This window comes from Cetorhinus maximus, chromosome 2 (assembly GCF_964194155.1).
Source record: "Cetorhinus maximus chromosome 2, sCetMax3.hap1.1, whole genome shotgun sequence".
Lineage (NCBI taxonomy): Eukaryota > Metazoa > Chordata > Chondrichthyes > Lamniformes > Cetorhinidae > Cetorhinus > Cetorhinus maximus.
The window spans coordinates 177,556,606-178,018,109 of NC_135880.1; the positions used below are offsets into that span (position 1 = coordinate 177,556,606).

General features: G+C 43.2%; 10 protein-coding genes and 1 long non-coding RNA gene across 26 annotated transcripts; 7 read left to right on the top strand and 4 right to left on the bottom strand.

The window, feature by feature from the left end:
- The first annotated feature begins 730 nt into the window (after nucleotides 1-730).
- Nucleotides 731-57,947, top strand: rigi (RNA sensor RIG-I). Of its 5 annotated transcripts, none has more exons than XM_078529324.1 (18): nucleotides 731-960; nucleotides 8,907-9,038; nucleotides 10,458-10,639; nucleotides 14,269-14,419; nucleotides 18,075-18,191; nucleotides 23,251-23,364; nucleotides 27,086-27,239; nucleotides 30,706-30,964; nucleotides 33,655-33,817; nucleotides 35,061-35,162; nucleotides 39,016-39,173; nucleotides 39,984-40,119; nucleotides 43,413-43,561; nucleotides 46,097-46,178; nucleotides 49,390-49,560; nucleotides 51,440-51,591; nucleotides 53,415-53,561; nucleotides 56,668-57,947. In XM_078529324.1, exons 1-18 carry the CDS (start codon nucleotides 855-857, stop codon nucleotides 56,962-56,964), a joined length of 2,772 nt encoding a protein of 923 aa, XP_078385450.1. In that variant the 5' UTR covers nucleotides 731-854; the 3' UTR covers nucleotides 56,965-57,947. The 5 variants fall into 5 exon arrangements, with proteins under 5 accessions (XP_078385450.1, XP_078385479.1, XP_078385468.1 ...); XM_078529342.1 differs by having other exon boundaries at nucleotides 763-960; nucleotides 30,706-30,769; XM_078529333.1 differs by lacking the exon at nucleotides 731-960 and adding an exon at nucleotides 8,687-8,812.
- Nucleotides 57,947-134,413, bottom strand: aco1 (aconitase 1, soluble). 4 transcript variants are annotated; one of them, XM_078529380.1, is made up of 21 exons: nucleotides 134,309-134,413; nucleotides 101,924-102,055; nucleotides 100,030-100,198; nucleotides 98,089-98,226; nucleotides 89,697-89,766; nucleotides 88,586-88,769; nucleotides 85,368-85,507; nucleotides 84,940-85,111; nucleotides 83,291-83,391; nucleotides 82,047-82,163; nucleotides 79,309-79,468; nucleotides 76,557-76,692; nucleotides 75,445-75,529; nucleotides 74,553-74,709; nucleotides 72,603-72,727; nucleotides 71,935-72,039; nucleotides 68,768-68,910; nucleotides 64,765-64,912; nucleotides 64,077-64,199; nucleotides 60,704-60,889; nucleotides 57,947-59,345 (listed from the first exon to the last, which is right to left on the bottom strand). In XM_078529380.1, the coding sequence occupies exons 2-21, from the start codon at nucleotides 102,030-102,032 to the stop codon at nucleotides 59,229-59,231; spliced, it is 2,685 nt and encodes an 894-aa protein (XP_078385506.1). In that variant the 5' UTR covers nucleotides 102,033-102,055; nucleotides 134,309-134,413; the 3' UTR covers nucleotides 57,947-59,228. The 4 variants fall into 4 exon arrangements, with proteins under 4 accessions (XP_078385506.1, XP_078385499.1, XP_078385514.1 ...); XM_078529373.1 differs by lacking the exon at nucleotides 134,309-134,413 and adding an exon at nucleotides 111,732-111,823; XM_078529388.1 differs by lacking the exon at nucleotides 134,309-134,413 and adding an exon at nucleotides 110,687-110,706.
- Nucleotides 134,414-156,054: 21,641 nt separating this feature from the next.
- Nucleotides 156,055-176,087, bottom strand: LOC144690812 (leucine-rich melanocyte differentiation-associated protein). The gene is made up of 5 exons (XM_078558645.1): nucleotides 176,058-176,087; nucleotides 175,463-175,607; nucleotides 171,189-171,371; nucleotides 160,090-160,167; nucleotides 156,055-156,454 (listed from the first exon to the last, which is right to left on the bottom strand). The coding sequence occupies exons 2-5, from the start codon at nucleotides 175,582-175,584 to the stop codon at nucleotides 156,289-156,291; spliced, it is 549 nt and encodes a 182-aa protein (XP_078414771.1). The 5' UTR covers nucleotides 175,585-175,607; nucleotides 176,058-176,087; the 3' UTR covers nucleotides 156,055-156,288.
- Nucleotides 176,088-184,320: 8,233 nt separating this feature from the next.
- Nucleotides 184,321-205,943, top strand: smu1a (SMU1 DNA replication regulator and spliceosomal factor a). The gene is made up of 12 exons (XM_078529296.1): nucleotides 184,321-184,479; nucleotides 188,990-189,200; nucleotides 190,167-190,319; nucleotides 191,643-191,753; nucleotides 192,970-193,098; nucleotides 193,480-193,599; nucleotides 195,545-195,661; nucleotides 197,725-197,852; nucleotides 199,896-200,022; nucleotides 200,501-200,668; nucleotides 205,091-205,243; nucleotides 205,482-205,943. Exons 1-12 carry the CDS (start codon nucleotides 184,454-184,456, stop codon nucleotides 205,578-205,580), a joined length of 1,542 nt encoding a protein of 513 aa, XP_078385422.1. The 5' UTR covers nucleotides 184,321-184,453; the 3' UTR covers nucleotides 205,581-205,943.
- A 4,186-nt stretch (nucleotides 205,944-210,129) lies between these two features.
- Nucleotides 210,130-224,200, bottom strand: LOC144667861 (dnaJ homolog subfamily A member 1). 2 transcript variants are annotated; one of them, XM_078529414.1, is made up of 9 exons: nucleotides 224,067-224,200; nucleotides 218,938-219,085; nucleotides 217,799-217,979; nucleotides 216,258-216,362; nucleotides 213,650-213,877; nucleotides 212,705-212,819; nucleotides 212,475-212,590; nucleotides 212,064-212,164; nucleotides 210,130-210,541 (listed from the first exon to the last, which is right to left on the bottom strand). In XM_078529414.1, exons 2-9 carry the CDS (start codon nucleotides 219,067-219,069, stop codon nucleotides 210,323-210,325), a joined length of 1,197 nt encoding a protein of 398 aa, XP_078385540.1. In that variant the 5' UTR covers nucleotides 219,070-219,085; nucleotides 224,067-224,200; the 3' UTR covers nucleotides 210,130-210,322. The 2 variants fall into 2 exon arrangements, with proteins under 2 accessions (XP_078385540.1, XP_078385550.1); XM_078529424.1 differs by lacking the exon at nucleotides 224,067-224,200 and adding an exon at nucleotides 223,863-224,001.
- A 1,557-nt stretch (nucleotides 224,201-225,757) lies between these two features.
- On the top strand, nucleotides 225,758-254,223 carry aptx (aprataxin). 5 transcript variants are annotated; one of them, XM_078529488.1, is made up of 8 exons: nucleotides 225,758-226,009; nucleotides 237,059-237,192; nucleotides 240,668-240,714; nucleotides 241,567-241,929; nucleotides 243,280-243,339; nucleotides 243,480-243,706; nucleotides 245,522-245,625; nucleotides 251,137-254,223. In XM_078529488.1, exons 2-8 carry the CDS (start codon nucleotides 237,063-237,065, stop codon nucleotides 251,286-251,288), a joined length of 1,083 nt encoding a protein of 360 aa, XP_078385614.1. In that variant the 5' UTR covers nucleotides 225,758-226,009; nucleotides 237,059-237,062; the 3' UTR covers nucleotides 251,289-254,223. The 5 variants fall into 5 exon arrangements, with proteins under 5 accessions (XP_078385614.1, XP_078385588.1, XP_078385622.1 ...); XM_078529462.1 differs by lacking the exon at nucleotides 225,758-226,009 and adding an exon at nucleotides 232,942-232,961; XM_078529496.1 differs by lacking the exon at nucleotides 225,758-226,009 and adding an exon at nucleotides 232,942-232,961 and having other exon boundaries at nucleotides 241,567-241,899.
- A 4,013-nt stretch (nucleotides 254,224-258,236) lies between these two features.
- Nucleotides 258,237-260,063, top strand: LOC144690818 (actin-like protein 7B). Its single transcript, XM_078558657.1, has one exon. The coding sequence runs from the start codon at nucleotides 258,246-258,248 to the stop codon at nucleotides 259,509-259,511; it is 1,266 nt and encodes a 421-aa protein (XP_078414783.1). The 5' UTR covers nucleotides 258,237-258,245; the 3' UTR covers nucleotides 259,512-260,063.
- A 1,789-nt stretch (nucleotides 260,064-261,852) lies between these two features.
- On the top strand, nucleotides 261,853-263,610 carry LOC144667878 (actin-like protein 7B). The gene has a single exon (XM_078529448.1). It carries the CDS (start codon nucleotides 262,223-262,225, stop codon nucleotides 263,462-263,464), a length of 1,242 nt encoding a protein of 413 aa, XP_078385574.1. The 5' UTR covers nucleotides 261,853-262,222; the 3' UTR covers nucleotides 263,465-263,610.
- A 2,988-nt stretch (nucleotides 263,611-266,598) lies between these two features.
- Nucleotides 266,599-344,847, bottom strand: elp1 (elongator acetyltransferase complex subunit 1). The gene is made up of 37 exons (XM_078529508.1): nucleotides 344,701-344,847; nucleotides 342,105-342,271; nucleotides 339,634-339,786; nucleotides 338,453-338,534; nucleotides 335,997-336,077; nucleotides 334,694-334,779; nucleotides 332,167-332,266; nucleotides 330,083-330,173; nucleotides 327,470-327,593; nucleotides 324,883-324,988; nucleotides 323,672-323,902; nucleotides 321,753-321,923; nucleotides 315,429-315,528; nucleotides 312,480-312,656; nucleotides 311,323-311,429; nucleotides 309,962-310,071; nucleotides 309,107-309,160; nucleotides 308,896-309,001; nucleotides 308,414-308,529; nucleotides 296,934-297,007; nucleotides 295,198-295,276; nucleotides 293,086-293,165; nucleotides 291,661-291,792; nucleotides 290,749-290,834; nucleotides 289,446-289,594; nucleotides 289,033-289,156; nucleotides 286,523-286,620; nucleotides 284,895-285,096; nucleotides 284,125-284,186; nucleotides 280,283-280,345; nucleotides 278,051-278,111; nucleotides 277,606-277,719; nucleotides 277,380-277,491; nucleotides 274,801-274,928; nucleotides 272,482-272,636; nucleotides 269,967-270,045; nucleotides 266,599-268,053 (listed from the first exon to the last, which is right to left on the bottom strand). The coding sequence occupies exons 2-37, from the start codon at nucleotides 342,252-342,254 to the stop codon at nucleotides 267,992-267,994; spliced, it is 4,005 nt and encodes a 1,334-aa protein (XP_078385634.1). The 5' UTR covers nucleotides 342,255-342,271; nucleotides 344,701-344,847; the 3' UTR covers nucleotides 266,599-267,991.
- On the top strand, nucleotides 290,506-322,408 carry LOC144667915 (uncharacterized). The gene is made up of 3 exons (XR_013573398.1): nucleotides 290,506-290,850; nucleotides 315,947-316,037; nucleotides 320,737-322,408. It is a non-coding gene; the product is annotated as an uncharacterized LOC144667915 (long non-coding RNA).
- Nucleotides 344,848-348,208: 3,361 nt separating the features above from the next.
- Nucleotides 348,209-417,537, top strand: tbc1d2 (TBC1 domain family, member 2). Of its 4 annotated transcripts, XM_078529530.1 has the most exons (13): nucleotides 348,209-348,813; nucleotides 369,986-370,133; nucleotides 386,629-386,764; nucleotides 388,819-388,955; nucleotides 393,038-393,237; nucleotides 395,477-395,857; nucleotides 397,162-397,272; nucleotides 401,598-401,782; nucleotides 405,081-405,584; nucleotides 410,201-410,321; nucleotides 412,824-413,009; nucleotides 414,933-415,054; nucleotides 416,232-417,537. In XM_078529530.1, the coding sequence occupies exons 1-13, from the start codon at nucleotides 348,415-348,417 to the stop codon at nucleotides 416,485-416,487; spliced, it is 2,886 nt and encodes a 961-aa protein (XP_078385656.1). In that variant the 5' UTR covers nucleotides 348,209-348,414; the 3' UTR covers nucleotides 416,488-417,537. The 4 variants fall into 4 exon arrangements, with proteins under 4 accessions (XP_078385656.1, XP_078385674.1, XP_078385665.1 ...); XM_078529548.1 differs by lacking the exon at nucleotides 405,081-405,584; XM_078529539.1 differs by lacking the exons at nucleotides 386,629-386,764; nucleotides 388,819-388,955.
- Nucleotides 417,538-461,504: the final 43,967 nt, after the last annotated feature.

Sequence of the window (461,504 nt, forward strand, 5' to 3'; positions counted from 1 at the left end):
GGGTCAGCAAATGGGGCTGCGAAACACTAATGCACATCAAACCAAGGAACGTCTTGCATTTATGTAGCGCCTTTAATGTTGTAAAATGTCCCAGAGCACTTCATAGGTTCATTATCAGACAAACTTTGACACTGAGTCACATAAGGAGATATCAGGGCAAATGGACAAACGCTTGGTCAAAGAGAGAGGTTTTTGAGCATCTTGAGGAAAGCCGGACGGGGAATCAGTGTCTGTTAGTGGACACGGTTGATGGACGGACTGCATTTGGCAAGAACTAGGGTTCGAGTACTGCACCAAAAGCAGGGCCAAGGAAGCAATTAGACAGGGCATACATTAGTTTGGTGAGTCAGCAAGCAGACTTTATTTTGCTGCTTCATTGGGTTAAGAGCAGATTTGGATGGGGAAAAAATAATGGCAGGTTTAAAAGACCGGGTCAACACACAGACAAACATCAGCATCTGAAAATGAAAGGGAGATGGAAACCGATACAAATCGAAACCGATACTGACTGTGTGTGTGTGAGAGGGAGAAAAAACTAAACAAAACTGTGCTGAGTACTCCCTGGTCAATTACACTGGCGCAGAAATCCGCGAAAGTTACTGACCAGTTTATTACAGTAGCTTCCTATCCTAAATGAGCAGCTGATATTCAATAAATGTTAAGTTTCTGTTTCCTCGCGGCTCCTGGTCTGACTGGCACCTGATTTCCTGGAAATTGCGCTGTTGTAGGCGGAGTACCAGAACATATTTAAGTAGGTGGATGGTGTGTTGCTCGGCCAGACGGGCAGAAGCGGATTGCATGATATTGCATGTACCACAGTTGGGGTTGCTTTTAAAGCAAAACAAAGACTTAAAATGACCGAAGCCGACAAACAAAACTTGAGGGCCTGGGGACATTACATAACCCACATCCTACGTCCAACTTACATTCATGGATTCCTCACAAGTTTCTTTACGCAAGGTATGGTTATTGCGTTTGATTTTTAAAAACTAGGTGATGCATCTTTTTTTATTTCCTGATACTATTTTAAGCAATACCGGCCCGTCGAGAAACTGACGTCTTCGTGTCGGCCGCAGCGCCCGATTTTTAAACCCGCCCATCCCGGTTCTACTCTGGAGTGTAATTATGGGGGGTGGGGATGCAAAATATAAGGCTCACCCAGCGAATTAGGCTAAAATTGCTCCTTAATTAAATTAAATTGTGTAGGAATAAGGTGCTGGGACTGAATATAAAGAGGTGCCAAAGGTCAGCCCACTGGACCATTTCAGTAAATAAATATATCTTATTTAATTTGTGTATCTGTCACAGAAGCTGTATTCAGGCTACAGTTACAGCCTCGGGCGTTTTCTTACATTGAAACTTCTGCAGAGAATTGTTTCTTGGTTGCAATAGGAACCTAAAGGCAATGATGTCCTTGCGACATAGCCTGACAACTGAGCCTTTATTTTTTCCTAAAAAAAATACTTGGCTGATTTTTATCATCAGAGGCAAGTGACAGTGCTTTCGGAATACCTTGAGGAGATTCAGGCAGATGGCTCTTTGGCAACTTCTAATTTCCAAAGAAGAGTCATATTGCACTCGAAACGTTAATTCCATTTCTCTCTCCACAGATGCTGCCAGACCTGCTGAGGCTTTCCAGCATCCGCAGTGTTTTGCTTTTGTCCCTTGGCAACTTAATTGTTTTTGTAGGGACTCCCAAGAGCCTCCATTTGAAGAAAAATGCCTTTATCCCCCATCTTTTATTCTATTTTCAATCTTTTTCCCATCCCCTCCCCCCACAAGGGCCAGCTGTCACTTCTTCATGTTGTTCTTTCCAGAGTGTTTACTCTTGTCCTGCTATTATCACATTCTGCTTTCTGACCTTAATGCCACCTCCTTTAGCCAGTACCACTATCATTAACACCCCTTTGTCCTTTTGTCCATTACATCTCTGGCAATCTCTCCTTTGCCTCCACCTATCACTGGCTTTCTATCCAGCTTCACCTGCTCCACCCCCTTTAAACAGTATAAATTTCATCACATTTTTACTTCTCTTTAGCTCTGAAGAATAGTCATACAGACTCGAAACATTAAACATCGAGGTTTTTCATCCTCAAAGGCGTCCAGAAAGATAGAAAGGAACAGAGGGAAATGTCCCCACTCCAGAAAAACATGCAGAACTTGCTTCGGCTGCAGTCGGTGAGGGTCGATGTCAAGGAGGAACTCCAAGAGGTGAAGAGCCAGCAAGCCTCGCTCTTTGCCTCGGAGGCCTCCAAGATCATCTTCCGATCCAGAGTCCGCTCTGTGGAGCAGAATGAGACGTGTTCACGTTTCTTCTTCCAAAAGGTACACAGAGAGAGCTCTGTGATCAGCAGCCTGAAGGAAGAAGACGGCTCAGTAAAGTCATCACAGTGTGACTTTTTGAGGATCAGCAAATCCTTTTATGCCAGATTGTCTGACGTGAAGCCCACAGATAGCACGGCCTCCCAGTCCTTCCTGTCCTCTATCACGTAGGTCTTAGACAACAGTACACGGGAGAGCCTGGACAAACTGCTAACTCCTGATGAACTGACTAAGGCCCTTGAGTCCTTCAAGAAGAGTAAAACTCCCAGAAACGATGGTTTACAGGCCGAGTTATATTCGGCTCTGTGGGACTGGATAGGCCCAGACCTGCTAGAAGTGTACGAGAGTATGCTCCTGGCCGGCAGCATGTCAGCATCCATGAGGAAAGGCATCATCACCCTCATCTACAAGTGGAAGGGGAAAGGGAGGAAATTAGAAATTGGTGACCCATTTCACTGTTGAATGTGGACTATATGATTCTGTCCAAGGTCATCGCCAATCGGGTCAAGTCCGCTCTGGAATTGGTGATCCACCCTGACCAGACCTGTGCTGTGCCCGGCAGGAAGATCTCTGACAGCCTCGCGCTACTCAGGGATACAATTGCCTATGTACAGGACAGGGCTGTGGACACCTGCCTCATCAGCCTGGATCAGGAGAAGGCCTTTGACAGAATATCGCACACCTGCATGGTGGATGTGCTCTCCAGAATGGGGTTTGGGGAAGGAATCCACAACTGGATCCAGTTGCTGTACACTAACATCAGAAGCGCAGTTTCAATCAATGGGTGGGAACAGAAAGCTTTCCAATTAAATCTGGAGTCAGGCAGGGCTGCCCTCTCTCCCCTGTCCTGTTTGTGTGTTGCATAGAACCCTTTGCTGAGTCCATCAGGAGGTATCGGGCATAAGAGGAGTGATGATCCCAGGCAGTGGAGGCACTCAGGTCAAAGCCTCCCTGTACATGGACGATGTCGCCGTCTTCTGCTCGGATCCGCTGTCGGTGCGCAGACTGATCCACATCTGCGACCAGTTCGAATTGGCCTCGGGAGCTAAGGTAGATCATGGCAAGGGCGAGGCCATGTTCTTTGGGAACTGGGCTGACCGATCCTTTGTCCCCTTCACCGTCAGGTCGGACGGCCTGAGAGTGCTGGGGATATGGTTCAGAGGGATCGGGGCATGCGTTAGAAACTTGAAGGAGTGAATGGCTATGGTGGAAAGGAAACTAGGCTTGTGGGAGCGACGCTCCCTCTCCATTGCGGGTAAGAACCTGGTCATCAGGTGTGAGGCACTCGGTGTTCCTGTATCTGGCCCATTCCTCACTCCTGCGCGATGGCAATCACCCAAGCCATCTTTCGCTTTATCTGGAGGTCAAAAATTGATCGTGTTTGCAGGGATGCAGTATACAAGCCTCTAGATAAAGGGGGAAAAAACGTGCCCAACATTGCCCTCATCCTGATGGCCACTTTTGTGTGCGGCTGCATCAAGCTGTGCGTAGACCCTCAATACGCAAATACCAAGTGTCACTACATGCTGAGGTTCTACCTGTCCCTGGTGTTGTGAAGGATGGGTCTGGCCACGCTGCTGCAGAACGCTCCAAGTACTTGGACCATGCAGTACCACCTGTTCCTCAAGGAAAAATTTACGCAGAGAAACACCTTTGACCACAAGTGCATCAGGCAGTGGTCGGCACGTAACATTCTAGAGGGCTTGCGGGAAAAGGAGAGGGCGGATCCTGTCCCTGAGCAGACCGTCAAAGTCATTTGACAGAACGCCTCATCGCCAGAACTTTCCACCAAGCACCAAGATGTAACTTGGCTGGTGGTGAGAAAGGCCCTCCCCGTCAGATCCTCCCTACATGCCAGTTATCTCACCCCCTCTGCACGTTGTCCTCGATGTGACTGTGGTGGGAAAGAGACCGTTGTTCACCTCCCTGTGGAATGTGCCTTTGCAAAGAAGGTCTGGAGAGAGATGCAGTGGTTTTTGTCGAGGTTCATCCCGAGCAGTGCTGTGACACAGGACTCTGTGCTCTATGGGCTGTTCCCAGGGACACACACCGAGACAAACATCAACTGCAGCTGGAGGATCATCAACTCGGTGAAAGACGCTCTTTGGTCTGCCCGAAACTTGGTCTTCCAGTGCAAAGAGTTGTCCCCGACCGAGTGTTGCAGACTGGCACATTCCAAGGTCCAGGAACACACTAAAGCTTGCGGCAGCCACTGCAAAGGTGCAATGGAGAAAGGTCGCTGTCTAAGACCTTTCTGCCATAGTGCACCGAGGGGCTGGGAATTGTGTAGATCCCTCGGGCCGTACGACTCACAATGAATGTATGCAGTGAACACTAAATGTATCATAATTGTATTGAAGCACCTCAGACTGCAACATGATGTATATAGATAACTCCAATACCATTGCACTGTCTGACTGCCTGTAATGACCACACTGAAATGTCTGTAATAATCATTGATTGTATTGAAGCACTTCTTGATCCAAGTGTAAAAGTTGAATATGATTGCACCGTTTGCGATGGCCATTTAGAAATGTTTTGTCATGTTCTTTCAGATATTTTATGAATAAAGTATATTTTTCCAAAAAAAACTTTTTTTCCTCTCTATAGATGCTGTTAGATCTGCTGAGTTTTTCCAGCATTTTCTGTTTTTATTTTAGATGTCAAGTGTTCTTTGATCATCAAGAAAATTGGCACTCATTAAAAGGGAAAGGTTTTTGATTTTTCACTTGGTGCACCAGATAAATGAATAACTATGGGTTTTGCCTGAAAAGATCATTTGAGGGCAACTGCCCTGCAAGGTTGAGTTTGGCCACATCGTTCCCAAAGCTTTCCTGCACTGGGGTTTTCCTTGCCCCATGTCTGGGCCTATTGTAGACACATTGATAGAGATTGATAGCTTTGATTAGTCAAGAACTTGATCATTGTTTTATCATATGACTACCAGGATGGTAGAAGGTGAACCAGATGGACAGAACACATCCATTCAATCCACATGCTTGACCCTGAACTTCCGGTTCCTTGCCATTTTAATTCTCCATCCCACTGTCACTCTGACCTTTCTGTCCTGAGCCTCCTACACTGCTCCAGTGAAGCTCAAAGCACAGCACTACATCTTTTCATTGGTCACTTTACAGCCTTCCAGCCTCAACATTGAACTCAACAATTTCAGATCGTAACCACTTCTTCCATTTTTGTCCGCTGTGTCTGCTGCCAATTCAATCTGGTCGCACAAGATGGCCACCAGCATCTGTCTGCGCATATGCACTGGTCTGTGGTCGTGCAGAAATCGAATGACCTCACTGCTGGAGCCTGCAGCCTGGAACTTATAGAATGGCAGAAGGGGAAAGAATGAGGACAAGTAATATAGTCTAACACCCACAGCAACCTACGATCCACTTACATTACTAGGATAGTGAGACAGAGCTTAGAAACACTGACCAACATGACTGCACTAAATATCCCACAAGGAAAAGATTTTAGTTTCCCGTCTGCAAATCCTTCCCTTCTAGCCCCCTGTAAAAGGAGTTTGCAAAATCTATCGCTGTCAGTCCGGGATGGAAATTCACAACACTCTCTCCTCCTGCGACTTGGGTCAGTGATGCCTGCGCATGAGCTTTGCTGCACATTGCCCCCAATAAAAATAGTGGCCTTTAACCTGGGCCTACCATCAGCATACAACTACAACTGCACATGCACAGAGTTGCCAACAAACACAGCCATTTTTTCAGCTTTTGAAGATGATTTTGCCGCTTTTCTAGAGGAGTTTTACACCTCTTCTTGACTTCTTTTTGTTTCTTTACTTGTCCCATTACCATCTCCTTTTGCCTTGTACCGTCATCCATTTTCTCATTTAATCTCTTCTGCCTTCCACCCTATCACAGAAATGTCCTTTGTTCTTTTCTCCCCTCTCCCTTTCCCTCCCTCTGCACTCGCTTAAAACGTGTTAAATTCCTAACACTTCACAGTTCTGATGAAGGATCATCGACCTGAAATGTTAACTCTGTTTCTTTCTCCAATGATGCTGCCAGACTGGTATTTTTGCCGTGTAGATGAATCTTTCCCATCTAACAATTTCAGAAAACTCCATTGGCTTTGAGTCAGTATTAATATCAGTATGTTTTTCCATGTTAGACCAGATAATCAATCAGCTAATGCGAAGGCGAAATATTGCAAACACTGCAAATTTGAAATATAAGCAGAAAATGCAGGAAACACTTTTTTTCATTCTTTTCATTTCATTTTTTTTCATTATTGCCCTTGAGAAGGTGGCAATGAGCCACCTTCTTGAACCGCTGCAGTCCATGTTGTGTAGGTACATCCACAGTGCTGTTGGGAAGGGAGCTCACGGATTTTGACCCAGTGACAGTGAAGGAACTGCGACATAGTTCCAAGTCAGGATGGTGTGTGGCTTGGGGCAATAGAGGTCGCAGGTTTGGAAGATGGTGTCAAAGACGCCTTGATGAATTGCTACAGTGCACCTTGTAGATGGTACACAATGCTGCCACAGTGTGTTGGTGGTGAAAGGAGTGAATGCTTAAGGTGGTGCCAGTCAAGCAGGCGGCTTTGTCCTGGATGGTGTCAAGTTTCTTGAGTGTTGTTGGAGCTGCACTCATCCAGGCAAGTGGAGAATATTCCATCACACTCCTAATTTGGGCCTTGCAAATGGTGGACAGGCCTTGGGGAGGCAGGAGGTGAGTTACTCGCTGCGGGATTCCTAGCCTCTGACTTACTCTTGTAGCATCAGTAATTATATGGCTGGTCCTGTTCAGTTTATAGTCAATGGTAACCCCAGGATTTTTTGATAGTGGGGGATTCAGCAATGGTAATGCAATTGAATGTCAAGGGGAGATGGTTAGATTCTCTCTCGTTGGAGATGGTCATTATCCAGCACTTGTGTGGTGCGAATGCTGCTTGCAACTTATCAGCCCAAGCCTGAATGTTGTCCAAGTCTTGCTGCATATGGACATGGACTGCTTCAGTATCTAACAAATTGTGAATGGTGCTGAACATTGTGCAATCATCAGTGAACATCCCCACTTCTGACCTTATGATGGAGGGAATGTCATTGATGAAGCAGCTGAAGATGGTTGGGCCTAGGACACCACCCTGAGGAACTCCTGCAGCGACGCCCCAGGACTAAGATGATTGACCGTCAACAACCACAACCATCTCTCTTTGTGCTAGGTAGGACTCCAACCAGTGGAGAGCTTTCCCCTGATTCCCATTGACTCCAGTTTCGCTGGGGCTCCTTGATGCCACACTCGGTCAAATGCTGCCTTGATATCAGTTCAGGAAGTATCAGTGGAGAAAGAAACAAAGTTAACGTATAGACCCTGATGAAGGGTCACCAACTTGAAATGCTTAACTCTGTTTCTCCATAGAGGCTGCCTGACCTGTGTATTTCCGGCATTTGGCTGATATGATGGATCAGATTATCTCCAGACTTGTGATGATATATTTCTGTAGATCATCCAATTGTAAACAAACTTGTTAACTGCTAACTTGCCATTTCTTTCTTCAACCTTCAGAAAACAGCAGTCATTTAAACCCATTTAGCTAGAAGGAGGCTTACCACCACACAATAGGCAATAAATGTAGACCAAATCCTGAGAATGATTTCTATTTTAAAAAACGTTCTGATGAAAGATTTCAACCCAAAATATTCTGCTTCTGTCTCTACAGATGCTGCCTGACCTGCTGAGTGTTTTCTAGCATCTTCTGTTTTATTTCAGATTTCTAGCATCTGCAGTACTTTGCTTTTGTCTGTGTATTTGAACTCCTGTGGATTTTTGTTCAATTGCCCTCTTTTCATTAAACAAATGCTCCTCATCCCTTGTTTTGCCTTTTAAAACACACCACTTAACACTCACCAACATTAAGTTGTATTTTCCATCTCTTCCCATTCCCTGTTCTGCTAAACTGCCCCTCCCATTAGAACTTTTACATACTCCCCACTTCAGCATATTAGTTTAAATCCCCTCCTCCCTGCCATTGGTCAATTTTACCTCCCCAAGTTGTATTACTTCAGTTAAGGTGAAGGTATTGCCTTCAATGTTACCTTCCTTTGCCCACAACTGGTTCCTCCTGCACTGGTATGGGTTGCCAACCCTCCAGGATTGTCCTGGATTCTCCAGGAATTAAAGACATCTCTTCAGGACACTGCTGCGAGCAACTGAGGAGAAAAATCAAAGGGGCATGAAAAGAATTATGTTTTTAATAAAATTCCCTTGAACACTTTTACAAGTTATAAAAATACTGGACTTTGAGGGGAGAAAATATTGTTTGACTGACAGCCAAGGATCAGCCAGTGGGGTAATGGAGTCTACTTTCACTTTCAGTTTGGTGTTGGAAGGCACCATGAAGACTGACATGTTGGGTGATCAATAGGAATGTTGGGAAGTGGGAGGCCATGGGAGAGGTGGGAGGTCATATGATGGAACTTCCAACAAGAGTTGGCAACCCATGTACATTGGTCTTTTTCTTCCAGGTCTGAACATTTCATCCTTTTTTATGTTTGGCACTCAAGCTGACAACTTATTTACTTCATTTTGTTGATGACTTGCAATGTTCTTTCTCCCCAGTTGATACTCAGCAGATTCTATCAATGGAAGACACGTCAGTCATTCGTTCTGCAGAGCTCTTTCTTGAGTGTTTGCTTAAATTGCATGAAAAAGGATGGTATCAAGCATTTTTAGATGAACTAGGAGCAATAGGTGAGTGAGTGAATGTTGCAAGGAAGCCACAATTATACACTCCATAGGGTTTGTTCTCATCAAAGGTAACTTCTATAGTGCATCATCACCATTTAGTTAAGTAAGATTCTTGGTAAATAAGCCATTAACTTTACTGGTTATTAGTTTATCAATGTCTCAAAATTCAAGGCAAGCAGTGTGCTTAATTGCTAATCAAAGAATGGAGAGTTTGCAGCATTTATTGGGCTAGGCTGTCCTGTCAGCTAGGGAGACAGCATTATTTGGATCTCTGCACTTTACGGTTTCAGTGGAGGGTGGTGAGATGGACAGAGAGAGAAATCCGGTTGGAAGGAAGTGCTAAGGAACTTAAATGAACAATGGAACATATTGGGAGATTCATCCTTGAAAAGCTTCGATTCTTAAATAATACCTCCTTTCGGTGGATAAATGCAGCATTGGGTGAGATACTGAGCCTTTGCAGACCTGGATAAAGAGTCAACCAATTAGGACCGGAATGAGGAGAAATTTCTTCACTCAGAGGATTGTGAATCTTTGGAATTCTCTACCCTAGAGGGCTGTTGTTGACAACAGGTACCGGACCCTGTATCCGGCAAGTTCGGTACCGGATGTATGCCGGATTTGGGGATTTTATGGATTTTTTTCATTCATTTATGGGATGTGCCCATCCCTAACTGCCCCTGAAAAGGTGGTGTTGAGCTGCCTTCTTGAACCACTGCAGTCCATGTAGTGTAGGTACACCCACTGTGCTGTTAGGGAGGGAGTTCCAAGATTTTGACCCAGCAACAAATGAAGGAACGGCGCTATATTTCCAAGTCAGGATGGTGAGTGGCTTGGAGGGGAAATCCAGGTGATGGTGTTCCCACGTGTCTGCTGCCCTTGTCCTTCTAGATGGTAACGGTCATGGGTTTGGAAGGTGCTGTCTAAGGAGCCTTGGTGAATTCCTGCAGTACATCTTGTAGATGGTACACACTGCTGCCATGGTGTATTGGTGGTGGAGGGAGTGAATGTTTGTGGATGGGGTGCCAATCAAGCGGGTTGCTTTGTCCTGGATGGTGTCAAGCTTCTTGAGTGTTGTTGGAGCTGCACTCATCCAGGCAAGTGGGGAGTATTCCATCACACTCCTGACTTGTGCCTTGTAAATAGTGGACAGGCTTTGTGGAGTCAAGAGGTGAGTTACTCACTGCAGGATTCTTAGCCTCTGACCTGCTCTTGTAGCCATTGTTTTTATATGGCTGGTCCAGTTCAGTTGCTGGTCAATGGTAACCCCCGGGAGTTGATAGTTTGACTAGGGAGGCAGTTGGAGGCAGGGGGTCATATAATGAAACCTCCAGCAATATACCCAACCAGATTTGGCAACCCATATTGGCTCTTTGATGCATAAAATGTTTCATGTTAATGCTCTGTGCATTCTGTTTGCAGGTTACACTGGTCTGAAGGAAGCCATTGAAACTGCTGACTTTACTGAAATTGATAAACTGCAAGAGCCTAAAGCACTACTGGAACGCATTTCACAAACAATTGTTTCCAATATAAAGCCATGTGATGTTATTTTTCAAATGTCATCGTGTCTCCTAATCAGGGAATGTGAAGAGATTAAACAGGTATTTCTTAAGGATTGAGTGACATGGGGAAGCTAGTTGGGTTGCCAACCCTCCAGGATTGTCCTGGAGTCTGCTGGGATTAATAGCAATCTCCTGGCAACTAGAATAAGCAATATCGAGTGAAAAATCAGAGGGGCATTAAAAAATTTTTTTCATTTTCTTTGAACGCTTCTGTTATCAGCCTGCCAAGAGCACTTCCAATTCTGAGGCATTCTTGACTTTAATCGTAGCACCGCTGGCAAACATGCTTTGAGCTGTCTAGGCCTAAAGCCCTGGAATGAACTCCCTGAACCCCTCTGACTCTGTTCTTTAAAATGTTCCTTAAAATCCAGCTTTTTGGCCATTTGTCCTAATATCTCCTTACGTGGCTCGGTGTCAAATTTTGTTTGATAATCAATCCCATGAAACACCTTAGGATGTTTTTTGCTACGTTAGCATAGAAACATAGGAACAGGAGCAGACCATTTAAGCCCTTGAACCTGTTCCACCACTCAATCAGTAAATCTATGCTGCACTCCCTCCAAGGCCAACATATCCTTCCTAAAGTGTGGAACCCAGTGTTAACAGAATCCAAGCGGGTTGGTGAAGTTGAAACCAAGAGACAGAACTTTTCTTCATCAAGAAAGTTTATTGACTTTGTTCAGCCTCACAGCTCTCCTCCCACACTCCCAGCTGTCCCCTATTTATACTCTTTTGAGTAAACAAATGAATAAAAAGGGGGGGTAAATTAACAAAATAAATTAAACAATTTAGGGGACCAGTCCCTTAAAAGGGCACAGTAACAAAAAAGAAAAACCTTAAAGGAAACTTGACAAACTAAATCACAATATTGTTTTGGGGGTCAATGATGCACCCCAGCCCTTACAGTACCCACCGATCGCGGAAGGTCCCCTATTTATATGTGCTTAAAGTACTTAATTAAACAATGCCCTTCACCTGTGTATCTTAACAATATAACATACTATTAATACCCAGAGCTGCTCACAGTGTTCCAGGTGTGGTTTAACCACAGCACTGTGCAGTTGAAGCATGACTTCTACTCCCTTATATTCCTCTAAATAAAAAAGTCAACATTCTATTCAGCTTTTTTGATTATTTACTGTACCTGTTGATGGCATTTTAATGACCTGTATACCCGGACCCACAAGTGTCTTTGGACCTCCACTGTTTTTAGCTTTTCCCTTTCTCATCCTTTTTAGACAGCAGAGCACCTTGTACAATTTTCCAATCGAAAGGAACAATTTCCCAAATTGGGATAACTTTGGAAGATGGTGCTTAGTGCATTGGCAATGTTCTCCCTAATTTCCTTTAACATCCTGGAATGGAAACCATCTGCTGCTGGGGATTAGGGGAGTCAAGAGTAATGGGGAGCAGGCAGGAAAATGGAGTCGAAGCTACGATCAGATCAGCCATGATTTTATTGAACAGTGGAGCAGGCTCAAGGGGCCAAATGGCCTACTCCTGGTGCTGTTTACGTTCTTAAAGACGCCACATAAATGCAAGCTGTTGTTGTTATGGGGGAATGGACTAGATGGGATAATAGGGCAAATTTACTGAAGTGGGAAGTATGGCAAATTTTGTTAACCCACCAGCAGTCTTTCCTAGTTGTTTATAGGTGTGAAAGAAGGGCAGACAGTTAATTGACAAAGTTCTGTACAGAAAAATGTGAACCCACACATTTTAAAAGTAATAGAAGGAATTCAGCTTTAAGTGGAGCAGAGGGACATGGGTGTGCAGATTTAAAAATCATTAAAAGTGGCAGCAGCATTAGAGAAGGTAATTTAAAAAAAAACAATGGCCTCAACCATCACTGTAACTCCCTTCAACCCTAGATAAAAACAAAAAGCTAAAAGCTACTGCGGATGCTGGAAATCCAAAACAAAAACAGAATTACCTGGAAAAACTCAGCAGGTCTGGCAGCATCGGTGGAGAAGAAATCAGTTAACGTTTCGAGTCTTCACGACCCTTTGGCAGAACTGAAGCATAGTTAGGAGAAAAGTGAAATATAAGCTGGTTTAAGGTGGGGAGGTGGGGGGAGAGAGAAGTTGAGGGTGTGGTGATTGTGGAGATAAGCAAACAGTGATAGGAGCAGATAATCAAAAGATGTCACAGACAAAAGGATCAAAGAGGTGTTGAAGGTGGTGATATTTGTCTAAGAAAAGTGCTAATTAAGAATGGAAGACAGGACACTCAAGGTACAGCTCTAGTGGGGGTGGGGTGGAAAGACTAACAAAGTTTTAGTTTTAGATTTAAAAATAATGGAAATAGGTGGGAAAAGAAAAATCTATATAAATTATTGAAAAAAAAGGGAGGGGGGAGAAACGGGGTGGGGATAGGGGGAGGGGGAGTTTAAGATCTAAAGTTGTTGAATTCAATATTCAGCCCGGAAGGCTGTAAAATGCCTAGTCGGAAGATGAGGTGCTGTTCCTCCAGTTTGCGTTGGGCTTCACTGGAACAATGCAGCAAGCCAAGGACAGACATGTGGGCAAGAGAACAGGGTGGAGTGTTAAAATGGCAAGCGACAGGGAGGTTTGGGTCTTTCTTGCGGACAGACCACAGGTGTTCTGCAAAGCGGTCGCCCAGTTTGCGTTCGGTCTCTCCAATGTAGAGGAGACCGCATTGGGAGCAATGAATGCAGTAGACTAAGTTAGGGGAAATGCAAGTGAAATGCTGCTTCACTTGAAAGGAGTGTTTGGGCCCTTGGACGGTGAGGAGAGAGGAAGTGAAGGGGCAGGTGTTGCATCTTCTGCGTGGGCATGGGGAGGTGCCGTAGGTGGGGGTTGAGGAGTAGGGGGTGATGGAGGAGTGGACCAGGGTGTCCCGGAGGGAATGATCCCTACGGAATGCCGTCGGGGGGGGTGAAGGGAAGATGTGTTTGGTGGTGGCATCATGCTGGAGTTGGCGGAAATGGCGGAGGATGATCCTTTGAATGCGGAGGCTGGTGGGGTGATAAGTGAGGACAAGGGGGACCCTATCACGTTTCTGGGAAGGAGGAGAAGGCGTGAGGGAGGATGCGCGGGATATGGGCCGGACACGGTTGAGGGCCCTGTCAATGACCGTGGGTGAAAAACCTCGGTTAAGGAAGAAGGAGGACATGTCAGAGGAGCTGTCTTTGAAGGTAGCGTCATCAGAACAGATGCGACGGAGGCGAAGGAACTGAGAGAATGGGATGGAGTCCTTACAGGAAGCGGGGTGTGAGGAGCTGTAGTCAAGGTAGCTGTGGGAGTCGGTAGGCTTGTAATGGATATTGGTGGACAGTCTATCATCAGAAATTGAGACAGAGAGGTCAAGGAAGGGAAGAGAAGTGTCAGAGATGGACCATGTGAAAATGATGGAGGGGTGGAGATTGGAAGCAAAATTAATAAATTTTTCCAGGTCCTGACGAGAGCATGAAGCAGCACCGAAGTAATTAGCAATGTACCTTATATTTCACTTTTCTCCTAACTATGCTTCAGTTCTGCCGAAGGGTCGTGAAGACTCGAAACATTAACTGATTTCTTCTCCACCGATGCTGCCAGACCTGCTGAGTTTTTCCAGGTAATTCCCTTCAACCTTACTTCTCTTCTAGCACCCCCTCTAAGTGACCAGACAGAAATGAAAAAGACTCACTTTCTCAAACATTTGCGCAGGTTACAGAACACAAAGGTCCTACAGCTGGAGCAATGAAACTACTCGATTGTTTACAAAGGTCAGATAAAAAACACTTTTTCAAGGAATTTCGACTAGCTTTGGAGTATTGCAACTGTACTGCAGTGACTAGCCTCTTATCTTCAGATTCAGGTAAAAGCAAAGATAGCTGACACATTATAAATTATTGTCATACATTATTTACTACTTTTGTCATAAGCCATGAATAATATTAGAATGGAAGCTTTATTTTTATAAATTCCCTTAAGTATATTAGATTATATAGTGACCTAACTGAGATGTTTAAGTATTGCTGAAAATAGAGACATGTTGAAGCTTTTTGTCTTGCCAACTAATGTCCACTTGCAACCAATCAGCACTGTCTTCACATTCAGTATAAATTGTTGTTTTCCCCGTATATTGGTATTCTTGTGAAGTGTCCTGATGAGTGTAAGACAAAAAGCTTCGGCACGTCTCTTTTTTTTCAGCAATACTCAAGTTCTGTACTACCAAATGACTATGAATTGCTTAAGATGGTTAAAATGAGTTGATAGGGTAGATGGAGAGAAACTATTTCCTCTGGTGGGGAGAGTCCAGAACAAGGGGACAAAATTTTAAAATTAGACCAGGCCGTTCAGGGATGTTCACAGGAAGCACTTCTTCAAATAAGGGGTAGTGAAAATCTGGAACTCCTCCTCTGTGGTGCAGAATAACACCACCAGCAGAGATCAATCCCCTTGCCAGCTGAGATAGCTCTTTGGGGGTCTGCCTCCTCAGCTTGCCCCATAGTGAAACTATGGCATAAGCCATGATTAAGCACCGCCCTGGACACCCAAGGTGGGTTGATGGAGCTAAGATACAAATCAGCCATGATCTAATTGAATGGTGGAACAGGCTTAAGGGCCTGAATGGCCTACTCCTGTTCCCATGTTGCAATTTCATTTTAAAACGTACTTCGAAAATTGAACAGATTGCACATCTATATAAAACTACATGCCCTAACTTCTTCACAAATTTTTTGGAATGGATTCCTGCACTGACAGTAACCAGGGGTGACATTACCAGTGTTAATGTGGTGATAGCAGTGAAAATAAAGCTACTGGCAATTTCATCATTCGCCACCCAGCTCAGCCAATAACACGGTATGAACAAACCTAGAGGAAAAAGAGATTAAGGGTGTGGGTTAGCTTAAATAATAAATTTTCCCAAGGGAATTTAAACTCAATTAAAATTATTTTTTCCAATTTGGAATTATAAAACTGGTTATCAGTAATGGTGACCATGTGACTGCCGAATTCTTGTAAAAATCCTCATGAATCACTAATGTCCTTCAGGACATTAAATAGTTTCTCTCCATCTACCCTATCAACTCATTTTAACCATCTTAAGCAATTCATAGTCATTTTGTAGTACAGGAAATCTGCACAACCTACTTGGTCTGGCCTATATGTGACTCCAGCCCCACAGCAATGTGGTTGAGTCTTAACTGCCCCCTGAAATGACATAGCAAACCAATTTGTTTTTTTCTCCATACCACCTCATCCTCCTCTTTAAAACTCATCTCTTCAACCAATTTGTTGTCAAATCATCTAAAGATGCCAGCTCAGCACTACTTTCTCAGGGACAATTAGGGATGGGCAATAAACGCTGGCCTAGCCAATGATGCCCACATCCCATGAATCAAAAATGAATTTGACCATATTAATGTCACTCCTCCCTTCTTGTAGAAAGGAATGCCCCAAGGTTCTTCAAAAAGGCACAAAGAAAACATTAGCACTGAGCCAAAGGGAGAGGTGTTAAGATGATTTGACAACAAATTGGTTGAAGAGATGAGTATTAAGGAGGAGGGTGAGGTTGGCATGGAGAAAAAAAGCCAGGGTTATCATGATTCTCAAGAATGATCTTGGAGTGATGGAAGCAAAAAGCAAAATACTGCGGATGCTGGAAATCTGAAATAAAGACAGAAAATGCTGGAAAATCTCAGCAGGTCTGGCAGCATTTGTAGAAACAAAAACAGAGTTAATGTTTCACATCTGTAAGACTTCAGAGCTAAAGAGAAGTAGAAATGTGATAGATTTTATGCTGTTTAGGAGAGGGGGTGGAGCAAAATAGAAGGTCAGGGATAGGTGGGAGGTCGGGAGAGATTTGATAAAGATGTCATGGACACAGGACAAAGGGAGTATTAATGGTAGTGTTATAGACTAAAGAAGGTGCTGATAGTGGCATAAAGGTAAGATAGCAGAATGTGTTAATAGCTGAACAAGGGTCAGCGCTCTGAAAGCACAATATAAAATCAAGTGATAGCTGGCCCTGTGGTGGTAGTGGGGAGGGGTGCAGGGGGTGGAGGCGTTGAGGAAAAAGGATTAAAAAAGAAAATAAATTTTAAAAAACATAAATATTTAAAAAAATTAAAAAGAGGATGGAGGAGAGAGTTCATGGTCTGAAGTTGTTGAACTCAATGTTAAGTCCAGAAGGCTGTAAAGTGTCTAATTGGAAGATGAGATGCTGTTCCTCCAGTTTGCGTTGAGCTTCACTGGAACATTGCAGCAAGCCAAGGACTTTACCCCAAACCCCTCCCCCCCCCACCAAACAGGGGCATCTGTCACTTGTTTTTATGTTGTGCTTTCAGTACTCTGACCCTTGTTCTGCTATTAACACATTCTGAAATTCATGACCTTCTTTAGCCTTGAACACTACCATTAACACTCCCTTTGTCCTATGCCCATGACATCTTTGTCAAATTTCTCCTGAGCTCTCACCTATCCTTGACCTTCTATTTTGCTCCACTTGCTCCATCCCCTCTTAAACAGTATAAAATTCATCAAATTTCAGCTTCTCTTTAGTTCTGAGGAAGAGTCATATGGACTCGAAATGTTAACTCTGTTTCTCTCTCCAGGAAAGCTGCCATACCTGTTGAGCTTTCCAGCATTTTCTATTTTTATTGGAGTGATTTGGCAGAGAATGTGAGGCCCATCAGTGCCTAATGTGGTTCAACCAGATCTGATGTCGAATGGCTAAATTGGTGATGCTACATATACATCCAGTTCTGTACCTCTTGAACTTGAGGGAGTGGGAATGTGATTTTACCAGGGAAAACAACTAGGATTGGAGAGGGTAGCGACATTACTAACAGTGGAGGTGAAAGAACAGTTGAGTAAATTGACTGGTGAAGGGAGAGCCAAAGGCTAGCAGTTGGGAGACTGAAAGTGCAGCTGTAAATGGCTTTAGGGGAGAGTTTCATCCAAAGTGGGGCAGGGAGGAAATGGGTGGCAAGGGAGACAAGAAAGTGGGTCCTTGCTGGTTACGTCAGTGACCTAGACTTGGAGAGGTCACAGGAGATGGCAAGAGATAGTGGGTGTGAATGTGTGTGGAGATAATTTATATAGCGGAAGAGGTATAAGGAAGACAGAAAGGCCTTGAATTCAGAGAAGAGAGGACAAGAGGAGGTTTAATGAGGAATTAAATGGATCAGGGGTCACCAGGATACAGATTGAGAGAGGGGAGGGTGGGGGGCAATATCTCTGAGAGAAACGGTGGGGGGGAGGGGGTGGGTGGGTTTGTGCCAGTGGGCAATGCGGACTTTAAAGGATAAGCAAGAGGCGTGAAAGATGAGATGTCTAAAGAGGAGAAAGAACCAGATATGTATTAGGAATGTCCAGGTGCAAATTGCTAATAAGGGCCACACCAGTACCACTGTGCCTAATGTGGTTGTGTGTATATCCAGGCGGGGTCCTTTGCTAAGGGCCTAGATGTTGGCATTGAACTGGAAGTATAATATGATTATGCAAGCCTTATCTCTTTTCCATAGGTGAGGTAAACACACATGGAGAGGACAACAGCGACTCTATGAGCATGAATGTGGAAATGTGTTATTCCGAGGAGCCAGAAAAATGGAACAATTGTAGTGCTGCTGTCAACAATATGGGTAATTATGAATGACACTCCAACTGTGCTTTGCTAAGGGCCTAGGTGTTGGCATTGACACACTCTGGTGCTTTAGTTGCTGTCAAGAACTTTCCAGTAAAGTCCACTCAACACCATCACTCGCACTGCCCCTCCACCCCACCCATTGCAGTCGGACCCTCATGTAGTTCCAGGTGACCATCATTTAGAAAAGAGAATGGGCTTTTCCACACAAAACCAATCCAACACCAGGAGAAAATCAATTGATGAAAAGATGTGTAGGTGTAATCTGGACCTACTGGTCTCTTTTCCCATTCATTATTGTAAATAGGACTTGAGCTTTTAAGATAATTGGCCAAAGAACCAGAGGTGAGGTGAGAATTTTTTTTTTACGTCGCAAAATGTAATGATCTGAAACATGCTGCCTGAAAGGGGCGGTGGAGGCAGGTTCAAGCATAGCTTTCAAAGGGGAATTGGATAAATACTTGATGGGTAAAAAAAATTGCAGGGCTGTGGGGAAAGAGCAGGGAGGAGTAGGACTAAATTGGACAGCTTTTTCAAAGAGCCAGTAGTGGCACAATGGGCTGAATGTCCTCTGCTTTATGACTGAGTTCCCTGGGCCTCAAGGTTACTAAAGCAATATCAAGGATCCCATGTGCATTCAGTAATATCATTGTTCTACCAATATCATTGTTAATTTATCAATCCAACATGCCTGGCAAGTGGTAAAAATCATTGATAAAGGCAGGAAGATGGGGTTGAATTCAGGCAAAAAGAGCAGATTTGTTCAATTAAATGGCTTTTTCCTGTTTCCCCCACCAAAAATCAACTCCAGAGGCTGTTTGATAAATTAAATAAACTGCATGCTATCGCATAGCAAACACATGGCAGTGACTGCCTTGCTTTCTCTAGTTTTACTTTCTTAATGATTGATTCAGTGACCATCCTGTAATCAAGTGGTAGCTAGCTATTAGGCGACATGTGTAGCATGCGATTAACCTCACTGTACCATCTGTGTAATGCTGCTTAAGAACGTACATAGGAGGAGCCTGTTTGACCATTCAGTGAGATCATGGCTGATCTGTGAGTTAATTCCATCTTTCCCCCATATCCATTAATAACTTTAGCCAACACAAATTTATCAATCTCAGATTTAAAATAAACAGTTGATCTAGCCTTCATTGCCATTTGTGGAAGAGAGTGCCAAACTTCACTGCTGAAAGGTCTGGCTCTAATTCTTAGGCTGGGCTGCCTTGTCCTAGACTTCCCCAACCAATGGAAATAATTTCTCTCTATCCCCCTTTCTAACTTGAAGATTATTGCCCCTTAAACCTTCTAAATTCAGGGAATACAAGTCTATTTAGTATAATCACTCCTCGTAATTTAACCCTTGGAGTCCATGTATCATTCTGTCTGCATACACTCCACTCCTTCCAAGGCAAGTATATCCTTCCTAAGATGTAGTGCCCAGAACTGGCTGCAGTACTGCGGATGTGGTCTAACCGGGGCTTTGCATAGCTAAAGAATGACTTTGACCCCTAATACTGAATTCATCTAGATGTAAAGGCCTTTTTCATTACTTTCTGTACACAAATGATAGGAAAAGATCCATCCATCCTGTCTTGTACTGTTGCAGTGTCTTGTGCATTCAAACTGTTATGGTTAAAAACAGCCATAAGACCATAAGATGTAGGAGCAGAAGTAGGCCATTCGGCCCATCAAGTCTGCTCCACCATTCAATGAGATCATGGCTAATCTGATAATCCTCAATTCCACTTCCCTGCCTTTTCCTCATAACCCTTGATTCCTTTACTGATTAAAAATCTGTCTATCTCAGCCTTGAATATACTTAACGGCCCAGCCTCTACAGCTCTCTATGGTAAAGAATTCCACAGATTCACTACCCCCTGAGAGAAAAATTCCTCCCCATCTCTGTTTTAAATGGGCGACCCCTTACTCAGATTATGCCCGCTGGTCCTAGACTCTCCCACAAGGGGAAACAACCTCTCAACATCTACCCTGTCAAGCCCTCTAAGAATCTTATATGTTTCAGTAAGGTGTCCTCTCATTCTTCTAAACTCCAATGAGTACAGGCCCAACCTACTCAACCTCTCCTCATAAGAAAATCCCTCCATACCCAGGATCAACCTAGTGAACCTTCTCTGGACTGCCTCTAATGCCAGTATATATTTCCTTAGATAAGGGGACCAAAACTGTTCACATATTCTGGGTGTGGTCTAACTAGCGCCTTGTATAGTTTTAGTAAGACTTCCCTATTTTTATACTCCATTCCCTTTGAGATAAAGGCCAACATTCCATTTGCCTTCCCTATTACCTGCTGAACTTGTATGGTGGCCTTTTGCGATTCATGCACGAGGACCCCCAAATCCCTCTGTGCCGCAGCTTTCTTCAGTCTTTCTCCATTTAAATAATATTCAGCTCCTCTATTCTTCCTGCCAAAGTGCACAACCTCACTTTTTTCCATATTATATTCCATCTGCCAAGTTTTTGCCCACTCATTTAACCTATCTATATCCCTCTTTAGACTCTTTGTGTCATCCTCACCGCTTGCCTTCCCACCTATTTTTGTGTCATCCACAAACTTGGTGATAGTACATCCATTTCCCTCATCCAAGTCATTAATATATATTGTAAATAATTGTGGCCACAGTACTGATCCCTGTGGCACTCCGTTAGTTACAGGTTGCCATCCTGAAAATGCCCCTCTTAACCCAACTCTCTGTCTTCTATTAGTTAGCCAATGCTCTATCCATGCTAATACACTACCCCCAACACCATTGGCTCTTATCTTATTAAGTAGCCTTATGTGTGGTACCTTATCGAACGCCTTTTGGAAATCCAAATATATTACATCTACTGGTTCCCCTTTATCTATCCTGCCTGTTACCTCCTCAGAGAATTCTAATAAATTTGTCAGGCATGATTTCCCCTTCATGAAGCCATGCCGACTCTGCTTGATTATATATTGTATTTCTAAATGTTCTGCTTTTACTCCTTTTATAATGGACACTAACATTTTCCCAATGACAGATGTTAAGCTAACTAGCCTATAGTTACCAGTTTTTTGTTTCCCTCCCTTTTTGAATAAGTTACATTGGCAGTTTTGCAACCTTCTGGGACTTTTCCAGAATCTAAGGATTCTTGGAAGATCACAACCAGTGCATCCACTATCTCTATAGCTACTTCCTTTGATATCCTAGGATGCAACTCATCAGGTCCAGGGGACCTATCGGCCTTTAGCCCCATTAGTTTCCCTAGTACTATTTTTCTAGTGATAGTTATTGTATTTATTTCCTTCCCCCCCACTTTTGCCCCTTGATTATTTAATATCTTTGGAATGCTATTGGTGTCTTCTACTGTGAATACTGATGCAAAGTATTTATTCAACTCTTCTGCCATTTCTTGGTTCCCTATTATTATTTCCCCAGCCTCATTCTCTTAGGGGCCTATGTTCATTTTGACCTCTCTCTTCCAATTTATATTTGAAAGAAGCTTTTACTGTCCAATTTTATATTACCTGCTAATTTACCCTCAAAGTGTATTTTCTCCCTCTTTTTTTGGTCATCTTTTATTGGTTTTTAAAACTTTCCCAATCCTCTGGTTTACCACTAATCTTTGCCACATTGAATGTTTTTTCTTTCAATTTCATACCACTCTGAATCTGTGAGCTTTCAAGTAAGTAAAGACTTTATTTCAAATATGTGCTACAAACCCTGTATCAGAGAGAGAGGCTCCTTGGTAGGCTGAGGTTCTCCCTATTCAGCATATGCTTGAAGTAAAGTCTTTACCTACTTGAAAGCTCACAGATTTGGAGTGGTTGCCTTTACCATAACAGAACATACAAATTAGGAGCAGGAATTGGCCACTTGGCCCCTCGAGCCTGCTCCTCCATTCAATTAGATCATGGCTGACCTGATTGCAACCCCAATTCCACATTCCCACCTAACCCCGATAACCTTTCAGCCCCTTGCTTCTCAAGAATCTATATAGCTCAGCCTTAAAAATATTGAAAGACTCTACATCCACCACCTTTTGAGGAAGAGAGTTTCAAAGACTCACTACCCTCTGAGAGAAAAAAATTCTCCTTATCTCTGTCCCAAATGAGCAGCCCCTTATTTTTAAATAGTGACCCCTAGTTCTAGATTCTCCCAGAAGAGGAAACAATTTGTGCACCACAATATAGACCCTCCCCACTGCACTTGGAGTCATTAATACAAAAGCAAAGGAGCTATGATGAGCCTTTATAAAACCCTAGTTCTGTCTTAACTGGAGCATTGTGTCCAGTTATGGACACCAGGCAGGATGTGAAGAAGAGGGTGCAGAAAAGGTTTATGAGAATGATTCCAGGGCTGAGGGACTTCAGTATGTGGACATGTTGGAAAAGTTGGGATTGTTTTCCTTGGGTTAAGAGAAGGTTGAGTGGAGATTTGATGGAGGTATTCAAATCTTGAGGGGTCTGGATAGAGCAGATAAGGAGAAACTGTTCCCATTGGGAATGGAGGATACTGATCTAAGGTGAATGGCAAAAGAACCAAAGGGCAACATGAGGAAAAACTATTTTCCGCAATGAGTGGTCAGGATCTCTCAGGAATGCAATGCCTGAGAGTATGGTGGTGGCAGATACAATCGCCTCTTTCAAAATGGAATTGGATTAATTATCTAAGAAAAAATTTGCAGGGCTATGGGGCAAGGGTAGGTAAATGGGACTGGCTGAGAGTTGGAACAAACACAATGGGTGAAATGGCCTCCTCCATGCTGTAAACATCCTATGCGATTCCCTGAGATAGCCATAAGAAAGCAGATTTTTTAAAAATCAGACCAATTTTGAAAATCCCTCTCCATCAGCTCTTTATGTGGTCAAAACTCATCCAGGAGGCCACTCTGATCTTGATTAATGTTACCAAGTACCTACCTGTAACTGGATTATGGACCTAGTGAAAACAACTTGATCGATACCCTCACTGGAGGTATCGGCAATGCTCTCACTGAAATAACACAATTTAGTAAATGACTATCTCCACAACCAGATCGTTAACCACTTTTATGTTTCATTTTCATAGAAAAGTTCCAACAAAACTCAGTTGCTGTGGAGAATCTAAAAATGAGAAGCTATCAGATTGAACTGGCAGAACCTGTACTTGCAGGTGACAACACAATCGTTTGCGCTCCTACAGGTACTACTAAGAAATGAGTGACCGTTATCTGTTTGTTTGACCTCTTGTACATCCCCCATTTTCTTGGCTCCACCACTGGCGACCATGCCTTCAGCTGTCTAGGCCCTTAGCTCTGGAATTGTCTCCCTAAACGTCTCTATCTATCACTCTTCCTTTTAAGACACTCCTTAGAATCTACCTCTTTGATCAAGCTTCCGGTCTCCTCTACTATTATCCCCTTATGCAGCTTGGTGTTAAGTTCTCTTTGGTGAAGCGCCTTAAGCTGTTTTACTGCATTATAGGTGTTATATAAAAGCAAGTTGTTGTTTTTGCAATCACAAGCTGTTTTTATATGTATTGCAACAATTCTGAACCTTATGAAAGCAAAATACAGCAGGTGCTGGAAATCTTAAATAAAAACAGAAAATTCTGCAGAAACACAGCAGATCAGACAATATCTGTGGAGAGAGAAATAGAGTTAATGGGCAGAATTTTACCGTCGGTGAGCAGGGGGCGGGGCCCTCTCACCAACGCGTAAAATGACGCGGGATGATGTCGGGTGGAACCCCCGATGTCACCCCGCCCCATTTAAATTTTCAGGAAGGCGGGGGCGCAGCAAAATCAGCTGTGGGCCTGCTGATCTGTCAATGGCCACTTGAGGCCATTGACAGGATCAGTTAAGCAATTAAAGGACCTGCCCGTCCAACCTTGTTGGGCAGGCCAGGAGCCCCGGCGGCCACTAGAAAAAACATGAAACCTCATCCAGCGGCGGGATGAGGTTTCATGGAGGATTTTAAAAATTGTAATAAAATTGTTATGTAAATTATGAACATGTCCCAACTCATGTGACATTATCACATGAGGGGACATGTAAGGGATTTTTCTTTTCTCTATTTTTAATATTTTTAAAAGTCAAGGCGATCTCCCTGAGGCTGCACTTAGCCTCAGGAAGGTGAGTGCGCTCTTTCGTGTGCATGCATGAAAGAGCGCGCTCTCGATTTTAGTGCTTCCCCCCTGCCTGCATAGGGAGCGCATAGCGCTTCCCGGTGGACGTCACACTGGGTGGGCCTTAATCACCCTGCCCACATAAAATGGTGGTGCGGCCCCAATTGCAGGCGGTGCCCGCCCGCAATTGGGTCAGGCCCGCCCGCCCAACAAATGGAAAATTCTGCCCAACATTTCAGGTCACTGACCCTTCAGGACTTTTAAATTCTAAACCCGAGTGTGTTTGCCAGAATTTCTATAACAACGTAGCCATCATTTTTGCTTAAGCTATTGCTGAAAAAAGAGATATGTCAAAGCTTTTCATCTTGCACTCATCAGGACACTTCACAAGAATACCATTGTAAGGGGAAAACAACAGTTTATACAATATGAGAAGAGAGTGCTGATGGTTGACAAGTGGACTCTGATTGGTAGAGGCATTGCCATGAAGAATGCACCAGTGATAGTGACTGACAGTTAATTGCCAAGCATTGTTTGAAACTTAAACCAGGCAGCTTAACGCTGATTGGTCAAGGCATTGCCATGAGGAATGAGTCAGCGAATGTCTGTCAATTATTTTGTTTGGCTGAAACAGGCACAATGTGTGTACATGTTCTTTCTGTCTGCATAGAACAGGGCCCTGTGTATTAATATATGTAGCTTCCAGTACACGCAAATGAGCCACATTGTGAGCCCGACTGACAATCTTAAATTGATTGTTAGCGTAATTCTTAGTACGCTGAGGATTATTTAGCAAATGTTGTCCAATCGTGGAATCACATCTAATTGTGTGCACTATGTTTTGAGTTATGCAAGCACGGGCTGGTTGGGGACAGTCTGTACCTTGTCCATTGCGAACAGCTGGGACGTGCTGTTTGATACGATCTGCCAGTCTTTGGGACGTATGGCCTACATACCGAGCACCACACTGGCACCGAAATTCATATACCACATTACTCATTTGTGTGATCGGTAGAATGTCTTTTTGGCTTGATGACAGCATCCTGTTAGGACGAATACCACTCGTTGCTACTGCATAGTAGCAGCCTGAAACAGCTAGCTTCACCTGTTGCTCAAATTTTTGAGATCCCTTGCCTTCCAGGGTAATCTGAGGTAGACTGGGCACTTTTCAGGGCCGAAAGTGATGGCCTTAGGCCCATTCATGGCTTGCACGCTATACAGCGCAAAATGATCTGATCAGGGTAGCCATTATCTCACAGTCTTATTTCAGCATCAGGCTTGCATGGTGAGCAAATGACTCCATTTACAAGATTGTCGATAAGACCAATCTTATAGCTTGTGGAACTGTAACAATCCCAATGCATATATTGATCAGTGAAGTTAGGCTTTCAGTAGACCATGGTAGAGAATCCACTGGCAGATTTCTCAACCAGTACATCAAGGAAAGGGAGTTAATTTGACTGCTCCATTTCAAAGGTGAATTTGAGCACAGGGTGGAACCCATTAAGACATGAGAAAATTGTTACATGTAGCTTCAGATCCACATATTGGAAATACGCGAGGGGTTAGGAGGTTAGGTGTCATTCCATGATAACGCCTCTACCAATCAGAGTCCACTTGCCAACCAATCAGCATTCTCTTTTCATACAGTATAAATTATTGTTTTTCCCTTATATTGGTATTCTTGCGAAGTATCCTGATGAGTGCAAGACGAAAAGTTTTGAGCTGTCTCTTTTCTTAGCAATATTTAAAGTTCTGTACTACCAAACGACTATTTACTTAAGCTGCTAACTCCCTTTCAAAATGTTGAGGTTATTTCATGCAATACTGTCAGCGGTTTTGTTTATTGAAAATATGCTTGCACTCAATTTTGTGTTTGTAAAGAAAAGTTACATATTTCTTAAAATTGATTATTTTCCCCTTGTAATATGACAAGGCATTCATGGCCAAGAGGATGGACAGATGAGCCATTCTGAAACCCTTGCCACTGGTTTCTCAAACCACAAACTACATCTTGTGTTTTAAAAATCCTCAGGATGTAGGCATCATTGGAATTTAATGCCCATTCCTGATTGCCTAGTGGTGCAACTGAGTGGCTTGTTTGGCCATTTCAGAGTCAGCCACACTGGTGTGGTACTTGATTCGCATATTAGCCAAAATGGGTAAGGACATCAAAGCGGGACTTACATTTATTTGGCACCTTTCACGACCTCAGGACATCCCACAGTGCTTCACAACTGATGAAGTGCTTTTTTTAAAGTGTAGTCACTGTTGTAATGTAGAAAATTGGGCAATCAATTTGCACAAAGCAAGCACCCACAAACAGCAATGAGATCACTTGTGAAACGGTTAGTTTTTTAAGACAATCCAATGATTCCATGGCCATTTTTACTCAGCTTCTCATTGTCAGATCTTTTTTTTTTTTTACAAATTCTCAAACCATCATGGTGGGATTTGAACTCAAATTCTCTGGAACGTTGCTTCGGGCCTCTAGTGAAGTAATTTAATCAGTGCACCACTAAATCCATGTGGAATTGCTAGCCGTCTTTGCCTCTTATCATTGTGAGGAAGAGCCTACCTCGTAGCCTAGTGGTCATGAGAGAATCGCTGGCATCATCCCAGTGCTCTAATCTGTCATTAGAATGGTAGCACACCATGCCGTTGAGAGCTGCCTATGACCTATAGGGGACCCTGTAAACAAACAAAAGATTAATACAATGTGCTCGAGCTTAGCCGCACTGACAAAAATGCTAAACAAATGTCTTTTCACATTTCTGTCCCAAAATGGCAAACTAAGGATGTGGAAAAACCATCGTCGCCCTCCACATCAGTGAGCATCACCTCACCGAAGCGCCCGATGGGGAGAAGAGGAAAGTTGTCTTCATGGCTACCACAGTTCCTGTTTATGAGCAGCAATATGACTTGTTCAAGAAACACTTCCAGAAAACCAGGTACGCACCAGAAATGGCGGACACCTCAGTCCTTTGTAGAAGCACTGTAAGCTACAGTATCTCACTATTGTTTCAGTCTTTTTTTGGCAGTGGGTCAACATTCGGCCCAGTTAGTCTGTGATACAAAATGTTGCAGATGCTGGAAATCTAAAATAAATTCAGAAAATGCTGAAAATACTCAGCAGGTCAGGGAATGTCTATGGAGAGAAATTTTTATACTGTGCCCCCCTAGTCCTTGACTCCCCAACCAGCAGAAATAGTTTCTACCTGCCCAATCCATTCCCCCTTAATAACTTGAAAACTTCTATCAAGTTTCTCCTTAACCTTTTAAATTCCAGGAAATACAACCCTAGTTTGTGTCTTCTCATAGCTTAATCATTGGAGTTCAGAGATCATTCTAGTAAATCTACACTGTGCTCCCTCCAAAGCCAATATATCTTTCTTAAGTTGTGGTGATCAGAACTGCTCAAGTAACTCCAGGTGTGGTCTAACCAGGGCTTTGTATAGCTCTAGCATAACTTCTACCCCCTTGTACTCTATTCCTTGGATATAAAGGCCAGCATTCCATCAGCCTTTTTGATTATTTTCTATATCTGTTCATGACTCTTTAATGATTTATGCACCTGGATCCTCAAGTCTCTTTGGACCTCCACTGTTTCTAGATTTTCACCATTTTGCTCAAGTCTCTAGAGTGGGTCTTGAATCCACAAGCTCTTGACTCAGGCTCAGCAGTCAATTACCTATCCACTGAACAAATCCTTATTCATTTCCCTGTGATGTAGATCTCAATTCCTGATTTCTTCTGAAAGTAAAAACAGAATCTATGGAGAGAAAAACAGAGTTAATGTTTCGAGACTGTGTGACTGTTCTGAAGAAGAATCATATTGGACTCAAATCATTAACTCTGTTTCTCTCTCCACAGACACGGCCAGACCTGCTGAGTTTTTCCAGCTTTTTCTATTTTCACTTTCAGATTTCCAGCATCTGCAGTATTTTGCTTTTATCATTCTGTACCTATCCTTCTGAGGACCTTGGATGACTTTTACTTACAGTGAAATCCATTTGCCACAGTCTTGTCCATTTACTCAATCTACTAATATCCCTGTAATTTTATGCTTTCACCTACAAATGCTGCCTATCTTCATCATTTGCAAACTTGAATATGTGGCTTTCTACCCCATTATCCAAGTTATTAATAAATACAGTGAATAGCTGAGGCCCCAACACTAATCTTTACAGGGCACCACTAGTCACATCTTGCCATTTAGAGTACTTCCCCATTATTCCTACCCTCTGTCTCCTGCTGCCGAGCCAATTTCCTAACCAGGTCAATAATTTGCCTTCAGTTCCATGGGTTTCAGTTTCAGCTAACAATCTCTTCTGAGGGATATTATCAAACGCCGCCTTGAGTATTGCTGAAAAAAGAGACACTTTTTGACAATGCTTTTCGTCATGCACTCATCAGCCTAATTCGCAAGAAAATACCAATGTCAGGGGAAACAGCATGTTTATACTGTAAGAGAAGAGAGTGCTGATTGGTTGGTAAGTGGATTGTTAAAGGCACTGCCATGGAGAATGCACCAGTTGATGGTGATTGACAGTTAACTGCCGAGCATTGTTTGAAATTTAAACCAGATAGCTTGACCCTGATTGGTCAAGACATTTTCCTGGGGAATGAACCAGTGAATGGATGACACTTATTTTGTTTAGCTGAAACAGGCACAATATGTGTACATGTTCTTTCTGTCTGCAAAGAACAGGGCCTTGTGTATTAATATATGTATTAATATGTATACTGTTTCCCCCGACATTGGTATTTTATTGCAAATTGTCCTGATGAGTGCAAGACGAAAAGCTTAGACAAAAAACGTTTCTTTTTTCAGCAATACTCAAGTTCTGTACCACCAAATACCTTCTGGAAGTCCATAAAAATAATATCCATTGACATTCCCTCTCCTTTACATTAGTCACCCCTTCAAAATATTCAATCAGGTTCATCAGACATGACCTACCTTTTCACAAATCCCCGCTGCCTCTCTCCGATCAGCTGAAAGCCTTCAAGACAACCCATTCATAATTTTAAAAACCTCTATCAGGATACCTTTAAGCCACTGAAAATACTGTAAAGCTGGAGATTTGAAATAAAAACAGAAATTCCAGCAGGTCTGGCAACATCTGTGGAGAGAGAGACAGAGTTTACATTTTGAGTTAAACCATCTCTTTGATCCATCTCTTTTCTACCAGAAGAAGTCCCAATCTTTCAACCCTTTTTGATAACTGCAACCTCTCAGTCTGGCACCATCTTTGCGCATTCTTCAGTGTTTCTATGTCATTTCTATAGCACAGAGACGAGAACTGCACATGGTACTGGAAGTGCAGCCTGACCAGGGTCTAATACAAGTTTAATATAACTTCGCTACACAAAATGCTTTTTCTTAATTTCATTTTATTGACGGAGTTTAGGCCATTAATATTTTCTTCTATTTTCTTACATTTTTATTTTCCTTGCTAACTTCCTCCTGACTCTGTTTTCTGAGAATCATAGGCTGTTGGTTGGTCAGTAGCCATGGAAAGAGACCAGGCTCCCACCAGTGTCACATTTGAATCATTCAACGTGCCTGTGGAGCGTGATCACAATGACTCAGAAGGAATCGGAAATTAAAATTTAGATTGCAGAGAAATGAATAATGATTTGTTCAGTAGATAGGTAATCGACTCCTGCTGAGTCTGAATCAGAAGGTTCTGGGTTCAAGTCTCACTCCAGAGACTTGAGCACAACAATCCAGGCTGACACTCCCAGTGCAGTACTGAGGGAGTGCTGCACTGTCAGTGGTGTTAACGTTCAAATTAGGCTTTAAACGGAGGCCCTGTCCGCCCTCTGAGGCAGATGTAAAAGATCCCACGGATGGCACTATTTCAAAGAAGAGCAGGGGAGTGCTCTCTTATGTTCTGGCTGACATTTACCCCTCAACTGACGTCAGTAAAAACAGATTATCACATTCGGGGAGAGGTCGAGAAGGTCTCTCCCCCCCCCGCCCACCCCCCCACCTTAAACCAGCTTATATTTCACCCCTCTCCTAACTATGCTTCAGTTCCGCCGAAGGGCCGTGAAGGCTCGAAACGTTAACTGATTTCTTCTCCACCGATGCTGCCAGACCTGCTGAGTTTTTCCAGGTAATTCTGTTTTTGTTTCAGATTATCACATTGCTGTTTTTGGGAGCTTGCTGTGTGAAAATTGGCAAATGCTGCATTTCTAACATTACAACAGCGACTACACTTCAAAAGCTGCTTAACTGGCTGTAAAGTCCTTTGGTACACCCTGAGGTTGTGAAAGGTGCTATATCAATGCAAGCCTTGTCTTACTTGGTGGGTGACATTATTATTAATGTCCACATTTATAGCTGTGAGGACTGTCACAGGTTAATTCCTATGCCAGACTAATTTCCATCTACTTTTTATTTTCCAGCTTCAAAGTGTGTGGATTCTGTGGTGATAAAGTGGACACTTCTCCAGTGGAGATGTTGGTCGAGGTAAACGATATCATTGTCCTTACACCACAGATTCTGCTGAACTGTCTCAAAGATGGACGAATCGCATCCTTGTCTCTCTTCACCCTGCTGATTTTTGATGAGTGCCACAACACGACAAAAAATCACCCATACAATGTTTTAATGAAGAGGTACTTGGATGTCAAACTCGGCACAAGGACAAGCATTTTACCTCAGGTTAAACGTCTGGCAATTTTGCTTTTATTTCTGATTTCCGGACGGGATCCTTGGCTTTTTTAAATAGAGGTGCAGAATACGGAGGCGAGGAGTTATGCTAAACCTTTAATAAAATGCTGGTTAGGCCTCGGCTGGAGTGTTGTGTCCAATTCTGAGCATCACTCTTTAGGGAGGATGTTAAGGCCTCATTGCAGGTGCAGAGATGATTTACTAGACTGGCACCAGCTTCATGAGGGAGACTGGAGAAGCTATGATGTTTTTCTTTGGAGCAGGGAAGGTTAAAGAAAAATTTGATAGAGCTGTTCAAAATCTTTAAGGATAAGCAGATCAGGAGTGAACAGCTCATTTAAAGTTGAGCATGATAGGCCAGGAGACCTTCTGTGAAATATCATTTTTATTATATGTTTTTGTCTTGTACTGTACCATTATCCTTTTCGCCTGTTAATGCACACTATCATAGACCTTTCTTCCTTTGTATGTTCTTTCCTCCACTCCCTCCTTTCCCTATGCTCTGTATTTGCTGACAAACTCTTGAATCTCTTAACTCCTTCCATTCAGTACCCTGAAATGTCAACTGTTTCTTTCCATGGAGTTTTTTTTCCAGCATTTTCTGTTTTCAGTTTAAATTTTTCATTCCTGTCTCTTTGAAGCATATGAAATACTGAGGGGACTTGACAGGGTGGATACCGGGAGGATGTTTCCTCTTGTAGGGAAGACAAGAACCAGGGGACACAATTTAAGATTAAGAGGTCTCCCTTTTAAGACGGAGATGATGGAGAATTTTTTTCTCTCCGTGGGTTGTTAGTCTGTGGAACTCTCTTCCCTAGAAAGCAGTGGAGGCTGGGTCATTGAATATATTCAAGGCTGAGTTAGATAGATTTTTGTTAGACAAGGGAGTCAAGGGTTATGGGGGCAGACAGGTGAGTGGAGCTGAGACCACAACCACATCAGCCATGATCTTATCAAATGGCAGAGCAGGCTTGAAGGGCCGAATGGCCTGCTCCTGTTCCGAAATCCTATGTTTTTGTTTCTTCTGCTGCTTCTTACTAAAATGGCTAAAGAAGTTCATTTAAAAACAGCAGTCTCAACATCAACACCTCTTTCTGAAAACAAGTGAATTCATTACAGTGAACGAGTGGGTCAATCTATGGAACAGGCTCACTAAGCAGCCGATATGAGCAGTCAGTATTGGTTCTATATGAACAGTCGGTATTGGTTCTATATGAGCAGTCAGTATTGGTTCTATATGAGCAGTCAGTATTTGCTCTATATGACCAGTCAGTATTGGTTCATTCAAATGAAGTTGGATAGATTTCTTTCAGAGGTAGCATTTTGAGATACAGTGTATGAGTAATTTGAGACATGATGTGTGGTGAGTGTAGCTTGGGAGGAACAGATACTTTGGACCTATGGTTCCCAAAGCTCTCCACTACTGGGGTTTTCCCGTCATCTCTTATCTGGGTCTGTTGTAGACTCGTTGATGGAGGTTGATTGCTATGATTAGTCAACAGTCTGTTATCTTTACATCGTGTGAGTACCAGGATAGTAGAAGGCAAACTAGAGGACCAGGGTCTATTTTTGCTCAGCAGTTCCTATATTCGTAATTAATCTTTAAAAACATTCGATCATTTATTCAAATTTCCCTTTAGCACTTCTGTTCTGAAGGTAGCATCTAGTACATTCCAGCTTCTGTTACTCTGTGGAGGAACCTCAGTTATTTTCCTCCTTTCCAGCCAGCAACACTCAGGTGGAATAGCAACTAACTTAGTACAGACTGAGAATTGAACGGGAGGTACGCCTGGGTACATTAGTTCTTTCATTCACCACCTTAAGAATGAGGGAAAGGATATTTTTTCCATTTATGTTGCCAACGGTAATACCAGAATAAGAAGTAATACTCAGCCTGACAGTGTAATGGCATAATGTATGCAAACACACACACAGACTCAGACACACGCATACTCACACACTCACATGGCTGCACATGCGCGCACACACACACACACATGCATGCACACAAGCTCACTCACAAGCATACTCACACATGCATTCACTCGCACGCGCTCAGACATATGCCTGCTCACATGTACATGCACACATTGACACAGGCACACATTCACACGCAAAGGCACATATTCACACAGACACTCACTCGCACAGATGCATACGCATGTGCGTACACACACACACATCTGAGCCCTTAAGTACCCTGGGTTAATGATTAATCTATTAATTAACTCTCTCAGCTGACATCCGTATTTCCTTTTCTCCACTTTCCAGAGTTTTGTTGCTGATGTTGAGTGTCAGATTAAGTTGAGCTTGAGTTGTTTCCATTGCGCCTGTTCTCTTCTTGGAAATAAGAAACTAGTGAGCAGTGAAAAGTTTTGATGCACAGCATTTGCACACTGTGCTATCTTGGAGGCAGCTTCTAGTAAACCACAGTTGACCCAAGATCATCCGCCAGTTTATCACAATGCTTCTCATCCAATATATAGAATCCCTTACGTATTGAACCACCTGCTCTCAGTATCTCTGGGCCTAATAACTGGGAATAGCTCATGTGGGCCAACAAAAGCTGTTAAATCAATTGCAAAATGTTTGAGGAGGAAGGGAAGGAGATATGAGGTTTGGCTGTGCTCTCACCTCTATATAATATGAAAGATTTCCTTTTTGTTTTTGTTTATCAATAGATCGTTGGATTGACAGCATCACTCGGAGTCGGTGATGCCAATTCGCTTACGAATGCAGTGGATTATATTGTCCAAATTTGTGCCAATCTTAACGCCGAAGCCTTATCAACTGTGCAAAAGAACATGGCGGAACTGGGCAAATATGTCTTTGTTTCGGAAAAACGTAAGACTTCTTTCTAACTGCATCAGTATCTCATTAGCTTACTAGGGTAGCATTGAAGTTTTTGTTCTGCCCAGTGCCTAAATGATGTTCCTAAAACTGCTGAAAATTGATTTATTCTTGTCATATGTCCATTAGGTTTTTAAGATTATGAAACGTTCTTCAAATATTATAAAAGGTCTTAATAATGTAAATGTAAAGATGATATTTCCTCTTGTGAGGGAGTTCACATGAGGAGCCATGAATTTAGGGTAACCATGAACAATGTTCCCTCTAATTTCCCTTCACTGTGCGCAGCTTGTTTGTCACGTTATGCTGCCATTCAAGATTTAAGAAGTGGCTGTGCATGCACATATCTTCAAGGGAACACAGCTTTTCACAGCCTGTTTGGCCCCTGGCAGCACATTCCTGATTGATGGTCAGTTAGTCACCAATAATTCCAGTAGGGAATTCGGGAGAAACTTCTTTACCCAAAGAGTGTGAGAATGTGGAACTCACTACCATAGGGCATGATTGAGGCAAATAGTGTAGAGATGTTTAAGGTGAAGCTGGATAAACAGATGAGGAAGAAAAGGAATAGCAAAACTTACGGATGGGAGGAGGTTCGTGTGGAGCATGTACACCAGCATGCCCCAGTTGGGCCGAATGCCCTGTTTCTGTGCTGTGAAGCTCTACATAGATCTGTCACTTCTGAATCTGACTGTCATTAATGTCACTCAAAACAAGATTTGTTTGGACAATACAAACTAGAAATTGATTCAAACAAATACATTATCAGATGTATGCAAACCAAAATGGAATGTGAATAAATACCTGGCCCCAAATATAGCAGATTTACCTCTGATTCAAATAGCATCATTATCACATTGAGCTTTCCATTGCACATAATGCCAAGTTACAGCATTGGTACAGGGTCAACTCCAAGGAAACCCTCGGCTGTTGATGCTGTTCTTTCACAAGCCGTAGAGCTGGAGCTGGCAGGTGAGGTGGACCATTGCTGTTCCCAGATACAGCTGCTAATGAAGCTGTGTGAATAAACGTATTAGGTGCAATGCGTAAGCGAAAGCCTTCTGATGTAGAGATTGGGGAAATGGAGATCATCACATGTTTTTGTGAAGGAAACGAAGCAAATCAGAACAAGGGAAAACAGAAGAGTGTTGCCTGAAGTTTGCTTTTAACTGTAAGAGAATAATACCCTGAGATGTATTACTAAACTTGCTTTTTATATGTTATTATTCCTTGACAGATATTCGACGAACTGCTAAACGTACAATGGATCCGTTTGCAGACATTATCTCTAGGATGATGGCTCAAGTGGAGGCTATGGCCAAGAGTATTTATAATATTGGTAAACTGCAATGTTTATTTAAAGGGATATTTTTATATTTTCAAAATAGTATTTGATCTGCCCAGTTAGTTTTTTTATTCATTCATGGGATGTGGGCGTTGCTGGCTAGGTCAACATTATTGCTCATCCCTAATTGCCCTTGAGAAGGTGGTGGTGAGCTGCCTTCATGAACTGCTGCAGTCCATGTAGTGTAGGTACACCCACAGTGTTCCAGGATTTTGCCCCGATGACAGTGAAGGAATGGCCGATATATTTCCAAGTCAGGGTGGTGAGTGGCTTAGAGGGCAACTCCCAGGTGGTGGTGTTCCCATGTGTCTGCTGCCCTTGTCCTTCTAGATGGCAGTGGTCGTGGGTTTGGAAGGTGCTGCCTAAGGAGCCGTAGTGATTTCCTGCAATGCATCTTGTAGATGGTACACACTGCTGCTACTGTGTGTCAGTGGTGGAGGGAGTGAATGCTTGTGAATGGGGTGTTAATCAAGCAGGCTGCTTTGTCTTGGATGGTGTCAGGCTTCTTGAGTATTCTTGGAGCTACACTTATCCAGGCAAGTGGAGAGTATTCCATCACACTCTTGATACCTTGTAGATGGCAGACAGACTTTGGGCAGTTAGGAGGTGAGTTACTCACTACAGGACTCCTAGCCTCTGACTTACTCTTATAGTCACAGTATTTATATGGCTAGTCCAGTTCAGTTTCTGGTCAATGGTAACCCCCCAGGATGTTGATAGTAGGGGATTCAGTGATGGTAATGCCATCGAATGTCAAGGGGAGATGGTTAGATTCTATCTTGTTGGAATGGTCATTGCTTGGTACTTGAGTGGTGCGAATATTTCTTGCCCCTTGTCAGCCCAAGCCTGGATATTGCCCAGGTCTTGCTGCATATGGACATGGACTGCTTCAGTATCCGAGGAGTTGCAAATGGTGCTGAGCATTGTGCAATCGTCAGCAAACATCCCCACTTCTAACATTATGATGGAAGGAAGGTCATTGTTGAGGCAGCTGAAGATGGTTGGACCTAGGACACTACCCTGAGGAACTCCTGCAGTGATGTCCTGGAACTGAGATTATTGACCTCCAACAACCACAACCATCTTCCTTTGTGCTGGTAATGACTCCAACCAGCGGAGAGTTTTCTCCCTGATTCCCATTGACTCCAGTTTTTCTAGGGCTCCTTGATGCCACACTCGGTCAAATGCTGCCTTGGTATCAAGGGCAGTCACTCACCTCATCTCTGGAGTTCAGCTCTAGTGCTGAGTGGCTAGTGTTCTGGGTTAAAGATCTCCATTTTTTTCACTAATTGTAGTACAATTGTAAATGTGCTTAAGTGTCATTGCTCATGGTGGATGGAGGAAATCTCTATGTTATTGTGTTGTGAATTGTGCCATTCTGCACCTGTCGTTTACTCAGTGGTTGATCGTTTTGTCAGTATTGGTGTGGCTTTCTATTACACATCATCTCCAGTCCAGCTGATCAGAAGAGAGTGTCACCTTTAGCAATGCAATGAGTCGTCTCTCTTGGTGTTTACTATAAAGTCCCACCATTCGCGGGGGTTACGTTCGCTCGAATTCCTGCAAAGGGAGAAATTGCGAATGGCAAACATACTTCATAATGGGAGTGAATTAGATAGGTTCCAACCATCCCAAGATTTGACATTTTTAAAGGAAAAGAGGCATTAAAAACTGTTTTTGAGTAAATTCAAGACAATTTTACTGCAGAAATTGTTCGGCAACACAAGAAAGCAAGAACAATGTAAAACTTGTCAATTACAGAATAGTACAAATTGCAGTACATCACTGCACAGTACAGGTACTGTACTTGAGAGTGGAGGTAGAGGGACTGGGTGGCGTGGCTGATACAGACGTTGATGTGAATGTAAAGAACAATATTATTGTTGACTGCTTCACCTTTTGTTCTTCAGTTTTGTAAAGTTCTTGGTAAGGAGCAATAGCTGTGCCAGTTGCTCTACAAAAAGCACTGCATCTCTCCATGATCGTGGCCTGTTGCCTGTTTTTTCAAATCTTCGGCTGATCTTGTGAGATCTGCCATCATCTTGGTTGTGAATTGAGCCTTCTTGCCTCTTCATCCTGCTCCTGTTTAGGGTCATTGAACCTCATCAGTTCAGCCAATTCTTCCGTAGAGAGTTCCTCTTGATAAGATTGAAGCAACTCATCCACTTCATATGTGACCAGGTCTTCATATCCCTCCCTTCCAACTTGTTTTGCCAAGTCAACAATCCTGGCCACTTCAGCTTCCACATTGGAGAACCCTGTGAAATCATTCACCATCTCAGGCCAAACTTTTTTCCAACAGGCATTTATGGTTGAAGCTCTAACTTCATCCCATGAGTCTTTAATTATGCCTACTGCTATGAGGATGTTGAATTCCTTCCAGCAATCATGAACTGTGGCCGACGGGTCTGCTTCCAGAAGATGAAGAATGTGGCTGAAAATTTATCGGCTGCAGTAAGCCTTGAATGAGGCAGTGACCCCTGGTGCATTGGCTGGATAAGGGAGGTCATATTTGGGGGTAAAAACAAAATGTCAACATCTGGAAAGCTCTCTGTTCGAGGGTGCGGATGCCCAGGTGCATTATCGAGGATTAGTAGGACCTTGAAAGACAGGTTCTTTTCCTTCAGACAAGTCCTGACCTCTGGCAGAAAGCAATTGGCAAACCAGTCTTCAATACTATTCCTGTAACCCAGGCATTGCTGTTAGCCTTCCAAAAGACTGGCAGATGAGGTTTATTTTTCCCTTTAAAAGCTCAAGTGTTTTCTGACCTATAAACCAGCATTGGTTTACATTAAAACCAGCCACGTTGGCACAGAGCAGAAGTGTCAGCCTGTCCTTTGCTGCTTTAAACCCAGGAGCTGTCTTTTCTTCTTTCGAAATGTAGGACCTATTTGGCATCTTCTTCCAGAACAGACCAGTTACATCTGTGTTGAAGACCTTTTCTGCCTGGTAGCCTCTCTCCTCCATGTATTCCTGCAGCACATTGGGAAACTCTGCTGCAGCTGCATGGTCAGCAGATGCAGCCTCCCCCACCAACTTCATATTATACAATCTAAAATGCTTTTTAAAGTGATCGAACCATCCAGTGCTGGCTGGGAATCCTTTGGAAGTCGAAGAAGAGGCACCTTCTGCACCACCTTCATCGTCACTGGTGACACCAGCACTATCCTCTTTACTACTCATTATGTGCAGGTACAATTCAAATGCTTTGTTTTGAATGATTGGACCATTAACTGGGGTCCTCCTTTGAAAAGTGTGGATTTCTCCTGCTCACAAAAGTTAACCTGGCAGTACGACTACCAGAAACACTAACACTGGCCCTTATTTTTTCTTCAGACTGCCTAATGTACCTGATTGTGAGTTCATTGACAGAGTATTCCCTGGCCAACATGGAAGCACTTGTACCATTTTTCACTCTTATCTAAGATTGTGACTTTGTGTTCAAGTGTCATCACTTTTCTGGGACATTTTCTGCTTGGCTCTGACTCGCTCATTTTTTAGTAAAGTGCTGCAGTGTACTTGTGTTGCAAAATACTGGTTGGGAGTTACTGTATCCTGTAAATCACAGAAAACCATGTGTAGTTAGAGATGGCACATGCGCAATGCGCTTTCTTCATGGGAAAGACAACGCGGAAGCATCATTTTTTATGGCCTCTAAATTCAGTCTTTTACTTATTTCGGGACCAAAATATGTTTAGGTGAGAAGTTTTAAATGTTAAATCGCAGATGGATGAAATTTTGGGGCTGCGAGCCGCCATTGGACGTACAAACATTTTTGCGCAGGTAAACGAATTCACAATAGAGGGGGTTGTGAGCAGTGGGAGTTGACTGTATTTTGTCCTTGCAGATGATCTTTCGAACATCCAGAACAGAAACCGCGGTACGCAGAAGTATGAGCAATGGATCATTGAAGTGCAGAAAAAGTGCAAAGTTCTCCGAATGGATGATGTGGAAAAGGAGAGGCAGATCTGCCGGGCACTATTCACTTACACTGAGCACTTGCGGGTGAGAGGAGCTTGTCTGTACAGCTGTCACAAGCCTGGCCATCAATAGGGTTTTAGGTGCGTGCATGTGATCTGCCCCCAGCTAGTTTCATTTCAAACTCAACCATTTGTGATCTTGAACTCCAAGGACAAGCTTTACTGTACAGTGCAGTACTTTATTCTAAATTAAGAATTTAAACTAAACACCTAATGCGCATTGAACTGTTTGGATATATGGTTCATCATCTATTCATTGCATCAACTCTGATGAGTTTATATTCCACTACTGGCTGGTTCTTCTTCTGCCATCAGCTGGTGGTGCCCTGAGCACCAGAATTCCCTCCCTAAATCTCAGCCCCTCTCTCTCCTGCTATGAGGCACTCCTTAAAAACCTTCTTCTTTTAAACAAGCTTTTGGTCATATTGAAAAAGCAAAATACTCTGAAATAAAAACAGAAAATGCTGGAAATACTCAGCAGGCCTGGCAGCACCTGTGAAGAGAGAAACAGAGTTAACGTTTCAAGTCCAATATGACTTCTTCGGAACTGAGGCTTTTGGTCATCCCTCTTAATAATCTCCTTAAGTGGCTTGGTGACAAATTGTGTCATAACGTGAAGCACCTTGGGGTTTTTTTACTGCATTATAAGCACTACATAAATGCAATTTGTTATTATTTATATATTAGAATCTATTCCTTGTTGTATAATTTCAAAACACTTTTTCTTATTCACCTCTTGATGGCCACACAATGAATTCCCCATTCACTTTGGTAGTTTTACCGCACATTATTGTTCTCCTTTATTGGTTTAATGATAACCTCTCTTTGCCCTTAGAAATACAACGACGCTCTGATTATCAATGATGATGCCCGCACCAAAGATGCAGTAGCATATCTGGAGGAATTTTTTAATAATATGAAGGGAGGTGGATATGATGAGACAGAACAAGGGCTTACTGCATTATTTGAAAGTAAGAAATTTATTATGCTTGAGTTATTGATCAAGCTTTGTATCGCTCGTGTTCATAAAACTTTAAGGGAAGTTTTATCTTTCGTCTCCTTTTATCTTCTGGCTTGGGAAGGTCAGCCTCAGTTTTAAGATTCTTATCTCTGTTTCCAAATCCCTCCAAGGCCTTACCCCTTGCCTATCCCTGAAACCTCCACCATCCATAGAACCCTCCAAGATAGCTGCACTTCTCCAATTCTGGCCTCTGTAGTCCCCAATTTTCATCATTCCACCATTGGCAGTCGTACCTTCACCTGCCTGAGCCTACGGTCTGGAACTGCCTCCCTAAACCTCTCTGCTCCTTTAAGATGCCCCTTCAAACCTAACTATTCGACAGAACAGTTGGTCATTTGTCCTAATTTTTTAAAAATTCTTTCATGGGATGTGGGTGTCACTGTCAAGGCCAGCATTTTTTTGCCAATCCCTAATTGCCCTTGAACTGAGTGGCTTGCTAGGCCATTTCAGAGGGCAGTTATGAGTTGACAGCATTGCTGTGGGCCTGGATTCACAGTGTAGGCCAGACCAGGTAGACTGGGACAGTGGTAGTGTAAAGGGCAGAGAGGGGCACAAGTTCCTAGTTTGTGTTCAGTAGAATTTTCTACAGCAGTATGTGTCCAATCTAACAAGAAAAGACACACTGTTGGACCTGGTTCTTGGAAATGAGTAGGGCCAGGTAGATCAAGTGTCAGTGGGGGAGCATTTAGGAGACAATGATCATTGTATTGCACGTATTAGGATGATGATAGAAAAGGACGATAGGCAATCCAGAGTATAAATAATTAAGTGGACAAGTGCCGACTTCGATGGGGCAAGAATGGAGCTGGGCCAAAGATTGGCAGGAAAAACCGTAGCTGAGCAATGGGCTACCTTCAAAAAATTGGTTCGGGCACAGTCAAGATATATTCCATCGAAAGGGAAAAGTAGGACAAACAAATCCAGAGCTCCCTGGATGAAAAAGGAGATTGAAATTAAGATAACGAAGAAAAAGTGTGCTTATGACAGGTGTCAGGTAGAAAATACAATTGAGAACCAAGAGGAATACAGAAGGTCCAGAGGGGAGGTGAAAAAGCATATTAGAGAAGTGAAGAGGGATTATGAGAAAAGACTGGCAGCCAACATAAAGGGGAATCCCAAAGTCTTCTATAGGTATGTAAATAGTAAAAGGGTGGTAATAAGAAGAGTAGGGCCAATTAAGGACCTAAAAGGGAAGTTACACATGGACAAAGGGGCCATGGCTGAGGTAATAGAGGAACACTTTGCATTCGTATTTACCAAGGAGGTAGATGCTACCCAGGCCACGGTGACAGACAAGGAAACTGTCACTAGAAGGGTTCAAAATTGATAAGGAGGAAGTGTTGAATAGACTGTCGGTACTTAAAGCTGACAAGGCACTGGGATCAGATGAGATGCATTCAAGGATATTGAAGGAAGTGAGAGTAGAAATTGCAGGTGCACTGGACATAATCTTTCAGTCTTCCCTAGACTCAGGGGTGCTGTCATTACACCCTTGTTCAAAAAAGGTTGTAAGGGTAAGCCCAGCAATTACAGACCAGTCAGTTTAACCTCAGTGGTGGGCAAGATTCTCGAAACAATTATTTGGGGTAGAATTAGTAGTCACATGAAAAAATATGGGTTGATAAGGAACAGCCAGCATGGATTTCTAAAGGGGAAATTGTGTTGAACTAACTTGCTGGAGTTTTTTGAAGAGGTAACAGAAAAGGTGGATGTGGATAACGATGTGGTGTACATGAACTTTGAAAAGGCATTTTACACAGCACCACACAACCGACTTGTGAGCAAAGCTATTGCTTATGGAATAAAAGGGACAGCAGCAACGTGGATACAAAATTGGCTGAAAAATAGGAAGCAGGGAGTAATGTTCAATAGATATTTTTCGGGCTGGATAAAGGTTTGTAGTGGAGTTCCCCGGGGTCGGTATTGGGTCCATTGCTGTTTCCGATATATATCAATAATCTAGATCTTGGTGTGCAGGGGGCAATTTCAAAGTTTGCGGATGATAGGAAGCTTGGGACTGTTATGAACTGCGAGGAGGATGGTGTGGAACTTCAAGAGGACAAGTTGATGGAGTGGGCAGATAGGTGGCAGATGAAGTTCAATGTGGAGAAGTGTAAGGTGATGCATTTTGGTAGGAAGAACGTGGACAGACAATATAAAATAAGGGATGCAGGAGCAGAAAGAGTTGGGTGTATATGTGCATAGATCATTGAAGGTGGCAGGACAGGTGGAGAGAGCAGTTAATAAAGCATACAGTATCCTGGGCTTTATTAATACGGGCATAGAGTACAAGAGCAGGGAGGTTATGCTGAATTTATATAAGACACTCATTAGACCTCAGCTGGAATATTGTGTACAGTTCTGGGCACCACATTATAGGAAGGATGTGAACACATTGGTGAGAGTGCAGAAGAGGTTTACAAGAATGGTTCCAGGGATGAGAAACTTCAGCTATGGGGATAGATTGGAGAGATTGGGACTGTTTGCCTTGGAGAGAAGAAGGCTAAGAAGAGATTTAATAGAGACGTTCAAAATCATGAGGGGGCTGGTCCCACTCATAAAAGGATCAAAAATGAGAGGGCACAGATTTAGTGATTTGCAAAAGAAGCAAACTTTTTCACACAAGTGGTTCAGGTCTGGAATACACTGTCTGCAAGTGTGGTGGAGGCAGGCTCAATCGAGGCATTCAATAGGACATTAGATGATTATTTGAATATAAAGTGCAGGGGTACGGGGGAAAGGCAGGGCAATGGCACTAGGTCATAATGCTCATTTGGAGAGCCGGTGCAGACATGATTGACTGAATGGCCTCCTTCTGTGCAGTTAAGATTCTGTGATGGCAGATTTCCTTCCCTAAAGGACATTAAGGAACCAGTGTGGTTTTTACAACAATCGATGATAGTTTCATGGTCACCATTACTAAATTCAAGATCTTATTAATTGAAGTTGGAATTCCACCAGCTCCCTTGGTGGGATTTGAACCCATGTTCCCCAAAACATTAGCCTGGGCCTCTGGATTACTGGGTCAATGACATTAGCAGTATGCCACCACTCCCCTTATTATCTCCAACATGGCTCAGTGTTTGATAACACTCCTGGGGATGTGTTGACATGTTAAAGATGCTATATAAATGCAGGTTGTTGAAGAAAGTTTATTTATGCTTGATCATGTGCACTGCCTGTTGTTCATTGTCGTTTTTTGCTATATCAGCTGAATCCTGCTTTTTGCTTTGTGTCCCTTAGATAAGAAACAGCAACTGCTGGAAATCGATGCTGATCCAAGAAATGAGAATCCCAAGCTTACTGAAGTGAGGAGCATTCTGAGCCAGGAATATGATAACAATCCAAAGACCAAAACTATCCTGTTTGTCCGAACTAGAGCACTTGCAGATGTAAGCTGCCTGTTTAGTCGCATTTATAAGAATGCATTTATTAACAGAGCAAGTGTTAACAGCAGAGTCCATTGAAATGAGTCTGTACATCCTGCAGCAAACAAAGCTCATGACCAAAACTACGGCAAAGTCTCCTGATATAAATAGGATTATTTCTCCACCAAAAATGCAATGAGCGGAGGATAGTTACACAATACATATTATGTGAGTAAAAGCAATCCCAATCACTTACAGCAGCGCAGTCTACAGGCATGATTTCCCCATCAATTATTGCCATTCTGGTTGAGACTTGTGCTGTCATTATATGCAGCCTTTATTAATCACCAGATTCAGTAGGAAGAACTAGTTTGACCAGAATAAGTTGTGATTCCCCTGAAAACCCTTGTAGAATGAGCTGTGGTTTCCTTTCCAAAATCTGCTGTTTGATTATCAAATGTCAAATACTCTCTTAACAATTTGTAGAGCTTGCCTCCTTATCTCTGTAATTGTTTACACAGTTTCTTACAATGATTCCATTGATCTTACTAAGGCTCCTGGCTAACACAAAAGTTCTCTCAGCATTCTGGATAATATAGAATAGGGCAATTAACAGACACTAAAGGGCAATTTACCATAGTCAGTCTGCCTAACCAGCATGTCTTCGGACAGTGGGAGGAAACTGGAGCACTCGGAAGAAACCCATATGGGCAAACTCCAAACAGACAGACACCCAATGTCAGGATCAAACCCAGGTCCCTGAAGCTGTGAGGCAGCAGCGCTAATCATTGCACCATTGTGGCTCTCCGTTGAGAACAGTTTCCCTTTATTGCCTTTTCTTTATTTCCTGCAGCAAGTCATTAAGAAAGCAAATGGAATTTTGGCCTGTATTGATAGGGGGTTGGAGTTTAAAAATTGGGAAGTCTTGTTACAACTGTACAGGGTGTTGGCAAGGCTGCACCTGGAGTACTGTGTACAGTTTTGGTCCTGTATTTAAGAAAGGATGTACTGGCATTGGAGGCAGTTCAAAAGAGGTTCACTAGACTGATTCCTGGGATGAAAAGGTTGACTTACCAAGAACGGCTAAACAGGTTAGGCCTTTATTCATTAGAGTTTAGAAGAATGAGGGGTGACCTTATTGAAACGTACAAGATTCTGAGGGGACTGGACAGGGTAGATGTTGAGAAGATGTTTCCACTAGTGGGGGAATCTCGAACTAGGGGACATAGTTACAGAATAAGGGGACACATTTAAAACTGAGATGTGAAGCAATTTCTTCTCTGAGGGCAGTGAATGTCTGGAATTCTCTACCCCAGAGAGTTGTGGAGGCTAGATCACTGAAAGTATTTAAAGAGGAGGTAGATGGATTTTTGAAATATCGGGGAGCTGAGGGCTAGGAGGAGCTGGCACGAAACAGGAGTTGAGGCTTGGGGCAGATCAGCCATGCTCTTATTGAATGGCGGAGCAGGCTTGAAGGGCCAACTGGCCTACTCCTGCTCCTATTTCTTATGTTCTTTATCTGAATATTTCATGATTTGAAAGCAATTCTCCTGTTGGTCTTCTCTGCTCTAAAACTAACAATTCCAACTTCTCCAGTCCATCCCATGAAATCCCTCATCCCTGGATCCGTTCTGGTAAATCTCTCCTGTACCGTCTCCAAAGCTTTCACATCCTTCCTAAACTGTGATGTCCAGAGTGTGTATCTAGGCCTTGGTCATATCAACTATGTTCTTTACCAAGAAAGTGAAAGTCCCATTCAAGACCATTTTAGTCATCCTTAGAACAAGTAGCAAAGGTCCAAAATTCTTCAACGGATTAGCCTAACGATGTCAAGATTCCCTTATATCCCTCCATTTTCACCATATTTCTTTCAAAACGTATTCCCACATTTCGGCCATCCCTTCAGCATTCTCCATTTGCTTAGCCTTCTCTTCAGCTCTTGTCAATGTTGTCCTTCACTTCGGGCTTAGTCAGTCACTGACATTTTGTGCTAACAAAATAAGGCTGATGAAGTAACACAGGTGAAACTTTCAACTCTAGCAAGATGGGTGGGGGGAGGGGGTGGTGGTTGTGGTCTCACCACACATTAAAACATTACCCGACCCCCCCTCCCCGCTGCCACGCCCAACCCAAATTGAAAGCTCTTCCCATGTTGTCGAAGGTGGCGGAGGGATTGAAAGGGGGTTGTAGCTGAAATTAAAACAATGAAAGCTAACTAAAGGAACAAATCCCCTCATTGTGTATTTTTTGTTAGGCAAGGTTATGCAGCCAAGGCAAGTAAGGGAGTTAACTTACAGATCAGCCATGATCTAATTAAATGGCAGAAAAGGCTTGAGGGTCTTAATGGCCTCCTCCTGTTCTTCCTATGCTTACTATAGAAAGTAAATATTTTCATAAATGTCCGAATTTTAGAAACAAAATCTTACTTGAAATCAGATAGAGCAAAATGTGAAACCTATCCAAATTAGGTCCTGATGTTAGGGTAGGATAGTCTTTATTTGAGGTACATTTATATCAATTTAAAAGTGTATATTATCTTCTATTTCTTTATATATACAGGCTTTGAAGAAGTGGTTACAAGAATGTCAGACACTGGCATTTTTACAACCTGAAATGTTATTGGGAAGATCCAAGGGCACAGGTAATATCATATGTGGAACTATTATAGCCTTTAACATGATAAAACTGTACTCAGTACTAAGATGTTGATATTGAAGTATGAGGTGTTAAAATTATGAAGGATTTTGATAAGAATAAATAAGCAGAAATTGTTTCCACTGGCAGGAGGGCCAGTAACCAGAGGACACAGATTTAGGATAATTTGAAAAAGAACCAGAGGGGAATTTTGTTTTTACACAGCGACTTGTTGTGAACAGGAATGTGCTGCCTGAAAAGCTTGTGGAAGTAGATTCAGCAGTACCATTCAAAAAGGATTTGGATAAATACTTGAAAAGGAGAAATGTACAGGGCTATGGGGAAAGAACAGGGAAGTGGGGACCAATTGGACTAGTGCCAGCTCAGACAAGATGGACTGAATGGCCCCCATGGCTGCTGCATGATTCTGTTTCTGGTGTGGCCACTAAGTACCCTCCACTGCATTTACTGAAATCAAACACATTTGGGTGCTGCACAAAAAGAAACATTTTGAATCTATACCCAGTCATTTAAAAATGATAAATAATAGGCAAATAAATAATGCAAAGATTGAGTGCCAAAATACCTCTTGGTATTTTACTTCCACTCTCCCTTTCTGAATAATGGGACAAGGATAGGTAATTCAGATCCCTGGAGCAGGTTCTGCCATTCAGCTAAAGAAAGACTTGCATTTTATATAGCACCTTTCACAACTTCCAGATATCTCAAAGTACTTTACAGCCGATGAAATATTTTTGAAGCGTACTCACTGTTATAATGCAAGAAACGTAGTTGCCAATTTGAGCACAGAAAACTCCCACAAACAGCAATGTGATAATGACCAGATAATTTAGTGATCTGGCTGATCTGTGTCTTAATTCCATTTACCTGCCTTGGTTCCACAATCCTTAATATATTCTACCGAGCAAAAAAATCCATCAATCTCCGTTTTGCAGTTTTCGATTGAGCCCCAGCCTCAACAGTTTTTTGGGAGGAAAGAGTTCCAGATTTTCACTACCCTTTGTTTGAAGAAATGCTTCTAGACATCACCCCTGAATGGCCTAGCGCTAATTTCAAGGTTAATGCCCCCTTATCTGAACTCATCCCCCACTCCCCACCAGAGGGAATCGTTTCTTTCTGTCTACTCTGTCAAATCCTTTAATTAACTTAACCACCTCAAGTACATCACCCGATGCTGTTCAAAGCAATCTGTGTTGTAATGAGGAAATGTGGAACCTCACTGATCAGGTGCTGTCAGCTTCCTTCTATCACATCGGAGCTACAACTGCAACAGGAAAAACAGCAAATACAATTTTACAGAAACAAACTTGGCTGCCACTCATCTACAGTTTCGCAGCTAGTGTTGTGGTATTTTTGGAACGTTGCTTTGCCTTATCCACGGCACAGTCCAGTTTGGGAAGGTGACGGTTTAGCAAGAACTGGACACAGAGGAGTACAATATAACATTCCTGCTACCTGCCGCTTAGAGAAACACTGATTCAAGGGGAACATTTATCACAGGATGATAGAACACTGAAGGAAACCATTTGGTCCATTGAGCCTGTGCCAGCTCTTTGGTAGGGCTATCCAGTTAGTTCCACTCCTCTGCTCTTTTACCTGTAAATTATTTCCCAATCAGGTATCCTGGGGGTTACCACTGACCAGAAACTGAACTGGACCAGCCATATAAATACTGTGGCTACAAGAGCAGGTCAGAGGCTGGAAATTCTGCAGAGAGTAACTCACCTCCTGACTCCCCAAATCCTGTCCACCATCTACAAGGCACAAGTCAGGAATGTTATGGAATACTCCCCACTTACCTGGATGAGTGCAGCTTCAACAACACTCAAGAAACTCAACATCATCCAGGACAAAGCAGCCCACTTGATTAGACCCCCCACCCACCAACTTCAACATTCTTTCCCTCTAACACCAACGCACAGTGACAGCAGTGTGTACCATCTACAAGATGCACTGCAGCAACTCACCAAGGCTCTTTCAACAGCACCTTCCAAACCCCTTACCTCTTATCACCTAGAAGGACAAGAGCAGCAGATGCATGGGAACACCACCACCTGCAAGTTTCCCTCTAAACCATTCATCATCCTGACTTGGAACTATATTGTTGTCCCTTTACTGTCACTGGGTCAAAATCCTGTAACTCCTTAACAGCACTGTGGGTGTACCTACATCAGATGGTCTGCAGCGATTCAAGAAGGCAGCTCACCACCACCTTCTTGAGGGCAATTAGGGATGGGCAGTAAGTGCTGCCTAGCCAGTGACACCCACATCCCATGAATGGATATATTAAAAAATCATCCATTCCCTTTTGAAAGTTATTACTGAATCTGATTCCACCACAGGCAGGGCATTCAGATCACAACTCACTGCATAGATATGAAAACTTCCTCATGTCACCTCTGGTTCTTTTGCCAACCACTTTAAATCTGTGCCCTCCGGTTACCCCTGCCACTGGAACAGTTCTTGGCAGTTTTGTTATATCTTTACAGTATTAAACTTTTCAAAGTGCTAGATTCTGTGGATTAATCTTCAATTGATTTCAACTGGTGCATATGAAGAAATTGAGCTATTTTGCACTAGAATCACTACCACACTCAACAGTTTGCCCTCTTGCATAGCTTTTAAAGCTGCAGGTACAACCTGTAAATGTGAAATTATGAGGAACCATAGCCACATAGTTTGAATCTAAGGATTGCAACTTGCTTACAATGGGTTGGACATGGGTTAGAATAGTTGACTTAATCTGAGCAAGTTACTACAGTGTAGAACAATAACATGTGTTTATGTAAAGCCCTTAACATAGTAAAATGTCCCTAGGCAATTCTTCACAGGAGCGTCATCAAACAAAGTTTGACACCAAGCCACACAAGATACTTAGGACAGTTGACCAAAAGCCTGTTCAAGGTGGTTAGTTTGATGGGGCACCTTAAAGGAGGAGAGTTAGAGAGGTTTAGGGAGGAAATTCCAGATCTTAAGGCCTAGGCAGCTGAAAGCATGGCCAACAATGGAGGAGTGATGAAAATCAGGGATGGGCAAGGAGCTGGAATTGGAGAAATGCAGAGACCTTGGAGGGTTGTAGGGTCTGGAGGAGGTGGCAGAGATATTAATGGAGAATTATTGTAAATGTTTCATTTTAACTGAACATAATTCAAGGTATTAAACATAATTGTTTTAAGTGCATATATTGTGTATTACAGGAATGACCTTGCCCTCACAAAAAGAAGTACTGACTTCATTTAAAGGCGATTCTGGAAGCAAAATCCTTGTAGCAACTTCTGTTGCTGACGAAGGAATCGACATTGCTCAGTGTAACCTTGTACTATTGTACGAATATGTGGGTAATGTTATAAAGATGATCCAAACAAGAGGTAAGGTTGTTGATGAAGTAAGATATGATTAATTGATCTATCCTCCTCCATACTTCTTTATTTTGTAACAAAACGTATCACTCGAGTAATGTTTGGGTCTGGTTAACACGTGGCTGAATGCAAAGTGGTTTTGGGTTTTCCAATAACAGTGAAATAAATGCAGTGAAAATGGGGTCGGTTATTAGGACAGGCAGTAACCTGTTCCATTCCGAGGTGGTGAGGATTAAAATATAATTCCCTCCCTACTGAAACTTCTTGGTAGCTGTTACTCTTCAATTGAACAAGATTCCCAACTGGGGGTCATGAAATTCAAGTAAGGTTAAGCCAGTCTCTCTGCCCTCTGCCGGATAGTCCATGTTTGTACTAGACAAAGTTCAAAGTTCAATCTGGACACTAAACCAAGACTGACTAAACCTGTCCAACAGGTTGAATTTGTTTTAAGTTGGCACCTACTGCTCAAGCAGCTCTGATCCTTGTTGGTATGGATGGAATCAATGTTGTTTTTTGTTGATGTCCCAGGCTCTCTTTTACCGGTAGATCAGAGGGAAGTGCTGTTTAATGTCTGGGCAAGAGTTCCTCACAGGAAGTACCACTTCAATTCATTTTCCTTACCTGTTTACAGTATTTCAGGACAATCAGTTACTAACATAAAAGCAAAATACTGCAGATGCTGGAAATCCTGACCTCCCATCGATCCCAGTCCTTCTATTTTGCTCCACCACCGCCCCCCCCAGCCGCCGGGCCTTAAACAGTATAAAATCCATCAGATTTCTACTTCTCTTTGGTTCTGAAGAAGTCATATCGACTCAAAACGTTAACTGTATCCCTCTCCGCAGATGCTGTCAGACCTGCTGAGTTTTCCCAGGTATTTTTGTTTTTGTTCTAGTTACTAACATAGTATTGCAAAGTATTTACATCATAGACAGATTAACTTGACACTTATCCCATTTACTGGTTTGTGGAATCTTGCTATGTGCAAATTGACCGCAATGTTAACTGACGAAAAAGTGACTGCACTTCAAAAGTAATTTGGTGGCTATGAAATGGCTAAATAAATGAAATTCTTCCATTCTATCATAACTTAAATTGCCTCATGCTGGGGCTCCTTTCTGTAGAAAAGAGAAGGCTTAGGGGGTGGTCCAGTAAAGGTCTTTAAAATTATGAAGGGTAGATGTAATGAAGCTAGAGACCGTATTTAGGGGCCATAAATATAACATAGTCACTAATAAGTCCAATAAGGAGTTCAGGAGAAACTTCTTTACCCAGAGAGTGGTAAGAATTTGGAACTTGGTATCACAGGGAGTGGTTGGTGCATTTAAGGGGAAGCTGGATAAACACATGAGGGAGAGAGGAACAGGATATGCTGGTAGGGTTAGATGAAGAAGTGTGTGGGAGGGTCACATGTGGAGCATAAAAACCAATATAGACCAGATGGACCCAATGGCTCTTTTCTGTGCTCCAAATTCTATATAAGGCTATGGAGAGCTTGATGATGCATTCGATCAGGGGTGCCCGTGGAATTTAACATGCTATGGAAAAAGTGTAGAGATGCTGCTCTGCAGTTGCTATTTCTTATTTCCATGAAGTTGAGCAGTGTCATTTCATTTGACAAGTTATCAATGGGTATGAAGGACATTGGTAAAACAGTCTGATACACCTGCCAGCCTCCGTTAATATCTATATTGTTACTATTCACAGTATGCACCTGGTGCGTTAAACGTTTTCCACTATTCCACAAAAGGCAGTTCACATACTTTGACTTGGCCTTTCCTGTATACTGTTGATGCATCAAGTTCACTTTGTGGCGATTCTGAAATGACAGTCCTGCTCATTCCTCTTGAGGGTGCAATGTAAGTGCAATTTATTGTTGTTGTTACAGGCCGTGGTAGAGCACAAAATAGCAAGTGCATCCTTATTGCCAGCAAGAAAGAGCAGGTTGAGAAAGAAATGCTCAATCTTTTACAGGAGGAGATGATGTACAAGGCTATTCATGAAGTGCAACAGTTGGACAAGAGAGTCCTGGCTGAGAAGGTAATAATGGGTGTATGGGTATAATGCTAATGGGCTTCGGAATCGAATTCTTGGTCGAAATGCAATGTTCTGTTCCACATAGCTCCCCTGTGTAGACACCATCACAGGTGAAAGCGTTATGTTCCACTGCCCCTGTTTTCACAATTTAGTTTGCACTGCCTGTTACTTCAGGCTTTAAGTATTTTAAATTGAATCATGCAATATGCAGCACAGAAACAGACCACTTGGCCCAACCAGTCCATGCTGACGTCTATGCTCCACTCAAGCCTCCTCTCTAATTTCTTCACCTAACCATCAGCATAACCCTCCACAAGCTGAAGGCTTGTTATAGTTTTGAAAGTAAAAGCTAAAAAGGTTTGGCCAATGAACTGTCCTCGAGGCCACTGGTTCCCAAGTGCTATTTAAATTGGATAAGGTGTCCGTGAGCCCTGGCTTAAACTTGCACCTACTGTTAACTGGCAAACAATATGTTGGCTCAATGAATAAATGCATTGGGCGATGTGCAGCTGAACCATGAAAAGTTGGGGGTATGAGGTTCAACCTTCAGTTTGTGCTGAGTAAATGAATGCATCTTACCTGAGATTATGCATTTAGCTGGGATGATCATGCAAACATTGTAATTGACCAAAATCAACCAAGCTCTTGGCACCATGTCTATTCAAGCACATGAGGATGAGAATCTTATGTTGATCATTGAGTGAATTATTTCCTCTATTTCATGATTTGGTACTTTTTGTAACCTTTTACTTTCTAGTCCGGGGATGTCAGGCAGCATTTCTTCACAGAGTAGTGGGGATTGGAACTCTCTCCATCTCCCACATCAAAAAAAGCTGTTATGGCTGAGATGAACAGAAAATTAAGATTGATAAATTTATTAGACAAGGGAACTAGTTACAGAACCAAGGGAGTGGATGGAGTTAAAGGCACAGATCAGCCATAATCGAATTGAACACACAGCAGGCTCGAGGGGCTCAATGGCCTTCTCCTGTTCCATGTTCAAGGCTTTAAGTCTTTTTTTTAAATTGCAAATTACTTTCTACAGCAGAGTCCCAGCTGGGTGTAATTTACCTAATGGAATATTAGAATGAGTCGAGAATGGTGCAGCTTGAGTTTTCTCCTCTTGGGATGAGAGGGCTGGACTATGAGTATTGTTTGAGTAGAATGGGTCTACATTCTCTGGAGTTTAGAAGAGTAAGAAGTGACCTCATTGAAACAAATATAATTCTTAAGAGGGCTTGAAGGGGTAGACGCTGAAAGGCTGTTTCTCCTGGCTGGAGACTCTAGAATTAGGAGTTATAGTCTCAGGATAAGGGGTTGGCCATTTACCACTTTGAAGGAATTTCTCCTTATCTCAGATCTCAAAGGCTGGGAATCTTTGTAGTTCTCTATCCCAGAAGGCTGTGAACGCTCAGTCATTGAGTAATTTAAGATGGAGATAGATTTTAGGACCCCATGGGAATCAAGGGAGGGTGGGAAAGTGGATTTGATGCCGTGATCTCATTGAGCGACAGGGCAGGCACAAGAGGCCCTATGGTCCACTCCTGCTCCTATTTCTTATGTTCACAGACTTCTACTTTGAGTTTCTAATTGTACAGTCATTTCTTGTGAGATGTGATTTGTCTGTGAACAAGTCCCAAATAGCACAAAACAAATCATTTTGATTTCCCTATTCAACTGCAAATAGTTAAGATAAATTATTTACTATATTGGTTTTAAAAAGTGTTGTAACTTGGGTGATTCAGCAGTAATGTATTTGCCAGTTGCCTAATCAGCAACCTTCAAAGGTACAACTTAATTTAATCTGTAGAATTCTCTTCTCCAAGATTAACACCATTCAAGTAAATGACAAGAAAATGAGGGAATGGATGGTCAGTACTCCAAGAACAGACAAATCTGATGACAGTTACCAGTTACTTTGTGGAAAATGCAAAATTTATGCATGCAACTCCGATGACATAAGAGTCATAGAGGTAAGTCCAGAATTCAGTAATCTATCACTGACTATAAACATATTGAAATTGTTCATAATCTCTAGCTAGACAACTATTTGATTCTAAATTATGGGGATTATAATATTAAAAAACTAAGTCATGTGCAACCATATTTATAGAATTTGTAATACAATACCCAGAATCCCCCCATCACCTAGCTCTTAGTCATAAAATTTGGTTCCATAATTTTTGAAATACACTAAAGTGAATCCACTTGCTCAGCTAGTAACAACAATTCAGTGTTGGAATTAATTTTTGATAGCTGAATCGTACTGCTGCCTAGAAATATAGGAGGACAGAATTTTACTTCATTTACCAAACTACCAATCTACACTTAACTAATCAGAGTATTTGCAATTCTACTGTGCATCCCAATTGGGAGCATGTGATTCAGCAAAAACAGTGATGATATTGAGATAAGGATCATCATCTCTCAGTCAGAACAGAGGTCTCAACTATTTCTAATGACTGGAAAAACTGAGCCCAGGTTGTAGAACAGTGTTTGACTAGCTGAGTAGTACGCACAACGAACACTATAGCTGCAACCAGTTTGAGATAACAAGATTGCTGGTTTGTTACGTGGTATTTCATAAAGAGACACTACTCTCTGTAGTACCATGGTCTGTACAAGAATGCTCTTTCCAGGAGACCACAAAGTATGACCCATGAACAGTTTGAAGGATGGGGAAGGAAGTTTTAATCTGATTTACTGTGTCGGAAACCCATGGGATCAGGTGGAGCATATCAACTAAATCAGTATATTTCATTTCCCACACCAGCTATTTTGTAATTTCTGAATGAGATTGCCAATTTTATCCCAATTAAATATGTTCAGAGCATCTGAAGACATTTCACATAGGAACCATACAGACATCAGATATCATACCAATCTGGGTTGGATTGTAAACCCAGGACCTTGGTTGAACATAAAAGCTTCTGAACCCAGTGAACCACCCAGTAGAGGTTTATTTAGTACAATTAAGTCATGCACTGCAGTTTCTCAGAATCCAGGATTGATGTGAGCTCAGTATGACAGTAAACATTACAACAGCAAGGCCTTGGAGAGGGCGCAGAGAAGATTTACCAGAATGGAATCAGGGATTTCAGTTATGTGGAGAAGCTGAAGTTTTTCTTAGAACAGAGAAGATTAAGAGGAGATTTGATGGAGACAATCAAAACCGATCATGATTTTGAATTAGTAAATAAGGAGAAACTGTTTCCATTTGCAGAAGAGTCAGTAATCAAAGGACACAGAATTAAGGTGATTGTCAAAAGAACCAGGAATGAGTATACATCTATCTTTTTTTTAATGTAGTAAGTTGCTATACAAGGGAATGGACTGCCTAAAAGGGTGGTGGAAGCAGATTCAATAGTAGCTTTCAAAAAGGAATAGGATAAACACATGGAAAGCAAAATTAGATGACTTTTTATTAGAGATAAAGAGGGCAATATACACTTATAGCACAGGGCAAGGCTAGAGTACTTGTTAAATACTGATACAAAATACTCATTAAGAAAGAGGAAGTGACTAAATATCAATTGAAGCCAAGATGGTAGAGGTATGGATGGGCTGTAAATTGAGAGGAAGGAATACTGGAAAGGCTGGCTTTGATTGGATAGGTCCTCCAGTCCAGATGGCTTGCATTCCAGATTGCTAAAGGAAGAGGAGGTGGAGATAGCAGAAGGGCTTACATTAATATTCCAATCTTCCCTAGCTACAGTGAAAGTGCCAGAGGATTAGTGAGTGGCAAATGTGACACCCTTATTCAAGAAAGTGTGTAAGGGCAATCCTAGTAATTAAAAGCTAGTCAGTTTAATATCTGTGATGAGTAAGGTTTTAGAAGCAATACTGGGAAAAAAGTCAACAGGCACATGAAGTTAATTAAGAGGCAGCATGGATTTGTAAAAGACGGATCATGCTCGTTAAAAAGCATACGGGATCTTGGGCTACACAATACTAAGTTCAAATGCAAGGAAGTTATGTCCAACCTTCAAAGCTCTGGTTAGGCCACAACTAGAATGTTGTGTCCAGTTCTGGTCACCACATTTTTAGGAAGGATATGAGGTTCCTTGACAGGTAACAGAGGAGATTGACCAGAATAGATCCAGGGATGAGGAACTTTAGTTACAAGGTGAGGTTGGAGAAGCTGGGTTGTTCTTCTTGGAGCAAAGGAGATTTGATAAGAAGTGTGGAGGATTATGACCAGGTTTGGATAAAGTAGACATGGAAAACTGTTCCCATTAGCTGATACTCCAAGAACTGTGGGACACAGATTTAAGTTTTTGGGCCAAGAGCTGCAGGAGGGATGTGCAAAAGAAATGTTTTATGCAGCGAGTGGTTTTAACCTGGAACTTGAGGGTGGTGGAAGCAGATAATGATTTCCTAAAGAAATTTGGAGGGTACTTAAGGGAAGTAAACTTGCACAGCTATGGGGAAAGAATGGGGCAATAGGACTGACTAGTTTGCTGTACAGAGAGCTGGCATGGAATGGGCTGAATGGCCTCCTCTTGTGTTGTAAAAAATTGACTCTATGGTTATGTGGAAAGAGCTATGAAGTGGAACCACAGAGCTGAATGATCATCGCCCATGCTGTATCATGCTCTGATTCAATCATTTGGGCAATAACCCTTAATGTTTAGAAATCTCTTCTGCTCAATCCCTAACAAAAAGCAATTCATTTTAGCCACTAAATGCAACATTTATTGAACCTGTACTGATTACAGATATTTTCTACAAGTATATTGTCTACCATACTCCATAAAAGACTGAAATTTATGTAAATCTTTCATGATCTCAGAACATCCCGAAGTACTTTGCAACCAGTGAAGTACTTTTTTTGAAGTGCAGTCACTGTTGTAATGCGGGTAACATGCAGGCAGCCAATTTGCACACAGTATGATCCCACAACCCAGCAATGTGATAATGTCAGTAAAACCGATTGTGTGATTGTTGATTGAGGGATAAATATTGCCTAAGATACTCACATTTACTACAATGAATAGATAATGTAATACTGTAGAATTATTTGACCCTGTGGTGTGATTTGGTAGGTCACTGCCTGAAAGCTTTCCATCTTCCTTTCAGGAATGTCATCACACGGTTATCGGCGACTCCTTCAAGGCTCTTTATTCAACTCGACCTCACAAGAAGCCAAAAAACTTCGGCAGTTTTCAGAAAAAGCAAAAATTATATTGCAAAGATTGTGGGCATGACTGGGGAATTACTGCAAACTATAAGGTGTTTAATGATCTCCCAGTGATTAAAATAGAGAGCTTTATTCTTAAGAATATATCAACATCTGATCTGATTCCAGGGAGTAAATGGAAGAATACCCCCTTTTTGATGCAACTCTTTGATGGTGCAGAACTTGCCAATAAATAAAGGGGGAAAAAATCCATTAAACATCAATTTCCTTAGTCAAAAGCCATTCTACGGCAGAAGCAGAGAATGCAGGAATACAAAGCAACTTCAACAGCATCAGAAAAGACCACATAATATTTAGGTTATAGAACCCATCCTCAGAACTGTTCTGCTATTTTAATTGAATGCAACAGTAATTTTTGTTTTAAAACTACTGTTTTTAAAACAGAATCTGGACATTCAAACCTCTCTCACCCAATGATATAGAATTATATTTCTTTTAGAATCACCCTCTAAGCATTAATTCCCTCTGCCAGAAAAATGCACCAATAAATACAACAGAATACGCTAAAGAACATGGATGTGCAGTTATTAAGATCCTATTCAGCAATTTTGGCAAAGTCTGGTTGAATACTATTTGCTGTTGATCAGTAGAGATGCTTCCGTATATAGAGATAATCAAAATTTGGGGCCATAAAAATAAACGGTAGTCATTAATAAATCCAATAGGGACTTCTTTACTCAGTGATTAGAATGTGAAAATTGCTGCCATATGGCAATTAACATAGAAGCAATTAAGGGGAAGCTGGATCAATACATAAAGGAGAAAGGAATAGAAGAATACTCTGATAGTTTGTGATGAAGAAGGGTGGGAAGAGGCTCATGCGACCAGTTGGGCCTGTTTCTGTGCAATATATTCTATGTAAAGTAGTTCAGTGCTTTGAGTTTTAGCAAACATTGTTTGCAATCATTAGTAATTACTTATTCATAAGCTTACTGTGTTATTTCATCTAATTATTACAACTTAAACTGGATTAATCATCAAATTACTATGTTGTACCTTATAACAATAGTAGATATGGACTAAACACAAGGGGTAGGTAAGCTAGAGCGAGTGGGATGTTGAGAATATTATAGCCTTATTTGGCAGGTTGCAAAGAATGATCATTTCTTACCCCTTGAACCAGTACAATCCAATGTCATTAAACTCAATGAGGCCAGCATATTTCTGTGAATGACTACTCAATGTTGCTGTCGCCTAAGACAGACTTCCTTGTTCATGCCAACAACATAGAGGCAAGTGCGAAACAGCAATCATCAATCCAAAAAATTAAGGGAATAGCAGCAGCGAAGGTTCATGCACTGCTTCTCCTAACAATGGAACTTGCCAACCTCCAGATAGTGGCATTGTTTGGAAATGTTCCCTTATCAGGAAAAGTTCAAATCCAGAGCTGGCTGTCACTTTTCAAACCACCGTTCCCAGAGGATCGCATCACCTATAGGAAATTTGTGACAATAAATGCAAGCTTTTTTTATAAACCGTTGTTGAGTGTCCCAGCACAACCTGCTGCATCGAATTGTTTGATGCTCCAGGTAGCTTGCTGATAAAATTCACAAAATATTAGATACCTGCCTCACATGTACCCGTAAAATGACTGGACAGAGGATCCTGCTGACTTCTATGCCCAAATTATTGACACGTACTCAGTGTGCACAAGCCTTCACACCCCAGCAGCAAAAATTTGCAAAACTTACTCTATGGGCCAAGTTATCAAAGAGGCTACTGAAGCAAATATTATAAATGGGTTTAAAAGATGCATCATTGAAAAGAAAACAGATCTCCCATCAAGTGCTATCAGAGGGCATTAAGCATCAATCACATAATGCAGACTAGAGTCTATATTCAGATCCTTAACCCAAAGTTTAAAAAAAAACAGAAGTGCTTAACAGTCAATCTCCAAACTTTTCCTCTTGCAAAAATAAAAAAGTTGACAATGTTAATAGAGTTTATTTTACAATACAATTCATATCTTTGTGGTTGCTGAATTAAGCTAAGACACCAAATTGGAAAAATAATTAAACCAGTTGTTTTGTGGAGGCAGTGCAAATCATGCAAAAAAAAATTATACGTCAAAGAGTGCCAACACGTTTTCACGTGTCATGTTTAATGATTGCAAAGGTGTGTAGCTTTCAAAAATAGATTTCAATATTATAGCTGAACCAGATAATACAGCTTGCAAATGTTCTGCAAAGTAATTTCAAGGAATTGTAGTTAAAAATTAGTTTGAAAATGGCCATTACAAAGATACTGATAAATCTTTTACCCATTGTAAAACCCAGTCAGAATCATTTCACTGTTCCAACTAAATGGGAATGAAACGGGATTATATCAAAATTTACTTTTGATAATTAGTGCTTTAAATCTGTGCGTTTTCTGACATGATCGCTCTTATCACCTTCGCCCCCACTCTTCCCCCCAACCCCAAAAAAAAGATAGTGTCCAGCTAATTTGATATCATCTTTCGGATCATATAGTTTAGGATACCACCATGGTGGAAATAGGCGAGTTCTACGTCCGTATCGAATCTCATGGTGGCTTGGAAGGACTTGCCCGTGTCAAGCTAGGAGATAAAAAAAAACAATTGTGTTAAACATTTGTACACATATTCACACACACAAAACACTTATTGGGAGGGAAAAAAGTTTGAGCACAACCCAAACATTGACATTTTCCTCCATTTACCTGTTGTCTTATGTTATATTTTTAAAACCACGTTGCAGGGTAAACACAAATACAAAGGAACGAGTCAGTTTACTTACTTTTTATATGGTGAACACTGTCAATCCCAAAACCACACAAATACAAACTATAAATTACGCTAAGAGGTGGATAATATGACAGACCACTCCGTATGGCTGCACTACTGCTATTAAAATGGAATCATAGCTTTTCAAAAACAGTCATGAGGAAACATTTTAACGCAGCAAGTTGTGGTGATCAGGATGCACTGCCTGAAAGGGTGGCAGTTGCAGATTCAGTAGTAAGTTTCAAAGGGGAACTGAATAAAAAATTGGGGAGAAAAATTACAGGCCACAGGAAAACAGTTGTGAACTAGGATTGATCCAATGATTGATTGGCTAGCTCTAGCTGCCAAAGAGCCAGAACAGATGCGACGGGCTGAATGGCCACCCGTTCTGTATCATTCTATGATAAACGCTTGTTCAGGACCAGTGAATTCCCAGCAGCTGGAAACAAAGGAACAGGAGGAGAGGAGACCAAGCTCGTAACATTGCAATTTTTTTCATTTTTAAGATTGAAATGTCATGTGGTGTTTTGGACAGCCTGCTGTAGGATGGGTAGTAGTTCGCTGGGGAGCGTAAAAAAAGCATCTTGGAACAGCACCAGGTGCCAACAGTGTGGGAGTCAGAAACAAAAGCAGTGGAGTCGGAAAGTTATTTAACAGATTTCACAGGAACAGGAGGAGGCCATTCAGCCCCTCCAGCCTGTTCCAACATTCTGCAAGATCATTGCTGATCTGTACCTTAACTCCATCCACCCACCTTGGCTCCCTATTACCCCATGAACTTATGCAAAACTTCTCAATCCCACAGACATATTCCAAAATACGGCTCAAAATCCAGGGGCCGCATACATGTTAGGAACAGGTCAATCTAAAAGAATCGTGTTGGTTTTTCTAAACATTTGGTAGTTGCTTTGGTGGTGGGTGTTATTTTGCTGAACATCCATGTGGCAAAGGAAGAAGCTGCAGCCAGTCTGTCTTCATAATAGATTGATTCACCCAGTATAAGTGTAGACCCCTTTTCCCTTCAGCACAGTTTTTATATATATATATATATGCCCTAACCTTTCCCCAATTAGTATCAGCTGCTCTTAATCACAACTAGAGCACGCACTCAATGGTCACAGCATTTGCAACATTAACAGTGGGTGTTCCAGTAATAAAAATTAAGAATTCACCTTTATCTCCACATTCATCCTGGGCTTCAGCACATTGGGAATGGAGATGGTATAGCGCTCGCAACCTGTAAGTCCCAAGCTGTCGGCAGTCTGTCCTGGTAGATACTCCAAAGGAATTATTCCCATCCCTACGAGATTGCTGCGATGAATGCGTTCATAGCTCTCAGCAAGGACAGCTTTGATGCCCTGGCAAGAAGACCATGACTGGGTTACTGAATTCTTCGATTTACAGCATGTAGTTCACAAACTTAACTCTTTAAAAGCAACTAAAACATGACTTCAGGACACTGTCAGCTGAGTTGGTATATACAATACAAACAAGGAGCAGGAGTCGGCCATTCAGCCTCTCGAGCCTGCTCCACCCTTTAATAAGATCATGGCTGATCTGATAGTAACCTCAAATCTACATCCCACCTACCCCCAAAACCTATCACCCCCTTGCTTACCAAGAATCTATCCACCTCTGCCTTAAAAATATCCAAAAACTCTGCTTCCACCGCCTTTTCAGGAAGAGAGCTCCAAAGACTCATGGCCCTCAGAGAAAAAAATTTCATCTCATCTAAGTTTTAAATAGGCGGCCCTTTATTTTTAAACAGTAACCCCTGGTTCTAGATTCTCCACATCCACCCTGTCAAGACCTCTCAGGATCTTATATGTTTCAATCAAGTCATCTCTTACTCATCTAAACTCCAGCGGATACAAGCCTAGCCTGTCCAGCCTTTTCTCATAAGACAACCTGCCCATTCTGGGTACTAGTCTGGTAAACCTTCTCTGGACTGCTTCCAATGCATTTACATCCTTAAATAAGGTGACCAATACTGTACACAGTATTCCAGATGTGGTCTCACTAGTGCCCTGTAGAACTGAAGCATAACCTCCGTACTTTAGTATTTAATTCCCCTTGCAATAAATAACATTCTATTAGCTTGCCTAATTACTTGCTGTACCTGCATACTAGCCTTTTGTCATTCATGCACGAAGACACCCAGATCCCTCTGCATTTCAGAGCGCTACAATCTCTCAACATTTAGATAATATGCTTCTCTTTTATTCTTCCAGCCAAAATGGACAATTTCACATTTTCCCACATTATACTCCATTTGCCAGATCTTTGCCCACTCACTTAACCCATCTATATCTTTTTGTAGCCTCCTTTTGTCCTCTTCACAACTTACTTTCCTACCTTATCTTTGTTTCATCAGCAAATTTGCCAACCATCCCATCCATCCCTTCATCCAAGCCAGTGACGCACAGAATGTAGTAAAAGCAAATCATTCAGGGACAAATGGGGGCAGTTTCCAATTTAGGCACCAGTGGCTATCAGGGCACTGGTTCTCCAAAGTGAAGTTATGGCTGAAGTGTTTGCTCAAATACATTTGCGTATTGGCAAATATAAAATCTTCTATGAACCAGTGCAAATGGGCAGCATGATAGAAAGTAACTGTTTCTCCTTGCATTTTAAAATATTCTGTGATATATTTAAGAGTAGTAACCTGGTGCACTTCTATTACTACAGATGAAAATGGGTTTATTAGAAAATAAATAAGCATTTTAAAAAGGGTTTAGTTCACCATCTGGGAGTAACCTAATTTTAAGTCAGATTTTAAGACACTACACTGAATCATTTACGAGCTACACCATTGTACTATAGTCAATTCCTTAGTAAATTAAATATTTAGTATTTCAGAACTTTTAAAAGGTGCCTAGTAATGCATTTGCCCCGCAAAAAAATTAATTTGAAGACAATCCTCAAACAGTCACTAACGCCAGAAACTCACCATCCTCAATAATTCGACCTGTGTGCATGGCCATTCATACAACCCAGGCCACAATCAAATCATCCACAACCTTATTGAATGGCGGAGCAGACTGAAGGGCCTACTCTTGCTCCTATTTATGTTCTTACATAAACGTTACTTTGGCAGATTTTGGCTGAATTACGTGTAACAGAAACTCTTAAGACAAAATATTTTATATTATTTTACTATACTAGTTCCTACTTGTTGATGTAGCTGCCTGCCCAGCTCTTCTGAGAAGCTCACTTGTCATTTGCTACAGAAAAAATTATTTCTAAACCTGCTCTAAACCCTAACCTTCCTTCTTCCAATCTGTTGCATTGACGTGTTCTGGGGAGGGTAAAAGACAAAATGGGATCAGTGACCACTTTAAAATGACAGTCTCGCAATGTTCAAACGTGATCTCACCAGATATTCGCTGCCATTTAAGTGGTGTCATTTTTGTATAACATTCTCTTTTTTTTGGTGTAACATAACGTACAATTGTTGTTTCCCCTGACATTGGTATTCTTATTTTTGTCCTGATGAGTGCAGGGTGAAAAACTTTGACAAAATGTATTTTTTCAGCAATACACAAGTTCTGTATTACCAAACGACTATTAATGTACAATACTTCGTCCCAATTCAGACCATTTACATTCTGGGATCTTTGCGGAATGGCTAACTCTACATAAGATATGTCAGAGTCAAAAATATAACCTACATCAGACTATGCAACTTCAATGGGTGATTTGATTCCTTCATGCAAAGTGTTGTCACTGTGACCTTTCTGGCCAAAGCATACAAAAAACAATGCAATCAACTGCTCACACATTTGTCCACTTACGTTTTTTGCCTAGAGCTGCCAGAAGGAACTCGGTTGGAGACAAGCCCACCTGTTACTCAGTCTTCAGCTCCCATTTCAGTCACTGAGGATTAGGACTTGCTGCTGCTGTTTGGCCTCTTGCTGCCGAGCCTCAAAACCCAAAATTCAAACAGCGCAAGTTGTTCCCCTGTTTTCAAACTCTCATCCTTGTTTTCAAATTCCTCCATGGCCTTGTCCTTCACCATCTCTATAAACTCCTCTCGCCCTACAGCCTTCGCAAGCTCTCTGGAGGAGCACAGAGGCTCTGATGGAAGGTCATCAATCTGAAACGTTAGCCCTGTTTCTCTCTCCACAGAAGTTGCCTGAACTGATGAGTGTTTTCCAACATTTTCCGTCTTCTGACCCCAGAATCTGCTGTGGATTGATCCTGCCATTATAATTACCCCAATAGATTCAGCAGTACGACAGAAGTCAATCTGGAACGTGCTGCCTAAAAGGGCAGACGAAGCAGGTTCAATAATAACTTTCAAAAGGGAATTGGATAAATACTTGAAAAGGAAAAATAAATTAAGGGCTATGGGGAAGCAGTAGGTGGGAGTGGGGCTAATTGGATAGCTCTTTCAAAGAGTCAGTATGGACATGATGGGCGGAATGGCCTCTTTCTGAGATAGAATCATAGAATGATACAGCTGTGTTACCGTGAGTTAATTATTCTTCAGTCATGGCTGGAAATCAGGGCTTGTACCTATTTTGCCCTATGCAAACAACTCACCTGCAAATAAGGACCCTTGGCTGCCCAGTCTCTGGAGCTGCCCGATCCATATTCCTTACCAGCCAAAATAATCAGAGGATGACTGTGTCGTTGATAGCGTTCTGCAGCATCATAAACATCAAGCTGCCAACAATGGAGAAACACATGCAGTTTAGAATTTCTTTTAAAGCTGAGACTTGGAACTGGAACAAATTATATTGGATTGACATATTATCAGTTACAGTTTAACTTAAAATATCTTGACAGTTGCTGAATACAAACAATTAGCTTTATTCACATCTGCCCGGATTAGAACTTGGGATGGAATAACAATACGTTGAAGAGGTCACTTTTTTCCCCCCCCACAAATACATGCCACATCACTCTTACTGTTACAAGGCAGTGTTTGATTAAGTACATCTTTCAAATTTCCTTTACTACCATTCAAATTCACTTATCCTCAGCACAGAAGGGCTCAGAAGGATTAGTGATGGACCACTTAATGAAAATGGCAGCCATTTCCAATTACTGCCAAGACAATAGTATTTCTTTACTTTCACGTTTATTAAAAGAGCAGAACACCTCTGCTCGACCCAGCACGTAGAGGGCCACAGGGTGACCCCTTACCTTAGCGTGTGCCAACTCACTGGGGCTCAATGCATGGCAATTCTGTGGCTTGGTGAAAAGAAACATTTGATTTCTCACTTACTGTTTCTGCACTGGGGAAGTGAATAGTCTGCGGTCCCTGCTTTTTGAGGAATTTATTGAACAACCGGATGTTTGCAAATGTCCCTCTTGCCATCACTGCATCATTTCCCCGACGGGATCCGTAGGAGTTGAACTGTCGAGGGGTTAAACTAGAAGAAATTTTTTTTTAAAATTAATACAAGTGGGGTCAATGCACAACTGGTTTAGTCACCGATTGTCATGTACCTTCACTAATTCTCCTCTGCCAAAACTGTCAACTCCTCCAGGATCATTTTGGAAAGCAAAGATAACCTGTTTTATTTCCTACTATACCTGCTTATTTAAACCCTTGCCCTTTGCCCTCTCCATCCTCATTTCAAAGTTCAAGTACAAGAAACTCAGACTTCCTCCTCAACAAGGTAATTGCCTCTGCTGTTCTCCCACTTTTCCACCCAACCATTCCTCCTCCAAAAGCCTTCTTACCCTAACCCTGAACCCCCGTCTTTCTGGTTTCTTTCCTATTGCCTCCAATGTTCCCTCCAAGCCAATCCTGTCATGGAGATCTAATTCTTACTCCCTTGACCCATTACTCACTAAACTGCTGACCAATCAGCTTCCCCTTCCTGGCCTCAATGCTACCTGGCATTACAAATGGTTCACTCCACTCAGAAACTGTTCCCTTCCCTTTTAAATTCATCGCCATCATTCCCACTAAGCCCATAAAAAAAAACACTGACCCACTGCACCCTTGTCCTTGCAAATGCCTGCCCCATTTCCAACTCCGTTATGTCTGTCAATTACTTGAATGTTTTACTGCCTCTCAGATATGTGCACATTTCTCTCTCAACTCTATAAAAACTCAATCAGGTTTCTACACATCTCACACTATCAAAACTGTCCTAATTATAAATAATATTCTTTGTGAGGATTACGATGCTTTACGCCTCTTTGCACCCTTTGACATAGTTGACCAAACAATCCTTTTTCAATGCCTCTCCTTGACTGTACAAATTAGTTCTACCTTTACTTAACAGAAGCCAGAGGCATACCAATAGCATCTCACTCCATTCTGCACACTCTCAGGAGTCCACCATGTGTTTACCCTTGGTCCCTTCCACTTCCTCATCTGCCGGCTGCACCTTGGCAACATCATTCATAGGCTTCTACATGTATGCTGATAACACCTTGTTCTCTCCCTCTTCATTATCTCTCACAAACCTTCCATTGCTTCTGTACTGGCAGACCACTTGTCTGACTTTCAACATTGGATGAGCTGCAATTTCCTCCAGTTAAAATACAGGGAAGACTGACGCCATCACCTCTGGGTCCTGCCACACACTCGTCATCTTGCCAGCTTGATTCTTCCAATGTTCTGGCCAGTGTCCCATCTTCCATTTGCTTCAGCTCATGCAAACCTTTCCTCCCTGTATCCAATCCCACACTAGGCACAGCTCACTCCATCACCTCTGTCCTCAATGAAACACATTGGTTCCCAGTCCCACCAATACCAAAAATAGAAAATTCTCATCCTTATCCTTATGTTTATACTCCTCCACAACCCAACCTCGAACGTCCTTCTGCATTACGCCACACAAATTTGCCTTCAGCCTTTTGTAAACCTCTCCTCCACCCTTCTCCCTATAGCTGACCAAAATGCTTTCAGGTGCCTTGGTATCACATTCTGAAATTCCCTCCTGAACCTGAATGCCTCTCCCTCCTCCTTTAAGACCCTCTTTAAAATCCAACTCTAATCAATCTTATACTCACCTCTCCTAATGTTCCTTCTTTCGCTCAGTATCCATGCTTTCCCCTTTTAAAAATTTATTCTTTGTGGTGGGTGTCGCAAGGCCAGCATTTGTTGCCCATCCCTAATTGCCCTTGAACTGAGTGGCTTGCTAGGCCATTTCAGAGGGCAGTTAAGAGTCAACCACATTGCTGTGGTTCTGGAGTCACATGTAGGCCAGATCAGATAAGGATGGCACATTTCCCTTCCATAAAAGACATTAGTGAGCCAGATGATTTTTTAATGACAAAAATGATAGTTTCATGGTCACCATCACTGAGGCTAGCTTTTCAATTCCAAATTTTATTAATCTGCCATAGTGGGATTTGAACCCAGGACCCACAGTATCAGCTTGTCCAGTGACATTACTACAATGCCACCATCTTCAAACCTGTCCACACAAAAGTACATTATAAAAACAGGCACAGAGGTTGGCCAAAAGGCCCTGTGAGCTTATTTCATCATCCACCTCAGTTCTGCTTTCCTGCCTATCCTATAAACCTTGATTTTCTTGGGGTCCAAAAATCTCAAAAATGAATATATTCGTCAACTGAGCATCCACAGCTCTCTAGGGTAGAGAATTCCACAGATTCACAGCTTTTTATATGAAAATATTTTCTTTCCCGATCAGTCCTAAACGGCTGATCATTTATCCTGAGACTATGACCCCCTAAAGCTGAGATCTCCAACCAGGCGAGACAGCCTCTTAACATCTACCCTGCCAAGCCTTCTGAGAGTTTTATACATTTCAATGGGATCATCTCTCATTTTCCTAACCTTCATTCTATTCAATCTCTCTTCAAAGGACACCCCTTTCACCCCCAAAGGTTCACCTTCATTGCACCCTCTTCTAAGACAAGTTTACCCTTCCTTAAACAAGGCAACCAAAACTGTACTTTAGACAGAGGAGCTTTATTTCTTGTTAAAAATGCAATTGTTACATGCAGATATCACAAGCTAGATATCAGTATTCCATTATTAACCATTTGCAGTGAGGAGAGTGATTGCCCTTGACATCAAGGCAGCTTTTGACAAAGTGTGGCATCAAGGAGCCCTAGCAAAACTGGAGTCAATGGGAATCAGGGGGAAAACTCTCCGCTGGTTGGAGTCGTACCTAGCACAAAGGAAGGTGGCTGTGGTTGTTGGAGGCCAAACATCTCAGTTCCAGAATACGCTACAGGAGTTCCTCAGGGTATTGTCCTAGGCCCATCCATCTTCAGCTGCTTCATCAATAACCTGCCTTCCATCACATGGTCAGAGGTGGAGATGTTCACTGATGATTACACAATGTTCAGCACTATTCGCAACTCCTGAGATACCAAAGCAATCCATGTCCTAATGCAGCAAAACCTGTACAATATCCAGGCTTGGGCTGGCATGTGGCAAGTAACATTCTCACCACACAAGTGTCAGGCAATGACCATCTCCAACAAGAGAGAATCTAACAATCAGCCCTTGACATTCAATGACATTACCATCGCTGAATCCCTCACTATCAACATCCTTGGAGGGGGGGGAGGTTATCATTGACCAGGAACTGAACTGGACTACCCATTTAAATACTCTGGCTACAAGTGCAGGTCAGAGGCTAGGAATCCTGCGACGGGTAACTCACATGCTGACTCCCCAAAGCCTGTCCACCAACTACAAGGCACAAGTCCGGAGTGTGATGAAACACTCTCCACTTGCCTGGATGAGTGCAATTCCAACCATACTCAGGAAGCTTGACACTATCCAGGACAAAGCAGCCTGCTTGATTAGCACACCATCCACAAACATTCATTCCCTCCACCACTGATGAATTGTAGCAGCAGTGTGTACCATCTACAAGATGCACTGCAGGAACTCACCAAGGCTCCATAGACAGCACCTTCCAAACCCATGACTGATACCATCTAGGAGGACAAGGGCAGCAGATAGATGGGAACACCACCACCTGAAAGTTCCCCTCCAAGCCACTCACCATCCTGACTTGAAAATATATCGCCGTTCCTTCACTGTCGCTGGGTCAAAATCCTGGAACTCCTTCCTAACAGCACTGCGGATGTACCTACACCACATGGACTGCAGCGGTTCAAGAAGGCAGCTCACCACCATCTTCTCAAGGGCAACTAGGGATGGGCAATAAATCCTGGCCTGGCCAGTGATGCCCACATCCCATGAATGAATGAAAAGAAGTAAATTTGCAGCAGGACACAATGTAATTTTGGATATGGATAAAATGATTAAGGCTTGTACTCACCCTCGATCGGTTAAATATCGTGCGGCTGGGCTGTTTCTTGCTATATTCCCTGCTGGAGAGATATGGTCAGTTGTCACCGAATCACCCAAGTTCAAAAGGACATAGGCATCGACGATAGATTTAGGAGTTTGAAGATCTACAGTCTGGATTAAAAAAAAGTCAGTTTTTTAAAAACAGTGTACATGTACACATATGATGTGGTAATCACCCTCCAGATTGACTATAAACAGGTAATTCATTCATTTCTTCCTATTTGGGTGTACCTACACCACATGGACTGCAGCAATTCACTATCTTCTCAAGGGCAACTGAGGGATGGGCAATAAATGCTGGCCTAGCCAGCGATGCCCACATCGCATGAATGAATAAGAACAGAAAATTTCATATGGTGCTAGAAAACAGGACAGCACTCCAATTTAAGGGTTCAGGAAGATTAAAATACAAGACCAAAGCTCACTTCGTACATCTGCTGAGCTTTGGATTAAGCCATCTAGTTTTGCTTGTTTATATAATAACGTCTGATGCTCTACCATTACAAAGCTGTCCTGAAGGTATCAACCCATACTTTGGTGGGCTCAATGATCAGCAGTCCTTTGCTGCCTCATTCCCAATGCCAGCTCTTCATATACTGTAACTACAACATATGTAATAATATTGCACCTTTAATGTATCAAAATTGTCCTAAGGTTCTTCAAGCGAAGTGACTATCAAGCAAAATTCAATACCAAGCTTCATAATGAGATATTAGGACAGGTAGCCAAAAGTTTGGTCAAAGTAGATTTTAAGGACTGTGGACAGAGGCAGAGGGATTTAGGAAAGGAATCCCTGAGCTTGGACCTTGACAACTGAAAGCATGGCTGCTAATGGTAGTGCAATGAAAATCAGGGATGTGCAAAAGGCTAGAATTGGACAAGTGCAAATATCAGGGAATCAAGCTGAATAGCACGCACTGAGATTGAACCTAGGGTTATGAGGGCTAAAGGTGTAGGCAATTTGAGCCAAGCCAGACCATCTCCTCATTTGGCATCCATAAATTCAGTCTCCCAAGAGTGGCGGCAGGATAACTATCAGAAACATGAACTCTAGCAAGTTCTTCCCTTGTCTGGGGTTTGAGGATTATAAGGAATACAGGGAGGAGGCCATTCAGCCCCTCCAGCCTGTTCTACTATTTAATTATATCTTGGCTGATCTCCACCTATCCAACGTGATTCTGTAACCCTCCTTGCCTTAACAAAAAATCTATCAAGCTCAGTTATGAACCTTTTAATTTATTCCTCAGCCTCAACATCTTTTTGGGGGCAGAGTTCAACGTTTCCATTATTTTCTGTGTGAAGTAATGCTTCCTGACATCACCCCATAAAAGCTTTTTCATTTATCTTTTGCCATTTCATGTCTTAAAACATAAAACATCTAAAAGTACTTCAAAAACAATAAATTACTTTGAAATGTAGTGGTTTATGCGGGCAAGCTGTTCAGCCATTGTCATGAAGTTATTAATGTATATAATATTTTGGAAAATATTTTTCTTTTAAAATAGAGGTTTAGCCTGTGGGTGTGTCTTAACTGGATTAAAGCCAGCTAGTCTGGGTGCTTTGATGTGTACTAGTTTTGATATGCAAGAGATAGCATGCATTTGCATTTTTTGAATAGAGCATTCAAGAAGTTTTAACCTGTGTAAATGAATAAAATGTTTCATTTAGTTTAATGTAAATCCTCGAGAACTGGTGGTCTGATTCCTAAATTTATAGTCACATGTCAAACATAACACTTAAAATTAAGGTTATGACAGTTGTTTAAAGTTTCCCTCTGGGATTTTTAAATAACTCCGCTTTACCAACTGCATCGGTCACGTCAGCCATTTTGCCCTTCAGCACAAAAATCAGGGGTGAATGGTCTGTCAGATAAATTGCACAGAACAAAGCCATTCAGGCTAGCCTATCCACGCCAGTGTTTATTCTTCACTTAATCATCTTTAGAGGTTTCCAAAAACTATGTTATTTGTTATGTTTTTCACCATGTTTACTGTACACAAAATACTGGTATACACATAAGCCATGAGTAGCTTTAACTGATCAGAATCTGATCTGGATAACTGTTCAGAGTGAAGTGCAAGCACAAGCCAGGGAAGTGTTCAAAGCTAGCAGACTAATGCTAAAGCTCAGCCATCCGTACTTAACCATTATAGTGCTAGCCATGACTCAATGGGGGCAGCACTCTCACCTGCGAAGCAGAAGGCACTGGGCAGAAGACTGACTCCAGGGATTTGAGGCCCGAAGTCTAGGCTGACACTCCAATGCAGTACTGTGGGAGTGCCGCACTCTCAGATGAGATGTTAAACAGAGGCCCCACCTGTCCCCTCAGGTGCATGTAAATGCTCCCACAGGACTATTTTCAAGAAGAGCAAGGGAAGTTTTCCCCGGTTTTCTGACCAACATTTATCCCTCAACCAACATCACTAAAAAACAGATATAAGGGGAAGATGGTTGCGAAGTGGTAATGTCACTGGACTAGTAATCCACAGGCCCAGTCAAATGCTCTAGGGACACAGGTTCAAATCCCACCACAGCTGCTAGTGAATTTAAATTCAATTAATAAATCTGGAATTGAAAAGCTAGTCTCAGTAATGATAACCACGAGACCATTGTAGAGTGTTATAAAAACCCATCTGGTCCACTAATGTGGGAAGGGAAGGAAATCTGCCGTCCTTACCCAGTCTGCCTACATGTGACTCCAGAGACGCATCAATGTCATTGACTCTTAGCTGCCCACTGAAATGGCCCAGCAAGCCACCAGGTTCAAGGGCAATTAGGGATGGGCAACAAATGCTGACCTTGTCAGTGACGTCCACATCCCATGAAAGAATAAAAATTATCACATTGCTATTTGAGGACCCTTACACTCTGAGTGCAAATTGGCTGCCCCACTTCCTGCATTACAACAGTGACCACTGTAAAATGCTTTGGCTTCTGAGATAGTGGAAGGCGCTATAGAAATGCAAGCACTTTCCTTTCATTAGAGTGCCCATCATTCTTCAAGCACATGGAATTCCTCTCACTTTCTAGCACACTAGGAGGATCACATCAAGAAATATTAGAATTCCACCCCCTCCCCGTGAAGGGAATAAAGGAATGATCCTAGACATTGAAAACACCACCACAGGTACATACCAGGTTTTCAAAAAATGGTGGAGACTTGATATACGTTGACTTGGGATTCCAAGTGTAGAGTTTGTCACTAGGAGCATTCAAAGAATTCCAGCATTCATTTCCTTTCTGAGAGAAAATATAAATTTAAAAAATTTATACTGCCGTTCTCACCTATAATTTCTGAACCTCTAATCTACTGAAGGGCAACAAGTGGTATTGTGCACACCAGTTATTGTACTAAGATAAAAGCAAAATACTGTGGATGCTGAAAATCTGAAATTAAAACAGAAAATGCTGGAAAAACTCAGCTCTGGCAGCATCTGTAGAGAAAGAAACAGAGTTAACGTCGAGTCCGTATGACTCTTCTTCAGAGTCATAGGGAGTCGAAGCGTTAATGCTGTTTCACGCTCCACAGATGCTGCCGGACCTGAGTTTTTCCAGCATTTTCTGTTTTAATTCAAGTTATTGCACTAATACTTGCACTGAATGCTATATGCTATATACAACAGACCACTCGTCTGCTAAACAGACCTTTTACCAAAATTTTGACAGTCGCGCAAAATGTATTTAAATATTGGTTACAAATATTTTACTACAATTGAGTATTAATCAAGCTTCCCACAGACACGGTTGCGATAGTTTAAACCATCAAATCTTTGAATTTCCTGAGTAAAGTCCACCTGGCCTACCTCAATCTTCTCATAAACCTCCTTGAACATGGCAGGAATAACAAATTCTCTCTCAATCACTTGCAGTTCTTCCCTGGTTGGCCAAATGTCTCTCAGAAAAATTTCCTTTCCTTCTGCAGTAACACCTAAAAGGGAAAAGCAGTACAGCCAGCTGTAAATATGAAACTGCACTGAATTGTACAACATTCCGGAGAAAAAAAGTTAATCACAACTTGGTTATACTCAGGTAGCATGCTCTTAAAATGAACACATATAAAAAGAAAATTCCAGGTTATTCGTGTGCAAACTTGATTTATACTTTCCATGAATGCTTAAAAATGTCCAAATTACTGGAGATTTATAAACCTTTCTCCATCAAAGTGCTGTAGGGTTTGTGTGTCAGCTGTGGTTCAGTGGTAGTGCTCTTGGTACAAATCCCATTCCAGACACTTGAGCACACAATCTAGGCTGATACAGTACTGAGGGAGCACTGCACTGTCAGAAGTGCCATCTTTTGGTTGAGATGTTAAAGACCACATCTAATCTCTCAGGTAAATATGGATCATGTGGCATTGTTCTGAAGGGCAGGGGAGTTTATTGTCCTGAGCCAATATTTCTCCTTCAACTACCACCAACAAAGCACAATATCTGGCTATTATTACACTGCTGTTGTGATATCTTCCTGGGCACAAATTGGCTACCTGGTGCCTACATTAAAACAGTGAGTACGAAAGTATGTCATTGGCTTCAAAGGCTGTGAAAGATGTTATACTAATGCAAGTCTAGTTTTGATCACTACATAACAGGCAGGATTACCATTCAGTAGTGCCCCCCCCTCCCTGCTGGGCATGTCTTCAGCAGGGACACTAAAAATATGACAGGTAGCAAGCCCACCATCTTCCTGCCCAATTCCAAGCTGTCCACAACAACATGGTAGATGTGAGGATGCAAAATCAGCAGCCTACCTACCATTTTAAAAATAAATAATTAAGAGTCATTTGAGCTTGTTAACTAGACAACTGACCCAAAAGTACATTGCCCAGCCATAATACAAGTGTTTCAAAGGCAGGAGGAAGGGGGAGGGGGTACATCCTTTGAGGCTTTGGGGTGCCGTGTGCACATTGGGGCATCCCCCACCCCACTTTTCGTTCATTCCTACCTGACTTCAAGAACCAGCCCCTCCCCCTCCTCGTCACCCTGCACCCTACGCTGCCCGATCCCTCCCCGCTCAAAAAGGCCCAACTTACCTGGTTCTGATGTCCATCTTCTCTTCTTCGTGGGACTGCTTGCAGTTCCAACAGTGCCCACTAAGCTCTGGTGCTGCTGGGCTGCTGGCCAATAGATTATCTGGCAGCTCTCAAGGGTGGGACTTCCACCCACTGAGGGGCAGAAGGTCCCACTATCACCTAGTTTAGCCCGCCTGCAGCGCGTTATGACTGAGGGGTGGGCTTCTTTCAGGTGCATTGGCTGCCAGCCAACTTTCTTTCTTGGGGGAGGCGAACAGTCTGCCCCTTTGTAAAATCCAGTGCCTTGTCTCTTATTTTTCTCCACCTGCCTCTCAGAAGAAGAGAAAGTCAACTACATGGGGGATTTCCAAAACAGAAATTGGCACAGTGCAACAAATGCCAACCTGCCGACAGCAGTTCTCCTGCAGTACATATCTAGTTCCTTCCTCAAAACGTCCAGGCTCAAAGTCAATAGCAAGAACATAATGATTCTAATACTTGAAGATTTTAAAAAACATAATATAAACAAAGTGAGGGAGAAAAGAACCATAGCAATGGAATTTCCAAAATCTTCAAGTCATGAACAGGTTTTCTGCTACTGCACAGAACTGAAACTTGCAGATCTACCAAAATATTCAACCAATCCTTAGAATAAATTAAAAGTAAATTGTAGCCTTGTTTTTATTTGCTCTGGAAATTCTTCTTTAGCAGTTCAAAACTAAAATGTCATGGAGAAGCAGCTTACCCAATGGTTCCACTTCAAAGTTGAATCTTATACTTCCAGCTATGGCATATGCAATAACCAGTGGCGGGGAAGCCAAGTAGTTAGCACGTGTGTTGGGATGTACACGACCTTCAAAGTTTCTATTCCCAGACAATACTCCGACTGCAACAAGGTCATTCTGAACAAACAAGGATTAAATAACTTAAGCTGCCTGTACAAGTGATGCTTACAAGCATTAACCTGTTTTAATTCAACTTGCCCATTGGAATAAGTATCCTGATCATAGCTGAGTCTTTTTGCTAGATTTTCAGCTCCCCGAAAAATTATTGCAAGTTAACTTTCCCTCTTCTGGAATAGAAGGCCTCAGGAAAAAATTCAAACTAGCTGCCTCATCACAATGTGCTTTAAGTTTTTTTCAAACAGATTTATGAGAAGTAGGCATTGCTGGCAAGGCCAGCATTTACTGCCCATCCCTAACGGCCCTTGAGAAGGTGGTGGTGAGCTACCTTTTTGCACCGTTGTAGTCCATATGTCTAAGTACACCCACAGTGCCGTTAGGGAGGAAATTCCAGGATTTTAATCCAGCAACAGTAAAGAAACAGGGATATATTTTCAAGTCAGGATGCTGAACTTGCACATGCCCTTGTTCTTCTAGGTTGTAGAGGTTGCGAGTCTGGAAGGTGTTGTTGAAGGAGCCTTAATGAGTTGCCACAATGCATCTTGTAGATAGTAACTCGTCACAGCCTCTTTCTTCAAAAGGACCGTAACTCACAAGTACTTTGGCGGCACAAGTTGAGTCAAAAGTTACAAAGGTCAACTCAGCTCTACATTTTAAATAACTCCACCATAAAATATAGATATGCAATCAAGAAAGGACAGTTCAAACTCTATTGGGATATTAATAGCACTTTACCTGAGTTATGGCTTCCACTACAGACTCTGGGAGAGGACCACTGTTACCAATGCACGTCATGCACCCATAGCCAACAACATCAAACCTACAGTATACAAAACAAAACTATTAAAAGCTCAAATAGCTAGAAATGTTCAAATCCTATTCTGCCTGCCTGCATCTTCCAACATGGAAATAAAACATGCACCTTGTGTTGAGCTTGCAGTTGTATAGCTCCTTTCACAATCTCAAGCTTTCTGACTTAGGGAAGCTACAAGATCTATTATATACATTCCTGTCTATCCTCCAGACAGTTCAGCCAGCTTCTTCAGCTCAACCCAACCAACAGATCCAGCCACCTAAATGCATCTTCATTGTTACCATGACCTTGTTTGGATTTTTCATAACTGGAAGCGGATTCAAAATAGCATTCCACCATACATTTAACTGAATAAATCTCTTTTGATTATCTGCTCCTATCACTGTTTGCTTATCTCCATAATCACCACACCCTCAACTTCTCTCTCTCCCCCCGCCCCCCCCCACCTTAAACCAGCTTATATTTCATCTTTCTCCTAACTATGCTTCAGTTCTGCCGAAGGGTCATGAAGACTCAAAACGTTGACTGATTTCTTCTCCACCGATGCTGCCAGACCTGCTGAGTTTTTCCAGGTAATTCTGTTTTTGTTTTGGATTTCCAGCATCCGCAGTAGCTTTTAGCTTTTTGTTTTTATCTCATTGTCTGTGTTTGTTTAAAGTTGGCTTAGCTCCTCTTCACAAGTCTACAGATTGAAAGTCAGTGTCAAACAATCTTCCAACATGTGTATCAAAATAAGCTTGCTGTAGGGATCTGAACTGCAGTTTCTTTTTTAATATAAACTACCAATGTACAGCAACTGTATTTTAAGACAGACAACCACAAACCGAGAGATAAAATGCATCATTTCTGTCACAAGTAGCTCTTTCACATTATAATGGTATTCCACAAGGACCTGCAAATTTTAAACAGGTAGTAAAGAAAGTTGAAAGATGACTACATTGTGTACAGCATTAATGAGAAAATCAGTCTCTATACAGAACCTCAGAATGAAGCAAGGCTGCCAACATACACTATGGAAAAATTCTGGACTTACCCTAGCTTGGCAAGATAGGGCATGACTCCACTCTCTTTTAAGTAGTAGGTAACTACACCACTTCCTGGAGATAAGCTGGTTTTGATGTAGGGTTTAACATTGAGACCAGCTTCTACTGCTTTCTTTGCCAACAACCCTGCAAAGTACAGAAGAAAAAGATATTAAATATGTTTCCTGAGTGAAGCTCCGTGATAGCAAAGTACAAAACAATGCGTGGTTCCTCAATATTCCTTATTCTAGCCATCTCCTCAAATGGAGGCCTTTCTTCTATTACCAGAGATATTCCAAGATTATGAGCGGTTTTGATGGACCAAATAGCAATGCTAAACAGTGGGTCAGGAATCAGAGGTCACAGATTTAAATTAATTGGCAATAGAAGATGAGGGGAAATGAGATCCTCCACCCCACAAATACACACAGCTTTAAGGCCAGAAACATGGTGGACTCAGATTTCATGGGAATTTTTACAAGACAATTGGACATGCATTTGAGGAGGGTTAATTTGCGGGGTTATGGAAAAAAAGATGGGCCGTCGGATTAAATTGGACAGCTCTGTCAAAAAGCAGGCGCTGGCACGACTGACTGAATGGCCTCCTCTGTGCTGTAAGAATCCATGATTTATACATGTGTATAATACATAAAGGAACGTTCACCTCACTTATTGAAAAATATTGCTCACCATCAAATGAAAAGCAATGAAAATGGTGTAGGGCGGCTTTGCCAACTGAAGAAACCTGGGAAGCTTATTAAGACAAATAACTGGCACTTAACCCACCAATTTTTAATAGGTCTATAAAGGACAGTGAGAAAAATCAATTTTATTTTATTGCTGAAATACCGCTGCACTTATCAAGGAGTTATAAGCAAAACAAATGCTTTAGCAAAGCACAACTTAAGATTCTGATCAAGTACATCCACAAGTGGGAAGTACTTTATGATGAAACAATTAAGATATATGTAGCAAGCACAATATCTAAAAGATGCATCAGTTCTATAAACAAAACATGAATTATTCCTTCTATATAACAAAAGTGACAAAACATACACCTCCAACACACGATACATGGGGAGCTTTGCAGCAGGTTTCTGGCACAGCAGTTTATAACAGACAATTGTAGCTCAGAAAAACATCAATGTATACCTAGTATTCCTGAATCAATATGTGACTTTGTTTTTAAAAACTGGAACAATAGTTGGTCCAGAATGGGTTTCAGTGCTTTTTGGTTTTCACAACTGCAAAGCCTTTCCACTGGCACGCCTGATAATACTAGCAAGTTATCAAAATAGAGCACAAACATGTCTGTCATCTTGCAATAGCGCAGGGAGGAAACTACGGAGATGTTACAGAGAAGCAATTATCGTTTGCACCTGTATCCAAGTCACCATGAACATGCTACAGCAGTTTACCTAAACTTATATAGCTCAGTGTGTGTCTGTAGATGATATCAATGCTTTTTCACTCACAATGAATTAAAATCAACCCATCAAATAAACATTTATATTACAGTTCAACAATTGAAGAACATAACCAATGCCCCAATTATTTTGCACAACAGAACTGGTAATGGTTCTGCTCTTGCCATTTACAGCTCCTCTAAACCCATCTTTTGTTTCTTTACTTGCTCCATCATTATCCCTTCTGCATTGCACCATCACCCTTTTGTAATTTAATCACTACAACCTTCCAAACTATCGTAGACCTTCCATCTTTCCTTCCCACACTCTCCTTTCTTCCCTGCCTCTGTATTTACTAAAAATGTTTTACTTCTGTAACATTTACCAGTTTTGATAAAAGGTCATTGACCTGAAACATTAACACTCTCTCCACAGATGCTGCCTGACCTGGTGAGTATTTTTAGCATTTTCAGTTTTTATTTCAGATTTCCAGCATCTGCAGTATTTTGCTTGGCTTAATATTACAGGCTAACTAAAATAAATTAACAGAGATAGAACAAAGGTCATTTGAACCCTTGGAGCTCAGTACATCCACACAAACGAGGGTGGGGCAAGCAGCATGGTCCAAGATCTCTACCAGCCCACCTATGGGTGCTCATCTGATTTCCTCTACATTACTGTGAGAAACTGCCTCCGGTCCGTTTAGGTCTTCCCAATATCCAAAATTGGTGATTTGGCTTGTGAAGAATGATAGGCGCAAACTTGCATTCTACCACTGTGCGACACACTTATCCCAACAAACAAGTTAGATTGAAAATGCACACAAAATAGAAGTGGTCAGGCCCTAGCAAAATAAGTTACCTCCATTTGCAAGCCTGATCAGAATTCATTCAAGGTTGTATCACTGAAATTCCCTGACGAGGTACACACACACTCACACACACGTCATTCCACACTAATCCCATTCTGGCTTGGAATCAAGAACTTACAAGCACCCATCAGCCTCCAAACTTCTCTCAACAACAGAAAGTGAGCTCTAATTGATCTCAGATTGTCCTATTTCGAGCATGTTAGATTTTCTGTCACTTTGAAGCAATTGTGCATATGTATAATACAATCCATGGCACAATCAACCCGCCGTTATAAAATGACATATCATCTAAGTTACTCTAAACAGCGGCACAGAAATCCTACCAAAATTTTCACCATCAAAATTCAACAAGAAAATCCAAATTTCAGGCATATGTAGGTAGGTAGGGCAGTTAGGGATGGGCAATAAATGCTGGCCCAGCCAGCGAAGCCCACAGCCTGTGAATGAATGAAAGAAAGGTAGTGAGGGCAACAGTAAGTAACATACCTGCTCCTAACATTACAGATGGATTACTGGTGTTTGTACAGCTGGTGATGGCAGCAATTACCACTGAACCATGGCACAGCTCATAATCCTGCTCACTGTATTTAAACTTCACTTTGTCATCTTGGCGAACTGGCGGAATCTGAAATCCTTTAAATCCTTGCTAAAAAGTGGCAAAGTGAGAGAGAGAGAGAAAAATGGAAATTTGCTTTCAATATATAATCCTTCATCTTTGATCATCTGACATTTACCACAACTTCACTGGTTAAACTTCAAAGAAAAAAGGTGAGCTCAGAGAGAGCATTTGCAATGTGAAGCGGTTTTAAGTCCCTCCTCTTTAGTCTGAAATTGGTATAAAAGGAACTGATGAAGACCTTTCTTAGATGTAGCCTTCATTCCTTTCACTGTTTTGAGCCTCCACTCTGGTTCCTTCCATTCTACAAAAGAGGCATTCCATTGACTCTCCTGAAAGTCTGATAGATTGCCATCCAAGTACTAACGTGCTCCTACCACAACCAATAAAATTTAGGATAAATATTAAAACAAGGAACAACATTTCTTTTAGGATGGGGGCGATGGGGTTTAACTAACAAATAGTGGTAGGAATTTTAACAATTATGTTCCAAGCGGCATGCAAAAATTTCACAGGAATTAGCAGCTCATTCCTTTCTTATGAACAGCCACATAAATTCAACAACTATTCAGAATTCGAAACAGAGAAGACTGAGATTTCTCTATCATGTAGCCATATAAATCTACTTGTGCTTCCATCTCAAAAAGGGCTTTCCTGCAAAAGTAAAACTGCAGCACATACAGGTCTGCAAGGCAATAACCGAGGAGGAAGTCTGTTCGGCCCATGTTAAATCATCCCATCCAGAGATTCTAAAATGTCATACCTTCCCCCTCGTCCCCCATTATAGCACCAATTGTTTTAAAAAATATTCCAGGGTATGGCCTCCACCAACTGGAAACTTATTCCACACGTTAATCACTCTGGTTTAAGATGAATATGTTTATATTAATCCCAAAATTTAACATTGCCCAGTTTGAACTTGGGTCTCCAGTTCTGCTTCCATGGTTTAATTTAAAGTAATATTCTGCATTTATTTATTTCATACCCGTACCAATCTTATATACTGAAGATCACCTTTCAGATGCTTCCTCTCTAGGGTTCAAAATCTCAAGCTCCTCCAACTTTTGACATAACTCCAATCTCTGATACGGGATCTGCCAGGTGGCCCTACCTGGCACTAGCTCAAGCGTTTAAATGCGTCGTGTTTCTCGACAGCTAATCTGGGTGCAGCATTCAAGATATGGTCTGAACAAAGCGTTATTAAAGTTTGACATTACTTCCTTTCACTTGTTTTGGGGGAGATGGTGGCATAGTGGTAAAGTCACTGGACTAGTTATCCAGAGGCCAAGATTAGTGTTTGGGACACATGTTCAAAGCCCACCATGGCAGCTGGTGGAATTTAAATTCAATTAATTAATACATCTGGAATTGAAAGTAGTCTCAGTAATAGTGACCATGAAACTACTATTGAATGTTGTAAAAACCCATCTGGTTCACTAATGTCCTCTAAGGAAGGTGATCTGACGTCCTTAGCTGATCTGGCCTACATATGACTCCAGATCCACAGCAATGTCGTTTACTCTTAACTAATGGCCTAGCAAGTCACTCAGTTGTACCAACGAAGCCCAAATCCCATGAATGAAATGAATATTAAAAGAATTCTGTTGTTCTAACTATGTGGTTGAATATGCTATTAGCTTTGTCAATTGTTGTTTTTCATTCGTTGGCTATATTTAAAGAAAGAAAGACATGCAATTCTGCAATTTCATTGCATCTTTCAAGACTTCAAGATGTCCCAAAGCACTTTACAGCCAATTAAATACTTGGTGTAATCTATGAAAATCCGTGGATAACTTGGACACCGTATAGTCTGACAAACAGCGATGAGATAATGACTTGATAATCTCTTGGGGATAAATATTGGAGTACACTAATGAGAGGGTCCTGTGGCTCAGTGGGTCACACTCTTGTCTGAGTCAGGTTCAAGTCCTACTCCAGGGTCTTGAGCACAAAATCCAGACTGTCATTCAATGTGATACTAAGGGAGGGCTACATTGTTGTCTTTTGGATGAAATATTAAACCGAGGCCCAGTTTTACCCCCTCCAGTTGACATAAAAGACCCCATGCCACTATTTCAAAGAAGTTTAGCACTGGATCTACTATATCTCCCAAGTCTCGTTCAGCTTCATCCTCAGTTATTTCAATAACAGTCCTAAAATACACATGCACTCCGATTAAGTTTCTGTGAAGTGTCTTGGGCTATTTTTCTGTGTTAAGGCACTATATAAATGCAAGTCATCTACTTTATCTTCCTTTAGCAGATGGAACTTTGCGAAAATGTTTAGCAAAGACAAACACATTGTTCCTCTCATTTTCATATCCTGTTGATTCAGAAATACTTCGCCTGATTCCACTGGCCCATTTAGTTTGGTAGCATCTGCATGTCTAACCACCTTGCCTAGGGTTTCTGAAGCCAGGGTGTTTGTGCATTAGAAGCAGCCACGGCCCCAGCACAGAGTCCCAAGGAACCCAACTCAATATTCTTCACCCTGATATAACTCCTCAAACAAGCACTCATCGCTTTCCCACCTTTCAGCCAGTTCATGCTCAACATAAAATGTTTGCCCTTTTGCATTTCCAGTGGCGGACGGCATATGTGAAGCTCACCTTTGCACTCAAACAGCTTTCAAAATCTTGCTTCATATTGGACACGGCCACTTTGTCCTGAGGTCGCTTGGGGCCGCTGCAGCATGATACCACAGTGCTAAGATCTAGTTCCACAATCTATGCACAACAAACGATTTCACAGTTTGGGAAAACACAAGAACATAATATAAGCTACATTCGAAGTATATGCACAGAATACATTACAACAGTCTACATAAAATGCAGATATTCTCTGCTCTTTTAAGCAACATGGAAGGTTAATTAAATGAATCTATTTACTTCTCAATATATTTGTGTTGGGTATATACAGACATTTAGCAAAGTCAACATATTTCATCTGAGCAAAGGAGTGTTTTCTATAGAACATTTATTTGCATAACAGTTAAAGCACATTTAGCTGGTCAATAAAGAGAATTATCTTATAACTTGCTGGTCAACCTTTAGAATGTTGCTTTACTGTGCATTCTTTGCATTGTTAGAGCCAATGTTGCTGGGGAAAAGAACATTTTCTATTTTATGTCCAAACACCCAAAGCTCTCACAGGGTCCAATTAAAAAAACACACCCTATTGTCCTAAAATAGAGCTTTCCCCAAAGAGGATAATTGTGTTGCAAGGTATTGAACTGATACCAGTAAAGTCTATAGTCTATGCCATTAGCTGATCACACTATCCTTTTCACCATCTTCCTTGCCCTTGCTATTGACGTTGGGCTAGAAGGGAGGGGGTGTCAAGGATTAGGCACATCTATAGCATCCTGCCCCTGACAAGTTTGTTAATTCTGTCTAGACTTGCATATAAAGGAATACTACTTATGCCAGCACTGCCCATGGAACTATTCGTCAGCACGAGTCACTGCTCTGAGGAGCAGCAGACTGTTTCCAGTAGATAAGACATTCATTCCTCCACCCTCATCCCTACAGTTTCTTCACTGACTGTGAAGCACTTTGAGATATCTTGAGGCTATGAAAGGCGCCATATAAAAGCAAGTTCTTCCTTTTCCTTCTCTCATCACTCTAAACCAGTAACTTATCTCCAAAGCCTGCATCACCTCAACTCCCATCTCTGTTCCCCCACAAAACCCCAAACCAATTCAGACGCCACTTCGAATTACTTGGAAATGCTGTAACCATTGACTCAAAGACTTAGGACTACTGTCCCATATTAAAAGAAAGGTGTACGGTTTAGCATTACAAGGTCTCTCAGCACCCTGAGATTTTACCTGAACACACAGGTATCATCTTACCTGAGTAAACTCTGGATCCTGAGATGGGTCACTGAAATCTCTGTACATTCCAACAGCTTTGAGATATCTCTCAATGTAGCTCAGCTTATTTTCCTCTCGGCCTTAAACAAGGAACAGCAAGAGCACAGTAAAAGACTGTTGTTTTCTTGAAACACAGAATATCTTCCAAAGATTAAAATAAATGTTGGTATCAAAACACAAGAGGTAGCCATGGCTTTGATAAGCAAACAAATTCTGCAACAGAAATCTACCTATAGTTACAGACTAACTATATGAAGAGAAGCAGTAAAATACTCCCATTATAGTTGGTATGTCTGTGGTTAAGTACCTTTACTAATACATAGTCACTTAAGGTTTTCCCACGGCCATCTAAATTTTTGAATGCTTTTTCTTTTAAAATGGGATTGCAGCTTACTCCACTGCCCCACATTCAGGCTACATTGAGCCACAAACTTTTCTTGCAGTTGGGAGGGTTTCCAGCCAACCTGTTCCCAAGCCTCAACTCTTCAACCAACTACCAAGGAATGTGAGCATGCAGCAACACACTGATCCCATCACTTTTTCGGGGCAGCCACATTCAGATCATAGTGTTCTCCATATTGCACTAATCTATTTTGGGAGGAGTTGTATTTTTCACATTAATTGCACTTTCGTGAAAACTTTGAGAGTCATGTCATGTTTGTGAGTGCAGCCATTAATTTGCACATTAATGAAGATTTATCCAGAAACAGAGGTGAGGCCAGACCATCACTAATTCCCAGGAAATGTAACCAGTGAGGAATTAGTGCAGTAAGAAATACAAATGCCAGTAGAGTTTCTGTGGCCTCATGCGTCAACTAGTCGGGCCTCATAGTCCCGATGGATTGTGGACCGTAGTTTGAACTCTCCTGATTTATAAAGTTCTGTTCTGGAGCACTTTTTAAAAACAAAAAGCATCGATTGCGAGAAGAATGAATGTTCATTTTTATAGCGCTTTTCAAAATCTCTGGATGCGCTGAAACACTTTACAGGCAATTAAGTGCTTTTGAAGTATGGTCACCATTTGTAATGTAAGGAAACACAGCAGCCTATTTGTGTACAGGAAGCTCCCACAAACCATAGTGAGAGAAATGGAAAAATAATCTGTTTTGGTAATGTTGTTAGAGGGATAAATATTGCCCCAGGGCACCAGACAGATACCTCCTGTGCATGTAATCTGAAATAAATTGTTTTAGATGCTGGTTACTGAAGATTAAAACACCTTGTCATGGTAGAGGTCTGGTGCAACAGTGGGTTGATTTAGAAGGTACGGATTTAATTTTCCACCGCACAAGAATTCCGGCCTTTTCTTCAATTCCCAACTCCCGGTAGGAAAAGCAGACACAATAGTAACTTTCAAAAAAGGAATGGAATAAATGCTTGAAGGGGAGAAAATTTACAGGTGCTGTGGGGAAAAGATTGGGCCTACGGGGCTGTCAAGACAGCTCTTTCAAAGAGCCAGTACAGGCACAATGGGCTCAATGGCCTCCCTCTGTAGATTCTGTGGATTGGTACACATCAGTACTTCAGCAGCAGAGATACTTTCTCTATTAAAGTAAGGCTGATAAATAGGTAGAGACATATCCAGATTACTGCAATGTGCATTTTAAAATTAGTTTCCACATTCATACCCGTTTGTTCCAGGTACTTCATGCTTATTTTATCGACAGGAAAGAAAGCTGCTGTTGCCCCATACTCTGGACACATGTTGGAAATGGTTGCTCGATCAGCAATGGATAATTGCACCACACCAGGCCCAAAGAATTCAACAAATTTTCCCACAACTCCAACCTGGCGAAGATGCTTTAAAGAAAAAAAAACTTGTTTCATTAAATAGGTTAAGAAGCTTTGTTAGCCATAGCTTAGTTGTTCTCAAGTTGGTGCAAAGAATTAGATTAAGAATTTATGGAGGTTAAAAATAAATTATAACATTTACAATTAATTTTATAAAAAGATGAGGCAAGTTAGTGGAATTTTAACATTAAGCTTGAACCACCTTATATACCAAAACAACAACTCAACGATACTCAACACATCTTCAAGGATACCCTGTACTTACTTTTGTGATTGTGAGGACTATATCTGTTGATGTGACCAAGGAGTCTGGGCTTCCTACCAACTTATAGCCAACTACTTCTGGGAGAACCATGCTGATGGGCTGACCCAACATCACGGCCTCGGCCTCAATGCCACCTACACCTATAAAGGAAACAGTATTTACACCATCAGTGATGTTTCAGAGGTCATGGGTTCAAGCCACACGCCAGAAAATTAAGCACTAAAATCTTGGTTGAAATTCCCAGTACAGAACCAAGGGAGTGCTGCACTGTCAGAGGTGCTGTCTTTTGGATAAGAGATTAAACTGAGGCACCATCTGCCATCTCAGGTGGACATCAAATAGCCCAAGGCCCTATTTTGAAGAAAAGCAGGGGAAATCACCCCCTTGGTCCTGCTCAATAGTTATCCCTCAAGCAAAACCAATAAAAGAGTACCTTTCTTTCTGAGAACTAGTGGGGTTGCCCCATACTTAACCGAAGTTCCAGCTGCTATTACTATCACTGGAGCCACTGAAGAACACACATGGCCTGTCCAAGTAATTTCCAGCTCAGGGATTTTTGGGGCTGATAATATGCTCTTGAAGCGAGGATCTTACCCAATAGTTAGGAGATTGTGGGTTCCAACCACATCCCCACCCCGAGAGACACAGAAACGGGGCTGGTGCTATGTGCTCCCCTACCCTATTTGGCTCTTTTATACAGTTTTATGTTACTGAACAATGTAGGCCTTCAAGATTAAGAGAAGCATAACTATCCAAACATCCAAGCATTGACCACAGCTGAGTTAAGTAAGACTACCTTCAGGATGTTTGGTGCAAAGCTCGTACAGCTATTTTACAGCTGGGTTTGACTGGTAAAACCACAGAAATCAAGACAGTGGCATAGATCAGAGGGTAACAGTTAACAATGCTGCAAAACAACAACGTCACTAATCACCAAGAGTAGGTTTCTGGATGTCATGTCACATCATGTGTGATCTGCCCAAAGACAGGTCTTTGGCTCACTGTCTGCTGATGCTTCATCCCGAGCTGTTTCCTTTCCTTTTTTTTCTGTCAGTGGTGGTTTGCCATTGCCTTCCACTCAGGTGCAGGGCGAGGAGACAGGTCCTAAGGTCTATCTCAGCCAGAACAGGAACCCACGTTAACCAGCCCCATATTTGTGGGTGCACCTGTTGAAAATATTTCCAGAGTGCACTATAAAATTAGGCAGGTTAGATCAGAGCAGCCAACAGAACAAAGTGACTTAGAATGACAAGAAGTGAAAGTGGGCAGTCGGAAGTAGAACAGACCTTCAGGTTCCCAGTAGCACCTGTTGGAAAAGTAATCACACGCAGCCATGGATTTCCATCTATTAAAATTAATGCACAGAAAATTTCCTGATGTGTCCCCAGCAGGCAAGGACCCTCCCAGCAAGTGGAAAATATATTTAATGGCCAAGTATGGACTGAATAGATTGGCCCAACACTTTATTCTGCAGGATGATTGATAGTTTTACACACTTACAAAAACCAAAGCACGTACAAAACGGCAACTCTTGAATGGCGGCTGCATTTGGATACTGAAGAACTGACTGAAGAACATGAGATTTTAATCGAGCAACACGTGCTCCTACAATGAAACTGAATACTTCACTGGCAATTAAGCACAAGGTACATTTTAAGCTAGTGTAAAACCCTTGCCATGACTTTTACATGCAGGTGTCATTGTCACAAGTTTTTGGTCTACTGCAGACATTTTCTTCAGCACAGTAGCCTCATAAGCAGTCTACGCCTCTTACATTCGGGTGTGTACTTGTATCTAGTATTTACGTTTTTTAAAGCTTGGAACTTTACAACCTCGGAACAGTCCATTTGGCCCAACCAGTCAGTGCTGGTGTTTATGCACCACACGAACCTCTTCTAACATTACTTTATCTATGCCTCTCTCCCTCATGTATGTATCTAGCTTCCCCATAAATGCTATTCGCTTCAACAACTTGCATTTACATAGCAGCTTTAACTTGCATTTACATAGCATAGTAAACCCCATGGCTTCACAGAAGTGTCATCAAACAAAATTTGACACCGAACCACATAAAGAGGTACTAGGACAGAGGAAAGAGGTAGGTTTTTAGGAACACCTTCAAGAAGGAGTAAGAAGTGGAGATGCAGAGAAATTTAGGGAAGAAATTCCAGAGCTTAGGGGCTGAAGGCATGGATGCCAATAATGGGGCAAAGGAAATCAGGAATAATCTGCGAATATAACAATAGTACCCCACCCCTGTGATCTGAACTGGATGTTATGTCTCTCATACTTGCCCTTGTGTGCAATTCTTTTTCTCTCTAATCTTGCCTTAGTGAACAAAGGCCTGATGCACATTATTAAGGTGATTTATTTTATAGACAACAGTCGGATGAACAGTGTAAACAAACTTGTCTTGCTTTACTCAAATTTTTTTTTTCCCTTGATAAATGTGAAAATGTTAATGAACCACACAGCCTGTTCCTTCAGTGGGCTGCTTATTTGACGTTCTTAGTCTTTCTATATAGCTTCTCCCTGCAATAACTGAATTGTAACTTTGCTTCCAGCTCCAGGTCTAAACCTCTCAGCCTCCTGTTTAAAAGCTGCCTGCCTGCCGATGCGTCCCCTTTCACCTACTCTTTTCGTTCCCACACGAAGTTGCTGGCCCGTCAATAAAAGTGGCCACTTCCCTAGTCCGAATATAACAACTCGGCAGACATCCCAATGAGGAGGTCACCCAAAGCTTGAAAGCTCACTGAAACATCTAAGCAAACTCTAGCTCAAATACATTTGTCTGAACCCTAATCTAAATTTTCCAGCTCTCCTGTTCTGTGAACTTATACCTTGAGAGCTATATTTAACTTAATAGTAGCACTTTTAAGCAACTCCAAACACCCAAATCCTCCCATGAAAGAACAGTCATAAATCCTGAAACACGACAGGAGTACTTAACGTTCACCGGGATTATTCTCTGTAAAACTACTAAAAGACATTTACTGTAAATGGTTTTGAGCTGTGACTGATGAATTTTGATTAAAATACCTTCAATATTCAGATATTTTTTTTAAATGTTGAAAATTTAAAACATAATTTTTAAGCAATACTAAATCTGAACAGTTGTTAAGACGAACGTGGGAAGTTAATCGCTTTCCTAGGAGAATAATAAAGTTAAATCCCAATAATAATCCTCAAATGAGGCAAATGTCCAGCCGGTTGCTTACCCCAGCCGAGCACGCCAAGGCCATCAATCATTGTTGTGTGAGAATCTGTACCCACAAGGCTGTCGGGGTAGTAGTATCCGTCCTGATCAAACACCACTCGTGCTAAATATTCCAAATTCACCTGGTGGATGATTCCTGAGCCAGGGGGAATAATCCTCATATTTCGAAAAGCTTTAGAGCCCCACTTTAGAGGAAAAACATGCAAAAAAATCATTTTATATTTAACTCAACAACATGTATAGGAGCTAAATAATTGCTTACAATCCCCATCCCTTTAAATTCATTGCTGATAATAAGTTCTACCATGGGGTACAGTATATGTTAGTTTCAAATCACTGTTTACTAAAATATTGTTTTTGGTGATTTCCCTTCTGTAGTTATGATCTCCTGCTGGGATGTCTGTCCAAGCAGCCTTCAATTATGAGCACCGACAGAGTTTAGGAAAGCTATTTGACTGTGATGGCATCACAGCTGCTCCCAACTCTTTCCTCGCTGACAACCACACACGCATTTCCAACGTAAGCTGCTGGATAGCAAGAGAAAGCAGGAATTGTGTCAGATTTTCTCCCCCGCGCCTCCAGCAGAGAGGCAGCCCAAGGCAATTTTAGCCACCTGAATATCAAACTGGCTGAGATTAGCCAAATCAAAAGACTGGGAACTGACTTTGGCACTTCCTGGCTTGTATAGTTCAGCTGCACGTTGCCAGTTAAGCCACTGAGTGAGCACGACAGTATATTGTAATACTATTTTATCAAATATTAGTATCGACTATCTGACCCAAATGCTGGGAAGCAGGAAGGAAATTCTAGTGTTACTGGAGATTATCAAAAATTTATAAGATGGTCTTTTCCCAAGCTTTAGCATTCTGATGTAAGCACACTTGAGCAGAGTTCATGACATTTTCTGTTATCTATGCTTATTCTCCATCGTGGGTGGAACTGGAAGTGTTTCAGAATTCCAGTTCTCTACCCTCCCTCCTTGGAAAATCTTTATATTTGAGTTCATAAGGTCAAGGCCATAATTCACTGGATCCTTCTTCCCCAACACATGAAACAGTAAACATACAATTTATTGCAGAGCAGTTGATGTAACCACAAACAAAATATGACACCTTCAAAAATTCAAATCTTTCTTTGTTTCTTTCAAATTCAATCTCTTGGTTTTTTTGCAAGCTGTCCGGCCTGGAGGGAAACAAAATCAGAACTAGATGAGGTCCAGTAACAAATCATTTGGCACACAAATTTAGGATGAGTGCAGCACTCAAATATATATCTAATAACATGACCAAAAGTGGGAGGGAGGAAACATTTACTGCAATATTTTAAAGGTGTGCAAGAAATGGTCACCAATTATCACTGGCAGATTGCCTTTCATGTGACTTTACAGCACAAAAATGAAGATCAAAGATCGATCCTATCTAGAGCACTAACCCCAACTGCAGCACAATTTACAACACTCAATCCTAAAAAACCTCGATATATGTTTTATTCCTGGTTCAACAGCAACATAAAGAGAGAACAGTATTGTGGCATTCCAATTACTGCAGATTATTAAAGCACAATTTGTTGCACAATTTGCACCAAGATCCTCTAGCAACCATCTGCTAGGGTTTAAAAAAAATCAGTTTAACCATACGATTACCTCATTATTAAAATTATCAAGGTTAAAAAGGTTAAATTAGCAGGACAAATTGCATAGATTAAGCCCGTATTCCTTGAATGGAGAAGATTGAGGTTTAGGATGATTAAAGGATTTGGTAGGATTGATAGAGCATATAGAGAGAAACTATTTCCTCTGGTGGGGATAGTCCAGAACAAGAGAGAGCATAACCTTAAAAACAGAGCCTGCCTGTTCACTGACAGGAGAAGCACTCCTTCGTACAAACGGTAGTGGAAATCTGGATCTCTCTCCTCAACAACCTTCTGAGGCTGGAGGCCAATTGAAAACTTCAAAACAGAGACTGGTAAGATTGTTAGGTACGGGCAATATGGGTATTGGAACCGAGGCAGGTAGATGGAGTTAAGCTACAAGATCGAAATTGTGATCCGATCAAATGGCAGAACAGGCTTGAGGAGCCGAATGGCCTCCTCTTCTTAAATGGTCAACTGAAGCTACAAAGTAGTAATGCGGTAGAAATGTGCATAGCTCACTAGAAAAACAAGTGTGCTCTCAGTGGCTTAAAGTCAGAAAACAAATTCCATCAGGTACTAGATGTCTTTCCTGCAACTTACCTCTCCCCTTGAGTGGGAGTTAACCAGTGGGAAACACTAAAAAGCGAGATCCTAATTGTACAAAGTAGACATGTCCCCTACAAAAATAAGAGTGGTACTGCCAAATCTAGACCCACCCTGGTTGTCTAGAGGAATACAGGGGAACATCAAACAGAAAAAGAAAGCGTATGATAGGCACAAAGAACTAAGCACTGCAGATAGCCTAGACGAATATAGGAAGTGCAGGGACGAAGTAAAAAAGGAAATAAGGAAATCAAAGCGAGGGCATGAAAAAAAGACTAACAAGTAAAGTTAAAGATAACCCAAAGATGTTTTACCAATACATTAATGCTAAAAGGTTAGTTAAGGAAAAAATGGGACCTATCAGAGATGAAGATGGAAACTTGTGTGTAGATGCAGAGGCTGTGGGAAGGGTTTTGAATGAATATTTTGTCTCTGTGTTTACAAAGGAAAGGGAGGATGTAGATATAGTAGTCCAGGAGGAACACTGAGATATTGGACGGGATAGTCATAAAGAGAGAGGAAGTACTCGAAGGGTTGAAATCCTTGAAAGATGATAAGTCACCAGGGCCAGATGGATTGTTTCTGAGGCTGCTGAAGGAAGTCAGGGAAGAGATAGCAGATGCACTGAAGATGATTTTCCAATCTTCACTAGATACAGGGGAGGTACCGGAGGACTAGAGAAATGCAAACATAGCACCATTGTTTAAAAAGGGATCAAAGGAAATGCCAAAAATTATAGGCCAGTTAGTCTTACATCGGTGATGAGCAAATTAGTAGAATCAATCCTGAGAGATAGGATTAACTGTCATGTGGAAAGGCAGATTGGTCAGGAAAGTAAAAGCCCATGGGATTCAGGGTAATGTGACAAACTGGATAAAAGGTTGACTTTGTAACAGAGAACAAAAGGTAATGGTCGATGGATGCCCTTGCGAATGGAAAATTGTCTCAAGTGGTGTTCCACAGGGCTCAGTGTTGGGACCCTTGATGTTTGTGTTATATATTAACGATTTGGACGTGAAGATGGGGGGCACGATTGGGAAATTTGCAGATGACACAAAGATTGGCCGAGTAGTGGATAGTGTAGAGGATAGCCATAATCTCCAAAACGATATAGATGGGTTGGTGGAGTGGGTGGTAAAGTGGCAAATGGATTTTAACATAGAGAAGTGTGAGGTCATACTTTTAGGGAGGTCAAACAGTTACAGGGATTACACAATAAATGGGAATATACTAAGAGGGGTAGATGAAGTGAAAGATCTTGGCGTACAAGTACACAGGTCCCTGAAGGCAGCAGTTCAAGTAGACAAGGTTGTAAAGAAGGCATATGGAATGCTCTCCTTCATTGGCAAAGGTATAGAATATAAAAGTAAGGATATAATGTTGGATTGTATAAAACACTGGTGAGGCCATAACTGGGGTATTGTGTGCAGTTCTGGTCACCACATTACAGGAAGGACGTAATAGCTCTGGAGAGAGTGCAGAGGAGGTTTACAAGAATGTTGCCAGGGTTAGAAAAGTGTAGCTACGAGGAGAGTTTGGATAGGTTGGGGTTATTTTCCTCAGAAGAAAGAAGGCTGAGAGGTGACTTGATTGAGGTGTACAAAATCATGAGGGGAATAGATAAGAGTGTACAGGATAAAATTGTTTCCCTTGGTGGAGAATTCTAGAACCAGGGGACATAGATTCAAGATAAGTGGCAGAAGGTGTTGGGGGGACATGAGGAAGAACTTTTTTACACAGAGGGTAGTGGGTGTCTGGAATTCACTGCTCAAGTTGGTGGTAGAGGCAGAAACTCTAAACTCTTTTAAAAAGTACCTGGATCTGCACCTTAAGTGCTGTAAGCTGCAGGGCTATGGGCCGGGTGCAGGAAGGTTAGATTAGAAAGGGCACCTGGGTGTCCTCGGGCTGGCATAGACACGATGGGCCGAATGGCCTTCTTATGTGCTGCAACTTTTCTATGGTTCTATGGAATAGTGCAGGTGACTGGGATGGAGCGCTCCCAACATTAAACATCATTCACAAAATGACTTGACTTCCAGAGTTCCAATGGTTTTGGAAAACCAGATTTTTGTGAGCCTTGAAATATGTTATCAGATTACATGCTCCCTCTTCTAGCCCTCCAAACACACCAAACCAGTTAGTAGGTCCATCAGCTTGTATACACAATGCTACCTCATGCAATGATGCAAACATACTAAGGTCAGAATTGTCCCAGATTTTCACAAAGTGTGGTAGCGGGCAGGAAAAAAGTCATTTCACCCACCGGCCGCAATGGTGGGTTACCATCCCATTCCCGCCTCATTAATTATGCAGCCACAGGAAACACGCCTTCTCGCTGGCGAGCGGTCTCTCATTTGCCCACCAGGCTGTTACCTCGCCGCTTCCTCACACATGGCGCCATATTTAAACTGCAGCGCCACGCAGATTTCTTAATACTTGCAGCCCAGGATGGCACCAATGAAGACATGGCCCCAAAAGCCAAGAAGAGTGCATCCTGCCGATTCAGTGACACATCCCTGGGATGCATTCTGGACGTCGTGGAGGCCTGCCGAAATGTCCTCTATCCTTGCTCTGGCCGCAGGAGACACATCAATCTCACCACTTGAGCTTGGGAGGCAGTGGCAGTGGTGGTCAGTGCCAACACTGCACACAAGAGGTTGGCGATCCAGTGCAGAAAACAAATGAATGATTACATCCGTGCTGCCAGGGTAAAGCAACCATCTCATCACTCGAAACTCACACGCTCAAGATCACCACACATTCACTGGTATTTCAGTCAATGCCAGCTCAAGAGGCACCACCACTCACTCTCCCACACACGCCCTCACATCTCCATCTGACCTCATCTTCTCCGGAGATAGCCTCCTCAGCCCTCACCATCTTGAGGCCGCTTGCACAGATCAACACATACCCTGGGATACCCCCCTTCCCCAGTACAGCCCTCGCCCTGCAGCCTCTTCCCTTGTCGCAGGCCACCTCCCCCTTCACCAAGCAAGCCCTAGCCCTGCAGCCGTTGAAAAGTTACCCCGCCTTACAGCTGGTCTAGTAGATAGGGGTCTGCCCATGAGCCCTCTAAAAGTGATGTGGTGCAGCCTGCAAAGCCTGGCTCTAATGACAGCGAGTGCTGCCCAAAGCAAGGTAGGCAAACAAACCTCGAAGACCCAAGCGAGGTGCAGCTCGCCAGGTGCACATCACTTACGTACTGTTGCGACACACGTTGGTGTGATTGCCCGGATGATTCAGTGTGTGTGTGGGGTGGTGGGGGGGAATGATTCCAGCAGCAGGGCTCATAATTAGATGCAGATGTATAAAAATGACATTCCCAATGTGCAGCAGCAGGAAAGGTGGCCCGCCATTGAGGGGCAGAGCGGACGATCGCAAACTGATTTCATGACATCATGAAATCAATTTTTGGCCTTCCAGCCATAGTGTCCGCCCACGCCCGCCATGACACCAGACACCAACAGGGGCGGAAAATTCCGCCCTAAGCAAACAGAACCAACTTTGCTTAAATCATAGGCCTGATCCATTTCTAAACAGAGTTGATGTGTGTTTTTTATGGGTACAATTTAGTATGAGCAATACCAAGCAGTAAAATAAAAATCAAGTTCTTTCCCCTCGCCTGATATTTCCTGGACTCTTGCTGATCTGCCTCGGTCTCACTGTAAAACCTCTACCACGCGTGGGAACTTTCATCTTGACTTGATCGATTGGGACTTATGGCATTGAACCCAAACTTCACGTGTACTGTCAGGATGGTTCAGCTAACCTAGTGCCAGCTTTGACAGTTTCTGTTCAAACATAATTCCTCTTCTGTCACACATAACAGTCTTTGATCCTTCCTAGAACATAGCATGTCAATATAAGCAGAAAAAGGCCTTTGTCCACAAGCCCATTTTGAGTTTTTTTATTAATATTTAACAGTTCATTTTAGCACATCAAAACCTAGGATTCAAAAGAGGCTGCATAATTTCCACATCACAAGAATTGGTCCTTCAATAGGTACCCGAACCAGCAAGGAGCTTATTGTGCACAGGCTGCCTGAAACTACGTGCAAGCACTAACGTATTTAAAATGTTGGAGTAAAAAAAAAACTTTAATTTCAGAAAGAAGGCTGCATAGGTTTATTTAAACAAGTTCTCTGATGTGATTGTAAATATAGATTAGCAGTATTCAATTTAGCCTATCAGCAGCATTCTGTAATTAAATATACACAATATCCTATTTTTCCACTTCCCCAAGGAGCCATTTGTACTTCAATACATCAAAGTGAGCCTATTATCTGAAAAAAAACAAGCAAGTGCATAGATCAAGTCTATATTTAAAAAAGTAAAGCAAGTCATGCAAATCCAAACTAAAACCACTATAAATAGATTAATGGTTTTAGGAAACTAGCCACATTTATGTGAACACAAAACAGATGGCCTTTTTTGAAAATATAGGAAACAAACAGCATGGGTTAGAGGAGGGCGAGCACTCAATTAAGCTACAATAAAGAGGTAATGCACTGGACTACTTTTAGAAAAGGGGTGCAAACTCTCTGGTGGACGCCAGCACAGAATCCTCTAAGATCCACGCACAATTTAAGTAAAAGTGCCGCAAGAATCAAAAGATATTTCTTCCATGGGTTATATGTATGGCAAGTAATTTGCTGCTCCTCAGAAACATGCATTTTCACTGCTTCTGGAACTTCTTATGCAAATCTGCGACACTCGGTCAGCATGTAATGTTACACACAGTAAATATAAGTGTAATAATTGTTGCAAGATGTAATGCTATACAAAACTACTTGCCCTAAAAGTATTCAACAGTTGTTTCCTCCACTGATTCTTAGGAAGGACGCCTAGTTTTCATTTCAACGTAAAGTCAAATTCATGCAGGTATGCAATCGAGTTTATATGCAATTGAGTTACAAAACAGTTATACAACAGTTTAAATTTATTGCCAAGTAACTTGAAATACAACACTAGATCTGAAATTTTAAAACCTAACCGCAAACCGGAATTAAGTAATCATTTTCTGCTGACCTTTTTATCATTTTACATCTACAGCGGAATCCCGCTCTGTGCACTCAGGACACGTACAGTACAACTTGTTAACAGGATTGCCGTGCCATTACTCGTTATGCAAGGAGAAAGAAAGGAGCAGAAACAGTGCTCAGCAACAGTGTCCGTGTATCACCTCAGTAACAAGGACTATTTAAAAGAAATTCGAACTATGCCTATTTGGATTTAACTGTTTGCTGACTAGCCACCATGGCTTCAATAAATATTGGTTCAAGTAATATTACTACGGTACATAAGAAATAGGAGCAGGGATAGGCCATTTCGCACAAGCCCGTTCCACCATTTACATCATGGCTAATCTTTTACATCAACTCCATTTTCGTGCTCTATCCATTATCCCTCAATTCTCTTGGTGCCCAAGAATCTATCGATCTCAACCTTGAATATACTCAATGACTGAACATCTCTCTGGGATAGAAAATTCCAAAGATTAACAACCCTAAGTGAAGGAATTTCTCATCTCAGTTCTAAATGGCCAACTCATTATCCTAAGACTATGACCTGCAATTCTAGACTCTGCAGCCATGGGGAAACAGCCACTCAGTATCTACTCTGTTGAGCCCTCAAGTAACTATTGAAGATAATTAAAAATCTTGAACCTGCTCACACTTTGCACAGCTGGTCTTCCTGTTGTCACAATGTGTTAACTTACTCCTTATCAATATCATTTCCAATGCCCACGTTTAAATTTAAACTCGTCATGGCATAACCACACAGCCTGGCTCATGTGTGGCTTAAGCTCGGTCCGTAACCACACTCCGGGAGCTCCTCTTTGCAAATTTTTAAAGCCTATAACCATCATTTTGGATTTTCAGTAGTCATAATTCCGCCATGCATTTTAACCATTTCTTCATGGCGATTTCTCATTTTATATTAAAATTTGATATATTTGCCCTCAATTTGGAATTCATCAGCCTTATCCTTGATTTCTATCCTATTAAATGCAGTGTAAAATAAGCATATTTTACAGTCCTTCTCATTCCACCCACTCCACCTCAACATTTCACTTTCTGGTCACTGTTTCCAAAGCTAAGAATGATCGACTTGGGCAGACTCCCTGAAAGCACATTCAGTAAGATGGCCCACCATTTTGTGAAGGCATTCTCCACTGCTTTAGATCCAGGCCAACCTATGAGCATGCAGTGGAAATGAAGATTACATTTTAAAAAAATTTTGTAGTGTCCACAATACTGTAAGGAATAATGTATAAATGAAAAAAGATGTAACTGCTTTGGAAGCAGTTCAGAGAAGGTTTACTCTACTCATTCCTGGAATGAAGGGCTTATCCTATGACGAAAGGCTGAACAGGTTGGGTCCATTGGAATTTAGAAGAATGAGAGGTGATCTTATTGAAACATATAAGATCCTGAGGGGATTTGATAGATAGATACCAGGAGGATGTTTCCAATTGTGGGGGAGACTAAAACTAGGGACGTAGTTTAAGAATAAGATGTCTCCCTTTTAAGATGGAGATAAGGAGATTTTTTTTTTCTCTCTGAGTCTTTGGTCTGTAGAATTCTCTTCACCAGAAAGTAGTGGAGGCTCGGTCTTTAAATTTATTCAAGACTGAGATGGACAGATTTTTGAGAGAAAGGGGAGTCGAAGGTTATTGGGGGGGGGGGGGACCAGCAAAGTGGAGCTGAGACCACAACCAGATCAGCCATGATCTTATTGAACGGTGGAGTAGGTTCAAAGGGACAAATGCCCTACTCCTGCTCCTAAGTCCTATGTTCCTACGTCCTAGGTCCCTAGTAAAACTTTTAAGATGGATTTCCCACTGTACTGTACGTTAAGACATATTTACCAGAGTTGGATTATAGTTAGTAACTGATTCAACCTGACCATTCATCTTTTGTAACATTGCCTGCATAGGTGCATTATTCAAAGGATTGATGCATTCTATCAGAAAGAGCTCTACAAAACTCACTTCATATTTATTGTACAAATGACAATAAATATTTTAAGATAATGTAACCAAATGTATTATTCTCATAATAACAGCCAAGGTTTGGTGCTTTTGATCAAAATGGTAACTAAACCAGATAAAATTAGACAACTAAAATCACTTTCACCCACTTGGTAGCATTAAGTTACAAAACCCGTCCTGCTTTTTTAAAAAAAGTTGATAAAGTAATTCAAAATCTTTTATAAACCGGGGACACTCTGCAACAAGCGATACTAGAATTTTATCATTGCAACTTACCACCTGTTGAAATCCACTTGGATGGAATGATCTATAACCAGGTCTGCAGGACAAATTGGATTGATCTTCTCCGGATCGCCCCCCAGTTTTTTCACAGCATCTCGCATAGCGGCAAAGTCAACCACAGCAGGCACACCACTGCAGACAAAGCGAATAGTCACAGGTGTCAGATTATTTTCACAGAACTTGCCTGTTACTCAGAGTTGTGAACCTTTAGAATCTTCTACAGCAGAGAGTCATTCCAGGTTGCATATTTCACCAGGTCTCCCACTTGGATTTAGCCCCAGCTGTCAACATGGCCCATCCTTATGCACCCAGCAAATACCTACCCAAAATATAATCTTAAATGAGTATATCTGAGAGGAGACTAGGCACTGAGGGGGCACTGAACAGTACGAAATACCCTGTTATAAGTGCTAGATGTAGAAAATAAAGCTCTAGGCGGAATCGTCCCAGATTTGTACTAAGTGCGGTAGTGGGCGGGTAAAACGACGTTTTAAAGCGATGGCGGCTTTTCCCGCCATATCATCTCAAACCCGCCACATTACTTATGCATTCCTGGGAAACACGCCGTTTCGATGGCAGGCAGGTTCTGATTCGCCTGCCACACAGTCACCTCGCCGCTTCATCGTGCCAGGCACCACATTTAAAGTACAGCCACGCTCAGTGCTTCCAGCCCAGGACTGCAGCAAAGAAAACATGGCCCTGAAAAGCCAGATGACTGCAGCCCTCGAGCGCCTTTTGGATGCCGTGGAGGCCCGCTGTGATGTTCTCTACCCCCGCTCTGGCCACAGGAGGGGCAGCTACATTACCACTCTGGCTTGGTAGGCAATAGCAGCGGTGATCGGTGCCAATGTTGCATAGAAGATGGCTGGCCATCCAATGCAGATAGAGAATGAGTGATCTCATCCATGCAGCCAGGGTAAGGCAACCATCTCCTCACTCTAAACTCACACACTCAAGCCCATCACACATTCACTGGCATCTCACTCACTGCCAGCTCAAAGGACATCACCACCCATTCTCACACGCACACGCTCACATCTCCACCTGGCCTCATCTCCTCTGGAGGCTGCCTCCTCAGCGCTCACCATCTTGAGGCCACTTGCACAGATCAACGTGTGCCCCCACACATACTCTCCTTCCCCAGTACAGCTCTCGTCCTGCAGCCTCTTCCCTTGCCTGAAGCCACTTCTCCCCCTTCCCCAAGCAAGCCCTAGCCCTGCTGTCACTGAAAAGCCACCCACATATGGTTGATCTGGTAGGTAGAGACATACCCACGAGTCCCCCTAAAAGTAATGTGGTGCTGTCTGTGAAGCCTGATGCTGATGACTGCGAGTGCTGCCTGAAGCAAGGTAGGCAAACAAACCTTGAAGTCTCGAGCGAAGCGCAGCCCGCCAGGTGCACACCTTATATATGCTGTTGTGAAACACATTAGTATGTTTTCCCATGGATGATCCAGCAGTTTTGGTGGGGGGGAAGGAGAGAGAATGAGTCCAGTGGGCTGGCCTTATAACTATATGCTGATGTATTATAATGAGATTCCTGACATCCGATGGCAGGAAGCACGGCCCACCGTTGGCGGGCTGAGTGGACAATCGCGCCATATTGTCCACTCGCACCACCGAACACACCCAACACCAGCAGGCACGGAAAATCCTGGCCTCTGTCTCTTATCTTTCATTTCAATTTTATTTAAGTTTATGCTTAAAACAAAAACCAGTCTTGTGCTATACACTATTCCGTGTGCAATATTGGACTGGAAACGTTAACTCTATTTCTCTCTCCACAGATGCTGCCTGACCTGCTGAGTTTTTCCAGCATTTTCATTTAAAATTACTGTAAACTCTGGCTGAATTTTATGCTCAGCCCTTTTTCCTTTTACAAACAATATTCTGTACTTTTCAGCGGTGGGTTGTTTCACATCGAAGCTACACTTACGTGAAATCCTGCAAGATGACACGAGCAGGTTTAAAAGGCACTTCGACACTTTGGTGTTGCGTCACCTTCCAGTTCAATATGTTTTCAACATCATCTTTCTTCACAAGGAAACAGTCACAGTTTCTGATTGCTGCTTCTAGAAGTACTCGGATGGAGAATGGCAAACGTGCTATTGAGGGAAAGAGGGATGAAATGTCATCTTAAAATAACTTAACACAACCATCACCGGCTATAAATTGCATGAGCAGAAGTAAAAGCTTAAAGAAACAGATAATGGTTTAGGCAATTAGTAGCAGAATTGTTCAAGAAATAGTGGAATGGGAAAAGGGTGGAGCAAAACTAACTTGCATTTATACAGCACCTTTAACCTAATAAAACATCCCAAGGTTCCAGAGGTAAAAGGAGGCTTGTTTAGTTCTTGTGTCCATCTTGTGCCCCAGTAAATAGAATTTAACACCGATCCACATAAACAGATAATAGGACATGACCAAAGGAATGTTCAAAGAGTAAGTTTTCGCAGCGTCTTAAAGGAGGAGAGACTGGGTGTGGATACAGAAAGATTTAGAGAGGGAATTCCAGTGCTTAGAGCCTTGACATCTGAAGGTATATTGGAATGGTGAAGGAAGTGAAGGGGATAAACAAGAGGCCAGAGTTGCATCAAAAAGATATCTTCATCCACTAGATTGTCATTTGCCCACCACTACCAACCAGCAGGAGCAGAAAAACTTTTCTGATTCACTATATTTCCTCAGGTCTGTGGGCTAATCACTTTGCAGCCAAAATCAACAGCTTTTCCTGTGATAAGGTATTTGCCATTGATGTAACTCATGAATAACAGATTCTGAAATTATATATTTTAAATTATGAATGCTGTTTCTTTAAAAAACATTTTTCTTACTCTGTATCACTATTTGTTTTCCAGTTTTAGATTTCGCTGCCATCTTTTTTTGTATGGCAGTAGCAAAAATAAAAATCAAATATCAAGATCTAAGCCAGCTTCTGGCAAGTTCAGTCTTGACATCTGCATGGAGCTAAGTATGATCGAAAATAAATCTGATTATAACAAAATATTGTTAATTGTCTCATAATTGAGGATTTAATTGTATTCAGGTGGTGGGCATTAACCAGGGAGTCATTTGTGCTCCTATATATAGGAAGAGAGGTGAGGTGTCAGCTGTGGCTCAGTTCATAGCACCCTCACCTTTGAATCAGAGGGTTGTGGGTTCATGTCCCACTCCCGGAAAACCAAGAACTGTGATTGTACTCAAAGAGTTGCAATCTGTGACTGTTGATAACTCGAAAGAGTATATAGGAAGAGACTGAAGCTGGTCGTTGGATTTGGAGATGCATGTTTGTAATGTGTGTCTCTGTAAATAAAAGCTTACAACATGTGTAGAGATTGGGCTCCAGTTCCATCCTTCACTGCCTGTTTTTCTGAGATAAAACCAATATTGCCCTCCCAGCAGTTAGTAATTTATTCTTCTTCATCTTCCAAGAAATGCAAAAGAATCCTACTATCAATATCAAAGAACGTTTCCATTTGAAAGGACAACACTGCTTGTTCATTTTCCTATCCTCATATAAACACTGCAACTGTGACAGTGAATAGACTGCAACCTGCACAGCAGAAGTCTCATAATCCCTCAGATGTCAAGACACTAATGTTTAAGGAAGTGTAGCACAGCTTCTTTTTTCCAGCCTTAAGAGGGGACTTGTACCATTAGTTCCTAAAGTGCAACTCTTGCACACCCAGTGACAATCCAATTTGAAATTGTTGGATTCAGCAAGATTGGCACAAGACCACAGAGCTAACAGTCAGTTTATATACAAATATATACACCCGACAGATAAATTGCAAAATGCTTTCGTGAAAAGGTCAACGAGCTTTCCTCACCATATCTGTCATCTCCCAATTTGCTCAGATTGTAGAACTTCTTTTCCTCCCGCTTAGGATCAAGGGGCTCCAAGAGGTCAGTGTAAGGGTTGTTCATCATCGTTAACATGCCCAACGGACGAAAAGAATCACCTAAAATATACAAACATTTAATTGTTTCTCGTTAAAATAAAGTTAACAAGTTACTTCAGTGCCCCAATATTAAGATGCGCTGCATTAGGGCATGGGACTGGATTCAATACACCCTGTTGTGGTGGGAAACATGGCGGCTAGGCCCACTTATTCACAGGAGAGGCCACATGTCAGCCTGCTGGTAACAGAAAAATCTCCCACAATTAAGATGGAGACAAGAGCTGACCAATGTGGGAAACTCAGCCCACTGGCAATGAGATTCTTCATTATTGAGCCAATTGACACCAATTATCCCTGAGCTCACCAAAATTTGGTGGTGGCTCAGAGGTTCAATGAGAGTGGGAAAGCTTTCCTGTGCCCCCCGAAGGCTGCCAGGCAAACTCTATAGAGTTTGCCTTTGCTTTGGGGGTGGTAGGGGGAGGGTAGAGCCCTTCTTTCAAAGACACGTGCCTGATCAAGGGACCCAGTATTAGTAAGATGGGCAGCCATTGTAAGCCCCACCCCTGCCCTGGCCTCCGACACCCTTTCCCCCCAACCACTATTCCACCCTCACTCACTCGAGTCCAGGAATCTACTGATGATTCCTAGCAAAGACGGGCCAGCGGCTCTTGGTGGACAGGATTTCCATCCTGGGGTCCTAAATCCCAGGGAAGGCCTGACGCTGCCTGGTTAAGTGCCTGGCAGACACTGAATTCCATCAGGCCTCCCCCACAGAAGTGATGTGGGTTTCCCCATCGATTCTCAAACTAGTGGATGGGACCCACATGACAACATTAAATTCCGCCCATGGATTAACAAGATCAGCACTACTGTAGTACCACAACAAACCCAGTATCGTATGTACTACTTGCATTGTGACACCTCACAGATGGAATTAAAAACTTTCCCTGGGGAGAAAAGGCATTTGCAGGCCTGTTGCAGGGCATCATATAGACACAATGTGTAAAATGCTCAGTATACAAAATCTATGTTTTAACAGTACTGTAGAAGAAATACTGTCAAGTATACAGTGTGGTAATAAGACATACCAAGCTCTCAATTTCTTCCAATAATAATTCTACTTCAAGATTGAGATATCCTATTTCCTAGGAGACAACTGCTCTGACAAGAACATAAGATGAAGCACAGTAGCTGGCGTCTGCCAGAAATCCCTTACAGTCATAACAGGTCCAACTAAAATAAAGCCTCTCCATAAACTCCACACATTACAAACTGACCACTGAGTTGATGGCCTTAGAGATTCAAATAATGGTTTGTGCTGACTGACTTTCGTGACAGAATTATTGCCCTGATTCTCCAAACAGCTGTTACACCATACATAGAAACATAGAAAATAGGAGTAGAGGTAGGTCATTCAACCCTTTGAGCTTGCTCTGCCATTCAATATGATCATGACTGATCCTCTATCTCAACGCCATACTCCCGCTCTCTCCCCATACCCCTTGACGCCTTTAAAGTCCAGAAAACTATTTCCTTCTTAAATATATTCAGTGACTTGGTCTCCACAGCCTTCTGTGATAGAGAATTCCACAGGTTCACTGCTGAGTGAAGAAGTTTCTCCTCATCTCGGTCCTAAATAGCCTACCCCCATATCCTGAGATTATGACCCCTTGTTCTAGACCAGCCCCCTCCCCAGCCAGAGGAAACATCATCCCTGCATCCAGTCTGTTCACCCCTGTCAGAATTTTATACATTTCAAGGAGACCAAATATTTTTAATAACAATGCTTTTGATGGTGAAGTGGATAGGATGAAAATTAGTAAACAGTATAGCTTGCTTTGTCAAGACCAAATCAAGGAGTTAAAATTTGAACAAAAATGGTTTTAATTCATAACCATGATCGATACAAAAGGCATATATTGCCAAGTGATCCTACATAAAGCCATCAAGTCTTGCTAGGGTGCCCAGTATTGAGTTCCATTCACAATTCCTCAGATAATGAAGCAGCCCACGCCCACATGCAGCAAGACCTGGACAACATCCAGTCTTGGGCTGATAAGTGGCAAGTCACACAAAGAAAAGAGTCATGAATAGTAAGCTGGTATCATCAGTAAACATATCATGGGTCCAAATTAAGGGCACGTAGGCAGAATAGGGGGAAAAAAGGCAAATGCTGTCTCATCAGCGAACAATTCTCATTGGGCAACTTGGCTATTGATATTCCTCTTTTCATTTATCAAGATATGGCATAAAGCACTAAACATACGTTATTATAAACTGTACTTTCACAGATACACAGAACTTGAGGTCATTCAACCCCTCAAACCTATTCCATCATTCATTTAGATCATGGTTGATCTGTATCTTTGACTCCATCTACCCACCTTGGTTTCATAACCCTTAATACCATTGCCTAACAAAATCTGTTAATAAAATAGCAGAAAATGCTAGAAAAATTCACTAGATCTGGCAGCATCTGTAGAGAGAGAAACACAGTTAACATTCCCAGTTCAACATGACTCTTCTTTGGAACTGTTAAGTGGTTAAGTCTGCTAATCCAGTTTTGACATTTTCAACTGCCTCTCAGTCCCACCAGCTGTATGGGGAGATAGATCCACATTTCCTCTGTCGTTTGTGTGATGAAGTGCTTCCTGAAAAACCCCCCTCAATCAGCCAGGACCTAATTTTTTAGGTTATATCACCTTGTTCTGCACTTTCACAAGAAGAAATAGTTTCTATCAACCTTGGTCACTGGGACCACAAAACACTTCCAGGTATTGAATGTGATTCTTGCACTAGGTTATGAGCCCAATATAGTCTTTAGAATCTAGATCAATAGATGTAGAGGAGATGTCTCAACTTGTAGGGGAGCCCTAGTCACTAATAAATCCAGTAAGGAATTCAGAAGTTTCATTATGCAGAAAGTGGTGAAAATGTGAAACTTGCTACTCATATAGATTTTTGATCTTGATCTGGGGGTGTGTGCAATCCTGTGTTAATATGTCAATGCAATTTTCACCAAGACATCCCAATTAACCAACTGCAATGGAACATCCACAATTATATTAAACTTCTCCAGAACCTTGCTTAGACTACACTAGTGTGACTTGTATAGAACATTAATTAGACCACACTTGGAGTGCTGTGAACATTTCTGTATATTATAGAATGAATGTGGAGGTATTGGAGATGGTGCAAAATAGATTTACTAGAATTATCCCTAAAATGAGATTAAACTCATCAGGAAAGATTGAACAGGCTGCACCTCTTCTCTCTGGAAAGGTGAAGACTGAGCAGTGGCCAGTTAGAGGTCTTTAAGATTATAAAGATGTTTGATACAATAGACATAGGGAGGATATTTCCACTCACGAGTGGAACCAGAACCACGGGCCATCAATGTAAGATAGCCCTCAATAAATCAAACAGGGAATTCAGGAGAAACCTCTTCATCCAGAGAGTGTTTAGAACGTGGAACTTGCTACAACTTTAAGTAGCTGTGGTAAAAGCACAGATACATGTACATTTAAAGGGAAACTAGATAGGTGCATGAGGGAGAAAGGAATAGAAGGATATGCTGATACAGTGAGATGAAAAGGATGGGAAGAGACTTGTGTGGAGCATAAAACACTGGAGTGGACCACCTGGGCCAAATGGCCTGTTTCTGTGCTGTAAATCCTATAGAATTAAATGTAATAACTCATCAATTTCTTCAATTAACTTAAACACCTCAATTATAACCGCCCCTTAATCTTCCATACTCAAGGGAAGCCTTAATGCAATATCTACCTCTCTCTTTCATATTGGAATCCAAATTTTGTCATTTAGGAACTGACAATGCACCAAACCTATTACACCTGCCCACAAACCTCAAATACAATCTAAAACACATTGTCTGGACGGACCATAAGATTTGAAATTTTAACTCATTTTACACAACATTGATAAAGCAACAATTCAAAGAAAATTAAAACTTCTCCAAATCAGAGAAAGACCAGAAAGTTAACAGTGAACAGTGTACTGTACTGAGAATTTTTTTTAAAAAGTTATTATTTAAACAATTGTTTGCTATCCTGAAGAGTTTTCAGTTAATTATTGGCTAAAATGATCTCTGTACAGGAATTCATTATTTTCTTCACCCCAAGCTAACACCTGAAATATAATGGCAGCACAAGCAATCATGAATGCAGCTGATTATTTATTCACTTTGCTCATCCATATATTAAAATGTTTACATTAAGAACAACCATAGTAAGATACCATATAAACAGAGTGTGCAGCTCCCAGAGTCAAATCCCGGCCGCTTTAATCTGGCTCACAGGACCCCTGCCTTCTCCTTTCATCTTTGTGTGTTTGATTTCAGCTAAGCCTCAATGTTTACTCTCAGCTTTTCAAACTTGCTGGGGCTGGAGGACCGATCAAGGCTGCACCCTGATCAGAGGATTTAGCCCTAAGCAGGAAATTAATCTCTAACAGTATACCCAAGGCCCAGCAAGTTTCAAAGGCTGAGAGTAAACTTCCCAAGTTTTTGGGGAGAGATGGAAAGAGAAGATTGGAGAAGGCCTGATTTCTTTTCCCCCTCACTTTTTGTGGTTATGGGAGCTGGTAGTTCTGTGTAATCACACGTGACCCACTCTGATCTTAGTGCATTCTTCTGGATCCAAAGTTGACCACTGTTGCTGATGAGACAAGAGTAGGCTTTGTACTCCACATATCTGAACAGGATAACCTGTTACTTCCAATAAACAACATCCCATATTCAAGTTATTTATCTCTTCAGGTTATTTATCTCTTCAGAATCACCCTTTCACCGAGAGCAGCTGTTTAAGCTTTTCTTCCAAGTATAAATTTGTGTAGTGCCAGTCACTGAACTAATAAGACAGACAATAAGAAGCAAAAGCAGACTTGGATTTCAACAGCACCTTTCACGCCCTCTCAAAACATTTTATAGCCAATGATGTGTAGTCACTGTTGTAGTGCAGGAAACGCAGCAGCCAATTTGTGCACAGCAAGCTCCCACAAACAATGTGATAATATTGGCCAGGACACTCCTGTCAGTGTGGTGGTATATTTCATAACTTTGTTCAATTGCTTAATTTGACTAACGTTCATAAGCCGCTAAGCTGCGCTACACCCGAATTTCCATACCTTCTGAAAGAAAAGAACAGGAAGATAAGAAAAATACAATATTAAAAATCACTGAAATTTTTCAATAATCTGCACTGTACCAAAACCAAAAGTCCCAAACTTTAGTACTGCAACACATTTCAGACTGATGCCCATGAGATCTGCAAGGTTACACTGATGTCTCTAGAGCCAGACATAACACACACTTCCAACCGTGTCTCACAAATTGTGTTCTACGTTTGTCGACTTACTCATACGAAACAACTTACAAAGATACTGTGCCTTTTCACCTGCAAAAAATGTGTTCCAAGCCAACTCTCAGCCAATGACGTACTTTTTCCCTGCAATCACTATTTACTAAGCAACCCATGTGTGCCTAATAAGATCCCACAAATAGCAATTGAAATTAATCATGTTTTGTTGCTTTTTTAAAAAAAAATATTTAGGGGACATAGGCATCACTGGCAAGGCCAGCTTTTACTGTCCATCCCAAAGTGCCCTTGAGAAGGCGGCAATGAGTCACTTTCTTCAACTGCTACAGTCTATGTGCAGGTGTTCCCACAGTGCTGTTAGGAAGGAAGTTTCAGGATTTTGACCCACAACGATACTGGTTGAGATGATTGGAAAAACTCTCTTCTTTGTGAAGAGTGTCATAGTAACTTTTATAAATCAGTTTAACAACTCAGCTGGAGGACACCTGCAGCAATGCAGCATTCCCTTGGTATTACACCGAAATGTGATCTTCCACAATGGGCTTAACAGTGAGGTTCGAGCAAACTGCAAACTCAGAGGTGAGAATGTACCAATCGATACTTTTTCAAGAGTTCCCACACACACTAGCAGCCCATGAGTAGAAAACGGAGCCTGGTCTCCAGTTGTTTTGGACCTCCTTGCCACTGGACCAAGACCTTACTCCATCAACCCATGTGGCAGCTGGTGTGCAATGGCCACCCCACATTAAAAGAACTCATGCACAGGCATCTTCCACCCCCTTAAAATGAGCACCAGCACTGCCTCTGCAAGATCTTGCAAATCCATTCACAGGATAGGCACACCAACATCAGTGTTCTCGCTCAGGCCAACATCAAAGCACTGACCATGCTCGATCAGCTCCACTGGGTGGGTCCGCATGTCTGACACGAGACTCCCGAAACTCGCGCTCTACTCGGAGCTTCGACATGGCAAGTGAGCCCCAGGAGGGTAAAGGAAATGCTTCAAGGACACCCTCAAAGACTCCTTGAAAATGTGCAACGCCCCCACCAACATCTGGGAATCCCTGGTCCAAGACCGCCTGAATTGGAGGGAAAGTATCTGGGAAGACGCTGAACACCTCGAGTCTCATCGCCAAGGGCTAGCTGAAGCCAAGCGTCGACAGTGAAAGGTGTGCGTGGTGACCCAGGAACCCCACCCACCCCTTCCCCTACCACTGTGACAAAGACTGAAGGTCAGGTATTGGACTCCTCAGTCATCAGAGAACTCAGTTTTAGTGTGGAAGCAAGTCATCCTCAGCCCCGAGGAACTGCCTAAGATGATGAGCAGAATCCTGTACCACTATTTCATGGGAAAACATTTGGTAGCGCCCAACAGACTTCAAACTCTTACCATCACTGCAAGTTTCAAAAGAGAGAAAATAAAAAATGACTACTGAATCATGAGTTCAAATCCCACATCAGCAGCTGGGGAATTTAAATTCAAATAGTTAAATAAATCTGGATTATATCAGAAACTACTTGATTGTCATATAAAAACCATCTAGTCCACTCATGCTGTTGAGGGAAGGAAATCTGCCGTCTTACCCAGTCTGACCTATGACTCCAGACCTGGTAATGTGGTTGACTATTAACTGCTCTCTGAAATGGCCTAGTAAGCCACTCAGTAGTGCCAAACTGCAATGGCAAAGTATAATAAGCATCACACATACTGAGGTGGTTGACAAACCATCAAGCTTCTCAAAGACAATAAATTCCGGCCTTGCCAGCAATATGAACATTCCATGAATGAATAAAAGAAATAAACACAACCACCCAATCCAAAACACTCTAAACATTTTTTGTGTGATATATACACAATGTTGAATGTTATATACACACAAACTTGCAGTTTGCGACTCTTAGCATTTTAAAAAGAAAACATTTAGCAATAACTCCTCCAAATCTGCTGGAATGATAAACCGGGAGTTGATGGAATCGGTATCACATACTGCTTCACAGTGAGAATTTAGTGATGATATTTTGTTAGTTTAAGACAGTGAGAACACAGACTTACATACGCTGCAAGGAGGTAACACATCAAAGAACACACAACGTTTATCTTCATCTCAACCCAGTGATGTGTTGCTGATTCCTAACACATTTCTGTATTATTTTTATATATACAGACATAGAAGATTTCTTTATCAACTGTTTACATTTTTCCCAGCAGAGGTGTCAATGCAGGCAAATGATCCAATTCAAGCTGAACAAACATGGTATTGTACTAAACTCCGAGCAACAGCTAGAATAGGTTTGCTTCATTGTGTTGAAGGGGATCAGAAATTAATGACAGAGGCAGATTTAGAGTCATAAAGGTGTACAGCACAGAAACAGGCCCTTCGGCCCATCGTGTCCATGCCAGCCATCAAGCACCTATTTATTCAAATCCCATTTTCCAGCACTTGGCCCACTGCCCTGTATGCTTTGGTGTTTCAAGTGCTTGTCTAAATATTTCTTTTTTTTAAAACATATATATTGCAGCATGTTAAAACCAAATTGTGAAAACTGTCATAACAACATGTCGCTAAGACAAGGTGCAAACTTATTTCCACTTAATTAGTAAAATTTATTCTGTCGGTTCTAGCAGGGCTAAGTACTATATGATGCAAAACATATCTTGCAGTTGAAACCTTGACCAAGCAGATTCACTTTATTGATGTACTTCTGAACTTTTAAGTAATTTCTAAACCTGCAGTAAATACCCTTTGCTAGAGGTCAGAGGTGGCCAGCAATCCTTCCGAGTGGTATTTTACTATCTAAATTTATAGGCAACAGCTACACTAACCAACAACCAACCAATTTAAGTTAATCAGTCAAGCTTGTAACATGGCTCACTCACACTTGCTAAAAGCAACATGAATTCAAATGCTGGGCCCATTCTATGCAAAAGGTACTCAAGCCTTATGCCTTTTGTGAGTTACCCAGGAACTTAGGGAACCTATGGTTCCCTGTTGCTTTCTCCATGGCGATGCTTCAGCCAATCAGTCGATTTCCAATTAATCAGCACCCTTTTCTCCTGTAGGACAAATTGTGATTGTTTGAAATTTGGCATTCTTGCATTTGTCCTGATGAGTGCAAGATGAAAAGCTTTAACAACATGTGTCTCTTCAGCAATATTTAAACATGAATAAAATAAATTTGGTATAAAACTGTCATTGCACACTCTCTCTTGTCCCCAGGGACCACATCTAAAAGAAAGTATTAATAAATGAGAGATGGTTCACCTGCATTCCGAGAGACTTATACAAACCAGCAGAGGGTTGATTATACACACCCATCTGACTGTGAGAGTATCAAAGTGGCAGGCATGATCCACCTGGCCAGCTCTCCCTTGCAGAAAGGTTTGATTTTCTGAGAACCTACTCTATTCGCAACTAGCACCATCGCAAATCTCTCCCACCAAATCCATGGCTACTGGCACTTTCTCCAAGTTCTGCCTGACTCCTGTCACAATATAGGCCCTGCACACCTGCAGTTATGCCCAGCCATCCAATCACTGGTCCTGCACCTTGTCCCAACTACTGCCTGTAATATTGCCCCTGCACAGGATTCTGCACTTTCCTCCCAGTCCCATATGCATTGCTGTCATTGCACAGGATCCTGCACTTTTCCCCCAGTCCCATGTGCAATGCCGCCATTGCACAGCATCCTGCACGTTCCTCCCAGTCCCGAGGTGTCAGCTGTGGCTCAGTTCATAGCACCCTCGCCTTTGAATCAGAGGGTTGTGGGTTCATGTCCCACTCCTGGAAAACCAAGAACTGTGATTGTACTCGAAAGATGTTGCAATCTGTGACTGTTGGTAACTCGAAAGAGTTTCCTCCCAGTCCCATATGCAATGCTGTCATTGCACAGAATCCTGCACTTTCCCCCAGTCACATATGCATTGCTGTCATTGCACAGGACCCTTCACTTTCCCCCAGCCCTGTCTCCAATGCTGCCATTGCACTGGATCCTGCACTTTCCCCCCCCCAAGTCCTGTATGCATTGCTGTCATTGCACAAGGTCCTGCACTCTCCCCCCACCGTGCATTGCCACCATGGCACAGATCCTGCGCCTCCACCCCCCCCCCCCCACCCCCACCCCCGTCCCATATGCATTGCTGCCATTTCACAGGATCCTGCACTTTCTCCGCCCCCCCCCGCCCAAGCCCTGCCTGCACTGCTACCATGACACAGATCCTACACTTTGCCCCCAGCTCTGTCTGTATTGCTGCCATTGCAGTTGCACTGGATCCTCCTGCCGGCCCCTCAGGGCCGTCGCACAAGCAGGGTTATAACGGCAGAAGAAAAGGCTAAATGAGAGGTGTCTCGACACTCCAAGCCCTCGAGGTCAACGGCAATAAGTACTGGCCGGTTCATTACCTTATGCGGTCCGGACCGCCGGCTCCAATTGATCGCCACTTCACACAGGAATCTCTCATTCAGCCGGCCTCCAGGCGCGCATGCGCTCCCTCCAAAAGAAAACCCCCCCACTGCGCATGCGCCCCTAGACATAATCAAGCAGCGCGCGTGCGCTTCCAGTCAGACTATAGGCCCTGCACATCGCGCATGTGCCTCACGCCGCAGCCCCGCCCACTGTCCGCCGTGATGTCGTCAGTCACCCGGCGGCAGACGCCTCTTCTGCGCATGAGCGGCGCTGGCTCGTGGAATTGGTTACAGTGCTGGGAACAGACTTGCCAACCATCCAGGATTGCCCGGGAGCCTCCAGTAATCTCTATCTGGCATAATCAGCTAGTGTGTTCAGCTATTAACCTGAATCCATTAGCTTGAAGCACTCTGATAGAATGCGGAGATCTGGAAGAGGAGATATGTTGAAAGGAACACTCGCTTTCAGCCCTTAAGAGCTGATTTCATTCCTTTAATCCTCATATTATTCAAAACACATGTTTAATGGGTGTCAAGCTTCCTGTTTTCTTGCTGGACGCCTGAATGTATGAACTGTGAAAATAGACAACTTATTGGAATTTGAATTGGCTTTGTGTTGTAAAAAGAAGCGTTTTTAGAACAAAAACAAAAAAATGTCTTGGAATATGTGCAATGCTGGGCTACAGGTATCAAGCCGGGAGGTGGGATGGACCAGAAATTGCACCAATAACTCAGTGATACTGATAACACTCATAAATCCCCCTGTTACCAATCATATGAAAACTCACTGATAGTCCATATGTAACTGTTTGTAATAAATGTAACACTGCAATATTCAATCTGTGACTAGTATAATCTTTATAAACTGCTGATTCAATAACTCCAGTGCTCATTGGCTCCCAGTCCAACAACACCTCGCATTTAAAATTCTTATCCTTGTATTCATAGCTAGCTATGATCTCACCCTTCCCTATCTCCCTGGTGGAAGCTGGTAGGCAGGACATTACTGTGTGGTTATGAAATTTAAAGGGCCAATTCCACAACAATCTGGAAAGATTGTTCTCGCCTGCCACTCTCTGGACAGATTAGGATGCAATGCCTGGGTTACTATTACTTGGAGTCTTTCCCAAGACTCACATTAAGGAAAGGCCTCCTCTGCCTCCTCCACCCCTGTGAGAAGCTCCCAAAATATATGTGAATTACAGCAATCCCTCAATTTCCCCATCCACCAAGACTTCAATGACATCCCTCAACACCCTCCAAGGTCACACAGAACCTTTTGGGGCTTGCAAGCTTAACCTTCGACAATGCAACTTTGAAAGCCAAATGGAGTCCACAAGAAGTCACAAACAAACACCTCTGGTCCCTGGCTTCAATCTTACACAAAGTTCACCGACAAGAATAAGCCGCAAACGTACAAGCTGATGCAAAAAATGGAAAACTAGACTCTCCAGTATGCAACTGTGGTCACCCAGAACAAACATAATGCATAGTCACGCAATGCCTGATTCACAAATACGAAGAAGACATCACAGAGATGCACTTCATTACTCCTGACTCCATTATCTGGCTTAACCACATGAATGTACAATTTGAGTTGTTACTCTTCAGCTAGGAGAGAGAGGAGAACAGCAAGCTAGTGTGTGACCAAAGCCTGCCCAATCTTTCCCGCCCTGACTGGCACTCTACGATCTCTTCCAACCCTGTTCCATGGAAAATGGATCTGTGGTACTTCACTGAGGCCCATGCTTTTTCCCCTCCCTAATCCTCTCCCCTCCTCCCCCAGCTCCACCTGCCTGAGGCTCACACAGGGTGAAAATCCACCCTGTTAACTTCTTGCTGGGTACGAGTTGTTTGGCAGTAATCACCCAAATTAACATTATTTGAGTGTCAGGCTTGGGCAATGAGTGCCAGTCTATGGAAAATCCCACAACAACTTCTATTTACACAGCACCTTTATCATAATAAAATGCACCAAGACCCTTCACAGAAGCATTATTGGACAAAATTTGACACTGAGCTACTAAGGCCTGTGACCCAAATCTTGGGGTGAAGGTGATACATTTTAAGGAGCATCTTAAAGGAGTAAAGAGAGGTAGAAAGGTTTAGGGAGGGAATTCAGGACCTTCGGGCCTTGGCTGCTGAAGGCAGGGCCATCAATGGAGCGATTAAAATCAGGACTGCACAAGAAGCCAGCATTAGATGAACGTAGACATCTCAGGGGGGTTGTGGGACTGAAGGAGATTACAGAGATAGGGAGTGTTGAGGCATGGAGGGATTTGAAAACAAGAATGAGAAGCTTTAGTCAGGGTGTTGCTTAATCGAGAGCTGAAGTAAGTCAGCGAGTGCAGGGGTGACAGGTGCTCTGGATGAACTCATGTTTATGGAGGGTGGAAGATGGGACACCAGCCAGGTGAATGTTGAAATAGTCAAACCTAGAGGCGCCAAAGGCATGGAGGAGGGTTTCAGCAGCTGATGAGCTGAGGCAGAGGTGGTGTCGGGTAATGTAACAGAGATGGATAGGCATCCTTAGCGGTGGTGTGGATATGTGATCAGAGGCCCATCTCAGGGTCAAGTATAAAACGAGGGCAGCACATAGTCTGGTTCACTCTCAGATGATTGCCAGGGAAAGGGACGGAATCTGTAGCTAGGGAATGGAGTTTGTGGTGGCTTCGGTTTTCCCAACGTTTAGTTGGAGGACATTTCTGTTGATCCAGTAGGGAGTGTTGGACAGCGGTCTGTCAAGGAATGCTAAAGGGTTGGAAAGGGATTTGGGAAGGGAAACCACTTGCAAGGGGAGAAATAATAGGAAGCATGATGGCGAGAGAGTGGGATCGATAAGGGATAAAGAGAAAAGAAAGTGAAAAAAACAGGGAGAAAAAGTAGGAACTCTTCAGCAAGTAACTCACCTCCTGGCTCCCAGAGCCAGTCCACCATCTAAAAGGCACAGTCAGGAGTGTGTTTGAATACTCTCTGCTTGTCTGGATGAGTGCAGCTCCCACAACATTCAGGAAGCTTGACATCAACCAGGACAAATGAGCTCAATTGATCAGCGCCCCATTCGCTACCTTCAACCTTCTCACTCTCCACCACTGATGCACAGTGACAGCAGTGTGTACTATCTAAAAGATGCACTGCACCAACTCACTAGGGCTCCTTCAACAGCATCTCCCAAACCTATGGCCTCTATCACCTAGAAGGACAAGGGTAACAGGTGCATGGGAATACCATCACCTGGAAGTTCCCCTCCAAGTCACACACCCTCCTGACTTGGAAATATATCACCGTTCCTTCACTGTCACTGGGTCAAAATCCTGAAACCCCCTTTCTAACAGCACTGTGGGTGTACCTACACTACATGAACTGCAGCAGTTCAAGAAGACAGCTCACCACCACCTTCTCAATGGCAATTAGGGATAGGCAATGAATGCTGGCCTAGCCAGTGATGCTCCCAAGAATGAAGAAAAAAAAGGACTGGGCACAGGTCCAGAGCAGCCATCAAAACGCATACATGTCACCAAACTCTATCCCACCCATCTTGTTGGCCACATACGCACATGCCTGTAAACACACAGCACACTTAGCAATTATTGCTGAATAACTCTGGTTTAATTCTCAATCCTCCCATCAGTAGTACTGAGGCTAATTGTGGTACTTTTTCAGCTGCATTGATTGTGATCAAATAACAGAATGCAGAATAGGGACCAAAACTGTCACCTTCTTCCTTAACTGAGGTTTTCCACCTACGGTGGTTGACAGGGCCCTCAACCGTGTCCGGCCCATCTCCCGCACATCCGCCCTCACACCTTCCTCTCCCTCCCAGAACCATGATAGGGCCCCCCTTGTCCTCACTTATCACCCCACCAGCCTCCGCATTCAAAGGATCATCCTCCGCCATTTCCGCCAACTCCAGCATGATGCCACCACCAAACACATCTTCCCTTCACCCCCTCCGGTGGCATTCCACAGGGATCGTTCCCTCCGGGACACCCTGGTCCACTCCTTCATCACCCCCTACACCTCAACCCCCTCCCACGACACCTTCCCATGCAATCGCAGAAGGTGCAACACCTGCCCCTTTACTTCCCCCCTCCTCACCATCCAAGGGCCCAAACACTCCTTTCAAGTGAAGCAGCATTTCACTTGCACTTCCCTCAATTTAATCTACTGCATTCGTTGCTCCCAATGCAGTCTCCACTACATTGGAGAGACCAAACGCAGACTGGGTGACTGCTTTGCGGGACACCTTCGGTCTGTTCGCAAGCATGACCCAGACCTCCCTGTCGCTTGCCATTTCAACACACCACCCTGCTCTCATGCCCACATGTCCATCCTTGGCCTGCTGCAATGTTCCAGTGAAGCTCAACGCAAACTGGAGGAACAGCACCTCATCTTCCGGCTAGGCACTTTACAGCCTTCCGGACTTAATATTGAGTTCAACAATTTCAGATCATGAACTCTCTCCTCCATCCTCACCCCCTTTCCGATCCCCCTTTTTCCAATAATTTATAATTTTTTTACAAATATATTTTTCTTTTCCCACCTATTTTTAAATTTATTTTGATCTATTGCTTTATCTCCACCTTTTAGCCCATTTTGATCCCTTCCCCCCTTCCCCCCTAGCTAGGGCCATCTGCCACTAGCTTGTCCTGCTTTCTACCCTTAATGTCCCCATTAACACATTCCTTAGATAATATCACCACGGTCAACATCCCTTTGTCCTTTTATCTATGACATCTTTGGCAATCTCTTCTTTGCCTTCACCTATCACTGGCCCCCTATCAAGGTCTACCTGTCCCACCCCCTTCTACCAGCTTATATTTCACCCGATTTCTCTATTTCCTTAGTTCTGATGAAGGGTCATACGGACTTGAAACGTCAACTATGTTCCTCTCCACAGATGCTGTCAGGCCTGCTGAGTTTTTCCAGGTATTTTTGTTTTTGTCACCTTCTTGGTGTGATTCGACTGTAGGTTGCAACTTTCTTATGGCTGAGGAAAAAGAACTTAACCAATACTTATTACAAGTGTGTTTTCTCTGCCCTTCTGCAATTTCAGCTCATTGTACAGGAGCAATGTGCACTTGAACCAAGAAAAAAATGCCTGTTTGAGCCATTCTTACATTGACTCATTGCCCCTGGCAGATAGCCAGCATAAAAAGCACAGTACGTGCAGACTGGAAGCCATGGGTTGTGAGATTTCATAATATAGCCAACCAAAAAAAAATCATTGGCAGCTTCTTATCAGTGCTTCTTATTTAAATTCTATTTGTTTGTGTCACACTTGGATTTCATTTCAAGATTTGGAGTTGCAGAGTGTTAAATCGTTTTGAAAGTTGTTTATACCTACATTTCACAGGAAAGATGATACACAAGAATCTTCGAAAAAAAGCATTTCTATTATTGGACAGCGTGATGATTTTTTTCTTTCAACGCGCAGATGTTTTTCACGGTTTAAATTACCCCCACACACCCCCCTCCCTATCCCCATCCAACGCAGTGAAGGGAGGCAATCTGTTCATATACATCTATCAATGTCTCAGGCTACAAGTGTGGTCCCAAACTTACGGTTACCTGTCATTTTAATTCTCCCACCTACTCCCACTCTGATCTCTGTCCCCGGTCTCCCACACTCTTCCAATGAAGCCCAAATGAAGCTCAAGGGACAATGCTGCCTCTTTTGATTAAGCGCTTTACAGTATTCTAGACTCAACATTGAGTTCAGCAATTTCAGATCATAACCTCTTTTTCAGAGAGCAGCTGTTAATGATGATCCCATTGTTGCCATTTACACCTCCCCTAGACCCATCTTTTGTTTCTTTACTTGCCCCATTACCATCCCCCTTGTCTTGCACCATCATCCCATTCGTCATTCAATCTCTGCAGCAAGTAATGAGAAAAGCTAATAGAATGCTGTCATTTATTGCGAGGGAAATTGAATACAAAAGTAGGGAGGTTATGCTTCAGTTATACGGGACATTGGCGAGACCACATCTGGAGCACTGTGTACAGTATTGGTCTCCTTATTTAAGGAAGGATGTAAATACGTTGGAAGCAGTTCAGAGAAGGTTCTAAACAATTACCTGGAGTGGTCTTATGAGGAAAGGTTGGACAGGCTAGGTTTGCATCCACTGGAGTTTTGATTGAAACATACAAGATCCTGAGGGTCTTGACAGTTGGATGTGGAGAGGATGTTTCCTCTTGTGGGAGAATCTAGAACTAAGGATCACTGTTCAAAAGTAAGGGTTGCCCATTTAGGACAGAGACAAAGTGAAACTTTTTTTCTCAGAGGGTCGTGAGTCTTTGGAACTCTCTTCCTCAAAAGGTAGTGGAGGCAGGGAGTTTCACTAAGTGAGGTAGCGGGCGGGAAAAAGAATGTTTTACCTTCCGGCCTCAATGGCGGCTTTTCGCGCTGTAGTGTCCCTTATTAATCATGCATTCCTGGGAAACACACCATTTTGCTGTCAGGCGACCTCTGATTCACCCGCCACACCATCATCTCGTTGCTTCCGCATGCTGGGCGCCATATTTAAAGTGCAACCCCAAGCAGGCCTCTCAGTGCTTCCAGCCCAGGACTGCTGCACAGAAGACATGGCCCCACAAGGCAAGAAGACTGCAACCCCCCATTTCAGTGACAGGTTCCTTGGAACGCCTTTTGGACACTATGGATGCCCGCCAAGATGTCCTCTACCCCCACTCTGGTCAAAGGCCAGCAAGCAAGAGAACAAATCCAGCATGGGAGGCGGTGGCAGCGGTGGTCAGTGCCAGCGCCCTGCAAAAGAGGACAGCCGCCCAGTGCCAGAAGAGAATGAATGATCTCCTCTGTTCCGCCAGGATAAGTCATTCTTCTCATCACTCTCAGCCCACACAGTCACAAACCCATCATAAATCCACAGGGATCTCACACCTCAAGGAACAACACCACTAACTCTCACACACATCCTCACATCTCCATCAGGCTCATACCCTCTGGAGCCCCCATTCTCATCCTGTCTATGGCTCCGCTCACCGCACAAACATTCCACGCATTGCCATGCGTCCCGCTAAACACTCTCTCCATCTGTTTTCACACAAGAGAAGCTGGCTCACAACAGGAGGGAGAGGTCCCAGGCCGGGGGTGGAATGGCCCACCATAGGCCCCTCGCTGACTTTGAGGAGCATGCCATCGCACTGAGTGGTGAGGACATGGACTCGGTCTGCAGAGACCATGAGATCGGCAGCGAACACCCACATGAGGATCCTGCACCACATCATCCCTCTTACAGCACAAACGCGAATGCTCTCTCTCCTGCTTTTGACTCTGCAGCCAAGCACTCATTATCTCTACATTGGTTCACAGGGAGCTCTGCCAAGCGACCAACACCCTCAACCAGCCAGTCCCTCAGCTCCGTCCAGGTCCTCACCTCCAGCCAAGAGGACTCCTCCTCCATTGAAGGGCTAGAAATAAGCATCCTGGAAGACCCGTCACAGCGCTTACCCACACCCTCCACCAGTGCAGAGACACTCATCTTGGTGGGACCTAGATCTAGAGCAGGTTCGGGTTCACAATCTGGTGGTCACCACCATTCCCTCCTACCATGCCCACTCTCATTTTACTCCCCAGGAGGCAGTCAACGACTCCACAGATTCCTCCCTGCACATTCACCTGGACATTCCCCATTACTCCTTCCTCCCCCCTTAATCCTTCCACATTCCTTACTCCTTCCCCCTTCCTTACTCCTTCCTCCACCCTACTCCTTCCCCCTTCCTTACTCCTTCCTCCACCCTACTCCTTCCTCCACCTTTACTCCTTCCTCCACCCTACTCCTTCCACCCTCCCTACTCCTTCCTCTACCCTTACAGCTTCCCCCTTCCTCACTCCTTCCCCCCACTCCAGGCTGCTTCCCCTCCCCCAAAGTCCTGATCCCTCTCTGAACTTCTTCCCTTACAGCTCCCTCCCCCCTTACACCTACCTCCCCAGTTGACGTATTATCCCCATTACATCTTCCTCCCCCCATACTCCCTCCCCTCCCAACCTCACCCACCCGACACATTTGTTCATCCCTCCCAACCTCACCCCCCCTTACACCTTTATTTCCCCCTCCCAACCTCACCCCCTGACACACCTTCCTCTCCCAGTCAAACCTAGACCTTCCTCTCCAACCCCTCGACAATCATCTGAGGCAGACCATGGCCAAGAGACTGATGCCCAGTTTGGGTTCCACCAGGGCCACTCATCTCATCAGCCTTGGTTCAAACATGGACAAAAGAGCTGAACTCCCGAGGTGAGGTGAGAGTGACTGCCCTTGACATCAAGGCAGCATTTGACTGAGAGTGGCATCAAGGAGACCTTGCAAAAATGGAGTCAATGGGAATCAGGGGGAAAGCTCTCCGCTGGTTGGAGTCATACCAAAGGAAGATGGTTGTGGTTGTTGGAGGTCAGTCATCTCAGCTCCAGGACATCACTGCAGGAGTTCCTCAGGGTAGTGTGCTAGGCCTAACCATCTCCAGATATCACTGTCGTTGTCTGGGAAATTGTGTAAGATATATGTTTGTTACATACATTTCGGTTTATTTTTAAAAGCATTTGTTATCTCATTATCATGCACCATTCTCCAGCCAAGAAAGTTCAGGGAAGTGACTCATCCTTTAGTCTCTGCCAACAATATTTCATAGGATTATTCAAGATTAAGAGGGATTTCAGGAGAGTTTTTAATTAGGGCAAAACTGTTTACAGTGGTGGGTGGGGGGAGGTGGGGAAGATGGGAGGGGGTTGTAACCAAAAGACGCAGATTGAAGATAATTGGCCAAAAAAACAGAGGGAAGATGAGATTTGTTTTTACATAGCGAGTTGCTGTGATCTGGAAAGTGCTGCCTGAAAAGGTGGTGGAAGCAGATTCAATAGGAGCTTTCAAAAGGGAGCTGGATCTGTACTTAAAAATGTGAGTTTTGCAAGGCTAGTGGGGAGCAGGCACAGGAAAAAGCAGATAGCTCATTCAAAGAGCTGGCACAGAAGCAATAGGCTGAATGGCCACCTTCTGCGCTGTATTATTCTCTGAATCTAATGCCAAGCCTGTAGGCAGGGACAGAAAATCAGAGTGAGTCACATCGCCTTGTCTTAAAGGCTCTCTATAAACCTTGGCCAAGACCCAGAGGTTAATTATCTGTCCTCCCCACCAGAGACAATGCTCATGACAAAGTCCAAACTTGTAGAAGAGGTTAATAGAGAGAAAAATAAATACGCACTATAAAAAGAACATTCTAATAATATGTGATAAATGTAGACATGTAAACCGCAGTTTCTCAGAGTGAAATTGGAACATTTGGTCCAAACATTTTAAAGGTTATTATGGAACAGATATGTGATTATGGAAAAAGAGACATTAACCCAAATGTTCCTGCTGTGTGAGAATATGCTGAGCAGAGCACACTAGATTACTTCATCAGGGCCACCCACCTGGTACCCAAATTCTGGCTGGATTTAACTTAGAATTATATAGACATTGCACCACAGAAACAGGCCATTCGGCCCAAAGGTCTCTACTGGTGTGTTGTTGGAGGTCTGTACAGACGTGTTGCAGGTCTGTACTGGTGTGATGTAGGTCTGTACTGGTGTGTTGTTGTAGGTCTGTACTGGTGTCTTGTTGTAGGTCTGTACTGGTGTCCTTTTGTAGGTCTGTACTGGTGTGTTGTTATAGGTCTGTACAGGTGTGTTGTTATAGGTCTGTACAGGAGTGTTGTAGGTCTGTACTGGTGTGTTGTTGTATGTCTGTACAGGTGTGTTGTTATACGTCTGTACAGGTGTGTTACAGGTCTGTACTGGTGTGTTGTTGTAGGTCTGTACAGATGTGTTGTTATAGGTCTGTACAGGCGTGTTGCAGGTCTGTACTGGTGTGTTGTTGTAGGTCTGTACTGGTGTCTTGTTGTAGGTCTGTACTGGTGTCTTTTTGTAGGTCTGTACTGATGTGTTGTTGTATGTCTGTACAGGTGTGTTGTTATACGTCTGTACAGGCATGTTGCAGGTCTGTACTGGTGTGTTGTTGTAGGTCTGTACTGATGTGTTGTTGTAGGTCTGTACTGGTATGTTGTAGGTCAGTACTGGTATGTTGTTGTGCATCTGCACTGGTGTGTTGTAGGTCTTTACTGGTGTGTTGTAGGTCTGTGCTGGTGTGTTGTTGTAGGTCTGTACTAATATGCTGTTGTAGGTCTGTGCTGGTGTGTTGTAGGTCTGTACTGGTATGTTGTTGTAGGTCTGCACTGGTGTGTTGTTGTAGGTCTGTGGTGGTATGTTGTTGTAGGTCTGTGCTGGTGTGTTGTTGTAGGTCTGTGCTGGTGTGTTGTTGTAGGTCTGTGTTGGTGTGTTGTTGTAGGTCTGTACTGGTGTGTTGTAGGTCTGTACTGGCATGTTGTTGTGCATCTGCACTGGTGTGTTGTTGTAGGTCTGTGCTGGTGTGTTGCTGTTGGTTTGTGCTGGTGTGTTGTCGTAGGTCTTTACTGGTGTGTTGTAGGTCTGTGCTGGTGTGTTGTTGTAGGTCTGTACTAATATGTTGTTGTAGGTCTGTGCTGGTGTGTTGTAGGTCTGTACTGGTATGTTGTTGTAGGTCAGTGCTGGTGTGTTGTTGTAGGTCTGCACTGGTGTGTTGTTGTAGGTCTGCACTGGTGTGTTGTTGTAGGTCTACGCTGGTGTGTTGTTGTAGGTCTGTGCTGGTATGTTGTTGTAGGTCTGTGCTGGTGTGTTGTTGTAGGTCTGTGCTGGTGTGTTGTTGTAGGTCTGTGCTGGTGTGTTGTTGTAGGTCTGTGCTGGTGTGTTGTTGTAGGTCTGTACTAATATGTTGTTGTAGGTCTGTGCTGGTGTGTTGTAGGTCTGTGCTGGTGTGTTGTTGTAGGTCTGTGCTGGTGTGTTGTTGTAGGTCTGTGCTGGTGTGTTGTTGTAGGTCTGCACTGGTGTGTTGTTGTAGGTCTGTGCTGGTATGTTGTTGTAGGTCTGTGCTGGTGTGTTGTTGTAGGTCTGTGCTGGTGTGTTGTTGTAGGTCTGTGCTGGTGTGTTGTTGTAGGTCTGTACTGGTATGTTGTAGGTCTGTACTGGTATGTTGTTGTAGGTCTGTACTGGTGTGTTGTAGGTCTGTACTGGTATGTTGTTGTGCATCTGCACTGGTGTGTTGTTGTAGGTCTGTGCTGGTGTGTTGCTGTTGGTTTGTGCTGGTGTGTTGTTGTAGGTCTTTACTGGTGTGTTGTAGGTCTGTGCTGGTGTGTTGTTGTAGGTCTGCACTGGTGTGTTGTTGTAGGTCTGTGCTGGTATGTTGTTGTAGGTCTGTGCTGGTGTGTTGTTATAGGTCTGTGCTGGTGTGTTGTTGTAGGTCTGTGCTGGTGTGTTGTTGTAGGTCTGTACTGGTGTGTTGTAGGTCTGTGCTGGTGTGTTGTTGTAGGTCTGTACTAATATGTTGTTGTAGGTCTGTGCTGGTGTGTTGTAGGTCTGTGCTGGTATGTTGTTGTAGGTCAGTGCTGGTGTGTTGTTGTAGGTCTGTGCTGGTGTGTTGTTGTAGGTCTGCACTGGTGTGTTGTTGTAGGTCTACGCTGGTGTGTTGTTGTAGGTCTGTGCTGGTATGTTGTTGTAGGTCTGTGCTGGTGTGTTGTTGTAGGTCTGTGCTGGTGTGTTGTTGTAGGTCTGTGCTGGTGTGTTGTTGTAGGTCTGTGCTGTTGTGTTGTTGTAGGTCTGTACTAATATGTTGTTGTAGGTCTGTGCTGGTGTGTTGTAGGTCTGTGCTGGTGTGTTGTTGTAGGTCTGTGCTGGTGTGTTGTTGTAGGTCTGCACTGGTGTGTTGTTGTAGGTCTGCACTGGTGTGTTGTTGTAGGTCTGTGCTGGTATGTTGTTGTAGGTCTGTGCTGGTGTGTTGTTGTAGGTCTGTGCTGGTGTGTTGTTGTAGGTCTGTGCTGGTGTGTTGTTGTAGGTCTGTGCTGGTGTGTTGTAGGTCTGTACTGATATGTTGTTGTAGGTCAGTGCTGGTGTGTTGTTGTAGGTCTGTACTGATATGTTGTTGTAGGTCTGTGCTGGTGTGTTGTTGTAGGTCTGTACTGGTGTGTTGTTGTAGGTCTGTACTGGTATGTTGGTGGAGGTCTGTGCTGGTGTGTTGTTGTAGGTCTGCGCTGGTGTGTTGTTGTAGGTCTGCGCTGGTGTGTTGTTGTAGGTCTGTGCTGGTATGTTGTTGTAGGTCTGTGCTGGCGTGTTGTAGGATTGTGCTGGTGTGTTGTTGTAGGTCTGTGCTGGTGTGTTGTTGTAGGTCTGTGCTGGTGTGTTGTTGTAGGTCTGTGTTGGTGTGTTGTTGTAGGTCTGTACTGGTGTGTTGTAGGTCTGTACTGGCATGTTGTTGTGCATCTGCACTGGTGTGTTGTTGTAGGTCTGTGCTGGTGTGTTGCTGTTGGTTTGTGCTGGTGTGTTGTCGTAGGTCTTTACTGGTGTGTTGTAGGTCTGTGCTGGTGTGTTGTTGTAGGTCTGTACTAATATGTTGTTGTAGGTCTGTGCTGGTGTGTTGTAGGTCTGTACTGGTATGTTGTTGTAGGTCAGTGCTGGTGTGTTGTTGTAGGTCTGCACTGGTGTGTTGTTGTAGGTCTGCACTGGTGTGTTGTTGTAGGTCTACGCTGGTGTGTTGTTGTAGGTCTGTGCTGGTATGTTGTTGTAGGTCTGTGCTGGTGTGTTGTTGTAGGTCTGTGCTGGTGTGTTGTTGTAGGTCTGTGCTGGTGTGTTGTTGTAGGTCTGTACTGGTGTGTTGTTGTAGGTCTGTACTGGTATGTTGGTGGAGGTCTGTGCTGGTGTGTTGTTGTAGGTCTGCGCTGGTGTGTTGTTGTAGGTCTGCGCTGGTGTGTTGTTGTAGGTCTGTGCTGGTATGTTGTTGTAGGTCTGTGCTGGCGTGTTGTAGGATTGTGCTGGCGTGTTGTAGGTCTGTGCTGGTGTGTTGTTGTAGGTCTGTGCTGGTGTGTTGTTGTAGGTCTGTGCTGGTGTGTTGTTGTAGGTCTGTGTTGGTGTGTTGTTGTAGGTCTGTACTGGTGTGTTGTAGGTCTGTACTGGCATGTTGTTGTGCATCTGCACTGGTGTGTTGTTGTAGGTCTGTGCTGGTGTGTTGCTGTTGGTTTGTGCTGGTGTGTTGTCGTAGGTCTTTACTGGTGTGTTGTAGGTCTGTGCTGGTGTGTTGTTGTAGGTCTGTACTAATATGTTGTTGTAGGTCTGTGCTGGTGTGTTGTAGGTCTGTACTGGTATGTTGTTGTAGGTCAGTGCTGGTGTGTTGTTGTAGGTCTGCACTGGTGTGTTGTTGTAGGTCTGCACTGGTGTGTTGTTGTAGGTCTACGCTGGTGTGTTGTTGTAGGTCTGTGCTGGTATGTTGTTGTAGGTCTGTGCTGGTGTGTTGTTGTAGGTCTGTGCTGGTGTGTTGTTGTAGGTCTGTGCTGGTGTGTTGTTGTAGGTCTGTGCTGGTGTGTTGTTGTAGGTCTGTACTAATATGTTGTTGTAGGTCTGTGCTGGTGTGTTGTAGGTCTGTGCTGGTGTGTTGTTGTAGGTCTGTGCTGGTGTGTTGTTGTAGGTCTGCACTGGTGTGTTGTTGTAGGTCTGCACTGGTGTGTTGTTGTAGGTCTGTGCTGGTATGTTGTTGTAGGTCTGTGCTGGTGTGTTGTTGTAGGTCTGTGCTGGTGTGTTGTTGTAGGTCTGTGCTGGTGTGTTGTTGTAGGTCTGTACTGGTATGTTGTAGGTCTGTACTGGTATGTTGTTGTAGGTCTGTACTGGTGTGTTGTAGGTCTGTACTGGTATGTTGTTGTGCATCTGCACTGGTGTGTTGTTGTAGGTCTGTGCTGGTGTGTTGCTGTTGGTTTGTGCTGGTGTGTTGTTGTAGGTCTTTACTGGTGTGTTGTAGGTCTGTGCTGGTGTGTTGTTGTAGGTCTGCACTGGTGTGTTGTTGTAGGTCTGTGCTGGTATGTTGTTGTAGGTCTGTGCTGGTGTGTTGTTATAGGTCTGTGCTGGTGTGTTGTTGTAGGTCTGTGCTGGTGTGTTGTTGTAGGTCTGTACTGGTGTGTTGTAGGTCTGTGCTGGTGTGTTGTTGTAGGTCTGTACTAATATGTTGTTGTAGGTCTGTGCTGGTGTGTTGTAGGTCTGTGCTGGTATGTTGTTGTAGGTCAGTGCTGGTGTGTTGTTGTAGGTCTGTGCTGGTGTGTTGTAGGTCTGTGCTGGTATGTTGTTGTAGGTCAGTGCTGGTGTGTTGTTGTAGGTCTGTGCTGGTGTGTTGTTGTAGGTCTGCACTGGTGTGTTGTTGTAGGTCTGCACTGGTGTGTTGTTGTAGGTCTACGCTGGTGTGTTGTTGTAGGTCTGTGCTGGTATGTTGTTGTAGGTCTGTGCTGGTGTGTTGTTGTAGGTCTGTGCTGGTGTGTTGTTGTAGGTCTGTGCTGGTGTGTTGTTGTAGGTCTGTGCTGTTGTGTTGTTGTAGGTCTGTACTAATATGTTGTTGTAGGTCTGTGCTGGTGTGTTGTAGGTCTGTGCTGGTGTGTTGTTGTAGGTCTGTGCTGGTGTGTTGTTGTAGGTCTGCACTGGTGTGTTGTTGTAGGTCTGCACTGGTGTGTTGTTGTAGGTCTGTGCTGGTATGTTGTTGTAGGTCTGTGCTGGTGTGTTGTTGTAGGTCTGTGCTGGTGTGTTGTTGTAGGTCTGTGCTGGTGTGTTGTTGTAGGTCTGTGCTGGTGTGTTGTAGGTCTGTACTGATATGTTGTTGTAGGTCAGTGCTGGTGTGTTGTTGTAGGTCTGTACTGATATGTTGTTGTAGGTCTGTGCTGGTGTGTTGTTGTAGGTCTGTACTGGTGTGTTGTTGTAGGTCTGTACTGGTATGTTGGTGGAGGTCTGTGCTGGTGTGTTGTTGTAGGTCTGCGCTGGTGTGTTGTTGTAGGTCTGTGCTGGTATGTTGTTGTAGGTCTGTGCTGGCGTGTTGTAGGATTGTGCTGGTGTGTTGTAGGTCTGTGCTGGTGTGTTGTTGTAGGTCTGTGCTGGTGTGTTGTTGTAGGTCTGTGCTGGTGTGTTGTTGTAGGTCTGTACTGGTATGTTGTAGGTCTGTGCTGGCGTGTTGTTGTAGGATTGTGCTGGTGTGTTGTTGTAGGTCTTTGCAGGTGTGTTGTTGTAGGTCTTTGCTGGTGTGTTGTTGTAGGTCTTTGCTGGTTTGTTGTTGTAGGTCTTTGCAGGTGTGTTGTTGTAGGTCTTTGCTGGTGTGTTGTTGAAGGTCTGTGCTGGTGTGTTGTTGTAGGTCTGTGCTGGTGTGTTGTTGTAGGTCTGTGCTGGTGTGTTGTTATAGGTCTGTACTGGTGTATTGTTATAGGTCTGTACTGGTGTATTGTAGGTCTGTACTGGTCTGTTGTAGGACTGTGCTGGTGTGTTGCAGTAGGCCTGTGCTGGGGTGCTGTTATAGGTCTGTACTGGTTTGTTGTTGTAGGTCTTTGCAGGTGTGTTGTTGTAGGTCTTTGCTGGTGTGTTGTTGTAGGACTGTGCTGGTGTGTTGCTATAGGTCTGTGCTGGGGTGCTGTTATAGGTCTGTACTGGTGTGTCTGCACTGCCTGTGGTAGTGAGTTCCACATTCTAACCATTTTTTAGGTAAAGAGGTTTCTCTGGAATACCCAATTGAATTCATTAGTGCCTATCTCACATTTATACCCACTAGTTTAAGGCTCTCCCACAAGTGGAAACATCATCTTTACATCCACTTTATTAAACACCTTCATAATTTTAAAGCCCCCTCTATCAAATCACCTCAAAAACTTTTCTTTTCTATAGAAAAAACCTCAACCTGTTGTCTTTCCTGATAGATATAACCTTACAGTTCTGGTATCATCCATATGAATCTTGCTTTCTACCTTCCCCAGTCCTTTTGGTAGTGTCACGAAGATGTGCTTTATGTAAAAAAAAAATTATTTTAATCCACCAGCTAGAAACATGAATTGAGCTTTTAAAAACAGGCTTTTTAAAGCACAGAGACTGAAAGTAACTTGAGATTACGGCCAAAGGCAGCAACCCCAATTTGTATTACTGTACATTCCACATTCCAATTAATAGGCCTATTAAGGACATCAAAGCAACAATTGAATTAAATTTTTTGCTGCCCATCCAACCTTACTGTCGGCGGGCAGACGGGAAGGCCAAGCAGCCTTTGGAATTTTTAGGAAACCTCATCCACGGGTGGGATGAGGTTTCCAGCAACAATTAAAAATTAAATTAAAATTTTAAAATTTCATTCACAATATGTCTCTGCTCATGTGACAGAGTCACTTGAGGGGACATGTTTTTAACAGTGGTAACTTTTTTATATTTGAGTTTTTAAATCTTCAGCTCCCACCCCGGCAGCGCTGAGTGCTGCAGCGCGCGTTTCACGCTGGCTGGCTGTTAATTGGCCAGCCAGTGTGAAATCGATGTTGAGGCCAATCACAGGCGGCTGTCAGCGGCTCATGGGCACACCCACCCACCTCACCCCCATCACCCGCCCGCCTCACCTGCCCGACAAGGTAAAAATCCTGGCTCATGTCTACAAAACCCACTAAGGGCAATGACCTCCGAGGGAATGTAAAGGGACCCATTAGCAAGGGATTAAGGCAATCACCTGAGGTATTCAACTGTTGGAGATGAACCATTAAGCCTAATCACTGGGACAAAAGCAAAAAACTGCAGATGCTGGAAATCCAAAACAAAAACAAAAATACCTGGAAAATCTCAGCAGGTCTGGCAGCATCTGTGGAGAGGAGCACAGTTAATGTTTCGAGTCCGCATGACTCTTCAACAGAACTAAAGAAAAATAGAAAAGGGGTGAAATATAAGCTGGTTTAAGGCTGGGAGAGGGGGTGGTGGGACAAGAAGAGCTGGATAAAGGGCCAGTGATAGGTGGAGATAACCAAAAGATGTCACAGACAAAAAGACAAAGAGGTGTTGAAGGTGGTGATATTATCCAAAGGAATGTGCTAATTAAGGGTAGAAAGCAGGACGAGCAAGGTATAGATAGCCCTAGTGGGGGTGGGGTGAGGTGAAGGAATCGAAAAAGGTTAAAAGGTAGAGATAAAACAATGGATGGAAATACATTTAAAAATAATGGAAATAGGTGGGAAAAGAAAAATCTATATAAATTATTGGAAAAAACAAAAAGGAAGGGGAAAATCGGAAAGGGGGTGGGGATGGAGGAGAGAATTCATGATCTAAAATTGTTGAACTCAATATTCAGTCCGGAAGGCTGTAAAGTGCCTAGTCGGAAGATGAGGTGCTGTTCCTCCAGTTTGTGTTGAGCTTCACTGGAACAATGCAGCAGGCCAAGGACGGACATGTGGGCATGAGAGCAGGGTGGTGTGTTGAAATGGCAAGCGACAGGGAGGTCTGGGTCATGCTTGCGGACAGACCGAAGTTGTTCTGCAAAGCGGTCACCCAATCTCCGTTTGGTCTCTCCAATGTAGAGGAAACCGCATTGGGAGCAACGAATGCGGTAGACTAAGTTGAGGGAAGTGCAAGTGAAATGCTGCTTCACTTGAAATGAGTGTTTGGGCCTTTGGACGGTGAGGAGAGGGGAAGTGAAGGGGCAGGTGTTGCATCTTCTGCGGTTGCATGGGAAGGTGCCGTGGGAGGGGGTTGAGGTGTAGGGGGTGATGGAGGAGTGGACCAGGGTGTCACAGAGGGAACAATCCCTACGGAATGCCACCAGGGGGGTGAAGGGAAGATGTGTTTGGTGGAGGCATCATGCTGGAGTTGGCAGAAATGGCGGAGGATGATCCTTTGAATGCGGAGGCTGGTGGAGTGATAAGTGAGGACAAGGGGGACCCTATCATGGTTCTAGGAGGAAGAGGAAGGTGTGAGGACAGATGTGGGGGAGATGGCATCATCAGAACAGATGCGACGGAGACGAAGGAACTGAGAGAAGTTTACCAGACATGATCTAAGCGAATTATCCTTACAATACACAGACAATTACCTTATTTGGATTCCCCTGGACAGTTGGAAAGGGAAGGTCACATGACAAGCCAACCCTTTGTATCTTTTAAGCACATGCTTTCTCTACAGAACTGAGGACAAGCAGATAAGATGCTGAGACAGAAGATCCAACCCGCCTGATAAGCTTTGTGCTCTGTTTGCAGACCGTGACCACCCAGGGGTGCCCCTACTGCAGACAGAGATTTCTTGAAAGAATTCAACCCAGCACTACTGGCTCCAGAAGAATAATCAACTCTGCTGTCTACATCTTTAAACCAGAAGCATCGGGATCATGGAACAAAAATCATAAGATCATCAAATTCAGCCTGGGGCTAGCCGAGTCACCAAACTACAGACCGTATACTCTTTTTACTTTTTAAGGACTCTAAGTTCAACAAAGCTAACCTTTCTTTGTTGAGCTCAAGAAAACTTGTGTGATTGGTTCTTCTTTTATGAACACAACACATAAACAGTAACGTATTCACTAAGTTGGTAAGTATATCCTTTTCAAAGCAAATAAAAGCCTGTTGCAGTCAAACAAGAAGAGCGAAAAGAGGGGAGGGAGGCTCATTCAACCCCTCCTCGCCTGATTGTAACAGTAGCACGGAGACCAGAATTTACATAATCCTGGCATGCACTGGGCTAAAGTGAGTGTGTAGGCAGGACGAGGACAGGGTATTTTGGCATTTTCTGGCTCTGAAGTCAATGAGCACTTCAAAGGGATACGGAAAATGGAAGACAGGGAAAATGGAAACCAGAGAAAATGGAAGCCTCAGCGAAGAAAAATCAATTTTGTGGATTGAAGAGTACTTTGGAAGATTTGGAACTGTCAACTGCAGATTAATATTGATAACTGTTGAGGTCCATTTTAGTTAGCCAGGAACTGAAATTTGCATATTAGTGACCTTGTCCTTTATTTGAATATGCTGTCCTGGTGAATGATACCATCCTACTGTGCCATGGCTGAGTTCAACTGTGCTGAGTGATGTGTTTAGGTTGCTGGACTGATAATGCAGAGTGCCGATTTTAAGGGGAACGAAAATGGGGAGAGATGTAGGCCAGGATTTTCCAGCAGCAGGCAAAGTCATGGGCTGGGCAGGAAAATTTGGAGAGCAGCCAAAAGTCAATGATTCTCCAAATTTTTCCTGTGCCCCCTGTGACAATGCCTGCCGGTGGTGGGACTAGAAAATGCCGCCAATAAAGTGGGTTGCCAACTTGCTCTCACATGTCTTAGACTTGTTGATTGTATAGTAATTGTGAGTTTAGTTGTATGGGGGTGCTGGGCATTAATTGGGATTCACTTGTGCTCCCATCAATAAGGACAGATTGAAACTGTGGAGGTTGGGTTAGGAGGTGCATGCTTATAATGTGTCTCTCTGTAAATAAAAGCTTATAAAAGTGTGTAAAGAATTGACTCCAATTCACCGCCTGGCTTCCTGGAGTAAAACAACACCATCCGGCAACTCCTCAAATTTAAGGTTCGCATCCCTGTGTTCAGATCTCTCCGCGGCCTCAGTGCTCCTCCAATCCTGGCCTCCTGTGCACCCCAATTTAAATCGGTCCCCCATTGGCAGCTGTCCTTTCAGCTACCAAAGACCTAAGCTCTGGAATTCCCTCCCTAAACCTCTCCCTCTCCAACATTTGAAACACACCTTAAAGCCTTAGATAATATCACCACCATCAACACCCCTTTGTCCTTTTGTCTATGACATCTTTGGCAATCTCTTCTTTGCCTCCACCTATCACTGGCCCTCTATCCAGCTCTACCTGTCCCACCCCCCTCAACCAGCTTATATTTCACCACATTTCTATATTTCCTTAGTTCTGATGAAGAGTCCTACAGACTCGAAATGTTAACTGTGTTCTTCTCCGCAGATGCTGTCAGACCTGCTGAGTTTTTCCTGCTTTTTTTGTTTTTGTTACCTCTTTATCCAAGTTTTTGGTCATCTGTCTTGATACCTCTCCATGTGGCCCAGTGTCATATTTTGTCTCTGAAGTGCCTTGGGATGTTTTGTTACATTAAATGTGCTAGTTCATTGAGGCGGTAAAGCTGAAGTGTCCAATCCTTTTGGCTTAATGAACCAAATTGGTGTCTACCATAGTGCCAAATAAAGCATATATAGGGTTAGAAATTCACCTTTGGCAGGAATATAGAATGGGCTGTATCTTATGCCATATGCCTCACCCAAGCTTAATTGAAGTCAAAGAAAGTGAATACTGAACAGTTTGTATAGAGGCAGTTGATGCCAAACCCAACCACTACCGCCCAAAAACAGATCTGTTAACAACCATTTCTATTAAGTGCCATAAATGTCAGACCATTAAAGAGAATTGATAGGGTATGTAGAGAAAAAAATAAAATCTCAAGATGTTAAGGGGAACAGAAAGGGTAGAAAGAGAGAAATTATTTCTATTGGTTGAGGAGTTTAGGACAAGGAAGCATAGTCTAAGTGAAGACATTGGAGAGTGCAGAAAAGATTCATGAGAATGGTTGGGAACTTTAGTTATGAAGATAGATTGGAGAAGTTGGGACTGTTTTCCTTGGAGAAATGAAGGCTGAAAGGAGATTTGATAGAGGTGTTCAAAATCATGAGGAGTCTGGACAGAGTAGATAGGGGGAAACTGTTCCCACTCGTAAAGGATCGAGAACAAGAGGGAACAGATTTAAAGTAATTGGCAGAAGAAGAAAAAGTGACCTGAGGAAAACTTTTCTCACATGGTGAGTGGTTGGGATCTGCCTGAGAGTGTGGTGGAGGTAGGTTCAGCCAAGGCATTCAAAAGGGAATTAGACTTCTATCTGAAAAGGAAGAAAGTACAGGCTGACGGGGAGAAGGCAGGGGAGTGGCATGAGGTGCATTGCTCATTTGGAAAGCAGGTGCAGACATGATGGGCTGAATGGCCTCCTTCTGTGCTGTAACGATTCTGTGATTTTATGATTCTGTCTAAAGATTAGAGCCATAAATTAGGATATATTTCCACACACAAAGGGTGGTAGAAGTTTGGAACTCTATGCCACAAATGACAATTGATTCTAGGTCAACTGTTAATTTTAAATCTGCATTTACTAGATATTTGTTAACTAAAGGTATTAAGTGAAATGGGGCAAAGGCAGGTATATGTAGTTAGGCCACAGATCATCCATGAACTCATTCAATCACAGAACAGGCTCAAGGAGCAAAATAGCCTTCTCCTGTTCCTATGTCCCTAGGCTGCTAAGTACAACTGTCCTTTCCAAACTAACTAGTCCATCGCATTGAAACAGTACCACTAGTAAATAAGAAATATGAGAGACTGCATAGAGTCATTATGACATAGAAGGAGATTATTCAGCCCATCAAATGCATGTCGACTGCTATTCTGATATATGTGAAAAGGAAAGAACTTGTATAGTGGCTTTTATAACCTCAGGACATCCCAAAGCGCTTTGCAGACAATGAAGTACTTTTTGAAGTCAAGTGCAGGAGTCTATTTGCTCACAGCAAGCTCCCACACACAGCAATAACCGAACAATCTTCTGTTTTTCAGTGATGTTGACTGAAGGATAAAAATCAACCAGGATATTAGGGAGAGCTCGTCTTTCAAAATAGTGCTATGGGATCTCTTACATCCACTTGAAAGGGCAGATGGTGGCCTCAGTTTAAAATCTCATCTGAAAGACAATGCCTCTGACAGTGCAGCACCCATCCAGTATTGCACTGGATCATCAGCTTTGACTTTTGCACCCAAACTCTGAAATGAGATTTGAAACCACAACCTGTTGGCTCAGAGGTAAAAGTGGCGCCCACTGAGCCTACAGCTGAAAGTATTGTTCTAGTTGATAAATGGGGGCGTTCAAAGAAAATGAAACCAATACAATTTTCTCTTTTCACATGACTCTGTAACTTTTCTGCTGGGTATTCATCCCAGCAGTGTTGTGGCGATTACTCTTGAATTTTTGGAGACTCCAGGACCTGCAGATATTACATCTGCTCGCTCCAGCTCCATTCAGAGGTAATTTTTTTTTAAATGTGCTCAGCTTCAGGCTGAATCTAGAAACAATTTCATTGTAAAGTCCTAAAACAGGCATTCTGCCCATCTCGCACATGTTTAAGGGGCATAACACCTGGTTTAGTCATCTGCTTGCGATACCTAAAAAAATGAACCTCGCAAATTTAGCAGTGGGACCATACAAACATACGAATTAGGAGCAGGAGTAGGCCACTCGGCCCCTCGAGCCTGCTCTCACATTCAATAAGATCATGGCTGACCTGAATGTAGTCTCATCTCCACATTCCTGCCTACCCCTGATAATCTTTCACCCCCTTGTTAATCAAGAATCCATCTAGCCCTGCCTTAAAAATATTCAAAGACTCTGCTTCTACCGCCCTTTGAGGAAAAGAGTTCCAAAGACTCACAATCCTTGATTAGATTGGACATCGGTCCCAATGTTAAAATGGTGCGATTTGTACCCATTTTACGAAAACACAACGGGTGCAAACCTGTATCAATTTCTACACCTGGTTGTTTCACCTGAAACGAGGGGTTATCAGATTCTAAAATGTTACAGATAAACCCAAAAATTCTCTAAACACACTTACTGATGTCGACTTTGCAATATACAATTTCATTCATTGAATTTTCAACACAATAAAGAACTCACCTTAAATTTGTGTCAGCTCAGAAAGTAGGTTGGGACTCTATTTTCAGAGTACACTGTCCTGTATCAGTGGCACATAGACTTTAAGAGGACAGATCAGAGGAACTTTCTTAGCCAATCAGTAAGTAATGGCATCAGCTCAGGTCACTAAGGCTTTGCTTACATTGGCTGAGAGCTAAAAGGGACATGGTCAGACGAGTTGACCAACCCATCAGCCTCTTACTGTATGAACAAACTGAAGTGCTTTTGGACCAGGTTGCCTGGACTGCAGCCAATGTAATGACTGCAGCTTTCATATACGATCTAGTATAAGGCAGACACCTTCCATGTTCCCAGTCTCAGGAGGTTGAAGGATTCTTGTGTTCTAGTTTTTCTCTCCACTTAAAGGGAGCAATGCATGTAGGGGCAGCCAAATAAATCCTTCTCAAAGGGACTTCGTTTTCGTTTATACCTTTGGGTTAAAAGCTTTTCTATTTACTTGAGAAAGCATGTGTCAAGCACAAGTTGTGTGAATTTGTAGCTCCTCACCGACAATAAGGAAAGGAAGGAAGGTTGGAAAGACAAAAGGACAGAGGGACTGACTTGCTGACTCACGCTTCCACAGCACCATTTACAACCTCAGGACCTTGACAGCCAATGCAGTACTTTTGAAATGTTTTGAAGTAGTCACTGTTGTAATGTAGGAAATGGGGCAGCTGATTTGCACACAGCAACTCCCACAAACAACAATGTGATATAAGAAGATAATAACATAAGTACCAGGAGCTGGAGTAGGCCATTTGGCCCTTTGAGCCTGCTTCCCCATTCAATAAGTTCCTGGCTGATCCTCTACCTCAGCGCCACCTTCCTGCTCTATCCTGTATCCCTCAATTTCCTTAGTACCCAAAATCTATTGATCTCTGTCTTGGATATACTCAATGACTGAGTATCCACAGTTCTCTGGTGTAGAAAATTCCAAAGATTCACAACCCTGTGAGTGAATAAATTTCTTGCTTTTTTATTTATTTGTTCATGGACTGTGGGCATGGCTAGGCCAGCATCTATTGCCCATCCCTAATTGCCCTTGAGAAGGTGGTGGTGAGCCGCCTTCTTGAACCGCTGCAGTCCAAGTGGTGTAGGTACACTCACAATGCTGTTTGCGAGGGAGTTCCAGAATCTTCACCCAGTGACACTGAAGGAACGGCAACATAGTTCCAAGTCAGGATGGTTTGTGGGAAACTTGTTCCCCATTTGTCTGCTGCCCTTGTCTTCCTTGGTGGTTAAGGTTGCAGGTTTGGAAGGTGTTGTCTAAGGAGCCTTGGTGAATTGCTGCAATGCAACTTGTAGATGGTACACACTGCTGCCACATCTCAGTCCTAAATGGCCAACCTTTTATCCTGAGACTATGACCCTACGTTCTGGATTTCCCCTGTCAGGGGGAACATTTTCTCAGCCTCTTTTTTTTAATTCATTCATGGAATGTGGATGTGGACATTGCTGGCTAGACCAGCATTTATTGCCCATCCCTAATTGCCCTTATTCAGAGGGCATTTAAGAGCCAACCACATTGCCATGGGTCTGGATTCACATGTAGGCCAAACAAGGGTGGCAGATTTCCTTCCCTAAAGGGCATTAGTGAACCAGATGGGTTTCAACAACAATCAACAATGGTTTTATGGTCATCAATAGACTTTTAATTCCAGATTTTTTTTTATTGCATTCGAGTCCCGCCATGGCAGATAGTGTCCCCAGAGCATTACCCCAGGTCTCCAGAGTATTACCCTGGGTCTCTGGATTATTATTCCAGTGACAATACCACTACGCCATCACCTCCCCCTATCAAACACCTTAAGATTTTATATGTTTCATAGGAACATAGGACTTGGGAGCAGGAGTAGGCCATTCAGCCCTTTGAGCTTGGTCCGCCATTTTACAATATCATGGCTGACCTGATTGAGGTCTCAACCGCACTTTCCTTTCTGCCTTCCCATAACCTTTGACTCCCTCGTCTATATCTGTCTAGCTCAACCTTGAGTGTAGTCAGTGAACCTGCCTCCACTGCTTTCTGGGGAAGAGAATTCCACATACTCACGATCCTCTGAGAGAAAAAAAATTCTCCTCATCTCCAACTTAAGGGGGACCCCTTATTTTTAAACTATGTCCCCTAGTTCTAGTCTCTCCCACAAGTGGAAACATCCTCCCGGTATCCACCCTATCAGGTCTCCTAGGATCTTATACATTTGAATAAGATCATCTCTCATTCTTCTAAACTCCGTTGGGTATAGGCCCAACCAGTTCAACATACTTTCATAAGCACATCATCTCAGGAATGAGTTGAGTGACTCTTCTATGAACTGCTTCTAACATAGTTATATCCTTTTTCAAATAAGGAGACCAAAACTATACACAGCACTCCAGTTTCAATTAGATCACCTCTCATTCTTTGAAACTCCAGGGAAAATAGATCTAATTTTCTCAATCTCTCCTCATAGGACAATCCCCTCATCACAGGTAGGTGTCTAGTGAGTCTTCATTGCACTCCTTCTGGGACAAGTACATCCTTCCTTAGGGAAGAAGTCCAAAACTGTGCTCTAGGTGTGGTCTCACCAACACCCTCCATCATTGTAGTAAAATTTCTTTACATTTAGATTTCAATCCCTTTGTAACAATAATTAACTTACCATTGGCTTTCCTAATTGCTTTCTATACCCACAGGTTAACTTTCTGAGATTCTGTGAGGCGAGAGCGACTGCTTTTGACATCAAGGCAGTGTTTGACCGAGTGTGACATCAAGGAGTCCTGGCAAAACTGGAGTCAATGGGAATCAAGGGAAAAACTCTCTGCTGGTTGGAGTCATACCTAGCACAAAGCAAGATCGTTGTTGTTGTTGGAGGCCAAACATCTCAGTTCCAGAATATTACTACCAGTGTTCCTCAGGTCCTAGGCCCAACCATCTTCAGCTGCTTCATCAATGACCTTCCTTCCATCATAAGATCAGAAGTAGGGATGTTCACAATGCTCAGCACCATTCGCGACTACTCAGGTATTGAACCAGCTCTTGGCCAAATCCAACAAGACCTGGACAATATCCAGGCTTGGGCTGACAAGTGGCAAGTAACATTCATGCCACACAAGTGCCAGGCAATGACCATCTCCAACAAGAGAGAGTCTAACCATCGCCCCTTGACATTCAATCACTGAATCCCCCACTATCAACAACCTGGGGGTTACCATTAATTAGAAACTGAACTGAACTAGCCATATAAATATCGTGGCTACAAGAACAGTTCAGAGACAATGAATCCTGCAATGAGTAACTCGCCTCTTGACTCCCCAAAGCTGTCTACCATAACAAAACACAAGTCAGGAGTATGATGGAATAGTTTCCACTTGCCTGGATGAGTGCAGCTCCAACAGCACTCAAAAAGCTCAACACCATCCAGGACAAAGCAGCCTGCTTGGTTGGCAACCCATCCACAACATTCACTCCCTCCACCACCAATGAACAGTGGCAGCAGTGTGTACCATCTACAATATGCACTGCAGCAACTCACCAAGCCCCCTTAGGCAGCACCTTCCAAATCCACGATCATTACCATCTAGAAGGACAAGGGCAGCAGATACTTGGGAACACCACCACCTGGAAGATCCCCTCCAAGCCACTCACCATCCTGACTTGGAAATATATCGCTGTTCCTTCACTGTCGCTGGGTCAAAATCCTGGAACTCCCTCCCTAACAGCACTGTGGGTGTACCTACACCACATGGACTGCAGTGGTTCAAGAAAGCAGCTCACCTTCACCTTCTCAAGGGCAATTAGGGATGGGCAATAAATGCTGGCCTAGCCAGCGACATCCACATTCCGTAGAATGAATAAAACAAAATTCAGTTTCCTCTGAATGTAACTATTATAATAATGATGTGATGATTAGGGATTGATGGTGTTGGTTGGGGGATAAATATTGGTCTGGACACCAAAGGGAAATATTGCTGTGGGATCTTTTACATCCACCTGTCAGGGCAGATGGGGCCTCAATTTAATGTCTCATCTGAAGGACGGCTCCTCTAACAGTGCAGAATTCCCTCCCTCCAATGCACTTTCAACCCTCAGGAATGTTATAGGGCTGTAAATTGTTGAGCTTTTACTGCTGGGTTTGTTGCTATTTTATTTGTCATTGGCAGAGTTATTTCTGATTGAACGTCAAAGACCTTTGTGCATTATTTAGAGAAGTAAAGTGCAGGATATTTAGAGAATCACTCTATGTTCCCAAACCTTTTTGACCTGGATTCCTCTGTTTACAACAACATTAAGACCTTTCTGGTTTGGATAGACTGCTTGTGTTACTATTTGCCATAATGCATTTCTTTTCATTAACAATGCTTCCAGTAGCATTTGTTAAAAGGAGCAGATAGTTTATAAATATAAATATTATAAATATATAGTTGTCAAATCTGAAAAATAAGCTAACATTTTAGTATATTCTCACAAAGAAATTATACACATTAAGAAAGATTGAACAGATTAGAACTCTTTTCTCTAAAGGAGAAAAAAAAAGCTACAATATGTAGTAACTTTCATGACCTCAGGACCTCCCAAAGCATTTCACAGTCAACAAAATACTTCTGAAGTGTAGCTGCCGTAATGTAGGAAACTGGCAGCCAATTTGCACACAGCAAGCTCCCACAGACAGCAATGTGATAATGAGCAGATCATCCGTTCTTAGTAATGTTAGTTGAGGGACAGATTTTGGGCAGGACACAGGGAGAACTCCAGAGTTATTCTTCAAAACAGCACTGTGGATCTTTTAGGTCCACCTGAGAGAACAGACATAGGGCAGAATTGTCCCAGATTTGCACAAAGTGCGGTAGTGGGCATGTAAAAAGACGTTTTACCCATCATCCACAATGACAAAGTTGTCGTATCAGTATTGGCGCCGTATTGTCCCCTTCCCACCTCATAAATTATGCAGTCACAGGAAATACACTGAATCTCTGGCAGCCGATTGGCCCGCCACGCCGCTGCCTCATCGCTTCCTCATGCCAGGCGCCACATATAAAATGCAGCCATGCGCACACTTCTGAATGCTTGCAGCCCAGGACTGCTGTAGTGAAGACATGGCCCCGAAAGCCAAGAAGAGTGCAGCCCCCCGATTTAGTTATGCATCCCCGGGATGCCTTCTGGATATCATGGAGGCCCACCGCAATGTCCTCTATACCTGCTCTGGCCACAGGAGGCCCATCAGTCTCACCACTCCACCTTGGGAGGCAGTGGCAGATTTGGTCAGTACCAATGCTGCACACAAGTGGTCGGCCATCCGGTGCAGAAAGTGGATGAATGATCTCATCCGTGCTGCCAGGGTAAGTCAACCATCTCATCAATCTCAACTTACTGGCATCTCGCTCACTGCCAGCTCAAGGGACATCACCACTTACTCTCTCAAACGCACCCTCACATCGTCATCTGGCTTCACATCCTCTGGAGATAGCCTCCTCATCCTGTTCATGGCTCCACTTAGCACACACACATGCCTAGAATCCTTCTCATTTGGTCTGGCATGTGCCTTGCTCACACTCTCTCCATCCGTATTTGTGCAGGACGAGATAGCGCTGGGAGAGGTCCCAGACTGGGAGTGGAGTGCCGGACATCAAGGTCCTCACTCCATTCGAGAGTTGCGCGTTGGAGCCGGCCGGAGAGGACGTGGACTGTTCCTGGTGGCGACAGTGAGGTCGGTGGCAAGCATCCACATGAGAATCCTGTATCAGATCATCCCTCTGTCAACGCGACTCTGGATACATTAGCGATGCCTACACCTCAAAGGTGCTTGTCTTTGCTGCCAGAATGTTGTGGGCAGGCGTCACAGAGTTCCATCATTCTCTCTGTGTGCTCTCAGCACCTTTGAGGTGGAGCTGGCCCCTCCCATCTCTTCAGGATCTGTGACCGGTAATGCTGTGCTCCTGAAGGGATCAGGTGCCGAAGGCTGACAAAGGATCAGATGCATTTAAAGCTTCACGGCTGCGTCTCCATGATATAGCCCTGATCACAGAGCACAAGTGAACTTCCCTCAGCCAGACAGGAGTCAAACAATCATAGAGACAATGTGAAGATCTATGAAGTGTACTCACTGCATGTCGTCATCATCCTCCTGGAATCTAGAAACTATTAGGGCCTCCGCTGCATCTCCATGACATGACCCTGATCAAGGATATATGCGTTGTGTTAGGAAATAGACATAGTTTAAATAAGTTATATGTGTTAGGATTAAGGCATATCTATAAGTTTAAGTTTAATTTTGTGTTTCTGTATTTTTGGTTTAAAAGGAAGAAACCTGAGTTTTAGTTTCACTTTAAAAGTTGCCTGCATTTTAATGAGATTTTATGGCTCTTGAAGGGGAGGTAAAACAAACAAGGTAGAAAAAAAACTATGTTGTTGCCTAGCAACAGGGGTCCAGAGAGGGAGGCCACACACACATACACACACACACACACAAAGAAACCAAAAGCAGTTTGAGTTCAATTGGTCAGTGTGCTCTAAAGTTGAAAGGAGTTGCCAGCAGAAACAGCATAGGAGAGGGACAGATAGCAGGTCCCAAGCTAAAGTTGAAATCAGCTTTAAGGAGACAGGAGGGAACTGCAGGAAGCAGGTTTCCCCAAAGAACAGAAGGGGGGTCCTGAGGAGAGCTTCTAGACAAAGGGTAACATCATGAATCTGGAAAAGGCCCTGTTAAGTGAAGTTAGGAGTGAGGAACCATAGAACCATAGAAAAGTTACAGCACAGAAGAGGCCATTCAGCCCATCTTGTCCATGCCAGCCCGAGGACACCCAGGTGCCCTTTCTAATCCAACCTTCCTGCACCCGGCCCATAGCCCTGCAGCTTACAGCACTTAAGGTGCAGATCCAGGTACTTTTTAAAGGGGTTTAGAGTTTCTGCCTCTACCACCAACTTGGGCAGTGAATTCCAGACACCCACTACCCTCTGTGTAAAAAAGTTCTTCCTCATGTCCCCCCTACACCTTCTGCCACTTATCTTGAATCTATGTCCCCTGGTTCTAGAATTCTTCACCAAGGGAAACAATTTTATCCTGTCCACTCTATATTCCCCTCATAATTTTGTACACCTCAATCAAGTCACCTCTCAGCCTTCTTTCTTCTAAGGAAAATAACCCCAAATTATCCAATCTCTCCTCGTAGCTACACTTTTCTAACCCTGGCAACATTCTTGTAAACATTCTCTGCACTCTCTCCAGAGCTATTACGTCCTTCCTGTAATGTGGTGACCAGAACTGCACACAATACTCCAGTTGTGGCCTCACCAGTGTTTTATACAATTCCAACATTATATCCTTACTTTTATATTCTATACCTCTGCCAATGAAGGAGAGCATTCCATATGCCTTCTTTACAACCTTGTCTACTTGAACTGCTGCCTTCAGGGACCTGTGTACTTGTACGCCAAGATCTTTCACTTCATCTACCCCTCTTAGTATATTCCCATTTATTGTGTAATACCTGTAACTGTTTGACCTCTCTAAATGTATGACCTCACACTTCTCTATGTTAAAATCCATCTGCCACTTTAACGCCCACTCCACCAACCCATCTATATCGTTTTGGAGATTATGGCTATCCTCTACACTATCCACTACTTGGCCAATCTTTGTATCATCTGCAAATTTCCCAATCATGCCCCCCACGTTCACGTCTAAATCGTTAATATATAACACAAACATCAAGGGTCCCAACACCGAGCCCTGTGGAACATGACTTGAGACAACTTTCCATTCGCAAGGGCATCCGTCGACCATTACCCTTTGTTTCCTGTTACAAAGCCAACCTTTTATCCAGTTTGCCACATTACCCTGAATCCCATGGGCTTTTACTTTCCTGACCAATCTGCCATGTGGGACCTTGTCAAATGCCTTGCTAAAATCCATGTACACAACATCCACTGCACTACCTTCATCAACCCTTCTTGTCACTTCCTCAAAGAATTCAATCAAATTTGTGAGGCAAGACCTTCCTTTAACAAATCCATGCTGACCATCCCTGACTAGTCCATGCCTTTCCACATGACAGTTAATCCTAACTCTCAGGATTGATTCTACTAATTTGCTCACCACCGATGTAAGACTAACTGGCCTATAATTGTTTGGCATTTCCTTCGATCCTTTTTAAACAATGGAACTACATTTGCATTTCTCCAGTCCTCTGGTACCTCCCCTGTATCTAGTGAAGATTGGAAAATCATCCTCAGTGCATCTGCTATCCCCTCCCTGACTTCCTTCAGCAGCCTCGGAAACAATCCATCTGGCCCTGGTGACTTATCAACTTTCAAGGATTTCAACCGTTCAAGTACTTCCTCTCTCTTTATGACTATCCCGTCCAATATCTCGCAGTGTTCCTCCTGGACTACTATATCTACATCCTCCCTTTCCTTTGTAAACACGGAGACAAAATATTCATTCAAAACCCTTCCCACAGCCCCTGCATCTACACACAATTTTCCAGCTTCATCTCTGATAGGTCACATTTTTTCCTTGACTAACCTTTTAGCATTAAGGTATTGGTAAAACATCTTTGTGTTATCTTTAACTTTACTTGCTAATCTTTTTTCATGGCCTCTCTTTGATTTCCTTATTTCCTTTTTTACTTCATCCCTGCACTTCCTATATTCGTCTAGGCTATCTGCAGTGCTTAGTTCTTTGTGCCTATCGTACGCTTTCTTTTTCTGTTTGATCTTCCCCTGTATTCCTCTAGATTTGGCAGTACCACTCTTATTTTTGTAGGGGACATGTCTACTTTGTAGAATTAGGATCTCGCTTTTTAGTGCTTCCCACTGGTTTTCCACTGTTTTATCCTCCAGCAGTGCTGTCCAGTCCACCTCAGCCAAGTCCCTTTTCATTTCTGCAAAATTTGCCTTCCCCCAGTTCAAGACTTTTACTCCTGCTTTATCTCTGTCCTTTTCCATGGTAATGCTAAATCTAAATGAATTGTGATCACTGTCCCTGATATGGTCGCCAACTGTCACTTCACCCACTTGCCCTTCTTCCTTCCCCAAGACTCGTTCGAGAATTGCATCTCCTGTCATTGGGTTCGTCACTAAATGGTTGAAAACATTTTCCTGGACACACTGCATGAATTTTTCTCCCTCAGTGCCCCTTATATTGTTTGAATCCCAGTTGATATTAGGACAGTTGAAGTCTCCTACTATTATTGCCCTCTTGTTCTTACAAGCAGAAATTTGCCTACATATTTGTTCTTCGATCTCCCGTTCACTATTTGGGGTCTGTAGTATACTCCCAGTAGTGTGACTGTCCCTTTTTTATTTCTAAGCTCAATCCATAAAGCCTCGTTTGTTGGCCCATTTAGTATATCATCCCTTCTCACAGCTGGAATTGATTCCTTAACCATTAGTGCTTACCACCCCCCCCCACCCATCCTTTATTATCTCCTACTCTATCGTGTCTGAAGACTCTATAACCAGGGATATTAAGCTGCCAGTTTTGTCCCTCCTTTAGCCAGGTCTCCGTTATAGCAATGACATCCTGCTGCATGTGTCTACCTGTGGCCTTAACTCATCTACCTTGTTTGTAATACTCCTTGCATTGAAGTATAAACAGTTTAACCCCATCAATTTCCCTTGCTGGACACTTTGTAAACTTTGCTTCTCCTGTAACTCCATGTCTATCACAACGTCCCTAGCTAATGTTCTACCACCATTTTTCTGATCTGAATCTGACCTATCTGATCCTACTCCTGGGATCCCATCCCCCTGCCACACTAATTTAAATACTCGCCAACAGAACTAGCAAAAGCCCCTGCAAGGACACTGATCCTAGCTCTGCCTGGGTGCAGCCCGTCTGGTTTGTATAGGTCCACCTTCCCCAGAACCGGTCCCAGTGCCTCAAGAATCTGAATCCCTCCCGGCTGCACCATCTCTCCACGTGTTCATTTGGTCTATCCTCGGAGAAGAAATCAGTTAACGTTTCAAGCCTTCATGGCCCTTCGGCAGAACTGAAGCATAGTTAGAAGAAGGGAGAAATATAAATTGGTTTAAGGTGGGTGGGGGTGGGGGGTGGGGGAGAGAGAGAGAAACATTGAGGGTGTGGTGATTGTGGAGATGAGCAGATAATCAAAAGATGTCACAGACAAAAGGGTCAAAGAGGTGTTGAAGGTGGTGGTATTTGTCTGAGAAAAGTGCTAATTAAGAATGGAAGACAGGATATTCAAAGTACAGCTCTAGTGGGGGTGGGGTGGAAAGACTAAAGGTTTTAGTTTTAGATTTAAAAATAATGGAAATAGGTGGGGAAAGAAGAATCTATATAAATTATTGAAAAAAAAAGCGGGGGGGAGGTTTGGGTCTTTCTTGCGGACAGACTGCAGGTGTTCCGCAAAACGGTCGCCCAGTTTGCGTTTGGTCTCTCCAATGTAGAGGAGACCGCATTGGGAGCAACGAATGCAGTAGACTAAGTTAGGGGAAATGCAAGTGAAATGCTGCTTCACTTGAAAGGAGTGTTTGGGCCCTTGGACGGTGAGGAGAGAGGAAGTGAAGGGGCAGGTGTTGCATCTTCTGCGTGGGCATGGGGAGGTGCCATAAGTGGGGGTTGAGGAGTAGGGGGTGATGGAGGAGTGGACCAGGGTGTACCGGAGGGAACGATCCCTACGGAATGCCATCAGGGGGGGTGAAGGGAAGATGTGTTTGGTGGTGGCATCATGCTGGAGTTGGCGGAAATGGCGGAGGATGATCCTTTGAATGCGGAGGCTGGTGGGGTGATAAGTGAGGACAAGGGGGACCCTATCATGTTTCTGGGAAGGAGGAGAAGGCGTGAGGGAGGATGCGCGGGATATGGGCTGGACACGGTTGAGGGCCCTGTCAACGACCGTGGATGGAAAACCTCGGTTAAGGAAGAAGGAGGACATGTCAGAGGAGCTGTTTTTGAAGGTAGCGTCATCAGAACAGATGCGACGGAGGCGAAGGAACTGAGAGAATGGGATGGAGTCTTTACAGGAAGCGGGGTGTGAGGAGCTGTAGTCGAGGTAGCTGTGGGAGTCGGTAGGCTTGTAATGGATATTGGTGGACAGTCTATCATCAGAAATTGAGACAGAGAGGTCAAGGAAGGGAAGAGAAGTGTCAGAGATGGACCATGTGAAGATGATGGAGGGGTGGAGATTGGAAGCAAAATTAATAAATTTTTCCAGGTCCCGACGAGAGCATGAAGCAGCACCGAAGTAATCATCGATGTACCGGAGAAAGAGTTGTGGGAGGGGGCCGGAGTAGGACTAGAACAAGGAATGTTCCACATACCCCATAAAGAGACAGGCATAGCTGGGGCCCATGCGGGTACCCATAGCCACACCTTTTATTTGGAGGAAGTGAGAGGAGTTAAAGGAGAAATTGTTCAGTGTGAGAACAAGTTCAGCCAGACGGAGGAGAGTAGTGGTGGATGGGGATTGTTCGGGCCTCTGTTCAAGGAAGAAGCTAAGGGCCCTCAGACCATCCTGGTGGGGGATGGAGGTGTAGAGGGATTGGACATCCATGGTGAAGAGGAAGCGGTTGGGGCCAGGGAACTGGAAATTGTTGATGTGACGTAAGGTGTCAGAGGAATCACGGATGTAGGTGGGAAGGGACTGGACAAGGGGAGAGAGAAGGGAGTCAAGATAACGAGAAATGAGTTCTGCCGAAGGGCCATGAAGGCTCGAAACGTTAATTGATTTCTTCTCCGCCGATGCTGCCAGACCTGCTGAGTTTTTCCAGGTAATTCTGTTTTTGTTTTGGATTTCCAGCATCCGCAGTAGCTTTTAGCTTTTTGTTTTTAGCTTGGTCTATCCTCTTATTCCTGCTCTCATTAACACGTGGAACTGGGAGTAATCCTGAGATTACTACATTTGAGGTCCTGCGTTTTAATTTATCTCCTAACTTCCTGTACTGAGCTTGCAGGTCCTCATCCCTTAGTTTTACCTATGTTGTTGGTACCAATGTGTACCACGACCACTGGCTGTTTACCTTCCCTCCCCAGAATGTCCTCCAGCCGCTCCATGACATCCTGGACCCTGGCACCTGGGAGGCAACATACCATCCTTGATCCACGTTTGCGGCCACAGAAGTGTTTGTCTGTGCTCCTAACTATTGAATCCCCTATCACTATTACCCTGCCACTTGTTTTCCTCCTGCCCCTCTGAGCAGCAGAGCCACCCACGGTGCTGTGAACTTGGCTGTTCCTGCTTTCTCCTGAGAGGCCATCCCTCCCCCACAGTATCCAAAGCGGCATATCTGTTAGAGAGGGAGATGACCACAGGGGACTCCTGCACTACCTTCCTGAGTCTTTTATTGTTCCTGATGGTCACCCATTCCCTTTCTGCCTGTGTAATCTTCACCTGTGGTGTGACCACCTCGCTAAACATGCTATCCACGACTTGCTCAACATCACGGATGCTCCACAATGAGTCCACCCGCGGCTCCAGCTCCGAAATCCGGTTAGCTAGAAGCTGCATTTGGTCACACCTTCCACACACACATGGTCACCAGGGACGCTGGAAGCGTCCCTCATTTCCTACATTCTGCAGGAGGAGCATATCATGGGTCTGAGTTCTCCTGCCATGACGTCCCTCTCGATAAAGCTAGTTTCTCCCTTAAAAAAAATACGCTAGCTCGGGGCCTTATTTACGTTAGTTAGGAACCTTGTTTCTTGATTAATTATACTTATACAGTACTACTCTATACTTTAAAAAAAATTTTTAGCTCCTACCTCAGTATTAAGTAATGAATTACTTTAATAGATTGAAAAAAAACTCACCAGGATTTACTCACCAATCAGCTGCTTTTTTTAAAATCCACTTTCAGAAGACTGTCCCTCGCAGGTCTGGTGCACTCCTGAAGTACTGCCTCTCCCTCTCTCTCTCTCTCTGTCTGTCTCTCTTTTTTTTTGGTTTGAGGAGGAGGGATGGATGGAAACACTAGAGCAATGTAATGTTTGGGGCTATTCCGTTCTTTGACAGCGGGTCCTCCTCGATCCCCTTCTGAGTTGTGGTGACTGCGCTGACTTCTCCCAGAATGCTTCTCAGTCGCTTCTCACTACTGCCCTCTGTTGGGTGCTGTTCCTCCTGTTGAGGGCAGGGGTCCTTCTCCTCGATCCCCTTCTGAGTTGCGGTGACTGTGCTGACTTCTCCCAGAATGCTTCTCAGTCACTTCTCACTGCCGCCCTCTGTTGGATCTGAGGAGTAGAGAAAGGCTCCGAGTTTAAGGAGGGAAAGCTGCAGGGTGCAGAGTTAAAGCAAAAAGGCTTGCAAAAAGCCAGAAGATCCAAGGAGACAGCTGAAGGTCTGCAACTCTTTACCATGGGCATGTGAAGCAGTGATATTCTGTTGGCATGGCTGAGTATCTAAGAGAGAGGGAGAGTGCATGGAGGGCAAAACTTGAATGCACGTGGTGATCCAAGGGAGAGGAACATCTGAAGGCGAGTTCGAAACCCCAGAGTTGGACCCTTGTGAAAAGCGTCCGAGAGAAAGTGTCATTTGGGTGAAGATTCCAAAGTGAGTTCTTCGAGAGTAGAGACTGGAAAGCCCATGTGAGAGACAGAGTTCAGTGAGACCACTTGGCTCACAGTGTGACAAGCATCTGGGGTGGGGTGGGGGGGGGTGGGGGGGTGGGGGGGGCGGGTGGGGGGGTGTTGTTAAGAGCCCAGAAGGTAAAAACAGTTCTGACCAGTACTCTTATTTCCCAGTTTTTACCAGTGTTCCATTTTAAGGAATGCAAGACCAGTTTGGACCAATTTTTACTGTTTTTTCCTTCTGGGAGATCCATAGCATCCTGTTTGGGGTGGAATCTGTCACTTGGTTTCAGAGTGTGGTGCAGCTGACCACAGGTCACCTATTGGTTTACATGGACTGTGTACTTACTGCGAACATTAGAGTACAAAATAGCTTTTGTAACTTGTGTTATCTTTACAAGTCTGTATATATCTGTAAAGGTACAGTTGTGGGTGGAGTATTGTAATATATTTCCTCTTTTGGTTGCTTAATAAAGGTTTTATTCTTTTGTTAAAAGCTGACTCATGTTCAGTAGCCACTTTCCATGTATCTAAACAAAAAATAAAAGTTAGGATCTATCAAGCCGGGATCCACCCTGGGACCTGTTGTCCAGTATTAGCATCAGCTGGAATCATAACAGCTGCCATCAGTCACACAGGAGCCAAACGTTCACAGATGCAAGGTGGAGGATGTCAGGCCTGTCCTCATTGCATCTCGTCATCATCCTCCACGAATCTTGCAGCTATGAGGCCCTCCTGAGCGCAACTGCCTTGTCTGGCCAGTGCGATGGCCTCATTGCCGTCATCCTCACCTTCGAGGATCTCATCACCGTCATCCCCTTTGACCTCATCCTCATCGGAGGAGATGTGCTGCTCCTCCAACTCCTCCTCAGCCAGGTCATCCACCTGTTGTAGTGCCAGGTTGTGTAATGCACAGCAAGCTACAATGATGTGTGACACCCTCTGGGGACTGTATTGCAGTGCACCACTGGACGTATCCAGGCACCAGAACCTCATTTTTAAAATGTCTATTATTTGCTCCACCAATGTCGAGGTCATGGCATGAGCCTCATTATTCCATCTCTCTGCTGCAGTCTGAGGCCACTGCAACAGGTGTCATCAGCCATGTCCTCTGTGGGTAGCCCTTGCACAGGTGGGTTGGGTTTCAGACAGCCAGGAAGTGCCCTACACACGAGCCATCCAAGTGGCAGCCAGAACTCTCCGGCATACGTGAAGGGGCCTTCAGACTTAACCAAGTGAGGTTCTTAGTAAACCCATGCTAACCCACATATCTCTCTCTTTGATCCTGCAGCAGGAGAACATCAGGATCATGGAGCCTGGTGATTTAATAGTTTGCCTCATGGTTTACAGGGGACAGTGAAGAAGAAGAGAGCGGCGGAGGCACCTGACTTGGCAAAAGGTCGCAACTTGTGGTTGACGTAGTTGACTGCTTGTTGCCACAGAGATTTAAGTGTCGCGTGAGTGCAGTCCATAAGACCAAAAGACCATAAGACATAGGAGCAGAAATTAGGCCATTCGGCCCATCGAGTCTGCTCCGCCATTCAATCATGGCTGATAAGTTTCTCAACCCCATTCTCCCGCCTTCTCCCTGTAACCTTTGATCCCTTTACCAATCAAGAACCTATCTATCTCAGTCTTAAATACACTCAATGACCTGGCCTCCACAGCCTTCTGTGGCAATGAATTCCATAGATTCACCACTCTCTGGAGAAAAAGAAGTTTCTCCTCATCTCTGTTCTAAAAGGTCTTCCCTTTACTCTGAGGCTGTGCCCTTGGGTCCTAGTCTCTCCTACTAATGGAAACATCTTCCCCACTTCCACTCTATCCAGGCCTTTCAGTATTCTGTAAGTTTCAATCAGATCCCCTCTCATCCTTCTAAACTCCATCGAGTATAGACCCAGAGTCCTCAAACGTTCCTCATATGTTAAGCCTTTCATTCCTGGGATCGTTCTCGTGAATCTCCTCTGAACCCTCTCCAGTGCCAGAACATCCTTCCTGAGATACGGGGCACAAAATTGCTCACAATATTCTAAATGTGGTCTGACCAGAGCCTTATAAAGCCTTAGCAGCACATTCCTGCTTTTATATTCTAATCCTCTCGAAATAAATGCCAACATTGCATTTGCCTTCCTAACTACTGACTCAACCTGCAAGTTAACCTTAAGAGAATCCTGGTCTAGGACTCCCAAGTCCCTTTGCACTCCAGATTTCTGAATTCTCTCCCCATTTAGAAAATAGTCTATGCCTCAATTCTTCCTACCAAAGTGCATGACCTCACACTTCCCCATGTTGTATTCCATCTGCCACTTCATTGCCCATTCTCCTAACCTGCCCAAATCCTTCTACAGCCTCCCCGCCTCCTAATACTACCTGTCCCTCCACCTATCTTTGTATCATCTGCAAACTTAGCCAGGATGCCCTCAGTTCCTTCATCTAGATCATTAATGTATTAAGCGAAAAGTTGTGGTCCCAACACTGACCCCTGCGGAACTCCACTAGTCACCGGCCGCCATCCTGAGAAGGACCCCCTTATCCCCACTCTCTGCCACCTGCCAATCTTCTATCCATGCTAGTACCTTGCCTCTAACACCATGGGCTCTTATCTTACTGAGCAGCCTCCTGTGCGGCACCTTGTCAAAGGCCTTCTGGAAGTCCAAGTAGATAACATCCATTGGCTCTCCTTTGTCTAACCTACTCATTACCTCCTCAAAGAATTCTAACAGATTTGTCAGGCATGACCTCCCCTTGATGAAACATTGCTGAATTTGCCCTATTTTGCCATGCATTTCCAATTATTCTGAAATCTCATCCTTAATAATGGACTCTAAAATCTTACCAACGACCAAGGTCAGGCTAATCGGCCTGTAATTTCCCTTCTTTTGCCTCACTCCCTTCTTAATCAGGGGGATTACATTAGCGATTTTCCAGTCTTCTGGGACCCTCCCTGACTCCAGTGATTCCTGAAAGATCACCACTAACGCCTCCACTATCTCTTTAGCTATCTCCTTCAGAATGCTGGGGTGTAATCCATCTGGTCCAGGTGATTTATCCACCTTCAGACCTTTCAGTTTTCCTAGCACCTTCTCCCTGGTAATGGCCGCCATACTCACCTCTGCCCCCCCAACTCTCTTGAACTTTGAGGATGTTACTCGTGTCTTCCACCGTGAAGACTGACGCAAAGTACCTATTCAGTTCCTCCGCCATTTCTTTGTTCCCCACTACTACTTCTCCAGCGTCATTTTCCAGCGGCCCAATGTCCACTTTTGCCTCTCTCTTACCCTTTATATATCTAAAAAAACTCTTGCAACCTTCTTTTATATTACTGGCTAGTTTACCCTCATATTTAATCTTCTCCCTCCTTATTTCTTTTTTAGTTGTCCTCTGTTGGTCATTGTAGGCTTCCCAATCCCCTGGTTTCCCACTGCTCTTCGCTGCATTGTATGCTTTCTCTTTAGCTTTTATGCTGTCCCTGACTTCCCTTGTCAGCTATGGTTGCCTCATCCTCCCTTTAGTATACTTCTTCTTCCTAGGGATGACAACCTGCACCTGAGGAAAACCAGAGATCTGCGCAAATCCCAGCGCTCTTGCTACCTAGCTTTCCTGATCCCAGTCGAAATAGGCAAGGTTCTGCTTCGGCCTTCGCGAAGATGCCGTCCGTGACATCCTGGACCTCCTTGTGCGTGGAGGCTTGTGAGACCCCGCACAGGTCACCTGTGGAGCCCTGGAAGGTGCCACTGTCATAAAAATTGAGCTCCATGATCACTCTCATGGCCATTGGCAGTGGATGCCCTCCATGAGCTCATGGCACCAAATCCTACACCAGGTGGTGTATGTGACCGACCAGTTCCCTAGTCATGTGCAGTCTTCAGCGACACTGGTTCTCAGTCATCTGCAGAGATGACAGGCGCCATCTATAGACCCTGGGTCTAGCAAGGCGCCTATGAGTGACAGCTCTCTGTGGATCTTCAACTGCAGGCGGAGCAGGCCCTGCCACCCCTTCCTCTTGAGGGAGGTGCTCCTCCCTTTGCCGAGTCAGGCACCTCCGGCGCACTCTTCTTCTTCACTGCGCACTGTAAGCCATGAGGCAAACCACCAGACTCCATGATCCTGATGTTCTTCTCTTGCAGGATCAAAGAGAGAGACATGTGGGTTAGCATGGGTTTACTAAGAACCTCACTTGGTTAAGTCTGAAGGCCCCTTCACGTATGCTGGAGAGTGCTGGCTGCCACTTGGATGGCTCGTGTGTAGTGCGCTTCATGGCTGTCTGAAACCCCACCCACCTCCGCCCCACTCCACTTGACCGATTGGCAGCAGCTTCAGCCACCGGACTGCATGCTGTGCTCTCAGCTCAGGCACAGGCATTCTCCTAACCTGCACTGCAAGGCTGCACTGTTAGCTTGAACCATGAGGGATACTGGTCCAAACCTGAATGAAGATATTGCAAGGGGCTGTGAGCGCCTCCACCAGGTACTGCGCCATGGCCATCTTTCGCAAGGGCCAGTCGGCCAATTGTTCTGCTGCCCCCTAAAACGCACATGAATTTGCAGTCTGCACCCGAGGGGTGAAAGGTTCTGGATCATTTGGTGGCACTTTCATGCTTTTGCGTTGCTTGAGTGGGCAGGAAAGCTTCAGAGGCCCGACTCCAAGCGAGTCAATGGAGCTGCAGCTGAACGGTCTCAGCTGTGGAAGAATGATCACTTTGACAAGATTTACCAAGTGCGCGGCTGCTTCCCTCACCCCACCCAACCCCCCACCCAACATGTGCTTGTGTACTTCCTTCAGTCTGTACTGCCTTGACCCCCACCCTGCACCGTTCCCCAGGCATCACCCGCACTTGCCCTTTCCCTGGCACCACACTGAAGGCCAGCCGGGAAAAAGCAACTTGTCTGTGCCCTCCGGAATGCATGGCGCCTCTTCCCTGATGTCCCATGGGCGATGCTCCCGAGCGCTGCGCAAGGTTGTGTGCACTGACCTCTGAGTTCCCCTCGAAGTTCAGCTCGCCAGGTGCACGCCTTTTAAAGGCAGTCAGTCGTTCTGAAGTCACACCGACGTGGGCAGTAAATTTGACGTGGGGTGATGATTCTGGCATGACGGCACAATAATGAGGTGCAAATGCATTAAAATTAAAGTCCTGACATTGGACGGCAGGAAACGCGGCCTGCCGTTGACAGGTGGAGTGGACGATCGCAAACTGGTTTCACGGTGGCATGAACCCGATTTTTGGCCTTCTCGCCATATTGTCCGCCCACACCCCGCCAAGACGCCCGCCGCCAACAGCATCAGATGATTCTGCCCATGGCCTCATTTTAACATCTCCTTCTGAAGGAAGGATGAGGGGTGACAGAGGCCTTTTGAGTGGATAGATATAAGGGAGATGTGGGTCCACTTGTCGATGTGGGTGTCCAAAACCAGGAGCCATCAAAATAGGACAGTCACTCATAAATCCAATAGGGGATTGAGGCAAAACCCTTTTACTCAGAGATTGTTGAGAATGTGGAACTTGCTACCACACAGAGCAGCTGAGGGGGATAGCATAGACACAAGTTAAACAAAGAAAACTGCTGGACACAATCAGTAGGTCAGGCAGCATCCATGGAGACCTGGAATACTAAAGCTGTTTCTCTCCGCAGACGCTGCCTGTCCTCTTGAGTATTTCTAGCATTTTTCTGTTTTTATTTCAGACTTCCTGGATCTGCAGTATTTTGCTTGTGTACATTCGAGGGGGGGCTAGATTGATCTGTCTGACCTATACATGACTCCAGCCCCACAAAAACAGGGTTGCCTTCAATTACCCTCCGGGAGAAAGAAAGCGTGACTTGCATTTCTATAGTGCCTTTCATGATCTCAGGATGTCCCAAGCCCTTTATAGCCAATTAAGTACTTTTGAAGTGTAGTCACTGTTGCATTGTGGGCAGCAGCCCCAACAAGCCATTCAGCTATATTGCTACCACCTTTTCGAGGGCAACTAGGGATGAGCAATAAATGCTGGTCTTGGAGCAGCATCCACATCCTGAGAATGCATGTATTTTTTTTTAAAAACTATAAAAATAGATTATCTGGTTATTATCACATTGCTGTTTGTGGAAGTTTGTTATGTTTAAATTGGCTTCTGTGTTCCCTACAATACAACAGTGACTACACTTCAAAAGTACTTCATTGACTAAGAAACATTTTGGGACATGACAAGATCATGAAAGGTGATATACAAATGAAGATTTTCCTTTTAAAGGAGTAGAAAGATTACCATTGATCAAGACTGTAGAAAATCTCTAATGAATAAATTAAAGAACATGGTATGTAGTGTAACCAACTTTATTGAAACCACAGCTTCTCAAAAAATTAAATACATATGTTAAAAAAACTGTTAAGCACTATAATAGCTATGGAAGTAATGAGTTGTCTAGGTGATAGGCTGCCACTAATAGGTGCATTTCTTCCTCATGCATTCTGAAACCAGTGGAGCGTTGGCTTCCTTAACTTCCACATCGTTGCAATTCCTTTTACTGTTTGGACTGAAATTCTGATGGCAGCATATAGCAATGCCACTATTCCCAGTCAGAATGGAAATTATTGGGTAACTGTTCCTGTCAATCACACCTGTAGACTGCACTGTTGCCGTGAGTGACTGGGATTGATTTTACGCTCATCATTTGTATAATGTAACTATCCTCCACTCACTGCATTTTGCTGGAGAAATCACCCTGTTTTAATTGGGAGATGTTGCTGCAGTTTCAGTCACAAACTCTGCTTGCTGTAGTTTGTAGAGATGCTTCTTAAATAGACTTTGGGTAAATAGACTTGGTTTGCTTTACTGTTTTCTTTAAAATACACCAATTATCATAAGTCCTGCCTCCACCTCCAACTCATCAACTGACAGAGTGGTGTCAATAGTCACCAGTTTGCTACAGCAGTTAATGCTGAGTTACTGCAAGCTCTAACCCCACACCACTTAGAGATGATTACCTACACAACAAAATTGGACCACAATGAGATACAACTACTATTTCTTCCCAAAATACATGTACAGTTCAACATGTTGCAAGTGGCAACTTAACATTTGACTAGAATGGAAATGTTAAATAGTTTGCACTGTGTGGCTGGTTTAAATGTGTGACTGGTTAAGTGTGGTCACCATAGTAATTTATTTGGTTAGTGTATCATAACAGAAACCAGTCAGGCACTAATTCCAGGCAGCTTTTTGTAAAGGCATCAGTGATAGAATTTTTCTTGGGGGTTATTAACATAGGCAGATCTTGTTTCTCTCTATTAGCTGCCTTCCTCTTCACATTAGAAAATCTAATATCCAATAAACTGTGCTTAACTCTCATTTGTAAATAATGTACCACTTTCAGAGTAATAGGCATCTTTGCTTTTGAATGCCATCTGCAAAATACCACATATTTATACTGATGACTATTTGAAGGATGTGATGTGGAACCACATTATAATTCTTAATTCATAGCATATTCCTGTCAAACTTGGTCCAACTTTTTGATCTTGATTTGGAGATGCACTATGTTAATGCGTTAAGGTGATTTTTTACAAGACATCCCAATTACCTAACTGTAACAATTTTGTGGAGCATCCATGGTTATGTTAGACCACGCTAGCTATGTTAAACTTGTGTAGAACCTTGGTTAGACCACACTAGTTATGTTAAACTTGTGTAGAGTCTTTGTTAGACCACACTAGCTAAGTCAAAGTTGTAGAAAATCTTGATTAGACCATACTTGGAGTACTGTGAACAGTTCTGGTCACCATATTATAATAAGAAATTAGAGGCACTGGAGAAGGTTCAAAAATGATTTACTAGAATGGTGGCAGAACTGAGAGATTATATCCATCAGTAAAGATCAAACAGCCTTCAGCTCTTTTCTCCAGAAAAGTGAAAATTGAGGAGTAACTTGACAGGGGTCTTTAAGGTTATGAAGTGGTTTGATAGGGTAGATGCAGAAAATATTGCAGGTGAGACTAGAACTAGAGGACATAAATATAACATAGCCCATAATAAATTCAATCAGGAGCTCAAGAGATATTTCTTTAACCAGGGAATGGTTAGAATGTGGAACTCACTACCACAAGGAATGGTTGAGGTGAATAATATAGATACATTTAATGGGAAGCAAGATAGGCACATGAGGGAGAAAGGGTTACAAGGATATGTTGATGAAATTAGATGAATTAGGGTAGAAGAAGGCTCTCGTGGAGCATAAGCACCAACACAGACCTATTTGGTCAAAAAGCCTGTTTCTGTGCTGTAAACACATTGCAATACATGCAAGTAACTAGTCTCTTGAAGAGAGTTTTGCATTAGTTGAAATAGCAACCTGTTTAAAAGAGTGGCACAGCATTAGCTTATAAGAACCAATCTTCTCACTGGTGCCTGGATATTCAAACATTCCTGCTTTTATAGTTGTAAGTTTTTGAAACATTTCATGCAGAGTTTAGAGAATGCATATACTATGCACTGTATACATTGGAAGTGTTTTCCTTAGCTCCTTTACTTCTTGATGTGCCCTTTGAACATTTGGGTCGATAGATTCGTTCTGCTTCCATTCGTTCCTCAAGCATTATTTCTTTGTCATCCAGCACTTTCAGTGTAGGTACTTGGCTAACAACATAATGCCTGAATTAAGCAGAGAGCGCAATGATAACTGATTGTGCATTTATGTGCTCTTTCCTTGCAATATGCAATACCTGAGAACTTTGTTATTATCATTTGAACTGATTGCTGTTTCAAAATTCTTACATATCTTTCAGAAGGTACAACCTCAATTTCAAAACAAGAGCAACATTTGAGTTGACTCAGTCACTGTAAATGCAATATGAACAGAAAATGCTGGAAATACTCAGCAGGTCAGGTAGCCTCTGTGGAGAGAGAAACAGAGTTAACTTTTCAGGTCTTTCATCAGAATCTCTAATATAAATGTGAAGTTAGCACAATGTCAAGTTGCACAATCAGTGCTGCAATTTCTCACATCTAGGGTTGTGAGGGAAGGCCCATGGTCTAAACATCAGCGTGGAATTTCCTTTGTGTGCTATTATATAAACCTACTCACCTGATCAAGCCCAGGATTCAAGCACACACGAGGCACATAATTTCTAGTGGGCATCCGCAGGCTTGTTTGAAGCGGGGGCTGCACCTTGTAAGGAAATGGTTCATTTTTAACTCGTAGCTTCTGACTGTTAAGTAGGTTTCTATTAGAAGGAACACAGGGACAGAAGGAGGCTACTCAAACCCTCAAGCCTGTTCCACCAGTTGATGAGAACACAGCCAATCTGTGGCCTCGCTCTATCCATCTGCCTTGGCTCTGTATCCCTTTACAACAAAAATCTATCAATCTTACCGATTTAAAATGATTAATTGTGCTAGCATCTACTGCTTTTTGTAGGAGAGAGTTCCACACTTCTACTACCCTTTGCATGAAGCAGTGTTTCTTACCTTCTCTCCAAAGGAGAGTGTAAGTTAAAAAGAATTGCAGCCAGAGAGCCTCAGCTTGATAACAAGTCACTGCACCCACACAGAACAAGTGGGGACTATCTTTGCTGATAAGAAATTCAGCAGCAAACAGTGTTAGATTTAGCCTTGAAAAGGCACCTGCTCATTGTTTTGAAAAATTAGGGAAGTCTGAGTCAAGTTATGGGGAGTGATTCTTGGTAAAACTGAAATCCGGATAATTGGATGAGGTAATACTTCTGAAACATGCGTTACGGTGAATTCTTGGTATAAAAACAGGAGTGTTAGAAACTTCAGATTTAGACAAGGCTTGGTTAACTAATCCCCTCGAGCTCAAAGCCTGTGAAGTGGGGATATATCTTCTCCACCTTCATTCGTCTTCTTTCTACTGTACCTCCAACACATGCACTACATGAACAAGCCTTATATATCTCTACTGAGTCTTCTGAACAGCTACTGTCACTCTCCCTTTCTGCAAGTGCATAGGAATGGAGAGAATCAAGACCAGGGAGTGGGGTAGCTAACATTATAGCCCTCATAGCAGAGGCAGGGACCCCTGATTGATGGTTCAAGGATAGCCAGGAGCATTGAGAGAAGTGAGGCTGGCAGTTTAACAAAGTAGTCCTTTACCTGTAGCCCTTTATTCACCTCAGCAAATATTCAGCAATCTCACAACCTCAAGCTTAATTCATGAGACTATCATGAACTAGCATCCAGCCTTCTCAGTGCTGTCCTGACTCTTGGTCCTTTTCTCTTTCTTCTATGTCCTTCTTGACACTAGAGGCTGCTGCACAAGAAGAGGACAATCCTCCAGAGGATGCACTGTCACGCTCTCCAATGCAACAGTGGAACCACTGGCACTCTGCATGGGAGAAAGGGTCTTCATGTGATGAAACACCCAGCCTGAGTGAGCAGCAGCAGGTGGTGGCAGGCACAGCCCAGGGGAGAGAGAACTCATCACAGGGAAGGCCCTCTCCAAGCTCTGCTGGCCAGGACAGAGATGAAAACCCAAAGGATGCAGCCACACAAAGGAAACTGTGGGGAATTTCAGCACTATGGAAAAAAATAAACACTTCAACTTATATTATATAGAACCTTGAACACAATGTCCCAAGGCGTTTCACAGAAGCATGAAAAAATAAGTATGACACTGAGCCACATAAGGAGATGTTAGGTCAGATGACTAAAAGCTTGGTCAAAGAGGTGGGATTTAAGGAGTGCCTTGAAGGGGGAAGGCAAGGTAGAGAGGCGGAGAGGTTTAGGGAGGGAAATCCAGAGCTTAGGGCCTAGGCAACTGAAGGCACAATCACCAATGGTGGCGCAATTATAATTGGGAGTGCTCAAGAGCCCAAACTTAGAGTAGCACAGATATCTTGGAGGGTTGTGGGGCTGGAGGAGATTACAGAAATAGTGACTGGCAAGGCCATAGAGGAATTTGAAAAAGGATCAGAATCCTAAAGTAAAGATGATGCTTTACTGGGAGCCAGTGTAAGCCAGCAAGCACAGGGTGATAAGGGAGTGGGACTTGCTGCAAATTAAGATAGGGGCAGCAGAGTTTTCGATGATCTCAAGTTTATGGAGGGTAGGATGTGGAAGATGAGACAGGAATCCACTGGAATAGTTGAGTCTAAAGGTAACAAATGCATGGATGAGGATTTCAGCAGCAGATGAGCTGAGACAGGAGCAAAGTTGGGCAATGTTACAGAGGTGGACAGTCTTCCTGATGGCAGGGATATAAGGACGGAAGCTCATCACAGGATTAAATGTGACACCAACGTTATGAACAGACTGGATTAATCTCAAATTGTTGCCAGGGAGAGGGATGGAATCAGTAGTGAGGGAGCTGAGCTTAGAGTGAGGACCTAAAACAAGAGCTTCAGTCTTTCCAATATTTAATTGGAGGACATTTCTGCTCATCCGGCACTGGATGTTGGATAAGCATCGAATAATTTAATAGCTTTCATTTATATAGTGGCCCAAAGGACATTCCAAAGCACTTTACAGCTGATGGAGTACTTTTGTTCACTGTTGTAATGCCGAAGCAGAAAGTATGGGGGAGTCAGGATGATACCGGAGCTAAAAGGGTTAAGTTACGAGGACAGGTTGTATAGACTATGTTTGTATTCCCTTGTATATAGAAGATTAAGGGGTGATCTAATTGGTGTGTTTAAGATGATTGAAGGAGTCGATAGGGTAGCTAGAGAGAAACTATTTCTTCTGGTGCAGGGAGCTCAGTACAATGGGGCATAAGCTTAGAGCCAGGCTGTTCAGGGGTGATGTCAGTAAGCAAGCACTTCTTCACACAAAAGGTAGTGGGAATCTGGAATTCTCTTGCCCCAAAAAACTGTTGAGGCTATGGGTGAAAATTTCAAAACTGAGAGTGATGGATTTTTGTTAGGCAAGGTATACTAAGAATTATTAAACTAAGACAAGATACGGATCAGCCATGATTTAACAGCGGTGGAACAGTGAGGGGCTGGATCGCTTCCATTTGTTCTTGTGGAGCTTCTGAGCAATTGCTCAGCCCGCTCCAGGGAAATCCTTCCAGTCTCCTCTTCTTCATCAGCACCTTGAGCTCCTGGAAGCAACAAGATTTTCCACATTGGGATGTGAAGCAGAATGTATGGAACTACGATGATTCTTGAGATATACTGCAAGGCTCCATCAGATTTATCCAAGAACCTAAAATTTGCGATGCAAAATATGAAAATTCTGCTTCACCACACTTCTTGTAGTTGCACTTGTCTTGTTCTTTCGGTTGTCCTGTCTGCCTGCGGAACCCTTACTGAAGTGTTACTACTTACCTATAATCTATGTAGTCCTCTAAGCTTCCTCCATTAAAATAGCTCGGTGCAGCCTCATTGTTCATCATGCTCAGAATCCTAAAGTTCCACATGCAAAATAATGAGAGTCATTAAACTGGTCGCACCCATCATCAAAAATACTGCAGTAAGCAGACAGTTAAACAAATATTCAGCAAAGCATTCATGAAAAGACAACTATAATATTTGTCCTGCAATTTGGCAGTTTTGAAACTGGTAGCAAATCGACATACTCCTATCTATTTGTTTGTTTTGTATTTCCCCTGCAGTGTATCTTAAATATTTAGGTATTTGCAGCAACTGCACCTTAATTCTCAGAATGTTGCTGTACCCCCTGAATGATATAATGAACAATTCAGATCATTTTAATAATGTCAATAGACTCACTGCAACAGATTGGCCATTGGAAAAGCAGCACTCTCTGCTTGTGGCTTCAGATACCTGGCCAGTCAACATCAGCTCTTTATACTCTGCTGCTAGTGGTCAATGCAGAGCTGCACACTGAAGATATTTAAAGGATTGCTGTTCTGGAGCAAGATGCTCTGGAGCTTCTTACCCCAGGAGATGCAGTGAAGCACTCTCCCCTACATGACAATGGTGACTAGTCTTCAACATCACATCATTGGCTGTCAAGTGCTTTGGGATATCCTGCGGTTATGAACAATGTTATAGAAATTTCTTTCTCCCTTCCTCCCTCAGTCCTTGCTTCCTTCCATTTCGCCTAAAAAAATTTTTTTCACATGTTGCCTTTGGTTCCTTATTCTGTCTTGCCCTCTAAGAATTTTATAAGTTTCAATGAGACCTTCTAAATTCTAGAGAATTTAGACCCATAGACACCTGGGGAGCAATTTTAACCCACCCCACCCATCTGGAAACTGACAGGACTGGGTGCAACACCTCATTCAATATTACTTCCCATTAAAGTCAACAGAGTGTATTATTGGGTTGGGTGTAAAATTGAGGTCCAATCAATCCCATGAGTTTCCATATGGTTTAAAACTATACCCCCTGCGCTGCAAAATATAACATCTCTTGTATGGTTTCAACATGATGAGAGATTGGATTGAAAGAGCCCTAATATAATGCCTCTATGACCTGATTTTTGGTTAATGGTTGTCTCCCACATAAATCACTGGACACACTGAGTGAGGGCAGTTGACAGCATCAGGAGACTAGCAGGAATTGACACAATGCTCAAGGGATGAGGCCAAACCCATCCAACTCAGTTATCCCCTTGCCCAAACAGCTTACCATTTTCCAGATAGTGTGAAAGACCAGTCAACCACCGCAGCAATAAATGTAGGGCCACCTGGTGGTCCAACAGAAAATGATACCGGAGCATTTCCATACCAAGAGTCATGAGCTGACATCCAGCAGTCAGCTCATCATAATTTAGCCTCCCAATGGGGAATTACATAGATAGAATACATTCACAGAACAGCAAGCACTGACACACCGCACAAAAGGAGGGAGAATAGCAATGACAAACGCCATGCAACTCAGTCTTTTTAAAGAAAAAACAAAAAAGATAAAGAAGTTAAATCGCTGATTGACTGTAGAACCCTCACTTGAAGCAAATGTCCTTGTGATCTTAAAGAGGTATCACAAGTTAAAAATTAAGAGTAATATATTATGTGTTGCATAAACCCTCTAAAACACAGTAGCAACACTGAAATTTTATCAAGGGTGTGATAATTAAATAAACTTCTACAGCGCAGAAGCAGGCCATATATCCCTACTGATCTATGCTGTCATTTAGCCACACAAGCCTTCTTCCAATCTACTTCATCTCACCATATCAAACAGATAGTCCTATTCCAGTGTAAAGTGTTGGTGATCAGTGGTCAGAGGGCCGTCCCCTTCAAAATCTAGAGTCTGGTGACACCTGGTGGTTTGTTTCAGTTTTTCACCTCAGTCAGAATTTATGAAACAATCGTCTGGTCCCGTTGGCGGTGGACATGACAGGCGTGAGCAGACGATATGGCGAGAAGGCCAAAAATCAGTTTTATGCCGCCGTGAAACCAGTTTGTGATCATCCACTCCACCCATCAATGGCGGGCCACGTTTCCCGCTGCTGCACATCAGGTACCTAATTTCAATACTTCAGCATCTTCACTATAAGACCTGCTCGCAATCACCCCTGCACAGAAAATTTACCACCCACGTCGGTGTGACTTCAGAACGGATTGCTTCACGGCTGCCTTTGAAAGGCGCGCACTGGCAAGCTGAACGCAGAGGGAAATTGGAGTTGAGTGCACACAACCTTGTGCAGCGCTCATAAGCATCGGCCTTAGGATATAAAGGAATAGGCGCTGTGCATTCAGGGTTGGGGGCAGGGGGCAAGTCGCATTTTCCTGGCTGGATTTCAGTATGGTGCCGGGGCAAGGGTTCCAGTGCGGGTGAGGCCGGGGAGTGGGGGAATGGCAAGGCAGCACAGACTGAAGGAGGTATACAAGCACATGCCAGGAAGGGTGGGGGTGAGAGAAGTGGCCACACACCTGGACAGGTTTGTTAAAAGCGAGCATTCTTCCGCAGGTAGGACCAATCAGCAGCAGCTCCATTGACACGCTTGGAGTCGGGCCTCTGAAGCTTTTCTGTCCACTCAAGCAACGCAAAAGCATGAAAGTGCTAACAAATGCTCCAGAACCTTTCACCCCTCGGGTGCAGACTGCAAGTTAATGTGCGTTTTAGGGGGCAGCAGAACAACTGGCCGACTGGACAAGTTGTAGAATCCCCTTGTGAAAGGTGACCATGGAGCAGTCACTGGTGGAGGCGCTCACAGCCCCTTGCAATGTCTTCATTCAGGTTTGGGCCAGTATCCCTCATGGTTCAAGCTAACAGTGCAGACTTGCAGTGCGGGTTAGGAGAATGCCTGTACCTGAGCTGAGAGCACAGCATGCAGTCCAGTGGTTGAAGCTGCTGCCAATCGGTCAAGTGGAGTGGGGCGGAGGAGGGTGGGGTTTCAGACAGTCGTGAAGCGCACTACACACTGGCCATCTAAGTAGTGGTCAGCACTCTCCTGCACGCATGAAGGGGCCTTCAGACTTAACCAAGTGAAGGTCTTAGGATCCATATGCTAACCCACATGTCTCTTATTGATCCTACAGCAGGAGAACATCAGGATCATGGATCCTGGTAATTTAGCGGTTTGCCTCATGGCTTACAGGGAGCAGCGAAGATGAAGAAGAGAGCGGTGGAGATGCCTGACTTGGCAAAAGGAGGAGCACCTCCCTCAAGATGAGGGTGCGGCAGGGCCTGCTCCGTACGCAGCTGAAGATCCACAGAGAGCCGTCACTCACAGGCATTTTGCTAGACCCAGAGTCTATAGATGGCGCCTGTCATTCCTGCAGATGACTGAGAACCAGTGTCGCCGAAGACTGTGCATGTCTAGGGAACTGGTCGGTCACACATGCCACCTGCTGCAGGATTTGGTGCCATAGGGACATGGAGGGCATCCACTGCCAGTGGCTGTGAAAGTGGTCGCGGCGCTCAATTTTTACACCAGTGGCTCCTCCCAGGGCTCCACAGGTAAGCTATGAGGGGTCTCACAAGCCTCCACACACAAATGTATCCAGGAGGTCATGGACGCCATCTTCGCGAAGGCAGAGAACTTTGTGCATTTCACCCAGGATCAGGAAAGCCAGGAAGCAGGAGCGCTGGGATTTGTGCAGATCTCAGGTTTCCCACACGTGCAGGGTGTCATCGACTGCACTGACGTGGAACTTAAATCTCCGTGGCAACAAGCAGTCAGCTACGTCAACCACAAGGGCTTCCACTCACTGAATGTTCAGCTGGTGTGTGACCACAGCAAACGCATCCTACAGGTCTGCACACAATTTCCAGGGAGTGCCACTACTCCTACATCCTTAGCAGGTCTCAGATTCCTGACATCTTCCAGGGTCCAGAGAGGCTGCAGGATTGGCTCCTTGGGGGCAAGGGATACCCACAATGGACGTGGCTGATGATGCCCGAGTGGTAGCCTCATACTGCAACAGAATGAAGATATAACGAGGCTCATGCCGCGACCCAGACTTTAGTGGGACAAATGATAGGCATCTTGAAAATGAGGTTCCGGTGCCTCAACAGGTCCAGTGGAGCACTGTAATACATTCCACTAAGGGTGTCACGCATCATCATAGCTTGCTGAGTGCTACACAACCTGGCGCTGCAATGAGGCAGGACCTGGCTGAGGAGGAGATGGAAGAGCTGCACGTCTCCTCTGATGAGGAGGATGTCGAAGCGGATGATAGTAATACGGTCCTCAAAGGTGAGGATGCTGGTGATGTGGCCATCGCACTGGTCAGACGAGGCAGGAATGCTCGGGAGGTCCTCATAGCCGCAGATTCGTAGAGGATGATGACAAGATGCAGTGAGGACAGTCCTGACATCCTCACCTTGCATCTGTGAACGTTTGACTCCTGTGTGGCTGATGGCAGCAGCGCACATGCCCTCAGTGCACAGGCTCATGTCATGGAGACACAGCAGAGGCCCTAATAGTTACTAGATTCCAAGAGGATGGTGATGACATGCAGTGAGGATATTCCATAGATCTTCACATTGCCTCAGTGAATGTCTGACTCCTGTCTGGCCGAGGGCAGCTCGCTTGTGCTCTGTGATCAGGGTCATTTCATGGAAAACAGCTTTGGAAACTTTAAATGCACCTGATCTTTGTCAGCCTTCACCACCTGTCCCCTTCAGGAACACAGCGTCACCAGTCACAGATGCTGATGAGATGGGGCCAGCCCCACCTCAAAGGTGCTGAGAGCACACAGAGAGAATGACAGAACTCTATGATGCCTGCCCACAACATTCTGGCAGCAAAGACAAGCACCATCGAGATGCAGGTATCAGTAATGTGTCCAGTGAGTGTGAAGCCGGACAATCACTTTGCTCTGAAGGTTACACACTGCACAGGGAAGAGGCGCTGGACTGAGTCACCTGCCTTCATCTTGTGCAGGAACCAAAGTTTCACATCTGAGTGACAGGAACGCTGCCGTAGGCAAGGAGACATTCTTGGAAGTTTATTTACAATAGTGAACATTATGTACAAGTGATTAACACCCATTCCCACGCTGTGTAACCAAATCTTCTTAACCTTCCTAACCCTGCTGCTACATCCTGTATGTGATGACTTCAGTGGAGGGATGAGACCTGGAGGGATGAGACCCGAATGGCCCTGGCTTGCTTTGGGTGCCCTGCTGTGGGTCAGCTGCACCCTCCTCAGCCTGTGGAGCTGGAGCTGTGGGGGTCACAGGAAGAGGGGATTTGGATTGGCCGGACATTCCTGGAGTCACCTGGGTCAATGGCCCCAGAGTGTCGAGCTGCTGGTCCTCCTCCCTATGGGTGCTCAACAGCCCCTGGCTGGCTTCTTGAGGAAAATTGGGGAAACTAGATTGAGATCGAGCTGCTCTACACCCCTCTCGTATTGATGCTGTTGGAGGCCAACTATGGCACCAGAGATGGAGTTCAGCCGTGCAGGAGTGCACGACCTATGTCGTGGACCAAGGTCTCCATGGTGGCCACCAACCTGCCAGTGTTGACCTTGGTACGTCAGCATGTCCGCGCTATCACCTCGGACTGAAGACAGACAGATTCGTCCCTTGTAGTCTGAGGCGTGCACCAGGCATCCCTTCCTGATGTTCCTGTGATTGTCTTTGCAACACCACCAACTAATTGAGGACCGAGTCCAGAGGCTCATCATCTGACTCGGACTTAGCAGATCCCTTGACTCCAGCAGGCTTCTGAGTGCCAGTGACAAAGGCTGTCCCTGCCTCCGCCTGCTGTGGAACAGATTATGTGCTGTGCTCAGCAGATTGTGATCCCAAGGCTACTCTGCATCTGGGTCCCACTGAGATGAGCTGCGCTAGTGGAGAGTGTGGGTGAGTGCAGCGATGGGTCTCCAACGGTGCTGCCCTCAGGATCCTCAGGATCCGGGTGTTCTCGGCATTGGGGTCACGGTCAAGGTTGCCTGAGGGCGACGTGTCAGATGTGCCTAGGACAGAAAGTGGAGATTATTAGCGCTTGATAGCCGTGTTGAACACAGAATGGTGGACGCAGAGTCTTGTTGAGAACGGGATCATGTGGCGCAGGATCCTCACATGGGTGTTCGCTGCTGGCGTCACCATCACTGCAGGAATGGTCAACGTCCTCTCCGGCCAGCTCCAATGCGCGACTCTCAAAAGGATTGAGGACCTTGATGTCTGGCACTCCACCCCTGGTCTTAGACCTCTCCCGGTGATTGTGCATGATCTTGTCCTGTATAAAGACAGATGGACAGAGTGTAAGCAAGGAGCATGCCAGGCCAGATGAGAAGTATGCCAGGTGTGTTTGTGTGCTGAGTGGAGCCATGGACAGGATTTGGAGGCAGTCTCCAGAGCAGATGAGGCCGATGGAGATGTGAGGGTTTGTGTGAGAGGGTTAATGGTGATGTTCCTTGAGCTGGCAGTGAGTGAGATGCCAGTGAATGTGTGATGGGTTTGCGTGTGAGTGAGTTGAGATTGATGAAATTGTTGACTTACCCTGGCAGCACAGATGAGATCATTCAGCTGTTTTCTGCACCGGATGGCCGATCTCCTGTGTGCAGCATTGGCACTGGCCCCTTCTGCCACTGCGTGCCAGTCCGGAGTGCTGAGACTGATGGGCATCCTGCAGCCAGAATGGGGGTAGGGGACATCGCGTGGGCCTCCATGACGTCCAGAAGCCATCCCAGGGATGCGCCACTGAATCAGGGGGCTGCACTCTTATTGGCTTTTGGGGCCATGTCTTCACTGGAGCAGTTCTGTAGTGCGAGCATTGAGAAGTGTGCGCGTGGCTGCATTTTAAATATGGCGCTCGGTGTGAGGAAGTGGCGAGGTAAAGGCATGGTGGGCCAATCGGAGGCCGGCTGCCAGTGATCTGGTGTGTTTTCCGTGACTGCATAACTTATGACGCGGGAAGGGGATGGTACGGTGTGAAAACCCATCATTGTGGGTAAAACATTTTTTTACACACCTGCTACCAGACTTCGTGTAAATCTGGGATGATTCCACCCAAAGGACACGATGAATCATTGCTGCAGAGTTCTTCAGCTTTAGCCACAAGGTAGAAACAGAGATGCAAATTATCCGATTCCACTGTATATATAGTTCTGTCGCAATCACAGAATGGGTGGCTTCAGTCACATGGAGAGTCTAGAGAAGCTATGGAAGTTCTCTTTAGAGCACAGAAAATCAAGGGAAATTTAATCGGGATGTTCAAAATCATGAAGTGTTTTGATAGAATAAATAAGGAGAAATGGTTTCCATTGACAGGAGGATCAGTAACCAGAGGAGACGGATTTTTAGCAAAAGACCACAGAGGATATAAGGGCTTTTTTTCACACAGTGGGTTGTCACGATCTGGAAGGTGCTTTCTGAAAGGATGGTGGAAGCAGATTTAATAATAACTTTCAAAAGAGAATTAGATAAATACCTGAAGGGGAAAAAAATTGAAAGGTTATTGGGAGTTGGATCAATTCCAGAGCTCTTTCAAAAAGTCGGCACAAATGGGCTGAATGGCCTCTTCCTGTGCTGTATCACTCTATAATTCTACAAACTATCAATGGGAATTAAAACTGATCATTTACATCACTGACCCTCATCTGCAGGAACTTATCCTACTTTAAATGCCGCAGTCCTCAGCTTTGATGTTGCTTATCCTGGACAGCAGCCTAGATCAGGTGAATGGTGTGCATTATTTGCGTTCACCAAAGGCGTCAATTAGAAAGATGCCATTTTAAACCTGTTAAGTGCATCAGCTATTTGGGGCGATTCAAACAGAATTTTTTTTGCCTCAACTGTTCACACCTTGTTAAAGTGTGATTATCATTAGGCACTTTCATGGTGCTAGGAGCATAGGAAAAGGAGTAGGTCATTCAGCCCTGGAGTTATTCTACTGGTAATTTAGATCATGGTTGATCTGTTTCTTAACTCCATCAACCTACCTTGGTTCTGCAGCCATTAATACCTTGGGCTGCCTTTCACATGCCCTCGCTGGGTGTGTTTTCAGCGGAGGCGCATGTAAAATAGGGCAGGTACCCAGCCCACCACCTCCTCGCCCACCCCTGAGCTCACCCCCAAGTTCACCCCCATAATACAGGGGATGGACGGGGGCCGAAATCAGCAACCTGCCCCCTGCCATATTTAAATAAATAATCAATGGCAATTGGGCTTGTTAACAAACCGATTGAGCTCAATAATACACTGCCCACACCAGAAAATGGTTGGCATGGGCACGCGGGGTGGGAGTGGGCAGGATGCTTTTTTTAAGAAACTTTTTCAAAGGGCAGGAAGGAAGAAAGGAAGGAAGGTACTATCTTTGCGGTTCAGGGAGCAGACTCCCTAAGATAGTACCCCCTCCTTTATTCCTACCTGCCTTCTCCATTAAATACACCAACCCCACTCTCCCCCTCCCTAAACTGTCCAAATTCTCCCTGCCCAAGACCCCGGACTTACCTGGCTCCGGGATCCATGGGCCTTCTTCTTGATCCTGGTTGCAGTCCTGGCAGCGTCCACAAATGCACTCTTGGCACTGCTGGGACTTATGGAGCTGCTGGCCAATTGGATCGGTCAGCAGCTCCTGAGGGTGGGATTACCTCCCTAGTGAGGGGCAAGAGTCCCACACTGCACAATTTAACCTTCTCGCAGTGCATTATGGCTGTGGGGCAGCTGGCACGGAGCGAGTTGGCTCCACGCTGACTTTGCTTCCATTTCCCTCCTAGTGATATTTTACCCCTTGTGTCTAACAAAAATGAAGCACGTATTGGCTGTGACTCAATGGATACCATTGTTGCCCCTGTGTCAAAAAGCTGTGGGTTCAAGTCCCCCTGTGGAGACTTGAATGCAAAAATCTCAGCTGACATGCCATTGCAACTACTAAAGGAGTGCTGCACTGGTGGAGCTACTATCTTACAGATGAGATGTTAAATCAAGGCTCCACCTACCCCCTCAAGTGTGTGTAAAAAGGTCCCATCGCTCTATTTTGACAAAAAGCAGGAGAGTTCTTTGTGGTGTCCTGACCAATATTTAACCCTCAACCAACGTCACTGAAAAACAGATTATCTCATCATTATTTTGTTACTGTTTGTGAGATCTTGCTGTGCAGAAATTGGCTGTTGTTTTTGCTATGTAACAACAATGACTGCACTTTAAGAAGCGCTTAATTGGCTGTAAAGTGCTTTGGGATGTCCTGAGGTCATGAAGGACGCTATGGGTCAGATTTTCAATTGCTGGCGGGGTCGGGATCAAGTGTGGCTGCAATTTAGAAATTCCCAGAGGTCAACTCTGGATCCTGACGCCCCTGAGGCACACTTCGGTTTTCAAATGGAGGGCCGGGGGATGGGGGGGGAGGGACGGAGGGAACAGAGAACCTGAGTGCCTCCAATTAATGGTGCGTTAAGCTCCTTGAGGAGCTTGTTTTTGGGCTGGGAGGGTGAATTTTCAAAGGTTAATTCGATGAATCGGAACCGTTTGCCCAGCTGTAGGATTCATTGCAAAGAGGATTGAGAGTTTGTTTTTAATGGATGCAAAATGTTCATGCGGCATCTTGCGCTGGGTCGAGAGCATTACCTTTATTTTGGCTGCATGGCCACTTTTCTTTGCTTTAATGCTGCTGGCCCTCTAAGGAGCTATCTGCTCTATTCTGCAAGACACTGGCAGCCTCTGACATGGCCCACGCTTTGCAGGCAGCTCCTGCCTCCTGTTAATTCTCGACAACACTAATTGCACACCGGGTTCACCTCCTGTCCAATTAGGGCATTAGCTGTTCAAAATGGCATGGAGTCAGGCCCCAGAATTCGTCTGGGCATCAGGTTCCCGACTCTGCTTTGAAAAAAATATATATACACATAAAATCTTTTATTTACAATTCTCAGTTTTGAAATCTCCGATTGATCCCTGTGATGACATTTAACCTGGAAGCAGTACGGTAAGAAAAATGTATAATTTCTTTGAAAGGTCTGTGGAATTTGTAACTGTTTTTAAGATGTTTGAAAAGAACTTATAAGAGTTTGCATCAATTGTAAAGGGCAATTGTGATTTTCTTGAATAATAAGAAATACTGGTCCATATGACTTGGTGACCTTTAATCTGGAAGCAGTGCCAAAAGGAAGGAAGTTAAGAAAGAAGTTGTGTGGTTGGCAGACATAAAGGAGAGCTGCAGGCACAAAGGAGAGTTACAAGCAGAGGAGCTGGAAGGTGAAGATGATCAGCGCACAGATGCAGCCACAAAGAGAAAGCAGACAGAGACAGAGAGAGAAACACAGAGAATTCTTGTGAACAAGAGAAGCAAATCACTTTCAGGAAGAGGTCAGTTTTTCTGTTTGGCAGAAAAGGAGGCAGGAGCTTTTGGAGGTTCTGTGCAAACTGGCTAAAAAGGTTTAAAACCTAGAAAGCTGTGTGAATAGTTAAATGACACTAAAGAGCTGGGTGTTTTCTCAGATGTGAAAAACCATGAACCAGGGTGTTATTGGTTGGTTGGTTGAAGAGGAATTCTGGAAAGGTACACCATCAGGGCTGTTGTGACCTGAGAGAGAAAGGTTTGTAGGAGTATGCCTTGCTGATGATAATTGTACCACGGAACTCGAAGGTGAAAGCTGTTGTTGGATAGGACACCTGACCCACCCTGTATGAATAAAGAACAGCATATTGTGGAACTATGTAGCTATGCAGTGCCACATTTGTGTGAGGAGTGATGTGGATGCTTGTGGTTGTACAGGATGTGTCATTGTTGTATTAACTATTTAAAATGAAATTTACCTTATTATTTGAAGTATCATTTCCCTGTTAATTCATGTGTTATTTGCGTTGGTTCTAATTTGTGCTAAAATAAAATTTACAAAAAATGGAATCTTGCTGTGAATTTCTTCATTTGGGGGTTGTTTGGTAACTTTGGTTTACGGTTCCCCTACATGGATCATAACACTCCAAGAGCTTTTGGTTCTTGTTCTTGAATTTAATGCTGATCAATCAGTAGATGCTTTACCCTCTGAAATGTGACTAAAATTCAGTAGTCACAGTCAAGACATCAGAAACAAAAAATATTCTTTAAACATAAGTACACCTCACCTGATTTGCGGAAAGTTTTTAGCTATCTCTGCAATGAAAATAGCCAAGTTAGTAATTTTGTTTTTATTTATCCACAAGGTGCTGAGCCTCGGCATGTAAGCAAACTTAACATGAGAAGTGAAATTGTTGCCATCCAAAATCAACGTAGTTAATTTTTTCAGCTCCCCAAGCTGTGAAAGATTTCTGCAATGCCATAACTGAGGAACACAATTGTCACCAGTGGATAAGCTGAATAACATGAGCTGATGGATTGATTCTACTAGATGCTGGTATACACAAAGAAATTCTGCTGTCCTGAACTAGTCATAGTATCATTGATATTCTGGCAGGTTCTAAGTAAACCCAAGGGAACTGAAAGCCAATTAAAGCATCAGAAGATGCTCTTCATTTACCAATTCAAAACAAGAGGAACATTCATCATTATAAAATGATCCTCCCCTTCTAATTATTGGAGTTTATATATAAATGTCAAACGCTAGGCTATTTGACAAAGAATATCTTAAGTCGTAAGCCTAAATTGTTGGAGAAATCTGCCTTGTCAAATGGATATAAAAGATCCCATATCACTATTTTGAAAAAAAAGTAATGGAGTTCTCCTCAGTGTTCTGGCTAACATTTCTCTACCAGTCAACAGCACAAATATAGATTTATCTGATCATTGTCACAATGCTGTTTCTGGGAGCTTGTTGTGTGCAAAATGGCTGCCTCATGTCCTACATTACAACAGTGGCTTCACTTCAAAAGTACTTAATTGGCTGTGGGACATCCTGTGATCATGAAAGGAGCTATAGAAATGTAAGTCTTTTTTTTTCTTTTGGAAGTTGCACGCGGTTTGAATGGATTTGGTATCCGTATTAATTAAGGAAGTTATGCTAAACCATTATACATAACTGGTTAGGCCTCAGCTGGAGTATTGTACCCAATTCTAGGCACCACACATTAGGCAAGGCCTTGAAGAGAGCTCAAAGGGCATTTACTATAATGATACCAGGCTTCAGGAACATCAGCTATTTGGACAGACTGGGGAAACTGGGATTGTTCTCCTTGGAACACAGAAGATTAAGGGGTGATTTAATACAAGTGTACAAACTTACGAGGTGTTCTGATAGAGTAAATAGGGAGAAACTGTTGCTACTGGCAGGACGATCAGTAACCAGAGGAGATAGAGGTAAGTTAACTAGCAAAAGAAATAAGGAACAGATAAGAAGAAATTTCAGGCAGCAAGTTGTTATGATTTGGAATGCACTGCCTGAATAACTTTCAAAAGAGAATTAGATAAACATTTGAAAAGAAAAAAAGTGCAGGACTATGCATGGGGCAGAGCGGGGGGTGTGGTTTGAGTTTAATTGGACAGCTCTTTCAAACAGCTGGTATAGGTGCAATGGGCCGAGTGGCCTTATTCTGTGCTGTATGTTTCTATGATTCTATAGTATTTTCACAAAAATGACCTAAGTGATATGTCTAAATATGAAAACCTATCAAGATATAGTAAGGTGTTACTCTTTTCTTTTGTCTTCATCCAGGTAAGGAAGGTTGATGTTTGGGAACAGAAAACTTTCTGATTCTTGGACAGTATCAACGTTATGCACTCTCAGGTCAAGGCCAACACAGCCAGCTACAACAAAACACTCTTACTACTCTACCCTAGTAATCTACTTGAATCCTACCCTCTGTCCTCTCCCCTTATTGAGAATTTCTCAAACAAACAGCCCTTAGTCTTTATAAGCGAGATTGATAAGTTGAGAGAAAATTTTGCACATTGGAGCTCTGTGTGCAGGTTGGGAACTTCTATTTGGATATTGAGCACCTCAGGCCACCAATTTCTATATGTGGGTAGAAAATAATGGACTGGAGTTGCACAATTTTCCCTCAATGTATATCTTGCGTGCTTCAGGAGCCATCAAAGCAGAAAATCTGCCTCGGTCCCAAAAAAAGGGATCTTTGCACTATGGGCCAAAGCCACTTAAAACTGGCAAATACTGTCAGATAGAGTTGCCAATATTGCAGGATTGTCCTAGAATTTCCAGGAATTAAAGATTAATTTCTAGAACACTGCTGTGAGCAAAAAAAAAAGTGGGGAAAAAAATCATAGGGGCATTGGAAAAAATGGTGTTTTTAAAACAACAGTTCTTTCAACACTTTTATTTGCTATTTTAAAAATATTGAATATTGGAGAAAAAGCTATTTGACTAATAGTCAAGAATCATCTAATTGCACAATGAAGAGTCTATTCACTATCCGGCTAGTGTGAGAAGACAAAGAATAATGAGAATGAAGGTGTTTGGTAACCTACGGCAAAATCGTGGTGGGGTTGGGTTAGTTGGAGGAAATAGGTAATGTGATGACACCTTCAGGAATATGTTCAACAAGAGTCATTTCGCATTGGAACCATATATCTAACAGAGACAAGACATTCCTTCCAGCACCTTGCACTGGATTTCAACCCAGGTTATAGAAGTGATATGTGAGTCTCACCCAGTATAATGCTCCTGCCCTCTCCCCACTCGAATCCTGATTCCTTGTCACTCTGTACTTTCTCCTCCCATTTCATTTTACATGAAACCCACTCTTGCTCCCTTAATACCCTCCACACTCAACTGCTGACCAGTCAATTTCCCATGCTAGCTGACATTAATAGCTCTCTTCCTTCGATTTACTACCAGCTACTAATTTCAAAACCATCATCATCATGGCTCTCCTCAAAAGACCCACCCTTAATCCATTCATTCTGCCCAATTACTACCCTGTCTTTAATGCATGTTTCCTCTCTTAGGTCATCAAGTGCATTGTTCCAACGGGTCAGAAATTTACCCTGTCTGTAAGGCAAACCACTGGTGGAATTTCTACCACTGTCATTGGGCTGCCAAATATTAATGAGGCCCCACTGCCTCAGCACAGGGGCAAAATAAAAGGGCAGAACATTAAAACATAAGAAATAAGAGCAGGTGTAGGCCAAACTATCTCTTAAGCCTTCTCCACCATTCAATAAGATCATGGCAAAACTTCTACCTCAACTCCACTTCCCTGCCCTAATCTTATATCCCTTGATTTCCTTAGTGCCCAATAAGTTCTCAACCTCAGTCTTGAACTTACTCAATACCTGAGTAGCTACAGCTCTCTGGAGAAGAGAATACCAAAGATTCATAATACTCTGAGTGAAGAAATTTCTCCTCATCTCAGTACTAAATGACCCCTTCTCCTGAGACTATGGCCAAGATTTTCCGGTCCCAACGGACCTTTGGCTGGTCCGTCAAATTTTTTGTCCCACCCACAACAATTCCTGCCATGGTCAAGACTGGAAAATCCCAGCCCTAGATCTAGACTCTCCAGCCAGAGGGAGCATCCTCCCAGTGTCAAGCCCTCAAAAAACTAAGAAGTGTATTAAAGATTCGAAGGTCAGCGTCTTTGGCACAGACTGAAGGTCTACACAAGAAGCTAAGTAAAGGGCTGGAACCGTGGTATGGTTGCCATGGCAATCCCAGGAAGTGGAGGTAACCAGGGCTGACAGGACAGAATTGTATTTACTCAAATCTAATTTATCATCAAACTTTATTGACAGGGGGAGTGAGCTGCAAGTATCAATGAATGGAGGTGTATTTGTTTTATTAGCTTCTTTTCCTCCCATTTTAATGCTGATTTTGTCTTTCCTTTACATTTTGTCTCCTTCCCCCTTTCCCACCCACCTTCTTAGGGACACACAGCAATCCCAAGTGAGTGATTGTGAGGTCACCACTCCAAGGTTAGGTCTGAATGATGCAATCCTATTCCTGTGTTCCAAATGCTGCTTCAAAATTAGCAGCAAAAAAAATGTGCAAATAATTTCTACCATAAAACTCTCACCTATCTCTCTTAGAAAAAACTTGGTACTATCGGCTGATATCCTGACTGGGATCAGTATCCCCTATTCAAACACTCTACAATGCAATGACCTGCTGCAGCTTCAAGCTTAGAATTTTATAACAAAGAAACATGCCATTCAGCCCAAATGGTCAGTGCTGGTGTTTGTGCTCCACATCAGTCTCCTCCCACCTACTTCATTTTACCCTATCAGAGTATCCTTCTATTCTTTTCTCCCTTATGTACTTACCTCGCTTCCCCTTAAATGTATCATCAAAACATACAAATACAAGGCATGCCCTAAGAAGTATTACACAAATTAATAAGTCAGGGAGAAAAATCTACTTTCACAAAGTTTTGCATTTACTGCCTTAGTAATCTTGACAGTTAGTATGGTTAGCAGTCAAAATGTTAGACAGAAAATATTTAAAGGATACTCATCAAGACAGTTATGGCTGAGGTCAAGTTCTTCAAGACTGTCTGCGTGCCGGAGTATTTTGATGAAAGGCACTTCTTGTAGGTTTTGATGAGCGAAAGACATTCTTCGTATTTGCATCATTAAAAATGTTGGGCTAGAGGCACCTGTCACACAATTAATTTCTATCAATCCCTTTAATCTGGTTCCACATTTGAAAATAATTTATCACCTAAATATTTAAAGGAGTTCTTGTACCATCGCAACAAATGAGGCAGATCATCAAACCATTCTAAAAAATTACTAACAAGCTATATAATCTGTAGGTTGACAGATAAATGATAATTCCAATGAAGGGCATTGGAAGGTGCAAGCAGAATCGAAGAGGGCCCAGAGAAAACAGACGGCAGTGAATTGTGCACCTTCTCAGCCCACTGTCTTCCTCTGCAGCAAATGTGACAGAGATTGCCATGCCAGAGTGGGGTTTCTGAGCCACACCAGGCGGTGCTTGACATAAAGTTGACCACCATGGTGTAAACCATTGTCTTACGAAATGGAAAACCAAATGATAATTAAGGCATTACCATTAACAAAAAAAAAGCAAAACTAAGTATTACCTTTCTCTGCAGCTGCTGAATTTTTCCTGGATGAAGCGACACTCTGCATATCAGTGAACAAAGAACTAGTATCATGTGCTCCTGCAATCTGTCACACTGCTCTTCAGCAGAAAACATCACGTGATCCTTATACTCCATACTCAATCAAGTATCATAAGACTGGCAGACGGGAAATTATCTAGCAAATTGTGTGACTGGGAATCAACTCACAGAACAGTGACAACTGTGGTGGACATCCAGCACTCCATGTTCCAACCTTTGTACTCCAATATATTGGGAAAAATTTAACAAGCTGGGGCTGTTTTCTCTAGAAAAGACAAATCTGATAAGTGACCTATTAGTGGTCTTTAAAATTATGAAGGTGTTTGATTGGGTAGACGCAGAGATGTTTCCACATGTTGAGGGAGTCCAAACTAGGGTCATCAATATAAGATAGTCACTAATACATCCAGTAAGGGATTCAGGAGAGAGAACTTATTACCATGCAGAGGAGCTGTGGACAATACATCAATGCATTTAAGAGGAAGCTGGGACAACTCATGGGGCAGAGGTTTTAGCTCGGTGGGTGGGCGCGTGCCTGATCCGAACGAGCGTGAATTGACGCGCATTGACGTCGACCGAGTGTGCCGACGTCAACATGCAGTCACACGGTAGTTCAGTTGGTGGGCATGCGCAGGAGCCAGCAGCACGCCCACCAACAATGAAAAGGCCTATTAAAGCCATTAAGTTATCATTTGTCCTTAATTTTGCACTGCCCATTCAACCTAACGGTTGACGGGCAGACGAAAAGGCCAAGCGGCCTTTGCATTTTTTTGGAAACCTCATCCACGGGAGGGATGAGGTTTCCAAAAGCAAATACAAACGAAATAAAAACTTTAATTTTTAATTAAAAACATGTCCCTGCTCGCGTGACAGAGTCATATAAGGGGACATGTTTTACTAAATTTATCTGTTGTTTAATTAAATTTTTTCAACTGCCTCAGGGAGATTATTTGATGCTCTTTCATGTGCATGGGCGAAGTTCACACTAGGCCTGCTCGCCCTCCTGCCCCCGCCCGCACAGGCAGCACTCAGCGCTGCCGCTTGCGTATCACGCTGGGTGGACCTTAATTGGCCCATCAGCGTGAAATTGCGGTGCACTGTCGATCGCTGGCAGCAGACAGCTTCCCGACCGCCCTCCAGCTGACCCCGCATGCCAAGGGCAAAATTCTGCCCATGAGGGAAAAAGGAATAGGATATGCTGATAGGGTGAAATGAAGAAGGCTGGAAGAAGGTTCATGTGGAGCACAATCACTGGTATAGATAACTTGAGCCAATGATCTATTTCTGTGCGGTAAAAGTCTTTGTAATTCTATGTGTTTATATTTACTAGTTACTGCATATTTCGAGCAAGTATATGAACTTTTATATATCTACGGGGAATGTGGTCCTTGACCTTTACCACAAAATAATATGTCAAATAGTGGAAGATGCTTCTGATACAGTTCTGCCACTTTCCCATTCATATTTACAATTGTCACTAGCCTACCTCCATCTCTACAACCAGAAACCTGTACCCTTATGCATGGTGTGCAAAAGAATTAACAATTACTTTTTTACTGAAGAGAAGCCACTTTAATCCTCCACCTGTCATCCACTCTGACCTTGCTGTTCTCCTACACTGTTCCAATAAAGCTCATCACAAGCTCAAGGAACAGCACTTCATCTTAACAGTCTTCCAGCCTCAACACTGAGTTCAACAACTTTAGATCATAACCAATTCTCCCATTTTTTTCAGGCAACAGATGGTGGTAATGGCTCTGCTTTGACCATTTACACCTCCTCTGGACCCATCTTTTGTTTCTTTGCTTGTTCCACTACAACACTCTTTGCCTTTCACCATCACTGTATCTCCTGTCAATGCAGTGGAGGCTTCTGATTTTTTTTTTAATTGGTGGTGTTTCTGTGCAGTAGAATTCCCAACTTGAGAACACTTATTTGAACTTGAGAAGGCAAGTACTCGCAAGTTAGAGGCTCCAAAAAGCAATAGTTTTGGGTCATCTTCCCTTGAACTATGAGATCTTGCATTTATACAGCATCTCATGACCTTGGGATGTCCCAGAGCAATTTGTAGTTACTGTTAGGAAACATAATGATGGCCGCAATTCTGTTTGCAGCTCCGGGGCTTGTTTCTCCCAGCACAGCACATTTAAGCACCAACAGGGCAAGCAGATGATGGAATACAGGCTTAATGACACAGCATCCCTTCCACAGCACTGAGGTATGCTGCTATGACAAGATGGTCCATTGGAGGAAAGGTGCCTTCCCAAAAGAATTGGGGAAAAAAGGCAAGGAAAATGTTAAGGAAATCAAATGGGATAAAGAAAACTGTGGGACCCCTGAAAGATTCTGCTGCTTGAGCTGTAATATTTGTAATTCCAGGGCCAGTGATCACCTTGCTGCACATTGCCCCCTATAAAGATGGTGGCTGCGTGTACATCTGTACATGCACAGCATTGGCAGCAAACGCAGCCCTCCCTCCCCATGGCACATTCTTCCTCACTGCCACTTTCACTCCACCACCATTCCCTGCCTCCATACTTGCTTAAAACCTGTTACATCTCCAATTTCTTCCAGTCCAGATGAAAGGTCACCCCCAACCTTAAATTTTTCTCTTTCCAAAGATGTTGCCTGACCTGTTGAATACTTCCAGCATTTTCTTGTCTTTATTTCAAGTTTCCAGCATCTGCAGTATTTCCCTTTTATATATAATTATCAGCAATTAAATGTCACTGAGAATGCCAGATACTGAGGAGTCATACAAAATTGTGCAAGTTTAATAACTGATCAACATTAAACTAACCTAGTACAGGTCTTTACAATTATGAAGTAGGTGATAGGGTAGACTTAGGGAGGACGTTTCCACTTGGAGGGAGAGACCAAAACTGGGTCTATCAATATAAGATAGTTACTAATAAATCCAATAAAGAGTTCAAAAGAAACTTCTTTACCCAGAGGGTGGTGAGAATGTGGAACTTAGGGCTCAACAGGGTGTGGTTGAGGTCAATAGCATAGATGCCTTAGGGGAAACTGGATAAATACATGAGGAAGGAATAGGACATATTGGTAGGTTGAGATAAGGGCAGGGGACGCTTGTGCGGAGCTGAAATACTGGACCTGCTGGGCCAAATGGCCTGTTTCTGTGCTGTAAGTTCTGCATTATTTTGAACTGTGCTCTGCTCATTTAAACATCATTACTATTGCTACATGAGAAAAAATGGCAAATCTTGATGAGTGACAGGATAAGTATTGAAATACTTAAATCTTGTATTCAATTGTAAAGCTTATTAGCCAAAAATAAGCTAATTAAGCAGCCATTGAAAAAAGTCAGATTTAACAATTAGGATGAGATGAAGTAGGATGGGAGGAGGCTCTTGTGGAGCATAAGCACCAGTATGGAGCAGTTGGGCTGAATGACCTGCTTCCGTGCTGTAGATTCTATGTAATTGTATGTAATTTGTTTTCACGTTGTGCTGTAATTTCAGAACCGATGCCCTTGTACTGTGTGAAAGTACAGCTCAATCCTTTCCATTTGCCTTAAGTTGGCTGATTCAAAGTTTCCTCTGGTGACCTCTAACTATGAATGTAATGCATGATTTAATGAAATTTTATGATAGTCCTCATTTCCTATCCTTTGAATGATCCTGATTTAACAGTGTTGGCCATTTTAGTGACAAAATTGAAATGTTTAATGATTCACCCAATCGTTTTTTTAATATATATATATATATATATATATATATATCAAGGGCAAAATTCATTTTGGCCAGGAATTTCCATTTCCTCGGAGCTGCTCTCTGTCACTGCTATAACTTCACTGGAATGTAAAGTGGGAATTTTATGTGTCACACTTCCAAGGAAGTTACAGAAGTGGAGTGGGAAGGACTCTGAAGGAATTTCCAGGTCTTTCTTATCTCCATTTGCATTGACTATTAGGACTTGAGATCAAGTGGCTCTTTTCAAGTGAGGCAGAGTTAGAGAATAGAGGATAATCAGACATCAGAGGGTATATGGAAGTCATGGCCCCAATTTAAAGCCATTGTGGTTGATTTTTCATGCGGAGACTTCTGCTCGTAGCAGTCTTGCCTCAAGTCCCACTCTAGAAGCTTGAGTGCATAATCTAGGCTGACACTCCCAGTGTTGTGCTGAGGGAATGCTGCACTGTCGGAGGTGCCATCTTTTGGATGAGACATTAAACTGAGGCCCTCTTGGGTGGATGCAGAGGATCCCATTGTCCTGTTGTGAAGAAGAACAGGGGAGTTCTCCTGCTGTCCAAAATCACTAATCACCAATCATCTAAAATCAGGGTGTCAGTTTCAACATGTACACTGATGATACATAGCTTATTTCTTCTCTGCCTCGGTTGACTCCTCCTCTGTGTCTAAATTATCAGACTGCTTGTCTGACATCCAATGTTGATGAGCAGAGATTTGTTCCAATTAAATATTGGGAAGAGCAAAGCTTCTGTCTGGAACACTGACTCCACCTCTTCCCCCATTCTGAGGTTGAGCCAGACTGTTCATAACCTTGGTATTATATTTGATTCCAAGATGAGAATTTTCATCATCCATATGTTTTGGTGACTGATTCTGATGTGTGTGCATTTTCTCCCTGTTTTTAAAATCTTTATTTTTTACATTTAAATTCTTCAGCTCCCTGAGGCAGCTCTCTGTCTTCAGGGAGCTTTCATTCCACGCTCCCCCATGCCCATGTTAACTTCAGCACTTGCCCTCCTCCTGCCTCCACCTCGGCAGCACTGAACCTTTCAGCGCACCTTTCACGCTGGCTGCCCTTTAATTAGCCTGCTAGTGTGAAATCATGGTCGGGAGCCGAATGCAGTCGGGGGGTCTGTTCTCCGGCCGCTCCTGGGCCTGCCAATCGCAGGCGCCTGCCGAATAAAAATCCTGCCCTAAGAGATAGAATACAAAGCTGTTAAACTTAACCAAAGTCGAACTGATGTTGAAAATTTGATTAAGCACAAAAGCTTTCATATTATTGCTTTGGATTGTTGACGACTAACTGAGACTTGATGTTCTTTCACAGAATATAGGACAAGGTTAAAGATAATCACTCTGCCTGACTAGACCAATGAAGACTGTGAGAAAATGTCATAAACATCAGAAGCTGTTATTGCATTGGTGAGAATAATATGCAAAAAAGTAATTTCAGTAAACTTAAGGAGCAGCGACCAGGGAGGAGGTCAACAGGGGATTAACCTTAAAGCAGAAGAATTTGACCATTCTGAGTATTGAGTTGCATGATTGACTAAGGTTGTAAGCATCTCCCTCAGAAAAACTGTTCTGTTGTAATGTCCGTAAAGGCAATTATTTAGAAAAGTCTTCAGCCTCACTGATCCTTAATCCTAAAGCAGTAAAGAGAGAGTCAAGAAGCTCTATATGCCCAACCTATCTTTCAGACAGACAAGTCCCTTTCACTGCACACATACCAGGGATGAGGGACTTCAAATAAAAATGGAAAATGCTGGAAATATTCAGCAGGTCAGGTAGCAATTGTGGGGAGAGAAACAGAGTTAATGTTTCAGGTCCTTGACCTTTCATCAGAATTGAGGGCCTTCATGTGGAGAGGCTGGAGAAGCTGGGACTGTTTTCCTTAGCACAGAGAAGATTAGAGGGGAATTAATAGTGGTGTTCAAAATTTTGAATGGCTTTGACAGAATAAATAAGGAGAAACTGTGGCAAGAGGGTCAGTAACCAGAGGACACAGATTTAATGTGATTAGCAGAAGAACTAGAGGTGACATGAAGAAACATTTTGGCACGAGGCAAGTTGTTGTATCTGGTATGCGTTGCCTGAAAAGGAGGTGAAAGCATATTCAATGATAACTTTTGAAAAGGAATTGGATAAATACTTGAAGGAAAAATATACAGGGCTATGGAGAAAGAGCAGGGAGTGGAACCAATTGAATAACTCGACTAAGCATGATGGGCTGAATGGTCTCCTTCTGTGGTTTATAATTCAATGGATCCATGTCCCTCCACAGCTGGAAATGCCTACACACTCCAACTCTGGATCCAACATGAATCAGTGAACTAGCCATGCCTCTGATTCTTAGCAGACAGGAGCAACCATACTATGGAGGACCAAAGTTGCTGGCAGTGGCCAATTCAGGATAGAGCAACAAGAGGTGAAGCACCATAGCAGCACCACAAGTCACCCATTGAGGAACAGCAGCTGGTCACCACACTGGCTCCTCCCACCAAAGGTAGTACCTTAGAATGAGCACAAAATAAGATGCTGGGTGACAAGAACTTCCACTCTCATCAAGACCAAACAGTGGGGAAATTAACCATTTGAGGGCAAGGCAAAAGAGTTGAGTAGAGAAATAAACTGGTTGTGCCTTCTTTGGAGCATGTGTTGCAGATTTATTAGATATATTATTACCAGAACTGAGAGGTTATACTTCTGAGGATAGAACAGGCTTGGGCTCTTTTCTCTTAAAATAAAAGGGTTGGCAGGGATTGATGGTGGGTGAACTGATGGAGGTCTTTCAAATTATCAAGGGCTTTGATTAGGTAGATGTAGATAATTCCATGTAATTGAGATGGTGAAATAGGCAACAATGGTTGAAGGTAGAGACATTAGTCATTGGGCACATGAGGTTGTGAATGAGACAAAAATATTGTACAAAGAGTCTATCACAGAGTCACATGTAGAGTTTTTAAATGAAAGTCCTGTCAATGATTGACACTCCAGTCTTCCTGGTTCACATTTGCTGCACCCATTTCACCTTCCTCCTTGCCTAACAAAGCTCCCGCTGATGCTCACAGTTCTCTGGCTGTAGAATTTCTGCTTTCTCTATTGCAAAATTCTGAAGGATATAGGAGATGCTGGCAAGCCAATACCTTCTCAGAGTCGTACAGCAATACTCCACAAAAGATGTCCATCTAGTTTGCCTGCTCTTTAAATTAAAACTTGACCCAGTGGTCTTTTGCAAATTGAAAGCATTCAGACTGCTGCTGGGGTATCATGCTTTTATTTGCATGATTCAACTCCTGTGGTGGCTTTCATCTTTCCGATGAGATGTTAAACTTAGGACCTGTGTGACAAAACAGTCTGGTTGAGCCTGAGACAGTGGCCAGGGAGGGGGATGGAATTGGTGGCAAGGTTGTGGTGTAGTTTGTGCAAGTTTCGATGACAATGGCTTCAATATTACTTTTATTTAGTTCATAGAATACATGAACAGAAATAGGCCATTCAGCCCTTCATTTCACCATTCAGTTAGATCACGGTTGATTTGTATCTCAACTCCATTTATCTGTCTTTGCTTGATAACCTTACTGATTTTAAAATAAGGAATAAAATAAATAAGAAAATTTCAGTTGACCATCAGCATCCACATCTTCCTGGGGAACAAGAATTATAAATTTCTACCACTCACTGTGTGAATAAGTGATTCCTGATTTCACTCCTAATTGGTCTAACTTTAAGATTGTGCCTCTCCTAAATAGCCTAGCATTAATTTTAAGATTGTGCTCCTGCTGGATTCCTCCATCAGAGGAAATAGTTGCACTGTATCTACCCCATTGTATCATGTCATCATTATAAAAACTTTAATTATATCAGCCATCAACCCTCTTTTCTCAAGGAAATACGAGCCGAGAGTATGCAACCGGTCCTCACAATTTAATCCTTTAAGCCAAGATATCTTTCTGGTGAACCAGCACTGCACTCTTCCAAGGTCAATATCTACCTTAAATGAAAATAGAAAGTGCTGGAAAAACTCAGCAGGTCTGGCAGCATCTGTGGAGAGAGAAAGACAGTTAATGTTACAAGTCCAATGTCTCTTCTTCAGAACTGATTACTCAAATCAGCTGAACAGCTACCTTTCCTGAGCTGTGGTGACCAAAACTAAACAATTTCCTTAGATTTATGGTCTATTATTTAATAGTTGTTCCCCTCTAAAAAGGAAGGTGGGGAGCACTTTTGTTTTTTTTTGTTTTGCAGACGCAGTGTCTTCCTTATGGCTTATTTAGAAAAGGCTACATTGGGCATAGGTGGTTGAAGTTGACATGGATTATTATTTAAGTTTCCTCTGTTTTATGCTTTATTTTGTGTGCTTTCATAAATAAGGGGATTTTGTTAAGTGGCAATAACATAAAAGCCCTATGTTCCACTCCCTTTGTGGGTTGACTTATTGTAGACATATAATTCTCTTCACTGATTGGTTGGAGTGTTCACTTCCGCCCCCTCACTTACCCCGGAAGTAGATGGTTTGGGGAAACCGGATGTAGGCGGTACGGGAGCCGTGGGGCCTGGAGAAGTCGCGGCTTGGGCCGATTTATTATTTTTTAATTATTTTTGTTTTTGGTCGGTGAAGGGACCGGGTGGCCGACCGAGATGTCGATCGAAATCGAATCGGCGGAGTAAGCGGAACCGTTAAGAGTTCAAATCCGGGCTTGACCGTTAATGGAACGTGGGACGGTAGACAGGCTCCCCTGGAGCGCGCGGCGGCGGCTCTGCAAAAAAAAAACGCAGCTCCTTAATTGAATATATATCCCAATGCAGAGAGTTCAATAAGTGAATTAGTAGTTTACATTACTTGCGGCATTGGTTGGACTTGGTAATGCACTAGCCACGCGGTTGCATTGACAGGAGCCCTGCGGCTTTGCAAAGGAGAGAAGGCTGATAGAAAGAGGTCTTTCCATATGATGGACAGCCTGGGGTTTGGGGTTCCCACTGGTGGTTGAGACCAAAACTAGCGGCTCCGTCAATATAACATGGTCACTAATAAATCCGAAAGTGTAGAACGCTGAATCGGCTTCAACTTCAATGTTAGATGCCGAATGAGTTTCCTCTCGTGGGAGAGACCACAACTAGGGGACACCATTTAAAAATAAAGGGTCTCCCATTTAAGAGGGAGATGAGAAGACATTTCTAGCCTTGAAGGTGGGTGAGGCTGTGGAATTCGCTTTCCCGGAAAGTGGTGGAGGCATGGTCACTTGATATTCTTTAAGGCAGAGGTAGATAACCCCTGACTCCCTTGTCAGTCAAGAATCTATCAGGAGGTGGAGTGGGGGGTTGAGAGGGAAGTGAAGTTGAGGCCACAATCAGATCATCCATGGTCTAATTGAAAGGTGGAGCAGGCTTGAGTGGCTGACTCCCTGCGCCTCATTCGTATGTTCATGTTGCCTCCAGTTCAGGGTGTGGGATCTTAGTAAAGACGTGGGTTTGCCTGTGCCTCCAGGAATTAGCCTGTGCCTCCAGGAATTGAAGATCAATCTTCAGACACTGCTGTGTGCAACCCTGGAGGAAAATCATCGGGATGTTAAAAAAGGATTTTTAGTCATTTTCTTTGAGCTTTTCTCATTACTAGATATAAAAGTATTGAAAATGGGGAAGAAAGGCTGTTCGATTAACAGTCAAGCACCATTCAATTGAGTAATGAGGTTTTTTGCTTTTCGATTGGCGTAGGAAAGCAGTACGTCACAAGGATGGATGCGTTGGCCGACTAATGGCTGGAGTGTGGGGGCAAGTCATGTGATGAAACCTCCAGGATATACATTTAATCACAGTTGGCAGCCCTAATTACAGAGAGTGCAGAAAAGATTCGTGAGAATGGTTCCAGGAGTGAGGAGTTGCAATTACAGATAAGATTGGAGAAGTTGGGATTGTTTTCCTTGGCGAAGAGAAGGTTGAGAGGAGATTTGATAGAGGTATCAAAATCACGGGGTCCAGACAGAGTAGATGGGGCGAAACAGTTCACACTGGTGAAAGGATCAAGAACGAGAGGGCGCAGATTGAAGATAATTGGTCAAAGAAACAATGGCAACTTGAGGAAAAGATTTTTCATGCAGCGAGTGTTTGGGGCCTGTAATGCACAGCCTGAGAGTGTGATGGGGGCAGTTTCAATTGAGACACTCAAAGGGGAATTAGTTATCTAAAAAGGAAGAATGTGCTGGGTTACTGGGAGAAGGTGGAGGAGTGGTACTAGGTGAATTGCTCATTTGGAGAGCTGGTACAGGCACAATGGGCTGAATGGCCTCCACCTGTGCTGTACTGATTCTTTGAATGGGCAATTCAGGAGAAACTTGTTTTGCTAGACAGTGGCGAGAATGTGGAACTCGCTGCCACAGGAAATGGTTGATGTGAATAATGTAGATGCATCTAAGATAATGCTGGATAAACATATGGGGGGAAAGGAATAGAAGGTAATGTTAGGGTGAGATGGGGCTGGGACTAGGCTTATGTGGAGCATACACAGAAGCAAGGACCAAATGGTCTGTTTTTGTGCTGTGGACCCAGTGTATGGATCTCACTTTTTCCTGGAAGTTGCATGTTTGTGAGAACCAGCGGTTGAATAACAGAACTGGGAGGTTGTAACTATCAGGAAAGGCTCAATATCAAGAGAAGACTAGTGGGTGACCTGATTCAGGTCTTTGAAATTATGAAGGGTTCAATAGGGTAGACATAGAGGTGTTTCTGCTTGTGGGGAATCCAAAATCATAAATATAAGATAGTCACCAATAAATCCAATGGGGAATTCAAGAGAAAGTTCTATGCATGAGAGAAAGGAATAGAAGGGTATGTTAATGGAGTTAGTTGAAGAGAATGCAAGGAGGCTTGTGGGGCACAATCGTGGGCAAAGTATGGTTGTCTGAAAGGCCTGTTTGAATGCTGTAAAACTCAATGTTATTCAATGTTTCCCATTTGTTTGGGCATGACTTTTGTCAAATGGGCTTGTGTAATGACTGACATTGTCAGCATTGATCTCTGCTGTTGACAGCACACCGCTCCTGATGACTGTTCCTAACCCCTGCACCAACCATAGCTCGAATATTAACCTGCAACCTCAAACCATAGCCTCTAATGTTAAGGGCTAAATCATATGTGCTATCACACAGCAGGGTCTGAGAACTAGGCTGTGGTAGCAACATTGTATTATATAATGATTCAGCACTGAAGGAGTCCATTTGAGACAACATGCCTGTGCTGGCTCTTTGGCAGAACTAAACAATTAATCCCACTCCTCTAGTCCTTGCACAGAGCCCTGCAATATATTCTCTTATAAATTATGTCTAATGCCCTTTTTAAAACCTTTCAGTGCAGTGCACTCCAGGTTAACATTGTTCACTGTGCTTAAAAGTTAAGGTTTCCTCATGTCACCTTGAGTTCCTTTACCAATCTATATATAGCTCCTTTACCATAGTAACAGATCCCAAGGCACTTCACTTTGCAGTATAATGCAAAATTTGACACTGAACCACTTAAGGAGGTGAAATAGTGCCATGGGATCTTTTACACCTAGCTGAGGACAGGCAGCTGTACCCCTCCGTTTCACAACCCTCCAATATGTCTGCAGTCCTCTAATTCTGGCCTCTTGTGCATCCCCAATTTTAATCGCTTTGCTATTGGTGCCCATGCCTTCAGCTGCATAGGCCCTAATCTCTGGAAACCTCTCCCTAAATGTCCCCACTTCTTCCTTACTTAAGACGCTCCCTAATTCTTCAATTTTGTTTTGGCCAAATAACCCCTCACGTGGCTTGGTATCAAATTTTGGTTTTAATGCTCTTTGAGCGTTTCACTACATTAAATATGCTATATAAATGCAAGTTGTTGGATAAGGTTAGTGGGTGGAGGCAATTTTATTTTTATATTTCCATTATAAATCCATTATGAACCACCTATGTAAATATGTCACAGTGTCATTGCATCCTCCTGTAAGGGGTGGTGCAACAGCCCCTGAACCAATAACTTTACATTGTCAGCCTGCACCCTGAGTCAGTGGGTTTAAGATTGCTGCACTATTTTTTTTATTTGTTCATGTGGGCTAGCATTTAATGCCCATCAAAGGGCATTGAAGAGTCAACCACATTGCTGTGGGTCACATAGGCCAGACCAGGTGAGGCCAGCAGATTTCCTTCCCTAAAGGGCATTAGTGAACCAGATGGGTTTTTACAACAATCAGCAATGGTTTCATGGTCGTCGCCAGACTTTTAATTCCAGATTTTTATTATCTGCCGTGGTGGGATTTGAACCCGGGTCCCCAGAGCATTACCCTGGGTCTCTGGAATACTAGTCAGTGACCATACCACTGCTACCACTTCCCCGATTTTCAGATTAGATGTTAAATGTAGGCCCCTTGCACAATTTTGAGGAGTGTGAGCTCTTGACCAACATTTATCTTCCAGTTAACGCACCTAAAATGGAAATGGAAACATAAGACCAGGAGGAGGCCATTGCATCTACCACCCTTTCTGTGTAGAAGTGTTTCCTGATTTCCCTCCTGAAAGGCTTGCCTCTAATTTTTACACTATGCCCCTAATCCTAGACTCCCCAATCAGTGGAAATAGTTAAACACTCGATCTACCTTATCTGTTCCCCTTCATGTCTTGAAGACTTAAATCACCCTTGGCATTTTTTATTTTTTCATGGAATGTGGACATTGCTGGTGTTGCCCATCCCTAATTGCCCTCAAAGATGGTGGTGAGCCGCTACCAGTCCACCTTGCAGGTACTCACTCTGTTGCTGTTTGGAAGGGACCTTCTAAATTCCAGGAAATGTAGCCCTAGTTTGTTCTCTCTCCTTTCTGGTCATTATCACATTGCTGCTTGTGGGAGTTTGCTGTGTGTATATTGGCCGCTGTGTTTCCTACATTACAACAGTGACTGTATTTCAAAAGTATTCAATTGGGCAGCAAAGAACGATGCGATGCCCTGAAGTCGCGAAAGATGCAATGCAAGTTTGTTCTTTCCAAAATATGGATGTAGGCATTTATGATAGGAAAATTAAATAGGAGGTGTGTGCAGATATAAGACTTGTAATATAAATAGATTTAGCATGCCATGTATTTTTGCTTTGTATTGGCTTGGTTTGTAATATAAACCTGGTGCTTTGTTTAATATATTAATGAAGTTGAATTTTCTTTATTCATAGTGTTGTCCGTCTGATCATGCAGTACCTGAAGGAGAATAATTTGCACCGGACCCTGGCAACTCTACAAGAAGAGACCACAGTGTCTCTAAACACTGTGGATAGTATTGAGAGTTTTGTAGCAGATATAAACAGTGGCCACTGGGACACTGTATTACAGGCCATACAGTCACTGAAGCTGCCTGATAAAACCCTTATCGATTTGTACGAACAGGTAAGATAATTAATCAAATGTGATTAATCTGAAGGCAGGGAGAGGGGATTGTTTTGTCATGGCTGTATATGTTTCTGTACAGTGATGGATAATTCTTAGCTGAAGGGGAAACTATGCATTGTGGATCTCATTCTTCCCCCATTTGCACCTCCTCCCACTTGAGTTACCAGTTCTGTAAAGGTTGTCAAATCAGGTACCTAAGATCCCCAGGCACCGATGCTTATAGCAGTGAACATTAACTTCTAAAGTAATCAAGGCTTCATTACCAGCTAAAAACATTTTATAGCCATCACCATGCAAGTCAGGTTTACTTCAGTGACCAATTTCTTATCGGTTTAAGACCGAATTATTCACAGAAAAAAGTACAAATTCTGTGTCGTCAGCTAGCACAAAGTTTCAACAGTAATGCACCAAACCCAAATATGGCCCAAGACAAAATCGAAGCAAAGACAAAGCATTTTATAAATGGTGCCAAAATTATTTGACAATGAGCTGGAAGCAATAAGTCCAAGTTGTTGGTGTTCAAAGCTGTGAAAACAAATATGTCTTCAGCAGTGGCATTTTCCCATTGTTGTCTTAGTTTGATAGCAGCAAAGTTTGTTTGTACTAAAGGCTTGAGCACAAACCCTCGGTTGACACTTTCATGCAGTACTGGCTGCACTGTCTAAGGTGCCATCTTTCAGATGATACCTTAAACCAAGGCTCTGTCTGCTCCCTGAGGTGGATGCAAAGGAATTCATGGCACTACTTCTCCAGACTTAAAATATTTTACCACACAAGTGAATACCTTTTAACAATTGGATTTATATAGGGCAAGTGATTTTACTGAGCCTGGTATACCTTGTTCTTGGTGAATCACTTTTGGGGGAAAAAAAAAACAGCAGTGTGCTCAGTGTATCCATAAACTAAGCTTGGCATGTTACTGAAAGTTTTGAATTTTTTTCCCATCTTTTGTTCATTCTTCAGGTGGTCTTAGAGCTGATTGAACTTCGTGAGTTGGGTGCGGCTAGATCTTTGCTACGACAGACTGATCCGATGATTATGCTAAAACAGACCCAACCAGAGAGATATATTCATCTAGAGAACCTGCTAGCGAGGTCCTACTTTGATCCACGTGAGGTACATTAACATCTCTCATTTGGTAAACTTTTAGAAGGGGGAAGGGAAAGCATGTGGAGAGAACAGAAAGCTGATATCTGGTGAATGTATGCTACCTATAGAATAGATCATTAAATAACCTTCTACTGCTTTTTTAACTCGCGAACTCTCAAGTTCCTTTCAGTAAAGCCTATTCCCTCCAGAATTTCCCTGGTTCCCCCACCCCCACCGATTTTCTTTAATGCTAAAAATACAACCCGAATAAAGACCTCTGAGAAACCGGGGTTTTTAAATTGGCAATGATTTTAATGAATTACAGAATCACAGAATTGTTACGGTGCAGAAGGAGGCCATTCGGCCCATCGTGTCTGCACCCGCTCTCTGAATGAGCAATTTGACTTATTGTCATAAATAACTGGTGTCTTTTGAATATTTTGTAAAGTGAAAGAGTATTATTTTGCCACTGGATGGCTATTCATACTATTGGAGGCTTTGACAATCACAGTGAGGGGTTAAATATTTCAGAAACCAAATGAGAATGTATGGGATCATGATACAGTCACATGAAACGTGTGTCTGTTCCTATTATAGGCCTGGGGCTATTTTGTTTGATCACTACTGTGCTTGCTGCTATGGATGGTTTTATATTAAAGTTGTGCAGTCGAGATGAGATGCTCAGTTCTCTCTCCTCCAATGGCACATACATGTTTCAATCCAGAGACCTAATGACATCAAAAAGCTACGTTTCTGTGGCTTCAGGCTGCCTGCCTGATTGATTTTTGCTTCCCTTTCAATGGTACAGTTTATTGTTGTGCAGGAGCTGGGGACGGGCTGGGATGCACGGACTTGTGGGTATTCATTTCAATACTGTGCATTTATTTGTAATGAAAGTATCATAGAATGATAGAGCACCAACAGAGGCTACTTGACCCATTGTGCCAGTATCAGCACTTTGAAAGACTTATCCAATTAGTCCAACTCTCCCCTGCTCTTTTCCCATAGCCCTGCTAATTTTTTATCCTTCAAATATTTATCCATTTCCCTTTTGAAAGTAACTATTGAGCCTGCTTTCCCCACCCTTTCAGGCAGGATGCATTTCTGATCGCAGCAACTCACTGTTAAAAATCTCCTTGCCTTTTTGCTTGAGTTAATATAAAGTCCAGTGCCTTGTAGCTGCAGCTTGCTTGAGTATATTTACTGCACTTAAAAACCCCTCAGAAGCACCTTGCCATCTGTAATTGTGAGGCAGGTGAATGGAACTTACTTTAAACAAGCCCAGTAAATTGGAGTCTGTGAAATTTTACTACTTGATAATCCAGTGCATTGTTGTATGTTTCTACTTAGGCTTACCCAGATGGCAGCAGTAAAGAGAAGCGAAGGGCAGCCATTGCTCAAGCACTAGCGGGAGAAGTCAGTGTGGTGCCCCCTTCACGTCTCATGGCTTTGTTGGGTCAGGTAAGTGTACTGTATTTTGCTATACCTATTGCATTCCGTTTAATGTCCTTGCGTGGGAGATACCTAATATGTCGTTTGGAGCATAAACATAGCACTGACTATTGTTTGGAAGACACTTCTTGATGTGTCTGCATCCACGGGTGTTAAATGATAAATATCAAAAGCTCTAAGAAGCATATCGTCTGATGAATTGCCCTTCCTTGAGATCAATAAAATTGTCACTCCAGTGTACAAATTTAAAATAAGCTACAAAGTATAATGGATGACTTGTGAAAATGCATTCTAGTTTTTCCATTAAGATTTAACAGAACTCCATTCCACTGTCTACTTAGATGAGAGAGAACTATAACAGGCTATCAATTGTTCAATATTCTTAATTATTCTAAGGGAGGGGAAGGAGAGCAACTTGATTTTAATTGTTGCAAAATTGATTTTCAATCAGTTAGATGCTGCAAACTGTGGTAAAATTATAGCCAACATGGCACAGTTTGGATGACAGATGAAACTGCATTCATCCTGAAGCCAACTGCAACAATTGTCCCAAATCTGCTCTGGGTTTGCAATCAGAAATGGAACAGTTGCAAGAAAAATAAAATTGAGACTTCCATGTTCTGAAACGTTTGCTTCTCTAATCTGATCAGAGAGGGACTCTCTGTTGTGGAATGAGCAGTTGAGATATTTTGACAAGGGAAGTTTTAAGTGAGTTTAACAGATTTTTCTTAGGCAAGGGTATTGATGGTTACGGAATCAAGATGGGTAGATGGGAGTTAAGAAATGGATTAACCATTCATCTAATTACATGTCTGAACAGGCTTGAGGATTTGAATGGCCTCCACCTGTTCCTGCATAAAGAATAAGCGGTTTGCATTGTGATATGGGTAATCGTTTAGCAGTTACTTCGGTAGTAATGAAAGTTCTAAACAAGAGCATTTGAGCAGAGAATTAGTAGGCTGCAGAAGGTCATTTACACATCGCACGTTGGTAAGTTAAAGGCATGTAAGGAGTTAACTTAGATGTTCTTTTTATAATGTCAGTGGTAACATTTAAAATGAATGGGTTTCAATTGGTGTTAGGATTGGAAAACCTAAGCAACAATAATCAAGAATGAAAACCATTCATGACCAGCTCTCTTGCTTTTATAGTGTATTTTTTAAGCCATCTTATACATGATAAAAATGTCAGTTCTTTTGCTAAACTATTTTGTTGGTTGCTCCAGGCATTAAAATGGCAGCAACACCAGGGGCTGCTTCCGCCAGGTATGACAATTGACTTGTTTAGAGGTAAAGCAGCCGTGAAAGATGTAGAAGAGGAGAAATTCCCCACTCAACTCAGCAGGCACATCAAGGTAAATGTTGTAATTAGATATAGTGAAACACATGGTACTCATACCCATTCCAAAACAGGATCATGCTGAACTCTAAGCCCTGTGGAATTAGTGAAACCATTCATGCAAATACCCATTTAATGACTAACAATCCCTTCATGTTTTGTTCTAGCATCTTATACTATTCATAGATTAGTTGTGTGGGTAATCATGATGTTGAAGTGAGAGTTTTTCAAGTAGTTTCAAGCCTTTATTTAAATGTAACTTTCAGATTTGGAAGGTGGGGGTTTAAGTACCTTTAACTCAGAGAAAAACTGTATGCCCTAAGGGTAACACAATTCATTGGAAAGATATAGTTTGTATTTTTTGTGATATGAGCGATATTGTATTTTTTTTGAACAGTTTGGCCAGAAGTCCCATGTAGAATGTGCTCGGTTCTCTCCAGATGGCCAGTATCTTGTTACCGGCTCTGTGGATGGCTTTATTGAAGTGTGGAACTTCACCACTGGCAAAATTAGAAAGGTAAGTACAGGGGGGTGGGGTTGGTGGGGGCTGTCTTATGTGGCAGTTTAAAGACCCAGTTTCTCCATTCATACTTCTCTTAATCTAACTAATCCAACCTATTACTGTATCGTGATCTTGTAGATTTTTTCAGATGCTTTAGCAATTGTAAAGTCCATTTTGCACATCCTTTGAGCTGTTGAGTTCAGTGGATTTTCCCAGCTAGAACATTTAGTGGTGAAATATTTAAAAACACTCACATACAGGAATGACTAATTTAAACAAATTTCTCTTTGAATATTTTTAAAAAGGGGCTGATGGCAAGATCTTTGCATTGTTGTGAAATTAACATTCAAATATGAAATATAAAATATGTATGAATATTTGAGCAAATTTTTAAATTCTATCTGCAGCAAATTTGGTTTAGAAAGCACATTTGATACAAACGTGCAGAAGGCAATCAGGAATAACTTTTTCTTTTAAAAAACAAATCTGCATGTTCCACTGATGGTAAATCAATCAATTTGGTATCTGCTGAGCAAAATTACACAAAATAGATAAATTCAGATTTTCGAGCCACCTTGCTCCTAATTGCATAGCATGCTGTGGTTGGGTATACAGAACCTATTAATGATAGCTTTTCATTTTGTTTAGGTGTATTTTCTTGTTGGTCTTGTGAAGCAGCTCGCAGCCTGTCCCAAATTTCACCTGTATTTATTAACTCAACACTTGTTTCATTGCTAAAAATATAGTTTGTGGATATCAATAAAGGATGCTGCATCACATTTTATAATAGGGTGATGTTACGGACCATGATAGGAGGAGTGTACATTTAATCCTAGCCCCACTCCTCCACAGGTCGTAACAATAGTTTAAATGTTTAATTCACCCACAAAACTGGTTTACCTTTGATACTGTTAATACCAGCATAAAAAGACTAACCAGGCTTCTTTCAGTAAACACAAAAACTGATTTATTGTGAAACAAACTGCTTTTTAAAAAGAAGTTAATGAACTGGTTAACATACAAGTTGTTGTTTAGAAGTGTAACAATTTCCACCTTTTTTAAAAACAGATATTCAAACCCCCATACACTCTCTCAACACAAAACAGGACAAAACAAAAACAGTCCCCTTCGGGGGCTGGAGTATGGGAAAGTTCCTTTTAAAAGGATAAAATTTGAAGAGATCTCGACGCTGTTGATCTAACAAAATTCTGGTCACAATAGATCTGGAAGTTCTCTCAGACAGATTTGTTGGTTAAACTGCTCTTAATTATCACAACTTTGCAGACTTTCAAAGAAAACAGGTGATTTATTCCAATGAGACCTTTCTGAGGAAAGTTTAACTCACTTTAGACTGCATATAACTCAAAGGTGGGAAAGAGAGAGTCTTTTCTTGCAGCCTGCTGCTAATGCACACCTACACTCACTCACTGAGAGTTTTAAAGACTAAGATGTCCAAAGAATACTTCTCTCAGGCCAGGTGTTTTTAATCAATCAGCAAGCGTCTCTAGTCTGGCAACAGCAGTTCTCTTCCCTCTCCAGGTGTTCCCGAAGGACATCTATCTCGACCCATATTTCCTTGAAAAATAGCTTAGTCACAGCTCCGAATTAATCTTGCAGACTTCTTAGAAAAATACTGTGGAGGGGGAATGTCCAAAATTCAATATCCTTCAATTTTTCCAAAAACAGGTTCCTCACAGTGACTACTGTATCATTGGAAGTTAAATGTACAATTTTAATGGCACTATTTTAATCTATTTTGAATTGCTTGCTTATTAACTGTTTCTCATCAGCTGTTGTTGATATACATGATGGCCATAACTTGTTGGAGACCTCTCTAACTTGTTTTATCTCATTAGTAAAATTAGGCAACAATTAGGTTGTTTAACGGATGGTTGTGCTGCTGTTGTATCAGTGATGGATAATTAACCCTTTGCTCAATTCCCCCACTGTCACTTGCTAGGATCTAAAGTACCAAGCACAAGATAACTTCATGATGATGGACGATGCGGTTCTTTGCATGTGTTTCAGCCGTGATACTGAAATGTTGGCTACAGGAGCACAGGATGGAAAGATTAAGGTGGGTAGCTAAATTGAGAAGTTTTACACAAATGTGAAGCTTGGAAAGGTGTTTTTAACTTCTGAATTGCCTGTATAAATTCACTTACAACGATTGATATTTCATCACAGTGGATGTCATTTCTGTGAAGTAATTTGGTATTTCATAGAGATATTAAAGTAGGAAAAATAGTTGGATCTAAGGCAAAATAAAACATAACAAGCAAGCCTCCCATTAGTATTATTTATGTTAATATTTAAGCAAATAAGAGAGTGACCAGAATGTGGAACTCAGGAGTCATGGCGTAGTTGAGACAAGTAACAATAGATGCATTTAAGGGGAAGCTTGATAAACACACGACGGTTAAAGGAATAGAAGGTGAGATGAAGAGGGGTGGGAGGAGAATCGTGGGGCATAAACACTGGTGTGGAGCAGTTGGGCTGAATGGCCTGTTCCTATGCTAAGTAATTTTATGTAATTAATACAATATCCAAAGTGCATCTTCATTAAGGCTATACAATGAAGAAATGTGATATATGACATGTCCTACTTATGGTGGTCATGTTAGATCAGGATACAGCCTGTACATCTTCATTCAAAGTCTCTATTCAAATTTTTGCGAGCACTAAATTGCCACTTTTTTTTAGTTAAAATGTTTCATTCAACTTGGTGAATACATTTTCAGGGTTACAAATCAGAATTATCAGTAGATTGTATGAATTGTGTCCCACGGCACCCTTACCCTTAAGGGGTCCTCGTGCATGAATCTCAAAAAGCTAGCATACAAGTTCAGCAGGTATTAGGGAAGGCAAATAGAATGTTGGCCTTTATTTCAAAGGGAGTGAAGTATAAAAATAGGGAAGTCTTGCGAAAACTATGCAAGGCACTAGTTAGACCACATCTAGAATACTGTGAACAGTTTTGGTCCTCTTATCTAAGGAAACAGATACTGGCATTGGAGGCAGTCCAGAGAAGGTTCACCAGGTTGACCGTGGGTATGGAGGGATGAGGAAAGGTTGAGTAGGTTGAGCCTGTACTCATTGGAGTTTAGAAGAATCAGAGGCGACTTTATTGAAACTTATAAGATCCTTAGGGGGCTTGACAGGGTGGATGCTGAGAGGCTGTTTCCCCTCCTGGGAGAGTCTAGGACCAGAGGACATAATCTCAGAGTAAGACAAAGGTGAGGAGGAAATTCTTCTCTGAGGGTATTGAATCTGTGGAATTCTTGACCTCAGAGGGCTGTAGAGGCTGGGTCGTTAAGTATATTCAAGGTTGAGATGGACAGATTTTTAATCAGTAAGGGAATCAAGGGCTATAGGGAAAGGGAAGGAAAGTGGAGTTGAGGATTATCATTTAAAGGCAGAGCAGGCTCGATGGGCTGAATGACCTACTGCTCCTACATCATATGGCCTTATTATCACTCCAGCTCTATTTCTGATGGATTTCAGGTTAATTGATCATGGTGGATAATGGCTTGCAATGAAGCCTGTGATTTGGAGGTACTAGGGTTAAATGCTGAGATCAGCGCAATTAACTCTGTGCAACTTACTGATTTCCACAGACTATTGCAAGAGTGAAAATTTCCATGTGCTGACTTTGCATTTAGAGAATATTGATTCATTTTGTATTCTTTGATAATTCCTCTCAAGACTTTCGATGTTTCTTTTAGGTCCCCATGTTGTTTTCTTTTTATAATTTTTCTTTGTGAAATATTTCTTTGTTATATAAATTGGTGACTTATTTTCCATTCCCTTCCTGTAAAGAAAGTAAAATAGTCAAAAGATTAAAAGTACGCTACAATTTACTTATTTTGAGTTTATTTTCAGTGGAGACCAAACTCTTGCCATGAGCTTTGCATGTAAATTGTGCTGATCTCAACACCATAACCCTAGTTTCCTCTGATCTCACAGGCAGCAGATTGTAGGTCAGCACTCATTTCTTTTTAAATAAAGACTAAAAGATTGTTTTGCAATATGATTTGTGAATTTTGAAATTTTCAACTAAAGGAACTTTGCACTGCAAATGCCAAATTGCTTATGAGAACTGTATACTAAATCCTGAACAATATGTTGGTTGCCCCACAGGTATGGAAGATTCAGAGTGGTCAGTGTCTACGCCGATTTGAACGTGCTCACAGTAAGGGAGTAACCTGCCTTAGTTTCTCCAAAGACAGTAGTCAGATTCTCAGTGCATCCTTTGATCAAACAATCCGGTGAGATGTCTTCTCATTTCATTCAGTATTTTTTGTTCCCTGCACATCTCATCACAAAAATGCTTTAGCAGGCCTAATGAAATATTCTAGCCATGTCCTGGGAAGAAATGCGCTGGCTTGGAATACACTTTTTTGAACTTTGTGTCAGGCTTGTGAATGCAATATAATCTCAGGAGCTAAAAATTCAACATAGAATGAAGCTGCAGTATAAAATCTTACACCTTTCAAATGATATTGTGACCCAGGCAATGTGTTTGGGTGTTTTAGAGTGTACATGGGTCTCACAAAATGGGATCAATCATTATTCATTCTGGACCATCTTGTTATTCTGAGCAAATCTAAATAAGATATGTGGTATATTTTGTCAGTCCTTAACGGCATTTAGAAAAATGTTTCAGAATGGTGGCACATTCTAATTCTGGGAATCTATAGATGGCATAATGGTGAAAGAGATATTCAAATATTGGTACTTTAGCTTATCTCAAATAGGAAAACTGAGTTTTTAAACATTCTCTTTCTTGATAAGGAGATGTTAAAAGATTGATAGCCTAGAGGGATGCAGTGTTGGTGTTGTCATGCAACATGGAATAGTAGCGTATGCTTTGATGGTCATAGTGCCATGATCAAGTTCTTGATCTGTTAGATGGAGAGCGCATGCAGAGGTGAGTCAACAGCGATGAGGTGCTTTATGTTTTTTTTCCCCTTTCCTCCCCAGCTCCACAAGGTTAAAGGAGGAATCAAGAGTAAGATTCACATTTGATCTTTGACACCTGCTATTTGCTTGGTTGAGGAATGGTATGAGGGAGGGTAACTATGTTGGTGTGATTTTCATTGGTGATCATCTTCCAAAATTCTATGGATTCTGGAACGGTTCCTGCAGATTGGAAGGTAGCAAATGTCACCCCACTACTTTAAGAAGGGAGGGAGAAAGGAAAAGGAACTACAAACCTTACATCAGCAGTAAGGAAAATCTAAGATAAAGGATGTGATAAAGGGGTACTTGGATAATAATGATCTGACTGGCCATAGTCAACATGGATTTATGAATGGGAAATCATGTTTGACAAAGCTTTTTTTAAGGATGTTGCTAACAGAACTGATAAAGGGGTGTTGGTGGACGTAGTGTACTTGGATTTTCAGAAGGCTTTTGATAAAGTCCCCCACAGGAGGTTGGTTAACAAAATGAAAGCACATGGGATACAAGGTAATATTCTGGCATGGATTAAGGATTGACTAACAGGCAGAAAACAGGAATAAACAGGTCATTCTCATACTGGCAGACTGTGACTAGTGGGGCACCACAAGGATCAGTACTTGGGCCTCTGCTGTTGATACTGATTTGAATCAATGATTTGAATGTGGGGACCAAATGTAATAATTCCAAGTTTGCACATGACACAAAGCTAGATGGGAATGTGTGTTGTGAGGAAGATCAAAGTGGCTTCAAGATGATTTGGACAGACTTGGTGCATGGGCAAGAACATGACAGGTGGAATATAATGTGGAAAAATGTGAAGTTATCCACTTTGGTAAGAGGAACAGATGTGCAGAGTATTTCTTAAATGGTGAGATTAGAATGTGTAAATATACTGGGCCTGTATTCTCTAGAGTTTCGAAGAATGAGAGGTGATCTCATTGAAACCTACAAAGCATTTAAAGAGATAGACAGGGTAGATGCAGGTAAGATGTTTGCCCTGGTTCGGGAGTCTAGAACCAGGGGACACAACTTCAAAATAAAAGGGAAGCCACTTAGGACCTAGATGAGGAGAATTGCTTTTACTGTGAATCTTTGGAATTCTCTACCCCAGTGAGCTGCGGAAGCTCAATCATTGAATATGTTTCAAATAGAGATTGACAGATTTTAAATACCAATGGCATAAAGGGATGTGGGAATAGTATGGGCAAAAGACAATATAATCAGCCATGATCGTAATGAATGGTGGAGCAGGCTAGATGGGCTGAATGGCCTACTTACTCCTGCTGCTATGTTCCTATGTTGAAAGGTGGTGTCATTAATTATATATTTTGACCATTTTTTGGTAGGATTCATGGTCTGAAGTCTGGAAAAACGCTGAAGGAATTCAGAGGCCATACCTCATTTGTTAATGAAGTGACATTTACACAAGATGGGCATTACATTTTGAGCGCATCTTCGGATGGCAGTGTAAAGGTACTTAATATTAGAGTGGAGGATGATGTATGCTGATGAGTAATCTGTGAATGTGAAAAGTTTTTCATTTTGGGTTAATAAATGTGGCAGTAGGACAGGGGCATTATATGATTTTGGTGTTAGTGAATCAAGGAAATGCAGTTTAAGTCTTCAAATTGATGGTAAATTATTCAAAAAAAGATTTTTGTATTCAAATCATTGGAATTGTTAGACGTAAAATTCAGTGCATAATTTCCCATTCCATTGTTCTTTTAAATTGCCTTTAGAATTAAGTAAAAATGGGCCTTAGCCAGGACTGACAAATGAAAACAATTTTTGTTTGGTTTCAAGGTGTGTGTATGTGTGCTTATATGTTCTATGTGACTTTCACAAAGATGAGCAGCATCAATTTTCAATATCACATTTTCACATAAAAGGCTTTTTGAGTTGATGAAAGCATTTTGAGTGGAGTGAAGTATTATTATCACCTCACTTTCAGATCTGGAACGTGAAGACAACAGAGTGTGCAAATACCTTCAAGTCATTGGGCAGCTCTGCCGGTACTGATATCACAGTGAACAGCGTACACCTGCTGCCAAAAAATCCTGAACATTTTGTTGTGTGTAACCGGTCGAATACAGTAGTCATCATGAACATGCAGGGACAGGTATGGCTGCACACCGCTTTACTATAGTGGTTTGTTTTCAGTTAAGGAAGTGGATGAGTTTTTTTTTTCTAAAATACTGAATAAACTAGATGTTGCGTATGAATAGTATTTCGCTTGCTTCATTCATGTGAAGCAAGCATGTCTAACTCTAATAGTTGTGTTGCTTTCATTCAAAGTATGAGACATAAGATTTTTAATGCAATGATGGGGTACTTTTTAATATAATGTTATTTCAATATTAATAGTCGTTTGGTAGTATAGAACTTGTATTGCTGAAAAAATAAATGTTTTGTCGAAGCTTTTTGTCTTGCAGTCATCAGGACAATTCACAAGAATACAATGTAAGGGAAAACAGCAAATTTATACTGTATGAGAAGAGAGTGCTGATTGATTGGCAGATGGACTCTGGTAGAAGCATTACCATTGAGAATGCACAAGTTGATGGTGGCTAATGACTAACCGCCAAGTAGTTTTTGAAATTTAAACCAGACAGCGTTGTCCTGAGGAATAAACCAGTGAATGGCTCTCTCTTATTTTGTTTAGCTGAAACAGGCGTAATGTGTGTACATGTTCTTTCTTCTGCAAAGAACAGGGCCTTATGTATTAATACTTGCAGCTTCCAGTACACGCACATGCGCCACACTGCAGGCCTGACTGACTATCTTAAATTGGTTATCAGCGTAATTCTTAGCACACTGGGGATTATTTAGCAAATGTTGTCCAATCGCAGAATCACATCTGATGTTGGACACTTTGTTTTGAGTTTTGCTGCACGGGCTGGTTGGGTACAGTCTGTACCTTGCCCGTTGTGAACAATGGAAGGGGCATGCTGTTTGATACGATCTGCCAATCTTTGGGTCATATTGCCTAGCATCACACTGGCACTGAAATTTATATACCACATTACTCATTTGTGTGATAGGCAGAACTTCTTTTTGGCTTGGCAGCAGCATCCTGTTAGTGGTGAATATAACTCATGTTGCTACTGCATAGTAGCAGCATGAAATAGCTAGCTTCATCTGTTGGTCAAATTTTTGAGACACCTTGTCTTCCAGGGTAATCTGAGATAGACTGGGCACTTTTCAGGGTTGAAAATGACGGCCTTAGGTCTGTTCATGAGTTTGCGTGATATACAGCGCAAAATGATCTGATCAGGGTAGCCATTATCCTGTAGGTTGCCTTTGATGCGCGGTTGCCTTTGATGCGTCGTATTTCAGCATCAGGCTTGCATGGTGAGCAAATGGCTCAGGCCTATTTACGAAGTTGCTGATAAGGCCAATCTTATAGCATGTGGAACTGTAAGAATCCCAAAGTGTATATTGACCAGTGACGATAGGCTTGCGGTAGACTGTGGTAGAGAACCACCTGGCAGATTTCTCAACTAGTACGTCAAGGAAGGGCAGTTCATTTGACCGCTCAAAGGTGATTTTGAGCGCAAAATGGAGCCCATAAGACATGTAAGGAAATTATTACGTGCAGCTGTGGATTTAAATATAGCAAACATCATCTACATGACTAGTGGGGTACCATAGGGATCAGTGCTGGGACCCCAGCTATTCACAATATATATTAATGATTTAGATGAGGGAACTAAATGTAATATCTCCAAATTTTCAGATGAGACAAAGCTGGGTGTGAGGGTGAGCTGTGAGGAGGATGCAGAGATGCTTCAGTGTGATATGGACAAGCTGAGTGAGTGGGCAAATGCATGGCAGATGCAGTATAATGTGGATAAATGTGAGGTTATCCACTTTGGTAGCAAAAACAGGAAGGCAGATTATCTATAAATTGAGAGGGGAATGTGCAATGAGACATGGGTGTCCTCGTACACCAGTCGCTGAAGCTAAGCATGCAGGTGCAGCAGGCGGTAAGGCAAATGGTATGTTGGCCTTCATAGTGAGAGGATTCGAGTGCAGGAGCAGGTATGTCTTGCTGCAATTATACAGGGCCTTGGTGAGACTACACCTGGAATATTGTGTGCAGTTTTGGTCTCCTTAACTGAGAAAGGATGTTCTTGCTATAGAGGGAGTGCAGCGAAGGTTTACCAGACTGATTCTTGGGATGGCGGGACTGACACATGAGGAGAGATTGAGTCGGTTAGGATTATATTCACTGGAGTTCAGAAGAATCGGGGGGAATCTCATAGAAACCTATAAAATTCTAACAGGACTAGACAGGGTAGGTGCAGGAAGGATGGATGTTCCCGATGATGGGGGAGTCCAGAACCAGGGGTCACAGTCCAAGGATACAAGGTAGACCATTGAGGACTGAGATGAGGAGAAATTTCTTCACCCAGAGAGTTGTGAGCCTGTGGAATTTGCTACCATGGAAAGTAGTTGAGACCAAAACATTGTATGTTTTCAAAAAGGAGTTAGATATAGCTCTTGGAGAAAAAGGGATCAAAGGATATGAGGAGAAAGCGGGAGTGGGCTATTGAGTTGGATGATCAGCCATGATCATGATGAATGGCGGAGCAGGCTTGAAGGGCCGAATGGCCTACTCCTATTTTCTATGTTTCTTTGTTACATATCAGAAATATGAAAGGGGTAGGAGGTTAGGTGTCATTCCATCGAAGACATTTTCCCATGGACCCCAACAAAGATGTTAGTGGGAGTTGGGCCCAGAGGGGAACGCATGGCAACACCATCTATTTGGGCATACATGGTGTTGTTAAAACTGAACTCAACTGCGTGAGTAGCCGAGTTCATAAATTTAATGAATACTGATTCAAGCAATGGTGGCGGGTCTAGGTCACCATGATATAGTGCTGCAGCACAAATATCTATGGCTTCCTTAACTGGAACATTGGTGAATAGACTAGCAATGTCAAATGAGCACATGGACATGAGCACATTGCTATTGATATGCAAGTCCTGTATGGACTTTGCAAATATGAAGGAATCCTTCACCATGTATGACTTGGTCAAAACTGGTTGTAACAATTTTCCCAACCGTTTGGTCAACTCATGTTGTGCAGAACCAGTCATAGGTAAGGTAGGTAAAGGGACATCACCTTTGTATGTCCTGGATAGCCCATACCTACGTGGACAGAGCGAACTGTGAGGATAAACCCTGTCATATGTATCACGTGGCAGCTCATTACTCTTACACAAATCCAGCAAGCATTCAATATTAGGCACAAAGTCATCACTTTTGGAGGCTGGAAAAAGTCAATTCTGGCTTATTCGGAAAATACTTGATGTAAAATTTGCTGGATAATTCACAAATGTGTAATAAGAAACTCTTAACAAATAAGTTCTCACTTAAATCTCTTTTTTTCTCTTTTCTGCTGACTCTTTCCTTGGATTTGTTTCTCTCCCATAGATTGATTCATTGATTGAGAAAGGCTATTTCCAAAACCTGGTTACGCAAGGGTTCTGGTTTTGTATGTGAACCAGGACCTATGAAGTTCTCTCAAGACTTTAGGAGAGATGTTGGGTTGGGAGAAAAGAATCAGATAGCAAAATTAGTGTGGTTAATATGGTGTTTTAGAAAAAAATACACCAGCTAATTAACAAATTGCTTGGAAGCAACTTGGGGCTACAAAGATAAATCACAAATCCATAGAAAATTCAGGTGAAACTACTTTACTCAGGGTGTTAGAATATTGGACTCGTCACCACTAATTGAGGCAAATAGCATAGCTGCATTTGAGGAGTCCTAGATAAACATGAGGGAGAAAGGAATAGGAAAAATATATTGATGGTTGGAAGGTGGGTGGAAGGCTTGTGTGCAGCATAAACCAGTTGGGCTGAATGCCTATTCCCTGTGCTGTAAATTATATGAAATGATCTAAATAGAAATGAGCTGAAATTGTTTTGAAATTTGTATAATAATTGAGGTATTAATGGTGAAGTCAATAATTGTTTTAAAGGCGATATCTTTTTATTTGCTTTAAGGAAATTGTTCTTCTGGTGAAAGGGCTTCCGAGAATGAGGCATTATGTTTACATGGAGAGACTGGAGAAATTCTCCGTAAAATAGAGAAAGCTAAGAGGAGATTTGTTGGAGATCTTTAAAATCATGAACAAGATAGAGTAAATAAAGAGAAACTTTCCAATAGCTGCAGTGTCAGTAACCAGAGGGCACAGGGTTAAGGTGACTGTGTAAAAATCACCTTTGATTTTTTTTTGTCAATACGTGGTTGGGATCTGGAACGTGCACTGCCTGATAAGGTGGTGGTAACGGGTTCAGTAGTAGCTTTCAAAAAGGGAATTGGATAAATGCTTGAAGGAGAAAAAATGTAGGAATATGGGTTAAGAGCAAGGAAGTAAAACTAGGTCTGACTGGATCGATCTTTGAAAGAGCCAGCACACTCAGTGGGCTCCTTGTTGTAATATTGTATGGTTCTATGAAATGGCATTGGGATTTCAAACAGAACTTCTTACTAGGTCCACAACTATAAACCCATTCTGTGTTACAGATTGTGAGGAGCTTTAGCTCTGGTAAAAGAGAGGGAGGTGACTTTGTGTGCTGCTGTCTGTCTCCACGTGGTGAATGGATCTACTGTGTTGGTGAAGATTTTGTGCTATACTGTTTCAGTACAGTGACTGGCAAGCTGGAAAGAACATTGACGGTAAGAGGGATACCAGTATACATTCTTATACATCCAAGTGTTATGAAATAACATCTTGCCTATTGTTGCTATCCTGTAAATCAATACACAAGTTGACTATTCAAAGTAAAATAAGCATTTCAGTGAGGGAAACTATATAAATTTTGCGGCCTGTTTCTAAGTCAGTTGAGGCCCTTTATTTTGGTATTGATTATTGAGATGGTACATTTAATCATCTGTTTATGGTATAATTCTGCAGGTTCATGAAAAAGATGTTATTGGAATTGCTCATCATCCACATCAGAACCTGATTGGAACCTACAGTGAAGATGGTCTCCTTAAACTCTGGAAACCTTGAAGGACTTAAGGACTAACCCTTGAAGGATACTTATGGTTGTTTTGTATTTTTAAACCTTTGCCTATTGTACACTTACAGCTATAATAATGGAGGCTTTCTCTAGAATAAATGTCCTATTTCATTACAATTTCAAGCCACCATTTTAGTTTCAAAAAGCTCTCACATTCCCCCATTGTAATTGTAATATCTGACTATAGAACAATGTGCTGAACCCCAGTTTAGATATAAGAAAATAATGCACATAGTAACTGGTTTTGCAGTGCTGTTGACTGTGTTTAGATTGTTTTTGTTGCAGAACCAAGATCATTGTAGAGTTCAAAGTGTAGTTTTAAAATAAAATGCAACATTTTCTGAATGACCAAACTCATTTAATGATTTTTTGTTCCATAATAACTTGAAAATGTTGATAATTGTAGAGATTTTTATACACTAAATCTGAATTTAAGTTTAAGTGGGCAGTAACTGCTGAAGTACAGCAAGCAAAACAAAAGTCTTCCACGGAATAGATCACTTGTTACTGCAGTCAAAAGGCCTTTGTTGTTAACATTGGTAGGGTCAGATCATACAGCTTGAGCCTGCTCCACCATTCAATACAAACGTGCCTGATCTTCTGCCTTAACTCCACTTTCCTACCTGCTCCCCATATCCTTCAATTTCCTGAAAGTTTAAAAATCTATCTCTGCCTCCACAACCCTCTGCAGTATCACAACTAAATTTCTCATCTGTTGTAAATGATTGACCTGCTATCCTGTGATTGTGCCCTGATGTTATAGATTTCACAGAAGCCAAAATATCTCTCTACCTTGTCAAGCCCCATCAGAATCTTGCATGTTTGACAGAAATCACATCAATTTAGACAGCCTCATCCCATGAACCAATCTAATGAACCTTCAAATGTACTACCTTCAATGCACATATATCCTGTGAAGACTGCACAGTACTCCAGGTGTGGTGTCAAAGCCCTATACAGTTGTGACAAGACTTTTTTATCCTTGTATTCCAACCACCATTTGCCTTCCTAACTGCATGTTAACTGTATTCCTTGCACAAGTATACCTGTCTCTTTAAACCTCAACATTCAGAGAAGTTTCACACTTCTGCTCACGAGCAAAGTGTATAACTTCACACTTCCCCACATTATACTTCTTTCAGCCATCATGTTGCCCACTCACTTAACCTGTCTATATCTCTTTGCGGCTCTCTGTATTCTCAGCTTACATTCCCACTTAGCTTTATACCATCAGGAAACTTGGATGAAGAGAATAGTAATGTATCCAAGTCATTATATACTGCAGAACTCCACTGGGTATAGCTTGCCAACTTAAATGCCCCAATTCACCCCTACTGTCTGCTTCATGTCCATTAACCAGTGAGTGCTGTCTTGGGCTGCATTTGAGTGCTTCAGTTGGAGTTTGGCGAGTGAGGGAGTTTGGTGAAGAGGGAAGATGATCCTTTCATTTTCTACCTTTCCTCAAAGAAAACCAGCAGCCTTGGTAAGTAGGATTTGGTGAGTATTTCTACTATCCTTAATATTCTTTAAACTAGAGGTAGTAAAAGGGAGTAATTTGAGGGTAAGTCATGGTAGGGCAGCTCGGTCACGTGGAATTCTTCTCCTGTGCAATGTGGGAAGTCAGGGACACTTCTAGTGTCCATGGTGACCATGTGTGCAAGACACGTCTCCAGTTGCAGCTACTTGAAACCCACGTTTTGGATCTGGAGCAGCTGCTGGAGTCACTGTGGAGCATCTACAGGGCTGAGATCTTCGCAGATAGCACGTACAGTGAGGTGGTCACACCGCAGGTAAAGAGTGCACAGGTAGAAAGGGAATTGGTGACCACAGTAAAGGCACTAGGCAGGTAGTGCAGGAGTCCCCTGTGTCCATCTCCCCCCTCTAACAGATTTTCCGTTTTGGATACTGCTGGGGGAGATGGTTTCTCAGGGGAATGCAGCGAGAGCCAAGTCCATTGGCACCACAATTGGCTCAACTGCATGGGGGAGGGAAAAAAAAGTGGGAGAGCAATTGTGATAGGGGATTCTATTGTAAGGGGAAGAGATAGACGTTTCTGCAGCTGCAGACGTGACATGGATTGTAAGTGGCCTCCCTGGTATCAGGGTCAAGGATGTCAGAGCGGCTGCGAGACATTCTGAAGGGGGAGGGTGAACAGCCAGAAGTCATGGTCCATATTGGTACCATCGACAGCTAAAAAGAGGAGGTCCTGCAAGCAGAATATAGAGAGCTAGGAAATAAAGTAAAAAGCAGGACCTCCAAGGTAATAATCTCAGGATTACTCCTAGTGCCACAAGCTTGCGAGATCAGGAGTAGGAGAATAGACTGGATGAAAGTGTGGCTGGAGAGATAGTGTAGGGGGGAGGGATTTAGATTCCTGAGGCATTGGGACCGATTCTGGGGAAGATGGGGCCTGTACAAGCTGGACAGGTTGTATCCTAGCAGGACTGGCACCAATATCTCACATGGAAATTTGCTAGTACTGAGGGGGAGGGTTTAAACTAGAGTGGCAGGGAATAGGAAGCTGAGTGGGGAGACAGAGAGGGACACAAAGATAGAAATGAAAGAGGCAAAAGTGGAAGGCAGAGGAAATCGGGGCTAGCAGCAAATAGGGCCATAGTACAAAACAAAATGTGTAAAAACGTTAAACAGACAACTCTAAAGGCACTGTATCTGAATGTACGGAATATTCCCAATTAGGTAGATGAATTAACAGTGCAAATTGATGTAAACAGGTGTGATATGATTGCGATTATAGAGACATGGTTGCTGGGTGACCAAGGCTGGGAACTGAATATCCAATGGTATTTGATATTTAAGGACAGGCAAAAAGGAAAAGGAGGTGGCATGGCATTGTTAGTTAAGGATGAAATCAGTGCAATAGTGAAAGAGGATATTGGCTCAGAAAATCTAAATGTAGAATCAGTCTGGGTGGAGCCAAGAAGCAACAAAGGGCAGAAAACATTAGTGGGAGTTGTCCATAGGCCTCCAAACAATAGTGGTAAGGTAGAGAACGGTATTAAACTGGAAATTAGAGATGTGTGTAACAAGGGTGCTACAGTAATGGGACTGAAAGCTGATAAATCTACATCCCAGGGTACTAAAAGAGGTGGCCATGGAAGTACTGGATGCGTTGTCATCTTCCAAAATTGTAATTCTGGAACAGCCCTGGCATATTGGAGGGTGGCAAATGTAATCCCACTATTTAAAAAGAGGGAAGAAGAGTGAATTACAGACCAGTCAGCCTAACATCACTGGTAGGGAAAATGCTAGAATCTATTATAAAGGACGTGATAACAGGACACGTAGAAAATATTAATGGGATTAGATAAAGTCAACATGGATTAATGGAAGGGAAATCATGTTTAACAAACCTACTGGAATTTTTTTGAGGACTTAACTAGGATATGGGAGAACCAGTGGATGTGTGTTTGGATTTTCAAAGCTTTTGATAAAGTCTCACAAGAGATGAGTGTGCAAAATTAAAGCACATGGGATTGGGGTAATATATTGGCATGGATTAAGAATTAATTGACAGGAAACAAGAGTAGGAATAAATGGGTATTTTTCTTTTATCACAGGAAGTCAGTGCTTGGGCTCCAGCTATTCGCAACATAGATCAATGATTTAGATGAGGGAATCAAATATATTTTGAAGTTTGATGACAACACCAAACTAGGTGGGAATGTGAGTGGTGAGGAGGATGTTAAGAGGCTTCAAGGCACTTGAGTGGGCAAATACATGGCAGATGTAGTATGTGGATAAGTGTGAAGTTATCTACTTTGGTCAAAAAAGAAAATGGCAGAGTATTATTTAAATGCTGATGGTGTCCTTTTATACCAGTCATAAAGAAGCATGCAGGTGCAGCAAATGGTATGTTGGCCTTCATTGCAAGGACTTGAGTGCAGGAACAAGGGTGTCTTACTGCAGCTGTATAGGGCCTTAGTAAAACCACATCTGGAGTAGTGTGTGCAGTTTTGGTCTCCTTACCTAAGAAAGGATATACTTGCTATGGAGGACACTGAAAATTCACCAGACTGATTCCTGAGATGGCAGAATTGTCATATGCGGAGAGATTGAGCCAACTAGGCCTGTATTTACTGGAGTTTAGAAGAATGAGAGGGGACCTCACTGAAATGTATGGGAATACCATATCTACAGGTTCCCCTTTAAAATGTAATGATATCTTAAAAACAAATTTGTCAAACCTCCCTGTTCATAAATAATTAATAGATTCCAACATTTTCCGTGACTGATGTCAGGCTAACTGGTCTATAATTCCCTTTCTGGCTCAAGATGAGTGATCTCTAATGACAAACAAGGTAAATTTTGAGGGTATTCTTAAAACTTGAGGGGTAGTGGTTAAATCTAGTACGTATTGCAATGCAGTTTGCAGTCAAATGTGCTCACTGTTTATTGAAAAAAAGCTCTCCTCTTCGGTATTAAAAATCCTTGAATACGGCCTAACAGCTGAAAATCAACTCTTAAAAAAGACGCGTTCCAGCTCACAGCAATATCAACAAAAAGTCTTAGTGAAATTAGCCCCCAAGACAGTATCTTTATTTAAATACAAGTTTGTAGAATACACCAATAAACATTCAAGAGTACACAAAAGCATTATCCTCCAATGACAACCATGGATGTTAAACATGTACAATGATTATTGAGGTTGCAGTCTTCATACTCAAGTCTTCCACAAACACACACAATTTGAAGTCATAGAGAAGGCCTGTTTTTATGATGTCTGACACTGAACCCCAGTTCTGGGGTGATCATCCTCGTCATCATGATATGCCTCACCATTGTAGCGTTGCCTTGACTGCTGTGGATCAAAATCTACCAAATCTACTTGTTCCATATCATCAGTGATGTCAACCTCATGTCGTGCAGGGAGCAATTTTTCTAAAAGAGCTAGTTTATCTGTCTGGATAGAGCCGTTTGGAGGAAAATTCACCTAAAGCCAAAACAAAAATATTTGAAAGCAGCTGTACAATGGATAGGAATGGGCTACCAATACGTGTCTTTCATTAAAATTATAAGTTAAAAGCAACTTGCAATAGCTGTTCAAGCATAGCTATTCAAGTTTTAAAAATTGGAATTTAAATTCATTAATATTAAAAATATTCGATGAATATTTTGAGCATAAGTGATCCATGCTTCAGTGGTAGCTTAGAATTTCTATACATACACCTAAAGAAATGACAAAATTTGTTCCAGCCACTCTTTTATATGGAAGCTGATCAGGGGATCAATGACTTTACCAGTGCATTTATGTATGGTCAAATGTCTAAGCTCCCCGACAGGCAGTGTTTGCAATAAAGAATTTAAATTTACACAGCATCTTTCACATCACAATACACTAAAACACCTCATGGCTACTTGAAGTACCTTCTGTAGTATGGTCACTGATATTTTAGGTAAATGTGGTAGTCAATTTAAACAAATTCGGGTTCTTTCAACCAACAAACATTAGAATCTATTATGGGTGTGTTAATGGAGGGATAGATTTTGGCCAGGATCCCAGTACCTGAGAATCTTGAACATTAACTGTACAGAGGCTTGGTGTAGTTTTAAAGCATTTAATAGGACAACATTTTGTATTGCAATGACTCAAAACAAAATCAGATTCTCATGGCTCAGGATTTGCCTTCAACACCGACTGCTACAGGCAATATAGCCCCACACTCTAGTCCAACGGTTAGTCAAAACAATATACTCTTAGGGCATTTTCAAGAAGATATCAGATGCCTAGTAGCACTTGCTTAATCTCAGTTTCAGAATAGGAGCTGCACCTTTGCTCTTATCAGCACCAAGAACAGGAATCACATGCTTAAAAGGAAACTGTTATTGCTCAAAGTAGATGGACATAACAAACTCCATTGTAGCCATCTTATATTTCACCTCTCTTCTATTTTTCCTTAGTTCTGTTGAAGAGTCATACGGACTCGAAACGTTAACTGTATTCCTGTCCACAGATGCTGTCAGACCTGCTGAGTTTTTCCAGGTATTTTAAATTTTGTTTTTGTTTTCCATTGTAGCCTTGTTTAAACTGCTTTCAATTCTTCAGGAATTTAGCCAGGTATGTGGACCTGTGGGGGTCAATTCTGGTTTGGGCTACAAATTCTGGATTACATTTTGGGATGATTCGTAATAATGTAGTTACAGCAAATCATCCATCCCCAAGGTCACAGGTTTTGCAACTCTCATCCCTAAGGGGTAAAAACTGGCCAAATTAGCCAGAAATATGGCTTTAATCCCAGACCTGAAAAACTGCATACCATCTAATCTCATTCCTAAAAGTTATGCTGACCAAAATTTTGTCCAGTTCATCTAATTCAGTACAATGCATTAAACAGGTCATGAAATTAAGTTCAATATTTATTAAATTTACACATTTTGCAATTTAACAAAGTTAGAATCCAAGACGAAGTATTAGAAAGTTACTGGCCAATGCATAATTTTTAAAAATTGCATACCTTGAACTGAATGATTAGACGACCTTTTTCGTATGGCCTGCGATAAATAGGCATACCCTCATTCAGCACACACTTGATATCTCCATGTTTAACAATGTGGCCTGCAAGAAATAACATTTAACAGAAACATTTAGGAATCCCAGATTCAAATTACCCTTTGGATGAATTTTCTTCTCAGGGCAACACACTAATGCTGAGTAATGGAACATTGTCCATTTCAGCTACTGAAAGCAGAAGTCCTTTTACTCTGCCTCAAACTTGCTGCAATTAAGTTTGCCATTTTCTACTTCAGAATGATTTTGCACTGTGATTTATGGGTAATTATGCACGAAAGCCACATAACCAGACACAGCTGGTAAGCAAACTAACCCAGTGAACCAGTCATTCCTCACCAACATACACTCTACTTACCAGGGTGTGATGTAATGATTATAGTTCTTTTATCCAAAGTTGTGATCGGGCGATGGAAGCCACAGAGAGCCTCCACCAGCTCCAGTTCCATATGCATAACAAGGTCCTCCCCTTGCCTAAAATAAAAAAAGTGAAGGACAATAAAAATGTGGAAAGACATCACTAATATGTTAGTTTAATGTACCATCCTCACACTGACATCAGCTATTTCACTTTTGAAAAGACATTACCTTGTGAAGACACTGTGGTCTTTTTGATCGAGCACAATGATGATATCTCCAGGTTCTAAGCCAGGTTCCTGGTCACCTTCACCATGGAATGTTAGTTTCTGGCCATCCTTCATCCCTTTGTCCCACAAGAAGCAAGAAAAGTAGTTAGACTGGAAGCTCTACAAAACATATACCCTCTCTTCCCGACCCAGCTTTCAAAACCTATTCCTTTGTGTGTGAAAGCTGCAAAGGACACAAAATAGAGTTTCGTAGGAACACACATCATAAATGTTGCAACCTCAGTTTAGTAAAAAGGGTATGCTTAACCTTCATTTGGAGGGGCAAGAGACAAATTAACAGTTAACAGGGTTTAAATCCCACACTGAGGCATTAGATCATGGCTGTGAACCACGTAAAATGAATAATACACTGTTGCTCAAATATTCATATGCTAAAGTCTGTAACTGCCAAAGAACTAGTACAACTGACCCATCCCCTACATGTCTGGATCAATCAGGAGCAGACACTCCTAGAAGACTCCTGATTCCCACCAGTAAAATTAGTAATTTAGCCTATTTAACTAATGTATGCCAAATCTAATAATTGCAACACTTTGAACAAATCATACCCTTGTAGCTTCAAGGGTGTTGAAAGGGAATGGGTCAAAATTCTGCTTACTGTTGGGAGCTTAAATCTTTGACATGTTGCAGAGTTTAAACTCGAGATCTTGAAAGAATTGCTCCAAGCATAAAGTGGGTGCAAAACAAACTCTTCCCAGAATTACGAGAAGCTACTTTCCTAACAGGCTCTGTATGGGTCCATTGCTACATCAAAGTTCAATTTCTGGGTAGGAATAGCTTGTGTCAGACAGGGCAACTGCACCGAGTCTTTCTCTGGGTAGGGGGATAGAAAGACAGAGTCCCTTCCATGGTTTCAAATCTACCATTTACCATAACTTCATCATACCTTTATCAATGTGAACTTCCAGGATCTTCTTTTCCATAACAATTTTTCTTCCACTACAGTTTTTACATCTATCCTTGGGACTGATGCGCTCTCCTTGGCCATGACACTCTTGGCACACAGACTGAATTTGCTGAACCATGCCTGGTCCAATTTGGTGGATGCGTACTTGCATACCCGATCCACGACAGACAGGGCAGCATTCTACTGACCCTTTCTTACCACCACGACCTATAAAAGGGGGGAGAAAAACAGAGGGGAAAATAGTTACAGCAGACAAATCAAAATACTACAGTACACTGTAGAGTTTTCACTGTTTGAAGATATATAGAGTTAAAAATAATCTAATGTAAACTCCTGTCATGTTACTCCTGCTAAATTAGATTCCATATTCTGTGTTATGCAGAGCCAGCTGTTATGATTTAGCAGTGTGAAATTACAAATATGTGGATTAAAGTTAATTGTTATGATTGACAATAGCAAGATGATCGATACTGTGCACAAGTAGCTGTTTTGAAATGCTGAGGAGTGATGATATGATTGGTCCAGGGGTATGTAAGCAATTGTTAGAAGGGAGGGGGAAAAGTGTAGCCTGTGGCACTATATAAACAAAATCAGCTGTGGTCATGGCTAGGAATAAAGAAATTCCAAAATCTTTGGTGGGATCAGTGGCAGGGAAAGGCAACAAACCACCTCAAAATTGCTAGCGATGGCAGGCAGTTCCGAGGAGGAGCATTAGACTCAACTTTGCAACAAGCTTCAGGTGGGTGTTGTTTTGGAAAATGCCTTGGATGGAGCTAGATGGACTCAACTGAGACAAATATGAAGTCAACAGGAAATGTGACAATTATAAAACACCAGAAAATACACAGAAGTATAACACTTGAGAGAAACCATGCATGGCTTTTCTTACAACATTGCCAAAAAGTCAAGGTGATATAGATATTTTACAAGGAAGATGTCCACCTGTGTTACTTAATGAACTGGAGGGTACAATGTGTTAATAATGCCACCTAATGAATGACTTAAGACAACTGACTAAAGTGAAACTGCATTTTAATTACACTGCTACTGTTAATATTTTTGGACATAAATTTTGTAAGGTTGCATGGAAAAGTTAGAATACCTTGATCATATGTTTCTTTAAATATTTTGCACTCAGAAGTTCTCTGAAGTGGGATACTGGTGTATGCAAATAAATAGCATGTGGAAGAGGAAGAGAAAAATCAGCAAATATAGGAAAGGGAGTCCTACAATAAAGTGGTGGGAGATGTGCTGTCACTCATCAAATACTGTATGGGGAACACTTCAACCCCCTCCTCCCACCTGCAGTTGACCAGGATAAATTTCCTGTGATATGGGAGTATGGGGAGGCAAAAGGTAGTGGGGAATGCAGTAGTATGGTAAGGGGCCAGGTGATGGTTAAGTATTTTTGGGATGTGATTGCACAAGCGAGCTTTGAAAACAGTGACAACCAAATTATCTCAAAAGCAAAATACTATGGATACTTGAAATCTGGAACAAAAACAGAACATGCTAGAGTTACTCAGCACGTCAGATGATATCTGTAAGATAAACAAAGTTTACTTTTCAGGACCCTTCCTCAGAACTGGATAAAGTTAGAGATGTAATAGATTTTAAGCAAGTAGAGAAACAGGGAAAGGGGAGAACAAAAAAAAAAAGAGCAGCAGGTCTGTGGTCGGGTGGAACGCAGGTGAAAGATTAAATGGCAAATGGGACAGTGGTGCGAGGCAAAAGCAGGTGATAATGAACAAGCAAAGAAACAAAAAAGGTAAATCCAGAAAGGGTGAAAATGGGAAATAGCAGAATCACTAACAGCACCTGCCTACTCCCTCCCCCCTACCCATATAGCAGAGGTAATGATAGAGCGTTTGGAGCCCTGGAAGAGAGGAGGTTAAAAAGGTAGATGCTACATCTTTTGCACTTGCACTGGGAGGGGTGACTGAGAAACAGACTAGGGTGTTGGGGAGGAAACATTACCTTTGGAACGCTGAAAGGGGAAGGTCAGATGTGTTTGGGGATGTGGCATCAAGCTGGAGATAATGGAAGATGATCCGTTGAATACGGAGGCTAGCGGAGTGGGAGGTGAGGACAAGGCAAACTGTGTGGTGGCTCTGGAAGGGAGGGAAAGGGTTTGAGAGCAGAAGTGTAGGAAATGGAATGGTTGCGTGATGTGGTGGAAGCTAAGAAATTGGGAGAATGGATAGATATGTTAAAGGTAGCAAGGTCAGAGCTCAGGGAGTCAGTGGGCTTCATAGTGGAAGCTACTCCTGGTATCCTCCCAGCTATGCAATGGCACCATGTAGATTTTTCTTTCAACCTTATAAGCTTGCCCCAAGTCCTTACTTTTGCCCAGGTCTACAATTTCAACTCCTCTATTCCCTGACACCACTTCAACAAAGTGCAGAGAATCAGCTGTATAGGTTTTCCAAACTATCTGGAGTGCACGTGCGCAGTGTATGGAGAAGAGAAAAAAGTGGTAATTTGAAAAGGATCTCTGCAGAAATTAAAATTTCTGAATGTATTTACTGCAATCCGTTTCTAAAATTACAAGTTCCTACTATAGTCACCATTTCAACAAATTACATACCTTCACATTTCTCACATATTACATTCTTCTGCAGTGCTAGTTTTCTAGTGGCACCATTGTACATGTCCTCCAATGAAACAGAAAGCTGATGGACCACATTTTTCCCTGGAGACAGTTAAAAAGAAAAATCACTTTCCATTAATTATTTTAATTGCCAAGGCCACATTCACATGATATAATTTCTACTGAAAATGCTAGGAAAAATATAGCTAGCTCCCTTAATTATACAAGTTACCAAGTCCCATAAAGTAATATCTAGTTCAAAATTGCCCACGAGTTTACCACATGATCTTTCTTCAGCTTAATAAGACATATTTACTGACAAACTACTGGTTCTCCATGTTAGCCAAATGAAGGCCAGGCTTTTCAAAGCACTTGCTGTCAAGCCAGACAAGAACAATGTGGGCAAAAGACCCAATGGGCCTTCCCTCAATTACAGGACACAGAGAGAAAAAAAGAATTTATTATTGTTGCATTAAAGTCAGTTCAAATTTTGCTGTTTCAGTCCAATATTGTATTTTCAATTGACTAGGTTGCAAATGTTGGTGAAAACCCAGTCCCTGACAGTGAAATGGCAAATTTATTAAGTGCTCGTTTAAGGCACTCAAAGTTGATTTTATACTCCACAACCATTAAAACAGTTCATATAAAAATTCTAGTACCGAATACTGACATTAGATTTTTTCCCCCCATCTGCACTGCCAATTGAAACTACTGTACACATTACAAGTGGAGAGTCAGGAACAAATATTAGACAATCGGTGGGTTTCCTTCCCTGTGCAAAGTTCCAGTATTTAAGTGGAGTGAAACATTCTGCTTTTAATATATAGCAAATAATGGTATTGATACTATTTTAAATATTTATGGGATAGGTATAACTTGGATTTACCTTGTCTTTACTGTTTTCAACTTTTATGTTCAGCACTATTGGCCTAGTTCTTCACACTACTGTCTTCCATCCCTATTACTATAAGAATCAGTTGCAAAGATGCCAATTATAGCCTATTAAGCAGAACCAACTATTTAAAGGCTCTAACGATCTCAGTAAAGTTAGGTCTTCAAGTAGTTTCAGCTGGCTATTCACAGCTCATGAGCGTGATTGCCTGAATGAAAAGTTGCACTCGAATCTGATAAATTAGGAGAAACCGTTGTCAAGTGAGACTTAGAGGTGTCAGCTGTGGCTCAGTTCATAGCATCCTCGCCTTTGAATCAGAGGGTTGTGGGTTCATGTCCCACTCCCGGAAAACCAAGAACTGTGATTGTACTCGAAAGAAGTTGCAATCTGTGACTGTTGGTAACTCGAAAAGAGTTTCCTATATTTAGAAATAATTATGTTGGTTACTTACCTGTTATGTCTTACCCTCCATCACATACAATGGAGGAATCATGTTAACACCTATGTGCCCACTATAAGTTGTGGGGGCTGTAAATGCAAGGATGTGGGGAATATTCATTTTGCTCCCACATGCTGAGAGAGATTTAAAAAATGTTATGTCAAGGTAAGTATTCAGAAAGAAAAATCATAAAAGGACAATCTTTACCTCGCCTCTCTCTGTGCATTCTGCCTCCTCCACCAAAGAACATATCGAAGATATCCATAGGCGACCCAAATCCTCCTCCACCACCACCACCTTCTTTAATAGCTTGCTCACCACCTCGGTCATAGAGTTCTCGTTTCTTGGGATCAGATAGTACTTCATAAGCTTGAGAAATCTGTTTGAACTGTGGGGTAGAGGAAACAAGGCCAAATTATTGTAACTAAAGATAGCTTAAACTAAGTAGCCTGATATATAAAAGAGGAGTTAATAAGATTTAAACATTAGGTAACAAATATCTCATTTTCAAATGTACATGTCAAATGCAATGGTTCCACTTGCTGTTCCTGGGCTGTTACCTCTGGTGTCCCCCAAAAATTGTGACATCTACAATGGTGACAGGTATTAGAGCCAAACATCTGGTTAGAAAGGTCTATTAAGATAATTTGTCTAAGTTATCTGGTATCTTGAAAGAACGTTTGGATGTATACAGAAGCAATTTCTCTCCCTGTAGGTCAGCTACCACAAATGAATTGTTCTCTCCATAAGTGCAGCAAGTTTCACTTGCCAATTCAACCCCCTCATTGTCAACATTTACCAAGCAGCAAGAAACATTTCAATTTAAACAAAACCCAAAAATAATTAGCAGTAACCCTAAACAAAAAGATATCTACATCCAGTGGGGGGCTAGAAGATTCAGTCCCCCAGAGAATAGTCATCTTCTCACTGTAGTTTCATATTGACAGATCTAATAGCTCAGCAATGTGGCTTAATCAAACACACCATCCGTATTACTCTTAAAAACAGTACAACCTTACAATTAGAAAAAAAATCCACCGTCAACAATTGGAAAATTTTAATACTCAAATTGTGCAAGTAGTCATAAGTAGATCATACTGCTGCCTGCATACACTGCATGTTAATATCTGTTTAATGCACCAGGAGGTACATTCCTCAGAGTGGGGCAAGAGAGGGCAGTGATCTCAATGTTTACTGGTCTCAAGTCATTGTTGCTATGGATTCACCTTACAAGGTCACAATTTAAATTAGGTTTCAGTCACAGGAACGTAGCAATAACCCCCAGCACTTAGTAGCTGTTATCGATTGTTTTAAGTTTAAACAATTTTGCATACACACACACCTACCTTTTCACCTTCATTTGGATTCTTGTCAGGATGATATTTCAGAGCTAGTTTCCTATAGGCCTTTTTGAGTTCCTCAGCACTTGCATTGGGCTTAACCCCCAAAACATCATAGAATACAGTTTCCTTCACCATCTTTCACTGTAGTAGTCTGAAAAAATGACATTGATTTAGAAGATAACTTCATAATATGAAATGTATTAAATAGTAATTATCACCACAATTAGTAGTCAATTCCAAATGCACTACAGGCAAAACAAGGATGAAATGAGTTATGTCACCTTTCTGCATATAGCTGAACAAGCCCTCCCTTAACACCATGGCAAGACTACCCACAGAGCAAACTTACAAAGAAGTATGAAATACAAAAGATCCTCCAGTAGAAACTGAAATCACCAAACCACAAATCCCACAACTTATATTTATAAAGCACCTTCTTCAGTTTAATAAAACATCCCCAAGATGCTTCATAGGAATTTTATAAAGCAAAATATGATACCAAACCACAAAAAGATTTTAAGGCAGGTGACCAAAAATCTGGTCAAACAGATTTTTTTTTAAAAAGATGATCCTTAAAACCTGAGGGAAATAGAAAAACAGAGGTTTAAGAAAGGAAATCCAGAGCCTAAGGCCTAGGCAGCTGAACACAGCCAACAATGGTAACGCAATTAAAACTGGGGCTGCTCAAGGAGGCCAGAATGGGAGGCAGCAAGAGTCCTGAGGGTTGTGAGGAAATTACAGAGATAGGGAGGCGCAAGGCCATGGAGGGCTTGTTAACAAGGATGAGAATTGTAAAATCAAGCTGTTGCTTAGCCAGGAGCCAGTGTAGGTTAGGGTGATGTGTGAACAGGACTTGATTCAAGTTAGGATATTGGCAGGAGAGTTTTAGATGACCTGAAGTTTATGGATGGTAGAATGTGGGAAGCCAGTCAGGAAAGCACTGAATAGTCAAATCTAGATATAAGAAAGGCATGCATGAGGAGTTCAACAGATCAAAGGCAGAGTCAGGCGATGCTCAAGTTTGAAACAGATGGTTTATTGATGGCACAGATACATGGTTAGAAACTCATATCGGGATCACATATGATACCAAGTTTGCAAATAGTGTAGTTCAGCTTCAGACAGTTACCAGCAGGAAGGATGGAGTCAGTAGCTAAGAGTGGATTTTGTGATGGAGGCTCAAGACAATGGCTTTGCAGCTTCCCAATACAAGTTGGGGGTAATTTTTGCTCAGCCAGTACTAGTGGCAAGCAGTCAAACACAAGGTAGAGCTGGCTGGGGTCAGTATACATGTGAAAACCAGCACGTTTTAGGATGATTTCGCTTAGGGCAGCATGTACATGAGCAACAGGAGGGGGTGAAGGATAGATTTTTGGGGGACACCAGAGGTAACAGTGCAGGAACAGCAAGTGAAGCCATTGCATGTGACAATGATGACAATTAGACAAGAATGGATTCAGTCCCACTTTGCTGAATGATGGACAGGCATGAGGAGAAAGCTGTAGTCAATCATGAAGGCTGCAGACTGGGCTCAAAAGACAAGGGGGGGATAAGTTTACCTTTGTCATTTGTGACTTTTATAGGAGCCATTTTGTTACTTTGGCAGAGACAGAAACCTGACTGGAGGGATTCAAATATCAAGTAGCAAGAAAGATGGCACAGGTTTGGAAGGGGACAGCACAACAGAAAGAGGAGATTGCAAATGGGGTGGTACTTTGCAAGATGTAGGATGTCAAGAGTTTGTTTTTGAGGACAGGGGTGGTGACAGCAGATTTGAAAGTTCAATAATGCATCATAAAAGTTATACAAAACAGAGCCCTTAAACTCGAGTTGTAGCATTTGACATAATATAACCCCCCTTCCCCCAACCCCACCTTCTGCACAGTGAATGGGTGCATAATTTCCTCTTTCAACCCATATTAAATACAAATCACAGAACAGCCTGCTCCTGTGCTGTAAATTCTTCGGTTTCTTGCATCTTTATGCTAGCATTAGAAAATTTGTTTTAACCGCCTGCCCTGCCCTCGTTCTCACCCACCAAAATCCTGATTTCTCCCCCTTCACATATTATTGATCAGAAATTGGGAAAACTATCCTGCTCTTCAAGTATTGCCCTGGGACCCTCTACATCCACTTGAGCGAGGCAGGTGGAGTCAGTTTAATGTCTTCTCTGAAAGACAGGAACTTTGGTACTGAACTTCTGCACTTAAATTTCTGGAGTTAGACACGGAACACACAGCATTCTCACTCAAGAGACAGGAGTGCTACTACCAAGCTTAGAGCCCATGTCTCTCCCACTGTATCTTCTTCAAAGTTCCAATTCTTCTAATGCACAAAGAGGGGGAAGAAATCTCACTGAACAAACCTAATTTCTTTGCATCTTTCTTGTGTATTAATTTTTTCTCAATCACACAGCAGAGAAGGGTTAAAAAATTAAGAAAGCAAGCCAGTAGAGGGAATTTTAAGACAGACCTAACTGAATGGTGTAACATGTTCAGAGGCCTGAATGGGTGTGTCCTGTTCCCATCTTCCTAGGACATTCACCAAGTTCTTTGAAAGAGCTATCCAATTAGTCCTCCCCTGCAAATTTCTCCTTTTCAATTATACATCCAATTCCCTTTTGAAAGTTGCAATTGAATTTGCTTACACTGCCCTTTCAAGTCTTATATTCCTCTAAGTTTCTTCTCTTTACCCACTTGATTGAATGCATCATTCTGAATTGTAATTGCTCATAAGTATTTGCGCCACCCACATCCTCCCTTAGAGTTTTCCTCTGGAAACTGGACCAGTTCTAAGATGTCTGGCCAAAGATGATGACAACATGGTGGCAAATTCTGAGTTTTGTATTTCAGTCCATAGGTTTGAAATAGCAGATTTAAAAAGAAGTTGATTTTCATAGAAAGACCAGACTGATTGTGCTGGAAACTAGTCAGGCTATAGAGAATTATTGTTCTAAAGCAAACAAAATGAACACAATCAAGGCATTGAGAGGTACTTGGTATTCAAAGTAGGTCCTTAATTTTGATGAATGATTCAACTTTGATGCAACAGGGGTGGTCATCTGGCCCATCATGCTTGGGCCAGCTCTTGAAAAGAACATTAAGAAATAGAAGTTGAAGTGGGACAAATGGTTCCTGGAGCCTGCTCCACCATTTGATAAGGTCATGGCTGAACTTTCTTCCTCAACTCCATGTGCTTGCGCTACCCCATATCCCTTAGTATCCAACCCTCTGTCTTGAATATACTCAACAACTGAGCAGCCACATCTCTCTGGGTAGAGAATTCCAAGATTCACAACCATCTGAGAGAAGACATTTCTCATCTCAGTTCTAGATGGACAACTTGCTTTGAGACTACGACCCCATAGTTCTAGATTCCCCAGCCAGGGGAAACATCATCTCAGAATCTTATTTTTCAACAAAATCGCCTTCAAGTCTTCTGAACTCCTGAGAATATAGGCCCATTCTACTCAAATTCCCATCATAGGCCAACCTTTTCGTCCCAAGGAATCAATGTAGCAAAGCTTCACTGCACACAAAGCAATTAAGTTGTGTTGGTCTTGTCTTGTTTCTTTCTTTATCCCCATATGTTGCATTCAGGATTGTTGCCATGTAGCTGCTCACACCTCATTTAGATGCCTTTTTTTTATTCTATCCTTTAGCCTCATTGGCTGTTGCATCATGAAATCTTTTGTTATTTTATCTCCCCTGCCCCCCCCCCCCACCCCACCCCACCCATCATAGACCTTTTTTGTTCTTCCTACCCCACTCCTTCCACTGGCTTAAAAGCTCTCAAGTTTCTATCTTTCTTCAGTTCTGATGAAAAGTCACCTCAACCTAAAAAGTTAACTCTGTCTCTCCACAGATGCTGCCTGATCCAGAGTATTCCCAGCTTTTTCTTTTGTTTTTATGGACTTCAGATAGATATGCAGGTGCGCTAAAAAACTGGCAAATTCTCTTGAAACCCATCAAGGTGGGGAATGCAAATAAAATGGGTGACTGCCAACAAACCACAAACACCCCACACCTAGACTGAGAAGAGACAGGCAAGAATAAAAACACAAAGCACTGGAAAAAAGCTCAGCCTGTCTGACAGCATCTGTGGTGATAGAAACAGAGTTTACATTGAGTCCAACAGGATGTTTCTTCGAAACCAGTTCCGAAGGAGTAATTTTTGACTCCAAACATTAACTTTATTTTTCTCTCTCCACGGATGCACCAGGCAAGCCACATATTTCCAGCACTTTTGTTTCTATTTCAGATCTCCAGCTGTATTCTGCTTTTTACATAGAGAGATAGGCAGAGGGTTTTGTATTGTAAATGGGTGCAGTGATGATCACACACATGGGGCACAAAGTTGGGCTTCCCAGCCAGGCATAGTCAATCTTCTGAAGAAGGGTCATACAGACTCGAAATGTTAACTGTCTTTCTCTCCACAGATGCTGTCCGACCTGCTGAGTTTTTCCAGCACTTCGTTTCAGATTTCCAGCAACCGCAGTACTTTGCCTTTACCTGGAGTCACGTGGGAACTGAACGCTCGGTCACGTGACAGGCAGCAAGAGTCACGTGGTCGGTTGCCGGAAGTGACGTCGGCCACACCGGCGCCGGGAGGATGGGGGAGGGGGGCGGCGACAGCGAGGACACGGACTTGCCGCCCTCGTGTTTCAATCAATTAAATCCGGGATATATATATAATTAAAATTTAAATTAATAACAACCCCTGAAAAGACGCCAAGGGCGTCTCGAATCTAACATCCGAAAGAGAAACGAACAGAGGTTAGAGCCCAGCGTATCTTATTTATTTAGATAAAAGAGCCGGCGACGCGTAACCGGCAAAAAAACCGCAACGCGGCTATTGTTCCCCCGGCGGATCAAAAAAAAGACTGAAGGAAATAGCGCATAACTCCGATCAATTCATATAAAAAATACGTTTATGTTAAAGAACACCTCCCCCACACACACGGAAAAGCTGGAATAGCCTCGACGGAAATTTTTTTTAAAACTAGAAGCTTCCCCTGATCATCCCGTCAAAAACCCCAGTTAATAAAATATAAATCATTCTCCAGATCCAAAGGGTAAAAACTCTTTCATGAGAATCTCTTGTCAGTGGGACCCCAGGAGCTCTGGGCTTACCTCGAAGCTGCTCCTAGCAAAGCGGTGGAAACGCCGGGACGCTTCTAGAAATTTCTGCGCTTGCCGGCTCATCCGGGTCCCCCGGACGCGGCCGCGTGCTGACGTCACCCGCCCGGAAGTGTTGAGCCGCCGCCTCCACCCCCTTACTGAGCATGCGCGGAGCGCTGGCACTCAAGCAATGGCAACTCCCCCATCCGCTATGCTTGATTGCAGCACAAGCGCAACTCCATAAACTGAGAAAGGCAGAACCTTCTGGAAAATGCACAGTGTACCACCCCACCCCCAACCAAGGCGGTGGTTTCCTTCACCGCCCCCCGGATTGCCCTGGAGTCTCCAGGAATTGAAGATCAATTTCCAGGACGCTGCTGTGTGCAACCCTGGAGATATAGGGACATTAAAAAATCGATAGTTTTTTGTCATTTTCTTTGAAGATTTCTCCTTACCATTTGTAAACATATTGAAAATGGAGGGGGAGAAAAGCTGTTTGGCTACCAGTCAAGCATCATCCAATTGGGTAATTCTTTTGCTTTCCAATTGGCGTAGGAAGGCACTGGGCAGTACGCCACAAGGATGGATGTGTTGGTCAATTAATGGCAAAAGAGTGGGGTCAAGTCATGTGATGAAACCTCCAGGCATATATTTAGTCACAGTTGGCATGACGCCCATTCAGCTGTTCAGTTCAGGGCAGCCACCGTGCCTCATAGTAGCACTCCATGTGTGTTTCTGAGTCAGAAAGATTAGCAGGTTCAAGCCCCACACTACCCACGCTGCCCCCCCAACTCCAGAGATTTCAATTGAGACGTTAAACTCATAGCCAACCCACCTTATCTGGTAGACACAAAGATCCTGTTTCACTATTTTGAAGAAATTAGGAGTTCTCGCTGTGTCCTGACCAATACTTATCCCTCAACCGAAAGCCACTCAAATTATCGGGCCATGATCATCTTTCTGTTCGAGGGAGTTCACTGCGTGCAAATCAGCTGCCATGTTTCTACAGGTCAATGCTTCAAAAATACTGCATTGGCTGTAAAATGTTTTGGATCGTCCTGGGATTGTGCAAGGGCTATATAGATGCAAGATATTTCTTTTCCAATGAGATTTTTGTCTCTTTCCCCTTTTCACGTTTGACCATGTGCCTCCTGAAACTCTTCTACAGCCACATCTCTTTCTTCAAGAAGCTAACTGCCTTAAAAGTTCTCATTAAAGGTCACCAGCTAGAAACTTTAGCTGTTTCTTTGGCCACAGATATTGCTTGACCTGCTAAGAGTTTCCAGCATTTCCTGTTTTTATTACTGATTGAAGCAGTCCCAGATTGTATTGATAAGCACTAGATTTAAAAAAAACACATGAAACAAAAACAGAAAATGCTAATATAAAAGCAAAATACTGCGGAGGCTGGAAATCGGAAATAAAAAAAGAAAATTCTTGAAAAATTCATCAGGTCTGTTTTTGGTTTTGATTTCTAGTATTTGCGCTTTTTTGATTTTGTGAAACAAAACAGTAGCCCAGAAAGCTCTGAGAGCACATTGTGTTTTGTAAACAAAACATGAGGAGAAGATAGACTATTTCTGCCTTTGTACAGTGTCTGTATCATTGTAATTAAATTATAACATTACCAGAACAAAAAGGACTTACATAGGAGAGATAAGTTACATTTTTTTATTCAATCACAGCATGTGGCCATCGCTGGCAAGGCCAGCATTTATATCTCATCCCTAATTGCCTATGAGAAGATGGTGATGAGCCATCTTCTTGAACCATTGCAGAGCATTTGGTGTAGGTACACCCACAGATCCATTAAGGAGTTCCAATCGAGTGACAATGAAGGAATGGCGATATGTTTCCAGGTCATTTTGGAGGGAAACTTTCAGGTGGTGGTGTTTCCATACACCAGCTGCCCTTGTGAGTGCTAGAGGTTGGGAGGTGCTGTCATAGAAGCCTTGGTGAGTTGTTGCAGTGCATCTTATTCTGCAGCCACTGTGCATCGGAGGGAGTAAATGTTCAAGGTCGTGGATAGGCTGCCGGTCACTGGACTGCTTTGTCCTGCATGGTATCAGTGTTATTCCAGTCATCTAAGCAAGTGAAGAATATCACATTCCTAACTTGTGCCTTGTAGATGACGGAAAAGCATTGGGGAGTCAGGAAGTGACTTATTTGCTGCAGGATACCCAGATGCTGACCTGCTCTTGCAGCCACAGTATTTATGTTTATGATATACCCAGGTTCCCAGACAATGACCCCCAGGATGTTGGTAGTGGAGATTCAACAATGATAATGGCATAGAATGTCAAGGGGAGGTGGGTAAACTCTTTCTTGTTGCAGGTAGTCATTGCCTAGCACTTGTGTGGCTGAAAATTACTTGCCACTTATTAACCCAAGTTTGAATATTGTCCATGCCTGTTTCATTAGCTGAGGAGTCACGAATGGTTATTGAACACTGTGCAATCATCAGCGAACATCCCTACCCCTGACCTTATGATGGAGGGAAGGTCATTGATGAAGCAGCTGAAAATGGTAGGGCCCAGGACACTACCCTGAGGTCTCCTGCAACAATATCCTGGGGCTGAGAATTGGTCTCCAACAACCACAACCGTCTTCATTTGTGTTAGTGTTATGAAACCATGTTTTATGGAAAAAAATTACTTTATGAATTTGCAGCCTGGAAACCAATATTTGAATTTTTAGGAAGATTTAAACCACATTTCAATGACTTGTAATCACTATCAAAGATGACTACACATTTGCATCACTGGACCATCTACATTTCAAGGCCATTAAGTGGAGCCAACATGTATGCATAGCCTCACCAGGAACAATTGCCTTGAAGGAGTATGAATAGGGGCCTCTCCTACTCATTAGGAAAGCAGTCAATCACTTGGGTACTCAAATGGTGGAGACAAACCAGCATTAGAGATAATCACTTCAGACAAAGGACTTTGGTTGAGAGAGGAATTCCCAACTCTAATGCAATCAAGTGGAATACAGTAGCCATGACCATATTTGGGTCACTGGACAGTAGGCGAGCAAAAGTCTGTACTATACCAGTATACTAAATTGAAAGAAATACAAGTAAATTACTGTTTCATGTGGAAGGAGTGTTTAAGGCCTTGGATGGGGAGCAGAGAGGAGGTAAAAGGGCAGGTGTAACATTGCCTGTGCTTGCATGGAAAGGTGCCATGCGAAGGGGGGGGTGGTATTGGGGTGACTGAGGTATAGAACAGAGTGTCACATAGGGAATGGTCCCTTCAGACTGCTGTAAAAGGAAGGGGAGATGTGTTTGGTGGGACCATCATGTTGGAGGTGATGTAAATGGCAGAGGATGATCCATTGAATGCAGAAGCTGGTGGGGTGGAAGCTGAGGACAAGGGGAACCCTATCATGTTCTGGGTGGGAAGGGGAGAAGAAAGAAATGCAAGAAATGGGACAGTACAAGACCCTGTCAACAATGCTAGATAGGGGGAATCCTTGTGTTACGGAAAGAATGGGGGTTAATTTCAACAGCACTAATTTCTCCTTTCACCACCCGTCCATAAACAGAAAGATGTTTTTGCTTCCCCCTTTATAATTGGTGGCATATTTCCCAATTGCTTGGTTTTGGTCTGATCCAATTTCTATTAATAACTCCAAAGCAAACTCGAAATAGGATGAACTCAAAGGGTTAGTTTATTTGCACACCCTAAAACACAGAAGGATCACAACGTTGCCTCCATTGCATTCATTCAGTAAAAGTGCGATAGAGAAAAGAAAGATTTACAGTGAAGAGACCACAGGGAAATTAAATAGTGTTTCACGTGGGTTCCAGGGTCTAGAAACAAGGTCCAATGAGGTATTCCTTCACAGGGGTTGGTAAGCTGGAAACCGATGTTGTTTAATTGACTTTTCCTCTGGTGTTGACTTCACACAATGAGATGGGCATGCAGAGATGATTCAGTCTTGTTGGTGATGGTACAGAATTTCCAGTAGAAGCAGTGTAGATGGGGCCTGGTGTCCAACCTGGGCCAGAGCTTCTTGACTGTGATGCTGCGAGTTAGATGGAGCCACAGGAGACTGAGACTTTGCAGTTCCACAAGGCGATGTTACTGGTTCCACAAGCTAGAGGACTATGTCACATGACTCCCATGTCTTCACTCTGGCTTTGACAAGGTGTATCCCTCCTTTTTCTCCACCATAACTTTTCTATGGTTCCATGGGTCCCCGTGATTGTCAAATATCTCAACCATTAAGAATTGAAAGCAAGGTTACAGGATCCTTTGTCTTAGCAGATGAGCATACTCCTGTTGACTGGCCTGGGTTATGAAATGCAGATGGCCTTTGTGTAGATTTCTTTGAATTTGGGCTGTGCAGCCCACAATATTTTGTCTGTGGCTTTTCAGAGATAATGTTGTGCCAGTTTCCCTGCTTCTTTTGTTCGAGGGTCACAGACCAACATAGATTCAGCCATTATAGGTCTTTGTCCAGTTTAAATTTTTTTTAGAGATAGTGATGAACATATCTTTTTAATTTTCTTTATATATATGGTCTTATGAAGGAAGAATAGGAAGTAAAGAAGTATGCACTCATTCTCTCATTCACATGGCACATCAGACACGCAGCTAACAGGGGCAATGGCAATTCCCTGCTGCGTTTTCCTTTCTGGAGTTTAAATCTGGGTTAGTGCATCAACAAGGACATTGTCCTGTCCTGGGATGTGGAATGTTTAAGTGACCCGGGAAGTTTCGAGATCTGTCTTTTGGGAAAGTCTATTCGGGTCTAGAGTTCCAAATTCATTCTGGGGCAGGATCAGGCATAAGCAAAGCCATTGATTTCAGAACTCTGGCTGTCCAACTCCTGATTAAGTGTCTTCTAAAGGGTCTGGGGGTTTTATAGGGTGTCTGGCTTTCAGGGGATGAGTGATGGTTAAGCTGCTCTGGGGTATCCACAGGGGAATGCTGGGCATCTCACTCTGTGAGTGCCAGGTCCTTTGATCCGAGGGCTGAGCTGCTCCTGTCCAGCTTAGCTCCTCCCTGTCCACTTTGGTAACCTGTGGGTTCAGCTGTTCAAACCCAGGGATGGTGATTAGGCTGATTGTCAGGAGATTGGGCTGTTTTAATGGAATTTTGGTCTCTTTAGGGGATTTGGGTTCAGTGTCCAGCTCGAGCGCTAGCACAGCCGAGGTGTTCCAGTTTCTGTTGCTAGGTGCTTCAGGATGGCATGGCAACAGGTCTGCTCCTGAACTTGGGCCAGCCTTTCTGGGCCCGGATGTTAGGTAGGGTGCCTTCGGGAGGGGCTTCACCCGCATCCATACCAGGTAGGGCTACAGTGCTGTAGCCTGGGGGGATTTTTAAGGATCATTTTAAGTGCAGTGGACAACCCTGTCAGGTTTCCTTGCAATTCTGCATTAAGCAGGGGTGAGTATGGGATCCAATCTGGTTGGGATCCCTCTGCTAGTCAGCTGGGTAGTAGGCTCCGTGTCTTTTGGAACACTGCTGCCCTCAGGTGGATGGTCAGCTCTCACTGTACCACCTAATGGCTTTTCAACTAAGTGAGACATCACCCTCACCCTTTCTGGGCGAATTTGCGAACTTTCCTGGTCCCCATTTAAATTCGCCATACAGCTACCAGCCAGACCAATCAATGGCTTCTTAGCTGGGGCCTTTGGATTGGGAGGAGGCGCTGTCCCCATGAAACTTGCTCATGACCCCTGGAACACAACTGCCCTCAAGTGGAGATGCAGCCCTCGCCCAATGTTTATAGGTACTATTTCACCCATTTGGACCTCTGGAACTTCCCCAGCTTTCTGCACTCCTGCAGATTTCTGCTGGTTGATGTTGGCCTCTTTTCTTTCACTGGCTAACACCTTGCTGCCAGCCAATCATTTCCAAGGAGGAAATCGATTCCTGCTACTAGTAGTTCAGGGACAACTCCTACTGTGACAGGGCCTGAAACAAGGTCACAGTCTAGGTAGACATTATGGAGGGCTGCAAACACAGATCCTCCTCCCACTCCGCTGATCAGTGCTTTGGCCTTCAGGGAGTACTCTGGGGTGATGGGAGGGTAGATTTAGGTTTCCTTCCACCATTAAGGCCCCTATGTCCCCGAGCAGTAAAATGGACTTACTCACATTCTGGGGCAGATAAGGGGACACTGTTCCTGAAAGGACAAAACTCCGGAAGCTCTCCGGGAGTTTGTCCGGCTTGGACACACATAGAGCCGTACCCTCTAAAGGGTAATTTTCTGTACCGAGAATCTCTGTCTGCTCTGCTGCACTACCCATTGGGGCGTTTTTCACGGTCTACTCAAATGAAACCCTATTAGACCTACAGGCTTCCCTTGCAATCACCAGCACTCGGGCCTGGAATGGCCTATTTTATTGCAATGGAGACACACCGGATTCTGAGGGTTCTCCTTTTGGGCTGCAGGAGCGTTTCTCGCACCCTCCTTTGTGTCTTCTTCTCTGGGCGAGGGGCTTTTTCTATCTAGATCACCCTGCTTATCTTTCCAATGTTCATGTGAAGGTTTGGAAAGGGTCCGACTTGAGTGACCAGGCCTATGGCTGAGATTGTAGCTGTCTGCTCTGACTGCTGTATCCCAGGCTGTGAGGATTCTCTGCTCCTCCAAATGCATCTGCAGGTTGGAGGGTAAGCAATTTTTGAATTCCTCCAACAATACCAACTCATGCAACTCCTCATAGGCACGTGGGATTCTTAGGGACCTTCCCCATCGGTTGAACGCGATTTGCCTCCAGGACTAACTTGTAGGCACTTAGGATGGCAGCCTTGGTTTGCTCATAATTCATGGACACATCTGGAGGCAGCTTGGAGCAGACCCCTTGGGCTCTCCCTGTCAGTTGCCCTTCAATTAAAAATGGCCAGCTATCAATTGGCCATTTTAACTGTCCTGCTACTTTCTCAAAAGTGGCAAAAAATGACTCCGCATCACTCTCTTCAAATTTAGGAATGACTCTAGCATACTTGAGGGCCTCAGAGAGTGATTCTGGGTTAGAAAGATAAGGGGCGCAATCGGGTGGAGGGAGATTTTTCCCTCGCAGCTTCCAATTGTCTGGTCTCTCTCCTTTGAGCTGCTAGCTCCATTTCCAATTTTCAGAGCTGGAATTCTCTTTCCCTCTCCTTGAATTCTAGCTATATTCTGAACTTTTCCAACTCGAATTTGGCTAGGGGAGGGGATTTAGAGTCATGGTTGAGCTCTACATCTAATTGCTCTATCGCTAACGTGTGATCCAAATGTTCTACCAACAACTGGATCAGTTCACTTCTCATCGCTTTACTGGCCTAGCCACAGCTTTCAGTTGTTCTGTGCTAAGGGACACTAAAGTTTCACCATTCAAATTTCCTTGCTTGACCCACATTTGGGCATCAAACATTGCCATCTTCTTAGTGATAGGAAAAAGGAATTTGCTGTGGTTAGTGATTGTTTTTAAATTTGTCCAGCACATGGGTTTTCCTCTTAGCTTCCAATTGACTCTTTTATATCAGATTTGGCTCCTGTCTTAACTCGGACTCTGGTCAAATTCAAATGGATGATCCCGGATTCGAGCTCCCAAGGTGGGGGTGTAATTTAAACAGCACTAATTTCTCCTCTTATCACCCGTCTGTAAACAGAAAGGTGTTTTGATTTGCTTCTCCCTTTATAAGTGGTGGCATATTTCCCAACACTTCGGTTTTGGTGTGGTCCAATTTCTATTAATAATCCCACAGCAAACTTGAGATTGAGTTTATCCTAAGGGTTAGTTTATTTGCACACACTCAAATCGCGGAAGAAGGGTCACAACGTTGCCTCCTTTGCATTCATATAGCAAGAGAGTTAGAGAAAAGAAAGATATACAATGCAGAGACCACAGAGAAAAGAAATAGTGTTTCACATGGGTTCCAAAGTCTAGAATCAAAGTCCAATGAGGTATTCCTTCAGAGGTTGGTAAGCTGAAAACCGATGCTGTTTAATTCATTTTTATGGTGGTGTTGACTTCACACGGTGAGATAGGCACGTAGAGATGAATCAGTCTTGTAGTTGATGGTACAGAATTTCCAGTAGAAGCAATGTAGATGGGGCCTGGTGTCCAACCTGGGCCAGAGGTCATTGTCTATGAAGCTGCTAGCTAGATGTTAAAATGACAGACTGAGACTTTGCAGTTCCGCAAGGTAATATTACTGGTTTCACAAGCTAGAGGTCTATGTCACATGACTCCCACCTCTCCACTCTAGGTCCCCAAGATTGTTGAATGTCTCAACCATTAAGAACTGAAAGGAATGTTGCAAGGTCCTTTGTCTTAGCAAACAAGCAGACTCCTGTTGGCCAGCTTGGGTTATGAAATGCAGATGGCCTTTGTCTAGTTCTCTTTGAATTTGGTCTGTGCAGCCCACAATGTGTCATTAGTGGCTCTTCAGAGGTAATGATGTGCGATTTTTCCCTGATACTGTGAGGTAGCTTCTTTTGTTCGAGGGTGACATAAATCCAGCCATTTTAGGTCTTTGTCCTGTTTTAAATTCCTTTAGCGATAGCAATGAGCATACCTCTATATATTTTATAATAAAAATATACAGTGTGAGGTCTTAGTCTCTTACACTTGGTTATGAAACATCAAGAGCGCTGGCAAGGAAGTTTGAAACATCAGAATAGATGCAATAGAGACAGAGAAACAACAGTCCAAAAGTAGAACTTGCATTTATAAAGTGCTTTTAACACAGTAACAATTTGTATTTATATATCACATATAAAGTAATGAAATACAACAACTTTAATTTGTATAGCACCTTTAATGTAATTCAAGATCCTAAGGTGCTTTGCAGGCACATTATAAAACAAGTATGACACCAAGCCACATGTGGAGATATTAGGTCAGATGACAAAAGCTTGGTCAAAAAATTAGGTTTTAAGGAGTGTCTTAAAGGAGAAAATGAGGTAAAGGTGGACTGGTCTAAGGAGGGAATTCCAGAGCTAGAGCCTTTGGCAACTGAAGGCACAGCCACCAATGGTGGAGCAATTAAAATTGGGGTTGCATAAGAAACCAGATTTAGAGGAATGCAGGTATCTTCCAGGGTCATGGGATTGGAGGAGATCATTGATAGGGAGGTGCAAGGCTATGAAAGGATTACAGGCAGCCTAGGAGTCCATGAATTGACTTTTAACAGGCGGGGGGACTGCTCCATGCAACACTCTCTGCTCCTGATCCCCAATGGAGCAATCGTTCAAAGATGGCAAGAACCCCCTTAAAAGATTTTTCTGGATAAAATTAGATAAGGCATTTTCATCTGCGCCTGTCTTGTGAATTGAAGCAGTAGCTGTGAACAGTGGGGGAAAAGGAGATGGGAAGATCTCGTACAGAACTTAGAAAAACTCACTTCAACTAAAGTCATCTGTCTTGATTTTTGCGCCGGTTGCCTTTTCGCGGGCAGGGGATGGCCGAGCTCTGGGCAACTGCCAACAAGGTCCAGCTTTACAAAGATAAAAACAAAAAGCTAAAAGCTACTGCGGATGTTGGAAATCCAAAACAAAAACAGAATTACCTGGAAAAACTCAGCAGGTCTGGCAGCATCGGTGGAGAAGAAATCAGTTAACGTTTCGAGCCTTCACGGCCCTTCGGCAGAACTGAAGCATAGTTAGGAGAGGGGTGAAATATAAGCTGGTTTAAGGTGGGGGGGGGGGGGGGGGGGGGGGGGGAGAGAGAAGTTGAGGGTGTGGTGATTGTGGAGATAAGCAAGCAGTGATAGGAGCAGATAATCAAAAGATGTCACAGACAAAAGGATCAAAGAGGTGTTGAAGGTGGTGATATTTGTCTAAGAAAAGTGCTAATTAAGAATGGAAGACAGGACACTCAAAGTACAGCTCTAGTGGGGGTGGGGTGGAAAAGACTAACAAGGTTTTAGTTTTAGATTTAAAAATAATGGAAATAGGTGGGGAAAGAAGAATCTATATAAATTATTGAAAAAAAAGGTGGGGGGGGAGAAACGGGGTGGGGATGGGGGGAGGGGGAGTTTAAGATCTAAAGTTGTTGAATTCAATATTCAGCCCGGAAGGCTGTAAAGTGCCTAGTCGGAAGATGAGGTGCTGTTCCTCCAGTTTGCGAACTGTTGCCAACGCAAACTGGAGGAACAGCACCTCATCTTCCGACTAGGCACTTTACAGCCTTCCGGGCTGAATATTGAATTCAACAACTTTAGATCTTAAACTCCCCCACCCCGTTTCTCCCCCCATCCCCACCCCGTTTCTCCCCCCATCCCCACCCCGTTTCTCCCCCCATCCCCACCCCGTTTCTCCCCCCCCCTTTTTCAATAATTTATATAGATTCTTCTTTCCCCACCTATTTCCATTATTTTTAAATCTAAAACTAAAACCTTGTTAGTCTTTTCCACCCCACCCCCACTAGAGCTGTACTTTGAGTGTCCTGTCTTCCATTCTTAATTAGCACATTTTCTTAGACAAATATCACCACCTTCAACACCTCTTTGATCCTTTTGTCTGTGACATCTTTTGATTATCTGCTCCTATCACTGCTTGCTTATCTCCACAATCACCACACCCTCAACTTCTCTCTCCCCCCCCCCCACCTTAAACCAGCTTATATTTCACCCCTCTCCTAACTATGCTTCAGTTCTGCCGAAGGGCCGTGAAGGCTCGAAACGTTAACTGATTTCTTCTCCACCGATGCTGCCAGACCTGCTGAGTTTTTCCAGGTAATTCTGTTTTTGTTCCAGCTTTACAAAGATGGCGGTCTGGCGGCCTGACCTCTCCAGTGTACGCATGTGCGACGCCGCAGCAGCATGAGCAGCGCGAAAATGCGCGCGCGCATTCCTCACCTGCCAGGTAAGGCACGCGTGACATGGCCCCTGTTTCTTTGCGCGTGCGCAGGCGGATAGCTCCGCCTTGCCCCGGGGTGGTGGGGGGCGGAGTGCATGCCGGGGAGTGGGGCAGTGGAAGCTCGTCGCAGTGGCTGTCGGGTAGGAGTGAGGCGGCTCTTGTTGTCGGTGAGAATAACTTTAAGTTGTTTTTTCCATTCCCCCCCCCCCTCCTTTAAAAGCGGAGCATCGAGACGCGAAATTTAAGCGACACATTTCCTCTTTTAAAAAGTGTTTCCTAGGTCCTGGTGTGGCAGCTTGCTTGGCTGCAGATTCCCTAAACCCAGGCCTGCTGACTCCAGGCTCCATCAGGCAGGTGGGACTGACTGGCTTCAGTAACAGGGGCCGGGGCAGATTCAGTAATAACCCTGAAAGGGCAAATGGATAATCACTTGAAAAGGACAAAAAATAACGTTGCCTGGGCTGGAGAGTTTTAGTTATGAGGAGAGATTGGATGGACTGGGGTTATTTTCCCTGTGCAGAGGAGATTGGGGGGGGGACATGATTGAGGTGTATAAAATTATGAGGGGTGTAGATAGGGTAGACAGGAAGGAACCTTTCCCCTTGGTGGAGGGATCAATAACCAGGGGGGCATAGATTTAAGGTAAGGGGCAGGAGGTTTAGAGGGGATGTGAGGAAGAATTTTTTCACCCAGAGGGTGGTGGGAATCTGGAACTCGCTGCCTGAAAGAGGCAGAAACCCTCAACATTTAAGAAGCATTTGGATGTGCACTTGCGATGATGCCACGGCATACAAGGGCCTAGTGCTAGAAAATGGGATTAGACTAGTTAGGTACTTGTTTGACCGGCGGAGACTCGATGGGCCTTTTTCTGTGCTGTAGACCTCTATGACTCTTATAAGACCATAAGACATAGGAGCAGAAATTAGGCCATTTGGCCCATCGAGTCTGCTCCGCCATTCAATCATGGCTGATAAGTTTCTCAACCCCATTCTCCCGCCTTCTCCCCATAACCTTTGATCCCTTTACCAATCAAGAACCTATCTATCTCGGTCTTAAATACACTCAATGAACTTGTATGCAGGAAGGAGTAGGGCAGTGGGCTCAAAGGGATAGCTCTTTCAGAGAGCTGGCACAGGAATGATGGGCTGAATGGTCTCCTTCTATCATCATTCTAATCTGCTCTGCTAAATATTGTGATGTATGCCCAATCACTTTAAACACTTTTTCCGTGGCGCTTTAAGCATCATAGTTGTCAGCCGTGGTTTGGTTGGTTTCACTCTTGAGTCAAGAGAGTTGTTTGTTCGAGTCCCTGCTCCAGAAGACATGTGCATGTAATCTAGGCTGACACTCCCCAGCTCCAGTACAGAGGGATTTTCGTGTTATTGGAGGTGTTGTCTTTCAGATAGGATGTTAATCTGAGGCCCCAGTTGCCCTATGAGGAGAGTAATCTGGTCACTAACATAGATTGTGGAACCTTGCTGTGCACAAATTGGCTGTCACTGTGACTGCACAGCAAACATAGTCTATTCAATGTAAAGTGCTATGGGATTATCAAAGGTGTAATATAAATGCAAGTCTTTTTATTTCTTTCAGTTTGACTGATTACAGTCACAAGTAACATTTGCTTCCTCCCCAGTGTTACTGTTTTACCTTATGTTTGCACTTTATTTAGATTAATGGCTTGGATTCAGAAACACAACTGGTTGGTTAATTGTAGCTATGTACATTTTCAAGGGAAGCTGTTAAATTGTGTTTAATGATTAGATTCTGGAGCTGTGTGTATCTACAGGGTATATGAAACATTAATTAGAGCAAATTATTTTTGACTTTTATAATTGAACGCATTACAGCAATTTACATTGTTTATTGCTTTTAACATAGTAAAGTCTAAGATGCTTCACAGGAATGATTATAAAGCAGAATTTAACACTGATCCACATAGGGAGGTAATGGGACAGTTAGCCAGCAGCATGGTCAAAGAGGTAGATTTTAAGGAGCATTTTAAAGGAGGAGAGAGAGGCAGAGAGGTTTAAGGAGGGAATTCCACAGCTTAGGGCCTAGGCAGCTGAAGATATAGATGCCAATGATGGAATGAGAGGCCAGAATTGGAGGAGCGCAGAGATCGTGGACGGTTGTAAGGCTAGAGGAGATTAGAGCTAAGGAGGAATACCTCAGAGCATTCTTAATCTTCTGTCTTCCAGCACGATGCGAGTTTGTTGGTTGGTGAGTAAAGATGGGAGGCATCAACCGATACAACTTGCACACTCAGTTTGTGTGTTGATTGGAAGAAGCCCCGAAACTCGAATTACAGATAAAAAATGCTCACGGCATCAAGGTGAGTGGTAACCTCGCTGGCGGTTTTCACAGGTTCTTGTGCAATAATGAGTAAATCGAAAATGTTGCTTTTATTAGGCTTTCTACACATGATAATGAGAAGGGGTTAAAATAGGGATACAGAATCCTGACCAGCAGTTGCAGTCTGATAAAATGGAAGCAGAGATTACACCGGAAACTGTTGAACTCAATGTCACTTAATGTAAAGTGCTTCATTGAAAGGTGAGGTGCTGTTTCTCGAGCTTGTGTTGAGCTTCATTGGAACAGAGTGAGAGTCCGAGGTCAGGGAATTAAAGTGACATGCAGCTGCAAGCTCGGGGCCACGCTTGCAAACTGAATGGAGGGTCCTGCAAAGTGGTCGCCCAGTCTGTGTTTTGTTTCATCAATGAAGAGGAGACCACATCATGAGCAGCGAATACCACTAGATGACACTGCACCATACACGACCCAAAATCAAACACTCTCCATATGATCATGTCCTCCAAATGCTTATCATGAGCTATTTTAATCCTTTATTAACTTAATTTGCTTAGAATGTGGATTGAATGGGGGGACCAGTTAGCTGGATGGATAGTGTATAGTTCAGAATAACACCAACAACTAGGGTTCGATTCCTGTTCTGGCTGAGAAAGACTTGAACCTACCTCCTTGCCCTGTCCCTGAGAGTGGAAGGCAATGGCAAACCTATAAAAACTGCCAAGAAACCAGCTCAGGATGAAGCATCAGCAGACAATAAGCCAAGGAGTTGCCTTTGGGGAGAACACACACAATGGATTGTGTATGAAAACCAAAAGGATTAAAGCAATGGTAGTCAGGAGAAATACGTTAGAAGAAGCTTGAGTGAAGATTGAGTTGAATGGTGTTACACTGGAACAAGTAGATAAGTTTGTCTACTTAGGACAACAGAAAATGGTTGATGTGATGCTGAAGTCAGAGGAAGGATAGAGACAGCCAGAAGTAATTTTGTGAAGGTGAAGGATGTGTTAACAACAGGAAATCTCAAACTTGTAACAAGAAAATAACTCCTAAAATGCTACATTTTATCCACTTTCCTGCATGCCTCAGAAACCTGGACAATAAATAAAGATCTGTGGAAGAAAATAGAGACCTTTGAAATGTGGAAGCTAAGACGTATGCTTAAAATTCTCGATGGGCTGAATGGCCTACTCCTATTTTGTATGTTCTTAACAGCAAGACTTTAATCTCTAATGGTGCTGAGACCAAATGTATTCCCCATACCACTGTTCCAGCTGATTGCAGACTGTGGATTGAATCTGGAAGCTTGCTCTACAGTTAGACTCAGTACCTCAATGAATAAACTTGCTGAGCCATGGCAGGTATTGGTTGGGAGGGGTTGTGGGGTCAGATGTGTATGTCACTAATACTTAGTGTTACCAACTTTGTGACTTACTGATGAGCCCTGGGACTTGCAGAAGTTTTATTAATGCTTGTACTTCTAAGTTTTAATGTAGCTTTCAATATGTGTAGACTTTCCAGCATAAAGTACGAGCATTAAAACAAAATCCACTGAGTCTCATAAATTAATGATAAAAAGCTGGCACAGGCACAATGGGCCAAATGGCTTCCCTCTGCTGATTCATTTTATGCCCCAGATATTCCAGTTTCTGGATAGTTGGAGACTAGATGAACCCCACAAGATACGCTATGGGACAGTTTGGAAGTCCTGATGCACTGACTCTGGGAATTGCTGGGAAAATTTGAGCTTCTGATTGGTGGTTTCCCTACTCCCTGGGATCCTCCCAACTCTTGAGTTAGAGTCGGAGACTTCAGACGGTTCCGACTTTACCTGGATAGTTACCGAGGAAATATTTGACAAAGTCCTACTCCCCCAACCTCACACCCTACTCCCCCCCCCCCCCCCCCCCCCCCCCCGGCCCCCGACCTGACCTCACCACCTTACTCCCCCTCGCCCCCGACCTCACCACCCTACTCCCCCCCACCCCCCGACCTGACCTCACCACCTTACACCCCCTCGCCCCCGACCTCACCACCCTACTCCTCCCCCGGATCTCACCACCCTAAACTCCCTCCCCACCATGACCTGACCTCATCACCCAACTCTTTCCTCCCCTCACCCCCGCCCACTGACCCCTCTGACCATGCCAAGTGGCTACAATAAAGTCGTGCTATTCGCAGGGGTTATGTTCCCGCTATACTTCACAAACGGCGAAATGGCGAACGAGGAACATGTTTTTGAATGGGACTCAGTTAGATGGGTTCCAGCCATGCGAGGGCAGCATTAGTTTGGCAGTTACTCTGCAGCAAATTGTTCTGACTGTATCTACTCACAAGCACTTCTACCAGGGTTATTGGATAATGGTGTGGAGCAGGAAAGCTGATTTCTCGGGCCAATTAAATAAATTCCACAAAGACATCAGTAAGTGTACTCCATGAATAACTGACCCCAACAATAACCTGCTGTATCCTCCATTTTAACACAGCATTCCAATCCACAGGGTTCCTTCCTGATGTTTCACTAACCCGGCGGGTCTTGTCCAACAGTGTTAAATTTGCCAGAGTATATCTGCCTCGGCTTTCAAAGACCTTTTGCAAAATTATTGATGAAACTGATACCTTAGAGTAAATTAACCGATCCCTCATTCAAGCTGTGCTCAAAGGGTGTGCTTGTCAAAGAATCAGTGCAGAGATTCAGACATTTCAAATGTGGATAAGCAAACATCATACACCGCTTTGCCCATCGCGTCGGCAAAGTACAAAGCGCTGGTAAGTGAAAATGCGAACAAGGAAGTCACGAAAGGCAGGAATTTACTCCACTGCTCCCTCAACCTGACCTCAAGACCCACCTGACTGCCACCCTACCCCCTTACCTGCTTACTTGACTGTACCCCCTTGTCCACCCTACCCTCTTACCTTGCCGATCCTACTGCCTTACCTTGCCCACCTTACCCCTTACTTGCCCACCCCACCCATTTATCTTACCTACTCTACCCTGTTATCTACTCTATCCTCCTATGCCCTTACCCACCCTGCCCCCTCACCTCATCCGCCCTGCCCCCTCACCTCATCCGCCCTTCCCCCTAACTCCTTTACCTTTTCCCTGTAGCCTTTCAAAGAAGCTTTGGGACATTTAAACTCTTTACTTACTAGAATATGGCAGCTAGTGCTGTAAATGGGGATGTGGCTTCTGCACAAATTCCCTTCGCTGCTTCCTGTGAGGTTTCCTGCACTGAGTCACTTTGGGATCCTCTATTGGAAGGGTGCCCAGCAAAATTGGCGGAAGGTAAGTGGTATTTTATTGTCTGATCTGGGTTGGAAATAGGGGTTCCGATCCTGATCGTAAGACTTGAGTCTGTGATTTTGTAAAGTGTCAGAAATGTTGCCAATGGTTTTCTTGCCTCGCTTTATACTGAGAGGAATGGTAAAATGAGAAATTTAGAAGTAATTTCAGCGGATGGGGAACATTAACTTATAACTGCTTACCTGTTGTTTTGCAGTACAGCTGAAAGCAGATTACAATAAGGGATATGTTCTTGTTAAACAGGTATGTTCTTGTTAAACAGGTATGTTCTTGTTAAACAGATATGTTCTTGTTAAACAAGTTAAACCTCTGCTTTGTTTCTTTTAGTGGTGCTTTTATGTATTTAATGGATGTGTTCAAATTTATGAGGGGCTTCGATATGGGGAAACTGTTTCCACAGGCAGGAAAGTTGGTAACCAGAGAATACAGATCTAAAATAATTACCACAGACTTGGTAAAAGAACCCAGAGGGGGAAATGAAGTGATTTTGTTTTAAGCAGCGGTTTATGTTTTGAAATGTACTGACACCAAAACAGTGGGCCGAATGGCTTCCTTCTGCGCCATGAGTTTCTATACGTATGGCCCTAGATTATATTACAATGAATAAATCAATCTTTAGCGTAAAATGCTAAATGAGGAAGTTGCTGAAATGCGTTGTGGAGTTGATAAGCTTCCTTGTTGCTTAAGATGCACATTCCATGAGGAACAATTACTCAATTCAGAACGTTAATTAATTTCCTACAAGTTGATTGATTAAAATAACTTACTGGCTTAACTGAATGGATTAAATGGTGTACTCAAGGCAAGTAGGATTAGTTGCTTGCATCTTTACTGAGACATTATGGCCCCGTTGTGCCTGATTTTGCATTTTCAGTAAAAAATCTCTCTTAGACCATTTATGAGGTTTAAACATCTACATACATCTACTCCCAAAAGAAAATTGGATAAATAATTCTAAGGCAAGGTACCGTGGAAGCTTTAACTATGAAATCTGAACAGAAAATGCTGGAAATTCTCAGTAGGTTTGGGAAAATAATTCTATTTTGTTTCTCGCCCCCCCCTCCTCCCACCACCACCTCTCCCCCGACTCCAAAGTTAGGCATAAACCCAAGCAATGTCAATTCTGAAGACTTGGGAAGAGATCAGGAGGTGAAGTTAATGCCAGGACAGATCCTTCATATTGTCAATCGGCTCTATCCATACACCATCCACTTTGAAGAAGAGAGCTCAGAAAAGGAGGCGCTGCCACCAAAGAGACCCTACAAAGAGATTTCTCCAAACAGCAGCTCCAACATGTCAAATAAATATCTTAAGACCAAGGACTCCAATCCAAGGGAGCACCACACATTCAACACGAAGCCCGAAAAGAAGCAAGAGAAGAACAAGGATGGGCACACGGCAGAAGATAGAAGCAACTCGGTGACTCGGGTGAGCTCTGCCGAGGCCTCTGGGAGAAAAGTAATTGATGGATTGGATTTAACTTGACCCATCTTACGTGGCAATTCGTTTGAAATAGCACCACCTTAATTTATACCTCATTGCCCGGCCCTCCTCTTTCAGCAGCTAAATGTCCCTTAGTTATAATTTCTTGTTAAAGTCCACAAGTTAGAGGCAGGGATGCAGTGAATGGTAGGCAGGATTCAATCCCGCTAATAAAAAATCAACTGATGATTTTCAAATGATGAAGAGAGAATCTTTGCTAGATGAACACTGCATTCAGAAAGGGAATGCAACAGTCTTCATTTCATTTGCTTATCTATGCATATATTTTAAAGTTTTTTTGAGACTGGTGAAATATGCCTTACCTTGAGCAGGAAGAGTAGGGTGTTCTATGTGCCTACTTGCTCCCAAGACAGCACCCTTGTAACTTTACATGTGTATCCCACCCCTTTTTACTGAATGCATATATTTGAAGGTTTTTATTCTTTCATGGGAAGTGGGTGTGGCTGGCAAGGCCAGCGTTTGTTGCCCATCCCTAATTGGCCGTGAATTGAGTGGCTTGCCAGGTCATTTCATAGGGCAGTTAAGAGTCAGCCACATTATTGTGGGTCCAGAGTCACAAGTAGGCCAGACCTGGTAAGGATGGCAGATTTCCTTCCCTAAAGGACATAAGTGAATCAGATGGGTTTTTAGGACAGTCAATGATAGTTTTCATGATCACCATTGCTGAGGCTAGCTTTCAATTCCAGATTTTATTAATTGAATTTAAATTCCACCAGCTGCCATGGTGGGATATGAACCCATGTCCCCAGAGCAGGTGCCTGGGCCTCTGGATTACTAGTCCAGTAACATTATCACTCTCCCCCTATAGTTATAACTACAGTCACAAAAAGTCTGCTCACAAATATATAAAATTAGGTGTATGGTAGCATAGTGGTTATGTTGCTAGTAATCCAGAGGCCTGGACTAAAGATTCAGAGAGTCGAGTTCAAATCCCACCTCAACAGCTGGGTAATTCAATTAAATTCAGTTAATGAAATAGATATAGAATACAAATAGTGACGACCTTGGAACTAATGGATTGTCGTAAAAGGTCCTTCAGGAAAGGAAATCTGCTAGTCTGGCTTAGAAGTGACTCCAGACACACAGCAATGTGACTGACTCTGAAGTGGCCTAGCAAGCCACTCAGTTGTATTCAAGAAGGCAGCTCAAAGGAACCTTCCCAAAGGAAATTAAGGATTTTGCTCACATCCGCAGAATGAATAAAATAAAAGGAAATGCTTTTCATTATGATTATCTAGACAGTGAGATATTTATGGTCCGAACATCTATAGGTTAAATAAGTGTATTTCTACTTTGTGCCTTCAGGATTTTCAGGGAATGTGGAGTCAGGGATTAAAAGTCTCCATGCAGGATCCAGAAATGCAGGTACTAAATATTTTTCTCTCCCAAAAATCCCACCTAATTATGATCACGGTTTCTTTGTACCACATTTGGCCCAAATAATATTTCAATTTTTGCATTGTTTATATTGATCAATGTAGCTTCTTATTTTTATTCCCCAACAGGTGTATAAAGATGATACAGTTGTCGTAATTAAGGACAAATATCCAAAGGCCCGTTTTCATTGGCTGGTTTTACCGTGGGACTCCATCTCCAATCTGAAGGCCGTGAGGAGGGATCACTTAACTCTTCTCCAACACATGCACCAAGTTGGCCAGAAGCTGGTGCGAGAATGTCTGGATTCTGACACATTGAAATTTCGATTGGGTTACCATGCTATTCCTAGCATGAGGTGAGCGGAGTTTATTTTCACATTGATATCTGTGGGCAGTCCTTTGCTGTAAGTATCTAACACTAGAGCACGCTTCAGTGTTTCAGAGCGACTAGTCAGTAGAGTGAATACTTGGAGCATTTGGAAGAACATTCTTGTCTTACCTGTAGTTGTATTAGAACACAGGTTTAAATTGGCCTGCAAACTGTATTCAGGTAGGCACCTATTTATAATGGTGCCTCTCAGGAACTTTGCTTTATGTATAGTGAATTACTTTGAGTAGAATGCCTGTTGTTATGTAAGCACCTGTGCCAATTTTCTCACACACAAGGACCTCCAAACAAGAAATATTTGTGTGACCAGTCCATTTGCTTTGACTGACGGGATAATGTTAGTCAAAAACACTGGAAGTCCCTGGTTCTTCAGAGTGCTGCCATTGGGATCTTTAAAGTCTACCTGAACCACATGAGCAGGTAGATGGGGGCTCGGTTTAATGGAAAAAAGAGTACTTCCTCTACTACACAGCTGCTCTATAGGCTCAAAACCTGCAGTAGATTTGAATCCATAACTTTATGACTCAAGTGAGATTGCTGCCAATTGTACAATAGGGCATCCAAATTGGTGTTTATGGGTGTTTAAGCATAATTCAAAGCAGATATTTCCGTGCATAAATAGTAAAAAAGTGGTCTGGTGTTTGCTTTTAAAACTGCATCCATCTAAAACAAGGCAAGTTTAAACATAATGAGGTATACTTGGGTTATTTTGTTGTAAATCTTTGAGGTTAATACTGATTGTGAACTTATTAGTATACAGTTTTTATTGCTGTTATTAAGAACATAAGGAATTGGAGGTGATGTTTATACGTCTCCTTGAGCTGGCTCCGTTATTTAAGTGAGATCAAGGCTGATCTTCTACCTCAACTCCACTTTCCAGCTCTATCCCCACCTCTTAGTGTACAAAACATCAATCTCTGACTTGAATATACTCAATGGCTGAGCATCAACAGCTCCCTGGGGTAGAGAATTCCAAGGATTCACAACCCTCTGAGTGAAGAAATTTCTCTTTTTTAAAAATTCCTTCATGGGATGTGGACGTCACAGGCAAAGCCAGCATTTGCTGCCCATCTCTAATTGCCCTTGAGAAGGTGGTGGTGAGCCACCTTCTTCACCTACTGCAGTCCATGTGGTGTAGGTACACTGACAGATGCTAGGTGTTCGGTTTTATAGTGGTTTCTGTAACAGTTTGGTACAGCTGAGTGACTTGCTAGGCCATTTCAGAGGGCAGTTAAGAGTCAACCACATTGCTGTGGGTCTGGAGGCATGTTGGCAGATTTCCTTCCCTTAAGGGCATTAGTGAACCAGATGGGTTTTTACGACAATTGACGGCACCAATACAGCATACAAAGACTAGCTTTCAATTCCAGATTTTTATTAATTTAAATTTCACCAGCTGCCGTGGGGGATTTGAACCTGTCTCCCTAGGGCATTAGCTTGGGCCTCTGGATTACTACTCCAGTGACATCACTACTATACCACCATCTCCCCCACACACATCTCGGTCCTAAGTTGCCAACCTCTTATTCTGAGACTGTGACCCCCAAGGCCTAGACTTTCCAGCCAAGGGAAACAACTTCTTAGTACCGAAGCTGTCAAGCTCCTTAAGCATTTTATACTTTCATTGAGATCACCAAAATTGCAACTAACCTTAATTTGGTCAGACTATCTGTTGTAAAATATTGCAGTATTGTAGTTCTTGGTTGACTTTGTAAAAAGCAGCAAGATGTCGAACATTTAATCACTTTTTTCTCCTCTCTTTCCTCCCGTGCCCTTTCACCAGCCACATTCACCTTCATGTGATCAGCCAAGACTTTGATTCCCCATGCTTGAAGAATAAAAAGCATTGGAATTCATTTAATACAGATTATTTCCTGGAATCAGAAGGTAAGCAGAACATCCACTTCAACCCATGGCTTTCAAAAGTTTCTGCATTGGGTGCACTCCCAGTGTGTCTGCTGTGGCTCAGTGGGTAGCATTTTCACCTCTGAATCAGAAGATTCTGTGCTCAAGTTTCACTCCAGAACATGAGCACTGATAACCCCTGATAAGGCTGAGAATCCCAGTGCGGTAGTGGGGGTGTGCTTCACTGTCAGAGGTGTTGCCTTTTGAATGAGATGTTAAACCGAGGCTACGTTTGCCCCCTCAGATCCCACAGCACTGTTCTAAGAAGATCAGGGGAGTTCTTCCCGGTGTCCTAACCGATATTTATCCCTCAAACACCTCACTAAAAACCGATTCTCTGGTCATTATCGCATTGCTGTTTGTGGGAGCTTGCCGTGCACAATTTGGTGCCATGTTTCCTACATTACAGCGGTGTCTACAGTTCAAAAATATTTCATTTGTTGTTAAGCGCTTTGAGATGTCCAGTTGCTGTGAAAGGCTCTATATAGTGCTAGGTTTCTTTACTACTTTTCCTTAGGACACTTGTTCAAGTTGCTGAAAGACTGTAAAATATAAGCAAAATACTTCAGATGCTGGAAATCCGAAATAAAAACAGAAAATGCTGGAGAAACTCAACAGGTCTAGCATCTGTGGAGAGAGAGAAATAGAGTTAACTTTTCAAATCGTATGACTCTTCTTTAGAGCTCTGAAGACGAGTCATATGGACTCGAAACATTAACTCTGTTTCTCTCTCCACAGATGCTGCCAGACCTCTTGAGTTTTTCCGGCATTTTCTGTTTTTATTTCTGAAAGACTGTGCCAGCTGACCACACTACCATTTATCTACAGCAATAGAAACATGCTAATTAATTCAGCAAATATAGATACCTGAGAACAGACAGACCTTGAAACTCTGTTTGGAAGTTTATAATTTGTGTGAAAGAAATTATTGATAGAACAATTAGGAAATTGTTAAACCTTATTTTTCCATAGGCTGCTTAATAGTTCTTTTGTTGGTTAATAACCTTTTTGCTGTTGAATGTAATGTTTATGGGTATTTCAGTGCTTACCATTCCACTCATCGAGCTTTGCCATTTATACTCAAATGACAATAATAATAATTTTAAATGAGCAGAGAATTACAGAGAATGTACAGCACAGAAACTACCTATTTGATTCAGTTGGTCTGTGCTGGTGTTTATGTTCCACATGAGCCTCCTCTCACCCTATCAGCATGTCCTTCTATTCCCCTCTCTCTTGTGTTTATCTCGTTTCCCCTTAAATTCATCTATACTATTCAACTACTCCCTGTGATAACAAGTTCCACATTCTCACCACTCTCTGGGTAAAGAAGTTTCTCCTGAATTCCTTATTGGATTTATTAGTGACTATCTTATATTTATGGCCTCCTTTTTGGTCTCCCCCACAAGTGGAAACATCTTCTCAATGTCTATCCTATCAACCCCTTCATAATTTCAAAGACCTCTCTCAAGGCATCCCTAAGTCTTCTCTTTTCTACCCCATCGGCTCAGTTTTCCCTGATAGTTATAACTTCTCAGTTCTGGTATTGTCAGCTGCACTCATCCAGTCAAGTGGGGAGTATTCCATATCATTCCTGACTTGAGTTGTAGAGGGTGCACAGTCTTTGGGGAGTCAGGAGGTGAGTTAATCACCACTGAATTCCCAGCCTCTGACCTGCCCTTGTAGCCACAGTATTTATATGGTTGGCCTACTTAAGTTTATGGTCAATGATGACCCCAAGGATGTTGATTGTGGGAGAAATCAGCGATGGTAATGCTGTTGAATGCCATGACAGAGTTAAAAGGAAGAAATAATTGGAGCTTGTCAGAAAGGTATGGCAGTACGGGGGGAATTTTAATTTACTTACAGACTGGAAAAATCAGATGGGCAGAGGTAGCATAGATGAGGAGTTAACAGAAATAAAAATAAAAATACCTGGAAAAACTCAGCAGGTCTGACAGCATCTGCGGAGAGGAACACAGTTAACGTTTCGAGTCCGTATGACTCTTCAACAGAACTAAGGAAAATAGAAAAGAAGTGAAATATAAGGACCAGTGATAGGTGGAGATAGCCAAAAGATGTCATAGAGAAAAGGACAAAGAGGTGTTGAAGGTGGTGATATTATCTAAGGAATGTGCTAATAAGTGACATTAAGGGTGAACACCTTTTTGTCCTTTTGTCTATGACATCTTTGGCTATCTCCACCTATTACTGGCCCTCTATCCAGCTCTACCTGTCCCACCCCCCCCTTAAACCAGCTTATATTTCACCTCTTTTCTATTTTTCCTTAGTTCTGTTGAAGAATCATACGGACTCGAAACGTTAACTGTGTTCCTCTCTGCAGATGCTGTCAGACCTGCTGAGTTTTTCCAGTATTTTTATTTTTGTTTTGGATTTCCAGCATCCGCAGTTTTTTGCTTTTATCGAGGAGTTAACAATGTTTTCAAGATAGTTCTTAGAACAGCATGTTCTGGAGCCAACTAGAGAGCAGGCTATACTAGACCTGGTATTGTGTGACGAGATAGGATCAATTGATAACCTCATAGTGAAGGCACGACTAGGTAGCAAGCGATCATAATATGATTGATTTTTACATTCAGTTTGAGGGAAAGAGGAGTAGGTCCAAGACTAGTATTTTAAACTTAAATAAGGGCAATTATGAGGGCATGAAAGCAGAGCTAGCTAAAGTGAACTGGCAAATGAGGTTAAGGGGTAGGTCAACATAAGTTCAGTGGCAGACATTTAAAGGGATATTTCAGAATGTACAGAACAGATACATTCCAATGAGAAAGAAAAATTCCAAGGGGAGGACCCACCATCCGTGGTTAACTAAGAAAATTAGAGACCCTATCAGCAGTATCACAGTATCTTTACAGTGTAGAAGGAGGCCATTTGGCTCATTGAGTCTGCACTGGCTCTCTGAAAGAGCATTCCACCTAGTCTCACTCCCCTGCTTTATCCCCATAACCTTGTATATTCTCACTTTTCAGGTTATGGGGATAAAGCATGGTTTCTCTCTCCACACAGATGCTGCCAGACTTGCTGAGTTTTTCCAGCATTTTCTGCTTTTATTTCAGATTTCCAGCTTCTGCAGTATTTTGCTTTTATCATGTTTAATTTATTAGAGTTATTTTAGGAGTCACATGGTGCTTGTACTGTACTTAGATTTCCAGGAGGTATTTGTTAAGGTGCCAAATCAAAGGTTATTGCAGAAAATAAAAGCTCATGATGTAGGTGGTAACATTGGCATGGATAGAAGATTGGCTAGCTACCAAGAAACAGAGTAGGCATAAATGGGTCACTTTTTGGCTGGCAGGATGTAATGAGTGGTGTGCCACAGGGATCAGTGCTGGGGCCTCAGCTTTTTACAATTTATACAAATGACTTAGATGAAGGGACCAAAGGTATGGCTGCTGATGACACAAAGATAGGTAGGAAAGTAAGTTGTAAAGAGGACATAAGGAGGCTACAAAAATATATAAATAGGTTAAGTTAAGTTTAGCCAGACAGTGGTGAATCTGTGGAATTCATTGCCACAGAAGGCTGTGGAGGCCAGGTCATTGAGTGTATTTAAGACCGAGATAGATAGGTTCTTGATTGGTAAGGGGATCAAAGGTTACGGGGAGAAGGTGGGAGAATGGGGTTGAGAAACTTATCAGCCATGATTGAATGGCAGAGCAGACTCGATGGACTGAATGGCCTAATTTCTGCTCCTATGTCTTATGGTCTTATGTCTTAAGTGAGTGGGCAAAGATCTGGCAAATGGAGTATAATGTGGGCAAATGTGAAATTGTCTATTTTGGCAGGAAGAATAAAAAGGAAGCATGTTATCTTAATAATGAGAGATTGCCAAGCGCAGATTCACAGGGATCTGGGTGACCGAGAGCATGAATCTCAAAAGGCTATTATGCAGATACAGCAAGAAATCAGGAAAGTTAAGAGAATGTTATTGTTTATTGTGAGGGCAATTGAATGCAAAAAGTAGGGAGGTTATACTTCAGTTGTACAGGGCACGGGTGAGTCCACATCTGGAATACTGTGTACAACATTGGTCTGCTTATTTAAGGAAGGATGTTAATACGTTAGAAGCAGTTCAGAGAAAGTTCACTAGACTAATACCTGGAATGGATGAGTTGTCTTATGAGAAAAGGTTGGGCAGGCTATGCTTGTACCACTGGAGTTTGGAAGAGTAAGAGGCAACTCGATCGAAACCTTTAAGATCCTGAGGGGGCTAGACAGGGTGGATGTGGAGAGGATGTTTCCTCTTCTGGGCAAATCTAGAACTACGGGTCACTGTTGGGATGGGGAGAATTTTTTTTTCTGAGGGTTGAGAGTCTTTGGAACTCTGCTTCCACTGCCTTTTGAGGAAGAGAGTCTTTGAATATTTGATAAGCAGAGGGGTGAAAGGTTATTGGGGGTAGGCGGGAGGTTACAGTCAGATCAGCCATGAAATTATTGAATGGTGGAGCAGGCTCAAGGGGCCGAATGGCCTACTCCTAATTCAGGAAAGTTAAGAGAATGTTATTGTTTATTGCAAGGGCAATTGAATGCAAAAAGTAGAGAGGTTATACTTCAGTTGTACAGGGCACGGGTGAGTCCACATCTGGAATATTGTGTACAACATTGGTCTGCTTATTTAAGGAAAGATGTTAATACATTAGAAGCAGTTCAGAGAAAGTTCACTAGACTAATACCTACTCCTAATTCATATGTTTGTATGTTCCTATGTGGAGATGGTTAGAGTCTTTCTTGTTCAAGGTAGTCATTGCCTGGCACTTGTGTGGTATGAATGTTACTTTCTCTAAATCTCAATGCTGTTCATGTTTTGCTGCATGCAAGCCCAGACTGGTTCATTATCAGAGGAATCACGAATGGTACTAACCACTACTCGTCAGTGAACACCCTCATGTCTGACCCGATGATAGGAGGAGAGGTCATTGATGAAGCAGCTGAAGAAAAATAAAGGCAGAGGAGGGGCACTAAGTGAATTGCTCCTTTAGAGGGCTGGCACAGATACAACAGGCTGAATGGCCTCCTTCTGTGCTGTAACCATTCCATGATTCTATCCTGTAAGATGGTTGTAGCTGGAACACTACCCTGAGGAACTCCTGTAGCAATGTCATGGGGCTGAGATGATCGGCCTCCAACAGGCACAGCCATCCTCCTTTGTGTTCAGTATAGCTCCAGCCGGTGGGGATTATTCCTTTTTACTCGTGATGTGCCAAGAAGGGTTGAGAATAGTCCAAGCTTATTTTATCAAAACACTCTGAGCAAGAAGAGGGGACTCCCCTCCTTTGGCTCTGACAAAATTCCAAATTGTTCCCCTGCTATTGAGTGGAGCTATTGGCTCCATCCAGCCAACTTCTTCAGACCTTAACTGTCGCCAACTTGTTTATTTTTTTTTAAATGTGGACAAACAGGAAGGTAAGAACATTTCCTGAAGTTTGATAATACTAATGCAATACTAATGCTTTTTTAAAAAAACTCAACTAGATGTGATGAAGATGGTAGAACGAGATGGAAAGGTGGCAGTCAAGGATGGAATGGCTGAGCTGTTAAAACTGCCACTCATGTGCCATGTCTGCCAGCAGCAACAATCCACCATGCCACAGTTGAAAGATCACTTGAAAAAGCACTTTGCTTGAAAGGTTCGGCTGTCCCCAATGCGTCTGCGAGTATCCCCAACGACCTTGACTCAATGGATTTCTGTTCAGTATTCAGCTGTAGGTTAACGAGAGCCATTCGTTAGTGGCGGAATTGACCAATGAAGAATGATGAAGCATTCTGATGAAATACCGCCCCCCTCCCCCTCCCCCTCTTCCCCCACTGTTGTGCACTTGCCTTGTAACCTTGCTAAATAACAAAACTCTGTTATCTGCTGACAATATTCTGCTGTTTCACTGGGGGACTGTTGGTATTCAACGGAAGACTGTTTTACATTGTTGTTTTTAACCTTCAGCTACCTTTAGAATGTGATGGATAAGTCAAACAGAAATTATTCCAGTGCTGTAGCCAAAGTTACATACCATATTTAGACCATTACAACACTGGTAAACACAAGTTATCTAAATCAGCCCCATCTCCCAGAATGGGAGAAGTAACAATTCCTGTATTGTCAGGGAGGATGAAGAGAGAGAGTTCTAAACTTATGGTTCCAGGAAATGCATCCACGTGTCAATTATGCTTGCTGACACAATGTGTTGAAAACAGTTGTTAGATTAATAAATTTAATTTGAATAAAGTTTAACAGGTTAATACATCGCAGTTGATTTAGAGAAAAAAATTGCACCTGAAACTGGAATAGTACAATCTATCCTAGTAGAAGGGAAAGGATGTGATTTAATTTAATTTAATCTAATTTGTGTTAATTTGGTTACAAAAGATAAATTCAAAAATTCTAATTTTCTGAACATTTGAGGATATGGTTATTTTATTAAAAGAGCATCATTCATTATCGATGTGTAATGTATGTACAGGTATTTTTGCCCACCCAAGTCCCTGCTATAACTCTTCAGCAGTCTTTGACCTAAACTACTCTTCTGCTGCTGTCTCGGGCTTGACTCCCTCCAAAATAAACCTACAGCTGCCCTCTGTGTTGCTCTTGGCATCCTCCGAATGGCTGATTGAGGTACTTGGCGCTGACTAATAATGAGCAGTGACACTCAACTACCTCTTCCTAAGCTCTCGTTGACCTTCCCACCCAGTTCTTACCCCCCCCCCCAAAAACCCTATCACCAATCCTGGGGGGAAAAAGAAGTCCCAATTCACTTACAACTGCATTTTCAAAATCCCAGCTGTTTAACCTTTGACTTTCCACAACATTTTTATCGTGACTGATTTGCTCAACAGCACCTTCACCTCCACCTTTGAAGCTCCTGCTGAAACCATTGCTCTCTCTCACCCTGGCCATTCTCCCTGATTTAGTTCTCATCTCCGCTCCCTTAAGTCCAAGGGATGCAGGCTTGAATGGATATGGCAGACAACTTGCTTAGCCATTTACCATCATATCTTGTGGGACCACCAGCAGCACTATCGAGGCCCTGCTCCTGTCTGCTAAAGCTGCTCACTGTCCCAGGATAATGCTGGAATGCAGAGGTAATCCTGGCTTCTTTACTGCAAACCATCGTAAATCCCTGTCCTCCACCCTAACCTCTTACAAGAAGTGTGAGGAGCCTGTGGATTTCTTTTGCCACTAAGATTGTGGCTATCTTCCCCTAGCCCACGAAGCCAAACTTTCTCTAAAGTTCCCACTGTCCTGACCCTGAGCTTGCGTCATTCTCTAGTTTCTGTCCTATCTCCCAACATACCTTCTCTGAGTTCATTGTGTCCACAACACCCACCTCACGCTTCCTCAACCCTATTCCAGCTTCATGATCACCCAACTTTCCCTCCCAGCTCCATTGTTAGATGATGGTGTTAATGGTTTTCTCTCTTCAGGTACTGATGTTCTCTTTCAAATTTGCTGTCATCACTCCTCTCCTCAAAAGAAAACTCTTGACCACCCCCCTCAACCTTGCAAGCTACCAACTTCCCTTTCCTCTCCAAAGTCCTTGAGCATGTTGTTGCATCCTAAATCTGTGCCCATCTTTCCTGGAACCCCTTGTGCGAATCCCTCCAATCAGGTTTGCCCCTGCCACTGTACTGAAATGGCTCTTTTCAAATTCACAAATGACACCCTGTGTGACAATTACAAAGGTAAACTGTTCTTCCTCACCCTTCTTGAATTGTCTGCAGCCTTTGACATACCATCCACCCACAACGCCTCTCCACTGTCGTCCAGCTGGGTTGGACTGTACTCCTGGTTTCATTCTTATCTAATCGTAGCCAGAGAATCACCACCCTCCCACACTGTTACTTCTAGTGCCTCCAAAGGATCGATTCTTGCCCACCTTCTATATTGCACCTACATCCTACCTCTTGGAAACATCATTTGAAAACATAGCATCAGTTTTCACATATATGCTGATGATACACAGCTGTACCTCACCACCACATTTCTTGTCCCTCCATTGTTTCCAAATTATCAAACTGCTTGTCAAACACCCAGTACTGGATGAGCAGAAATTTCCTCCAATTAAATATTGGGAAGACTGAAACCATTGTCTTTGGTTCCCCACTACAAGCTCTATTCCCCAGGCACCGAGTCTCTCTCTCTCTTCCTGGCATCTCTCTGAGGCTAAACCAGACTATTTGCAACCTTTATTACATTTGACTAAACAACCAAACAAAGTAGGCAGCAGCCATTCTCGGGTTTGTTGCTCATGGCAATGCCTTGACCAACCAGAGTCAACCTGCCTGGTTTCAATTTAAACACAGCTTGGCAGTTCACTGTCAGTTATCAGTTAACTCCATGGCAACACCCCTACTAATCAGAGTCCATTTGCCAACCAATTGACACTCTCTTGCAGTATAAATTGTTGTTCCCTGTACAATTTGGTATTCTTGCAAATTGTCCTGATGAGTTCAAGATGAAAAGCTTTGACAGCATGTCTTTTTTTCAGCAACACTCAAGTTCTGTACCTCCGAACAACTATATGTTTTATGTTAAATATGCTATATAAATACAAGTTGTTATTTGTATTTGCTGATTGAGATGTTGAATTTCTAAATTCCCCTGGTAATCTAATGGCTAAAGGAACTGGTGGTATGGCACTGCACCACACACAGCAGAAAGATCCAATTGAATTTCTGGTTTGTGTTTCCTAATGTAACTCATGGCAGCTGGAGCAGCAGTCGAAGCACTGCAAGTGATTCTGGGTCAGGCTTTTTGAGCATGTATGGACATCCAGTGAAGACAGGCTTGTACAATTCCCCTCACAGCAAAAGCACCTCCTGACATTTTGTCTTTAAACTTGCAGTTTTGCCAGTTCAGATCTGGCAGGCACTGCCTAGAAGGGTGATGGAAGCAGACTCACTATTGGTTTCAAAAAGGAATTGGAAAAATATTTGAAGGGGAAATGATTACAGGGCTATGGGGGGAATGGGACTAATCGGCAACTCTTTCATAGAGTTTGGATAAACGTGATGGGCTGAATGGCCTCCTATACTGTATCAATCTGTGATAACTCATAGACCTCTTTCATGATCATCAAGTTCTCTACTGGAGTTTCATTTAAGACTCGTCATTTTTTTTGCTGTCATAACCAATGCTTCGTTATCACTCTGACACCCAGTTACCTTTCTATTTTCCATTCGTACTTATAAAGTGTCTTTAGCCTAGAAAAATGTCCCACGGTGTTTCTCTGAAAGGGGCATATGATAAAGAATGGAAGCAAAGAGGGAGATAGTAGGAATGGGCTACCAAAAATTTGGTCACATTTTTAAGGAAGGTGGATGGGTTTAGGGAGGGAATTCCAGAGCTTTGTACCTACCTGGCTACCAGTAGCTGGGTGAAGGAAGAGGTTGCATAGGAGACTAGAGTCAGAGAAATTGAGAGTTTTGGCTGGGGTGGTGATTATAGGATCGCTTGGAAATGGGGAGGCGAAAGAGGTGTTTAAAAAGAGAATATTAAATTGTGGTGGAGTGGTTTGAGGATGGTGTGATGGCTGAGCAGGATTTGGTGCAAGATAAGATACTGGTAACAAGAGGTTTAGGTGAGCCAATGTTTTTGGAGGATGATAGGCCTGTCTGGAGAGCTTTGGAATAGTCAGGTTTAGAAACAAAGGCAGAAGTGAAGATTTTAGTGGCAGGCCAGTGCCTCAAAAGTGGGAAGAGAAGCCGTTGGTTGAGGTGGCTATGACTGGACAAGAGTACAACCAAATGAAAGTAGTTCCAATGAGTTAATTAAGAGAGAGAAGTAACTGAAGAGGTTACAGAGATGAGGAGAGATAGATAATTTATCACTATGTCACACAATGTAATTAATTGGGGGAGATGATGGCATAGTGGTAACATCACTAGAGTAGTAATCCATAGGCCCAGGTTAATGCTGTGGGGACGTTGGTTCAAATTGCACCACAGCAGTTGGTGAAAATTCAATTCAATTAATAAATCTAGTCTCAGTAATAGTGACCATGAAACTATCATCGATTGTTGTAAAACCCATCCGGTTCACTAATATGCCTTTAGGGAAGGAAATCTGCCATCCTTCCCTGGTCTGGCCTACATGTGACTCCAGACTCACAGCGATGTGGCTGATTCTTAACTGCCCTCTGAAATGGCTCAGCAAACCACTCAGTTCAAGGTCAATTAGGGACAGGCAACAAACGCTGGCCCCACCAGCTAAGTCCACATCCCATGAAAGAATAAAGAGACAAATAATTTTGGTTTGGAACACTTCACAGCTGTCGAAGGCCCAATTGCAGAATATCAAATGGGTTTGCAGAAGAGGGCCACAAATCTAAGAGGCCATGTTCAGTAATTATGGAGAGAAAAACAAGTTTGGAGGTGGGTCAATAGTTTGAAGAACAGGGTGGCCAAGGGTGTTTTTTTTAAATTCTTTCATAGGATGTTGGTGTTGCTGGCAAAGTAATTGCTCTTGAGACGATGGGGTGAGCCAACTGCTTGAACTGCTGCAGTCCATGTGGTGCAGATATTCTGAGAAATGGACGACAATGGCTGTTTTGAAGGGGTGGTGGGGCTTGGGGGCAGGGGGTTGTGTGGAACAGGTTCTGAGACTGGGAGTGAAGGGAGAAAGGAATGGGTCGTGGACAAAGTTAACTCAAAATGGGCGTGGGGGAAGATAAGAGGGGAAAACTAGAGGGAGTTAGGGGTTCAAAACTAAGGTGTCTGAAGGAAGTTTGAGTTGGAGATCAGGGGTGGTGGTGGTTGGTGTTAGAGGGGGCTGCCTGCCGATGCAGTCAAACAAGGTTTTGTCGACTCGTTCCTGGGATGAGGGGTTTATCTTTTGAAGAAAGATTGAACAGTTTGTGTCTATACCCATTGGAGTTTAGAAAATGAGAGGTGATCTTATTGAAACAAGGTCCTGAAGGGACTGGATAGGACAGATACCAGGAGGATGTTTCAACTTGTGGGAGACACTAGAACCAGGGGACACAGTTTAAGAATAAAAGGTCTACCGTTTAAGATGAAGATGAGGAGAAACTTTTTCTCTCAAAGGGACGTTAGTATGCAGGATTATCTTCCCCTGAAAGCAGCGGAGGGTGGGTCATTGAATTTATTCAAGACTGAGTTAGATTTTTGATAGACAAGGGTTATGGAGAGCAGACAGGAAAGTGGAGTTGTGACCACAACCAGATCAGCCATCATATTGAATGGTGGAGCAGGCTCAAAGGGCTGAATGACCTACTCCTCCTAGGTCCCATGTTCCAAACAGGTATCTCCTATCTTGGAAATGTATGAGCGTCAACAAAATGAATCTAACCTTTCTGAATCTGGTTGTGTGGCTCCATATTACTGTATTGGTTCTGCATCTCTTTTTTGGTATCATCTGCAAACTCCAAGACATTACATGCAGGTAAACCTCCAAAATAATTAATTTATTCAAAATATCAAGTGCCCCAAGACCCGTTAATCTCATTTGTAACTACTCTCCAGACTGAAAGTTGCACTCTTACATGTGCTGTGAACAAGGGCAATTAGGGATGGGCAATAAATGTTGGCCTATCCAGTGACGCCCACATCCCATGAATGAATGAATTAATTTGTACCATCCCTGTGGCCCTGTTTTTAAAAACACAATGCACCCAGACTTATTTGCTACTCCCTAACTGACTTGTATTTCATGTACTTCAAGGACGACCAAGGGAGTTCTCTAGTGTCCTGGCTAATCTATACCCCCAACCATCACTAAAGCAGATGATTTGGCCATTGCTGTTTGTGGGAGCTTGCTGTGCGCAAATGAGCTGGCGAACTTCCCACCTTACGACAGTGACTGGGCTGCTGAACAGTACTTCACTGGCCGTGAAGCGCCTTGAGACCTCCTGAAATTGTGAAAGGCGCTATAGAAATGCAAGCCTTTCTTACCTTAACCATTAATTATCGTCGCGATCAGTGCCAATACATATATATATATATATATAAATACTTTCTGAAAAGTCTCGGATGTGGTAACTGCGGTTCGTTTGTCTGCTGTCTCCATTAGGTCAGCAGGACTCCCTTTTCCCCCGGGTTCAGGTGCTGATATCCTCCAAATGCCATCCGAGTTCTCAAAATAGTTTCAAAGACCACACCCCCCCCACCCCCAACTCCTCAGTTGGAGAGAGGAAGGTTCATGATGCACCTGCACATCTGCACTAATCCGTTTGAACGAAATCATCTTCAGCAATTTAATGTACCCACCACCCCCCCCCGCCCTCCTCTCATTACATTTGGATATAAAAAAAATAAATCTCGTGTGGAGTGGGCTTCCGAACATTACGAGACAGTGTAACTGGTAAACTTCCAGTTCAGGATGGGACGTCAGCCACTTCATTCATCATCAAAACCCAACTTGGACAGAAGGAGTCTCAGATCAACGTGTAATATGACTTGATAATGGCCCCGCTGTCTGACGCCCATAGTAACAGCAAAAACAAAGGCTATAAAAAGGTAATAATCGGGAGAGAAACAGCATTGTTATCCCATCTTAATAACGAAAGGCAGCCACTGAAGGGGCTGGTTTGTTTTGCAAATGTAAGGAAATAATCGAAACAGAAACAGCCATGAAATCATCAAATTCACAGCTTCGGAAATGTTCCTTACCGGTGGGGGTTCTGTGCAGGAAATTCCCCTCGAATACCAGTCAGTCCGCGAGATCAGAGCCCAGGATGCCATCCTTGTCCTCAATAGACAGTCTGAGCATCCATCCTGCCAGGGTGGTCAAGGAGGTCAGGGCACTGGTGATTGACATGGGCACGGGCTATTTCAAAGCAGGGTATGGTGGCCATGCCAGGCCTTCAATCGTCATCTCTTCTACGGTGGGTAGGCCCATGCAACGAAGTGCCAAGACCGGTGACAACCGGCAGGAGAACTACGTGGGCAGTGAGTTGAGAACCCCCATGGAGCTGCGGCTCATTAACCCCCTCCGGCATGGCATCGTGGTGGACTGGAATGGCGCCGAGGCTATCCTGTCCTACATCTTCGAGAAAGAGCTGAAGGTGCGGCCGGAAGACCACGCTGTGATGGTGGCTGACCCGCCCCTCAGCCCCGTCACCAACCGCGAGAGGATGGCCGAGCTCCTCTTTGAGACCTTCAGCATCCCGGCCATTCACATCACCAGGCAGTCACTGCTGTCCATCTATGCCTATGGGTGCACCAGTGGGTTGGTGGTAGAGAGCGGCCATGGCTCATCTTGTGTGGTCCCCATCCATGAAGGCTACATTATGCCCCACATCACTGCCAGCGTCGACTATGCAGGAAGCGACCTCACCAAGTACTTGCTAAAACTCATCAACCAGAGTGGGCACATGATTTGTGCCAGTGAGTATCACCTGTTGGAGCAAATCAAACAGGAGTACTGTTACACAGCCATTGACTTTGACAGTGAGATGCGGAGTGAGACCAAAGAGTACACGGCACACTATGAGCTGCCAGATGGTAAGATTATCACAATCGGCAAGGAAAGGATCAAATGCCCCGAGGCCCTCTTCAATCCATCACTCATGGGTTCCAGGGAGGCCGGGCTGCACACAGTGGCTCTGAACATCATCAATAAATGTGACTGTAGCCTGCTAGAGGAAATGTACAAAAACATCCTACTCTGTGGAGGCTCGACCATGTTCTCCGGATTCCGTGTTCGTTTCCAGAAGGAATTAAGGAAACTGGCACAGGATATGAACCCACAAGTGCAAGCAATTCCTGAGAGGAGATACTCAGTCTGGTATGGAGGGTCAATCCTATCCTGCCTCAAATCCTTCCAACAACTTTGGGTTAGCAAAAAGGATTATGATGAGCGTGGACCATTGGCTATCTATAGGAAATGTTTCTGAAGCTGAAGTTTTAAACATTTGTGACTTTTAAAAAAAAATGCAATGCTGATTTCCATTGTTGAATGTAACTTAAATTAATTGGAGAAAAACTGGTTTAAAACTATGGAAACATAATAAAGCCTTATAATTCGTGTGATTATTGAAATGGATGATCATGGAGGTTATGTGATTAAAAATAAGGTAGATACCATTTTGTCACATGGATTCCCATTGGAATCTGTTGACTTCGGTTAACAGGACTGTGGGCTGGGCATAGGGTTGCCAACTGTGATTAAATGTATTCCTGGAGGTTTCATCACATGACTTGCCCCCATGCTCCAGCCATTAGTCGGCCAACACATCCATCCTCGTGACGTACTGCCTTCCGACGCCAATTGGAAAGCAAAAGGACTCATTACCCAGTTGGATGATGCTCTGGCAGTGTTTACAGCCTCTGACATCGTGAGTTTGTGCTTTCCAATTAAATATTTTTGTACTTCACTAGTGCCTTCTGGAAAGCTACTGAATTCCAGTCCCCACTATTGTTTAAACTTTTCAAATGCCTCTATGACATCACTAGCTTCCCAATTCATCACGGGCTGGAGCTGTATATGTTTATTGCTATAGGGCAGTCATTTAATTTTTTGCACACTTCACTCGGTTTTTCTCTCTCTGGCACTAATTCGGGTTGATTTTTCAATCTAATTCAGCATTAAATTTGTTTAAAATATTTGGGTTTTTACTCACAAACAACCCCGTCTTCTAGTTCCCAGAATTCAAACTAATCAAATTTTTAGACTCAAAATGTTGGAGCTTTATTGAGTGTATTTGTTGCATCTCTCCATGGGCTGAATTTTCCCCCCATTGGGAGGGGTTGTGCAGGGGCAGGCGGGAGCGAGCGCAAACCCAATCGGCGCCCCCGATCGGGTCCGCGCTGCCATTTCACGTGGGTGGGCCAATTAAGGCTCGCCCAACGTGACGCTCACCTGGAAGCGCTGAGCGCTCCCTGTGCAGGCAGGGGGAGGGGTGACTCCCTGAGCCAGGGCCTGCGCTCTTTCATGCAAGCGCTCAAAAGAGCACAGAAATCACCTTTGTGCCTCAGGGAGATTTGTTTAAGTTTTAAACATCTAAATAAAAGAATTAAAAACTTTTAAAACATGTCCCCTCATGTGAGCTGGGACATGTCAATGAATTTTTAAAATAATTTTTATTGAATTTTAAAACACTTCATGAAACCTCATCCCACCCGTGGTAAATTTTTCCCCGTGAAGTTGGTAGACTGATAGATTGTTACTCATCATATAACTGCAGTGCAGCTGTAAATTGTGGCCCCCCAGGATATATATTCACATAACAATTAGTTCCTAGCACTTTACGAATTATATAACTAAAGAAATGGTCACCCCAATAGATATTTAATGGGAGAAAGTTTCTACTCATCCAATACTGGATGTCAGACAATGGAATTATTAAACACAATAAAAATTACTAGCCTAGACAGTTCTGTACCACAAAACACAGCACATTTAACACCAATTAATCCATTGGGGAGTTGCAATATTGTGCAGTTGCATAGAATGACTACAGTTAGTTAGCATTTTACCCTTCATCCAGGTAATAATCTCAGACAGTGTCAACTTTGCACCATCAGCAGTATACTGCAAAGGTGTAGAACTAGCCTTTCCAATACAGTATTAGAGAATAGTTTATTATTCTGTGAGGTGTATTCTAAAGTAGAATTTAGAGCAGAGGGTTGGCTTCATCACAGATTTAAGGTTTTGGGTAAGAGACACAGTGGGAAAAATGAGAAAGAATTTTTTTTTACACTGCAAGTGGTAATGGCCTCACTGCTTATGAGGCTGCTGGAAGCTATGTGATCAATGATTTCAAAAGGAAATTGGATGGAGCACTTGAGGGAAATAAACTTGCAGGGCTATGGGGATAGAGCATGGGAGTGGAGCTGACTGGATTGCTCTACAGAGAGCCAGCATGGATTCAATGGGGCCGAATGGCCTTGTGCCTACTTGCACAGAGCTCTACTTTTCTGATGAGTGGTGGTAATTAGCAGGTCACTGATGCTATCCTGCATTTCTCTCAAAATAAACCCAACCTTGGTGTCAAACATATTGGATGCACTTGTCTTCCACTTTTAATTCATAATTACATAACTGAGTTTATCGCTAAATCCCTCCATTGCGACATTATGGTGCATCATTGGAATAACAATGCATGTTTTTTTTCAGTCAAGGAATCGTGAAAAATGATTGAATTATATAATTATATCTATTTAAATATAATAATTGAAAATTATCATTCCAAACGATTGTAATTATTTCAATTTGAAACAGGAAAATTCCAAGGGACAAATCTAAAGACTGGCGTTGCAAAGGAGGGAAATCCAACCCCAGTTGATTCACATGTCCTTATCCACGGTTCAAACTTGCACATATTTGGATATGAGCGGAGGGGCAAAGCGGGGAAATGTGTCTTTAAAGCTGGGCGTCACCGTCACTGAAACTCGTCACTGAAGGAGCTGGTGTGAGGGGGGGAATGACCTGGCAATGGCTTGTGTCTGGTCACCCTGGAGACAGACAGCAAAAAGCTTACAAAAAGGTTAGGCGCCTGACAAGCAAAGCGCATTTTCGTGTCTTTGCCAGCCGCCGCTTGTTTGGAGGCTGGAACCCAAGCGTGTTGTGTGTGAGGCGAGAGGGAAGGAGGGAAGAGGGAGGACGATGGTCACTAAGCCGGTGAGCCACATGCCCAGGAAGGCAGGGACGCCCCCTCCTTCCACAAAACCCCAGAAATCCACCTCCAGGTTGTCTCAGAGCGTCAGGTCCATGGACGCGAAGCCGGCGAAGGTGTTGAAGGAGATCAGATCGGTGATGATTGACCTGGGCACCGGCTACTGCAAGGCTGGCTACGCCGGCCAGCCCAGACCTTCCGTGGTCCTCTCCTCGGTGGTGGGCCGGCCGGTCCAGATGACTGCCAAGACTGGGGACAACCGCCAGGAGAACTACGTGGGCGACGAGCTGGGCAGGTCCGAGCACAAGCTCAAGCTGATCAACCCTCTGAGGCATGGCATCGTGGTGGACTGGGAAGCGGTGGAGGCCATCTGGGCGCACATCTTTCACAAGGGCATGAGGATCCTGCCGGAGGAGCATGCAGTGATGCTGGCTGACCCTCCCCTCAGCCCCAGCACCAACAGGGAGAAGATGGCCGAGCTCCTCTTTGAGACCTTCAGCATCCCGGCCATGCACATTGCCTACCAGTCCATCCTCTCCCTCTACTCTTATGGCCGCACCACTGGCCTGGTGGTGGAGTGTGGCCACGGGGTCACCCACGTCGTCCCAGTGCACGAGGGCTACAACATGCCCCATGTAACAGGCAGGGCTGACTATGGAGGCTCAGATCTCAACGACTATCTGCTCAAACTGCTCAACGAGGCTGGCAACAGGTTCACTGAGAAGGGCCTCCACATTGTGGAGGACATCAAGAAAAAGTGCTGCTACACTGCCGTCAACTTCGACCACGACATGAGCCTGGATGTCAATGAGTATCTGGTGGAGTATGAACTGCCCGATGGCCACGTCATTGCCATTGGGAAGGAGAGATTCAGGTGCCCCGAAGCCCTTTTCAATCCGTCTCTGATCGGGTCCAAGGAGCCTGGCATTCACTCCCTGGCCTTGCACAGTCTAGACATGTGCGACAGCAACCTCAAGTATGAGATGTACAACAACATCCTCCTGTGTGGGGGCTCCACTCTGTTCGACGGCTTCTCGGACCGTCTGCAGAAAGAAATGAACAAGATGGAACAAGGCATGAACCCTACCGTCCACGCTATACCCGAGAGAAAATATTCAGTGTGGCTGGGAGGCTCCATTATGGCTTCTCTCAAATCCTTCCAGCAGCTCTGGGTCCGCAAGAGAGATTATGATGAACGAGGACCATTTGTCATTTACCGCAAATGCTTCTGAAACTGCTTCTCAGAATCGTGGCCTCATTTTTTTCCGTTGCATATTTTAATTCTTGGCTCATTTCCGACTTTATAGGTACATCTAATTTATCATGATTGTGCTACCAAGCCGCAACACTTACTGTCATAACTGTAATAAAGCATTTGCAAACTAACTGGTGAGTCTGTTTCTTTCCCCCCACCACCCCCTCGCCCCACTTTCTATGAAATCTCAAATCTGCTGCCTGCCTAGGGCAGTTCTTGCAGGTAAGTTTACTCTTTATGGACTCTTGCTGTGCATTCAGATCCAACCAAACAGTAGAGAGCTGGCATAAAGTTACTCCATCTACGCAGCTGTGGAATCAGTGTCTCTATAAAATTGGTGGCTTTTAATCAAATTAACAGAAATCTGGAATTAATGGGGTCATTCTTTTAGACATTCATGGTCCCCTGATAATTCTAGCATTAATGAACAAAGTCCTGAAGATTCAAATTGACCCCAGATTGGTCGATTTTTCAAAGCCAGACCATTTCCTAGCTACCCTGAGATCTTTAGTTCTAACTAAAAGTTGCATTATCTAGCAGCCTTCTTGTCAATGATATCACACAACTTTGTAGTACAAAATAACCTTTTAACCAATTAAATATGGGTGATTGTGTCAGACAGAAAATTGAACCCTTTATCCAGACACATACTGTAAAATGAAATACATAAATATTTCCTCAGTGTAACGTAAATACTGCTTTAAAAATGTCAAAATGTAAAGCAGTGTACAATTGTTCTTAAAAAGTTGGTAGTTTATCAAATATTTGGCAGTTTTCCTGTTTTAATGTCCAATGATTTCCTTATCAAATTGTGAAAATACCACTAAAAGTTATGAATTTAGTTAATGTGATGTAATTAGCATTCTTTTCTCTCATTAACTTGGGCAACAAATATCGATTTAGGGGATTTCAGCAGCAGTAGTTTATTGCGAACATATAGAGCCTACCTTGATTCATGCCAGTCTGGCAGAGGGATTTGACTGTCCTTCTTTGCAAATCCCAGGAAGCTAACATGCAGGCACAGAAAGCATCGAAGAAGGTAGATGGTATGTAGCCTCTTCTGTTAGAGCGTTAGTGGAGGGTCTAAGGAGTAAGGTCATCTTTCTGCAATTATCTGGTTATTATCACATTGCAGTTTAAAGGAGCTTGCAAACTGGCTGCAGTATTTCCCACAACAACTTCTGGGCTGGTTGTAGTGCAGGAGGAGGTGAGGGCATAATGGGTTTAAACCACAAAGCTGAAAGTTTTATACCAGAGACAATGGTGGACCAGGAATTACTGCAATCGGCAAGGGCAGGAATGAAGGGTGACCAAGACCGAGCGTGGAAAAGGATATAGTTCATAGTTTTGGATGACTTGAAGTTTACAGAACATGGAGCGTGGGAGGCTACTCAGGGTGGTGTTGGAGTTGAGTTTGGAGATGCCAAAGCATTCGATGAGAGTTTCAGATGGCTGAGGTTATAAAAATTGAAGTAGCTGGCTGTTGCGAAGACCACATTGAGTTAGAAGCTCAGCTTGGGGTAGAATATGACACTGAAGTTGCATAGTCTGGTTCAACCTGAAACAGTAGCCAGGGGAAAGGGATGGAATTGGCGGCAGCGCTTTGGAGTTCACAGCAGGCGGGCCACAGAATGATGGCTTTGATCCTACCAATGTTTAACTGGAGGAAACTGTTGTTCACCCAAGAGTGTATGTCGATCAAGTAGTCTGACCACAGAGACAGTGGAGTGGTTTAGAAGGATTGCGGAGAGATAGAGCTACATCATCAGCATACATATGGAAACTCACTCCATGGCTTTGAATGAATTCAACAAGGGGGCAACATGCAAATGCAGAGGAGGGGGCTAAGGATTGATGTATGAGCAGGACCCTGCAGGACAATGGCTAGTGGAATTGCACAGGGACCAGTTCTTAAGCCACTTCTAAATGATGAGAGGATGTGACGTTTAGTACTGAAATTATTAAGCAGTTAAAGCGTCTGAATTCATTGTCAAAACACTGGGCAGAGGCTCTTGTGGAGCATATACATCGGCATGGACCAGTTTGGCTGAAGGGCCTGTGTCTGTGCTGAATGTTCTCTGCAAATCAGAGATTGAAAAGAATTTAGCATTTGGGTCTAAATATCACATGGTTGGGGCATACAATGAAAAATTGTGTCCAGATGAACAGATGCCTGTAAATAAAGACCACCCGATTTCCGGTTCCGTTGATTCATAATTATTACTAGAAAGTGCCCATGTAAAGCTTTGAAGGGACAGGTTGGAGTTTAGATGTGATGACTTCTCATCAAGGCCCATCCTCAAACAGTGACCAGGTAGGCAAAGTAGCGGAAAAGTTAATTTTGGAAAATTACAAAAGGAAGATGTGTTCAAATCAGAGAAATGCAAATTTATGTCTGATGTCAGGAAATCCTTCCCACAGAAGGCTGCCACGTACAGTAGTGCACGTGAACACCTTGGGATCATTTGAAAAAACAATTGGAGGGGTGAATTTAGGGCAAATCTGGAAGAAGACATGGAATGGCTTTCCCTGTCCTCATTATCATGTGATAGTGAAATGGAAAATGTTCAGTAACAGATGCTGGGTTGGACATTAGGGATTAGGCTGAGTTGCTAAATGGCTTTTTCTCTCTGACTTCCCTGTGGTTCCCCACTGTTGAAGGAACCTGGAAGGTGAATTAATTAGCTCTTTTTCTCTTGGGTTGTGCTATAATGTCATTATCAATGTCAGCCATGGTTCGATGGGTGGCATTCTCATCTCTGATTCGGAAGGCTGTGGGCTCAACACTGCAGGACTTGAGCAGAAAAATCCAGGTTGAGAGTCCAATGTTGAGAGTGTTGCATTCCTGGAGGTATCATCTTTCAGATGAGATGCTAAATTGAAACCCCATCTGCCCTCTCAGGTGGATGCAAAAGAGCATATAACACTATTTTGAAGAGCAAGGGAGCTAACCCTGGTGTAAAAACAGAAAATGCTGGAAAAACTCAGCAGGTCTAACAGCATCTGTGGAGAGAGAAACAGTTAACGTTGAGTCCAATATGGCTCTTCTTTGGAACTCACATGTTACACATGTTGGGTGTGCAAAGCATTTAACTCTCCTTTATAAATTAAAAATTGGCACTGGTTATTTATTATTTGTGTAAATACAAAATGCATTAATAGGATCAAACTTCAAAAACATCGATGAAGACTTGCAGGTGCAACCAAAGTGTAGAATAAAATCTCTCTGGAAATATTTCAAAGTCCCACATTAGCTTTTTTTCCCCCAAATACTTTTTTTTAAAAAACAAGACATTTAACAGTGTTTGCTAGTAGATAGACTTTCAATCCCAGTTACTAGCTTTGTTTAAAGTCTGAGGCCAGGCATTGCAATATACAACTCTTTGCTCCACTAAAATCAGTGTTGTTTCTGAGGTATTAGTGGAGCAGCAGCAGATGTAGGTTAAAATTTAACAGATATTTATTTTATAGACAATATGACAGACAATGTCTGAATTCCTGTTACATTCTCAAAACACAAAGTACTCTAAATGAACTTGCATTTTCCATTTGCGAGCAGTCTTGATCTAAATTCACAGCCGAAACCTCCATATTATCTGCTTCAGCCATGAATATTTTTTCTGTTGAAATCAATATTTAATGTCGGTACACTGCATTTAAATATGGGTGACTACATTCTGTTAATTGCTGTGCTTCTGAGTTGCCGCTGCTGACAACTAATTTCCATCACCTAATGCTCAGTTTTGCTTTCAAAAGCACAACAACTACATTGTGACAGAGCTACAGGGTGTTTGTAAAGCCCTTGTACAACATTAAATGTTAATAACATTGGCCGTAGACATGATGCAAGCAAATTCTAAATGTCATGTGAAAGCTTAACTCATGAAGTTTAACATTGTTAATGCATCTTCATGTTATTTCAGAGAAAATGTTTTCAACGAGTTGAAAAAGTGGATTGGACGATGTACCACAAAAGATGGTGGCTGTGTTGAATCCTTGAAATTTGACCGTATTGTGTTAAAACTCAATGAATCATGTTTTCATATGCCACTGTACAGTTTGCTTCTATCACATGTTGCATAAGGACTTTATAAACACCCTCCATTGTAACAGTAATGTGAAATATGACAAGAAAGTAATAGCTACTTAATAGCCAAGATTTTCAATATGTTCTATATATGACACAATTAAATTATTCAAATCATTTTGCACTGCCTTCATTTTGTAACCAAACTATAAAATAAAAGCAGGAGCGCCTCTTGCCCTCTGGTTACAGGTCTGTCAATTCTGATTACAGGTCTGTCAGTTCTGATTGTCGCAATGACACAGTCATGTGCTCAGTCCTAATTCTGCAGCTGGTGGAAGGTTAACCACATTCCCCGATGGGCATTCACCTGTGACTTTCCCTTTTCACAAGCCTGCCTTGTCTTTGGATCGCTCGACACTGAGTAACTGCGCGGTAATGGACAATCCAGAGATAGCAATGCTGCACAATGGAGTCTCTTCACAGAATATTTAGCTTCCACTGCACATTCTTATTGAGTTTAGGAGGGACAAAAATTTCATCTGGGGAAAAAAAAAGAAATCAGACATTAGTAATGGATCTGTGATAGATATGTCACCAACAGAATCTTTCTTGACAGGTTACTCTAGATTAAAATCCCCCAAGTCGATATTTAGTCAATATTTAGTTTTAAAAAAAATTTATTTCAGCCAGCTGGAGTAAACAAGTGTAACTTTATTTCTATTCATTTTTTTCCAATCAGTTCACTATTGTGAAGGTTGACACCTCAGAGAAACAGCTAAACTTCATAGGGGTAAAGACATTGCTGTTAACTGTGAGAAGCTCAGATTATATCATTTCAACACTGCACATTAATTTAATCTTATGAGGGCAGGTTTCACTCGCTTCTCTAACCAGCTCCTTCACTAGTGTCAGCATTTACAGCTTAAATAAAATTAACCCACCACTTCAAGAAATACAGAATAATATGGATTTTCAAATAAAGCCATAATTCTTCCAAAATGCTCTGATGTTCAGACTGATACTCATAACAAATCACTCTTATCTATTAATTTCTAATTGTAATGCTTTATCCAAGTAACTACATCTTTTATATTCTAAATGCTACTGAGTTTTCTGTTGAGTGCATAATCTAGGCTGATGCTCCCAATGCAGCACTGGGGAAGTGTTGCACTGTCACAGGTGCTATCTTTTGTATAAGACACTAAATCGAGGCCCCGCCTGTCCTCTAAGACAATCCTTATAGATTCCACAGCACTATCTTGAAGAAGAGCAGGGGAGTTCTCCCTGCTGTAATAAAAACAGAAAGTTCTGAAATACTCAACAGCCTAGCAGCATCTGTGGAGAGAGAAAAACAGTTAATATTTTGATTCAAATATGACTTCTTCAGAGTTGATGTTCTGTTCAGTTCAATTCTGAAGAAGCCATGTTTTACTCAAAATGTTAACTCTATTTCTCCCTCCACCGTTGCTGCCAGACAGTTGAGTTGCTCCAGAACTTTCTGTTTTTATTTCAGGTTTCTAGATTAGAGTGCTAATGTTTATTTCTCAACCAACACCGAAAACAGATGATACAGTCATTATCACATTGCTGTTTGTGGGAGCTTGCTGTGCGCAAACTAGCTGCAGCACTTCCTGCATTGCAACAGTGACTACACTTCAAAAGCATTTTACTGGATATAAAGTTTTTAAGATTGTGAAAAGTGTAGTATAAATCCAAGTCTTTCTTTGAATTGCTCTCCAGAGTAAAATAGTTGCACTGCAAGGCCTAGTTTTAAATAAAGTCACCACCTTCTAAAAGAGGTTACAGTACATGTATGTGAACAACTGTGTATAAAGCAAAAACAGAAAATGCAGGAAAAACTCAGCAGGTCTAACTGCATCTGTGGAGAGAAAGACAGAGTTAACGTTTCGAGTCCGTATGACTCTTCTTCAGAGCTAAAGAGAAGTAAAAATGTGATTAAATTTATACTGTTTAAGGGGGGTGGAGCAGGTGGAGCTGGATGGAAGGCCAGCAATAGGTGGGGGCAAAGGAGAGATTGTCAGAGATATAATGGACAAAAGGTGTTAATGACAGTGGTACTGGCTAAAGGAGGTGCTGATGGTGTCATTAAGATCAGAAAGCAGAATGTGATAATAGCAGGACAAGGGTAGGCACTCTGGAAAGAACAACATGAACAAGTGACAGATGGCCCTAGTGGGGGTTGTGGGGCGGGGGTGGGGGGGGTGGAAGCGGTGGGGAACGGGATGGTGGTAGACGTTTAGAGTTATACAGACTCGAAACATTAACTCTGTCTTTCCACAGACTCTGTCAGACCTGCTGAGTTTTTCCAGCATTTTCTGTTTTTGTTTCTGATTTCCAGCATCTGCAGTATTTTGCTTTTATCTAAACTGTGTACGGAGCTTTGATCCAAGGTTTTGTTCTAAGCCCACTGAATGGTATTCCACACACGGACCTTGCTGAGGTATTCCCCCATTTTTTGGTTGTTGGAAGGAAGTAGTGATGCTATTCGCAGTCGAGTCAGGACCAAGAACCTACAACAAGCAGAACAAAAAATGACATTTTCATATGACAATCCCTATTTTCCACCCCCCCCAATTTAAATCAGCCTTTAAATATACTGAAAATCCTAAACAGCATACCCGATACAATAAAAGGATTTTAAAAATTCTTGCATGCATTATTTCTTTTTCATTCATTTTAGACAAGAGTTGACACGTTTCATTCCAACAGATGGAAGCCATTCAGCCCCTCGACCCGAGCCTATTCTGCCATTTAATTAAACGATGGCTGATCTCTATCCTGGTCTCTGCCACTCACACACCAGCTGGTGGGATTTGTGCAAGGGGTAGGCGGTGGCATAGTGGTATTGTCACTCGACTAGTATTCCAGAGACCAAGGGTAATGCTCTGGGGTCCCGGGTTCGAATCCCACCGGCAGACGGTGAAATTTGAATTCAATAAAAAATTTAGAATTTAAAAAATCTGATAATGACCAATCACTAATGCCCTTTAGGGATGGAAATCTGCCATCCTTACCTGGCCTGTGACCCCTGCCACATAGCAATGTGGTTGACTCTTAAATGCTCCCTGAATGGGCAATAAATGCTGGCCTTAACATCTGCGTTTAACTTCTCTTCCTCCTCCTGGCGTGACAAGCCAGATGCAACCAAATAGTTTAGTTAGGATTTTTAATGACAAAATGTGAGATAAAAGGGTTGGGATCTTAATGATTACAAATGCAAAGAGAAAATCAAAATCTGCAAGTATATGGGATTATGAGTTGATTGATTGTGGTGTTTAAGATAATTGAAGGATTTGATAGGGTAGATAGAGAGAAACTATTTCTTCTGGTTGGGGGAGTACAGAAGGGGACATAAACTTAAAATTAGAGCCAGGATGTTCAGGGCTGATGTCAGGAAGCACTTCTTCACACAAAAGGAGTGGAAATCTGGAACTTTCTCTCCCCAAAAAGATGTGTGGGTGGGTGGGTCAATTAAAAATGTCAAAACTGAGATTGATGGATTTTTTTATAAGCAAGTTAAGGATTAGGAAGCCAAGGTGAATGGATGGAATTAAGATACAGATCAACCACCGTCTAACTGAATGGTGTAACAGGCTCATGGGGTTGAATCCTCCTCCTGTTCCTATGTCCCTACACATGAAATAGATAAATGTGGCTAAGATTCTGCACTTCAATTTTCCCTGTACAAAAAATATACCCCTCTGCTTGTGGGTTTTGATGCTGGGATTGGCACTGTTATCAATTCAGTGCAAACTGCTTAGATTAACCATCTCCCTCTGTATAATGAGGAAATCTAATGGTGCCACATCACTAGACTGCTACCTGCCCCTTGAATCTGACCACATCTCAAATCAGATGGTCTTCTTGCATTGTACAATGTCTTTCTGGAGACAAATCTGCCTTAAAATAACGGTGCTCGGAAAGGAATCAGTTAAATTCATTTGCAGTAAAACCCTTGCATGTCTTATTTAAAATTAAAATTCACCACAAGCTATTCATCCTCTCAATTAGGACAGCCACCATTGCCATGTATTGGAGGCTGGTACATGATATTTCATCCCTAAACCTTAAATGTTCAGCACCACTGATGAGCAATGGGTGAGGGAGGCGGTTAGAAGTCCAGTGATCTCCTGGCCCAGTTTCAGTTGCCTAAGGGGGTCAGAGATGAATTTCCCAGTCTATATGTATTGTGATACATGAGGAGTCACAACAGAACAAGCTGAATGGACCAGAGGTTCTTTTCCTGTCTGCTGCTGTTCATAACAGATTGAGTTTCTCAATGTGCAAACTCAAATACGCAAGTGAATAGGGGTAGGATAAATAGCGGTTATGCTACTAGCAATCCTAAAGCCCAGGCTAATACTCCAAAGACATGAGTTCAAATCCCACCACGGCAGCTGGGAAACAAATTAACTTAAATAAATAAATGTGTAATTGAAAAGCTAGCATCAATAATGGTGACACTGACACTAACAGGTTGTTGTAGAAACCCATGTCTTTTAGGGAAGGAAATCTGCCACCTTTATCCAGTCTGGCCTACATGTGACTGCAGACCCACAGCAATGTGGTTGACCCTTAACCGTCCTCTGAAATTGCTTAGCAAGCCAGTTGTCTCAAGGGCAATTAGGGATGGACAATAAATGCTGGCCTTGAATTTTAAAAAATGCAAAATAGTTGTAATTAAGTGTACTTATATAAAAATGCCTACTGAAAATATTTACTGGCCCAACAGAAACAGGCAGGAGATCCCAGGTGTAGCACAGACCTCAATTTTCCCATCACTACCATTGCAAAACACTGCTGTGAGATTTATGGTAAATGAGGAGACTGGATTGTAAATTGAATGTAATTAGCAGAGGTCATTTCAAGTTGGACAAGATTACCCAAATTGGGGGAAAAAAAACATTAGCTATGTTATTTACTAATAACATTACTACTTCACTTACTGGACAGGCAGCTGCCTTCTTAAGATCAGCCTGCCAGATATCAGGGATGGATTTCTCCACTACCCGCAGGGCGTCCTCCAGTGACTGCTGCAGCTCCGAAGCCAGAATATCATATCCAAAAAGGACCAAAACTTTCAGCAATCTGTGCACTTCATCTGGAGATGGAGAGAACCGTAAATACAGTGATTTCAAAAAATTAGTTATTTTCAGGAATTATATGCCCAATGAAGCTATCATTTGCAAGAAAGCGAGAAGACAGAAAGCATGAAAATGGGACACACAGCAAACCAGTTATGCATCAAAAATGCTAACATTGCTAAAACTAATATTAAATACAAATGTATGTTTAAAATAGGTACAGAACAAAATGCAGAGAGAAAAAAAAGCAGATAATGAACAACAGGTGTCGGCTGTAGTTCAGTGGGTAGCACACCCGCCTCTTGAATCAGGAGGTTCTGGGTTCAAGCCCCACTGCAGACACCTGAACACAGAATTCAAGCTGACATTCCCAGTGCAGTGCTGAGGGAGTACTGCACTGTCGGAGGTGTCATTTATTGGATGAAACATTGAACTGAGGTCCCGCCTGCTCTCTCAGCTGGATGTATAATTAGACCAGTAGAGTTCTCCTTAGCATTTTTACCAATATTTATCCCTCAGCCACCATCACTAAAAAAAAGCACAAATGATTTGGTAAATGATTGCATTGCTTGCTGTGTGTAAATTGGCTCCATGCTGCCTAAATTACAACATTAATTACAATATAAAAGTATATCATTGGATGTTGTGTGCTTTGGGACATCCTGATGTTGTGAATGGTGCTATATAAATGCAACCCCCCCCACCCCCGGACATTTTGTACATACAGTAAAGCTCGTGTATCCTGCACTCTACTAACCAGAATTCTCTAGTGACCGCACTTTGAGAGCTCGATTTTTTTCAAAGGTCGGTCACTTTCAGTGTTCAGATAATATATTCTTTAAAAAAAATACTAATAATAATAACAACAGTAGAATGCAAATCTGCAGAGGTTGTTCTGAGGTTTTACATTGAAATTATTAAATTATTGGGTCAGTTTTGATACTGTGCCTGAACAAAGATATATTGCACCTTGTCTTCTATCCAGAGTAATATAAATCCCTGTTAATTGGCATCTTTGATTAATCAGCACCAGCCATTCCCCGAGCATGCTGGATAATAAAGATTTTACTTTACCAACTAAAAAGGCCAAGGTCATAATTAAACTTCAACAACAAACTGAAAGAAGGAACCAATTATTTTACCTTTTTAAAGAAAAAAAGAGAATTCAAAGCAACGCCAATAACCAGAGCGACACACCTCCCCTTAAGAAGGATTCTAAGTAACTCAATCCAAATGCATTTCAAACATCCACCACGATCAAAGGCCAGATGAGAATGTGCTGATTAAATTCCAACAGTTCACTGCCAATCTCCCACTAAAAACATTATTCCAGAGGAAATAAGTGCCATCTCTTAACAGGAGTGGTCTGCAGTATATAAATATACAGGTCAAATATCCTTCATCTGAAACCCTTGGGGCTAATTGCATTTCAGTATTTGAATATTTTTGGTTTTCAGATCTACCATACACATGGGAGACGTAGGCCGACATACATTACAATAGGCTAAGCCCAGGCTAGCTGCAGTCTACAAATACTTGGCTGTTTCTCCATATGCCAACTCTCTCACACACTACTTCTTACCTGTTAACGCTTATTACACCTGCAATATAATAATGCATTGCTTTACTAACAAATTAACTGCATAGCCATTCAAAAAAAGTTTGGTTTTTGGATGTGTTCAGTTTTTGGATTTATGGATAAAGAATATTTGACCTGTAATATACTGATCAAATTTCTTCCTCAGGATTAGTTTAGGAGATGCAAAGGAATCCATCTTATGATGAATTCCTTTGCATCTCTGAAGAAGGGTCATACAGATGCGAAACGTAAACTTTGTTTTTCTCTCTCCACAGATGCTGTCAGACCTGCTGAGTTTTTCCAGCATTTTCTGTTTTTGTTTCAGATTTCCAGCATCCGCAGTATTTTGCTTTCATCTTATGATGATACTAATAACAGTGGACTCCTGCTGTGCTGAGATCATCTCACAAATTATAAGTGTTTTAAGCTCACAGAAAACTTACTTTTTTGATTGCTTATCATTTTGATGACAAGGATTAGCCCCTGGAGCATCAAGAAGCTGAGGAAATAAAATCCTATGACCACACACTTAATCTCAGCAAGAGAAATCCAGCGTTCTTATGTTTACATGAAAAAAATGATAAAAGTGGGACTAGGAATACCGGTCAATTTGTCCACGGTGCATATAATTTCTCTTAACGCTTCCAACAGGGCCACGTCCTCCAACGGACTTCCCTCCTTCAAGCTGTGTCTCTTCCGCTCCGCCTTTCGACGGTTCTTTGAACTTCGCCTGTGAAATTCACACGCACAAACTCGTCATACCCTGGCTCATAGACTCCCACTGTTGCTCCTGCATTAATACAGGCTTTCAGTGGCACGAACCAAAAAAAGCTTTTGTACCAATGGCAAACATCCTCTTCAGCCGCTGCTTAAAGAGTAGTGCCCTTGCCTCAGAGACACAAGGCTGTGCTGCAGGTTCACGTCCCAGTCCAGAGACCCAAGCACAAAAATCTAGGCTGGCAATCCTAAGGGAGTGCTGACCAGTCAGAGGTGCCATCTTGCAGATGAGATGCTAAACCAAGGTGCCCTCTTAGGTGGATATAGAAGATCTCCTGGCACTATTTAGAAAAAGAGCAAGGGAATTATTCCCACTGGGCTGGCCAATATTTATCCTTCAACCAATATCCTAAAAAAGTAAATTATCTGGCCATTGCTGCTTGAGACCCCTTGTTGTATGCAAATTGGTTGCACTACTTCCCTGCATTACATGAAGATATTATAACTATGACTGCCCTTCAAAAGTAATTAATTGGCTGTAAATCACTTTGGGACATACTGAGGTTGTGAAAGGTGCTATACAAGTCTGTCCTTTTTGCATCATGCCCACTGATTTAACTATCTGGTTAGACCGCATGCTGGTGACTACAATGCCCTGGCTTGAATTCTAGGAATCTGCATAAACTAAATAATAATCATAACCAAAAATCTGAAGGTTTGTATTTTTACTAGCCTTTAAAAACTTCATTGTGACAATCTATAAATAATATACTTAGCAGAATGCAAAGCCCATGTAAGCCTTCACCGATATGCTACTACAACTTATCTTAAGTAGGAATCTGGTTTTATTTGTATTGGAAATCAATGCAAAAGTATTGCTAATCCACTATCATCATTTCACAGGTCAACAGGGCCCAACCTGGGGTACCAACTTCCAATATACACCATTTCACACACCGTTTCCAATATATACCATTTCTAATACACACCATTTCACACCATCACAATGTTCCAAATGCAAACAGAGATTTGAAATAACAACCTTTGATGAGAGACAGAAATAACTGAGAGAAGGAAAGGTAATCTATTATAAATGTAGGAAGCTGAACTGGACCAACCATATAAACAATGTGGCTACAAGAGCAGGTCAGAAGCTGGGAATTCTGCAGACAGTAACTCACCTCCTGACTCCCCAAAGTCTGTCCACCATCTACATGGTGCAAGTGAGGAGTGAGATGGAATATTCCCCACTTGCCTGGAAGAGTGCAGTTTCAACAACTCTCAGGAAACTCAACACCTTCCAGGACAAAGCAGCCCACTTGATTGGCACCCCTTCCACCACATAAATATTCATTCCCTTCACCACTGACTCACAGTAGCAGCAGTGTGTACCATCTACAAGATGCACTACAGAGATTCCCCAAGGCTCTTTCGACAGCACCTTCCAACCCCATGACCATCTAGAAGGACAAAGGCAGCAGATGCATGGGAACACCAACACCTGCAAGTTTCCTCCAAGCGATTCACCAACCTGACTTGGAAATATATTACCATCCTGATTTGGTGGGGTTGGGGGGGAGGGGTGGAGTCGCTGGGTCGAAATCCTGGAACTCCTTTCCTAATAGCACTGCGGGTGTTCCTATAGCACATGGACTGCAGCAGTTCAAGGGGGCAACATACCACCACCTTCTCAAGGGAAATTAGGGATGTGCAATAAATGTTGGCCTAGCCTACATACCATGAATGAATAAGAAAAAATATATTCTCTAGTTTAATTTTTAAAAATAAAGCACTCTGTACTGAAGCCACTTGCCAGTTTTCCCTTTAATCTTTGGAGTAATTTTTTCTCCAAAGATGACAGCCTTGGCTCAGTTAATAGCACTCTCATCTCTTAGTCAGAAGATTGTAAGCTCAAGTCCCACTTCAGAGACTGGCGCACAACATCTAGGCTGACATCCCGGTGCAGTACCGAAGAAATGCTGCACTGTCTGAGATACCATCTTTTAAATGAGACGTTAAACTGCGGTCCCGGCTCTCTCAGAGGGGTGTAAAAGATCACATTAACATAAGTTCAAAGAAGAGCATGGGAGTTCTACCGGTGTTTTGGCAAATATTTATTCCTCAACCGACACTACTAAAAACAGATTATCTGGACATTATCCCATTGTCGTTTGAGGGAGCTTGCCGTGCACACAATGGCTGCTGCATTGCCTACATTACAACAATGACTACACTTTAAATACACTTCATTGGCTGTAAAACACTTTGAGATGCCCTGAAGTTGTAAAAGGCACTTGATAAATGCAGGCCTTTACTTTTTAACCAGTATCTTGCTAAAATCCTGTCTTTCTTCTCTTACTGTGTTACTCTAATTGCACCATGAAGTATGTCACATCACTAGTCCGATGCTTAACCGACAATGAAAAAATGGAAATTTTGTCAGGTCTATTAATTTCAAACTTACGCTGAGATCCTGGAGTTACTGTGTGAGTATTTCGAGCTCATTCCGCTGGCTGACCGCAAACTGCTAGCTTCTGAGTAGAGATCTGAGTCTCGTCCATCAGCCACCTCCTCATCTAAAAGAGAACAATTAAGATATAGGAGTCACAAATTTCTAGCTCTTTTTAAATCAAAGTCACTGGAGCGCATTTGAAAGTAGCGCGATTAAGTGAGGGACTTTTTCCAGTTACCTAAAAATCCTTCCAGTTCTTTCTCTTTAATTTCACGAACAACTGCCAGCCGAGATTTATGACGTATAAATAAGGTTTTCTGAGTATCTAGGAATGACATATGGTTGCTATGAGCTGAAGAGAAAAAAAAAGTTTGATACAAAAAAGCTTAATATTTGTAATTATAATTTTCCCTTTTTCAGTAGATGCAGTTTTACAATATCACCTTGATTTATCAATTACTTGTAAAATATTGGTATACAAGCACTTCAGGGTCAACTCCTGACAGAGGTGGTACCACATCCATTTTGGATTCTGCACACCAATCAACTGCCATTGAGAAATGTTATTCAGGAAAGTTTCCATGAATCTGATATGGAAAGCACCCATTACTGCACTTCATTCATGATTGTGCTGCAAGTTTGTCTGTACAGCGCTTCGCAAAAGTAGAGAACACATCACCTACCTTCCAATATGGAAGGTTTCAGGTTAGTTTCCAAGATATCGGCCCTGTTGTACTTGTAGATCTAGGAAAATAAGAGAAATTTGTTTCATCAATTTTTTATTTGAGACAATATTTATCTCTTAATCAACATTGCTAAGCTGATATTAAAACAGAGAATGCTGGAAAAGCTCAGCAGGTCTGGCAGCATCTGTGGAGGGAGAAAAGAGTTCATGTTTTGAGTCTGTATGACTCTTCTTCAGGGCGGATTATCTGGCCATTATCACATTGCCTTTTGTGGGAGCTTGCTGAGGCATGCTTCTCTTATCACAACTGACTAAACTTTAAAACTATTTCACTGGCTGCAAAGTGCTTTGGGATGTCCTGAGGTTGTGAAAGGTGCTTTATAAATGTAAGTTTGTTCTTACATTCAATTCAGCAAATGCAAGCATTTACTGATGTACAAATCTATGATATGTGATGATCTCCTGGCAGTGACCACCAAGAATTTAAAAAAAAAATTCCTGTAAGTGTCTGTTTCACTCTCCAATTATTTCTTTACCTTTTAGTTTGCTGCTCTTTCTTTCTGACTTTCATATTCTCTCATTGCTTTCTCTGTACCACTTATTTCCTTTTCTACACTTTTCCCCCATTTGTTTGTTTCCAACTCACTCATATTCTTCCAGAGATTTGCTGAATTTGCACTGGTTGCAGTTTTAAAAAAATTTTTTTAATGGCATGGAGCCTCAGCAAGATACACCTGATCGGAGGCCAGCAGGCTGAGATTGATTAGGAGGTTCGATTATATGCTTGAGTGCGGGAAGCTGGGGTTGGGCTGGGTTAAGGTGGGAGACAGTGAGCTGGAAGAGAATTAGAAATAAAAACAGGAAATTCTGGAAATACTCAGCAGATCAAGCGGCATCTGTGGCGAGCAAAACAGAGATATTGTTTCAGGTCAATGATCTTTCGTCAGACCTGGCAGAGGTTCGAGATGAAAATGTCTTAAGCTGGTTCAGAGGCAGGGAAAGGTGGAGAGGGGAGGAAAGAACAAAAAGCAGTGTCTGTGATGTGGTGGAAGGCAGGAGGGATTAAATAAGAAAAGGGATGATGGTGCAAGGCAAATGGAGGCAGTAATGGGACAAGTAAAGAAATAAAAGTTTTTTATTATTATTCTTTCACAGGATGTGGGCATCGCTGGCTAGGCCAGCATTTATTGCCCATCCCTAATTGCCCGTGAGAAAGTGGTGACGAGCCACCTTCTTGAAGCGCTGCAGTCCATGTGGTGTAGGTACACCCACAGTGCTGTTAGTGGGGGTTCCAGGGTTGACCTAGAGAAGCTGTAAATGGCAACTGCAGCAGCAACTGTCCGAGAAAATAGGAGCAGTGGTTATAATCGGAAATTATTGAAATCAATGTTGATCCCAGGGAGTCATAAAGGGAATTAGACATTGGGAGGAAATCAATGCACAGTTATCCCAAAGACAGAGCATCAGCGCTAGAGATGTCCTGTATGACAGCCTGGATGGACTTTTTTTTGGTGTTGCAGTGCATGTGAAATCACAGCCTTGATCTGTATCCTGTGGCCCTTACACTAATCGCTTCACAGATGTGTTTTTAAATTAATGGACAGTCAAAGGTCACAACCGCAGGATAGAGTCAAGATAAACCATCTTTTAATCAGGCTACTGTGAAATGCAATAGAGATTAGGGTATTATGCAAACTTTTTGATGACAGATTAATGTAACAAATGCAAACATCCTGTAATTAAGGATTTCAATTAAACAGTTTTTGAGTGAATCGATGTATGTGTTGACACACGGATGGTAATATGTGCAGTTGTGTGTTCTGAAGGCAGTGATTTTAATGCGCTCATAATGGTATATCTAGTTCACTTCACTTGAGAGTCATAACTGTCTTGGTTAAACTTGCTGTCCCTGACTGCAATTCCAACTATAAAATACATGTAATATTAATTAACTGAGCCATCAGGATGTCAAATCACAAGATTTTGGACAAGTTCCTGGAGGATGGGGCGTGTCTCAGTACGATGGCGAGGCAAAATTAGAGCAGAGGTTTATTTATTAAAAAATGTTCAGACTTATTGTATAAACTAGTTTAACAATTTGAAATTATGCAAATCATATTTTTCACCATGATAAAGTAAAACTGAAAAAACAACGAAAAATATGGTAATTAAAAATGCATGAACCCCATGTATAAACCACCGTAAACAAAATGTTATTTAAAATCATTACCAGTCTTAATGATTCTTCCCAGGCTGCACCTTCTAAAAGTGACGTAATGGCTTCCTCATAATCCTGTTGTGAGAGATGTCAAATTCTCATATTAATAAGAACTAAATTTTTAAAAGAATCCATTGCAATAAGCATGCACATCAGTGAATACCTTACTGTCCTTTAGGCAAGAATGGTATGCAGTTAGCTAAATTCTGGAAAAGGATTATTTCCCAAATGCATAACACATTCAAATGAAAATTACTTATTTATTCAGGATGAAAGCATACTTTTCTGAAACAATCACGAGTTTAAAAAGGCATGGTTACCTTCACTGTCCAGCTTTCCTCATTCTTAGAGAAAGCATTCTCCACACAGTACTGGAGTTGAGTCAGGTCTGGACTATGCCCTGGGGAAACTAACCAAGGGCATTCCCTCAGGATCCAGATCCGGCCCAACCAATGCATGAAAATAAGCTTAAAATTACTGAAGGCTTGAGGATAGAGCCAGGAGGAATAGAGCATAGAGATAGGAGATGGCCATTCAGCCCATCATGCCTTTGCTGGCTCTTTTGTAGCTATCCAACTAATCCCATTTCCCTCACACTTTCTCCATATGCCTGCGAGTTTTTTCCCTTCAAGTATTTATCTGATACCCTTCTGAATGTTACTATTGTATCAGCTTCCACCATCCATTCAAACAGTGCATTTCAGATCACAAAACTCGCTGCATAAACTTTTTTCCCCCTCATCTTCCGTCTCATCTTTTGCCAATTATCGTAAATCTGCATAATTTGGTTACCAAACCAAACAGTTTGTCCTTATTTATTCTCTTGAAACACTTCATAATTTTGAACACCTCTGTCAAATCTCCCTTTAACTTTCTCTGCTTTAAGAAGAAAAACCCCAGTTTTTCTACTCTCACTATGTGACTGAAGTTTTTCATCTCTTGTACCATTCTGGTAAATTTCCTCTGCACCCTCTTTAAGGCCTCAAAACCTAAAAGTGTGGAGCCCAGAACTGACCACAATATTCTAACTGGGACCTAACAGATGTTTTTCTTAATTGTTTGATGGTATGTGAGCGTTGCCTTAATTTGTTGCCCATCCCTAATTGCCCTTGAACTGAGTAACTTACTAGGCCATTTCAGAGAACAGTTAAGAGTCAACCACATTGCTGTGGGTCTGGCGTGATATGTAGGCCAGACCAGGTAAGGATGGCAGATTTCCTTCCCTGAAGGACATTAGTGAACCCAATGGGTTTTTACAACAATTGATGATAGTTTCATGGTCACCATTACTGAGACTAGCTTTTAATTCTAAATTTGCTGTTAACTTAATTCAAATTGGATATGAACCCATGTCTCTGGATTCTAATCCAGTGACATTATCACCATGCCACCCCTTGTATTGTTGTATAACATGTTTAGCACAACTTCCTTAATTGCGGAGGTTGCTCAATGATATAAGTAAGTGTCATAAAGCTCTGTTTATTTTGGATGATGTTTAGGTGCGCTGGTCTGACCAATAGAACAACTCTCCCAACCCCCTTTCTGTTGAATTGGTATCACACACCATAGGGGAGACCCCAGAGCACTGCAAATTGTGACAACAGCAGTTCAGGTAGTCAGCCTCTAGATTGTCCTTCCCCTCTAGATTGTCCTTCCCCTACAGGGACACTATGATCTGTTCACAGCAGCATGGTCGAGATGGATAATTCAGCATGTAAAGAGGTCCAGGTGCAAACCAAAGTCCCACCACCCTGCGCTATCATATGTTCTGCACCACCAAAAAAGCAGGGAGGAAAATCCTCTCAAAATCTAATCAATATTCTGAAAACAGATTCACTAGCAATCTACATCTAGACTGCTCTTTGTTTCCCTTCCTAACATTATATCAACATGCACAGCAATCTGCTAACCCAGTCAGTTGTGTGTCAGTATCGCACACTATTCTATAATCTGATGTAAAAATACGGAAGTGACTGAGCTTCATCCTTATGCACTTTCAGAAGAACATGTCCTAGTTTCATAAACATCAAGCTGTTGTTCAACTGGGTGACACATGCTACATTGAAAAACCTACTTTGGTCTGGAATTTCTGCTTGTTTGCCCTGTTTTTCCCCTTCCCATCAGCTTAATAAGCCATAAATTCACCAAACAAGTGCAAAAGTAAATCACAGAAAACCAGCGCAAGTTACAAACATAGTAAATTGATTTTTTGCAATCTTTTGCGCTAGCTTAAAAAACATTGTGCTGGAAGCAGGCACCAACCACAAAACTGGCCACACTCCCGCAACGAGTTTCCATTAATTGTGGCCTTTTGAGGCCCTCCGAGGTAGCTCTACTAATGAAGCTGTTTCTTTTGGGCAGAACCAAACTAATAGGCACATTTTCAAAGCTTTTATAATGTTAAAAAATTTATTGAGAAACTGTACTGACAGCTGACTTTTCCTAAAGTAATTTTCTCTTTCTTAAAATTGGATACTCTTCTTGACACTAATTTAAAAAGCTTTTTGTGATAAACCCATTAATCAAACTTCACCAAGTTACCACTCTTAAATGAAAACAGAAAATGCTGGAAAAACTCAGCAGGTCTGGCAGCATCTGTGAAGAGAGACACAGAGTTAATTTTTCAAGTCTGTATTACTCTTCTTCAGAGCAGACCATTCTTAAATTTATCAAGCAATATTATTCAAAGCAATTCTTTTTAAAAATTATATTCCAAAACACTGCCCAATTGCACTGGTTCAAGGCAGATTTTGTATTCAGCGAGTGGAAATTTGAGAGAAAGAACGTTTCACAAAACTAGTGCAAGTTTGCAGCACTGTTTAGATAGATAATAGAGAAAAATGTAATTAAGAGTTAGACTTTGACTCAAACAGTAACCGGTTCAGTAAGTGTCTGTAAAAAGAGTCTGCCATTTCTGTAAGGCACAAAGCATACTATTATGCCAGTTGAAAGGGACGGCTCTAATACATACAAATTGCACACGCACGCACACAGCGTTTGCTGCTAACAGGGTGCATGCACAGTTGTACTCCGTGATGTCTTTGCCAGTGAAGGAACAGGCAGCAACCAGGAACAGAGAAGATTATGAAACAGTTAGTAAAGCCATTTTCTTATGAATTCTGAAAGATATTTTAAGCAAATACATAAGCTGTAAAAAAAAACACCAGGCAAGACCCGGACTCAGTTAAAAAAAAAACTCACATTGTGCCCAACGTTTGCCCCACGCCCCAAGCATTGTCAGCCCTGGTATTTAAACTAATCTTCAGCACCTTCCCTGCTCCTTAGATCAATGTGTCCAGTTTCATGAATTTGAAAATGCATCAATTTGTTACAGTCATGACTGGAGGCGCAGCTATTTACCCTAATTACCTTGGCTACATTTTGCCAGGGCTGTTGAGTTGGAAGATAACTCCTGCTCCGGCCATCTCCACAGAAGTTTTTTTGAAAGACGGGTTTTGCTAGCATTGCGACGTCATTTCTGCGCATGTGCAGGCGGGTATCGGCAGCCATCTTGTGCATCAATCTTGCGTTGGCAGGAGACACAGTGACCCACACACACACCTCCACAGTTCTCTGCCTCCATTTTTCAAAAGTTTAAATAACCTGCATTATACCTAATAAATTATAAAGCTCCTGCACATTATGCCAAACCCTTGGCTTTCTATATTTCTTTGGGAAATATTATCTAGTCAAAATGGTAGCTGTAGAACAATACTACATTTCAGGACCACTTGATAGGAGATTTAATAGTTAAGGTTCAGCAACTCCACAGTAACTCTACAGCAACATTACTTTGCTAGCAACTTCTGAAATCAAGGCCACCTTTTTGCCAAAGAAGCCCAAAGCAAGTTTACCTTAGCATACTGTTCCAGTACTAAGGCTGCTTCAGAATATCTCCGCTGCTCCATCAATCTCCCTGGAAAACAGCATAAACAGACATCTTACCTCACATGGCTAGTGATATTTTAATTTAAAAAAAATTACATTTGAGCTCATCAAGGTGAAAGTCATCAGTGCTGTTTGATAGACCATTGTCCCATGTTTTTATCATCATTTCTGAAATCTTGGTTAAGCTAGTCTCAGAGTATAAGTCCCTTAATGCAGTCTCAGAGCTGCACCAGTGTGACATTCACATTTTGCATTGCGCCCACCTGTAACAGGCGGGCAGGATTTCCTGGGCCTTCACCTGCACTGACATTACAGGGAAGTGGCTGACACTTAAAAATTTCACATAAAGGGTAGTTGAAATCTGGAACACTCTCCACACAAAGCTGTTGAGGCTGGTGGTGGAGAGAGGGCTGGGGGGGTCAATTGAAAAATTCAAATTGAAATTGATAATACCTTTCCCTAACAGGAACCTAAGGGTTATGGAACGGAGGTGGGTAAATGGAATTAAGACACAGATCAGCCCTGATCTAATTCAACGGCTAAACAAGTTTGGAAGCTGGAATTGCCTCCTTCTGTTCCTATGAAGCACTCTATATTCACTTCACATAAGGTGCAGAGAGTTCCATCCCATCAGTCCAATCCAGGTTCCAGAGACAAAGTAGGGTATTCAGACTCACTGCAATCTTTAAGACAAGCTTCAGAGTTATAGCAGTCCTCAACCACGACGTGTTCTTACCTGCGACAGTCCGTGCCATGCTAACGACTTTGTCCTCGGTGTAATGGAGTTGAGCAACCATACAGAAAGCCTGCTGCCAGCTGTTGCATAGCAGGAAAGCTCCCAATGCCTTTTCGCATTCCCCACATCGTGCAAAGATTAGCCCCGCCTGCTCATAGTACTGCTTTTCGCTGAGATACTCGCCATATGCGACACTGATGTCCTGCAATGAGAAGGCAACCAAAATTTGAGGCACTCTCTCCATTTTCATTAATCAAGTGTTACACAGCATTACAAAGAATATACAGCACAGAAATTGCCTGTTCACCCCAACTAGTCTGCACTGTTGTTTATGCTCTGCATAAATCTCCCATTCCATCACCTTAATCTCAGCCTTTCAGAATACTATTCTATCCCCTTTCCTTTCATGGACTCTAGTTTTCTGCTGATAGCATCCAAGCTACTCACGTCACCCACTCGCTGTGGTCGCGAGTTCCACATTCTAATTGCTCCCTGAGTAACATAATATGGCCTTATTTCCCTATTTGGTTTATTAGCAGCCATCTTCTGCTCATGGTCCCTAGCTTTGGATTCTCCCAGAGATGTGAAAGCATTCTCTCCCACATCTTGCCTGTCCAACCAATTCAAATTTTAAAGACCATCAGGTCTCCTCCAAATGTTCTCTTTTCTAAAGAAAATGCCTCAGCCTGGTCAATCGTTCTTCATAGCTGTAATCGCTCATGTCTTGTATCACGTTAAAGATTCCGTAGTGAGCTTTCACAGAAAGATCCCGAATATCACATGGTCCTCATTATAAACACATCAATGCGAAAAATTAATCGCCTATTCCCCATCCATAATTATTTACTTTTGCATCTCAGAATCACACTCTCACTGCTGTATACTGCTATATATTACTCAGAAAACCTTAATATAAGGTTAATCTAAATTTTGAAAAAATCATATTCCTCTTACAATTGGCTCCAACTTCTGTAACATTCTTGTCCTTGCTTCATTGTCAGGTTCTGACCGTTGCCTTCTAATTAATCCATTGCAGGATATTAAGCAACAGATTGTACACTACACAAGTCTGGTCAAACAAGTAGGCTTTAAAAGAGATTCCTAGAGATGGACAGGGAGGCGGTGGCGGTGATAGGGACAATAACTGGGGCCGAGGTGGCTGAAAGCATGGCTGCAAATGGCATGGTGGAAAAAAAGTGCAACGCACAAGAAACCAGAATCTGACAAACATAAAGGGTTGTAGAACTAGAAGAGGTTACAGAGAAAGAGGGAGAACCTTGAAGGGACTGGGAGCCAATGTAGGTCAGCAATGACAGGAGATGATGGATAAGTCGGAGAAGATATAGGCAGCAGGCTGATAGGCTACGGTGACGTCATGGAAGTGGAAGTTGGTGGTTTTTGTGGTAGAGAGATGTGGAAGCTCAGCTTAGGGTCGATCAGGTAGCCCAAGTTATGAATAGTTGCATTCAGTCTGGCTGGGAAAAAGGATGCAATTGGTCCCAAGGGCTGAAGGTGATGACTGCTCAGTGAACTTGGATTAGTTTGGCTCAGGTTTTGCTTCTTTGACAATTCCCTGAACTTCAATAACCCTTGATGATTGCTGTTAAGACACAAAATTTTCATCATACCTTGTATTCCTGGCTGTTTACTGGGAATAACTTCAAAGCTTCACTGTACATCTGTTGGTCTTTTACGAAGTTAAGAAGCTCAGTGAAATGCTGAGGACCTGGAAGAAAGCAACATCAGCCTAGTGGAGGCAATACTGTGCTGCGTTTGCACATCAGACCATACAAAAGCACTCAGAGGAGGAATAAAATGTGGGTTACGTCCTCAATGCAATTCCTGACTCATAAGACATCAAATAAAGGTGCTAATTGTGTTTCCATGGGGATGGAAGGAAAAGAAAACCAGCACTACTTTTAATTTTTACATGGCACTCAAGGGTAGCACCCCCCCCCAACACCATCACATGCAGCATGCAAGACTCAGCCATCTCAATCCCATTCATTAATCACCAAAGCACATACTGGATACAGAACTTTGCAATAAATGCTCAATGCAGACATTAAAATGGCTATTCCTGTTTTGCAGATGCCACTGATAGAGTGCACTCATAGCATCTGACACACAGATGGTATAAAGGACCCCACATGAAATAAGAAGTGCTGTGCGTTAAAAACATTAACATACAGATGAGTGATTATTCAGGCTATGAACTGATTTCAGTAGTCCATAGACAGTTATGAACTGCTTTTGTTTTACTCACAACTAAAACACTCTGCCTCCTCAGATACTGCCTCAGCCCTTCAAAACTGTTGTCAAAAAATCCAGCCTTGAACACTCTATCCTTGCAAACTACAACCCTATCTCCAACCTCCCTTTCACTTCTAACTTAATTTTCCAGAATTCACTAGATTCGGGGAAGGTCCCACTGGATTGGAAAACAGTGAATATAACTCATTTATTCAAAAAGGGAGACAGACAGCAAGCAGGAAACTACAGGTCAGTTAGCTTAACATCCGTCATAGGGAAAATATTAGAAGCTATTACTAAAGGCATTATAATAGGGCACTTAGATAAATTCAAGGTAATCAGGCAGAGTTAACATGGTTTTGTGAAAGGGAAATCATGTTTAACCAATTTATTGGAGTTTTTTTGAAGAAGTAACAGGTGCTGTGGATAAAGGGGAATTGTACTGTATTCAGGTTTTCAGAAGGCATTTGATAAGGTGCCTCATCAAAGGTTATTGTGGAAAATAAGAGCTCATGATGTAGGGAGCAACATATTGGCATGGATCGAAGATTGGTTAGCAAACAGGAAACAGAGTTGGCATAAATGGGTCATTTTCTGATGAAAGCAAAATACTGCAGATGCTGGAAATCTGAAATAAAAACAAAATGCTGGACAAACTCAGCAGGTCTGGCAGCATCTGTGGGGAGAGAAACAGAGTTAACATTTTGAGTCCGTATGATTCAGAGCAGAGTCATTTCCTGGTTGGCCGGATGTGACGAGTGGTGTGCCATTGCTGGGGCCTCAATTTCTTACAATTTATATAAATGACTTGGATGAAGGGACCGATGGTGTGGTTGCTAAATTTGCTGATGACACAAAGATAGGTAGGAAAGTAAGTTGTAAAGAAGACATAAGAAGGCGACAAAAGGACATTGATAGGTTCGGTGAGTGGGCAAAGATCTGGCAATTGAAGTATAATGTGGAAAATGTGAAATTGTTCATTTTGGCAGGAAGAATAAAAGCATATTATCTGCAAAGGACAGGGCCCTGTGTGTGAAGCAGCCTGTTCTTTGCAGATAGATGGAGCATATCCACACATTGCACCTTTTTCAACTAAACAAAAGCTTGGGGGACAGCCATTCCCTTGTTCATTTCCTATGGCAATGCCTTGCCCAATCAGACTCAACCTGCCTATTTGAATTTGAACAAAAGCTCAGGAGTTAACTGTCCCTTGCTGCACTTGCCATGGCAATGCCCCTACCAATCAGAGTCAACTTGCCAACCAATCAGCACTCTCTTCTCATGCAGTATAATTGTTGTTCCCTTTACTGTTGGTAATCTTGCAATCTGTCCTGATGAGTGCAGGACAAAAAGCTTATACAACATGTATCTTTTTCTCACCAATACTCAAGTTCTGCGCTACCAAATAAACTATTTTAATACAACTTGTTGTTACGTTACAGGTTCCCATTATTCCAAACAATACAAACTATGTTAACTAGCCTGATAATGATTCATAGTATTGGTAACTTGCAGCAGAATTAGTTCATGTGGAATTCATTAAACTAATTATAAAAGTTTAATGAAAACAAGTTTCAATTATCAAGACTGATCTTGTGTAAGTCAAGCCCACATAGATTCTCATTTAAAAAAAATCTGATCTGTAGAACAAGGTTCAAAAGAATTTCCTTGCAATATCACATGGTCACATGTCAATAAAAAGTTTTCCAAGTCAATACTCCCCTTCACCTCTACACATGTACAAACACGTACACAGGATGTTATACAGAGTGATAAATTCCCTGTAAATAAATCAGCACACCCAGCCTTTGAACACTTTAATTTCTCAATCGAGTTGCCTAAATGCGAAAACCCAATGTATTTGCCGTTCTGAAGTTGCACCTACCACATTTACTGAGGTGGCTGAGAGCTTTTTTGTATCGCTTCAAATATTTATCTATGGTGTATCGCTGGTAATTGGTCTCCATTTTCTTCAAGCTGTTCAAAAATGGTAGATATTCCTTAGGATCCTGAAACAAAAGAATAACATTCAAGTGCCCATCAACCAAAGCATGCTCAAGATCAGCTTCAGAGCCTCATTTTATTTGATATCAATGGGAACATAGGAACAAGGGTAGACCATTTAGCCCTTCGAACCTTTAGTGTGGACCTTCTTCAAACAGTCTTCAGCCTTTCTAATTTAACATTTTGATTGGTTTTGCTGTCCTGCCCATTTTGTTCACTGTTGCCCTACAGAGCTTAGCAAAACCTGTCCTAAAACAAAATTAAGTTTTGAAAAAAGCAAGAAAGCATGCCAACCTTTTGCGATTTCTCTGCCACCATCATCACTAGATCAAAGTCATACGTGCCCACTGCATAGTCGTATAGTTCATTAACATCCACCAGGAAGAGGAGGTATTTCAATGCCTCCTCGGCACTGACTGCCTCAGGATCAGATGGAGGATCCGCTGCAATATGTAATAACAAGTGATAGTAAGAAATGAAGGAGAGAGCAGCACTCATTTTAAGTTACATGCGAATCCCCTGTGGCTTTTCTCATGGTTAGTTAAGAGATGGTATGGTTGCATAGAATCAGAGAATTTTATAGCACAGGGGACCATTCGACCCATCATGCTTGTGCTCGCTGTATTTGTTACAAGAGGCAGAGAGGGGCCATTTTCTCTGCCCAATTTAAAAAGAGTTCTAGCCACCCTACTTTAGAAATATCAGTGCCATCAATATACAATAATGACTGAAGAATCCAATAGGGAATTCAGGAGAAATTGCTTCACCCAAAAAATGGAATTCTTCTTTCACGTGTAGTTCTGGTGAATAGTATGGATGTCTTTAAGTGGAAGCTGGACAGGCACATGAGGGAGAAAGGTATAGAAGGATATACTTATAGACTTAGATGAAGTAGGGTGCTTGTGAGGAGCATAAACACCAGCATGACCAGTTGGGTTGAATAGCTGTTTCTGTGCTGTAAATTCTATATCATTCTGTGAAGGAAGTAAACATAGCTAGTGTTGATGTTAATCTGTTAAAAACTCAGCGATATATTGTATATGTTCTACTGAAATGGGAGGAAATGGTACAGTAACGGTTCACAGGTTACAGCATCACACTTCTGGAATAGGCAAGAAGAGCAAAATTCTAATTATTTCTGGAAGATAACAGAGCCATGCTACAGAGATAGATAAATAATTGGTTTATTGAAAGATTGTGGTGGCAGGTGCCAAATAGTAATGACGATACAAATAAAAGTAATTATAATTCATAACATAGCTATAGACTATTAATATAAAAATAAATTATAAAATAATAAAAGGATTGCACAAGCATGCAAATATGTAAAATGCAGGTCTCCCTTTATTTACAGGATATAAATGAAAGGTCTACTGAATTCTGCATTTGTAATAAAGTCCATAGATATGAAGATGACAGACATTTAGGAGCATAGCAACAGTAGGTGGCCAGTCAATGGGATCTGCATCTGAAACCCTTCTGTTATTGATTTCAATGGACTGGCCCCTTCTTGCGTAATGATATTACCAACTCTCAGAGTTGCATCAGGAAAGCAGTGGGATACAACCGAATTTTTGCCTGAACACTTAAATGTTACCTCTCAGCTCATGGACTTTTTGAAGAGCAGTTTCAAGTTCTGGAGTACGTTTCCGCACGTGGCAGGTCAGGATCGACAAACTGTATCTGTGGAAAATAACAAGTAAGTGAAGGACATTTTGCAAGGAATAATTTACAGTTTTGAGTTTAGATAAATATATATTTTTTTAAAAATCAGAAATGGTTACGATGGAACGGTCATTCTAAAGTATTATAATTTTTGAAGATTCAAAAGGAAGACAAGAATCTTGGTGTGTTCCACAAGGATTTGAATGTTGGTTTGCTATTGTTCACAAGTTACTGATTTAAAGTATTGAATGGCCTTGCAATCGCACTGAGGGCCTATGGGCAAAGGGCAATAGGGATAAAACAACATACAGCTGATTCTTTGGCCCCCTGTTCCTTTTAGATACTTTGTTGGGTCAGCAGAGTCACAGAATTCATCCCATTTTCAGCAAATACAACCATTACTGTTAGTGTCAGCAGTGGCTCAGTGCGAAGCACTCTTGCTGAGGAGTCAGTAGGTTGTGGATTCAAGTATCACTCCAGACTTGAGGACAAAATCCAGGCTGACAGCCCCAGTGCAGAACTGAGGGAGTGCCACACTGTTCGCATTGCCACCTCTTGGATAAAATGTTAAACCAAGCTCCTCTCTGCTCTCTCAGGTGAAAGTAAAAGGTCCCATCCAATGTTTCAAAGAAGAGCAGGAGACTCCTCCCTCATGTCCTAGGCTAAAATTTACCCCTCAACGAACAATAATAAATAACTGATTAAATGGTCATTGTTACATTGTGGGAGCTTGCTGTGTACAAATTGGCTGCTGCATTTCCTACGTTACAACAGTTCATTGGTTGCAAAGAGCTTTGGCCATCATGGATCATGTAAGGTGCTACATAATGCAAATCTTTCTTACTTGTGAGGGTTGATTCTCTCCATAGTAGTTCGCAGTGCATCACAGACTGTGTTCACTTTAGTCCCAATCTCAGGTGCTGAAGTTGATGAGCTGGGGAGATGTGGGTACATTGTTTTTGTGACATCTTCCTCTCTGGAAAAGAAGAGAGGAACAAAACGGTATCATTGGTTTTAAGGATGCTCTGTCTTTAATTCAGATTTTTAAAAAAATATGCAGTAAGAAATTGGTTTTCCCCAAATAACCTTCTGATGGAAACAAACGCCTAAATGATGCGCTTGAGGACTAAGCAAACCGGATCCTCACATGTCATCAGGGCAGGCCTGGAAGTTCTTCTGACACCCCAGGATGCAGTGTGTCTGCGACAAAGAGGAGGAAATGCAAAGCAGCCCACTTGATTAGCACCCCATCCGCCACCTTAAATATACACTCCCTTCCCCCACCGACACACAGTGGCAGCAGTGTGTACCATCTAGGAGATGCATTGTGGCAACTCACCAAAGATCCTTCGACAATGCCTTTCAAACCTGCAACTTCTACCACTTAGAAGGAGGAGGTCAGCAGATGTATGGGAAGACCATCACCTGCAAGTTCCCCTCCAAGCCATACCCATCCTGACTTGGAAATATATCGGCCGTTACTTTACTGTCACTGGGTCAAAATCTTGGAACTCCCTCCCAAACAGCACTGTGGGTGTTCCTACACCACAGACTACAGCTGTTCAAGAAGGCAGCTCGCCATCACCTTCTCAAAGTCAATTAGGGATAGGCAATAAAAATGCTGGCCTAGCCAGCAACACCCACGTCCCATGAAAGAATCAAACCCAGTGCAACGCTGACTCCTGGGGGAGGGAGGTCAGTGGCTAACATCGACCTGCATTTTCAACATGGCGCTTGGAGCACTCTTGATTCGGTTACACCACAAACCTGATGAAGACACAATAGAGTACTGTACCGTCGAAAGCATGACCTAAAAAAAATAACCTTTGAGACAATGACAAATGTTCCTCGTCAGCCATGGCTCACTGGGTAACATTCTTGCTTCTGAATCAGAAAATCAGAGACTTAAGCACAAAAAATTCCCAATGCAGTGCCGAAGGAATTTAGCACTGTCAGAGTGCCGCCTTTCGATGCACTCCCCATCTGCCCTCTCAGGTAGACACAAAAGGTCCCATGCCACTATTTTGAAGAAGAGCAAGAGAGTTCACCTCAGCATCCTGGCCAATATTTATCCCTGGAACATCATCGCTAAAAACAATTCTGGTCATTATCACATTGCTGTTCATGGGAGCTTGCTGTGTGCAAATTGACTGCTGCAATCCCTACATTATAACAGTGACTACACTTCAAAATTACTGTAAAGCTCTTTAGACTGTTCTTTTGTAATCAACGGTGCTACATAAATTAAAGTTTTTTTAAGAACACTTACTTCAATTCAGTAAGGAACAAATTGATGTAATTTATAGAATTGATCTGCTTCACGAAATTCTCCAAATTTTCCAAAAATACCTGAGGACAAACAGATGTATTGGCAAATATACATTCACACGACAAATAAGTGCAACTCTGGACAAACTTGCAATCAATGTATGTCACTTGGATAATTCAATTTTTATCCTTGGAGCAATGCGGTGCACTTAATCACGTTCTGGATCAATTCAACATTTTTCTCTGCTGTAACTTATTGCATAATGAATAAGGTTCTCTTGTTACATTCTGAAAATGGGTTATTCTGGTTAAAACTGCAAACTGAGTCTTCAGCCAGTCATTATTAAGTTTCCAGATATGAAAATATGAATTAAGAGTAGGTCACTCAGCCCCTCAGGCCTGCTCCTCCATTTAATAAGATCATAGCTTATCTGATTGCAACCTCAGCTCCACATTCCCGCCTACCCATGATAACCTTTCACTCCGTTGCTTTTCAAGAATCTATCTAGCTCTGCCTTAAAAATATTCAAAGACTCTGCTCCCATCGCCTTTTGAGGAAGAGAGTCCAAAGATCCTCAGAGAAAAAATTTTTCCTCATCTCTGATTTACTTTTAAATGTTGACTCCTAGTTCTAGATTCTCCTACAAGAGGAAACATCTTTTCCACATCCACCTTGTCAAGATCCCTCAGGATCTTATATGTTTCAATCAAGTCGCCTCTTATTCTTCTAAGCTCCAGTGGATACAAGCCTAGCCTGTCCAACCTTTCCTCATAAGGCAACCTGCCCATTCTAGATATTAATCTAGTAAACCTTCTCTGAACTGCTTCCAGTTCCTTAAATAAGGTGATACGATGATTTGATAGTGGGTGAAGGTGTCTGAACATTCAGTGGTTTAGCCTGATCTGACACTTGGAATCTGCAGAATCTATTCCTACTACCAGTGCAATACTGAGGGAGTACTCCACTGTTGTGGTGGCTGTCTTTCGGACGATACGTTAAACCAAGGTCTTGCCTGTTCTCTCTGCTGGGTGTAAAAGATCTCATGGCAATGTTGTGAAGAGCAGGGGAGTTCTCTCCAGTGTCCTGGCCAATATTCACCCTTCAACCAACATCACTAAAATAGATTATTTAGTCATTATGGAAGTCTGTAAACTTGTCTTGAAACTTGGTTAGACCACACTTAAGATTACTGTGCACAGTTCCAGGTACCATATTATAAGGGTAAAAGAGGCTGTGCTGAAGAAGAAAAAAAATGAACAAGGATGATACCAGAACTGAGAGGTTATACCTTACAGGAAAGGCTGAACAGGTTGGGGCTCTATTCTCTAGAGATGGTTGAGGGGTGAATTAATAGGTCTTAAAGATGATGAAAGGGTTTGATACAGTAGGCATAGAGATGTTTCCACTTGTTTGGGGAGTCCAAAACTAGGACTCATAAATATCAGTCACTAACAAAACCAATAGGGAATTCAGGACAAACTTCTTTACCCAGAATGTGAAAGATGCAACCATAAGGAGTGGTTGAGGTGAACAGCATGGATGCTTGAAGGGGAAACTGGATGAGGGAGAAAAGAATAGAAGGATATGCTGATAAGGTGAGATGAAGAAGGGTGGGAGGAAGCTTGTGTGGAGCATAAGAGACTAGCATCGACCAGTAAGCCTACATGGTCTGTTTCCATGCTGTAATTCTATCATGTTTTTTTTGAGTAACCTTGCTGTGCACATTGACTTCCACATTTCAACAGTGACTATATTCAAAAATAATTTATTTGCTGTAAAGCGCTTTGGTTTGTCCAGAGATCCTGAAAGGAGCTATATAGTGTGTTTATAACTCTGAGGATCACATCACTAAAGACCAACACTTCAACTACAAAGAGGCCCTGCTTCATTGTGCTAGAGGGGCTTTTATTTAGCTTACAAATGCACAGGTATTGGTGCTTTCTGTGACAAAGTGAAGGACCAAGGGAACCGAACTGCCAAAACACATCTTCTATTAATCAGTTACTATGCGGAAAGTACTGCGCAATAGCCTGGGGATCAATCTCCTCCCCCCAGCGGAAGACACGGCATCAGGGTAAAAGATGTTTTGAAAAATTTGATAAAAATACTCACCTTCGGGTTGTGATCATGGATGAGATTGAGATTTATTCTCAACTTTCTCATACATTCAAAGGCTTCCTTGTACTTAAGCCTAAAGAAAAGGTAATGAACAAGTTGAATCCATAGCCACTGTTTCATATAGCAATAATTGCTTTACGAGAACTTACAATGTTTTCCCTTTTATTTTAATAAAGACAGTGAAATCTACATAAAAGGACATTTGCAAAAAGTGGCCACTTATTGAAACCTATATAAAAGGATATTTGCAAGAAAATAGCCACTACTGAGACCCTGAAATAACTTATGTAGTGAGGTACAGAATAGGCACTCTAAATTCATGGATACTCGCAAATTAAAAACTACGGACAATCTTCAATGCACCAAGCCTTTTTACAACTTAAAATGGGTCTTAGCCTGTGGCAAAGCTGCAATATCTGGAACTTTCACTGTGTCGGGATCATTGGTTCTTCATCTTGCTCCCTTTCTGCTCCCTAATTCTCATGATGTCAGTGCTGACAGGTGAGCACAAGGTGGCAGTGGGTTTTCTGAAAGAAACAGTTCTTGAGGAATGGCAAGCTCATTACTCAGCATGCAGAGCAGCGGAGAAAGTCCTCTATCTCTGGGAATGAGTGCTTGAACAGCTCTGTCCCTGGGTCAGAGCAGTTTCTTGGCTTCTGTGGATATTGGATTAAAAAAAATCTCTCCATTCTACTGAAAATTTTTACGGTGCACATAATGACCGTTTTGAGCTAAGGACATCTGCAGAACAAAAAGAACAGTTGATGTCAGTCCCTGGAGTGTCCGTAATGAACTGGTTTCTCCTTCTCCAGGTCTCTGTGCCAGACACTATTCCTGGGAGATTATTCCCAGACCATTTCTCAACTGACATCAACTGGTGTGAGCAGAGCTCAGTGATCCTCTCTCCTTCTTAGTGCCTTCTGACAGTAGCGTGATAAGATCTTTACCATTTTACAGCTTCTCTAATTTTCTTATAAACGTTCTCAAGCAGATTAGGCCTTTAATATAATGCACTCAGCACTGACACTTTTCTTACTCATCTGTTGCTCCAAAAATAGAACTCAGAAGGCTATTTGGCCCATCAAGCCCCGGCTGGCTCTCGGGAAGAGCTATTGAACTCGTCGCCCACTCCCTACAGTTTCCCTACATCCCTGCAAATATTTCCTTTCCAAGTATTTATCCAATTCCCTTTTGTAAGTTACTGTTCAATCTTCTTCTTCTAACCTTTAGGGCAGCCCAGATCATAACAACAGGCTGAGTAAATGAAATTCTCATGTCCCCTCAGTTCCTCTGTCACTCATCTTAAATTTGTGTCCTCTGGTTGCTGATCCCTCTGCCAGTGAATACAGTTTCTCCATGTTTACTCTATCAAAACCCTTCATAGTTTAGAGCACCTCTGTTACATCTCCCCATAAACCTCTCTGCTCTAAAGAGAACCCAGTTATACCTTTCCAGAAGGATTAATAAACTGCAGGAGAGTCAACTATTGTAGTCAGCAGGTCTGGCAGCATCGGTGGAGAAGAAAAGAGTTGACGTTTCGAGTCCTCAGGAAACGTCAACTCTTTTCTTCTCCGTCGATGCTGCCAGACCTGCTGAGTTTTTCCAGGTAATTCTGTTTTTGTTTTGGATTTCCAGCATCCGCAGTTTTTTGTTTTTATCAACTATTGTAGTATTTGAAAATTGTTCACAACTTCAATTCTGATTTTAGTTGAGGTTAATGATCTACAGACCTGTCCAGATATTTTCGCACCTGGGCCAATACCAATGCACGGTGATGAACGACTTCCAGATTTCCACGTGGCATCTGCACAGAGAACAGAAATCTGACAATTCACCTAAAGATGGTCCTCCAGCCCTTACAAGTTCTCTGTGCTCCTCCAGTTTTGGGCTCATGCACACCCCAAATTTTCATCGCTCTACCAGTGGCGGGCATGCCTTCAGCTGCTGAGACCCTTAGCTCTGGAATTCCCTTCATAAACTTCTCCTGCCTCTCCACTTCTCTTTTCTCCTTTAAGACATGCCTTCAAGCTTATCTCTTTGACCAAGCTTTTGGTCACTGGTCCTAATACATGGCTCAGTGCCAAATTTTGTTTGATAACACTCCAGTGAAACACCTTTGGACATTTTCCTACATTAAAGCTGTTACATAAATGCATGTTGTTGTAGAAAAAATATATAAAACAGCCCATGAAGCAGTGACAGAGGGGAAATGACATTCTTCACTACAGGTTTCTTCAGCACAATACGCTTAATTTTTCTTCCACTCCACACTTAAAACTGTTGCAAATGAGGATAGCAAAATTTGAACATTTGAGCCAGCTCGCGTATTTTTCATGAACACCTGGAGCTTATATGTGATGAACATGAGAGAATGGATGTTATTTTTAAAAAAATACTTTTTGGGAATTATTGTGTTATTATGTAAAGAAGGTTGGGCATGTGTGTATGTGTGTGAATGATTTAATTAAGCTGGGCAGAGATTAATAGGTATCAGGTTGTCTGGGGGCGGGGCGGGGGGCGGGGCGGGGGCTTTAAAACATGAAAAGGATAGAGGGGTTGGGTTGAGGTACAAGTAAATAGGTTAGATGGAGAAACATGTTTGCATCTTGCAGGAGTTCCACAGGTAAATAGTAGTGGGGGTATTGTGTTCTATTAAACCAAAAGCAAAGACAAGGAAGAAACATAAAAGATTTTATAATTGGAAGGATTTGAGTTTCAAAGAGGTGTGAGAACAATGGAACCTGAGATGAAAGGGAAAAATGTATTTTAGAGTTACTGCTGAGATCATAAGGTGGAGATAGCTGGAGCTGTTTGAGCTGTTGAGCTATAGCTGGAGCTCTGGGCTGGGAGAGGATGCCATTTGAACCAGCCATCTAGTCAAGCCAGAAAAGTTTTGGGATGCAACATGCAGTTTTATTCTTAAATGGATTCCACCGCAGAATAAAAGAGGATAGAGGTCATGTGGTATGCCTTTATTAAAGACACAGCAGTTTGTGTTGTGCGATATTACTGGGTTTTTAATAGTTAACATCTATGAGGGAATGTTGCCTGGAGGTGTTTACTAGTGAGTCTGAACAAGTAGAGAGTCCTTTTGGTGAACATTTTGTAAGACTAATCTTAATTGTGCAACTGTAATCTTGTGTGCTTATATTTTCTTTTATTCTTGTTAATAGTACTTGTACTTTAATTTTTAATTCCCAAAACTGATGCTGCACCTCTCACTGCTGAGATCAGCATGTCATGTTCTCGTTTTCAGAATACCAAAAATAGGGTATGGACCTTAAGCCATGTTTCCCTCTGGGATTTGGTTTGCACAGCGATTAACACCTGCTGTAGTTATAATAAATTTGGGGACTCGTCTGGGATTATTAAAATTCCTTGATTGGGTCGGAGTTTGTAAATCCAAGGAATATGAGTACGAGAAGAATACTGAAACTCTGGAGTTTTGCGTTGAGAGGTTTTAAAGTGATTGGACTGCGAAATGGCTTTGGCAATTGCTATGACTTTTCTGGGAGTGGAAAATGTAACTGTGGAGTATTTGAAATCTCTGACTAAATCTCAGTTGGGAGAATTAGCAGATGAAGTGCAGGTAGAGATAAAAGCGGAATTATGGTTAAAGTACTTACCCAGCATTTAAAGTTGAAGGAAGGGATACCTGAAACTAGTGTGTCACAGCTGGAGGTAGTAAGACTTCAGTTGCAAATGAAGCAGTGTGATATAAAAAGAGATAGAGAAAGATAAAAGCTTGAATTGGAAGAAAGAGAAATGAAAAAAAAATGGAAAAAACGAAAGAGAGATTAATAGAAATAGAAATAAAAAAGCTTTAATGGGAAAAGGAGCAGGAAAAGGAAAAGAAAAGGTTACAAGAGATAGAAATGCGAAAACTTGAACTCCAGAGGGAGGTTAGCAGCTGAAGAAAGGGAAACGGGAAGAGATAGAGAGCTTCAGAGAGAGATGGAAGCCAGACAGTATGAATCGCCTAAAGTGAAACTTAGGATAAAGGAAAAAAAGAGAGATAGTGATTCAGATGGTGAGTTTGATTCCTTTTGAGGAATTTGATTGTCTAAAAATTTTCAGTTAGTGTCTAAATTTACAGAGGATGGTGTTGAAAGATATTTTACCTCATTTGAAAAGATAGCTATGAAATTGAATTGGCCAAGACATGCTTGGACTATCATGTTACAGAATGTTTTTTCAGGTACAGCAATGAATGTATATGCAAGTTTGTCTGAGGAGCAGTCCGCAGATTATGAGCTAGTAAAGATAGCAATATTAAATGCTTGAGCTTGTCCTGAAGCTTATCAGTTGAAGTTTAGAACTTTAAGGAAAGAGCCCCATCAGATATTTGTAGAGTTTACAAGAAAAAAAGAAATTATCTGGGACCAATGGTTCAGGGCATTAAAATTAGATAAGACTTTTGAAAATGTAAGCGAGGTTATGATTATGGAAGAATTAGAAAAAGTATTCCAGTAAACATTAAGATATATTTAGATGAAAGATAAAGCATAAAGATCAGGGAAGCTGCTGTTTTAGCCGATGTTTCATACACACAGTTGAGTGTAGGAGAAGGGTCATAGGGAGATCAACAGGAAGTTGGAGATTTAGAAAACCTAGTGATGGTAAACATGTTAGTAATTAGGTTCAAGCTGAAGGGCACCACTGTTAAAGATGGAAAGGTAGAGCTGAAAGGAAGAAATTGATATGTTACCATTGTATTAAGGCTGGACACGAGATCAAGTTGTTGGAGATTAAACGGGAAACTGATTGGGGTAATTGGAAGTCAGAAAAGTTCTGGAAGTAAGAGTACCATGGGCTCTGAGATCCAGAGGCAAGGTAAAGCAGTGGTTTCTGTACAGGTGGAGCAGTTAGAGAAGTGGTAATGTGTTCACAATTTATCCAAGGGGGTTCTGAAGGGCAGGTTGCAGAGATGTTTAAAGATTTTATATATTTTTTTTATTCATTCACGGGGTGTCGGCTTCACTGGCTGGGCCAGCATTTATTGCCCATCACTAGTTGCCCTTGAAGGTGGTGGTGAGCTGCCTTCTTGAACTGCTGCAGTCCATGTGGTGTAGGTACACCCACAGTGCTGTTAAGAAGGGAGTTCCAGGATTTTGATCCCGCGACAGTGAAGGAACAGCAATATATTTCCAAGTTAGGATGGCGAGTGACTTGGAAGGGAACTTCCAAGTGGTGGTGTTCCCATCTATCTGCTGCTCTCATCCTTCTAGATGGTAGTGGTCGTGGGTTTGGAAGGTGCTGTCGAAGGAGCCTTGGTGAATTCCTGCAATGCATCTTGTAGATGGTGAACACTGCTGCTACTGTGCATTAGTGGTGGAGGGAGTGATTGTTTGTGGATGTGGTGCCAATCAAGCAGGCTGCTTTGTCCTGGATGTGTTGTGGGAACTGCACTCATCCAGGCAAGTAGGAAGTATTCCATCACACTCCTGACTTGTGCCTTGTAGACGGTGGACAGGCTTTGGAGTGTCAGGAGGTGAGCTACTTGTCACACAATTCCTAGCCTCTGACCTGCTCCTGTAGCCACAATATTTATATGGCTAGTCCAGTTCAGTTTCTGGTCAATGGTAACCCCAGGATGTTGATAGTGGGGGATTCAATGATGATAATGCCATTAACCATCAAGGGGCTATGGTTGGATTCTCTCTTGCTGGAGATGGTCATTGCCCGACACTTGTGTGGCGTGAATGTTACTTGCCACTTGTCAGCCCAAGCCTGGATATTATCCAGGTCTTGCTGCATTTGAACATAGACTGCTTCAGTATCTGAGGAGTTGCAAATGGTGCTGAACATTGTGCAATCATCAGCAAGCATCCCTACTTCTGACCTTATGATGGAGGGCAGGTCATTGATGAAGCAGCTGAAGATGGTTGGGCTGAGGACACTACCCTGAGGAACTTCTGCAGTGATGTCCTGGAGCTGAGATGACTGACCTCCAACAACCACAACCATTCTCCTTTGTGCTAGATATGACTCCAACCAGCAGAGAGTTTTCCTCCTGATTCTCATTGACTCCAGTTTTGCTAGGGGTCCTTGAGAAGGGAAAATATATCAATGTGTACAGGGAAGAGCAGGAAAGGATGTCAACATTTTAAGGGACACTGGGGCTAGCCAGTCCTTAATGTTATAGTGCCATCTGTTGTCCAAAAGGGTTACTGCAAGATAAAATATTAATTATGGGAATCCATAGCAAAGTCAACCCTATTTCATTGTGTAAGGTAAACTTAAAAAAAAGAGTTGAAAACTGGAGAGGTGATTGTTGGGGTAATAGAGAAATTTCCCATTACAGGGGTTCAGTTTATTCTAGGGAATGATATAGCTGGATCAGAGATATTAACTATGCCTACTGTAGTAGAGCAGCCTGTTGAGACACAATCAACAGAGGTTTTACAGAAAGAGCATCCTGGAATATTTCCAAATTGTGTAGTGATGAGGACACAAACACACAAGTTTAAACAAGAAGAGGAAGAATCTAAAAGAGAGGGGGAGGATGCTAAAATTCATTTGGCTGGATCAATCTTTGAAAATATTACTCAGGAGGAGAAGATTAAAGAGGATGAGGTTGAGGTGTTTAGTTCAGTAAAGTTAGTGGAATTGCTGCTGAAGGATTCAGGTTTGAAGCAATTATATTAGACAGCTTATTCTGAAACAGAAGCAGAATACATTCCAGGATGTTATTACATTAAGAACAATATGTTAATGAGGGAATGGAGACCGCCTCATATTCCGGCAGATGAAAAGTGGGCGTCAGTACACCAAGTAGTGATGCCATCTGGGTACTGGAATGAAATTTTTGAGAGTGGCTCATGAAATTCCAATGGCTGGACATTTGGGGGTTAGGAAAATCCAAACTAAGATACAAAAACATTTCTACTGGCCTGGACTACATAAAAATGTGTCAAATTCTGTCAAACATGTCAGGTGATAGGAAAACTTCAAGCAGTGGGTAAGCCTGCACCTTTAATTCCAATATTTGAGGAACCTTTTAACAGGGTTCTAATTGATTGTGTAAGACCCCTCGCTGAGACTAAAAGTGGAAATCAGTACTTACTGACAATCATGGATGTATCCACAAGATTTCCAGATGCAATACCTTTAAGGAAAATTACAGCAAAGGTGATTGTAGAGGAGTTAACCAAACTCTTTACAAGATATGGATTACCAAAAGAAATACAATCGGATCAGGGATCGAGTTTCATGTCATAGCTGTTTAAAGAAATAATGAACAGCCTAGGGATGAAGCAATTTAGCTCATGAGCCTATCACCTTGAATCACAAGATGCCTTAGAAAGGTGGCATCAGACTTTAAAGATATTAAAGCATATAGTCAATATTATCCACTTGATTGGGATCGAGGGATTCCATTCTTGTTGCTTGCTATTGGGGACGCCCCTAATGAGTCAACAGGATTCAGTCCTTTCAAGTTAATTTATGGTCATTAAGTAAGGGGACCACTCAAACTGATTCAGGAGAAATTAGCGAATCAAAGTGCTGAAACAACTCTCCAGGATTATGTGATGAAATTCAGAGAGAGATTGAGTAAGACATGTGAGCTAGATAGAAAACATTTAAAGATATCTCAACAAGTGATGAAAGCAATGGCAGACAAAAGGGCAAAGGCTCGTGGTTTTGTGGCTGGGGATAAAGTGTTAGCATTGTTGCCAGTGTCAGGCGAACCATTGACGTCAGGGTTTAGTGGACCTTACCAGACTGAAAACAGACTGAATGACGTAAACTACGTAGTAAATACCTCAGATAGAAGGAAGAGTCAGCGAGTATGCCATGTAAATATGCTCAAAAAATGCTTCAACAGAGAGGATAAACAGGGGGTGGTACTGGTAGTTATAAGGAAGGAAATGGGGGTAGAAATTAAGGATTTTGAAATTGATCTTCCTCTGAATAAACTGGACATTGAGGAAGTGCTAAAGAATCTAGGTGCAATGTTAGATTACCTTTCAGAAAAGTGTCAGAGTGATTTAAAAGAGCTATTGCAGTCACACAAAACAATTTGTGGAAATAAACTGGGGAAAACAGATTTAGCTAGACATGATAAAAGCAAAACGCTGCGGATGCTAGAAATCTAGAACAAAAACAAAAATACCTGGAAAAACTCAGCAGGTCTGACAGCATCTGCAGAGAGGGATACAACTGACGTTTGGGGTCCGTATGACCCTTCATCAGAACTAAGAAATATAGAAATGAGATGAAATATAAGCTGGTAGAGGGGGGTGGGACAGGTAGAGCTCGATAGAGGGCTAGTGATAGGTGGAGGCCAAGAAGAGGCTGCCAAAGATGTCATAGACAAAAGGACAAAGGAGTGTTGACGGTGGTGATATTATCTAAAGGATGCGCTAATGGGGACATTAAGGGTAGCAAGCAGGACAAGCTAGTGGCAGATGGCCTTAGTGGGGGTGGGATGGGGTGGGGGGAAGGGATCGAAATGGGCTAAAAGGTGGAGATGAAACAATAGATCGAAATAAATTTTAAAATAGGTGGGAAAAGAAAAATATATTTGTAAAAAAATGATAAATTATTGGAAAATCGGGGATCGGAAAGGGGGTGGGGATGGAGGAGAGTTCATGATCTGAAATTGTTGAACTCAATATTAAGTCCGGAAGAATGTAAAGTGCCTAGTTGGAAGATGAGGTGCTGTTCCTCCAGTTGGCGTTGAGCTTCACTGGAATATTGCAGCAGGCCAAGGACGGACATGTGGGCATGAGAGCAGGGTGGTGTGTTGAAATGGCAAGCGACAGGGAGGTCTGGGTCATGCTTGTGGACAGAGCGAAGGTATTCCGCAAGGCGGTCACCCAGACTGCGTTTGGTCTCTCCAATGTAGAGGAGACCGTATTGGGAGCAGCAAATGCAGTAGACTAAATTGAGGGAAGCGCAAGTAAAGCACTGCTTCACTTGGAAGGGGTGTTTGGGCCCTTGGACGGTGAGGAGGGGTTTTAGCTATACATGATGTTGATATGAGGAATTCAGGTTCAATTAGGCAACCCATATAGATTAAATCCAGGGAAATTAGCTCAAGTGTGGAAAGAAATTGAATTTATGCTACAAAAATGACATCATAGAGCCCAATCACAGTAATTGGAGCTCATACATTGTAATGGTGCCAAAACCAAATGGATCACAGAGACTATGTACTGATTATCGGAAAGTGAATGCAGTAACAAAAGCAGATTCATACTCTATTCCACAATTGGAGGATTGTATTGTGAAAGTGGGACAGTCAGCATTTATCACAAAAACTGAGAGGACATAGGCAAGTGCACTTATCAGAAAGGGCAAAAGAGATATCAGTTTTTGTGACGCCAAATGGTCTATATCAATGCAAAGTAATGCCCTGTAGTATGAAAAATGCACCAGCAGCATTTCAGAGACTAATAAACAAAGTGACTGAGGGATGGAACAATTGTGCTATGTACATTGATGACTTACTAGTATTCAATCAAACGTGGGATAAACATTTACAACATTTAAAGGAACTATTTGATTGACTGCAGAAAGCCAATGTGGTTGTAAACTTGGCTAAAAGTGATATTCGAAAGCACAAGTTACATATTTAGGCCACACTGCCGAATATGGTCAGGTGGCCCCACGAGATGCAAAAGTAAAAGCTATTGTGGAATTCCCAGTGGCTACAGCAAAATGGGAAGTTTTGAGATTTCTAGGCAAGAATGGATTTTATTGGAAATTGGTGCCAAACTTCAGCAGCGTAGTTGCTCCGCTGACTGGATTATTAAAAAAGAACAGTAAATTCCAATGGACACAAGAGTGTCAGAATGAATTTGACAGCTTGAAAGCTGTACTAACAGCCACATCTGTTCTATCAGCACCTGATTATACAAAGCAGCTTAAGTTGCCTATTGATGCCAGTGATGTTGGTGTTGGTGCCGTATTGCTGCAAGAAGATGAACTAGGAATTGAGAAGCTGGTGGGATATTTCTCATGGAAGTTGAATGTACACCAGAAGAAATATTCAGCTATAAAGAAAGAGAAATTAAATTTGGTGTTAACTTTGCAACATTTTGAAGTGTTTGTTCCAAACAATTCTTCAGAGACAGTTATACATACTGACCACAATCCTTTGAAGTTTCTGGAAAAGTTTCAGAACAGAAACTCAAGACTGTTTCTGTGGAGTTTATTATTGCAACCATTCAATTTACAAATGATACATGTAGCTGGATGAGAAAATTTGATTGCAGGTGCATTGTCAAGAGTTTAAAATTCAAAAGAACTAGGATATTGGCAAGTGGAGAATGGACTGGAATGAACTCTATTTTTACAAACGACTTGTGAATATGTTTCCATGGTTAATACATGTACACTACAACGTAATCATTTTGTTTGTATAGTTAAATGTAGTAAGGAGTAGGAAATGGGTTGAAAAATGAAACCATCTTTCTGGGATTATAATGGTTCATTTTTGCTAAGCAGGGAGCTGAGAGAATGGATGTTATTTTTAAAATTTTGGGGGGAATATTGTGTTATTCTATAAAGAAGGCTGTTTGTGTGTGTGTGAGAGATTTAATTAAGATGGGCAGAGATTAATAGGAGTCAGGTTGTCTGGGGGGGTTTAAAACATGAAAAGGGTAGAGGTGTTAGGTTGAAGTACAAGTAAATAGGTTAGATCTAACATTTACATTTTTAGATAAGTTGAATATCAAAGGGGAGTCAGAGGATTAAAGAAACATGCTTGCATCTTGTGGGAGTTCCATAGGTAAATAGTAGTGGGGATATTATATTTTATTGACCCAAAAGCAAAGTCAAGATAGAGACATAAAAGATTTTATAATTGGAAGGATTTGAGTTTTTAAAGAGGTGTGAGAACAAAGGGGGAAAAAAGGTATTTTAGAGTTACTGTGGAGAGCTTAGGATAGAGATAGCTGGAGCTGTTTGAGCTGTTGAGCTATAGCTGGAGCTCTGGGCTGGGAGAGGATGCCATTTAAACCAGCCATCCATGCAGCCCAAACCTTCCCTGGCTTGAATCAAGCAGTTTTATTTTGTAGTGGATTCCACCGCAGAGTGGAAGAGGGAAGAGGTCATGTGGTACACCTTTATTGAAGTACAGCAGTTTGCCTTGTGCACTATTACTGGATTTTTTTTATAGTTAACATCTATAAGGGAGTGTTGCCTGGAGGTGTTTATTTGGTGGTCTGACCAACTAGAGAGTCCTTTTGGGGAATGTTTTGTTGGACTAACCTTAATTGTGCAGCTGTAATCTTGTGTGCTTAAGTTTTCTTTTATTCTTGTTAATAAAACCTTTTCTTATAGTTTTTTGAAACCCCAAAAGTGATACTGGACCTCTTACTTCTGCTTTACGTCGGCTTCTCGTTTACAGAGTACAAAAAAAAGGCTATGGCCCGTAAGCCAAGTTTCCCTCTGGGATTTGGTTTGCACAGCAATTAACATTGGCTGTGGTGATAACAAACATGCTTCACAAAATTAAATTCAGTACTCCTCAAATGAGAATCAGGACTAGAGGCAGTATGAGAGCTGAGCACTCTCCTCAGCCCACCTCCATGCCACTGCTCCGTTGAAAAATAAGGGCTCTCCCATTTAAGATGGAGACGAGAAGGTATTTTTTCTCTCAAAAGAATCATCATTCTATGATTCCAAATTGTGATGCCTATCTAGTGGTACTAGGGTCGTGAGTCTTTGAAACTCTCTTCCCTGAAGATCAGTGGAGGCAGGGTCACTGAATATTTTTTTAAGGCACAGGTAGATAGATTCTTGACTAACAAGGGAGGCAAAGGTTATTGGGGGTAGGTGGAATGTGGAGTTTAGGTTACAATCAATCAGCCATGATCTTACTGAATGGCGGAGAAGGCTCGAGAGGCCCAACAGCCTACTCCTGCTCCTAATTTGCATGTTCGTGGGCTCTCCTATGGTCTCGGTCATTGATTCTGGCCATCCAGGCACCCTGAAGACAATACTACAGTAAAACACATGGGTTTCCACTGCATCGCTATATATGTGGTCAGTGAAAAGTAGCACAGGATCATGAAGATTAAGGTCAGCTTCTTAGATGGCACTCTCAATTCTTTTACTTTAAGGCAATCCTGATTGCCTGGTTTATTTGAAGTTGGCAAAGTGAAGAATGGTTTCTAGCTATTCGCTGCAGCTCTGGCTAAAGACCCTGATCTAAGCATTTTTGTAGCTGCAGTACTGTCAGATTTCTCACCCCCAGCAACATACTTTTTATTTTAAAAAGCTTTTTACATCTTTCCTTGGATAAATACTTGAAGGGATACATTTGCACGGTTATGAGGGAAGAGCAGGGAAAGATGATAATTAGTTGTTTCAGAAAGCCGTGATGGGCCACACACCCTTACTGTGCTGTAAGATTCTATGATTCTGTGAAGCTTTCCATCCTTTCTCTCGAATGTTGTGACACGTTGAGGCAAAACTCTGCGGGCACCAACAGCCCTGCAGTACCCTGCTCAAGTGATCGTAGAAACAGGAGTAGGCCATTCAGTTCCTCGAACTTGTTACGCCATTCAATTATCTACCAGGTCTTGCTGATATACTGGTTAATAGTTGGCAGATGATTGGTATTTTGTTCACTCAGAATCAGGCTTTAGTCATAGTACCACTAGATAGGCATCACAATTTGGAATCATAGAATGATACAGCACAAGGGGGGGCCATTCAGCTCATCATTGCTGTGCCAGCAAGTTGACAAATATAGACAAAAGTAGACCATTCAGCCCCTTGAGTCTGTTCTGCCATTCAATTAAATCATGGCTGATTTGTATCTTAACTCCATCGGCCGGCCTTGGTTCTGTAACTCTTAATGCCCTTACCTAACAAAAATCTAACAATCACAGTTTTGAAATGTTTCAACTGACCCCCACCCCCCAGCCTCAAGAGCTTTGTGAGGAAGAGAGAGTTCCAGATTTCCACTGCCCTTTGTGTGTAAATCTAGAAACTAAAAGTTAAATTTGCTGTGATGTTCGCAGGTGTGGATTGTGCCCACTTGTGTAGCATTAAGTCGATTACTAACAAATTTTCTAAAAATCACCAGTTATTTGGCATTAAAGCTGAATCACAACTTCAAAGGGAAGTTGTTTCTTAAACAAAACCGATTGGTGTTTCGGTTCTGTTCCCAATTGTTATACCCCTTTTCCTAGCTACTGCACTGTAGATGAGAGAATGGACAGCAATTCATCTCAGTAATACCATTACTAACCTGGAGGAGGAGTTTGGTGTCCTGGGGTACAACAGTCACGATGCGAGATCCTCTCTCCAATCTACGAACTGTTTCATCATTTGGCTGGTAATCGCTACTTGTAAGGTGCGACAAAGCTGTGTATGGAGACAGCAAATTCAATCACTCTTAGACAGTCAAAGTTTTAACTAAAAAGTTACAGCAAGTTGCCAACAAACACATGCAAAAGCAGCAAAGACCTACAATGTCCTGGTTAAGAAGGAGGGTCCGTTTAGCGATTTTGTACCAGATATCAAGATTGCTCAAATCAAGCAGATACTTAAACTTGCATCAGGATAGGTGGCAAGAAAGTTATTCTACACAGGACGGTGAGTGGCAAGAGAAATTTCCTTCTTGTGGCAAGAGAAATTTCCTTCTTATAACAAACAAAATTCCAAGAAGTCTAACAATGCTGATCTTTGAACACCTTAATCCAGTTTACTGCATATACTTTACACACTCACCTTTTAATGAAGTAGTCCTAAGATTGAGACAGCGACAGGTGTGTGAATGGGTTGTGAATAGCAGGAACTCATCACATACTACAAATGAAGTGGTGTTGGAGGCTATCTGTTCAGGACATAAACACCCCCAAAATAATTTTTAAAATGGCACTCACTGCTTTAAGTTTGCAAAGAAAAAAAACCAAATGATTTGAAAGAAAACGCAACTTACCTCTAAGTCATTAATGAAAAATCGAGATCTTTCTGTCAGACCCAAGACCATTTCCTAGGGGCGAGAACAGGTAGAGAATTTTAACCTTAATTTTGGGTGCAGATGCTTGAAGCAATAAAATAACCCATTCATCACACACATTTATTAATGAACTGAGAGACAGTGGAAATGCCTCAAAGCACCACAAAGAGGTCAAACACACGAGAGTCATGGGAGTCCTTGGTTTATGACTGACCACAATGGAGAAGGCTCATTCAGGAAGGCGCTGAGTATATCATGAGACTTTGTCGGGAACATGCACAAATCTCCAAACAACCCACCTATCCAATCCTTCAAACGCCACCTGCCCCGCATGTGGCAGAGTCTGCAGATCGTGCATTGGCCTCATCAGCCATCTTAGAACCCGACGAACTGGAGTGAAAGCAAGTCACCCTCAATCCCGAGGGACTGTCTTGGTGAAGAGTAACGGAAATAAGTGGCTAGACCTTGAAAATCACGAAGGTCTGAGGTTTGCTAAGTTAGCTAATCTCTGACGTTTGGCAAAAGGGGTGCTGTTTTCAATTAACTTTCAATTGAGGGGGGACAGCTTGTCCAAGGTTTGCTCTTGCCAATGCTGTTCAGCACCTATAGTTGGAAGCATGGGGTGGATGTTGGATGGAGATAGGATCAGGTATCCCTCCCGACTATGCCAAAGAGCTTGCTGACACTCAGTGTTTAGGCATGCCTATTAAGAATGGCTTTCAGCAAAAGGATCTAGATTGCATCTGGTGCCTGTGGGACAGTGCTGTGGCAAGCAGCCGATGCTTTCAGACGGAAGATGAAAAAAAACTGTCAGGGAAAGATAAACCAGTTTACCTCTCCATCAACAGTACATAGAGCTGTCTCTATACAAGGCTGAGGAAATTGTACTAAACATCCGGTAGTCGACTTCCACTGTTTCACACATGGCTCAGAGGAACCTGTGGCTGAGAGAGACATTGAAATCTTATTATATACAACAACAACTTACATTTGCACAGCATCTTCAACCTTGTCCCAAGATGCTTCATAGGAGTGTTATCAAAATTTGACACCAGGCCACATTTTGCAGGTGAGCAAATGCTTGGTCAAAGAGATTCAGGGTCAGAATTCTAGACCTTAAGGCCCAGGTAACTGAAGGCACGCTGCCAATGGTGGAGTAAACCTATTGTTTACAAAACAAACTTAGGTGTTTAGCACCATTCCCTCTGTCCCCACATCTGCAAATTTGCAATTCTCTAAGCTAGAGAAAAAGGCAAGTAGCGAGAAGTTACTCATTACATCACTAACTTAACGACAAAACAAAAAGTTAGCATCCTATCAAGTGCCTTACTGACCATTATTATTTGAATGCGATTGGTGCCAAGAACAGTACTACAAAAGAAGCTCATCTATATATTGTTTTAGAAAGTAGATTTAGTCATCTCCTCAACACAGTAACCTTGGAATTGACAGTGATAACTGGCCAATGATAAGGTGATGAAACCGTTTTGTTTGGTCAGACAAAACTGCATCTCAAAGCATTACCCAATTAAACTTGATGTGTAGACACAGGGGCATAATGAAGTGTCCTGGCCACAAAATGAACTAAAGATGGAAGCTTGGCAGGGGAGGGAGTGGGAGAGGCAGTAAACAAAGACTTTTAAAATTATTTCCATATGTTTGTAAAGGTAACAATTACAAAGAATATACATCACAGAGCTTCCTCCCATTCTTTCACATCTAACTCCATTAGCATTAATGCTTTATTTCTTTCTCCCTAATATGCTTATCGAGCTTCCCCTTGAATGGGTCTATACTATTTGCCTCAACTACTCCCTGTGGTAGTGACGTCCACATTCTCACCACTCTATGGGTAAATGAGTTTATCCTGAAGTCACTATTAGATTTTGCAATCTTATATTGATGACCTTTAGTTTTGCTCTTCCCCACAAGTGGACACTCTCATTCCGTGTCTGCTCTATCAAAAGCTTTCACAGTTTTAAAGACCTCTATTAGGCCACTTTTCAAAAGGAAAGGGATCCAGCCTGTACATCCTTGGCTGATGCAATGAAATCGCTCTGTTTGTGATGGAGTGTCTTGCCCACAGGAAGCATTTTCCCCTTATGAATTTTCAGCTCACTAAAATCAATAGCTGGAGAACGATGATAAAACATTGGTCAAATTCTATTTATGTGTTTGATTAGAAATACACAAACCCCAGTGGTATCTTAGAATCTGCCCACTGGAAAGCTCTAAGGCAACAGTATGTGTCTTCTGGTTGTGACACAGGTTGATCACGTGACCATCCACAGTTACAGGAGACCTGGAAAAATTAACAACACCATTATTGCAAAAATATAGCAGAAAGCAACAAACAAGCAGGGAACAGGGTTAGAATCTAAGGACAGCATTTGATACAGCAATACAAAAGGCAAAATACTGCGCATGCTGGAAATCTGAAATATAGACAGAATATGCTGGAAATACTCAGCAGGTCAGGCAACGAGATGCTGTCTGACTTGCTGTGCATTTCCGGCATTTTCAGCTTATATTTGTACATTAATTTATGTTTATACAGGGTTTTAAGACATTTTGCTGTGCATGTAGGAAAGGAGCATTTGTTGAGTTAAAAGAGTCAAAGATATATTCTAATTAAGTGGATTTAACTTGACAGCAGAGATTTAATTCTGATGCATAGCATGGTGGGCATTCCAGGTCACAGTGCGGGTGGGAAATCAGGAGAGAAACAATGGAGACTAACTTAAAATGGCATGCATTTTGATATTCACCGAATTCCATTATTTCAGCCCCAACCAATAATCACTTCACTCACAATACTTAAAAAGTAAGTTGCCCTATCCCAGCACCCTGAGATTAAAGCCTTTTAAATATCATTACCGTAGCATTTCCACGAGTTGCAAATACTGTACTCCTGGAATGCTGCAAAACCACAAATTCTGCATTTTGAAAATGCAAGTATAATTAGGATTGTTTTTTTTTATTAGTTCATGGGATGTAGGCGTCACTGGCTAGGCCAGCATTTATTGCCCAACTGTAATTGCCCTTTAGGTGGTGGTTTATTGCCTGCTTGAACTGCTGCAGTCCATGTGTTGCAGGAACACCCACATTTCTGATAGGGAGGGAGTTCCAGGATTTTGACAGTGACGGAATGGCAATATAGTTGCAAGTCAGGGTAGGGTGTGACTTGGAGTGAAACTTACAGGTGGGGCGTACCCATGCACCTGCTGCCCTTGTCCTTCTAGTTGTAGAGGTCGTGGGCTTGGAAGGTGTTGTCGAAGGAGCCTTGATAAGTTGTTCGAGTTCTCTGACTCTATAAAAGGATGATCCTTCCGAAATGGGTCAGGTTCCATACCTGATCCGAATCTCTTCCTCCGGAGACTCTTCTGATGAAGTTACCAGCTGACAGACAATAGACTGTGAAGTCCTGGGACCTTGACACAGAGCTAGAAATGTATTTTCCTTTACCCAGGTAATCATTCGCAACTTCAACGGGTTCAGGGATTCACTAACTCCTTCTTCAAACTTAATTCTGTAATTTCCACAAAAACAAAAAGTTAGAACAAAAATTGATTAAAGTTCAATCATCCTTTTTTAAAAGAATGCATTCAAAATTAATCCCTTGGGTACAAATGATGTTTTCAAAATTTAATTTTTGTGAATAGTTAGTTGGGAAAACTTCAGCGATGTTAATATTTTAATCTGTACTTCCTATTTCTATTGCTTGTTTGGTTATAATACATTGTCACGTTCACATCGAGTGTTGCTGGAAAGAGAACATGTCGCCGAAGCTTTCTGTCCTGCACTCATCAGGACAAACACAAGATTGCCAAATTTCAAACGATCACAACAATGTATACTACAGGAGGAAAGGGTGCTGACTGGTTGGCAAGTTGACTCTGATTGGGCAAGACATTGCCATGGAGAAATACAGGGTCCCCAAGCTCTTGGGTAATTCAAAAGAGGTACAAGGTTTGAACATATTCCTTTTATTTGCAGAGAATGGGTCCCTGTTTATGAATGTATGTCACTTCTAGCAAGCGTAAATGAGCCACGTTACGAGCTTGACTGATTATCTTAAATTGGTTGTTAGTGTAGCTATTAGTGCACTCAGGTAAAAGCAAAATACTGCGGATGCTGGAAATCTGAAATAAAAACAGAAAATGCTGGAAAAACTCAGCAGGTCTGGCAGCATCTGTGGAGAGAGAAACAGAGTTAATGTTTCGAGTCCATATGACTATTTTTAGCAAGTGCTGCCCAATCACGGAATCACATCTAACAGTAGACGTTTTGTTTTGGGTTTTGCAAGTGTGGGCTGGTTCAGTAAGGTTTTAGTTTTAGCTTTAGTTTCCTGTTGCGTTCTTCGTTGCTCATCAGAGTCAACTTGCCAACCAACCAGCACCCTTTTCTCCCGTAGTATACACTGTTATCATCATTTGAAATTTGGCATTCTTGAGTTTGTCTTGATGAGTGCAAGACAAAAAGCTTTGGCAACATGTCTCTTTTCCGCAATATGCAAGTTCTGCACTACCAAGTGATTGTTTGGTGATATTCTTAATGCAAAGTATAGTGTGTAATTTGTAACGTACATACTCCAAAATAGTGAAATTGCAGTGTTTGGCTTGTGGAATAGTGCTGGGATGCATTGGAAACCTTAAGGTGCACTTCTGCACTTGCCTGCAAGAATCATTACTTGGTGGGCTGTGGTTTCTAAGTCCTATAATGTGCCCACAGCTGTTAGAAGTTTGTTATTCGTTGCAGCAGGTAGAGAATCAAGTTATTTAGTCCTATGGCCACTATTTGGGCAACAGAAGTTACAATCATAGAATGATACAGCACTGAAGGCCATTCAGCCCATCGTGTCTGTGCCAGCAAGTTCAGGAGCATAAGAACAGGAGTAAGCCATTCGGCCCCCCCAGCGTGTTCTGTCATTCAATTAGATCACGGCAGGTCTGTTTCCTAACTCCATTCACCCGTCTTGGTTCCATGACCCTTAATACCCTTAATAACCTCCTTGCAATGCAGGTTTATCAAATTAATCCCTGGGATGGTGGGATTGTCTTATAAGGAGTGATTTAGGAGACTGGGTCTATATTCCCTACAGTTTTGAAGAATGAGGGATGACCTTATTGAAACTTACAAAATTCTTACACGGCGTGACAGGCTGGACATAGACAAGATGTTTTCCCTGTCTGGTGAGTCTAAAACCAGGAGGCACAATCTCAGGATAAGGGGTAGGCCATTTAAGACTGAGATGAGGAGGAATTTCTTCACTCAGAGGATGGTGAATCTTTGGAATTCTCTACCCCAGAGGGCTGTGAAAGCACAATCACTGAGCATGTTCAAGATAGAAATCAAGGGTATTTCTTGAGAAAGTGCAGGAAAGTGGCATTGAGGTAGATGATCAGCCATGATCTAAACGAATGGTGGGGCAGGCTTGACGAGCCGAATTGCATACTCCTGTTCCTACGTTCCCTCGCTTAACAGAAATCTACCAATCCCAGTTCTGAGATTTTCAATTGACCCCCCAGCCTCAACAGCTTTTTGGTTGAGGGGGCTTCACTCCCCTTTGTGCAAAAAAGTGCTTCACCCCTGAATGACCTAGCTCGAGTTTTAAAGTGAAGCCCCCTTGTTTAGGACTTCCCACCAGAGGAAACCATTTCTCTCTAGCTACCCTGCTACCCTAACAAATCCTTTCTTATAGACCTCAGTTAAATCATCCCTTAATCTTCTATACTCAAGGGAATAGAAGCCTCTTCTATGCAACCCATCCTCATAATTTAACCATTTTAATACCAGTATCATTCTGGCAGGAAGGGTTTCTGCAGGAAGTGCAGTTTAGAAGGCACTTGCCAAGCTTATGGATAACAACAACAACTTGCATTTATATAGCACCTTTAATGTAGTAAAAAGTCCCAAGGCATTTCAAAAGAACATTATCAAAAAAATCTTGACACTGAGCCACACAAGGAGATATTAAACTAGGTTAAGGAGCATCTGAAAGGCAGAGAGGTTTAGGGAGGGAATTCCAGAGCTTAGGAAGCTGAAAGCACAGCTGCCAATGGTGGAGTGATTAAAATCAGGAATCTACATTGTCAATGGGCATCTGAAGAACAGGGGGAATTTAAAATCAATGTCCCTGATATTTTACATGCGCTGAAGGTAAGCCGCCTTTGTGATCTACTAATGGTGATTTTCACAGTCGTGTTTGCTAAGTCTGGTATCAAACCATCTAGCCATGGGTTGTGTACAGCATAAGTTCATGAAAGAGCAGGGAAGAGGAATGCCACCAAAATAAACCAACCTGTATGTTTTCACCAGTTTGGGAGTTGTGATGCGTATCTTCGATCCACTTCCACCAATGGCACCAATTTTAACTGCAGACTCTTGATTCCCACCATCACCTGCTCAAGAAAAGCGAAAATACAAATCTAATTGAAAGTTATTTTGATAATGCAAAATAATTTATTTTGTCAATCAAAAATAACGTACATTTCTATAACATGTTCCGTAACTTCACAAATCACTTCAGTCAATAAGATACTTCTAAATTGTTGTCACTGTTATAAAGAAGGGAAATACAGCAGCCAATTTATACACAGCAAGCTCCCATAAACAGCAATATGTTAATGATCAGGCAGTCTGCTTCAGTGTTGCTGGCTGAGGGATAAATATCACTAGAACAATTCTGGTGTCCTTGTTTGAATAGTGCCATGCGATCTTTTACAATATCTTCCTTGTAAATCTTTTTTGTGCTTTCTTCAGTACTTCTATATCTACCGATCCTTCAACTCTACGTTACTTATAGTTTCTTCTTGTTAGCTGCAGGGGCTCATTAACCACAAAGCGAAAGGGGACAGGAAATACAGGACTGAAGGTGTTGTATCTGAATGCACGCAGTATACGAAATAAGGTAAATGAGCTTGTGGCGCAGATTGAAATTGGTAGGTATGATGTGGTGGGCATCACGGAGACATGGCTGCAAGAGGATCAGGACTGGGAGCTAAATATCCAAGGATATACATCCTATCGAAAAGATAGGCAGGTTGGCAGAGGGGGTGGGGTTGCTTTGTTAGTGAGAAATGAAATTAAATCGATAGCAAGAAACGACGTAGGGTCAGATGATGTAGAATCTGTGGGTGGGTAGAGTTGAGAAACCGCAAAGGTGAAAAAACCATAATGGGAGTTATGTACAGGCCTCCAAACAGTAGTCAGGATGTGGGGCACAAGATACACCAGGAGATAGAAAAGGCGTGTAAGAAAGGCAAGGTTACAGTGATCATGGGGGATTTCAATATGCAGGTAGACTGGGAAAATCTGGTTGGTAGTGGATCCCAAGAAAAGGAATTTGTGGAATGTCTACGAGATGGCTTTTTGGAGCAGCTTGTGGTGGAGCCCACTAGGGAACAGGCAATTCTAGATTTAGTGATGTGTAATGAGGCAGATTTGATAAGGGAGGTTAAGGTGAAGGAACCCTTAGGAGGAAGTGACCATAATATGATAGAATTTACCCTGCAATTTGAGAGGAAAAAGCTGGAATCAGATGTAACGGTATTACAGTTGAATAAAGGCAACTACAGAGGCATGAGGGAAGAGCTGGCCAGAATTGACTGGGAGATAAGCCTAGCAGGAAAGACAGTGGAACAGCAATGGCAGGAGTTTCTGGGAGCAAATTGGGAGACACAGCAAAAATTCATCCCTAGGAAGAAGGAGCATACTAAAGGGAGGACAAGGCAACCATGGCTGACAAGGGAAGTCAGGGACAGCATAAAAGCTAAAGAGAAAACATACAATGCGGCAAAGAGCAGTGGGAAACCAGGGGATTGGGAAGCCTACGAAGACCAACAGAGGACAACTAAAAAAGAAATAAGGAGGGAGAAGATTAAATATGAGGATAAACTAGCCAGTAATATAAAAGAAGATTGCAAGAATTTTTTTAAATACATAAAGGGTAAGGGAGAGGCAAAAGTGGACATTGGGCCGCTGGAAAATGATGCTGGAGAAGTAGTAGAGGGGAACAAAGAAATGGCGGAGGAACTGAATAGGTACTTTGCATCAGTCTTCACGATGGAAGACACGAGTGACATCCTCAAAGTTCAAGAGAGTCGGGGGGCAGAGGTGAGTATGGTGGTCATTACCAAGGAGAAGGTGCTAGGAAAACTGAAAGGTCTGAAGGTGGATAAATCACCTGGACCAGATGGATTACGCCCCAGAGTTCTGAAGGAGATAGCTGAAGAGATATTGGAGGCGTTAGTGGTGATCTTTCAGGAATCACTGGAGTCAGGGAGGGTCCCAGAGGACTGGAAAATCGCTAATGTAACCCCCCTGTTTAAGAAGTGAATGAGGCAAAAGACGGGAAATTACAGGCCGATTAGCCTGACCTCGGTCGTTGGTAAGATTTTAGAGTCCATTATTAAGGATGAGATTTCAGAATACTTGGAAGTGCATGGTAAAATAGGGCGAAGTCAGCATGGTTTCATCAAGGGGAGGTCATGCCTGACAAATCTGTTAGAATTCTTTGAGGAGGTAATGAGTAGGTTAGACAAAGGAGAGCCAATGGATGTTATCTACTTGGACTTCCAGAAGGCCTTTGACAAGGTGCCGCACAGGAGGCTGCTAAGAAAAGAGCCCATGGTGTTAGAGGCAAGGTACTAGCATGGATAGAAGATTGGCTGTCTGGCAGGAGGCAGAGAGTGGGGATAAGAGGGTCCTTCTCAGGACGGCAGCCGGTGACTAGTGGAGTTCCGCAGGGGTCAGTGTTGGGACCACAACATTTCACCTTATACATTAATGATCTAGATGAAGGAACTGAGGGCATTCTGGCTAAGTTTGCAGATGATACAAAGATAGGTGGAGGGACAGGTAGTATTGAGGAGGTGGGGAGGCTGCAGAAGGATTTGGACAGGTTAGGAGAATGGGCAAAGAAGTGGCAGATGGAATACAACGTGGGAAAGTGTGAGGTCATGCACTTTGGTAGGAAGAATAGAGGCATAGACTATTTTCTAAATGGGGAGAGAATTCAGAAGTCTGGAGTGCAAAGGTACTTGGGAGTCCTAGTTCAGGATTCTCTTAAGGTTAACTTGCAGGTTGAGTCGGTAGTTAGGAGGGCAAATGCAATGTTGGCATTTATTTCGAAAGGACTAGAATATAAAAGCAGGGATGTGCTGCTGATGCTTTACAAGGCTCTGGTCAGACCACACTTAGAATATTGTGAGCAATTTTGGACCCCGTATCTCAGGTAGGATGTGCTGGCCCTGGAGAGGGTCCAGAGGAGGTTCACAAGAATGATCCCAGGAATGAAAGGCTTAACATATGAGGAACGTTTGAGGACTCTGGGTCTATACTCGATGGAGTTTAGAAAGATGAGGGGGGATCTGATTGAAACTTACAGAATACTGAAAGGCCTGGATAGAGTGGACGTGGGGAAGATGTTTCCATTAGTAGAAGAGACCAGGACCCGAGGGCACAGCCTCAGAGTAAAGGGAAGACCTTTTAGAACAGAGATAAGGAGAAACTTCTTTAGCCAGAGAGTGGTGAATCTATGGAATTCATTGCCACAGAAGGCTGTGGAGGCCAGGTCATTGAGTGTATTTAAGACCGAGATAGATAGGTTCTTGATTGATAAGGGGATCAAAGGTTACGGGGAGAAAGCGGGAGAATGGGGTTGAGAAACTTATCAGCCATGATTGAATGGCAGAGCAGACTCGATGGGCCGAATGGCCTAATTTCTGCTCCTATGTCTTATGGTCTTATGGTCTAAAACATTTTACAATTATTTCTATCCATAACTTAATGAAAACTGACTAGTTGATATGTATTAGCTGTGGCTAGGTGGGTAGCACTGTCACCTTTGAGTCAAAAGATTTTGAGTTCAAGCCCTACTCAAGACTTCTTGAGCACATAATCGAGGCTGACATTTCAGTGCCATGCTGAGAGGGTGCTGCACTGCTGGAGGTTCTGCCTTTTGAATGAGATGTTAAGCTGCATTCACCCTCTCAGGGTGGATGTAAAAGATCAGTACAGTACAGTACTCCTTCAAAGAACTCCAATAAATTGGTTAAAATGATTTCCATTTCACAAAGCCATGTTGACTCTGCCTGGTTGCCTTGTTCAAGTTCTGAATTATGAATGCTTTTCTCTGCTGCCTTTTCTCTACTTTTTTACCACATCTTCCCAAAATTGGTCCCTTGCGCCTACTGATTAGTTTAAACCTCGCTCTACTTCCCTAGTTCTGTAGCTTGCTAGAACACCAGTCCCAAAATGGTTCAGGTGTAGAGTGTCCCAATGGTACCGCCCCAACTTTCCCCAATACTGATGCCAGTGCCCAATGAACTGGAACCCACTTCTCCCACACCAGCCTTTGAGCCATGCATTCATGTCTCTAATCTTATTTGCCCTATGCTAATTTGCACGTGGCTCAGGTAATAACCTAGAGATTATTACCTTTGAGGTTCTGCTTTCAATTTAGTGCCTAGCTCCTCACACTCTGCAGAATCTCTTTCCTAGTTCTACCTATATTGATGGTACCTACGTGGACCACGACAACTGCATCCTCTCCCTCCAAGTTCCTCTCTAGCCTTGAGCAGATGTCCTGAACCCTGGCAGAAGGCAGATGACACAGCCTTCTGGACTCTTAGCCTTTGCTGCAGAGCACAGTGCCAATCCCCCTTACTATACTATCCCCTACTACCACTACATTCCTTTTTCCTCCACCGACCTGAACGGCTTCCTGTACCACGGTGCCATGGTCAGTTTTCTCATCTACCCTGCAGCCCATGCTCTCACCCAAATAAGATGAGAGGGCTTCAAACCAATTGGACAATTGTAAAGGCTGAGGCTCCTGCACTCCTGCCCTCTGGGTCCCCTTACCTGCCTCACTTGTAGCCACACCCTCCTGTCCCTGACCAAATCAGAAGACCCTATCCTAAGTAGTGTGGCTGCCTCCTGGTACAAAGCATCCCTGATGTGTCACAGTGTCTGCAGCTCAGCCTCCAGCTCAACGACTCTGAGCTGAAGCTCCTCCAGCAGCAAACATTTACTGCAGATGTGTTTGCCCTGGGTCACACTGGCATCTAGGAGTTCCCACATGCTGCAGCCTTGACACATCATCTGGCTTGTCAACCTTAATGCATTTTAATTAAATACTTAATTATATTATTCACTTATTTATTTTCCTTTTATCTATTTTATTCTTACCACCAATTGGTATTCTTTTTAAACCTTAGGAACAGAATGCACCTTAACCACTTACCGTAACTTTAAAAACTATATATTACAATTAGAATATGTAGAATGTAAAACTTCCATTAATAAATCAATTGAGGAATTCAGCATATACTTCTTTACCCAGAGTGCGGTGAGAATGTGGAACTCACAATCGCAGGGTGTGGTTGAGGCGAATTGCATAGATCAGGGGTGGCCAAACATAATGAACCTTCAAGCTGCATACAATAATCTTCAGATATTAGAGAGCCGCAAGACACAGACAACCTTTACAGACACATTCCTACTGCTATTGCACACACTTCTGTGAGGAAACCTTCGGTTTCAGCTTTTTCCTCTCTAACCTTCCAGGCTTCCTTGACACAGCTTTATCCTCTCTTATTTTCCAGACTTCCTTGAGACGCTATGAAGATTGTGGCAAAAATAAATCTGCTTCACTGACACACATCAGAGCGAGAACATGCTCACTGCTTAAGTGACTTTTACAGCCCTGCTCTTCCAATGTGGAAAATCAGTTAAGAGGTTTAAAAAAAAGTATTGATTTTACATGAAAAATCTGTAACTACCTGTTGAACAACAAATTTGAATCAGAGGACCTATGTCCCAATACAGTAGATTCTTACAATCCTGCTCTGTATTAAACCGTTTCCTCCCTTTCCAGACAGAAGCCACAAGGTGTTGGGTCAGCAGTGAGAGGGTGGGTTAGGGAGCCAGAGAAGAAGGCACTGAGAGTCAAGCAGTCTTACATAAGACCAGCGGAAAACTACAAAAGAAATCTCGCAACAGAGCTGGAACAAATCGTTGATCTTAACCCTCCGCCCTCCATCCTCCCAGTGTTGCTGCCTGCTCTTCAGTTCTCTTCTTCTTCGAAGCTGAGGCTGCACCCGACTATTTACCTCCTTCCAATGCGCGATTTAACCAGTTTCACAGCACAAGAAATGAGCTGCATTTTGCATTTCAAAGTGCCGTATGTGGCTCGTAAGCTGCGGTTTGGTCAACCCTGGCATAGGTGCCTTTAAGGGGAAGCTAGAAAAGCGCTTGAGGGAAAAGTAACAGAAGGATATGTTTATAGAGTGATATGAAATAAAGTGGGAAGAAGCTTGTGTGCAGCATAAACAGTGAATGTTGTGTTTCTGTGCTGTAGATTATATGTAGCATTCTGAATTTGTGCTCAATTTAGTTGGAGAGGACAGAATCTTGGACAGCCTTTCCTCAGAAGATTAAATGAATTGTGTTATTTTCCGAGGCAGAGTGGACTGCACATAATGTGTGGAAGCAATGGGGCGATAGATTGAGTGGCCTTTTATGCATTGTCAGTTTGCTTTTAACCACAAAATCGTGACCTTTTTTCCACTTGTTTAAAAACTGTTGTAATGAAGCAGTTGGTCATTAACCATGCACTCACCAGCCTGGTAGACTGAAATCCGGCTATCTGCTGTCAAGACTGCAATATCATTGCTCCTCTGTGGATCTGAAGAGAATATAACCTGATTCACAGCACAGGGCAGCTGCAGCTGATATGCACACATTGGCGGAGGTACCACTGTTTGGCGAAAAGGTGTCACTAGTACTTTATCTGCCAGTGCCAAGAAAAAGAAAACAAGTATTATTTAAATGAAACAGAAGTAAAATTTAAAAGCTCTAGATGTTATGTCACTGATGAGTCCTGATATTTTGCACATTTCAAACAGGAAAATTAATTCTAAGGAATCTCAGTTGATGTGCCAGAAAACAAAAATTGCTAAATATTCTTTGGTTAAATATACTTGCACCCATGACAACAGTTACTACAGTTCATCAGCAATCCACTGCTTAAAAAAATGTTTTGCCATGCAATTAGGCAAGTGCAAAGTCAAAGTGCTGCAGATGTTGGAAATCTGAAATAGAAACAGAAAATGCTGGAAATGCTCAGCAGGTCAGGCAGCATCAGACAAGGGGTTATTCACTTGAAACGCTAACATTGTTGCTCACTAACGTAAAAGTACAAGTGCTTTCAAATTTTAACCCGAATCCTGTCAAGGGGTTTAGTTCGTCAAGAAAATAAATATTTCTCGATTCATCAAATCTTGCTTTACTGGTTAAAGCTAGAAGTAATTCACAGGCTTAAATTGCTTCTAAAATATATGTTGTGAAACTGGAGGAACCTATAAATCACACCGGAGTACCTTCTGAAACACAACACGTAAAACAAAGTAAAATGGAAAAAGAATTGCATTTATACAGTGCTGTTCAAGACCTCAGGAGTCCAAGTACTTTTGAAGTCTAGTTGTGTAATGTAGGAAACATAGCAAACAATTTACACGCTGCAAGCTCCCACAAACAGCAATGAGATATTAAGACAGCAGATAGCATCTCAGCAGATGATCATGGATTCCCTTGTCATTAAACTTCCTCAATCCCGTTTTCTCCTCTCTTTTCCTGAAGGTGCCAATGTTTCAGACTGGGACATGGTTCCACAGGCCTTAGCATCTCCGAGACCTTACCCAAATGATTATTCCTCATGTGTAAGTAAATGCAGTGACCATTAATTGGTTATTTAGCTATATACGGCATCACAGTTATGCTTGAATGCTGTTTGTGCCTTATGTCGACACACAGCATTTTCTAGGACAGGATGGTGGGTTAGCAATCAGAAGCAGAGATTTTATCCTCCTTTGTTCTGGAGTTGCTGAAGCAACTGCTGCCATATAAGCACTAATTCAGCTAATTTTCAGAGTGAACCTCCAACATTTTGATCGAAAGAATCATTCTGGGAAAGGAGCTGGAGCTGGGGAGACGCAGAGAAGGAGAAGCATTTTTATACAACGAGTTGTGATTTGCAATGCGCTGCCTGAAAAGGCAGTGGAAGCAGATTCAATAGTAATTTTCAAAAAGGGAACTGGATAAATACTTAAAAAGGAACAAGTTGAAAGGCTATGGGGTGGTGATCCAATTGGAGAGCTTTTTTCAAAGAGCTGGCACAGGCACAATGGGCCAAGTGACCTCCCTCTGTGCTGTATTATCCACTTGGCTGCTCAGCCTTACTTTCCTCACTTCAAAACAAAAACAAAAAAATAGTTTTCGAGGGAATAGCTTGATTCATTCCAATTTGAAGCACTAGGTAACAACATGCAGTTAGCAGTGTTGCTTTCAAGTGGAACTGATTCTCTTATGACAGCATGGAGGGCGGAGTGTTGGGGTTGCGGGGGTAGGCGTTATCAGTTCAAATGGCTCCACAATTAAAAGCTGTAAGGGCAGTACAGATGTTTACAAACTTCAATGCTAAAATTTACTGGCCATGGATTTATACAAGCAACAACTTTCAGGCTCAAAGAAAATTTTTACCTCCATCGATCACAGCTACGTTAGCAAAATCACTGATGTCTTCTCCTGTACTTCGATCGGTGGTCCAATGCCAGTTGAAGGACAGGTAAAGCCACCCACTGCAGAGCACGTGCAGTCGAAAGGGACTCTCAGGATCCCACATTAGGGATACAATCTGTCCTGTCCGATCACAACCAAAATGCAGGCTCTGCTTCAGGTACCAGTGGTAGTTTCCCACTGTCCACAACTGAACTACAAGACAATAATAAATAAAACAGCCAAGTATTGATTAATTGCTGAGGCCAAGTTTAAAGCTGCAAATTATGTCCAATCAGAAAGCATGACATTCCTTACTCTTCAAACAATGACATCTGTTCCACGTGGGCGCTTGGAAGCGGGCATCTGGAGACAGGGTGATGCACTAAGTAGGCTCACTATCACTCCACTTGACTGAGGAGACAGTGCTGACCAGATTACAGACTTGTGACAGCCACAGATGCACCCCCGCCCCCAACGGTCACTCCACAACATGATCCCAGCAACATGATCAATAATTCTCAGAGGGGTTAACACCGCAAATGGGATCATATCTACGGATCCAAAACCATTACTTCTTTTTTTGTTTGATGAAAGCCAGCAGCATTCAACCAGGGGTTGATCCACTGATAACACAACCTCTCACAAACTTGAGGCGTTCAAAATTATGAGGGGTTTTGATACAATACATGTAAAGGCACTGTTTCCCTGCTTGGTAACTGGAGGACCCAAATTTAAGACAACGGGCAGAACTGGAGGGGAGGTGAAGAGATGTTTTCTTTCTTATACAGCAGTTATGATGATCTGGAATGCGCTGCCTCAAAGAATGGGATGGAGGTAGATTTAACAGTAACTTTCCAAACAGAATTGGATACATATTTGAAAAGGAAAGAATTTGCAGGGCTGTGTGGAAAGCTAATTGGATAGCTCTTTCAAAGAGCTAGCATAACACGATGGGTCCAATGGCCTCTTCCTGTGTTGTATGATTCTAAGCTATATTTATTTCGATGTCAGAATTTTGATCTGGCTTGGCAGTTTAAGTGATATTCAGGCAGTCAATCTTCAGATATATTGCAAAGCACACCAAGAACAAAAGTATTTGTTAAAATCAAGTTAACATTTTGTTTGGATGCAGGATGTTAGATAGATGGCAAAAGGAAAACAAACCCCAGACTATCTGGAGGATAATTTATTACCATATGTACTTTGTTGGACATCTTTGATCCTTTCATCTGCTGATCGCAAATCCTCGAGCCAAACTGCCAGCACAGTGGAGTCACTGTTCCAGAGTATTTCATTTACCTAATTAACAGTAAAAACCAAGCCAGTCAGTAACATACAGAGCACTGCAGGTAGATTATTTCCAACAAAGTGCAGAAAATCTATAGGTTGGGAATATAACTACACTTTCAATCCACTCACTTTCAATCTGACTACGTACATTGCCCAATCCAGTTAGAAACTTGAGGGCAGATTAGATAAAGTGTCAACCACTTATGAAAAGCCTGCTATACAAAGCAATTTTTCAAAAAGTCAACAAAGAAATCTCAAATATGTCAACTATAAAGTTTCAACGGTTTTTGTGAATATTATATGGAATGTACAGCACAGAAACAGAACCATTATGCTCCACACGAGGCTGCGGGCAGATCCTTCTATTCCTTTCTCCGTCCTGCACTTATTTAGCTTCTCCTGAAATGCATCTCTGCTATTTCCCATTACTACTCCCTATGGTACCGAGTTCCACATTCTCACCACTCTCTGGGTAAAGACATTTCTCCTGAACTGCCTATTGGATTTATTAGTAGCCATCTTGCATTAGCCCCAAGTTTTACATACCCCAACAAGTGGAAACATCATCTCCATGTCTACTCTACAGAACCCCTTCATAACTTTAGAGATCTCTATTTGGTCACCTTTCTGGAGAAAGGCCACTTACCCCAACCCCCCAAAACAGTCAATCTTTCCAGGTTGTTGTACCCGCGCAGTTCCAGTTCATCATTATAAATGGTTTTATATTTTCTCCAGTGTTTCTACAACTTTTCTGTAATGTACAGACCAGAATTCTACACAGTACTCATACAGTGGTCTAAAAAGTTTAAAATAACTTCTGGTTTTGAGTTCTAGTCCTCTATAAATGAACTCAAGTGCTTTGTTTGCACTTTTTATGGATTAGTTAGCCTGTGTTGCTACTTTTAATGATTTGCGAATCTGTACCCCTAGATCATCTGTGCTTCTACCCCTTTAGACTCTTTATTTTCGTTTAGACTCTTATTTTCCAAGAGGAGGTGACCTTTGCATTTACACATCCATTTCACAAGTTTGTTAATGCCATCTTGTATTTTACTGGTGTTCCTCAATATTAACTATATGCTTACAAAGAATAATGTATTCCTTGTTAGTGCTTTCTCATATGATGAAACATAATATAATCCAATAACATAATATAATCCAATCTACACCAAAATACTTACCTCATTGTGTTTTAAGAGTGGCATTCAGCATAAACTTGAATTTCAATATATCATCTGATCTGAGATGATGTACAAATTGTATCTTATTGTAACCCCTATCCAGTATAAACCAAAATGTTGTAACATATATTGTTTCATAAGCACATGCAAAAATATTAACAAGGGGTAATTAGGGGGTGAAGCTTTGGTATTCCAAAAAACAGAGAAAAGGCAAAAGGGTCAACAATCACGTGAAGAATTTCACAAAACAAATATAAGAAATCGGTAATACAAATGAAGAACACCAGTGAACTAATCTAATTAGATGTAGCCATTGAGTTAACAAACCCAATTGCAGTTTCTTAAATGAAAAGCAACCAAAAAATGTCCCATAATTAAAGATTGATCAGGGTAAATGGTATTTTCATTCCTAAGCTAATTTCTCAAACATCTTAAGGTTCTTAATTCTTCACATTAAAAATGCAATTCCAAGTCTACTCTTTACATTTTAGCACCCGCAAATTAACCAGACACCAAAGATATTGTATTTCAGATACCTGAAAAAGTTAAAAATCTAATTACACAAAATCTTATAGAATATTTGAAACACCGTATTACTTGGCTTTAGAACACAAACATGGCTCAGTGGGCTAGTTCACCACACGCTGTACTACCGAGACATGATAATTTGCTGTCTGTGCTCCATTGGCTGCATACATTGATATCATTGTTCTTGTCCAGAATGGAAATAATTGGGTAATTCCCCATTAATCATCCCTGGAGACCACATTGCTATAGGGGACTGGGATTGACTTTATGCACATAATTTGTGTTATTATCCTCCACTCACTGCACTTTTTTGGAGAAATCACCTTGCTCTTATCAGGAGATGTTGCTGTCGTTTGTAACAATCCTTTTTTAAATAAGCTTTGTAGATTGTTTGCTGTAGTGCACTGTTTAAATAGGCTGTATGCTGAATATTTGTCACACAATTGATCATTTTCTGTGAGTCTTGCTGTAAATCAAACCTACTTCCAATTCACAGGCTAACATAATGACACCAATAGACTAAGTTTACCAATTTCAGTAGTGTTGGGGAAAATGCAATTACTGTTCTTATCTCTTGGTTAGGGTAGGAAACACTGGTTAGGGTTCACAGTATTGATAGTTGGGTTACCCTCACTGTGCATGGGTGGAAGAGGGAAGACGGAAGTTTCAGATAAGGATAGAGCCAACCGTGGCCATGATGCCCAAGGTCAAATCTAAAGAATCTGGGCAAAGTATCCATGGAAAGGAGTTCAAAGGGGGGAAAGGAACCTTAAGTACTTGCCTTAACTTGGTCTTTGTCAAAAGGAAGTGAAAACTCTCCATGTAGCAAACCATTCTGTTCGAAGAACACAACATTGTGCTTGTTAAGCTTTCGCTGTGTGGATGCAATCAAGTTCCCTGACGGTCTAGCAATGTGGCAAAAAAGATAGGCAGATTACAATGGATTCTCATACGTTCCACATTTCCATTCAGAATAAGTATCATGACCAGGGAAAATTTAGGTTCCTGTTTATGGACAAATAGCTTCTTATTTCCATCAAAAGTAGAGTATACATCCAAAACAAAGCATCCTTTCAATCTAATCACAGTATGATAGCAGTGTGCAACTCTAAGTGTGGAAATTGTGTGACTCTGATCAACAGCTGGGATGTCTGTAAGGAATGGATATTGAGTGTACTAGGCTAGACATGTCAGACTCATACATGATTCAGAATGTGGAGGTTACTGCTCACCAAGAATACATTGAAACATAGAAAACAGGAGCTGGAGTAGGTCATCCAGCCCTTCGAGCCATTCAATATGATCATGGCTGATTCTCTACCTCAACACTATACTCCTATGCTCTCCCCATGCCCCTTGATGCCTTTAGAGTCCAGAAATCTATCTATTTCTTCTCAAATACATAAGATTGCTCTCAGCCTTCTACCAATGCCAGTCCAATAATGCAACAATATTTGAGGCTTGAATCCATAACCTTTTGACTCTGGGGTGAGAGTGCTACCCACTGAACAATATCTGACTCCCGCTGATGAGAATTCAAAAAAAAAAATTGTTTTTAAGTTATTCAATTGCAGCAAACATAGTTCACTTCAAAGTTCAGAAGGGTTAAAAGCAAAAGATTTGAGAAATACATGGTGGTATAGTGTTCAGGAGAGACAAGTCATTGTATCCTGAAGGTAGATTGTAGGGTTATTCACCTAACTATCTTCACACAAGTCTAGTTTCTGACCTCAGTAAAAAGACCTATATTTATTTGGCACCTTTCACAACCTCAGGATGGCCCAAAGCACTTTACAGCCAATGAAGCGCTTCTTTGGAAATATGGTCACTGTTGTAATGTAGGAAATGCAGCAGCCAAGTTATGTATGGCAAGCTCCCATGAACAGCAATGTGATAACAGCCAAATAAAAGAAATGTTGGTTGATAGATAAATATTTGCCAGGACAATGCTCTTCTTTGAAGTTGTGCTATGCAATCTTTTCCATCCATCTGAGAAGGCTGGCGGGCCTTAGTTTAACATCTCAGCCAAATGTGCGGCACTTCCTCAGCACTGCACCATGAATGTCAACCTGGATATGTGCTTGAGTCTCTGGACTGGGACTTGAGCCCACAGTTTCTGACTCAGCAGTGAGGATGCTACCAATTAAGCCACGGCTGACACTCTAGTATCAGGGGAAACCACGTACCCATACCGAGCTTGGGAGTGGGGTTGGGCAAAGAGAAGAAAAGAGTGGAGAAGCCATCTCAGCATCTCTGGTGCATCTACTGTCAGCCCGCTACAGAGAAATATTGACACAAACCTGGGAGAAAGTTGGTGAATAATCGTTTCGGCAGGTCAATGATTTAAAGACACACAGTAAATGCCAGGGGTAAAAATATGGGACAGACACCTTTTGGAGAATACAGGCGCAATATCCTGGCAGCTACAGGACATCACTGTGTGAATTTCCCATGTGCAACCCCTTCATCAAAACATGAGCAGTCAATGTTCTACTGAGGAACTCTACAGAAGAGGGCTATCTCCTACAAGATAGCAACTTGGTAAATTTAATGAGCCTGAATTTGCTGGTTCTCATGGCGAGCCCCCTTAGTTAGACTTTTCCTGCATCTTCAATTCAAAAAATGATTTTGTCCAGTAATTTGCTAGAAATGCAAGCTGATAAAGGCGTGGTAAGGGCAATGGGGAATCTAGGATTTGAAAGAATGATGGGACCAACAGTCCATCCCCTTAACTAAATGAGATTTATGAATTAAGAAATAAACAGAGCAATGATGGAGGAGGAAATGTCTTGAATTAGAGTCCATTCAGATATGGAAAGAGAAATAAAGTGAGGGAAAGAAAAATTGGATTAAGAGCATAAGATTTTTTTTTAAATTCAGCATCTTTAAAATCTCCAACAACAATTTGCTACCTTAAGGAATGAAACACCACGATTTAAAATGTTCACTTTCTGGGCAAGGCTGATTGGCAATCATTGCAAGTTATCACATTGTTAAAAAAAATTACTTGCACTGTTAATTACTAGAATTAACTTTATGGGGTGTGCTAAATGCGCAAAGTTCTTAACAATGGCAGGGAGGTTATGGGCAACTGAAATGTGCAAATCCAGCGAGCTGCTATAAACAACAGAAATGACATTTGTGTGAAGCAAGTGGAGGTGCAGCAATAATCAACCAACAAATTTTGGAAATTCACAACTCAGAGCATATCTCTTCCTTGCCTGAACTTGCTAGATGATTTGCGCAGTAATGATAAGTACGTTGTTAGCACCCGGTTAATTTTACAGCAAGTTTCAGCCCAAATTGCATTAGTCAAGTGGTGGCAAGTATACCCACAAAAATTAATACCTATAAACTTCCAGAGGAACATCAGGGTAAAATTTAAGTTACTCACTTCCAGCACAGGGCCTGTTCAAGTCCATTAACAGACTCGCTGGTTGATTGAAGCACGCATTCTCTATTCCATATTCTCAGCTTTCTGGATCCTACATGAGGAAATTTAATTTGGACTGACATCAGACATGTATAAGTTATGAAAATAAAAAACCCGTGCATATATAGTTTATGAAAAACGAGAAGTTGAGAAACATTAAAGGCAAAAAGGATTTGCTTTCAGTATCCAGAAGAATAAATATATAAACCTTGATCAAAGCTGATTAGCATCACCTTCTATTGAGTGAGGTGCACCAAAAACTTAGACAAGTTTACGTTAAAGTCATTTTCCCTTCCACCCAAACAAGAGAGGCAAAATATGCTTAAATACTGCACTTTTGCAAGGGCTTGCTAAAATTCACATTGAGCTAATTATTTAAAAGGACAAGTGTACTAACTCAAATATTGCACCACAATCCTAAATTCTGAAATTTGTCTCCAGGGGCACTGAAGCAGCAATCTGCCACACACAGCACACAGATTCCCAATGCCGCAAATCTTCAGCTCCCAGCCTGACTCTGGAAACAATTTTCAAGTATAAAATGTTTTTGTTTGACCAGCTGGTTGTTTCTCGCATATTATCTTGAAGAGTCGCCAATTCTATTTGCCCGGCAGGGTGGCACATTCTTTCCTTGTTGGCACAAATCCCACTTACCCAATACCAGAGAGTACTGATGCAAGCTGGCAGAGCGAATGCCTAGGGATTCTCAGGTGTGCATAGAAGTACAGGTGCAGCTTATTCAGCTTCCACCATGCCAGAAAAACCACTGATCGTTATCCCATTTTTTGTCCAGCTAGGATTACTATACCTATCGCAGCTTCGGAGTGAAGGGTTATCTGGGGTTGCATGGGAAAGAATTCCATCTTTCACGATCAATCTCACAGCTTGGTCCTTAAATCTGACAAATGGGCTGGAAGACGCCCATACCTTGCACAAGACTTGGTGGGCCAAATGGTTTCCTTCTGTGCCGTCATGACTTTATGACAAGTAATGGGAAGAAACCGATATTAGTTCACAGGCATTCTGCCCCCAGAGACAGCCTGCGGCTTCAATTAGTGAACCAGGCTTGCTAGTTAATTATCAACAGAGGCTCAGAGCACTGCCAATCTTTTTGTCTCAGAATTGGATCATCTAATCTGTTAAGCTGGGTTGACTTGGTTCTGAATTTCCATCATTGGGTGTGTAACGTTGGATCCAACACAACCCAGTGGCTCTGTCCACCACCCCAACCCAGTAGGTCAGGCACTAGTTTGCCTTCAGGCTGAGGGTTTCAGCCTGTGTTAGGTGAACAGCAGATATAAGAATACGTAACAGTAACAGTAAAAGGTGCATGCAGTGTCACAGCACGGACACATTTCACATCGCACTGAATGATGATTTCACTCAATAAGAGATACAGAAAAGCAACAACAGTGAGCTTCTCTGCAATCATGGCAGACACCAATCCCTAGGTTGCATCAGGCCCCTTTCCCATGCCTGACTTTCAGGTAACATTGTCCAGCAGCTGTCCTAGGCTTCAGAGTTTCATTATCAGCAATAGGATACCTTCAGAATGGTGGAAGGGCCTACATGGGAAGTTTATGTTGTATCGGCCAGCTTGATGTTCTAACCATCCAAGTCCAATGTCATGTTCCAAGCTCATCCAGCACCAATCAGATAATCCATCCCCTTGAGCGCTTTTGAGCTGACCTCAGGCATGTATAAATTATGAAAATGCTTGACGTTTCTGTATAATGAAAAATCAGGAGGTGCAAAATATCAGCAGCTGTTGCCAGGCCACTTTCCCTCCAAGAAACTGATAGGTTGGTGTAAATCAAAACCCACTCCATGTACAATCATTTCTCCTTTTTGTACACAAATCCATCTCGGAGTTTGGTCCTGAATCTCACAAATGGACTGGAAGAACCAAGTAACATCAGGGAATTCAATATTAGTGCAGCCTAATAATGTATATCGAATTGTTGGTTTAGCACAGAAAGAGTGTGTGTGATACACTTCCCCTTTGAGAAAATGTCCAAAATATCAAGTCAAAGTCAGATACATACCCGTCACAGGGCAAATGGCACTGATTGCAAACAGTTGCCCATCCTCTCGCCAGGTCACTCGTGACCTCCGATCATCCCAAGGAAATGCTGACTGAATTTCCTATCAAGGAAATAAGAAATTTCATGGTTGGAACTATAATATATTTGGGAAGACAATAAAGTACATACTATTTCAGAACTCCACAGGGAGTGAACTTGGCTAGAGTCCCACAAGTTAGTTGTTTAAGGCAGTGAGTAGTTGAGGCGTACAGAGCAGTAAAGATCCAAGGGTTTATTCCTAGTCTGTCTTGAGTTGAGCTCAGGGTGGGGAGGTGAGGGCAGCATTGCAGGGGGCATCACTGTGCCCCCCAGGATAAGGAGGGAGAAGAAAAAGAAAAACATGACAATCCTATTCAGAATGGCAGGTGTGGACAACAGGGGAGAACAGAATCAAACCTAACCATGAAATCTTTGCAGTCATGTAATCGGCCAATAACTTATATTTAGGTAGTGCCTGTAACAAAACATCCCAAGGCGCTTCACAGGAGCATTATAAAGCAAAATTGGACATCGAGCTACATAAGGCCAAAAGCTTGGTCAAAGAGTTAGGTCCTAAGGCTGTCATGACCATGGATCATAGCCCCGAATTACTTATGGATATATTGAACTTATAAGTAAGACATGCGTTTTTTAAGAAAGGACATACATGCAAAAGCTGGCTAAGACTGTAAAGCAACCACATGCTGGAAAATTCCTATGTGAATTACACTTGATCAACTAGTCCAGAGAGAACAGGACGTCACACCTAAAAGGTGTCAAGGCTTACTTCAGACAGAGACACCTCAAAGGAAAAGATACAATGCAAAAACTGAACTGTAATCTGTCGCTGCAGAGGTAATGAAGGCTGATTACCATCTCAGCAGAAACTGTCTCCTGTTGAGTTATATCCCAGACTGTGGACATGAACTGAGTTGAAAGAAAGCAGTTTCTGGGCGAAAGACAGGTTTGTTTTTCCTTCCCAGGAATATACAAGGGGTTAAAAGCCAACTGCAACCCTGGTCTGTGTGTGCTAGTCTGTTGTTCGAGTGTGTGCTGCGTTAGTGTGTGCTGTGAAGATCATAGCTGAAGAACATCAACTAGGCACCTCTGCGCTTGCGGGTAAAAAAGTCTCTCTCTCTGATTGTTGGAAGCAGGTCAAAAGTCCGCAAAGTTACAGTCAAAAAGGAAACAGGACAACTCCTTTCAGCTAACCTGCAGAACCAAGAATCTCCAAACCAGCTGCTCAGCTGCCAAAGTCAGCTCCAGTGGAGCCATCCAACTTAATGGCTACAGCGTTTCACTATCTACTCCTCATGGACAAGCCAAAGGCTGATTCGTATATCTTTTAAACTTTTGGTTCTGGACTCACTTCTCATTTCTAATCTATGTATATGTATGATACATTTTTATTAATTTTTTGCTCGTGTTCTAGTAACAAATAAACTCATCCTTTCTCTGACTCAAAAAGGCCTGATTAAGTTGGCCCCTTTTAAAATATAACTACATTTGGACTGGGAAAAGGCATCCACGAGGGAAGGGGTCCTTTTTAAATTAACCTTGTTGCGACCAACTAAGGGGGTTGAATAAAGAAGGGGAGCCAGTTCATTCCTCCTCACCCGGGAGCATAATAATATGGGGGAACCTTCCCCAAGGGCCAGTATTAACAAGGGGCGCCTTAAAGGAGGAAAGGGATGTAGAGAGGGAGATATTTATGAAGGGAATTCCTGAGTTTAGGGCCTAGGCAGCTGAAGGCACAGCAGCTAATAGTGGAGCAATTAAAATCAGGGATAATCAAGAGGCCAGAATTAGAGGAGTGCAGAGATCTTGGAGAAGCTGTAGGGCTGGAGGAGGTTGCACAGATAGGTGTTCAAAACCATGAGGGTACTGGACAGAATAAATAGCAACAGTTCCCATTAGCAGAAGGGTCAAGAACCAGAGGACACAGAGTTAAGGTGAATAGCAAAAGAACATAAGATCATAAGAAACAGGGGCAGGAGTGGCCATCATGGCTGATCTGACTGTGGCCTTAGTTCCACTTTCCTGCCTGCCGCCCCTCTCCCCCACCCCCCCACAACATAAAGGCAAAGTGAAGAAAAATATTTTTACACAGCAAGTGGTTAGGAACGCACTGCCTGGGAGGGTCATGGTGGCAGATTCAATCGTGACTTTCAAAAGGGAATTGGCTAAGTACCTCAAGGGAAAAAGTTTGCAAGGCAGCGGGGGAAGGGTGGGAGATTGGGACTAGCTAAAGAGAGCCAGCATGGGCTCGATGGGTCAAATGGCCTCCTTCTGTGCTCTAACCATTTTATATTCTGTGTTAATGTGCTGCACCACGTAGCCCTGACATTTGTTTCGCTTAGCTGTGAGGTTACATTTCATAAAGAATTTCATTCCATAAGACAGCAAAAATTGTTCAACTACCAGCGAATTAGTTCACAGTAACTAACTTCATTGAACATGAACCATACTAGGACAAAAACTGGATATAAGAGTTCAATCGAACACTCACTGCTGGCTTACGACGAGCTGCTTCTTTACCCTCTGTTCCATGGAACTGTGTCTCCTTCTTACCCCAACCGACAGTGATGAATTTTCCTGAAGGGAGAGACACAATTTACAGGCACATCACAGGTAAAACTGCTCGTTGCAAATAAGACATTACATTTTTATTTTTTCCATAAAGGTTTTTCAAAAAGAAAATCAAGGTGTGGTATTGATTGTTTCTTCCATTACTTTCTTCTGACATCCTTGTGCCAGGCATCATCTTTTTTTCAGAAGGCCAAGGCACAGAGTGGGCTGTCGAGCCTCTGCTACTCTCACAAGAGCCTCATGGAAGCACAGCACAGTAATCTAGGATGATTCCCCACTCCTACTGACTTTGGCTGTACAGAATATACAAAAATGGGCAACGAGGGTGACTCTCGGCATTAGTGCCACTGAACAGCACAGGAGGAGAACATTCGGGCCATAAAGTTTCTGCCAGAAAAAACGATGGAGATGCTCATTCTGATTTGGATTTGGTTTGCTGGAGAGGCATAGACTTATAGAGAATCTGTTTCAGGTCTTTAATATTATTAAGGACATTGAATACAGGCAAGTGGAGAAAATGTTCTTGCATAATGGGACTAAGGAGAATCAGGGGCCATCTATTTAAAACTGATATAGAAGCTAGACGTGCGGACATTTTCTCTGAACGGCCTGTGGGATGGCATCCCGGAGGTGGTGATGAAGACTGACTCCCGGTAAGCTCTTCAAGAAGGGGTTTGAAGCATTTGTAGAAAAATGGGATCATGACAGAAGGAAACCAGGATTCCGGGAAATAGCCAATGGATTGGGAGCTTGCCTGATGGCTTTTAAGGGATCAGAAAATAATTTTTGACACATTTCCTGAATTGGTTATGGGTCTCCTTCTTGTCTCTCCCAAAGGCGGGTGTATTGGGGATAAGTTCAGTAAGAAGCAGGACGGGTTCATATCGGCCTGGTGACCTTTCCCCATCCTACAGAGAACAACGCTGCACCAAAACCACTACTGTGTATAAATGTAACTGGAAAACACTGATGTAGGAATGTTATTTTACAGATTACAGTAGGTTTTTGACAGGATGTAGAGTATAATCTGGACAAGTTGTTGCAAACATTCTTTTAACAAAACAGATTAAAAGTAATTTGGTATTATTCTGACGGAAATGTGTTGAATTATTCGCTAAATCCTAGCCGAGGGACTTACAAATGACTGGGAACTTATGCTGGAGTTTTACAGAATAGAAAGACAGGTCTTAAAATCTATTTATGAAACAAGACAGCACACTCACCTTCACCAAAGTCATCCTGGTGGATTCCAACTTCAGTGACTGGATCAAAGTCCTTGGTCATCATTATGATAGTCTCCTGCCCTACAAAGCAATATAATTAACTCGTGACATGGGTCTTTTGCCAAAGTAAGACGCTGGACGGTTAAAGTAATGTTCTCGCTTCACAAGCTGCATCATAGCAGAAATATGCAACTCAGTGGTGCCTTCTGAAGACAGTTTTAGTTTCTACAGAACTGGCTGAGCTAGGTTTGAAAAAGCTGCTTTGATGTGTTTGTGCTCTTGCTACCACTGAAAGTATTTCACTCTAGGATTACTATTTCACACAGCACACGCCAGAGTTTTCAATTGCAAAACATTTTTAAGTGTATTAAAAATGATTGCTCGCTAAAGGGTGCTATCTTTATTTCAAACAGGATGCATCTGCCATTAACTTTATGTTTAAAATAAAGCGCCCAACTAAAACTTACCCTCAAAATTTTCCCCCTCAACAATTTTCTCCCCCTTCTTTCCTCACTCAGGAATAGGACTCCATAACTCTCCAGCATCCCTTTAGAGCCTAATCCTTCTAAAACACAAAGTGAGTGACGCTAACCCTGAGAGGCTGTTCAACTATGAAAGGCATTGTAACCAAGACCAATTCTATCCTTGCCCGACATTCCTCGCACACGCACGCAATTTCCAGAAGGGCCGCAGGGTCGGAAACCTGGCTGAACCTTTCCTTAGCCCGAGAGAGGCTGAAGTTAATTACAGTGCAAGAATTTTTTTTTGAAACAACTGGTACATCTTCTTGACATTGGGAGTGGGTGAGGAGGTTAAGGGTCAGTCTCCAATGCTCTTGATGTACTGTGGGAGCCAGTTAAAGGTGCTCATGGCCTCTGCTCCCAACCCCCAGCAGTGAGTTGCTGTGGAGTCAAGCGGCTGGGAATGCTCTGCTGGCCACAAAGCAGAAACGGGGGTTAAGCTTGCAAGAGTGAGGACGTGGTGAAACCAGACGGTTACAGCTGCAAGAGATGCTGCATCCAGAACTAGCAAATGTAGTAATTTTAGCACTTGCTTGTGGGATTGGCCTTCGAGATAAAGTTGGGTGATTTCTGTTTTTTCTGAAATCCATGCCAGTCACATAACTAAATAATAAGACAACAGTTAGTGTGGACTAGCAAGCAATGCTGGAAGAACTCTATATTCTTACAGTTACAAAACTTTTCATAGTGCAGATAGGTGTTAAAAATCAGTTTATGTAATGCAGCCGACACTCACTCTGAGTAAGAGTGATGGGTGTGGGCTCAAGCCTTTTTGTGTTGGTCCCTTCATGCCTCACCTCCTCTCCATCTCGGTCAACCCGTTTAGTCCTACAACCCTCTGCATATCTGCATTTCTCCAATTCTGGCCTTGAGCACATCCTACATTTTAATTAATCCACCTCAGCTGCTTGGGCCCCATGTTCTAGAATTCCCTCCTTAAACCTCTCCACCTCTCTCTCCTCCTTTTAGACACTGCATAAAACCTACATCTTTGACGAACATTTTGGTCACTTGTCCTAATATCTCCTTATGTGACGTGGTGTTAAATTTGTTTGATGATCGCTCCTGCAAAGCGCCTTGGGACGTTTTGCTAGGTTAGAGGCACTACAGAAATACAAGTTGTTATTGTGTTGCTTAGGAAACTGGGTCAAGCTGTAGATGGGCAGAGATAGATGTAAGTGGCCCTCATGAGGGAGCAAGTGCACACGTTTGCTCTTTGAAATTTTAAAGGAAAAATGGATGCAGCGCATTCATTGCAAAAACCATGGCTTGATCCATTAAAATTTAGATAAAGGAATTAAATTTAGGCAAATGGTGGCATAGTGGTAATGTCATTGGACATCCAGAGGCCCAGGTTAATGCTCGAGGGACATGGATTCAAATCTCACCATGGTAGCTGGTAGAATTTAAACTCAATTAACACTTCTGGAATTGAAAGCTAGTCACAGTGATGGTGACCAGGAAACTACCATTAGTTGTTGTAAGAACCCATCTGATTCACTAATATCCTTTAGAAGAGGAAATCTGCCTCCCTTACCTGGTCTGGCCTACATGTGACTCCAGGCCCACAGCAATGTGGTTGACTCTTAACTGCCCTCTGAAATGGCCTCACAAGCCACTTAGTTCATGGCTAATTAAGGATGGGCAACAAATGCTAGCCTTACCAACTATGCCCATATTCCATGAAAGGATAACAAAATTGATTATTCATAGACAGTTTGGTGCAAGACACTAGCCATGAAACTAGTTCTGGGGTGGAGGGGCGGCTCCACACACAGGCTGAAAATTTACTAAACTATCCCTACAGAGAGGGAAAAGAGAGGTAGCTTTCATAGGTTTTTACAGTATAAGCATGGGGTCATTCAGCCCATGCATCTGCACCATGTCTGAAGAAGCTATTTGCTTAGCCCCATTCCCTTTCAGATTTACACATACCCGTGGTGAGCACAAGTAGTTCCTGGTCTGGGCTCCAGCTCATTCCAGTCAGTCCACTGTCAACACTGCCAACACATTCCAGCTGAAAGAAATTACAGAAATTTACAATTAACAGAAGCACTTTTGTTAATACATTATTAACTATATCATTATGAGCATTTCCTGCCCTCTTTACGATCCCTGCTACCACTCATCAACTCAAAGCCCTGAGCAAGGTGAGCTACCTGCTCCTTGATGAGTTCGTACAAAACTCTGTTCCTTCATCCTAACTTTCATCAGGTCCTGTTCGCCCAACACCCGTGTGCACAATGGCACATGCTAATACTCAGTCTGGCAACGCCTAGTTTTTAAAATTGTTATCCTCCTTTCAAATCCCTCCATGGCCTCACCCCTCCCTATCTCTGGAACCCTCTCCAGCCCTACAACCCTCTGAGATCTCTGTGCTCCGCCAATTCTGACCCCTTGCGCATCCCTGATTTTAATCACTCCACCATTGGCAACCATGTCTTCAGCTATCCAGACCCCTAGCTCTGGAATTCATGGCCTAAGCCTCTTCGCTCCCCCCCTCCTCCTTTGAGATGATCCTTAAAACCAGCCTTTTTGTCCAATCTATTGGTCTCTTGTCCATCACTTCATTACGGGTTCAGTGTCAAATTTTGTTTGCTAACACTCCTATGGAACGTCTTGGGACAATTTACTATGTTAAAGGTGCTACATAAATGCAAGCTGTTGTTGTTAATCCTTCATGCTTGCTTCCTACCGGAAGCATCTAGGCTCCTTTCCTTTTTAAGAAAAGCAAGCCATCATCTGACCAGTATCATGGTACATCTGAAAAGCATGTTTAGTCAATAAAATGTATTTTTTTTATTCTTTCATGGGATGTGGACGTTGCTGACCAGGTCAGGCCAGCATTTATTGCACATCCCTAATTGCCCTTGAGAAGGTGGTGGTGAGCTGTCTTCTTGAACCGCTGCAGCCTGTGGAGTAGGTACATCCACAATGCTATTAGGGAGGGAGTTCCAGGATTTTGACCCAGCGACAGTGAAGAAACGGCGATATCGTTCCGAGTCAGGAAGGTGAGTGGCTTGGGGCGGGAACTTGAAGGTGATGGTGTTCTGTGTCTGCTGCCCTTGTCCTTCAAATTCTTCAGGTAATATTCATAAAATAAGACCACCACATACCTGATTTGAGTTTAGATTATAAAGTATAACATCCCCAGATGCAGTAGCGACACACACAGATTCCTGATCTGGCAGGTCCTCAATACCAACTATACAGCCGGTGCCATCTTCAGGGAGAAATGCTTCTTCAACCAGGGACACCTTTCGGAGCACCTGTGAGGAGAGAGAGGAAAGAGTCTGAATCAGGTCTTCTTGAATAAACTTGTCAATTGAATATTATATTGCATTAAGATGATTCACTTATTCAGAGCCAAAGGCCAGTACAGTGAAGCCTATAAATTACAGAGCCCTTATGTATGGGCATTAGTTGCCCTTTTTTATGCAGGTCATTGTGGATACTGTAAAAAAAAATTGGCAGGATGAGAATAACCATTACGGCACAGAAACCTGGTTATCCCTGGGACCAAACCATGCAAGCATTCGATCCTGGAGATAGGGCCCTTTTCCTGCTGCTCCGTGTACTAGGTAAAGAACTCCCAATGCCACAAAAGCTATTTCTTTCACAAACCAACTGTCGCCTCACATTATACAACATATGCTGACAATGTAAGAACAGGAGAAATAGGAGCAGGCCATTTGGCCCTTCAACCCTGCTCCGCTATTCAACGAGATCATGGCTGATCTTCCATCTCAATTTCCCCTTCCTGCGCTACCCCCATGTCCCTTAATTCCCTCAGTACCCAGAAATTCTATGGACCACGGCTTTGAATACACTCAACAACTGAGCATCCTCAGCTCTCTGGGGTGCAGAATTCCGAAGGGTCACAACCCTCTTGAGTGAAAATATTTCTCTTCAATAGCTATTTTCAAAATGGAAATAGATACAGACTAAAACTGCAGGGGCTGCAAGGAAAGAGCAGGGTGGAATGTAGGATCAGAATCCCCTCCAACTAGGAAATTTATGGAGTGTAAAACCCAAACCTATGGACATGTTTTGACCTCATGTTTTTTTTTTAATCACAATACAGAAACCAAGCTACAGCCAACAGCACAGGGCTGTGCAGCAAGGGGTTAATTCTGACATTTAGTAAAAGACAGTAGCTCATCAAAAAGGTTTGGACATTGATTGTTATCATGGAACAATGGTACCAGCGAAATGCCATTACCTTCCATTGACTAACGCAATTAAGAGACTGATTACCCGATACAATGGCTTAAGGAACAGCCCATTAATATTTAAACTTTCATCGGCCTTGGAGCCAGGTGCTGTATTGCCTCAAAACACCACGAGAATTGTTTAACCAATGTGAAAGCTGATCATATTCGTCTGGGATATATTTTCCATGGAAAGACTATTGTTTCAACTAGCATGAGCTGATCATATTTGTCTGGGCTATGCGCAGAATAAACTAAGAGCGCTAACTACTGGACATTGAAATGAATTGGGTCAGGTCAGCAGTAGAAATGGTATAATTGGGGAGAGAAACTGTAGGACACCACTGTTTTCTGCTGGCAGTTGGTAAAGTTTGGTCAACTCCATCAAGGGTACTACAACATCATTGGAAAACCAACTGAGGGGTGATTGTAAGTATTAAGTCAGGATATACAGATTTAAGTATTAAGTTAGGAACAAGGTGGGAGTTTAGCCTCTGATGGGACAGGGTTCTGGGTAACTGTATTTCGTGATTGCTGAATGCAGCCCTCCTCTGAGGGCTGTGGGTAATTCAATAAAGCTATTGTTAATTATCAGAAGAAATTTGTTTTTCTGATCATTCTGTTCAAGCCACACACTTGTGAACCTCGTATCATGACCCTGAGTGTGGGGAGGGTCTCTGAGGATGAAAGGGAGCACCCCTTTACAGGGAGTGGGACTAATTGGATAGCACTTTCAAAGAGCTGGCACAGGCACAATGGGCCGAATAAGCTCATTCTATGCTGTACACAAATTCGCTGTCATGTTTCCTACATTATAATAAGACAACACTTCAAAAGTTCTTCACTGGCTATAAAGCTCTTGGGGATGTCCTGAGGTTGTGAGAAACACGGTGTAAATAGGAGTCTTTCTTATCTTTAATATAAATGATGTGTATCACACTGGCCCTTATTCCACTGTCTAGGTGATGTGCCTTAAAACAGAATAAGCCACCTTAAATCTCCCAACATTCATACAACTGAACTGCTCAATTATTGGCATCAATGCCAATCTTTAACCTTCGGGCTCATTTTAAACTTGGAAAAGGGTTACCATCAATTCATTAACATGTATCCATGGGTGAGATGTCTACAGCTGACAGACGGTAATCACTCTTTGCAACATACACTGTCCCAAGGGCGGAACTTTACGCTGGGGGGGATTTTACAGTCCCGCTGAAGTCAATGGACATTTGAAAAGCTCACTGCATTTTACAGCCCCGCCCCAGCCTTGAGGGGGGCGTAAAATTCTGTCCCAAGTGTCTTGATCTTATAAGAATCAATATTAAAAGGTTGTGAATCTCACACAAAAATCCAAGAGTATTAAAACAAGTCCATACCTGCTCAGTGTGTGGGTCGAGTTCTGTGATTCCTAGGTCTGATCCCACAAGCACTGTCCCTGTATCTGTACGTACAGTCAGACACTGAGGTTTCCCCAGACCCTGCCACCCGCTGCAGTGCAGGCTGTGCAGCAATTTCAGATTCCGCATGGCTGGTGCTGTGAAGGCTTTTCAAAACAAGCAGAGAGAAATGTGAACTCACACAACAAATCAGTGATATGATTCAAACAAAGTAGAAACAAACAATTCATAGAATCACAGAACTAACATAATACTGACAAAAGGCAGGGGTGTGGAACTAGGCACAACTGCTGTATCAAAGAGCCAACTTTGGCATTATGGCCTGAATGGCCCTCTTCCATGCTAGAAGTTCCCATGATTGTTAAAATACTAAACGGAAAACAAAAATTCCGATGGCCTAATGCATAAAAGTACTCTCTGACATAGAACTTCAGTGCCCTGGACCAACATTCACCTCTTAAACAACCTCATATAACAGATTATCCAGTCATACCATTGCTGGGTTTGTGGGAGCTTGCTGCATGCAAATTGACTGCTACATCTCCTACAACAGCGATTGCACTTCAAAATAGTACTTCATTGTCTATGAAGTGAATTGGGATGTCCTGAAGTAGTCGAAATATAGAAAATAGGAGTAGACCATTTGTCCCCTCGAATCTGCTCTGCCATTCGATATGATCATGGCTGATCCTCTACCTCAACGCCATACTCCCGCTCTCTCCCCATACCCCTTGACACCTTTAGAATCTAGAAATCTATTTCCTTCTTAAATATATTCAGTGACTTGGCCTCCACAGCCTTCTGTGGTGGAGAAGTTTCTCCACATTTCAGTCCTAACTGGCCTACCCATATCCTGAGACTGTGACCCTTTGTTCTAGACCCAGCCCCTTGTTCCCAGTCATTCCTGCATCCAGTCTGTCCAGCCCTGTCAGAATTTTATACGTTTCAATGAGATCCCCTCTCATTCTTATAAGCTCCAGTGAATATAGGTCATGCAAGGTGCTTCATAAATGCAAAAGTGCTTCTTCTTCCTGGCAGGGTGCAGCCCCCAAGTTTGATGCGCAGTCCGTTATCTCTAACTAAGATCATTTAGATCGCTGCAATCGGCCTCAGTGCCACTGGAGTAGATAGGTGATATTAAAAAATCTGGGCTCGTACACTCTGGTATTCAGCAAAGTTGCCTCCCTCCCTGTTCCATGTGTGGGGACAAGTATTGCCAGGATTGGGTCCATCACAGTAATACAACTATCAGATCAAATCTCATAAGTAAACAGCCACATGAATCAGCTGGGGGGGGGATGCGTAGAAAAGAGAGAAAATTGTGGCGGGGGAAGAGAGCAATGAAAGCTAGAAGCAAGTAACTGTATTCAAGAGCTGAAGGCTGTACATGGTGGTATGACGCTATCCTTGCTGTACACGTTCCAACACCACCACCCCCAAAAAGCCAGCTCAGCCTTTGGCCGAATGCAGAAAAGAGTATTTGAGGGCCAGGATCTCAAAGCTGAGAATAGGGTCATGGTTTTCCAGGCAGCAGTGATCCCCGTGCACCTATGTGCTTCGGAGACTCAGACAACCAACAACAGGCACCTCAAAGCACTGGAGAAGTACCACCAACAGTGCCTTTGCAACATCCTACAAATCTGGTCGCAATATTGGCAGTCCAACAGTAGCATCCTCTCCCAGGACAAGCTGCCCGGCATCGCAGTGCTAATTACTCAAACACAGCTCCGCTGGGCAGGGCATGTTATTCGTACGCCTGACACTGGACTCCCGAAGCAACTGCTCTATACGGAACTTGGTCATAGCAGGAGACTCCCAAGAGGGCAGTGGAAACACTTTATCCTCAAAGCATTCCTGAAGAGATCAAATATCCCCACTGGCTCATGGGAGACTGTAGCTTGTGACCGACCGAAGTGGAGATAATGTTTCGGGAAGCCACCAAACACATCTGAGGAAGGATCAAACAGACCCGAAACCTTAACTTGGTTTCTCCCTCCGCAGATGCTGTCAGGCCTGCTGAGTTTTTCCAGCATTTTCTGTTTTCACATCAAGAGACTCCATCGGGAATGCACGGAGGCTTCTAAGGGCACAAACTCCCAAACACACCCCATCTACCCAACCCTTCTAGCACCACCTGCCCCGCATGTGGCAGAGTCCGCAGATCATGCATTGGCCTTATCGACCATCTCAAAGCCCATCGAACCGGAGTGGATCCTGAGGGACTACCTGAGAAGAAGGAGACACGTTCTATATTTTTAACCAGCTGTGGAGAAGGGTTCCCCCACTCAATGGCACAGACTCTGCCTGGATTTATCTGCTCACTTGCTGGCACAGAGTTTGGCCAGGAGTCAGTAACTCATTCAGAGACACAGGACTCTCACAGGTGATGGCGCCGATACCAGTTCTGGTGCACCAGTCTCATCGCACAACACACCCAGAAACTAAACACTAAGTAAATCGGAATACCACAGAATGAGAGGCAGCAGCACCTCCGCATGCTCTGGCTGGGGGAGGGGATCCCAGTCTCTCTCTCTCTCACACACACACCGGCCGCCACTATGAACCGCAAACACACCGAGCAGCTGATGGAGACTCTCCCCCCACCGCTTTCTCTCCGGCCTCAATACGCTGAAATCCCGGCAATTTTCCCTCTTTCAGTCCTGCAGCAAATATTCCTCCCCTTTCCCTACTTCAGCAGCCATGCCAGGCCCGGCTGACCTCTGACCCCACCAACAACAACAACAACAACCCCTCTCCTCCCCCAACAGCCGCCCCTGGAGCCGGGGAGGACTCATTGCAGCGCTCCCAACCAAAACATAGCAGCACTGGGAATGCTGTACTGGCTGCAATTATAACTGGGAATATTGTACAATACTAGCTGCAATAATAATTGGGAATACTGTACAATACTGGCTGCAATAATAACTGGGAATACTGTACAACACTGACTGCAATTATAACTGGGAATACTGTACAATACTGGCTGCAATTATAACTGGGAATACTGTACAATACTGGCTGCAATTATAACTGGGAATACTGTACAATACTAGCTGCAATAATAACTGGGAATACTGTACAAAACTGGCTGCAATTATAACTGGGAATACTGTACAACACTGACTGCAATTATAACTGGGAATACTGTACAACACTGACTGCAATTATAACTGGGAATACTGTACAATACTGGCTGCAATTATAACTGGGAATACTGTACAACACTGACTGCAATTATAACTGGGAATACTGTACAACACTGACTGCAATTATAACTGGGAATACTATACAATACTGGCTGCAATTATAACTGGGAATACTGTACAATACTAGCTGTAATAATAACTGGGAATACTGTACAACACTGACTGCAATTATAACTGGGAATACTGTACAATACTGGCTGCAATTATAACTGGGACTACTGTACTGCCTACAATTTTAACAGGGAACACTGTACAATATTGGCTGCAATCTTTTGAATTAATTCACGGGATGTGGGCTTCGCTGGCTGGGCCAGCATTTATTGCCCATCCCTATTATAACTGGGAATACTATACTGCACTTTCTGCAATTGGGAATACTGTACTGGCTGTAATTATAACTGGGAATAGTGTGCTGTCATGTACTGGCTGTAATTATAATTGGGAATACTGTACAGTATGCCATTTATACCTGGGAATACTCTATGGCATGCGCTGCAACTATAACTGGGAATATTGTATTGCACTGTCTACAATTATAATGGGGAATACTGCATTGTAATAGCTGTAATTATAACTGGGAATACTGTACTGTACTGGGTGAAATTATAACTGGGAATACTATATTGTACTGTACTGGCTGCAATTATAACTGGGAATATTGTGCTGGTCATAATTATAAGACCGTATTGTAATAGATGTAATTATAACTGGGAATACTAACTCTACTGTACTGACCATAATCATAACTGGGAATATTGTGCTGTACTGGTCGTAATTATAGCTGGGAATACTGTGTGGGCTGCAATTCTGTGGCTCCAGGGTCAGCCTGCTGCATCACCTGAGGACACATGAATCATGAAGCCAAACAGGCATCATCCTCATTTCGAGGGACTGACAGTGGCAACTACATTGGTCTGGCAGCTCCTCAATGTAAAAATTCTCATCCTTACTTTCAAACCCCTCTATGCCTGGTGCTCTCCCCTCCCTATCTATAGCTTCTGTCAACCCTACAATCCTCCACGATCTCTGCATTCCTCCAATTGTAACTGCTTGAGTATCCCTGGTTTCCTTTGCCTTACCATTGATGGCCCTGCTTTCCGTTGCTTGGGTCCTAAGCTCTGAAATTCTCTCCCTGAACCTCTCTACCTCTCTCCCCTCCTTTAAGGCATTCCATAAAACCTACCTGTTTGACCAAGCTTTTGGTGGGTGTTGGAAAACCTACGGTTGCAAATGCCAACAGCTTTAATGAAATAGAAAAGTGACTGTGCAGTTATCATAAAAGATATAAGCAGGAGTAGGCCATTTGGCCCTTTGAATGCGTTCTATTGTTCAACAAGATATCACAGAATCACAATTTCTTATGGCGCAGAAGAAGGCCATTTGGCCCATCATATCTGTGCGGGGTCTGCGAATGAGCAACTCACCTAGTCCCATTCTTCTCCCTGTAACCCTGCATATTCTTCCTTTTCAGATAACAGTCAAATTCCCTTTTGAATGCTTTTGAACCTGCCCCTGCCACACTCTCAGGCAGTGCATTCCAGACCGGAGCCACTCGCTGTGTGAAAAAGTTCCTCTTCGTATCACTATTGCTTCTTTTAAACTTTAAATCTGTGCCCTTCTGTTATCAATCCTTTCACCAGTGGGAATAGTTTCTCCCTATCCACTCTGTATGTCTCTCTGCCCCCAATCCATCTTTCCTCCCTGCGGGGTAGAGAATTCCGGAGATTCACAACCCTCTGAGTGAAGAAATTTCTCCTCTTCTCAGCCCTAAATGGTCGACTCCTTATCCTGACACCGTGAACCACATGTTTTAGACCTCCCAGCCAGAGAGAAACATCTTCCTACGCCTACCCTGTCGCACCCTTTCAGAGTTGCTGTTTGTACCTGCTCTTTCCAGAACAACTTTACTAAGCTGAAAGTGAAACTGCCCGACTTTGATGATTGTAGCATGATGTTTTGCTTGCCTAGTGTTGAAACATTTGCTCTTTGGCTATGTACACTCAAGATGCAGTCCTTTTTATTTGTTCAACTGAACTTTGAACACACTGCCTTCATTCTAAACCAAACATTACCATTGTATTACTGATGTATAAGAATTGCAGAAAGAAGCATTATTCTTTGCTCCAGGATGAATTCTTTAAAATAGCTTTCCACTTTATTAAATTACACACTTAGGAATTTGCAATGTTGTAAACACGATGTTCCTAAGGCATTAGCTTGTTTGAACTGATTTCTGGAATTAAAAGTTTTGCAACTCGGTATTATGCAACTTTTTGCGGTCTGCAATATGACCTGAGTGTTGTCTTCGGTCACCCCGGTAACGTTGGGACAGCCCTCGCTTCTAATCTCCGCATTTCCGACCAATGGGATTTCCCGACGCAGTTTCTGGGAATGGGGTTTCGTCCCAAGTTCGTGTCGGTGTTCGCGTGCGCGCCGAGTCGGAAAATCGGGCGGCTAAGTGTGACAGCGCAGGTTCCGCCGGAGGCGAGATTTGGCGGAAAATCGCCTCTAACCACCTCCTCCTCAGGAAAGTCGGGGACGCTCAGCCTGGAATTTGTCGATGTGCCCGCGGCGCAACGTGAATGTATCTAAAGATCAGGGTGTGGAGACAGGGAAATTGGAAAGTGTATTGCGAATGATGATGTGGGCGCAGCATGGAGACAGGAAAGGCTGAGCTGCCGGAAAAGGTCGAGGCTGAGTTATTATTCTACGTATCAGTAGATAAAATACCACAAATTAACGAGAATTAAATGGACCAAGTTTTTTGGGGTGTGTGAAATGGACCAAACTTATCGCCAAGATTTGCTTTTTTCACTCAAGTTGGTTTGAGGTGCAAAACTCTCTTTGGAGCCAACTTCGCCCTTGTTTTAATGGATCGAGGGGAACTGTCCTGAGATTATTGTGCTTGGACATTTCCCAAGCCTGTTTCGTGCTATTTCCCGCACGGATGGGATAAACCAGTTTAGCATTGAGAAAGCGGTGCGCTTGAAATGTTAATCCTGCATGTGGGACCTCAGTGACATATTTGCCTATTGTCCACATTTTCACTCTCCATAGTGCTGGTGTGTATTTGTTGGGCAATAATGATGGCAGATGAATTGGAACTGGGCAAGGCTGGTCAAACCGAAAAGTCGCTGGAAATCCCAGCTTGCGGCGACATGAACCAAGAGGCAGCTTCGGCCAAGAAGGACGAGCCCGATGACTTGGCGAACTATCTGGAACTGAAGCCGGAAGAGCGGCGCCTGGGCAAAAAACTCTGCGGGTACCTCAACAAGCTGGGGGGCAAAGGACCACTGAAAGGCTGCAAGACTCGCTGGTTTGTCTTCGACCAGAAAAGCTGCCACCTGTATTACTTCCGAACAGCCCAGGACAGCAGCCCGCTAGGGAGCATGGACTTGTCGAAAGCTGCCTTCAACTACTGTTTGGAGGCAGAGGAAGGAACATTTGAAATCACAACTCCCGTGAAGGATTATACCCTGAAGGTGAGTGTTGCATTGCAGGCTTGTTATGTTGTTGACCAGTGATGCCGGTTAACATTCGAAGTTTGTAATTTTTAACAAAAAAAACATGTTTAAAGAATATGAGACTATTTGTCTTATTCACAGACCCACTCACCGGCTTTCTGATCAACCAGGGGTGACCTCTTGTTGAGAATTAAATATTTGACTGTGAAACAAGCTAATTAGGTTTTGGTGCCTGAAAGAGTATATTTTTCTTTCTGTCTGTGTCTGCCTCTCTGCCAGTCTGTGTCTGCCAGCCTGTGTCTGCCTCTCTGCCAGCCTGTGTCTGCCTGTCTGCCAGTCTGTGTCTGCCCTTCTGCCAGCCTGTGTCTGCCAGTCTGTGTCTGCCTCTCTACCAGTTTGTGTCTGCCTGTCTGCCAGTCTGTCTGCCTGCCTCTCTGCCAATCTGAGTCTGCCTGTCTGTATCCTGCCTCTCTGCCAGTCAGTGCCTGCTTGTTTGTGCCTGCCTCTCTGCCAGTCTGTGTCTGCCTGTCTGTCTCTCTGCCTGCCTGTGTCTGCCTCTGTCTGTGCCTTTACTTTCTCTTTCTCTCTTTTTCTATACAATGTTAGCAGTTTACAATGTATCTGAAATATTGACTAACTAATGGTTGAGATGGGCTTTTAAAAACATGTAACATTGGACATTGCAAAACATATTGATCTCCTTTAAGTTTCCATTCTCATGGCTTATAATATGGAAAAATAAAATGACTTATGAAAGATGCAGGAGATTCAGTGTGCAGTTTTTGCAATATTTTGAAAATTTTCCAGTAATTACAGATTTTGCCTTCAAGCATCGAGAAGCTATGAGGCAATTTCTGACAACTACTTAACTTGCTAACTTCTGTAAGGCAATGCAGTGTTTGAAACTACTCAAAGCAATTATTACCAACTCTTCACCTTTCACCTACTACAAGCAAGTCATTACTTTTGCCTTGCTGGGTACATGGAATTGTTTAGAAAGAAATATGGAAAGCAAATCATCATTTTAATAGAGTAGCATTTGATTTTTAGATATCGTATAAAGTGAAGCTTGGGTGACTTATCTGCAAGATTTAGTTATCCATTTCCTGAGTAAATACATTGCTTATCAGTAACAATTTTATGCAGTGGTGCATGAACCACATTTAATTTGATGCAAATGGTTGTGCATTTTGGTTTTGTGTGAAACTCTGCTGGAACAGCAAAACCAAAGTGACATTTCGAATGTGGTGCAAGTGCAGGGGGGATAGTTTCCTATTGAGGAAGTGGCATCTTCCAGCGCTCTCCTGATTGCTTAGCTGAGCCTGACCAGCTAGGCAGGTGGTGGAGGTAGTGCTAGTGAGTTTAGAGATGAAGATGGGCTGCTAAAACATGTTCCTCATGACTAACACAGAATTGGTCAGGTCTGTAAATGGACTGCCTTCCCTATGGGCAGCAGAGTATAAGAAATAGGAGCTAGAGTAGGCTATTTGGCCCTTTGAGCCTGCTCCACTGTTCAATAAAATCATTGCTGATCTTTAACCTCAACTCCGCCTTCCTGCACTATCCCAATATCCCTTAATTCCTTTGGTACTCAAAAATCTGTCGACTTCTATCTTCAATGACATTCAATGACATAGAGCATCCACAGTTTTCTGAGGTAGCGAATTCCACAGATTCACCACCCTCTGAGTGGAGAAATTTCTCCTCATCTCAGTCCTAAATGGCCGACCCCTTATCCTGAAACTGTGGCCGTGTTCTAGATTCCCCAGCCAGCAGAAACATTTTCTCAGCATCTACCATGTCAAGTCCCTTCAGAATTTTATGTTTCAGTTGGATGATCTCACATGCTTCTTAACCCCAGGGAGTCTAGCCCATTCTGCTCAATCGCTCTTCATTGGACTATCCCTCATCCCAGGAACCAGTCCGGTGAACTTTCATTGCACTCCCTCTAGTGTTAAGGAGACGAAAACTGCACACGGTACCCCAGCTGTGGTCTCACCAATAGCCTGTATAATTGCAGTAAGATTTCTTTACTCTCCTCCTCCAATCCCTTTGTGACAGAAGTTAACATAGCATTTGCCTTTCTAATTGCTCAGTGTACCTGCATGTTAACTTGCTGTGATTCATGTAGAAGGACGCCCAGGTCCCTCTGAATGCAAGTATTTCCTAACCCCTCACCATTTGTGGATTTCATGGAATTTGGAAACACACTGGAAAAATGATGTGCGCATCCTTTGTGGGATGTTGAAGATGTTGTATTGTATGTTTTCTACACCGTATTCACTTTAGATGACTTTATGGGTATGCTTCCATCTGATCCACTCTGACACGAGACTAATCAGTCCAGCTAAGTACTAGGATAAAAACAAAAAGCTAAAAGCTACTGCGGATGCTGGAAATCCAAAACAAAATAAAAACAGAATTACCTGGAAAAACTCAGCAAGTCTGGCAGCATCGGCGGAGAAGAAATCAGTCAACGTTTCGAGCCCTCATGGCCTTCTGCTGAAGGGCCATGAGGGCTCGAAACGTTGACTGATTTCTTCTCCGCCGATGCTGCCAGACTTGCTGAGTTTTTCCAGGTAATTCTGTTTTTATTTTGTTTCAGCTAAGTACTAGGTTTGAAGACACTCTGTAGCTTCCCTTCAACTATTTTTATGGAATGAATCAAAAAGACTTCAGGCCTTATGTTGGAGAATTACACAGGATGACAACATGGAGATGGTCTATTTGGCACAACCTTTCCTGTGGGGTGGCTATCCTCATTGTTAATTCCGTGTGCTTGTCCTGTTCCTGTGTGCCTTTATTCCCCTTTTAATAAGGCATCTCTTCAACATACTCTTAAATAGTGACATAACCTCTGCTTCAATCACTAACTTCAGTCATGCATGCCACAGCCTCGCAACCCTCTGTAATGTTTCGCCTGCTCTCGCTCTGAAACCTCTTACATTTAATCTGTCCCCAACAATGCTGAAGAAGAATGTTATTTGGTAGAGCAGTCAGTCCAGACATTCGGTACCAAGCTGTTGACCTGGGGTTGCAGCAACACTTTGAGCACGGTCCAGTCTTCATTCAGAGCGGCTTTATTCAAATTTTCTGATAATTTAAAAAGAATTAGTGCTAAATTTCTACTTCCTGTGGTTTACATCATGGAATCTTACTGCATGGAAGGAGGCCATTCAGCCCATCAAATCTGCCTCTCCTTTGAAGAACAATCCAGTTTAATTCCACTCCACTCCTCCCCTTTCTCCATGTCCCTGCAGTTTTTTTTTCCTCTCATTCAAGAATTCATCCAATTTCCCTTAGGAATGCTATGATTTAATCGATTTCCACCACCCTGTCAGACAGCGCATTCCAATTCCTAATCACTTTTTAAAAAAAAATTTGGACAACTCAAATGCCTTCATTGCAAAAAGAATGATGTTGAATTATCAGGAGGCGGGGTTGACTGTGTGCAGAGCTTCTTACATATTCTATTTATCCCTTCATTAAGGTGAAGCAAGTGGGCAGTGCTACAGCAGCTGCCCGCCCATGTTCATGGCATTATACAGTATGGAAGGAGGACATTCAGTCCATTGTGCCTCTTCGGAAGAGCTATCAATTAAGTCCCATGCCCCCTACTCTTTGCCCATAGCCCTGCAATATTTCTTCCTTTTCAAATATATATCCAGCTCCCTTTTGCAAGTTGCTATTGAATCTCCTTCCACTGCCCTTACAGGCAGCGCATCTAGCTGCTTAATTGCATCCTAATACAGCAATGCTTGATGCAGCTGAAATGGGTGTCACTATCAGTGTTGCTTTCTTTTTTAAAAAAGGTAAGAAAACGTATAATTTGCTAGAATTACGATCAATTTTGTTTTATTTGGTTTCTTCTGCCTTTAAATATGTCATTGTTCAGCTGAAAGGTCAAACTGCCATCCTGGCTTTCTGTTCTTGTGCCTAGTTTAGTCATTAAAAGTCCGACGGTGCCATTCCAAACCAAGCAGCGTTTTCTGTGCCCTGGACACTTTTTCCTTGGCTTATGCCATCAATCTGTATGTGGCTGACCATTCTTTCCATGGTACATTCTGGGATATCGCTGATGCATAAGTGACTGCTTGGCTTGCTTAAATGACCAAAGTCACTGAATTCCTTGGCGTGCATTATTTAAAACACCTGGAGACATTTTGATGTGAAAAGTATTCTACCAATGCTATAATTCCTGAAATATTGTGAGAAACCCTAACCAGATAGAGCGTGAACAAATTAATCATTCTCCATGCAAGTGACACAGCTGTATGTGTGATTTGTGCAGTTCTCTACATTGCTAGCTTGAATAATTTGTCCAAGTCAGGTTCCTTCATTGTTGCCACTAGTCTTTATTGTTCAAACAGGAGTATCTAATAGATATCTATCTGACTATATTTTGAATATTAGCCCATTTCCCATTGCATTGTACAAAGTAAATCAGTGGAAATTGTCTCTTAACTGTCTGGTATTTTCATACAGAAACTTATACTATTCACCCTTATCTCCATCCTACTACTTATCGCACAGCACAAGAGGAGGCCGTTCATCCGATCATGCCTACAATGGCTCTTTGAAAGAGCTACCTAATTAGTCCTACTCCCCTGCTCTTTCCCCCATAGCACTGCAAATCTTACTTTTCAGTCATTTATTTAATTCTCTTTTAAAGTTTGCTGCTGAATCTCATTCCGCCATCCTTTTAAGCAGTACATTCCAAATCACCCTCCCTTTCTCTCTATCCTCCTTTCTCCCTCTGACATGCTCTCTCACCCCTCCCCTCTTTCTTCCCACCCTACACCCATTGAGTTCCCTGATGGACATGAACTCAGTATTCAGAGCACATGCCTCCCTCTCGCTGTGATGCCCTCAAGACAGCTTTGTGCAAGGTTGGAAGTGGCCATTTCTTCAGTACTACTTGTATTATTCAGAGAATGAGAGCAACAGAGAAGGAGACCATTCAGCCCATCATGTCTGTTCTGGAAGTTTGGTAATTTTCTAACTACTTTCATTGCTCTTTCCCATTGCCTCTGCAAATATTTTCCATTTAAAAAAGCTTAAATGCTTTGATTACCCCTCTTGCAAAACTGGTTAATTAATTTGTTTGCGTAAGTGTAAACTAATTGTGCATCACATTACCATTTGTGATCTTACAATGATTGGGACGTCTAACATGAGCTCATAGACTTGTCTGGATTAATCGTAACTCATGTATTTTGGCATGATTCTACACCATTGCCCAATTGATAGATAATAAGGTGGTGACAAAGAGGGAGTTTTGAAGTTTACAGCACTATGGAAGGGAGTATTTAGACAAATATGAGCTGATCAGAGAGTCAGCACAGAATGGTGAAGGATAGATCATGCCTGACTAATGGGGTTAAAATATTTTGTGGGTGTCACTAACTTGGTGTCTATGGTTATTATCTGTATGGGCCTCCAGAAGGTGTTCAATAAGTAGTCACTTGACAATGCAGAACGTGAGTGTTGCTGGAAAAACGAGGCATGCTGCTGAGGCTTTTCATCTTGCACTCATCAGAACAGATGCAAGAATACCAAATTTCAAAGGGAGCAGCAATTGATACTGCATTAGAAAAGGGTGCTGATTGGTTGGCAAGTCGACTCTGTCAAAGTGTTGCCATGGAGACTTATCAGTACGGCTCGCAACATGGCTGACCTACACTTGCGAGAAGCTCCGTATATTTATACGAAGGGTCCTGTCCTTTGCAGGCAAAAGGAACATGTCAAGCAGTTTGTCTTTATTGAAGTTTAAATAAAATACATGGGAGGCAATAGTTCCCTGGTGCATTAGCATTTGATAAGGTTCCACACAAGAGATGATCAAAATACAAGAAGACATTAGAAAACTGGTAGACTGGGCAGTTAATTGGCAAATTAATTTTAACATAGGTAAGAGTGAGGTGATACACTTTGGCAAGAAAAACAAATGTCATCTCCATTGTAGATAATAGATAAATGAATGAGATGGAAGTGCAAAGGGATCTGGGGGTATGGGTGAACACATCATTAAATGCAACTTCACTGGCTAGCAAAGCAATTAATATGTTAGAAAAACACTAGGATTTATTTTTAGGAGTACAGAATTCAAAAGTAGTGAAGTTATGTTAAACTTGTACAGGACCCTGGTTAGGCTGCACATAGATTACTGTGCACAGTTCTGGCCTCAGTACTAAAAGGACAATGAAGTACTGGGCAAAATGCAGAAAAAGGATTTACAAGGCTGGTACCAAAACTGAGAGATTACAGCTATCAGGAAAGATTGAGCAGGTTGTTTTTTTTCCCTTTAGAGAGGAGAAGACTTAGAGGAGCCCTGATAGAGTAATCTGAAAGAGGTCTTTAAGGTTATGATTGAGTTGGACAGCATAGATTTGGAGGGAATGTCTCCACTTGTTGGAGAGTCCAAAACTAGGGCCATAAATACAGGATCATTATTAATAAATTGAATAGGGGAATAAAGAACAATCCCTTTACTCAGGGAGTAACTAGAACGTGGAACACACTGCCACAGGAACTAATTCAGACAAATAGCTTACATGCTTTGAAAGGAAAACAAGTTGAGTGCTTGAGAGAAAAGGGAATAGAAAGATATGTTGAAAGGCTGAGATGAGGTAGATCGAATGGAGGAGACTCGTGTGGAATATAAACACCTGCGCTGACCAGTTAGGCCGAGTGGCCTGTTTCTGTGCTGTATAGTCTACGTAAAAATGAAAGCCCATAGAATGGGAAGTAATTATACCTGACAAAGTCGAAAATTGCCCAGGAATACTGCCCAATCAGCCTACTTCCAATCATCAGCAAAATGAAGAAAGGTATCATTGACTACGATCGAGGCCACTTGCTTAGCAATAATTGGCCTGCTGCTCAACTTGGGTTCCACCAGGATCACTCAGCTCTTGACCTCATGATAAACTTGGTCCAAAGATGGACAAAGGAGCTGAGCTCTAGAGGTGAGGTGGGAGTGACTGCTCTTGACATCAGGGCAACATTTGACTGACTTTCCAATCCTCACTAGATACAGGCGAGATCCCAGAGGATTAGAGGTCTGCGAATGTTGTACCATTATTTAAAAAGGGTGCGAGGGTTAGGCCAGAAAATTATAGGCCGGTCAGTTTGACTTCAGTGGTGGGCAAATTATTGGAAACAATTCTGAGAGACAGGATAAACTGTCACTTAGAAAGTCATGGATTGATCAGGGATATGGTTTTGTCAGGGGAAGATTATGTCTTCCTAACTTAATAGGATTTTTTGAAGAAGTAATGAGGAGGATTAATGAGGGTAGTGCAGTGGATGTTGTCTACTTGGATTTTAGTAAGGCATTTGACAAGGTCCCACATGGCAGACTGGTCAGGAAAGTGAGATCTCATGGGATACAGGGAAGGTGGCAGGTTGGATCCAAAATTGGCTCAGTGACAGGAAACAAAAGGTAATGGTCAATGGATGTTTTTGCGAATGGAAAACTGTTTCCAGTGGTGTTCCACAGGGCTCAGTGTTGGGGCCCTTGCTGTTTGTTGTATATATTAATGATTTAGACTTAAATGCAGGAGGCACAATTGGGAAATTTGCAGATGACACAAAAATTGGCCATGTAGTTGATAGTGAAGAGGATAGCTGTCGACTTCAGAGCGATATCAATGGTTTGGTTGAGTGGCTGGAGAAGTGGCAAATGGAACTGAATCTGGAAAAGTGTTTGGTAATGCATTTGGGGAGGGCAAACAAAGCAAGGAAGCACACAATAAACAGTAAATTATTGAGAGAGGTTGAGGAAGTGAGAGACCTTGGAGTGCATGTCCACAGGTCCTTGAAGGTGACAGGGAAGGTGGTCAAGAAAGGACATGGAATGCTTTCCTTTATTGGGCGAGGTATTGAATACAAAAGCAGGGATGTAATGATGGAACTGTATAAAATGCTGGTTAGGCCACAGCTGGAATTTTGGGTACGGTTCACATTACAGGAAGGACATAGTTCCTCTGCAGAGAGTGCAGAGGAGATTTACAAGAATGTTGCCAGGGCTTGAAAATTGCAGCTATGAGGAGAAATTGGATAGGCTGGGGTTGTTTTCCTTAGAACAGAGGAGGCTAAGGCGTGACCTAATTGAGGTGTACAAAATTATGAGGGGCCTAGGTAGGGTAGACAGGAAAGACCAGTTTCTCCTAGCTGAGGGGTCAATTATCAGAGGGCATAGATTTCAGATAATTGGTAGAAGGAATAGAGGGGAATGAGGATAAATTTTTTTACCCAGAGGGTGGTGGGCGTTTGGAATTCACTGCCTAAGTTGGTTGAGGCTGAAATGCACAATTCATTTAAAAGGTACCTGGATCTGCACCTGAAGTGCTGTAACCTGCAAGACTACAGACCAGGTGCTGGAAAGCGGGATTAAAATGAGCCGCTAGTTTTTTTTTTTGGCCAGCACAGACACAATGGGCTGAATGGCCTCTTTCTGCACTGTAGCTTTTCCATGGTTCTATGGTTTTGACTGAGTGTGGCACCAAGGAGCCCTAGCAAAATTGATGTCAGTGGGAAGCAGGGGGAAAACTCTGCACTGTTTGGAGTCGTACCTAGCATAAAGGATGATGGTTGTGGTTGTTGGAGGTCAATCATCTCAGCCCCGGGACATTGCTGCAGGACTTCCTTACCCTTCCTCAGGGTAGTGCCCTAGGCCCAACCATCTTTCGCTGCTTCATCAAATGACCTTCCCTCCATCATAAGATCAGAAATGGGAATGTTTGCTGATGATTGCAGTATTCAATTCCATTTGCAACTCCTCATATACTGAAGCAGGCAGTGCTGCATGCAGCAAGACATGGACAACATCAATGGAGATGATATGTGGTAAGTAACATTCATGCTAAACAAATGCCAACAAGGACTATCTCAGAATGCCTAACCATCTCCCCTTGACATTCAATGGCATTGCCATCACTGAATCTCTCAGCACCATCAACATCCTGGGGGTTACCATTGACCAGAAATGGAACTAGAATAGCCATATAAATACTGTGGCTGCAAGAGCAGGTCAGAGGCTAGGAACCCTGCAACGAGTAACTCAACTGACTCCCCAAAGCATTTCCACAATTTAAAAGGCACGTTAGGAGTGTGATGGAATACTCTGCACTTGCCTGGATGAGTGCAGCTCCCACAACACTCAAGAAACTCGATATCATTCAGGACAAAGCAGCCCGCTTGATCGGCACTCCATCCACCACCTTAAATGTTCATTCCCTCCACCACTGGTGCATAGTGGCAACAATAACGCCATCTACAAGGTGCACAGCAGCAATTCACGAAGGCTACTTCAACTGTGCTTCCCAAACCTGTGACCTCTACTGCCAAGACGAACAAGGGCAGCTGGTGTAACAGAACACTGCCACCTGCAAGTTCCAGACCAAAGATACATACCTGACATGGATATGCACCCTTGTTCCTTCACTGTCACTGGAACTCGCTACGTAACAGCATTGTGGGTTCACCTTAATCAGATGGACTGCAACAGTTCAAGATGGTGGCTCACCACCAAGGGCAACTAGGGACGAGGAACAAATATTGACCTATCAGCAATACGAACGTTTCTGTGAATGGTGGAAATAACCTTGTGATGGTAAGGGTTAGTAATTGTTTGGGAGGTAGAATGTACAGAGTATGATAAAGGCAATGTTTTCTGATTGACTGGATGTGATCAGCAGCATTACTCATGGATCTGTACTGGCATCACAAGTTCTTACCATGTGTACTCATGACATAGATGAAGGAATAGACAATTTGTGTATCCAAATTTTGCAGTTAACACTGTTGGGAGGCACAGTAAAATGTGCGGATGAGAACAGGAGATTATAAAGAGACATTAGAAGATTAATGAATGAAACCCGCCTGCTGCATTTTTTCCCAAAGTGGGGAAGTGTGAGATCATCCGCTTTGAACCTGAGAGACACAAATCCTAATGCTGAGGTAATTGGAGCAAAGGGATTTGGTGGATTTGTACATAAACCACTAAAAGCCAATGCACAGGTATAAAAAGTAATCAAAAGTAGAATATAATGTTGTCATCTTATCTCTAAAGAACCTGGATTACAAAGGGAAGGGTGTGATGCTTCCATTGTTTTGTTCAGGGTCTTGCTGCTCAGGCCCCAACTGCAGTACTGTGTTGAGTTTTGGACATTGCAGGAAGGATATATTGGAAGGGCTACAGCACAGATTCACCAGAGCAATACTGGGGCTTAAAGGGTTAAATTATAAGGATGCTTTGTGATTTGGAATGATAATCTGATGGAGAAACTGTTTTGTCTTGTTGGGGAAATCGAATAGGGAGTCATGATCTTAAGATCAGAGCGAAGCCATTTAGGAGTGGAAATCAGAAAAGACTTCATCATTTGAAGTCTAGCGGAATTTGCTCCCCCAAAAGATTATAGATGCCGGGGTCAATTTAAATTTTCACAACCGATAGATTCTTGTTGGTGAAGGGTATCAAGGGAAATGAAGCAAAGGTCGATAAGTGGAGTTGAGGTCAAGAACAGTCAAAATCTAATAGAGCAACCGGACGAGGCTTGAGGGTCTAAGTGGCCTACTCCTGCCCCAATGTCCCTAGGAAAGTCTGTATGTTTTAATATCTTGAAATAGGTGACTGGCAGTCATGACAAATGATTGCTGGTACAAAAGGTTGTTTTAAATGTATTGCTATCTGGATGGTTTTCAGCTACCTTACATAAATATAAGGTAGCCACGAATAAATCCAACGGAGGAACTTCTTTACCCAGACAGTGGTGAGAATGTGGAACTTTCTGCTACAGGAGTTGTTGAGATGAATAACATAGATTATTTAAGGGGAAGCTAGTTAAGTCCAGACGCTGGCATGGCAGTCCCTGCCACATTAGCTGCAGGGGAAGATAGTGGGCTGAGAAGGTTCACGATTCGCTGGCCTCTGTTTTCTCTGGGCCCTCTTCACAGCCAGCTGAAGAAGATGTCTAAGCTTTTTATCTTGCAGTCATCAGGACACTCACAAGAATACCAATATAAGAGGAAAAAAACAATTTTTAAAATTGTTTTCCCCCTTATGTTGGTATTCTTGCAAGTGTCCTGATGAGTACAAGACAAAAAGCTTAGACATGTTTCTTTTTTCAGCAATACTCAAAGTCGTTTGGTAGTACAGAGCTTTTGTTTATTCTCACCTCTCCCAATGCCCTTCCAGTAAACCTCCAGAGGTCACGGCCACCAATGACTGTCTCCCTGTTGTCAGTGTTGATGTCCGCCATCTTCATATCTCACTTGTGGCAGAGGTACGGACGCCCAGGAGGTTGTGACCCAGTGGCCAGTTCACTCTACTGAAGGTCTTTGGCCGTCATCCGTCCAATGGACTTGGCTGAGCCAGCGCAGTCATCGCTGGCTTAGCAATGAGTGTATGCTGATGGAATTAGCACACTCCAGGACCTCTGGGTTGGTGACCTTGCGCTGCCAAGAGTTGCTGATAATATGTCAGAGACCGTGAAGGTGGAAACTGTTCAGCCTGTTCTCCCACTTAGCATATGCACACGATAAATGCGTGAGGGAGATAGGAATAGAAGGATAGAGGGAGATTTTTTTAAAAATTATTCTTTTCATGAGATCTGGGCATTCGCATTTGTTGCCTATCCCTGTTGCCTTTGAACTGAGTGGCTTGCAATGCCATTTCAGTGGGCAGTTAAGCGTCAACCACTTTGATGTAGGTCTGGTCCATACAAGCTGCCTTCTCCCTAAGATGGGTATAAGAAGGCATCTACGGGCCATCAGCACTCGCAAAGACCAGTTTTTGTGCTGTAAATCCCATGAAATTATGGAATAAATTTTATGCAAACTTATAACACAGAAAGAGGCCGTACGCCATGTCTGTGCCAGCTCTTTGAAAGAGCAGTCGTGCTAAATCTCATATCCTCATTTTATGTCTGTAACTCGGAGTTCCTCAACCTGAAGCATCTGTTCAACTTTCTCCTTAAATTATTTACCAAATTAGCTTCCACCACCTTCCAGGTGAAGCAGCTTCCAACGTTACTGAGTTGGGGGGCGGAGGGGAGTTCTCTGTATTTATTCTTGGAGCAGTACAATCAATCAAAATATTTGTTAATTGGTTTCCAGAAAATGGGCTAAATCATTCAATTCGAACAGTATACTGTGAGTGATTAACAGCTCTTTTTGGGTTGGAGTTACATTACTAATGTCCTTTGTTCCAGTTAATGATGTTGCAAGCATATCTGGGTTAACTTTCTCCAAGTCATCGATGCTTCTTCAGCCTCTCAAGTTAAATAGGTAGAAGGTTCTTGTGTATGGTAATATTGAGCAGCCACCTAAGATTATGGTCAAGAATCTGTTATTTTGGTCCAATTTTTCATTGAATTACAACTTTTTTGTGTATATCGGATTGGTGCCAAAGCAAGGGGTTCGATTCTCTGTTCTGGCTGGGATGGATTCTGGACCTGCTTCCTTGACCTTGCCTTGGAGATTGTAGTACTCTGGGTTGAACCTGCCTTTGGGCAGAGAACTGAAGGTTCTAAGAAAATCATATAATGCAGAGCAGCAGGAGGCCACTTGGTCCATTGAGTGTGCACTGGTTCTTCCAACGAGCAATCCGGTTGGCCCCCATTCTTCTGCTCTTTCCCCCATCCTGCAATTTTTTCTTCATCTTCAAGTATTTATCCTTTTGAAGGCTGTATCTGTCTCCACCCCACAAGGCAGTACATTCCCAATCCTAACCACTCAATGTGTTTAAAAACAGCTTTTCCTCATGTTGCTTCTGGTTCCTTTGCCAATCACCTTAAATCTGTGCCCTCTGGTTATTGACCCTTCTGCCAGTGGAAATGGCTTGTCTTTATTTGCTCTATCTAAACCCTTCGTGTTTTAAAGACCCCCTTATCAAATCTCCTCTTGGTCATCTTCTGCTGTAAAGAGAACAACTCCAGCTTCCCCAGTCTGACCATGTAGCTTCAATCTTCAGTCCTGGAATCATTCCAGGAAATCTCGAATGCACCTTTTCCAAGGATATGGCATATTTCCTAAAGTGTGATGTGCAGAAGGAATAACAAGGTCCATAATTACTCCCTCAGTGCCGCACTGGATGTGCCAGCCTAGATTTGTGCTTGTGTCTCCCTGGAGTGGGACTTGCACCCATAGCCTTCTGACTCCAAGGTGAGAATGCTGCCACCATTATTCTCCCATGCTGCATGTAACCACGTCATTGTGTGCATCTGTTTATGTGTCTGTCATTTTAGGAGGAAATGTGGGAATGTTCTTGGCATTTTGTTAGCTAATGTTGAGCCTTTGTACCGAATGTGTTGAGCCTGAGGTCATTGCCATATAGCTACTGGCTGCCTTTTTGAGCACTTGTTCAATCAGTCCCACCATTCATACCCAATATTACTAGATATTAATCTGGAAGAGTTAGGGGTGCCTGGTTTCATGGAAGCAAAAGGATTAATACCATGTTTTGTGAGCTTTGAATAGCAGAGAATCTTCTCATGGGGGAAAAAAAAGACTGAGAGGTGAGCTGACAGAGGTCTGTAAGATTATGAATGAGTTTGATAAGGCAGGTATAAAGAAGATGTTCCAACTTGCAGAGGGGAACATATCTAGGGAGCATAAATATGCAACAACACTCGAGAAGCTCGACACTATCCAGAGCAAATCAGCCCACCTGATTGGCATCCCATCCTCCACCACCGACACACAGTGGCAGCAGTGTGTACCATGTACCAGATGCACTGCAGCAACTCACTAAGGCTCTTTTGACAGCATCTTCCAATCCTGCAACCTCTGCCACCAAGAAGGACAAGAGCTGCAGGCACATGGGAACACCACCAACTGGAAGTTCCCCTCCAAACCACACAGCATCTTGACTTGGAAATATATCGCCGTTCTTTCACTATCATTGGGTCAAAACCCAGTAACTCCCTTCCTTACAGCACTGTGGGTGTACCTACACCACATGGACTGCAGCGGTTCAAGAAGGCAGCTCACCACCACCTTCTCAAGGGCAATTAGGGATGGGCAACAAATGCTGGCCTAGCCAGCGACTCCCACATCCTATGAAAGAATAAAACAAAAGACAGTCACTAATAAATGCAATAAGGCATACAGGAAAAACTTCTTTAGTCAGAGAGTGTTGAGAATGTGGAGCTCACTACCACAGGGAGTAGTTAAGAGGATTACAGCACAGAAGGAGGCCATTCATCCCTATGTGTCTGTGCTGGCTGGCTGCAAGAGCACCTCAGCTAATCCCACTCACCTGCCTTGTCCCCTCTCTATCTGCTCTGTCTAGAGCACTCCTGGCTTTGAACAGCATTTAACAGAAAGTTAAATAAACAGGTGATAGGAATGGAAGGCTCTGGGGAAACTTCATGCCCATAGACGCAATGGGATGTTTTGCTTCCATTTGCACTGTGAAATTGAGCCTTTATTTGACATCTCATCCGCAAAACAAGTGGGTGCAGCAGAACTCCTGCGACAACACCATTTTATTTTCTCACCACATTCTGGGTTATATCAATGTGAGATGTGCAGAATTTTTACAGAGCAGAAGAAGACTATTCAGTCCGTCGTGTCCATGCTGGCTCTCTCCAAGAGCAATTTAGCTAGTCCCACCCTCCTGTCCTTTCCAGGGAGTCCTGCAGTTTTTTCCCCCCTTCAAGTGCTTATCCAATTCCCCTTTGGAAGCCACAGTTGAATCTGCCTCCACCACTCTTTCAGGCAGTGCATTCCGGAGCCTAACCACTCGCTGCATTTTTTAAAAAAAATGATTTTCCTCATGTGTTCTTTGGTTCATTTTCGACCTGTCACATCTGCTTCTCAACCCTTCCACAAACTGTTTTTCCCTACCTACTCAGTCTGGAACCCTCATGGTCTTGAGAACACCTCTACCAAACCTTTTCTTCTCGAAGGAGAACAACCTCAGCTTCTCCAATCTATCCATGTGACTGAACCCCCTCGTCCCTAGGACCATTCTTGTAAATCTTTCCAGCACTCTCTCTAAAGCCATCCTCTCTTTGTTATGTTAACCCCATATCTTTGTAACCTCTTTGAGCTCTCAGAGATCTGTTATTCTCCAATTCTGATCTCCTGAGCACCCTGCTTGCTTTGCTCCACCATTGGTGGCTGTGCCTTCAGCTGCCTGCGCCCCAAGCTCTGGAATTCCTTTGCCTCTCTCCCTTTCTCTTCTCCTTTAAGACACTCTTGAAACCTCATTCTTTGACCTGTTTTAATATGTTCTTATGTGGTTTGGTGTCAAGCTTTGCCTGATAATACACCGGTGAAGGATCTTGCAGTGTATACTCTAGTAAAGATGTTGTACAATCCAACTTGTTTCAGATTCACTATTCCCATCAGTTGCCACAACACAACAATGGAACCAGATCTCATTTTCAGACTGAGGCTACTTTTTTCAGACTTGCCTCTAAGTAGGCCTCACCGTCCCATCATTTATAGAGAAACTGTGTTCAGGAACTGATAGTGAAAATAGTCTTGGCTCCAGTTTGAAAGCAACCGGATTTGACTTATGAACGTGTGGGTGGAATTTTATGGCCCCGTCGTGGTGGGGGCTGGGTCGTAAAATGCAGTGAGCTGTTCAGAAGTCCATTGACTTGGGCGGGGCTGGAAAATCCCATTGGCGGGAGAGACCAAAAAATCCTGCCGTGTGTGCGTATGCGTATGTACCAAGTTCAGTCCTGACCCAACTCGAACGGAGAATTCTCTTTATTAGTCATCTGCCTGTGATTGGCATTACTGCGGGTCGTATCTGAATCCTTGTCTGTGCTATGACATTGATAAGTGATGCAAGTTCTTCTGTACTATCTGTACCAAAAACATTTACACTTTTTAACTGAGACTGCCCATCAGGACACTGACAGGATTGGGTGCAATGCCAACTTTATACATCACCCAATTTTACCCCCAGTTAAAAGCAATGTTGCACCTAACCCCATGGGATCCCCACCTGGAGAGTTAGGTTAAAGTTAACCCCAGTTATACAATTCAACATGCAAGTTTAAGCCAGCTATTTTCTTTTCCCTCATAAATAGTGTGGCATGTATCAATTTAAGTCTCAATTGGGAAAAAGAAACTGTGCAGTTCCAAAAATAATCATATCAAAGGGGAAATGTTTCACAATTTCGATTGTCTGAAGTACAGCAGATGTTTCCTGTCTTTTTAGAAAGTGCTTTCTGGCATTGGGCCCTGACTAAATGTTCGTTCGTTTGTTTATTGTCACTATAGCCTTGACCGTTGGCATTGCCTTGCTTTTTCTCTGGCTTTCTTCAAACCTCCTCCAGTCCACGTCCAAATGTCCTCCACCCATCCCATTTTCTTTTGTTTTTATGCTCAATTTCGCCTTCAGTTGTTGCCAGGAGCAGGCTGTGGGTTTTTGTTTCCAATGTTCATACTTTATTCCCTAACTGTACTTAGCCACCATTTTGATTCCTGAGCTTCTGCTCTTTATCTAACCTACTCTTTCTGTCCAAGCAGTTGATTCTGAGCACCCTCTGCCAAGCCCACATTTCAAGAGCCCTTATCCTCCTCTCGCCCTCTTTCTTCAGAGCTTAGCTCTTGTATTCATCGAGTGCAACACGCACTATTGTCTGTACTAAGTGTCTTTTCAGCTTCATGTTTTTGGACTTCCCAACACTATTTAAGTCATAGGCCCCACCTCTTGCCATAGCTAATCTAACCTGGATTTCACTCTTGGATATAAGTTTGGTGTTTATTGCTGAGCCAAGGCACTTGAATTTGTCCACTGCCACTATCTCAGGGCTTCCAATCTTGATCTTTCCATTGCAAGTTAGAGCATCGTGTAAATGTTACAGAAGCAGAAATAAAAAAAGATACCATCGAGGCTAGAAATCTGAAACTAAAATGAGAAAATGCAGAAATGTTTCATGAGGTTGTGTATTCAAAAGTACCTTGTCCCTTCTCTCCACACCCACTCCAATTTACAAGATATTTCTAGAACAGAAACTAACCGGTTCATGTCATTGTTAATGCTCCACATGAGCCCCCTCTCACCTCTCTTCATCTCACCCTATCAACCTATCCTTCTTTTCCTCATGTACTTATCTAGCTTCTCCTTAAATGCAGAAAAGATTTACAACAATGATTCTAGGGATGAGGGACTTCAGTTACGTGGAGAGTGTCATAGCAGTGGATCATAGCCCCGAATCACTTACAGGCATATTGGACTTTTTTGAGGAAGACATTTTTTTTAAAAAGGACATACAAACAAAAGCTGGCTGAGGCTGCAAAGTAACCACTTGCTAGAAAATTCCTATGTGGATTACACTTGACCAACTAGTCCAGAGAGAATGGAATATCGTGCTTAAAAGGTGCCAAGGCTTACTTCAGACAGAGACACTTCAAAGGAAGAGATACAACGCAAAAATTGAACTGTAATCTCCTGTGGTTGCAGAGATAATGGAGTCTGGTTACCATCTTAGCAGAAACCATCTCCTGTTGAGTTATATCCCAGACTGTGGAAATGATCTGAATTGAAAGTAAGCAGCTTCTGGGCAAAAGACATGTTTGTTTTTTGCCCTTTCAGGAATACACAAGAAAAGGGACTAAAGAGCCAACCAGGGACTCTGGTCCCTGTGAGCTAGTTCTGGCATTCTAGTTCTACTGTGTTAGTGTGTGCTGTGAAGGTCACAGCTGGAGAACATCCAATTAGTCATTCTTTTGCTTGCGGGTAAAAATGTCTCTCTCTCTGGTTGCTCTGGAAGTGAGTCAAAAGTAAGCAAAGCCACAGTCAAAAGGGGAAAAAGGACAACTCCTTCAGCTAACCTACAGAACCAAGAATCTTCAAACCAACTGCTCAACTGCCAAAGTCAGCTCTACCGGAGTCATCCAACTTAACAGCCACAGCATTTTACCAGCTACTCCTCATGGACAAGCCAAAGGTTGATTTTTTTAACTTTTATTTTTGGACTCACTTCTCATTTCTAATCTGTGGGTATGTGGGTTGTGTTTTTATCTTTTTTTCTCCTGTTTTAGTAACTAATAAACTCACTCTTTGTTTAAATCAAGACAGCCTGGTTAAATTAACTCCTCCTAAATCCTAAATACATTTGGACTAGGGAAAAAAGCATCCATGAGGGAAGGGATACTTTTTAAATTAACCTTGTTGCAACCAACCGAGAGGGTTGATTAAAGAAAGGGAGCCAGTTCACTCCTCCTCGCCCGGGAGCATAACAATTTGGGGGAACCTCTCCCGGTCGTAACAGTAGATTAGAGAAGCCGGGGTTGTTCACCCTACAGAAGAGAATGTTGAGAGGAGATCTGTTCAAAATCATGAGGGGTTCAGACAGAGGGTAGGGATAAACAGTTCCCATTGGTGGAAGGTTTGAGAACCAGAGGTCACTGATTTAAGGTGATTGGCAAAAGAACCAAAGGCAACATGAGGAAGAACCTTCTTTTGCAGCGAGTGGTTTAGGATCTAGAATGCACTGCCCGAGAGTGTGATGGAGGTAGATCCAATCATAGCTTTCAAAAGGGACTTCGATAAGCACTTGAAGGGGGAAAAAAAATTGCAGGGCTACTGGGAAAGGGCAGGTCTGTGGGAGTAGATGAGTTGCTTTTGCAGGGAACTGGCACAGACAAGTTGGGCCAAATGGCCTCCTTCAGTGCTATAATTATTCTATAGTTCTATTCTATGATTCTATCTATACTATTCACCTCAACTACCCCATGTAGTAGCCAGATCCATATTCTCACCACTCTCTGGGTAGAGAAGTTTCTCCTGAATTCATTATTAGATTCATCAGTGACTACTTTATTTTTATGTTTTGGTCGTGTCCGCAAGTGGAGATGTCTTCTTTACGTGTACCTTATTAAACCCTTTCATTGTCTTGAAGGTCTCAAGTCAGTCATTCCTCATTCTTCTCTTTTCTAGAGAAAACGGCCACAAGTTGTTCAGTTTTCTTGGTGGGTATAGTCTCATATTTTGAGTATCACGCTAGGTTGCATGGCTGGAGGTTGTTTTAACCGTAGGGAAGGACAAGACCATGGAAGGATTTGAAAACAAGGGTGAGAATTTTTAAATTGGAGGGCTGTCAGAGTGGGAGCCAATGTAGGTCAGTGAATACAGCGGCTGACGGGTGAATGGGTCTCGGTGTGAGTTAGGATACGGGCTGTGGAATTTTGGATGAGCTCAGTTTTAAGTGGGGTGGAATGTCGGAGGCAGGGTCGGGAATCATTGGAGCTTGGAGGTAAAAAAAGACATGGATGAGGGTTTCAGCAGGTGAAGTGAGGCAGGCTTGGAAATGGCTCTTGAATTCCTAAGCTTTTTTAGTGGTTTCTGTTTTTGTTCCAAATGTTTCAGACTTCCTTCAGCCTTTCACTTTTGCTGCTGTGCATTAGCTTACATTTTTCCAAAAGCATTTTAATATCACAGCCGTGTGCTTGCAGAGTCATGTGGCAATGGGGGACCCTTCTCATGTGATTCCTCACTTGTTGAGTTCTTACCTTAGCTGGCTGTTGCATGGGGAGAAGGTGCGCGAAAATGGAACTAGCGAAGGCCCTTGAATGTTCATTTTAATTAACTATATTGATGTTGGAAGAATTTTATTGAAACACATGGGCTCTCCTCTCTAGTTCAGGGAGATCCGAGGAGTGTCTGTGAAATTATGAAGCAATTGGGGGATGGGGTAGTTTTAGACAAGATGTTTCCATTTGGGTTGGGGTGGGGGGAGACCAGAACTAAGGGGCATAAAAATAAGGTAGTCCCGAATAAATTTAAGAGGGAATTCAGGGGAAACTCCTTTAACCAGAGAGTGCTGAGAATGTGGAAGTTGCTACAACAGGGAGTGGTTGAAGTGAATAGATGCATTTAAGGGGAAGCTAGATAAACACAGATATGGATAGGAATAGAAGGATATGTTCTTGGAGTGAGACGAAGTAGGGTAGGAGGAGGCTTGTGTGGAACATAAGGGCTCTTGTGGACCTTTTCGGCTGACTAGCCTGTAACTCTGTGTATTGAAATTAATTGTTTTGAACGCCAAAGCAGCAACTTGGCTCCTTCCTCCTTCAGGTCCCAGGCCTTAAGAGGGAGTTGGTGACCGTGGACCTCCATTGGATTGGTCCATGATTATGCTTGGCAAAGTACTGCAGCATGGCTGACCAGGAAACACTCTCGCTCTTACCGCCTGCCAAGGTTAATTTAGAGGCTGATACTCAGCCTGTTTGACCGCATAATGAAGGCAGCTTCCATGGCCATCAAGTCCTGATGTGGAACTTGAACCCGGGGCTTCTGATCCAGAGGCAGGGAAGATACCACTGCATCACAAGACCTCCTCACACCTTGGCTGCAAAATTAAAATAACAAGCCTTTACGTTATGATCACAATATTTTAAGAGTATCAATTTGTTATTTGATCCATTGACTCAACAAGCATTCTCATCTGATGCAGAAACAAGGAAGGGAATTAGGCTCCTGTGTTTTGTCAACACTGACTGGCTAATCTGAAATTCACAGTTGTGTGATACTATGCATTGTAGAGTCAGTGTGCGCGCATGTAATCGAAACCACAAAGGAAAACTGGAAACAAATAACTCTGCTACCCATGTCCTAACTGGCACCAAATGCCATTCACCCATTACCCACTGACCTATATCCTTGTCAGCAATGACTCAGATTTAACACCCTTACCCTTGTGTACAAATCCCCCTGTAGCCTCATCCCTTCTCTATCTCTCTAACCTTCTCCAGGCTCCCAACCCTCAGATCTCTGTGCTCCTCCAATTCTGTCCTCTTGTGCATCTCTGATTTTCATCGCTGAACTATTGGCGACAGTGTTTTGAGTTACTCAGGCCTCAAGCTGTGGAATTCCCCCGCTAAACCGCTTCGCCCCTCTACCTCTCTCTCCCCGTTTAAGATGCTCTTTACAACCTACCTCTTTGGCCAAGCTTTTGACCATCTACCCTAGTACCTTGTGACTCAGTGACAAATTTTGTCTGATCATCGCTCCTGCGAAGCACCTTGGGAATTTTTCTGCATTTAAAGGCGCTATACAAATGCAGGTTTTTGTGTTGGAACTTCTTAGCATTAAAAAAAAGGTGAAACCCAAAAGCATTTGTGGCCGCAGTTTATTAGCATGAGAGGAATCTGAAATTAAGGGATTGGGTAATGAAAATGTCTTTTTTGCTTTTTATAAAAACCATTGATTTGTTTTCAGGCAAAAAATAGACAAACCATGATGTACTGGTTACAGCAGTTACAGCAGAAACGCTGGGAATATGGTGAGAATCAGAATAATCTCTTTACAGAAAACCACAACATCTGCACAGAGCAGCCTAAGTCACCACCAGCACTCAAAACAGAAGGTATGTCCATCTTTATCAGACTGAATGTTTCAAAGCTTAACATAAAATTTAATGCAGAGAACTGCTACATTTTGGTGGGAAGAACAAGGAGAGGCAGTATAAAATAAAGGGTACAGTCCTAAAGAGGGTGCAGGAGCAGAGGGACCTGGGGGTATATGTGCATAAGTCATTGAAGATGCCAGGGCAAGTTGAGAAAGTGGTTAAAAAAAGCATACCGGATCCTGGGTTTATATTTACCCCTATTAATAAAATAGGGGCAGAGAGTACAAAAGCAAGGAAGTTATGATGATAAAAGCAAAATACTGCGGATGCCGGAAATCTGAAATAAAAGCAGAAAATGCTGGTAAAACTCAGCAGGTCTGGCCATATCTGTGGAGAGAGAGACAGAGTTAATGTTTTGAGTCCGTATGACTCTTCTTCCGAGTCAAAGCTTTAGCTCTGAAGAAGATTCATATGGACTCGAAACGTTAACTCTGTTTCTCTCTCCACAGATGCTGCCAGACCTGCTGAGTTTTACCAGCATTGTCTGAAGTTATGATGAACCCTGATGAAACCCTCAACTGGAGCATTGTGTCCGATTCTGGGCAGGATGTGAAGACCTTGGAGTGGGTACAGAAAAGATTCATGAGAATGGTTCCCAGGATGAGAGACTTCAGCTACGTGAGTAGGTTGGAGAAGATGGGGTTGTTCTCCTTGGAGAAGAGTAGGTTGAGAGGAGATGTGATAGAGGTATTCAAAATCATGAGGTGTCTGGACAAGAGTAAAAAGGGGGAAACTATCCCCATTGATGGAAGGTTGAAAAGCAGAGGCCACAGATTTAAAATGATTGGCAAAAGAAGCGATGGAGACATGAGGGAAAAACCTTCATACGCAGCAAGTGTTTAGGATGTGGAATGCATTGCCTGAGAATGTGGTGGAGGCAGATTTAATTGTGATGCCTATAAAAGGAATTGGATAAGCCCTGAAGAGAAAAGATTTGCAGGGTTATGACGAAATGGCTGGGGAATGGGACTAGCTAACTTGCTCTTGCAGAGAGCTGGCATGGAATTGATGGGCCAAATGGCCTCTTTCTGTATTGTAGACATTCTATGATTCTAATGCGAAGTTCTTTTTAAATCCACATCAAAACTGTAATAAAGTGAATCTCCAGCTAGATTGAATAATGGCATGCATAGTGTGGTTAAACGAAAGCTGCCTTGGTTTCCAAGCTCTGGACTTCCCTCCCTAATCCTCTCCTCTTCTCCACCACCACTCCTTAAAACCTATCTCTTTGACCAAGCTTTCAGTTGCCTGTCGTGATATTTCCTCATGTGGTTCAGTGTCAAATTTTGTCTGGTAACTGCTCCTGTGAAGCACCTTGGGATGTTTTGCTATGTTAAAGGCGCTATATAAATGCTGGCAGTAGTTTGTTGTTTCTGCAAGCTGACAGAATATCCTGCAAACTGATAGTTCTTCTTTCCTATGTATTAAATTGATAATGCTTCCAAGATTAACAACTATCCTTCAAATCACAGTAGAACTCAACAATATGAATATAGCAACAAACCTCACCACTGATGCTCAAAGGAAGTAAATGTCATTTGGCCAGCTTAACAATTTAAGATCTTGTATTTGCAAAGGAGCTTTCAAGCGTTTGGAATGCTGCAAAATTAACTTACAATTGTATAACACCTTTCACACTCTCAGAATATTAACAATCTCAGGATATTATTGCCACTTTATAGTCAATTAACTTTTTTTTGAAGAGTAGTCACTTATAATGTAGGAAACGTGGTAGCCAAATTGCAAGTTCCCTCACAATGTGATAATTACCAGATGAGTGGATGAGGGTTGAATATTGGTTAGGACACGGGGAAAGCTGCTCTGATCGTCTTTCAAATAGTGGCCATGAGATCTTTCACACCCACCCTGAGAAGGCAGACAGGGCCTTGGTTAAACATCTTGTCTGAAAGACTGCACCCCTGACAGTGCAGCACTCCCTAAGTACTGGCAGTGGGAGCGTGGCCCTCGATTTGTGCTCAAGCCTTTGGTGTGGGGCTCAAATGTGCAACCTCCTGACTCAGAGGCGCGAGCGCTACCAACTGAGTCACGGTTGACACGTCACTGCAGATGTGGCAGCCGATTTGTGCACAGCGAGTGCCCACAAATGTTCTAGTGATGTTGATTGTGGGATGAATAGCAGCTGGGGTCACTCTTTTGCCCTTTGAACATCACTTGATTATCTTTTGAATCTACCTGAACAGACAGAGTGACAGGGCCTCTGGAAACTAAACACTGCCAAGGGTCTGAAGACATTGTGTACTGAATTTTTAAGGAGTAGCAGCTATCGTACTCAATTAGGGAGCAGCCACTGAGCCTAACTGACTTTTACTTACAATTATGATATTGGCATAAAGTAAAAACACAACAAGGTGCTTATAGAACAGATGCTTGGAAAATAATAAATATTGAATCAGTTCGCAGCATTCAAAATATTTTTATATGGTCCCCACTAGCCACCGACTCCATTCATCTCCCTGCAGCTCTCTGTGGCTGCACCAGACTGTTTGCCTATTTCCATTTCTGTATCATTGCCTGTCTCAGCCCCTGTCTCAGCTTACCTGCTGCTGAAACCTTCATCCATGCCTTTATTACCTCTAGACTCAACTATTTCAGCACACTCCTGGCTGGCTTCCCATGTTCTGCCCTCTCTAAACTTGAGGTCAACCAGAAACCGTATCCTTACTGGCACCAAGTCCTGTTCACTCATCACCCCTGTGCTTGCTGACCTACATTGGCTCTGGGTCAAGCAACACCTTGACTTTAAAATTCTCATCCTTGTTCTTAACTTCCTCCATAACCTCTTCCCTCCCTATCTCTGTAATCTACACCCCCTCAGTCCTCTGAGATATCTGCATTCATCTAATTCTGGCTTTCCAATTTTAATTGCTCCACCATTTTGATGGCAGTACCTTCAGTTACCTCGATCCTAAGGTCTAGAATTCCTTGCCTAAACCTCTTTCCTCCTTTTAAGACTCCTTAGAAGCCTACCTCTTTGACTAAACTTTTGGTTATCTGCCCTAAAATCTCCTAATGTAGCTGGGTGTCGAATTTTGCTTTATACACTCCTGTGAAGCACTTTGGGACTTTTTACTACATTAAAGGTGCTATATAAGTACAAGTTGCTGCAGATTCGGGTGGCCTTCATGACTTTGAGAGAAAATAGCCTTTGGCAGACTTCACAGGGAATGAGGGTGAGGTAAATATTTCTGCCCATTGCACACAGCTCAGCTGGCTCTTTAGCCTTGGATTGCTAACTCTGGCTGGACATATTCCTGAAGGTTTCATCACATGACCTCTCGCCTGCAACAGACCCTTACAATCAAACAGCCTCTTTGTCCTCTCGCCCATTGCCAAAATTCTACAACAAGTAAACAAAGAAATGGTTTGAAAAGGAAATGGTTGGGTGCTTGAGGGAAATAATCATGCAGACTGACAGAATCATTACAGTACAGAAGGAGGCCATTCGGCCCATTGTGTCTGCACCAGCTCTTCAAATGAGCATTTCCCTTAGTGCCATTCTCCCGCCTCCTCCCCATAGCGCTGCACTTTCTTCTGTTTCAGATAACAATATAATTCTCTCTTGAATGCTTCGATTGAAGCTGCCTCCACCACACTCTTAGGCAGTGCATTCCAATCCTTAACCACTCACTGCGTAACAAAAGTTCTTTCTCATATCACTTTTGCTTCTTTTGCCAATCACTTTAAATCTGCCCTCTTGTTCTTGATCCTTTCACAAGTGGGAATAGTTTCTTCCTATCTACTCTGCCCAGACCCCTTGTGATTTTGAATTACAGGGATAGAGTGGGGGATTGGGACTGACTGGATTGCTCTACAGAGAGCTGACATAGACTCGATGGGCCAAAAGGCTACCATCTGTGCCGTTGTGACTCTGTGACACCAAAATGAAAACAAAAAAACCTTTGGCCAAGGGTTTCTGTTCAGTTATCCTGGTTTCTTTGCTTGAAATTGGCCAAACTAGTGCAAAAGATTGCGGAATTTCAACCGCAAATTGGATTTGGCACAAATTGATTTTCCGCGATCTTTTCTGTTGCTTTAAGAAACATTGTGCCGGAAGCTGGCTGTAATAACTTGGCGTACTGGGCAGGTTTCAACAAGAAACAGATAAACTTTATTAAAGAGAGCTTTTCAGATGCCACATGCTTGAACAAGATCCTCGTCTGAAAGCCCCCCTCCCTCCGGATGACCCGTGCTTGGGGGTCATTGGTCGGAGCCTCCAAGAACATCATGTGACCTGATAGACAGTAGGAGAAGGCTACACCTTCAGTTACTACATTTCCTCCCCCTTTAGTTTTTTTTAAAGTTTCTATTTACAGACAACATTTGAATATCCAATATACAACTCAGGTGATTAAAGATTAAGTCTCTGAGGTTCTTTCCTTATTTGTTTAGAGCGGCGTAGCTCTACCGCTTGAGGTTCTTCCACAGGATCAACATGATCAGGAACTGCAGCACTAGATGCATCATTAGAAAGTGGCAGTTCAGGGTTTGGCAACTAGACATCAGGCGTGTCTATTCTAGGTCAATCTGTCACCTCAGAGATTAATGGTTCGACATTAATCACAGGCGGACTAGTAGGTTGTTAGAATTCATCTGTATTCCAGAGATGGTCCACATATTTTCAAACAATTCAGTCTTCCACTTCCACCTGGAAGGACAAGGGACCAGTTTCTGAGACAATTGTTCCAGGAACCCAACAAGGTCCACTTCCAATAATCCGCACGAAAACTGTGTCTCCTACACTGAATCTTTGAACTTTGTTAAGAATATTGTGATTCAATTTTTGATTATTCTGAATCTTCTCCACCTTCCCCTCTAAGTTTAGACGGACCAGACTTAACCTTGTACATAGGCGGTGTTTCATCAATAATTCAGATGGTGTGGAACCCGTAGGCAGTCGAATGAGGTGTCGTACAATAACTGAGAAAAAAGCAGGAAAGGCGAGTTTCTAGAGTACCTTCTGATAACCTCTTCATTCCAGACTTGAAAGTTTGCACAGCTCTCTCAGCTAAATCATTTGATGAGGGATGGTAAGGGGCTGTTTTAATATGTGATTCCATCTAAATTCATGAATCTCTGAAACGTCGTACTGGTAATGACTGTACCGTTATCAGAAATGATGCAGCTTTTCAATAGCTGCGCTCGATGTTGGTAATCTAACTTCATACGCATCCATCCATTTAGAATGTGCATCTACGATCAACTAAAAACATTGTACCTAAGAATGGTCCTATATAATCAATACATAGTCTAACTCAGGGTTGACCAGGCCACTCCCACAGATGCAGTGGAGCTGAAACAGGCAACTTCTGTTGTTGCTAACAACAGAGATAGTGCTTGACCATGCTTTCAATGTCACTGTCAATGCCTGGTCACCAGACATACCTTCACGCAAGCATTTTCAGCTTTGATATGCTTGGATGTGCACTGTGAAGCTTCCTTGCGAAGGGACGACAACTCTTGATCCCCACAACAAGATTCCATCTTGACAACTTAACTCTATTTTTCGGGCATGGAATGGTCTTCAGACACTAATGATTTCGACCACCCTTGCAATACAAGGTCTCTGACTTTTGACAAAATTGGATCTCTTGTTTGTCCAATTTCTAATTTGCTACGCACACAGGTGAAGGATCCAAGAAATTCAGCACAAGCACAACTTCCTGTGGCACTGGAGCATGTACAATGTTATCTAGTAATGGGAGACAACTGAGCGCATCCACATGTGCAATATGTAAGCCAGGACTGTGCATAAAGGTATACTCATATGCAGATAATATCAAAGCTCAACGTTGTATTCTTGCTGATGCTATTGGCGGAATGGCCTTATCCTCACTGAATAAACCCATTAATAGTTTATGGTCTGACACAATGGTGAAATGTCATCCATCTAGGTACTGGTGGAATTTCGTCACACTGAACACCACCAATAAACCTTCCTTTTCTAATTAGGAATAACCCTTGTCGGCTGTGGACCAGGTTCTTGAGACATAGTCAATTGGCCTTTCTGATCCATCTTCCACTCTGTGATAACACAGCTCCTACACCATAAGGAGAAGCATCACATGTGTTATGACGTGGCAGATGATGTGTGCCAGGCAGACCAAATCTGCAGGGGAAACTTGGTCACGCTATCACAACAGTTTTGCAATTTGTATTTATTATGAGAAGATATGGGCACTGATTTCAGAAGTAATGAGTCCACTAAGACCTTTAGGGATTTAAAAAATTATATTAACATATTTATTAACAAAAGAAAACATTTCAATCACATCCGTAAGACCACAATTACTTAATACTATGACAAATCCTAAAATTCCTAATTAACCTGAGTCTAACTTACACAACCCCTTTAAGGCAACAGTCCAAAATAGATTTTAGATTTATAAAAACAAGCCAGTAAGTCACCACAGTATCCACTTGACAGTGGAATTCCTAAAGCTTGTCTCCAACTTTATTTACTGGACACAGCAAACTTGTGCACAAATGGCTGGAGGCTTCCTGAAAGCTGTTTCACACACTCCTGTTAGATCTTACATGGCCCCCCAACAAAGCATTTCATTGTCTTTTATATATGTTTCTCTCACTGTAATATGTAAATTCCATTATTCCATATGCTTTTGGAACTTTACCTTTCCCATAATATAAAAATCTTTCAAGTTGCCAATATTGTCAATAAGCAAGAGTGCTACCCACTGAGTCATAGCAGACACTACCCTCATTTGAGTCATGTTTGGGAATGACTAGCTTGTTTTGACATGCAAGTTGCTTATTAAAGTTATTTGACGTTTGTTTAGAAGCCAGTATGAAACCTGTCAATCTTGTTCCACTCTGGAAGGGATAGTGAGTCAGAATATTGGGAGTTGTACCCTAATGCTGACTGACTTCATCTATGATCTGATGTGGCTTTCTTTGCCAAAAGCTGACATCATGTAATTTTATCAAGGGAGATAGACCTTTTACCTTCTGTTTTCCGTATGATGTGCAAGTCAAATAATTAAGAGACATTTGCAACTGTGCCTTGGAAAATTTGGGACATGTCCTAATTAGCCATTGCATCATATAGTAAAATAGAGCTTGGTGGGTGGGAGTAATATCTGTGTTTTTTATGTCATCACCCAAATTGCCATTGTCGCTGGCTGTCCCTCGGTTCAAGGATGACGTCCACTCAGGGATGCGGGTTTCTGCCATGGGTCTTCATGTGACTGAACAGGCCACTTCTCGATCCTCAGACCTTTGGGAAGATGGGGCAGGACGTGCCACAAGGTACTAGAATCCGCAGTACAGGATTTCCATCCTTTCCTTTCCTCCTCTGCTGTCGCTCTGCCTCATCATTAAGAGATTTGGACTGGAAGCGTGATGCAGCTTGATGAACAAAGTTGTCACCATTTTGGTCAATCGGTAGTGAGCTCCTCCCTATTGTACGGAAAGAATTACTTTGGAGCTGAACAGAATTTGTGACAGCATTCTCTTTTATGTGATTGTCAGGTTTGCTGTCAATGGGCATTGTAAAAAATTAGTTTTTCTTCTTTTCTATAAGGGTTGAATGAGATTTTCTTAAAATATTCAGTTTGTCGCTGAGGTCCATAGGTTTCATTTAGCCCAGAGACATTTCAAATCCATCTGTGCAAAACCACATTCTTGATGCTAAATAGCCATTTGCCTCTCTTCCTTGTATTGTGTCTAACAGTAATATAGTGAACAAAGTGAGTATTGACATCAATGTTGGCCAATGAGTTGTATTCTGTCAGTCAACGAGCTGGAGATTGGGCAGGACATGCAGCAAGACTCACAGCCAACAGTCTATCTTATAGCAAACGAAATCCATTTACTCAGTGAACAGTGTTGTAAACAGCTCACAACAGCAAACAGTCCAGAGTCTATTTACTCAGCAAACTGAGCCTGTACACACTACAGCAAAGTCTCCCAATAAAGGCAGGATTATTTCTCCAGCAAAATGAATGGAGGATAGTAACATCATACAAATTCCACACGTAAAATTAGTCCTCGGCGCGCACAGCAGTGTGGGCTCAATACTTAATTGACAGGCCAATTAGCCAATCATCTCCACACTGGGTGGGACTTGTGCTCTGATACACAGCCTTCAGTTAAAAGGAGTTTGCATTCAGTTAACAAATGGATTTGAATTTGGCAGCCGAGGGAGCAGTCCCTGGAATTGCAAATTGTTTCTGCCTGTAAGTATGTATTTGATTGGCAGCTCTATTTCAGCTTGAGATAAGTGCTTGAGTTCCTATTTGTTTTTGATCAAGCTTCAAAGGGTTTTGGAAATATATTTCTGTCTTGCTTCAATCCAGCTGTCCTTCAGAAGCCACCAGAAAGTGAGAGATAGGCAGAACGAACAATGGGAGGTTGGCAGATAACTCTTGTCTGCTTCTTGGGGATGTAATTGCATTTTCCTAGTCAAGAAGGAATATTTAAGATAAGATAATTACTATTTTTCTTTTTGCCTCACTCCTATTTACTGATTATATTACTTCCTTTTCAAAGAAAAGTATACAGGATCTTGCGCTTTATGAACGGAGCTTAGAGTACAAAAGCAAGAAAGAAAGGCTGAACATTTATAGGACACAAGTTAGACTGCAGTAGGAGTAACATGGCCAATTCTGGGCACCACAATTTAGGAAGGATGTTAGGACTTGGAGAGGGTGCAGAGGAGATTTACCATAATTTTATTTTATCCGTTCATGGCATGTGACCAAGGTCAACATTTGGTGTCTATCCCTAATTGCCCTTGACAAGGTGGTGGTGAGCTGCCTTATTGAACTGCTGCAGTCCATGTGGAGTAGGTAAACCCACAGCGCTGTTAGGGAGAGAGTTTCAGGGTTTTGACTCAGTGACAGTGAAGGAACGGTGATATAATTCCAAGTCAGGATGGTGAGTGACTTGGAGGAGAAGCTGCAGGTAGCGGTGTTCCCATGCACCTGCTGCCCTCGATCCTCTAGGTGGTGGAGGTTTGGAGGGCGGTGTTGAAGGACCCTTAGTGAGTTGCTGCAGTGCATCTTACAGATGGTACATATTGCTGCCACTGTGCACCAGTGGTGGAGGGAGTGAATGTTTAAGGTTGTCGATGGGGTGCCAATCAAGCGGGCTGCTTTGTCCTGGATGGTGTTGAGCTTCTTGAATGTTGTTGGAGCTGCACTCATCCAGGCAAGTGGAGAATATTCCATCACACTCCTGACTTGTACCCCGTAGATGGTGGACAGGCTTTGGGAAGTCAGGAGGTGAGTTATGCACTGCAGAATCCCCAGCCTCTGACCTGCTCTTGTAGCTACTGTATTTATATGGCTAGTCCAGTTCAGTTTCTGGTCAATAATAACCCCCTGGATGATAATGGTGAGGGATTCAGTAATAGTAATATTGTTGAATGTTAAAGGGAGATTGTTGGATTCTCATTTGTTGGATGTGGCCATTTCCTTGCACTTGTGTGGCACAAATGTTATTCGCCATTATCAGCCCACACCTAAATATTGCCTAAGTCTTGCGGCAAGCAGGAGTGGGCTGTTTCATTATCTGAGGAATTGCAAATGATACTGAATATTTTGCAATCATCAGCAAACATCCCCACTTCTGACCTTATTGTGGAAGGAATGCCATTGATGAAGCAGCTGAAGATGGTTGGGCCTAGGACACTACCCTGAGGAACACCTGCAGTGATGTCTTGGAGCTGAGATAATTGACCTTCGACAACCACAACCGTCTTCCTTTGTGTTAGGTATGACTCCAACCAGCGGAGGGTTTCCCCTTGATTCCCATTGACTTCAACTTCCTCGATGCCATGTTCCGTCAAATGCTGCCTTGATAACGAGGGTAGTCACTCTCAACTAACTTCTGCTAGTTAGCTATTTTGCCCAAGTTTGGACCAAGACTCTACTGAGATCTGGAACCAAGTGGCCCAAACTGAGCAATTGCTGTGTAAAAGCCCCTTAATCGCACTGTCAATGACACCTGATGATTGAGAGTAGACTGATAGGGTGGTGATTGGCCGGGTTGCATTTATTCTGCTTTTTGTGGACAGGACGTAGCTGGGCAAATTTCCACATCGTCGGGTAGATGCCAGTGTTGTAGCTGTACTGGAACAGCTTGGTTAGGGGCACGGCAAGTTCTGGAGCACAAGCCTTCAGTACTACAATCGGGAGGTTGTTGGGGCTTATAGCCTTTGTGGTATCTCCAGCTATTTCTGGATATCACATGGAGTAAATTGAATTGGCTGAAGACTGGCATCTGTGATGACGGAATTGGTTGTGGGATTGCTTAGATTTGCCAGTAACTACTTACACTGTTTAGTGTGCAAGTAGTCCTGTGTTATTGCTTCACCTGGCTGGCATGTCATTTTTAGGTATGCCTCTTGCTACTCTTGGCATGCTCTCCTGCACTCCTCACTGAACCATGGTTGGTCCCATGGCTTGATAGTAATGACAGAGTGAGGGATATGCCAGGAGTGAGGTTACAGATTGTGGTTGAATACAATTCTTCTGCTGCTGGTGGCCCACAGCGCCTCATGGATGTCTAGCTTTGAGCTGCTGGATTTGTTCTGAATCTATCTCGTTTAGTATGACAGCCGTGACAGACACGATGGAGGGCATCCTCAGTGTGAAGACAGGAATTTGCCTCCACAAAGACTGTGCAGTGGCCACTCCAGCCAATACTGTCATGGACAGATGCATCTGCGACGGGTAGATTGTTGAGGTGGTTTTCTCACCATCTGTTACGTTTTGAAGTACAGGCAGATTTATTTTCAGAAAAGGAAGTGGAACTGTAACAGCCTAAAAACAGACCCATTGTTGACCATCAGATTAAAAGAGAACCAGAACTGAGGTGCTGAACTATAAATACGTTTGGACATCTGGTAAGTTAGTGCAAGCGGAATGTGTTCAATGCTAACATTAGTGCAAACTGTATTAACATATTAACAAAACTGAGCTACATTACTTTTCCTATTCGTAACTTGCATTTTTGTTCTTTTATGATGGATGTCTTCCTTGCATCAGTACACTACCAGCTATGGCTCACTGGGTAACACTCTTGCCCCTGAGTTCGAAGTTGTGGGTTCAAGACGCATTTCAGATGTGACCCCAAAGTCTAACCTGACACTCCAGTGTCATACTGAGAGTGTGCTGCACTGTTAGAGGTGCCAGCTTTTAGATGAAATGTTAAACCGAGGCCCTGTCTGCTTTGTCAGGTGGATGCGAAAGCTCCCATGGCCATTTTTTTTGAAGAAGTGCAGGGGAGTTTTCCCCGGTGTCCTGGGGCCAATATTTCTCCCTCAACCAAAATCACCAAACCAGATTATCTGTGATCATCACCATGTTACTGCTTGTGGGATCTTACTGTGTGCAAATTGGCTGCAGTGTTTCCTACATTACAATGGTGACTACACTTCAAAAGTGGGCTTGTGTGTGGCATAAACACTGGCATGAAGCTGTTGGGCTGAACAGCCTGTTTCTGGGTTATAAATACTATGCATTAATTTATTGGCTGTAAAGTGCTTTGCAATACACTGAGGTTGTGAAAGATGCTATATAAATGCAAGATTTTAAAAAATATACATTGGGTATCAACCTACCCACTGGAATGACCCCTGTACGCGGATGTTCAGAAGCAGTGTCTACAGTGACCCTAATGGTAGCACACTAGAATATCGTCTCCATCCCCCAAGTACCCAGGACATTTCTAAATTTACGGATGACACCAAATTGGGGAGGATAGTCAGTACTGAAGAGGACTGCAACACATTACAGGAGGACATTAATAAACTTGCAGAATGGGCAAATAATTAGCCAATGAAGTTCAACACAGATAAACATGAGGTAGTACAGTTTGGTAGGAAGAATAGAGATGTCACTTATTACTTGGAGGGTATTGGATCCTAGTCACCAGTTTGTTGGATCCTGTTCGCACGCTTGTTGTAAGGGGTGGCCGATTTGGTAATAATGATCGAGTTGAATAGCAGACACTTCATAAGTAGAAACTCTGTCTATTTACAAAGATACTCAGCAGCAACTAAACATGTGCTTACACTTCAAACTCTATCTCTACACTACTGCTGCTACTGACTACAGACTTATTAACTACAGAGGAAGCCTGCACTCCTCTGCTGTTGGATACTAAGATCATATGATCTTCCATTATAACATTTTTCTTAAAGGTACATTACACATCAGATTACCACATTCCTCCCCCTTTACTCAGAAATATATTTTATTTTTACAATTACAGTCTTCTCAACATAGTAAAATATTTACACTGATAAGTAATTTATAAATTCAGTCTTTCTGGGAGTTTCCTTGTGCTTGTAGAACGTCTCAGCTCTACAACTTCAGATGCCTTGTCAGGAACTTCTTTTTCTGGAGGTGTCTGAACATCAGGTGCTTTGGTGGGCACTTGCAGATCTGTATCCTCCGCTCTGGAAGGACCAACAGACATGTCTGAACTGGGCTCAGTTCTCTCAACAGGAAACGCTGACCTGGTCGCGAACACTGGTGGAATCATCTCTTGGTGCATAGTTTCTCTTTTCCTTAGATGATCCACATGTATCCATATGACTCGGCCTTCCACCTCCACTTGGTAAGATAGAGGTCCAGTCACTGCACTTATTTCACCTGGTAACCATGTTGGTCCTTCTCCAAATTTCTTCACATATACTGTTTCTCCCATGGTAAATTTCCTCTCATGACTATGCCAGTCATGTTTGGTTTTCTGACTTTCCTTACTCCTCTCCACCTTCCCTAAATTTGGCATTATTAAGCTCAATCTCATCCTGAGACGGCATTTCACCAATAATTCCTCAGGTGTGATACCTGTTGTTGTGTGCGACGGGTGGTTCTATAATGGAAAAGAGTTTTGTAGACAAATTTGGTAAGAACAGTCAATAATGATTGATCACTCCTAGGAATGATTTGAGTTCTGAGGTGTTCTTTGGCGCAGGTGGCTCTCTTATGGCTCTCACATTCTACTCAACCAGGTAAATCTACCCGGTGACCCAAATAGATTACCTCCCTTGCCTGGAATGTGCACTTTTCTTTTTTTTAAACACACTCCAGCTTGCAAGAAACATTTTAAGACTTCTTCAAAGTTTGCCATGCGCTCTTTTTCAGTGAACCCTGTCACCAAAACATCATCTAAATAGACTACAGCCTGGGGCAGTCCCTGCAGTAAACTTTCCATTGTTCTCTGGAGGATGGTGCAAGCTGAGGAGATGCCAAAAGGCAATCGAATATATTGGTACAGCCCTTTCTGGATATTAATTGTGATGAATTCCCGGGAGGCATTATCTAACTCTAATTGTTGATATGAATGACTCATACCAAGCTTCGTGTATGTTCTGCCTTCCAGTTTGGCATACAGGTCTTCGATATTTGGTATGAGGTATCTGTCTCGCTTAACGACTTTATTAACCGTCAATTTGTAGTCTCCACAAATTCGGATGCTCTGGTTGGGCTTAAGAACTCTATGGGCGCTGCCCATTCTGAGAGCTGCACAGGTTGTATAACGCCCAGCTTTTCTAGTCTGTCCAATTCGATGTTGACCTTTTCTTTCAATGCATAAGGTACTGGTCTGTCCTTCATGAATTGGGGGATGGCCTTTGGATCCACATGAATTTATGCCTGCAGTCCCTGGGTCTTCCCAAGTTCGCCCCTGAAGACTGTGGCGTACTTTTGAACTAGTTCTGGTAACCCACTTGCTCTCAACTGGAAAATTTCAGCCCATTCCAACTTGATCTCTTTTAGCCAATTTTGCCCTAGGAGGTTTGGTCCCTCGCCTGCCACTACCATCAAGGGTAGCTTTACCAATTGGCTCCCATAATTAACAATTACACTACTTATGCCTTTGGCTTGGATGTCTTCGCCCATGTATGTTTTTAATTGGGCAGTTTTTTCTTCCAAATTTAAATGATGTTCCCCATTGCTCAGATATTTGAAGGTATGTTCCCCAGTTACTGGAAGCTCCTGTGTCCAATTCCATTCAAACACGTCTACCATTCACTCTCACTGTTACATAAATTGGTTCTGTTCTACCAACCTTCAAGTTATACAATGAATAAATATCTGAATCTGTTGCTTCGGGCTCTTCTACATCTCACTGGTTTTATCTTTTGTTTAAAAGTCTGTTTGACTCTTTCCTTACACTGTCTCATTATGTGACCATTTTTATGACAATACAAACATTCTATTTTTTTAAAGTGTCAATTGTTAAAAGATTGTTTATTTCCACCTCTATTGATTTTGCTCCTTATTTTTGCTGCTGAGTCGTTTTTTCTCATTTTCCTGCAAACGGGGGCTGTTTCCTGACTCTAAGTTGAGTATTGCATTTTCGTGCCCTTTTTGGCTGGGACTTCCCGCGTGATATGGAGGGCGGCAGCATTTTGCGCTCCCTTTATCCCTTTCGAATCTCTAACTGCACTTTCCATTGTCAGTGCAATCTCTCGTGCCTTCTTAAAATCCAAATTTGTTACGGATTACAATCGCTTTTGAATCGTGTCCTCTTTCACACCTCACACTGATCTCTAAGCATATCGTTTAAGGATGTACCAAACTCACAATGCTCCGTTAATTGCTTAAAGCTTGCCACATCGCTTGTAACTGTCTCCCCTGGGGCTCTAATTCTTGAATTAAACTTGAACCTTTGTATCATTACTGAGGGTTTAGGTTGGTAATGGCCCTTCACCAGGTCCACTAATTCATCAAATTTTCTCGAGTCTGGGGCACTGGGTGCCATCAATCTTCGAATCAAGCCATAAGTCTTATTCCCATATGTACTTAAGAGGATCGCCCGCCTCTTCTCTTCATCCGTAATCTCATTTGCTTGGAAAAACAATGACAGATGCTCAATATAGTGGGACCAATTGCCCATTGCTGGATCGAAAGGATCAATTCTTCCGAATTGCGGCATGCTGAGGGAGCTACTTTGACGATTTGAACGGAACTTCTGCTTACAATTGCTGTGCGAGGTCCAGTGCTGATTTCGTTTTTCTTGCTTGCTTCTTTTTAACTTGTTCAACCCTTGTTGCCAGTTTGTTGGATCCTGTTTGCATGCTTGTTGTAAGGGGTGGCCGATTTGGTAATAATGATCGAGTTGAGTAGCAGACACTTCATAGGTAGAAACTCTGTGTGTATTTACAAGAGTACTCAGCAGCAACTAAACATGTGCTTACTCTTCCAACTCTATCCCTACACTACTGCTGCTACTACTAACTACTGACTCCAGACTATTAACGACAGAGGTAGCCCGCGCTACTCTGCTATTGGATACTAAGATCTTGTGATCTTCCATTATAACATTCTTCTTAAAGGTATATTACACATCACATTACCACAGAGGGTGCGAGTCTAGGTGGGGTGGAGGAATACAAATACATCAATCGCTAGCAGTTGTGCTGTAGCAAGGCCATTAAAAATAAGCAAACCAAGCATTGGGTTCTATTTCTAGAAGGATAGAACTGGAAAGTATGGAAGTTATACTAGCCCTGTATCGAACCTTGGTTAGACCACATTCTGTGCAGCTCTAGTTATGAAAAGGATAGAAAGACACTGGCAGAGGATGCAGAGAAGATTTACGAGGATAATACCAGAAATGTGTGGGCAAATGCATGAGGAAAGGATCGACAGGCTGGGTCTCTATTTTTTTCTCTTGAAAATAGAAGGCTGACAGATGACCTAATCGAAGTCTTTAAAATTCTGAAAGGTTTCGACAGAGTGGATACAAAGAGAACGTTTCCTTTTGTGGGGAAGAGCATAACCCAGAGGCCATCAATGTCAGATAGTCACCAAGAAATCCAATAGGGAATTCAGGAGAAATGTCTTTATCCAGAGAGTGGTGAGAATGTGGAACTTGCTCCTACAAGGAGTGGTTGAAGTGAATAGCATAGATGCGTTTAGGGGGTGGAATAGAGGGTTACAATGGTCGATTTAGATGAGAAAAGATGGGAGGAGGCTCGAGTGGAACACAAACACTAGTACAGACAGATTGGGCCGAGTGGCCTGATTTGGTACTGTATATCCTACGTAACATTGTTCTTCATGAGTGCGCATTAACAAAAGTTGACGGGTCACAAGCTACACATTGATTTTAAGGCGATTATGCAGTCATTGTTGGAGGGGTAAAATTCTTGCCTTGGTCCTTTGTGTGGTTTGGGTTATGAAATAATGTGGAAAACTTTGCTTGAAAAATGGCAGCAGGAAGCTAAGTTTCAGCAAGTATATAAGCAAAACACCGCGGCTGCTGGAAATCTGAAATAAAAACACAAAATGCTGGAAAAGCTCAGCGGGTCAGATGCTGTCAGACCTGCTGAGTTTTCCCAGCATTTTCTGTTTTTATTTCAGCGAGCATATGTTGGGAATGGTCGGCACTGCTGACAAGCGGGTCACTCTTACACGTTATTAATGAGGGGGAAACAAAACGTTCTCACTTTCCTCAGAGGAAGCGGACGAATTCTTGGACCCCGTGAAAACACCCACTGGTCTCGTCGGAGTGGAGGCAGCTTCTCTGCCAGTCGCACTGCAGCCAACCACCTTGCATAACATCTCGCTCAAGCACCTGGGGACAGAAATCCAGTGAGTATTTGCTGTCACGATACTTTTTGATAGGGGAATGAGAAGAGTACACAGCGAGTTGTGTTGTGATCTGGAATGCGCTGCCTGAAAGTCAGGGGAAGCAGACTCAGCAGTAACTTTCAAAAAGGGAATGGTTCCAGGGCTGAGGAACTTCAGTTACGTGGATAGATTGGGGAGTTTGGGATTGTTTTCCTTGGAGAAAAGGTTGAGAGGAGATTTGATAGAGGTATTCAAAATAAGGAGGAATCTGGACAGAAGAAAAACCATTCCCACTGGTGGACGGATTGAGAACCAGCGGGCACAGATTTAAGGTAATTGATAAAAGAAGTAATGGAGGCACGAGGAGAAACTTTTTCACGCAGCGAGCGGTTAGGATCTGGAATGCGCTGCCTGAGAGTGTGGCGGAAGCAGGTTCAATTGAGGCATTCAGGAGGGGATTGGATTATTATCTGAAAAGGAAGAATGTGCAGGGTTACAGGGAGAAGGCAGGGGAATAGCACTGGGTGAATCACTCATTCGGAGAGCTGGCCCAGACACGATGGGCCAAATGGCCTCCTCCTGCGCTGTAACAATTCTGTGATTCTGTGAAAAGAGAGTCCAAATAAACACTTGACAAGGGATAATTGGCAGGGCTGTGGGGAAAGAGCATTTGTGGAGTGTGACGAACTGGATAGCACTTTCAAAGAGTCAGAAGAGGCACAATGGGCCAAATAGCCTCCTTTTTGGGCTGAATTATGAATATGTCATTTGATATTTATTTCATTGACTCCCACTGGACATTTTATCATTCACAGGGGCAACACCTTCATCAAAAATGTTTATCACCCCCTGCCCCCCTCTTGCAAGTATTGACCTACAGTTCAAATATTTGCAATGGCTCTTGACTTCATTACTCAAGTAGGTCTAGGCATTAGCAAGTACTGGCAAGCTAGTCAGCTGTGTGAGGCAGATTATGGATCAGTTGAGCTGATCCTGCATTCACAGGATGTGACAAGACTGACATTTCCCCCTTGTCTTTGAGAAGCCGCCTTGACAACTGAGTGGCTCTCTAGGCCAATTCAGAGGCAGTTAAGGGTCAGCCACATTGGATCTGCAGTCAGATATAGGCCAGACCACTTAAGGATGGCAGACTTCCTCTCCTAAAGGATGTTTGTGAACCAGAATGGCCTTTTAACAACAATCTGGCAGTTACTTGATTTATGTGAGTTCAAATTCCTCAGCTGCCGTGTTGGGATTTGAATTTGCGTCTCTGGATTACTAATCCTATAACGTAACCAACGTGCTATCGTGACCCGATGTGTGCCTACATGAATGTTCAAGAAGGTGTTACTGTGTTAGGGGCTGGAGTGGGAAACTTGTTGCTTTATTTTTCTTCCCCCAACCCTGCACGACCCATGTGCATTACAGTCACTAATAAATCCAATCGGGAATTCAGAAGAAGCTTCTCTACCCAAAGAATGGTGAGAATGTGGAACTCGCTACCACAGGGAGTGGTTGAGGTGAATACCACAAATACATTTAAAGGGGACAGCTCGATGAACACATGGGGGGAGAAAGGAATAGAAGGTTACGCTGATGGGGTGAGATAAAGTAAGGAGGGAGGAGGTTCGTGTGAAGCATAAACCAGCTGGGCCAAATGCCCTGTTTTTTGTGCTGTAATTATTTTGAGCATGGTTTTGTGATGCTCCTATCTAAAGTGGAAAATCCCTAAGCAAGTTTAGCGCCAATAGAATATGATGACACTGAACTCAAACTTGGAAATGTTTTAAGGTATTTTAAACTTGTGCAGAATTGTCACAAAAACAGCTTACAACACACACACACACACACATCACAAATGGCCTTGTGACTCTACTTGCAGTTTGTTTTAACAATGTGTGCCTTTGATAGGTCCTAAGATCAGATTCACTTCATGCTGTATTTTTAATCCTGTTTTTGTTAGGTAGTGGATCTGCTGCACTGCCCTTCACTCACTGAAGGTTTGTTTACACTAATCACCACTACATTGTGGGTTTTTTTTTGTTGTTGTTTGTTTGTTCCCTTCCCCAAAACAGAAATTTTGGTTCTAAAGCCGTCTTTCAGTTCTCCGGAAGCAAGCCGTTCAGGGAAAATAGGACATGTTTTGAGGAAGTCAGCCAGGGACCTAATGAGATGGCTGAAGATCTATCCCAGACCAAAGGAGATCTATCAGGTGGGACCTTGGATGCACACAGCAGGCGCTCTTCCAGACAAAAATTAATCCGTTTATATTTCCAAAACTGGCTGAGCTCCTCGCCCCAGGGGATGGCAGTCATTTGTGACTGATTGATTTATCTGTCTTTATTTGCTTTTTTAACTGGTTCAATATGGGCTGCAGATGGCATGTACCACGTCTTTTGGAAGGAATATTCCTGGAAAGTACCCATTTATGAACAACATATCACTACGAGCTTGTGCTTCTTATATAGATAGTTAAAAAATACACTCACCAGGAAACAGATTTGCAAAGTGTTAAGGCTGAAAACATTAACTTAACCTTTAGACTAAAAATTAATAATTTGCTTGAGCGTCACTGTCGCTAGACCACTAAGGTCCTGAGGCCAAACCTGGCATAAGAACAGGCTTATGACTGAAATATTGGACTCCGGGACCAGGATCTTCTGATGGGTCTCCTGCAGATTCTGTTTTCCAAAGTCTGTGAATACTAGCAGTTTACACAATGAATCATTTGCCTTTATTGTCTAGGTTGAGACTTCTTGTTTTATTGATAATTTATCAAGCACTATAAAATCATAATTGGACTTTTGTCGATAGTTCCTGTACAACCTTTTCTCCCCCCCACTAAAATCATGGAATGATACAGTCCAGAAGGAGGCCATTTGACCCATTGTATTTTATTTGTCATGGGCTGTGAGTAGCGCTGGCAGGGCCCATGTTCATTTCCCTTGAGCAGGTGATGATGAGCCACCTACAACAGGTACTAACTCACCCCCTGATTCCCCAAAGCCTGCCTGTCATCTACAAAGCACAAGCCAGGATTGTGATGGAATACTCTCCGCTTACCTGATTGAGTGCAGCTCCAATAACATTCAAGAAGCTCGATAGCATCCAGGACAAAGCAGTCCGCTTAATCAGCACCGCGTCTGCCAACTTCAACATTCACTCTCTCCACCACCAATGCACAGTAGCAGCAGTGTGTACCATCTACAAGATGCACTGCAGCAACTCAGCAAGGCACCTTCCAAACTATGACTGCTACCATCTAGAAGGACAAGGGCAGCAGGCAAAGGGGAACACCACCACCTGGAGGTTCCCCTCCAAGTAACTCACCATCCTGACTTGGAACTTGTAGTGATTGAAGGTATAACCTTTCCTACTGCCTTTAGGGGTCACATGATTGTTCTAACAAACGAGCCCTAAGTGTGGGTAACCCTGGGGACGGAGCTTTCTAGTCGTGGACTGGATCGAGCATGTAGCTTCTAAAAGAACTCTGTAATAAAGTTATCTGTTTCAAGTGAGAAACCTGTACGGTACATCAAGTTCATCGCAGAACTATATCACCATTCCTGCACTGTCGCTGGGTCAAAATCCTGGAACTCCCTCCCTAACAGCACTGTGGGTGGACCTACACCACATGGACTGCAGCAGTTCAAGAAGGCAGCTCACCACCACCTTCTCAAGGGCAATTAGGGATGGGCAACAAATATTGACCCTGCCAGCGATGTTCACATCCCATGAAAGAATAAAAAAAAAGGAATGGCTTGCTTTGACATTTCAGAATTAAGCACATTGCTGTGGGTCTGGAGTCATGTGAAGGCTCAGACTGGGTAAGAACAGCCAATTTTCCCCCATGATAGGTTTTTACAACAATCTGGTAGTTTCATGATGATTATTAATGTGAACAGCATTTTTTATTCCTGATTTATTAATTGATTGATTTTTAAATTCTCAGCTGCTGTGGTGGGATTTGAACTTCTGTCACTAGAGCATTAATCAAGGCTTCTGGATTATGAGTCCAGTAAGATAGCCAATATGCTACCAGCACCTCTTGTCCATGTGCCAACTCTTTGAAAGAGTTATCCAATTAGTCTTAGTCCCCTGCCCTCTCTTCATGGTCCTGCAAATTTATTTTTCTCCAAGTATTAATGCAATTCTCTTTTGGAAAATTACTACTAAATTTGCTTCCACTGCCCTCTCAAGCAGAGCGTTCAAACTCATCGTAACATAATGTGTAAAAAGTTTCCCCTCTGGTTCTTCTGCCAATTACCATAAATCTGTGTCCTCTAATTTGTGGATCCTCTGGCTGCTCTCATTGGCTTCCCTTCGTTATTAACATTGGCCATTTCTTGAGTGCGTGGAGTCACCACTGTGCTTTTGACCGTGGCTATGGCACCTGATTGCAGCGTGAGAAAGGATGAATTGTCTGATGTTGTTGGGACTGCCTGGTCTTTCTAGCTTGCTGTTTGTCCGTAGCTGCCTGTATTCCTTGCTGTCTGAAAGAAGCAACACCACTGCCTGAGATTGACCCACTAGCTAGTTCTTCCATGTGCATCTTTCTCCCTGTCCATGGTAGGCATGCAACGTTTCCTAAGGTTCGCCTTCAAGGCCCCTGTGAATCTTAATCTTGACTTGCCTCCCTCATGGTTGGCAGCTTCCGTGATCATCGATTGGGAGGTTGACCAAGCCACTTCAACATCATCACTTGGGATTTCTTCGGAGGACAGCTGGTTCTTAAGCCTGAGCCTGAACTGTTCACTCGCAATGCTCTGTGGATGCTAGTTTCTGCATATCTAACTTTCTTGGCAGTAGGTGGGGGTGTCTAGTTCACGTTGGTCTTTTCAATAAGAGAGTAAATTCACCTTGGAACATAACATCCCGTGGTCTGTGAATCACTCCGCTCCCCTCATATCCCTGGCAATCATAACATCTTTTATATTGCTCTGCTACACAAAGAAGTGTTCACCAATGATCCAGGGCAGTGTGGTAACAATACACCATTTCCTCTGGTCTTCCCTCTGGTCTAATTTATCGAATAGCGGACAAAACAAATCTGCTCCATGTCTGGAAAGAGAAGCAGGGGATTAGCTCTGAGCAAAGAAGGGATTAAGCTTTGCTGTGAAAAATTGGCTTGTCACGTTCAAGTGCTTTCTGAAATATTTGGGAAAACGACCAAGCAAAGAAAAACCTCTGCCAGCAACTTGCATTTTAAAACTGATGTTTGAATTCCACCCTATTGAGTTATTAAGTGGTGGGTTCTCCTTTTATGTTTCTGTGACAGCGGGACTTCAGAAAAAAAAAATGCCCATTATCAAAGGTTACTCGCAATTCTGTTATTCTGAGTGTAAAATAAAACTTCAACGGTGTTTCTATTAAATATTGATTTTTTTTTAGCTCCTCCTTGGCCCACGCTGGAGATGCGCATTTTGTTAGCAATTAAGTGATTCTGTGTCACAGTTAACACTTGATTGAGGTTAAACAGGACTTTAACTTTCTCCACTCAAACGTTTGCTAGTTTTTTAGATTGGTAGGAAAAGAAAAGAAGGACTGGCATTTAGGTAGCACCTTTCATGACGTCAGGACATCCCAAAGCGCTTGACAGCCAATTAAATACTTTTGCAGTATGGTCACAGTTGTAGTGTAAAAACATGGCTGCCCATTTGCACACAGCTTGATTCCACAAACAGCTGCATGATAAATTTGTTTTAGATGTTGATTGAGGGAATGAATGTCAGCTAGACACCCGGTGAAAACTCTCCTGCTCTTCTTCAAAAAGTGCCGCGTGATCTTTTACCTCCGCTTGAGAGGGTTTAAAATCTCACCTGAAAAACAGCGCCTCCAACAGTGCAGCACACCTTCGGCACTGCACCTGGAGTGTTCACCTGGATTTTGTGCTCATGTCCTTGGAATGGGACTTGAACCCACAAACTTCTGAATCAGAGACAAGAGTATTTACTCCTTCAGCTTTTTTTGGGGGGGTGGGGGCAGGACTACAGATGAGGAAGCTCTTTCAAAGAGCCAGCATGAGTTCAATGGGCCTAATAGCCTTCCTCTGTGCTGTATCATCCTATAAAAATACTGGTATGCCTGCTATGAAAAGATGGGTGGGAAATTCCTGATTTTCCTCTGAAATGGAGGTCAACCCAGTGATGGTGGTTTTAAATGTACTCCCCATGCGAGGCTGAAGGTTAGAATTCCCCAACTGCATCAAACAAACATTGGAACTGTGACCTTACTGAGTTGCCCTCCAGTGTGTACAGTAATGTGTAATGGGCTCGTGTTTGCCTTTTCTTTTAGTTAAGGACACACAGCAGGAAGAACAGAACACTCCATTTCAAAAGTGTTCAGGGGGCAGTTTGAAGTCGCTGACCATTCGACAGAATAGCAGTCCAATGACTCCGGGGAAGGACACTGCGAAAGATGAGATTGCCCCTGACAAGGCCACCAGGTTACATAACGATGTCCTGGGACTCACCAATGAGCTTAATGCACAGAGGGTAAGGCAACCTACTCTTGTTAACTCCCGTAATGGCAGCACTTAGTACAAGGTTACTGAAGTCACAGCAAAAAGCATCTGACTTGTATTTCTAAAGGGTTATAGAATCATTGACCAGGATGGTACGGAAGGAGGCCATTTGGCCCATCAAGACTGTGTCGGCTCCTTTGAAGAGTAATCCAGTCAGTCCCGCTGTCTCTTCCTTTTCCCTATATCACTGCAATTTTTTTCTCTTCACTTTGGATGGTTTGTCAGGCCCTCCAAGGACATTGAAGGAAAGAACTGGCATTTATGTAGACTCCCAAAAGCACATTACTGACAATTTTAAAAATGTAGCTGCTTTAGATAATGAGGAGCCAATTTGCTCTCAGCCAGTTCCCACAAAATGCAGTGAGATAATGACCAGATCTTCTGCTTTAGTGACGTTGGCTAAGGATAAATATTGGTCTCAGGAGAGCAGGGAGAGTACATTGATTCTTCTTCAAAATTACATCCATGGGATCTTTTATGTCCACCTGAGAGGGTGGGTGGGGCCACAGTTTGACATCTCAAGTGAAAGCCAGCACCTCTGATGGTGAAGCACTCCCTTGGTACTGCACTGGGAGTGTCAGCCTGTGTTTTGTGTTCAAGTCTCTGGGGCGGGACTCGAACCCACAACCTCCAGGTTCAGAGGGGAGAGAGTGCTACCCACTGAGCAATGACTGATGTCAGCCACGTAGTACATAAAGGGAATGTTTCTCATGCTGGAATTTCAGCTGATGCTGCTTTTGTCCCGTAATCACTGGGCTACCGTACCCCACCGCCAGAACGTCAGCTGTGATCCATGCACTTCCAGATGTTCCAAGGTGCAAATCCTTCTTCCCTTGTATAATTGTAGCCATAAGTTCCTGTTGGAATAATTCTTGTCTCTTTCCTTTTCTTTCTCCTTTCATGGGATGTGGGTGTCACTGGCAAGGCCAGTATTTGTTACCTATCCCTAATTGCCCTTGAACTGAGCAGCTTGCTAGGCCATTTCAGAGGGCATTTAAGAGTCAACCACATAGCTGTGGGTCTGGAGTCACATGTAGTCTGGGTAAGGACGGCAGATTTCCTTCCCTAAAGGACGTTAGTGAACCAGATGGGTTTTTACAATAAATGATAACCAGCCGTTATGGTCACCATTACTGAGAATAGCCTTATATTCCAGATTTATTAATTGAATTTAAATTCCACCGGCTGCCATATCCCCAAAGCATTAGCCTGGGCCTCTGGACAACTAGTCCATTGTAATTACCACTATGTCACCATCTCCCCTTTGTCCAAGTGGGTGTTTTATACAAACCCATGGCTCAAATTGCACAACATCATCACCTTCTATCCAACGCATTATATCTCTAAAATAAGATGGAAATGGTGACAATATTGAAACCACATCATTTCCTACGGCATTGCATCACAGCACCATGAAACACCGCAGTGAGTTTTCTGTCATGTGTCCTGTTTAAGAAGTCTGCTCAACTGCAGAGTATGTTCAAGACTGAGACTCATAGCTTTTGAGAGATGTGGCAATTGCCAAAGGGGAACTGTGGTGGAAGATTGGTCATTAGCGAAAGGCAGAGCAGGCTCGAGGGACAGGCTCACTTCTGCTCCTATTACTCACATTGCACTAAGTGATTTGACACATATAAGATTCTGAGGAGGCTTGGGTAGATGCTGAGAGGATGTTTCCTCTCATGGGGGATTCTAGAACTAGGACATACAGTTTCAAAATAAAGGGTCTGCCATTTAAGATGGAGATGAGGAGGAATTTCTTCTCTGAGGGTCATTAGTCTTTGGAATCCTCTTTCCCAGAGAGCAGTGGTTCGGTGAGGGAGTGAATTCCAAAGACTAATGGCCATCTGCCCTTCTCCTTTGAGCAGAGATCAATCCCAGATCCTCATCCAGAAGGAAAAAATGGTAAAACTTGGGAAATGACTGGCACTGGTCTGAACGGGTCTTGTACACCATACAATGGGACTCCAGTTCAGACCAGTACCAATCATTTCCGGATTTTACTGATTTTTCTTAACCTGTCCCCATCACTAACATTCCTTATTTCTGGGGTCATCCTGGTAGACTTTCTCTGCATTCTCTCCAGAGTTTATTTCATTTTATATATTTTTTTTTCTTTTTGAGGTGGGATTGCGAGATTGCCTAAGGGTCTTTTTTTGTTTCAAGAGTAAGAAAGTTGATTTGCTGACGTTTGCCGATTATTGTGGCAGGAACTGGTCAAGCTCTTGCACAGGGCTCTCGAGGCCGCGCAGCAGGAGAAGAGGGCTTGTAACACGTACCTCTCCAGTGACGAGTCCACCCGCTTGGAGCTGGTGCGGCACAAAGTGAGGCAGATCCGAGACTTGGAAAACCGGGCCTGCGTGCTTGAGAAGGAGAAGCAAAAGCTGCAACAGAGCCTGGGCACGCAGACGGACCTCACCGAGGAGATGAAGCAACATGCTCAGCTGCTGATGGAGAAAAACCACGCCAAGCAGGAGGTCATCCTGAAACTCTCCCAGCAGATGGCCAACGAAAGCTGCCTCCCAGAAACCTACAATAAAATCACCACAGAGGCCATTGGAAAACTGGAGGAGCAAATTGTACATTTAAAGGTGATTGGGTATTGCTGATGACGACACAAACTGGCACTTATGTAGGGACACGGGAAGATCGTCTAGCCCTTTGAGCCTGTCTGCCATTCAATGAGATCGTGGCTGATCTTCCAGCTAACTCCACAATTGCCCCATGTCCCTTGACAAAGCCTTTAAATATCAGATTTAAAATGAACAATAGATCCAGAATTGTTTCCGGATGAGAGTTCCAAACTTCTACCACACTTTGTGCGTCGAAGTGTTTCTGAACTTCACTCTTGAAAGGCCCGATCTCTCCTTTTCAGATTGTTTAATGTCATGAAGCATTGCAAAACACTTCACAGGAGCCATTATCCACCAAAAGCTGACACCTAAAGATCTAGCGATCAAAAGCTTAGTCAAGAGTTGATTTTAAGGAATGCAATAAAAGGAAAGGGAGAGAGGTTTAGAGAGGGAATTCTGGCGCTTTGGATCCAAATAGCGGAAAGCACGGCCACCAATGGTGAAGCGGTAAACCAATGTTGCATGTACCTTTTGTGCATTCGTAGGTAAAATGTGACTCGGATCATTTGATGCATCAGGTAAAATTGGTAGAGGCCGTGTCCACACTCCTTCTCATCTCTGCCATCTCTTCTGGTCTTCCAGGATTTCTGAGTTCCTTCAATTTTGGCCTCCTGCGCAACTCTGATTTCAAATTTGTGATCAAGCCCACCCATGGCCTTGGCCCTTCCTAACTCTGCAACCACCTTCAGCCCTCCGAGATCCCTTACGAATCCCCGACTGACATCGCTTCACCCATTGGTGGCTGTATCTTCAGCTGCTAAGGCCCTAAACTCTGAAAATCACCCCCCATCCCCCCAAACCTCTCCTCCTCATTTTCCTCCTTTAAGACACCCCTTAAAACCTACCTCTTTGACCAAGGTTTTGACCATCTTCCCTACTATTCCTTAATGTGGCTCGGTGTCGAATTTTTATATATATATATATATATATATACACAGGTTGGTGTTGTTGTTTACCTAATGGGGGCTTCACTCTATCACATGTCCCAAGTCACTGGGTTTATTGAGAGGAGATTATGTTTAGTTTGAAAGCTGCTGTGGGTTTGAGGATAAAAAGCAGCAGGAACATATTTAAACTTAAAGTGATTGGAGTACCTGTATCAATGCTTATTCTGATGGCTTATGAATCATATTTTTTTTCTCAAGAAACCATAATTTTTGAAGTTTGAAAGTACAGCCACATTTCTTCATTTAAAAAAAAGATAAACCGTTGTTACTTTGAAGTCGCCCGTTTCAAATATTTTGGGATTTTATTTTTGGCAGGATGATCAAGAAGCTTACAAAATCCAAAACAAGTTCTTAAACTCCGAGATTTACCAAGTCACCAAGCTTTGGCAGGCCACTGCTGATCGGGAGAAGGCTCTGGCTATGAAGGTATGGGGGTGGGTGAGTGGAACAGGTCACGGTATACATTGCAACTGGAACAGCCCCCTAACAGCACTGCGGGGGTACTTTCACCACACAGACTGCAGCGGCTCAAGAAGGCAGCTCACCACCACCTTCTCAAGGGGCAATGAGGAATGGCTGTCGGACTTGACATTCGGCCCCTCCAGCCCTGCTCTGTCATTCAATAATATCATGGCTGACCTGATTGTGGCCTCAACTCCACTTTCCTGCTGCCCCCCTCCCATAACACTTGACTCCCTTGTAGATTAAAAATCTGTTTTGAATATGTTCAATGACCCAGCCTCCACTGCTCTCTGTGGAAGAGAATTCCAATGACTAACGATTCTTGGAGAGAAGAAATTCCTCCTCATCTGTTTTAAATGGGAGACTCCTTAGTTTTAAACTGTGCCCCCTGTTTCTAGATTCCGCCACCAAGGGGAATCATCCTCTCAGCATCCACCCTGTCAAGGTCCCTCAGAATCTTATGTGTTTCAAGAAGATCATCTCTCAATCTTCTCAACTCCAGTGTGTATAGGTCCAACCTGTTCAACCTTTCCTCATAAGACAAACCCCTCATTCCAGGAATCAGTCTAATGAACCTTCTCTGAACTACATTCAATGTAAGTATATACTCCCTTAAGTGAAGTGACCAAAACTGTACACGGTACTCTGTGTGGTTTCATCAATGTCCTCTACGTTAGTAGCAAGACTTCTCTACTTTTATACCCCATCCCCTTGCAATAAAGACTAACATATTCCATTTGCTTCCCTAATTACTTGCTGTAACTGCCTGCTAGCCTTCTGTGATTCATGTACAAAGATACCCAGAACTCTCTGGACCGCAGCATTCTGCAGCCTCTGTCTAATTAAATAATGCTCTCCTTTTCTATTCCTCCTGCTAAAGTGGACAACCTCACAGTTTCCCACATTATACTCCATCTGCCAATTTTTTGCCCACTCACTTAACCTATCTCTATCCCTTTGCAGACTCTTTGTAGCCTCCTCACAGCTTGTTTTCCTACCTACCTTTGTATCATCAGCAAATTTGACTACAATACAGTCAGTCCCTTCATCCAAGTCATTAAAGTAGATTGTAAATGGATGAGGCCCCAGCACTGTTCACTGTGGCACCCAATAGCTTCAGTTTTCAAACCAGAAAATTACCCATTTATTCTGACTCTGTTTCCTGATATTTAGCCAAAACTCTATCCATGCTAATGTATTACCCCTAACACTATAAACTCTTATCTTGTGTTTACCTTTATCTTACCTTTATATGTGGCGCCTTATCAAATGCCTTTTGGAAATCCAAACACATTACATCCACTGGTTCCCTTTTATCTACCCTACATCCATCCTCAAAGAGCTCTACTAAATTTGTCAAGCACAATTTCCCTTTCACAAAACCATGTTGATTCTGTCTGATTATATTATGATTTTCTAAATTTCCTGCTACTACCTCCTTAATAATGGATTCTAGCATTTTCCCAATGACAGATGTTAGGCTAACTGGCTATTAGATTCCAACTTTCTGTCTCCCTCTTTCCTTGAATATTTCTTGTTATTTTCCACTTGAGCTTCCTCCCACCCTACTTCATCGCGCTCTATCAGCACATCCTTCTATTCCTTGCTCCATCATGTGTTTATCTGGTTTCCCCTTAAATGTATCTATAACTAATCTCCTCAACTATCCCTTATGGTAGGGAGTTCTACATTCTCACCACTTGCTTGGTAAAGATTTTTCTCCTGAATTCTCTAATGGATTTATTATTGGCTATCTTTGACAGCCCCTAGTTTTAGACTCCCTCAGATGGAGAGATGTATTGAGTGAAGTCCTCTTGGGATCTGAATCAGGATCTCATTATTATTTCTGATCCATCTAATAGATTTGTATTTCAATGCACTACAGGAGGAGATGGTGGTGTAGTGGTAATGTCACTGGACGAGTAATCCAGAGGCCCAGGTTAATGTTCTGGGGCTCAAATCCCATTTAATGGAATTTAAATTCAGTTAATAGAATCTCAAATAGAAAGCCAGTCTCAGCAATGGTGACCATGAAACGATTTCCTGACCCAACCGGTTCACTAATGTCCCTTCCGGGAAGGAAATCTGCCGTCCTTACCTGGTCTGGCCCACATGTGACTCCAGGCCCATAACGATGTGGTTGACCCTTCACTGGCCTCTGAAATGACTCTAGCAAGCCTCTCAGTTCCAGGGCAGTCAGGGATGGGCAACAAATGCACGCCATGCCAGCGATGCCCACATTAAAAAAAAAGTGACACTAAAACTGGACTGGCGGGGGGGGGGGTTGCAATACCAGTTTAAAACAAATTGTGGGAAAAGCTGGCCACAATTTTCCATTGGGGAGAGTTATGAAAGATGAAATCCAATGCAGATAAAGGGCAAACTAGCAAGGAAATTCTTATCCATCATCTCTTAGTTAATGAATACAGCTGTTTTTCAGGGAGAATGTTCAATTTCTCCCTGGGAAATTGTGCTGACCGACTCTATGAACGGCAGCTGGTTATAAGGGGAAGGTTCTAAGGGGAGCTGTGAAAGGATGGCGTGTGTGTGAGATGTCTCCGCCTGGTGGGACATTGCAGAAATTCCTCCCATTGCCATCTGATACGTCGAAAATTCACAATGATTCCACAACTGAAAAAGGTACTTCTGCCGCAGGTTCTTCAGAATATCTAGTGCTTTTTTAAAAAAAAACAACACATCTTTCCTCCTTCAGCCCTTCCATGGCCACACCCTCCCCACTATCATTAAAGTCAACTAAAGGAATTTCTGAAACAAAAATAAAAATAAAAATACCTGGAAAAACTCAGCAGGTCTGGCAGCATCTGCGGAGAGGAACACAGTTAACGTTTCGAGTCCGTATGACTCTTCAACAGAACTAAGTAAAAATAGAAGAGAGGTGAAATATAAGCTGGTTTAAGGGGAAGTGGGACAAGTAGAGCTGGATAGAGGGCCAGTGATAGGTGGAGATAGCTAAAAGATGTCATAGACAAAAGGACAAAGAGGTGTTGAAGCTGGTGATATTATCTAAGGAATGTGCTAATTAAGGGTAGAAAGCAGGACAAGCAAGGTACAGATAGCCCTAGTGGGGGTGGGGTGGGGTGTGGTGAAGGAATCTAAATAGGCTAAAAAGTAGAGATAAAACAATGGATGGAAATACATTTAAAAATAATGGAAATAGGTGGGAAAAGAAAAATCTATATAAATTATTGGAAAAAAAGGGGGGGGGGTCGGAAAGGGGGTGGGGATGGAGGACAGAGTTCATGATCTAAAATTGTTGAACTCAGTATTCAGTCCGGAAGGGTGTAAAGTGCCTAGTCGGAAGATGAGGTGCTGTTCCTCCAGTTTGCATTGAGCTTCACTGGAACATTGCAGCAGGTCAAGGATGGCCATGTGGGCATGAGAGCAGGGTGGAGTGTTGAAATGGTAAGCGACAGGGAGGTCTGGGTAATGCTTGCGGACAGACTGAAGGTGTTCCGCAAAGCGGTCACCCAGTCTGTGTTTGGTCTCTCCAATGTAGAGGAAACCTCATTGGGAGCAGCGAATGCAATAGACTAAATTGAGGGAAGTGCAAGTGAAATGCTGCTTCACTTGAAAGGAGTGTTTGGGCCCTTGGATGGTGAGGGGAGGGGAAGTAAAGGGGCAGGTGTTGCACCTTCTGCGGTTGCATGGGAAGGTGCCGTGGGAGGGGGTTGAGGTGTAGGGGGTGATGGAGGAGTGGACCAGGGTGTCCCGGAGGGAACAATCCCTGTGGAATGCTGCCAGGGGGAGTGAAGGGAAGATGTGTTTGGTGGTGGCATCATGCTGGAGTTGGCGGAAATTTCTGATGCATTTGGCAGCTCTCAGAGAGAGCTATCCGGTTAATCCCACATTTCACCCCCTTCCCCAAATGCACTTCCCCCCCCATAACCCTGCAAATGTTACCTTTCCAAATATTTACCCAATTCCCCTTTTGAAAGTTACTATTGAATCTACTTCCACCACCCTTTCAGGCAGCGCATTCCAGATCACAACAACTCACTGTGTTGAGAAAGAAATTCGGAATCTTCTATTTGATTCCTTTTCCGATTCTCTCAACTCTGTGTCCTCTGGTTACCAACCCTCCTGGCAGTGGAAACAGCTTGCCCTCACCTCCTCCATCAAAACTCTTAGTCGCTAGGGCTTTTGTTTACTTCCAGCACTAAAGCCTTATCTTCCGCCTGAACTGAGGCTGTTGTGAAAGTAAATGAGCGAACTATTATTTTTTTTGTGTCTGTTTTCGATGTTCAGGGACTTTTCTTTCCTTGCTGTAGTGTGCTGCTCTGGAGGCCAAATACTGCCAGGTTGAGAGCAAGTATTTGACGATGCTCCACAAGCTTGAGGACAATGCCAGCAAGCAAGAGGGGACTCCACAGGAAATGGTCAAGCAGCTTATTGCTGACCAGTCGAAAAGGGAGATTCAAGATCAACTTGGTAACCAAGGGGGCAGATTTTGCAAGTGAGTAGGAACGAGATGGTGAACCTTAATTTGGAAAACCTCTCATTCTTTGTTTTTGAAGCTTTGAAGGACTTCCGTTTTTTTAATTAGACCATAAGACATAGGAGCAGAAATTAGGCCATTCGGCCCATCGAGTCCACTCTGCCATTCAGTCATGGGCTGATAAGTTTCTCAACCCCATTCTCCCGCCTTCTCCCCGCAACCTTTGATCCCCTTACCAATCAAGAACCTATCTATCTCGGTCTTAAATACACTCAATGACCTGGCCTCGACAGCCTTCTGTGACAATGAATTCCATAGATTCACCATTCTCTAGCTAAAGAAATTTCTCCTCATCTCTGTTCTAAAAGGTCTTCCCTTTACTCTGAGGCTGTGCCTTCGGGTCCTAGTCTCTCCTATTAATGGAAACATCTTCCCCACGTCCACTCTATCCAGGCCTTTCAGTATTCTGTAAGTTTCAATCAGATCCCCCCTCATCCTTCTAAACTCCATTGAGTATAGAGTAAAGGACAGAATTCTTTCATGGGATGTGGCAAGGCCAGTGTTTATTGCCCGTCCCTAATTGCCCTTGAACTGAGTGGCTTGCTAGGTTGGGGCAGTTAAGAGTCTGATGACTCTGATGACCACACTGATGTAGGTCCGGAGTCACATGTAAGCCAGACAAGTTAAGGGCAGCAGATTTCCCCCCCCTAAAGGATATTCCTGAAACAGGTGAATTTTTATGACAATAGTTTCACGGTCACCATCGCTGAGACTAGCTTTATATTATAGAATTTTTATTAATTGAATTTAAATTCCATCACCTGCCATAGTGGAATTTGAACCCATGTCCCTAGAGCATTACCCTGGGCTTCTGGATTACAAGTCCAGTGACATTACCACTGCACCATCATCTACCTCCCTACCCCTGTGGTGGTCTTGCGGGTGAAGGCACTACTCAGTGTAACCAGTACCAGGTCTGTGGTGGCATATGTTCCCCCTGCTTACCTTGGCTCTCTTGAAATCCTTGGTGTTAGAATTTCTAATGCTCTTTTCCCATTGTCCTGCCATAACTTGAGTTACTACAATTTCTAGGGACGAGTCAGGAGTGTGATGGATTACTGTCCACTTGCCTGGATGAGTGCAGCTCCAACAACACTCAAGAGGCTTCACACCATCCAGGAAAAAGCAGCCCGCTTGATTGGCACCCCCCATCCATCACCTTAAACTAGGGTTGCCAACCCTCCAGGCTTGGCCTGGAGTCTCCAGGAATTGCAGATCAATCTCCAGGACACTGCTGTGTGCAACCCTGGAGAAATATCATTTGGACATTAAGTAGATTGCTTTTTGTTATTTTGTTTGAACATTTCTCTTCACCAGATGTAAAAATATTGAAAATGGGGAAAAAAGGCCGTTTGGCTGACAGTCAAGCATCATCCAATTGGGTAATGAGTCTGTTTGCTTTCCAGTTGGCGCAGGAAGGCGGTGTGTCACAAGGGTGGATGTGTTAGCCAACTAATGGCTGGGGTAAGGGGGCAAGTCATGTGATGAAACCTCCAGGAATACATTTAATCGCAGCTGGTAACCTACCTTAAACATTCGCACCTTCCAGCACCAACGCACAGTAGCAGCAGTGTGTACCATCTACAAGATGCACTGCATCAACTTATCAAGGCTCCTTAGACAGCACCTTCCAAACCCATGACCACTACCATCTAGAAGGGCAAGGGCAGCAGGCACAGGGGAACACCACCACCTGGAAGTTCCCCTCCAAACCACTCACCATCCTGACTTGGAAATATATCGCCGTTCCTTCACTGTCACTGGGTCAAAATCCTGGAACTCCCTCCCTAACAGCACTGTGGGTGTACCTACACCACAGGGACTGCAGCGGTTCAAGAAGGCAGCTCACCCCCACCTTCTCAAGGGCGATTGGGATGGGCAATAAATGCTGGCCTGGCCAGTGATGCCCACATCCCATGAACCAGTTTTTTTTAAAGAAAAAGGTCATTGGAACCCTGGAAAAATGCCATTTCTCCGAGATTTTCCACTGCTCTCCTGCCAAAGTTACGCTGAGTGAACTTTGACAAGGGAAATGGGGACGGGGAAGTGGTTGCATTTCATTTGAAACCGGAAGTTTTTATTTGAGAAAAAGCTGAAGAGATGGGCCAGTGGTTGGTTGCTGATTTGAAACACATTCCATGTTTTACCCTGGAGCCATCTTGATAGACAAGGGAGTCAAGGGTTATTGGTGGGGGGGGGGGGGGCAGCGCAGACACGAAAGTGGAGTTTGGACTGCAATCGGACCAGCCGTGATCTTACTGGATGGTGGAGCAGACTCGAAGGGCCGAATGGCCTACTCTTGCCCTTAAGTCCTATGTTCCATTTACCCCTTCACCTCGAAGCTTCTTTGCAGTTTCAGCTTTCAACGATTAAAATTTGGTGGTGGGGGGGCGGGGGGAGAGGGGGGTGGGGAATATTAATTGAAGAAAGAAGGATTTGCTTTATCCCTCAGGACCCCAGGCCACCCCAAAGCACTGTACAGTCAATGAAGCACATTTGAAGTGCCGTCACTGTTGTAATGTAGGTAACACAATGCTGTGAGGATTTCAAGCACCACTCAGGAGGCAGTTATGTGTGGAATAGCCAAGTTCATTCAAGCATATGCAGGGGAGAAATATGTAGCTAAACTAAGTCTTTTCTCGAAGAATTAATGGTTACAGTAGCCCTAGTTATACTTCCCCCGAGTGTGACCATATTGTTCTGGCTAACCCAGTTAAGAACGTGAAATTCAATCAGTTGCGATTAGCCCATTAATGATTGTGAAATCAACAAGCAATTAATCGACCCGTAGTTGCCCCACACCACACAGCACCCGCTTCACACACAGCAAGATCCCACAAACGGTGATGTGAAAATGACCAGACTTCTTATGACATTAGTTCAGGGATAAATATTGGTCAGGACATCCGGGGTGCACTCTCCTGCTCCTCTTTGAAATGTTAACGTGGAATCTTTTAAGTCCCCCTGACTTAAAAGGCCTTGGTTGAACATGTCATCCGAGGGATGGCACCTCCGACAGTGCAGCCCTCCCCCGGTACTGCACTGGGAGTGTTGATCTGGAATTTTGTGCTGAAGTGTCTGGAGTGGGACTTGAACCTGTAACGTTCTGCCTCTGAGGTGAAAGTGTGCTACCAGCTGAGACACAGCTGCCACTCGGGATAGTAAGTTGCCAGAGCTGAGAAAAATGTTTCTATCTTCCCGTAACCTGCAGTTACATTCACCAGTAAACTCTGCTTGTTTTTTCCTTCAATCCTAGCGAGTATGATGAATACGGCTTCAGGATGGTGTCTTCCCCAGTGCAGGACAGAGACCTCTTGGCCAAAATCCAGGCACTTGAACGAAAATCCATCCAACTCATAGCCAGCCAGGAGGGCCAGGAGAAAACCATCCAGGTGAAATGGGCAAACCATCTATTGGGCAGGACCTTTGGTGAGCTTCTGCCATCACCAGAGTTAAAGAGCCTGATCCGTAATGGCATCCCCAAGGAATACCGGCGACATGTTTGGAAGTGGTGCGTCAATCGGTGGGTTCGGCACATAAGGGAGCGATACGGTTCTAAACGTTACCAGGAGCTGCTGAAGCTGTGCAAGAACAAAGATCAAGCAGCATCCAAGCAGATTGAACTGGATCTCCACCGGACTCTGACCAACAACAGGCTCTTCAGCTCCCCGAACTCCAGAATGGTTCAGAAGCTACGCCGTGTGTTACTGGCCTATTCGTGGCAAAACCCCGATATTGGATACTGCCAAGGACTGAACAGGTATCCCTTCTTAACCTTACTTTTCACACGCGTGCGCGCACACACACACACACAGACACACACACACACAGACACACACAGAGACGCATACGAGAGATACAGACACAGACACAGACACACAGACACACGGACACAGACACACAGACACAGATACACACAGACACAGATACACACAGACACACACACACACACAGACACACACACACGCAGATACACGGGGCTGGATTTTCCCGGAGAGTCGGGAATATGGGAGGCGGTTTCATCTCCGGGTCGCGAACCTGCCCCAGCCCCAACCCCAACCCCGATGCAAGCCGGGAACTGAGGTCCATTTTTGTCGAGGTTGAAGCCTAATTGATGAGGGGGACAGGTCTTCCAGTCGATTAGTGAAGGGGGGGTTGGTGGGGGTCATGAACAGAGGCAGGAAGGACACCAGGGGAATCGACCACATTATGGCCTGACTTGGAGAGAAACTGCATTATTCCCGGGGAGGCTGAAGAGCTGGAACCCGGGGATAGAGTAGCGAAATGTTGGTGTGATTAAAGTTTCATTGCCGTGCGATAAAGATTTTCGTCAAAACTTCCATTTTTTAAAAATATCTCCCTAAAAGGAAAACTTTTCCCAAGCTGCCGACCCTGTTCCTGACAGGATCGAGCTGTTTGCAGCTCCCATCGGCCACAACCACCACCCCCCCCACCCACCCCCACTCCTCTCCCTCCTCCCCTCCCAGCGCGAGAACCTCGGGACGTTAGAAGGCAAGCTCCTAACCAGCTCATTAATTACGAAAATGTGCCCGAGTAACGATGTGGGTGACTTCACTTTGTCATTTCTCCCACCCCGGCCTAGCTAAAGTAGACAGGGTTGGTAATGGAGGCAGCAGACCGGCACACAGGCCGTTGGCATCTCCTCCCCAACTCGATTCGGTGCATGAAAACCCGGTTCTCGGTTTGTCACTGGACTGGTAGTAGTTCAGGGGCCTGGTCTCAAGACCTGCAGACAGGGGGCTGAATTTTACGAGGCACCAGTTTTCCCCACAACCCACCTCCCCCCACCCCTACACCGGCTAAAATGTCTGGACAGAGGAGCTGCCAAAGGAACATGGGCTGCCATGCGGCTATTGAACGGTCAATTGGCTGCTAATAGGCTGGAAGTGGGATTTTTTTTGCCCCCTCAGCAACAGGAAGTCCAGTCTTTGGAGAGCTGCTGGCCAATCGGAGGCCAGCAGCTCTCCACTTTGGCACAGAGGGGCGTACAGCGTTAGATCAGGATGATTTTGGGTCGGTGTTTGGCTGTCTCACTGGCTGCCCAGGCGAAGGTGGGTGGGATGGCTTTTGAGAGGCCAATCGGTGGGGGAGCAGCCTTTGCGGAGGGGGGCCCTCCGATGGATCCAGGGGGCCCTTTAAGGAGATACCCCTTTCTCCCCCCCCCCTCCCTCCCCCCAGCACCTGCCTGTGTAGAGAAACCTGCCAAGCTGACTGCTTGGCGTGGGCCTCTTCCAGCGAAGGCAGGATGAGGCCTTTAAGTAGCAATTAAATATCCACTTAAGGCCCTCAATTGTCCCATCGATGGGTCGGGCTGCTTGACACCACCCCCGCTGGTGGTATGTCAACAAGGACAAGAGTGACGTGTGTGGGAATTGATGTGGGATAGAATGTGGACAAAGTACTTGTGGAACCTGAGACACAAATATATTTCCGAAGATAAAAGCAAAAAACTGCGGATGCTATAAATCTGAAACAAAAATGAAAATACCTGGAAAAACTCAGCAGGTCTGATAGCATCTGCGGAGAGGAACACAATTAACGTTTCGAGTCCGTACAGACTCGAAACGTTAACTGTGTTCCTCTCCGCAGATGCTGTCAGACCTGCTGAGTTTTTCCAGGTATTTTCGTTTTTGTTACAAATATGTTTCCTCTTGCCCCAGCCCCTGCCATCACAGTATTTCCTGTTGTTGTCTATTGATGAACTCAGTCGTTCATGGCTGTTTCAAAACAGTACGCTCTGCAGACCTGTTTCAATGGCTCCTATCTGTTGTTCCAGTATGAAGCATGTTTTACCAAGAACCAGCCATTCGTCTGGTTTAGTTCCCTGTTTACAATGATCACTGCAATGCAGCACTGATGAAGACGAGGGCGCTGGCAGATGGATAGCTTTTCTCTGGGCAGGCTGCCAGCTGGGTACTTTGAACTGTGAGCATCAGGAAACTTTCCTCTCTGAATAAAAAATCAAGCCGCACGAGAGTTTGGCCCCCACCCCAGCGCGCCCACCCTGGTGCGGTTCCTTGGGAGTGAAGCCAGTGAGTGGGATCAGTGTCTTCAACTTCAGTTCAGGCTATGGGGGAAGAATAAGGAGCAGAATGGACAATGCAATGAGTTGGAGGAATCCTTCAGGCCCTCAGACTGGGATGAATTCAAATCCAAACCCAAAGCAGAATCTACTGTGCAAAAGGAAGGATTTGCATTTCTATAGCACCTTTTACCAACTTGGGACATCTCAAACTGCCTCACAGCCAGTTAGTACATTTGAAGTCTGTTGTAATGTAGGGAAAAACAGAAACATGGCAGCCACTTTGCACACAGCGAGCTCCAACAAACAACAACAATAATCTATTTTTTTAAAAAATATTGTTGTTTAAGGGATTAATATTGGCTAGGACACCAGGGAGAACTCCCCTGTTCCTCTTCATTGCGGTCATGGATCATTTACAACCTCCTGTGGGGACAGCAAGGGCCTCGGTTTAATGTCTACTCTGTAAGACGGCACCTCGGACAGCGCAGCACTCCCTCAGTGCTGCACTGCGAGTGTCAACCTGGACTATGTTATCAAGTGTCTAAAGTGGGATTTGAACCCACAACCTTCTGACTCAGACGAGAGTGCTGCCCACTCAGCTGACACCTGATGCTACAATTAATGCGGCATCCCTGGGTTGGGAAAGGGGGATGCGAGCGCTCCCATACCAGATTGGTTATATAATGACTCCTATCGGGCGGTGAATATGTTAATGGTATGTTCATTGTAATGTTGACGTTGAGGATACACAGGTGAAGGGCATTGATTGATTAAGTATCTTGAGCACATATAAAGAGAGTCTGATAGAGGCTGGTGAGGTTAGATGGTTTGGGCACAGCGCAAATAACGCGAAGGTCGCAGGGTCAATCCCTGTACTGGTAAGGGAGCCTTCTTGGACTCGAGGCATGGGCATATCTTGCTCAAGATTAGTTGGACTCTTTAAATGGTTGCAGCACAGAAGGAGACCATTCAGCCCTTTGTGTCGTTACCGACACTCTGCGGGAACAATTCACCTACCACCACTTGCTTATGTAGCTCTGCGGTTTAAAGAAAAGAGGAGGGCCTCCTCGTTAGCCTGCTCCTGGGCCTTGCTAAGGTAGCCTTTAACAAGTCCAGGCAGTGGGCGGTTGAGGCGTTTGTTCGACCCAACTGCCTGCCCCCCCACCCCCACCCCCGGTTACATTCGTGCCTGCGTTTCCTTGGAGAGGGAGCAATTGGTGTCCATGGATATGCTTGAGCCCTTTTGTAACCAGTGGGCACTGCAGGGGCCGCATCACACCCCCTCCCCAGCCACGAAATATTATCTTAATTTGATAAGTTTCCTTTGAAGCTCTTTTTCGTTACTGCCCCTTTTAAGAGGCTGTTCATTAGTTAATTAGTTTATTTGTTTAATTGTTGTATTTAAAAGAGTATAAAGAGAGAACACTGGGGCACTGGGTGTTGGTTAGGGAGGAGGCAGACATATGTAAAGCTGCATTCTGTAAATAAAGCTAGAATTTAGTAAAAAGATTGGCGTCAGGTTTCCCACTTCACGTTCGGGCTGCAGAATGAATTAACAGAGTGCGTGCAGACTTGGACAAGACAGGTTCAGGATTTGGTTGTGCTGGAATAGCCTTTCAAAGCTCACTGTCCACACTTTCTCATCAAGAAAAGACAGCCTGAGCTGCTGAGGAGATTACCTGTTCATGTCTTTGTTACCTCCAGACTTGCTATTCCAACACTCTGTTGGTCGCCCTCCCATCTTCCAACCTTCATAGACGTGAGTTCATCCAAAACTCTGCTGCCTGTGTCTTAACTTGTACCAAATCTGCCTTGACCATCATCCTTTGTACTCGCTGACCTACTTTGGCCCTCGTTCTCTCAACGCCTCTATTTTAGCACCACGGTGTTAAATCCCCCCTGCCCCTGTCTCTGTAACCTCATCCGTCCCTACAACCCTCCCCGATCTCTGCACCCCTCCAATTCTGGTCTCTTGAGCATTTCCAATTTTAATTGATACAACATTGGCGGCCGTGCTTTCAGCTCCTGAGGCCCTAAACTCTAGGATTCCCTCCATAAACCTCTCTGCCTCTTAAAAGGCTTCTTAAAACCAATGTCTTTGACTGAGCTTTTGACCACCTGTCCTCATATCTCCTTATGTGGCTCGGTGTCAAACCTTTGTTTGATAATTGTTCCTGTGAGGCATGTATTGCTACATTAAAGGTACTATACAAATGTGCTGTTACTTTGGGCCTGTATCTCAGCTGAAATTCCAAAGTTGAGGAGGAAAAGAGGGATCATTGGGAGAAAGGAAACTGCTTATTCAGTAATATCGAAATGACTTTTCCCAGACTGGCAGCCATTGCATTGTTGATCCTGCGAGAAGAGGAAGATGCTTTCTGGTGCCTCGTGGCCATTATTGACTGCATTATGCCAGAGGATTACTACAGCAAGACCCTCACTGGCTCCCAGGTGAGAATCTGTGTCTCCCTGATCAATTAAATCTATTCTTCACAAGTGGTCAGGACATTTTTGATGGTGGGGGAGGAGTTACACCTGTTGGGGATATTAATGATGTGTTACTAATATTGTCAAGAGACACCGGTGAGGGGGCATAGTTTAATTAAGTACTTAGAGCACTTATAAAGAGAGTCTGTGCTGGGACACTGGGTTAGTAGATAGGAGGCAGACATATGTAATGCTGCATTTTGTAAATAAACCAGCTATCAAGAAAAGGATTTGTGTCTAGTTTCATACTTCACCAACTGGCTTGGGTTCCATTTATCCTATCGAATTGTTTCATACATTATGGGGTATGTATGAAGTTTCAGAAGGATTTGAATCTCCTGTTGGCCACCTGATGTTCTAGGACGTTTAGTGAACTTTTATGAAGCTAATTACAGCAGACAAATAGTTAACACGCTTCAAAGCGCAGGGCTTCTTGTGACCATGTTTCTGTGAGACATTTGTAGAAATGCTCATCATGTTTAAGCATCCAAAAGAAGCTATTGAGAAATCCATGCAGGTATAATGCCTGTTTACCTGGTATAGAGGGTGCACACTCTCTCAGTAAGGACGCTTGTAGGGGTTTAGTCTGAAGTGAATTCTTCAAGCGATAGGTTGGATTAATAGAGTATGACGCTTTCTGAAGGATCAACTCCGTTACCATGAGAACTTGGCCTTGCACTGCCTTACACTGTCCATGACCAAGTGCTGCAGACTGGTACATTGCAGGCTCCAGGACTATGTGTTGAGGGATGTGCTAAAGCTTGGGCCACAAAGGCATAATGGGGAAAGGCCACCTTCGGAGCCCTTTCAGCCGTTCTACTCTGAGGGGCTGGAAACTGGGTAAAACCTCTCGGGCTGTGTGTATAACATGTTAATGAATCTTGTAAATATTAATTGTAAATGTAATGAGTAACATACAGTATTGGAAAAAAACTGATTTGGTATGCACCCAATGTGATATCAACTTTGGTCATGTAATGTACATTTATATATTTTATGAATAAAATATATTTTTGTAAAAATAACTTTGCTAGATTAAGCTAGCCTCCATACTATAAACTGGCTTCTTACCATATCTGACCAAGAACCAGAAATTGGTATTGTTTATGTGCAGTGGCTCAAGCAATAAATATTTGCCTGATATGCTGTGCGCAGAGTCTCCCCCTGACAGTTTCCCCCTCTAAGGGACACATTCTACCCCTTTGCCTGTTAGTGAGAGCACGTACTCTAAGGGGCACATTCATGTCCAGAAGTTTTCTTTTGAGAATTTCCCAACGTGTTGATGATGAGGCTCCGTCCTGGGAGTTTGCATTCATTATATATATTTTTAAAAATTGACACTCTGGTGTCACAACAAGTGTTCCCATGTTGAGTTGGAGGTTAGGTTAAACCCAAAGTCAAGCTTCTGTACTGTGCCAAACGCTAGCTTTTGAATGCAATTGGGCAAAAAAAAAGTGTTTGTCAAACATCTCAAAGCACCTTGCCTGAGTTGAGCCACTTTTGAAGAACGATAGATGTTCTGCAGGCACTAACGTTAATACTTAACCAGACAGTCTTGCAGTTTATCCCCAGTTAGACAGCAAAGATAGTGCTGAGTTTTGTACTTGACTTTGTGAGCACCATGATGAGCCTTGAGCCTTAACAAGTCCCAGTGCACTCGCAGCTTTTGAGAGGTTTTTACACTGATGAGTTACAACAATCAGGAAAGGCTGAACAGGCTGGGACTCCTGTCTCTCGAAAAGAGAAGGCTGAGGAGTGAACTGTTAGAGTTTTTTTTCTACAATTATGAAAGGGTTTGATAGTTAGATATAGAGATGTTTCCATTTTTGGGTGGAGTCTGAAACTAGGGACCATAAATATTGATAGTCATGAATAAATTCAATCAGCAATTCTGGAGAAACTTCTTTAGCCAGAGAATGGTGAGAATGTGGAACTTGCTACCACAGGGAGTGGTTGAGGGGAATAGTATAGATACATTTAAGGGGAAGTTGGATAAACACACGAGGGAGAAAGAAATAGAAGGAAGTGATGGGTGAGATGAAGAAGGGTGGGGGAAGACTTGTGTGGAGCATAATCCAACTGATCCATGTTTGAATGGCCTATCCATTCAATGTAAATCCAATGTAAAGCTATGTAGTATTCGTTGATGTTGGACCTTTTACTTGTTTGTGAGTGGTCTGTTCTCTGTCACCCAGTCACTGGAGCAAATTAAGTACGTGTGAAAGATAATGGAGCAATAGTGAACTTCATTTTGTCAAGGATTATAAACTGGAAAGAGGTTGATAAAAGCAAAATACTGCAGATACTGGAGACCTGAAATAAAAACAGAAAGTGCTGGAAAAACTCAGCAGGCCTAGCAGCATCTGTGGAGAGAGAAATAGTTAACGTTTTGAGTCTGTATGACTCTTCTTCAGGAAAGAGGATTGTGCTGTGTGACCATTTAATTCCGTGTTTCTCTGATTACAGGTTGACCAGAGAGTATTTAAGGATTTCTTGTCAGAGAAGCTGCCCAGGCTCATGTCCCACTTCGATCAGTATAACGTGGACCTCTCCCACATTACGTTTAATTGGTTCCTGGTTCTCTTTGTTGACAGCCTTCAGAGTAACATCCTACTCCAGGTCTGGGATGCATTCCTATACGAGGGAACAAAGGTACCATTAAGATCTTGAAGTTATACATTCTACTCTTCTGCTCTTCTAAAGATATTCATGATAGTTAAAATGTATGAATATTAAACAGGGTTTCATAAAAAGGAAAAAAAACAACAAATTGAGGTTAGAAAGAAGGTCAAGTTCTGCTAAAGGAAAATAATGGATATGGAATTGGCTGAATAACAGGAAAGTATTTATCAGACTGGAGGAAGGTTTGTAATAGAGCTCCCGAGGGATCAGTGTTAGAACCCTTGCTCTTCCCGATATATATTAATGACCCAGGCCTTGGTGTACAGGGTCACAGTTTCAAAATTTGTGAACGATACAAAACTTGGAAGCATTGTGAACTGAGAGGAGGAAAGTGTAGAACTTCAAAAGGACATAGACATGCTGGTGGAATGGGTAGACAAATGGCAAATGAAATTTAACGCAGAGAAGTGTGAAGCGATGCGTTTTGGCTGGAAGAATGTGGAGAGACAATATAAAATAAAGAGTATAATTCTAAAGGAGGAGCAGAGGGTGTCTATGTGCAGAAACCATTGAAGGTGGCAGGACAGGTTGAGGGAGTATTAAAGCATACAGTATCCTGGGCTTTATCAACAGGGGCGTAGAGTACGAAAGCAAGAAAGTTTGTTAAACCTGTCTGGGACACTGGCTCGGCCTCATCTGGAGTATTGCATTCAGTTCCGGGCACCAAACCAATTGGAAGGATATGAAGTCATTGGAGAGAATTCAGAAAAGATTGACGAGAATGCTTCAATGAGGAACTTCAGTTATGAAGATAGATTGGCGAAGTTGGGATTGTTCTCCTTGGAGAAGAGAATGTTGAGAGGTGATTTGATGGAGGTATTCAAAAATCACAAGGGAATTTGGACAGAGTAGATAGGGAGAAACTGTTATCATTGGTGGAAGGATTGAGAACCAGAGGGCATAGATTTAAGATGATTGGCAAAAGGAGCAATGGCGACATGAGGAAAAACCTTTTCACACAGCGAGTGGTTAGGATCTGGAATGCACTGCCCGAGAGTGCGGCGGAGGTAGGGTCAATTAAGGCATTCAAGAAAGTATTGGATTATTGGCTGTAAAGCAAGGCTACAGGGAGAAGGCTGGGGAGTGCCCCCAGGTGAATGGTTCCTTCAGAGGGTCTGCAGAGGCATGCTGGGCTGAATGGCCTCCTTCTGTAACTCTATAATGAATAGGAAGCATGGATTAGGTAATGAGTTTCTTGTCTGGAGGCTAACACCAGAGTTGGCTGATTGGAACCAGGCGCAACACAGCAATTGGCCCCATATCCATTAGCTTATGGAGAGGGAGAGTCAGCTGGAAAATCACAGAATGATACAGCACAGGAGGAGGCCATTCAGCCCATCATGGCTGCGCCGGCTGCTGATTTCGTTGAGTGCTGAAAGTGTGGATGATTCGATGAGAGTGAGAGCAGCATGGGCTGAGATAGGTTTGTGTGGCCAAACTGGCAGCAAAGAGAGAGGCCACAGATTTAAGATAATTGGCAAAAGAACCAGAGGTGACATGAGGACAATTTTTATAGTGCAGCAAGCTATGATGTTGAACACACTGCTTGAAAGGGCAGTGGAAGCAGATTCAAGAGTAACTTTCAAAAGGGGAATTCAATAAACACTTGGAAAGGGGAAAAAATGCATGGCTATGGGAAGGATAGGAGGGTAGCGGGGCCAATTGGGTAGCTTGTTCAAAGAGGCCACGTGGCCTCCCTCTGTGCCGGATGATTCTATGATAGCTGAAAAGTTCACAGAATTCTTGCAGGTCACCGATCCGAAGGCATTGCCCAGAGCGCAAGGTTTTAGAATGGACAAACGAGTTGGGTTTGGCGGTTGACATCTGACCTTGTGTGGAGGTGATAGGGGCAGAAATGTCGAGGCTACAGCATGTCATCTCTTTGTGTTGCAGGTAATATTCCGCTATGCACTAGCAATTTTGAAATACAACGAGGAAGAAATTCTGAAGCTTAGTGATAACCTGGCCATTTATAACTACCTTGGATGCGCGACACAAAACATTTCTGAGGGAAGGTAAGACCTGATTTTGTTTAGAATTTACCAAAATGTTGGATAGTTTAGGAATGTAGGAACATAGGAACTAAGGAGCAGGAGTAGACCATTCAGCTCATTGATCCTGCTCCACCATTCAATTAGGTCATAGCTGATCATCTACCTCAACCCCACTTTCCCATGCTATCCCTTGATGTCACTAGTATCCATGAATCTATCGATTTCTGTCTTGAACATGTTCAATGATTAATCTTCCACAGCCCTCTGGGTTAGAGAATTCCAAAGATTCTCCACCTTCTGAGTGAAGAAATTCCTCCTCATCTCAGTCTTAAATAGCCTGCCCCTTATTCTGAGATTGTGTCCCCTGGTTCTAGACTCAGCAGCCAGAGGAAACATCCTATCAGTTTAGAAATAAATTCCTATTAATAACAATGGCATTGGTATTCCTCAGTGGAGCTGTTTATAACTTGATGTTAATATCGTTGATTGGAAATCTCTGACAATGTAATACCTCTCCAGTGCTGATTGTGTGCTCAAGTCCTGGAGTGGGACTTGAACCCAAAACCTTCTGACCCCAATGAAAGAGTGATTATGGACACACACCATCCAATTTCTACCAAGGTGACTGTAGGTCTACTATTCAGGCATTGTGCTGTCTTCGATATATATCACTCTTGTTTTTTATGTGTTAGCTGCGGCTCAATAGGCCATACTCTTTTCTCAGAGTCAGAAGGTTATTGTTTCACGTCCAACTCCAGAGACGTGAGCACAAAATTTAGACTGACGCTCCCAGTGGAGTACGGAAGGCGTGCGACACTGTCGGAGGTGGCATCTTTTGGATGAGATGTTAAACCAAAGCCTCCTGTGCCTTCTCGGGTGGATGTAAAAGACCCCATGGCACTATTTTAAAAGAAGAGCTGGGGAGTTCTCTCTGATTCCCTGGGTCAGTACTTAATGCTCCAATTAACATTGCAAAAACAAATGATCTGGTCATTATCACATTGCTGCCTGTGGGAGCTTGCTGTGTGCAAATTGGCTGCTGCGTTTCCTACATTACTCTTGGGGGGGGGGGGAAAAAAAGGTACTTCATTGGCTGTAAAATGCTTTTGGATGCCCGAGGTCATGAAAGGTGCTATATAAATGCAAGCACTTTCCTTTCTTAATCTCAAATGGCCAGTAATTGTTTGGTATTCCACAGGAAGCTCATGAACATTGCGTTTGTGGAAATGAACCCGTTTCCCTTGAAGTTGCTTCGAAACCGCCGGACAGCACACCTGGAGAAACTCAATGCTGAGCTGAGCGAGCTGGAGCGCATACGGGAAGCATATGTGAAGGAAAGAGTGGAGCAGAAAGTCACGATTGACGGCGCAAGCGAGGATGAGGATGAAACTGAAAGGAATCGTCCTGGGGCGCTATCACCTGAATTTCCTGCAGGGGTCACTTCAAAGTCATGAGCATGCTCTTCAAGAAGGAGCTCCCACACTCAAGATCTCCAATAATGGGAATAGCCTTCTTCAAGACTTGTTTCCTTCACTTACAAGGGAGCATGCACGAGAGAAGTTGTTCAGTTCCACTATGTGGTACCTTTCTTGTGTTCATCCTTGTCAATATCAAATCTCCTTGCTCAGCTGGAGGGGAGTCCAGATGCAGAGTAAAGCTTGATGCACTTTTCCCCAGATGAAGGCGCCTTTCCTCAAAGCTCAGGATTGATTTAAGTCCTCATTGGAGAGGGCGATATTATCCCTATGTACAAGTTTTTTAAAAATATGTATGACAATAAAAATTGAACTGTTGACCCCACCTGTATTATTACAGCACCATCCAGGACAAAGCCCCACTTGACTGGCACTCCACCCACAAACATTCACTCCCTCTGCCACTGACGCACAGTAACAGCGGTGTGTACCATCTACAAGATGCACTGCAGGAACTCACCAAGGCTCCTTCGACAGCACCTTCCAAACCCACAACCACTACCTGCATCGCTGTGAACTTTTTTTCTTTCAGTTCTCACACCGGACATCCTGGGAATGAGACTGGGCCATGCAGTCCTGAAATATCTCGGCTTTTTTGACCTTTTTGGAGTCAGGTTTGCTAGGACTGGAGTAAGCCTGCTCCGGTACACTTTTGCCTAATTGATAGGGAAGAGATTGCATCCAATCAGTCTGAACTGTGTTGAAACCTGACCTGAGAGATGAGAGGAGAGTGGACTATAAACCATCTGTTCATACAAGAGGATTATTTATTGTTTTGATGCCTGATTTTAGCCCAGTTTAGAACTCAACAGATAAGCTTGTCCACAGAGAATGTCTTATTAGTATAAGTGGTTGGATATTAGTTGTGCAAACTTATTTGTAGGTAGTTTCCTAAATATGGGACAGAAATCTAATCCCAAAACCAATTCCAAGTATTTTGGATTGATTTAAGTCCTCATTGGAGAGGGCGATATTATCCCTATGTACAAGTTTTTTAAAAATATGTATGACAATAAAAATTGAACTGTTGACCCCACCTGTATTATTACAGCACCATCCAGGACAAAGCCCCACTTGATTGGCACTCCACCCACAAACATTCACTCCCTTTGCCACTGACGCACAGTAACAGCGGTGTGTACCATCTACAAGATGCACTGCAGGAACTCACCAAGGCTCCTTCGACAGCACCTTCCAAACCCACAACCACTATCATCTAGCAGGACGAGGGCAGCAGTCACATGGGAACACCACCACCTGGAAGTTCTCCTCCAAGCCACTCACCATCCTGACTTGGAAATATATCGCCGTTCCTTCACTGTCGCTGGGTCAAATTCCTGAAACTCCCTCCCTAACAGCACCATGGGTGTACCTGCACCACATGGACTACAGCGGTTCAAGAAGGCAGCTCACCGCCACCTTCTCAAGGACAATTGGGGATGGGCAACAAATGCTGGCCTAGCCAGTGACGCACGCATCCCATGACAGAATAAATAAAATATTTATTGTGGAGAAATTTATAACTTGTATCAGTAGTTCTAATCACTGCTGGGTACGGGATGACATCTTGGGAGTTGGCAGGAGTCGGGCACAATCGGTCAATCAAGGGCCGAGGCCAATAAACATGTAAAACTTAAAATACCTATTTTTAAAAAATTGCTATTTTTATTCTTCAGAAACTCACTTATGCAATGTTGGGGGTGCATGGAAAAATGCTCAACCTGTGTGACCGTGCAGTTTGAAGACTGCCTTGGAAAGCTTGCAACCAGAGATGTCAATCATAGCCCGTCCAATCAGGGCCTGTATCCATTACCTCATTGCAATGTTGCTCAGGTGTCAAGAGCCAAAACCTACCTGAGATGCCTCTTTCTGTTGCCACTGGTAACGATGTTCTCAATGATGATGTGAATGCAAGCTAAGCACAGTTTCATAATGGGGAAGGCTGTTCCAAAGAGAGTCTGATATTCCTTTTAAGATGGATTAGTGCTGAACCGCCCAGCTATTTGGATGTAAGGAGACTGCTGAGACTTGTGTTGGTGCATTGCACAGCTATATGATTTAGTTGCTATGGTTTGGAAATATTCAATTATCTGGCACAACGAGCATTCTGTCTAATAGGTGGATATCCATTTACTGAACCATGCAGCAGAAGACATTCTGTGAATTGCAATGGTGAATTGTTAAGCTATAGTTCAGTACAAATACCAGTTTCCACTTTTCTCTTCTGGATCCTTTCCCTGTCCAGAAGCAAACCCCCCCCTTACTGGGGAAAAAACCCAACTCTTCAGCCCAGGCTTCAATGAGCATCACCTGCTCTCAATTCACTCTGAATCTTGTGCTGATTCACTCCTAAAGGGACCTGCATTTCTAACATTGTCACATTCATCACATAAATCAGTTTATTCAAAATTTTTAAAACACCCAACCTCACACCTGATACACGCCCATAATTCCAAACTCACGGTGTAATTATACCTCAAGTTAAACACTGAGTCGTTCACTCAGTAACCGTGTTGCAAGGTACACTATCATTTCCAAATCCCCCTCAAGTCGCATCACTGATGTAACCTCACTTTTGAGATGCGTTTTTTTTGTAAAACTGGAAAGTGTTGTTTTTGACAGATCTGGATCTTTGGGGAATTCACATGTGTGTCTTTTCAAATGGGTGCTTGTTTTTCCAACTTTCTTCCCTCTCTTCCGAAGACCCTGTTCTCCAGTACGGTTATACAGGTTGCCACAGCGCTCTGATGACTTGGCTATGTGACTGGAAGTTACCTACGTGACCTCATATCACTCGGATACCAGAGCGTTTTACCTTTTCTCTCAAAGGCTTTTCCATGGTGAACTAAGTTATAATGGTGTCAGTTACAGAATGTGTCCGTTAAGGAAGTCTTCGCAGTCTTCTGTATGTTACCAGCAAGTCTTTATTAACTACTTGTAACTATTTACATATTACAGCAAAGGGTACAGGCAAGGAGCTATCTCCATGTCTAGATCATAACACGTCTCTGCTCAACACCACACTGACCCTAGGTCTGGGTCATGAGCCTCCTTACACCACTGTGTACTCAGTCCCACATTAAGCCTGTAAGCGCCAGACCCTTACACTACAAGCTACAGTTGTAATAGAGATACAATTTAAGATGAATATTTCATAGAGATCAGAGAGATTGGGTCAGTACTTTCCAGCCTTTCCTTTTCTCACCTTGTGTCCACCTCTCCCAACAATTGCTGGAACAGGTCTATCCCTCCCAAGAAAGCAAAAGCAGTCTCCGATGGACTTCAGCTCCCAGAACTTTATAGAAACTGTCCCCAGCAGTTTAGGCCAGTAGCCATTTATTATTATCTTTTAATGACCTTATCAATGCAGTGATTTACAAGGACCTGCTAATCATGTCCAAAGGTCCTGTAGTGGATTAGAATTTTTTTTTATACCTTTTCTCGCATACATGATGTAATCCAAAATCCTGTAGCATTTGAGAGCAGGTGAGTATAATAATCAAACCAGCCTCTTTTGACTCCTCTTCCGAGGACATATGTGCGTGTGGATGCATGCGAGAGCGTTTATGTAGATGCCTAGAGAGGAATTTGCCACCACACACCATGCCACCTCTAAGATTGCCTATTTCTACCTTCATAACTTTGCCCCTGCCTCAGCTCATCTGCTGCTGAAACCCTCACTCTTGCCTTTATTACCCCTAGACTTGACAATTCCAATGTGCTGCTAGCTAACCTTCCACATTCTACCCTCTGTAAATATCAGATCATCCAAAAATCTGTTGTCTGCATCCTAAGCCCCGGTCATCCATCATCCCTGTGCATACTGACGTAAATCGTCTTCCGGACAAGCAATGCCTCAATTTTAAAATTCTCATCTTTCTTTTCAAATACCCTCCATGGCCTTGTTGCTCCCTATCTCTGTAATCCTCCCCCAGCCACGCAACCCTCTGAGATACCTGCACTCCTCTAATTCTGGGCACTTCAGCATCCCGATTTTAATTGCTCCACCATTGGTGGCCGTGTCTTCAGATGTCTAGGGCCCAAGCCCTGGAATTCCCTCCCTAAACCTCTTCACGTCTCTACCTTTCTTTCTTTAAGATACTCCTTAAAACCTACCACATGACCCAACTTTTGACCACCAGTCTTAATAGCCAATTAGAAGCTCAGTGTCTAATTTTGCTTTATCGCGCTCTGTGAAGTGCCTTGCAACATTTTATTACGTTAATATGTTAAAGGCGTTATATAAATGCAAGTTGTTGTTGCCCTTTTTTCTTGTGGTCAAGAGTTGAGCCTCTGGTATGAACCTCAGCTGACCCCACTGTTGCTTGCTTAAATGGTTGTGCGGGTGAGGGGGGAGAGAGAGAGGGAAGATGAAGGTGGGAAAACCACAGAGCTGATCTCCAATCTACCGCTCTTGAGTAGTTTCACATTTGTAATTATGGACACTGCTCAAATGTTCATAAGCCAATTAGATTCTTCGACCGTTATACTCCAAATGAATAATGTTGGATTTTTCTGGAGCGGGCAGGATTTATCCATATTTGTGTCCAGCGGACTAACAGTCAGGTGATAGTTTTAAATGGCAATAGACCTAATTTTCTACTCCTGGAGGATACTCATGACAAGGTGGTGAGACTAACATGTTTCTAAAAAAATTATGCTGCCGACTGTTATCATTAAGTGCCCTGGTCTTGCATGAGGTATGCTGCCTGCACCTTGTGTTGCTTCTTGCTGCACATTCGGTGAGCCTGGTACCAAAACTCACCGAATCTCAGTGCAGAAGAGGTCCTTCGGCTCATCGAGTCTGCACCAACACGTGAGAAACACCTGACCTACCTACCTAATCCCATTTACCAGCACTTGGCCCATAGCCTTGAATGTTATGATGTGCCAAGTGCTCATCCAGGTACTTTTTAAAGGGCCCTTTAAAACCCCTGGAAATTTTTTTAAAAAATGTAATAGATATTCTGAATTTTGTCATGCGTCTGTAATGCTAAGTTTTAATTGGCGTAAAATATTCTGCAGAGCCTGAACTATTCAGTCTCTCACTTTTATCATTGTTGAACCTAATACAGCTGAACAAATATTTGAGAGAGTTTCATCCACAAACAAATTCCCATGGAAATTAAAACCTCATTTCTCAGGGTGATGCACTCCACATGCACCAGCTGAGGTGATGTTGATGCTGCGTTTTGTGTGTTTCTGTGTGTGGGTGTTTCTGTGTGTCTGTGTGTGGGTGGGTGGGTATGTCTGTTCGTGGGTGTGTGTGTATGTGTGTTTAAAAACCTCATTAATAATGATTACAAACATTATTGGAGGTGGCTGTCACTTCTGCACTTTGTTTCATTCACAGTCCAAACACGATATGTTAAATGCTTTCGCTCTCCTTCCTTTATCCTGAAGATGCTGATACCTGCCAGGGACCAGCCCACACTTGTCAGTGACGGTTTGACACCCTGTGGACAAGGACATTCCTCCACAAAGCGAGTCTTGGACGCTGGGTGTTGGCAGCCCATTGCACCATTGACAGCATCACAGCTGTTCCTGACCCCGCCCTCAATTGAAGTCCACACAATTTCCAACAGGAATCCTCAACGAGTGATTAGAATTGATAGTTTTCCCAGCCCCAAAGTGCCGGGGCACTAAAGCATTAAATCCAGGATCTTCCTGAGTTGTGTTGTTCGTTCCATTATCCACTGAATGACCTGAAGGGTTTAAATCATGGTCATTAAAATATTCATCTTAACCGAACCGGAGAGCGATTCCTCATGTCTCTGGTCTTACATGAGAATTTTTTAAACCATACCTCATAGGGTTGCCAACCCTCCAGGATTGGCCTGGAGCCTCCAGGGATTGAAGATCAATCTCCCTGGCACTGCAGGGTGTAATCCTGGAGAAAAATCAGCGGGACATTAAAAACAATAGTTTTTCAATTTTCTTCGAACATTTCTCTTTAGCGGATATAAAAAATATTGAAAATGGGGAGGAAAAAAGGCTGTTTGGCTGACAGTCAAGTATCATCCAATTGGGAAATGAGTCTTTTTGCTTTTCAATTGGTGTAGGAAGGCAGTACATCACAAGGATGGATGTGTTGGCCGACTGGAGTGTGGGGGCAAGTCATGTGATGGAATCTCCAGGAATATTCAAAATATCTTTATTACAACTGTTCGAAACACATAAGCGTATAGAAAATAAATCTCCTTTTAACTCCTCCAGGATGCAGCATCTGTTCACCTCTCATGTTTTACTTGACGGAGTAGGTACTAAGAACATAAAAAGACAAAGGCCTGTAAAATGATCCAAACTTGTTTTATTCCAGAATGTTTTGTGTTGATTATATATGTGTATATTTTTGATAACGGACAAGTAAAAATAAAACTGTTTAGTTGTACTGTGCTGGAAATTGTTGCAGAATATTGTTTTAAATTTGTTACCAAAACTATAATTTTACAGAAAATAATGTACCACAAAGAGCAAAATCTTTGCTAGATTTGTCTTCATTCTTAGAAAAAGTAAATAGACATAAAGACATAAATCTGCCCTATTGGGAACATGCTACTCATTCTAAATTCCTCATAAAAAAGGTTTAAATTTGCATACTTAAATGTTACCTAATTTAAACAAATTATTCAATGTCTGTTTATCATAACTTTCTCACCTGTTAAATTGTAACTCCAGCTAACATGCTTTTTTTTTCATGAGATGTGAGAGTCACTAGAAGGCCAGCATTTGTTGCCCATCCTTAATTGCCCTTGATCTGAGTGGCTTACTCAGCCATTTCAGAGGGCAGTTAAGAGTCAACCACATTGCTGTGGATCTGGAGTCACATGTAGACCAGACCGGGTAAGGGCGGCAGATTTCCTTCCCTTAAGGACATTAGTGAACCAGATGAGATTTTACAACAATCACTGATAGTTTCATGGTCAGCATCACTGAGACTAGCTTTCAATTCCAAATTTATTAATTGAATTTAAATTCCACCAGCTGCCATGGTGGGATTTGAACCCATGTTCCCAAAGCATTAGCCTGGGTCTCTGGATTAATCGTCCAGTGACATTACCACTATGCCACCATCCCTCTATATTGTGCACGTAAATTGGAAGTTTATTTTTCAGATGGTGGCTGTTGCAATCTTTGTGTCTGTACTACATATCCTCTGGTGCTTAGAGTCATTGATCTTCCCTGTAACTAGATCCCATGTCCCTTATGACCAGGAGATAATTTTTATTCAAAAACAGAATTACCTGGAAAAACTCAGCAGGTCTGGCCGCATCGGCAGAGAAGAAAAGAGTTGACGTTTCGAGTCCTCATGACCCTTCAGCAGAACTTTGCCCATTAGTGTTAATCAGTTGACTGACCATTCAGGTTATGAAATTTTAGAGGTGCTCCTATCACTCGGAAGGTGGGCTGGCGAGGACTCTGGAGACAAGAGGCCAAATGGTAAACCAGCAGGTTGGCTTATTGTGAATGAACAGAAAATTGAGCTGGGAATTGCAGTGTGTTTGTGTTTTAGCAATGACTTATCTATGAGATACGCCTTTATTATGGCATAGGAATTCCAAGAGAGTCTGTCTTGAGTGACTTAGCTACATGATGCCATGCCAAAATTTCCCTGATACTTTGGTGCTTCTCTACAGAGACCCTGAACAAAGAATGACTAATTAGAAAGAAAGACTTGCATTTACATTTGGTTTTTATTCATTCATGGGATGTGGGCATCGCTGTCTAGGCCAGCATTTATTGCCCATTCCTAATTGCCCTTGAGAAGATGGTGGCGTTCTGCCATTAACACATTCTGCTTTCTCACCTTTATGCTACTATCAGAGCCTTCTTTAGTCTTCGTCACTACCATTGACACTCCCTTTGTCTTGTGCCCATGACATCTTTGTCAATCTCTCCTTAGCCCCCACCTATCGTTGACCTTCTATTCTGCTTTACCTGCTCCACCCCCCTCCAACAGTATAAATTCCATCTCATTTCTCCTCTTTAGCTCTGAAGAAGAGTCATATGGACTTGAAACATTAACTCTGTTTCTCTCTCCACAGATGCTGTCAGACCTGCTGAGTTTTTCCAGCATTTTCTGTTTTTATTTCAGATTTCCAGCATCCACGGTGTTTTGCTTTTCCTTGTTGGTGAGCTGCCTTCTTGAACTGCTGCTGTCCATGTGGTCTAAGTACTCCCACAGTGCTGTTAGGGAGGGAATTCCAGGATTTTGACCCAGCGACAGTGAAGGAACGGCGATATATTTCCAAGTCAGGATGGTGAGTGGCTTGGAGGGCAAATTCCAGGTGGTGGTGTTCCCATGTGTCTGCTGCCCTTGTGGGTTTGGAAGGTGCTGTCTGAGGAGCCTTGTTGAGTATCTGCAGTGCATCTTGTAGATGGTACACACTGTTGCCACTGTGATGATGGAGGGAGTGAATGTTTGTGGATGGGGTGCTAATCAAGTGGGCTGCTTTGTCCTTGATGGTGTCAAGCTTCTTGAGTGCTGTTGGAGCCGCACTCAAGATGGTTGGGCCTAGGACACTACCCTGAGGAACTCCTGCAGCGATGTCCTGGAACGGAGATGATTGACCTCCAATAACCACAACCATCTTCCTCTGTGCTGTGACTCCAATCAGCGGAGAGTTTTCCCCCGATTCCCATTGACTCCAGTTTTGCTGGGGCTCCTTGATGCTACACTTGGTCAAATGCTGCCTTGACGTCAAGGGCAGTCACTCTCACCTCACCTCTAGAGTTCAGCTCTTCTGTCCATGTTTGAACCAAGGCTGTAATGAGGTCAGGAGCTGAGTGGAACCCAAACTGAGCATCAGCAAGCAAGTTATTGCTAAGCAAGCGCTGCTTGATAGCGCTGTTAATGACCCCTTCCATTACTTACTGATGATCAAGAGTAGACAGACGGGGCCGTAATTGGCGGGTTGGATTTTTCCTGCTTTTTGTGTACAGGACATACCTGGGAAATTGTCGGGTAGATGCCAGTCCCAGTGTTGTAGCTGTACTGGAACAGCTTGGCTAGGGGCTTTTCAGAGCCACAGGATGCTCCAAAGAGCTTAATAGCCAATGAGATAGTTTTGAAGTGTAGTCACTATTGTAATTTAGAAAATGCAGCAGCCAATTTGCTCACAGAAAGCTCCCACAAACAGCAAGGTGATATGGCAGGATCATCTATGTTTAGTGATGTTGATTGAGGGATAAATATTGACGATGACGCCAGGGAGAACTCCCTGCTCTTCTTCAAAGTAGTGCCATGGGATCTTTTATGTGCACTTGTGAAGGTAGACAGGGCCTCAGTTTAACAGTTCATCTGTAAGGCGGCACCTCTGACAGTGCAGCGCTCCCTCAGCACTGCACTGGGAATGCCAGCTGACATTTTGTGCGCAGTTCTCTGGAATGGGACTTAAACCTGCAACCTTCCAAACGAGACTGCACCCATCCCTGCTCCACCCCCCAACCACCAGCACTAACATCACCCTGCTCCTGACAGTTAGAGGCCCTTGCCTTTGGTTGCTTTTATAAAGGAACACAGCTGAGAGTGTCAACTCTGATCGTAGGATTACAAATAGGGACCACATCTCACCACTGTGTGGTGCTGTTTGCTGACATTCCAATGTCTGGTGGCCACTTCTACAAACTAATTCAAATTAAATTCAAATTTAATTCAAATTCAGACTAAAAGACATCACTGTTTACACATCGCTATTCAATCCTTTTTGCTTTAGTTAATGAGCCATAAGAATTGACTGCACTATTGAAATAAGGCCCAGTCTGTCTTTCTTCCCCATATCCTTCTGAAATCCTGCTTTATCCAATCACGTTGTTCAGTTGTAAGTCTAACTGTTGCACCATAATCTTGATCGTAGCTACGTGATGAAGGCAAAGGAGATCATTTTTGGCCAAGCTATTTTCAGCTGCTTCATCAATGACCTTCCCTCCAATTTAAGGATAAGGGCCCAAACACTCCTTTCAAGTGAAGCAGCATTTCACTTGCACTTCCCCCAATTTAGTCTACTGCATTCGTTGCTCCCAATGCGGTTTCCTCTACATTGGAGAGACCAAATGCAGACTGGGTGACCGCTTTGCAGAACACCTTCGGTCTGTCCGCAAGCAAGACCCAGACCTCCCTGTCGCTTGCCATTTCAACACTCCACCCTACTCCCATGCCCACATGTCCGTCCTTGGCCTGCTGCATTGTTCCAGTGAAACTCAATGCAAACTGGAGGAACAGCACCTCATCTTCCGACTAGGCACTTTACAGCCTTCCGGTCTGAATATTGAGTTCAACAATTTTAGATCATGAACTCTCTCCTCCATCCCCACCCCCTTTTCGATTTCCCCTTCCTTTTTTTCCAATAATTTATATAGATTTTTCTTTTCCCACCTATTTCCATTATTTTTAAATGTATTTCCATCCATTGTTTTATTTCTGCCTTTTTCGATTCCTTCACCCCACCCTACCCCCACTAGGGCTATCTGTACCTTGCTTGTCCTGCTTTCTACCCTTAATTAGCACATTCCTCAGATAATATCACCATCTTCAACACCTCTTTGTCCTTTTGTCTGTGACATTTTTTGGTTATCTCCACCTATCACTGGCCCTTTATCCAGCTCTACTTGTCCCACCCCCCCCCTTAAACCAACTTATATTTCACCTCTTTTCTATTTTTACTTAGTCTTGTTGAAGGGTCATTCGGACTCGAAACGTTAACTGTGTCCCACTCCGCAGATGCTTGCCGACCTGCTGAGTTTTTCCAGGTATTTTTGTTTTTGTTTTGGATTTCCAGCATTCGCAGTTTTTTGCTTTTATATAAGGATAGGGTGTGGCTGTTTGCTCATGATTCCTTGGAGTTCAGCTCCACAGTCAATGTTCTGTTAATGAAGCAGGACTGTGTCGCCCTACACCCTAGTTTTTTGCCACTCTGGATCAGTGGAAAGCACACTCTGCTCTGACGTAGATGGATATCAGTTCAAGTCCCACACCAGAGACCTCTGAGCACAAAAATTTAGGTTGATGGTTCAGCTCAGTACTGAGGGACTGCTGCACTGTCCCGTTTGCCCTGTTTTGATATATATTAATGAACTCAATTTGGGTGTACAGGGAATAATTTCACTTTTTGCGGATGAGACAAAACCTGGAAGTACTGGTCAAATTTCCTTCAACCATCCATCCATCCATCCGAAAACTGAACACACCCAAAAAACAAACATTTTTTTGAACGGCTTTGAAATTAATTTGTATGTTAATAAAGCAATGTAATATTATATTACAGGTGTAACAAGTGTTAACAGGTAAGAAGTAGGGTGTGAGAGTTGCCAAATGGAGAAACAACCTAGGCCGGGATTTTCCGGCTTTGCCGTGGTGGGACCCGCTGTGAGGGATGCGGCGGGCCAGCCAAAATTCCATTGGCTTTCGGCGGGACCGGAAGATCCCAGTAGTGGGCGGGACTGGAAAATCCCAGCTCCAGTATTTGTAGACTATAGCTAGCCTGGGCTTAGGCTGTGGTAATGTATGTAGGCCTGGGTCTACCATATATACAGTAGACCCAAAAGCTGAAAATATCTGAACACCGAAACCCAATTGGCCCCAAGGGTTTCGGTTAAAGGATACTCAACCTGTATTTTGTGAACTGTGAGGAGGAATTTCAGGTGAGGCCATAGGCGGGTTGGGTGGACTGAGCGGGCAAGTGACATGAAATTTAATGCAGAGAAGTGTGAAATGATTCATTTTGATAGGAAGAACGAGAGGAGACAATTGAAAATGAAAGGTACAATTCTGAAGGGGGTGCAAGAGCAGAGAGGCCTGGAGTGTACATGCACCAATCGTTGAAGGTGGCAGGACAGGTAAGGAATGCAGGAAATTCAACGCAGAAAGTTAGCATGCAAGGGCAGTAACCAATTGGGAAGGCAAATGGCATGTTGGCCTTTGTTGCAAGGGGATTGCTGTACAGGAATAAAGAAGTCTTGCTACAGTTATAGTGGGTTTTGGTGAGACCACATATAGACTACTGTGTATCCAGTTTTAGTCTCAACATTTAAGAAAGAATTGACTTGTATTGGAGGCTATAGAGTGAAGGTGTACTAAATTCGTCCCTGGGATGAGGGGGTTGTCCTGTAACGAAAGGCTGAGTAAATTGGGTCTACGTGCTCTGGAGTTTAGAAGAATGAGAGGTGATCTCATTGAAGCCTACAAGATTCCGAAGAGATTTGATAGGGTGGACGCTGGGAGATTGTTTCCACTGGTCGGAGACTCTAGAACATGGGGGGGGGGCACAGATTCGGGGTAAGGGGGTCAATCGTTTAGGACTGAGGTGAGCAGAAATTTCTTCACTCAAAGGGTTGTGAATTTTTGGAATTCTGTACTCCAGAGGGTTGTGGATGCTCCATCATTGAAGATATTTAAGGCAGGGATTGGCTGATTTTTGGTGTCGCAAGAAATTGAGGGATATAGGGAGTGGGTGGGAAAATGGAGCTGAAGCCCGAGATCTGCTATGACTGTACTGAATAGTGGTTTGATGGAACGCGTGGTCTACTCCTCCTATTTCTTGTGTTCTTGTGATGGGTTGAGACAGTGGTTAACAATGGGATTCTGGACTTTCTAAATAGGGGCAGAGAGTACAAAAGCAAGGAAGTTATGATAAACCTGTACAGATAGAGAACTCTCCTTGGTCTTTGAAATAATACCATGGGACCTTTCCACATCCACCTGAGAAGGTGATATTTACCATTTAAACAACATTGCTTTAAAAAAACTAAATGATTTAGCTATTATCTCGCTGCTGGTTGTGGGAGCTTGCTGTGTGCAAATTGGCTGCAATATTTTCTAGATTGTAACAGTGACTACACTTCAAAAGTACTTCATGTGAAGCACTTTGGGACATTCTGAGGTTGTGAAAGGGGCTACAGAAACGCAAGCCTTTCTTTCTGCTTTTCTCATGCCCACTTTCTCTTGCTCTCTTGTTCTCTTTCTCTCTCTTTATTTTTCTCTCTCTCATTTTCTCTCTCGCTTTCTCTCATTCTTGCTTTCCTTTCTCTTTCAATTTCTTCCTTCCTCATAGAATGTATTTATACTGCACAGTCCTATGGCCTTATGATAAATGACTTCACAATTTTGTAAATAAAGCTGTGCCTGACTTTTGACTTGCTGATTATAAAACCCTCTAAAAGTTGGTGACCAGTGCCAAGGAACCATAGCCAAATCAAGGACTCTTTCAGGGCCTCAACTTCTTTGTGTGCCTTTTCTGCTGTTTTGCCTGGCTGTACATCTTGTTGAGTTTTCTCAGCTTCCGCTTTGCTTTATCGACCGTGGAACTGAGGGTTGTCATTTCCTCCTGGTTGTCTCTGAAATTTGTTTGTTCAGATCTCGCACAGCTTGATTCACTGAAGACTTCAGTTTGTCCTACGTTTTCAACGGTATATACTCAGCTTGAATCTTGCACTTCAAAGCTTCCGGTTCAGCTCTGATGTGTACATTTTCCTGTAGAACTGCTTCGCTTACCTTCGGCTCGTGCATTTCATTGCACTGACGTGGTAGGCAACCATCTTGCGGTTTACTTGAATATTGTCTCCCTCTATCTTGAGGCTCCTGTCTCCCCCGCTTTGTAGGCTTATGTTTCCCTCTCTCTGGAGTCTTTTGTTGCCCTTTCTCTGTTGGCATGTTCAGGGTTACAAGTCCAAGTTGTAGACTTGCTTCGGCTGAGATGAGTGGTTGTTGCATCCTACCTATGATCTGAAACTCCAGATCTTCATTCTTGCTGTTGCATTGGACTCTCGGATTAATTTGTCCTCTCAGTATGTGTCTCGTCCCATCATGTAGCCTTAACCTTACTTTTGAGGACCTTTTGGGATCACCATGGTTTGTGAATGACTTGTGGTCATCACTGTAACAGTCACAAACCATTGCTCTGCTCTTTCGACTTAGACTGTGTCTCAGGATAATGTATCTCCTGGTCTGCTCAGCCATACATGTGCTCTAGCGGACGTTTCACAGCTTCCGCATTTCTACACACTTCTATCACTTTCTCGAGCATCGGTTTCTCATCTTTCAGTATACTTCTTTCACCGAGGGGTCTCGTATGCTTAAGGCCAACCTCTCTTTAATCAGATCACCTTTTATCTGTCCGAATTCACATGATTCTGCTGGCTGTGTAATAACAGTCACATACTGATCTATGGGTTCTGTTTCACCTTGAACTCAAATGTTGAATATTGCCTCAAGACATAGTTGCATGTGACAGCAAGCCAGATAGGACATGTAGAACAGATTACATTTCAAACCCAGATATCCCCCTTTTCATACAAACTGGGCCTAACCAGTGATTTATTGAGGTTTAGTAGAACTTCCCTGGTACCCCAAGCATGATAGCAGGTCTTGCTATTGTTTACTTTGATAATCGACAGAACAAGCTACATTCCAGATAAAGGGCAGACCTTTGGGGTCAACTGAGGTGACGATCTCAACAATTTGTATTCAAGTGAAAAAGATGCCACTGCCTAAAGCATTGCTTCAGACCAGAACTGTGATTGCAGAATGCATCAGACAACCCAGGAACTTCTTGTGTTTGCCCTTTGGTAAAATGGGAGTGTTTAAAAATTAGCAGAGGCTGAATTCAGCAACAGAGCTGATACAGATCTAAACCGAAACAGAGAGAGAGAGTTTCGATTCAATCTCTCCAGTATTCAATCTGCAGCCTTTGTTTCGATACGAGGGGCGGGGGCAGCTCCAAACCTTATCACTTTTCTGTCTCCGATTGGTTTGTCTACACTTACATTTTGATGCAGTTTGGCGTAAAAGAAACTCCAGAGAATCAGAGAACCTAATCAGCGTGACACAACGCAGAACCACGAATGCAACTAACACTGTACAACAGGGTAAAGTCACACGGGCATAAGAAGCAATTTACAATGTTGAATATAAATTACATTTTTGCAAAAGGAAAGCCAACATTCATAGAAATAAGAACATCTGACTTTATGCTGGATTGAGTTGGTTCTGTTTCTTCTAATAATGCATCGGTTAAATTTTCATGGTTAAAAATCCTTGTTATTTAACATATTTTTCCAGATCCAATTCCGAACGTGTAGAGTTGGAGTGAGAGAGGATATCCAAGGCTGAGTTAAGATTTTTGATTGACAAAGGAGTCGAGGGTTATGGGGGCAGGAAAATAGAGTTAAGGCTACAACGGATCAGCCATGATCTTATTGAATGGCACAGCAGGCTTGAGGGGCTGAATGGCCTACTCCTGCTCCTATTTCTTATGCTCTAATGTTCTTATGGATCATGGTTGGGCCCCAGCTGGAGGATTGGGGCCAATTCTGGGCACCGCACTTGAAGAAGGATGTCAAGGCCTTTGAGAGAGTAGAAGAGATTTGCTAGAATGGTACCGGGGGTGAGGAACTTCAGTTATGTGGAGGAGCTAGAACTGTTCTCTTCAGAGCAGAGAAGGCTAAAGGGACATTTGATAGATGTATTTCAAAATCATGAAAGGTTTTAGTGCATAAGGAGTATTGGCAGAAGGGTCAGACACAGATTTGGGGCAAAATCTTTAGCTGGGCGGGTGGGCGCGCGTCTGACCCACTCGAGTGTAAAATGAGGCGCGTTGACTTTGGGTAAGCGTCCCGATGTCAATGCGCAGTCACGCGAGATTTCCTTCGGCGGGCGCGTGCTGAAGTCGGCAGCGCACCCGCCGACAATTAAAAGGCCTATTAAGGCCGTTAAATTATCAATTAAATAGAATGTTTCACTGCCCGTCCAACCCTTACGGTTGGCGGGGCAGGCGAAAAGGCCAACCGGCCTTTACATTTTTTTAGGAAACCTCATCCACGGGTGGGATGAGTCACATGAGGGGACGTGTTTTATTACATTTTTAACGTGTTTATTTATATTTTATATAACATTTCATCTCCCTGAGGCAGCTCTGTGCCTCTGGGAGATTATGTTTGTGCTCACCCTGCTCTCCCCGTCCTTCCCCCCCACCCCTCCCCTCCCCCTGCCCGCACAGGCAGCACTGAACGCTGCCGCTTGTGTTTCACGCTGGGCAGACCTTTATTGGCCCGCCAGCGTGAAATCACCTTCCAGCCCCAATCGCAGGCAGCGGTCGGCTTCCCGCCCGCCCGACAAGGGCAAGATTCTCCCCTTGGGGTAGTTTGCTAAAGAAAAGAGCAGCATGAGGAGATTATTTTTTTACACAGCAATTTCTCATGGCCTGGAATGTGCTGTCTGAAAGGGCGGTGGGAGCAAATGCAACAGTAGCTTTCTAAAAAGGAATCCGATAAATACTTGAAGAGGAATAATTTGCAGAGCTAGTGAGTGGGGCTAATTGGGTGGCTCTGCCACACAGGCACAATGGAACAAGAGGACCCCTCTGAAATGAAAGATTCTGCAGGTACACCTGCAGCTAGCAAGAATTTGATGAGCCTTTTGTGATTTTGCGCTCGTGTTTTAGTGCACGTAGTTCACTGTGATACAAGGGAGCAAGAGGAAAATTATTCTCTCCCTCTTCCTTATGGCCCAGAATCAAATGCATTTAACCATAATAAGAATTCATGATTCATTAATGAAATTGCAAGAGCTGATTTACACACTGAACCATAAAGATGTAAGTTTTAAAAGGATCCTCCACTAAAACCGGTCCTTTTTTCAAATGTGACAGTTTGGAAACCGAGGGCTGAAAATTGCAAACTGCTTAATATCTGTAAAACATAGTGAAAGCACAGGGGTCTTTTATCTGTCAAAGAGAAGGCGGAGGGCTGAATTTGTAGATTGAGGTCTTTAAGATAATGATAGGGTAGACATAGAGAAGATGTTTCCACTTGTGGTGGTGTCCTGAACTAGGGTTCATAAAGATAAGATATTCACTGATAAATCCAATAGAAAATTCAGGAGAATGTTTGTTTATTTTTGTTTCAAAAACAAATTTTATTCATAAAATTTGCAACGGTACATTACAGTACAATTTAATTGTCGCCATTCACATAATGCACTACAGATCAACAACAACAACAACAACTTATATTTATATAGCACTTTTAAGGAAATACAATGTCCCAAGGTGCTTCGCAGGAGCATTATAAAACAAAATCTGACACTGAGCCACATAAGGAGGTGTTAGATCAGATGACCAAAAGCTTGGTCAAAGAGGTAGATTTTAAAGAGTGTCTTAATGGAGGAAAGCGAGCTAGGGAGGTGGAAAGGTTTAAGAAGGGAATTTCAGAGTTCAGGGCCCAGGCAATTGATGACGCGACCATCAATGGCATAACAATTAAAATTGAAGATGCGCAAAGAGGTCAGAATTAGAAGAGCATAAATATGTCGGAGAGTTGTGGGCTTGGAGAATATTACAGAGAAAGTGTGTGGGGGCCACGAGCTCATTCAGGGATTTGAACACAAGGGTGAGAACTTTAAAACCAAGATGTTAACTTCAACAGGAGCCAGTGTAAGTCAGTGCGTACAGGGGTGATGGGTGAACAGGATTCGGTGTGAGTTAAGACATGGGCAGCGGAGTTTTAGATCAATTAGATTAAATACAGTACGTGGCCGTCTAGGTGCCTCACCCCACTTGGAATGAGGGTTGCACCTGCTTCCACAGGACACTAAACATTTTCTGACCAATACTGCACCCGATCTTTACACTGGTTCCAGTGTAAACGCCTGGCGTAAAATGGTAGGAGGACCCTAAACTGTAAGAAGCTTCCTTAGCCACAGAGTGGTGAGAAAGTGGAACTCGCTACCATGGGGAGCAATTGTGATGTATAGCATAGATTTACTTAAGGGAAAGCTACACAAAGACATGAGGGAGAAGGAAATAGAGGATCATGTTGCTAAGGATGAAATAAAGGGAGGAGGCTGATGAGGAAAATAAACACTGGCAAGGACCTGTTAGACCAAATGGGCTTTTTCTGTGCTTGAAATTCTATGCCCGGGATTTTCCAGCTCCACCTACCGCAGGGATCATCCGGTCCCGCCGAAAGTCAATGGGCTTTTGGCTGGCCCACCACATCCCTCACCGCGGGGCTGGAAAAACCCGACCTATGTAATTCCATAATGTTAAAAGCAAAAAACTGCAGATGCTGGAAATCCAAAACAAAAACAAAAATACCTGGAAAAACTCAGCATCTGCGGAGAGGAACACAGTTAACGTTTCGAGTCCGTATGACTCATCAACAGAACTAAGGAAAAATAGAAAAGCGGTGAAATATAAGCTGGTTTAAGGCGGTGGGGGGGGGGGGGGGGGGGGGAGGGGCTGGTGGGACAGGTAGAGCTGGATAGAGGGCCAGTGATAGGTGGAGATAACCAAAAGATGTCATAGACAAAAGGACAAAGAGGTGTTGATGGTAGTAATATTATCTAAGGAATGTGATAATAGGTGACATTAAGGGTAGAAAGCAGGATGAGCAAGGTACAGATAGCCCTGGTGGGGGTGGGGTGTGGGGAAGGGATCGAAATAGGCTAAAAGGTAGAGATAAAACAATGGATGGAAATACATTTAAAAATAATGGAAATAGGTGGGAAAAGAAAAATCTATATAAATTATTGGAAAAAAGGGGGATCGGAAAGGGGGTGGGGATGGAGGAGAGAGTTCATGATCTAAAATTGTTGAACTCAATATTCAGTCCAGAAGGCTGTAAAGTGCCTAGTCGGAAGATGAGGTGCTGTTCCTCCAGTTTGCATTGAGCTTCACTGGAACAATGCAGCAGGCCAAGGACGGACATGTGGACATGAGAGCAGGGTGGAGTGTTGAAATGGCAAGCGACAGGGAGGTTTGGGTAATGCTTGCGGACAGACCGAAGGTGTTCTGCAAAGCGGTCACCCAGTCTGCGTTTGGTCTCTCCAATGTAGAGGAAACCTCATTGGGAGCAGCGAATGCAATAGACTAAATTGAGGGAAGTGCAAGTGAAATGCTGCTTCACTTGAAAGGAGTGTTTGGGCCCTTGGACAGTGAGGAGAGGGGAAGTTAAGGGGCAGGTGTTGCCCCTTCTGCGGTTCTCCCTTCCGGGGAAGGTGCCGTGGGAGGGGGTTGAGGAGTAGGGGGTGATGGAGGAGTGGACCAGGGTGTCCCGGAGGGAACAATCTCTGTGGAATGCCGCCAGAGGGGTGAAGGGAAAATGTGTTTGGTGGTGGCATCATGCTGGAGTTGGCGGAAATGGCGGAGGATGATCCTTTGAATGCGGAGGCTGGTGGGGTGATAAGTGAGGACAAGGGGGACCCTATCATGGTTCTGGGAGGGAGTGAAAGGTGTGAGGGCAGATGCGCGGGAGATAGGCCGGACACTGTTGAGGGCCCTGTCAACCACCGTGGGTGGCAAATCTCGGGTAGGGAAGAAGGAAAACTTGTCAGAGGAACTGTTTTTGAAAGTGGCATCATCAGAACAGATGCGACGGAGGCGAAGGAACTGAGAGAATGGGATGGAGTCCTTACAGGAAGCGGGGTGTGAGGAGCTGTAGTCGAGGTAGCTGTGGGAGTCGGTAGGCTTGTAATGAATATTGGTGGACAGTCTATCACCAGAAATTGAGAGAGAGAGGTCAAGGAAGGGAAGGGAAATGTCAGAGATGGACCATGTGAAAATGATGGAGGGGTGGAAATTGGAAGCAAAATTAATAAATTTTTCCAGGTCCAGACAAGAGCGTTAAGCAGCACCGAAGCAATCATCGGTATACCGGAGAAAGAGTTGTGGGAGGGGGCCGGAGTAGGACTGGAACAATGAATGTTCCACATACCCCATAAAGAGACAGGTATAACTGGGACCCATGCGGATACCCATAGCCACATCTTTTATTTGGAGGAACTGAGAGGAGTTTAAGGAGAAACTGTTCAGTGTGAGAACAAGTTCAGCCAGTCGGAGGAGAGTAGTGGTGGATGGGGATTGTTCAAGGAAGAAGCGGAGAGCCCTCAGACCATCCCGGTGGGGGATGGAGGTGTAGAGGGATTGGACGTCCATGGTGAAGAGGCGGTTGGGGCCAGGGAACTGGAAATTGTTGATACGATGTAGGGTGTCAGAGGAATCACGGATGTAGGTGGGAAGGGACTGGACAAGGGGAGAGAGAATGGAGTCAAGATAGCAAGAAATGAGTTCCATGTGGCAGGAACAGGCTGACATGATTGGTCTGCTGGGACAGTCCTATTTATGGATTTTGGGTAGGAGGTAGAAGCGGGCCGTCCGAGGTTGGGAGACTATGAGGTTGGAAGCTGTGGAAGGAAGATCTCCAGAGGAGATGAGGTCAGTAACAGCTCTGGAAACAATGGCTTGATTGTCAATGGCGGGGTCATGGTCCAAGGGGAGGTAGGAGGAAGTGTCTGCGAGTTGACGCTCAGCCTCTGCGAGGTAGAGGTCAGTGCACCAGCCAACAACAGCACCACCCTTGTCAGCAGGTTTTATGACAATGTCAGGGTTGGGACATCAGTCGTCTCAATTTCTCTGCTCCTTTCACCCACTCCAACCTGTCTCTCTCTGAACTTGCTGGACTCCGTTCTCTCAGGTCCAACCATACTGATGGCCACCTTTGTGTGTGGCTGCATCAAGCTGTGCGTAGACCCTCGGTACGCAAACACCAAGTGTCACTACGTGCTGAGGTTCTACCTGTCCCTGGTGTTGCGAAGGATGGGTCTGGTCACCTGTCCCTGGTGGAAAAATTTATGCAGAGAAACATCTTTGACCACAAGTCCATCAGGCAGTGGTCGGCACGTAACGTCTTAGAGGGCCAGCGGGAAAAGGAGATGGTGGATCCTGTGGGATGGTTCCCCGAGCAGACTGTCAAAGTCATTTGGCAGAATGCCTCATCGCCAGAACTTTCCAACAAGCACCAAGATGTAGCTTGGCTGGTGGTGAGAAAGGCCCTTCCCGTCAGATCCTTCCAACACACCAGGAGTCTCACCCCCTCTGCACGTTGCCCTCGAGGTGGCTGTGGTGGGGACGAGACCGTTGTTCACCTCCTTGTGGATTGTGCCTTTGTAAAGAAGGTCTGGAGAGAGATGCAGTGGTTTCTGTCGAGGTTCATCCTGAGCAGTTCTGTGACACAGGACTCTGCGCTCTATGGGCTGTTCCCAGGGACACACACCGAGACAAACATCAACTGCAGCTGGAGTATCATCAACTCGGTGAAAGACACTCTTTGGCTGCCCGAAACTTGTTGGTCTTCCAGTGCAAAGAGTTGTCCCCGGCCGAGTGTTGCAGACTGGCACATTCCAAAGTCCAGGACTACATGCTGAGGGACGCACTAAAGCTTGGGGCAGCCGCTGGAAAGGCGCAATGGGGAAGGGTCGCTGTCTAAGACCTTTCTGCCATAGGGCACTGAGGGGCTGGGAACTGTTGAGAGCCCCTTGGGCTGTACAGCTCAAAATGAATGTCTGCACATGATTGTAATATTCATTGATTGGAAGTGCATGGTAAAATCGGGCAAAGTCAGCATGCTTTTATCAAGGGGAGGTCATGCCTGACAAATCTGTTAGAATTCTTTGAGGAGGTAACGAGTAGGTTAGACAAAGGAGAGCCAATGGATGTTATCTACTTGCACTTCCAGAAGGCCTTTGACAAGGTGCCGCACAGGAGGCTGCTCAGTAAGATAAGAGCCCATGGTGTTAGAGGCAAGATACTAGCATGGATAAAAGATTGGCTGTCTGGCAGGAGGCAGAGAGTGGGGATAAGGGGGTCCTTCTCAGGACGGCGGCCGGTGACTAGTGGAGTTCCGCAGGGGTCAGTGTTGGGACCACAACTTTTCACTTTATACATTAATGATCTAGATGAAGGAACTGAGGGCATCCTGGCTAAGTTTGCAGATGATACAAAGATAGGTGGAGGGACAGGTAGTATTGAGGAGGCGGGGAGGCTGCAGAAGGATTTGGACAGGTTAGGAGAATGGGCAAAGAAGTGGCAGATGGAATACAACATGGGGAAGTGTGAGGTCCTGCACTTTGGTAGGAAGAATAGAGGCATAGACTATTTTCTAAATGAGGAGAGAATTCAGAAGTCTGGAGTGCAAAGGGACTTGGCAGTCCTAGTCGAGGATTCTCTTAAGGTTAACTTGCAGGTTGAGTTGGTAGTCAGGAAGGCAAATGCAATTTTGGCATTTATTTCAAGAGGACTGGAATATAAAAGCAAGGATGTGCTGCTGAGGCTTTATAAGGCTCTGGTCAGACCACATTTGGAATATTGTGAGCAATTTTGGGCCCCGTATCTCAGGAAGGATGTGCTGGCCCTGGAGAGGGTCCAGAGGAGGTTCACGAGAACGATCCCAGGAATGAAAGGCTTAACATATGGGGAACGTTTGAGGACTCTGGGTCCATACTTGATGGAGTTTAAAAGGATGAGGGGGGATCTGATTGAAACTTACAGAATACTGAAAGGCCTGGATAGAGTGGACGTGGGGAAGATGTTTCCATTAGTAGGAGAGACTAGGACCCAGGGGCACAGCCTCAGAGTAAAGGGAAGACCTTTTAGAACAGAGATAAGGAGAAACTTCTTTAGCCAGAGAGTGGTGAATCTATGGAATTCATTGCCACAGAAGGCTGTGGAGGCCAGGTCATTGAGTGTATTTAAGACCGAGATAGATAGGCTCTTGATTGGTAAGGGGATCAAAGGTTACGGGGAGAAGGCGGGAGAATGGAGTTGAGAAACTTATCAGCCATGATTGAATGGCGGAACAGACTCGATGGGCCGAATGGCCTAATTTCTGCTCCTATGTCTTATGGTCTTATGGTCTTACTATGAGGTTGGAAGCTGTGGAAGGAAGATCTACAGGGGAAATGAGGTTAATAACCGTCCTGGAAACAATGGCTTCAGTCACTTCTCACCAGAGCCCTCTGTTGGATGCTCTTCCTCTTGTTGAGTGCAAGAGTCCTTCTCCTCGATTACCTCCTGACTCGCGGTGGCTGCGGTGACTTCTCCCAGACTGCTTCAGTCACTTCTCGCCAACGCCCTCTGTTGGATAGTCTCCCAACCTCGGATGGCCTGCTTCTCCCTCCTACCCAAAATCCACAAACAGGACTGTCCCGGCGGACCGATTGTGTCAGCCTGTTCCTGCCCCATGGAACTCATTTCTTGCTATCTTGACTCCATTCTCTCTCCCCTTGTCCAGTCCCTTCTCACCTACATCCGTGATTCCTCTGACACCCTACATCGTATCAACAATTTCCAGTTCCCTGGCCCCAACCGCCTCCTCTTCACCATGGACGTCCAATCCCTCTACACCTCCATCCCCCACCGGGATGGTCTGATGGCTCTCCGCTTCTTCCTCGAACAGAGGCCCGAACAATCCCCATCCACGACTACTCTCCTCCGTCTGGATGAACTTGTTCTCTCACTGAACAGCTTCTCCTTAAACTCCTCTCAGTTCCTCCAAATAAAAGGTGTGGCAATGGGTACCCGCATGGGTCCCAGTTATACCTGTCTCTTTATGGGGTATGTGGAACATTCCTTGTTCCAGTCCTACTCCGGCCCCCTCCCACAACTCTTTCTCTGGTACATTGATGATTGCTTCGGTGCTGCTTCATGCTCTCGTCTGGACCTGGAAAAATTTATTAATTTTTTTCCAATTACCTCCCCTCCATCATTTTCACATGGTCCATCTCTGACACTTCCCCTCCCTTCCTTGACCTCTCTCTCTCAATTTCTGGTGATAGACTGTCCACCAATATTCATTATAAGCCTACCGACTCCCAGAGCTACATCAACTACAGCTCCTCACACCTCACTTCCTGTAAGGACTCCATCCCATTCTCTCAGTTCCTTTGCCTCTGTCGCATCTGTTCTGATGATGCCACTTTCAAAAACAGTTCCTCTGACATGTCTTCCTTCTTCCTTAACTGAGGTTTTCAACCCACGGTGGTTGACGGGCACCTCAACCATGTCCGGCCCATCTCCCGCGCATCCGTCCTCACACCTTCCTCTCCCTCCCAGAACCATGATAGGGTCCCCCTTGTCCTCACTTATCACCCCACCAGCCTCCGCATTGAAATGATCATCCTCCGCCATTTCCGCCAACTCCAGCATGATGCCACCACCAAACACATCTTCCCTTCACCCCCCCGGCAGCATTCCGCAGGTATCGTTCCCTCCGGGACACCCTGGTCCACTCCTCCATCACCCCCTACTCCTCAACCCCCTCCCACGGCACCTTCCCATGCAACCACAGAAGGTGCAACACCTGTCCCTTAACTTCCCCTCTCCTCACTGTCCAAGGGCCCAAACACTCCTTTCAAGTGAAGCAGCATTTCACTTGCACTTCCCTCAATTTAATCTATTGCATTCGCTGCTCCCAATGCTGTTTCCTCTACATTGGAGAGACCAAACGCAGACTGGGTGACCGCTTTGCAGAACACCTTCGGTCTGTCCGCAAGCATGACCCATGCCTCCCTATCGCTTGCCATTTCAACACTCCACCCTACTCTCATGCCCACATGTCCGTCCTTGGCCTGCTGCATTGTTCCAGTGAAGCTCAACGCAGACTGGAGGAACAGCACCTCATCTTCCGACTAGGCACTTTACAGCCTTCTGGACTGAATATTGAGTTCAACAATTTTAGATCATGAACCTTTCCTCTATCCCCAGCCCCTTTCCGATCCCCCTTTTTTCCAATAATTTATATAGATTTTTCTTTTCCCACCTATTTCCATTATTTTTAAATGTATTTCCATCCATTGTTTTATCTCTACCTTTTAGCCTATTTCGATCCCTTCCTCACACCCCACCCCCACTAGGGCTATCTGTACCTTGCTCATCCTGCTTTCCACCCTTAATGTCACCTATTATCACATTCCTTAGATAATATTACCACCATCAACACCTCTTTGTCCTTTTGTCTATGACATCTTTTGGTTATCTCCACCTATCACTGGCCCTCTATCCAGCTCTACTTGTCCCACCACCCCCCGCCCGCCTTAAACCAGCTTATATTTCACCTCTTTTCTATTTTTCCTTAGTTCTGTTGATGAGTCAAACGGACTCGAAACGTTAACTGTGTTCCTCTCCGCAGATGCTGTCAGACTTGCTGAGTAATTCCATAATGTGTTTAACAAGCAGGAAGTGTGATGGAATACTCTCCACTGGATAAGTGCAGCTCCAATAACACTGAAGAAGCTCGACACCATCCAGGATGAAGCAGTCTACTTGATCATTGGTGACAGCGTGTACCGTCTACAAGATGCTCTGCTGCAGCTTGCCAAGGCTTCTTTGACGGCACCGACCAAACCTGCGACTTCTACCAGCTCGAAGAATAATAGCAGCAGGCGCGTGGAAACAGGACCACCCGCAAGTTTCCCTCCACTCACCATCTTGCCTTGGAAATATATCACCGTTCCTTCACTATCACTGGGTCGAAATCCTGGAACTCCTTCCCTAACAGTACTGTGGGTGTACCTACATCACAGAGACTGTAGCACTTCAAGAAGGCAGCTCACCACCATCTTCTCAAGGGCAATTAGGGATGGACAATAAATGCAGGCATAGCCAGCAACACCTCCATTCTAAGAATTAATAAAAGTAATCCTTATTCGTTGATATACTCTCCAAATGCGTAAATGATGGTAAATGAATGACTTACAGCTATCCATTAGAACATCCAGATCATGTAAACAGGGTGGAAGTTTTATGTTACCAGTATCGGTGTGAATTGATAAGAGTCTTTCATAGATGGATCTTGCAACACAATAACAAAGTAGGATTCAGTTATCAGAGGGCAAGGGTGGAAATTGTTTTAAGGGATTCACTGTCAGACAGCTGCCTATTAACTCCAGGTTTGCATAGCAGGTCTCACCATTTCCAAGTAAGTAAATTGGGTTTGTTCATTTCATTAAAAAAAAATCTATTCAATCCCATTTCCTCTTTCTCTTCTGAAGCTTTTAGGGGCAGCTTTTTGAGAAATGCCTTGATTTTAAAATTCTCACCCTTGTTTTCAAATCCTCCCATGGCCTCAGCCTCTCCCCCCATCTGTAATCTCCTCTAACCCCACTGGGGAGCTAGTGCGCGTAGTGGTAATGTCACTGGATTAGCAATGCTGTGGCCCAGGCTAATGGTCTGGGGCCACAGGTTCAAGTCCCACCATGGCAGCTGGTGGAATTTAAATTCAATTAATAAATCAGGAATTGAAAGCTGGTCTAATGGTGACAATGACAGCTATCATCGATCGTTGTAAAAACTCATCTGGTTCCCTCCCTTTAGGGCAGAAAATCTGCCATCCTGTGACTCCAGACCCACAGCAATGTGGTTGACTCTTAACTGCCCTCTGAAATGGCCCAGCAAGCCACTCAGTTCAAGGGCAATAGGGATGGGCAACAAATGCCAGCAATGCCTCCATCACATAAAATAAACCCACTGACACCTCTCTGCCCCTCCAATTCTGGTCTCATGCTTATCCCTGATTTTCATTGCTCCACCATTGGCAACTGTGTCTTAATCCCTGCACTTCTCTTGTAAAATGCTCTTTAGGGCCTTTCTCTTTGACTAAACTCTCAGTCACCCGTCCCAACATCTCCTTCAATGGCCCAGTGTCAAATTTCTCCCCCCAGCAATACAGAATTGTGTACATGAATTCCTATATCGCTGTTCTTTTGCCCTTTTCAAAATTGTACCAGTTGGTTTGTATTGCCTCTTCTCATTCTTCCAGATAAAATTGTGAAACAAAAATATGGAAACTGGCATCAAAGTTAATTTCCATCCACCCCCCCCCCCCACCCCCACCCCACCTCCCCGTTAGTGTCGGAGTGTCATTGTGGGCGTGAGCGGACAATATGGCGTGAAAGCCAAAAACCGGTTTTACACCGCTGTGAAACCAGTTTACGATTGTCTGCTCCACCCGTCAAGGGTGGGCCACCTCCACCCCCACCCCTCCCCCATCCAATGTCGGGAACCTAATTTCAATGCATTTGCATCACATCATCTTGACTGCCCACCGGAATCATCCCCCTCCCCCATGCTGGATCATCTGAGCACGTTGGCGTGATTACACGCCAAGGTTTCTCTTAACAGCATTTAAGAGGCGTGCAGCTGGCGAGCTGAACTCCGAGGGGAACTCGGCGGTGAGAGAACACTAAAGTTGCGCAGCGCTCACAAGGGTCGTCCGTTCAACTTCAAGGAAGAGGCACAGGCAAATCGCTTTTTCCCAGCTGGCTGACAGTGCGGTGCTGGGGCAAGGGATGCCCTGCGGTTGGGGTGAGTTGGGGGGGCAAGGCAGCACGGTCTGATGGTGGTGCACAAGCACATGTGGGGGGTTGTGGAAGGGAAGCGGCCACACGTTAGGGAAACCTTGTATTAAGTGAGGATTCTTCCGCAGCTGAGATAGTTCAGGCGCAGCCACATTGACATGATTGGAGTCGGACCTCTAGCTTATCTGCCCACTCAAGCAACACAGAGGCCTGAATGTGCCACCAAATGCTCCAGAGTTTTTCACCCCTTGGGCATAGACTGCAAGTTAATGAGCATTTTAGGGGGCTGCCAGACAATTGGACAGCTGCGCATGTTGTATAATCTCTTTGCTGAAGCTGGCCATGAAGCAGTCACTGGTGGAGGCGCTCACAGCCCCTTGCAGTGTCATCACCCTGGTTTAGACCAGTCTCCCCGATGGTTCAATCTAACAGCGAGCCTTACAGTGCGGGTTAGGAGAATGCCTGTGCCTGAGCTAAGAGCACAGCATGCAGTCCAGTAGGCAAAGCTGCTGCCACTCAGTCAGGTGGGGTGGGGTGGAGTTGGGTGGGATTTTGGGCAGCCATGCAGTGCACTAAACTCTGGCCATCCAAGTGGTGACCAGCACTCTCCGGGATGCATTAAGGGGCCTTCAGACTTAACCAAGAAGGCTTTTTAGTACACCAATGCTAACCCATGTGTCTCTCTCTTTTATCCTGCAGGAGGAGTCCATCAGGAGCATGGGGCCTGGTGACCTAGCTGTATGCCTCATGGCTTACAGGGAGCGGAGACGAAGGAGAAGAGAGCGACGGAGGCATCTGGCTGGGCAGAGGGAGGAGCAGCACCCTCAAGAAGAAGGGGTGGCTGGGGATCCTGCGCACACCACTGAAGAGCCACATTGAACCGTCGTGGGTTGGCACCTAGCTGGACCCAGGATCTACAGAAGGCGCTTGTCATTCCTGCAGATGACCGAGAACCAGTGTCACCAAAGACAGTGCATGTCCAGGGAACTGGTTGGTCACAAATGCCACCTGCTGCAGGATTTGGTGTCACGGGGACTTGGAGGGCATCCACTGCCTGTGGCCGTGAAAGTGGCTCCTTCCTCAGCTCCACAGGTGACCTGTGTGGGATCTCACAATCCTCCACACACATGTATATCAAAGGGGTCACGGACACCATATTCACAAAGTTACAGAACTTTGTGCATTTCGCTCGGAATCAGGAAAGCCAGGAAGCAGGAGTGCTGGGATTTGTGCAGATCTCAGGTTTACCACAGGTGCAGGGTGTCATTGACTGCACTCGTGTGGTGCTTGGATCTCTGTGGCAACAAACAGTCAGCTATGTCAACCACAAGGCTTCCGCTCGCTGAATGTTCAGTCGGTGTGCAACCACAGCAAACGCATCCTGCAGGTCTGCGCACATGGTTCCTAGGGAGCATCCACAACCCCTACATCCTTAGCAGGTCTCAGACCCCTGACGTCTTCCAGGGTCCACAGAGGCTGCAGGGTTGGCTCCTCAGGGACAAGGGCTACCCACAGAAGATGTGGCTGATGATACCCGTGCGGCGGCCTCAGACTGCAGCAGAGAGACGGTGTAACGAGGCTCATGCAGCAACTCGCAACTTGGTGGAGCAGACCATTGGGATGCTGAAGATGAGCCCTGGCACCTGGACCAGTCTGGTGGAGCCCTGCAATATAGTCCAACGAGGGTGGAACACATCATCATTGCCTCCTGCGCCCTTCACATCCTGGCACTGCAACGGGGGGAGGAGCTGGCTGAGGAGGAGATGGAGGAGCTGCATGTCTCCTCCGATGAGGAGGACATCGACAGGGATAAGGGTGAGGAGGTCCTCGAAGGCAAGGATAACAGCAATGAGGCCATTGCATTGACCAGACAAGGCAGGCACACTCGGGAGGCCCTCATAACCGCTAGATTCGTGGAGGATGATGACAGATGCCATGACGGATGCCCCAGGATCAGGAGAAGTTAAAGTTTCCCCGATCTTGTGGCATTCTTCGTGAGCTGAACCCTTCAGGAGCACACCGTCACCGGGAACAGATGCTGAAGAGGTGGGGGGCCAGCCACAACTCAAAGGTGCTGAGAGCACACAGAGAGAATGGCAGAGCTCTGTGCCGCTGGCCCAGGACATTCTGGCAGCAATGACAAGCACCATCGAGGTGCAGACATGACTGATGTGTCCAGTGAGTGTGAAGGTGCACCATCACTGCACTGGGAAGGTTGCACAAAGCACAGGGAAGAGACTGTGGACTGGACTGAGACACTTGCCTTTATCTTGTGCAGGAACCAAGGTTTCACATCTGAATGACACGAACACTGCTCGTCGTAACAAGGAGCCTTAGAAAGGGTGACATTGTTGGGAGTTTATTTACAATTGTCAGTATTATGTAAATATGATTAATGCCTGCACCCATGAGGTGAAACTACATTTTCTTAATCTTCCTAACTCTCTGCTATGTCTTGATGCTCCTCCGACATCCACAGTGGAAGTGGAGGCAGCTGCTGACTGCTACACTCTGTCTGTGATGACCTTGACATTCATTCTCTAGAGGGGTGAGACCTGCTGAGCCCCGGCCTGCTTTCGGGGTCCTGCTGTGTGGCAGTGGCACCCTCCTCGGCCTGTGGAGCTGGAGCTTCTGGGGTCACAGGAAGAGGGGATTTGGATGGGCTAGGCACTCCCAGAGTCACCTGGGTGGATGGCCCTGGGGTGTGCATCTGTTGATCCTCCTCCCTATGGGTGCCCTAGGGCCCCTGGCTGACTCCATGAGGAGAAGGGGAAGCTAGAGTGAGATCGAGATGCCCCCACACCCTGCTGGAGACCAACCATGGCATCAGCGATGGATTGAGCCCATGCAGCAGTGCAGGAGCGATGTCCTGGACCAAGTTCTCCTTGGCGGCCGCCATCCTACCAGTGTTGACCTCGGTGCGTTACAATGCCAGCGCTATCACCTCGGACTGAAGGCGGACAAACTCGTCCACTGTTCCTTGCAATCTGAGAAGTGCATAGACATCCCCTCCTGATGTTCCCGAGCTTGCTTTTGCAGCTCCAGCAACTGTAACATGACTGACTGCATAGGCTCGTCATCTGACTTAGACTCAGCAGATTTCTGCCCTCCAGCAGTCCTCCAAGTACCGGGGACCTGGGAAGTCCCTGCCTCCGCCTGCTGTGGATCAGACAGTGCGATGTGCTCACCAGATTGTGATCCCAAGGCTACTCTAGAACTAGGTCCCACTGAGGTGTGTGTCTCTGTGCTGGTGGAGGGTGTGGGTGAGCGCTGTGACGGGACTTCAATGAGGGTGTCATCAGATTCTTCTTCCAAGGTGTCTTCAGGGCATGAGTCAAGGCCCTGGGTTGTGGACACCCTCAGCTGTTTCCCAGATGTGCCTGAGAAAACAAGGAGAGATAATTAGTGCATGGCAGGGGAGTGTGAAACAGGACACATCACTCACAGCATAGTTGTCTGATGGATGTTGTACTGCTGGACCCTCACTTGGTTGAGCACCGCCGACCTCACCATCAGTAAAGGACCGGTCCCGATCATCGCCGGCCAGCTGAATGGCTCTGTTCTCAAAGTCTGTGAGGACCTTGATATCAGGCATTCCTCCACCGGTCTGCAACCTCTCCTTTTGTTGTGAGCCAGCTTGTCCTGCAGGAATACAGATTGAGAGCTGGATGCCTGCCCGGCCAGATAGTAAGGATGCCTGGCATGTGAGTAATGCTATGGATGGGATGAGGACACGATACGCAGGGCAGATGAACGTATGTGGAAGGGAATGAATGGTGATGTCCCTTGAGCTGGCGGTGAGTGAGATCCCTGTGGATGTGTGATGGGTTTGTGAGTGTGTGAGTTGAGAATGATGAGAAGAATGAATTACCCTGGTGTAACGGAGGATACCATTCATCCTCTTTTGGCACTGGGTGGCTGTCCTCTTTTGCAGGGCGTTGGCGCTGACCAACACTGCCACCGCCTCCCATGCTGGATTGGTGACCTTGCTAGCTGGTCTTTGCCCATAGTGGGGACAGAGGACTTTGCGGTGGGCCTCCACTGCGTCCAATTGGCGCTCGAGGGAGGCGTCGCTAAATCTGGAGGCAACATGTTTCCTCCCTTTGGAAGCCATCAGTTCCCAGCAGCTTCTTATCCTTTGAAGAGCGCTAGCTCTGTGCAGGGACGGCTTTTAAATATGGCATCCAGTTTACTGACGGCTGAGGTGACAGTGGGGCGGGCGAATCAGAGGCCGCCGGCCAGCGACCTGGCGTGTTTCCCAGGAATGCATTATTAATGTGCTGCGAAGGGGACGATACACCACCAAAAAGCCGCCATTGCAGCTCGTGGGTAAAACTTCCTTTTTATCACCCAATACCGCACTTAGTGCAAATCCTGGGGCAATTCCACCCCATATTTTACCCCTTGGGAGAACCTGCTTCAGATTCCTGCCTCCATCCACAACAACACATGCGCTGGATTGTAGTTTTAAACCGAATTACATACAGCACAAAAAACAGGCCATTTGGCCTTCCCAATCCATGCTGGCTCCAATTGAAACAAAAATGGAAAATGCTGGAAAAAAAAGCTCAGCAGGTCTGGCAGCATCTGTGGAGGGAGAAACAGAGTTAACGTTTCGAATCCGTATGACTCTTCTTCAGAGCTGCAGAGAAGTGGAAATGTGATGAAATTTATACTGTTTAAGGCGGGGGGGTGGACCGGCCAGCGATAGGTGAGGACAAAGGAGGGATTGTTGAAGATGTCATGAACCGAAGAGCAAAGGGAGTGTTGATGGCGGTGGTTAGTGCTTTAAAAAAAGTGCTAATAGTGGCATAAAGGTAAGAAAGCAGAATGTGATTATAGCAGAACAAGGTAGTATTGTGTGAAAAAACAACATGGAACAAGTAACAGATGGCCCTGTGGGGGATGGGGAGGGGGCAGTGGTGAAGCAAAAAAGGGACAGAAAATGGGATAAAAAGGTGATAAAACCATGGATAAATGAATACAAATAAGTGGATAAAAAATAAAAATGAATGTAAAGAAAGGGGATTAAAAAGGGGGACGATAATGGAGGAGCGAGTTCATGTCTGAAGCTGTTGAACTCAATGTTAAATCCAGGAGGTTGTAAGGTGCCTAATTGGAAGATGAAGTGTTGTCCCTCCAGTTTACATTGAGCTTCACTGGAACATTGCAGAAGGCCAAAGACGGACATGTGGGCACGAGAGCAGGATGGTGTGTTGAAATGGCAAGTGACAGGAAGGTCTGGGTCATGCTTGTGGACAGACTGGATGGGCTCCCCAAAGCGGTCACCCAGTCTGCGTTTGGTCTCTCCAATGTAGAGGAGACCGCATTGGGAGCAGCGAATGCAGTAGACCAAATTGAAGGAAGTGCAAGTGAAGCGCTGCTTCACCTGAAAGGAGTGTTTGGGCCCTTGGACGGTGAGGAGGGAGGAGATAAAGGGGCAAGTGTTGCACCTTCTGTGATTGCATGGGAAGGTGCAGTGGGAAGGGGATGAGGTTTGGGGGTGATGGAGGTGGGGGCGATGGCCATGTTTAAAGCTGTCCAACATGTGAATTATTTCAGGGGGAATACCATGAAAACAAAGGGTAGATTGAAACCAAGTTTGGTCACAGATACATTAAGTCTCACTTATAGCTAGATGCTTGCTCCTTTTCAAACAAAAATATCTGTGCCTCATACGACATAACTTTGGCATTTATGTTAGGTTACTTCTTCAAAAATAATCTTACTGTTTCTGAGGCGAATAACATTTAAGGAGAAGCTAGATCAACACATAAAGGTCCTGTGGCACAGTGGGTAGCGTCCCAGCCTCTGAGCCAGTGTTATGATGTGGCAGGTGATATGTGCCAGGCAGAGCAAATCCACAAGGGAAACTTGGCCATGCTATCACAATGGTTTTGTAGTTTGTATTTATTACGAGAAGACGTGTGTACTGAATACAGAAGGATTGAGTCCACAAACACCTTTAGAGATTTTAAAATTAAATTAAAACATTTATTAACAAAAGAAAAAGAACAAACCAATAAACACACACAAGATTACAGTCACACGGTCATTTAGCCTTAACAGTTTCCAAAATTCTTAACTTAGCAGGCTCCCAACTGCACCCTCCCTTTAAGGCAAAAGTCCAAAATAGATTTTAAATGTAAGTAAGCAATCCAGCAAGGTTACCACAGCATCCACTTGACAGTGGAATTCCAAAGGCTTTTAACACAACTTTAGTTACTGGACACAGCAGACTTCTGCAGAGGTTGCTAGAGGCTGTTCCCCAAGGCTGCTTGACATGGTATACCTTTCAAGATGTTACATGGCTACACCTACAAAGCCTTCCATCCTTCTTTATATACTTCTCTGCCTCTTTAATGTGTAAAATCCCATTGTTTTACATGTCGTCAGAAATCTACTTTTCTCATAATATAAAAATCTTTCATGTTGCCAATCTGATCAGTACCTTTGGGAAAAATAAACATACTGCTTGGCCTTGCTGACCTTGTTAGCTGTAAACATCCTATCATCCCTTTGACAATCAAACACCCCTTCACTTATCTAAAAATGCAAATTTCATTCATACCCTATCTGTCTAACCATCATCCTAGCTTATCCATCCCCATTTCAATAGTCAGCTTTATACCTAAGTCTTTTGATAATTTCAACCTTGCAGTCTATCTGGCTCTTATTCAATTAAATTAGTCACACAGACAGAACCATCCACACCCATGAGCCTACAATAATATTATGAAAAATATTATAGTTTCATGACAGCCAGAAGCTCTGGGTTCAAGGACTTGATGGCCAGGGAAGGTGTGTTCATAATTTGGCCAAACAGGTTGAGTATCAACCTGCAAATCCTTCCAACACACATCAAAGGCTGGCGGTAAGAGCGAGAACCATTCCAGTCAGCCAAGTGGAAAGAAAGTTGCTATCTCCAACATCACTATCCACAGCTCCAGATTACACGTATGTTGCCATAGCAACTTGGACTCCCTGAATGAAGCGTAGCACACACCAGATAAACACATGAGGCAGATAGAATAAAAGGAATAACAATGAAGTAAATAGACGGGGTGAAGACTTGTGTGGAAAATAGATGTCAGAGAGAATAGACATCATTTGGGCCTTTGGCCAAATGGCCTGTTTCAGGGTTTAAAATGTTCTCTGTAATTCATAATTAATTCATCTCCTGGTTATGTCCTGTTGAGGAGAACAGTGTTCATGTACTGCTTGTTTGCTTTACTGTTTCAAAGGGGAGCAGGTCCCAGGAGGTGTGATTTTATAGGAAGGCCTACAGAGAGCACAACGGGCAGGTCCAGCTTCCTGTGTTTACCATGATAAAATTGGTTTGTTATCCTCATGACAAAACTATAGCACAAGATGTACCTGTGTGACAGGGGAGTTTGGCTTGTTTATACTGTGGAGGGACACCAGGTCACTCATAATGCCTTTGCCAAGCTCAGGTAACGCGCTAATGTGCTTCGACAAGATTAATTTCAAGCACAGTGTGCAAACAAGTTAAAAATAACATTGCTATCTGTTGTAAAATTAAAAATAAACAACAGTTTTTCATACACTGATTACTGAACGCACTCGGATAAGACAATCACAGGCAGACCCAGAAAAGCCTGTTATGCTAAGGAAGCTGATTACATACCTTCTTCCGTGCTACTGCCCAGTGTTTGTACCTCCATGAGTGTACTTGTCCTGTTTACACTGCCAGGCAACTCTACAATTGTAATAAAAACAAAAAACTACTGCGGATGCTGGAAATCCAAAACAAAAACAGAATTACCTGGAAAAACTCAGCAGGTCTGGCAGCATCAGTGGAGAAGAAAAGAGTCGACGTTTCAGGTCCACACGACATTTCAACAGAACAATTGTTTCTATTTCAATTATTTATTTCATTTCTGTTTGTAGATTCCACGTTTACAATGTGTTACATTGAATTTACAGCACAGAACAGGCCATTCTGCCCAACAGGTTTGTACCAGTATTTACGCTCTGCACAAGTCTTCCCCCCACTCTATTTATTTCATCTCACCCTATCATCATATCCTTCTATTCCTTTCCCCCCTCATGTGCTTATCGAACTTCCACTTAACACTATTCATCTCAACCACTCCCTGTGGCAGGGAGTTCCACATTCTCACCACTTTCTGGGTGAAGAAATGTCTCCTGAATTCTTTGGTTAGATTTATCAGTGACACTCATATTTATAGCCATTAGTTTTGGACTCCTCCACAAAAGTGGGAACATCCTTTGTGTCAACCCTATTGAACCCCCTTCAAAATTTTTCACAACATCTATCAGGTCACCCCCCCCCCAGTCTTCTCTTCAAGAAAAGCACCTAGCCTGGTCAGTTTTTCCTGATAGTTAGAACATCTCCATTCTGGTATCATCCTTGTAAATCCTCTTTGCACTTCTCCAGTGCTTCTATATCAGTTTTTATAATACGGAGCAATGGTCGTTCTAAACTGCACTTTGAAGGTGCTATGTAAATTCAAGTTGTTGTTGTAGCACAGCAGTTGATATTAAGAACACCAGAGGAAGTAATGGGTAAATGCATCATGTGGTTTGGAACTGAGCCAAACAGAAGTTCTCCGCTCCAATATGTGATGACCTCGCCACATGTCTGCCTACACAGGAGCAGCTGTTGCAGCTCAAAACAATTCACTGGCTGCAAAACGCATTGGAGATATTCCTGCAAGACATAAATCCTACTCTTTAATGCTTTACATATCTGACAGAATGGGGTAATTACGGGCTTTGCTGAATTTGGCTTCAGTGTCTCTGGACTTGGAAGAGGAAGTCAGCCAGGGAAGCTGCTTTATCGCCCGGGAGCTCGCTCTTGTTAGGCTATAAAAAAGGAAGAAAGAAAGACTTGCATTTATGTAGCACCTTTCATTACCTTGGGCCTTTCAAAGTACTTGACAGCCAAATAAATAATTTTTGATGTGTAGTCACTGTTATAATGTAGGAAATGTGGCAGCTAAGTTGTGCACAGCAAGCTGCCACAAACAACAATGTGATAATGACCAGATAAACTTTTTTTGTGATTGAGGGATTAATATTGAGCCCAGGATACTGGAGATAACTCACCTGCTCTTCTTCAAATCAGTGCCATGGGATCTTTTACATCAAACCGAGCAGGCAGGTGGGATCTCGATGTAATGTCTGATCAGAAAGATGGCACTTCCAACATTGCAGCACTCCCTCAGTATTGTGGTAATGTCTTGGTAGTTACATTTTTAAAGTTTGCCAATTCCTTTGTTAAGGTTAAGAGAAACAAGTGATGGGTATAAATTGTCTTTAGCAAGTATTAATAGGGGATAGCTGGGACACTGGGTTGAGTGGGAGGAGAGCTGATGACCCTGAACATGTCAAAGAGAGGGAGAGGGAGACGAAGTTGCAGACTTCAACCCATTGGGTGAGTTGAGAAAACCTTTTTCAACTTAAATGCAGCTTCAGAACAGCGTTTTTTTGTCTTTACAGAAAAGTCCAGGAACATCCTGAATCCACCAAAAGGCCTTCCAGCTGCCCCTGAAGCCTCTCTGCTGTGAGAGGGTGAGGAAGATATAAAAACAGCACAAAGGACTTACTTACATCCAAAGGTGGGTGCTGTGTTTGCGATTGTGCCTGTGGACTATTGTTTTTGGCAAGGAGATGAAGAGAGAGACTACCTCAGTGAGCTGAGAATGTACGTGCATTGCAGAGGGACTTAATCATAACTCAGTAAGAGCCCTGCACAATTATCTCATTGTTGCTATTGGCAAGGGGAGGAAGACAGAGACTACTTCAATGAGCTGAGGGCGTGTGCATTGCAAAGAGACCTGATTAAAGCTCATTAAGAGCCCTGCACATTCCCCTCTTTGCCAGTCCAAACATGGAGCGGGCGATTCCAGCGAGTGGGACTGGGAAAGTATTCCGAATGTTGCTGCTCAAACAGTGAATTGTTGAATGACATCAACTTGTTATTTACCAAATACAAAAATTCCAATCATTTCCTGGCCTGAGTCAGGCTGGACCTGCCTAGGTGAAGATCCAACATAACTCTTCGATACCATCACCAGAGGATTGTGCCTGGGTGGCTTCAGCTGACCCAGGTGAAGATACCCTCCCTCCCCTTGACCCTGGAAAAGAACATTGCATGAGTGAGTGTAAAGCACCCATCAAGCTTGTGTGAGCTTCCTCCCTCCCTCCCCTCCTGATTGGCCTTCACCCTTTCTCCCTCTCCCTCTTCTGGTGGGGAGGCTTCATTCACCTATCTTTAGTCTCCTCACCTAAAACATTTCAACTAAAACCAAGGGGCTGGGCGTAGCTCTTGGTGCAATGGTGACACCATCTTCGTCTGTGGTGGGGTCCCTCCAGGTCTGAAGCAGGGGTGGCTGCTTCCTCAGTCCCTGCTGCTCCTGGGGCCCCATTGCCTTTCAAACATCTGAGCAAGAACCTCTGGGTGAAGAGGTACACCCACCCCAACATGACCATTGAGGAGTACGTGAAAGCCATGACTGGGGTTGTTGGCCCCTCGGCCATCATTGTCGCATGTACGGTAAGGTAGTCTTTGCCCTGATGACTGAGTGGACGGTGCACCTGGCCCTGGCCAAAGGGCTCATCGTGGGTGGGATATTCCTCTCGGTAGACCTCCTTGAGACTACCGTGCAGAGAGTTGTCCTTCCGAGTGTCTCGCCCTTCATACCTGGTGAGCTCCTCCTCCCCTCACTTACATTGCCTTGGGGGAGGACAGGATGTACCGATCCCGCTCGACCTTAAGGAGGTCAGCCAGGTCCCTCCAGTGCCAGGCATTTATAAACCTGGCCTGGGAGGAGGTACTGTAGGGGGGAAGGCGGGGTGTCCTTGTAGAGCACAAGGGGACCGGATACAAGATCTTCTGGTTGGCAGACAGTGTGCGGTGCCACATCTGTAAGGAGGTGGGGCATGTACAGAAGCATTACCCGCCCCTCCCTCCCCAAGACTGCCAAAACCATCTGCTTAAGAATTGGCTCTTGATCTCCCTCCTCAGCATGGGGTATAAAATCTTCGCCAGGGCAATGGCTTCACGCCTTGGCCCCGTGCTGGACCACCTGATCCACCCTGACCAGTCCTACACCGTCCCAGGCCGGACCATTTACAATAACATCCATCTCGCCTGGGACCTGATCCACCATTCCCTGAGGGGCTGGCCTGTCAAGCATCTTCCTCTCCCTAGCCCAGGAGAAGGCGTTCGACAGGGTGGATCACGAATATCTATCTGGGACTCTGCTAGCTTTCGGGGTCGGGACACATTTCGTCGCCCGGATCCGACTTCTGTACGCCGCCTCAGTGTGTCTGATTAAGGTTAACGGGTCCCTGATGGCGTTCCTTCGTTTTGGGGGAGGAGTGTATCAGGGTTGCCCCATGTCCGGCCAGCTATATTCTATTTGCGTGGAGCCTTTCCTGTGCCTCTTGCAGAGGTGGTTGTCAGGATTGGCTCTGCGTAGGCCTATGCTGATGGCGTGCTCCTCATGTTCACAGACCCAGCAGACCCACGGAGGATGTGGGAGTGCCAGAAAATCTACCCTAAATTGTCCTCCGCCAGGATCAACTGTTCTGGACTCTAGTTGGTCAGTGGCAGCTGAACCCGCTACCGGAGGAATTCGGGCCTTTCGCCTAGAATACCACCAGTCTCCTCTACCTGGGAGTCCATCTTAGTCCTGCTGAGGAATCCTGGCCAGCCAACTGGCAAGAGCTGGAGGTCAAAGTCACCAGTCGCCCTGGGCGCTGGACAGGACTGCTCCAAGTGCTGTCCTACAAGGGTCGAGTGATGGTCATAAACCAGCTGATTGTCGTAATGCTGTGGTACCAGCTGGTCACTTTGATCCCTCTCTTTTGTCACAAAAATACAGAAGAGGCTTAATGACTTCTTCTGGGACAAAAGGACGCACAGGGTCGTGGCTGAAGTTCTGTATCTCCTGCTTAGGGAGGGCGGGCAGTCACTTGTGTGCCTTCACATCCAAGCGGCGGGTTTCTGTCTCCAGACCCAGTAACGATACCTCTATGTCAAGCTCCTTCCTTAGTGGTGTGCCCTGGTGACATACTTCTTCCTCCAGGTGCACGGCCTCAACTATGACCTGCAGCTCCTGTTTATAGACCTGGGAGAGGTCTCCATGCCTCGCTGAAGGAGTTGCCTGTCTTCTTTAGGGAACTGATTACGGTTTGTGTGGTAAAGTGGAGTGCTATGTACCTTTAAGAGGATGGAGTTAGTTGATCATGTGACTGTATTGACCAATTGCTACATAGCGCGGGCTTCTTGGGTAACTGGAGGTGATTGAAGAAGCACACATTGTGTCAGTGCTCTGTTCTTAGTTCCAATAAACCAACAGTGTTTGTTCAGTTAATTGGTCTCTCTGCTTATATCATTTCAAGCACCAACTAATGTGTTAATAGCAAGGGTGCAGCTAGCGTTCGCCAGACAAAACGAACCTAATAACCAAAAACATAAAAGTCTGGAACATGGTTGCCTAGGCCAGAGTTCTCTCCCATCAGGAGTAGCGGCTATCGTCGGAGTCGCTGCTCAGGAATCCACACCTCATTCAATATGAATTTCGATGGCTGGCGGAAGAGAGGGCTGGATGACGCTGCAGGAACTTTCCAGATGTGCGTCTGCTCTGAAGAAGAGTCATACGGACTCGAAACGTTAACTTTTTTTTTCCCTCCACAGATGCTGTTAGACCTGCTGAGCTTTTCCAGCATTTTCTGTTTTGCGTCTGTCAATGTCCAGCTCGCGGCCAAAGCCAACCACAGCCTGAAAACGGTGGTGCTCGAACCCGAACGTACTCGTGGCGCTGAGGCGACTCAAGTGTGCGGTGGACTGCCGTCTGAGCTGACCCCATTTCGGACCAAATTTCATATTGGTCCTGCGTCCGACACCTCCCTCAGGAGCTGCAGCCCCGCAATTTTAGCCGCCTCACGGAAATTCCCTCTGTGCCTTTCCGCTCGGCGCGGAGGGGTTTCCCGTGGGGCCTGCTGCTGCTGCTGCACACCCTCCATTTCCTCGCCTCCCTCCACCATCAGGACATGCCGGGGCATGCTACTCTACCATCCGGCGGTGAGGGAGGTCCCTAGCGGAGGGCTCGCTACATGGGAGTCCCCCCCCTTTCTCCATCGGGGTCCTGGTGTGGAGGGTGTTACGTGCAGCAGTGCCGTGCAATCGTAGGTTAAGCTGGCTCGCGGACTCCCGGGCCGGGTGGGTTTTCTGCGGCCAAGGGGAGTCCGTGTTCCACGTGTATGCAGACTGACCGACGCCACAGTCCCACTTTCATTTTTTTTTTGAAGGGTCTGCTCCTCAATTTTTGGTTGCGCTTCAGCCCCACGTTCCTGATCTTTAGTCACCCGGTGTGGCAGGGGGGTGGGGGGTAGGGAGGGTGGAGGACCTGCTCGTATGCCTGCTCCTGGGCCTGGCCAAGGTGACCATCAACACGTCCAGGCAGTGGGTGGTCGAGGGGGTCATCCAACCTGACTGTCTCCCCCTCTACTGTGTTCATAGCTGGGTGGCCCTAGAGAGGGAGCATGTGGTGCCCATCAGTATGCTCGAGGCCTTCTGCGATTGGTGGACACCGGGAGGGCTGGGCGTTCATCATCACCCCCTGAAAGGACGTTTTGATTTCATTTTGTAAGTTTCCTTTCACGTTTTTGTTTTAGTTACAGTTCCCCACCAGTTTATTTAGTTTAATTTATTGATGTTGTTTCTTAAAAAAAGTCCATAAATAGGGGATAGCTGGGACACTGGGTTGGTTGGGAGGAAAGCTCCAAGACTGAACATGTCAATAAACTCTCTCAATAAAGAATATCTCTGTCTTGGTTTCGGCTTCACCAATCAGCTTGGGTCCTGTTAACATACTGTGCTGGAGCGTCAGTCTTGATTTTTGTGCTCATGTTCTGGGGAGGGGGGTCTTGAACCCAGCACTGTGCAACCTAGAGGTGAGACTGCTACCAACCAAGCCACAGATAATGTAGGAAGCTATTGAACTCGGTTGTGATTCCACAAATTAATTTCTGGACAGGAGGTGTGGCCACCTACATGAGACATTTAAGGTTTGACCAAGACATATTGTATGTTTTTAGAGTCCCTTTCACAGCCTCAGGACATCCCCAAGTGCTTAGCAGTCAATAGAGTAATTTTTGGAGTGTAGTCACTGTTGTATTGTCAGAAACACGGCAGCCAATGTGTGCACAGCAAGCTCCCATAAACACCAATGAGATAATGACCAGATGAACAGTTTTTGCGATGTTGATTGAGAGATTAATATTGGCCATGGCCACCCAGGCTTTTGTTCAAAATAATTGCCATGGAAACTTTGACATGCACTCATGCACTTAAGAGAGTAAACAGGGGCCTCAGTTTAACATCTCATCTAAAAGATGGCACCCCCAACAGTGAAGCCCCACCTCAGTACTGCATTGGGAGCGTCAGCCCGGGTATTGTGCTTAAGCCTCTGGAGTGGGACTTGAACCCACAACTGTTGGACCCAGGGATAAGAGAGCGATACCCCAATGAGCCACCACTTCTTCCTAATGGGCTATGGAATGGAAGCATACTCTGGCATGAGTCAAGTAAGGGCAAAACAAGAGCAGACCTTAGGTGGCTCCCTGCTTCCCGGGGAACAGGATCTGCTGTCTTGTACAGTGGAAGCTGATTCACTGAGTATTTTCAATACAGAGCTGGACCTCTTCTTAGCTGGGGTGCGATGGATCATTACATATCAGAGGTAGGTACCGTGTCATACAAGTCAGGGTTGGTGAGATCTCCTGGACTAGTTTGGATCACTGATAAAGGGACAGAGAAGAATTTTCCAGATTTCCCTCCCCGCTGCAAATTAGTTTAGCTTTTTTTCACCCCCCAGGTTTTTTACCTCTCCCAGGAGATTATATCGCACTGAGAGGGTGGCAGGGATGGTGGGGAGACTCTGTATGGTGAGGTAGAGCCATCACAATTATATGGACTGACTGGATGGACTGTTCCTTTTTTCTTGTCTGATGATTTTTTATTATTTGTTCATGGGATGTGGGTGTTGCTGGCTAGGCTAGCATTTATTGTCCACCCCTCATTGCCCTTGAGAAGGGGGTGATGAACCATCTTCTTCAACCACTGCTGTACATTTGGTGTAGCTGCACCCACAGAGCTGTTAGGGAGGGAGTTCCAAGATTTTGACCCAGGAAGAAACAGCCCAAATCTTTCTTCATCTATTTTTTTCCAACTGAATGCATGGGAAAGCCGGCAAGTGAATGCCCTGGTTGATTCCCCCCTCCTTCCCCACCTATTTCAAGAATATAGAGAGCATGGGGTACCCCGAACAAAGCACAGGCCAGAAATCAAACCTAGGCTGCTTTAAGCGACATCATTTAAGAAAGAGAGAGAAAGAAAGAGAAAGAGAGGGGGTGAGAGAGAGAGAGAGAGAGAGAAAGAGAGAGGGACAGCCTGTAGAGAGAGAGAGAGGGACAGTCAATCTGTAGAGAGAGAGAGGGATAGTCTGTAGAGAGAGAGAGAGAGGGACAATCTGTAGAGAGAGAGAGAGAGAGGGACAATCTGTAGAGAGAGGGGCAATCTGTAGAGCGAGAGCGAGAGACAATCTGTAGAGAGAGATCGAGAGGGAGGGACAATCTGTAGAGAGTGAGAGGGAGGGACAATCTGTAGAAAGAGAGAGAGGGACAGTCTAGAGAGAGAGACACACAGTCTGTAGAGAGAAAGACAGTCTGTAGAGAGAGAGAGACAGGGAGGGACAGTCTGTAGAGAGAGAGAAACAGTGTGGGGAGAGAGACACACACACACAGTCTGTAGAGTAAGAGAGAGAAACACACACAGTCTGTAGAGAGATACATACACACACATTCTGTAAAGAGAGAGAGACACAGTCTTTATAGAGAGAGAGAGAGACACACAGTCTGTATAGAGAGAAAGAGAGAGACACACACACAGTCTGTAGAGAGAGAGAGATTGAGTGGGACAGTCTGTAAGAGAGGATGAGTGTTGGACAGTCTAAGAGAGAGAGAGGAATAATCTGTAGAGACAAAGAGAGAGAGAGAGAAAGGGACAGTCTGTAGAGAGAGACTACAGAGGGAGAGAGAGACAGAGACAGAGTGGGGCAGTCTGGAGAGAGAGACAGAGTGGGGCAGCCTGGATAGAGAGAGACAGATAGTGGGGCAGTCTGGAGAGTGAAAGAAAGTGTTACATTCTGTAGAGTGAGACTAGGGGAGTGAGAGACTAGGGGAGAGGGACAGTCTGGAGAGAGAGCTAGAGACAGACTAGAGAGAGAGAGTGAGAGACCGACTAGAGAGGGAGAGAGAGAGAGAGTGACAGACTAGCGAGAGAGAGAGAGAGTGACAGACTAGAGAGAGGGAGAGAGAGTGGCAGACTAGAGAGAGGGAGAGTGGCAGACTAGAGAGAGAGGGTGACAGACGAGAGAGAGAGAGGGTGACAGACGAGGGAGAGAGTGACAGACGAGGGAGAGAGAGAGAGAGAGACAAGAGAGAGAGAGGCTAGACAGAGAGGCTAGAGAGGGAGACAGAGACAGACTAGAGAGACAGAGAGAGAGGGAGGCAGACTAGCGAGAGAGAAAGACAAAAGAAAGATGAGAGGAAGAAGAGGCGAGAGTGAGGGGAGTGAGAGAGGGACGAGCGAGATAGAGGGACGAGTGAGTCACAAGGGAGAGACAGGGATGAGAGCGAGACGACAGAGGGGGACGAGGGAGAGAGAGACGAGTGAGATATGAGGGAGAGAGAGGGGGACGAGTGAGACATAAGGGAGAGAGAGAGACAGACAAAGAGAGAGAGTGTGAGTGGAACAGTCTGTAGAGAGAGAGAGAGAGAGAGTGGGACAGACTGGAGAGAGAGTGGGACAGTCTGGCCAGAGTAGGTAAGTTGGAGCAGTTAAAGAAAATGCAGGATGAAGGAATTTTAAAACCATATGATAATGAATCCTGATTATAGTTATCTGGACACGAAAATTGTTATCACATCCTCAGCTATGTCCCAATTAGTTTAATCAATTGTTGAATAATGAATTTTTATTTGTCTTACTCGAGGGGTTTATATGTCTGATTATTGGTGTCATTGTGGCCTCAGAACTACACATTCAGGAAAGAGGAAACTTACACCTGTTGGATGAATATTATTGGGTTAATTTTAATTCTGCTTTTGTCACCAGTTTGGCTAAATTTTGCTAAAAGGAACATTAATAGTTTTTAATGTCAGATTTCCAGCAACTGCAGGATTTATTTTTATTATATTCATTGGTTTTAGTTTGTTTGAATTGGCCCAAACATACAAGAACATAAGAAATAGGAGCTGGAGTAGGCCATTCAGCCCTTCAAGCCTGCTGTACCATTCAACAAGATCATGGCTGATCTCCTGCCTCAACTCCACCTTCCTGTACTTATCCCCATACCCCTTAATTCCCTCAACACTCAAAAATCTCTTGATCGCTGCCTTGAATACATTCAACGACTGGGCATCTACAGTTCTGGGGTAGAGAATTCCAAAGACCCAAAAATCCCGAATGAAGACATTTCTCTTCAGTGCAGCCCAAAATGGCCGACCCCTTATTCTGAGACTGTGACCCTGTGTTCTAGATTCCCCAGACAGGAGGAAACCATCTCTCGGCATCTACCCTGTCAAACCCCTTAAGAGTTTTATCAGTAAAATAAATGACACAGGAACACCGGGGTGCCTGCTTTGTCAGTACAGGCTTGTCTGTGACAGGTTCAATATCAGCCCCCTTTGAGATCATTTCTGCTTGACAAAAATAAATATTTTATGTCCTTTTTTTTAAAAAAAAACTTTCAGCCAGCTCTTTCTAATGTCCTGGCTTGGCATGTACATGGAATGTGAAGAATCTGCTGAGATA

Coding starts and splice junctions, on each gene's coding strand:
- rigi (XM_078529324.1), top strand. CDS start 855: ATGACCGAAGCCGACAAACAAAACTTGAGGGCCTGGGGACATTACATA. Junction 18,192..23,250: donor TGCTGCTGTCAACAATATGG/GTAATTATGAAT, acceptor TCATTTTCATAG/AAAAGTTCCAACAAAACTCA. Junction 23,365..27,085: donor AATCGTTTGCGCTCCTACAG/GTACTACTAAGA, acceptor TGGCAAACTAAG/GATGTGGAAAAACCATCGTC.
- aco1 (XM_078529380.1), bottom strand. CDS start 102,032: ATGTTAACGATGATGAACAACCCTTACACTGACCTCTTGGAGCCCCTT. Junction 85,508..88,585: donor CCTTGGCGTGCTCGGCTGGG/GTAAGCAACCGG, acceptor TTTCCTTTATAG/GTGTAGGTGGCATTGAGGCC. Junction 64,200..64,764: donor ACTTCCCCAGTGCAGAAACA/GTAAGTGAGAAA, acceptor CATTGTTGGCAG/CTTGATGTTTATGATGCTGC.
- LOC144690812 (XM_078558645.1), bottom strand. CDS start 175,584: ATGATGCAAATACGAAGAATGTCTTTCGCTCATCAAAACCTACAAGAA. Junction 171,372..175,462: donor AGCCATAACTGTCTTGATGA/GTATCCTTTAAA, acceptor ATGGCATTGCAG/AAATCTTTCACAGCTTGGGG. Junction 156,455..160,089: donor GAGGACTACATAGATTATAG/GTAAGTAGTAAC, acceptor TGCTTAATTCAG/GCATTATGTTGTTAGCCAAG.
- smu1a (XM_078529296.1), top strand. CDS start 184,454: ATGTCGATCGAAATCGAATCGGCGGA. Junction 189,201..190,166: donor TTATCGATTTGTACGAACAG/GTAAGATAATTA, acceptor TTCATTCTTCAG/GTGGTCTTAGAGCTGATTGA. Junction 193,099..193,479: donor AACTCAGCAGGCACATCAAG/GTAAATGTTGTA, acceptor TTTTTTGAACAG/TTTGGCCAGAAGTCCCATGT.
- LOC144667861 (XM_078529414.1), bottom strand. CDS start 219,069: ATGGTGAAGGAAACTGTATTCTATGATGTTTTGGGGGTTAAGCCCAAT. Junction 217,980..218,937: donor ATCCAAATGAAGGTGAAAAG/GTAGGTGTGTGT, acceptor TCTACCCCACAG/TTCAAACAGATTTCTCAAGC. Junction 212,820..213,649: donor GGAAGTTCACATTGATAAAG/GTATGATGAAGT, acceptor TGTGGGACAAAG/GGATGAAGGATGGCCAGAAA.
- aptx (XM_078529462.1), top strand. Junction 241,930..243,279: donor CCGAGGCCTCTGGGAGAAAA/GTAATTGATGGA, acceptor TTGTGCCTTCAG/GATTTTCAGGGAATGTGGAG. Junction 245,626..251,136: donor TTATTTCCTGGAATCAGAAG/GTAAGCAGAACA, acceptor AAACTCAACTAG/ATGTGATGAAGATGGTAGAA.
- LOC144690818 (XM_078558657.1), top strand. CDS start 258,246: ATGAAATCATCAAATTCACAGCTTCGGAAATGTTCCTTACCGGTGGGG.
- LOC144667878 (XM_078529448.1), top strand. CDS start 262,223: ATGGTCACTAAGCCGGTGAGCCACATGCCCAGGAAGGCAGGGACGCCC.
- elp1 (XM_078529508.1), bottom strand. CDS start 342,254: ATGCGGAATCTGAAATTGCTGCACAGCCTGCACTGCAGCGGGTGGCAG. Junction 311,430..312,479: donor GAGGAAGAGATTCGGATCAG/GTATGGAACCTG, acceptor TAATTTTTCCAG/GTCTCCTGTAACTGTGGATG. Junction 285,097..286,522: donor TAAACAGCCAGGAATACAAG/GTATGATGAAAA, acceptor TTCTCATTGCAG/GACATCAGTGTCGCATATGG.
- tbc1d2 (XM_078529530.1), top strand. CDS start 348,415: ATGATGGCAGATGAATTGGAACTGGGCAAGGCTGGTCAAACCGAAAAG. Junction 348,814..369,985: donor TGAAGGATTATACCCTGAAG/GTGAGTGTTGCA, acceptor ATTTGTTTTCAG/GCAAAAAATAGACAAACCAT. Junction 415,055..416,231: donor CAAAACATTTCTGAGGGAAG/GTAAGACCTGAT, acceptor GGTATTCCACAG/GAAGCTCATGAACATTGCGT.